The 576716-nt window shown below is 47.6% G+C and overlaps 1 protein-coding gene across 3 annotated transcripts; it reads right to left on the bottom strand.

Annotated features, from left to right (window-relative positions):
- Nucleotides 1-84841: 84841 nt before the first annotated feature.
- On the bottom strand, nucleotides 84842-346280 carry OAT (ornithine aminotransferase). 3 transcript variants are annotated; one of them, XM_069612035.1, is made up of 10 exons: nucleotides 346171-346280; nucleotides 249869-250091; nucleotides 247899-248123; nucleotides 223688-223783; nucleotides 199093-199220; nucleotides 175358-175480; nucleotides 148932-149060; nucleotides 119385-119498; nucleotides 102251-102395; nucleotides 84842-85631 (listed from the first exon to the last, which is right to left on the bottom strand). In XM_069612035.1, the coding sequence occupies exons 2-10, from the start codon at nucleotides 250065-250067 to the stop codon at nucleotides 85471-85473; spliced, it is 1320 nt and encodes a 439-aa protein (XP_069468136.1). In that variant the 5' UTR covers nucleotides 250068-250091; nucleotides 346171-346280; the 3' UTR covers nucleotides 84842-85470. The 3 variants fall into 3 exon arrangements, with proteins under 3 accessions (XP_069468136.1, XP_069468137.1, XP_069468138.1); XM_069612036.1 differs by lacking the exon at nucleotides 346171-346280 and adding an exon at nucleotides 286056-286180; XM_069612037.1 differs by lacking the exon at nucleotides 249869-250091 and having other exon boundaries at nucleotides 346171-346274.
- Nucleotides 346281-576716: the final 230436 nt, after the last annotated feature.

Consider the following 576716-nt stretch of genomic DNA (forward strand, 5'->3'; position numbering starts at 1 on the left):
CCGGAGTTGGAGTTGGGTTGTGAGAAGGAACAGTAGAGAAAAGATGTCTTAGCACTGCTTGCCCCACCTGGGAATCAGATCTAGAGTGGGCGTCTAGACAGTAGTGTTTTGTAAAGGTGTGTACAAAACTCCAGGTTACCGTTTTGCAAATGGACTCCAGAGGGACATTTGCAATGATGCTATGGAATCCCCAGTGCCTCGAGTAGAATGTGCTCTCGGCTTGAAGGGTAGTTCTCTCTTAGCAAGAGTGTAACAGAGAGTGATGCATTGGACAATCCATCTAGATATAGTGGACTTTGAAACTGCATCTCCTTCTCTTCCTGCCGCCACCGAGACAAAGAACTGATTAGTCTTTCTCAGAGATCTAGTTCTTTCCATATAAAACATGACAGCCCTGCGCACATCTAGTGTATGCAGGCTCTTTTCTCCCAAATTTGAAGGGTTCTGAAAGAACGTTGGTAGTTCTATTGATTGGTTGACATGGAATTTAGAAATTAATTTTGGTGCAAACCCAGGATGTGTGCGTAGAACCACCTTATCCTTGTGAACTGTTACAAAGGGGTCTAGTATAGAGAGCGCTTGTAGTTCACTCACTCTCCTAATGGAGGTGATAGCTATTAAGAAAGCAGTTTTAAGAGGAGGTTCCTAAGGGATGCTTTGTGCATGGGTTCAAAGGGTGAGCCCATAAGCCTGGTAAGTACCACATTTAGGTCCCATCCGGGAGCTGGGTTAGCTATAGGAGGGTGTATTCTCTTTACTCCCTCCATGAAAGCCTTAATAACTGGGACTTTTCACCATGACACTTTGTGTTGAGAAGTGGTGTATGCGGAAAGTGCAGCTAGATGAACTTTAATGGAATTAAAGATCAAACCTGAGTCTAATAAGTGAGTCAGGTAAAGAACAATCTGTGTGGGAGAGCAGTCAATGGGGTTGATGCTCTTACCTCTACACCAGATGACAAATCTTTTCCTCTTGCTAAAATAGCAGTAACGAGTGTTAGGTTTTCTTGCCTCCCTAAGAATGTCCATGCATTTTTGAGGGCGTTGTAAATGTCCAAATTCTATGACCTCAGGAGCCAGGCTGCTAAGTTCAGGGTCTGTGGGCATGGGTGTAGTGTTCTGCCCTTGTTCTGTGACAGCATGTTGTACGGGCAGGGAAGTTTCACTGGAGGAGATAGAGACATTTCCATCAAGTGAGCGAACCATGTCGGCCGAGCCCACATAGGGGCCACTAGTATCATGGTAACTGGTTCCTGGTGCATTTTATGCACTATCTTGTTGAGAAGGGGAGTCAAGGGGAAAAGCGTAATCAAATTTCCCTGACCGTGGTATCGATAGACCGTTCCCCTTGGATTGGTTCTGGGTGTACCTGGAGGCATAATCTAGGCATTGTGAGTTCTCCAGAGTTGCGAACAAGATCTATTTCTGGGAATCCCCATTGTGTGAAGACGTCGAAGACGATGTCTTTGTGTAACCGCCATTCGTACTCTGCGGGCAGAGGGAAGTCTCTGCTGAGTTTGTCTGCCAGAAGATTGAGTTCCCCTGGTACATGTTGTGACAACAGGAACATGTTGTGTTTGAGAGCCCACTTCCAGATGTCCTGGGACAGCTTGGACAGTCCTGGAGAGTGAGTGCCCCCTTGCTTGTTCAGATAGTACATGGCTGTGGTGCTGTCTGTGAGGACCATCAATGTCTTCCCTTGCAGGTGTGCCTGGAAAGCCTTCAGTGCTTTGAAGACCGCTAGCAGTTCCAGCAAGTTTGTGTGTTTGGACGCTACAGTCAGAGTCCAAACTCCGTGTGCAGTCTTATGGGATAGGTGAGCCCCCATCCTGTGAGGGATGCGTCTGTGGTTAGAGTGGCCTCCTCTGCGGGGGTGGCAAATGGTTTCCCTATTATAAGGTTTTCCTTCAACCACGACCGTAGCGAGAGAACCAAGGCCTGCGAGACCACCACTAGATCGTCCCATTGTCCGCTGGCCTGACACCACTGGCTGTTGAGCCACTCTTGCATTTGGCGCATGCGCAGTCGCGCGTGAGGTACCAAATATATACATGACGCCATCATTCCTAGCAAAAGCATTGCTTTGCGCACCATCACCTCTCGATCGGCCACATATTGAGGGATCTGAAACAGCATATTTTGGATCCTCTCGTTGGAGGGGAAGACGGGGCCATCCTTTGTTCGAATTAGAGCCCCTAGGAATTGTTTGATCTGGCTGGGCTTTCTCATTGATGGAGAAGCCCAGTTGGAACAAAAGGTCTACAGTCTTTTGGGTATTTGAGAAGCATGTGTCATAAGAATCCCCTGTTATGAGCCAATCGTCGAGGTAAGGGTATACTGGGATGGACAACCTGCGCAGGTGGGCCGCTGCCACTGCCAGTACTTTCGTGAATACCCCCAGGGCTGACGCTATGCCAAAGGGTAGCACTCTGAATTGGTAGTGTTTGCCTTCTATCATGAACCTGAGGTATTTTCTGTGTGCTGGCAACATTAAAATATGAAAGTATGCATCTTTCATGTCCAGTGTTGTCCTGTAATCTCCCTGAGAAAGTAGGGGGATTACGTCCTGTAGGGTCACCATGCAAAATTTTTGAGGTTTGACAAATTTGGTCGCTGGGCGCAGATCTAGTACAGGGTGCATGGTTAAGTCCTTTTTCGGTACAAGGAAGTACACTGAATAAATACCTTCCGTTACCTGTGATAGAGACACAACCTCTATTGCTCCTTTTAGTAGCAGTAGTTCCACTTCTTGAAGAAGAATGGCGAGGTGTCCCCTTGGGGGTCTGTACGTGGGGGACCGACTGAATTCTATACAGTACCCGTGGGCTATAGTTGACAATACCCATCGGTCTGATGTTATTCCCTCCCATGCTGGTAGGAAAGATGTTAACCGGCCCCTGACCAGTGATGCATGGGAGGGGACCCGAATCTTCGGGTCATATGGTGTTAGTAGCCGGGGAACCTCTGGGAGTGGGGCCCCGACCTCTGCCCTTGCCACGGCGCTGTCCTCTTTGCGTGTACTGGCCACTGGTTCCCTGAGTAGAGGACCAGTTCAGTGTACTGCTGTTGTTGCTGCTGTTGTTGGCGTTGGCTTCGAAAAAAGTGTTTGTTGCCGAATCCTCGCTTATTGGGAGGCCTTGAGATTTGGTCTAAGGTCTTGAGGGTGTCGAACTCCTTCTTCGCAGTCTCCAGTGCGTCGTCCACTGCCTTCCCAAAGAGGTTAGACTCCTCTATTGGTTTATTAATGAGTGACGCCTGGGTTTCTGGCTTGAAACCGGAATTGCGGAGCCAGACATGACGCTTCAGAAGAATTCCCTGCACTAAAGAACGGCCAGCCGTTTCTGCAGCATCAAGAGTGTTTTTAATGATGCTCTGGTTAACCAGAGCTCCTTCTGTTACTGTAGCCAATAAGCGAGTTCTTAAGGGCTATGGGACTTCCTTGAGGTCTTGCCGTAATTTTCCCCATTGGGCATCAGCATAACTTGCCAGTAGTGGATTATTATTGGCAATTCTGGTTGAAAAAGCTGCCGAAGCTGTAATTCTTTTACCCAGGGCTTAGAGCTTCTTTCCTTCTTTGTCTGGGGTGCTTCGCTGGTTGACAGCGGAACCCCTGCTCTTTTCCTTGTGGTAGTTACCACCAAGGAGTCCGGAACTGAGTGACCCCTAATGTATAATGGATCTGAATGAGAGGGAGTAAACAATTTTTCAATTCTGGGATTGACCCCTCTTACCAGTGCAGGGGTGGACAGCGATGGAGTAATTCATCTCTTAACTGAGGCGAGGAGGCTCAAAATGCGCTGCTGCCTTCCGAAGTAGCGCGTTCAAGGTGGGTTGATCATCTATTGGTGATGGATTCCTGACCGGTGTGGTCTGAGGAGAGGGAAGGTTTATGATGTCAGGGTCTGTAGACTCTGTTGGTGACTGCCAGGGCTGTGAGCCACCTTCATCTGGGTCTTCCTCGAAGCCCCCCCCCCACCCAATGTCAGTGTTTTCATGAAAACCTTCTTCTATTCCGAGGTCTTGTTGGTCTTCACTATTTAAGAACTCCTCATCTTCCTGGAAGTGAGAGTCTTCTTCAGTGAGGTCATAAGCATTCAGGTCCTCTTGAAGGGGGTTAAATAATCTAGGATATTTAGCCCTGGGGTCCTCCTGAAGTGCATCCCTTGGTCTCTTGGGTGTATTATTTTCAGGAGTGGACATGAATCTGTCCAGCTTGTCCATACATGACTGGAATCTCTCAACAGTCCAGTATGGTAAACCAGAACGGTCTGGAGGCGAAAAAGGAGGTTCCTCTGCCTGTAGCCGTCTAGGTCTGTCCCATAACGTCAAGGATACCGTCCCTTCGCCTTCTGAGAAACTATCTCACAGGCTAGGGCTTTCTTTCGATGGCAGGAGCGGTCCCTGCATTCCTTCCGGCATCCTCGTGCTTCCCTGGCCTTGTGAGCGGTTTTCGGCATGTCACTTGACAACCGTCTCTGGCCGTCCTTGGAAACTATACGTGCCAAGCTCTCGACGATTATTTCCTCCGAGGGTAGGTCTGGCGTCGCTTTGGGCGGTGCCGAGTCTCTTTTGGCGACGACCGCACTCTGACGAGGCGCGTCGCCTGCCGTCTTGGTGGTAGCGCCCTTGTCTATGGTAGCCCAGTCGCTAGACGCATCTGCGGTGGCGGGGAGGGCTTGCGACCCTTGCGGTCGGTGGAGGTCGCCGGTAGGCCCGGCGTCTCCATTGGCGCTAGGGCTGTCTTCGTCTTCGATGAAGATGTGCCGTGGGTTGTGTGCTTATGTTTGTGTTTTCTGTGTTCGTCCCGACCCCGAAGGAAAGGGAGGGGAAAGAGAAAGGCATTCTCAGAAAGAACAAGAAATGTCACACGACCCCACTCTCCCTACTGTCTTAGGCCAGAGCAGCCAGGCCACGTGTTCGGCAGCACCGAAGGATCTCCTCCGTCTAAGGGCCTCATTACACGGATGGCGGTAAGGTAAAAAATACCGGTACCGGTAAATCCTTACCGCCTTACTACAAGGTCCCTTTGCAGGTTGGGGGATTTAACGCCTGCGTGCAGTGAGAGGCCCCCAGATATACTGTTGATCTCCCATTCACTCTGCTGGGTCACACTCAGGCAACCAATCATTCAGAAGGGCTTTCAGGCAGGCAGGCAGCCTGGTGCATTCAGGCCATTCTTCTCCACCCAGACACAACACTGAATGTGGATTAAGACAAGCACCCAGCCATTCAGCACTCCACACTGCATTCATAACAGTTTTGGGCAGGGCTGTCTCAGTCATTGTGTCAAACACCAGATACTAGACACACATAAACCAGAATGCGTATTCGTCACACACTCCATTCACCCAGGTCCCACCCCACGGGCATACCCACAACATACGGTCATTGGGAAGGTTGCAGCCAGTCTGGTTGGAACTTCCACCCAACAGCCAGTCAGGGGGGAAGGGACAGAGTCAGGGCGTACCGGGACTTTAGGAAAACCAAGGTAACAGGCGATGGAAGGCAAAAGGCCATGGGGGCCATCTTGTCCCCATCAGGAATCTACTGATTCCAATGACAGGGCCTGGGCATCCCAAAATGGAGGATGCGCAGGGCACCTATCAATTCAGCACAGAGCTGCCACCAGCCCATACCATGCTCTGTGGGCCACACACAGGTGTCCAAAAACATACACTAGGAGTACAGGGTCGTACTCCCACCCATGGGTGCCATAATGGTATCCGAAGGGTCTTTTCACCAAACCAAATACAGGAAGAGCCGCACTGCCATGCGTCGCACATGAACTCCTCTGCGGAAAACAAGCCAGAACATACATGATAAGGCAATAAAGGACAAGGATTCAGAGGCCCTGTCCCTCTGATGCATTTCCAGTATCACAGCCATAATGATAGAGTAGCATTGTCTTACACTAATAGAAAACTCAACCTTGGTTCCCTGCAGATGATGAGCCCAGCTGACCCCACGTGATGGAAGACGGACAGACGGGGCTGGGGCCAATGGCCTGGAATCCCCTATGGAGCAGGCTGACTATGAATAGGGTCGCACCAACCAGACGCGCAGGATTTTACTGTATATGTTTTCATCACTGATGACTATTTGTTTCCTTATAACATTCTGCTCGTACCATTTTTCGGCAGAACATTCTTGAGCAGCAGAGTTCTTTGCTGGCATACTTATTTTTTGTGCTATTAAAACGTGTTATCCTTGCAAGAATCCCTTGGCCTTTTTTCCCTAGTGGGTTGCATTTTTACTGGCATGTGCGTTTGTGGGCATGCCAGCATTATGCATCACCAGAGTTTAGCCTCAAAGCTATCCAACCACTTCAGGTCGTTAAGATAACAGGCTTTTCAATTCTTCAGTTCTTCAGTAATGAGGTTCTGAGGGAGTTCTTAGATATTTTTACAGTGGTCTATATAGGCGACATTTTGACTTCTTTCCACAGATTCTGGCGCAACATCAGGCGCATGTCAAACTCATTTCAATTCTATATGGAGTCTGTTGAGTCTCTCGGATTTGTGATTTCACCCAAGGGGGTTGAGATGGATCAAAGAAAGGTTCAAGCTGTCAAGGACTGGCCGTCTCTGACCAAGGTAAAGGAGGTACAAAGCTTTCTTGGCTTTGCACATTTTTACTGTAGGTTTATTGAGGGGGTTTCCCGCATTTTTACACCGATCACAAGGCTCCTTATAAAGGGAGTTCATTTCACCTGGAGTTCAGACGCTGAGGAATCATTTCAGCTGTTGAAAGATTGATTTATGTCAGGACCAGTTCTTCTGCACCCAGATTCCTCCAAACCTTTATTTGTGGAGGCAGGCGCCTCAGATCTGGCCACAGGAGCAGTTTTGTTCCAGAGACATGAGGTAATGAGGAAGCTGCCTCCAGTTGCCTTTTTTCGAAAAAAGAAATTCTCTCCCGCAGAAAGAAACTATACCATTATGGACCGTGAACTTATGGTGATTAAAGCAGCTTTTGAAGAGTGGCAACACTACTTAATGGTAACAAGGCATACGGTAACTGTTTTGACGGATCATCGCAAACTACTCTTCTTGAAGTCTGCTTAGACTCCAACTCCAAGGCAGCTTAGATGGTCCCTTTTCTTCACAGATTACGATTTTGTAATAATATACAAGTCAAGAAGTCTGAACGGGAAGGATGACTTTCTATCCCGTCAGTTCCGTGGAGACAAACAAGAGACGAGGCAGGAGATCTAATCCTGGATTCCTCCTGAACACTTCATTTTGGCTGGGACTTCGTATGAGGTAGGTTTGCGTTAGAGACAGTTTTTCTGAAGTCCAACTAAAGGCTTCATAAACCATATCTGTGGAAGTACAAAACTTCACTCTTAGTATAAGGCTGTACCACCTGAGAACATTTGGTAGCGTAGACAGAGCAGCCAGGCTTATCTCAGGAGGGAGAGAGGGCTGTAGTTTGGCACAAAGGAGCTGTAGCATACATGTGGTTCAAAGAAACACTGACACACTAAGTACTGTAAAAATAATGGTTTAACTTAAATAAAGAAGGCCAAGATAAATCTTGGGGAAGTAGGTACTATTCACACATCAAATAAACACAATTATAAAAACCAACTCGATGCATGGCCTACAAACCAAAGTATATCCTTATTTGATTACAATAAGCAGTCAAAGTGAGTCCAATCTATAACACATTCAGAATAGCATTGAGTTATTCTTGGGGAGTAAACCAGGTTATATGCACTTTCAGAAAACAATAAGTAATTCATGGGCAGTAGACCCTATTGGTTATAATATACAGTGCTATTCGATTATAGAAACAATTGATCCGACAACACTGTCACAAGGATGTCTTGAAACATAGGTAACTTTCTTCTATCAAGAATGGCTACAGTTACCACACAAATGTTATGTTATGATATATAACGCGCTTAATACCCAGAGGTTTCTAAGCGCAGACCCGGGGATCGAACCCGTGTTGCTTCGTGTTGTCTTGCTTCCAAGGCGAGCACGTTGCCCCTGAGCTATCCTCCCGAGACTTTTAAGAACACAGTTCAGTGGGCGTAACTTAACTCGTATACTACCGAGAGGAATTAACCTTCTGAAGGATAAGTATGGATACAGTAAAATATTTTAGAAGTGCCCAGAAGCAATTCAGGCAAAGCACAACTCAAAAAGCAGTAATTTACGATGTACTCTTCAAACCACACACGGAGTGACTTCTGACAGGCATTAAGAGTACTTATTTGAATTAACTCAGCAATATTACAGTTGAAGAAGAGCAACAGCTATTCAAGGTCAGTAAGTAACCTACTATACTTTTCAGAGGGGCTTCAGGCAACTCAAGGACAAGTAAGACCTTCCTGAAACTATTTTAGCAGAGCACTAAAGCAATTCAGGGAAACACAACCCAGTGTTACAAGTTCAAAAGAGCATCAGCTATTCAAGGTCAATAAAGACCCACATACTTTTAAGAGGAGCTACAAGCAACTCAACGACAAGTATTAACTGAAAGACTGTTTTAGAAATGCCCTAAAGCAGACCATGGAAAGCAAAACCTATTAACACACATTTAGAAAGACATAAGGTATTTCAAGTTGGGTAAATCCTATTGGCCAGCTTTTACGCTCATTCATTTTAGAAATGATAAAACTCTCCCAACAATATAACTAACAACTGTATCAGAGTTTACAGTGGATAGAACATGTCTATAACAGAGTCCCTTCTTTATATCGAGACAACTCCATCACTCTAGAGTTCCAGCATAACGAGACGTACTGAAGGCGGTCGATAAGATGCTGTGTGAGGAGAGCAGAATGGGATAATATTACGCAAGATAGGAATATTTTGCAACTAAAGCTTTACTGTTGTAGAACACTTTAGTATAACACAAACGGTTGTAAGACAACCAATCGGTGCGTAGATAAGGAATAGGGATCCTCACTAATACGAGGTTATTATTGTTTTCAGGCCCTGCATGCTGAAGACTTAATAGGAGGGTCTCACTGAGCACCGTGCCGGGTAGATGAATATGAATGAAATGATGGCCAGATCGATACTATATTCAGGAGACCACCATTGCGTGAGAACGTTTCTGAACAGTCATTGTTGAGTATGCTACGGTACATACTAGTGGTTGTGTAATCGTACCTCAGTCGTAAACCTAGATATTTATGGTTTATTTGTATCTCCACATGACATTTTTTCATGAAGGAGTTTCCTTCCCATACTTACCAGACTGCCAGTTACTACAGTCTTGCGTAAGAGTATATGCCTTTTCTCATCTTCCCTGATATTTATTGATCATAGAATAATAATATAGCTGTTTCATGTGTTTCTGTGTGATGTAGGGAGCTACTTGGTACTACTGTGTACGAAGAGAAGTGACAAACAGAATCCTCCTTAACAAACTTCTGTATTAATTCCATGTTGTATTGAGAGTCCACTGAATCAATGGTGGTGCATCTACAAAATTATCATCATACCCCTGATGAATTTCCTAAGAATTAATTGAATAAGTGTGAAGGAAAGAAACATGTTGGGTTACATGATAGTATTTGTGTAGTGGAGTCAATTGTTAGTGTAAATGCTGTCTGTATTATCAGGTTGATAGATTCTTTCATGATTTAGAAGACAACCTTAGTTGTGCTGGACCTTATTTACTTTGTTGTAGTTGAGAACTGTATGAGTTGTTGTTGATGGTGTCCAGTTAAAGGATCGACTGTCAAAGGATCGAAAGACAAAGGATCGACTACATTTGCTCGAAATACAATAGGGTGGAACGGTCAAAGGGTCGAAATATATTCAAAACAGTTCAAAATGTAATAATTGCACAAACACTTTTATGTTTCTTTTAAATGTTGTTTATTTGTCAAATAGTTATTATTGTTCAACATATTCAACATTTTTTATTTAGAAACGTTTTTTATGTATATGTAGTCATATAGCATTTTAAATAGGTATGCATGCAGTTAACATTCTTAAATAAATATATAAATGTGCTTTGTTTTACTAAATAATTAAATATATGTAATGTACTGCAATAAGGAAACAAACGTATTATGAACGTATGCATTTTGACCACTAGGTGGTGCTGTTGTATTACTTTTGAAATTTAGAGTCATGTATATTTGTTGTTATCAGCTTGTAACATATGACATATTACGTCACGTAGGCCAACGTAGATGCCATTTTTGGAGTCTTTCGATCGCGGTTCGGATACCTGTTGCTCGCGCTCCCAGTTTTAATGGATTTCTGTTTTTTTTTTTCATTGGATGGATTTTTTTGTGGATTTTTTCTGTATGGATGGCTTTTTTACTGGATCGAAGCTTTTATTTCATGGATTCTATGGCTTGGAGTACGCGTTCATGGATTTGGGTTTTGGTTTCCAATGGATGGATTTAGCATTGGATGGATTTATTTTGTGGATTTTTTCTGCATGGATGCCTTTTTTACTGGATCGAAGCTTTTATTTCATGGATTCTATGGCTTGGAGTACGCGTTCATAGATCCGGGTTTTTGTTTCCAACGGATGGGTTTAGCTTGGATTGAAGTCTTTTTTTTTTGCATAGATGTTTCTTTTTTTCACTTGGAGTAATCCTTTTTTATACTATGGAGTTACTATTTGGATATGGTTTCCAGCATTTGGTGTGTGTTTTCAGTGTCCAGAAGTGGTGTTTCTTGGTGAGATTGTTTTTATTTTTTATTGGCATTTTAAGTTGTATGCTATTGCTTCCAGGAATTGCAAAGGTTCTGTAATTTCAAAACTGCTTACAATGCTTGTGATTCGTTCCTCGTAGTCTCTGTATTTTTTTTTTTACCTGTTGGTTGGTTTTCCATGGATATTGTTTGTGACAGTTTTATTTCTTGAGTATTTTGTTCAGATTTCAGGTTGTTTATAAAGTGCCATAAGCTCGGATTGTTGGTGTTGAATTCCTTATTTATTTTGCTATGCCATCCCTCCTGTAAGTTGTTGGTTCTAGGCCAGTTTTCTTTTACGGATTTATAGCAATTCCATATGTTTATTTCATATTTTCCGTTTCTTCTGGTACCATGTCTTATTAGTTGACCAATCCATGTGCACTCCATATAGTCCATTAAATTGCTTAATTGCTTAATTGCTCTTCATGATTTGTATAGTATTCTGATGAAATCAAAGTGTCATCATATTTTACAACCATGTCCTCTCTTACAAAAACTAACGCATATAAATTCTTGATTTGGTGTTGGAATTCTGTGTCCTCTATGTACATTGTCTGTAATCCTAATTTCTGAATTTTTTTCCACAATGATTGTCCGAAATTAAAAAAACAGCCCTGAATATGAGTGTCCGGATATATTTTAGAAAACGCTTTTATTTGTCCTTGCTCAAAATCCATGATTATTGTTTTTGGTGTTTTTTCTGGCAATGATCCTCTAATTAATTGATATATACATCTCTACCGCTCCTCTGATTTTCCAGGCATTAAAACATAAATTAAAGGTATAACAGTCCCATTGATTGTCCCATGAATGCTGTAAAACTGAAGAAATGGTGCTGGACATGATTTAAAAGTAGTGTCTCCAGGCCATGTAGTTGAATCCCCCAAGTGTGTCATATTATTTAAAGTTATAAAAATTAACATTTTCTCACTGTTCACATCTAACGTTTTCCACAAAAATTGCTCACCTTTTTCTGTTTTTTGTAAAATGTCCGGTACAATCATATTTACATAAGTTTGAGGTGCCACTGGTAAGTTTTCCTTGAGTTGTTTCTGCCTGTTCACATTTCGTTTCATTAATTTTGTATTTGGCATCTGTGCGGTTACATGTAGTGGTAATTTCTCGTAAGCTTTGTTTATTAGTGAGCTTGTCACCTCATTTTTATTCATTTCCACATTTTGTTTTAGCTCATTTATCGTTTTCTTTATTAAGACTGTGGTATTGTCTGGCATATGGTTATGCTCACCAGTTAACCGTATATTCTCCCTTTTTGTTATAGCTCTGCCGGTGCAGTTTAATTTTCTGTAATCCTTGCATTTCCAATAACTTTTTGCATTTCTTGTACATTCCCTATTGTACACATATCCCTCATATGCCAATTGTGAAGCTCCCATCTGCGACTTTATGAATTCCATATCTGTATGAAATTGTATCTGAAACAGTAAATTTTATAAATGAATTTAACGATTCTGCTATAATGTGCGAACAACTTTCTTATTTTGCATGTTTCATGTGTTTTACTTACCGCTTTATTTCAGTCATGTATACGTTATTCACTCGGTTGTATTTGTCAGCTGCTCTCTCTGTCACCTTCCTTCACGCACTGACAGTTTTTTTCAACCATCAGCTGTGCTTATTGTTTCAAAACAAGGTGCTTTACTCTTTATTTCGATGTTGTCCTTTAACCCTTTCTTTAGCTTCATTACCTATTTCAATGGTCGAGCCTTTTGATTCGATCAAATGACCCGTTTACATTATGTGTATGGGTGGTCGATCCTTTGACTTTCGATCCTTTTGTTTCTATCCTTTGTGTTTCGATCCTTTGTTTTAGGTACTTTGACCAATAACCGTTGTTGATGATAGTGTTTTTTGTGGACGTGTGCTAAATGATTTTAGTAATAATTGGTATTTATTGATTGAATTTTCTTGAATGTTGTAACACTGTACACATTTGTATGTAGTCACGACCATACGTGACGGAATATGTTGTTTTCTTCTTGATTTGAAGTATATCTACTTTTAACATTTTTTTATGAATATTAAAAAAGGCAAGTAATTTATTCCTGAGGGTAATTTGAATGTTTGTTGTCCTTTTTTGTTGTCCTTTTTGTTTTCTTGGTGTGTTCAAGTGGTCTTCTACATCACAAAGGGATTAATACAACACATAGGTCTTTTGTGTACAAAACATTTTTAGAATGTGAAACACAATTCAAAGCTACTAAGTTAACTTCTATACTTTTTAAAGGATCAGCAAGCAACGTAAACGTTAGTATCAACTTTAAGACACAGAACCAAAGTTACCCAACAACTCATTTACAAGTAAGTACTTTTAATACTTGTTATATATTTCAAGACAGAAACCTTCTCATCAAAAGTCCTTCGCTAACTCTAGAGCATGAGTTTTCTCAGTGGCAGAAGAGCTACTCTAGTGGTCTAGGAGCCAGCTGTAGGCAAGTCAGGATAGGGTTCAGTTGCAGGAAAGTCAGAGTTCCAGAGGATTTCTTTTCAGTATCACTTTAGAGTTAGATGAAAAGTGTTCAGGGACTTCACAGAAGACTCCCTATATGAAAATCAGTATCAGGCCTGTGTGAATGGCATGGGCAAAATCCCAACCACTCGAATCACTCACTCTGCCACACAGGATGGACACCAGACTTAAGAGAAGTATTACCCAAGCCAACGCAGTACCTTAGGAGAAAGAAAGAGCTTCTGGGTGGATGCCTTCAAGATGCAGCAGCACAGGTTCCGGTCCTTGGGTTCTTGGTCTAGAGACTGAAGAAATGGACACTGAAGGAAAACTGGCAGCAGTCATCAAAGGGGTGGGGCTTCCAACAAAGGATTCTTCTCGCAGTCTCACGGCTCTGTGGATTTGGTGTCTTTTTACACGAGCCAGATGAGGAACGAATATTGCTGGTCGGATTCTCTACATTCTCTCGGTCCTGCACTCTGGTGAGGGGACTTCAAACATTCAAATTATGTTTCTGAAGGTCCAGCAGGAGTCCACCAAAGTTTTGGACAAAATCAGACTTTGGAAAACCATGCACCGTACACTGACCGGAGGTCCCTGGGTATCGGCGTTTTTCAGCCCAGCAAGGTCACAGCACATTGAGGGATTGCTCGTATTTATCAGGAACTACAGTACAACTTCTGTAAACTCTCCCTGCAGTTTACAGAAAGGAGCAGTCCAGCTGTCCAATCAGGACAGCAAGCCCCCGAGCCCCAAGTAGGAAATGGTTCCTTTCAGGCAATGTGAAAGACAAAGGGTTGCAGAGTTCTGGACTCATCCCTCACTTCCTGCCTTTTCTGAGACTCTGGAGCCTCAGAGGGGAATACAAAGGATTCCCGCCGAAGACAAAACTTCAACCAAGGTCTTTCCCACCTAGAATGGAGGAGAAGGCCTCAAACAACACGCAAATAAGAAATGGTGAAAAAAGAAGGAGCCCACCAATAGAATGGCGGCCCTTCTGTGCATTGCCGCGGCTGATTTGACAGTCTGCGAGTGATAATGACTAAAGGTCATTGTAAAGACTGGAGGCGGCATCTATACTTCTGCCCTCTATATGGTAGGGTAAAGGCACAAAATACCCCAGCCAGGTTCTCAATGTGATAGCAATGGACGTGCATCCAGGCTTAAGCTTTCAGGAGGTGATGCGGGCTGCTTCCTAAGCACAGTGAATCCCCACAGCCCTCACAAATGAATGTCCACACACTATGTAAGGTCATAACAGCTTCTTTATATAAAATAAGATTCCGGAATTTACATACATTTAAATAATAACACTATGCACCTGTAAATACTTATTCAAAGAATGGCAAACATATACACTATGTGGTACCACACAATACTCAAATTCAGTAATAGATGCACTAATTGCAGGCAGTTTTAAATAGGCATGTGAATTCTTAAGTGAGGTATATCAGCATAGAATAGGGAAGAGAGGCAGGCAGAACGTATTCTTTAGACTAGATATACAATTCCGTGTAAAGATCCCCCACCTGGGCAACCTGTAAGGGAAATGCTAGGGAGTAACTTATCTTGTCTTTTACAGCCCAGTCCAATAATGTTATATAACCTTCTGCTTTCTTTAAAAGGTTCTACCACCCCAAAGTACCTGAGAGGCCACAGGAGAACAGGATCCAAGACAAATCTGGGACCCCTTGACGACTCCTGAGGCTAGAAGATGCTCTTCCTCATCACAGTACCTTTGGTGCCTTGGCAGGCGAAGTGGCAGAGTTTCTTGGTTTCACTCAACGATTTCCTCCGAGGATGGACCTCCCCCGCCCCCTTGGAAGAAGAAACCACTGGGATGCTGAGTCCAAGAAGAAAAATTGAACCAAAGTCTTTCTGAAGTGCAGCAGTTTTGCTCTTCGCTATGCTCTCCTTTGGTCGACGATTTCTCAGACTGTAGAAATCCTGTGATGATGAAACTTGATGTGGGCTCCTCAAAGGCTTGGCAGATGAGAGTAAAACTCATGGGGCCCTTCAGTGAATTCTAGCAGCAACGGTTCATAGGCCACTTTTGTTGTCAGGTTTTGTAATATCGCGGGTTTCTAACTTTCAGTTCTTCGGTGCTGCAGCCACAGCAGAGACCTCTGCATGGCTTCTGCTGACCTGGACTCCACCACTGTAGTGGACCTCACACCCTCACCAAGTCTGGACCCTCGGGACGTCTTTGTTAGCTTCTGGTGGCAGAAAACCCACCAACTGACCTTCTTCTGCCCTCGTAGTTCGGGGAGAGGTCTCCTTTGCAGGTCCTCTCTGGATCAGTCCTTGGAAGAACACAGCAGCTTTTGGATTACAGGAAGAAAATGCAGCAGCAGACTTCTCCAGCTGTGCTTCAAGGAACAGCTTCTTCTTGCTAAGCTTCGACTTCAGATTCTGAACAACTTCAGTTTCAAGATCAGCTTCTTAACAAATTTTTAAGTGAGAGGTCCACATATATACACATCTGCCTCCCCCATTTACTCTGGCTGAGGCAGGCTCAAATTAGAATAAAAAAAATGCGGGCTCCTGGTATGGAACCTATTCTACCCAGGAGGGTTAAATCAGAAACAAAATACACCAATGAATAGGTTCAAGGGTACTCATACACGAAGGGCTCCCACAATTGGTTTGAAAAAATGACTCTTCGAAATTGTTATCATAGAGAAAGATCTCTAGAGGACTTTTTATGTTGCAATTGCATGAGTCAAAAACACAACAACACAATTTACAGAGAGAGAATAGACATCATCAGTGGTTTGTTGGACGATAACAGAACATAAACGTAAATGCTTTAAAACACCATTTACCACCAATGCTCGGGACAAAGTTGAAAGTGTTGTGTGTGCAACAAACCCAACCTCTGTGGAGGTTTGTCAAAACAGACACAGTTCAATTGTGAAACAATTCAAAGCGGAATTCTAAAGACAACGTAAAACAACTAAGAGGCAACAGATAAGATTTTTCATGTATGAACAGCAATCACTGTGCTGTGAATTCGGGGAGTAGTATGTCTACACCAGGTGTTTCGGCCGTTTAGAATTGGGCTAAATGAGCCTCATCTTTGGGACGGCCATCATCAGGACAAGGTTCTGTACACGGGACATCTAAGCTATGTAGCAATTGATAGGCACTGTATTAGAGATCCATACGCCACACTGGGCTGGTCTCTAGGTACTCCTTTCACCGAATAACGACAGGTGAAAAGATCCAATGTGTTGTAAAGCGGTCAGCCATCAAAGGTATGGCTTTGGTGGTGGGCCAGATAGGCTGTCAAAAGGCTGCGCGCAGAGAGCGGGGCATCTTCGAGTGACTGAAGGAGCACACTGCACAGCGTGGGGAAAAAAACAAAAGAAAAAAAAAGACAAAGAAAAAAAAACGCTGTGCAGTGTGCTCCTTCAGTCACTCGAAGATGCCCCGCTCTCTGCACGCAGCCTTTTGACAGCCTATCTGGCCCACCACCAAAGCCATACCTTTGATGGCTGACCGCTTTACAACACATTGGACCTTTTCACCTGTAGTTATTCGGTGAAAGGAGTACCTAGAGACCAGCCCAGTGTGGCGTATGGATCTCTAATACAGTGCCTCAATTGCTACATAGCTTAGACGTCCCGTGTACAGAACCTTGTCCTGATGATTTCCGTCCCAAAGATGAGGCTCATTTAGCCCAATTCTAAACGGCCGAAACACCAGGTGTAGACATACTACTCCCAAATTCACAGCACAGTGATTGCTGTTCATACATGAAAAATCTTATCTGTTGCCTCTTAGTTGTTTTACGTTGTCTTTAGAATTCCGCTTTCAATTGTTTCACAATTGAATTGTGTCTGTTTTGACAAACCTCCACAGAGGTTGGGTTTGTTGCACGCACACCATTTTCAACTTTGACCCGAGCATTGGTGGTAAATGGTGTATTAAATAATTTACGTTTATGTTTTGTTATGGTCCAACAAACCATTGATGATGTCTATTCTCTCTCTGTAAATTGTGTTGTTGTGTTTTTGACTCATGCAATTACAACATAAAAAGTCCTCTAGAGACCTTTCTCTATGATGATAATTTCGAAGAGTCATTTTTTCAAACCAATTATAGGGGCCCTTCGTGTATGAGTAACCTTGAACCTATTCATTGGTGTATTTTGTTTCTGAGGCAGGCTCAGTCAGCCAATCAGGCTCACAGTCATTCAGACCATTCACTCCACACAGACACCCACAAAGCAAAGAATGTGGATTGGGGAAAGAACCCAGCCTTTCAGCACACTACACTGCATTCATATCTGTTTCAGTCAGGGCTGTCTCATTCAGGGAGTTGGACTGCAGTTGTTGCAGTGGATAGTGTGTTTTCACTCTCAACACATTATTTGCTTGTGGTGGAGGAGTTTGCGTCAAAACCCCAGCATTCAGCAGAGCCGAGTTGGTGAGAGTTGGACTGCAGTCATCGCAGTCTGCGCAGGAGAGTCAGAGAGCCTGGTATTCACTGGCGGTATTCGGCTCCCTCCTTGCTGGAAGAACATGCTGAGAGAATACAGTGAGAAGCTAGTTCAATCTCTGTGGCATATCTAAACGCGGGAGTGTGGTCGTTCTGTTCTATGCAGAGATCCACAGCCCACCGCAGCCCGCTCTGGTAAATATGGTGATCGGGCTATGCAACTGCTTGAACTGCTTATTTTGAGCTTTGAGCGCCTGGCGCTATTCCGCTGTGCTGGCCTCTTCTCCTTTGGTCTTTACGCTACTATTTGGAAAACAGAAAGCAGTGAAACAGTGGCGTGACTCCATAATTACTTGTTTCCTTACTGAGATAAAAAGCTTTCGACTACTGTTTTTTACTCTGCATTTTGGCAGGAATATACTGTGGTATTTACTATACACTTTTATCTTCAATTTTAACCCTTTATTTTTTAATTTTGAGATTTGAACCTGCTTGGGCGAACTGTTTCACTTTCCCATCCTTACCTCCCTTGGAGGACTTGGACCTTGCTTATAACTAAGCTCATTGACCCAATCTTGACCTGGAACATTACAAACTAAGATGCCTGGAAAAATAAGCTTGAAGTCTCACAACCACAAACAGAGGAAAACCGCCCCCTGTCCTCGGTGGGTCTCGGCGCTCGCAATCAAGCTTTCTTTTTCTGCAATGGCCAATAACCACTCGTTGCTGGTCCTCTGTTACTCGATGCGTGACTCTCTCGACCCCGATGCCCAAATACAACATCAGCTCTCGGTGTATGATGAGTCACAAGAATATGGCATCTACCCCTCCAGAACCAATAGTGTTGTTGGAACGGCACCTACGAGGCCGGACTCTGAACATACTGGTGCCGAGGACACTGGGCATAGACTGTCGGCCTCACCTAATTTGTGTCCATTTTAAACATTTGGGGCAGCAGTGCGCGCCCCAAGCAGTTGTCAGTCTTACAATTTGCAGTAAAGGTGCTATTGAAGAACGTGTGGTAGGAAATTGGAGGAGGTCTCTGACTTGACCAGCCACAGAATCTGAAAAGCTGATGATGACAGAGACCTAGATGAGCTGATTACTGCTGCAGTTCCGTATACCTCTGATGGTCGGAATGTACACAATGAAATTGTATCTATTGATGGGGCTAGTGTTGTTGATGATGAGCTTATTACATCTGAGGAGGCCGAGCTCCCTTGTGAGACCTCGACCATCTACCTGACCCATAAGCAACGCAGGAAAAAGAAGAGACAAGATCGCAAGGATGTCCAGAACTATATAGAATTTTTACCCACACAAAATTCTGAAGACCTAGAGGAATTACCTAAACCAGTTCCAATTATTAAGAAAACAAAAGAGATTAGATCCAAATGCACACTAACAAGTTGGGTACATAACGACAGGCATCATAGTGCTGCGAACGATGTGTCTGAACAGAATTTGAGCATGGTGCCCTCTCCGCCCCTTCCCCCTATGCCTACAAATCTTGTGGTGCAACCGCAAAATTGTAAACCTACCACTATTATTGCAATACCTCCCAACAGACATCAAAATGGTGAGACTATCGTCTCTGATATAACCTTGGAGGCAGTCTTGACTGACTTACCCCGAACAATTACCATAAGAAAAAGAGCCCAGGGCAAACCTAGATCTCTTCCTCATATCAACAGAGCAGATTTGTTGGCCCTGATGCACAAAATCCTGTCATTAAGAATTCCAGACACTAGGGATTTTGACTTCATTGAGCCAATTGAAGACCCTAAATTTCAATTTAGTAAAACGTACTGTGTAAAGTCTTCGTGCAACCTGCAGCCTCCCTCCCCGGCCTCTAGCATGCATTCACTGAACATAAGAGTCGGGAGTCAGAGAAAGGTTCAACACAGCTTTATTCTTCAACTCCAATGTTCTTCCTGAACTCCCGTTCCCGCTACCCGCTCCTCCTCTTCCCGTGTCCCTGTGTCCCCCGTCACATGACCTGAGTCATTTGACGATATCACACCCCCCCTGATGCTAAACATGAACTCAACTCTAGTTAATTTCCTCAATGAGTCTTTGAGGTTTCTTCCTCACTCTTTGGGGTCTCGGGTCCCCTGGCTCTTCACATACTTCTCGGGGCCAGGGTGTCGTTTCCGCACTGGATTCTTCTCCGTCCCCTTCATAAGGTGAGTCCCACTCAGCGGTTGGGACGGATGAGGAATGGTCAGCGACTGGCACGATTCCAGGCATCTGTCGAAAATGTGAGGAGTTTCTGGATGTGGTTTTCCGGTCACCTTCAGCAGTGATGAGGGACCTATTTACGCGGACAACTGTCAGGGGTTCTTCTCCAAAAGCAGTCATTTTCTTTTGCTTGTCTCTTCTCGTCAGCCTCTCTTTTAATCTCTTCTTTCTTTCGAGAATCTTGCTCTCGCAATTCCCGGTCTCCTCTGTATCTTTCCTCTTCCCAGGTTATGTGTGGGATCTGGGCCCGTATGCTTCTCCCAAACATCACCTCGGCGGGAGTTTTTCCTGTGGTGCTGTGGGGAGTATTTCGGTAGTCTCGCAAGAGCTGGCATAGCATCTTCTCTACTGGCTCCCTTGTCAGTTGGGCAATTTGTACTATTCTCTTAATATTGCTTGTGAAACGCTCTACTGTGTCGTTAGCCTGGGGCCACAGTGGCGTTATTTTCCTATGGTGGAATTCCATGTATTCGGAGAATGTCTTAAAGTCCTGCCCTGTGAACAGGGGCCCATTATTCGTCTTTATCACCTTTGGGATGCCGTAGATGGTGAACATTCTGTCGAGAGCGGGGATGGTGTGAAATGCCGAGGTGGATGGCATGATTTGGATGTCTGGGAATCGAGAATACTCATTGACTGCCACTAGTAGGTGTTCACCCCTATCGGGTGGTCCGAAGAAGACTATTGCGACTTCTTCCACTTGCTCCCGCTTGGAAACCCCATCATACACAAAGGCTCTGGTCTTGTGTGTGGGTTTATGATGGCACAGGTGGGGCAGTGTTTTAGTAGATCCTCTAATTGCACGTCGAGATGGAAAAATCAGAGTTTTTGTCCAAGCATCCTTTTGGTGGACACTATGCCTCTTTGGCCTTTGTGCGCCAATTCCAGAACTTTCCTTCTCAGGCTTCGAGGAATTACTAGTTTGGTGCCCTTTAGTAGCAATCCCTTTTCGGATTTGGCCAGTTCATCCTTTAATGCAAGGAGACAGGTGACGTCTTGCTTGACATCCTCCCTCGTGTTTTCCTTCAGCTGCCGAGCTTGTTTCCAGTGTCCAGTTTCCAGGAATCTTAGAATTATCTGCAGTCCCTGATCATTGCTTGTCTCTGGAGCTATTTGGTGGGAATCAAGGCCTTTCGGGATGTTCCCATATATCACATAGCGGATATATTGGTCCATGATGGATGGAGCTGGCTGGGACTCCTTGCAAGGGTGTCGTGAAAGAAAATCAGCTGGGTTGCGTTCTTTCCCAGGTCTATGGATTATATTGAAGTGATAGGGCCCATCTCGCATTATGATCTCAGACTGAAATATTTCCGCCGCCGATGGGACACCAAAACCTAGTCGCTTATATCTGTACGAATCCCAGATGGGTGGCGAATGTGGTGATGTATCAGGACGATCTTTTGAGCTCCAGTTGATTGTACCCCTTGTTGAGGTCTAGCTTGGAGAAAATTGTTGCCGCGTTTTCGAGGTGCACCATGTCCGTGATGCGTGGGGCTTGATGGCGTTCTCGAAGTATGGCCTCATTTGGGCACTGCATGTCCACGCAAATGCGGATGTCTGCCAAATCCTTCTTGGGTACGGGCACTGTGGGGGACACCCACAGCGTCGGGCCTTCTGCTGACTCGATGTCTGCTTCCAGTAGCTTTGTTAGTTCTTCCTCCACCTGCTTTTGTATGTTTATGGGGATTCCTCTATTGTGTTGTGCTACCGGGGTGACTTTTGTGTCAATGTGCAGTTCTATCTGGCTGCCTTTCAATTTTGCCAATCGTCTGAAGAGTGCGGGGAACACCTGTTCAATGTTTGCCATGGGATCCAGGTATTTGGGTACCATAAGTCTAAAGGACATGGATGAGGCCCATTTCGATTGCGGCCTTGTAGCTTAGAATACATCCACTCTCGGTGGCGGCTTCCAGAACATGCATGGGGATTTCCTTGGACTGTCTTTTACAGCTACATGATGCTGTGAAGTAGCCTTTGCACGGTAGGGGTGTCTTTGAGCCGTACGGGTAGATTAGTGCTTTTGCGAGCCGTAGGCTTGCGGCATGCGGTATGCTGTGATATACTTCACTACATTCACACTGGCCGCTGTGTCCACCAGGAACTCGGCAGCTGTACTGTTGATTTGTATTATCAAGGTTGGGCTGTGCTCTTTTGCAGTCGGGTTGCCTAAAGCATATCTTTCCTTTGCAGTTCTTCCCGTGGCTTCTCGTGTCTTCAGGACGTTTCTTCTGAGGAAATGCTCGAACCACTGTCGGACTGAGTGTGCTCGGTCAGGTATCCAACATATCTTCTGGGCCTCCTTCTTGGTCTGGAAGTGGGTGGTCGGCTGTCCCTCCAGTCTCCTGAGGTCTGTTCACGTCTTCTGTCCCGCCTCTCATCTTTGTGCCAACGTTGAGGGGCTTCATGCACTTGTTTGGATGCCCACGGCAGACTCTTTGGCCTTTGTTCTTTGTCTTGAGACAGTTTCCTGCTCCATCCTTCACCTCGTATTTTGCTGCGGTATTTGTTGCATACCGCTTTGTTGTGGTTGCCTCCTCCACAGGCTGCACACTGCTGGCCCATGGCGGGGCATTGTCCTTCGTGCGGGTACTCCTGGCCGCACCGATAGCAGAATGGCTCAGCATTCCCTTTTGAGGCCCCTTCCAGTTTGTTGGCGCTTTCATGCTTACCATGAGTGGTCTTAATATCGTCTAACACTTCTACCTGTGCAGTCAGTGCGGCATCCGAGCGAGCTAGGCGTAGGATTTCTTTTAGATTGCATGGTTTTTGATGGAGTCGCTTCCTGAAGTCTGCGCTTTCGCACCCTACTATGATTTGTGAGCGTAAAGCCTCTTCATTGGAATAAGTATTGAAGTCGCAATGCTTCTTCTTGAGCCTTAAACTCATCACGAATGCAGCCATAGTTTCACCCTTGGTCTGTTTGGTGGTATGGAAGATGTGCCTTTCATAATCCACCTGAGTGTGTGGCATAAAGTAGTCTGTGTAGGTGTCAGCCGCTCCTGTGGGAAGTTTGTCAACAATGTGCCTGACATTTGAGCCGATCGAGAATGTTAGTAGACTGTGCTTCTTATCATCTATGGGGCCAATGGCCTTTAGGCATTCGTCAAAGTCTCTTATCCACCTCTTCCAGCATGGGCCTAGTGTGCCAGAGTCAGCGAGGTCAAAATGGTGGGCAGCTGAGTCATGAGGCTGTCATGCATCCTGGCAGGGACTGCTTGAGCTGGTGTCAGCGGGACGGTTAATGAGTCATCCTCTGACATTATAAGTTAGTGTACTTTATTAGGCCGGCTCCTTTCAGATGTTCACCTTTGAACAGCTAGCCCACTCCAGACTGACCTTGTTTTGATGTGGGGCCATGTGTTCCAGAGCGCTGACAGTCTCTGCGTGTGGTTTTCTGGTGCCTGTTTCATACACGGCTCTTGTGCATTAGGGCCTCCTCCTCCTTGGCGAGCGGTGGTTGCAACACTGTCTCCTTGTGCTTCCTTCCCCACGTGGTTGTGCCACACGTGCGCTTTCTTTGACAGGGGCCTGGAGCCTCGAATATGCGGTTGCGGTCGCAGTTACTGCTATATCTGAATTTGTCGGGGTTTCTGTGCCCAGGCCTGCTTTAGCAGGTGTGTGTGGGAAGTGCGTTCAGCCGCACGTACAGTTCCAATGGCAGGTAGCATTGTCGCTCCAACCCCCTGGAGGAGTTGCTGTTGGCGGGAGACAGCGCTCATCCACCCGGTGCCGTTGGGTGATGGGGGGGGGTCCCACCACCCACCAGCGGGGAGCCGACGCTCTGACCTGCTTCTCACTGTTGGCGGCAAAGATCTTCTGCCTTTTGCTGGATGGTGGTTCTGCCGCTCAAGTGGCTTCTTCACTCCTTGCCACGAGTGCTAGGTAAACAAAATGTTCTGGGTCTGTATGCGCCTCGTTGCCAGTGTAAAGTCTTAGTGGAACCTGCATCGTCTCTCTCCGGCCTCCAGCATGCATTCACTGAACATACGAGGTCGGAGTCAGAGAGAGGTTCAACCCAGCTTTATTCTTCAACTAACGTTCTTACTGAACTCCCCTTCCCGCTACCCGCTCCTCCCCTTCCTATGTCCCGTGTCCCCTGTCACATGACCTGAGTCATTTGACGACAACACATACTGCAGCATGATCGCAACTCTACAGATGATTAGATCCTACAAAGATCAATATGCAGACTTAGGTTATGATCTAAATGTTGCAGAGGATGCCTTGATAGCCGATTCAAGCCAGCGCCTTGACCTGCAAATGATTAAAAACAAAATAAACACCATAGGAAATAAAGGTGTTTGCGCTAATACAAATTCTGCTCTACAATCAAATATCCTGGGTATTCTGAACTGGCTGGTTCCCAATAACGATAATGGCCAGACCGCTGGAAATCGAGAACTGGTTATTTCAACTTGGAATCCCGGGGGATTTGCTCACCTTTTAGAGACTGGAGGGCCATTAGAATTCCTGCTGCGGAGGGACATCTTCCTGTTACAGGAAGTTTGGTTACTTTCCAAACTATTGATCCATGGCTATCACATTTTTCAAATAATAGCCAATAAAGGGCAGAGAGGCCGCCCATATGGAGGCCTCATTATTGGAGTAAAAAATAATATAAAAAGGAGCAAGAATGTATACCAATGGCGATAGCCCTTATGTTCTGGCGGTCAGAGTAACTACAAATAAAGCTGTGGGTTATATAAATATTATCAATGTATATTACCCTCCAGCCTTAGCCAAAAAAGACGATATCTCAGATTTTGTGTTGGGTGTTGTAGGCAGTATTAAAAAACTCGGATCAACATGCCCAGATATACGTGGTGGGGTTTCAATGCGCGATGCCATTGTTGTAACGAAATTAGTGATAACGATTTTGTTAAAAGTAAATCGGTCACTCTCAATGAAGAAAAAGGTTCTTTTAAAAGAAATATATGGGATGATACCATGTTCGATTGGTATTGCATCCTTTTGAACGGAAATGTAGTGGGTAACATTCCTGGTAAAAATACCTGGAGGTCTGGGATGAAAACATTAACACTCGACAACTTCTTTTGTAACTCGTTGGCCCTACCTCATATGTTAGGAAGTTTGAAATCACTGACATGACCTTTAGTGACCATGCCATACTTACTTTATTTACATTGGGAAACAAAGGCCATCATTTATCAAGGGTGGGTTGGGTATCTTGAAAACAATCCCGCTGGTAGTAGGATACGACGGTCAGATAGGAGTCTTGAGAGGGCTGGCAACTCTTTCATTTCTCAGGTCAGAATGTTGCTGTCTTCTGCGGCTTGTCTATCAGCCGATGGGATTGAGGAAATGATCAAGGCTAGCACCCGAACACTGGCGGTACAAAAAAAACACTATTCCATGCTTAGCGATAGGAATAAGAAATATCATTTTGACAGGGTCATTCGTGAATCAAGAAGGTCCTGAAGTCGAGAATTAACCGAGTTCAAGAAGAATACTAGACCTCCCGCAGAAGCTACGGGCGCAATTCATATGGCAAAAAGTTGATATAGAAGATGGGTGAAGGACTGGGTATTATCTGGCAGAAATGCACAAGGGCAATACCTGGTCTCTATTGCAGGAACTAGTGACTCACGTAAGCTCTGGAATTTGCTGAGGTCTTTTAACTCAAAAACAGTATCCCATGAGATGTGTGTTATTGGGGAACAAGAGTGGCTGAGCTAGATCAGTAAAATGTTCTAGAATCCCTCTATCCCTAAGGGAAATCCTTTTTGGCCAGGAGCCAAATTCAGCATCTGTTTCTCACAGGAAGATCATTCTGAAAATTTGAGCCTTAAAAGACTCCAGAGCCCCTGGCCCGAATGGGTTACCTATGTAATAATAAAAAAGAATACGATATTCTGGGGGAAACTATTATACTGTTTGTTCAGCAAGGTATGCCAGGAAGACGGATCCCTAGCTCTTTGCACGGCTCGATTCTTGTACCGATCCACAAGAAGGGGACCAGAGCACGCCCTGAGAATTTTAGGCTACTAGCCATGCTAGATGCAACTGGTAAAATCCTTTCGTCCCTATTACAAGGTAGACTAACAAAATGGGTAGACTCAGTCAGTCTACTGAGTAAAGACTCAATCAGTCAACTGAGTCATTTTCAAATGGGCTGTCATGCCGGCATGCGCATCACCCTTTGTCTTTGGCTATTAGACTCACTTACCAAAATGGCCGAGACTAAATATCAACCGGGCCGATATGTGGCCATGATTGATTTCCGGGCCGCTTTTGATACTGTTATTAGGGGCAAGCTTTGGGACAAAATGAATTGTCTGAGTTGCCCACAAGATTTGTTACTGGCTACTATCGGCCTACACGAGAATACCACAGTACAAATTAGGTTGGACAATAGGGGCTTGGTTTCCGTGGCTACTAGAACTAACCGAGGGGTAAACAGGGGTGCTCTCTTATTCAATATATATTTATCTGAATTACCTGAAGCATTACACCCAGCCCATACTTGCCCTCCTAAGATATTGGGGACTAAGGTCTCTTGCCTTTCTTATCCAGATGACCTCATCCTATTGAAACACACCTTTGCCAGACTTAAAAGAGCTATGGAAGTGCTACAAAATTATGCTTTGGAACACAACCTTAAATTGAACTTTGAGAAGACTAAGGTAATGCACTCCTCACATAAGCGGGTATCGATTCCTACTTTGGCTATAGACGGGAATACCTAGGAATCAATTCACCACTAAGACAGGCTATGTAGAACTGAAGGAAGCTAGAAAACGCAAGGCCTCAACCAAGTTGAATATGATATATCGATGTGTAAGAGCGGCTTCAGGCTTTTAGCTTCCAAGGTATTCTCACCCTTTACAGGCAATGTTTTTGTACTTTGGTATTATATGGGCTGGAAGCAATTAGTATGAAGGATGTCTCCTGGTTGGAGGTGCTCGAAGGCAGATTCTGGCGGAAAATGCTTGGGCGGGGGTCTAGCGTATCAATAGAAATTATGCGCTTAAAGTTGGGCCTTACATCACTGTTCACAATGGCAACGAAGAGGAGAATCCTTCTATACTTGAAATATCGTAAAGCTCCAGACTGGCCATTGTTGGATCTACTAGGCCAACAATTACCATCTACCAACTGTGATTTGCTGGTTTACTTACACAAACAAGTTTTGGAATCATGGGATGGAAACCTGTTTGGGGGGACAGCCTGCAGGAATTGACGAAGAAAGCTACCAGTAAGCGCGAGCAATGGGGCTGGTGTACAAATTGTGAACTTCTTGCTACACTTACTAGGTTTTGCACCGTTATAGACCAACTCGATCACAAATTTAGAACACCACAATGCTACATCCAGTTTTGTCCCTCCCCCAAATTACGCATGTTTGTGTTATGCTGAGAATCGGTAGACTGCCAGTGCTAGCAACGTTTGGCCCGGAGCAGGGAATCCCAAAAGAGGCGACAGGATGCCGCTCTTGTGGTCAAGCAGGCAAATTGGAAACCCCCCAGCATGTTTTGATAGAGTGCAGGGAAGATGGACCTCTCCACATGAATATGCTTGCCTCTTGCGTTTCTGATCTTAATAGCATTACAAGCAAGTCCTTCTGGTGGTACTGTCTGAATTCTGGCCATAAATCTATGCTCTGTTTAACATTTGGAATGAATTGCTCAAGCAGGGAAAGGTTGGGGAACTTGTCTGAACCGAACATCTAATGCCTGAAGGCCATTGTCTCGTTTCAATATTTGTCCAATATAGGATGTAGTAAATGAATCTGTGATGTGTATATGTTATCTATTTATATTGAAATAATTTAATTGTGATGTGTATATATTTACGTAATTGTGTATTAATTACATTTTTATTTATGTTTCAAATTTTGTATGTATATGTGATAAATCTATTGTAGTACATCCAGTTAGTATGCAATCTGGCTCAGGCTCTGTCAATACTGGCTCAGGCTCTGTCAATACTAGGCTGATCAGACATATGAAGGATTAATTCTAACTATCAGGAGGAAAGGAGTGATTGACAATACTATTAACCAATCAGAATCAGTCTTTCATTTCCGGGTACATTGCTGTGACAACAACTGTTTTCTTTGCTTTCCTATGTTGTTGCTAGGAGACAGAAGGGGAGGAGATCCAAAACGACAGTTATGAGTGGGCTTACTGAGGACTTCTGAAGAAGGAGAAGTTAAATGAGGTTTATCGTACTCAAGTTGCTCCGTTGCACTTATATGAAGGTTTTTATATAGAGTTGAAGCGATCGTCTTAATCGCTAGGTGATTAGAAGTTCGGTGTTACCAGTTTCCTGAAGTAGAAGTGACGCGCTGTCGGCGTCGTGAAAAGGAGAGAAAAAAAACGCTCGACACAGCGTACCGTAGGAAGAGGGTCATCCTGTAAACTCTTCCCAAAGGCTGCCGAGTCGCTGAGACAGAGCCGCGCAGCGTTGAAAGGTGAGAGAGCAGCGCAAAGTTCAGGTGGCGCAGCTGGGGCTACGATCACAGCTGAGGGGACAGAGTTCAGACGGAGCTGCTGGGCAGTGATCACCACTGAAGGGGTGGGAGACCATGCAGCTCTGATGAGTGCTCACAGCTGATCAGGCGATTACTCAGAGAAAATCATACGCAGCCAGAACGAAGGGAGAGAAAAGCAAAGTTATAGAAGGTACGTGGAAGTCTAAGACTGTTTGAAGGGACAGAGTGTCCAACTGTGAAATGAACATTGATTAATACGAATCCAAAAAAGGCAAACTCTTTATTAAAAGGAGACAAAAGAGTGAATAATACTATTGGGAATAGTTTCTATGCCAACACTCTGAAAACAGTGCCAGAAGTTAATTATTGAAAAGCTGGCAAGCTAACTAAAGAGGAAATTGAGTTCAATTAATTAATGAAAGTATAGAAAAGTCAAGAGAGAAGAGTATTGATGAGAATAATCTGTAAAGAACTGGAATAGAGAGAACAAAAGAGTTCATAACAGAATGCGACAGGAAGAGTCGATGAGACTGTAATAACAAATTGAGAAAATTGAAAGATGAGCAGAGAAGTAAAGAGAGCATAAATAGACATTGAGAAAGTTTCACAGAGACTTACCTGAGCGTGAACCAAGAAAATTGCCTGAAAGTAAATGCAATCCAAGAAGTCTGAAGAGAAGAAAATGTATCCTTTTTTTTTAAGAGAAAAAGAAACAAAAGAAAGTTATTGAATAAAAGTTATTTCTGAAAGAAAATATCACCTACTATCTGTCTCAGTGTCATTATTCGATACCATACAGAGTATACTCTTCACAATTTGGTGTCAGAGTGGGATAGGAATAGAAAACCATGGAAGAACTCATTAAAACACTGAGTGAAGGTCAACAACTTCTCCACCAAGCTTTGCAAATACAGAATCAACAAGCTCAAGCGGATAGACAAGCCTTTCAACAGGCCATACAAGTCCAGCAAGCCCAGCTATTAGAGGCTACCAATATACGCAGACATTCTCAAGTATCGGCCTCAGTCCTTCAAAAATACTCTGCTGGAGAAGACCCCACCCACTTCTTTGTCAATTTTGAACGGGTGGCGAAGAATGCGCAGTGGCCTAACGAAAGCTGGTGCCATTACATAGTACCACTCATGACTTGTGAATTGCAGAGTGCCTACCAGGCAGCAAACTCAACTGGAGAAACGGGTTATATAGATATGAAGAGAGTAGTGCTTGAACGTTTAGGTCATGATGAAGAGGCCTATAGGCTAAAGTTTCGAGAGGTTAAGTTACAAGTGGAAGAAACACCACGTCAACTTTTCTCCCGGGTCAAATAACTAGGAGATAAGTGGTTACAGAGAACAACCACCACGACCCAAGAAATTACAGAAAAGATTGTTATGGAACAATTCATTGAAGCCCTTCCTCCACCGATGCAACGTTGGGTCCGCCAACATCACCGGCCCAGCCTTGTTGAGGCTGTAAACATTGCCTATGCCTATCAAAAAGCTGGGCAGGGCTGTACCATGACCTATTTACCGAATACCAAGCCGTCCACAAACTTGAACAATTCCTCCACAAAGTCCATGAATGCTACAAGATGGCCAAACTCGATGCTATGGAAAACGGATTGGGAACCCACTAGATTACGACCAAGTAGTGAAAGGTCTGCGGGGATTCGAACCCCAAGTGTAATTCCTAAAGGAATACAGTGTTTTGAGTGTGGTGAATGGGGACACTTAGCAAGAATGTGTCCTAAAAGAGTCAAAGTGGAAGCCATGGATGTGGGAAACATAGAAGTTTCTAAAGAAGGACAATTTCAAGAACCCACAACAGTTCCAAGATCCCCTTATGCCTATACCTGCGAGACTGAGGTAGACGGGAAACCAACAAGAGCCCTGGTCGATACAGACAGCTTACAGACAGTAGTAAGTACAGGACTCGCAGCAAATACAGGAGATTCGAATAGAAAAATTCCTATTCAATGTGTCCACGGTGATGTATGGTCTTACCCTACCAAAGAGATAAATCTAAAGGTGGCTGGGGAACAAATGGAAGTCTGGGCAGCTGTGATACCGGTATTGCCAGAGCCTCTCCTTATTGGATCGGATGTCCCTAATTTTTCACGAATAATAAAAAAAAGTAGAAGAAAATTGGTTACAAAATGCCCCTATTTACCATCATGAGATTCCTGTATCTTTAACCAAGGAGAGGAAAAGAAGGGCCACAATAAGGAAGTTGAAATAAGATTGGGGGGGAAAGAAATGTTTTTCCCATTGCAGTGGATTGGAAAATTGATGAGGGGGTGACCGTTTTAGGATGGACCAAGAATTAGACCCATTATTGGGAAATGCTAGGTCAAGTGCTCAAGATGATATATCCAGAAAAGGACCCTGTTTTACTCGGGAGAAGGGTCTCTACTATCGACTCAGCAAATATTTAGCCGGAGTTATTGTAAAACAATTTTTAGTACCCAGTAAGTACTACCAAACAGTTATGGAAGTGGCTCACCTGCAAATAGGTGAAGGGCATTTGGGAACTGATAAAACCACACAGAAAATATTGGCAAAGTTTTATTGGCCAGGACTCTACGCTCAAGTAGCCAGATTTTGTCAGGCTTGTCCGGAATGTCAAAAGAAAAATAGAGCGAATATTAAGAATGCCCCATTACAACCCATGCCACTTGCATTGAAACCTTTTAATAGGATCGGTTTGGATATTCTTGGGCCATTAGAACCATCCTCCAGAGGACATAAATATATCTTAGTAATTGTAGATTATGCAACTTGATACCCAGAAGCATTTCCTCTTAAATCTACTAACGCTCAGCACATCTGCGATGTATTAATACCTTTTGGTTTATGGTGATAATATCGAAAAAATAATGTCGAAATACAAAAATGTCGAGAAAACAAATATCGAAAAATAAATAGATCGAAAACGTATACATATACATATAACAAACAGTAAATTTTTCGAAAAATAAATGTCGAAAAAAAGTCAACGAATAATGGTAATATACCAATGTAAAGTGTCATCAATAGTACCATTTAAATGGGGGGGTTCCCCCCCAAACCCTCCTCACCCGACACCACGCAGTCACCCCCCTGGCCCCCACCCCCCACCCCCACCTCTGCCCCCTCGTACACAACACAAAAGGGTAGAAAGGGTTAAGCAAATAGGTGACAACCACGAGTAAAGAACCTTGCCTAGGTACAAAGGAACAGACGACGGTTGTGAAAAACTGTCATTACCTAACAGAACCAAACGTCAGAGCGGACTGCAGGCAATTGAATAGAGTTACTTCAGGCTAAAACAGGTAATATTAACATAACTAACATGTAACTAGATATTTAGATATCTTACTATATAAAAATGTGTGACAGGAATAATAAAACGGTTTATTTTCTCCGTTGTTTAAGAGTAAAAAATGGCAGACAAGGTGGAGTATATCACTTCTCAAAAAGGAGGAAAACAGATGGTTTTCAATGGATATATTTTCTATAAAGAAGCCGAAAAAAAGGAACACACATATTGGAAGTGCGCTGAATATGGCAAAACAAAATGTAGCGCACACGCAATAACTGAAGCTTCCAATATAAAGACCAAAAATGAGCAGAACCATCTCCCAGATCAAACAAATATTATAATTAAAAAAACACTTCACAAGCTCAAACGAAAGGCAGTGGAAAGTCAAGGTGAAGCAAGTGGTTCAGTGATTTCAAGTGTATGTGACAAGTTACCGTTACAAATATCAGCACAATTGGCAGGTGAACAATTAATGCAGCGTACGGTAAACCGTACCAAACAACAAAAAGAAAATCTGCCACCAGCATCAATGATATATACTGATGTGACAATACCAGAAGTTTGTAAATTAACCACAAAAGGAGACAATTTCCACCATGCCACCATAGAAATAAACAACGAAAAAATAATAATATTTTCAACTGCTACAAACTTTCAGCAACTCAGTCAAAGTCAACAATGGCAAAGTGACGCCACATTTAAAGTGTGCCGCCAACCGTTTCAGCAATTTTTTTACCATTCATGAAACACAGACTTATACCGCTTGTTTATGTTTTGATGCCAAAGAAAAGCGAGGAAACTTATAAAATCGTGTTCAACAAAATTAAAGACACTGTACCTGATTCACAACCAACTAATATAATCATGGATTACGAAATCGCACAGATTAAAGCATTTTCAACAGTATATAAAGAGACAAAGATACAAGGGTGTTTCTTTCATTTTACACAAAGCATTTGGAGAAAATTACAGAAACTAGGACTAAACACGAAATATACAGAAGACAGTACTTATCAATATAACATAAGAAAACATTTTGCTTTAGCTTATGTGAGAGAGGATCAAGTTATACATGTTTACGAACATTTGATTGACAGTGAGTATTATAAGAATCATGAGGAGGAAAATTCGAACTTGTTAGATTATATGGAGAACACTTGGCTAGGACAATTAACACGTAGTGGGACAAGACGCAGGCCAAAATTTACAGTAAAATTGTGGAATTGCTACCAAGCAACGTTAGAGGGAACACCAAGAACCAACAATGCATTAGAAAGATGGCAGAGCCGAATAAATCAAAATTTCAATACAAAAAACCCAAACTTGTGGCATTTTTTAAAGGAGTTGCAAAATGAACAAGCACATCAGGAACTTTGCCTATCTCAAACAATTTCATTGGCAAACGCAGAACCCAAACGAAAGAAATACAGAGACTACGAACAAAAACTTGAACAATTGGTACGTGATTTTGACGAGCAAAATAAAGAAAACTACATGGATTCTGTAGCATTTAATTTAAAATGTTAAAAATGCTTACGTTTTCGTAGCATCAATGGTCCAATGTGGCAAAACAGAAGAGTATCCAAATACACCCACCTGAGAACTCCATACATCCCAAAGTCCAGGAAACATTCCGTAGAAAAATGACAAAAACCCCCCAAAAAAAATCCAAATCTGCAGTTCAAACAGTTAAATCCAGCACAGATGAATAGGTGTAACTCCAAAGAAACCAGAAAAAAAAGCCACACTCCACGATGCAAAGTGCATAAAACCAAAAAAACCCCATAACATCCACGTAATCCGATGGAAAAAAAGCCAGTAGATCCAAAATAAATCCATGAAAAAAAACACAATCCACAAAATCCATGAATGGAGGAACGGAGACCCGAACGCAACGGAAACGGTTTCGGAATGAACTTTAAAAATGGCGCCTACGTATACGTACACTCACGTAACGTACGTACAAAACAACAACAAATAACAAATAACAGCAATATGTACATTTCTAATGCAATGGCGCCATCTAATGGACAATAATTATAATGAATGTTCAATGTCAAAAAAGCATGCTACCTATTTATTATTTAATATTTATTAATACAGTTATAGTTAAAATGAAGAGTTTTTTAAATTATATAATTATTAAAATGTATTACATTATATTGTAAAGTTAAACATTAAAACATGCTTAATAAAATAAATATACATATGCTTACCTCATACATTGTCTTACATTGTACATTCTTTATAGCTTGCATGTATTATTTTCGAAAAAAAGTAGAAAAAAATTTGAGATTTTGTATTTGACATTATGACTTTCGAAAATATTGCATTCGAAAAAATGACTGCACACCATACCTTTTATCAGCCGAGTAGGGATTGTTAGGGAGAATTCTCATTCTATGGCTAATTTCCCTTACCTATAGAGTCCGCCAGCAGCTTTGCTGGATTTAAAGGGTTTGTTTCTTTTTACCTGCTAAGAGTGAAACTCTATTTCCCACTCGTAGGCATTTTTGCTATGTGTGTTCTAGGCTAATTTTGTGTTTAATGCCTATAGGATCTTTCTCAAACCCATATTAACCATCTTTATTCACTTGTGTTACACAGAACCCTCAGAGCAGTGACACAGGGGTGTCGTAGCGACCCCCAAACATAGACTCAATACCCTGGGACTGACTACTGTCCCCCCGGGCATGTAAAGTCCTAATTGACTTTATTAGTCAATTTTTATGAACTAAACCAGTACAAACCATCTTACTATGGAGGTACTGCAAAGGGTTAATAGTTTTTCCCTTATGTTAATTTTCGAGAGGGTACCGTACAGTCCCTCTCTCAAAGGTTTCTGGCTGGTGGCAGTGGTTACTACCATAAATATTCGACCGCAAATATTTCCCTATGGGATTTTTCCATTGTTCGAGGCTACCACTTTTTCTGACAGCCTCTAACATACCGCCGGTGCATTTTAATATTAACTTGACTCCGGTAGGTATTATTTGCCAGAACTTTAATACAACTTCTTTCTCGTGTCTGTCTCCAAATTCCTAACCCAGGTCGGGGTTCCTTTGTTCGTCCTTTTGGCAGGCTTCTGCCGGGAAGCCCTCCTTTCGGCGCCACTGATTCTGGGGTGAGTCCATTGTGTGGGAGGGGGAGTAGGACCCCTGGACAGGGTTGCCTCAGCAACCCATGTCGCACTCTATCCTGATAGGCTGGAGGTTCTCCCGCCAAGATGACCACTCCACTGTGTGAGTGACAGCTAGGCTGTATGAATGGGGATCTTTTTGCATAAAAGCAGGGTCCTGAGGACTGGAAGAGCAATACGTCGCCACTGGAACTAAGAAGCCGAAGAGGAGAGAAGCCAAAGACATCTGCAACGACTGAACCACCGGTGAAGCCCTGCTGCAGCATCTCACCACTTTTCTCCACACGACGAGAGAAGATCTTCATCTGCAAGAGCCTTCATCCCTTGAGCTGGTGGGGCCAACCAGTTTGCCAATCGCCTTCCCGGACCTGCCTTGGTAAAATCTCCCATACCTGTACTCGGAGGCCGGATAGCCAGGCACCAGTCCACCCGGACCGCGATTTAAAGGCGCGTACCTTTTATTCGTCGGGCTGCACCGCGGCTGGTTTCATCCCTGGGTAGTGCAGTAACTCTAACCTTCCTCCACGACGAGAGCCTCTCTTCCTCTGCTGGATCACCCAAACTGCAGGAACTACCGGGAACTAACCGCCACCGCAGAAGCTACTTCTTCATTTAACGATACATTGTTCCGCCAGGCCGCCCTTTCTTCGCGGTAGCACTAAAGTTGTTTTAAATCCTTTACTTACCTGTTGGGTTGGCCGCCCCTCTCTCTTAACATTATCTTTTCAACTTCTGCATCCTCCTTTTCAAATTCGTTAACCAAAGACTTGACTGCAGCTACAAGAACATTTTGTTCCTGGGCCCTTGCCCTGTACCACTGACTCTGGCACAGGCCTACTGACTCTAGCTACATTTGTTAGAACTGCCTTCTTTAGATTGATTCTCAACTAGAACTGTGTTGATGCACCTATTTCTTATAACTACCCTTTTCTTCCCCTTTTTAAACATTGTAAAATGCCATTTTGCTCAGTTTTCATTTAAGTATTGCCTATACTGATGCACTGTCTTGCTTAAACTGGTTCACAAACTTATGGGACGTGTTGCTAGGGTGTGTAAGAAACTATTTCTAGATAACTTATTCTTTCCCTCCCTTGTAAGGAATTGATAGAGGATCCCTTGTGTGTAGTTATCACTGTGCCGTTTTGCTCAGTTTTCACTCTGGTTCACTTGGTCTTCAATTTAACTTGGGAGTGTGTATATTTTTCCTTTGAATTAATTTAACTTGCTTGATAAATGTGATACATGTGTGTTATTAGAAGTGTATAAAAATAAATAAATATCTACTTTTTAATACAAAGCTTTGGTCAGTGTTTCCTTGTGCCATTCTACTATAGGCCCATTGTGTAAACCCTGAATACTGCTCATCTCCCTCTTGAGGTAAGTCTGACTGCCCAGCCACAGCTACCAACTAAATCTTTGTGGTACAGACTGATACCAAAGGGGATTTTGTTGCTCTCACCTGTAGTCTTAATCTTCTGTAGTGCTCCCTAAGGGAACTGCACAAGATTCTGCCTAACAGGGATACCAAAGGATATTGTCACATATCGTGGAACTTACGTTATGTCAGCAGTCATGGAGCATGTTTGTGGGATTTTACAAATAAAACATTTGAAAACTGCTGTTTATCACCCACAAACCGATGGCCTGGTTGAGAGGTATAATCAGACGATTAAACAGATGTTACGCAAAGCGGTAGAACCCGGAGGCAGAAGTTGGGACAGAACTTTGCCCTGGATATTACTCACACTTCGGAACACGCCTCAATCTTCGACTGGGTTTTCACCTTTTGAACTACTGTTTGGGAGGCCTGTGAGAACTCTGCTAGACATCTTGAAGGAGAGATGGGAAGAAGAACCTGGTCAAAAGATTTTGTTAACAGAATATGCCTGTTAATTTAGAGAAAGGATAGAGAAGTTACAGAACATCGCACGTGAAAATGTGTTACAAGCGCAAGCCAAACAAGAACACTATTACAACCGAAATTCTCAGTTGAGGACCTTCAAAAAAGGAGATCATGTGTTGGTTTTATTACCAACGTCAGAAAATAAAATGTTTGCAGCTTGGAGGGGACTATATGTGATAGAAGAAGTCCTTGGTCCATTGACTTATAAGGTGAGACAAAACGACAGAAGAATACCAATTCAAACATATCATGTGAACTTGCTTAAAAAGTGGATAGAGCCTGTGTCAAGTATAGCAATGATTAATACCAATTAAATACCCATGGAGCAATTTCCACAGTCAAAAGGAGAACTTGGAGTGGAAGCATTAACTATAAATCAAGATTTGTCTGATAATCAGAAGATGGAACTGCTAAGACTTATCAATAAATATTCAGAGACATTTTCTACTTTACCAGGGAGGATGAAATTGGCTTATCATCACATTAAAACCCAACCTGCAGATGTGGTTAGGATAAGACCTTATAGAATACCGGAGGCAAAGTTACAGTCAATTAATAACGAAATCAAAGAAATGTTGGAAATTGGAGTGATAGAACCTTCACATAGTGAGTGGTCATCACCAATAGTTTTGGTTCACAAGCCGGATGGTACAACTCATTTTTGCATGGATTTTAGAAAGCTTAATGAGGTCTCGAAGATTGATGCCTATCCCATGCCTAGGATAGAAGATTTACTTGATAAATTAGGTAAAGCAACATTTTTAACAACCATAGATCTTACTAAAGGATATTGGCAAAGACCTCTCCATCCAGACGACAAGGAGAAAACAGCTTTTGCCACGCCCTCTGGTTTATTTCAATTTACTGTACTGCCTTTTGGGTTGCATGGTGCCCCTGCAACATTCCAGAGACTTATGAATTCAATTATTAAAGTTCATGAAAATGATGTGGGAGCTTACCTAGATGATATTATTGTCGTTAGTCAGTCTTAGAATGATCATTTATTACATTTGGATGCCATACTTCACCTCTTACAGCAATCCGGACTTCATGTAAATCCTAAAAAGACTTTCATAGCCAATTTCCATACAAAATATTTGGGATATTTTGTCCGACAGGGGGTCAGTAAACCACAAGAAGAAAAGTTGGATGCTATTGAAAAATTACAATTTCCTAAAAATGTCCGACAAGTTAGAGCTTTCCTTGGCTTCGTGGGATATTACAGGAGATTCATACTGCACTTTTTGACATTGGCTACACCTTTGACTAATCTCTTGAAGACATTGGCTTCAACAAAAAAAGAATGGCATACTGTTGAGATGGAGAAGGCTTTCAATAACCTGAAGAATGGAAAAAGCAGTTCTACATTGTCCAGATTTCTCAGCTCCATTTGTTTTACATACAGATGCATCTGGGACAGGCCTTGGAGCTGTGTTGTACCAAAATCAAGGAGAGGCTGAAAGACCTGTTTTCTTCATAAGCAGGATGTTACTTCCCCACAAACTTCATTATGCCACAATCGAGAAAGAATGCCTGGCTGTAAAGTGGGCCGTAGAGGCATTACGATATTATCTATTAGGCATAGAGTTCACTTTAGTGACCGATCATGCGCCTCTGGTATGGTTGGCCCGAAACAAAGACACAAACCACAGAGTCCTCAGATGGTTTCTTTCCCTTCAACCTTTCACCTTCAAGACAGTACATCTCCCTGGGAAGTTAATGGCCCAAGCAGATTTTTTATCTCGTAACACTTTCCTTCCCGAGCGTAAGGGCCTAGAAGTGGGTGTGTGTGATAAATCTACTGTAGTACATCCAGTTAGCATGCAATCTGGCTCAGGCTCTGTCAATACTGGGCTCATCGGACATATGAAGGGTTAATTCTAACTATCAGGAGGAAAAGAGTGATTGACAATACGATTAACCAATCAGAATCGGTCTTTCATTTCCGGGTACATTGTTGTGACAACAACTTTTTTCTTTGCTTTCTATGTTGTTGCTAGGAGACAGAAGGGGAGGAGATCCAAAATGACGGTTATGAGTGGGCTTACTGAGGACTTCTGAAGAAGGAGAAGTTAAATAAGGTTTATCGTACTCAAGTTGCGCTGTTGCGCTTATATGAAGTTATTTATATAGAGTTGAAGCGATCGTCTTAATTGCTAGGTGATTAGAAGTTCAGTGTTACCTGTTTCCTGAAGTAGAAATGACGTGCTGCCGGCGTCGTGAAAAGGAGAGAAAAATAAACGCTCGACACAGCGTACCGTAGGAAGAGGGTCATCCTGTAAACTCTTCCCAAAGGCTGCCAAGTCGCTGAGACAGAGCCGCGCAGCGTTGAAAGGGGAGAGAGCAGCGCGAAGTTCAGGCGGCGCAGCTGGGGCTATGATCACAGCTGAGGGGACGGAGTTCAGACGGAGCTGCTGGGCCATGATCACAGCTGAAGGGGAGGAGACCATGCGGCTCTGATGAGAGTGCTCACAGCTGATCAGGCGATTACTCAGAGAAAATCGTAAGCAGCCAGAACGAAGGGAGAGAAAAGCAAAGTTATAGAAGGTACGTGGAAGTCTAAGACTGTTTGAAGGGACAGAGTGTCCAACTGTGAAATGAACATTGATTAATACGAATCCAAAAAAGGCAAACTCTTTATTAAAAGGAGACAAAAGAGTGAATAATACTATTGGGAATAGTTTCTATGCCAACACTCTGAAAACAGTGCCAGAAGTTAATTATTGAAAAGCTGACAAGCTAACTAAAGAGGAAATTGAGTTCAATTAATTAATGAAAGTATAGAAAAGTCAAGAGAGAAGAGTATTGATGAGAATAATCTGTAAAGAACTGTAATACAGAGAAGGGAGTTCATAACAGAATGAGACAGGAAGAGTCGATGAGACTGTAATAACAAATTGACAAAATTGCAAGATGAGCAGAGAAGAAGTAAAGAGAGCATAAATAGACATTGAGAAAGTTTCACAGAGACTTACCTGAGCGTGAACCAAGAAAATTGCCTGAAAAGTAAATGCAATCCAAGAAGTCTGAAGAGAAGAAAACGTATCCTTTTCTTTTTAAGAGAAAAAGAAACAAAAGAAAGTTATTGAATAAAAGCTGTTTCTGAAACAAAATACCACCTACTATCTGTCTCAGTGTGATTATTCGATATCGTACAGAGTATACTCTTCACAATTTGGTGTCAGAAGTGGGATAAGAATAGAGCACCATGGAAGAACTCATTAAAACGCTGAGTGTATATTGAAATAAATTAATTGTGATGTGTATATATTTACGTAATTGTGTATTAATTACATTATTTATGTTTCAAATTTTGTATGTATTTTATTATATCATTGAGCTATAAACATAATTAAATACATTAATTGTGTCACACGCACAGAAACCAGAAACCCGCAACACAGAATGTGAGTTGACTTCATACTCCATTCATACAGGTCCCACCCCTAGGGCATACCCACAACACACAACCCCTGGGAAGTCTCCAGTTAGTCTGGTAGGAGGCAGAGCCGTATATGGTATTTCACCCCAACAGCCAGTCAGGAGGAAGAGAACAGAGTCAGGGCTTCCCAGGACTTTGGGAAACAAGGTAAAAGGCAATAGAAACCAGGAGGCCACAGTGGCCATCTTGCCTTCCTGCAGGAATCCATTGATTCATATGGCAGGGCCTGGGTGTCCCAAAAAGGAGGGTACTCAGAACCACTGCCAAATCAGCATGTAGCTGCCACCACCCCATATCCTGCACTGTGGGCAACGCACAGGTGCCCAAAAACACACATAAGGGACACAAGGGTGTACCCCCACACAGGCTGGGCTTCAGTGGCAGAAAACATAAACAAAGAAACTGTACACAGAGAAGTGGTGGGACAAGGACTAGGAGGCCCTATCCCTCCATAAGGCATTTCCAGCATCACACTCATAAAAGTAGTTTCACTGCCACCAGCCATTCAAGTTAACTTCCAGTTGTAACATAAATGTAACCAGGTAAGTAAAAAAGGGGATACAGTGTATCTCCCCAGCACTCCACATAAGGTGATAAGGTGGGGTGTGCTGGATCACTATATAAATCGTAAAAGGGATGTAAATCCCTCTTTACCCCTTGGGAACAGTAGTTCACCCAAATACATTAAAGAGAAACTACAAAGCGAAGCCCAAAGGGGCAACCCATCCTAATCCCAAAAGCTGTAGGAAACTATAACTCCAGTCACCCACTATGGGGAGACATACAAAGGTCACTCATAAAAAGAGTAAAGACTGGGTGAGAGGGGAAAAAGATTCCCACCCACCCAGGGACAAGGTCAAATAGTTACCAAGTCCAAGCAAAAAAGTTCTAGGGTTGACCCAGGTCAGGAAGATTATGCTCATTTATGGAAATCTGAGCAAACCGTTTGCGAGAAGAAATTCAGGAAAGCATGAGCAGGTCAGAGAGGGAGGATTGAATCTGTCCCGAAGACTGAGGGATGGACTACAGTTTGTGGACACCAAACATCTCTCCCACAGAGCTTCCATCTGTGGATATAGTTCGAAAGATTGTCATGAGTCGCTTCTAGCTGGTCATCCAGGTTTCTTTAAAACTCTGGAGTTGGTTCAGAGACATTTCTGGTGGGGTACCATGCATGTGGATACACTGAATGTTGTGAAAACATGTGAGGTTTGTGCGCGGTCAAAGATTTTTGAGGGAAAGCCTTATGGTTGCTGGAAGCACTTCCAATTTCTCCATGCCCCTGCGATACGCTATCCTTAGATTTTATTGTAGATCTCCCTAAGGATCAAGGCTGTTCCACCGTGTTGGTACTAGTGGATGTTCTTACTAAGGAGGGGCACAGTTTTCTTCAGGAGGTGGTGCATTTGCATGGATTACCTAGTCAGGATATTTCGGACAGGGTAGCACAGTTCCTTTCTAGATTCTAGAGGACTTTCTTTAAAGAGTTGGGAGTTGAGGTGAAGCTGAGGTGAGACAGTTGGATGGATTTGATTTGGTTGGCCAACTGTGCCTACAACAACTCTGCTAAGGATTCAACATCTATGTCTACTTTCTTTTATGGTCAGATGTATCATCCTCGTTTTCTCGTAAGAAGAGAACTGGACCTCAGGCTTTTTGAAACGGTTCCTGAACATCTGTACAAATAAGGCAGTCACTCAATGCAGGATCAGCGTTTGTGACAAGAGGGGTGGCCCATGCCAGGGCGTTTCTGACCAGATTGAATATTAGAAAACCCACCCTGGCTCTCTCCAACTCATAGGCACGTGGGCGAAAGGTAAAGTATACCAGACAGGCATCAAGGAACTCTTTTAATCTTCTTGGGTTACCATCATATTTTCCAAATGGTAGAGACAAGGGAGGGATGTCTCCCCTCTGATCATCCCTGTAGTTGGCCTGTTGGTGTAGTGCCACGTTCTCAGCCCTTAGGTTCTGTTCATCAACTGAGAGGCCCTGAAGGGCAGGACCAGTTCTTGGTACTGTTCCAAGCTCGCCATGGTAGCCTTCAGGAGTTGCAAACTCTCCGAATCTAGGGCTGTCTCTGGTGCACCATTTTGCGTCTCCTCCTCTGTCTCCTCACCTGTGTCTCCCGAGGAGTCCTCGGGGGATTCTTCCTTCTTCTTCTTTGGAGGGTTGACCTCTTACTCTTGCTGTTCTTCTGGAAGAGATTGGGCAGGGTCCCCCAGAGGCCACTTTGCCTACTAAGCAATCTGCCCGGCAGTGGGGACTCCAGGGATCCAACCCCAATCCAGGGAAAAGCTGTTAGGCAGAAAAACCCTGGTGTCCGTGTTCTTGAGTAGCAAACCCTGGTGTCAGTGTTCTTGAGTAACAAAGAGTCTTGCAGGCTTGTATTTCCAAACAGAAGGTTTCCAAGGATCCAAAACGTAGGAAACTGATACCAAAGAGGTAAGTGTTCCGGGTTGGAGCTGTCATTAGTTTTGTACAGATAGAAGATTAGAATCAGAACTGCTGTACCCAGAATGCAGCAGGCGGGAACCACAAAACCAGGTAATGGACTGGTAAGTATGGAAATAGAAGGGGGAAGCCAAGCAAGGAAGAGAGAAGGGAGACGAAACAACAATGGAGAAGCCACAAAGCAAGGGAATCACCTGCGCCAGCATGCTGGGAGAGGGTGGAGTGAGCACAGGTCCCAGACCGCAGCAGCTGCTGAAAGGGAAATGACAAGAGGAGGGGCGGGCGCGGAGAACACCAATTTTGACCATTGTTGCTGAATATATCACAATTTACTTACATTTTAACACAAAGCACGCCCTTGGGTAGCATTGAAAAAGTGTGCCTCATTACAACCCTGGCGGTAGCTGTGCCGGTAAAACCGGTACGGCTGCTGCCGGAATTGCATCCGGGTCCGGCACCCGCGAATGGGCAATTACCGGGTCATGCCGAGTTAGGCGGACCTGATAATTGCCCTTTCGTGGGTGCCGGTACCGGTAGATCCCCATTCCCATAGGGCTCAATGGGAATGGGGAGCTCGGATGCACCGCCACTGTTAATAACGGTACCGGTGCCGGTGCATCCGACGAGCTGTGCTCGCGTGTGCCGCACGGCCTGCTAGGTCAGACCTGACGGACTGTCAGGCACCCGCGAGCACTACTCTTACTATGGCGGTATGGTAGCAACGGTGCCGGTAGCTTACTTAAAAAAATCACCAGCCGCCACTGGCCCTCAGACTGTGATGGGAACGGGATGGGGGAACCCAGGCACTTTGGTGGGAGCAGAGTGGGGAGAGCCCAAGGTGTGTGATGGGTTGGGGAGAGACCAGGGACTTGGTAGGCGTGGGATGAGGGAGCCCAGCGACTGTGATGGGAGCAGGTGACGGCGCGCAATATATACTGTCCATTTGGCATTTCTGGGGGTCCTGACCTGCTCAGGGGGGCCCCGGACAAAAAAGTTTGAAAGCCAGTGCTCTAGAAGCAGTCAGGGCTGTAGGGCCCTCTGGTGGCCTCCTTCGGCACTGCACGCGTGCAAGGCTGCTTTGCTCTTTTCCCGCTTGGCAACTTCCATTTGGAGAGTGCGGTAATGTCTGTTTGAGGTAAAAAGCCTTCAGATAACAGACACAAGGTTCATCCTCGATGCCGTAAGGTGACATCTCTTAACCCGGAAGTAGTTTTGCAGCACATTCAACTGTTCTTTAAGACCTAAAACATCGACATCTGCTGAATGTACTAAGAAGATTTTTGGGAAGTTTGGTCTCAGATGTGAAAGTGCTTCCCAGGAAACTTAGTCACACCGCGAGGACGCTTCTTATGTTCACCCTGGCATCTGTGGCAGAGGGAATGCAGGCACAGTGGGTAATATCTGGGAGCTAGGGAAGAGGGTTAGTAAAAGTGTCTTCTTTCTGCCCCCATGCAGAGATCCCTAAGGGCCAAGGCCAGGAATCTGAACCGTGTGTTATTTGTTTCCACTTCCCTTGGCGGGGGTTCCAGGAATCTGAAGCATGTGTTTATTTGTTTCCGCTTCCCCTTGGGGGGTTCCAGGCTCAGCTGGTTCAGGGCACGTAGCCTGGGGGGGACTGGTGGGTTCAGCAACTCCCGAGGACATCTTGTGAATGCATGACCTCATCCTCAGGAACTTGTTCAAGGCCCTGAGGTTCAGGATGGTACGAGTCTTCCCTCTTTCTTGGCCACCAATAAGAAGCGGGAGCACCAGCCCAACCCTCCCTCCACAGCTGGCACCTACTCCACTGCAACCTTCAGTAGCAGGGCTTTCAGCTTTTGCTCCAGCTGCGGTTCCAACTGCTGAGGGAGGGGTGGAGGTCTGTTGGGTGGTCATTCAACGAAGGGAAGACAGTGTTCCCACTTGACCAGCTGAAGGACTCAAACGTAGGCAGTCATCGCCAACAACTGTCTCAGTTTTTGGAAACCCTCCCTCCAGTCGGAGAAGCATGTGGCAAGAACTCAAAGCAGCTTTGCTGGCACTGATGCCCTGGTTATCAAGGTTGACGCCGACTGACCCTTCAAGACCTCTCTCCTCCTGCCAAGACATGGGAACCGCCTGTGGCCCCGCTTGACCTGGGGAGGTTGGGACTTCCTCATGAAAGCAGCATAGCGCCTGTAGCCCCTGTCTCTGGATCCAAAGGAAGAGGATTGTCTGCTGAACAGCAAGGCCCAATGACTGCTGCAAGTGTTGACTCTGAAGCGCTCGTCCAATGAGGTGCTTACCGCCGACGGCCATATCAAGCATTTTTGCCTACACCCCGATCCATGGAGGTATGACGCCTGTCGACACTCCCATTGAGCAGCCGGCAGAACCTTAGGTCAACAAACCCATCCCTTACTTCAGCAGCTAGGAGCCGATCCCTTAGTCTCTGGGGTGTTTGCCAGGGCTCAGTCCTGGCACTTATTGCCAGAGGCTCATTTTGATTATGACACAGCGTTTTGCCACTGTATTACTTTAACTCTCAGGCAATCATAGTCCCACAGAAAGCACCAGCATTCTGGGCAGGCTGATTGGTATTCATGACCCAGGTGGGCAGAACAGTGCTACATATCCATGAGAGGGACGGTGGCAATCTACGCTGGGTGCTTGTGCTGGCCATGGCCCCACTCTGGCAATCAGCAGACGCAATGCCACAGCCATGCAGTGTGGGTTTACAAAGCCGGCAGCATCGAGCCCGTCATGAGTGCCAACCTGTCCCTGATCCTGTAGCTTTAGCATCCTACCCTCACATTCAACAGCTCAGGAATGGGACTTGCTGCATTTCCACATCATTCTCTAGAAGAGGGAGACAGGTTTGCTCTTTCTTTCTGTGGAGAGGTGTTCAACGTGTTTCACTTGAGCGCATCATTCCACATGCTCCTAGTGCTGGTCAGATGCCCTTCATGGTTAAGATTCACAGGGTTCCGTGAGTTGCCCCTAGTGCTTTACACAAAACCGGGCTTAATTGAGGTCAATCCATAACTGATTAGGAGTCCAAACAATGTCCGTAGTACTCATAATTGGTCACTCCGTGTTTGTCCGATGCGCTCAGGTCACTGGGTTAAATCCCTTTTAAAAAGGTGAAAATCCTGGCATCTGACCAAAACAAATAGAATTTGGAATGATGCCATCTTATCTGCGTTATTGGTGAATCAATAGAATACAACTAAACAGAATTTTCCAGATGAAGGAGGGGGCACTCCTATGTATTCCAATTGCAACAAGTAATACCAAGAGTTTTGTACGATCCATTTTTGGTGCAGGAATTCGGCCTTCCAACCCACCTGTGGCAATAGGTTTATGTTCCATGGCGTCACTGCATTCTGTTGTGCTGGTGCCTGTGTCTGAGGCGGGACCCCCTGTTGCATTTGTGGCTCTGATGTCAGATACTACGTGTGATCTTGGGCATAACATGCTGGTGGTGGTTCTACACTATATGGTGGGGAGTATGCTGCCCCTCCCCCCGTGTGTCTACTGGTTGCCATTTCTGTTGCACTCCTCCCCTACTTCTGCATACACATGAAATGTGCCCCATTTCCCCACATCTCCAGTACTGTTGTGGCGGTCCTCCTAATCATAGTTGTCCTGCATGAAAGTCGCCTCACTGCGGAGCTTGAAATCCAAACCCTCTGCCTCTGGGTGCAAAGCCTCATCCCCGGGGAACATGTCCATTTGGCCGAGGCTGCACCTGCTGCACAGTTTGGTTTTCTCCTGCACTCATGAACCTAGCTCCTTCCGTTGATTCACTCTCGCGTGGGGTTGGTGGATGCCTGGAGGGCGCTGCACCCGTTGCACAACAGTTCCTCCTTCTTGTCGCGAGTGCATGGCTAACTATCTAGGTTGGATTATTTTTTTATCCAGATGGGGGACATGCACAGGCTTAGGTCGGCTACTTTCCTGGCTAGGTGCAACTCTGATCATTCTCCTTTGGTTATGGTGCTTGATATAGGTAGGAAGGAGTGGCCTCCATGGCGTATGAACAGCTCCTATAGGGGTTTCCCCGAGTTCATGCAAGGGGTGACTTCCAAGTCAAATTAATACTTTGACATAAATACACAGTCTGAAGACATCATGGGAAGGTTATAAAGTGGTCTTACGAGGCGAGATGATCTCCCCAGTTGCAGCTCACACACCGGTTCATTGACAGGCGGCGAGGGAGGAAGAGGAGAGGGTGGTTTAAGAGGCATACCTGCAGCAGGGTACCCTAAACAGGCGAGAAGAGCTTTGCAGAGCACAACAGCGACTTCAGAACACCGCACTAGACAATGCTAAACACGTGCATTGGCTCAAAAGAAGCCACATTCATGAATCAGGGTCCCGGGCTGGGAGAATGCTGGCTTGGCTGGCTGGAAAAGAGGGAGCCAGGGCATAGATATGTGAGGGAGGTGGTCCGTCCGGGAGGGACACAGATTGTGGAGGAAGCAGGGAATCGCAGAAGAGTTTTCCACATATTATGAGGAGCTTTACCGCTCCCAACAAATTGGGGTTCAGGCGCAGGTGCTTTTCCTTCTTGGCAGATGTCATCTTACTGCGGCTAACACCCACCCCGAGAGATGACCTGGAGGCAGACATTATGGGGGAGGAGGTGGCAGCTGCACTATCACACCGTCACTCAGCGAAGTCCCCTGGGCCCAATGGGTTTCCTCCAGTCGAGGTCTGGAAAAAGCCGGCTGAAACATTACCAACTCATTCCAAAGTCCACCAGCATGCTTCCACAGGATCTCAGGAGAGCCTGCATTGTTGTCCTGGCACGGGTGATGGAGGAACACCTCACTAGAGTTATTGCATCCTTGGTCCTCCCAGATCGATGTGCATGTATGCCTGCAAGTCCACCAGGATGAATATCCATAGGTTGTTCATGGCTATAGCTCAGACGCACACGCTGGAAGAACCGTTGGCACTTCTCTCGGTGGACCTGTAAAAGGCCTTTTACTCGGTGGAGTGGAGGTTCCTGTGGGAGGTCCTCTCTCACATGGAGTTTGAGGAAAATTTCCTGGGGTGGGTGAGTCTCCAACTGCAGCGGTTTCGAGTGACCTCCCAGGTTTTTACACTGGACCCGGGGATGAGGCAGCGTCGTCCTCTCTTCCCCCTTCTACTTAGACTGGCCATTGAGCAGTTAGCTATCCGCTTAAGAACTGACTGCACTTGGTCAGGCTTCTGTTGGAGACATGGAGGTGAGGACAAAGTCTCGGAATACACAATCTCTTGTTTTACCTCAGAAAGCCTGTGCTCGTGTCACTCATACCCTGCAGGAGTCCCAAGGGGCTAGTGGGTTGAGGGTGAAATGGGATAAGTCCATCTTCTTCCCCCCTTCAGGGGAGGGGGATGATATGCCCCAGAACTGTCCATACCGGGTCTCAATGAAGGGCATTAAATATCTAGGGGTTTGGGTGGGTCCTGACCTTAATGATTATGTGCGTTACAATTTGCACCCTATTACGGATAGGTTCTTGCGGATGTCACTCACTTGAGGTCCCTTCTGTTGACATTACTTGGGAAAGTGGCGCTATTTAAGATGTTAACTTCGCCAAGGTACATGTATGTTCTCCAAAATAACCCCCCCCCCCCCAACCCCCGGCAGTTCCCAAGGTTGAATTTGACAGAGCAGATGCCGTTCTCCAGACTCTTCTTAGGGGATGTGGGGGGTCTGCCCCATATTGCACTGGCCACACTGCAGTGCTTGCTTTGGGAGGGGGGTATTGGGCTCCCGAACTTGTGCAGCTATTACTGGGCTGGCCAAGTGCAAGTTGCAAACGATTGGCTGCATCACTGCCGCATGTCGGGGCTGAAAGGGAATGGATGGCGGGTTTACCTCCTCCCCAGATTCTTTACAGTGGCCGGAAGATGCGGCAATTCCCAGCCATGATGCATCACACTAGACAGATATAGAGGGATTCCCACCGTCAAGTGGGTTGGGGGGGGATAGGGTGGGAAGGAAAGTTACCCTTGCATAGCTCCTATGGAATAACACTTATGTCCCAGAGGTGGGTAAAATAGGTAGACCTGGCGTCTGGGAGAGATGTGAGGTCTGCCATGTTGGGGGCGGGGGTGTAGTGAGAGAGGGGGCGCACATCCCTTTTCCAGAGCTGTGATACCATTATTTACAACAGTCACATGCCCTATCGCCTCAGTTCCAGTCACTTCGGGATGTGCCAACCCATTTCCCAATGGTTGCAAATCTTCCCCCGGAACGCATAAATAAGAACATCAGCTCTACCCTTTACCAGGTCCTCACCGCCTTCGCCACAAGGGACTTGGTCGGTCTTAAAACACCCTGGGAAAGATGTTGGCCCGCTGGAACCAGAGGATTGGGTGGATGACCTACTATTCTCTAGGGAAATTGGTATCTCGGCTCATATAAGGTTGATACAACTTAAGATATTAGACAGGATTTATTATTCAAGTGGTGCTGTACGTCTCAGGTTTGTGGAAGGGCACCTTTTTTCATAATCTTTGGGAACGCCCACTGGTGCACTGCTTCTGGCAGAAGTGTCTGGATAAGATTCACTCTATTTCCAGATTGGTAATACCTGGGGACCACTCTGCGGGTGTGGGGAGAAAGGCTTCACTAGGTTTGAGAAACTGTCCATGGCAGTCAGACTGATAAAACTGTTGCAGCACAGTGGGGTGCGACAGTTCGCCCAAGGTTGGCAAAATTGGTCAGCAAATCGGACTGTTGTATGGCCCTGGAGAAGAGACTATATAATGCAAGGGGCTGCCTGGGGAAAAGGGAGAACATTTTGGGAAAGTGGGAAGGACACCGCAAGGGTAGGGAACTGTGTGCTTTCAGACAGTAATTCTTTGTGTTGGGCCTGGATGTTTTGACATATGTTTTGTTTGAATCAGAGTTTTCTATCCGTGCTTCTGTAGAATATTTTTCTTTTGTGCCGTGCTGTATTTCGATGGCTTTTGCACCATCTTGCTTTCCTCAACTTTGTCCTTCTCTTGTTTCAATCTACAATGATGAACAATATACAATTGTATCTCGGGCCATGGGTTGGCCTCGATCACCATCATTTTATTTAATTGCTTCTGTGCATCCCCAGGGAATCCCCGACTAAAAATGGGACTTTAAAAAATTGTGATATTTTTGTCTGAGGATTCTCTTGTTTGTAGACACCACTTCTCTCGAATGTTCCGTATCGATGTCACGGGGTCTTCATCTGGCCCCATTTTTCGTGTCATGATTGCCTCCGCTATCTGATGTATCTGTGTATTGTATGGAATGCCCTCCAAATGCCTGCCCTACAATTATTAAAAGGTGCCCATTCTTGTCTTGTGCCGTCACCCCCGGATACCCTGCCCATTTCCAAATGTCTCCAGATGGTTTGCCCAATATGGCGGCACACATGCTGTCATACGAGCGTCAGTCTTTCAATTCACAAATCCCCTTCCCTGACCAAGCTGGGAGCAATGGGATGGAACAAGTTACTTACCTGTAACTGTTGTTCTCCAGCATGGGTCTGGCATGGATTCACATGCTCATGAATATTCCCCGTCATCAGGCTGGGAATCCTCGGTAAAGAAAAAACCAGTATCAGTTTCGTTTCTGATCTGTCTTTCGTAGTAATAACCAATCACTGGTCTCTGCGTCATACTGACCACAGCCAATGACTGCCCTCTACCTAAGCACCGCCTCTGGCAGCCATCTTCAGATTTGGAAGCACGTGAAGTGGCAGTATGACCAAGTGAAGAGCCGCAGAGGGGTAGGCGGGAGGGTTCGCATGTGAATCCATGCCAGACCCATGCTGGAGAACAACAGTTACAGGTAAGTAACTTGTTCCTTCTCCAGCATGGGGTCTGGCATGGATTCACATGCTCATGAATAAAGAATACATAGCAGTACACACATGCACAACCACGGGAGGTGGCAAAGGCTCAACATTAAGCATGACATCAAACTCAACATTAAGCATCTTACCTCCTCACCAGGCTCACCTCAGGCGAACAGGTTGCGCAGCACTGCTTGGCCGACCCTGGACTCCTCCCTGGAATCCTGATCGACGCAGTAGAATTTCGTGAAGGTGTGCGTCGACCTCCACGTAGCAGCCCTACAAATGTCCAGCAGGGGCACACCAGAAAGGAACGCCGTGGTAGCTGCGATCGCTCTGGTGGAATGGGCTCTCAGACGGCCAGGCAGCGGTCGGTTTGCCAACCGATGACAGTACATGATACAGCCGGAGAGCCATCTGGAAATGGAAGCTTTCGAGAGAGCCTTCCCCTGATTGACAGGTCCAAAGTTCACAAAGAGTTGTGACGTCTTCCGAAAACACTTCGTGCGGTCCACGTTGAACTTCAGCGCTCTAGCCACATCCAGCGAGTGCAAAGTCCTCTCAGCCGGCGACGAAGGCGACGGGAAGAACACAGGCAACACCAAGGGTTCGTTGAGATGGAAGTCCGACGGTACCTTGGGCATGAAGGAGGGGTGCGTCCTGAGCACTACCCTCGTGTCGTGAAAAGTCAAGTACGGGGCCTTGCAGGAAAGGGCCTGGATCTCTCCCACCCGTCGTGCGGAGGTGATGGCCACAAGAAACGCTGTTTTCCACGACAGAAACTTCAACGGGGCCGAGTGTAGAGGCTCGAACGGAGGGCCCATGAGCTTGGTCAGCACCACGTTGAGCTCCCACGCCGGGGCCGGAGCCTTCACCGGCGGGAATGATCTGAACAGTCCCTTCATGAACTCTTTCACCAGACGATGAGACCACAAGGACGTCCGCCCCGTGGTTCTGGTGTATCGGGAGATCGCAGCAAGATGAATCTTGATGGACGCGTGTGCCAGACCAGCTTTGGCCAGCGTCAGCAGGTACGGCAGCACCTGGGGAGCCGTAATCCGTAGAGGGTTAATCTTCTGTGCGTGGCACCAGACAGAGAACCTCTTCCATTTGTGTCCGTAGCATTTAAGAGTCGAGGACGCCCTGGCCTTTGCAAGAACCTCTCTGCAGTCGGCCGGTATGTCGTATCCCCCAAACTCTAGCGCTGCAGGAGCCAGGCCTGCAAGTTCAGCGATTTCGGGTCGTGGTGGAGGATGGCGCCTCCTTCCCTGGAGAGTAGATCCGTGTCCACCGGCAGCTTGATTGGCGGGGACGCTGACAAGTCCAGAAGGTCCGGGAACCATATCTGCCTCGGCCACGCAGGTGCGACGAGGATCATCCTGCACCGTGACCTCTTGAGCTGGTTGACGAGCCGGATTAGCAGTGGCAAAGGAGGGAACGCGTAGAGGAACAGGCCCTCACAGGGGAACGAGAAAGCATCGCCCATGCTCCTCGCCTGGGGAAACCTGCTGGCGAACCTCCGGCACTTGGAGTTCGTCGCCGTCGCGAACAGGTCGATCTGGGGTGTGCCCCACCGTCGGAAGAGGCGATCCACTAGATCCTGCCGTAGTTCCCACTCGTGGCACGAGCGCAGCTCCCTGCTGAGTGAGTCGGCAATGGTGTTTTTTATCCCTCGGCGGCCCAATGCCACAGGTCCTGCGCCTCCTTGGACAGTGCTGGGGACCTGGTTCCGCCCCGTTTCCTGATGTAAAACATGGTGGTGGTGTTGTCGGTGAAGATCCTCACCACCTTGCCCTTGAGGGACGGAAGGAAGGACCTGAGGGCCCAGAACACTGCACGGAGCTCCAGGACGTTGATATGGAGGGATTTCTCCGTCGGGAGCCAAAGGCCTCTCGCGTGCAGATTTTCGGTGTGCGCTCCCCACCCTTCCAGGGAGGCATCCGTGGTCACTGTCTCCTGGTGGTCTGGGGTCTGGAAGTCCATGCCTGTCGTCAGATGCGCGCGGGTGCCCCACCACCGGACCGCTCGGCGGAAACTCTCGCCGAGTGTGATCCTCTCCTCGAAGCCGCCCGTCGTTTGGATCCAGCGCGCGTCCAGGAACTCCTGCAACGGGCGCATCCGGAGCCTGCACATGGGAATGAGGTAGATGCAAGAAGACATCATTCCGAGGAGGGACTTGATGGACCTCACCTTGGCCGCGTCGGAAACCAACATCCGCTGTACCTTGCCCAGGATGGACCTGGTCCTTTCCTCCGACGGGGAGGCCAGAAGGGACACTGTGTCGAGCTTCGCTCCCAGAAACAGTGCGTTTTGCGCGGGTACCAGGTGGGACTTGGCGTAGTTCACGGAGAATCCCAGGTCCGTGAGAAGTTGGACGGTCCTTGCCGTGTGCTCCACGGCGAGCTCCCTCGTCTTGGCTCGGATGAGCCAGTCGTCCAGGTAGGGGTAGACGTGGACCCCTCGCGGCGCAGCTGCGCCGCCACCGGTGCAAGGCACTTGGTGAATACCCTGGGTGCCGACCGTAGTCCGAAGGGGAGGGCTTTGAACTGGTAGTGACGCCCTTGGACCACAAACCTGAGGAATTTTCGGTGCCCCTTTAGGATGGGAATATGGAAGTAGGCATCCTCCAAATCCAACGACGACAGAAAGTCTCCCTCCTCCAGCTGACCCAGGACGTGCTGGAGGGTGACCATCCGGAACTTCTGCGCCTTGATGAACTTGTTCAGACGTCGCAGGTCTAGGATGGGGCGCCATCCTCCCGTCTTCTTCTTCACGAGGAAGTATCTCGAGTAAACTCCAGAGCCCCGAAGCCTCTTTGGGACGAGTTCGATGGCGCCCTTCCTGAGCATCGCCCTTACCTCCAGGAGAAGCTGAGGGACGTGAAGCTCTTTCCTGGCCACGGGGGGGGACGCGCGGGCACCTTCTTTGAAACTCGAGCGCGTGGCCCCGGGCTAAGGCGTCCAGCACCCAAAGGTCGGTGGAGATGGACTCCCACACGCTGACGAAGCTCGCCAGCCGGCCTCCCACCGGGGTGCTTCGGTGGGGGCCCGACCCCACGGCCGGTTCAATCCTGTTTCGACGAGGCTTTGTCGCCTTGACCTCCTTGGCGACGACGGCGGGGTCCGCCAGACTTGCCTCGTCCTCTGTAGGCCTCCTGAGACGACGAGCGGGCCGCCGGACGGTAGGTGGAGAAACCGCCGCCGGAACCTTTGGAGGCGCCCTTGCCTCCGCTGCTCCGAAAGGGCGCCCGTCGTTGCTGCAGAACCCCAAGGGCCCGGGCCGTCTCAGTGTCTGCTTTAATGGCCTGAAGGGAATCATCCACTGTTTTCCCAAACAGGTTGTTCCCATCGAACGGCATGTCCAGGACTCTGGTCTGTACGTCTTGACGGAAGTCCGTAGCCTTGAGCCATCCACGCCGCCTAAGGCACACGCCGTTGCCCAACTGGCGAAACCCAGTGTCGGCGATGTCCGTCGCAATAGTGATGGCGTGGTCTGACGCCACCTCACCTTCCTGTAGGATCTCCAGGGCATCCGCCCTCTTGTCGTCCGGTAGGAAGTCCAGCAGGGGAGCCAGTTTGTACCATAGCTCCCTGTCGTAGCGGGCCACGATAGCCAAGGCGTTGGCCGCTTTAATCGTCGTCGCTGCAGACGAGATGACCCTGCGTCCCATAACGTCCAATTTCTTTCCCTCACCGTCCGGTGGGGAAGTCGATGTGGAGGCCGCACCCCCCCCCGCTTTCTTCCTGGCCGCCGCGGAGACGACGGAGTCCGGGGTAGGCAGCACCCGGAGGCACAGGGGGGCCGCTTCCGGGACCCGCTACTTCTTCTCGTACCGGTCTCTTCTAGCTGGCGTCGTGGAAGGGTTCTTGAGGAGGGCGACAAATGTCGTCCAGTAGAGGCACCGCGAGGACCGTCTTCCTCTTGGCCTCGCGCCGTTGATAAAGGAATCCTTCCTTTTTCTTCTCCTCAGGGCAGAGTTGGAAAAGCTCGGATGCCCTGGTGATCATGGAGTGGAACGATCCAATCTCGTCGGGCGGAGAAGCCCTGGTGGGAGGTGACGACGGTAGATCCTCGTCGTATACCTCGTCGTCCGTGCCCGTCGCTGCCGTGTCAGTCCCCATATCATCCCCTCGGGTGGACGGGGAGGAGGGCTGGACGGGGCGCGACGGCTGAAAAGGAGGTGGAGGGTGAATCCTTCTTCTCTTGGGCGGGGGAACACCAGAAGGTCCCGGTTCAGGATCCCCCGACAGGAGAGGTTCCTCCGTCGGCAACGGTAGTCTCGTCCTTATCTCTGAGCAGAAGGACTGTATAGCCAACAAAATGGCCGCCGAGTTGTCTTGCGGCGCTGGCAGAGGGGAATCCGACGGGCGATCAGGGGCCCCGTCGGCACCCTCGACGATGTCGTCGTCACCTGCGTCGGGATCCATCCCGATGGGCCGGTCTTCTTCCACGCCAAGGCCCTGGCTTAAGACCTCGATCAGCTCTTCCTCCGAGGTTGAAGCCGAATCTACGACGACGCCCTGCCCCCCCCTTTTTCTTCCCCGCCGGGGATTTCACGGGGGTCCTATCGATGGGTACAAAAGAGGACTCCCTCCGAGGTGGCAGGGAGACTCTGAGCCCCGAGGTCGCCACCACTGGTGTAGCCTCCACAGGCTGAGCCAGGGCCGCCGTGACAGCTTCGATTGAGGGCTTGGCCGGATGGATTAAGGCCTTCACCACCTTAGGTGCGCTCACCGCCTTATCCTTGAGGGGGGGGGGGGACACTGCCTCGCTCCCCTTCCGATGGGGCCTTCGAGCTCGACTGGGGCCTCTCCAGGAGCTTCGCCGGGAGCTCGCCCTTCCTCTTACCCGACCCAGAGCGTTGGCTCGTGGCTGAAGGTGCCGGGGAGGGTGCGCCCTGCCTGGCGCCCGTAGAGCCCGACCTTTCGGCGCTCCCGGTGCCAGCGGACTCGCGGTGCTTGGCCTTATGTTGGACCCCCGTCGCCGGGGCGTCCTCAAAGGTCTTAGAAGACCGCTCGGATTTCTTCCTCTTCTTCTCGCCTGACGGGCTCTTCCCTTCCAGCCAGTTGGCGAGACGTTGATGGCGGTCCTTCATGGTCCGCTCCGACATATTGCCGCAAAACGCACAGTCCTTCTCCACGTGCGTCTTGTCCTCATGTAAGCAGTAGAGACAAAAGGAGTGTTCGTCCTCCTTAAAGACGTTCTGCAGCTGGCATCCAGGGCAGACCCTGAACAGCTTTCCGGGCGTCAAGCTTCCCTTCTCCTGGGCCATATCCGGGCCTGAGAAGCTTCTGGAGTCCTCCAAAAGCGTAGCTCGACGAATTCTTCACCCTTGAGGGGCGCAGACGAATCCGACACGGGTCCCCGTTGATCGGATGGAGAGTCGGTGGAGCTTGAGGCTCTTTTGACCGAAAAAAACGAAGTTTTGAGAAAAAACGTGAAAAAAATAGCACTAACGCTCGAGAGCAATAGCACGAGGATCCCAACACATGAACGTGCGGTAAAAATCTGAAGATGGCTGCCAAAGGCGGTGCTTAGGTAGAGGGCAGTCATTGGCTGTGGTCAGTATGACGCAGAGACCAGTGATTGGTTATTACTACAAAAGACAGATCAGAAACAAAACTGATACTGGTTTTCTCTTTACCGAGGATTCCCAGCCTGACGACGGGGAATATTCATGAGCATGTGAATCCATGCCAGACCCCATGCTGGAGAAATATTGTGCCAGTTCTCCCCCTTTCTCTAATGAGGGAAATGGTGTTAGCCCAGTGTCCCATCCAACTGCAGCCGCAACATTTGTCACCACATCTGTCATGCTAACGCTCTTCCAACCTGGTAGATTTCTCAGTCTATTCACATATGCGTCCTCCCTTCTAAACTGTTTACACGCACCCTGGTTATTCAACAGGTTCTGGCCTCATCGCCGGTTCCTGCAAGTCCACCCAAGCTACCCATACGTTCCCATAGACCGTGCTCGTGCAGGTGCAGCTTCCTCAACCTTTTCGTCACCTTCCTCTTCTGTCAATAAGCCATCATCTTCCTCATCCTCGCTGTCCTCAAAATCTGGTCTCCTAAGTGCAGCTGTTCTATATGTCTCACTCATTACTTCTTCCATTATGTCTCTGCCTTCCTGTTGCTCATCCGATTCTCCAACCTCCTATTGTGCCAAGGCATCCTTTCTGTTCCTGTCTGAACTGTAACTTCACCTTCGCATACCACCTTCTTCAGTTACCCTTTGATACCGCATTTCTGCTCATAATGTCATCGACTTCCTTGCAGTGTCTTTCTAAGATCCTCACTTCCTTCACATTGCCATTTCTTCCCCCCCCCAATTTTCTTTGCCCTGTCTTTCTCTTCCCATTTCCTTTGTCTTCGTCGGTCTTGCTCTCATCTGTTCTCCCTTTCTGGTCTCTCTACCATGCTCTTTTCTCTTCTTTGCTCTCTTTCCCTCTCTCCAGCTTCACTCTTTCCCTCTCTCCAGCTTCACTCTTCTTGGTCCTGCCTTTCTCCACCTTCCCTTCCCTTCTCTTTAGTGATAGATGCCCTTTCCACCCAGTTTGAGCATTATTTCTCCTCTAATCCATTCACTTGGTACCACTGCTGTCTCAACCCTGTCGTCTTGCCTACCTCTCTCTGAATCTCCTCCTCAGCTTGCGCTTGCTTTGCTTGCAAGTCGCGATGCTACTCCTATTCTAGGTTTGTGGACAGTGGTCATTATTTGCTTATTTTCTCTTCACTGCTACATGCAGGACACGCATATATGGGATTAGTACACCCAGCCACTGCTTTTAATATTCGTAATGGATATAATCTCGGTGCAGTTGAGGATGATCACGGCTCTGGAAAGGAGGAGGAGCTGTGCGCATCATACACCCATCATGCTGATTACGCATCCATTCCTTCTTATCTGGCTCCACTACATCCTCTCTGAACATTTCCCATAATTCAAGCATACCTGACCTATTCCGTAACGGTTTTCCCTTATAAGCGATATGTAAACAGGAGCACATGTGTTGTGTTGCAGTAGCATCTTCGAATGATTGCCTTCTTGTGGCCAGGGTATGAACATTTTGCCCACCATGTATTTAACCCATTCTCCGTGGTATAATGTTGTCCATATATGGGGGGGCAATGCCTTGCATAAATGAATGATGGCGTGTGCCCCACTAGAATAGTTCACAATGCAACTTATCAATATTCACCTGTGAGGTCCCACCTCAACTGTCCTGCAGGAAATGAAGGGGAGCCCTCTAACCCCACCTCCAACATCTTGCCAGCAGCCTTGAAAAAGCACTTCTGACTCAACAGCTCAGGGGAGGGGGTATTGGAAAACAAAAGCAACTGCCAGATCCCCGCTCCTGCCCACTGCTCCTTCTCTCGATGCACTGGTTTCCTTAAGTCTTGACTCTATCGTCTCAGGCAGGATCTGCAAGCGAAGACACTACAGGTTAGATCGACTGCTGTTGCTCTACAGGAATCCTCATACCTAAAGGCTTTCTGCTCCCCTTCTTGACTTACCTGACGCCCTTCCTTAAATTCTGGAAGACTGGACTTTGCAGTCCACAAAAGCCTTCTCCTCAAGAGAAAGTGCCTCTTGTTCATTAGCTGGTTAGCTCGGTTCTCTTATGGACTTGTTTTCTTGAACCTATTTACAAAGGGTATTGTCTCTAGGCTTTACTTTACTGTTATCTTGTTTATCCTTTTAAAGTCTCTGTGTTTGTTGCTGTCATTTTGAATCCCGCTAGAATTCTTCCTGCTGATTTTCCGTTGTGCTTTCACTATTTGGGTAGTTACACAGAGCGTGATAACCTAGCAGCCGCTCTGTGCTCTTTTTACTTTCTGCCTGAGAAGTGAAAAATTCTTCCTCAGCTCTGCTCTTACGTGGCTACTGAGATGGAATTATAAAATGATCCTGTGCGGACTGCGCTCTTGTCTTCAATACGTGAAACTGCTTCCACTGCCGCGTCAGAAAGTTGCTAGGATACATCACTCATTACATCGCGAGGACCATCAATCCCCATGGAAACGCTGCCAAGTGATTTCCTCCAACCTAGGCCGTGCCTGCTGAACCTCACTGAACGAAGGGAGATCATTGTTCTTTAACAAAGACTTAATTACACACCGCACTCACAAGCCCTCAGCTGCTACAATACTTCAACAACTTGGCCAGACACTCTTGATCACGCTTGGTAGTCCTCCGGTTCTTAGTCAATGAACATTATTTTGAATATATTTACTGTTCCCAGTTAAATTCACTACCGTTGTATCCGCCATGCGTCCCGCAACGCGGTGACGCAGGGCGCCTGAATAAAAGCCCCGCCCCCGCAAGTAGGAGGCAGTTCCGGGGCATTCCGAACTAACAAGCGTGTGTGTGTCGTCATTCGCTACTGCCGGAGCTGCTTAGCTGAGGCCCACCTCCGTGGCCTCACACATTCTATACCCGGGCCTCGCGGCGCCGCGGATCGAACACAACACTGGCGACGAGGGACGAACCCGAGACACGGGCACGACGCACGATCAGCTGATCGCCACAATAGCGATTCATCAATTTTTGGAAACCCGGTGGGGAGGGGCACACAAACACCCTGCCCAAAAAAAATTAAAAAATTAATAAATAAAATGTTTTTTTTTTCTTTTTCTCCGTTTCCTTCATCACACGCTCATCTAACACGACGGAGGTGCCACTTCCAGTTATGGCGACCTCAAGGAACTGCCACCATGAACTCCTGACACCTTGGAGTCAGTAGACACACGCACCACGACGCAGGAAGGCCACACACGCCCCTGGCACGGAGGAGTGCAGCAGACAGGCCTGGTCAGTCAGGAGACTACAGACCCCCACGGACACGCACTGAGGCGAGGCAAAGAATCCCTTCAGGGGAAAGCGTAGCCCTGTCATGGCGACCGGCACATCCACCCCCAGGCCAGGCACGCCATCTAGACTTGCTGCCAATTTATCAATGTCCACGCCACAAGCCCGCCCATAGGGTGGCTCTTCGGTCATGATACAGCCATTGGACCCATTTACCGACCCATCTTCAGTTGGCTCCCGGTGGCAACTTTGGATCCAAAAGTTCGAAATGGCAATGGAATGTAAGGACATCACCGCCGCCCGGAAAATGAGATCAAATCTGTTGTTAAATGTGGGAGATGAAGTGCTTCGTATTTTCAACTCTCTAACCATCGCTGATGGCCAGGACATTTACCAGCAAGCGAGGGACGCCTTTACAGCCCATTTCCTCCCACAACTCAATCCTGATTCCAAAACTTTTATATTTTGTACCACTATTCAAGCAGAGGAGGAGACTCTAGATGCATACCACACCGACTAAGAAAACTGGAGATATCCTGCGAGTTCACGGATGTCGAGAGAGAAATTAGGAGACAACTCATCAATGGCATCCAGTCAGAGAAACTGAGGAGGATGGTACTGAGCGAAAGAGGAATCTCGCTAACACGCATCCTTGAATTGGGTCACCAGAGAGAGCTGGCACACGCCAGAGCAGCCCACATGGGCACGACGCTCCAAAAACTACAACCCGCCCTCACGACGACCATGGTTGCCCAAGTCACCGATCGACAATCAACGAGGGATGAGTCGGGCGCAAACTACACGAATGCCAGATGGCAGCCACGAATACCAGGGCCCATAGAGTGTGGATGGTGTGCTGGACCACGACATGGACGGAGAAACTGCCCGGCACAAGGGACAACATGCGGCGCATGTGGCAGGAAAGACCACTATGCCAAAGTGTGCCGGTCGTCAACTGCCCAACAAACCACACCACAGAACGCCCCAGAGAAAAATGGGGGCAAGAAAAAGCAGGTTAGTGCCCAAAGAGTAGAGACAGCCAACTCCTCGACTGAGGAAGAAGGGGATGACATGACCGAAGCCCACCAGGAGCCTGCCAAGGAACAGTGGAAAAAAGGGAGAAAAGTATATCTGGTGTCAGCCCTCAACCATAACCAGGTCACGCCCAGGAAAGGACTAAGGAGGCGCAAGTGCAGGGTCACGATCCAGAACCAGCTAATTTGGATGACCATTGACACGGGGGCATCCGTGAATGTCATGCCCATGAGGACTTTTCGAATGCTACAGCCAAAACCGAACCTGAAGGACACAGACACTCTGCTATTCGCATACGGGGGCAAGAGTCCATTACCTGTGGTTGGCAGATTCCGCACGACCCTCAGCCATGGTGAGACCGTGCTACCGTCCAAGATCTACGTGGTAGACGCGGGAATCGAATGTCTCCTGAGCGGCGACGCGGCGGAAGACCTGGGCCTAGTAACCTTCATCTGTGAAATAAAGGATTTACAGGAAGTTGAAAGGCTCCTAGCCAAATATCCCAACATACAGAGAGGCATAGGATGTTTGATAGGCAAGTCGATCAGACTCCACATCGACGAGTCAGTCCAGCCAATAGCTGTTAGACACTGGAGGTTCCCTTTCTCCTTGAGGGAACAAGTGGAACAGGAACTCAGAGCGCTGGAGAAAGCAGGAATAATAGAAGAAGTAACAGGACCAACGCCGTGGGTTTCCCCGATGGTCGTCACCAAAACAGCCTGGCAAAGTCCAAATCGGCATAGACATGCGTCTACCAAATGCCACCATTAAGCAGTAGCGCCACATTACACCGACACTAAACGAAATTGTGGCTGACATAACGGGGTCAAAGATCTTCTCTAAGGTTGATCTAAAAGCAGGATACCATCCGCTGAAATTGCACAGGGAATCCCGATACATAACCACTTTTTCAACCCACATTGGCCTGCGAAGGTACAAGCGCCTAAACTTTGGGATTTCGTCGGCTGCTGAGGTTTTTCAACAAATGATTCAAGAGGTCATCAGGGGCATACCAGGTGTCCTGAACGTGAGTGACGACATTCTGATCCACGCCAGCAATAGAGAAGAGCATTTGAAAAGGCTGCACATACTCCTTGGCAGACTGGAAGGAGCGGGCCTAACGATTTACAGGGAGAAATGTGAATTCCTCAAAACCGAAATATCCTTTTTTTGGCTACACATTCAGCAGTACCGGCATCTCACCAGACCCCCAGAAAGTCACGGATATTCAAGCTGCAAGTCTACCCACCACACCGACCGAGGTGCGCAGTTTTCTGGGGATGGCCATGTACTGTGGGAGATTTATCAGGAACTTGGCCACACTGTCGGAGCCTCTTAGTGAATTTACCAAGGCTAACGCGAAGTAGGAATGTGGGCAAATGTGCCAAGAAGCTTTTGAGAACATCAAAGAGTCGCTATCAACAGATACCAAAATGCCGTACTACGACACCACGCTCCCAACGGAGTTGATGTGGACGCCAGCCCGGTAGGTTTGGGAGCCATCCTCACACAGGTGACGAAGGAGGGTGAGCAAAGACCTATCGCATACGCGTCCAGAGCTCTCACGATGACAGAACAACGGTATTCCCACATTGAGAAGGCGGCGATAGCCGTATTGTGGGGGTGTCGCCATTTCCATCTATACCTGTATGGCAGAAGGTTCACAACATATACAGACCAGAAACCTTTGATCCCCATCTTCATGGGCACATCCTCCCACCCGCCAGCCCAAATTGCTAAATGGCTATTACACCTCCAGCAGTATAACTTTGAACTGGCCTATCAGCCGGGAAGTGGGAACACTGCAGACTTCCTCTCCCAGCACCCTCGGGCGGCGACTTCGCAGGAAGTACAGGTAGCCGAGGAGACAGAGGAACATATCTGTCAGGTGATGCGCACCATGAGACCTAAGGTCGTCAGTATCAAGGACATTGCAGAAGAAACACACAAGGACCCGTGCTGCAACCTGATTAAGGACACTATCATATGAGGTGAATGGAGAAACTTTATGAAGAACACCCACAACAGGACAACGGAAGCAAAGACATTCCTCACAGGAATGTTCACCATACCGCAGGACCTGTCCATCACAGAACAAGGATTGCTACTGAGGGGCAATCGAATTATCATCCCACCAAGCCTCCAGGATAGAATAGTGGCACTAGCTCAAGAGGGCCACCAGGGAATGGCACGGACAAAAGCATGCATCCGGCATCGAGTGTGGTTCCCACAAATTGACGAGAAAGTGGAGGAGCTGGTAAACACCTGTCTACCATGCCAAATCACTGGTGTGCCCCCGGACCCAGAGCCAATCCAGTCAGCGGCGCAAGGACTCGGGAGGTGGGATGCAATAAGCATCGATTTTTGCAAACTGCGAGAAGGCCTCTACCTTCTAGTGGCCATTGATGACCACTCACGATACCCCGAAGTTGAGGTGGTAAACTCCACGGCGGCAGAAGTGGTCATCCCTGCAATGGAGAAGATGTTTGCGACACATGGACTACCCACAAGAATCAAGAGTGACAATGGCTCATCCTTCCAAGGGGAGGAGTTCAAACAATACCTGCAAGAACTGAACATACGTTACCACCACATTATGCCACGGTGGCCACAGGTGAATGGGGACGTCGAACATTTCATGAGGACACTCAACCAAGTCCTGAGGCTATCAAAAGCAAATGCTAGCCCGTGACAGTCGACCTATATCGATTCCTGCGTAACTACAGGATGACTCCCCACAGCACGACCGGCGTACCCCCGGCTGACTTGATGTTTGGCACAGTCATCCATACATCACCACCCCAGCAGAAGCCCGGACATGATCGACGACGAACGAACAAACGAGAAGAGGAGAGGAGCCAATGCGCACATGAGTGCTAAGAGAAGGGCGAAACAATCCAGCCATCGGGTGGGGGACCAGGTGGTCATGCTACGGAACCCGACGAAAGCGAAGCTGGATTCTCGCTATGAGGCCATCCCATGGACTGTCAGCAAAAGACAAGGAACCATGATAACTGTTCAAAGAGGGGACCGACAAGTGACACGAAATGCGTCATGGTTTAAGGCTGTGCCACGAAACTTAGGGACTGATGGGGAATGCCCACAAGAAGACGCTGACCACCCATCGAACAATGAAGAACAGGAACCCCCACAAGGCGAAAAGGAAGCAGATGACCGAACGTGGGTGTCGTGGAATGAATCAGAGATGGGTGAGCCGGACATGGAAGGTGAGACACCCAATGAGACTGTGGGTCCCAGTTCCAGGGGTGGGGGATATGGTTTGAGAAGTGCCACCCGGCAGCCAGCTCGGCTAAGAGACTATGTGTGGTGAGACCCCCCTGGAGAACTCTAATGAATGGAGCCTCTTTTTGATAGAAATTGTTTAAAAATATATGTGGCAGTTTGTTATGTTAAATTTGAGTTAACTTGAAAAAAAGGAGGAATTTTGTATCCGCCCTGCGTCCCGCAACGCGGTGACGCAGGGCGCCTGAATAAAAGCCCCGCCCCCGCAAGTAGGAGGCAGTTCCAGGGCCACCCGACCTAACAAGCGTGTGTGTGTCGTTATTCGCTACTGCCGGAGCTGCGTAGCTGAGGCCCACCTCCGCGGCCTCACACGTTCTATTCCCGGGCCTCACGGTGCTGCGGATCGAACACAACAACTACTCCGTAAACATTTCAAAATAAGCTTTTCTGAAGATAGCATAGCAACTTCCTTAAACTATTTACAAGTGTACTTTTCTGAAAATTAAAGATCACACATTTGCTGAATTGTCTTCTTCTGGATTTCTTCCTTTTACAAGTGTAGCGCGGGTTGCTGTGCCCGCCCTGGATACGATCTGCTGATGAAAGGCAGTTTAGAACATTGTCGAAGGTTCTAAATGACATCACAGCTGCCCTTGCACCAATCATTCTAGAGTTCAAGCTTCATCATTAAATTGTCTGTTAAAGACAAATAACCTTGACTAGACCCGCAGGAATGACCCACATGTTTTGGGGCTGTCCGACCAGAGGTTCTGGTCCCAGGTGAAAGAGAGGGTAGCAAACGCAGAGATTGAAGTGGAAATTCACGAGCCAGCAGCCTGCATTTTGGGAAGTTACAAGCGAAACAGTAAGAATAAGCCCCTGAATAAACTCATAGACTTGATATACATAACAGCAAAAAGACGCATAACCATGGGATGGAAAAGCGCTGGAGGCCTAAGCGAGGCCCTTTGGTGGGGTGACCTCAAAAGATGGATAGCCGCTGAGACCATGGCTTGGGAGACAGCGATTCAGGTACAGAGGCTGGACTCCAGTGAAGAGCTACTCCGTTGGGTGGCGTTAACGGTGCCATTGCTCCATCCAGCGGCTCAGGGTCAGTACGGACAGTCACGACGAGGCACGAGGTCCAGAAGAAGACTGAGGATGTAACTGAGGTCTCAGAGGGAGGGGGGTGGGGCGGGAGGGTTGGGAACGTCATATTATGTTGTTCTTGAATTATGCATACTGCATTGACTAATCAATGATCCTTTGTTTGTTACTATCTGTTAAAAACCCAATAAAGAAATTAAAAAAAACAAAAAAAACCTTGACTAGACCCAGAACACTACCACCCACAAGAGCTCAATGAATCAAATTCTGCCCCAGTCTACAAGACCTAGTGTCTGCTGTTATTTTTCACAACTTACCAATACTCACCGAACGCCTTTAATTCTCACTCACCATTTTTCCTCATTTACACACACACCTCCCCAACAATACATCCCCACAAACACGCATGCGTCTCTCTTAGAGGCCATGCCTACTGCGTTAACCGATCCTTCTGAGCAGCACCCCAAACGCCACTCATGCTCCAAACAGCCCCGCCTCGCTGCTTCCACACTGAACCACACTTCTTGGTCCACACCACCACATTGTCCTCCACAAATACACACTACTAAAAAGACCAAAGTTATCTCACAACACGAGGCTGACGCCAGAAATCACTATACAAATACACTACAATATAGCCGTCTTCTCACTCCAATGCGAATCTATCTTATTACTGCACCATAACGATGCTTACCACATGATCTTTTCCATCCCTTGTCAGAAGATCGTATTGCTTCCCAACCCCATGATATATTTTAAAAAACTCCCCCCCCCTTTTTGCTATGTCATACTTCCATCCACGAATCTGCTGGAGGTCTTCAGCATCAAGTCTCCCCCATCGGCCTGTGACCCCTACACCCTACAGGGTGGCCTGCAGGGACAGGACAGGGCTGCTCTCTGAAAACAGCGCCTGCTGCACGTGATCCCGCTCTCCACAGGATGCCTCTGCAATCCTCAGGGACACAGTAACAACCCCTAGACAATCCAACACAGCTTATCCAACCATTCTCTGCCATCATATGTTAAGGTGGTCTCAAAATCCCAAATAGACCCAAAGGAATCAGTCAGCCCTATCCACACACGATGACGGAGTAGACAAAGTGCAGAGCAAAGCCCAGGTTTATCATCCTCAAAACAAAGCAGAGACATCCAAGCATTTCAAATCATCGCTCTCGACATGTTAATAAAAAGGAACTGCTCAAGCACTAAAAATGTGTCATCAATGACATCACAATCTCAGTTCACAAACCTATGGGGATAGGTTAGTGGGTATGGCTACATATAGGTTATATAGCTAAAAACCGAGAGAGAGCTGGAGTTGTTTTGTGAGCCTTTTAACCCGCATGCCCCTCCTCCCTGGTAATTAACGTTGGGTGTTCCCATCCCCAGTGTTATCACACCTGATGCTAATTCTCCTCCCTGCTTGATTCTCGTGGAGTGAGTTTTAGTGTTAAACCCTGACTGTGGATGTCCACCTGAAGAAGGAAATGCGGTTTTTCGTCTCCTTTGCCCGATTTCTTTTCCCCTTTTCTGGTTTTTATACTGATGAGGTCTTTGCAAAGGCATTCTGGGATATGTAGTCCGTGTCTCGATTTGTTTGCTCGTTTCCCTCATATTTAACATTTTGTCCTGTGTGATGACTGGCTTATATCCCTCCAGGTTGTTCAGTTCCGTATCTTCATCCCTTGTTAGGGCAGCCGCTACTGATTCCCTATCACATACTCCCCCCAAAGACCCATGCCGTTGGGGCCGGTCTACTGCTTGTGATAAATAATCAGCCACCAACTGATACCTTCCCGGCATGCGTACTGTTATAAAGTGGTATGGTTGTAGAGTCAGAAACCACCTTAGTACCCTATGGTTTGAGTCTTTCTTGGTCGCCAACCACTTCAGTGTGGCATGATCAGTAAATAGGGTAAATCGCCTCCCCATTAGGTACCATCTTAGTGATTCTACCGCCCACTTGATTGCTAGGCATTCCTTCTCCAGAGTCAAATACGGGATCTCATGAGGAAGGAGTTTCCTACTGATGAAAGCTACAGGACACAAGTTTTGTTCGGTACCCTGTGATAGTACCGCTCCCAGACCACATCCTGAGGCATCTGTTTAGCAAAGATAGGACAATGGAGAACTGGTTTAGAGGAAATCATTTGTATCAGGGTTTGAAAGGCCTGTTTTGCCTCTGGGGTGATGTGGAGTGGACAGTTTGTTTTCAGCGAGTCCGTCACGGGTGCTGCTATGGTCGAGAAATGGGGCAGGAATCTCCTGTAGTACTCCACAAAACCAAGAAAGGCTCGGATTTCTTTCCGGGTTTCAGGCATTCGCAACTTTTGGAGGGCTTGAATTTTGTCCAGTAAGGGGGTTATGATACCACACCCTACCTCATATCCCAGATATTTGGTGGTTTGAGTTGCCAGTTTTGATTTCTTTGTGTTAATGTGTAAACCGGCCTCCTTTAAGGCCTGTATTACTTGGGTTAAATGTGACAAATGTTCCTTCCACGTCCGGCTGAAGATTACAATGTCGTCCAAATATGCAGCCGCATATTGTTCATGGGGCCTCAGTATTTTGTCCATTAATGCTTGGAAGGTGGCTGGTGCCCCATGTAGCCCAAAGGGCAAAACCGTGAATTGGAAGAGGCCCTGTGGTGTGGCAAACGCTGTCTTCTCTTGGTCAGCAGGTTTGAGAGGGATCTGCCAATAACCTTTTGTCAAATCCAGGGTGCTCATGAAGGTGGCTGAACCCAGTCTTTCTATGAGCTCATCAATTTTGGGCATTGGATATGCTTCATACCGGCAAATGGCATTCAGCTGCCTAAAGTCCATACAGAACCTAGTGGTGCCATCCTGTTTTGGCACCAAGACTACTGGCGAACACCAGGCGCTCTTTGAAGGCACAATGGTTCCCAGTGCCAGCATGTCTTCTATCTCCTTGGCAATCTCCCCACGTTTTGACTCTGGAATCCGGTAGGGCCTGAAGCGTACAATTTCCCCCTCCTTTGTGGGTATGGCATGGGTGGCCATATGGGTTCTCCCGGGTATGCCTGAAAAGGACTCGGCTACCGGGTTCAACGTAGAAAACAATTCAGTTCTTTGGGTCTCATTCAATTGTTCCCCCACTTGCACATCCTGTAGGCTATTAGGGTGCTTTGGAACCAATTGTTCAGGGACGGACATATCCGATAAGGCGTCACACAGCACACTCTGGGTTCCTTCTTTCCACAGCTTGAGAAGGTTTATATGATAATTCTGATATTTTTTTTTCCGTTCAGGCCGTTCCACCTCAGTTCACGGGTCCTAAGATTTTGGTGATCGGATAGGCCCCGTGCCATTGAGCCAGCATTTTGTGTGTGTGGGTAGGCAGTAGCACCAGAACTTTATCCCCGATCTTCAAGGACCTTGGCCTGCTTCCCTGATCATAGTATTTTTCTTGTTTTTCTTGTGCTCTACCCAAGTTTTCTTGAGCATAATCCTTCAGTTTTCCCAGTTGTTCCCTCAGGTTGTGAACATAGTCTGTGAGCGAAGTTTCTTCTTGTTGCTCCCAAGTGTCCTTTAGTAAACCCAGCAGCGACTTGGGTTGTCTACCGAAACAACAAGTCAAAAGGGGAGAATCCTGTTGATGATTGGGGAGTATCCCTTAGAACCATTAACACCCATGGTAATACCCGCGCCCACCCCAGACCGGTGGGACTGGTGGCTCTCTTTATCATCTGTTTAATTGTTTTATTGTACCTCTCCACCAACCCATCAGTTTGTGGGTGGTACACGGAGGTTTTCAAGTGATTTATACCTAGGATTTTGCACACTTCCTTCATCACAACCGACATGAAATTGCTTCCCTGGTCTGTCACCATCTCCATGGGTATTCCCACTCGAGCAAAGAAGGGTAACAGGACATCGCACACCTCCCTCGCTGAGGTTCCTCTTAAAGGGAATGCCTCTGGATATCAGGTGGTGTAGTCTATTACTACTAGGAGGAACCGGAATCCTCGACTGGAGGGTTCTAATGGCCAGACTATGTCCATTCCAATCCTCTGGAATGGCTCCTTGATCAAGGGCATTCTTTGTAGGGGTACTCTGGCCGGTGTGTGATTGCTAATTTTCTGACATATGACACACTCCTGGCAATATCTGGCTATTTCTGCATATATTCCAGGCCAGTAGAAGTTTTGTGACACCCTCTTTCCAGTCATATGTTCGGCTAAATGACCCCCTGTGGAATAATCATGTGCCAGTTGAATCAGAGTCTTCCGATATGACTGGGGAACCAGAAATTGTTCCTTCTCTTGGCTATCTGGACCTCGGGTTACCCTATAATAAAGCCCTTGGTTCTCCTTGAAGTAGGGAGTGGTAGTTGGTGGTTCTTTTACATTTAATGCTTGTTCTCATGCTCTTTTTAGTGTTTCATCCAGACCGGATTCGGTCCTGAAAGATGGCAGATGATCCCCCACCCGCCAGTCTATAAGAGCAATGTCCTCTCTTTTAATATTCAGTTTATTGTTCCTTTTCTGGTTCTTGGAGGGTTTTATTCCGTCAATTCCTCTTATGTCGGTCTGTGCAAATGGGGCTTCTTTTAACCATTTATCGAACTCTGGAATATCTGTCCCTATTAGGACGGGAGCAGGAAGGGTGAGAATAATGGCCGCTGTAACTGGTATCTCTCTCCCTTGTAAGCCTAACACCACTTTTTTTTAGTAGGGTACCCTTTTATGTCCCCATGCACACATTTAATGTCAATAGTTCTCACCTGACTGGGGTCTTGTTCGCTCACATGTGGTTGTATGGCCGTCTGCCTGCTTCCGCTATCCATCATAGCTTGTTGGGGATGTGCATCCACTGTTACCTCTATCACATAGGGCAGCCTTTTCCTGTTGCCGTACTGTTGTAGGGTACCAATTTCCATGGGTTCGGTCTTGTTTCTCTTGGCACAGAACCGGGCAATGTGTTCCCATTCTCCACATTCAAAACATTGTGGTGCCTGCCCTTTCATTATGCTTGTTCCGGTATTGGGTTTAGGATCTGATCTGTTCCGTGGCTCCTGTGTGCCTCGCCGATTATTACTGCGCCAGGAGGGAAGGTCATTGTGATGCCTTGCCGGCGGGGCTGCAAAATTGCACGGTGTCCCAGCTTTTTGGTATTCGGTGGCCACATCTATGGCTTCTGACAGGGTCAGGTGGTGATGTTGCCTAACCCATCGTTGGATGGGACCTGTCAAGGCTTCAATGAATTGCTTAAGCATTACCTTCTCCTTGATTTGCCCAATCATGGCGGTGTTAGTTTGCAATCATTTTTCAGCTAAATCTTGTACTCTGTAAAACAACTGCCTTGGGCTTTCGCCAGGTTTTAGCTTTGTTTCCCTGAACTGGAGCCTATAGGATTCTGGGTCCATCCTTAGCCTCTCCAATACTGATTTCTTGATATCCGCATACTGTGTGTCCCCGTTAGGGGTGGCCGCCTGATAGGCTCCTTGCATTACCCCAGTGAGAAGTGGCGCCAAAAAGAAGGACCATCGGTCCGGTGGCCATTGTGCTGCACGGGCTATCCGTTCAAAATTTACAAAGAAGAAACTGGGATCATCTCCCGCCTAGTATTTTTGAAGCACTGTAGGGGGAATGGCCGGTTGAGACCTGTGTGCCGCTACCGATTCCCCCAGAATTCTCAGGGCTTCCCGCCCCTGCTCTTGGGCTGCTGTTTACACTTGCAGAGCCCGTTGTAGTGCTTGTCGGTCTGCTTGGGCCTGATGTCCTTGCACCTGCACCAGTTGTTGTAACTGTTGTTGCCCTTCGCCCAATGCCTTTATGACTGCCTCCATTCTGTTGGCGTAGACGTGTGTCTACACAATACTACCGCTGCCACCATTGTTAAATAGTGAGCCAGAGACTATAAGGTAGGGTAACAAATGAGGTTTATTGTACACCTCACCGAGGCTCTGTAGGTTAACTTCAAGGCACTTTAATACAGTTCGAAAGGCAAAAACAAGGATTCTGTGCCCCTCCTTCACTGAAAGGCAGACTGCAATGAGTGAACCCAGAATTACAGCAGCTCTTCAAACAAAATGCCGTTCATAGGTTGAAAACCATGGGCACAACTGTCCCTTGAAATAAATGCAGTTTGTAAGGTTGGCTGCCGTACTTTGCAAATAAAATGCCGGTCTTTAAGGTGAAACCAAAGATTGCAGCTGTCTCTTGAGAAAATGCAGTTCATAAGGATTAGGGCGTTTTTTCCTCTGCACGCCCGTAAAACACACATTTGTTTACTGCTCTGCCACCTCGGGTCGAATCACCCAATAACCAAAACTTCCTGAAGCCACTTTTCACCTCTTTTCCATCTGGAGTTTTCCTTCCTTCCGCAGACCGGCTTGCCTGCCGGGCAGATAAGGCGTCCACCGGAGGGTGTTCCTTTGCTCACCAGTAAGCCCACCGGTACTGGGGACTGGCCTCGTTCCAGTCCTTGCCTTCGCCGTCAGCCTTCTTCCATTCCTAAAAACCGAGAGAGAGCTGGAGTCGTTTTGTGAGCCTTTTAATCCACATGCCCCTCCTCCCTGGTAATTAACGTTGGGTGTTCCCATCCCCAGTGTTATCACACCTGATGCTAATTCTCCTCCCTGCTTGATTATCGTGGAGTAAGTTTTAGTGTTAAACCCGGACTGTGGATGCCCACCTGAATAGGGAAATGCGGTTTTTCGTCTCCTTTGCCCGATTTCTTTTCCCCCTTTTCTGGCTTTCATACTGATGAGGCATTCTGGGATATGTAGTCCGTGTCTCTATTTGTTTGCTGGGTTCCCTCATATTTAACATTATTTTGTCCTGTGTGAGGACTGGCTTATACCCCTCCAGGCTGTTCAGTTCCGTATCTTCATCCTTGTTAGGGTGGCCGCTACTGATTCCCTATCACACGCGTAGAGACAAACACAAGAAAGACTTTTCCAAAAAGAAATGGCGACTAAACCCAGCCCGAACAATATTAAAAACAATATGGGCAAGCGGGTTTAAGTTCAAGGCTACCAAGATAGCCTGAAACAATACCAAGATTATTTAAAATAACCGCAGTCGGAAAAATAGGGTAGTTACCACTGCCACCAGCCAAGTCTTAATGGAAAGGGAGCAAAACAATGCTCTAAGAGAAACAGACAAAAGGGGATAAGAATCAACCCTTTCCAGTACTTCATGTAAGATGGTTTATACTGGGTCTGTGGATTTAAAAGAGACTAATAAAGTCAATGGTAACTTTACATGTTCTGCGGGACAGTAATCAGCTCCAGAACATGGAGTCGGAGTTGGGAAGTCTAAAAGACAACCCTGTGTCACTGCACTGAAGGTGATGTGTAACACACAGTAAAAAGATGATGCCTGTGGAGTAGGTGAGGCTCCACAGTCTATGAACACAAAAAATGTTAAACACACACAGCAAACCACATATAAGAGTGGGGAAAAAAGGCTCGCACTCTTACCAGGTGAAAAAATAAATCCTAGAAATCCAGCAAAGCTGCTGAGGGACTCAGTAGGTAAGGGAAATTAGCCATGCTGGAGAATTTTCCCTAACACTGGCCAGAAAGGAAGTAATACATCTGGATTGTTCCAGAACTGCAGATATCGTTGTCAATTCAATATCTAGTATCCAAACAAAAACGCCAGCATGCCCACAAGTCAATCCACATGTTTACAGTCGTGGAAACCTCTCACCCGACTCCCCACCCCCCAAGATGTAAAAGTGATAAGAGGTATAGAAAACGCTATTAGGGCCTCATGCTGTCCTGGGCGATTGTGGCAACAAGCAAATGCGAAAACCTAAACAAGGCATGACAAAAATCAAGCACCAATGCAGTTTACACAACAAGAGTGCATTGTTTGGGCAAGGCAACATTTTAAATGGGTGACACAATGATGAACAAAGGTCATCGAATCCATAATTACAGGTTTTTAGAGGTACTAGGATAAACTGAATATTCAGCCTAGATGAACATATACTTACTTGCCTGAAGAGCTGCTTGGAATATAGACCATTAACCCCAAAATGGATCTGGTATTTAATTGATGGCACTTGTTTTTGTCAAGTGTAGAAAGTAGCTCATGGACAGGATTAGGGAGCATAGGGGCTGTAGCTAGGACGCCCCTTAATCTCGGGGACATGCTGAATGCAGCCTCCACTGACGGGTTGCCTTTGATTAGTGCTCACACCTGAATAAATAAGGTTCATGACAATTACTAGATTGTGCATTATAGTGGCACTTCGAGGGCTCAATAATGCACACTATCTCAGCCAAACTATAGGAGTTTTTCTAAACCAGCCGAGAAAGGGGAAAGGTGCCAGCCAAGCCGAGGCGTGATGACTTGGGTAGCCCATGATCTGGGCGGTGCTCCTTCTGCAGGGGATCTTTATGGGAGATTAGGGGAAAAGGCGGTCAATTTGCAGTATTGTTGGAAGAATTAGAATACAAAATCTCAACTACGATCGGATGTTCACGTATTGGGTTACTTCAAAGGTTAATCTGAGAAAAAGTCATGAGAATTCATATAAAGATGACATTTCAAATACCTGGTGCAAAATGTGAACTTGTACTAGCTAGTGATAGACTCTTGGCAAGTACGAAATGTGTGTGCTGGATGTATTTTTAGAATTGAGGTGGCAAGTGACTTTCTGGCTGGCTAGTAGTTTGCAACTTGACATTTGTACCAATTACACACTGCAAAAATAGGTTTACCAGTTCAAAACGAGATTGCTATTTTTAAATCACACTATGATTGGACGTACTTAAGTGTGTGTAATGGACTGTTCTATGGGAACCAAACACACCCCCTCCTCCCCCCAAACCTACCTTGCCCAGATGTTGCCCAAACTGGGATCACCCTATGGTTAATGCAGAAAGCTCACGCATCAAAAGATTTTGTGGTGACATACAAAAAAGGAAGCAATCATGAGCACATGTTCTAGACATGGTAACCAAGCAACAGAGGCTATGCCTAATCTAATAGCAAGATTTCTTAAATGGTCACATTTACTGTACAACAAGAATAACGAAATCCCTAAAACGTACAATGCATACGAGTCTGGAATAATTTCAAAAGCAGCACAGGACCAGGGGTCTACTACACTTAATCCAACTTACCCTCAAAGCACCGAGGGTCTCCAAACACGAGAGACTGGTGGACTGATCATGAGAGCGAGGATGGAGTCCAGATTACTTTTACATTTGAAATCCGCAGAGGTAAGAAAACATAACTTGCTTAAGCTCCTGTGCAATGAATAGAAGTCTGAAAGCAAGGATGTTCATACAGTCATTGGAGCCAAGACCCCTTAGCTGAGGAGCTTCCTGCTGAAGACCAGTTCACACTTAAGACTGCAGAGACCCACAACTGAAGAGACAGAGTTCTTCCCCTGCAGTTTGTTGTCCAGCACAGAGGGGTATTGCAGAACCGGTTCCTTTGTCTTCGACTCTATTGGCATACTTGGTCAAAAAACATTTGACCTTTTACTTTTGACCAACTTTTTCTAAATCGTTTTTTAGTTGAAATTTGGTCAAATATAATTAAATATATAGGGGGGTAACGGAATAGGGGGGTTGCGGGTGGTCTCTCACATTTGAAATATATATATATTTTTTAAAAAGAGCAAAATAAATTCGGTCATAAGTGAAAAGGTCAAATATTTTCAAACACCTAGACCCAAGCCATCTTCGACACAAGGCTAGTCTTCCTCCACCTTTGTCACGGGAGGATAGCTCAGGGGCAACGCGCTACCCTTGAAAGCAAGAAGACGCTGAGCAACACAGTTTGATCCCCGGGTGCGTGCTTAGAAACCTCTGGGTATTAAGCGCGTTAAAAATAACCCATTACAATGACACCTAATCAGGGTTTTCTGCCGTCTCCTTCCTGCAGTGTCCTGAGGCCATCAGCATCATGGTGGAAGTCTCCTCGTTGTTGAGCTGTCCAGTGACAGGAACAATAACCACAGAGCAGAACCACCAACTTGCAAGACCCAAATCCAGACAGTGAAAGTGACCCCGTGACCTGCTCCAGTACAACATACACGAAGTGGGCCCCACAGATTCAGAGTCATCCTGGACTGATTCAGAGTGCAGCGCATGAGTTTACAGAACCATTTCTGTCCTGCCCCTCCGGACATAGGGTTTAAAGGTTGCAAAGTGCTAACCCTACCACTCCCTCGCTGCTCATGTTGAGGGGAGTGCTGGCCAAGGATCCCCCTCCTGCGCCCCTTGGGTGGTCGGCTTGGGTGGACTTTGCCTACTTTATTCTTTATTTCTTGAGCCCCTTGCACGTCGAGTTCACCAGCAATTGTTCTGCCTGCTTAAAGGACTCATTCCTCTAAAAAAAGGCCATCTTTTGGGCCTTCTGACTTTGCGGGCACTAGTTCCCATCTCCTTTAGTAGGGTAGAAGTACAGGGCTTGATTTTCCTAAGGCAGTCTATTGCGTTAAGTGTTAGTACTCTTTAGCAAGAGCCCCCAGGGTGGATGTATATAGGTTAAAAAGTAAATGTTTTGAAGTTTTAATTACCTGTAATTAAATGTTTGCTCAAGTCCTAATACATCAATTTGGATTTTTATCAATTCTGCCTTTTTTGTATTAATAAGAGATGTGTGTGTGCTTAACTGAACCCTTCGCCACACTCGCACTGCCCCTAGTGCAGGCCTTGCTGCTCAGTCACACTACCCAGGTAGAGTTTGGCTAGACTGCCTTTACCGGTTGACCAAACAGGGTGAATGCTCACTCTTTCCACAGGGCAGAGGTCACCCACTTCATCTCATTGCTCCATCAGCCTTCTTAAATTGACAGCATCTCCAACAGGGAATGGTCTACATTGATTCCCGCCATGGAGTTCAATTTTTCTAATTATATACAGGCCTTTGGTGGATAATTGATGCAATATCGTATGTAAGGGTGCCCAGGCCTGGGGCACTCTGCTCTTGACTATCCCTCCCCCAGGTCATCCATGCTCGCCCCCACCCCCTACACTGAACCTTCCTTCAGCAAGACGGCACCTCCTCCCCATGTTACCATTCACGCATAAGCAATTTATCATCTTCCCAGGTAAGAATCGTTCTTTTTAAAAAAATATTTGTATTTAATCATTTAGATTTTTACAAAAAGAAAGTCAAACATTCTTAAGTCGACTCTCCAGCACTCACAGAAATAAATAAAGTATCTAACCATACAAAGGTGTTGATGCGGCTAGGTGTGGTAGAAGTAGGACAGTATTCACAATATTAAAAGTTGCCAGCTGCCACTGGGTTATATCGCCCCCTATCAGCCTGGCCCAACAATTGTCTTCGTGGCTTAATGCAAAGTCAGAGAAAATGTCTTATTCCTCAAGTGCTGGGGCAAGAAAATAGCAGGTGCTGTATTGACCCCGTTACAGTAGGTTGACTACAAAAGTGGCACTACTTTGTCATGGATTTGTTAGCATGAGATTTAACCTTACTCTCATTAAGAGGTCTCGTGCTGGCCTGGACGGAAACTTTTTGATGTAAGGCTGAAGATCGTTTAATTTCCTGGCGATTGGAGGAAGATGCTGTATCAATTTGTTGCTTGAGGCTGTTTCTTTGGTCCTTCTCCAGTCTAGTTCTTTTATTTTTTTCTGGATTTTAGTGGGGTTTATGAACAAGGTTTCTTCGTCACATTCCACCGAAGTTAGCGTGTCTAAATTTAGAGTAGACCAAGCGTTCAGCATTTGGTTGTTGGTGCTACAGCTTTCTCTGAGTATCAGATTATAAAATCGACAGCTCGTTACACATTCGACATTACCGAAACAGCAGGAGAGTGTTGATCAATACTGTTCCACCCAGAGACAGTAAGCCAAGTTCTTGCCTTATTACTGCCACAGAGGTGGAATTAGGGAGGCCTAGTATGGATCTCCAGAACAACGCTTCCAACTTCGGCCAAAGTATGGCAGGTAAATTTGGCATGGCATCCGCACAGTACATCAGTGTGGGCACCACTTTTTTAAAAAATAAAAGTCCAAAACAGGAACCAAAGAGAATCACCCAAATTTTCTGTGGATTGCCTTGCGCGATCAACTTTTTGGTTGTTCATTTCAGGTGTTCTTGCGTTGCCAATTCATGTCTGGTGCTATCTAAGATCACCCAAGATATCGAAATTCTTCCACTTTTTCCACCGGTTGAGTAGCCAGATGTAAGACGACTTTTTTTTTGATGGAAGCAGAGATGGTCATAAATTTTGTTTTTCCTTCGTTTATCTCCAAGTTATTGTTTGCTATATACTCCTGGAGCTTGCTTAGTTGGTGCTGCAAACCTATAGGAGTGTGGTCCAGTAGTATTAGGTCATCGGCATACAGTAGTCTGTTTGCATGGATGTTTGGCATTTTGGGAGGAAAGCATCTAACACTTGGACTCATTTCTTGCAAGTCTCCAATAAAGGCCAAGAAGAGCACCGGTGCCAGAGGGCACCCCTGCTTAACTCTTCTAGCTGTCGGTATGGCCTATGAGAGTAGATCTTCTGGTTAAGTCTCACTCTCATGCTTGTTCCTGTATATAGAGCCTTAATTGGATCCAGAAGCAATTGTGGGCATTTCCATGCCTCAAGTTTCTCCCACAATGTGCGGTCGACTCTGTTGAAGGCCTGGGTAAGGTCGATGAAAGTGATAGAGTCTTGGGCCACCCTCCAGTACGCTGCCCTATAATGCACTAATCAAGATATTTGCAGACGTTCCCAAGTAAAACCAGTTTGTAAGTAATCCTTACACGGGGCCGTTTTTGGCCATTCGATGAATTCTCGGAGCAGTAGGAACCCAAACACCTTCCCGATACAATTGAGTAAGGCAATCGGTCTATCATTTTTCAGGTCCACCTCATCTCCTTTTTTGTAAACAGGCACCACAATGGCAGATTTCCAAGACGGCAGGATTGATTTTATCATTGCACATCTACGGAAGATTTTGCTCAAAAGCCTCGCCCACTCTTCCGGGAAGGCCTTCAAATCTACCTTAGCTATATCATCAGGGCCTGGCGCTCGAGATTTTCTATTTCCTTATTTGAGTTGTAATTTCTTCTAAATCGTCCAGGAGTCTCCATTTCGGGGCTTCCGCTACTTGGGATTTTCTACACGAGTTAGGTGTCTTTTGAAATAAGGATTGGAAAAAGTTGACCCATGCAAATACGCCTGATTTGAGATAAAAGTCGGCTGTGTTCAGGGTGGTTGATTTAAGCAGTGACCAGAACTCATGACTGTTGTTGGTCGTTATCACTTTTAGTATGGACTCAGCATCCTATTGATATAGGAGCAAGCGATGATTGCGGACCAAAGCTTTATATGTGCAACAGCCTTCAGTTGCCTCTCCGATTGCTGACCGGGTCTCCCAGTTTTCCTCGTCGTATCAGTTTTCTCATGGCCTTTCTTTTGGCCACCAGTATTGTGTCATATACATGGCTTTTGGTACCCTGGAAGTTCTTTTTGTGGGTTTGATATTTATACGTCATCAAAAGTGGAAGGTAGTCTATCTGTTTCGACATGAGCCAAATTGTGGTACTTGGACTTGAGGTCATTTATAGCTGAGGCAGACAGGTTGAGTCTTGTGCGCTGGTTGTTAATGCTCAGACCGAGATCCAAGTTAGCTTTTAAGGGCGCTTTAGTTGGCCAAGTCATGGAAAGAAGGTTGTGGTCACTGGCAGACGTTTCTATAACTTCAAAAGATATCATCACCGAAAGTAACGTCGTGGAAACAAAGATGTAATCTATAGTGGCTCTTGCAGTGTCTCTCTTCCATGTTGGCAAGCACGTGGAATCTGGAAACACTATCTAAGTTATGCATACCACGAAATTTCATCAGCTTTTGCAACTCCTCTTCGAGCCGCTAAACTTGTCACGACGTATGGATTTTGAGTGTTTGGAGTTGATTGGCTCACCGCATTAAGATCACCAAATATCAGGCGATAAGGGGCTAAGTGAACTGCTAAAGCTTCATCAATGGCCGCTTCCAACATTTCCAGATAGGTGGCGTCACTAATCACCGCTGGATTCCAGTATTCGGTTTACTATAATGAAGGATGAGGAGTTTCCTTTTTCGTCTTTGGCGTCGGCGCTAGACCAAGTGGCTTTAACCATAAGAAGGGATGTGTTGCTAACACGCGTTGTTTCAAGAGTGAAGCCACTTCCTTGTCTACAAGCAATTAGAATGCCAGAGGATGGCCTCCCCATCTGGCCCTTCTTTGCTGGTGAGAAGGCAATTTTGTTACCCTCTAGTGTCAGGGCTTGTGTAAGCCAAGTCTCTTGTAGGCACAGGGTATCTTAGATAGCTTTATGTCCCCTTGTGCCGTCAAATGCAAATGGCCCCTGGTATTCCATGAGCCCAGCCGAACATGGGGCCTAGATTTAATGTCCGAGCAGATGGCAGTTGCCCTGGGCTCAAGGTCCTTGCATTGCTATTTTTTTGTCTCCCTCAGAACTTTTGGTAACCATGACCATATGCTTTAGGATGACTTGATCTTTGGTTCGGATCTCAACTTGACTATAGGCACCAACGAAGTGATAGTTCTCTGTATAGTAGAGGGTCTATTAGCATGGCCGAGCTGCCTAGCCTACCCTCCTGCTGAGTTGGCGAGCCTTCTGTGGCCATTGTCTTGATCTTCAGACTTATTGTGCTGGTCTACTCGGGAGTTCTGATTTTTCCCGACTTCAACGCTCCTTCGTAGATCTACAGAGAACCGTTCATTTGCCACAGACTTGGAGGTTGCAAATGGAGATCTTCTGTCCCCTCTATAGGAATGGCGATCTGTGTGCACGACCTTCTCTCGGGTCATCCACTTGTGATCTCTCTCTCGTGGGACTATATCCCCATGGACCTTGAGGATTGGGTGATGTTGTAACCCATTCTCAGCAATTATTTTGTTTCTACTTTTAATAGTGAGTGGACAGATTTTGAAGCCAGGTAGAGATGGGCTATGGACTTTCAGTGTCTCTGGCTAGGGTCCACAATAAGTAAATCATCCATTTTGATACTCCTCAAGTTTGGAATAAAGTTAAAGAGTCTCAGTACGGAGCCACGGTTTAGAATAAAGTCGTCTTTGTTACCTGGAACCTGTTCCAGCTTAAGGATCCATCTCTTCTTCTCAAGATTTTTCTCCCTCCTGTTGTATTCCTCGGTTCTTGTTACATAGTGCACCTTATAAGGTGCACTAAGTGTTGAGGTGCTGGTTTATGGAGGGGGCGAGATCTTGTGTTGTCGGGACTAACTTTTTTTAAAAGATGTATTCTCTCCTTTGTTTTGCTGGTGGATCCGTCTCATTTTCCTTACTTGCGGTTTTATTTGGCCACTTGTCCTTGTCTTGAGGCATGTCTGCAGAGGACGAGTCTCTCCACCCTACTTTCTTTGAAAGTTTCTTACACCGCTCCTCCAGTGTCTGGACGCCCCCAACTTCTGACTTGTATCCTGTCTCCTCAGAAGTGAGACTAGGCTGGTGTATTGACTGCGGCAGGGAGGAGGGGGGGTGGGGGGGAGAATGGAAGGTTTTCCTCACTTTTTTTTCCTCAGTCATATATTGGCTCAAGTTCATCATTTCATCATCTTCCAGAAAGTCTTCTAGAGACCTGGCGGAAGCGGCAATCTGCAGAGTTTTAACTCAGTCATCCTCTTGTTCTGCCATCACAAATATTTATTCTTGCTTGTTGGTTGGAGTTATTGGGTCTTTCGTTACACAGGTTTTTCTAAAAACCGGTTCTAAAAGGTTTTTCGGTGCCCAACATCAGGCACAAGAGTCGCTTTAAAAACAAAATCAACATCAATCCTTTCTCTCCTGAATTGTGCTTATTGTCACCATTGGCCAATTGTGTCGCCGGTCGGCTTTCTACATTAATTATTGTAGAGTCCGATGTAATAGAGTCCTTTACATTGCGGACACACGGGCCCGAAGGAATATTTGATCTTGAGCCCTTCCTTGCATTGGCTTTGGTCAGATCAATCAATATTTCTGTTTGTGTGCTGATGGACTTATTCCCATTCGTATTGTTTTGTGATGTTCTCGTACCTTCCGAGGGAGCTTGAGAGTCCCTTTCCATAGGCCTTGGGGGGACTTCAGGTTTTCCCCTTGCCATGATGTGGGCTTCCAGGAAAATCAATTTGCTATTCATCATCGTTTGTATGGTGGTGTGATCTTTTAAATGGTCACCAATGGTTTCATAAAGCTTCATGAAGGGAGCTAGGGCTATTGTGACCGCCGACACAATGGAAAGCATGTCAACTTTCTTTGTCAGTGTTTCGGCAGGTCTCAGCTTTGAAGGAATTAAAGGTCTTACTTTCAGTGGCGTCTCCACCAGCCCAGGTTGTCTTGAAGGTCAATGACTGTTCGGTAGCCCCGGAGAGCCCAATGAGTGTCACCGGTTGGCGTGAACTGATGGTAAATTCACGTGACAGTTAGGTAAAGGATTAACCTTTTCTTGGCCTTTGTTTCTTAGCTTATTTGGAGTAACTCTCAAAGAAAGGTCACCCATAGCTCTCACTGGATTTGAGAGCCCACTTCCAGTTGTAATAGGTTGAGGAGGGGGACTCGTGGCTCTTGGACTGCTGCTTTCCTCACGTCTCGATGGTTCGGCGCCGGAGGATGATGACGTTTTGTCGTTTGATTCCACCACCATGGGCCGACCCCATTTTCTGCTGTCTCGAGGTTTAATGGGATTAGGTCCCTTTCTTTGTCATTGAGGGGTGAGATCGGTGATGTGTTTACCGGGGCACCCCCCGTCATCCCTCTCCAGCCTGCTTTCAGGGGAGTCATTTGATCCAGCAACCCCCAATTGACCTTGGTCAGGTGTATTTATTGGGGCGTCCAGAGATAGTCTTGCCAATGAGGGTCTAGATGGCTCGTCGATTCTGCTGCATTTAGGAAGTGGCCAGCATTCCTTGAATGCCTGGAGGATTTCAGCATCCGTAAGCTCTATTCTGTGTGTTTTAACAGTTTTAAGGCGGGATTGAAATTAGTTTAAATTATTTCCTTCTTCCAACCGCTTTTGTTCTTTGATCATAGTTGGTTTCATGAGTAAGCTTGTATCTCCCTCTGATGTTAAGGTTTTCTTTAGGGAGTTTCTCCGTTTGGACTTTTTTTTGCTCAATGCTTTTGAGGCACGCCCCTTTCTCCTGAGTGTAGACTCCACGTTTATGGCACTTTGCTGTCTTTTCCTTTTTACTCCTTTGGTGCCTACTGCAACTTGCAGGTTCGGAGTGTCTAATTTCAACATAAGCCACTCTGGGCTCGTTAGACGATTGTCTTCTCTGTGGTGGGTGAACAATGGCTTCCACCAGCATGACGCGGCCTGCCCGCCCCTCGTTACTGAGGGGCCGAGTCTGTGATAGAGGCACCCGGGCCTCAGCAGTGCAGTCATCCACCGCCACCCCACCAGCGAACTCCCTCTCTGCCACCGGGGCACCCGGAGACCCAAGGCCCCCCCGCCCACATACGGGGCCCACCTCGAGGGAGGCCCCCCTCCGGCATCACCACTGAATCAGCAGCCGGAACCGCCACACCCTCCTCGGGTCCCCTCTCCCTCCACGCTCGGGCAACATACAAGGTAGGTGACACCGAGCCGCACATGGGGGAATCACAATGCAGGTGTGCAAGAGAGCTCTCGGAGTCCATGTTGGTATCCTCAGCGGACACGAGCAGTTGAGGTCTCCAATGCTCCCGGTGACAAAGTTGGAGTATATATATCGGAATTGAAACGTTAGATGGTGTAGATAAAAGTTCAGACGATTTAGAGGCAGGCAAAACATGTTTGGCGGTCGGTTGTTTCCGCTCACCTTTTTTAGCAGTTGTAGACTTGTTGATAGCAGGCAGCACGTCCTCCAAGCCCACACGTGGGTACAAACTTCTCAAACACCTGCTGTCCTCTTCATGGGCTGAGTTTACGTGAGTCATTCTGTCATGCCTGCCAGGCATGACTGCAGGACTGCTCCTACTCGGCTCCTACTCCGCCAGGTAAGAATCTGTTCTCTCCGCAGGAAGGAGCAGGTGGAGCCCAAGGGAGAAAAGAAAGCTGGTGAGAGCCAGTACTAACTTGTTCCTTGTATACCAGTTTGCCATTTCTTTATTCACTGGAATTAACAGCCCTATGCTTTGTATCCAGTCCACAATACCTAAAATAGCCTTCTCAAAATGCAATCCCTCATCACCCTGGGGTGGGTGGGGGAGGGGGGTTTCATACAGAATAAGATCCATTCAGTTAGCTCCATTAACAATGAACCTCATAACAGAACCTCCTTTGGCCTCGTGTGGCATGGCTTTACAGCACCAAGCAGGACCGGTTTAGATTCCACTCATCACCCACGTGATGCACCCTCAGCTTCTAGCCGAATGGTGTCCAACAACTGCTCGCAAGGAAGGAAACCTTTCCGCCATTTGGTGACATCTCCCACATCACTGGGTGGTATCCACACCCTGGCAGGGACTCATGTCAAAGCCAGAGTGCCTTAGGGGTAGTCATGTTTGTGCCAGTCAATCTGAAACTTCACTGGGTCACCTCCACAGTTATGCTCAGTCTGTGGGATCAGGGTCTTACGACAAATAAAAATACTTTCAGCTTAAACACTTACAAGGGGGGGGGGGGGAATCTATAATCCAACCAGGTTTTGCCTGCAGCAATCTCCTCATAGGCGGTAGCAGTGCTAGGGTCCCCCTGCAGGGGTAACCTTGAGGAATGACCTGTGCTCCCAAAGTAAATGAGGTAAGCCATGCTGTGAGGTTTAACAGACCTCGCTTACAGAAATCAGGTGAATATCTAAGCAGAAGAGAGTATGTGGCACCGTCTCCTCTTCTGGTGCCTTTCCCGGGTGACATCTGTTAGACATGCAGGAGCAGGGTTTATGGTACCCCGAGCTCCCCTTCGGCTAAGTAGACTGGACCGTGGAAGCCACAGTCACCTCTCGGGACATCTTCAACATAGCCCGACTGAACGTTCCCATTCCCCTAGCACAGAGGAATGTACATCGCCTACTTGAAGTAGCTTCAGCAGCGACTCATCTGAATTGGTGCCATGATCTACAGTATCGCTTTCCCGATGAGGAAAGGGCCCAGGACGCAGGCTCAATGCCTCCCGAGTGGTGATGGCCCCCTTTTCCTCATTGTCCTTCAGGAACTAATCTTCAGTCTCCGTGGCAGAAGTCCCCAGAGTTCACTTGCGCGGCTACACCCCTTTCTGATGGATCGGCTGCCCGCAAAAGACCTACCAAACAGAATACAAAGCCGGACTCACAAGATTTTAGATTCTGCGCACAGCTCCTGTGTGACCAATGGAAACTAGGAACCGACGAAATCTGCACCAGTGATTCCAGGCATATACATGGGTGACATCATGTGGTGCCAAGGGGCCACGATAGCAATCTGAATAACCCCGAGCCACCTGGTGAAAGTTGAAACCCAACGAGCAGACTGCGGGTTATTTCAGAAGGAGAAATCAATGAGTGCAGCATCCATTAGACTGACGGTTCCACTACTCCTCATACTTAAGAAATCGTGTGTGGTGCAGGTTGGTCCCAGTGATTTTATTCACCCCCCCCCCCCCCCCCCTACCTCCCCCAGAGCATTAACAGTCTACTTAAAATGTATGGGATTAATGCAGGAGGCCCTCCCCAGGGCCCATATACAATCATCCCTGATGTCCAAAGCCATGAACCGTGGAGGGGGTTGCACATTGATTACATGGGCGTAGTCTGGTTCACGGAACTAAGTGAATTTCCCCATTATGTTTTTCTCAACCACAAATCTGATTTAGAAAGACTGATTAAATAAAAACTAGAAAGTTATTTTTTTAAATTTAAAAAAAAAATAAAAAAATAAAAATCGTACAAACCCCCATTCAACCACCTCCCTAGCCCAAAACCAAACACCAAATCCCCCCTCATCTACCTTGCTCGGACTGGCGGTCCATTCCTCTTGGTGCGCCCACCATCTTTTGGGTGACCGCTACTCCCTGCGACACATGAGTGTGTGCAGTGGCTGGCAGGCACGGTCAGGCGAGGGAAGTAATGGGAGTTGCATTTTTTGGTGTGCGAGGGAGATGTGGTTGAATGTTTGTGGTGGGAGGGGAGTCATGGGTGAGGATTCATGCGATTGGTAGACAAGGCGAGGGAATGTGTTGTGTTGGGAAGTTGAGGAGTAAAGGGGGTTCAATCGGTCTTCAAAATGCCGATATATTCGATGGAACCCTGGCACGCAGCAGGTCAAGGATAAATACGGTCCCGATATTAACATTCGTTTGGATGCAGTAGATGTGGCAGAGGATGGAACATCACTATCAAAGCATCTGGAGTAAACAGAACTCACTGCCCAACCAATCAATCATTCTGCAAATAAATGTTCTTTTTAAAAACACTGTTTTGTTAACTTTTTATTAATGCTCAAACTTTAAACAAGTTCACTGCTGAATCGATACAACTTCAATATGAATTTTTCTGAACCATATTTTATTTCAAGTAGTTATTAACAAGTTCACTGATTGAAGAGAACCATTTTTTACAACTCTGACTTCGTGGAGACATGGGCCTCCAGAAAGCACCAGGCCAATGCACCGGCTCCTAACCTTGCATTCTGTGCCTTAGGTGAACCATGGGTGCTGGCTGTAAACCACTTGCAAGGGAGGAGGGAGCCAAGGCTGCGAGTGTTGAGGTTTCCTTAGTGCAAATTCCTTTGTGCTAGTCGTCGCCAAGGGGTGTATCCATCCAGATCATCAAGGGCCGGGGCGCCAGCAACTGTAGGATCTCGAGGCTGGAAACCACTTCATCAAAGACCAATCAGAACTTAAAGCAATTTCAGTCAAATCAAAACAGAACATGGAAATCAAATTCTCTGCACGCTGTACTCTAAAGACTGTGCCCCAAATCTAACTGGAGTGAGCAGAAACACGATGGGGCAATGGAGCGGTGGATGGAGGTTACAAAAACTTAATGTTGACATGAGAAGCAGGCCAGGAGTCATGGTGGAATATGGCCCCACTGTGTGAATGTTCAGAAGGAGAGCAGAGTCTTGTGGATAATTTCAGCACACTCCCGAACTTCATCCTCGTTGATGACCAGAGGCGGTGCCAGGCGGATGATGTCGCCGTGTGTTGGCTTCGCCAGAAGCCCGTTATCACGCAGCCGCAGGCACACTTTCCAGGCATCACAATCTAAAAACAAAAACCCATGTTAGGCTGAAAAATTACATTAAGCGGTCACATGAGATGACAGTAAGTAGGATCATTCTTTCCAAGAGTTTACTGTGGTGGCCGATCACCCTGGTATCTACTCCCAGTTTCCCCATTTCAAGAGTTCCAATTAGCAGGTCAACTTTACCCAAATACAATGATGCCCAATGGGCCTTCAAGTCAACACTGCCACAGAGCTCAGGAGGGAGCCCAGCTATGCAGAGTAGTTCACGCTTAATCTGCTGCACGGTCTAACTTTAGAGTACTAAACCCAGGTTTTATTTTCACCACCTTCGAAGATTAAGAACACTCCAAGGATGTGTCTGTACTGTCCCATGCAAGAGCCTCCAAACAGAACTGAAAGGGGGACCAGGGGTGTTGCTAGGTCCGGAAAAGATCCGGGGCTACTCTAATGTTGGGACTGTTGAGATTCGGGGCTAGCTAGTCTTTTAGTTATAGCTCCTGAGCTTCTATCCGGGCCTACAACCAAAAGACCTGGGGCCTATTGCCCTCTGACCCCGGCTCCCACCCCCTAGCAATGCCTCTGGGGGTTGCAAAGTAGAATACTGGCTAGGAAAACAGGGGTAGTGGATGAACATTTAGCCGAGAGGATCTGCTGCCTTCCAGAGAAAATAAAGTTATAAAGGACCAGAAATCAACCACATAACCTGAAAGTTTGAAAATATCACCGGTATAAAATGGAGAGCATAAAAAAAAAAAGCCAAGATGCAGGACACCAAGACACAGCCGGGGAGAAAACGAGCAGGCGGAGGATCTCCAGCCGTCCAGAAGCCCCACCCGTGCTGGAAGGTAGGCACCGATAGGTGGACAATCCAAGATGGTGCCGGGGCCATAGGGCCACATGACCCGCAACCGCCCCGCCCCGCCCCCTCCGGTCCCCCTCACGTACCGCAAGGAAGCGTGAACAAAGCCATTCTTTCTAAATCTGGCACTACCCTCCATCACTCCTAAAAGCCCTTATTTTGTCATTCATGTTTGCTTCCATACCCAAAGTAACCCCCTCGGTCATGCGGCAAGGCCTAACCGGATTGTGTTCTCAAGTTCCTACCCTTATGTTTGTAACCCTTTGAGGACTATGCTATTGAACTTGCTGTAACTAGTACATAGATGCCCCAGCACTTTGTGTGCTGCTATAAATGTAAAACTAAATTACTAAGAGTGGGAGCTTTTGAAACTCTTGGGTTAGGCAGAAATTTAAATGGTCTGGGGCTATGGAAAGACAACAGACTGGAGAAGATATTCTGGTCCCAAGAGTTCTGGACAGTATGAGAAACTTCTACAGAGACACAAAATTCAAATTTACATGAAAATGGCGATAGTTCCTCACTTAATTATGTTTGTGTGCCGGCAGGACACTTGCACACACCGTTGTCCATTAAATCTTGTACTCTGATCAGGAGTATAATTGTCACTGATCAATTTTGATACGAGGAGTCTGGACAGTAAGGAATAAAACCAACAGAATACCAGCCCAGTTATACTAAATTACTGATTCTACTTTTATATTTTTTTTGTAATCTGATTAAAAATAAATAGAAGACAAGGATGAAAGTATCTAGATGTGGTAAGATTTCTCACTCTATTCATCACCTAGATAGGCGGCTCACCACTGCTAGATAGTGCGAGATACCCACATTTGGGAAAGTTCTGGTCTTTTTTTTTCGACAAATAACTAGGTGACGGGTAACAAAAATCACACTACACCCTCTGTGTTTCAGACTCATTTGGGCATTAGAGAGGTGAGCATAAGGTCTGCCCAGTAGGCCTTTTGTGTTGGTGTTTGAGGAAGAGTCAGTTTGCATTTTTCCAATAGGATGACGGGTTCGCAGAAGGGGAAGAAAATAATTAAAATAAATATCTATGGAAGATATCAGGATAATCCTCCGACACCCAGGGTTGGTTAAAACCCCCAGACTAATTTTGTAAATTAGAAGGCTCACATGCCCAAAATCTTAGGTGCCACAATTTTAAAACTGTTGAAAATTCAACATTAACTGTGGGAAATTCCCAGGAGGTACAAGGTACGAGCAGACCACAGTCACAAGGCATCATGCCATGCACCCAATTAGACGTCACCACCACTGGCTCTTTCGGAAACATTTCCGGTCACTAACCGCTCTCCCCAACGGACAGTCACTTTACACCTCATCTAGAGGCTACCCAAGCCCAACACCTCCATTGAAGACTTAGTCACCAGTAGGTCTTACACATGCCAAGATCTTACTCTGCAACGTCAACAACCCAGCAACCAAGTCAATGAAAGAAGATCTCCACTGTCTACTCTACACACAACCTCGCAGCACACAAAATACCAAACTCACAGGAAAGGCAAGATCCTAGACCTCATCACTGGCCTGTCCAACCTGCATCACAGCTCTCCAATCCCACCTGACTGGTCAAACCATCTGGCAAACCCCTTGGACATTCATCACACCAGTCAAGCAAAACCATAGGCAACACTGCAAACAAGCCTTCATATAATCCACAAACTTCCCAGTGGAGGCTCTTGCTGAAGACCTTGCAACTCCACTTACCGAAGTGTAGGTTTACCACTGACTGGCCAGTACTAGACTCACTCCTCCAAGAACTCACCACCCTCACAACCAACATCAACCACCCTGTGTCAGGTCCAATCTCGAATCTTCCTGCAGGAATGATGCTGGCCCACCAGACTACACCCCCTCCCACACCCGTCTCCCCCCCCCCCCCCAAGTATGCCTGCCCAATAGTCTCTAAGAAGATAAAACTACCAAGATGGCAAACCCAAGGGGAAAGGGGAATTGGATAACAAAACAAAGACAGATCTTCACTGGATAACACTGATGTCTGATGCTCTCTGGTACTGGATTATTCTCTCTTCAGTGTCTGTGAAATCTAAGGGAAAAAACAATAGCATATATATATATATATATATATATATAACTGATCAATAATTCTGTCTCTCTCTCTCTCTCTCTCTCTCATTTACTTTCTTTTGAAATACCTGTTGCCTATGCTTGTGTGCTGATCGGCATTCTTTTCTGATGATGAAACAATAAATTCCGTTTTTCTTGGGAACTCATTTATGTGTAAACTTTCTTGGATTTCCTAAACTTCAGACAAATCTTCTCAATAGTATCAATAGAATGTTATTGCTGCCAAACTCTCTCTCTCAAATATTTTCTCTGATAACAGTCTTTATCATTGGAGAACTTGTAACTTTAGAATTGCGCATAAATAAATGTTTTTTAATCCTTCAGAAGATACCGCGCATCCCTCCGACGTATCTTCACTATTAAACGAACCGCGCATCCATCCGACGCCAAACGAACCGCGCATCCATCCGACGCACTTTTCCTTAAATGAAAATGAACGAATCGCGCACTTGCCGACGCTTCGTTTTCTTGACTAAGAGCTACACAGGAACCGGCGCTAAATTCTTGAAGTACGAGCCGCGCCGAGCACTATTTTCCAGAATTGAGATGACACGTAGTACGTAAAAAACTTAAGGTTATTTTCTCTAACCTTAATACTAACGACGATCGCGAAGCAAAAGATACGCTTGCGCCCGTGACTAAAATATATAGAGTTGGATAAAAATATAACTCAACTCCAACTCATATATATATATATATATATATATTAAATAGTTCTAGAACAAACCGCGCGTTAGTTCGTAATTAGATCAGCATCACACGTAAATCAAAACTAACAAAAAATAACTCGCAATTGCAGAATATAACAGCAGATAGTAACGATTAACTTCTGAATAAAATACAGTTCTTGTCTATGAACATTTGTGTTTTCTTTTAAAAAGACAACGAATTTCACTCCATGTAATATATCTTCAATATTTGAATAACTTAGCTTGCTTCTTCTGTAACTTCTTGTCTTCTAAGAATCCTTAAATATAAGTCTTTCTTTTCTGAAGTCTGGAATTGAAAACTCTTCTTAATATAAGTAAATTATAGATTTTTCTTAAATCTTCTCTCAGAGCTAAAGAGACTGCAACATGCCACAAAGGCAACTAAAATGAAAGGCAGTTTAGAACTCTGTTCAAAATTCCAAACTACCTCATCAATGTTTTCCTCCAATCACTGTTGCTGTACTAACCCTCCATCTTGCTTTGGGGAAGGAAGTGATTCCTGAAATCTTATTAAGGAATTTTTTGTACAATTCTTTTAATTAATAATAAAAAATAACTTGATCATACTTCTAAATAGAATTACGTCCAAAGGTTTTATTGTTAAATGATGATTTCTAAATCAAGTATGTAAGTAATTGATGTCTGAGAATTATCTTGGTATGATAACTGTCTTTTAAGATTGTGTACCTTTGAAACTCTAGAAATATACCATGGAATCCTGACAGTACCCCCTCCGTAATGCCCTGTCCCAGGGCCAACTTTATCAGGATGTAAACGATAACATTTTCTAACCAACCTAGGGACATGTACATTAGTTACCTTTTCCCATGATCTTTCTTCTGGTCCATAACCTTTCCAATCCACTAAATATTGAAGTTGACCTCGCACTATTCTAGAATCTAATATAGCTTGAACTTCGTATTCATTTTCATCTTCAGCAAATACAGGACCAGGGGAATCACTTATTCTTGTGTCATTTCTACATAACTTTAACAAATTCACATGAAATGTTGGGTGAATTTTTAGTCCTGATGAAAATTTCAACTTAACTGAAACTGGAGAATAAACATGTTCCACTTCAAAAGGCCCAATATAACGTGGACTAAATTTATTCCTCCCTTTTAATGACAAATTTTTTGTGGACAACCATACCCGATCTCCCACCTTATACTCTGGTTCTTTTCGATGTTTTCTATCAGCACATTCTTTATAGGCTAATTTACTTTTCTCCAGAGACTGAACTGCACATTTCAAATTTTGTCCCAAAGATTCTAATCTAGCTTCAACCTCTGGCACTTCTACCTCATTCAAAACCACACCCCTCAGAAAACGTGGATGAAACCCTCGATTGATAAAAAATGGGGACATAGAAGTTGATTCTTTAGTAGAATTATTATAGCAAAACTCTGCTAACCAAAGTAGTTCCAACCACCCTTGACCAGAACCTAGATAACATCTAATGCATTTCTCTAATTCTTGGTTCACTCTCTCAGTTTGACCGTTACCCTCAGGATGATAACTTGTTAAATTGACCTCAATCTTCAACTCTTTGCAAAATGCCTGCCAAAATTTCGAGACAAACTGCGAACCTCGATCTGAAATTACATGACTAGGTAACCCATGTAATTTGACTATATTTTGCAAAAATGCCTGAGCCAAAGAAGTTGCTGTAGCTGCTCCTTTGATGGGAATAAAATGTGCTGCTTTGGAAAAAACATCTACCACCACAAGAATAGTTTTATAACCTTTATCAGGTGGTAAATCTACAATATAATCAATAGACACTGTATGCCACGGACGAGGTGGAATAGGGAGTGGAACCAACAACCCTGCCACCTTTTGATGATCTGACTTGGAACAAATGCAAACTTCACAGGTTTTAACATACTCCTCAGCATCTTCTCGCATTCTTTCCCACGAAAACTCTTTGCAATAAGTCAAATGTTTTCTTGATTCCAGGATGCCCAGCCAAAGGTGAATCGTGACAATCTTTCAACGCTTTCATCCTCAATTCTTCAGATGGTAAATACAACCGTGTCCCTACAAAAAGGTAAACCTTTTATCCGACGTTCTGAATCTTCTGACACCCATTTCACAACTTCTTCTTCCGTCCATAATGACAGAATAGATTCACGAAAATTTTGAATTTTCTCAGTTCCTGCAATAACAAAAATTTTCTCAGAAAGTAAAGACGTTGGTGCACAAGGGTCATTCTTCAAACTACCTAGAATACATCGAGACAGAGCATCTGCTTTCCCATTTTGACGTCCGGGTTTAAATAAGATGACAAAATCATATTCAGCAAAAAACAATGACCAACGTAATGGTCTTGGAGTTAAGAGTTCTTGCAGAGCGAAGAAATGTTAAATTCCTGTGGTCCGTCAAAACAGTAACTCGATGTCTGGCACCCAAAAGATAGTGTATCCACTCTATAAAAGCAGCCTTAATCGCCAACAATTCTCGATCAGAAATTGTATAATTTCTTTCAGCAGAAGAAAAACTTTTAGAAAAAAATGCTACAGGATGAAGTTGTCCAGTTACTCAATGTCGTGATAACACAGCCCCGATAGCACAATCTGAGGCGTCTGCTTCCAGAAAAAATGGTTGCTCCACATCGCTCCACATCAGGGTGTAATAGGATTGGACCTGTCACAAACTTGTCTTTTAAAAATTGAAACGCCTCATCAGCTTCTTTAGTCCATTCAAACTTTACTCCCTTTTTTAGTAATCTAGTTATCGGGGAAATAATTTGAGAAAAATCTTGTATGAATCTGCGATAAAAATTCGCAAATCCGATAAAACTTTGTAAGTCTTTCACTGAGTTAGGCTGAGGCCAATCTCTAACAGCTTTTACCTTAGCAGAATCCATTTCCAATCCTTAAGGAGATCAAACAAATCCTAAAAATTCTACTCTTTCAGTGTAAAATTGGCTTTTCTCTAGTTTTCTAGATTGCTTCGCGATCGTCGTTAGTATTAAGGTTAGAGAAAATAACCTTACTTTTTTTACATGTACGCATCATCTCAATTCTGGAAAATAGTGCTCGGCGCGGCTCGTACTTCAAGAATTTAGCGCCGGTTCCTGTGTAGCTCTTAGTCAAGAAAATGAAGCGTCGGCAAGTGCGCGATTAGTTCATTTTCATTTAAGGAAAAGTGTGTCGGATGGATGCGCGGTTCGTTTGGCGTCGGGTGGATGCGCGGTTCGTTTAATAGTGAAGATACGTCGGAGGGATGCGCGGTATCTTCTGAAGGATAAAAAACCATTTATGCGCAATTCTAAAGTTACGAGTTCTCCAATGATGAAGACTGTTCTCAGAGAAAATATTTGAGAGAGAGAGTTTGCAGAAATAACATTCTATTGATACTATTGAAAAGAAGATTTGTCTGAAGTTTAGGAAATCCAAGAAAGTTTACACATAAATGAGTTTCCAAGAAAAACAGAATTTATTGTTTCATCATCAGAAAAGAATGCCTATCAGCACACAAGCATAGGCAACAGGTATTTCAAAAGAAAGTAAATAAGAGAGAATTATTGATCAGTTAATATATATATATATATATATATATATATATACGCGCTATTGTTTTTTCCCTTAGATTTCACAGACACTGAAGAGAGAATAATCCAGTACCAGAGAGCATCGGACATCAGTGTTATCCAGTGAAGATCTGTCTTTGTTTTGTTCTCCAATTCCCCTTGGGTTTGCCAGCTTGGTAGTTTTATCTTCTTAGAGACTATTGGGCAGGCATACTTGGGGGGGGGTCTGGTGGGCCAGCATCATTCCTGCAGGAAGATTCGAGATTGGACCTGACAGAATGAAAGGCCGTTTAGAACTCTGTTCAAAATTCCAAACTACCTCATCAATGTTTTCCTCCAATCACTGTTGCTGTACTAACCCTCCATCTTGCCTTGGGGAAGGAAGTGATTCCTGAAATCTTATTAAGGAATTTTTTGTACAATTCTTTTAATTAATAATAAAAAATAACTTGTTCATACTTCTAAATAGAATTACGTCCAAAGGTTTTATTGTTAAATGATGATTTCTAAACCAAGTATGTAAGTAATTGATGTCTATGAGAATTATCTTGGTATGATAACAGTGTGTCTTTTAAGATTGTGTACCTTTGAAACTGTAGAAATATACCATGGAATCCTGACACCCTGCCCCAGTGAAACGATGCATCCCCAAGCTTAAACCTTCCACATACTGGTAGACTCAAGTACTCAAATTCAACAAAAGAACCATCAGAAAACAAAAGAAGACTTAGGGAAAAATCCTAGAGTGCATTCCACCTCGCCCTGCTCAAGGTACTTAGTGCTATGTATGCAACTGACCACCAGGCCCAAATACTACCAAAACACCACAGCTAAGGCCAACAATGAAAGCAGAGCTCTTCCCTCCCTGCCAACGTACTCAAGGCACTTTGGACTGAAGAACTCCTCCTTACCCGACAATCACTAACAGCTCCCCAACTCAATGCATCTTCCCCCTCGACCCTCAAGACCAGACAAATCCTCATGCTTCAAGAAATCAACACTGAAACCGGACTACTACTGCCCGATCACCCATCGTCCCTTCCCAAGTAAAATCCTTGAGACAGCAGTAGCCATGCAACACAAAGCCAACAGCTTCCTTCGGTTCTACCAATCTGCCACACAAAAATGCTATCATTAAGGTGATCAAAAATGTTAAGGGCATCGTCGATGATGGCCAGCCTAGTTTCTTGGTTCTTGACCTCAGCAGCATTTGACAGACCACCAGACACTCACCGAAAACCTATATCACCACATGGGGGGGGGGTGGTGGGGGGGAATGTAAAGGGGGGGTGAAATCAGCAAGATCATCCTCAGCCGGTTTAAAATGATCCATCCTCTCCCCTGTGATCTTCAATCTTTACATGGAACCAATTGGAACCCTGCTAACTCCACAATTCCACCAATATGCATTGACACGCAGCTCTGCCTCAAGATATCTGCCATTGAAGCCATCAACAGGCTCCAGGTCGGCCTCACATTGATCCAGTCCTGGATGACCGGCGCTTATTTGAAGCTCAACCCCTCCAAGACTGAATTCCTACTGCTCACCAACACGGAACACATCCAGACCTGGCTCTCTGCTATGCACCTCGAGGTCTTCACACCCCAGTTAGCCATCTGCGGCAAGTCCCTTGGGTTTGACGGAGACCCCTCTCCTTCAAACAGCACATAGCAGGGAAGACGCAACTTTCTCTCCTGCGGACAATCAAGCCCTTCCTCCGAGCAAACTTCAGATCTGCTGTCCAAGCCTTGGTCCTCTCCCACCTGGCCCATCATCACATCCTGCCTCATCATCTACAAGGCTGTCACCCTGAGGTCCCCAAGCCCCTATCACCATATCCTGCTGCATCATCTACAAGGCCGTCACCCTGAAGTCCCCAAGCCCCTATCATCACATCCTGCTGCATCCATCTACAAGGCCGTCACCCTGAAGTCGCCAAGCCCCTATCACATCCTGCTGCATCATGTACAAGGCTGTCACCTTGAAGCCCCCAAGCCCCCATCATCACATCCTGCTGCATCATGTACAAGGCCGTCACCCTGAAGTCCCCAAGCCCCTATCATCACATCCTGCTGCATCATCTACAAGGCTGTCACCTTGAAGCCCCCAAAACCCCCATCATCACATCCTGCTGCATCATCTAAAAGGCCGTCACCCTGAATTCCCCCGATCCCCTAGCATCACCTCCTGCTGCATCATGTACAAGGCCGTCACCCTGAAGTCCCCAAGCACCTATCATCAAATCCTGCTGCATCATCTACAAGGCAGAGACACTGAAGTCCCCAAGCGACCTCACTGAAAACTAAGCATCTCCAGAGGCCTCTGATCCACAGAAGTGATGACATGTGCAGACTAACTCTACCAGTGCAGGAAGGAAAATAAAGCCCCAAGACTCTGGCACCTCCTGCCCATCAACATCTGACTCGCCCCCTCGCTTGTACAGTTCAGGAAAGAGCTAAAGACCCTTCTTCAATTAATGGCTACTCCCCAACACCTAGGTCCATAACACCATTCACTCCACCATAACCGAGACAGGGCGATCTGATCCCCACTACTTGGAGACCCGTGGCTGACAATGGCCCCCTCTCCGCTGTTAAATCCTCAATGCCTCATTTCTCTGCTCCCCAACCTTGTTCTTCATCCTATAATTGTAAAGCGCTACAATGCTTCCCGAAGCTATGCTGGCGTTCAATATCATAGGTACCGAGAGCTTTTCTTAGAAACAAACTATCAATAGTGACCTCCTTGTAAAGAATGCCACGAATCCAAGAGAAAGAATTGTTTTTACAGAAATGTGACAGGGGTACGGACTGGTCACTCCCACCAGCCCACGAGCCAGAGCACCGAGGAGGCTCTTCAGGAGATGGACCAAGAGACAGGACTTAATCGGTACTTGGCTACACAAGTGTTTGGAAAAGGATCCATCATCTTTGAGTGAATCCTGGTTCCTTTAGTCGGCGCACTCCACACTGGCCGGCAGCATTTCTAAATGTTACTGCCTCTAAGATTATGAATTCTGAAAAGATGCTAGCATAAAACCAAGTCCAAGCAAAAACATTGCGCAAAACTTCATAGCTGAAAGATGCATCCCTCCCAGAGGAATCGCCCTAGAGACTGGGCTGTGGAAGTCCACCAATGCAGTTTCTTCTCTGGAGGATTATCTGTATTCAGGTGGGTGTCGTCCGCAGAGGAGATTTATAACATTCCAGCAAAGGACTAGGTTGAAAAAAAAAACATGAGAGTTCTGATTTTGATGAAAATCTAAAGGAACTTTCTGGATTAAAGACAGGCTGCAAGGTAACTCTTCATTGTTACAGGAGTTTTCCTAAAGTCCCACTTGGGGGTAAGACTTTAGAAACTACATTCCATTTGTTTGTAGCTCCCCAACGCTTCGTATCAGTCTGTACTACTCATGGAACCTTAGAAGAGTGGCAGAACAGTCAGGCTTATCTTAAGAGGAAGATGTGAGTTGTAGGTAAGTACACTGAACCTAGTTATTAATGCACATCAAAGAAACACCTACACATTTATATTTACACAAGAGTCACTGCTCAATATTTAGCACAATAAACCAATACACAGGTAGACTTCACAATACTTTCAAAAGGCTGCTTAGGTGGTAGTTGAATGCGTACAATTGTTACAGGAGTACAATAGGTCTACCGTACTGTCGGTAAAAACGCGCACCCACAAAGTAATACAGTAATGGCATTCAGTCAGTATACATAAATAAGATGGTGATTTCAGTTTAATGTTATCCTACCAGAGCTTCAGGATCTAGGGGCAGTTTCCCTGCACAGCAAGTATTTTCAAGTCCAAAACGCAACCCTAGCTAAAAGGCAGTGCAGAGACAAAGAAAGTCTTGAAAAGTCAACCTGTGGATACTTGCTAGTCTTTAGGAAGAAGATACAATAAGACTTGAGCAATGTTGAAGGCCTTGAGAAAGGATTCACTAAAGGGACACAAGCAGCGGCTTGAGTCGGAGGTAAGAGGGGGTTGCCCTGGACACCTCTACGTGCACCCCAATGCTCGGAGCAACTTTCTGGAATAAGTTAAGCAATACTCCCCCACCACCCCCCACAGTACCTTAGGTTAGAAGAAAACGTTTGTGGTGGATATCCCATGATGTTGCGGCTCTGAACCAGACCTCCGGATTCCTTGGTCTGATGACTGAAGGCAGGACAATGGACGGGATCTCAGCAGCAGTCTCGAGGGAGGACCTCAGGCATGGCCTTCAACTTCTTGGGTCACTAGTTTTGGTGCCTTTTCTGCAGCACCAACATAGGAAGGACGCGATTAACCCAGTCAATCTTCTTCCCTTCCTGCATTCCTGCACTCCGATGAGGGGGTCTGGGTGAATTGATCACATCTCTGGAGTGTCCATAAGGGATCAGCTAAGATGTTGATGGATTCGGCCTCTCCACAATGATGCATTCGAAATGGGCCACAGATCTCCTGGTACTGGAGTTTTGCCACTCTGGAAACTCGCAGGACCTCAGGAGATCGCTGATACAGGATTTTCTTCCAGCAACAAGCTCTTGGGCCGACAGTCTGCTTTCCACACTGCTCATAGCACTGAATCGGTGCTGTTGGACTTGGAGGCAAACAGGCTTCACGGTTTTGAGAGAGGTGGCACTGTAGTTCTGCACCTTGATTTGTCGGCAGCGTTCGGCTTCGTTGATAATTCGCTGTTGGCATCTAGGCTGCCATCTTCTTTCTGTTCTCCTGCAGCGACTGGCTGGGTAGAGTCGTTCTCCTCAGACCGCTCGATTAGGGTGTTTTAGGGGTACTTCATGGCTGAGGACTGTTTGTTGACTTGTGGCGTCCCTCAGGAATTCTGCTGGTCAACCACATCCTTTAAGATCTTCACTCTGCCACTTTACATCTGCTTAATGCTAACGAGGGACTTTATACTAATCATGCAGATGATATTCAATGCCTTATACCACTGACTGGAGACTACATCGGAGACAGAGGTCATCTCAGCGTTTCCACTCATCCAGAATTAAGATGGCTCAAAGTGGTTTAGTCCTCAACACCAAAACCGAACTGATTACAGGTACGGGAGCCCAACTTCGAAAGCTTGCTTCAGAGTTTGTGAATTTAAACTGGCTGGTTGTAGGATTGCTACACTCCCTCGGGTTAAAACACTAGGCTTTTATTCCCAAATACTTGGATCAGGAGCTCAATATGAGGGCGCAGTGGAGCAGTCTTGCTTCATCCCATTATCTCAAACTAATAGCGCAGCGGAGACCATTTTGGAGCCATGATAATCGGGCCACTATAAGAGTTTACATGGCCTAAGTCCAGTGCATCTGTCTGACAGACTTTGCTGGCAACCTGTTGTGAGGGAACTCTTTGCTTTTGTCTGTGAAATGCTTCCCCCCCCCCCATTCTGAATTTCAACAAGGGTAGTGCCAATTTTATCAAAGGTTTGATTTTTAACTAGGATCAAGGGTGTCAGACTCATGTGAGAGGCTGAAGATGTCAGTATTATAACAAAGCACATGCCAGCCAATTTAAATTTGACCCTGCACAACAGGTTCCATCATTCGCACCACACTACAGTTATGGACCAAATGCAATGAAAAATAAAATATTAATCCTGACATCCCAGGATCCAATAACCTATTCCCCTACTAACATTCAATGTAATTTAGTCCATTGCTTATGAGGGCAGAACCTTGGTGCAATGAGATAAGGAAGTGGCCCATTTAATCAAACGTAAAGGCATTTGAGCTGTGCATAGTCAGCTGGAAGTGTAGAAAATGTGGAATTAGACTTGTTTTGCAGTGAATATGTGACAGGGTTTAAAAGCAAGTTAATTTATTTAAACTGGCTCCATTGGTCATTTTGTAGAAAGGGAGGAAATAGCGCTGCATGAATGTAAAACATTTTCTTTCAGCGCTGCAGCTTGAATGTCAGTTAAAGGCACAAAGAAAATCACATGCTATTTAATGGACTGGTTTGTCAAAGGGGAGGCGATTGCATAAATGTATGAGGCATCTGCCAGTCCAGATATATGCGTGAAGGAGGAGTGACAGGGAGATGATGAAAGGGACCGTCTTAAGGGCTGGGGTGAGTTCCTGGGCAGAATGACGCTCCTGTGTTTTTGCCGACAGTGCTGCAGGCTGACTGTCTTGTGGGCTGTCTCTCTCCTGGGTTGGCGGTCGTCAGAGGAGTTGCAGTCTCGAGCACTCTGTGGTTGACCCTAGGTGGAGCGGCAAGCAGAATGTCTGGGGAAGGACTTTGTGGATTACTTCCAGGCTGAGTCGGGGAATATCGCCAACTGAAGAGGTGAAGGGCTATCCAGACCTTGTGGTCCAAAAAACCCCTGACCCGAACAGATCTAGGTAATTATGCAGCAATTGAGGAGCGTGCCAAGTGGATGCTTGATACTAGGTAGGGTAAATAAATAATGTCACTTTTAGGTGCTGCACCATGACATTTTAAATGTGCATGTAAAACTGTTTTTATTTCTCTCAAGTTTTGCTGCAATAAAACTCAGTGTCAGAAGCTGTGCTATACCAATTTTTTTTGCAAAGTTCAGGGCCAATGTTGGCAAAACTCTGGGCATTATCGCAAATAGAATATTCTGAAATCTCTTGCAAGAAAGAATTTGCTTATGTTTGCACTTGTCATTCTGTGTAACTTGCATATTTCTAGCTTCTGATAAAGAACAATTCAAAAAGGTGATTTAGCCCCAGTGTATTTGTGCCCTCAGATGTATTGGGTTGGCATGCAGAGAGAGAACATGCAGTAAAAATATATCAACATGCAGAGAGAGAGATAGAACATGCAGTAAAAATATATCAACATGCAGAGAGAGAGAGAACATGCAGTAAAAATATATCAAAGTAAAGCAATTCACTATAAATTGTTTTACTCAGAGGTTCTGAATGCATGTTTCGTGTTTCATTTGCATGTTAAATGTATTCTGGGATGGGGGATAAGGGCATAATGTGGTATTGTAGGTAAGATACCACAGGAGGAGGATTAGTTCATTATTCAAAGTGTACAAAGTCTAGTGCTTGCTTACAGTTAGTGACCCTGGTAAATTAGGCAGTGTTCTGCAGCAAATAGTCTCACCACTAAAAAGAAACCCCAACAAGCTTACCACAATATATTACCAAGAGCCAACAAAATACCACAATATATCAAAATATAGCCAAAAAGATCTCCAATAGCTATAGAAATAAAACGGGTAGGAAATCATTTGAAAATGTCTTGTTTATGCAAAAGAAGAGGTAACTGAAAAGTAAGACTGGAAAAAGGTTTGCAATTCTGAAAGAAAGTATTGCTCAAGCCCAGGAAAACCAGAGTGAAACTATTTACATCTCAAACTCCTACCGTCTCTGCTACTGGCAGGGGGGCAAAAGGGGTACAGGGTACACATTGTACAGGAAAGGTTATTTCAATTAATGTCGGTTTGCTCATCAGAAGGATGACATTACTTCAGCCATCTCCAGACTTCAAGCTGCCTCACTCAGACCAGTTACCGGTGAATTTGATTAAAGTAATTTCTCCCTCCATCCTGTCGCTGCTTACTCCTGCAGTTAATCTCTCCTTTCTACTAGCTCTATTCCGACCTCTCAAACATGCACTTGTGCTGCCCCCTCTTCCTCTTCTACCATCTACATTTCAGGCTATTTCTCTTCCTTTTCTGATGAAACTTAGAATCTCTGGTGGGTCCCATTCTTTCCTCGAAGAATCTTTTCTTTGACTCTTCACAGGACTGCTTCCGGCCGAGGTACTGAGAGCGTGTTGGTCTCTGTGTATGATGACCGTATGTCTATTTACGATCAGGGCGGTGTGGGAGCTAATTTTGTTGGACCTCTCCGCCGCATTTAACATGGTCTACCACACGATTCTTAGAGCGCATATCGCTCTCTCGCTCTCTCTCGTCACTTTCTTCTGGTGTTCTTCAGGGCTCTGCTATTTCTCATGTACTATTCAACGTGCATTTCCTACCCCTTAGTAAACTCATCTCTTTTGGGTTTGTCCGTTACTCTTATGAAGACTATACCCTTCAGTTTAGATCTTTCTTCTTCAGAAGCCGCACATCGGCTCATATCTCATCTCCAATCGGTTGGGGAATGGATGAGCCTGAATTAGTTGAAACTTAATGGTGAAAAGACAGTTTCTGGTTACAGGTTCTTCCACAGATACCTCTCTCTGGACCATCTCCTTTGGGACTCCCTCCCTTGGTGTCATGCCTGCCAGATCAGTCCCTGTAGGTACGCCATTCTCCAGGCAAAATAAAAACTACAGTTTGATCACAACAGCTGCAAGGATGTTCTATTCCATGCATAGGCTTACTGGGCTGTTCCCTTGGAGACAGCGTTTGTTCAGGGGACGCCGTTTCCACCAGTAATCTGTAGTAATGTGACATCACATGTTTCTGGGGCATTTTCATTTAAGTGAACGCTGGCGGGAGCCTGGTGCTTTTTATTGTAATTGAAGCTCCGGGTTCTCCACGCTTACGGTTCGTTCTTCCCAGCTCCAGAAGCCATTTGGGGAATACGGATCCTTTCCGGAGCCACCGCGTTCTGCCCACAGCATGTCTCAGAGTTACCCTCCACCTGGGCGCCTCTAATCAGCACGCCTTCGGCTGCACTGTTCTGCCTACAACAGACAGTGTTCCACGCGTTGTTTTCCAGTACCGCTAATCAACATGCGGTTTAGTTTCCGTCTCCGGCAGCATTCTATGTTACAACGCGCCGGTCCGTTCTTTCGGGCTGCCTTCAGATGGTGTTCCTCGCAGCGCTCCCACAAAGCGCATCCAGTAGTAAATATATTCTGCACTTACTAGAACACAGTTACAATATCAAAACTATAGAGCTATGAGCAGTAGTACTTTGCTTGCACACAGCAGCTGCTATTTCAAGGCTACCGTTCTTTTCCTCTGTACTGTGCCTTCCCGCTGTCCCAGGATTTATCCACTTTTTGCTACACATCTCAGAGTCTCCTGCTTTTTGTTCAGCTGGATTATGCCTTATCAGGAGATATTAACTTTGAATTGTTATTACCTTGGAATCTACACTGACTGTATTACGTGCACCAGACTTAAGGGACGCTTTGCAGTGGAACTGGTGCACCAACCAGACTCTAGTGCGACCCTAACGCTGTATGGGTTATAGACCCGTACTAACCTTTCCTTTCTTCCTTCATTCTTAGTTTCCTTGGATTCCTCTCCGAAGTTGAACTTCAGCCGTTTCCAGTTCAGGCAGGGAGCATTCCCTGGGGTGTAAGAAGGTGGTCGACTCTGCCTTCCAAGCCAAAAAGCTTTATCTGCAGAGCAAGTCTGTAAGTAGCGTCACACACACACACACACACACACACACACACACAATCTTCAGAATGGAGCTGGGACTCTGCCTCAGCAGGAAGTTAAGAAGTTTGTCTTAAGGTGAACATACCCTTTGTTTCTTTGATGACAATGGCATTCAGAAGACCTTTCCCTCTCACACAAGTCACAATATCGGAGGGGGTTTTCATGAGCTCTGCTCTCAGGAGGGCCCCCATGTTTTCTGCATTCTCAGATAATTTCTCGTTCTCTAAAACCTAAGGATGAAAAGAAAAGTTGTCAACCAAGGAAGAAACCATGTGCATCAGTAAACCATTCTCAGAAAGCCACACTAGTTATTCACCACAGATAATGCTGCACTTGTAGCCCTTCAACAACCCCCCCCACCACCAACGTTCATACATGCATAATAGAGAAAGACTGGAGAGGACAACGGTAGACGGAGACACTGCCTGTTTAACATCCATCCTCTGCTGGAAGGACAAAGGATAGCAGCTGGGGCTTGCGCAGTCCCCCTCCCCCGCCCAATTCACCCGCTCTTCCTGGACTACTAGTCTGTCTTACACATGGTGGGCAGGCGGAGGTTGTGGGAGATCCTAGAGGCCGTGAGGATACCAGATGAGACCACTGGCCTGTGTACAGTGAAGGGAGGGGGGTGAGGGGTGTGTACTCCTGACATTAGTTGAGGGGTGTTAGCAGGGGTGCGTGCTTCTACCCCTCTTTCAACTTGTTTATGAACTCTCGCAAGGAGACCCTTTAGGCTTTACGCATGGGTGTAGCACACATGGGAGGACCACTCTACTACTATCGGGCTATGCAGATAAACTCCATCCGCTCTTCTCTTCAATGCTCCAGAGAGGGGTACGTCTCCAACATGGCCCACAGGATCGCTTGTCAATTTTGCAAAATGTATATGTCTAGTAACCTCAAACACTTGAGGTGAAATGAATTTTATTTAACACTAGTGTTGTACCAAGTATCTGAATGTGTACATCGGGTGCTAATGCTGATGTGCTGGATCGTTTAAAGTAGATTCAGTTACACATTCACTGTTAGGGAGATTAATCATTTTTTATTCTTCATCCCCTCTTCCAGTGAGACCCCCCAGCACTTTTCTGGGCTGCTGGACCTTTTGCTTTAAAACTCATTTATTCATCTGGGCTCTGTCTTTTGGAACTCTATTCTTTGCATGTAACCTGCACTATGGCGTCTACCTTCCTCCATAGCTCCAAGGCATCTGCGTTGTGCTCCTTATGGGCAGTGCTGCTGGGGACCCTTGCTGGGGACCCTTGCTTTTCTTTATCCTAGATTAACTGCAGAGATACTTCGTATCTCTCCTAAAACAAGAGATTGGCACACACACCACCTTATGTGGAGAGATAGAGATAGAGGTAGTAGTGGGGTAAACAATGGGTGGGGTTAAAAGGATAGAAAAAGGGGAAGCTTGGGAACCCCCCCCAAATAAAGAAAACGGATTAGGTATTTTGCCACACCGTGGCAGTGGACGTATTCCACCAACTAGCTCCCACTGGGGGTCCGGCTGTCCTGATTGCACAGCCAAACACCCCTTTCTGTAAATTAAAAAGCAAGTCGACCACTGGAAGCTGAAGTAAACAAAGATGACAAGAGACGCCTGCAGACCCTTTGCAACACTGAAGTGGCCACTGCTGTCTTGACCCCGCTTTTTGTGCGACAGAGGCGCTCCAAAGAAAACTCCCCTTTGGCTGCTGGGAACAACCAGTCCCAAGACGAATTTGATTTCTCCCGAGGTTCTGTGAGCTGTGAAACCGCCAATACCAGTAGATCTGCTGCCCATTTTGAGCGCATCGTCATGGAAAGGCTGAATCCATCCAAATCTTTGTGGGCCCCATTAAGAACACTGCAGAGATCCGATCCAACTTGCCCAGACCCCATCATCGCAGTGCGAGACTGCAGGAAGGGAAGAAGACCGACCGGTCGAATCGTGCCCTTTGTTGGTGCTGCAGAAACCAGTATGAAGGCCTGTAATCGTGGGGTGTCTGAGAAGTGTCTTCCCGGACCAAAAGCTCTAGGACCATCGCTGCAGCATGCCCAGGAAGCAGGCAGTGTTGATGTCTTGGAACAGGTCATCCACCTTTTTGCTGAACAGGTCTTCGATCGAAGGGCACACCCACTGCAACTTGGATGGAAGTTAGTGGCTTTGAGCCAAACTTGAAATAGGGCAGAACAGTTTCCCCATCTGCCGGAAGCCACTGCCACTGTAACTGCAGGATCAGGATGTGGCTTCTCCATCGCTTCATACTTCTAGGATATATTTATATCCAACCATCGGAATGGGAACCTTTCCCGTAGGGTTGCCAGGGCTACCGGAGTTTGGCAGGTTCATGCCTATAGATTTTTCAAAGTTATTGCAAACCCTGAGAAAGCCGTAAACTAGTCCAACAGGTCTATGAGAGGCGGAAGTGAGTCAAGCGAGTCCTTTAGGAAGCATAGCACGTCCTCTGCATAGAATGCCAACTTGTGGCATTACAACACCCCCCAACACCAGCCACCCACCCCCTGCCAATCTAAAGCCCTGGATGTCAGGGTGAAGGTGAACTCTTTGAGCTAGGGGGTTCCATAGTTATGGCGAATGCTAGGGGGGGTGTGTGCGAGGGGGGGAATAGAGGGCATCCTTGTCTAGTTCGTATCCAGGGATATCGGCAGGGACCACCATGAATTAACCCCGACGAAGGTGGTTGGAACCTGAAAGTTTGCAAGCACTAGCTTGGTGAAGCGTGGGCCAAAGCCAAAACCCTGGAGTACCAGTTTCAGGTGGTCCCAGGACATACTATCTATCGAATGCTCTATGGGCATCAAGGGATAAGGATAGTTCCTGGGATTTGGAGGGCCAGTGCTGTGAGGTCACTCAGCGGATGTTTTCAGGGACTGATTTTTGTATGAAGCCCGTCTGATCATTCCCCCCTTCCCCCAAGCCACCGCACCATACTTTTACTGAAGAGTTTTGCGTCCGTGTTGATCAGGGCTATTGATTGGTAAGATGTACACTCCGCTGGGTTTCTCCCCGGTATCAAGAGTAGTGTGGTGGCCGATTCTGCCATGGTGTGCATCACTGTTCCAGGAGGAAGAAAAGGAGTTTAACAAGTTTTATAAAACATTCAGTACGGGACTGATTCCCCATTTCACTAAATTGTTTGAGAAGCAGTCAGGCCCTGTGGCCTTCCCTTAAGGAAGGGAGTAGATTGCCAGTAAAATCTCTTGGTCAGTGATTGACACTTCTTTTTAAAATGAACCCTACTATCCCCAATTCTCCAGCACTGGCTTTCATAGATCACATGGGAATATTTCCCGTCGCTTGCTTGGGAGTCCTCAATAATAAAAAAAAGCAGTTTGTTTTAATTTCAAAATGGTCACGTTAGTGCTCTATCCAAGTCATTTGGGGGTCATATGGCCCCAGTCAATTGACGGGTCTTCCTTCACTCCGCCCCCAGAGGCTACCTTCAGAATTCATTTTATATTTATTTGCATCGGTTTGTTTTCATAACCATGAACAAATGCAGTATCCCTGTTCAACCCTCTCTCCTCCCCCTAGAGTTGTGCCGTAGTTTAATAATTTATATAGATTTGAGATTAACTTTCACGCCCATGTGGGTCGAAATGCACACCTCAAAAGGTGTCAATTGTCATGTGGCCGCAGCTTTGATCGTTAGATAGCCAATGTCTCAGTTGACTATAGCAGAATCTTTCTTCCTCCACGCCCCATTGTCACTTTTGCAGTCTTCAGATGTTCGACTGTTTGACCCTGGAACATATTGTATTTTCAAGCATCCGCTCATTTCCAGGTTCCATTCCGGAGAGAACTCAGGATTTTGGAATGTCTGGAGAAATGTGGACTGGGACAAGATTCTTTCTTGAATTGTACAGTCCCACACATCAGCCACCAGTCCCACAATGTTGCTAATCTTTGGTGGGTCTATGATTCTGATCTAGCCATAGAAGACCTGAAAGTTGTGCCTGCGACCGCCCTATCCTGCCACACCCATACCTTGTGCCTTTCTCCCGTGAACCATTCCCTTATGACCCATAAATGTACGTGGTTATAAGTTTTGCGAGGGAACTAAAGAAAGATTAAAGTACTTGGTGTGGGAGTGCCTGGAAGGAATACAGTATTCTGGTTAAAAGCACCATTATTACTACCATCATCCTCCCCAGCCAGGAAATCGCGAGGGGGTTCCAGCTTTGCAAATCAGCTTTCATCTTGTAGGTAATTGTGGATAATTCGCTCCGTACAGATGTTCTATTGATTTTGTGAAACCTACTCTCAAGTATGCAATACCGATCTCTGCCAATGACAACTGAGTTGTGGTCCGCAGCCGTTCCAAAGCATTAGGGCTAACCGACAAAAATTCAAAATTTCTGATTTTGACCCATTTATTTTTAGCCCAGAAACCTGCCTCAAATACGTCCAACTCTGTCATTAGTGAAGGCAGTGACATTTCTGGATCCGCTATCAGCAGGTCCTCTGAATGCATTGTTTTGTGTTCTTCACCAGCCATGCAAATGACTTTAACATGGTCTAAGTCCCAAAGCCATGCCCGCAGGGATTCCAAGTGGATGGCGTACAGTAAAGGGGACAAGGGACATCCCTTACTATCTCGTTTTATAGCTATGCTGCTAGAGAGAGACCCATTTATTGCCAGTTGAGTCTTAGGTGAGTGGTAATTGGCTCGCACCATTTGAAGAAACCCTCTTCCAAAGGCCCCATGTGTTACATGATTCGAAATAGAAAAGACTGCTGTCGAACATCTTTTCTGTGTCCATTGATACCAACCGCGATGGGGTTTATTATGGCTGTTTTTTTTCCAACAGATGACCGACCCTGGCGACATTATCTTGAGTCGTCTCTATGGAACAAACCCAGATTGGTCTGGTCCTATAAATTTCGGTAATAGCTTAGTAAGCCGATTTATCAAGATTGTTGTGTATACCGTAATTATGGTCTTAAAGCGCTGTTTGGTTGAACGCCCTCGGGGCCAAGAGTCCAAAGGGGTGCTGGGAAGATACAATTATAATTTTTGACATTAAAAAGGTACCTTCATTCTTATTGCGGATGTGTTGTGCAGTAGTGTTTGCATCATTTGAGGGCAGGGTGTGTGAAAAAAGCCTGTGCCTTCTGCTAAGTTACGAAGGTGCGAGGGGAGGAAACGGGTTAGCTGCACAAACTGTTCACATCCTGGGTTTAGTCTATGTACAGAGAGCAGTGGCTACGTATCGTCTAGATTCCAAAAAGAGCTGGGTCTAAAATATGTAGAAAGACGAACTATGAACAAAATTAGGAAACCCCTCATTTTAAAAGGGGAGCAGGGCCTAAAATGCGTAGAGCAGACTTGAATGATCAGTTTTAGAAACACCTTATGCAATATGTTGCTATCTTGCAGCCTCTAACACAGCTGAAATCTTTAGAATCTGCAAGGAGCTGGCCAACCTTACTGTAGTCTCCACTACTTTATTACCTCACAGGCCCTCTGTATGGCCTTGGCATCTCATTTCACCACTAAAACTCAGGATTTCCTGTCTTCGCTTCCCTTCTTTCTTTACCTGAATTTGTAAAGCGCACGGTCGCCCAAAGGCATCATGGCGCTGGTGAGAAAGCTACTGGCTAAAGGAGATCAGCAGAGAGCCAGAGAATTAGACTAAAGTGGGGTTTCTAAGATTTTCTGAAGACCAAATGGTTGACGGTAGACTTGAGTGGCAGTGGGAGGGTATTCCAAAGCTTGGCCGCGGCAATGGAGAAGGCTCTGCCGCCAAGTCTTTCCCGTGTAAACCTGGGAACAATAAGATTGGTGGCCGAGCAGCGGAGGCTACGTTCTGGAGTATATCGAAGGAATTTGGATTGAAGGAATTTGGCTCCTAAGCCATGGATTGCCCGATGGACAATACACAGTGACTTAAACTCACTGCGCCACTAGGAGCCAATGGAGTCGACGGAGCACTAGCGAGATGTGGGCACCATAGGGAGAGACAGTGGCTAGTCTGGCTGCCAAGTTCTGCATACGTTGCAGCCGTTGGAGAAGGCGAATCGGTTGAGACAAGTACAGGGAGTTACAATAGTCCAACCGTGAGACTCGTCTCTCCCTGCCGCCCCCAAATATCCCCCAGGGCCCCTTTGTATGCTTTTCCCCTCTTTCTCTTCCGTTCTCTTTTACTCTCACAACACCCGATTATGTTTTCAGACAAGTCCCATCTATGAAAGTATCGCCCAAACAGGTGCTCCCCTGTTCCTCCAGAACTATTAAGGACCACATTGCCACCCTCGCACCAGCTCCGGCTGATTTCTGTAATCATTCTTTCGCCACTTGAACCTTCCCCCGCTCTCAAGCACTCCTTTGTGCACCCCTCCTAAAAAAGCCTTCTGGCAATCCTTCCTGACCAGCTAACTATCGCCCGATTTCCATCACTCCTTCCTGAGCAAACTCCTGGAAAAGCTGGCCATCTCCCAGATTAACCTTCACACTGAATCTGTCGGTTATCTCCATGACCATCAGTCTGGCTTCAGAGCAGACGGAGGCACAGAAACTGCTCTTCTGAACACCCATGAAGATCTGCTCTCTAATCTCTATTCCAGCTCTCCCTCCGTCCTCATCTTCTTTGACCTTTCCTCTGCTTTCTAGACATTCAATCACGCCACCCTGATCGGCGGTTAGGGAACATTCCAATTTCTGTGCCAATTCCCTTCAACCTTAGAGGCCCCCAGCTCTTTTGCTGGACTTTAGGACTTTTAAATTTTAACCCTGGAGTGAGCCCTCTCCCCCCACTCATGTGTTTTGATCGGATTTGGATTATGTGTTTCCTTGGTTTTTGGAGTCTGACAAACTCCATAGGCATCTACTTTTTGTATGGTGACACACAGCACCTTCAGTGCAGTGTCGCAGAGAAATCCTCACAAGAATAGGCATTTAAACCTTAGGAGAAATCTAAAGAACTACAGTTCCAAGAACAGTAAAGTGAAATTGACTTTACTTCTCTTTGTAGGTCCAGCACACACCATCTTATGTGGAGTGCTGGGGGGTTACTTAGTAGCCCCTTATCCTACCTATTCATGTAAAACAAAATAATATGTGTTATCCTCACTACTTTAAATGGCTAGTGTCAGTGGTTTAATTTTCCTACCCTTGTGCCTTTCTACCGGAGGCTGAATCCTCAGCTGCAGTACAGCACCGATGGGTGACTATTTTGTCAAAATGGCCCTGTCTTCTTTTTCGCCATTTTCTGCTTGTGAGGTCTTTCTTGGGTTTTACTCATCACGCCAAGCCAGGTTTGAGCCTTATGTTAGTTTTGCCTCTGGCTCCAGTGTGCCTTCCCGAAGGAAGGGGAGGAAGTGAGGGATGATCCCAAAACTCCTAGGTCCGCTGTCTCTAGGAGTGCCTGAATGCAACCAGTCCTGATTGGCTGGCTGGCTGTCCTTTAGGACAGCCACCTTGCTGTGTGATTGACAGTCTAGGCTGTGCATGAATGGGAGAAACCTGCTTAAAAGGCAAGGGTTTTGGGACTACAGGCTGAGTCGACCACTGGGAAGAACACCCGATGAAGAAACCGTGAACAAAGCTTGCTGCATCCTCGGACAGTTTAATTGCCCGGTGAAGCCCTGCTGCTGTGCTGAAACTCCTTTTTTCTGATCGACAAGAGAAGCGCCATATGGGACAACTTCTTCCTTGGGTTAGTGGGATCCACGAACCACGAGACGAACTCCACTGGACCATCTTCTCCAAGTGGCTGTACTTCTTTGCTGCTACAAGAACAGAGTGCCAGGGGTCGAGAAATCTGTAGTCGAGGGACGTCTGCAATCCGGCCAGAAACTCCAGGACTCTAAGGACCATCCAGAAGTGGGACGACCGGCGCGCATGTCCACTCACCAGAGTGTATTCAAGCTCCAGGGTGGTGCGGTTTATCATACGCTAAAACAGCTAAGTGGCGCTGATCAGAAAAGAGCCCGCACCAGCAGACGACCTCCAAATTGCTGCCGCAGGAGTCCTCCAGACGTCCTCGGTCTTGTCCCCACGACTGAGGTTCAGGAAACCAGGATGGGCATCGCTGCAACAGGACAGAATCCAGCTGAACCACTTCTTCAAACCAGAGCTACTGTTTGGACTTGGGGTACTTAACTGAGAAAAGCACAACTCAAAGACACTAAAGTGAGACTTGAATTGGCTTGCCTTAGAGTTGATGCCAACTCTGCTTTTCACAAGTGCAACAGCTTATGACCCTAAGAGTGATTTATACAAAACTCTAACTTTGTGCAAGACTTATTAACTAAGAAGTGCCTCAGCTCCTTTGGCTGTGCTCAAATTGACTTTGGCAGTCCGGGCTCCCAGCAGACTGTTCTAGTCCACCGACTGATATGTTCTGTTGATAACTTGTTTTTAGACTTTTCTTGCTGGGAAAGGTTTGGTCTAGACTTCATTGGAAGATTTAAGCGTACTGGCATGCCCCGAGAACCTGTTTAACCTTTTTCCTTCCTACAACCTCAGAATCTGCAAAGTATAACTAGTGATCTATAAATCCATTACTGTCCTTGTAAATGAAGTCACCTCCGGGTGTAGGCAGTGTGTAAAAAGCATCTCTAAAGAGTATCCACTAACCTTGTGCTGGTTCAGGAAAAAGTATATTTGATTGTTACATATCTTGCATTTTTTAAAGAATGCTCATTTAAAAATGGATGTTAAATGAATACAACTATTTATAACTGGTTTGAACTGTTACTTGGCTACTTTTATTTGCAAAATTCATTGATACAGCTCACATTTACTCCTCTTGAGATAAGCCTGTCTGCTCACACTACCAACTTGTGTAGTACAGCCCTATACGAAAAGGTGAGTTGCCCAATACCAAGTAGACAATCAATTCTTGCCTAAAATGCCTTCATCAGCGTAATGCTACTCCTTGCACAAACCCATCAAGAAATGTCCTTCAATCATATCTTACTTATCCAACTGTACTCCTGCCGTCTCCAGTGGCATTAACACTTCTCCATCTTTTCCCCTTGATCATGGGGTTCATCAAGGGTCACTCCTTGGTCCTTTTCCATTCTCCTCATATACTTCTCTTCTTGCCCCCATCATTTCTTCTTTTGGACCATCACGCCATGTCTATGCTGATGATAATCAGCTCTCTCTCCTGCTCATCTTTTAAGCCTGATATTCATCATACTCTCTCTCTCTCTCTCTCTCTCAACTTGCCTCTCTGCCATCAAATCCTGGATGTCCTCCCACTTTCTTAATGTAAATGCCGGAAAAACTAAACTTTTATTCTTTCCCGCCAACACCTTCTTGCCACACTCGTCTCCTCCCCATTTCTTTTCCTCCCTCTGGTCCATCTCTCCCAGTGCCCTTTAATCGTGGTTTAGTTGGATTCTAATGTTTCCTTTGTCCATCACATCTCCCTTACATCCCGCGCCAGTCGATGGTCTCTAATATTTGCAGAGTTCGCCCTTTTCACGCCACAAAACGTATTTCTTCGTAAATTTTTTCTCGACTATTCTATTGCTCTGTCAGGTTCTTTGGTCTTCCCTGCTCGCGTCTCGCTCCTCTTAAATCAATCTACCATTCTTCCATTCGTTCTCTCTGCCTTCCCTCTTACCGGGACTCGATCTCTTCTTCCCTTGCCTCACTTGGCTGGTTGTCCGTTTTCTCAGCTGAAATATAACCTTGCCTAGTTATTAAATCTCTTTAGGGACTTTCTCCTGACTATCTTGCATCTCTCCTTTCATGATATTCTCATTCTCAGTTCTTCTGGTCTTTCTAGGCTGAAAGTTTCACCACCCCCCCACCCCCCTTGTGCTCAATGCCGTTTTCGTTCTGTCAGCTTATTGATCCTCTTCATTGGGACATACTCCCTCTGTCTCTTTATTCCATGACTTTTTACTCTTTGTTCTGCTCCGCTCTAATAATTCACGTGCTTCAATCCTCCAATTTTTACTGGCGTTATCTGAGCACTGATTTCCACTGCTGATTTTACGTACTATTGCCTTTCTTATGTAAAGCACTTTGGACAAAGGCGCTATATAAAAGCACAATAAAAATACAAATTAAAGCAAGTTCCTATACACTCTGCCTACGGGCCCCATACTTTCTTCAAACCTGCGCTTCATCACTGCCCATTGCTTGCTTTACACCCTCTCAAACCCCTTAGCAGCTGCAGTCTGCTCGAACCCAAAAAGTTTCCCCTTTTTCCAGTCATGGTCACATCCTTTTGGTCCTCTCATCAGGTCAGTCCTGGATTGTGTCTGTCCCGCTCTGTCGCCACGGGTATCTTGTCTGTGGCAGCCCTGGCTATGGTAGCCCTGTACATTGTTGGGGCTTTAGGAGCCCCAATCCTCATTGTATGGGTGATGTCCCCACAGTGCTTTGAGAGCTTTGTGCTTAACATGGGCTTTGGAAACCCTGTGTTGAAGCTGTGGTTGCAGGGCTTTAGAAGCCCATTCCATAGCAGTGGTGCCAATTAGTTGGGACTCTGCCAGCCCTAAAGGTCTTGTTGCGGCTCATCAGCCCATGCTGCCTGCTGGCAGCGCAATAGTTAAATGTACTCTTCCCCTCTGTGGCAGCATTTTAATTTTAATAGGGTTCTGCCAGCCATTAGTTTGGGCTTATGAGCCCTTGGTCTCTGCTGGGTTAAATTTACTCTGTAGCGGTGCTTAAGCGAGAGCGGGGACAGTCCTGGTTTGACTCCGCCCAGGTCTGCCTACCTGGGCAGAGTCGAGCGGGCACAGTCCTGGTATGACTCTGCCCACCTGGGCAGAGTCAAGGTGCTCAGCCGACACTCTGATGAGCCCCGGCCGCTTAGGACATTGTGGCCGGCGCTAGAGGCAAGTTCTGCTCCCTCCCACTCTTCCCGATCTGGCCCCGGGGAGAGCAGATTGCTGGAAGGTCTCCCAGCGGTGCTGGCGCTCTCGCTCATGGCGCCAGTTTCCCCCCCGAACCCCCATGCTTCCCCCAGCACGGCCACGATCTTCACCCAGGCCACTCCATGCATGCAGCCTGGGTGGTTTCCTTTTCCCTGCCGAACTGAGCTTACAGACGCAGCCTGGCTCATCAAGTTCAGGGAGCACTGGGAGGCCGCGTACCTCCTCGCACCCCCCCCACGCAGCATTAATCTTTTTAATTTGTTTCTGCGCTCTTTCTTGCTTGCTCTATCTTGATCTCTTTAAACTCCCTCCTTTAACTGTTACCTCCAACTTTCTTCTCCCAAACGTTCCCCAGGTAAGTCCATTGTTGCGGGCAGTGGAGACCTGCCCATTGTCCCACAGTCCAGTGTTCTAGGTGTCTCCCATGGTGGGGGAACGAGGGATAATCAGGTACGTCCCAGTGAAAACACTTAGACATGGAATAAAAACCTTTAATAAAGCTCCTGTGTCCTGTGATTATTTCTACTTTCCTCTATGCACCTTAGCTAACAGGGCCCAGGGGTTACAATAATCTTTTTAGATGGAACACATGCCAGAGTATCAATGCAACAAACCACAGACACAGATAACATTTGTGACCCACACTCATGAATGCCACATGTTTAGTACCTGCCTCTCCATTATAACCACCCCCTCTAGTGGTTTGGTAAAACCACAGGCCACCACAAACTTTAGAGATGTGCTTTACAAGACCACAATATGTTCTGCGTTAGATGCGCATTGATTTGCATAGTAACCATTATAGAACTCAGACGAGTGAGTTATCTGGCATGAACACTAAACATATTTTTGAACATTGCTATGGAATTGTAATTGGTCATTTATAACGTGCTTAATACCCAGAGGTTTCTAAGCGCGGACCCGGGAATCAAACCAGTGTTGCTCCGCGTCTTGCTTCCAAGACGTGCACATTGCTGCCGAGCTATCCTCCCGAAATAGAATACCAGAGTGGGCCCTTTAAGGAATACAGTTGAACTCCGGTTAAAGTTGTGATATGCAAGTCTTCAGCATTGATTACCCCCCCACCTGTTGCAGCAATATCCTCTCAAACCCCAGGCAATGAAGGTGAGCACACTTCCCCTACTGTGTCTGCGGGGGGGTGGAGGGTTATATGACCATCAGCACACGCTACATGTGCTAAAGTCATCAGGGAATGTTTGTAAAACTAGCACACATGTTTTTCGGTGCTGCTTGGGCTTTTTGACCGTTTTGCATGGGGAGACTCCTTGGGTGTCTGCCTGGCACATGGGTCGACCACCCCCTGAGCCTAGCAGCGGTCATGGGACATCCTGGCAGGTATACCATCCCTCCCCTGAGGGACAATCTGTAACGCTGCCCTGCCAGAGATCCAGGACGGTTGGGGGTACTGGTACCCCCTCACCCCCAACCCCACAATCTTTTCCCTGGTGGCTTAGTGCTACTTACTGCTTCCCTGGGTTTGCAAAATGAGACCACAACCCCAATTCTGGGGGGGGGGGGTCCTGAGGGGACTGTCCCTACAGGCATAGGGCAGCCCCCGATGCCCTCTAGTGTGCCTCTGGAAAAATTGCCCGCTGCTAGGCTCAGGGGGTGGTCGACCCATGTGCCAGGCAGACACCCAAGGCCGTGGCCAGCACCCCCAGTCGTCCTGGGTCTTTGGCTGGGCTGCGGTACAGTTTTTCCCTCCGGGGAGGGATGGGGACCCAGTCAGGGCTCCCTGGGCATGCTGCTGGGCCTGGGGACAGGTGACCCACATGGGAAACAGGCACCCAAGGCCGGGGGCAGGAACCTCGGCTGTCCTGGAGTTCAGGCAATGCTGTGTTACAGCTTTTCCCTCCGGGGAGGGACGGGCATCTTGCCAGGTTGTCCGATGACCACAGCTGGGATGGGGGCGTGGCCTACCATGTGCAAGGCACATGGCAAAGGCCGGGGACATCAGGCCTAGCCTTCCTGCAGCTCTGCCTGGGCTGTGTTCTAGCTTTTCCCCTCTGGGGAGGGATGGGGACCCTGCCGGGGCTCTCTGGGACTGCCGCTGGACTTGTGGACTGTCAACCCACATCGGAGATAGGCGCCCAAAGCTGGGGACATCACCCAGACCATCCTGGAGCTCGGGCTGTGCTGCGTTACAGCTTTTTCCTCCAGAGACAGATAGGGACACCGCTAGGACATTTGTTTTCTTTTGGCATTGATAAAATTAGTAGAAAATGTATGAAAACGCTACACAACCTTTTAATTTCCCAAATCTGACCTATATTTAGTCGCTGCTATAGGCACTGTTCGCTTTTATAACCGGCACAAGGCACCCATCATTCAAAAAGGCCTGCCTGTACTCTTCCAATGTATGCTTGCCGTTCTTCCCCACATGTATCGTCTTTATTGTCAAATGCCAAGTACGTCTGTTCAGGCCGTCAGCATAAAAATCCTGTGCACCATGGATTCGTTTTTAGCTTGTGGGATATTGCTTGTTTTGTTAAACATTACAACACAGGTGATTTCCTAGCTAGAAGAGTCAGGGGAATGCAGCAGGGCATTGCTTTTCTCAATATTCACGGAAGCCATTACCTTACTGGTGCAAACATGTCCAGCACATACTGGTTTTCCTGTCTCTTTTCCAATCTTATTCCCAAACTATGGGAATTTTCCCTACATAGTTGTTGCCTGACCTGCGCAAATGACGCCTTCCTGAACTTGGAACGGTCTACTTTTCAGAAATGTATGCCGTCTTCCCATTCAGCTTTCCTACCCTCCTCTTCCATTCCATCACAGCATGTCCCACTGTAAAAAGGGAGAAAAAAATAAAAAATCTCCTACCTCACAAAACGGATGGTAACCTTATAAAAAAATAAAATTGGAAATTCAGCACAGCAAACCATTTGTGCCCAGCTCTCGCAAGGATTACACCACAGGCTTCTCTGTACATCATTTTATTGGTATTTTCTGAAAACACACAAAACTTCACTTGTTTTTTATTTTCTCACACCACCCTACAGCAACCTAGGAATCCTTGGTGGCGATATGACCGCCTACATGTGACAAGAAAAGGGTGCACATCTGGACAGAATATCACTTGCAAGACAAAAGTTACAAGGGATTGAATGAGACCTATCAAAATGTCTAAAATAGGGCTCAGCACTGGGAGGGGAACCCCGCAGCAGTGGAGGTTAAGGTACGTGAATAAAGGGAGAAGTGGAGAGTGATTGCAACGCATGAACGTGTTCAGTGGGAAACACTCGCAAGACTAGATGCACGTGGAATTATTTTTTTAAACCTTTTTGCAACGGTTAAACAGGAGTTCACTTTTTGGGGTGTATATTAACTTGATGCAAACGTTTTATTGTGTCAACCTACTCTCAACTTGCATAAGGTCACTGTTCTTTAACCAGTTTGGTAAAATGTAGGTTTACTTATCCACTTAGCTTGTTGACGGTCACGTGATGTGCCAGCACCAATGCAACCCCACACCACTTCTTTTGTACCCCTAGTTTCTTCCCCAGCCTCCAATAGGAGTTTCTAGAGGTGCCACTGATCCAGGCAAGTGTACATGCACACAGCACCAGGTGTGTCCTGCTGCCATTACTGGGTTTGTAGAAGGACCCATTATGTGACAGTTAAAGCCCAGACGATGCACAAGTGTGCAGTGGGCATGGCGAGTACCAGGTCAGGAAGAGTCAGCAGAGGGCACAGGTGGCCAGAGTGCTTCCCGTCGCATCTTTAGACGGGCGCAGGATGGCCAAACTAGTCCAGGGTAACCAAATGAAGTCACACTCTTGCCCTCATCACACTGATCCTCTGGCAAGCAAGGCTCCCAAGCAGCTCCGAAGAAGAAAGTGGCTGATGCATCTAAGCTTCACCCAGTTTTAAAGTAATGCACAGGCCTCCATTAACCACTTTGATATGCAACAGGGTTTGCAGCCAGCTCTTTTAGGCAGTTCTAGATCTCAGAACCCAACCTCCCGACTACAAAGCTCTAGTATGCAATCGCCTTCCCACCTTAAGTGAACTTTATTGGCCAGGTTTTAGCAGCGGCACTCGCTCTTAGGGAGAATTCTCGGTTTACGCTGAATTTCCTAACCTAGTGAGTCCCCCAGCAGCTTTGCTGGATTTTTGGGGTTTATTTTCTTCTCCTGCCAAGAGTGGGACTCTTTTACCCTCATGCTTTGAGTGTATTCCTGTGACTTGTAATGGGCTTTGGGGTATTTTTCCCCATAGGCTATCATTGGTTTTGTATGTGTGTTACACCGCACCCTCAGTGCAGTACCACAGGGGTGTCATAGTGACCCCCCAGGATAGACTCCATACCCTGGGACTGACTACTGTCTCCCTGGGCATGTAAAGTCACCATTGACTTTACTAGTCTTAAATTGTGAACAGAACCAGTACAAACCATCATACTGGAAGTACTGGTAAGGGCAACTAGATTGCCCCTGGGTCTGTTTGTCGAGGGGGTACTGTCCCGTCCCCCCTCGCCGAGTTTCTGGATGGTGGCAGTGGATACCACGGAAATATTCCACGGGAATATTTCCCAATGGGATTTCCCATTGATTTTTTGGTGCAATGTTAAAGATACCGCCGGTTTATTTATTTAATATTAATTCACCGGTTGGGATTTTTTGCCAGAACTCGCCGCCAAAATGGCATCTGGGTTCACTTCAGTAACCCTGAACCCGAGTCGAGCCTTTGTTCCACTTTTGGCGGGCTTCTGCACAGAAGCCCTCCAAAGTGGTGCCACTGTGTCTGGGTCTACAGGATGTGTGGGAGGGGGATTTAGGCACCCTGGACTGAGTTGCCTTGGCAACTCAAGTCGCACTCTTGTGTGATTGGCCCAGTGGTGAGCCGCCCGGCTCACCACTTAGCATGTTTGAGTGACAGCTAGGACTGGTGAATGGGGGTTTGCTGTATAAAAGCAGGGCTTTGGGGACTGGAACTTCAGAAGTCGCCACAGGACCTAAGAAGCCGAAGAGGGAGAAGCTGAGACGACCTGCTACGACGACACCACCGGTGGAGCCCTGCTGAACCGGCTCACCACTTCCCAACGACAGAGGAGATCTCCAGTCCGGAGAGTCTTCTTCCCTTGACTGGTGGGGACAACCAGTTTTTGCCTTCTTTTCGCCTCCCTGGAGCATCTCGTGGCCGCCTTGCCTGTGTCAAGCACCCCGGCAACCGGAGTACCACTTTTTACCTCTACCGCGAAAGCGGGGTAACATCCTTTTAACCGGAAAACTCCACGGCTGGTTTCTTCCCTGGTAGTGCAACGACCTTCAGCCTTCCTCCACGTCGAGATCTTCTCTTCCTCTGGACGACGCCGTGACTTGCACCCACTACCAGGAACAACTGCCACCGCTGGAGGATCCTTTCCATTTTGAAGGTACTGTGTTCCGCCCGGCTTCCCTTGCCACCGATTGTACGGGGTAGATTTAGCCCTCGGCTCTCGAACCTGGGTTAGCCTGGGACACCCTAACTAAACTATTCTAAGCTTCACAGAACTTTTCTACTCACCTGTAAAGACTTTTGAGATTGTGTGACATTGTGTGGTCTTGGGCATATTCGTCCTGGCTCTCCCTAAAGTGGGCCTGGCACTGAACTTCCTTGCTCCTCAATAGACTGCCTTCTCTAATACTTACTGTGGTTCTCTGAAAAGTGTTTTGCTGTATTGCTTTCTTAAATTCTGCCTTTCCCTCCCTTTTTAAACAATTTGTTGGAGTGCCATCTAACGTTAAGCGCTCACCTCTGTCTGGAAATAAGTGGTGTTAACTAAGACTTGTCCAACAAATAACTAGGGATGTACATATAGTAATTATGACTGTTTTGAATTTACCTACCTTTTTCTGTGCTAGTGTAATTTTACAAGTGTCTTTTAAATAAATAATTATATACTTTTACACAAGCTCTGGTCAGTGTTTGCTTGTGCTACTGTGCCTCTGTACCTATTCTGTATGCTCTGTATACTGCCTACCTTTTCTTGAGGGAAGTCTGACTGCTCAGGCACAGCTACCAGGTTAATCTGTGTGGTACAGACTGCTACCAAGTGGGTTTACTGCCAAACACCTGTAGTCTTAAATCTTTTGCAGTGTTCCCTAAGGGAACTGCACAGGTTTCTGCCTAACACTCGCTGTGCAAGTTTTCCTCCACAATCAGTCTAGCAGCCCCCACCCCCTTGCTTCACTCTATACTGTGGAAGCTGATCGAATGGGTATGTAGACAGAACTCCTCACATGCCACAGTTTTGGGGGACTGGCTAGGTGGGCTCACCAGCCTCATGCCCTCCCCCCCCAGATGTTATGAAGGCTGTGGAACCATCTAAGCAATGCTACAGCAGCAAGTCCCTTACCTCCAGAGCCGCTATGCCCACGCGGCAGGCCAGGGGGTTGCCTCCATATGTGGATCCGTGCTCGCCAGGTTTAATGCTCAGCATGACCTCATCGTTGCACAGCACGGCAGACACCTGTGCACAGAAGAGGAAACCACTTTAGAAGAAACAGTCACCAGCTCCACCAATCATTCTGCAGAGAAACATCCAATAGGATCAAAGCAACAATCCAAGGAGATCACACAACGAGGTGCATCCCGCTTAAAATCAAACCAACCAACCAGGAGCGGGGAGCACAGCGGTGCATCACAGGCATGGATTTATTTTGTAATTTGGCCACTGCCGTGCTAATGAGCGATTCCACAACGAACACAAGTGGCCACAACTTCCAGTGGATCTTTCCTAAGAGTTGCTAGGCAGCCGCTGGGGCAGCCGGTAAAGCAGACCACTATGCTGCTGGTGGTGGACTAGCAGCTCGGCGGCAGAAGACCAGACCGGGCAACCTGATGCAAAGCTTTGAAGATGGTCTAGACTGGGCTGGGGTTGGAGTTGGAGTAAACGCCTGTTGGGAGTAGGGGTTTAGCGACTGGTGTAAACAGTGTCAGGATGGGTTAAATCTGATGGTGGCCAGGCCTTAACTATGGACACTGGTCGCCTCCAGGATTAGAACAAAGAAGCGTGTTAAGGCAGTGTTCATAACACTCTCTTGAGGGTGCTGCAACCACTAACCCCAAGGAGAAAGCGTACACACCCAACAAGAAAGGGGAGCAAAACCTTAGTGTAGGTAACTTGGTCAGCGCAACCAGGCTGAACTCTCAGGTAGGGGCAAGTTGGTCACAGGTACAATTAGTTCACACACAACTCTAAAATATAATGAAGGACACAAAACTGTTCAAATAAGCACTTAGGGTTCAAAACACACAGTATTTAAAAAGGTACCCGTAGATTATAAAAACTGCCATGCCCATATGAGCGGTACTATGATTCTTCCAACCACAATGCTTATGTGCCCCTGCCACACGCCCCCCACCCCAATCAAAGGGGTGCCCCCAACATAAGACGGATGCTAGGTAGAACCAGGAGACCTTAAAAACTAGCAAGCAGGCAAGTACCCCATTGGCCTGGACCATACAGTACAGTGTTAATATGGGGAGCAACGTCCTAAACGTATACGCTTAGGGACTTCAATTAACATGACCGGTTTTGCATGGTTTTTGAATGAGGCCTCGTTTCTGCATCACTCGAGTGAGCTAGCGGCAAACACATCAACCACTGTATCAAAGGTAGGCCTGCGCGTGTTGCGACATGTTTCGGTGATTTTGCCATTGTTAGTTTGCATTTCTGCTGCATCCTAGAAAGCCTTTGGGCTGCCGAGAACGTGGCAGGGGGGCCAGGAAGCGCACATTAGCTATTATTCTTAGAGCCAGGCCCCTGCCACTTTCTCATGCAATCTTTTCCAAGGGAGCTGAACACAATGAAACCATAGTTTTTGTCCTTGGCATAAGTATAGTGACGAGGAGAGGCGTGAACTGGAGAGTCGAGGTGTGGGGACTAGCATGGGAGGCCAAGTTGGCTGTCTCACGGAGGAGACTGTCCTCGCATTTAGTTTATTGCTGTGGATAACGGATTTCACTCTTTCTACCGACTGCACATTAGGTAATCTTCAGGGGTGACAACCAAATGTAACCAATCAAGAATAGGGAAATGTACTAACCAATTAGAATAGGGTAATTGCTGCTGAAATAGGTTTTATATAGGCAGGAGCCAATCAGCAGCTTAGAATGTATTTACAAATGTGTAGACTGAATGCAATTTTATTCAAATTGTGTTTTTTGTCTTCAAGTACTGTTTGATGTGGGCGGGCGAGTTCAGCTTTTGACTCTTGAAAACATTTTACATTTGCAATTGGTTAGAACGGATTCTTAACTCTGGCCTGGTGGACAGATGTTCAGGAGGCCACCCTTGTTAGTGAAACGGGGGACACTTCTGGGAAGATGCCAGACCAAATCACAGTAGCTTAGAGAACAGTCAAGGCTAAGTCTCAGGAGGCGTGGGGGTGATCAGGGGTCTCTAATTCTTGGCGTTTCACCGTGTGAGTGTGTGCGCGCTCATTGGACGGTAGTATGCAGAACTATATTTACTGCAGGCCCAATAACCACACATGAATCATGAAATGCCATAATAAAACACCGCACTATGTAATTAAAAACAATTCTTTTTATACAATTGATATATATACATATATACAGATTAAAAGTATACAAGATATAAAAATATGATAGAATGTAAATATTTTGATACAAAGTGTACATTTATCACAAGTTAATAATGATGGCTAAAAAGAGTAAGACACATAACCAATTCCAATTCATTAATATACAAAATGCAAGCTCAAGAAAATTTAAGCTCAACACTAATTCAATATGTCAGGTGGTTATTCCCAATTGTAGTGATTGCAAAACATTCTTTGCCGCACTGATTTCGGATATACATGCTCCTTGGAAAATGTATGCCATAACATGTCACCAGTGAGATACTGACACTCTTGCAACAAATGTTGTAGAAAGCATCTCCTCTTCTTTAGTCTCGGGAGGATAGCTCAGGAGCAACATGCTCGCCTTGGAAGCAAGATGACACGGAGCAACACAGGTTCGATCCCTGGGTCAGCGCTTAGAAACCTGGGTATTAAGCACATTAAATAACCTGTCACATATCATTATGTAGTAGAGTCTGGCATGTACTAAGGAGATGTTTTAGTATCTCCAACTCTAAAGTATTTTTACAAAATCTACACATCTTTTGGGCTTTTGAAGCCGCCGTTCTTCTACCAACCACATCTCATGTCGGCCACAAATTAAGCCTGAAACTTAGTAACAGTCCTCTATTTCGGATCAGGAAACTTAATTAAATATAGTTCAGGATCGTTAAGGCCTGAAATTGTCACTCTTAAATGTATGATATTGCATACATTCTTGGGTGGTCAAAATCCAATCGTACAGCCACTGTTTCTTTTTTGCACAATCTGGGTTGGCCATCAGCAAATATATCGAAATATCTTCTGCAAACAATGTCAAAAATGTGTTCCTTCCAAATCAAGGTCACAGTATCTGCAGTAGAATTAGGCTACAATTGATAGTAGAGAACCCCGTTTAGGATTGCAAGTAGATTGCCTATACACAATGAGCATTTGTCATGTGCAAATGGTTGCAAGGGAGACCAAGCCAAGATCATGGCATAGAATACACATAGGTTGAGAAGCTGGCAGAGACAAAACCCTTTTCAAGTCTAGTCCAATATACCGCGTCTTTTAATAGCCTGGTTTCTGCTCCATACGTAATTACTGAAATGGCTTTTTTTTTCATAGAACATTATAACGGGGTCCAGTATGAATTTTCCATATTTCTGGTTGATTACTGGCTTGTGCAGCTGCTGTTTGCGCTTTCCTCCTTTTCTAGATGGTACGGCTCTTCAGGAGAAGATGGCGGTATTCACTTACTATTGTATTGTAGTAGTATTGCACTTACTACTAAACCAAGTGCCAATGGAGTGCCATACATCTGCCATGGAAATTTGCTTTCATTTGATGTTTTGTAGCACGTGAGAATCTTAGTCTTACCCAAGTTCAAAACCATTTGGTAACTTGTAGCACACAATTCCAAGGCTGAAAGCAGATTTTGGAAGCCTTTTGGCGTCTTGGAGCAGAGCACAAGATCATCCGCGACAATTGAATGTTGCCAATTTTTGGGGAGTCAGACTACAGATCTAAAATAAGCCCCCATATCTGATATCTAAAAGTTCAATAGCGAAGACGCTAAGATGCTTCCCTGTTTGAGGCTTTTGTCTGTAGAAATAGGCTCTGATAGGGTTCAGTCTATAAATCAGATTTAAATTGATGTTTTCGTATGAAACAAACCAGAGCTTATATGTTTGGTGGACAATTTGTTTTTTTAACTTATCAAACAGTGATTGTCTTGGTATGGAATCGAAGGCTGCCTTGAAATCTATAAATGCCATATAGATTGGTTGGTTGATTTGGAGCCCATGACTTTTGATGACCGCCATAATAAATAAATTGCTGTTCCCAGCACTGGTACAAAACCCATCTGATAAACGTGAAAGACCTTGGCCTCTTTAACCCATGAGGAAAGGTCTGAGCAAGAGTCGTGTGAACATTGTTCTAGGTATATCGAGGAGGGCAATTGGCCGATAGTTGGTTGTTGACGTCTCCTTTTTTAAATAACAGGATTCTAACAGAATTGTGGTCTCCAAGTCCTGCATGGTTCCAATATATGTTTAGTACCACTAGGGTGTTGGAGGTTTTTTATCTTGGCCAATTGTGTGAATTTAAAGGGAGTCACCCAAGGTTCCAATGTGAACTGTGAGTTAGCCTCTCCTGCCGCCATGAGGTCTACCCCGATCTGAGGATTTAGCCGGGGAGTAGGATCAATGGCTAGCCAGGCAATATGGGGGATTCAATAAACCATGTCTCCTGTAACATTATAATATCAACGTCAGCTAAAGGGTTGTGCTCAATCTGAAGCAAGCGTTTGATCCCTCTTGTGTTCCAGCTAGCCAATTTACAGCAACTCCGATGGATGGAAGTGGATTGTTATTCCTTCCCTATGCAATCAGTGCATTGCAAGCGTCCTGGGATCCACTGACCCTGTGACTGGTAAACTGGTACAGAATAAACTTGTCGCGAAGGTCCCAATGCACTGCAAGAACATGCGATTTTCAAAGCAGGAATGGAATCACTCCCACCTAATGTGTGGGCATCCCTCTCCACATTTTCAATTACATCATCTCGTCCGTGGTGGGGATCTTGTTTCAGAATAAAGCCCTTTGGAAAGCGTTCATATTTGGCTTGCCATTTGTTTAGTACAATGCCCGATGGAATTCATAACTTAATTGGGCGAGATTGTGATCATTAAATTCCACTTGTGCGATATCTGAGGACGACAAACCCACTAATGCTTGATCATCACCAAATATAGCCAGTATACTTTATCTACCTCAAGGTAGTGGATACGGCTGCCTCTACATTGTAACAAAAGGGTATGATAAGAGCCCAAAACTGTTGGAGTGAGTTTTTTGTGCAACATTTGGATTCACGACTGTCACATCACCTGTGGTATTGCTTTTGAGGTCTATTGACAGTACTTCATCCTGTCCATAGATTTGTCTTTTTTTTTTAATCAAGGTCTTTCCTTTTTTGGTAATTCTTTATAAAGTGCTATCGATTTAGCAATCTCATTCCTTCTCGGTTCTAATGTGAGGAATGTACAGTCATTTATCAGGGACTGCGAAATACCACTATTTTCAGTATCGTTTGCCACTGCCATTTCTCTGAAAGGGCGATATTCTATTATGGGCAAAGTCTCTTGTTTATCAGTATCGCTACTTTGTCTGTACTGCTTGTATCAAGACATCAAGAGGTGCAGAATCCATGGGGGAGTTTATTTGGTTGGTAGAAGTTGAGCCAATTTCAATCTTCTTGAGCACCCCCCCCCCCCCACCCCAGGGCTATTTTAGCATATCTTTTGGTGATCTGATTTTTGGTTCAGATGATCTGTTTGGTGGGTAATGGTATTGATTGTAAAAAATGGTGTGATCTTGTTTGATAAGATCAAGGTGGTGCGTTCTGATTCTTTTTAAAAAATCATTTGTGCTTATTTCACGTTTGCAAAAATTCTAAAAGGCAAATGGGTATTTTCTTGTTAGGTACAACTACTTCTGGTGTTTGTACTAAATTTTGTTCCATTTGAATGCTCCTTTCTTGTAAGTTGCCCAGGTCACTATTTTTTTTAATAGACGTGTGAGCACTCCTCGTGGGAGCCTTGCATGCGTAGGTCCATGTTATATTCATTTGTGTGTATCCTCATATTTGTTCTTTACACAATAGGGACACAGAGCCAGGTTACTTTTATCACCCCCCTCACCTCTCTCAGGCCAACTCCTTTCATGCAATAGATTGCCAATAAACACCCTTTGTATTTTAGCATCCATCACTTCATAAAGTGAAGACAGGGCGACCAGCGCTGTGCTCAGAGCCCCTAGGGTCACCTCAAGAAGCGCTGGAAGAGAGACTCTTCTCGGGGTAGGATTGGCATTAGACACTGATAATGGTGAGGAAGCCATGGAGGAGTTGGTAAACCTAATGCGAGACAGATTGGAGAGTGGTGGAGGAAGAGGATGTATACAGGCTGACACCACTCTGGTATTAGTAACATTTTCCATTGTCTGACGCACAACCCCATCAAGTGGAGCTATAATAAGTGGAGTTAGCGGGCTGCAATTTGCAGAGTGTGAGCCGTCAGTGGAGATCTCGCTATTAGACGTGGAGGGGAGAGGCAGAACCTCCACCTTACGGCCCAATGCATTAGGCTCTTGTATATGCCCAACAGGCGGCCTGGGATAGTTCATCTGATTGGTAGTGATCACTCCATTACATGTGGGGAGAGGGAAAATTCTCAACTACGTCCCAATAAGTTCAGATCCTGTTTAGGCCCATCAGAAGGGCTGCCAATGGGTGGAGTTTAGTGCCAAAGGCTACATGTCCAATGGAGCACAAGGTGACAAATCTACTGTAACGGCACCCACTGCACTTGGGGCAGGTGCCGAATCACCCGACTTTACCTTGATGGATGTGGAGTCCGCAAGGCCAATCATTAGATCGTCAGGGATTTCTACGGCCACTCCTTGGTTAGACATTGAGTTTGTCTTATAGTGTCAAAGGTGCAGCAAAAACAGCTTTTCCTCGGCAGAGGTCTGTCATGCGCCGCCTCCCGTGAACATTATGGTCCAGGGTGAGGCTTGGGGGCCGCCATTGCAGAGTTCTGCCACGTTTTTCGAACGTCGCTGTAGCAGTCTAGTGTTTCCCTCTGTGCTAGCCGGGAAGCTTTCAGCCACGCCCCCCCCCGGCACACAGTGCGTTGCAACCCACTTGTTCAGCTCCCTGACTGCTTTCTTTCGGTTGCGGTTACGCTAGTTTCTTTCCTTTAGCCTCTCTCCTTCTGCCGCCCTTTGGGCCGCTTCTTGCCTTCCCGTTCTCCGGGACCTCTTGTTTCCCTCTCCTCCTTTCTCTGACTCCTATCCGGTTCTTTCTCCGTTCTGTTTGTCTCTCGCTGGCCGTTATTATCGGCTTCCTCACGGTTCCTTGGGAGCCTTCCTTCCACCCGGAATCCTTACGACGGACCTCTGCTGTTGCTGTTCCACCTCTGGGGTTTTTTGTGCCAGACAGCTTTTTCCCCAGTTTGTCCCTCTCGGAAGAGGGGCCACAGGTAGTGCTATTCACAGCAGTACACTGTGGCTTCCTTTCGTGAGAAAGACTTTCTCAGGAAAAAAAAGGAGAAAGGAGAAGGATTATTGTGCTAGAAGACCACAGATGATATCTATTCAAGACCAATCTTCAGGTGAGGAGGAGGAAAGGGGAGAAAGGTTAAGGGTAGAGATTGAACATTCTCAGAGGGCTGACAGTCTTGTGAGGTATGCTGCTAAAGCTGTGATCGCTAAAGTATTTGTGAGAAGCATAGCTGTTTTTAGGGTGCAACCATGAATTCCCCAGCTTAAACTTTTCTAAAAAGCCAAATAGAAAGGATTAAGCATGTATAACAAGTGTCACTATTAAACACACCATACCGGTGCGCACTAACGCAAAAACAATGAATAGCACTCACCTCCCCCGTCCGACCCCACCCCTCCCCAAACCATGCAACTATCATTTCCAAATCTCAGCAAGTGTTTTTGCCGTGTACACGTCCCGTTAAATTAATGCCAATAAGATTAAAGCCAGCAGAGCGAGTCAGTGTAAAACACTATTCAAGTATATTAATCGAGTGGCAGCCCAAAAAGCAATATACACCACACTTGAGTCCACTCGTGGTGCAGGATGCAGCAAGTCCAAAGGCTCCAGGCTCAGTCACTCTCCCAAGTCTTCACACGACGAGTTAACTTCGTAGATGTCCCAATCAAGGAGTCGAAACTATTCCAAAAAGGAGTCACAGACAGAGCTCAAAGGCTAGGTCGCTCACAGTACCTTCAGACTGCAGACTACAGAAGAGCACTCCTATACTCATAAAATGTTAAAGTAGGAGGTTTTCTTTTCTCCCTTTTTTTGTCTCCTAGTAATTGGACCGGGCAAAATAGCAAACATATCCAGGGAAGGGGGTTTACATAGAGCAGAGCTCACAGTTTCTTGTCCCGGCCAGCGTTAATTGATACACTTTTGAGTGCAATAGTATTTATGCTTGGTTTAAATGGCAAACGCTTTAGCAGCCGCAATCGTTTGGCAAGGAATCAGGCGAGGAGATCAAAGGACTAGACTGCCCAACAGTCTCGCTCCCGACTGCAAACCAGTGTGACACTTATGTTGAGGGATTCAAGAAGATTCAAGCCTTTTCAAGTGGCAACGCTCCTTTTTCTAAATCGGAGACATCAAGTCAGAAAATGTACGTACCAAGTGGATGTAGATGGATCAGGGCTCTGCTCTCGTGATTGAACAGGACTCCAGAGTTACAGGTTCACAGCCTTGAACTCAACTCTGAGAGTCAAGCTGCCAGAGGACACCTCACAAAACACTGTCGCACTCCACCACGATTCGCTGGATTCAGAGGTTTTGAAGGAGGAGCACAGAAAGGGAGTGAAGAAAGACTTTGCCAGCAAGCTTCCAATGTGGCTAAAAGCAGGGCATCTGTCACACTCTCCTTACTTAATATACACATAAAGACACTGAGTCAGTGCAAGAAAGTTAATAACTCCAATACCTGCAAAGGAGGAACAGGGTGAATAACCTCAGCAACACCAACAGTCTTCGGAGATAGCAAGCCTCACTTTATAAGTCCAGCCCTAAGATGAATGGAGCCGAATGCACAAGGTGCACGTAAAAGTGCACGGTTGTGGGTCAAGTTAAAAGTACTTTTTAGAAAGAAGTAAAAAGTTAGGGGTAGAATTCTGAAGGGGTGAAAGGGGTTCCAAAAATTATGGAAGGATCTGCAACGATTAACAAAATTGGTCAGACTTTCAGCGTGCTTTTGGAAGCAAATTCTACCAAAGTCAAAAGGGATTTAAAAAAGGACCTTCAAAGCGTAAATGCATTTGGATGAACAAAGGGCCACTGGTAAGTGACTTCACTACTCACCGCCCTTAGATCGGCTTAGACCTGGCAGGTCTAGAGGGAGGTAGGATTTGCCACCTTTGTTTCGGTTTCCAGACGCTCTGGCACGGTGGGTGCGGACACAGGTCCAGTATGGGACAGGAGCTGCTACTCTTGCTACCCATCTCATGGCCCAAGCGTGCTGGGACGAAGTTCAGCAGAAGGGTGCTTTGTTGAATAAGCTGGGATATCTCTCCCTCCTCCATCCCGCCCACCAAGTCTGAAGTCGAAACAGCAATGCTCCTGCAAGGCAACCAAGGATTCAGATGGACAGCCTACTGGATAGCTCAGGGACAGTGCCTAACATCTTCACTTGCAGGGTTTCAAGGGGGCGTGGAGTCAGATTGTTCCCACAAATCCAAGGTTAAGAAGCACGTTCACAGGTCTTCTGAGATCAAAGCAAAGCTGGACTAGGGAAACAGCAGGATTTGGGTGCTGGCCCTCAGTGCATCTCAGGATCGTCCTTTGTTCTGCTAGGCTCCTCTGAATACATGGCTCCTTCAGATCAGTTCTGATCTGTTTCCGATCTGCTGTAATGAATGCAGGACCCCTCCTCTTATCCACAGTCAGATGAATACTTATGCCCAGCCCAGCAATGGCAAGATCTGCTCCATGCATGCACACCCGTAGTGGTCCAATCAGGGACCACTGGTGCTCTCATGCACAACAGACACCCTGGCACCAGTAGTGAAGATTGGGACCAGACAGTCCCAGCCCACTTCCTGGGTACCCACACACTTTACCTGCAGGGATCTGCGAAAGCAGCAGCTTCCACAGGTAACTGCATTCCCAAATAAGGCCATCCCTGCCCTGGAAGGGCATGGGGAAGTCCAAGTGACAAACTGGCCAATGGCACAGATAAAAGACCTTGTGGCATGGCCCTTCTAGACACTAGCCACAAACCAAACGCGCCAAACGCAGTTAACACAGTAGGGCTCGGTAAAATGTTAGCAAAATACAAGAAAAGGCTACTGCTTCCACCACTCTGTTCAAAGGCACATTGTACAGTGAACAAAAATTCCTTTGAGGGTGTCTAGGGTCAAAACACAATGACCCCTTTGCACGGTACCGTAAGGTACTTCGCACAATGATGTAAAGTTACCAACAAGCGCCAACCAAGTAGAACGACTAAGAGAAACAACATTTTTCAGTACCGTCAACCTAAAAGGACTTGTCAGCGCCTCTGTAATAATGAGCTGAAGCCCAGTGGCGTGCAACTGAAGGCTTTGCTCCACTGTAAAAGGTTGCATCAGGGTCCATGGACTAAAGAGGTGTTGCTTGTGGATACATCGTTTTTAACACAAAGTTGATTTCTACAATTCAGGCCCCCTCATCATGGTGTGAAGTTTCCTGAGAGTCTATAGTGTCCTATACGCACATCCCCAACCCTGCTATATGGGGAAGGCCCTAGAAGTAGCGGTCAGCACCAAACACATTGGTAGGGTATGGCAAAAGAAGGGCAACACAAGTTTACCAATAGGAAATATGTATTAAGTCCACAATGCCTAGAACAGTACTTCATATTCATTTGAACAACACAGGGCATTACAATGCTGTTAACTCACAGGCATAATACATCTTATAGGTACATGTTAGGCAAGATTGTATGCAGTTCCCTTGGGAGCACAACAACCCTGGCCTCCTGGCAATAGGAGCCCAACCTTTGGTAAGTCTATACTACACAGGTTGGTAGCGTGAGCAGCGGGCTTATCTCAGGAGGGGTCAATGTGAGCTGTAGGGGAGTTACACTGAGATTCACAGTGACAACTATTCAAATAAACACTTAATACAAGGTTTCTTAAACAATTAATTTATCTGTCAGTTATAGTAAGCCTTCAGAGGGGAGCAATTTAAAAACACACAAATATACTTAAAAATACACACTTGGTTTCTAAATCAGTAAGTCCCCTTTTGGGATGGCACACAGACACAACCTAGACCCTCAGGTGACTTCAATAGCTAGGGTGCTAGAATAGCTTAGAAAGATGTCAAAGAAAAAGGTTATTTGAACACACAAGAGATCACACATTAAGCAGGCAAATAATATTGGATCCACCCCCCCCCTGACCCCTCTCCCCCCCCCCCCCCAGGAAGAGTCATCCAGTCGAACAGGCTAGGCCAAGATCAATAGGCAAAAGTCTTATATAGGATGAAGCACCTCTGGTAGGTAAGTAGAACAGTCTTTGCACAATGTTTTTGAAGAAAAGAATCAAATGTAGGGCCACAAGCCGAGTAGGAGAAGATGCAAGCAACTCTACAGCAAGTGGCAAGTTCTCTCAGACTTTACATACCTTGTATTGAAGAAAAAGTGCAGCACATGACTTGTTCCTGTGCAGCTCTGCAGATCTCACTGTTCCTGGTCCTCAGTCGTGGGGACAAAAGGGAGGACTTCTGGAGACTCCTGCACTGCAATGGGCCTGTCACCACTCGCAACCGGCAATCTTCAAATCAGTGGCTGTTCAGTGTTTCATCTCCTTGCGCCTACCTCAATTAGCAACACTGCGGTTCCTGGCTGTTGAGATGGGCTTTCCTTGCTTCTGGTGTCCTGCACTCTGTTGAGTGGGCTCAGGCTCATTCAGTTCTGCTTCTGGGAGTCCGGAGGATCTTCTTGGAGCTCTAGGCCAGCTAAAAAGCAATGCACACAATCTGGTGTTCCTCTCCCTGGCTACACGGTTTCCAGCAGCAACTCTGGAAATTCAACCAGCTCTGAGAAGGATGTGCAGATGGCTTACTCTGGAGTTGATTGCTCCCACCAACTCAAGGGGAGAAGTGATCCTTGCAGGGGCTTCTCTCTTGATAAGAATTTGGAGTTTTAGCACAGCATTAGGGATTCAGCGGACAAACCAACGGTCCAGGAGTTGCAGCAGTCGTCTCTTCAAGTTCTTCGGTTCCTTCGTCCAATGGTCGACTGCATTCCAAGCCAAAAGCCTTGCCTTTTATTCAGTTCTCTCCCATTCATTCCAGCCTAGCTGTCAGTCACCAGCAGGGTGGCCATCCTTGTCGGACAGTCAGCTGGCAAATCACTAAAGAGTGCATTTGGGTCTCCTCGGAGACTAAGCACAGGGAGTTTCGGGCACCTCCCTCACTTCCTGCCCACCCCAGACTCCAAGGAGCCAGAGGCAGGCTTCACTTGTGAATCCCACCAAAGGCAAAGCGAACAATGGGACCAAACCTGGTTTGGCGCAGAGTAAATCTCCAGAAGGACCTTTCCACAAAGAAATGGCGACAAAAGACGGGCCATTTTGACATTTGAAGAAACAGGTTTTGGAAACGCTGGAGGTGCGTTGGGTGAGGGATAAGTGGGAGTCCAATTTGCATCCAAGGTTTTTAACCGCGGGGGAGGGTGCCGACGCTTGTCCTAGTGATCTGGCCACGGGATTGGTTGGGGGGATGAGCGTTTTTTTTCCCCCACAGAGTAGGATTTCGGTTTTCCCAGGGTGAAGAATGAGGTGGTTGGTTGTCATCCAGTGATCAATATCAGAGAGGCACAATGCCTGGCTAATAGAATCTAGTGATCAATTGTATTTAAGGCTGCAGAAAGGTCTAGCAGGATGAGAGCCCCACAGCCGTCTACGTCGGCTGCTCTTTTTAGATAGTCCCAGATGGAGACTAGGGAGGCTTCTGTTCCCATTAGTGGTCTGAAACCGGATTGTGCTGGATCTAGGAGGTTGTTGGCTTCAGCGAATTGGCCGTGCTTTTTGTAGGCCGCGCCGTCAATCAGTTTGGCAATGAAGCGCATATTGGAGATAGGTCGGTAGTTATGGGGAAGAAGTGGGTCAAGCGTCCGTTTTTTGAGAATGGTTTGGTGTAGGATGTTTTTAGGGCTTTCGGGAAAGATCCTGATGTGAGGGAGTGGTTAAGGACTGCACATGCAACGTGAACTGCACAGGTGGCGGTTAGTATTTTGAGCATTGTGGGTGGGCACGTATCTTCTGGGGAACCTGAAGGGCGGCCGACTGCTACCAGCGACAGGGATTCTTGGTGTGTGATGTGAGTGAAAGCGTCAAAAGGTGGTTGTGAATGCAGCAGGGTTTGTGTGGGGGCTGCGAGTGGGTGGCGATGGTAGTAGTATTTTTAGTTTGGCAAGGATGGCATTGTGTCTTTCATTGGCAGCATTGTAGAAGTGGAGTAATAGGGTGTCACACAGGGCCTGGTGTGGTCAGGCAAAAGCATGAAGGGGATTTGCATTCTACGATTTTGTGTAGTTCCTTACTTGGGTTATGAGCATTTTGGATTCGGTTCCCATAGAATGCTTTTTCCGATCAGTAGATTCTGGTTGTCCTTGCTAGGGCGGTTTTGGTTTGGGCTTGGGGGGAGGGTTTGGGAGGTGTGGGGGGGGCTCTACAGGCCCGTTCCAGATGGTGTTCGAGAGTTGAGTTTGGGGATGAACCACCTCAGGCTGGACCAGATCTCTATGGGGAATGGTAGAGGGGGGTATGACTGGGGCGAGGCGGAGTGTGGGGATGAAGTAGTAGTCTGAGTTGGTGTAAGAGGGAAAAGAGCTAGGACTGAGTTTGGTGCGGGTGGTGAGGTTTAGCTCCTATATTGCAGTGGCAGTGGTTGCGAACTGTCGGAGACTGGGTGATGCTGGGGGTGGGGAGGGAGTTCATTAGGTGCCTGCGGTCTCTCCTTTCCCTTGCATTATGAGCGGTCTTGGGTGTATAGGAGAGAGCGGGTGGTCCTCTGGTGAGTGGAGTATTGGCTACAGATTCTCTTGCTGCACGAAGAGAGGGGAAGTGGGAGTTGGGAATGGGGTGTGGTTGAATGTGGAGAATGGGAGTGGGAGGTGTCAGGGGTTGGTTGCTGGCACCGTTAGAGTGTGGTATGCCTTGCTGAAATCTGATGTGTTCCGTGGGGTGATGCTATCTAATCGGTCTCTCCATCTTGCAGCTCGTAATTGTGCGGAGCAGGATCTACAGGTGTTGAGAGCGCGTGACTGAGGCGGGAGGGTGTGGTGGGGGGGTAGTGAAAGACTGAAGTGGAGCACGTTGGGGCTAGTGATGCGCCAGGGAGTTGCACAGTAGTGTCCTGCGAGTGACATGGTGCCTAGTATGTGCCTAGACTGACGGATTGAGGCCCAAGTTTCACGATGCAGGTCGAGTGAAAGGTAGAACAGCAGCACCTTTGTGTGCAGGGTGAGGTACAGTTAGATTTAGAGTCCTGTATAGTGGAAGAGACGGGTACACCCAACAATACAGTCCGAGTACAGGACTAAAACAGGGCTACCTAACCGTGCAATTTGAGTGCAAGACTGAGCCCTGCTAGATTTGAGAATATCTGTATAGTGGGATAGAGGCCCACACTTACCAATGCAATTTGAGTGCAGGACTAGACACAGCTGGATTTGAGAAGACCTGCACAGTGGAGAGAGGGAGGCAGATGAAGTTGACCACAGTAGTGTGTAGGCAGGTTTGCTAAGTGGTCGGGCTTCAAGGGTAGAGTAAGTGCTCTACTCCCTACCCAGGTCTGTCCTACTGTACTAGTCACTGCTGGTCGACGGCTGGTCACTGGCCTCCTCTGCCGACACCTGCAGAGGAAGAGCCAAGTACCTCTACTGGAAGTTCCGCCCCTATCCTGCCTATATCTTGGCAACCGGAAATTGCAACATGTGCAAAGCCAATAATGGTGCCAATATCACAAAAAAGTCCCTAAAACAAGGTATCCATTGGGAAACCATATATGTATGCGTGGAGAAAATGACGATCTTCAAGGAAGTTCCGGAAGAAGTGCGACAATGTACGAAGGAGAACTGGTGACGTCACATGAAGCAGAGGTGACTCACCCAGAAGAGATGCCATTGAAGAAAGAATATAGACCCTATAAAAGTAATGAAGTAACCAAGTAAGCAACATTTCGGGAGCGAAATGAAGAATGCACCTGAGAAGCACTGAAGAAACTGCAAAATCATTTTACAATTGTACAGATGCAGTAATGCAAGTAGATGAAGTAAACATAAGGCTGGCTACGTAGTGAATAGATTGCACTATATGCATAGCATCTACTGTAATAGAGCCTAGTTATTTGCTCAAGAAGATACATGAACGTGAGAAGCAAGCTTGGCTCCTATTTGAGGTGTAATGAAAACCACCAAGGGTGCCAAGATTTCTTCACTTAATAGAATTAAATACAACAAAGAGCTCAAAAGTGGGGTCTCCCGTTACATGGTCAGATGAAAATAGACTTTGGGGCGAGCTACACTGAGACCAGAAGATAAGGCCATGCTTTCACTCCCCTTTATTCTCAGCCACAGTGAGCCTTTGCAAGGACGAGTTCAAACAGATTTAATTGAATGGCAGACCGCAGGAGTGATGGATGGTGGGCTAATTGGGTGGGAAGGCATGACCAGGCTGACCCCCCACCCCCTCAGCACCTGAGATACGAGCTTGCGTGCTGCTAGCGAGTGGATGATTATGGAATATTCCAGAAGAGTACAAGCGAGCCAACCAATTATAGAGGGCCACGTATTAAGGAGCCCTATAGTTTGAGAAGCCAAGAGTATGTTGTATTAGTCTGACACAGAAGGGGACTTGCACTTGGGGTGGGCTTAACTTTCCACCTAATCTTAGAGACCCAATCATGTCCCTGTATAATATATGTAGATGTCCCCCCATTGACCAACCACAACCCCTAGTAGTTTCTTATTTTGCCACGTATCCTGAGGTCACGCGATGAATTTTTAGTATTAAAGTATCATTTTTTTTTTATTCAATGTATTGAGATGGTGCTGTATGGCGGCTGTTGTACTCCCCGTTAAAGACTTGTTATTAAAACAGCCTTGATTTTGCCAACTTCCTGAGTCGGTCTGATTATTGATGTACGATTAAGATCCATATCCCCATCCATCTCGGGTATGGTTACCTCGCCTTAAAGGACCCGGGCTATCGGGTTCAATGGTCATCACTGGTCCAAAAGGGGGTCTTCCATCACTCTAGATCCACCCCCAGAGGGACTATCGGGTAGCGGCCTCACTGCCCTGGCCTCATGGGGAGGGTCTCTCACTTCGGAAGCAGTGACGACATCCTGGGATTCGTCGCAGTACCTGGACAGGAAGTCAAGGCTTAGTCTCAGAGTGACAAGGCTCTCAATTCATCCACACATTCTAGGGCATAATAATTCAATTTAGTCACTTATAAAAATCATTTATTTTAGGTATTATGAGCACACTGAAAAATGAATCTAGCAGGCATCACACAGCACTCTTAAGTGAACTTATGGGGACCATTTGTGGTATGAACATCAGATAACTTAATCAAGCAAAGCAGGTAATCAGTTGGATGCAGAACCAATCACCAGAACAATATCCTAACTTGAGAAGTCCAGCCCTGAGATGAATGGGGCCTTGTGCCTAAATGTCACAATGATTCTCGCCAGTGGGAGTTCGCTTTGGAAAGGATGCAATGGGCTTCTGTCAGTGACGAGTTCTCAAACTCTTAAAAGCATAACAATGTACCAGTGAAAGTTTTCTCCTTTCTTCCAGACCCGAGGCAAACCCAGGGGCAGGACACCAGACAGAAAGAGTGGAATGAAGACAGGAGGCAAAAGGGCTTGTTCCCAATGTATAGAGGACGGTGGGAGGGGGGGTGTAGGTACAATGATGCATACTTACACCCCACACTCAATATACCATAACACCAAGCCCCCCACACACCCTCCCCACCTCAGATTTTCCCAGATGTCTTTGTGGATTGTCTGGGGGGGGGGGGGGGGGGGTGGTCGCTGGGTGCTCGATCTTCTGCCATTGGTTCCAGCAAGAGGTGCCCACGAACTGCAGGTTCGAGGATTCTTCTGGTCAGCTGGTAATGCAGATGCAACCCTGGGCGGGTGTCCACTATGCCGGCCTCTTTGGGACGCTTCAATGTGTGGAGGAAGGAGAGTTAAAGCAACAATCCCATCATGCAGACGGCCACAGGATCTGCTCCAGGACAGGATCCCATGAAGGTGGGAAGATGAAATCCGGCACAAGCTAGCGACCACCAAAGTTCCAGACTTCAATTTGGAACACCCATGGTTCGGGAGGAATAGCCCATAAGAGAGCTGGTGATGCCACTGGGCAGTCTAGGGATAGCTCTGATGGGCTGGATCCTCAAAGGCGTTGAGACAGTTAGTCCCATATGCGGTAAATGCAAATGCGACCACTAAAACAATCAAAAACAGTACAGCTGTAACTGCTGCCACCAGCTTGTCTCTAGGCACGGTCAAGATGTGGAAGGACGAGACCGACAGGTGGCATGACAGTTACTTAAGACTTATTTTGATAGAAAATAAATCTTGGGAGCCAAACTTTTCACAGTAAGGTGCAGGTCCAAGTGCCGTAAGATGTTCTCTACGTCGTAGACCTTGTTTACTATCCTGCCACGTACTGAGACTATGAAGGTGGCTTTCTATTGCGGGTCCCAGACCAGTCTCCTGCAACCTCTCCGCCCCGTGGGGTTCCCACCAACCATCCCGGCTACCCAAACCTCCCCGGGCCTCTTACTGGCGACTTACAATTGGCTGAGGGTTTTTCTTTCCCATTCTGCCTTCTTTTGGTCTCCCCACGAACCATGGCGTCTGGCGCGTTCCTCTGCCACTGGACAGTGAGATTCCAGGTTTCCACAAACACCAGCCGTCCTCAAAGGCTGGTTGTCCTACCCGCTGCTTTCGTCTCTACTTGGACTACAGTGGAGTTACCACGGACGTCACTGTCTAAATGTCTCGGCCTCTGCAGTGCTTGCGTCTCCCTTGTTTTGGCTGCATTCATTCAATGTTCCCGGCTTCTCCAGTAAGGATCAGAGACTGGTTGCAAAGTCCTTTGTCTCTTTATTTTCAGAGTGTACTCGTTTGTTTCACAATTTCTGGACTGCTCAAGTTGGTTATGCAGAGAACTCTGCATTGCTCTGCACCTCCTCGTCTCAGTATTGATTTTTTTACTCTCCAGTACGTTTTTTGCATTCTTCCTTGTACGAGTTTCTGTAGGTGATTCATCCCTACTCTTCTTTATCCCAGTACACTTTAGGGCGATCATGTCATCTACCCTACAAAGATACATAGAGGTGTGTGTGGTAATGGGACCCTAGGGTCGGAGGATGAGGGAGCTGGGGATATGTTCGGGGTGCTTTCTTCCCAGACCGTCCCATGGGGGCGGGTCCCTCTCTGTGAGATCCACCTGCTGTGTACCACCCGAGGGGGACTTTCGGTAGCGGCTCACCTCCCTGGCCTCATGGGAAGGGGCTTCCCCTAGGGGAGAATAAAAACATCCAAGTACATAAAAGTAAGCTAAAACAACATAAGTATCCCAGTTGCACTGCAAGGTGTTGTCTGCAATGTTAAAAATACAAGAATTCAAAACGGAAACCTAGTTTCCCGGTAAGGATAGCCTGAAAGGCTGATCAGTTTGCCCATAACAAAATCAGCAAAAGGCAAGAGAAGTGATGCTGAACGATTTACTTCCCTTCAAAAAGTCAGGGCAGGATCCATCAAACAGAAAAAAAGAATGGGGTTCCCTAGGAAACTATGGAGCACAGGCTGCAAAAATGTCTTTGCCAACAAATACCTCTTTGTAAGGAAGCTGTGTAACACCAAGTCTTGCAATTCGTTCCAACCATTCTTATTGGGTTGTCCTAACCTGCTGCAGAGTGTATGAGTGGGCATCACTTGCTTGGGTGAGATGGGAGAGGGTGGAAGGGGGTTATGAAGATCGTTTGCATACACTATTCTTTTGGTGGGTTTACTGAAGGGGAAGTTGCAAATGTTATGCAGTAACTTATGTGCAGCAAGAAGGCAACACATGAGGCAGGTGCTGTAGAGGCAAGGATAAAACTGGTGGGCAGGTCAGGCTGAGGTGTCCAAGAGATGGCAGTAAATATGCATGATGGGTGGGCCAGCAATAGGCAGGGGCAAGAGATGAAGTGAGTCATAAGCAGCAGGAAATAACAGGGCAGCCACAAGGAGTGTGTCTGTATGGCCAAAACAGGGTCCTTCAGGAGCTTTTGAAATCCACTTCAAAACTACGCAAACACTTAAAACACTTCCCAGAAATCATGCCAAAGTGTGTAAAATCTTAGACATTAGGGTACACATGAGTCAACCTCCCCATGCCAGAAAAGCACCTCTAAACATTTTGTAGAGCAAATGGCTTCAAATGGATGAGCTGGTCCCTTGTGGGATGCCAGCGCACACATCATGCAGAGGCCACCGCCAGAGACCACCACCTTTTGCCCAGCTTTCTTATTTGGCTTTCCAAAGAGACCAGGTTCAGCTCCTAGTAAGAGGGTAGAGATGGCAGAAATTCAAGGTTGCTGTGTTCTTGAACAACCCCTCAAAATCCTTTCAAGCTGCTCCTCTCGGCCAAGAGATGGTGCACCCAGCCCCATGGGCACCCACACTCCCCTGCCCCAACCCTTTTAACTTTCCTGCCCCTCCATGCTCCTTGACAAACTCCCTGCATGGCTCCAGACTTCTGAACCTGAAGTTAAGAAAATGCACCCACACCAGGCAAGTGTTGGCCAGTGGAGGGGGAGACTTCATTTTGGTCTCTGGCTGTGTGCAGTTTGAGGGGAGTGCGAGGATATTTGAAAAGACAAGGGAGAGCTCTGGAACCCAACCAGAGATTCTGGCCCTTCCCAGATCGTCAAACACATTTTGTTGCCCCGATGTGCAAAGGTTCCAGCAGGCCAGTGAGCACTGAACCAGAGCAACAGTGAGGTTAGAGGCGGCTCTCAGCTGGCCAAAAGATGAAATTAGGGCCTTCGGTCCTTATAGCTCGAGCAGTCCCTTCTCTGAACCAAATGTTCTTGCCTCTCAAACCTTACCATATAGCTCATAGCAATAAGTGGAGAAATGGACAGGCACTGATGGTAGAAAGTGAAATGGGACCTGCCTGTAAGGCGTGTTCGTAATGCAGGTAGAACATATATTGTTTTTCCTTTTAAAGCCAACCCCTTTGCCCCCAACTAACAAACTCTTCCCTAAAATCTGCCATTTTACACTACAAATGAAACCCCCGCCAGAAAGCAGCCACATGCATAAGCGTTAGTGTTCAGACAGGGCTTAGTAAAACCATACAACTGAAACAGTACACAACTCCACTCTTAGTACAAGGCTGTAGCACCTGAGTATACGGCAGCGTGGACAGAGCAGCCAGGCTGATCTTAGGAGGAAGAGAGGGCTGGAGGAAAGAACCTGTAACATACAAATGGTTCAAAAGAAACACTAACGCCCAGAAATATAAAAAAATAAAGGTTTATTATAAATACAAACACGCCAAGGTAAACCTTGGTGGGTACGCACTTTGTCATAGAATCAAACACTGTATAAACACACCACAATGCTTAAAGGTACACAGACCAAAGCATGGACCCTGTTCAGAATACTAACAGTATTGCTAGGCAAGTCGGACCTAATCATACACATTTACAATAGAACACACCTATTCAGCGGGAGTAAAACCACAAGTTACATTTAGATTACCTTCAATAATTCAAGGGTAGTAGACCCAGTCAGTCATGCAGTGGCACTCCGCTAAGAAATCCCTTAGTAAGCCAACCCGGTTACCAGGCTACTTTTCTGAATAGTGGAACACAAATTCATGGAACAGTTTGAACTAGAACTACATTCAGGATAACCTTCAGTTCTAATAGGCGAGCAAGACCCAATGTTGAAATATACTATTACAGTTGCTTTTCAGATCAGTGGAACACAGACGAACGTAGGCAACTCTTTACACTCTTAGGATGCCACAAGGTAGACCAAGGTGAGGAAAACCCACAGAGCACCAGGTAGAACCCAAGCAGACATTCTAAAACAGGCTATACAGCAAGTTAAGGGAAGCAAGACCCAGTTGGTAAACGTACACTTATTTTATCAAAGAAATAATTAGGAGACACCAACAGAATTACTTTTGGGAAGTGGGGGAACCAATTCTCAGGGGAGTAAAACAACCAATATACTTTTAAGAATGGCAACACACATTCAGAGGATAGTAAGAACTTTCGTAAATGCTCATATTTCAGAGGCAGTTATCAACCCAACTCTTACAAGTAAGTAACTTTTAAGTGCACGTTACACTGTTCTGTCTAGGCAAAAGGCCCAAATCTTTTAAGTTCTTCCCATGTCTTGGAGCATTAGTGTTCTCGGGGGCAGGTGGGGGTGGTACAGATGTAGGAAAAGCTAGGGATCCTGTGGAAAGCCATTCCAATACATTTACTTTAGAGTTGGAGAATGGTTCCAGGGACTACAGAGAAGACACCTTAGAGGGATTCCAGCAGTGGGCCTGGGTGAACTGGATGAGAAGACTCACAATCACATGAATCACCCCTAAAGATTCACAAGAATCTCAAAAGGCTTAAAAAGGTAAGTAATACCCCAGCCAACACAGAAGAGGTGTTTGGGGCAGACCTCTGCACAATCTGCAGCCAAAAACCCAGTCAAATTCCTTGTCGTGAAGACAGAACACGTGATTTTGCAGCAGGGATCAACAGGAAAGACTCCAGCAAGGATTTCTTTGCGGCTGGATGCGGTTCTGTGGATTTGGCACACTTAAGAGCCAGGAGAAGGCTGAATATTGCTGGTCAGATTCTCGTTGCTAATCTGGTCCGAGGAGACTACAAGGATTCAAATCAAGTCTGGGGGCCAGAAGGATGCCACCCCATTTTCAGCGCAATTCAGAATGCTCAAGACCGTGCACTGTGTAATGGCTCTAGGTCCCAGGGTATTGGCGTATTGCAGTCCAGAAAGGTCGCAGCACGCCAAGGGATGGCTCACAATGCAGGTCTACTTGAGCCTAGTGGATCATACCAGCCTCTGGGACCACGGGGTAGATTGGAAGGGTAACAGCATGTTCAGGTTACACAGCAGGCTCTCCGGTCGCTGGAAAGCGTCTCGGCCAGATTTTCTACATCTTCCACTTCGGTTTCAGCTTCCAGTGGTCGACTGGTCAGCAGCTTCCAGGCTCTGAGCATTTATCAGGAACTGCATTTTACAGCAAGGGGTGGTCTAGCGGTCATATTGGGACAGAACAGGATGGGGTACCGCACCATGGTTGTAGAGGATTGATGGTTTCAATCACATGTTAGAAGTGTTTTAATATGTTTAAAGGTGCAGGGGCAAAAAAATGACTGACACTAGAAGTCGTCCAACTAGTTGCAAAGGCTAAAGTGTCCTCAATTGATATAGCAAACAGTGGCACCGTCTTTGAAATACAGTCATTTACATACTATATAAAACGGTGTGCAATAGTCTGATACCAGTTTTCAATTTGTCTTGTAGATACTTTTTGAATGAAAATTACATTTATTTGCTCCGGATGAAGGGATATGTATTCCCAAAACACATTGAGCTTTCTATTATGATTTGTTGAACTATTATACTTACTAAAAAACTATTCTATGGGATTTGCAATTGACCATAATTAATCTAAGAAACACTTACTAGGGAAATTGATAGTGTGTATTTTGCACATGGACAAAGCTTGCATCATTGCAAACTACATATTTTTGAATTTTAGACTGGTAGTTACCTGTACAAAGGGTTTGCAGGAGACGCAAGTGTCCATCAATTGAGGACACTTTAGCCTTTGTCATATCAGGACAGCCCCCCCCCCCAAACTGGGAGTTGGTGCCTTTCAGACAAGGTGAAAGACAAAAGGGTTGAAGAGTTTTGGATTCCTCCCTCGCTTCCTGCCGTCTCCGCCACTCTGAAGCCTGACAAAACTTCCACTGAGGTCGTTCCCGCCTAGAATGGCAGTGGAAGACCTCAAACAGCAAGCAGACAAAACAATGGCAGAAAAAGGAGACCACCATTTTAGCAAAATGGTGGCCCTTCTCTGCATTACCGAGGCTGAGTTAACAGCCTGCGAGTAATAAAAGACTTAAGTCCTACAGGTAAAACCACTGCCACCAGCCAATCATGTAAAATGTTAGCAGGTAACAAACTGGATACATTGTATCCCCCCCAGCACTCCTCATAACGTGGGGTGTGCTGGGGGGGGACCCCAGCACTCCTCATAACGTGGGGTGTGCAGGGGGGGAGGGGGGAGGGGCCCAGCACTCCTCATAACGTGGGGTGTGCTGGGGGGGATACATGGTGTGCTGGGGGGGATACATTGTATCCTCCCCAGCACTCCTCATAACGTGGGGTGTGCTGGGGGGGATACATGGTGTGCTGGGGGGGATACATTGTATCCTCCCCAGCACTCCTCATAACGTGGGGTGTGCTGGGGGGGATACATGGTGTGCTGGGGGGGATACATTGTATCCCCACACCCCCAGCACTCCTCATAACGTGGGGTGTGCTCGGGGGGATACATGGTGTGCTGGGGGGGATACATTGTATCCCCACACCCCCAGCACTCCTCATAACGTGGGGTGTGCTGGGGGGGATACATGGTGTGCTGGGGGGGGATACATTGTATCCCCACACCCCCCGCACTCCTCATAATGTGGGGTGTGCTGGGGGGATACATTGTATCCCCCCCCAGCACTCCTCATAACGTGGGGTGTGCTGGGGGGGGATACATGGTGTGCTGGGGGGGGGGGGATACATTGTATCCCCCCCAGCACTCCTCATAATGTGGGGTGTGCTGGGGGGGATACATTGTATCCCCCCCAGCACTCATAACGTGGGGTGTGCTGGGGGGGATACATGGTGTGCTGGGGGGGGGATACATTGTATCCCCCCCAGCACTCCTCATAATGTGGGGTGTGCTGGGGGGGATACATTGTATCCCCCCCAGCACTCGTAATGTGGGGTGTGCTGGGGGGGATACATTGTATCCCCCCCAGCACTCATAACGTGGGGTGTGCTGGGGGGGGGATACATGGTGTGCTGGGGGGGATACATTGTATCCCCCCCAGCACTCCTCATAACGTGGGGTGTGCTGGGGGGGATACATTGTATCCCCCCCAGCACTCCTCATAATGTGGGGTGTGCTGGGGGGGGTACATTGTATCCCCCCCAGCACTCCTCATAATGTGGGGTGTGCTGGCTCACTATCCAAAATGTAAAGGGGATGAAAATAAATCCCCTTTACTACTTGGGAACTGTAGTTCAACCAAGTACATTAAAGAGAAATTAACAGGGGAGCCCATAGGGGCAACCCAGCATTAGCTCAACCATTTTAGGAAACTAATTTCACCCAAACACTATGGAGAGACATAAAAAGGTCACCCATTAAAAGAGTAAAAGACTAGGTGAAAGTGGAAAATGATTCCCCTTCGCCTAGGGACAAGGTAAAATAGTTACCTAGTCAAAGCAAACAGTTCTGGGGTTGACACAGGTCAGGAAGATTTATCATAATTATGAAATCCTTACCCAACAATTACACCAATCGAGTTATAATGAAACTCCTCTGGTTCTACGACCCTCACAGCACTACACCCAAAGCACCTAGAGTATCAGATTCATGGTGTTTCCAAACTGCACCCACGCTATCCCACTGTTCTTAAAGATTTTCATTTTGCACGTCTCCCTCATTCTATCGGACATCTTTTGCTCGTTTGGAAGCCGGTCATGACTTGAGGCAAGTAAAACCTTCTGCTTTACTGCCCTTGCCCATTTTGTAGATTCTTATGGGGAAACTGCCTATTCCCAGCCAACCCCCCCCCACCCCCGTCCGCCCGCCCTAAACGGTAGTTTATGAACTATTGTATGGTAACAATTGCACACGTCACCTTAGAGCCAAGTGCAGTTTGGAAACGTTGCATCCTACTAGCTTTACATAATGGCTTTTTGGCTGTCTAATACCAATCCACAACTCAGGTGCCTGAAAGTTTGTTGCTGTGCAGATTAGCGACCATTGCCTCTCCATGATTGGACGGCCACTGGCTGTTTCATGATGCAGATCCTTGCCTTTGGTGGGCTTGCCCCCAGTCTGAATCTTTCCAATACCCAACACACGTACTCCAGCATTCCATTAGAGTTGTTTTGGCTCTAATGTTACTGGGAGGCTGTTGGTTTCTGTAATCATGCCGCCGGTCACCATGTGGTGGAGGGCACCTGAGCCTTGACAAGCCTGCTGGCAGTTGTGTGCCCGTTGGGTCCGGCACAACCCTCTTGTCAGGGGTGGGATCACTAGTGGCAAATTTAAAAGCATTGCAAGCAAACACATGGCTTGATTTTCTTTTGTGGACCTGTCCAGTGTATGGTCAACTTCTTTACCAGTTCTTCCCAGCAAATGGTAGGTTGATTAGCTTGTTTGAGCCATGCGCACCTTCCGAAGAAGGCACAATGACTGCCCGATGTTTAGGCAGCATCAAGACTTCTTTTCATTAGGTAGGTTGTTGGAGACTAGCTTCGCCTCATGTTGAATAGCCCGAGCTAGAACCCATCGCTTGCATTTCATTGCACTTGCTGGTTCAGAATCACCTTAAGAGTGCAGAGACTTGGCGAGTGGTGATGATCCTGGTCCCTGGCATGCATCCGTTTATGCTATGCCCAGAGCTTCTGATGAAGGCATGCCACAACACTATCCACAAGTCTACGCCATTATATTGGAGATGTTTTATACTTGAGCTGTTAAGGAGCTCAGCAGGTTCAAATCCCTTGGATGAGATCCGTGTGATCTGCAGGTTGCTGCTTTGAATCCCAGCACAACTAATTCAGCATTCCAAAGACTAAATCCGTCCCAATTTTAGATGCTAGGCCAAAACCATGTCGGAGGCTGCTGTTAGTACTCTTCCTCAGAGGATTTCCAAGCATTTTGGTCCTCGACTGCTCTGGTGGGTGGGACCAGACGCGATATGCAAATGGATACTTCTGAAAAGCACAGCAAGATAAAACATGTTGTACGCCCTCCTGAGTGGGCACCACCCATTATAACCGTTTTGGCGCCATGTTCCTTCTCAGTAGAAGGGCTCCATGTTCGTAAATTAAAGGGAGCTATGTAAAGTGCTGTGCATCAGTTAACCTAACTGGCCTGTGACTAGAGTTGCAATCAGTTTTTACTAAAAACGGAAAGAAAAATGGCAATTGGGGCACCCAAATCAGGTGTGATCCTTGTAAAAATTCACTCAATCTTTAAGGGGTCCCTCACTTCCCGAGCCCGGGCTTACCTACTCGCCAAACAAATTGGAAATACTGCTTCACTAAAGCCAGGATACCCCCCCTACTGTCCAAATATTGGGGGAGGGCTTCAGGCCCCAGACTTATCTACCCAACTTTATCAGGGGCTTTATAAGGGACCTGATCAGGGATAAACTGATGTCCACATATCCAGTTTCAGGTGACAGTTTTGCACAGTCAGTCTTCCTCCAGCCTCCCCCCTGAGCCAGTCTCTTGCTAACCTCCCCCACCCAGCAGTCCCTCAGCGAACCTCTCCCCAACCCCACAGCCAGTCTCTCCCTAACCTCCCGCAGTCCCTGAACCAGTCCCCTCGCTAACCTCCCCCCACGCAGCCAGTCTCTCGCCAACATCCTCCCTCAGCCAGTCTCTCCCTAACCTCCCGCAGTCCCTCCCTAATCTCCCCCCCGCAGTCCCTGAACCAGTCCCCTCGCTAACCTCCCCCCACGCAGCCAGTCTCTCGCTAACCTCCCCCCACGCAGCCAGTCTCTGGCTAACCTCCCCCCACGCAGCCAGTCTCTCGCTAACCTCCACCCACGCAGCCAGTCTCTCGCTAACCTCCCCCCACGCAGCCAGTCTCTTGCCAACCTCCCCCCACGCAGCCAGTCTCTTGCCAACATCCTCCCTCAGCCAGTCTCTCGCCAACATCCTCCCTCAGCCAGTCTCTCGCTAACATCCTCCCTCAGCCAGTCTCTCGCTAACCTCCCCCCTAATCTTAGAGTATCCTCAATTATTCACTCACCCCGAAGCATAAAATATATAATCGGTTCGACACTCAAACTCTACACCTTACCTCACTTTCCAAGAATGCCAAAAGGCTCCTTCAAATCCTTCACCTGCTGCACAATCCTCAACTCTGGGTCTCTCCAAGCACCACACCGCATGTGCGTGCTGCTGGCTTCCTTCTTGCCAAGAAGGGGTTCTGCCAACATGGGCTTTCAGAGTCAGCTGCTTCCTTGGGCAATCTCTAGTTAAACTAATCCTAACTTCTCCCCTCAAGAGCAGGACTTCCCACAGGAAGAGTGTACAAGGGCCGACAGGCCGGCCAACGCCTTCTCCAGTCGCCCCCTTTTCCAGCCATCCTGCCACTGGTCGTTTGGTTTCTGGTTCTCTCCCGTCAGTGAATGTCCACCAAAGCTTTAGTCAGGGTTCTATGGTCTCCCGTAGGGCTGTCATTTTCCGATGGTTCCAGCTCTAGCCATGCCCCTACTCACCTGTAGCATGCCTGGCCAGTCTAGTGGGTGTTTGCACCCCAGCCGTTCAGAGCCTGGTTTTCAATCCGGCCAGTGCTCGAAATAGCTTCAGTTAACGGCTGGCAAACCATCAAAGAAAAAAATAAACAAAAATACAGGGCCCAGAAACAAATTTAAAATGCTTGCCATTGTTTTTCCGACTGGAGTCTTGTGCAGAACCTCTGCTGCAAGAGACCTCAGGGTCCTCATTCGCCACAGTCACCCCATCCCAATTGTTGCAATGGGGCGATTTTGCCATATTCCAATGCCCTGATGGAAAAAAAGACAAAACTAAAAGCATTTTCTGGGTGGTCTCCTCACTGGTTTATATGTTCAATAAAACAATAGAGTTTATGGCAGTGGTGCTGTGGTAGGGCGACCAAGGGTAATCATGCTGGTCGGCAGACTAGTGGTAGCCCATGGACCCCACGGCCCTCTGGGGGGCCGGGCAAAGCAGCACTGGGTATAGGGACAAGACATCCCAAGTGACTTCAGCTGTGTTTTGGGGGGTTGTCGTCATATGGGGAGTGCAGTTCCTACAGAGGTGGCTTCACACCAAGCAAAACTCAATCTGCAGAAAAAAAGGCACAAAAACACATGAAGGCAGGCAGGTTTAGGTTAAATCTGCTCAGTTTTGGGTAGATTGGTCCAAAGGGCGCATGCTGGACTAAGCAATCTTGTTTGGCACTGTATTATTTAGCACTATGCTTCCAAGGCACTCACTGGCTGTGCGTCAAGGTAAGAATTCCATTTAAAATGTCCACGTTTATTATTCAATGTACAGTGAATTTGGCATCAAAGTATCCGACATCTAGAACCGGTTTTCACAAACTAAAAAGATTTTGATAAGCGGACCAAAGCATTTTAAGGTTCCAGGATGATCAGTTTCTTGATATAAGAAGCATCTTTGTGGAACTTTCTCCCACCTTGTGAGAACAAACCTTCCTAAATTCAGAAGTTAACTTAATTAAAACGTATTGCTTTAAAAAAATATCTGCTTGTATAGTGCCCTTAGGCAGTCTGTTTCTCTTCCATGCCCCGTTTTAGGGTTCTAGTGCTTTAGAAAAGAAGTTAGCCCCCACCCTGGTAGCAATGGCAGATTACATGCCTCAGCCAAAGTGGCCACTGCAAAGTACTGGGGGCAAATGCGTGCCCCATGGGTACATCAGGTAGCTTGGAGCTAGTTCAACCAGCAGGCCATTTTCCGCTGAGATCTCTTGTACAATAGTCTTTGCTTTAATGCAGTTACAAAAACATTGGTTAAAAAAAAGGGACATTCTAGTTTCAGGGAACTGTTTAAAATCAAAAACTACAAAACATTGCCCATTTATGGTTCCTAAATATAACTGTCACCGTCATACTACTGAAACCATAATTCAGCTACCGCAGGCAAAAAAAGGTGGCCCCCAGGGGTACTTCAGAGTTTATACTAGCACAGAGAACTTTGACAATGAAAAGGGGACAAAACAACATCTAAGCAAATTAGGGAAATATTTTGTCTTAAAGCTGCTTCAAAAGGAATCAACCTACAGGCAAAATATGAAGGGCTCAAAAATGAAACCAGAATCAAAATGTAGAGTGTAAACGACAGTGAAAGGCAGGGAGGCCGCAATGGGGAGACTTGTGTCCTCTATGGGGGGGGGGAGGTCGGGCTCGACATCCCTCAATGAGGTACTTCGTAGCAGCAGGGGGGTGGGTAGACCCGATCCATGGGGTTCAGAAGCTACAGGAAGGGGTTCCCATGGTTGTCTCGTACCATATGGGGATGAGGAGACCTAGTTTATGGTGGCCCAATACAACCGACAAATTCTTTACTTAAGCGTTTGGAAACAGCTGCTATTATCTCAAGTGCAACCTGGGTAAAAGATTCAACACTATTGGGGAGCTACCAACATGGTCTCCTACAAGACCACCCTGTGCCTGGTTTAAAAACAGTCCCTTCCCACATCACACCATTAACCCTTAGACGCTCCAGCAATGTAGTTGTAGAACACAGGATTCCAAGATTGGCATCTCCTCATCCCAGCTCCCCTCCTTACTGAAAGGAGGGCGGTGCTACAGTGCGACCCACCTCCCCACCAAACCTGTGCTAATACAAGATCCCACACTGCAGATACTAGCCGACCAGAAAGCAATAGCAATCATACTTACAGGATAGAAGCCTCCAGACAGCGCCTTGCCCAGGACCACAATGTCAGGATTGACGCTCTCGTGGTGCACGGCCAGCAGCTTCCCCGTCCGGCCCAATCCAGTCTGTACCTCATCAGCGATGAACAGCACCTGCCACGAAGAACAGGAGAATCAATACAAGTCTCCACAAGGCGGGTAAGGACAACCTGCACGTGCATAGACGGGCCTTGCTATGAGAAACCTGGTGGCAGGCCATTATTCCTGCACTCTTGGCTCCTCCTTCAGATACTTGCGAGTGGCATCCTCATGCAATTTAAATAAAGCAGGATCAGATCTCAGGTTAAGGGGGAGGATCAAGTGCACCCGGTCGGTTGAGACTGAGGTAAGTGCAGAGAGAGCCACTCTTGGGTTCATTTCTCATGTGCATTGAGTGGGTGGGGTGTAGGGCCCTGGGGCAAGTGCGAGGGAGGATTGGTGGGGGTACCGGGGACAAGTGAGTCTGAGGTACACCCGGCGGCCAGTTAGCATGCTGTACGGAGGAGGAGGGAGAGAGGGAAAGAGGGAAAAAGCCGAGAGCTAAGTTAGCTAGAGAGAGAGAAGGAAGAGCAGAAGAGGAAGTCTTGAGGAGTTTCTGGAATTTAAGGTGATCTGGCACAAAATGGAGGGCGGCAGGGAGGCTATTCCACAAAGGGGCACCTGCTGAGGAAGGATCTCCCTCCAAATCCCTGCTTGGAGAACCGGCTCACTCGCGAGGGCTCGTGAGGGACAGTATTTAAGTACATTGTTGCAGGTAGGTGGGTCCCAGGCCCCAGAAAGCCTTGTGAACAATGCAAGGGGTCTTGAATTTTATCCTTGCCACCACAGGGAGCCAGTGAAGGGATTTCAGTGCCGTAGAGATGTGGTCCCTGGGCTTGAGGCCAAGGATAAGTCTTGCGGTTCTGTTCTGGATGAGTTGCAGAGGGCGCAGCGCAGAAGGGAGGTTCAGGAAGAGGCTGTTGCCATAGTTCAGCCTGGAGAGAACCAGAGCTCTGGAGACAGTGAGCCTCTCGGGTAAAATGAGAAACAGTAGAGTACCTCTCATGAGGTGTAGCTGATAGACTTTCTAGAGATGTCTGAAATGTGAGAGGAGAAGGAGAGAGCGAGTCTAAGAGGACACCAAGGTTTCTTGCTTCACAGGTGGGTGCGGGCGCCGGGCCAAAGGAGGTCGGCCAGAGGGAAATAGGGAAAGCGGGTGAATGAGTCCCAATGAAAATTATCTCAGTCTTAGTGGCGTTGAAGCAGAGGTCATTTGCAGCACACCAAGACTGAATAACAGACAGACAGATATGAGTGAGGAGGAGGCAGTGTCAGGTTTCCACATTATGTTGTTCACATTTTCAGGGGTTCTGGGAAATGTGGGCGTTTCAAGAATTCATTCTGGAGTAGTAGAAGGGGAGGTATGTTTAAGTACTAGGTTGGGTTGAGAGAGGAGTTCTGGGTAGCAGTTTTGGTTTTAAGGTTGGTTATCCTTATTCGGGAAGGCTTAGCTTTCCCTGGCCAAGATGGTGGATCTACACCACAGCAGTGATTGGTTCAGACATTGTTTTGTCACTTGGAAGCATTCGTGAAATTCTAAACTGCCTTTCATTTCATTTTAGTTTTCATCTGACTAGGTCATAATATGTCTTACCAAAGAACACGGAACACAAGAGATCACCTACAATTCAGGAAACTCATCAAATCCTGGCTCTTCGCCCCATAACCAGAAAGAATGCCCATGGGGACATACACTTGGGAACTAGGCTGACATAGGAACCTACCCTGACTCCCCAAGTCATCAACCCTTATAAAGTAAGGCTATACAGATCTACAACATATCCACTTGTCAATTAAAAGACAAACCACATCGATTCATACCAAAGAAAACCCACAGATCAATAGGGAGGGAGAGCAAAGCATGACCCAGCAATTACACCTGGCCCACCTTGTAAACACGGGCAGCAATGGACCACCAACAGCAAATAAATAGGAAGGAGGTGGGAATGATAATATAACACCACTATCAGGGTTAATGCCTGCCCTTCTGGGTGTACTAAGCTCCATAACTTAGCTGGAGGCCAGCCTCACCACTGCCCCAAAACTAGACAGTCAGGAAAGGGAAGAGAAAGAATATACCCACCAATGGACCACAGAGTAAATAGAAAGGAGCAGGTGAATGATAATTTAACACCATCAAACTAGGGGATAATGCTCGCCCAACTGCGGGGTACTAAGCCCAAATAGATTTGCAAGAAACCAGCCATGGTTTCGCCCCAGAAACTAGACAGGTTGTCATACTGGGTAGGTCTATTCTTTCTTTTGCTTTACTAACTGATACAAGGATTAAGAGGCATATAACCCACTGACCAAAACCTCACATTTCTGCATATTAATTCACACAAAATCCCACACAACCACCTTCTACAGCAAACCGCACAGACTTGACCACAACAACAGTCAATACATAGATCGTGCACGCCAGGCCTCGCTTCAATCCTATATACACACTCAAGCTCCGCACACAGTGAACACCGAACTGAAGTTGCCAACAGTACACCACTTTCTCACTTTCCTACGCCCTCTTCACCCACTAACCCAACCCCATCTCTTGGTTTACAGAATCGCCTGGAGACGAACTCGGTTGGTGATGGTGCACTATATAAATACCTTTAACATTAAAACATGGATGTGTTGCTGTCTGTAAGGACTAGAACAGTTTTCCCCTGCAGTTGTTGGAAAAGCTTTAGGGATTTGAAAACTGCTAGAAGCTTGAATAGGTTAATCAGTTTGCTTGCCCCCGACTGTCCACGTGCCGCAAGCCATCTGGTGGAGAAGGCGAGCACCCCGCCTGACAGTAATGAGTATGAGCCTCTACTGTTCGGGTGATGAACGATTTCCCCTTTCCCTTGTCCACCGCTGCAGTGATAGCACAAGGGCTTTTGAGACAACCACTAGATCGTCCTACTGACTGCTTGCTTGACACGATTGGCTCTAGAGCCACTCTTGCATCGGACACATGTGCAGGCAGGCATGTGGCACTAGGAAAATGCATAAGCCATCATTCCCATTGGCAGTATCAGCTTTCTGTACAGTTACCTGACGACCGGCTATATATATTGAGGGATTTGGAACAACATGGTTTGGAGCCTCGGAGGGAAAGACAAGGCAGTGTTCTGACTGAATTAGAGCTCCCAGAAATTGCTCTACTTGGTTGGGGACAAGGCTTGATTTTTTTCTCATAGAGAACCCCACTTCGAAGAGCAGATTGTTGGGGAGAATTTTTCATTTCAGTGCTAAATTCTTCCCCACCTTAGAGACCCATCCCTTTTGGTGGACTTAGGATATTTTAATTGCAACTCCTGAGTGAGTGGGACCTCTCACTCGTGCATTTCCCCCAAATTTGGATTTTGTGTTTTCACTGTTTTTAGAGTCTGACAAACTCCATAGACATCTACTTTTTGTATAGCGACACAGCACCTTCAGAGCAGGGTCACTGAGAAATCCTTTTTTCTCTTCAGGTTTAAATATCTCTTGTGTGACCTACCGTTCCCAAGAATAGTAAAGTGAAATTGACTTTACTTACCTTTTCACTTTGTAGGTCCAGCACACACCATCTTATGTGGAGTGCTCAGGGGTTACTTAGTAGCCCCTTATCCTACTTTCGCTGGTGGCAAGGGTTTACGTTTTCCTACCACTGTGCTTTTCTACTGCTGGCTGAACCCTCAGCTGCAGTACAACACCCATGGGTGACCATTGGCCCCAGTCTTCTTTTTTCGCCATTTTCTGTTTGAGAGGTCTTTGTTGGTCTTGCCTTTGGCAGGCTTCAGCTCTGAAGCCCGCCTCTGGCTCCAGTGTGTCGGGAAAGCAGGATGTGAGGGAGGGTCCCAAAACTCCTGTGTCCTTTGTCTCTAGGAGTGCCTGAACAAAACAAATCCCGATTGGCCGGCTGGCTGTCCTTAAAGGACAGACAGCATAGGCTGTGCATGAATGGGCAAACTTGCTTAAAAAGCGAGGGTTTTGGGACTACAGGCAGAGCCGACCACTGGAAGAAACAATCGAAGAAGATACCGAGAAGAGAAGCGTGCTGCAACCTCCTGGACCTCTTTTTGCGCAGTGAAGTCCTGCTGCTGTGCCGACCCTTTTTCACCTCGACAGAGAAGCTCCGGATGGACTTCTTCCCTTGGATTAGTGAGGCTAACTAACCCGAGACAAACTCCACTTTGGCGCAATCCCCCGAATGCTGTGCCTCTCCATTGCTGCAGAAGCCCAATGCCAGGGGTCGAGTGTCCATAACTGAGCGCAACATCTGCCGCGGTACAAATCCAGCTTAGAGCTCCAGGAGCCTCCTAAGGACCCTCCAGAAGCAGTAAATCCATAGTCCCCTCAGAGTGCAGGACCGAGGGAGCAAGGAAAGTCCAACCTATGTCAACCGTTCTGCATCTGTCCCGTTTATCCAAAGTGCTGAAACCGCAAAGTGCTGCTGAAACGAAGAAACCCTGTAGCTGCCGACCACCTTCCCGAGTACTGCTGCATGAGCCCTCCAGACACCTTCCCTCTTGTCCCCACGACTGAGGCTCAGGAACTAGGACCCACTTGGCTGTATCAAGATGGAATCCAGCTGGACCCCTTTCTTCTAACCAAAAGGGACTTTTTCGGTCTTGGCGGTACTTACCTTCTTGCCTCAAGTCGTGCCAACTCCTTGCTTACACAGAGTTAATTTCAACTCCCTTTACACAGGCTTAACAGCTTCTGTTTCTACAAGTGATTTTTCTGAACTCTGATTTTGTGCAAGACTTTTATCCAAGAAACGCATCAGAACTTTAGACTGTGTCCAAATGACTTTGGCTGTCCTGGCTCCCTAAAGGCACCTTTCCGAATCCATTGACTTTGTCATTGCGTGTCCCCCATAGGGGGTAGCTTCTTGAATACTGTTACTGCTGGGAAAGGCATAGCTAGACTTCACTGGAGGATTCAGCTGTCCTCACATTTTCTGAGAAACTGTTCTAACCTTTTTGCTTCCCTAACCCTTCCTTTCTGCAACTCAGAATCTACAAAAGTATATTCTTGTGATATATAAATGCAAATACTATCCTTGTTATTGAAGTCACCTCAGGGTGTGGGAGAAGTGTATTGAACATATCCAAAGAGTATTCACCAGCTTTATTGATTCTGAAAAGTACATTTCGAAGCTTACTTGAACTGTTACAATCAATTGCCTTTTTAAAGAATGCTTATTTAAAACTGATGTTAATTAAATCATTATTTATAACTAAAACCTTGAGTATAATGGTTACTTTTATGGACCGATGTCATCTGTACAGCTCTATAGCTCACATTTACCTCTTGAGATAGGCCTGGCTGCTCAGTCACACTACCAACTTGTGTAGTGCAGACCTATACCAAAAGGTGGGTTACCTAATGCCAAGCAGAGGTCTTGTGCAGTCGCACACAGTGTGCCTGCCCCAATTCTTACCAAACAGACTGACAGTAGTGTGGGTGTTCTCTAGACAAGCCCGGTGCGTCTCCTGTTATTATCCAGTCATCTAGATATGGTTACACCGGAATGGACTGCCTGCGTAAGTGAGCTGCTGCCACTGCCGGAACTTTGGCAAAAAACCCTTGGCACCGAGACAATACCGAAGGGGAGGACTTTGAATTGATAGAGTGTCTCCCATTTGGAGGACAGCCATCCTGCTGTGCGATTGATAGCTAGGTTGCAAATGAATGGGAGAAACCTGCATAAAAAAGGCAAGGCTTTTTGGCTTGGAGGGCAGTATCGTCCACTGGACGAAGGAATCCGAAAGAGAACTTGGAAGAGACACCTGCTGCAACTCCTGGACAGTTTGCCCGTTGAAGGCCTGCTGCAATGCTGAAGCTCAGAATTCGCCTTGACAAGAGAAGTCCTGCAAAGGACGACTTCTCCCGTTGGGTTGGTGGAACCAATCGACCCAAAGTAAGCCTGACTGGACATCCTCTCGGAGCTGTCTGTACTTCCATTGCTGCTGCAGGAACCATTTGCCGGGGAGAGGAGCACCAGAATAGAGTGTCGTTTTTAAGTCAGATCCGAGCTCCAAGAACATCCTCCAGACTCATGAAGCAGGACTGACCAAGCCTGAGCCACTTCAGAGTGCTGGGCCACAGATGCGAGGCGATCTGAAGTTTGCCCATTGCTGCCGCCGACCTTCCATTCGTAGTGCACGAGTCCCCAGACATCCTCTCTCTCTCTTGTCCCCACGACTGAGGTCCAGGAACAACATGCTCTGCAGACCTACATAGGAGCAGAAGCCAGCTGGAACCAATTCAAACCAAAAGGTACTGTAAAACTAAGGGGACTTGCCTCTTGTGTAGCCTTGCTAGTTCTCAGTGGAGACTTGTCTTAGTTGCTTTTGCAGAGTTGTTTGCAGCTTTGCCCCTGACAAGCCTCCCAGCTTGTGGCCCTACAGTGATTTCATTTTCTACAAAGACTTCTAAAACATTATGCAAGACTTTTTACTTACCTGCAATAAGTGCTGGTCGGGAGTGGCAGTCCTGCAGCGAGTTCTACCCTGCAGTGTGTCTTCCCTGTCTATCCTTATTCAGAGGAGGAGTTTCTGCACTACCTACAAGTGAGCAGCAGCCCGCGGAGCAGACACCGAGTGGCGGAGATTGGCAGTCCTGCAGTCATGGCTGCTAGGACTGTCAGACAAACTCACCCCCCGACGAAGAAAGGCGCTGGCTGCACAATACGCACCTTCATCCTGAGCCACTACAAGAGTCAACCAGCTCGCCTGAAGGAGGTACAAAGCGAAAGAAAGGAAAATTGCTCAAAGGCGACGCTCCAAGAAGCAAAGAGAAAAGCTATGGAAAACTTCCAACAAGCAAGGCTCTGATGGCCCCTGCACAACGCTGCAGCCTGTAACCGGGACAAAGACTCCGCCTGTCCTGCCCACAATTAGCAAAGTCCTCGAAACAAGCAACCATACCTCGAATCACGTGACATCACCAAATGGCTCGCTTACCCGTGACTCCCGGAGGGGAGACCGGGGCGGCGTTGCCGCGGAGAGGTTCCGGTGGTTCTTCCTTGTGGGGCGAGACATCGGAGGCCGCCGGAGCAGAGATCCGAGAGAGCGTCAGCCCTGCCAACAGGGGAGGGGTGACTAGGGTGGCAACAGGCGCTGGAGATGTGCGCGCGCGCGCCTCACAGTGCAGGCTCAGGTCCACTGCAATTCAGAAATAATTCCAATGGACAAGCTACCCAGCGAGCCTACAGTTACACCATTGGTAAACGCGCCTGGGCTAACACTTCATGAAAAACTCCAGCAACAAATTGGGATGTGAAGGTCTGAGGCTATTCGGGAAACGAGGAAACACTTCTGACAGCTTATCAAAAGAAGCGCCAAAGACAGTTCCCTTTAGTTCAACAAGCAAGAGGAAAAAACAGAAGAACTGACAAGACCTACAAAAAGGAAGCGTGCGAACCCCAAAAGAAAGCCAAAAGGAGAAGGCTCTCTATTGACACGAAGCGGAAACGGTCCGAAAAATAGCAGGTCCCAAAATCCCCTGACAAGTTTTTTCAACAACCAGTCTAACCCTCGTACAGTTCGTGGGTTGGAGTTAAATGACTGAAATCCTGGAAGCAATATTAGATTGCCAGCCTATCTCCAAACTAAGAAGGTTGAAGAGCCAAACATACCAACTTCGAAACCATCTGCATTTTTGCCTAAAGATCAGGTCCCGCCCTCCCAAACTGTATGCCCTTTGGGAAGCAAAATGACTGCTGACCCACAGATAAACACTGAACTGCAAGAACTGGGAGCGGAGGACTCTATTCCCGACAATCGACCCAGGAGTTGTCGAGTCACTAGATCACTCAATCTAGCCACGCTAAGCTAAAATGAAGCAGGAACAGTAAAGACCTACATACTCTGAGGGTTTTATTAACAAAACCCTCAGAGATAACCGTATTGAAGGACAAATTCATCAGTCCTGGTGGCCATCTACCCCGAACAGTTAACCCGGCGACGCCTTCTAGCCCCTCTTCTGAATTAAATAAACTAAAATAAAAAGACAATTCGGAAGTTCTATTACCGGAGGTAATTCAGTAAAGAACTACCCCCTCCACACTAAACGACATCAAAAGCCCTCTTTCAGTCACGATTTCTAGGAGTAGCAAGAAATGCTCAGGCAGTCGAGGGAAACTATCCACCTTTGCCCCCCTCCCGTGGTGTGCACAGAAGACTTTCCCTGGACCTTCCATCTACTAAGAGTCACTGAACATCCTCCCTTGTGCCGTGCCTTCGCCTTCCCTTATATCACCAATCAAACAAAGCTCAGGGGTCATTACCTAAAGAGACGCCATTGAAAAAACCTGATATTTTCTCGATCATGTCAGCCATCACTATAGCACTAGCTCCTTTCACAAAACTTTATGAAACCCTGAATGACACCTCAAAAGGATCATACTACATTACAGGCAATGATCCACACCAAGTTGATCTACTTGGATGGCTACGTAATGGCATAAGAAGACAGAATGAAAACATTCCAAGCTCAAAACCATTGCAAAGTCCAACCGCAGACTCTAGAGATGGAAAGGGGTCCAAAGAATGATGGGCCTAGTTCGAGCAGAATAACGAGGGATGTGGCTGAACAAACTTTACCAGTCATCGATTTAACTACATCAGTTTCTCTGCACAACACTCAAACCCTCAACTAGCAAAAAAGACGCAAACACTCAAGAATGGTCGGGAAAAAGAAGTGCTATTTATAGTGGAGGATCTTGTCCAGCAGCAAACTGTAAGCTGCATCACTCAGCAAAACCCAGACCAGCCTTTTAAGATTTTTAAAAACTTAGGGAAAAAAAGAGCTATTAACGAGAAGGGACTAGCAAAAAACCACAGGGCAGAGACCCTGTCTGAACCATTAGAAGCCACATCATATGAAGCAACGCCTGAGAGTTCAAGACTGAATGCACGGTTTCCAGAAAAGCATGGAACTACAACAAAATCGATTAAAAAATAAAAAAAATAAAAAAATAAAAAAATCTATTCGGCACCCTCCTTCTCCAAAAACTACTGAGGATTTTATAGAACGTGAGATCCTTATGAACAGCCGCCAGCATCTTGTAGATTTATCCTCACTCCATCAAACCAGTGACGCCACCTAAAGAGAAACGTGACTTTCGCTCTTACCTCCAAGTCTACTCCCCAATACAGACGAGGAAACTTTTGATCAAAATTTGCTCTTCATTACGCTGGATGAACGCTGCAAAAACACACTGCGGCCAGATAGCCTGAAAAAAGTGGGCTCCTCGGATCGGCCTTTTTCTGGAACCCAAAAAAGATCAGCAGACAAGGTATATACTACACCTGTGCCAGATAAGATCAGACGGAGAGAAGCCATGAGATCCACAGACGCTCAGAACCAAAAAGAAAAAGGAGGCCAAAGAGACTCCTTACCAATCCAAGACAGAAAAATACCAAAAGGCCCCAACTTTAAATTAGAGACGAGATGGCTTTTTAAGCTGGAGCAAGTACAGGGCTTAACAGAAGCTCAGTGTTGACTTTATTTAACCATGTACCGAAATTAAGGCGGATAAAAAACAGGACAAAAATGGTGGACCTTAGCCATAGACATGGCAGAGCTCCAGCCTATTTACACATTTCATCAGGGTCGGCTAAAGACCTGTTGAGGCAGGAGACCAAAGATCTCTTAAGACTAAAGGTATGACCTTACTGAACCGCCCGATAGAGTGTCTATCGAGACAGGCTGAAACCCTTGATGACTGGAAGAACCCCAAAACGCTTTGACATTAGCAAAGGAAAAAACCAAAGAAAGGGCTAATCTGTGAGAAAGACTGCCTCAAAAGGACGATTCCCAAACAGTTAGCCCGTAAACAACTATCTGAAAAATGTGACTACGAGTCGCAAAACTTACATCAGAAGGACAGGTCACAAGTAAACAAAAGCAGCACGTTGATACGCCGGCAAAGGAGAGTAACATCCAACTGACTAATAAAATGAACAAAGCCTACCCAGACATGAAAAAAAAACAATTAGGCAAGACGTCCCAATACTGCCATCCTCAACGGAAACAAATGTCCACAAGCCGGCTACATCTGCCCTCTGGGCATGGCTTCCAAAAGCCTTAACAGCCAAGCGAAATAAATCGCAACTCAAGTACCAAGAGGACATTTAGTTGGAGCCGTGTATAACAGATACTGCCACGCTGGACCTAAGACTTTGCTCCTGGAACACAAGGGGTTTCCTACATTTAACCACAACTGGCGATGTAAACTTAAGTCAGTTCGATATCTTGTGTCTACAAGAAACTTGGCTCACGAAAGATCCTACTCTTGGTGGATATGAAGTCATCTTGACCCTGGCTAAAAAGAGCTCTATGGGTCGACCTTTGGGTCTCCTTATGGCCAGTCGTATTGGCTATGGCCTTAAGAGGGACAAAGTCTTGACGGCAAATCAAAATCTTCTAGCAGTCATTTTTATATGGAACCATTAAAACGAGGTAGATGAGACTGTGCAACCTACACCGATAGCCATTCGTATTGGAACCCTGCTAAAATTGAAGCCTCCATTTTTTTGATGGAAATCGAAAATACCATTGACGGGATCTTGGCTGTTCACCAAGTGTCTCATATTTTAATATGTGGAGACTTAAAAGTTACCTGTACACTCCACAAATCCGAATATAAACAGACATCACTGGAACAGAGTGTTCCTGTGGCTAAACCTAATGAAATCCAGAAACAGTTTTCCAAGTGCTGACCGTCTTCCGACTTGGACAAATAAAAACACAATCTACCACCGACCACATCTGAGTTTCCAGCACGTTCCTAGACCTGATCACGCTTTTTGAAGTGATCCAAACTAAGGCTAGTGACAACTTCTTGGAAGAGTATTCACGATTCAGTGAAAAAAAATTACCCACCAGCTCGATTTAAACTATCAGGGAAATACGAAGAACAGAACAAGTACAGCGAGACCAAATCTAATAAAATGGCACAATTCAAATGATTACGGTCCACTTTTAATAGCATTAAAAAAAACTGTTTAAACAAACGGCTGTCTTTTGCTCAGAAGAAACATACATACGATATTCTGTTGGTTCAAAGGCGACTAGAATATCGGAAAGAAATGAGAAATGCGTCCAAACTAGATATTGAACAAGCAACCACGGTTAGCCAAGAGGCAAAAAAAAAAAAAATCTACCGGACGTGGCTGAGATCACATCGAGCAAATATGTACCAACAAGACTCAGAAGCAGTACTTGCGTCATATGTACTAAAGAATTTTGGTCACTGCTAAACTCTTCCATGTCAAACAGAAGTGTAGCTGTCAGAAACAGCATTGGCGAAGAAACCTGGATGATGCATTTCAAGACACTATTCAAGCCACCTGAGGGCCAACCACTTCTTAAATCCATTAAAAGATCAACAACCTGGGAAAGATTAGATGACCAAGAAGACATACGTAACCTAGTTAAAAAAAAACTGAAAAATTCAAGAGCCCCAGGCCCCGAGGGCATTACCAACATAGACCTAAAAGCCCACCCTGAAGCCTGGTAGAAATGTATCAGCCAGGTCTTTGCAAGATGCTCAGAGTCCAAATCCATACCGGCCTCATTGACTACAGCCATCATAGTCCCCATTTACATGAAAGGCAACAGTAATGACCCCGCAAACCATCGCCCTATTGCGCTGCTAGACCCGATCGGAAAGCGCCATGTAATGACCAGTTCCAGTCGGGGTTTAAAAAGAATATGGGAACTACAGCTAACATCTTGTTAATAAGCACCCTGAAAAGCAAAGCGATGGAAGGAGGACCTAGATTGTACATTGGTTTCGTAGACTTTACCCAGGCCTTTGATAGGGTTGACAGGAGCCGCCTCTGGGACAAACTGAAGGCTGGGCCTGTCCAAAAGAAATCTTAGACCCCATCATAGTCCTACACAAAAACACTACCGTAAGAGTATGGCTTAATTGCCAAGGATCCCCATCGGCAATCATGCCGATTCAAAGGGGAGTCAAACAGGGGTGTCCATTGGCCCCTTCTCTCTTTTTGGCTTACCTCAGCGATTAGCAAACTTCAGAAGACGGTTAGATCATTTCCACCAGACTTAGGACTGCATGATGACCTAATCTTAAATCGACCAGACGCCAATAGGTCTACAGCGCCAACTTGATAACCTACTCCTATACACAACCAACAACTTGGAAGTCAACAAAGAAAAAACCAAAATAATGATTTCGGAAAAAAACAGGAATTTGGATAAGTCCAAATGGTAACTTGAATCATCTGAGATTGATCAAGTAAAGAGCTTCAAATACTTGGGTATAATTTTGGACAGGACAAAAAGGGAATCCGCAATGCAAGACGCCTTACGAGTAAAAATCAGAAAGCTGGCAACCCAAGGAAAAGCCATTGACAAAAATAAAAAATGTGGACGTTTCTCGTCAATACCAGCAATCGAATTCTATAAGATGAAAGTAGTACCCGCAATAACTTACGGTGCAGAGGCTATGCCATCGATAGAGTGAAATATGGCCTAAACTCGAAGCGCATTATTGGAGGACAGTCCTTGGCCTACCTACTTCCACACCAGTTTAGTTAATGCAAAGAAAATTGAGTCTCTCCCATCCCTGCAAGGGTCACTGAACTACAACTCCCTGATGTTGTTCAGGAAATGTTTGATTCCTACGAGAATGCTACCATACAGATTGATCAACTCAGAAATGGAAAAAACTCTACCAACAAGGTCCTACAATCTTGGAGGGCAGGTAACAACGCCCTCCTAAACTCGATTGAGAGTGGAGAGGAAGAACTGGTGAACAACCCGGCTAAAGTCCTTAAAAAAAAAGAATCTAAGAATTAGATTGGATTCAGACTCTGGCAAAAGCTTCAGAAAGTAAATTAACTTCTCACTCGCCTCCACATGTAAAGAAATTGAGCGAACTACAGAGCTTCAAACAATTTCCAAGTAGGCAAGCTAGAAACCTTCTACGAGCTAGACTGAATCTACTACCCACCAACGAAATCAAAGCTATTTGAGGCCTCTAGTTTCAACTACTGCCGACTTTGTCAAAAACCAAACGAAAAAAAGAGACCATTCGTCACCTACTTAAACCAGGTCAGCATACATGAAATATTTCTCGTCTGACCTCTCAGTCGAGGATGAAAATTGCTGGTGGTCTAGGATAAGTGGAGACAAACCGACCTGGATAATGGCAACGTTTAAAATTCTTCAGCACTCAATGGCAGCCCTTGAAAACGTACCAGAACTTTTGGAAATCCCTGTGACCGTTGAGATTTAAACTTTCAATTTTTCTCTGAAGAATTGATATTTAACACTTAGCCTAACTTACATTCTCCCTTTTAGTCAATTTCTCACAGTTTAAAGAGTATTATAACTCCAAAGAGCCTACCTTTGGCCGAAGACTCTGGGGAAAATAAGTACAAATAAAATAAAAAATAATAGAAAATATTAAGTGCTTCAGCTCACCTACACTTTTGCTCAACTAACATTGGCTGTCCTAGCTCCCTGAAAGACTGACTTTGTGCTACTTTGTAAACTTTCACTGTGTGATACTCTGATTGCATTGATAGGCCCCGCTCCCACTATACAGGTCTCGCAAAGTTTTTAGCTGGGGCTCTGTCTCCAAATTGCATTGTATGACTTTCCGGTCGCATTGATAGACCTCTCTCCCACTATACAGGTCTCTCAGGCCTAGCGGGGATCTGTCTCCAGGTTCCACTGTACGATACTCAGATTGCATTAATAGACCCGTCTCTGAAATCTATCAGGGCTTCGATGCCCAGACATCAAGGGAGTAAATACTAGCTGCGCCCCTCAAAGTCACTCCACAACCAGTGCATGTCCTGCCTAACCACGCATGGCTAACTCACCGCAGTGAACCACGTTCAGGGAGACGGACTAAAGAGAGCAACCGTTGGCTAGGGATGTAACGGTATTACGGTATACCGTTAAAGATACCGTGAACCACTTAATTGAACAATAATAACCGTCACATTGTTTATACCGGTATACCGTTCATACCGTTAAGTGTGCTTTTCAATCTGATTTGGAAAGGCTGCAGTAAGCAAGTGCTGTGCAGTCTTGGTCTTGCACTGTTGGATGTGCCGTCTGCCAAGTAGTTTCAGTTGGAGCAGTTTTTAATGCCATTCCATAAACCACACATGCCTGACACAAAATCAATATGTTAGCAATAGGAAGAATAAATACAGTGCCAAGAAGGAAAAGGGTTTACTTTGGGTTGGCGGTTTGGGGTTTATATATTTATAATGGATAATGTTTTCTAAACATATGACAATGGGGGATTTCCCTGGTTCCATCATTGAATTTACATATAATAAGTCACAGTGCGAAATTCACTCATCTCTGTGGGTATTCCCTGCTGCCATACCAAAGGGTAACATGTCCGTGATTACTTAACACCTTTTGGCCCACAAGTAAACTAAAGGCTGTAACGTAAAGAGAGTGCGTGTGTGCATATGCGCACAAGTGTATACTACCATCAGACTCCATTGATCTGTGGCATGCAGGTTATCAAGATGGCAACATGTTCATCTTCACCAGTAGCCAGTGGGGGGGCTAAAAGCTGAAATGACCACTTAAGAAAAGCTATTCAGTTTGCTTTGCCAGGCGCAGCAGGGCTCCCCCCGCCCCTCCTCCTCTCCACACGTGTGTTTGGTGGAAGCAAGGGGTGGCATTTCAGTGGAAAGTATGTTGAAAAGCCCAATTCTGGCCATGGGTGCCTGGTTTTGTTTGTGATGATAAATCTGACAATTTATGACCTTTTAGAAAATATTTGTTAAGATTAGTTAACTCCACCTGCTATACCGCGATAACTATGATATACCGTCATTTGGCAAGAAGGTTATTGTACCGTCATAAAACTAATACCGTGACACCCCTACCGTTGACAACCAACTATACAACAGTTAACCGCTTCCCTTACCCCCACCAAGACTGCGACTGAAAGAATAGGCAACATCAGCTGGAAATACCACCTACAGAAAAAGACTAAAACCGGTAGAGGACAGCATCCACACCAAGTACTACACCACAAGACAACCAGACCAAAACATAACCAACTGGACAAAATAAAAACTACCCACCCCGAGGAAGAGACGAAAGAACAAACACTCCGGAACTGCAACTAAGAACCGCAACAACAGAACACACCCCCGTAGACAGGATCAAAAATCAAACCAACTCAGAGAAGAGACAAATCCCTCTACCTAACTCCATACCTCGCTGAGACCTGCTCACCAGACCGAACCAATGCAACGCCAGAAGCAGCAACATTAAACAACGTAACAAAATCACGAAGGATGATGTTATGCTCACCTGGCTCCCACAGAGGTGTCGATCTGGACTGGAATGCTGCGGCCTCCACCAACGTGATGCTTAGGGCCGAGATGACGGACTGGACTGGCCCACCTAGCTTTGTTTGCTTGGCCCATAGGAATATTCTTCTGCAAATGGAGAAAGGGAATTAACCATCCGTGGAGTTGAGCGTAAATCCCCCCCCACCCCGCTGTTCTCCCCACTGATGACCTTAGATGTCCCCTCTTATAGTCTCACCTGATTTGAAAAGATGAGCTCTCCAACCTGCATTGAGCGCAGGGGCGCGTAGATAACCATTTGCTTCACTGGCTCGAAGGACTTGGTGAGTTCCAGGACAATATTGACTCCGTTATTCCTGGCAAGACGCCGTAAGTATGTAGTTCGTAAGAGTTCAAATGCCCGACTTTCACTCTTGTCCGATTACTTGCAGGTTGCAGCTTGACCCTACTGAAGAGTTCCTCGTGGCAACCGGTAATGTTCTGGTAAGGATTAGTATTATCCAACACAGTTCAAAAAACTAATGTCCATGTGTAACCTGTTGCTTTCTCCCTTATTCAGGCGCTGAGAGAAAGTATGAAGTCTCGGGGAATAATGCCTCCAGCGGTAAAATCAGGTAAGTCTTTTGTGGTGAGGAGGGTTCCCCTTGTTAGTCCCTTGTTTCACCGTGCTGTCCTTTTGTTTCCCCTTAGGGGCCGGGGTTCGGCGAGGATGCAGTGGAAGCTGCGCCGACCCGTGAAGAATAGTACCCCCGGTGGTAAAATCAGGTAAGTCTATGGGGGGTATTCCTCTGTGTATTCCCTTGGATCACCTTGCTGTTCTTGTCTTCTCCTTAGGTGCCGGAGTGCGGAGGGAACATGCAAGAGGATGCAGTGCAATGTGAAGATGCGGCGAAGGCCGGTGAGTTCAGCACGGTGCTGCAGCAGGCGAGGCGACTCGCATGAAATAACTTCTTTCTTCCAGCTCGAAGGCGCGATGGTTCGGGAATTCAGGTAAGGATCAAAGGCATTGCTCTTGTTCTAACCTTTTCTCCTTCTTTCTCCCTTTTTCTAGGAGCTTCAAACTCGAGGCGGGCATGGCAGAAGACTGGATGCAGACTTGCAGGCATGGTGAGCGTTACGCTGCTGGATGCAGAATAACGCGAAGCGTGTGCTGCTCTTTGGGCGTGGTTTAAATGGCCTCCAAAGTCGTCCCAGATAAGTATTCCTCCCCAGCCCCATCCGAGTAAAAAAAATAGTCCTTAGGTAAAATAGTCCCTTCCAAGCCTCGTTTGGCTTGGAGCTCTTGCAGCATGGTCTGCATCAGGTAAGTTTGCAGCATGGTCTGCATCAGGTAAGTTTTAATCTATGAGCCCGACACCAGGACTGACTCTCCATATGAGCCTGGCGCCATAGGCACCAGGACTGCAACAAAATAGCCCCTGGCGGGGGTTGTTGGGCTTGCTTGGGGTAACTCGATGCCTGCTTCCGGGGTTGCTGGACTTGGTCTGGGTCCCCGGGGGTAGGGATCATGCCAGATGAACACCACCAGAAACAACAAACACGACCGAAGTGATAACCTTACATCACCAAAGCTAGAAGAACCGCCAATCAACAACCACAACCCCTGGGAGACGAACCCGATGAAAACAAAAACCCAAGACAAAACCTAGAAGAACTATTCGAGGACGCCGGCAACCCGAACCTACACCTCAACAAGATCAGAAGACGACACTAACAAGAAAAGCCAAACTAAACTACACCTCACAACTCCACTGTTACTCACCGGACGGGAAGTATACCAAATCGGTGGCCGGAAGGCACAGGACTGAACTATTGATTGAAGAGCTAGTTCTGGGCCTCCAACCTAGCCTCCTCTCTGTGAGGGCACAAGACCTTTTTAACGATATGACCCTCTGCTGGGTAGGACCAGGCAGAGGGACTGATCGCTCAAAAGGGCGGGGAGGACACACCGCCAAGAACCCAGCTGTAGAGGAAAAACAAGAGGTGAGCAATTGGAAATTTAAGAAAGATCCCTTTCCCTCGATACTTCTTTCTAGTAGTACCTGAGCTATGCCCTCCTTGTTTCAAGGCAACCGGAACCACCACTGATGTGCTGTTGAGTCTGTTGTCCCAAAGAGCTCATAAAAACGGAAGTGCAAAATAACAAATGGGTAGGTTAGTTAGGGAAACTGAACCCGGGCGGAACGAGGGCCGCACTAGAGTCGGGGAGGTGCACTATCCGCAAAGCGTCCCTGTGCACTACTGAAGAATGTCCAATGGAAGTCTGATTGTGGAAAGGATGTAACAGCAACAATAAAGGACAATTGAGTTGGAGTATTGCAGGTGATATAGTTCAGCGGCAAGGTACAATGAGTACAGGAGATATGCTTGTTAGCAAGTGGTGAAAAGAAGAGACTTACCGATGCCGTGATCACAAGGTTCCAAAAGCGGCAGGCAAAAGCAGTCCGTGAATGAGGAAACAGGTCTGGTACACAGGTAAGTAAAGTAGGATTGAAGACTGAACTTCTAAATACCGGGATGCAACTTTAATAAGAAGCAGCGTTTCGCCCGGTTCCGAGGTTTAAATCGGGAAGGAGAAGGCAGAACTGGACGAAACCGAGGCTCACGCATCATCACCTCTCAGCTGACAGCGGGAGGCGGAAAGCGGGGAATCGTAGTCCAAACTTGCTGCGGAGTGAGCCGAAGCCACTATTTTCCAGGGCAGTTGCTAGTGGGCGTAGAATGGGTTTGCAATATGACGCATACCCTTACGGAGGGCAATCACCTTCCTGCGGGCCTGCCGAGGCGTAACATCCACTGCAATCTAATAACCGCAAGATCCATGTCAAAACACTCTACAGAGATCTTCGACCTACTCGATGACAATAGTATTGATATTCTATTCATCACAGAAACCTGTCTGGACGACAACTAAACAATCACACTCCAAAGCTGCCTTCCAGCAAACTTCAAATGCCTTCAAACAAACAGGAAAAACAAAGAGGAGGCATCGCAATAGCATTCAAAGAACACCTAAAAATAAGAACAGACGAACCACTCAACATCCTCAACTGCGAATCCATGGTCATACACCTAACAGCAAGCCCAAAAACCAACATCACATTCATCCTGGTGTACAGACCTCCAAATTATGATGCATCCTTCCTCGACAACTTCATAAAAGCCATCACCAACATAGCCATCAACCACGAACACCTAATCATCCTTGGGGACTTCAACATCTGGTTCGTTGACAACCACGCCAACTCCCGAAACTCACTGACTGAACAACTCACCACCACAAAACTACGACAACTAGTAAAAGGGGCAACACACTCGGCAGGACACTCTGGACGCAATTTTCACAGAGGAAAAACTCATCACCACGGCACCGCAAATACAAATACTGTGGAGCGACAATCTCAACATCCCATTCATAATCACTCTGCCTATGCAAGTTTGCATCCAACCCCCTAAACTCTCAACCACCACAAAAAGAAACTGAAAAGACGTCAAAGAAAGCAACCTAATCGAACAACTGGAGCTAACTAAGCCCTCAACAAAACTAGAGCTAGCTGACCTAGACGGGAAAGCAGAGATATTACACAAATGGATTGCAGGTACAATTGACAAGATGGCCCCAGAAAAACCATTCACACCATCAAAAAAGAGCAATGGCAAAATGGTTTACCCCACTATTAAGCACCATGAAAAACAAAAAGATGGAACTGGAATGGAGGAAAGATTACAACAAGACAAAAAAAACTGTTCCAAAAACAAATCCGCGCATACAAAAAGGAAATTCAAAAAGGCAAAGAGACGGCATTATGACAATCACAAAGGCCACCAACACACAAAAAGAAATGTTTCACATTAAATAAATGAGAAACCCACCAGGCTGTGACAACACCCCCAACCCCCTCCGAGAAACTCTGCAAGGACCTTGCCGACCACTTCAAAAAACAAAAAAAAAAAACAAAAAGAAAAATCAATGATATCAGACAAACCATTCAACAGAGGCAAACCAACAGCAACATACAACCAAACAAACCTGACTCAGAACCGCAGCACAAACTCAATAACTTTCCTGAATTATCAGCAGAGGCATTCGCAATGCAGGTAAAACACAGCAAGAAAGTGGGCTCACCGATGGATCCCTGTCCCCCGGACATCTACAAATCAATCCTCGCACAAGGAACGCCAGCAGAATACTACAAAAACCTTCTAAATCTATCACTAGCAACAGGAACCGTACCAAGGATCTTCAAATCCGTTTACATGAAACCACTTCTGAAAAACACAAGCTGCGACGTCAATGACCTCTCCAACTACAGACCAATCTCTAACATCCCCTACCTGGCAAAACACCTCGAAACCTACGTATACAAACTAACCCAAGAATATGTTGAAAAACACCACCTGCTGGACCAAGCTCAAGACGGCTTCAGATCCACAAGAGGAACAGAAACAGCACTACTATCCATCTGGGACGACCTAAAAACAAACGCAATCTCCAACACAACATCAGCTCTTATTCCTCGACCTCTCTGCAGCCTTCGACACAGTTAGCCATGACACCCTAACCAAAAGACTAGAAGACATAGGCATAACAGACAACACTACGGTGGACTAAATCATTCCTAGCAGACAGAACAGAGACTGTTTGGATTAAACGCTACAAATCCACCCCATGAGTCAACGACTGGAGTACCACAAGGATCCTCACCATCACCCCTGTACTTCAACATCTACCAAACCCCAGTTATCAGAATCTTCAAGAAACAAAACATCACATGCTACAACTATGCAGACGATACTCAAATCATCTACAAAATCAAAGACACCCAAGCCGATCATTCAAACCCAACCGACTTTCTAAAAGAAGTCTTCAACTGGATGAATGCCAACAACCTGAAAATCAACCCAGGAAAAACAGAAATCATGATCATTTCCAAAGACCAAGAGAAGGAAACCGCCATCCTGTGGCCAACGAAAATGGGAACCGCACCATCTCCATCTAAGGTAGTCAAAAATTTGGGAGTCCTGATGGACAACACCCTAACCTTAGAACTGCAAATAAACGCAACAGTCAAGAAATGCTTCTTCCTCCTCCACACGGCAAAAAAAAAAAATACTACCTTTCCTCTCCTTCACACACACAAAACACTCACTATCGTCGCCCTCATCATGTCAAGAATCGACTATGCAAACAGCCTCTACCTCGCAATACCTACTAAAGAAGCTACAACGGATTCAAAACACAGCAGCCAGACTACTCCTCAAACTATCCAGAAGAGACCCCATCACCCCTGCCCTAAAAACACTACATTGGCTCCCAGTAAAACACTATCACCTTCAAAACAATGTGCATAACGCCCAGGGCAATCAGAGGACAAGGAGCAGAATTCCTACAAAAGGAAATCTACAAGCCAACGAGACCACTCAGGTCAACCAACGAAATCTGCCTGGAACTAAAACCATACATCAAGAAAAAACTCAGAGGAACCGCCTTCTACCACTTAGCCGCAAAAACCTGGAACATCCCAAAAGAAATAAGAAACACCAAAGATCACCTAAAATTCAGATAATTACTAAAAACCTGGCTCTTCAATACCAGAGACTAAAACCGAAACAGTAAGATAAAATGATTAAACGGGAAAGGACATTGACAAGCTCTCAGAACCGACTGAGAAACACCCACGACACCTGGACGGGTGACGCTGGACAGAGTGGTTCACATACGAGACCCACGGAGACAGAGGCAACAACCCCAGCCAATCCTTACCAACATCCCAAACCGCCCGGTTAGCTGCTACTAGGTACCACTGGGTTGTGGAACTGTCGAGATACCCCCAATCACCACACAAACTGAGTAGTGGACACTGGCAGGTGCACTAGCCATATGGGTGAGAGTGAGGAACATGCAGGGTTGGTGACTGAGCGGGCAGAGGAGGCAGCGAGATGTTCACAGGGCCTCAAATGCAAAAACGGCACGGACCAACCAGAGGCACAGGGCGCCCAAGCACCCCATTGGGTGAGATTATACAAGCCCAACCCCTCAACTCAGGATAGAGATGCCAACTAACCAATACCACTAACCATTTCCTCCTCTACATACTCCTCTCTAACTCCAAATCAAACACAACCACAAACCTCTGGCACAAAAAACCGCACAAACTTCACTACACCGCAACAACAAAACAATAAACACAGACTCGCACATCAGCACACAACGACTACCGGCCTCAAACACCCCAGGCCAAGCCGACGGAACCACCGGGCTGAGGCTGCCAACAGCACATCACTGCACTCCAGAACTTTTCCGGCCTCCTCCCACTAACTCACCTTCCCTCCCTATTTGAGCCGCAAGAGCGCCAGGGGACCACTCCGGTGGCAATAATGTTAAAGGACATTTGTACCGCGCACCAACACATTCTATAACTTGTGTAGCTGGGAAAGGGTTAACTTACTTTGCATTGGGGGTTCAAAAAGTACTTGCCTGCTTAAGAATATTTGCCAACTATTTTTTTATTCCCAAAACCTTTTCTTTGACACCAAACTCGGTATTGCTCTAAATCTACTAGTGATATATTAAATGTCCACACGTCACCTGAGGGTGTAAGAAGTGTCTGTGGGCCATCCCAAATGGCCATCTACTGATTTACAGAAACTAAGAGTGTATTTTGAAGTATATTTTTGTGTTACATACATTTGCTCCCTTCTAAAGAAGGCTTAATCAAACCGACTTAAATAATGAATTGTTTTATCAAGGAACCTTGAGTCGAAGTGTTTATTTGGATACTTGTCACTGTGAATCTCTATGTTGCAACCCTACAACCCACATTGACCCCTCTTGAGATAGGCCTGGCTGCTCAGTCAATAACGTGTGTAGTACATTCTTAAACCAAAGGGTGGGTTACCTATTGCCAAGAGGACAAGGCTGGTGCAGTCTCCCACAGGGTACTGCATACATCTTGCCTAACAGCAACTCACAGTGTACACCAGTGCACCCATAGATCAGCACTGATGGGCCCCCGATCCAGCAGAGTGGAGAGGATAGATGTGAAACAGAAGTGAAAGTGCTCCAATCAATCACCAGTGAGAGAACTGGAGACCAGGACAACTTCTGGGAGCATGTCATTTTTCCAACTGCATAAAAATGCCATATTTTTAAATTTTCATTTTGGCAGAGTTTGTTGAAGTTTTTTCATTGCACAAAACCATCATAGTGGTCCTAACCTAGACGTGTCAGATGGCATGAGCACAAGATATGCTGTGCCCCCAGCAGTGATCAGGCCTTGCCTTCCACAATGTGTGCCAGGGGGTCAAGCCGGAGGGAGGTTGAACCCATGCATGAGAAAAGTAGGAGAGCAAAGCCCTTGTGCTTTACTCCTCCGGGCCTCAAAGAGCCGCAGATGGTTCTATGAAGAGGAAACCTGGCCATTTTCTACGAGGGAGCTTTGAATCATGGCTGCTATGTATGGAGGAAGCCCTGGTCCTGGCCTCCCAGTAACTTTATGGGACAGTTCTCTCATGCGGCCAAGTCTGGGGTCCTTTGGGAGTTACCATGAAACGCCTGCCCTAACCCACTGTCTAAATATGTTTATTGTTGTATGCCCTGAATACTACGCACTGTTACTGTCTGTAAATATGTTTATTGCTGTATGCCCTGAATACTATGCACTGTTACTGTCTGTAAATATGTTTATTGCTGTTTGCCCTGAATACTATGCACTGTTACTGTCTGTAAATATGTTTATTGCTGTTTGCCCTGAATACTATGCACTGTTACTGTCTGTAAATATGTTTATTGCTGTTTGCCCTGAATACTATGCACCGTTACTGTTTGTAAATATGTTTATTGCCGTTTGCCCTGGATACTATGCACTGTTACTGTCTGTAAATATGTTTATTGCTGTATGCCCCGAATACTATGCACTGCTAATATTGTGAATAGATGCATCTATATGCTTATGTAACCATGTCTAAAGTTGCGCCCTGATGCCTCCGGGCCTAAAGGTGCGCGTTACAAATACAAATACCTGCATTGCCCAGCCTAGACCACTCTGCTCCACTTGGCCTGCAGTTACTTTGCCCTGTTAATCGAGGGCATTGTGCAGATCTTCAGTGCGGACAGGGGTGGAGTCTGCATAACCAGCTCACATCTGGACATGGGTGGAGTCTGCATAACCAGCTCACATCTAGACATGTATTTTGGGTGTTCTGGACCTTCCCATAAAGGCAGTGCTTCTGCATTCATTATCTATTAGGGTGTTGAAAGTAAACATTCAGTCCAGGCTTGTGGGGTGTGCATCAGTGCAGAGGGACGTGGGGGGGGTGATGCCATTATTCAGTGCCTACCATGTGCCTAAACAGGTAGTCTGCAGACTTTCAGGTCTGCAATAATTGCAGAGTGCCTAGTTAAGGAAAGGAGCAACAGTGGAATGGGTTTTAAGTCGCAAGTAAATCGTCAAGCTACGTTCTTACCGGTGGCAACCAGAATGTGCGCTATTCTTCTAGTGGAGACTTGGGTGTCCTGGAGTAAGAGCCTTTACTGGTGGCAAAATATGGACCATTCCCTGTTCATGCCCGTAGCTTCCTTCACCCAGGCCACTCAGTAACTCAGAACTTCCTCTTTCACCCAGGAGTTAATGCTCCACCCTCCTGGCTGGAGCTGGCTCACCGCTCTGCTCACCTCGCGGGCTGTGCCTAGCATACGCAGCACAAGAGAACTTTTATGAAGGGCCGAACTCTAGCATTGAGGCTGCCAGTCAGGGGTACAGCCAGGCAGCACCGTGCACAAGACCCTGGGCTGGACTGCTCTTCTGTCGCACCTGGTAAAGTAATCTGGGCTCCGGAGTCTGCCGGCCCAGTCTGGGCCCCCAGGCACATGCCCGTTCTGGGAGGCTAACCGGGATAGGAGATTGTTACACTCACTAGTGGAGACAGTTCCTGTTTTGAGAGACTATTGGATGGGCCTTAATTACAGCTATTCAGAGTCTGAGAACTACCTCAAGCCAAGATGGAGGAAGAGATCTTGTGTCCCGATGGGTTTCAGGTGCAACAAAGGGCAGTTATACAGTCTAAACTGCCGCTCATACGTTTAAGTCCAGCAGCAAGGTCCTTATTTTCGTTTGCTCTCCAGTTTAGGCCCAAGCTAGAAATGAATAAAGGAAGACTCGCCTGAAAAAGATACAGAAGAGACATACAAGAACTCTGAGTGACCTTGGAGTAGCACAGTGGAGCACAGCATGTTTGAGACTTGTTAATCCTCGCTTGAAGTATGAGCCAAGTTCAACTGCTTCTACAGTGCATACGTCATCGACAGCAAATACTTTTAAATCTTTAAAGTGTTTACGAGTAGTTTTAGGTTCAGAAAGTGAGCGGCAGGACTAAATCCCTTGGCGAAAACTCCCTACGAAGCTTCATGTGCGTTAATTTGAATGAAAGGATTGAACCTCTTGATTCGGAGCTCGGCGGTTCCCAAAGCAACCGGATGGCATTGGTTTTCGCTCGCATTGGTATAAAAGAGCTGTACTCCACTTTCTTTAGAGAATAGGTTTTCAGAGCGATCGAGGCCCCTTGGGTGACTGTGGGGGCTCAGCAGCTCCTGCAGGTATTCAAGGCAGGAGCCGACAGCAAGCAGCCGACATCCACCACAGCCCAGGGCAGTCGAGCCGCCGCAAACATAAGCAGCTCAACCCCCTGGAGACGCAACATGTGCCGCCATTCTCAAAATGTAGGCTGCGGCAGCAACCCCCCTCAACCCCCCCCCCTGCCCCAGTAAGTCCGGTCTTTGCTTTTCTTGTTTCACTCCCAACAGTCTTTTTCCAACTGATTTTGGTTTTAAATCCTCTTCTCCTCGGCACAAGAATTGGCTGGGCAGGGGAGTTCAGTTCTATTCTCTTTTGAAATACTTTTATTACCCCTGGTGTCTGTCTTTATTTAAAGGGGTTCCCTTAGAAGACAAGTAGGCAGCCCCTACGAGCCGGGCGGGCTATAATTGGTCTGCAAGCCTGAAATTTAGCTCAGAGACACCATCTGTTTTACACTAGTCTCATTTCAGGAACTCCCTCCATTAGGAATGCTCCATCACATCTGTCCCATTGTCTGCCAAAAGCAAGTGAAGGCACTCACCTTGCCCCCAACCAAAATTCTTCATTAGAAACAGAAAATATAAGGACAGCCCCCTTAGAGGGGGTTTGCTGATGAGAGGAATTAGTTTAAAAAGACGTTCTTAATCTTACATTTCACTAACCAGTAATGCATTAGTATAGAAACTGACCTTTCAATACAGCCCGTTTATTGCAATCCAAGTGCTTTGAGATTATGGGTCAAGGGTAGGAGAGAGAAGGGACCAATCTCATTCAGAGCCATGGAACTATCCCACCCCAGTAACTGCAAAGGGGAGGCGGGTGAAGAAGGCAAGTACACAGTATAGGAAGGGCGGTGTAAGCAAGAGTAGCTTGGAAGAGAAACAAATGAGGTGAAGCGCAATGTAGACAATCGCCTTTAGGCTGCAGGCTCTGGTTCACTACCTAGCACAGAAAAGGTGCAATTGCAGGTGTCGTTGGTAAGCAGAGGATGGACCGAAGACTAGCGGTGGCTGCCCTCATGCCTGAGAAGAGGCTATCGTGAAAGGCTTTCTGGAGAAACAGGCTAATGTTGACCAGTGCTGCAGGTGAATGTCTTTCCTTCAGGGGGTGGCACCTCCTAATGGAAAGGTTTTGATGCATGTTCATCATAACTCATAGTACTGACCCAGAGAACACATTCTGCACCATGTGTAACTGAGGAGGCTTGGGATTGAGTCAGTGTCACAAAAACAGAGCCACAAGGGAAGAGACTGGAAAATGATGGTCTGGGAGGATGCATGCATGGATCCTGCAAGACACCCCACATCACAAGGTTACCATTTTGGCATAGACCCTGCCAGCTTTACACTTTCTTAAATAAAAGACTAGTTTAAAAAAGTTCCATTGGGGTGTCAGTCTTCTCATCTCTCCCATTCAATCTTTCTGCTCTTTCGCCAGGGGCGATCCTACCTGTTGAGGAAACCGTGCACTAAAGTATAGAGCTTGCACTTACATTATGTGCTGTGCAGAGATCGCGGACACCAGTCAAGTATCCCTCATCAGGAACGATCACACCTGCCTCGCCTTGAATTGGCTCCACCATGAAAGCTGCCACATGAGGGTCCTGCAACGCACGCTGTGAAAGGAGAGGAACTCATTAGTGGAGACCTGGCACATCACACACAAGTTTACAGATGAATGGATTCTGCAGTCAGAAGCATGATCCCTCATGAAGCCTGCCCAGGCCAAGAGTTCATGCAAAGCATCATGGCCTACACAGAGAAGCACACGCTACTCCCTGAAACGAGCTGTGCCGCATCACCCAAAGGCCCTCCTCCATGAAAGATCAGCAGACCCATACTGGAGTAAGGACAGCTGCTAGGAATGATTTGCTTTTTGCTGCTTTCTCTGCATAGACATCCAGGGAACAACAGCTTTTGCTATTTTGACGCTTGTCTGACTTGAGGCAAGCAAAGCCTGTTTTTACTTCACTGACCTTGCTAAGCTCATCTGTTTTGGGGGAACTGATCAGTCCATATGGCCATCAGTGCAGGAGAACACTATTTTTTCTGCACACATCAGCTCACAGTGGCATGAGGTAGGAACACAGCGTCCCTGTAACTTCATTGTTTGTAGCTTTGTGGTTATGAACTTGATGTGTCCAAGACGGGCTGGTAGCAGATACTTTTCTACTGCCTGTTTTTATATTGTGCACTTTTGCATGCAACTGCTTAATGCCAACTTGAGTACCATAAACGCCAGCCATGCCACAAGATGATTTGGTCCCATGTGATAATTCTGCATTTTGAAGACTGAGCACAAAAAGAAACCAGATTTATTTCGGCCGATTGTGTGGTCTTCAAAATGCTGAATTGCTACATTGTCCTCCACCTTCCCATGCCAAGCCACCCCATGAAGGCGCTCCCACCCCACATTCCCAACCTCTTCCGCGTAGTTTACTTCCTTTCATTTCAGGGAGTTTCACACACAACCCCTGCACCCATCTTCTCTCCCCCACCAGCTCCGTTCCCTTGGCCATCACATTCACCCTCACAGAAAGCAAACTTTATTTACCCTCTCGCCGCCCCCTACCTTCACCACCACAATCTTTCCCACTCCTCCATCAAAGACAAACCTTTATTCCTCCTTACAGCTCCCCCTCCTGTCAGCTGTGATATTTGCAGCACAGCAGAGCCTGTGGTGTGCTTTGCAGTAAGCGAAAGGCGGTGGTGTGAGGGTCTGGTTATGTGCTTGGGGGTGGGGAAGGCCATTTTTCATGATTGGTTTAGAAAAGACTGAATTATGGCTTGAATGTACCCTTTCAAAATCCATCATATCATGAATGGGTGGGACAATCCTACTTCCTGCACCCAGATATGGGAGCCCTTTCCTAGGAAAATCGAGCTTTCTCTAGAAAAGCGGAGGTTTGTGGCCGTTTGTTGTGGCAAGGATCGTCTGGTCCCAGTGCACATCCATGCCAAGTGTCTGCGATTGGGCCGGCGTGGTGGCCAATGGCTGTCCAGGATTGCAGAGCCCCTGCACGTTAGAATGGTGCAAATCTTTACCATTGGTGGAGTGGAAATAATCCACGATAAAAAGGTACTCTTGCAGATCAGTGGAGCCAAGACCTCTACGAAGGAAAGCATCATGCTGAAGACCCAAAAATCGTGGTTGGAAGACAGCCAACAACTTTCTTCAACCATCCGAGCGATGCCCTGGGCCGTCTTGGAGAGGATGAGGAGGATGGGGATGAGAGATCTTGGACCCCCAGAATGCTAAGCTCCAGCTCAGGACAGTGACCGGGGCTGCACACAGGATAGTCCTAGGGCACTTTGATGTTCTCCAACAGCTGGCTTCACATGCAGGGGTCCAGACTGCTTGGACTCATCAAGCACCGACAGGGATCTTCGAAGCTAGTCTTCAAAGCTTGAAACAAGATGCAGCTTCCAGGACTTTTTGGTAATGCTAGTCATCCTTGACAGCAGGGCTCCACTTAGGACTCTTGGCTGCAATGGCCAGTCTGAGAAACTGCTGCAGGGCTTATACCCGAATTTGGGCTGCGGATTCAATGGCAAGGAACTCCACCGTTCAAACAGCTAGGGGCTGGACGGCCGCTGGCAGTAATGTGGCTTAGACAAGACAGTCCCAAACCCCCATATCCAGCCAGGTTGCACACATTCTCACTTGCTCAGGAACCCAGGCCAGAGCCTGCAAACGTGCATGCCTTACATGGCATTTGCTGAGAAGGCCAAGCACAGGGTGAATAGCACAGCCATCGAGTACATGGTGCTCAAAATGGCATAACGCGGTAAATATTCATTTGGGGAAAATAAGAAATGGTAGAACTGCCACCCCAGCACATTCTAGGCACATCAATGGTTACTAGAGAGCAAAACAGGGATACAGAAGACCCCTGCAGCACTTCACGGTGAAGGGGGCTACTGTAAAACACAATCATTGCTATCAGGGGACAGTGAATATACCATGCAATCTCAATCCATGGCGGCGTGAACACAGAATGGATTAAAAATGTCACATGTATACACAGGTTACTCGACATGAAGGACCACGATTGTATCACAATGCACAATCACAGTGATGCAAACTCAAAAGATCGAGTGTGCCCCCAAAACGCAGAGGGGCACAAGCAGAAGTCACGGTAGGTTGGAGGATGAGACGAGAGAGGTGGGGGGTGGGGTGGGGTGGTAAGAGGGTATGAATCACTTCTCAAGTTGGCATTCTACGCACAGACCATGTACCTCACCCCATACACTGAGGAGATTAGGGCTGAAGACTGCCTGAAAAAGGTGCAATATTTGCAATGTGCCCTTCCCAGCCACAAAGGATCAAGAGAATCCTGGACGGCATCAGCTTTGAATTACTCCCACAAGCAATACCGAAGTGTGGAATCCTAGAGCGCACGAGATCTGCAGAGAGCAACTGTCTAGACTTGGAATCTGTAGGAGCGTGAAGGGAAGAGGACTAGCACAGACAAAAAGGGGGCATATCGCTGGAATCCAGTCTGCACCATCAGTAGCTGGCCTTCTCCAGCATCGAGTCTTACATGGATTCATGGGCTACGAATATTGCCAGTCAGGCTGGGGGACCTCTAAAATATAGCAGTTTAGCTATAAGCTAAAAACTACACTGTTGCTTGTATAGCCTATTGCTGTCACTTTGGGTCATGCTGCCCCAACCAATGACTCGTCCTCCTTTGCCCCACCCCTGGTGGCCATCTTCAGATATAATGCAAGTCCAGAGTTTTCCTCGACTAGGGTATTTTGTCCATTTGAAAAACTTCACCATTTTAACTGCACTGGGGATCCATTTTCAGTCTCAAAACCACCTTCTTTAGGATCACTACGTCGTGTGAGGCCGCAAACAGTTTCTGCCTAGTACAAGCGCCATTGGAGGACAAGAAGAGCCTCTTTAGGGCCTGTTCCAGATGCAGTCAGAAGGTGGTCTACATCGAAGGCCGCCACCAATAGTGCATTTACTGCCTGCACCCAGACCACACTGGAGGGATGCCCCATCTACCAGCCATTCTCCAGCAAGACCAGGAGGATTGCCATCCGAGGCTGGTGACATGACTGGACGAAGGTAAGGCCTTGAGGTCGGTGGGCAGTCATGCCTTTGCCAGAACTTGGAGGCACAGGGAGCGTACTGCCTCTGGCAAGGAGGTTGAGAACCTTTAAGGACTCTTCCAAGTGGAAGGTACCTAAAAAGGCGAAGTCGTTGCCTGCTCAGACTTGCTTGTTCCCGTCGTCTGGATCGGCAAATGGCACGAAGGGAACAGTTTCTTCAGAGAGTCTGAGATCGTCCACTCATCACCGTCGATCATTGGCAGTGTCATCCACAAACCCAAAACCATTGTCTAAATTGTCAGTGCAAATGACTGACAAAGTTGAAGACACTGTCTGCCAGGCTGGCGGTACCGGTTTTTGTCAGGTCTACAGGATCGTCGACGATTGCAGGCACCATCTCAGTGGTCACAACAGCTATCTCAAGGGTAGCATTGCCTCCAAGGCCTCCGTTAGTCCCAGCTGGGTTTCTTTCGGCCGTACTACCTTCCCCAGGTGTGCCATGTGCTGTCCCTTGAGGTTCAAGCAAAGAGGGAGGCACTACTAGATCTCTCTTCTGCCCGCCACATCCCCTGTGAGGCCTCTCAGGGTGGCGTCTCCAGTCACTGTCTCTGCTTCTTCCACCCTGTCAGAGGCGTAAGAAGTCTCTGAAGAAATCAGTCCACACCCTTTAGGGTTGTGTTGGCCGCTTCCACCGCCGGCTCTGCTGCCTGCACAACCGCTTCAGCCTACGTGCCCTACGAGCCCCTGGCCTCATGCATCAATCTTGACACCTCAGGCTCTGAGAGATCGGTTGCAAAGAAACCACTCTAGTCTCGGATTCAGCAGAGACTACTGCTCGTGGCTCATGGTCCGCCTGTGGTTTAGGTCCCAGCTCTTGTGCCCGGTCCACCAAGACTGTCTCGGCCCGACCTGGAAACACCTTCTCTAGTGTCTGATTCCCACAGCCACTTCCTGTTCCATGGCCCTCTAGAGGAGGGCCTCCCAACAAGAACGGACACCAAACTGCATACAGATGGTATTCAGGGTATGGATGATTTGGAGGACTGTCGCTGTTAGGAAGCATTTTCATTTTTGTGTCAATTCCCCTCAACCCGAGACACCTCCAGCACTTTGATGTACTTCTGGTATGCTTCGATTTACTCTCCAGAGGGAGTGGGACTTTTTACCACTGACTCATGCATTCATTCCATTTGCTCCTATCTTACGGCTACTGTATTTCTTTTTTCTTTAATGGAGTCATGCTTTCCTCCATGTATTTCACTGCATCCATCTGTAATGGATTGTTGCAGCACACAGCACCCTGTGTGCAGTGCTGTAGATGGCGGCTTGAATCTGACCCTCATGCCCCCCCACACGATCCTCAGCATCTAGGCAGAGAAACAGATGGGCTTCACTACTAGGCTCATCTGCACAAACTTCAATGCATCGCCGGTGTGAGAAATGTTACTCGGAGACCCATTCAGACCATACCCTATCGATAACCTGGACGATATGGAACTGACCTTGATCAAGCAAGTCGACTGACTGCAAAGCCAAAAAATCCCTGACGTCATCACGATGTAGCCCTACTTTACACGAACAACATATGCATCCACTCATGAACTTACACAAACATGCATTTGTTTATTGCATAGAGACACGAAGCACATGCTTTTATAACCCATGTAGGTAAGGACAGATACATATTGCTGTGTTCACTTCGCTCGCTAAAGCTGAAATCACGAGAGAGTTTATACATTTAGCTTGCATATGTTTGACTGCTACTAACGCAGAGAAGCCAAGGAGTAATATAGAAGCAGGGCTCAAGTCGAGGGTACACGCAGGTGGATGGAGTCCACCCACTTTAAGCAAGCACCTTGGTATGCTCATTTCTGGTGACGCCACATTCAATTGGTATGTTAAGGAGTACCCCACTTTTTTTCAGGACTTGACCCCTGTATAGAAGCTATAGGTCTCTAAGAGGGATGACAGAGGGGACAGGTTTCGAGCACATTGAATGGCTGACACGATCGCCGGAGCCACACTCAAGCAGAACCAAAGCACTCTGCCAAGGTAAAATGTAGACAGAAACGTTCCCGTTACCAAGACTAAACCACCTGAAGAAAGTTAAGCTAAATACTCAATTACAAGCGAGAGGGCTACATTTTGTGGTCTCAACACATGCGACCCAGTTCAACAAGACCATGCCTATTCAAGCATGGCAGCAACAGGAGCCGTTCCCATCGACTAAGGAGAGAAGACGCTACAAGTGCTGCAGCTGGGTGTTCAACGGAATGCACTCACAGGCCTGGGCGATCAGAGAATGGCAACATTAGGAACATTTCTCATCTCCATGCCCATTCCCATTGCCTTGAAAAGGTACACTCAGTCTGGCAACTGTCCAGGGTCCCAGGATGGGAGGTCACGCCCTGAGCAATCGAGTCTCCACTTTCACAGGGGGGGGGGGGGGGGGGGGGGGGGGATGATAATTTGTTGCAAGAGCCAATGGTCTCACAGCGACCCTGCAACATCGTAAACCAGCACTAGTAGGGGTGGTCTCAGGAGGGGCTCCTAGGCATGCTTCTCCAATCGTAGGATTAACCCATAGGTTTTCTGTATGTAACCAGCTCAAAGTGACCAATGCCAATGTGCAAAATCTTTCTGGAAACTGAATTCGTAATGTCACATCAGGATAAAACCAGGTGACACAGAAGTCGAGCGCTCTGGAGGATACCGGTTTTCTGGTGTGATCCAGGTATATTTTTTGCTTGCTAATAAAAAGAAGCAACTTTGCCCAATCGCTGAGTTTTCTGTGCTTGTGGCAAGGGAAGTTTTGATGGCTCTATGTTCTTTCATTGTGAGGCATTTTTACGATTTTCTTTTTTTTTTTTTTAAAAAGGCAAAGAAACACAAAAAAAGTCATTTATTTTTGGTGGGGGTGCCCCCCAAACCACCCCTCCACCATCTATTTTTAACTATTCCCGATCAACCCAACCCTTTATCTGCTCTTTTCCACGGCCTAAACATTTTTCGATTACCTTTTTCGTACACGTTTAAAATGCACTCGTAAAGATGCCTGGCAATGGAAGGACATTATACCGTTTTGATAGGCCTGAGGGTTCTCTGCTGGTAATTGGGGTGAGAGATAGAAGCCGCTGACCATCTTGTACTAGTCCTTGACACTGGGGAGACCCTTGTGATTCCCTTTTTATTTTATACTTTTATCTTACTTTTTGTGGGATCAGCACACCAACTTATGGCAAGTGAGGGGCTACTCTAACTCCTTTCCCATTGCTCCTGCAACTTTTATAGTTACAGTAACAAACCTAAACGGCTGGTGGCTGTGCATACATTTAGATGCCATTTCTGTGTTGGTTATCACAGGCTGTTTTCACAGCTGCAGTTCAGCACCTTTGGGTGACCATTTTCCCAAAATGGCCCCAGTGTTTTATCGCCATTTTTCGTTTTGTGTTCTTGGCCCTTCTACCATTTCAGGTGGGGTGTGTCCTCTAGAGTTTCACCTTTGGGATCCTTTTGTGAAGCCTGCCCAGGCTCCAGTGGGTCTGCTGAGGCAGGACTTGAGGGAGTAGCCCGAAAACTCTCTGGCCTTTGTCCGAGGGTATGCCTGAGGGAATCAGTTTGAACTGGGCTGCTGGCTGAACTGCAAGGACAGCCACCCCCGGTGATTGACAGGTCCATAGAACTGAATGGGTTCCAGCATAAAGGCAAGGCTTCTGGGACAGAAGGCAAAGTCAACCACTGGAACTGAAGCTCCAAAGACGACTACCAGAAACACCTGCAACACCTCCAGTAACCGAAGCACCGCTGCTGTCCGGACCCTGCTTTTGAAGCGACGGGGAAGCTCCACCAATGACTTCCTCCTCTTCAATTTGAGCTGCCCCCATCCCCCTGACCCCCAATGTCCTGCGACCTTCCAGGGCTGAAGAATCCCAATACCTGGGGAACCTCAACCACCTTGGAGTTTATTTTGCCATTTAAGAACCTCGCTCGAACTTCAGTGGCATCCGTGTGGACCTCCAGAAGCACACATCCTCTCCTCAGAGGCCACTTAGCAGAGTGCAAGACCGAGAAAAGAAGATTCCGACTTGCCGTGATCATTAGCTCCTGGTGCTGAGAAAGCGCCAAAACCACACACCGACGCATTAGTAAGAAGAATTCTTTGCTGGCAAGTTCCTCCCTCGACGGAGCCCATCCAGGGTCCCGCCTTGCGTCACCACGATCAAGGCAACAGGAGACCGGGTTTGCATCTGTGCATTCCCACCTTTAAAAACTCTTGTGCACCCCATTCTAAAGAAGTACTCGGCCGATACTACCTCTTCGGCCAACCATCGCCCGAGCTCCATCACTCCTTTCCTGGGCCAACTCTTGGAAAAGCTGGCCATCTCCCAGCTTAATCTACTGTTAGGCAGACTCTTGTGCAGTGCCCTTAGGGACCACTACACACAATTAAGACCACAGGTGGCAATACAAGTTTTACCTTTGGTACAAGCCTGTACTACTACATCAGAGTGGTAGCAGTGGTGGAACAGCCAGGATGATCTCAAGAGTATATGAGCAGTAACAGATTACACAAATAGACCACAATTACTGTGACTCAAGCAAACACTGACTCAAGGTTTCAGGTAGAAAAATATAAGTACATTTATTTTAAACCATTTGTTATAAACACGACACTTCTATTAAATTTAAAACCGCACGAAAAATATACAACTACCCAATTCACTTTGTACAGTATGTCTCAAGGTAAGTACCCTGTGTTTCAATGGACCGGTGTCATCAACAAAACACGTTACCGTGAATACAATTGCGATCACTTTGACAGTTCGGTCTACTGAATAAACGTGTATCCGTAACATGAAATGTTACCAGGGCAAAAACACACTTAGCACCTGAGATACCCAGAGGGAGTTGGAGGCACAAATCACAGTCAATATTATAGTTAGGCAGACAGAATCGAGAATCACTCGTTGACAGGAGTTCAAGAGTCAGAGGGCCGGAGCCAGGGTCATTGACACCGGGGGCCTGTTGTCGAGGATCACCGTTCACGATTCAACATAGCCAAGAGTACTTTGATATTGTCAATGTTCGGAAACAAAAGTTATAAGGAGGTAAGAGAAGGGCAAGCCTTGGAGATTAAGAAAAGGGGTTCACCCAGTTTCCTCAAGCAGAACACAGTACCTTATTCCAATGGTGCAGCTGATGCCATGGCAGTTGTTCCTGATGGTTTCCCGCAGACCCACGGTTCCTGGAGCTTCGTTGTGAAGGAGGACGTCTGAAGGGGTCTGCACCACACAGGGATGAGGCCGGCAGCAGCGACGGCGAGTAAAAGGTGCGCTCCTTAAAAACAGGAGAGGGTCTTCAGATGGCTATCCGGACCACTACAGCTGTGTGCAGCGATTTCGACCAAGGAAGAGGATCCTCTGGCTGTGGAAGAGGAGCTGGTTATCCCCACCAGGCTCAATGGAAGAAGGCGCCGGACTGGATCTTCTCTGGTCGACGAAGGGTAGATAGCTCAGGACTGCAGCAGGGCTTCACCGGGACGGGATAGTTGCAGCAGTCGTCGTTATCTCTGCTTCTCTTCGGTTCCTTGTAGTTCCAGTGGCGACTCTCTGACTTCTAGCCCAGCCTGGCTGTCAATCACCCAGCAGGGGGGTTGTCCAGCCTGGACAACTGTGATGCTGGAAATGCATCGGAGGGACATGGCCTCCGTATCCTTGTCCTTTACTGCCTTTTTATCGTGTGTTCTGTCGTGTTTTCCGCGCAAGAGTTCATGTGGGACTCCTGGCGGTGCAGCTCTTTTGGTTTGGTGAACAGGCCCATGGGATACCTTTACGGCACCCATGGGTGGGGGTACAACCCTGTGCCCTGTGTGTATGTTTTTGGGCACCTGTGGGTGGCCCGCAGAGCAGGGTATGGGCTGGTGGCAGCTCCATGCTGAATTTGACAGGTGCGCCGAGTATCCTCCATTTTGGGATACCCAGGACCTGCCTTTGGAATCAGTTGATTCTTGATGGCAACAAGATGGCCCCTGTGGCCTATTGCTTTCTATTACCCGTTACCTTGTTTTCCCAAAGACCTGGGAAGCCCTGACTCTGTCCCTTCCCCCTGACTGGCTGTTGGGTGGAAGTTCTATATATGGTGTTGTTGCGAAGTCCAGTCCATACTGGCTGGAGCCTTCCCAGTGACTGTATGTTGTGGGTACGCCCTGTGGGTGGGACCTGGGTGAATGGAGTGTGTGACCAATATGCACTTCTTGTTGTGGCTGTCTGGTTTCCGGTATGAGAGAAAGCCTGAGACAGCCCTGCCCGAAACTAGCCTGAATGCAGTGTGTAGTGTTGAATGGCTGGGTACTTGTCCCAATCCACATTCCTTGTTGCGAGCGTCTGAGAGGTAGGAGGATGGCCTGAATGCACTGTGTGCCCGATTGGCTGACTGACCGCATGAATGCCCTTCAGTATGATTGGCTGCAGTGTGAGCCAATCATACCATGAGAGTGACCCAGCAGTGTGGATGAGAGACAAGATACTATATCTGGGACCTCTCACCACTGGAAATTTTTCAGAAACTGTGTCTACACTTGAAGAGTAACTGGAACTGCTGATCCTCGACGCCCAGCTGGAAGAAGACTTGCTGATCTGAAAGCTGCCAAATTCAAAGACTGATCGGAGAGAGGACCTGGTAAGGCGCCCTCTTCCCGTGCTCAGAGGGCCCATCGAGCACCGCTAACCTTTGCCGAAGCTCCCTGGAAGTCAGACCCTAAAAAAGGCTGCCGACCAGAGACGGGACCACTGAGGAGAACGAAGCAAAGCACCTGGACTTCGCCGCTGTCTAAGTCTATTGCCGTCGACCAGAATATGCAGGTTTGTGTAACCGCTGGAGGCCCGTCGAAGTTGTTGCCCAGCCGTGGGGACCACTTGACGCTGTGCCGACGACCAGAGCCGCCCACTCCTTTGCCTAAGAACATTTGAATCCAAGGACTCCCTTGTCCGCAACGTCGACCGCTTTGTCCCGCCGGAGAAAGACCAGGACGACCAACGTGCCGAGGAGAATCCGCCAGTGGGTTTCCCGCCACTTGAAGGCCACAACGACGGGCCACAGTTCTTCTGAAACTCTTTGCGGTCCTGAACAATCCATCGCAGAGGTGCCCCGCACACCTCATCCTCACAGGACGTCGCTGACGAGCACCGCCTGGATCGACATTGTGGTCTCGGCACCCTTGAACTTCTCATCGCCGCCGTCAAGTTCAACATCTTGGACCCCCCCCTTGAGGATCCGTGGCTCCTGCTTTAAAGGAAGTCACTCAAGAAGGATCCTTTGACACATCTTAGAAGAACTCTACTCCACCAGGTACATTGGGGGAAGGGGGGGTAAAACATTGGAGGAAATAAGGCCATTGAACAATATATGGACTGGGCTTGTGCTATATATAGTTTACAGGTTGCCCAGGTTGGGGGTGGGGGTGGGGGGGGGGGGAATCTCCACACAGAACTGTGCATCAGTAGGGGCCAGTGTTCTGCCTACATCTTGCGTTCCTTCCACTCTCTATTGCTGGTCTCCTGGTTATTGATCTGTGTGACATTTTAACCGTACAGTTGATGCACTTTAATGAGATTTGATAACATTGGTGGTACCACTTTAGAATTGTATATATTTATCATTGTTGATTTCCGAGTACGAAGTGCGTTATTGTGATTGTGTATATACACCTTTGAATATTAATTATATAAAGACTGTTTTCAGTAATACAGTGTGTGGACATTCTTTAAAGGGTTCGGGGACTACACTGTACTTAAGAACCAGCCTGCATCACCTCCTGAGAAGCTAGGCCTCGATTGCTCGACTACGTTACCAATAATAGAGAATCTTGGCTGGGGTCCTCTGTGCCTCTCCTCTACCATATAGAGAGCGGAAGTACAGGCAACCCCCCTCAGCCAATCATGGCAAAGCGCAACTTGGGTTTCCTAGGATACCCTGTGCAGGGGGTGACTACACCCCTCCCTCACATTCAGCCCACCTAGACACCCAGGCGCCAAGAGGAGGGCTTCTCTGCAGAAGCCCGCCAGAAGACGGTGAACAAAGAAGGCGAACCTGGTTTGCCGCGCAAAGTAAAACACAAGAAGGACTTTAACAAAAAGAAAGGGCGAATAAACCCGACCGAAGCCAAGAGAAAGACAATTTGGTCAAGCGGGTTTATGTTTCAGGCTAATATAATAGCCAAGAACAATACCACGTTTATCTAATATAATCGTGGTAGAAAAGTTAGGGTAGATACCACTGCCACCAGCCAAGTCTAAATGTTAAAAGAGCAAAACAATGCTCTAGGAGGTACAGATAAAAAGGGATATGAAGTAACCCTTTCCAGTACTCCATGGAAGATGGGGTGTACTGGATCTGTGGTAGATTGACTAAAGTAAATGGCAACTTTACCCATTTCTGGGGGACGGTAGTCAGCCTCAGAAATGGAGTCAGTGGGAAGTCTCGAAGACAACCCTGTGCCACTGCACTGAAGGTGCTGAATGACACACAAAAGAAGGGGGCTACTGAAGTGGTATACTCCAGAGTCCACAATTACAAAAACAGAGGAAATACACATGGACACAGGTAAAAGTGGGGGAAAAGCTAACTCTTTTACCAAGTGGAAACAAATAAAGTCCAGAAATCCAGCAAAGCTGCTGGGGGACTCACTAGGTGAGGGAAATTAGCCATCAACGAGAATTCTCCCTAACATCTACCATACTGAATCTGTCGGTTGCCTCCATGACTACCAGTCTGGCTTTAGAGCTGCCAGAAACACAGAAACTGCTCTCCTAAACACCTGTGACGACTTGCTCTCCAATCTTGACTCTAATTTCCTTATTCTCCTCTATCCATCCTCTGCTTTTGACACGTTCAACCATGGCATCCTGCTCAATCGTCTCAGCGACCACCTTTGTATTACTGATCAAACCTTGGCCTGGTTGACCTTTCTCACCGGCAGACCCTCATTTCCAACTGGTGTCTTTCCTCGCTTCGCTCTCTCTACTTGTGGTGTTCCCCAGGGGTCTAACCTCTCTCCCTGGCTCTTCAACCACCAACTGGCAGCTCTGCCCACTGCATCGCTACTTTCTGCTCCAATTTTCAATGTTATGCGGATGACTCACTGCTCGCTTTCAGGCTCCTCTCAGCCACCTCCGCTTTTTCTCTCATCCCAGACTGTCTGGTCGCCATTCAGGAATGGTGTGCCGCCAAAAATCTCTGCCTTAATGCCAGTAAGACCGAGATCCTCCTCATTGGACAACCGCTCCTTCCTTTCCTCTCTGCCCACCCACTCTGGGTCCTCTTCCTGCTCCTTCCTGTGAGGCTAAGAACCTTGGCATCATCCTCGAAGCCACCCTCTCCTTCTCTCCTCACATCTGATGTCTAAGAAGTCAAACTACCAGCTCACTTTCCCCAAGAAGCTCACCGTCTCCAGAGCTATGGTCCTCCCTGGGCAACAGCCTCTTTCTAAATGCCTACCTCTACTCTTCGACCTTTACAACTTATCAACTGCAGGACTGCGAAACTTCGTATCTCTCCAGCTTACATCTCTTCACTGGCTCCCATGGCTGCAAGGGCCAACTACAAGACCCTATGTATCATGCACAAGGCATTCTCGGGCCTGGGACCACTCTACCTCCAACTTTATCTTACAAAACATCTTCCTTTTCAAGCCCTCTGCTCATTCACCTCCAGCTTGGAGGGTCAGACGCTTCCCCAAGCAGAGAGTTGGGGGCAGATGTATCCCCCTCGGCTGGGGCCTCCCTCTGGAACAGCCTCCCTGCCTCTCAAACTTGAGCAGAACCACCTCTGGTTCTGGGAGCAACTTAAGACCTTCCTTTTTGCTTCCACCTTCTCTCTTCCTCTCCCCTCCTGATGCATTCAACTGCTCTGTTCACCCTCTGAACTCTGGCCCAGGCTCCTGCATGTCCAGCTGCCCTTGCACGGCCTCCAGGATCAGTCTGTATCTGCAGCCCTACAGTCCCTTATCTCTGCACTTATGAGCCACCCACATGCTGCACTGAGTTAACTGCACTTCCCTCATTCACCTCCCCACTGGCACTTCTCCCCTTCCCTCTTCCCTCTTCCCTGCACTTGGCGATCTGAATGACACAAGGCCTAGTGAGATCGTTATTTTGTCCTCGTTATTTTGTCCTCCCCTTGCATGCCTGTACACATGCCTGTGTACAGGCATGCAATACATGCCATATCATCCAGATGGCATCCAGCTGCATTTTCACTGAAAGTACTGTGGGGCTCTTGGTTAACTTACCTTGAGCCATTTGTATCACTCCTTTGCTTTTGGAGCGCCGTTTCTACTGTTTGGTTGTTCACCCATCTCCAGTCACCCAGGGCCAAAAGCTTAAACCCCCACAGGAAGGCTTCTCCCAAGCACCTGAGATGTTACTACATACCTGTACTAAGAAGAATTCTGTTGCATTCCTCTTGACTTTCGCATTGCTCATTTCCATCCAAAACCTGAACTGAAGAACTCCATTCTAGTTTGGAAAAAGACTGCCTGAACCTTACAAGGAATTGCGACAGGGTTGCTTACCCATTCATTTGCTCTTTACTTACATCAAAATAAAGCAGAGTCAATTCAAATAAGTGCTTTTACTTACCCGACTGAAGTCACTGTGTGGATAGCAAATACGTAACAATTTACTCGCCTGCTTCATTTCTCCCATTATCCTGCTGTATTTTTGATGTTGCTAGTAAATACGATATTCCTTTAGTTTCTAATTGCCTTGTGTGTATAAATACCTATTTTTGATATAACTGCAAGTGTGTAAGTGTTTGTGGGTCCAGGTATGTTCAGATTTCTTTGTACCGACTTACAGCTCACATTCCTCCTCCTAAGAAGCCTGGCTGCTCTTCCACTCAAACATTGGGTGGTACAGGCCTACATTAGAGGTTGGAGCCCTAGAACCAGGCCTATAGAGGTTGGGGCCCTAGAGCCAAGGGATAAGTCTTGTAGAGTCCAATCCCAACTGGATTGTAGAAAAATGCGCTAACAGTTGCTGCAGACGGTGAGCCGCCAGATGTAGACCTACCATCTAGGGACTCTCCCGCAGATGAAGTGGGATCATTCCAGGCAATGCTTTCCAGGACAGCCAAACTTTTCAACCTGCTTCCAGAGGAAAAGGGAGATTCTTTTCCAGCAAACTGAATCCCCCAGAAAGACCATGGTTTCAGTCCCACTTCTGGATGACGTCTGGCAGATGCAAAAGCAATTTTCTGCATTTACTAAAAAGGAGGGGCTGAAGAAACAGTTCCGAATACGGCTCCTAAATGCCTCAGAGGCCATAAAACTCAGGAGGATAGCTCAGGGGCAACATGCTCGCCTTGGCAGCAACACCGGTTCGTTCCCCCGGGTAAGCGCTTCGAAACCTCTGCGCTTCAAACTAGTTATAAATAACCAATCATATCATACAAACGCCAGACTCCGTAGTGTCGGGTGGCGAGAGGAAGAGGTCGTCTAATCCACCCATCCTCTTGCTCATTCCCAATTGACCTGGTAGAAGGAATCTAGAAAGCACAGCCACCACTGCAGCGCCACCACTGCAGCGTCTACAGTCAAGGCTGTCAACGCCCTAGCCATCCTTGCAGGCTACAACAAAACTCTGGTACAAGTTGGGATCCATCCGTGATTTCCTACATCGTCAGGGTTGGCTGAGGGCAATACATTTCAGGCAGGACAACCATTTCAGCAAAGGCAGTGGAAAGTCTCTACTCATCAAGATAGACGCAGACAGCACACTCTGGGAGTGCTGCAAAAGAGGAGGCAGACCTTTTCGCTCCCAGAAAGAAAAGGGTTCCTGAACTTCCAAGGTGCTCAGACCTTCCTACCATCAGCCCTCTTGCTCCACTGCCTAAGAGGTTTATAGAGGCCATTCCCAGATCTATGTGGGAGTTAGTCCGCAGTCGCATCCGCAAACCACCAGGAAGCAGACGCTGAAGGAAGCCTGACCAGCCCCAATTCCCGAGCCCCCACTTCAGCACCCCAGTGTGAGGCCGGCTCTCAGTTTGTCGACCCGGACAAATGGGTGCTCGACGCAATAGAGCAGGGACACTGGAGTTTCAAGACAAGTGCCCCCACATTCCTCCCGTGATAAGACAAGAGCAGCACAGAGCCCAACTCGTCAAGGAAGTTAAGGCCATGCTGCTAAAAAGGGGCATAGAACGGGTCCCTTTGCGCCTCTGGAGTATACTGCAGATACTTTCTGGTTCGCAAGTCAGGCGGGTGAAGGCTCATCCTGGAATTAGAGCCGCAAATTCCTAATGTCGCAGAAATTTAGGATGGTCCCTTTGCAGCACATACTCTGCCAACTGGAAGATGATAATTCCTGGCGATGCTGGATCTGGAGGATGTACATTTCCACATCCCATTCACCCAAAACATTGGAAGTTCAGAAGGTTTGTCGTCCAAGGAAGACATTACCAATTCAACGCATTACTCGTCTTCCTCAAATCAGCCCCTAGGGTGCGCCTTGCCCCAGTGGGGGTGGTCCTTCATCTCCAGGGAGTATAAGTCTACCTCTACCTAGACGATTGGCTGGTCCAGTCTCACGCCCAGGCGGCGCAGCAGCATACAGCGGAAACAGTATGGACTCCAACCTCTCTGCGATTCTCCATAAACTATCCCAAATCATGCATGGTGCCATCCCAAGATGGGCTGACTCAGTCTCGTGCCTGGTGGCTCTATCGGAGAAAAGGATACGTGCCAACCTAGGAAAGGATATCCTCCATCAGGGTGGCGACAGTCCGGTCCATTAAATCCATGTTAGGGATGTCCTCCTGCATCTATCTGGTCTCATTGCAGGTTGCTCAGAAGAAGACCTCTTTAGGAGTTCCTGGACGCCAGGTAGAAGCAGAACTCCACCTCATGGAATGACTAGATCACCCTAAAATGTTCAGGAAAGCCCTGAGGAGGTGGTCCATTCGCCTTCACATCTTGCGAGGGGCTCCCTTCAGGAGCACAGCGCATCAGGAAACAGTCACTACCGATGCCTCTTTGGATGTGGGGTCGCCTACATGGCCAGCTAAATGCCACGGGACTATGGCGCCCAGAAGAGAAGACGTTGCATATCAACGTCCTGGAACAGCAGGCCGTTTTTTGCGTTCTCAAGTCTTTTAAGTCGCAGCTTTTGTGAAAGGTGGTCAGGATTTTCACGGACAACACAACCACCATGTATTACATCAAGTAGCTCGACGGAACAAGATGTCCTGTCCTCTCCCTGAAGGCACAGAACCTGTGGCGCTGGTCCACTGCTCAGCGGGTGCTTGTTCCCATTCCGCTTGGTAGGTGTTCAGAACACCACTGTGGACTCAGCAGGGAGCTGTGGTCCTGCCACGAGTGGGCGCTCCAACAAGGTCAGGTGTCCTGGATTTTCAGCCATTGGGGCCAACTCAAGATTGCCCAGTTTGCTACAGCAACCAACACCAAGTGCCAGCAGGTTCCCTCGAAGCAAGGAGTCTGGAAGACACCTTCTCTATCCCATGGGAAAGCCGGTTCCTGTCCGCATTCCCACCAATAGCTGCGACGTGTGATCAGCACAGTCAAACTATCCCGCTGCAAGATGATCCCCATTGCACTGGCGTGACCCAGGCAGATCTGGCACCCATATCTATTGCACCTTTTAGTGGTGCCAGCATTCAGACAGCATCCTCTTCCAAATGGGATGTCCAGGGAAGGAGGCTCTATCCTGCACCACGATCCAGCAAGTGAGCTTGGTAGTCTGGATCCTGCAGTGCTAGAGTTTGGACACCACTTGCTGCCCTTGGCATGCAAGAACATTCTGGCTAAGGTCAGGGCTCCATCTACACTCATCCATCCTTTATGTCCAAGGTATCGCCGGACTTTCATTTAAACAAACCCTTGGTACTGTCAGTTTTCTTCACCTGTTGAAAGGTCTTTGCATTTGCTGATGTGGAACATGCCTTGTTCTATGTTGCATGCACAAATGACTTTCAAAATACCCCAGTTTTTGTGTTTTGGACCTACGGGTCATAGGAAGGCTCCATCTAAAGCGTCCATCGCCAGATGGCTCTCCAACTGCATCACGTATTGCCATCAGCTGGCATGCAGGCTGTTGCCAGTCGGACCGAGGGCCTGTTTCACTAGAGCAATCGCATCTATGACGGCGTTCCCTTGCTGAATATCTGCAGGCCTGCCAGGTGCAGGTCTATGCACACCTTCACGAGTGTGCCGACAGGGATTCCAGGGAGGCATCTTGTATTGGACCAGCAGTGTTTCGCAACCAGTTTTGAGGCGAGTGTTCCAGGGGTAAGTCTTATTGCTTGTGTTGAGCCTTGCCACCTCCTGCGTCGTGTACATGTACTGCTATGTAATCATATTCATAGCATGTGAATCCATGCAAGGCCCCGTGCTTGAGAAGGAACAAGTTACTTGCCTGTAAATTGTGTTCTCCAGCATGAGTCTTTCATGCATTCACATGTAACCCCTTCCTACTTCCACACTATGGCTCTTCTTGGGTCCTAGTGCCACTTTACATGCATGACCAAAACTGAAGATGTCCTCCTAAACTCCACCCCTAGTGGCCAAGTGTCATTGGTTAGGCCAGTACGACTCAGACAGGAATAGGCTAGACAAGCGACAATGCAGTGGAGTTTAAAGCTACACTGCTTTATTTTACAAAGGATTCCCAGCCTGACAGGAAATAGTCGTAGCATGTAAGACGTATGCCTGAGAAAAAGTTACAGGTAAGTAACTTGTTCCAACTCATCACTGCCATCAGCACATTTGGAGAAACCACTGTTTGACGCTTTTAGGGGTGGGTGGAGTTAAGATATATTCTAGGGGTGACACAGGGTGGCTCTGGATAGTTGTGTTAGCCTAATTAGTATCATGCCATTAATAAGGTTATAGCTATAGTCTTCAATTATTAATCGCTAAAGATCAACACAGATATCTTGGTGGGATTGATTGGCTGCATTTTAATTCCATCAACAGTTCAGCCCTTCAGCCTACATGTGTTGACAAAAGTGTCTTTGTCAAGGCTAAATATTGTAAGAGGCCTGATGGGCGTGGTAGTTGGCATTCTCGCCGTTGGGATAGTTCTGTTTATGCAACCCTTTGGCACGATTGGGCAGTAAAGGCAGATTGTTTAATGGCACAGCGGCTGGATTCCAATATATATCCCCAAGGGGATGAGGAATGTTCACGGATTTGTAATAGTCTGTGCCAGTGAACAATCCACCTTTACGGCCTAATCATGCCAAAAGGTTGCATAAACCAACTATCCTAATGGCAAGAACGCCAACGACCAGTGTCAAGATTTCTTAGCCACGCTCATCAGGCCTCTTACAATATTTAACCTTGCCTTGACAAAGACACTTGTTGAAACACATGCAGGCTGAAGGGCTGAACTGTTGATGCACATGGAATTAAATTACAGCCAATCAAGACCACCAAGATATCTGTGTTGATCTTTAGTGATTAATAATTGAAGAATATAGCTATAACCTTATTGCTAGAATGATACCAATTAGGCTAGCGCAACTATCCAGAGCCCCCCCCTGCGTCTTTTCTAAATTACCTCTGAGGTTGGGAGTAGACCCTCAAGGCCCTGGCGGTGCAGCAAGCCTCACCATATTTCAGGACATCAAGCACACTAAGAGTCGGATCTATCCAATATATTGAGACTATATGTTAATGTTAAAGGACATTTGTACCACGCACTATCACCACCGTAGTGGTCCCTTGGCGCTCTGGCGGCTCTGAAAGAGGAAGGGAGGGTCAGTTAGAGGGAGGAAGCAGGAAAAGTGCAAGAGAGCAGTGATGTGCTGTTGACGGCCATAGCCCAGCGGGTCTGTTGCCTGGGCCTGGGGTGTTTGGATCCGGTAGTCGTTGTGTACTGTTGTGGAGGTCTGTGTTTTTGTTTTGTTGTTCCAGTGTAGTGAAGTTTGTGCAGTTTGTTGTGCTGTAGGTTTTCTAGGGACAGTTGGGGAAGGGGCAGAGGAGTGCTATGGGGGCTTGCCCCCAATAAGAAGCTACTGCTGTTTAGATGGATTTCTAAACTCTGACCTGGTGGGCAGAGGTTCAGAAGGACAGCCTAGTTTCTTGGAACAGGGTAACCTTCTGGACAAGGCAGACTAATCAAGGTAGCATTGGCAGCGGTCAAGACTAGGTCTCGGGAGGGGTGAGGGTGAAAGACCTTTATGAGCACAGAGTAAAGGACACCACAAATCACTCCGTCAGTTGTGTATTAAATATATACAAAAATACATGTACATGTATTCAAGGCCTTTGAACTTCAACACAGCAAATGTCAACTGTAATAGGTCAAACCAATACAACACTACTATAACACATATACAATACCAAGTGGCCTAAAGGGTTAAAAAAACAGAATGGTCCACAACCTAAATGGAAAGGGAGAAAGCAGTGCAAATACACTTTTGTCAGTTCAATCAATCAATTCCTAAGTGAGAGGCAGTCCCGTCCCTACGAAGAGTGGAGCCCAGCGCTCAAATGCACTTTCAAATGATGGTGCACCCGATCGTGCAGAAGGGCTAAAACGGGTCTCTTGCAGGGGCTGTACCAGCTCAGGAAGGTGGTAAGGCGACGAAGAACGAGTTCCCACTATTCGTGGAGGGCCTCCCCAAGAGGGAAAGGCAGGTTCCAGGAGTTGGGAATGGGACGGTAGCACAGGATACCTGTGGAAAGGTGAGTGGCCCTCAGGGGACACTTGTGCGTTAAAATGGATGGATGCGCTAGGAGCCACCGGTAAGGGTTGCAAGTACTCACTGAGACACGGACCAAACTTTGGAGTCGAGTACACTTTGGTTTCAGGTTCAAATGCAGCAGTTGTGCCGCTCTGCAGCAAAGTTACAGCAAAGTTACAGCGATGATTCCCTGGCGGGACAGTGCAATTTCTCCGCTCAGGCCAGTTTCACTGTAGCAGGTTTCAGGGCACAGAGGGTCACCACAGCAAGGCACCTGCGAAGTTAGTCACTGCGGCTGGGCGACACGATAACCACATGTACTCTGGTTTGGGCATGCACTTTATTCCAGACCTGGGAAAGTACCATATTCGGTGCGAGTGCCGTGAACACAGAGCTCGCAATCTACCAAGTGTCAACTCGAAACAGCAGCGGTTTCAGAGCAAAGGTCCTGCTGATCAGTTTGCTGGTTGGCCCATGAACACTTCTGAAAAGGCTCGCTTGCAGGTTAAGATTAAGGTGCCTTGAACAGCTGTTCCCACTATTCAAACGGGTCGAAGCGCCTTTGCAGACCTTGTGATGCAGAGGGGTCCTGTGGGACAACAGCGGGCTCAGGGTGCCAAACCTTCCTGCAAGTCACCAGCGGTTCCTTGACTCAGCTTTTTAGTTTCAGGATACTCGGATCCTATCCTTCATTCAGTAAGAACTCCAGAGATTGACATGGTACGGGTGTTTGGAGCCTTCTCTTGTCCAGAATCTCCTTTGCGCCAAAATGAAGAGGACCCAATGGGAGATCTGCTCCCATACAGGAACATACGTGGACCAATCACTGACCACGGTGGTCCCAGTCATTCACAGCACACCAGACTCTGGCACCCAGGATGTGGATTGCAACTAGACAGTCCAGCCCACATCCTGGAGGCACACACACAGGGCATGCAGAAACCTGCAAAAGCTTGGCGTTCGCGGGAGAATGCATGCCCACATTAGGACTGAGCCAGGTCTGCTCGTCCTGGGGAAGGAAGAGGGTCAAGATGGACAAAAGACAAAACCTCGTGGCATGGCAATTTTGGGCCAGGCCACTTTCCTGTGCCAACCGCTGCAAATGCAGTTTGCATGGCATGAAAGGGTTAAAAATACGCGAAAATATAAGCTGCCACCAGCCCTGTCCAAGGCACATCTGCACTTCTAAAAAAAAAGAAATCCTTTGGAGGGAGTTGTATGGCCTTTGGAAACGAAAGGAAGACCCAAGTTCACTGTACTGGACGGTACATTGTACACGTGTTACATGTTGCAGAAAAGTTGCAACATTGGAAAAGGACTAAGGGAAACAAAGTCTCCCAGCACTGACTGTCTTAAGGGCATGCCAGTTTCCCCATAAAAAGTAGGCGAAAGCCCAGAGGAGTGCAACAGAAGGCTGTGCTCCTCTGGCAAAAGTCAGGTTAGGATGGTCAGACAACAGCAAAATGTTGGGGGTACACAACTGGAGGGAAAATTGCACAACTGGCAAATAAAAAGGTAAGACAGTCGCTTTGCGTTGGGATCTGAGGAAAAGCACCATATCATTTCTCCTTTTAGTCCGGCACGAGCAATGAGTGAAAGAGCCTTTAGTCCCAGAGGCCAGTTCAGATTGTTAGTGGAATGTGAGCGAATAGCTTGAGCCTTTGTTCGACTTTAGCATTGCTTACTTTGGATTTGATTAACTTACATTCGCTGTGGTCAAACAATGAGCATTTTTCCTTTGACTCTAATGTTATGGTTGTAAATCAAAACGAGCCTCTAGGACTGAAGGCTCATACACTTCTTGGCCGATTTACCAGCCCGAAATCAGAATATCTACAGTGTGTATCAAAGTGGCACCAGTGTGTATCAAAGTGGCACCAGTGTGTATCAAAGCACAGCATGGACTTCCAGTCTCTCACTTAGGAGGTATTAAATGGCAAGCGTATACTACTGCTGTTAGACTTCTCTGCAGCTTTTGACCTTGTATATCATGATAAATTATGTTCCACTCCAGCCAAAAATTTCAGTTTCTCTAAACATGCTCCTCTCTGGGTAAAATCCTCCTTAGCTTAACGCACATCCAGAGTCTCCATCAGCAAAGAGACTGCTCACCCCATAGCAGTCCCCCCCCCCATTGGGGTACCGCAAGGCTCCTGCCTTTCACCAATCCTTTATAATGCCTACACAAAGCTCCTCTTCTCGGCGTTAGACAATGTGGGTGTCATCTACACCAACTTTCGCAGGTGACACCCAGATCCTCATCCCCATCTCAAGGGACTATGACCAAGACACATTGACCATTAACAAAGTCTAAGCCATTATCCAAAATTGGATGGCCCTGAATAGCCTCTGCCGCAACGATGAGACAGATTCTCATAGTCGGCTCCCAATCCAAAATAGGTAACCCTCACTCAGATTACTCAGCAATCAACATCGATGGCATGCCGATTCCAGTACTTCCGCAAGTTAAAACATTGGAGTACACCTAGATGCCAACCTTACCATGGTTACACACAACTCGGCACTTGCCTTCTCCAAATCATACACATCTAAACTAATCACATTAAGATCCTATCAAAATTGGACTATTGTAAGGCTCTTTTACTAGGAACTGCCACCTTCGCAAATTACAACTAATCCAGAATAAAGCATTACGGGCAGCACTAGGAATAAATAATAAATCAGACCGCATATCTAACATTAGGAGAGAGACGCATTGGCTTCCCATTAAGGCCAGAATTACCTTCTAAACATTATGTGTCGCACAGAAATGTCTCGCTAACAAAGCCCCCATTTACATGAACACCATTAAAAAAAAAAAAACATCCAGTAGGACTCTCAGATCCAATAACAATGCTCTCCCTGAGATCCTGCGGTACAACTGTTCTAGAGCAGGAGGTAGCAGTTTCCAAGTACCTGCCCCCAAACACTGGAACTCCCTCCCACTAAATATCAAAAAGGAGGAATCCTTCATATGTTTTAGAAAATCCTTTAAAAAAACATGGCTATTTAACCAATTTTAGCAAACGCATGTCAGCCGCCTCAGGACTTATTAGTCGCACTAGGGCTAAATAAATATGATTGCTGTATTTTTTTTCCTTGTATATTAACTGTCTATGCCTTAATGACTACTTTGTAATTTCATCTGTAAGTAACTATTTCCAATTTTCAAATGCTTAAGATGTCTAACTACGCTGTGATGACACAGTCTGGGCATGTAACAAATGTAATAAAATAAAAAAACAAAAAATAAATGGTGTGAAAGACGCTATGAGCACCTGCAATGTGATACAGAGGAACAGAAGACTCCCTGTGGCTGCACATGGAAAGGACGATCAAATTAAACTACATGTTGCTTGGCAACAGGCTCTAGTCCCATCCCATCCGGTGACCCCTTATGGGGGCCCACGCAAGGGTCAGGTTATGAGCATATGGAAAGCTAGGAAGAAACAAGACTTACCTCGAGGGCAGGGAGGTCGTTGTATGGAATTATTTCAAATCCAGGCATAAAAGGCCCAAAGCCGTCATAGCTGGAAGGATCCGTCGAGCTAGAAATTGCAGACAGAGTTCTGCCCCAGAAGTTGCCGGCTAGAATGGGAAAATGGAGCATTGAATCAATCACACCTGTACAGAAAGTGCTCACAAATACAATACTGCCATGGTCACGGTTTCAACAGCCTCCAAGCCTTCAAAGCAAAGCTTCACTAGAGTCCATTAACCCTTTCTATAGTGGCCACCATCTACATGTCCCTGCTACCCAAGGGCAGGTCCAGACACTGCCAGAGAGTCACTGCTTCAGCAAGAGCACCTTCTGCAGGAGAGGCACCATGCTTCAATGGCACGAAAGCCTCCAAGGCTTCAGAGCAAGAGTCCATTAAACCTTCCTATAATGGCCACCATCTCCATGCCCCCCCCACCTCCTACCCAAGTTAAGTCCAGACACCGACAGTCCAAACTTCTTTGCTTCTCTGCAGACTAGTAGAGAAGAAGCCCTCTAGGACATTTGCTATTCTCTAAACCTTAAACCAACCTCAAACTAAACATACAAAAATGACCATGTGCAGACTTTTGTCCAAAATGCCTGAAACCCCACAAACTATTCCATGTCGTCCAAGAGTCCCAACTTTGTCAAATCTATCACCAGACTTTAAGGACGTTTGAAAATTTAAAACAAAATAAAAAAGGTCTCCAAATTCTTAACAATTCAAATGCACATTAGGTTGCCCATATTCAGCCATCATTCACTAAGTTGCTCAACTATTCAATCGGCCTGACATCTATTGCGAAGAACCAGCCATTGCTTCCGTTGACATCCGGGGTCCAGAGTTGCACTCAGCAAATGACAATCTCATGGTCGTAGATTTCATTGGACAAGCCTTTTAATGTTGACAATGGGCAGCACAGATTATGAAAGTAGCAACAGCGATTTTCACTCTGCGGTGGGCCTGCATGTACTGGAGTGGTCACCTGCGAATTCCACAGGGGCCAGTCCTCTTCCCACATGAGTAATATGCAGGCACTCCTGAGGCTCATCAAGCAAATCATGGAATCTTTCCACTTCTACCTGGACTATAAATCAAGCAATCAGACAGCAGCTAATATGCCTTTCTTTATGGAGGGCCTAAAGGCAGACAGCGCGGACAGAGCAAACGGACCATTCCTGAGCACACACCAGAAGCCAACCTGGACATAGAACGAATAGAATAACAAAGTTACTCACTGTAGTGAGTACCTTACTCCTAGTCCATAGTCCCCTTTCCTCCATACTTGTGGGAAATTCAGTCCTTTGGGAGGGGACCGGAGCACTTTTGTCAAAAAGCATCAAAAATTAAATTGTTTGTCCATTTTTTTTTTTTTTTACACGGGGTACGGCACTTGGCCGTAACCCCGCCCTCCTGAGCTCCGCCCAGTGCATCGCCCATCAGTCCTTTTCTATCGCCAGGTCTGCAACCATTTTAGCAATAGAGAATACTTATTAGAGCGGATGGCAGGCGGGCGTATGGAGGAAAGGGGACTACGGACTAGGAGGTGGGTTGTCACTACGGTGAGTAACTTATACTCCTACGCCCCGTCCCCTTTCCTCCATACTTGTGGGAGATTCTCAAGCACACCTCACCGGTAATACAGGTGGATGGAAACTTACTGGAATAGGTTCTTCAGAACAGCCTGGCCGAATTGGGCATCGGCCCCTGGAGCTCAGGTCCAAGCAGCAATGCTTACAAATGCTTATTATTGATTACTACTAAAAAGCTGATGGGGAAGCCCACGTAGCTGCCTTGGCAATAGTTTCCCAGGGAACATACTTTTGGAAGGCTACAGCAGCCGCTTTGCCATGTACAAGATGGGCATGAATGCCCTTCGGAGGATGAAGGCCCTGAAGAGTACAGGCTTCAGAAATGCATGAGGCAATCCATTGGCAGATAGTTGCGTTTGAAACAGGTATCCCTTTCGGGTCTCCGAATGTGACAGTTGGGACGGAGCATGCCCCGAGTTCACTCGAGATAAAGTTCCAGGGCTCGCCCGACATCTAAGTTGTGTAAGACTCTCGGCATCTGAGGCTGGATTCGGAAAAACGACAGGGTAATGAGATTGATGGTTTCTAATGAAAATTGGTAACCACTTTAGGCAGGAAAGAAGGACGAGCGCGGAGCACAACCTTATCCTTATGGAAGGTGATGAACGGGTGTTCTACAGACAGAGCTTGGAGCTCGCTTACTCGCCTCGCCGATGTCACTGCGATCAGAAAAGCAACCTTCTATGAATGGTATTTGAGATCAGTAGTGACCACGGGTTCCAATGGCTTATGGCAGAAGGCGGTGAGGACCACATTCAAATCCCATTTGGGATGAGGATTGCGTACCGGTGGAAAAAGATAATAGACCGCAAAATGCCATTTAATGACTGGATTTGTCAAAGAAAAGTAACAGCTATCAGAGGACAGGTAGGCGGCAATAGCCAACAAGTCCTGCAAGACAGACATGGATGCCCGAAGCTGCAAGATGAAATATAAACGAAAGAACAGTGTCAATTGTAGCTTGCCTGGGGTCGAACTGTTTAGCTCAACCCCAGTGGCGAAAACAGCCACTTGCTCCTATATTGAGACCTTGTAGAAGGTTTTCTGGCCGCTTGGATAATGCGCAGATTGTCCTCGGCCAAGTTAAACTGCGCTAAGGATCTGAATTCAGGCACCAGGCCGCCAAGCTGGACGATTGTGGGGAGGGGTGCCACATCCGATCGCACTGGTGAAGCAGGTTGGGAATCAACGGCAGTCGATTGGAGGAAGAAGCGACAGATGCTGAAGTTCCGAGAGCTAGACTCTGGCTGGCCACCAAGGAGCTATGAACAGGAGAGTGCAATTCGATGTATTCCTGAGCTTGCAGTGACAGATGAATGAGAGGAAGTGGCGGGAAAGCATAGGCCTTCACGCTGTGCCACGGGATCTCGAGAGCGTACCCTAGGGAGGAGACAGACCGTTCCTGGATGCATAAAGAGGAAGTTTCCTGTTTGCAAAAGTCGCAAAAAGGTCCACTTCTGGAGTGCCCTATTGGTGAAAAAATGGTGGAGAGAACCTTTGTGTTCAGTTCCCACTCGTAGCTGACTGCTGTCGGACGGCTGAGTGAGTCTGCAGTCATATTGAAGTGACCCGTAATGTGTACACCAAGCAGCCAAATGTCGTGCTGGACGGCCCATTCCCAAATCTGAATGACGAGGTCCACAAGGGAAGGTGACCTGGTGCCACCTGGCTTGTTGATAAAGAACATCGCCACCGAGTTGTCCGTGTGGGTACGGACCACCCTGTTCATGATGGACGGTTGAAAAGCTTTTAGCGCCCGAAAAACAGCCAGGAGTTCCAGATAGTTGATATGAAACTGCCTGTCCTGAAGTGTCCATTGATCGAAAAACCTGGAGATGATCCAGCGTCACGCCCCACCCCAGAAGAGAGGAGTCCGTGGTAATCGTCACTTGTGCGTAGGCTCCTGAAAGGAGGCTCCCACAGAAAGATGGATGGTCGAGGACCACCATAGTAGATCCGTCATGCTGGATGGAACTGGGATCATCTTGGAAACCGAGTCCAAGACCTGAGACCAAGAGCTCCAAAGAGCCAGCTGAGTTCGCCTCATTTTCAGACGTGCAAGAGAAAGGGCAAACACGCACGAAGTCTTGAGGCCCAGAAGTCTCTGAAATCACCAAGCCGTTGTGTGCGCCGACTGGAGGAAGAGCCGACACGTGGTGGATAGATCCACAATCCTGCCCGCCGTTAGGAATACCCTGGAATTGATCGCATGCCAACGGAAACCCAGGAAAATCAGGTCTTGGGAGACGTCATGGAAGATTTCCGCCAGTTCACAGACAGCTCAAAGGGGAACAGGAGCTGGAGGAGAGACTGGAGATTGCTCAATGCAGTCTGGACAAGGGCTGCGTAGGAGCCAGTCGGCCAAATACGGATATACATGAACGCCCTGTAGACAGAGGAAAGCTGCGATGACTGACATCTTCGTAAAGACACGCAGCACTGAGCTGAGCACACAGAACTGGAAAGGTTTTCCTCCCAGAGAGAACCGCAGATATTTCCAATGCAGCCTCCATATCAGGATGTGCATGTAAGCATCCAGAAGGTCCACTAAACGGAGCCAGTCGCCCTTCCGAAGAGAGGACTTTATTTGGCAGGGCGTGATCATCTTGAATTTCTCTTGGGGAAGAGAAAGATTGAACTGGTAAAGATCGAGGATAGTGCGCAGGCCAGCCTGGTAGTGTTTGGGCAATGAACAGGCGAGAGTAGAAGCCCTCCTCTTGCTCCCACCGCTCTGAGGTCTAGAGGTTTCTGTACCTCAGCTCTGAGGGAGGACGTCCCGGTCTGCTGGAGGGGGTGGCCGGCAAGCGAAAGCCCGCCCGAGCGATGGACAAAACCCACCGGTCTTCAGTGATTGTCTGCCACGACTTCAGAGGAGACGAGATTCGTCCTCCCACCGGAGTATCGTGCGAGCGCCAAAAAATATTTTGCTGATGGCAGAGAGAAAAACCGGCCACCCTGCCGCTGTTGCTTTCGGTGAGTCCCACCAACCGCAGCATCAGTTCGGCCAGCACGACGATCCTGAAACCCCCTGAACCCAGAGAAGAAGCAAGTCTGGGACCCTGACCTCTGTGTGCAAGGGGCCTTAGCTGGAGACCAATAAAGATTTGGCTGTTTGGGTACTTGCTTTGGTCTTTGTAAGATCCTCATCGGTAGAAGAATTAAACAATTCCTTGTCGTCAAAAGGAAGGTCCAGTACTTTGTCTTGCACTTCCTTCGAAAGCCACGCCTGGCAAGAGGAGTCAACCCCTACCATAAGGCCTCGAGCTGAAGTATCTACGTGGTGTGCCGCAGCTTCCAGTAGATCCTGTGCCAGCACTCTGGCGTCTGACAACCAGTCTATAAAGTCATCTAGCGTACCCGCAGGAATGCACTCCTGGAAATCGTCTAACTCTTTCCACAGCCTCCGATTGGCTGCTGCCAGGATGAGCTCAGGGTTCGCTTGACGAAGCAGGAGCGCTGAATTGGCAAAAACCTTCTTGTCCAAGGCGTCCAGATCCTCCTTGGATAGGATTTGGCCCGCTGCCGTTGAAGATGCAAGGCCGGATTGGAGGGTGTCCGCAGCCACCACCGTTGAGGATGGGAGCAGACAAGCCGAAAAGGCAATCTCCTCAGAGGTGTGAAGCTTGCATCGATCGTCAATTCTGTTAATGTGTAGCACAGTGTGGTGTTTATCCCAGACTTTGCAGGCCTCAGCCAAGACATCCTTCTGAAGGAACACGCTGGTGTGCTTGTGAGGTGACAGGGTAAAGGCTCCCGAAAGCACCCCCTTCTGCGGGGTGGGGGCCTCAGGTACTGGAATGTCAAGGAGGACCATCATATGCAGGACCCGGTCATGGAATGCTTTCACCGAGCAGGGCGGCTCGTCGCTGTCCTGATCCACTTGAGGCTCATCCCACCAAGCAGGAGCAGAAGACTGGTACACGACGCATACTGGTTCAGGTTTGAAATTTTTGTCCTGGTCTCTGTAGGAGAAAACGGGGGTAGAGGAGGAAGAGACAGAGGAGGTCCAGAAGGAAGCGGTGGAGGAGGGGCTGAAGGTGGGACAGGAGGCTCAGGGTACACTTCCCTGAACAGAGGCTTGAAATACGCCTTCATAGAATCAGAGTTCATGAGCATCTGAAACTTCCCACATAACTCATCCTCAGCCAAAGGCTTTGGCGTAGATACAGGTAGAGGCCGCTTGTGAGGGGCATACCCCCATGAAAGCAAGGACGGTTGCCATAAAGGCCCACCACCGGCCGGGTCCACGTAAATCAGTGGAGCGGAAGCAGGAGGTAGTGAGACTGTATGCAGCAGCGGTGTGCGAGCACGCCAGTCAAATGAAGGACGGAACGGATTTCTGTTGTCCACATGGTGTGGAAAAGGCTGCTCAGTCCCAAAAGGAAAGCTCCCAGCACCAGACAGCATGAACGTTGGTTTAAGCGAGATATCCAAAATGGCTGCCGTGGACCATGGAGGTTAGGCTGCCATTTTGGCGACACCCGAGGAGAACTGTCGCATGTGGAGATGAGGCAATTGTCTCCTCAGGGGAGTCGGGAGACTTGAACAACTTAGCCTTGACACAAGGATCCTCGGCAGAGCCGGTACTGGGTGGCCTCAGATGTTTACATGACATCCGAGAACCCGCCACAAACTTAGCCTCCCGCAGAGGTACCTCAGCAGAGCCGGTACCCCCACAACCCTGAGCATGGGACGGTTGAGGGATATACCTCACCAACAAGACCTGCAAAAGAGGGTGTCTCGGATCGGTTAGTGCGGACCTTAGCCTCAATAAGAGTAACCTCGGGTTTAACCCGGTATGTAAAGCTCCCTCAAGAGGGGCCTTGAGCCGTGACTGGGGCTGGAAAGCTCCAGAAACAGACCTCAGGGCGAACCCTGGTATCCAGAGCCACAGACAAACTGCGCTTAACCTTAGCCCCCAAATGGGGAACCTCGGAACAATGTCGGGTACTGGCTGGTTCGCTGCGGGAATCTTCAGAGAACGCTCCAGTACGCCTATTAAGCCCCTGGAGCACCCAAGGGGAATCCCTGGTGACAGCTACACGAGCCCCTCCCGGACTTGATGACCGCGGGAAGGAGTTCCCTGGCTGGGGCACCCTAAACAGTAAAGAATTTACCAGGCGTTTCTTTTCATCGATGCAAAGCTGGAAATGAGGTGGAGGAACGTGGTGAAACACCTCCTCCCACCAAAGACGATGCTGGAGTGCCCGGACGGAGAGGGAGTTGCAGTAGAAGCATAAATCCCAACGATGTTCCAGGCCTAGGCACTCCAAGCAAAGAGTGGGGATCCGCCCTAGCGAAGTGACGTTTGCATGAAGAACAGGACACGAATCCCAGATGCTCCGGCATAGACGGAGGACTAGAGGACCGAGGAACCGGAGCAGGAAGGAAGGACAAAGGGAAGAAAAATAAAGATTCTCAGTGATGCTAGTGCATCCAGCCCCGACCGCGCTGAGAAAAAGGACTGAAGGGTGATGCGCGGGGCAGAGCTCAGGAGGGCAGGGTTACAGCCACGTGCGTTACCCTGCATAAAAATAGAAGAACAAAAATGTTCACTTTGTGATGCTTTTTAACAAAAGTGCTCCGGCCCCGTCCCGAAGGACGGAATGTCCCACAAGTATGGAGGAAAGGGGACTGGACGTAGGAGTATTGTGTTTGCCCAGAGGGAAGAGAGCAGAGGCTTGGGATCCAGTCTCTCCTCCGCCCCTTAAAGGGAGGAACATCGAAGAGACTGATAGCTTCACAAAGTAAGAGGTCACCAGCGATGTGGCCAACCTCCCGTCCTCCTACTCCCAAGGGCAGATGCAGTCGACCAGATGCTCCTTGGTGCAGCCAAGGAGAAGAGAAGACCCCCAAATTGCTCACAAAGGGACATTTAGTTCAAGGGCTATGAGCCAGCCCTCAATACCGGCCTGGAGGAGTAGAAATGTGCTCACCTGGCGCCAGTTAAGGCCCAAGCACGCCAGGCTATGGGATTTAAGGGAAAGCCAGCAGGGAGCCGCTAGGCTCTGCATCCTCGGGTAGAAGAGCGCCATCTTCAGGGGAAAAGGATTTACTCTTCAAGGGACAGCACCCTGCCAATCTCTTCCGGAGGCAGCAAGTAGCGAGGGCCCTGATCAAGAGGACGTGGCTCTCGTTACAGGCCTTCCCCGTGCTGGAGGCATTAGCACAATGGCCAGGGGCGATCCAGGCCACTGGAAGGGGTCTTGGTGTGAGCACTACGGAAGCGTGGGCCCTTCATGTGCTTGAGTCGAGTCCTGAGCTGCGGCCCTGAATCGTGTCCTACCCCCACGCCGTCTGGGCTCACTGCCGCCCTGCACCCCCGAGTCCTCAGGCAATGACCCACTGAGGGGGGTGGCTCTGTTGTACTCACGGCGGGACCTTGTGCTTCTCAGGGTGTTCTCCTAGCCATGTAACCTTTGCAGAGTCATAGCCCTGCTCTGATGGCAGACTGCCGGTGCTGCAGCAAGCCCAGGCCGCTGCAAGTAATTGCGGATCAGCACTGGTTTGCTGGTTAATGGGCCTCTGGGTGGCGCTCTTGCATTAGAAACACGGAGTTCCACAGCTGCGTTTAGTTTGCGTGCAACTGGATACTGCATGGACTGTGCTACTCGAGCCCGGGGATCTGGAAAGTATAAATAGGCTGCCTGCAGCCAGGGCGGAATCCTAATCTTGCGTTTACGCCTCAAACTGAAACCACCCCTGTGATTAGGTGGCCAACAAATGACAAAGGCTGCCAGGATTAAACAAAAGCAGAGTTAGCATTCCGCGTCCAGTATTCCTATAAGACACGGGCCGCTGGACCTCAGTTGATGGGAAGATTCCTGAAGCGCAGAGAAGTAACCCGAAACCAGGGGAAGCGCTGCTGTAGATGCCCAAGCAAGACCACGTGCCGAGGAGTAACTATGCTGCAGCAGCTGAGCAAGATCAAATGCCGAGGAGTAGCTATGCTGCAGCAGCTGAGCAAGATCACATGCCGAGGAGTAGCTATGCTGCAGCAGCTGAGCAAGATCACATGCCGAGGAGTAGCTATGCTGCAGCAGCTGAGCAAGATCACATGCTGAGGACGAGCTATGCTGCAGCAGCTGAGCAAGATCACATGCCAAGGAGTAGCTATGCTGCAGCAGCCCGAGCAAGATCACATGCCGAGGAGTAGCTATGCTGCAGCAGCTGAGCAAGATCACATGCCAAGGAGTAGCTATGCTGCAACAGCCCGAGCAAGATCACATGCCGAGGAGTAGCTATGCTGCAGCAGCTGAGCAAGATCACATGCCGAGGAGTAGCTATGCTGCAGCAGCTGAGCAAGATCACATGCTGAGGACGAGCTATGCTGCAGCAGCTGAGCAAGATCACATGCTGAGGAGGAGCTATGCTGCAGCAGCTGAGCAAGATCACATGCCGAGGAGTAGCTATGCTGCAGCAGCTGAGCAAGATCACATGCTGAGGAGTAGCTATGCTGCAGCAGCTGAGCAAGATCACATGCTGAGGAGTAGCTATGCTGCAGCAGCTCGAGCACAAGATCACATGCCGAGGAGTAGCTATGCTGCAGCAGCTGAGCAAGATCACATGCTGAGGAGGAGCTATGCTGCAGCAGCTGAGCAAGATCACATGCCGAGGACGAGCTATGCTGCAGCAGCTGAGCAAGATCACATGCCGAGGAATAGCTATGCTGCAGCAGCCTGAGCAAGATCACATGCCGAGGAGTAGCTATGCTGCAGCAGCTCGAGCAAGATCACATGCCGAGGACGAGCTATGCTGCAGCAGCTGAGCAAGATCACATGCCGAGGACGAGCTATGCTGCAGCAGCTGAGCAAGATCACATGCCGAGGAGTAGCTATGCTGCAACAGCCCGAGCAAGATCACATGCCGAGGAGTAGCTATGCTGCAGCAGCTGAGCAAGATCACATGCCGAGGAGTAGCTATGCTGCAGCAGCTGAGCAAGATCACATGCTGAGGACGAGCTATGCTGCAGCAGCTGAGCAAGATCACATGCTGAGGACGAGCTATGCTGCAGCAGCTGAGCAAGATCACATGCCAAGGAGTAGCTATGCTGCAGCAGCCCGAGCAAGATCACATGCCGAGGAGTAGCTATGCTGCAGCAGCTGAGCAAGATCACATGCCAAGGAGTAGCTATGCTGCAACAGCTGAGCAAGATCACATGCTGAGGACGAGCTATGCTGCAGCAGCTGAGCAAGATCACATGCCGAGGAGTAGCTATGCTGCAGCAGCTGAGCAAGATCACATGCTGAGGAGTAGCTATGCTGCAGCAGCTGAGCAAGATCACATGCTGAGGAGTAGCTATGCTGCAGCAGCTCGAGCAAGATCACATGCCGAGGAGTAGCTATGCTGCAGCAGCTAAGCAAGATCACATGCTGAGGAGGAGCTATGCTGCAGCAGCTGAGCAAGATCACATGCCGAGGACGAGCTATGCTGCAGCAGCTGAGCAAGATCACATGCCGAGGAATAGCTATGCTGCAGCAGCCTGAGCAAGATCACATGCCGAGGAGTAGCTATGCTGCAGCAGCTCGAGCAAGATCACATGCCGAGGACGAGCTATGCTGCAGCAGCTGAGCAAGATCACATGCCGAGGACGAGCTATGCTGCAGCAGCTGAGCAAGATCACATGCCGAGGAGTAGCTATGCTGCAACAGCCCGAGCAAGATCACATGCCGAGGAGTAGCTATGCTGCAGCAGCTGAGCAAGATCACATGCCGAGGAGTAGCTATGCTGCAGCAGCCCGAGCAAGATCACATGCCGAGGAATAGCTATGCTGCAGCAGCCTGAGCAAGATCACATGCCGAGGAGTAGCTATGCTGCAGCAGCTCGAGCAAGATCACATGCCGAGGAGTAGCTATGCTGCAACAGCCCGAGCAAGATCACATGCCGAGGAGTAGCTATGCTGCAGCAGCTGAGCAAGATCACATGCCGAGGACGAGCTATGCTGCAGCAGCTGAGCAAGATCACATGCAGAGGAGTAGCTATGCTGCAGCAGCCTGAGCAAGATCACATGCCGAGGAGTAGCTATGCTGCAGCAGCTCGAGCAAGATCACATGCCGAGGAGTAGCTATGCTGCAGCAGCCCGAGCAAGATCACATGCCGAGGAGTAGCTATGCTGCAGTAGCCCGAGCAAGATCACATGCTGAGGGGTAGCTATGCTGCAGCAGCTGAGCAAGATCACATGCTGAAAGGGATGTTTTCAGAATCCAGCCTTCTCACCGACCAGAAAACAGCTCCTTAGCCTGGCAGTAACAGCTGAGCTACAAGAACGCCATCACATCTGCCGCCCAAAAGATGCATGGGTACTTAACCTGCATGGCTTCCCCCAAGGCACAGAAGCAACAAGTGAGTGTGTTAGTGACAAGTAGAGCCAGATGACTACTGAAACAAAATATTCAGAACCTTACAAAGTCCTTCAGGGCTCTGACCACCACCAGGCGTACCCCTCATCTGAATCACCGGGCCAGCATCTGCAGCACTCGACCCCAGCAGGGTCTCAAGCCCATCTATTGCGCTGCATCAATCTCCATTCATTCCACTCCACCCACAGATAAACCCAACCTTGCCCCTCCCACTTCCACACGCAACAAAAAGGATATTACGGTTGAGAAGTTACTCCCACTTATCCTTCCTCTTTTGAACTCTGCGTCCACCACATGCTCGGACCCCACAGTGCTAGTAGACACCTACAACCGTGTCATGCTAAAAGCCCTCAATACCATTGCCCCCCCCCTCAAACTGTGCAAACAAAAACCGTGGCTCCACCTTAATTCCTGGTTTACCCCGCACTTACGCGACCTGGGCAAAGAAAAAAGAAAAGCCCAGGCTCATTGGAAAAGCTCTCCTTCTATAGTCAACAAAAACAACCTTACAGCCGCCTCCCTTACCTACAAAGAAGCCATCATAGCTGCTAAAAAGGAAGTATATAACAAAAGGATCATGCAAGCCAAATCAAACACCAAGGAACTCTAAGATCCCCAAGGAACTTGAGTCTGTCGCCCCTCTTGATACGTGCACCCCTGACACTGAATGGTGCTCCAACATTTAAAAGGCATTGCTTGACAAAATTGCCATGCTCCAAGACAAAATTAACACTAAAAAAAGCTACCTCGCCGACTCAACGGGTAACCCCCCAACCCCCCCCCATCTTACAAAACACTTTCTCCTAAACACTCCGTCAAACCTTTCAGCTTCTCACCCCTCACCATTAAGGAAGTCGAAAATATCACAAAGCTTAAGCCTTCCAATTGCCAAGGTGTCGCCTGCCCTGCACCGGTCATAAAGGAAGCTGCTCATGATCTTGCCCCTTTCATTACCCCTTTCATTAATGCCCCTTTCAAATCGGCATTGTACCCGACACCCATTAATCAAAAACCTAATCTTGATCCCAGTAATCCCTCCAACTACAGGCCCATCACCACGGTGCCTTACCTTCTCAAAATTCTGGACCGCGCAGCCTATCTCCAAATCCAGGACTATCTTGAAACCAACAATCTTCTAGGGCTTAGACAATCTGGCTTCTGTCCCAGACATGGTACTGAGACAGCCTTAATTGACTTGAAAACCCAAACTGAGGAGCTGAAAGACAAGGGCAAACTGGCGCTCCTGCTCCTCCTTGATCTTTCAGCTGCCTTTGATTTGGTCAATCACCAAATCCTCTGCCACCACCTCAAAATTGCGGCCCACTTCTCCGACGCAGCCACATCTTGGATTAGCTCTTTTCTGGCAAACAGAACCATGGGGGTCTTCTCTCCCATAGCCGCAGCTGACGGAGTTCCACAAGGATCTTGTGCATCTCCCACACTTTACGTGTTTACTAAACCGCTCTTTGATATACTTGACTATCTGGGTGTGTCCTACAATAATTATGCACATGACACCCAGATACTCATCCCCATCACTGGCGATTATGTAACAGATGCCAAAGCTCTCAATACAGTCTACACTGTCATTCAAGCCTGGATGGCTCATCATGGGCTTTGCCTTAATGATGGAAAGACTGAATTAATCATTCTTGGATCTCAATACAAACTCACTAACCTTGACCCAAAGTTCAATTCCTTCATTGACGAGAACGATATTAAAGTCTCCAACGTCACTAAAACACTTGGAATATATCTTGACTCTATCCCTCAAATCGACAAACCAACGCAGTTGTCTCAGCATCATCCTATACTTGCAAAGTGATTACAGCATGTCGCCCCTTCTTGACAACAGAGACCCGTCTGATTCTCGCCAGAACCCTCGTGTCCAAAATCGATCACTGCAACGCCCTCTACCTAGGGACTAGTCAAAGAAACATTGATAAACTCCAGGTCCCGCAGAACAACGCCAAAAGGGCAGCTCTCAACGTTCCTAGGAGTTCCCACATATCTAACACAAGACGCAACTTGCACTGGCTACCCATCACTCGCAGCATATCCCTCAAAGCACTTGTTCTAACACACAAGGCCCAGAACAACGCAGCCCCGGCTTACCTTTTCACGCGCTTCATACAACACACAGCAACTAGACCACTAAGATCTTCTCAGGCTCATACGCTGACTATTCCCAGTTTCAAGCTACAGACAGCCGGAGCCTCGAGCTTCCCTGTCCTCGCGGCTAAGCTCTGGAACACTCTTCCCAATGCTCTCAGAAACGTTCCTCACATCTATGCCATCAAAGCTAAAACTAAACTGGTTACATGAACGGGATGCCCTAGCCTCCTCTTTATAAGCCCTACATCTGTCAATCTCATTACCGAATGCTCATTGCACATAGACTGTTTATACTGTATTCTTAGATTCGCTCCTCTCCTCTGTTGATGCTCTGAACTTGTAGTGTATCTATTTCTGTAACTTGTAACTGCCTCTTTAAACATGCGCCCAGATGCCCCGGGGCAAGGTGCGCACTATAAACAAACAAAATACAAAATCAAAACATTTGCCCCAAACCGGAGATTGTCTCCACCCCAGGTGTACCAACTTTAACGAACAACTTATCAAAATGGTACCACAGGGTTGCTTTCCTAGAAAAGAAAGTGCCAACCATGGTCTTCACACAGGTCATTATGGGGGAAGTGTATTACTTATAAAAATAAACATGGACTGAATCACTGGACCCCTCGGTCCTAGTGAATTAATTTAACTTAACCATGGCCACAGCCTTGGACACCATCGCCCCCTTGAAAATGAGAAAAAGTAAGCCCAGAGCACACTAAACACTTGGTTCACTCCTCACCTCAAATCCCCAAGGATTGAAAAAACGCAAATGGGAATTCGCCTGGCGACTAACTCCATCTGAGACCAATAAAGCAGCTCTCATCAACGCCTCCAAGACTTACAAAAATGAGATAAGGAGAGCCAAAAAAGAACTTCAACAATAAAGATTGCCCCTGCGACTAGCGCAGGAAGTCTTGATTCTATTAAAGACACGGAGGCGAGCATTATGCTTATTCTTCTTTAATTACTGCTAACCACAGCTTTTAAAATCTTCTTTTGTTTTCATCTATAACATTTTTTTTTTTTTTTTACTTGAATGACAAAGAAAAAAGGAAAATATGAAAACATCATCTTTCCAAAACATCATAAACTACTCTTCCCATGAGGCTTCTCTGTCTAGTAGTCCCCAGCCTCTTTTTCAATGTCCAATCAGTCCATCTTCCTCACTATAAACCCCTGAAACTCTGGGTCCCTTCCTCTTCTTTTGCGGCGTATCCAATAATTGAACAAAGTCCAACTCCAATCAAATTCTCAAAACTCCAGCTGAAAAGTCTTTTTTTTTTTTTCCGACAACTGGCTGAACTCTAAATTTGCTGAACTGACTCCTTCCATACTCTAATCTCTGCTATTCTTTTGCTCTTCTCCTATGCAAAAAGAAAAACACTTGTTAGGGAAGGGAAATACAGTCATCTTATGTCATAATGAAACTTATACATAATCTATTTGAATCAATACAGACCACAACGTAACATAACACTGTATTTCATAGGGTGGGATAATGCTCGCCTCCGTGTCTTTAATAGAATCAAGACTTCCTGCGCTAGTCGCATGGGCAATCTTTATTCTAGGACAAGACCGGAGGCGAGCATTATGCTTGTTCAAAGCTTTCCACCACAGCAGCAGCTATATTGGATACTGGTTTGAAGTAAAAAGTCTTAAAGATTGACTCGCTTGACCAGTCTGCTGCCTTCATGATCTCCTGCAGTGGAACTCCGACTGCAAAAGCTCGCGAAGCCATTGCTCCTCTGGTGGAATGAGCCCCAAATTTAGACGTGTCTATGCCCGCCAGTTCCATTATTTCCTTCACCCATCTGGCTATAGTAGCTGATTTGACTGCTTTGTATGGCTTTATACGCGCTATAAGCAATTGCTTCACTCCATGCGGTCTAACGTCTGCTGTCGCTGCTTCATAACGCTTAATGCAATTCGCTACGCACAATTTCTCATTATTTGGCCAATATGGATATGAAATCACTTTAGAATTAGACTTAGTACGCTGCGCTATGGTAACCGCTATCCCATCTGGGTAATACATTTTCCTATCTATCTCCAGCGCTTTGACATCTGAAACTCTTCTGCAAGAAACTAAGCAAAGAAGCGTAGCCAGTTTGCCCGAGAGCTGTTTCCCTGATAAAAAATTATTATCCGGCCATATCTGAAACAGCTGTATCACCTTCTGCACATCCCACAGTGATGAATACTTTGCTCCGGGGGGTTTGGACATCTTCAGACCTTTCAGCAATCTGGATACTGCTGGGTGCTCCCCCACCGGAGCGCCGTCCACTAGCTCGTGCCCTGCCGAAATTGCAGATCTATAAACCCCTACTGTCCTGAAAGCTCTACCTGCTACAGGAAGGGTGGCTAGGAAATTCACTACTTGTACTACAGGTGCTGAAATGGGAGATATACTCCTCCTCCAAGTCCCAGGCTTGCCATGCGGAATTATAGCTCCTGATTGTAGATGGAGCCCATGACATATTGATAAGTCTTGTAGCGTCTTCTGAAAGTCCCGGCAATCGCCATCTGTGCCTGAAATTCTGCACGCTATCAGATATAAAGATCGATCCTCTATCAGAGGATGGGGAGCTCCTGCCGGATCCACCATCAAGTCTGGTCTGAATGCAATCCTCTGTGGAAAATCCGTAGAAAGTTCCATCAGAACTGGAAACCAGGCTTGCGACTTCCACTCTGGCGTCACTATCACTATCTGAGCTTTGTCCCTGCGCACTTTTGCTAGTACCCTCGCCAGCATCGCGAAGGGGGGAAACGCATAATGTCTCTGTGACCCCCAGTGGTGCAGAAATGCATCGGTGCCCTGGGCTTCCGGGTCTAGTCTCCAGCTGAAGTAATTTGGTAGCTGAGAATTCAGTCTCGAGGCGAACAGGTCCATGTGTAGGGGACCCCATTTCGCTTCCAGTTTCTTGAAGACGTCCCTGTGTAGTCTCCAATCGCTGTAGTCCACTAGGTGACGCGAGTTCCAGTCTGCCACTGCGTTCAGGGCCCCTGGTAGATATTCCGCCGTCACTGCGATATGTCTCTGCAGGCATTCGTGCCAGAAATTCTTCGCTAATTCCGCTAACATTTTGGATTTGGTGCCCCCTAGTTTGTTGATATACCTCACTGCAGATATGTTGTCCATTCTGAGGAGAATGCTGCAGTGCGCTCTGTCTCTGGTAAACGCTTTTACTGCGAAAGACCCTGCTAGAAGCTCTAGACAATTGATATGTAGTTCTAATTCTCCTGCTGACCATTTTTCCCCTGTTTCTAGCGTACCACATCGCGCTCCCCAGCCGGACCTGCTGGCGTCTGACTCTATGATTAGCTCTGGCACGTCGCCAAAAATGGCTCTGCCGTTCCAGGCTTCCATATTGTGTAACCACCAGTTTAGCTCGGCCTTGCTTTCTTCGTCTAGGGGCACTAGCCGATGGTATCTCCAGCCTTTCCTCAAGTATTTGATCTTTAACCTCTGAAGGGCTCGATAATGTAATGGGCCGGGAAAAACTGCCTGAATGGAAGCTGCAAGCAGCCCCACTATCCTGGCCAGGTAACGAAGCGAGATCAGCGGTCTTTTGAGCGCTGCTTTCAGATCCTTCTTGATGGCTCTCATCTTCTGAGTCGGCAATTCTAACGTAGCTTTCTTCGTATCTATGGTGAAGCCTAAGAATTCTAGACGTCTGGTGGGCGTTAGCTCCGACTTGCTCCCGTTTACTAGGAATCCCAGATTGGAGATCAGCTCTATCGCCCAGCGGATCTGTTGCCTTAAACGGTCCTTGTCTTTGGCCATGAACAGAATGTCGTCTAAGTATACAATCATCCGGCACCCTTGTTCTCTGAGTGCTGTTGCTACGGGCCTCATAAGCTTGGTGAAAGCCCATGGGGCGGATGCTAGGCCGAATGGCAGGCATTTGAATTGCCAGAGTTCGCCTCTCCATCTGAACCTTAGGAAGCGTCGAAATGGTGCCGCTATCGGCACGGTAAGATAAGCGTCTTTTAGATCTAGGCGCGCAAGCCAGTCCCCCTTCCTGAGCAGATCTCCTAGTAGATGGATCCCCTCCATCTTGAAGTGTTTGTAAACTAGCCAGCTGTTGAGCTCCTTCAGATTGATCACTGGACGAACTTTGTCCTTGCGGTGCACTAGGAAAATATTGCTCAGGAAGGAAGGATCGCTCCCTATCGCTCTCTCTATCGCTTCTTTTTGCGCTAAGGTCTGAATCTCTGCATCTAAAAGAGATTCTTCCACTTGGGTCATCTGAATTCTGAGCGGGGCCCGACTCTGAACTGGGTGATCTAGAAGATCTAGTACAAAGCCTTGTACTGTCTGATGGACCCACGCGTCTGATGATAGCTCGCGCCAGCTGTGCAAATAAAGCGCTGTCCTGCCCCCTACTGGGGGGTAGGTCATTGCGTGTTCTCTCACCCGAGTTATTGTTTTGATGTCGGTAGAATCCGCGCCCTCGGCGCCCTCGCGAGCCTCGGCCTCTGTTCGGGAAGAAGGCGTCTTGCTGCCGAGTCTCCCAATACTGGGCTCTGGGGCCTTGTGCTCTTCTATGATTGAAGCGGCCGGTCGAGCGGCCTCTATATCGACCGGCCCCTGAAAAAACTCTCCCCGGGAATACTTTCCTGATGGAAGCCTGCGCCTTTTCCAGCGCTGTGTATGTTCCAACGAACCTATTCATCTCCTTGACGAATGTATCCCCGAAAAGAAGGCCTTGGGCGCTTTCCCCCGCTTCATAGGAGGCCAAGTCCCCCAGCTTGTTATCGATCTTCAATAAAGCTGACCTGCGGCGCTCCGAAGGTATGGCGCAATTTGCGTTGCCCAGCATGCAGACTGCTCTCTGAGCCCAGCTCGCCAAGGTAGACGGGTCGACCGGTTCTCCCGTATCTCTGGCTCTCTCAGCCAGATCCATTATTTTGGCTATAGGGCCAGCAATGTCGAGCAGTTTATCTTGACATGTTTTCCACGCCCTGTCTATGCCTTTCCTAGTATCCTTTCCCGCTTTAGTGATGAAGGTCAACATTTTTGTATCGAGCTCTGGCGTATCTGCCACTTTGCCGCTCAGCTCTGGCCTTGGACATTCTGCTTCGAGTCTGAACCCAATGTCCTTTTCCATAGGCTTCCTCATCTTGTGGGATATATAGGGCTACGCGTGGAGAAGGTGTCCAGTCTGTCGATCTGGGGTGCCTTATGGTATCGGGGTCGAACATATCCGATAGGTCTTCCTCATCCGAAAGGGCCTCCACATTGCTGGGTTTGTCCACGCTCTTTTGCGAGACCACGCTCGCTCTGCCTATGCTGCGCACATCCTCCTCTGGTTGTTCTTGATCTGAGAACTCAGAGGATGACGAATAGGCGTCCCCTATGTTTTTCGCCCCTGGGGTAGGGGGTACGAGGTTGGGCAGGGCTGTCTTCGTAAGGAAGGCACTTTTAAGCCTGTGGAAGGCATCAGCCACCTCTAGGGAATTGTTCTTCCCTGTACTTTCGCCCGGGGGAGTAGAAGAGAATTTTCTCTTCCGGGCCACTTTCTTCCCCTTCTCACCTTTTCGCAGAGGATCTTGCGTGGAGGTCCCTTCTCCGGGATCATCGAGCGTGCCAGCCTTCTTGCCCAGCATCTCTTCCAGGACTGATAGCCTGTCTTGCAGAGGCTTAACTCCCAGTGCCACGGCTTGCACCAATGAGTCGCCCAGTACTCTTTTGAAGCTCTGGGAAAGGTCAATGTCCTCTTCCATACCTTCTTCCAGACCTCCTTCACTCCCCTCACTCCAAGCCTCCTTCTCCATGTTATAAGCCATGGAATTGTATGTGCCGCGATGAAGGCTCGTGGGTGAGACACTCAGCCTTCTCAAGTAAAGACACCGAGGGTCTGCAGAAAGTTAAAATAAATGCTTTCTCTTTCTTTCCTTTTTTTTTTTTTTTTTATAAATTCTCCAGATGAGAAATGCCTCTGCTGGTCCCAGGCGAAACGCTAGTTAAATAGCGAAATTCGCGTACATCTGGGTTAGAAAACGAGTGGGGGAAGGGTCTGCAGTTCTCTTATTCGGAACGGAAATTTGAGCGCGAATTCGCGCTCCTGCGCATGCACGCTACGCGTTTGTTTTTAGGGTTGGTTGGGCTTGCTTCGCTTGCTACGCGAGCCCAACCACCCGAAACGCGATGCCGTGCGGCCGCTGCCTGCGCCCTGCAGCGAGTGCTAGATCACTTGCGGGCTCGGCAGGCGGCCGCTCGGACAAAGAAACACCTTGGGCAAAACGAACGCGAATTCGAGTCTCGTCAGTCAAGATTGAAAGCGCACGAACGCTACGGCGCTATGACATTAATGTGCGCGCGCTCCTAACACGTTAAAATTGTCTATGTCAATACAGAAACAATAGTATTATTGATTATTCCTGCGTGTACTTATCTGTGGCTCCGCAGCAAAAAAGAAGAGGAAGGGACCCAGAGTTTCAGGGGTTTATAGTGAGGAAGATGGACTGATTGGACATTGAAAAAGAGGCTGGGGACTACTAGACAGAGAAGCCTCATGGGAAGAGTAGTTTATGATGTTTTGGAAAGATGATGTTTTCATATTTTCCTTTTTTCTTTGTCATTCAAGTAAAAAAAAAAATGTTATAGATGAAAACAAAAGAAGATTTTAAAAGCTGTGGTTAGCAGTAATTAAAGAAGAATAAGCATAATGCTCGCCTCCGGTCTTGTCATAGAATCTAATACTGCAGGCTAAATCTGGAACCAAAGAGCTATTGGTTATACTAAAGGAACTGGAAAACCCCATCCCGGCCCAGGACTACTGACAAAAATAAAACATGGTGCTCTAACATCCAAAAAGCGCTAAACAAAATAGCCACACTCCAAACCAAAATTGAGATAAACAAAATATCTTTTTGATTGGTTGAAAGAGGAATAAACTACCTACTTCTACCAAACCAGAACAAAAATTCAACTTCACCAAAGTGACCATCTTAGAGATTGAAAAGATAATGCTCTCGCTCAAACCCACCAACTGTCGAGGCGACATATGACCAGCCTAACTGATAAAAGATGCAGCCAGAGACCTATCCCCATTTATTTCTAAACTAATTAATGCTTCCTTTGCATCAGGCACGATACCAGACAACCTCAAACAATCCTGGGTCCTCCCCCTCCTTAAAAAGCAAACCTTGGACCCATCTGTCCCGACCAACTACAGTCCTATTACAACGGTACCATTTCTATTAAAAATGCTAGACAGAGTGCTTACTTACAGATCCAAAAATACTTGGCAGTATCAACTATTAGGCACCAGACAATCAGGTTTCAGGCCCCAGCATGGTAACGAAACCACGCTCATCGATCTCAAAACCCAGGTCGATGAGCTGAGAAACCGTGGAAAATCAGTCCTACTCCTCCTACTGGATCTCTCAGCAGCATTTGACTTGGTAGATCATGATGTACTTTGCACCCACCTGGAAACAGCAGCCCACTTCTCCACACATGCCATTGCGTGTATCAAGTCGTTCTTAAGTGGAAGAACTATGAGGGGGTTTTGTCTGCCTGTGCAGCGGCTGACCCAGTACCCATAACATGTGGCGTTCCCCAGGGATCCTGCGTCTCCCCTACATTGTATAACATTTTTATGAAGCCCCCGTTCGATGATCTGGACCTTCTGGGTGTCACCTACACTAACTATGCAGATGACACTCAGAGTCTCATCCCACTTTCGGGGGATTATGAGCAGGATTTGGCCTTGGTGAATAAGATCTACCTCATCATCCAGGCATGGATGGCCTGTCATGGTCTATGCCTGAATGATGACAAAACGGAACTCATCATGCTGGTGAACACACAAAATATCCAAAGACTGAACAAGGACTACTCATCATTTGTTAGATGGCAACACCATTAAAGTATCAAAAGAGGTAAAAACAATAGGTTTCCACCTCGACTCTTGCCTCTCTAAAAAGCAGGTGAGTGTGATGGCCTCTAGTACTGCATTCACCTGTAAGATGATTAGAGCAGCAAAACCATACCTGTCCACTACCAGTTGCCTCACCCCATCAAGAGCTCCAGTATTATCCGAATTGGACTATTGCAATGCATTATAAATAGGGTCTAATAAAAACACACTGCAATAAATCCAAACCTTGCAGAACAACGCCCTTAGAGCCACCTTAGGAATCCCAAGAAGAGAGCAGATCTCAGATGTCAGAAGACAAATCGAACTGGTTCTCCACAGTGGACAAAATTAAACTTAAATCAGTATCACTAACATTCAAAAGTATTAACAATCATGCCCCCAAATACCCAACAGAAAGGTTCATTACAAGAACCTCCAATAGACCCATTAGAGAAGCATATACCAACCAGCTAATTGTTTCCCCCATTTAAACTGAGCAATGCCGGAGGCACCAGCTTCCCTGTCAAAGCAGCCCAGTTGTGGAACTCCTCCCATCCTCTCTACGGTCTGACCAATCCAATCCACACTTCAGACTTATCAAATGGCTCAAAGAAAACGACTTCCAACTATCGGACCTCAAGACCACTTACGCCACCTTGCTTTTTGACTGTCAATGTATACTGCACAAATAGTTGTGTATATAACTGTATATAATTTCATAAACAAACTTGTAGGGTAATCACCTCCTTGCTGCCAATATATACTGTATTTACTTGAAATGTGTAACTGTAACCTGGAAGCTTAAAGTATTCTCGCACACGCACCCGGATACCTTTGGGTCTGGCGCGCGCTACAAATAAATAAACACCAACAGCACTCGTCAACCACGGTGTCTGCAGGCCCTGGCTGACCCTGCACTCTCCCAGTGGCCCTAAACTGGGAAGCCACCCCCTAAAACACTGAACTAAGCCATTTTACTAACTAGCTCACCTATAATGACGCATCCCAATAACACCAGGAGACAGATCTACTGTGCGAGCCACAATGTACCCTTTCCAGAGATGGGTACGGTGGCTGCTTGGGCACACTTACCAGGAGGAGATTCAGGTGGATTGGAAGGTAACCCAGTTGTCTACTTGTGGCGACACTGCACTCATTTCGAGCAAGTGGGTAGAGGAATCCAACACAGGTGATGTGGGCGAATGTGTGTTATTATTTCCCCCCCATATGGGAAGTTCTTTCCTACCTCTCCCTTGGAGCTGTCCTGCACGGCAAGTCTTTCACTATTCACCAAGGACAGGCTGCCTTTCAGCCCTCAACACTGAAGCATGGACGCCTATAGCTGGCCTTTGCTGCCTACCCCATAGAGGCACTCAGGATTCAGCCCTGTGTCTAATGTGTGCCAGGTCACTGCATGGCATCGCCAAGAGGAAGACCTGCGCTGCCATCAGCAGGCAGAGGACAGATCCAAGTCTTTCCATGAACACCAACATGACTCCACGTTGAGCAAAATAAGCTAAAGCGGAATCTGCCCACTATAGAATTAAAAAGAAATACATGTATTGTTTGTGATATGATAGTTTATATAGCGCCTATACACAATGCGTTTCAAGGGAAGGGAGGGAACAAGGGAAAATACGACAGCCTTACAGGCCAGGAACAGTAAGGATGTGAAATTAACTATCGTACTCGGCCTGACGACATTTCAGATAGTGCAAGAGCTAAAACATAGATAAGGAATGGAGGGGGAGAGTGGGAAGGAAATGGAAACAGACCGGCGACTACTGTACTAGGGCTGACGACATTTCTGGTAGAGCCGGAGAAAAACGAGGTGAGGGAGAGGGGTGCAGAAATAGCGGGGAGGAGCAAAACAAGCGATTATTACATTAGGCCTGAGAACGTTTTAGATAGTGGTGAAGAGGGGTGTGGGGGGGGGGGAGACAGTAAGGGGATGGGGGAGCGACAGACGAGGTTGCTATCATACTAGGTCTAGGGACAATTCTGATAGAGTAAGTGCATAGAAGAAAGTAAGGGAGGAGGGAAGGAGATAGAAAAGGGAGAAGGAGAGAACAGAGTAAGCAGTCAAGAGTGTAGAAGCAAGAGGGGAGAGCGAATACAGTTGCAGAAGTCAGTAGTAACACAATGTTGCAAGTCAGGATGCAAGATGAAGATGGGAACAGCATGATTCAGGGCCACCATGAGAAATGGTGACGCACCGATCAATGAAGTCCCTAAAAGTCAAATCCAGCATTGGCCACAAGATGGTGAAACCAGAAGGTACGAGGACAGACTCCTGTGTACAGGAAGGGGGGGCACAAGGGAACAACACGGGGGACCAGAGAGGGTGGGGATGGCCTGTGGGGAAAGAGGGTGTAAACACATGTTGGTGTATTCTTATCTGCTGTCTTAACAGGGGGTCGGACCCTGTATCGAACAGGTCCAAAGAGGAATTGCCCTTTTCTTGGACTGCCCTCCACTTTCGACGCCCGGGCGTGAGACGCCCTTGACAAGAGTTAAGAGCAGGAAGGAAGAGGCAGGGCTAGGAAGGTGGGTGGTGCTTAGGCCAGGTGACCTAGATCCACTTACACCTGCTCCCCAGCTACAAAGCTTTGTGGGTTCACAAGGTCAGCAGAATTAGCAAGAGTCCTTAGTGGTGTTGCTCTAGTCGGTTTACCCAAGTACAAAACCTTGCAGTCCTGGGAGCAAGGCTTTTGTGTGTGCGCTCAACTGGCCTCGGTGGGTATGGCTGGGTATTTTCATTGCAAGACAGCGGGGGTTTTCAACCTTTTCAGTCCTGAACTGGCCTTAAACACCTTTTATCGAATCCTCTGTTCAAACACAAACTACAGTAATGCACTGTATCCTTGGCAACTAGTGTTACTGAGAAGAAAGGCAGTACAGGCCCCCAACTGCTCAAATGTTACCCACACAATCTCCACCAACTTTCTGTGCCCTTCCATTTCAAGAACAAGTCATGGCCATTACAGCTTCGCCAGGTGCCAGATCTAGTGACGTGGTCACGAGACATTTGCCAGCGACTACCCACAAACTAAGGTCCCGTGCATAATATTAATCACGTGGTGGGCAGCGATTGTTCCTGGAGGCTTGGAATGCCCCGACGCCGGCACGAAGACACATAGTCACTATATCACACCCCCTTTTAGACCCATGCAACCGTTTTAGTATTAATGAGGTTTAGAGTTTTACATTTGTATGGCGTTTTCATAAGGTGCCTCAGCTAGCTCCCAATTAGTGCCACACTTCTGAAGCTGCCGCCTCCTACCTGTAGAATATCCTCCCCTGGGTGCACCCTCAGCAGAGGCCAACTGTGCACCTCTCCCCTCAAATATCCACCATTCAAATGCATTGGTTACAAGGACAGGTTTCACACTACAAGCCCCACACTCTGAAACATCTCACCTACCAATAATTATACAGAGTGCTCCAAACAACCGCTTCTCTCCACACAGTTTCCCACCACGGGGTCACCAGGGCCACATGGCCGAGCATGCAAGAACATGCAATGTGTGAAATACTATGCATGCAGCAAGGACAGATTAGGCTGTTCCTGTCCCAAGAAGAGAGCCAGCATAAGCAAGGAAGGGGGGGGGGGGCTTCTTTTTAAGAGCCACGCACCTGCAAAGAGGATTTTGGCCTTGTACTTTGGGATCCCCTTCACGGTGTAGGCCCACTTTCTTGCCAGCTTGCAGGCAGTCTCGCCACCTTCCACACCTGTGAGGGAAGTAACAAACAAAAGGAGGTTAGTGATGCAAACACCTGCACATGCCAGAAGGCTCCCAATACTCCCTACCCCCCAAAGAGGCCGGTGTCGCCCATATGTAAGGATCCCAGTGCAGCCACAGGTCAGCCCCACCAGACAGCACAGCCACAGTTTAAGAAGAGCAAACCCCCCCCCCTACCCCCATTTAATAGGCAGTCATGATTGCAAAGCAAGTCACCCCATCCATTAGCAGTGAAACTCAGGTTCTAGAACCAAAACCCTTTATTCCTAAAACCTTATTGTAGATAATCCAAGCCGGATTTGGGAGTGAACAGCAACGATAATTAGGGAAATAAGGCACGTGCGTAACACCGAGAGATTCAAAATGGGGGTTCGGGGGGTATGATATGGCATTTGTAACGCGCCTATACACAGGTGCCTCACAGCTCCCCTCAATTTCAAAGCCTGGGCCAGTATGGAGTCGGGTAGAGGAACGGTTTGAACATATTCCAGCCAGGTGAACCAATTGGAAAACGGATTAACTTGATTTGGAAGAAATAAGCGGACGAGAATAAAATTGACAATGAAAGACACCGTACTTTATTTTCAAAGCTATAAAATTACAACAAACCAGTTGGCGCATTTGGATACACCCCACCTTTCCAAAAAAATAACTTGTGCTATGAGGCAGTCACATTAGCGGGATTGACCTGTGCTCGACAAATGGAACAAGTAACTGTGGTCACCTTATGGAGTCGCCGTGGAACAGTTTGACTGCAAACCTCCTTTTTCCAAAAACAAATTCCAGCCAGATTGAGGTCATGGTTACTGGAGCTGGTTAGAAAAGATTTCGCTTTTTGTCACTTTCCCCTCCATAATTTTCTATGGAACCCCATTCCTTTCGCCGCCTTAATATATATGGTTTATTCCAAACCTTTACAACACGTTGTATAAAAAAAAAATCAGTAAGCTATTACATACGTTTGATTAATTCAAAAATTTGATAAAAATGTACTTATACTATGTGTTTTTAGGTTAAGTATATAAGTCGCAATACTGACAGTGCCTTGTGCAAAATACTAAGTGTGCAAAATACTAACACAAAATTGAACCTGCGAACATTGCGACCTATAAATAAATATTTAAAATAAATGATACAGATAGACATTGTCAAAGAACACACCCGGATTTACAACACATCTATGATTTCACTACAACAAGCGATAGAATGAAGAGATTACTACACACAGTGCTAGGTATACGCCAATAATTCACTGGTGGTTACATGCAGAATACGTGTGAGCGAAAGGACCAGAGAAACATTTTCACCCCACATGCAACGGAGCCAAAGAAAGTTCATTGAATAACTGGTTTCGCCTATTGTGTGTGTTCCAAAAGCAGATTCGAAGTAGGGACATGCAACAAGATAGTTTCAGGTTGATCATGACAGACAAAATCGGCAAGTAGCAGGTGATTTCACACCCCTTTAGAGTCCCAATGTTTCGTTCAGTCATTAGTTTAAATCTAATGTACATGGAAGAAGCCTTTTCACAAGAGGCTCGCAGAGATCTCTTTAATGAAGCATGCATGTTCCTTGTATGGGTGATATTCACTGAGAGCCTCAATAGTACACGCCCAATCAGGACCATAACTTTTTTTTTGTTTAACATGATCAGGATGTGTGGTGAGATCTTGATTGTCAACATCTAGTTTGTTCAATAGGATTTGCATTTGATGCTAAACTATTTTAGGGCTGTAGGATGAGCATCTTGGAAAGATCAGAGGGAATTTCGGGGGGCGGGGGGATTGATCATTCTTGATTAGTTATTCAGCATTCTCCATTGGTATTTTGAAGATGGTGAGTTCAGCCCTATATTCACGTTTGAGAATAGAATTGGGCAGTGAATTGCCTAAACCCAGAGCTGGTTTCCAAACACAACCCTGTAGTTGATCCAAGATTTTATCTACGTCTACCAAACACACATCAAGACCATACAGTATGACCGATTCGACTTTAGGATGTAGAAGTCTATTGCCGGCATAACTGAGAATTTACAATATTTTTTCAAGATACTTTTCATCTGTGAGATTAGTGGTCTTAGGTTTTGGTGAAGAGAGTTTTTCCACATAGAGATTATACCTAAATACAGTACTTCTAATGTGCTTCAATTATTTTACCCTCCATTGACTATTTTAGAAACATGACTTTTTCCCCACCAGCGTAGATAACAAGATTTACTAGCATTCGGATGAAGAGTATATTTGAGTGCATAGGTTGAAAAGATTTGTAGTTTATTCTGCAGTCCAAAAGATGTTTTATCAACGAACAAAAATCTGCAATGGCATCCAATGAATACGTAATTTTCCTAGTCTAACTGGAAAGAGTTATCATGTTGGCAGATATCATTGAGATCACTCAAGTAAAGAGTTGAAGCCAGGTTACAACCTCGTTTTACTCCTGTGAAAGTAGTGATTGCATTGGTTAATGTGCCATCCTTGTTAATTCGTGCCCTATATCAAGTGTTGTAATGTAGCATAGAAATAATAAGAATTATATGCAGAGGAATGCCAAACTATCATTTTGGCCCAAAGACGATTACGAATGACAGTCGAAGGCTGAAGTCATATCAAGGTGAAGTGGGAAAAGTGAACAAAAGGCTCCCACCAATCCCCGCTCAACCCTGGCCTAGAGGATCACGGCACAGACACCCGCCACGAGAGGAGTTTGCCTATCTCCCAGACGACCAAATACCCTGGTACAAGAACATACGAATGTGCCCACTCGCGTGCCCACCCGCCTACCCACCAGCCTGCCCTGCACATGCCGACACCTGCAGCATGGATGGACTCGACTGAACCATCCAGCACCAAATCAACACATCGTTAGAGATGCCATGACGACCTAGCCAACGGTCAGCACACTCGTGCAAACATACACACTGGACACTCCCACACCAATCCACACGAAGAACATACTCAGTGCTATGACGTAGGCGACGGACACACCCACGGACGTGCATCTTTATTATTTTCCTCATAGGCTTTTCAAAATGCAGAAACGCAAGACGCATAATGAACTCATCTAAAAAGGCTTGCTCACGCTTCTTCTAAACCCATGTACCATAATGAGAAATATAACGAAGACACGATACTGGGGATAGAGCAATATGATACCATAACCTAAAGCGCTCTGTATCAAACGCTTCCACCTATGCACCAGGCCCAAGTAGGCCGCAAGCAAAAGCCTCCATGAACATTGAATGAGCAAGAGTTCGGTTGCTGATCCTGCAGAATGAGCCCGGCGAAAGCAGACAGTCAAGGGCACAACGTTGCAAACTCTCATACCGCAAGCCGACACCAAGGTCACACCTGCAAGATAAGCCAGGCACACAGTGAGAAATGCAATATGAATTGTGCACAATTCTGCCTCAACCACGGTCCCACCTCACGTGACCAAGCCGAACCTGATAGGGTGCCAAGCCCAGGAGGAAGAAGGCGCCTGGATCCCCCGTCTCAAGACACAGGCAGATACAATTAAGCGACTCAATGGACATCTGCGGCGGTGGGAGTAGTTGGCCTTCCTGCTTATGAATAAATCCTCACATTGTCTGCACATACCCATAGTGAAACATTGTTGCAAGTGACAGGTGCACCGCGAGCTGGGAACAGCAATGGTCCCAGACTGGGGGCTCGCGGGTGAACCAATCAGAACATGGGGCCCTTATCACTGACGCCATTAACATTGACCAATCCTCAGGGGTCTTCATGTAACAATTTTTATGTATCAAACTGAAGGGACAACCCAAGTATACCACCTGACTGACCCTTAACCAATAACAACGTTCTCTATACTAACCCTACCACTCGGGGAACCAATCCAGAGTGGCGATAGGTTTTTTGCTAACTTTCTCAGGTGACGCAAGTAGCGCGTCATGCTAAGGTAAAAAGGGCCTGCGAGCCCCACGATGTTGAGAGTGTCAGGACTGACGCGTACGATCCTTAACCCATCCCTGCCGTTTTGTTTAATAAACAGCAGAATCACCTTGCTTCTTGCGTGTGTCTCATACTCTCTCTTTTGGGATATACAGGAGGAGTTGGGGCCTCCCTGCCCGGAGGTCCGCGGACGGCCCAGCCGACCCCGGGAGAATTTCCCCCCGACAAGTTGGAGGCACTGCTGAGATCTGTTTAAGGTCCGCTTTTATTTTTATTTTTCCAAGTACTCCCGTTGCGAGGAGGCCCGGCGGCGCGGCCCCCTCTGCCGCTGCCCCCTTTTGAGGACTACAGGACCATCGCGGAACTGCGAGAAGACCGGACAGCGCAATCCGGATATTGGCCCTCGGGAGCCATTTGAGAAGTATCCCGCCCGCGCTTGGCGAGTGTCCAGACGTAGTCCAGACGAGGGACGGTGGCGAGCCGCTTGGAGGGGTGCACGCAGTTGAGCGGCCCCGCATCAAGAGAACTTGGTGAGTATGCCACACACAACAAGCAATGTGAAATTGTGAGGGAGGGGGAGGAATTGAATACGGGAGGTATTACACAGGTGCGCGGCGAAGGTTTGATAATTTAGTGTTGGCAATAAAATGAATGGTAGCTGGACGAGTGCGAGAGCACTCCGCTACGTTACGGGAGAGAAGGGGGCGGAGCACGAAAACATCACGTGCGGCCGCTCATAGACACTGATTGGCCTAGGTCGCGACCATGTGGAAGGGTGTGTGTGTGTGTGCGTGGTTTCCTACGATTTGGCAATTATTGATCAATGAGTAGATGAATCCCTATTGATCGAGCAGGAAACTCGATAGATAGATGACGTTTCCCTGTAGGCGGTAGCTAGCTAGTTGCCCAATACGGAAGATAATTGGCTGGTTAAGCCCTCCTGTCGAGGGGCGTATCACACGCGAGGCGACGCAGCGTGCACAGTCCGATTATATTATTGATTACCTTGTTCCAGGAGTGACAGGAAGACAGCTGTGGTTTAACGGGGGTAGATTGCAAGTGTATTTTGGACTTAAAGAATATATGAAGAACTTACCAGTAGTTTGAAGAGATCGGTGACGTCACCAGCAGGGCTTACATAGGACATCTCGAGAACCAGGCATCTTTATTTTTGAGTGGCGGGGAGGAGAGCTGTGTTAAGGGCGTGGAAACGGAGGTACACGGTAATGAGTTGATCGGGGGAAGGCGAAAAGGGGGACGTGGCTGCGCACGTAGAACGCCGGCCATGGCAAGTGTAGAAGAGGGAGGAGGAGCAAGTGAAAGTAGGACGGCAGTATAAGATCGTCACAAGGGGCATGCAGCCGCATGGGGCTACGTGCGCCTCGGCCGCAGGGGGCCGTAAGGGTGTTGTATAAAGGAAGAAACGAAAGAAAAGAATATACAAATGTAAATACTATATTTTACTAATTTTTCCTTAGCGGACTATCGCAAGTCCCCAAACTTATGGGGCCAGGTAAAGATATAAGGCTGTATATTGTAAACTGCTAGTGAGATAACCGCTACCAAATAGGGGAAGGGTAACAAGTGGAGCGCTACTATGTCATACGGGACAGGATCGGGGGGGGGACACCCTCACACTACCCCGCTGCAACACATATGTAAAACACTATCACCCCATAGGGAGAAACTGATCAAGTACAGCATAGAATGGACATAGGGGACGGACAACAAAATGACGACACCATGGCCGCCTAATGGTAGCTTCGATCCATATACCCAACACTCACTATTAAACCATCTGCACAATACATACAGGGGGAAGAAGTTGACGCACCACGTGGAGGTGTTCAATTTATGGAGGATGTTCCAAGGGTCCCGACCAGGACCAAACGGAATGTTCATTGTAGGGGAAAAAACGGGAGATAAGGAGATTAAGGAGGAGGGAGAGAATGGGGAAAAGGAGAGTGAAGGCACACACAACACAGGGAAAGGACAAGAGGGAGGAGAAAAGAGGGACCACTCAACCGAAAATGAAATAAAAAAGGAACAGAGCGACGATATATCCCTAGCGAAGGTAGTGAAAACAGAGGGAGGGGGGTTGTATCCTTTAAGAGAACTAGGAGAAATAGCAAGAGAACAATTAAGGGCGGCTGAGGGGTACTCGAACCCGGCATACAGCCCGCCTCCATATACAGCTACAGGTGGCCACACGGGAGGGGAGCGGACTAGTACAACGGGATCAGCCCATAGGAAGATGCTAGCAGGGGAGGGGAGGACTGAAGAGCAGACTACGGACGTAGGAAATGATGAGTGGGTAGCTGCGCAGATACTATTAAAATTACGAGGTTCATTAACAGGAGAAGAGAAGGAGGTGGTAAGGAAAATGGACGAGGATAATACCAGGGAGAGTGAAATGGAAGGGGAAGAGGGGAAATGAAAGGGGGAAGAGCTGTTAAGACAAAAGGAAGAGACTTTGGAGGAACGATTAGCAGAATTAAGGGATGAGCAGAATGCACTGATCAAGCAGCTCGAGAGGGGGGAAAGAGAGAGAGCACGGGAAAGGAAAGAAGGTAAGAATGAGTTGGAAAAAATGAGAGAACGAATTGAGGAGCAAAGGAGAGAAGCCGAAAGGTTAAAGGCAGCAGCAGAAAGGGTATCAAGAGCAGCACTGCACGACAGGAAAAAAGAGGAAGAGGAGAAAGAAAAAGAAATGGCAATATGGAAGAAGAGATTACTGTCAGAAACGACAAGGAAATACGAAGAAGGGAGGATGATAGAGAGTGTATTAGAAAGGGAGAGGGAGAGATGGGAAAGGAAGAAAGAAGATGAAAAGATATTGGAAAAAATGAGTTGTGAAGTAATGGAAGAATTAAAAAAGAAGAGGAAATTGGTAGAGAAATAGCGGAGAGAAATGAAGGGGAAAGAGAAGATAAGAGGGGGAGAGTGAAGTAAGGAGGCATGTATATAGAGGCACAGAAGTAGCAACAACATCGACACAAAGGGGAGCGATTAGTAAAGAAGAAAAGGGAGGAACGGACCTAATAGACTTAAGAACAGTAACGATTGGGGGGGGAAAAGACAGTTTGGGGGTTGCCATTTATGAATGACTTTTGTAGTGAGGAAGAAGGAATGGAGAAGGAAGAAATAGTGAAAGGGAAAGCCTAGATAAACTATACACCACCTGGACAAATAGAGACTCACCATGGATCTGCAGGAGAAAGGAAGAACTGCAGAGAAGTGAGGAGGAGGAGCATGGAATAGCGGAAAGGCAGACACGTGAAGCCACGCCGTCACCGTCCCGTCATACATGCTCCACCACCTCACGCTCATTACGTGCAACATGCCCATCTAAACTCGCGCCCTTCACAAGCGAACTGACACCCTATGCAGGCAGGCTTAGAGACCTCCCTGGACGCAGGCAGGGAGAACGAATACACACGCCCACAATAAATAAAGGAAATGATGAAAGTAGGGGAAGTGGTGGAGGAGAAAGTCAAGACCAGGAGAAATATGGACGAAACTGACTATGTAGAAGAGACGGAAGAAGAGGAGGGGTGTGAGGACTCGATTTTGTGGAACCCAGGGGGTAAAACGGGACACAACTTAATGCCTCTTCTAGAGAGGGGAGGGGTTAGACCACAATACGTCCCTTGGAAGCATGCAGACAAGGAAAATATAAAGTGCAGACTCCCATCATTAAGTGGAGGTGCGGGTAAATGGATATTTGAAATGGAAAAACACACCGCAGGACAGAAATTGGCAGTGGGAGATGTAAAGGGCCTTCTAATATCAATATTAGGGGATGCTGCGGATGAAATCTGGAAGAGAGCGGGCTCCCCGGGGTCACAATAACAAACATCTCACGATGGGGCACCATTCGCAAACTGCCGACATGCATTATGGCAGGCACTGAGGGTACAGTATCCAGACACATCAGACATAGGAGCAATTACCTCGCGCAAGATGCGTGAGAACGAAGATCCTGTTGATTATATCCAGGAAATTCAAGAGAAGTGGCGTATGGAAACTAGAGAACAATGGGACAAAACACCACCAATATTCTATCATATACTAGTACAGGGGCTCCCAGAAGCAGTCCAGAAACAACTGAAGAAAGTAGTGGGGATGGAAGCAAAGGCATGGCCAGAAATACAACTGACTATAGTACATCATTGCAGGACATGGCAAGAAAAAATAAAAAAGGAAGAGGATAGGAAAACGGAAGAGGCTAAACTAGTACAGAAGAAACTCACTAAATACACGATGGAAGGCGCACTAATAACTACACCTGCCACAATAACTCAAAGCCCCACACAAGTAGTGGCTGCACAAGACCCCTCCCAAATACAATCATCGCAGACTAACACAACAGATGCCGCCACTCCAACCATACACGACTAACATGGGAGGAGGATACTCAACGCCAGGAGCTGGGTATTATAATTACAACCGGGGAAGGGGAGGAATAATGAGAGGGAGAGGATACGGATATAACACACAACAACAGGTGGGGGGACTTAGAAATTCCTACCCCACCGGGCACCCAGTATACCAGGACAACACAGGAAGCTTTCCATGGCAGAACAGGGAACCACTGGTGTGTTGGATTTGTGGATTGGTAGGACATGTCACGTACGTGTGGAGTGAGACCAGGCACACCGTTGTGGAGTGAACAGGGACAACAAGAGCTCACACAGGAACAGCAGGGCCTCCAGCAACAGCAGACATTGCAACAGGGAAATGGACAGCAACAACTAGTAACACAACAACAGCCACGGACATATCCACCGCCTCAACAACAGGTAGCGATTACACAACCCCAAGCACAGCAAGTACAGCCACCTGCACAAGTCCAAGACCATAACATAACCTCAACCAATACCCAACTACAGCAAACACAACTGGGTAGGGTGACAGTCCTGGGACACAACCCTTACACTGGAAGTGGTCAATCATTATACCCCCAATAGGACAGCCCACAGACGACCTTGGTGTGTCCCATCCTGTCGGTAACACCTAATAGTGCGGAGGAACCACGCATAGAGGTAACGATAGGTGACAAAAAATTATCATTCCTTGTTGACACTGGGGCGACCCGGTCTTGCATAAGGGAAGGTAAATTTAAGATGTCAGGTGAAGCCATGAACACCCAAGGATTCTCTGGGGCTAGGGGGTTGGTTCCCTTTACTGATAACATTCCCTTATCAATAGGGGATTATGACATGTCAGCCCCACTTTTATATTCTAGGGCCTCACCAGTAAATATAATGGGGAGAGACATAATGAGCAGGTTGAATATGACGATCTCCTTTACGGAGGACGGCATACTTTGCTCCACAAACATGCTCACTGCACGACAGATTATGCAGGCATACTGTGGGCAGACAGTGATTAGGGCTGAGCCAGTAGATGGTGAACTGTTCCAGTACGGGACGGACATGGCATTTGCATGGATGCCAGGGATAGAGGGAAAGATCTGAAGGAGGCCAGCAGCCTACTTGTTTAGACCAGAAACACCAGCCAACGAACCAGAAGGAAAGGTGATTTCAGTGGACATAGAGAGCATTATAGCAACCGCTGATTACATTGCAGTGCATGCCCAAGACAGAGAAGGAAGAGCATGGAGGGCAGTGATCGCACTAGCAGAGGGATGTAGACTCACCCAGGTGTCAGATGAGGAGCTCTTCTCAGGAGAAAAGGAAGAAGGTGAAATGGTATTTATGATGAGTGTGGAAATATGGCTAAGGGTGACGTACAAACAAGCGGCACAGAAAATTGCAATGGCACTTGAGGCACCCACGTCCACCCCAGTTCCCTTTTTTGAAGAGGATATGACAAAAGTACCCACATCATTATGGACTACTAGCCCCTATGACGTGGGGTGCATAAAAAGCATAGGGGGGTAAGAATAAAATTGAAAAAGGGTGCAATACTCCCCAGAGTGAAACAGTACCCACTATCAAAAGAGGCAGATGAGGGCATATATGAAACAATAACGGCCCTTATAAATAATGGCATATTGGTCCCATCAGAATCTCCATGCAACACAGCTGTATACCCAGTGTGCGCAAGGCTAAAGGTGGATCTTGGCGCTTCATACAGGACCTCAGGCCTTTGAACAACATAGTGGAAGCAGAATACCCCATAGCAGCAAAACCGGCCACAATATTGTGCGGCATTCCAGCAGAGGCATCACGGTTTACAGTGATCGACCTTAAAAATGCCTTTTTCTCAATACCACTGCACCCAGACTCACAAGATCTGACAAGCTTCACTTACAGAAACACAAAGTGGAAACACACCAGATTGCCACAAGGGTACTGCGAGTCACCCTCAATATTCAACAGAGTAATACAGATGGATTTGGGTAACATTGAAGTAGAAAGCACAGTGTTCCAGTATGTTGACGACATAATAATTTGCAGCACAAACGAAAAAAGATGCAGAGAGGACTCATTAAAGCTGCTGACAATATTGGCTGAAAAAGGTTACAAGGTAGACAAGGAAAGGTTACAATACTGTCAGGAATAAGTACTTTACATTGGACAGCTCATATCCCAATATGGAAGACCGATTGCACCACAAAGATCACAGGCCATTTCAAAAACGCCATTGCCACAAACAGTGAGAGAATTACAGCAGTTCCTGGGCCTGTGCAACTACTGCAGAGCATGGGTATTTGATTACAGCTCATACATAGGACCCCTACTTGAGGGGTTAAAAGAAGCTAACAAAGGGGAGAAAAAGTTGGGGTGGACAATGGAAATGAAAGAGGCTTTTGATGAACTGAAAGATGCAATATCAACCGCTCCGGTACTGGCCACCCCAGATTATGAACGACAATTTTTTATATTTTCACATTGCGACTCAACAGTAATGAAAGCAGTGTTGGCTCAAAAAACAAGCATGGGCTACAAACCAGTAGCGTTTTACAGCGGCCACTTGGATCCTGTGATGCTAGGTCATTTCCCTTGCGAACAAGGTCTCGCCGCAGCTGCCTTTGCGGTAGAGAAAGCATCAGCAATCACCATGGGGTGCCCAACCACACTATTTGTGGAACATGCACTATTTGCAATATTGAACAAGCCTAAGTCCACACTAACAACGCAGAGGGCGTCAGGTTATGAGATAATATTATCTAGAGCTGAACTATCAATTGTTAGATGCAGCACGGTCAACCCTGCAAGGTTTATAGCAGAAGCAATTGAGGAAGGAGACTATGCACACGATTGTACAAAGACTACTGAAATGTATTCATGCACTAGAAGGGTTGAAGAGAATGCACTAGACGGAGGTGAGCTCTTGTTCATTGATGGGTCATCAACAATTGACCAAAGTGACGGGATTAGGAGAACTGGGGCAGCAGTGGTAAAAATGACGGAGGTACCGGTGTGTGTGGCGATGAAATACGTACAATTACCACAGCATTACTCTGCCCAAGCAGTGGAATTAGTTGCACTGATCTTGGCGTTGAAGGAAACCTTTGACAAACGAGTGACCATATATTCCGACAGTGCATATGTCACATCTACTGTCCACTCAGGGTTGTCCAAGTGGAGAAGAGGGTTTAGGAGAGCTGACGGCACCCCAGTGCAACATGCCCTCTTATTGGCTGAACTAATTGAAGTAATAAATGACCCCCAAGAATTAGCCTTGGTCAAATGCACCGCACACACTAATGGAGAAGACCATATTTCAAAAGGGAATGCAGCAGCAGACGCACACGCGAAGTATGCTGCATATTTTGGCGAGATATGGAACCCCCCAGAGTCAGAGAGAGGGAGTGGGAGGGGAATAGGTAAGGAGATGTTAATAAGAGAAGGGTACACCCATCTCCCAGCCACACAGATAATGGAGCTACAAGCGGCTGCACCAATGGCAGAAAAAGAAATATGGGTAAAAAGAGGATGTACAATGTCGCCAACTGACGCACTATGGCGCCAGGGTAGCACTGGAAAGATGGTAATGGCACTGGCACTATTGAACACCGCCCTGAGCCAACTACACCACCCAGCCCACACAGGCAAGGAAGTCATCGCAGCACGAAGTAGGGAAGATTGGTTCTGCCCCGAGTTAAATTCCCATGTGTCAAATTTTATCAGCAATTGTCTCAAATGTCAGCAGTTCACGGCCGGTCACACGCTGAAGGTGATAAAAGGTACTATACCCCGGCCAGAGGGACCCTTCCGACACATCCATATTGACTATGTTGATATGATCAACGTATGTCAAGGAAATAGGTGTATGATTGTAGTTGTGTGCCCATTCTCGAGGTGGATTGAGGCAGGGCCCTGCTCACACCCAGATGCATTCCGAGCAGCTAAATTCCTAGTGAGGGAGGTCTTCCCCAGGTGGGGAGTGTGCGAAATACTGCAGTCAGACAATGGGCCGCATTTCGCCAATGAAATGTTCCAGCATATCACATCCTTACTGAACATCAAGCATAAATCACCCGCAGGCCAACGGTATATGCGAACGCCTGAATGGCCTATTAAAAGAGGCAATTGCAAAAATACAGCAAACAACAAAGAAGAGTTGGCTGTATTGCCTTCCGCTAGCCCTATTTGAGCTAAGGAATAGACCAGGCTCCGACCACCACCTCACCCCTCACGAGGTGGTGACCGGACGCCAAATGCGCCTTCTTCTGACGCCAACATCAAGAGCATTCACCGACCATGAGAGTACTGCAACTGTCCTTGGTGATGAAATGTACCAATATGTGTCTTCTTTGATTACTAGTGTAGTGTTTGTGTCTCAACAGCTCGAGCGCACGCGGGGTGGGTCTAAGAGTGATCAACAAGGAGACGCGGATGAAGAATTGGAAAAGGGAAAACTGTGCAAAATTGCTAAAGGTGACCACGTACTACTCCGCAAATTCAACAGAAAGTGGAACAGCCCACGCTTCACTGGCCCCCACCTGGTAGAGGAAGTATCAACGAGAGCAGTAAAGCTACAGGACAAACGTGCCTGGAATCACCTACACGACGTAAAGATCTTCAAACTCCAGACCCGCCCTAGCGTCACCGACAGGGCCTTTGGAAGAACAGCAACAGCGTCGCCAACGGAGGAAGGGACTTCTACCGCAACTAACGGCCAAAGTGTCCCCATACCCTGCCACCCCCCTGATTCCCCAGAGACAACTACTGAAATAGAGAGGGGTAATTACCATACCGCCCACCCCATGGTCACACGATCAAAGAGTAAAGAAACCTCTACCAGTTGAGCCCCAAACCCTCTGCCCATTGACCCCCTACCCACTGCAGTAATAACCGAACTGAAGGACATTGTTTTGCACATACACATGTTAACACTTGAATGTTCTCTTTTTTCTCTCGCACATGCAGGTACGGTGTATTATTGTACTGCTAAGAAAACAGATAACAAAGTTCACTGCCAAGGAGGAGTAGATGATACCCTCAGACAATAACTACCCTGAAGAATTATCGCACCAATTTGTCTATTACATAAAAAGGCCAAAGTACCTGAAAAGGAGGAGGGTACGTGTCTACTACACAGCACTTCTCTTGGCCATAGAACAATCAATGCCCCACCTCCACCCATACTTGCCTGTCCTAAGAGATAGATCACTTAGATTGGCGTGGGAACAGCTCTTCGCCTGGGCACTGAACGACTACTTGATAGGGAGAGCTTGAAAACAACAACACTAATAACAAGCATATTGAGAATTTTCAGGCGGGCAACTTTAACGTCGCAAGAATTAGCTGCCGGACTGCAGCAAGGTAAGAGCAAAATGCCGGTGAGACTAGCCTCTGTAATAAAGATGATAGGGATTTTGATGATCACCGGGTTTGTGGCCGCCTCTGTATGGTGGAACAGTTATGCTATCAATATTTTTGCTGTATCCAAACCTAATATACCCCCACCCCCAGCTGCAACAGGTGTTACGTCAGGTGGTACTAGCAAAATTCCACACAAGGGAAATAGAGTTAAACGCAGCACATACTCAGACAATAAAGATATTGACAACTACGTACAAAATTCAGCACACGTCTCAAACAACATGTGGTACCAACACATGACTCAAATAGGTAAACAAACAGAAGACAGCTGCTACGTCTGCTCATTGATCCCATACGCCATGAGTGCTTCCCGAACTTTTGTTGCCACGGAAATAGGATGAAAAAACAGCACGGTGTATAATATACCTGGCACTGTTCCAAACGAAAGGGAGATTTCAAGGGAACACGGTGCACCTGGTATGGAAATCACGAGACACATACCCGTACGAAAATAACTTCCTTAAGAGTTATTTGAGTTACCACAAGGCCAGTTTACATGATGAAGCATTCAGAGTGGCCCTGAAAAAGGAGAAACAAAGTTACACTACAGTACCTACCATGTGATTGGTACGCCACTGAAGTTCCTGGTAAACAAGGATGTTGGGAAAGAGCACTGATAATAACAGGGAAGGTGTACCTGGGTGACAAATGGGACACAGGAGTGGCTGGCAGCAACATGGTAATGAGAGAAGATACTACAACTATTGCTGAACACAACAACAGATGTTGGATGACTTGGGTCAAGTACGTACGCATGCTAACGTGGATAGAGAAGGATGAAGACCAAATAACAATACTGCCGATGACTGCACCTAAGGTATGCTACCAACACAAAGGAGAAGTGGACGTAGGATACAACACCAACTGTGCAAGCGTGACAGAGCTACCTGAGGGGGGAGCAGGAACAGCAGTAGTAATGGACCATTACTGGGCCTGTGGAGACAAGGCATACCACACACTGCCCCCTCTGTGGAATGGTGTATGCACAATAGTACACGTTAATGTACCATCACCAGTGGTGCCCCAGAAACATGTGAATGTGGCGAACTTCCCCAAAATGGATGAAGGAAACAAGAGGAAGAAGAGACCTGCACAGCTTCAGAAGGGACCAGAGAACCGAAACAACGGCAACAACACTGTCCTGAATAGAAAGAAAAGACAAGGAGAACCTCCGACAGGAAATTACCTGTGGGGAAAGTCGGAAACAGCACTCACTTCAATTCCGCCAGAACACAGACTATTCAGCAGAGCAGCAATGTTCTTCTCCTCAATAATACATCCGGGACTACAGGCTTACGCAAACGCAAAATGGCTCCAGATAACTAGATGGGAACTAATGATGACAATTAACTCTACAGTAAATGGATTCAACGCAATAAAAGAGGAACTGCGAGCAGTGAAGATGGTAGCACTACAGAACAGATATGTACTGGACCTCCTCACAGCAATGGAAGGAAGAGTTTGCGCAAAGATAGGACAATCATGAAGCACATTCATTCCTGCTCACGATGCTGACAATAGTACACTGACAGAAGCAGGATCACAATTGGCCCAGATGCACTCCAAAATGATGGATGAAAGTAAAGGTGTAAAAAAGGATGAGAGCTGGTTTTCAACGCTATGGTCATGGATGCCATCTTGGCTGTCAGATGGACTGAAGATCATAGTTGGATGCATTATTTTGGCTGGAGCTGCACTTTATCATAATAAGATTTTGGAAGGCCCGGAAGGCACGCACCACAGACGAGATGATCGAAATGGTCGGTATGCACCCCTTGATGCCAGCAGATGACGGCCAACACACAGGCACAATAATAAAAGAGAGGTTGCGCAACCAGATCATCACTAACCACCTGGACCCACCATCTGTGAAGCTCGAAAACCCAAGAAACCCAAGGAGCTACATAGGGAAATGGGTATACTGCACACCTGGAGGAACCTGTGTATATATGTACTGGTCATTTGAAGACCATGTTAACCACTATGGACATTTGGGAGGAGTAACTAAAATATGGAGAGTGAGAGAAGATAAGGAAAAGGATATGTTTGTGGTCGACAAGTCGACCAGAGGGGGGACTGAAGTGGGAAAAGTGAACAAAAGGCTCCCACCAATCCCCTCTCAACCCTGGCCTAGAGGATCACAGCCCAGACACCCGCCACTAGAGGAGTTTGCCCATCTCCCAGACGACCAAATACCCTGGTACAAGAACATACGGATGTGCCCACTCACGTGCCCACCCGCCTGCCCACCAGCCTGCCCTGCACATGCCGACACCTGCGGCATGGATGGACTCGACTGAACCATCCAGCACCAAATCAACACATCGTTAGAGATGCCATGACGACCTAGCCAACGGTCAGCACACTCGTGCAAACATACACACCGGACACTCCCACACCAATCCACACGAAGAACATACTCCGTGCTATGACGTAGGCGATGGACACACCCACGGACGTGCATCTTTATTATTTTCCACATAGGCTTTTCAAAATGCAGAAACGCAAGACGCATAATGAACTCATCTAAAAAGGCTTGCTCACGCTTCTTCTAAACCCATGTACCATAATGAGAAATATAACGAAGACACGATACTGGGGATAGAGCAATACGATACCATAACCTAAAGCGCTCTGTATCAAACGGTTCCACCTATGCACCAGGCCCAAGTAGGCCGCAAGCAAAAGCCTCCATGAACATTGAATGAGCAAGAGTTCGGTTGCTGACCCTGCAGAATGAGCGCAGCGAAAGCAGACAGTCAAGGGCACAACGTTGCAAACTCTCATACCGCAAGCCGACGCCAAGGTCACACCTGCAAGATAAGCCAGGCACACAGTGAGAAATGCAATATTAATTGTGCACAATTCTGCCTCAACCATGGTCCCACCTCACGTGACCAAGCCGAACCCGATAGGGTGCCAAGCCCAGGAGGAAAAAGGCGCCTGGATCCCCCGTCTCAAGACACAGGCAGATACAATTAAGCGACTCAATGGACATCTGCGGCGGTGGGAGTAGTTGGCCTTCCTGCTTATGAATAAATCCTCACATTGTCTGCACATACCCATAGTGAAACATTGTTGCAAGTGACAGGTGCACCGCGAGCTGGGAACAGCGATGGTCCTAGACTGGGGGGCTCGCGGGTGAACCAATCAGAACATGGGGCCCTTATCACTGACGCCATTAACATTGACCAATCCTCAGGGGTCTTCATGTAACAATTTTTATGTATCAAACTGAAGGGACAACCCAAGTATACCACCCGACTGACCCTTAACCAATAACATTCTCTATACGTATGCTATACTAACCCTACCACTCGGGGAACCAATCCAGAGTGGCGATAGGTTTTTTCGCAGGTGACGCAAGTAGCTCGTCATGCTAAGGTAAAAAGGGCCTGCGAGCCCCACGATGTTGAGAGTGTCAGGACGGACGCGTACGATCCTTGACCCATCCCTGCCGTTTTGTTTAATAAACAGCAGAATCACCTTGCTTCTTGCGTGTGTCTCATACTCTATCTCTTTTGGGATATACGGGAGGAGTTTGGGCCTCCCTGCCCGGAAGTCTGCGGACGGCCCAGCCGACCCCGGGAGAATTTCCCCCCGAAAAAGCGATGCCATGTACACTGCACCACAATCTGATTTTTTAGTTGACTCAAGGATATGGGATAAAATGGTGTCATTAAGAGCCGTGCCCATGTTTTTCCCCCCAAAACCTATCTGGAATTGCAAGAAGGTGTTGTGGTCTTGTATAAACTTTCAAAACCAGCAAGGATCAAAATAGAGAATACTTTTGAAGACGCATCCAATTTGCCTATAGTTAGGACGATTTTGACGGATTGCCCTTTTTGAAGATGCGTATAATTATTGAAAGAATCCAAGTTTCTGGAATTCGCTTAGATTTAAAAATGAGTTCATCTTTATCTTTTCGAATAGTGTCCAAAAATATGAATTAGACTTAAGCATGCAGGATGGGATCCCGTCTGGTCCTGCAGTTTTTGAATAGTTACATTTTGAATTTGCCCACTGGACATTGTTAGGCAGTGTTTGTATGCAGTACCCTTTGGGATCACTACACACAACTAGGACTACAGGTGTAAGCAAAACCAACCTTTGGTACAAGTCTGTACTACAGAGTTTTTGGTAGCACAGCTAAGCAGCCAGGCTGATCTCAAGAAGGAATGTGAGCTGTAATGATGTTACACAGAGGTCTATAATTACAAGTATTCCGATAGACACTTCTACACAAGGTTTCTTGGTAAAACACTTTATATTTTACAGTCAGTTATAAAACATTCAATAGAAGGAGGCAATATATATCACACACAAATATACTTCAGTACTTTACACTATAAGTTTGAGGCATTATGAGGAGCAAAATGGCAGAGTACTTTGAAGAAGGAGCAAAAAGGCATGGGTTAATAAAAAGAAGATTACAAGTATTCTTAGACCGTGCAAGTCTGGAGTTCACCAGAGGAGTTGATTCAATGCAATAGGTTAGGGCAAAGTCAAAGGGCTAAAGTCTTGTATAGGATAAAGCAGTTCTGGTAGTTAAACGGAAAAGTCTTTGCCAAAGTTCTCAGAAGTAGTTCGTAAAAGAAAGAATCATATGTTGGGTCACAAGCTGATTAGGCCTGCAAGTTAAGAAAGTTTCAAGCAATTTCACCGCGAGAGTTAAGTACTCTGTCTAGTTTCACAGTACCTTGACAATTGAAGACAAAAGATGCAGCTGAAGACCTCTGTTCCTGGCAGTTCCTGTAGATCTCGCTGTTCCTGAGCCTCCGTCATGGGGACAAGAGGGAGGGTGTCAGGGGGACTCCTGCACTGCACTGGACTGGTCAAAAAGCTGGCAACTGGCAAATCGTCAATTCCGATAGCTGTAGTCAAGCACACAAACTGGTGTCTTTCTCCGTGGCTATTCAGTTTCCTGCAGCACTCTGAGGAAAATAGAACCAGCTCCGTGAATGGTATCCAGGTGGTTTGGTGTCGAGTTGATTGGTCCTACCAGCTCAAAGGGCGAAGTCGTCCTGGCAGGGCTTCTCTGTCGAGATGAACTCAGCGATTCGGATCTGTAGCATGGCTTCACGGGCAAACCAACGGTCCATGAGTTGCAGCAGCTGTCCTCTTCAAGCTCGTCTTCGGTTCTTTCATTCCTGTCTTCCAAGCCAAGTGAAGAAAAAAGACCGGGACCTTTTTAAACAAAGGGGGCTCAGACACCATCTTGAAAAACATGGCTCCCGTGATTTTTTAGCTACCGGTGTTCGCGGTCTGGAAAAATCATGGTAGTTCGTTGTAAAACCACTGCCATCAGCCATTTTGATAGGAAAGGGTAGCATTTGACTGCTACATGTGTTTCTAGACATAGGGGATACTAGGTAACCCCTCAAGCACTCTATTGTAAGATAGGGTGTGCTGGGTCTGCGAAACAGTAGTTTATCCCAGAGAAGGTATTTAAACCTTGGGACAGCCTAAAAGGCTTCCCTGTGCCACTGCACGGAGGGTGCTGAGTGACACAGACGAAAAGATGATGCCTATGGAGTTGGTTAGACTCCAAAACCAAAGAAAACAAACACAGAAAACAAACAGAATTAAAAAAAAGTTCAAAGTCGGTGGGCTCCAAGGTAGAGGGAATTGGCACATTTATGAGAATTCTACCTCACAGACTTCCTCAATGGACCATTTACAGTCCCCATTATTGAGGTGTCAAGATTTATATTTGGGACTTCAATATAGGCAAGTGGAATTTGGTAGGTTTGAGCAAGAGGTTTTTCCCCCCCCAAGCCTCTGCCGTAATAGCGGAGTTCATTGTCACAGAGGGTGTGGTGTGTTCGTCACATTAGTGTCCAAGTAGATTTGGTATTGTGCTTACACAAGCATTGGATCATTTTTTGATTGTCTGCACTGTAACTTGAATTTGACTTTATTCTTATATGTCTGATTGATCTGTTTTGTGGAGCTTGTGAATTGGGGAGTGAATGCCAAAGCTCTAAGAGCAATCAGATCTTTGTTTTTCTTGCATTTCAAATTTGTAAGAACTGTATTTTGAGTATGAGGTTGAATATTTGTCTGTTTAGCATAATTGCTGAGCAGAGATTTGAGAACATTATTGTGCGCCTCCACTTGTTGGATGTCTGTGCTGTGGGGATGCCATCACTTTCTTTTCTCACCATAGATGTCAACTGTCGACAGAGCATAAGTACAGGTGCAATGTCATATATGTTAAATTTTACATTCACATTCAGATTGATGATCATGTGGTCACCTACACCTGGGTTACTAGTCACCGAATCAACATCTGATTAAATTAGTAGATACACAAAATCGATATATGAATAATGAGAGCATCTTGTCCAATTTCATTGTTACCCAACCCTGCAATTTGTAGATCCCAATCCAAGAGATAAGCCACCCATCTTTTTCCTCCAAGCGTAGAGGTGGACTCACAATTCATCAATGTTTTAAGGCATTCATCACTTGGTAGTTGAATGCAGGTAGAGTTGAAATCGCCACCTATGACCACCTCATAATGAGGATTACATAGAAAAGCATCTTCTAAAATCGTATCTAGATGTCTAGAGACTGCTTTGCTGGATTCCAATATAAACCTATAATCAGAAAGGAGATCTCTACTTCTCCCTGTGTGGTCAGTTCTATGGCCAGCAGATATTCAGAAGATGAAATCATCTTGGGATTGGCTTTCATGTTAACAAGAACTGCCAAACCTCCAAATGGTCTACCTAAAGGATCCATGTTGGCAAATGCGGTATAGGTCATGTAACCATTCAAGTATAGAAGTATAGGTCATTTAAGCATTCAAATTGAAGTGTTGTAGCTTCATGGTTTCTTGAATCAAAATTACTGTAGGTTTGTTGCAATTTGGGATGGAATTAAACCAGGAATATAAGTTCTTGGATCCACGTGAATGCCAAGATATGAATCTTATGACTACAATTGAATATTGGCATGTTTGATTGACAAACGTTCCACCCAGGACCAGTCCTTGACTGCATTAGCCAAGGAGGAGAACTGGGCCATCATTTCAACATTCCGCGATTTTGAATTGCCATTGTTCGGTGTTACACTTTTGCCAGCCTCAATTGCGTTCTCATGTGTCTCTATAAACAAGAGAGCTTTTTCCTTGGATTTAATTAGTTTGAGATGGAGTCCCAGTTGTGCGAGATCTACCTGGTGTTCCCAGATTACTTTCACTATGATGTAAGAGTGAAGTTGACGAATCACACGATTGTTGTAAGTCACCCAGTCGATATCGTCAGACTTTAAAATTCTTAAAGAGGGAATCTGATTGAAAGAGTGAATGATTGATTTATTCTAGTTGTAACATTGATTTTCGCTCATCCACCCAAGAATGTTTGAGGTTTGGGGAGTGAGATCAGAGGAGCCTGGTAAGTTTGCTTCGTTGGTTTCCAAGTTATTCTGGTAATTGCTTACACTGCTCACTTTTGAATATTGTGTGCGGGCTGGAACTTGCCCGAGCAACTGAACTGTTTTCAATTGGAGGGGGTTCATTTGACTGGGGCAAGAGGTGTATTGCAGCAGTGATCTTTATGTTACTTTTTCCTGGCGATGCATCAGAGATTAGATAACCACAACCTTTTTTTATACCCATTTAATGCTACTGGTCTCATTCAGAAGACATAAAAGGAAACTGAATGGAGTCGATTGACTTGAAGCTATTCAAATGCTCTAGGGCGGTCGTTATAGCAGCCGATTTGTTCGTATCTACTCTTTTTTTGCTTGTGTAAAAGTTCGATTTTGGACTTTTGAGGAGAGCCGTCCTTCAGCTGCAAGAGGGATTTGCTTTCCTCATACTGGATTTGCATCAGTTAAATCTCAGTCTCATTCGATTGCAAACGTTTATGAAAGAGTATTTTGGACTGCGGGTGGGTTTTTGGGTTTACCAAAATTGTCCGTTTGCTCTTTTCAGAGCCATAAGCTCCAATCGCATGGCTCTACGGGAAAGAAGCTGATTTGAGGCCACTGGGTTTGATGGAACTTGGGACATTGCCGGGGTCTTGGCCGAATTCTGACTGGAGTTTGGAGATTCATCCAGAGGTGGATTAAATCCTCCTGTCCCTTAGTCGGGAGGGGGGTGGGCGGAACGAGTATTGGGGCGAATTCTCAAAAATGTGCCAATTCCCTTCACCTTAGAGACCCCCAGCAACTTTGCTGGGTTTCGAGGACTTGATTTTTTTACCTGGAGAGTGAGCCTTTTTCCCCACACCCACACGTATTTTGATATGTGTTTTACTCTTGTGTTTCCTTTGGTTATGGAGTCTAACAAACTCCATAGGCATCATTTTCATTTGTGTCACAAAGCACCCTCAGTGCAGTAGCACAGGGAAGCCTCTCAGGCTGTCCCAAGGGTTAAAATACCTTCTCTGGGAGAAACTACTGTTTCCCAGAGTAAGTAAAGTGAAATTGACTTTACTAGTCTTTTTAAATTCCTAGACCCAGCACACACCACCTTACAATAGAGTGCTGGAGGGGTTACTTAGTATCCCGTGTCTAGATACTCATGTAGCAGTCAAATGCTACCCTTTCCTCTCAGAATGGATGGTGGCTGTGGGTTTACAACGAACTACCATGATTTTTCCTGACCACAAACTATTCGTAGCTCCGGTAACGTTAAATAGCGGGAGCCATGTTTTTCAAGATGGCGTCTGAGCCCCCTTTGTTCAAGTAGGTCCTGTTCTTTTTTCACCATTTCTTTTTGGAAAGGTCCTTCTAGAGTTTTGCTCTGCTCGCCAAACCAGGTTTGGTCCCTTTGTTCATCCGCCTTTGGCGGGCTTCAGGAGTGAAGACCGCCTCTGGCACCCGAGGGTCTTGGGTGGGCAGGAAGTGAGGGAGGTTCCCAAAACTGTTTAGTCTCCTAGGAGACCCAAATGCACTGTGTGGTGACTGGCTGGACAGTCACCCTGCTGGGTGAGTGACAGCTAGGCTGGAATGAATGGGAAAGAAATGAATAAAAGGCGAGTCTCTTGGCTTGGAAGACAGTCGACCACTGGACAAAGGAACTGGAGTTTGAAAAGGACGGCTGCTGCAACTTCTGGACCGTTGGTTTGCCTGGTGAAGCCCTGCTGCAGGTCCGAATCACCAAGTTCGCATTGACAGAGAAGCCCCTTCAAGGACAACGTCTCCCTTTGTGTTGGTGGGACCAATCAACTTGACACTAAGCCACCTGGATACTAATCTCTGAGCTGGTTGCATTTTCCTCAGAGTGTTGCAGGAAACCTTAGAACCAGGGAGAGAGAGACCAGTTTGTGTGTGTGTTACCCACAGCCACTGGAATTGAAGTTTGCCAGTTGCAAGCTTTTGACTGTCCCAGTATAGTGCAAGAGTCCCAACGTCCTCCATATTGTCCCCATGACTGAGGCCCAGGAACAGCGAGATCTGCAGGAACTGCCAGGAACAGAAGTCAGCTGCCTCTTTCTTCATTTGTAAGGTACTGTAGAACCAGACAAGAGTACTTAGCCTCATTGACTTTGGCCTAGCCTATTGAATTGACTCTTCTGGTGAACTCAAAATATTTGCACTGTCTAAGAATAATTGTAACCTTTTATGTTCCAATAACCTTTGCCTTTTACTCCTCGAAAAGTGTTCTGAATGGTCACAGTAAGATATTCATGTCCCCAGCACCCTTGTTACTAAAGTAAAGTTAACTGCGATTGTAGGTTGTGTCTGTGGGCCATCCCAAAAGGGTTATCTGATTCAGAAACTTAGTATACAGTATTGAAGTATATTTGTGTGTTCTATATAATTGTCTCATTTTAATGAATGTTTTATAACTGACTGGTTAATAAGTATTTATCCAAAAAACCCTGAGTGTAAGAGTTTATTTGAACACCTGTGATTGTAGACCTCTGTAACAGCATTACTGCTCACATCCCCTCGAGATATGCTTGGCTGCTCAACACGCTACCAAAACTGTAGTACAAGCTTATAGCAAAGGGTGGTTTGCCTACACCTGTAGTCCTAGTTGCTTGTAGTGTTTCCAGAGGGAACTGCACGCAAACTTTGCCCAACACATGGTCCGATTCATCACAGCCCTTTCCGTCCATTCAGATCGGACACGCATACTCCATGCAGGCGTCTCCAGGTTACCATGGACCCCATGTTGCAGTGCTGGGGCTGCCTCAGTCCAGTCGGAGTCAAGTACCATACTGCACAGGTTCATAAAGAGGAAACCAACCAAAGATTGGTACAGGAAGTCCCGTAACCAAAGTCAACAGGGGCTACCCAACCAGCAAGGTCTGAAGAACCACTTTGCATCCTGAACAGCGTTCCACACATTGCACAGTACAAAGGAGTGGCTGTCCATTACAGTGCAATTACCTGCACACACCTTTCCCCCCCAAGGCGGCCCTGGAATGCGTACCTGTGTTCATCGGCAGCACTTTGTCGTAGCCAAAGAGTTTGGTGATGTACTCCTCGTACTCTCCCAGCACATCGTTATAGAAGGCGCGCGAGGTGAGCGTCAGCTTCTCTGCCTGACACTTCAACGCCTCCAGGATCTTGGGGTGGCAGTGGCCCTGATTCACTGCACTGTAGGCACTCAGGAAATCAAAGTACTTTCGGCCCTCCACATCCCACACGTGGATACCTGAAGAGAAAAGGCATTCAGGCTGTGAGGAATGTTATTCAGAAACAGAATTGCTGAGTTCACCCCATGAGGTGCCCCATTATTCCAACATTACTTCAAATGGACATCGCCTGTCACCCTAAGGGGCCCTGTGCTAGCAAACTAAAGCTGAAATAATGCAGGCCTCAGTTAAGGCACTATGATCTTACCTGCACCTTTGCAATTAGGTAAAAAGGTGACCCTCGCCGCGCAGGCTACCAGAGGGCTCCAGCCAGCATCGCGCAGGCTACCAGAGGGCTCCAGCCAGCATCGCGCAGGCTACCAGAGGGCTACAGCCAGCATCGCGCAGGCTACCAGAGGGCTACAGCCAGCATCGCGCAGGCTACCAGAGGGCTACAGCCAGCATCGCGCAGGCTACCAGAGGGCTACAGCCAGCACCGCGCAGGCTACCAGAGGGCTACAGCCAGCACCGCGCAGGCTACCAGAGGGCTACAGCCAGCACCGCGCAGGCTACCAGAGGGCTACAGCCAGCACCACGCAGGCTACCAGAGGGCTCCATCCAGCACCACGTAGGCTACCAAATCAGTTTAAAGCACAGAGGGCTATATCCACCATCATGTCGCTACCAAATCAGTTTATATATGTTTTTAAAGTATTTTTAATCAAGCACAGACTGGAGGAAAGCCTGCCTTATTCCAAACCAATCTCATGCACTAGCCTCTGCCCCCCCCCACCGGCCCCAGACACGGGCCTTCAGCCAATACTCCTCCCACCCACCTCAATGACGCACCAAAACTCAAGCCCAGCTGTCACAGAATGGTTATGACCTAGACAAAAACAGGAGCACTTCATGGGCACTGACCCCTGGAGAGGGGCCATGTGTGAAGTGTAGTCCGCCAGCCAATGCATTGTGCCAAGGTCTCCACCCAGGCCTTACCCATTCACTGCAGCGGACAGTCTCATGGCTCCACACCCCTCCAACCACAGGCCCCATTCCCTGCTCTAAACCCGCACCATTTTCACTCCCTGGCCAAATCAGGCACTCATTGCCCCAGCCACTGAGTACACACACTGCCCCTTCCTCCGCCAATCGCGGCTCTTGGCTTCATTGGCTGCCCCTCCCACATGGAACCACCCTTCTGAACTGGTGCACCGAGTTCCCAGAGTTCCCTCATCTGCCATGAACACTGAAGTCAATTGGGGTTCTTCAATTTGAAAACCGCTTCAAACAAAGTGCTTAGGCACTGAACCAATGGGGGTTTTCTAGCTGCCGCGTTTTTTGCTGCCCCTGATCGGTCTACCTAGTTCTCCTCTCCCCACGAAATGCTCTAGTTCCTGTTCCCAACAATAGGACCACCCTTCATTCACCCAAGCGGGCATCTCACCCCCTCCCCCATCACCAATCTTCCAAATTCGCATTTCATTTAGACCCCTTTTGTAAAACTTTAAACTAGGGGCACCCCCCTGTTAACCCCAGTTCACACTCATCACAAGTTGCAGCATTTGTAAAACTTATTTTCCTCACTTTATTTTCAAACTTTCGACTCGAATTTGGCATAAGATACCATGAGGGAGTCTACCCCCTCCTCCCCCCTCACTCCCGTGCCACCCGCCAGTGCCATCTTTCTGCCCATCTAAGTTTTACGATTGGCACCATTTGCTCTGCGGAGTGAGCCTTGTGGTCCTCATATGCGTGCATCCATGCACGCACGCACGCCCCCCGGGTCATGCCGTCACCGTCGGCCGCTAGTCAGCACAAGCCTCACCTTTCCCTCGCTCCAGGGCCACGGGCAGGGGGTGGTAGTTGTGGGCCCCATACTTGGCCTCCCGATCGAACACATAATCCGAGGTGAGTGGGTCCTCGAGGGGCTTCCGAGTGGCTGCCGTCGTGGCCGAGGCTAGAGAGGTGTGGACGCTGCGGCACAGAGCTCCGAAGGAACGCCGCTGGACGAGCTTGGACAACATCTTGAAGGCTCTGCAAAGTACTGCCTGAAAAAGAGGACAAGAGTTAAAGCCAGCAGGCCCCCTGGACACGCCAGATCTACTCTAGAGGGGGCTGCCGGCAGCCAGCTGCTGGGGGTGCTTGGCCGAGTGCGATCCAGCCACTGCAGGCGCCTGGCCTGCTCTGGAAGCTAAAGGTTTCATAGACTGGGCAGCAGAATATGGTTCTGGGCCCATGCGTTATACGTCTGAATTGTGGCCCTTTGAGCCTTGTAACTCCCAGGTTTTTGCCTGCATTTGGGGGCGGTAGATCTTGCCCCCCCCCACCCCCTCTCTCCGCAAGTTCAAGGAGTTAACACCTTGCCTTTGCCCTACCCACACGTCCCCATTTTAAACATTCCAATGTTATGGCAATACGCCATGGGCCCATGGCTCAAAGGAGCTTCCGCGCTTGCTAGAGGCGCTGTGTGGTGGGTAGCATTTTGACCCTACGGGGCTCCAGTGGAAAGCCATGGACAGTATTGGTCAGACACTGGACAATGCGTTTTATGCAACTCCTCTGGCGACGAGGCGCTCGCCCAGCAGCTCCTACTCGAGTTTAGCAGCCCGTGGTGGGGCGGACGCCAGTGGCATCCGATGCCCACAGGCCCCACGCTCCACCTCCACGGCTGCAGAGCCACCCGTGTGCACCACACACTAAGAAGGGCATGTGGGAGGAAGAACCGATGGTCCTGGGTGAGCCAACGGGCAGTGCAAGTCCTAGGGTAAGGGCACAACCGCCTGCAAGCGCACATGGAATGAAGGCGAGTGCATGAGCGTGCCCAGCACAGATGGAGACAGACCCGCCATCCCCACAACACCCAGCAGTCGCCGTGCAACAAAGCAGCACGGGAGGCAGGACGGAGCACCCCAGAGGAAAAAAGCAGCAGACAACTCATTATCCTTCAGTGGCACCCCCAGTGACCCACAAGGATTCGATGCGACCAATCAACGTCCGAGGCACCAGTAGCCCAGCGATGAATATCGGTTTCCAGACCATCAATCAGCCCCACACCTCTAGTAGACCAGAAGGGACCCAAACCGTTTGGAAACGCAAGCACATTATAAACCTCCTCGTCCAATTTTGGTAACGTGGACGAATGGCAGGCTTATCTCTGCACGGACGTGGATCATTGGTTAGTTGCAACACAGCGAAAATACAAGTATTACCCAATGATAAAAAGATACTCTCCAGTCAAGGTTGCATACAGATCTACTTTATTATTAGCACAACAGACAGTTCTAGCACACTACAAAATAAAACCCACCCTGTAAAGGAAAACAGAACAGACAGTTTCAAAGGAAAGGGATGCACTCTGCATGCTAACTGGATGGTAGCGATATAGGAATTCATTGCAAAAGTACAAGGATACTTGGTTTGAACACAACTGGAACAATGGGTCATAAAAGGTCACTAGGAGCCTTCGGAGAAGGACCAGGGGGGACAGAACCACAATGTACCTTGTGCTGTAAATGTGCTTGGTGCTCGACAGCGCAGAGTCGGTTTCAATGCGCTTTGCAGCTTCTGCAACAGTTCAAAACGGGAGACCGCTGCGGATATCGGGCGTAGGCAGTTTGGCGAGCGAGGCAGGTTGGGCGGCTGTACGCTGGCCTACATGGCAGCTCGAGTGCTGGTCAGCAGTTCTGAAGCATTGATCGAGGTTTGGACGGCGTTCGCGACCATGACTAACTCTGCAGTGCAGTCGGTTGCAGCTCGAGGGGTTGGACTGGCTCAAAAAGGTCCCTTAAGGCAGACGTCGGTAGTTGCTTATCTGTACACTCCTCTAAGCTTCTTCAATGGGCTTGTGTCGTCCTTTAAGGCGGATGGCCCAATGCTGAGGAGTGTTGCAGGCAGCTGCCTTGTCCTTGGGTCAGAGACTCTCTGGCACTTCCCACCTAGGAGGCTTGCTTGCATAGCCTAGAGGGGCATGCTGTGTGCTGTGTGCTGGCTGGGTTCTGGAGCTGCTGGATGGGTCTCTGGATTCAGTATCTCCCTCTGTTCCCTTGGGAGGGGTTTAGGGGAGGGATCTTGCTTCCCTCTTGGAGGTCCTGGCTTTCCGTCACTGCCGGAAGATGCAAGGCAGGCTGTACCCTCAGCCAGGGTCCAATGCAGAGTTCTTCATGTTACTGTTTGCAAAGTCTTCAGATTGTCTGCCAAAAGAGGGTCGCCCGTCCTCTTTTAAAGCCAAATGGGTCACAGTGATTGCCAGTGAAGCCTACCTTAATGAACCAATCCAGGGTCCCCAACTATCTCCTGTATGCATGTGGTCATAAGTGCTTTGCAACAGAAAAGGTAAAGGGGTGAAAATATGTAATACCAAGTCCCGCCTTTCTTGTCTGTGGATCAAAGGGTCTCTTGTCAATGAAACACTCTGGTTGCCAATTAAAGCGGCAGGTCTCCCTTTAAGCTGCGGCGGGACCAGAATTTCTGGTCCTGTCAATCCGCAGACTCGTACCTTCTGAATGGGGTACCCCTGTGTGGATGACTGCTGTAATACACACAGTACCAGACATGACATTTCACGGTCCATTGATACGAAGGGCGGGAGCCTGCTTCAGGTTGACTGTGCATATCAAAAGGTTGTGGAGTATCCCTGTCTTTGTTTACCTCTGCAGCCAGGCCCAATGTGGGCCTGTTTGAAGTATACTATTAGTATGCTAATTATGTTAATTGCTGCCACCATCTGCAGGGCTACACAAAAGGACGGGGCGGATCCATGGAGCCTTTGATAGGTAATTAGGCTGGCCATGGCGGAGGGATGTTTTGGCCTCCCGCTTCTGAGATGACCTGGTGAATCCTTACTGTCTTATCCCAACTAAATAGGACATGGGGACTGCGCCTGTAGGCTCTGTCCACAGTACATAAGCCTATGTGCAGGGCGTGCGGTGAGCATAGGGGAAAAGAAAAAAAAAGGCGGACTAGCCAGACACGTTTTCTGGAGGTTTATCTACCATCATTCAATTTCTTTCAAAAAACCCAGGTGAGCGCACACAAACCGTGTGGATGGTCGAATCCCTCACAACTGAGCCAATCAGGTGAGCATGCCAAACAAATCCAAAGCCATGCTCAGCAGGAGGCCAAGCTTACATGAACCAAACAGCAGCTTTCCTGCAACGTCCCAACCAACTCCCAAAGGGACAAAGATAGCTTTAACCATCGGAGACCAGAGGCCACCTGACAAACTGACCTCCACAGACCTGACATGGGGTCCAGGCCATCAGCAAGACTATGCGACCCAGACTGGCACCTCAATAAGACAAACATTACAGGTTTCGCCCGTGCAGACAATGTGGGGGAATCCAGAACTGTGTGCAAATTGCCAAAGCTAGTCATGCACTAAATTCCACAAAGACGGCCTCTTGACAATCACAGCTCCAAGAAGCCACTGGCTCCACAGGCACAGATCTGCAAAAGGCAAAGCGCAAGCAGCGGCGCAAGAAGCAATGCAATGACGTCAGAACAGGAAAGATTGACCGTCAAACCCAAGAAGATTAAGCATTCATTTTCAACAAAATGTCAACACCATGGATGCTGCTAAAACACAAGATTACACATGAAGCTCCCAGGCCCACCCTGTGGTCTCTCGGTTAGTGGTGCTACACAACCCGGCAAACCATACGAGCATTATGCAAAGACGGGCGGTCCCAAATGACGCAGCGCAGCAGAGGAACCCAGAATGCAATAGAACTAGGACCAAGCAAGGGGCTGGAGCTTGTAAAGACACTTGTAAATGGTTAGAGTGGCACAATATGGCGTTTACCCAAATGAAGTGTTTTGAGGAAGAGCAGACGAAGGCCTGACGGATAACCCCATGGGGAAGAGCCGATGCAGGACTGAACGATAACCCCCATGGGGACGAGCAGGCGAAGGACTAAAAGATACCACCATTGGAGTGCTATTGAAAGAGGTACTAGTCTAAATCGAATGAATCTTTAGGATGAAATGCACACTTAAAAAAAAATGGTATGAATTAGGCAAGATTAAAATTATGTAATACATGTTGGTTTTACTGCACGCCATTAGATTACTCAAGCACACGACACGAGGCAAGTGAATAATATGGTTATAAAAGTACACTTCTGGAGAAGTTAGAAGGAACATGTTGATCTGTCAAAGAAAACATCAGAGGGGGCAAGAAAAGTTCCCTCTGGAGGAGGACCTGGCAGTGTAAACTGGGGCTGGACTCTTGGGATCATCCCCTTGTACCAGTGAACCCTCGGATGAAGAGTTCGATGGAAAATTGGGATCACTAGTGAGTCGCTGTGGCCAATAGGGTGCAACAGAAGACAGATCTAAAGACTGGAAAGGATCATAAAACCTTCTTACTTTAGGGCAGGCATGCTTCCTAGAGCATGCAGTGAAACAGGGATCCAATAACATAGGGAGGGATTCAAACAATGGTTCTATACCCAACATCTAGAAGGGAGACGGCCATCTGTGGGATGTATCCTGCAAGTAAAAGCCTCTCACCCGTAATGACCACAGGGGCAGGAGAACTATGAACAGAAGGGGCGGCACGGGCTTTCTACCTTTGCAGGTCATACACCCCAACATGATGCCACCCTGTGCTTCTATTATGGCATGCCTTTGGCATCCATTGCCCAGGGCAATGCTTGCCCATTATGAAGTGGACTGAACATATGTGATCAAACTGCCGAGTATGTACTTTGTGGCCTGCCCGGCTATTGAGACCAAGGCATTGATCAAGAGCCAATTGGTCACCCTGGCACCCTCCAGTAGACAAGGGAAACCGGCATGGGGCGGAGGCCAGCACTGATCGCCCAAGCACGACGAGATGAGAAGTGTGAGGGAGCAGTCAGGCTTAACATTAGATGCAATCTAAAGGATGGGCTATGGTTTAGCAATGACGGTTGCTTTAGGTGGCCAGTAGGAATATCGCGCCGCAAGGCCCTGGAAAGTGGCCCAGAAGATGGGGGAACAATGGATCTGTAGTTCAGGGCGGTTTGGGACTGGACCAATGTCTGGAACGCTCTAGGTTTCTCTCCCAAGCACACTTTTTGCTTAATCACCGGATAGAGTGGGAGTGCCAAGGAGCGCTCCGTTGCAACCCTGCCCGAGGTGGCCTTGCAGGATGAATGGACCTCCAAATGGGCCGGCAACATTCAGGGGGATATGGCGCGGTGAGGGGCGCGTGGGCCACGCCCCAGCAGGGTGCATAAGCACTTGCATATACGAGCTCCCACAGCAGTCTGCGCCAAACTTAATGGATGGGGGACTTAGGAACTGCATAGTAGGAAGCACACAGTGGCCGTGAAAACAAAGGCACGTTTAGAGGTTGGGGAGGATGGAAGCTTCTTGCTTCTAAAAGTGACCAGCGATGAAAGGACTATAAATTGATGCCTCCCAGCGTCAGATGAGGCATCCTGCTTTAAACAGGACCAGAGCGCAAATGTGGTTTTAAAAATTCAGGAAGGGGTGAGGCACACCTGGACACCGTAGAAGCCTCGGGAAATAAAGGGCTGCCGGTAGATCTGCTCAACATTGCAATAAACCTGGAACAGATAAGACCAAACAATATTGGTAACCGAGGTGCCACATGTGAACAGCTACCGGGGTCCACAGGCCTTCACGGATGCCGGAGACGACCGAATATAGGACCCAGGTGGATAACTGACCAAGTCTAACAACAAGAAAAGATTTAATATCAGACATAAGTCTGGCATCAGGAAAAAAGCCACGCAACCAAGAGAAACAGATTAGCAACAATCCAAACTTTTGGACTCACTTTGGGCGAAAAGCAAAAGTCAGACCGGTTCCTCGGGCAAAATAAAAACCACAAGAGACGCTAGAATCCCATTTGGGGATATCGGATATGGCGGCTTCCAAAGATGACTTTCTTAAAAGGTTTTAAGAATTCCAGGAGAAACGTACCTCCTCTTTCCAACTCCAGTTCTCAACATTTACCACAGAAATCAGAGTATCACTGGCTGACTTCAGCAAGGACAGATCTACAATGGCGGAAAGGATTGATTCCAATGACCGCGCCATTCAGGAACGGTTGGAGGAGAGTAAGCAGGCATCACTCTTGAACTCTCTAGAAAGACTTACAACTTAGAACTACCATCCGAAGATTTGGAGAATCGCTTCCGCCGTTCCAATATTCGTATGAAGAATTTGCTGGAAACAGTACAAGATTCTGAGCTAAAAGAAACGGTGTATGGGATATTCTTATAGCAGGAACACATTTTGCGCACATCCACCTGGATAGGGTACACAGACTTGGGCCTAAACTATTAAAACCTGGATCACAGCCAGGAGACTTATTGGCGGCTGCACAATGGAGTGGAAATCCAATTGTTTCAGGACTTATCAAAGCTAACTCTTCAAAAACGTAGCGATCTGTACCCGGTGGTAAAAACCCTTCAAATACAAGGTATCAGATTTGGATGACCTTTCCTTTCAGCTTAATTTTCTATAAAGATGGGAGCCAACAGAAGATAGCCCCTAGAGAATCTGGTATGGCACGACCACATATTGATGATGGCGCTCTGCAAGCCCCAGAGGAAAGAGCTCAAGATAGGACAGGGGAATGGAATTCCATGGATCGAAAGTTCGGATGGAGCCTGGCATCTCGGATTGATTATCTATTCAGGTAACAGATGGGGGAGCAAGGACTCTCCACACACAACCCTGGGACAGAGGGTGATTCACAGCCGGGGGAAGGAAGGAGGCTTAGGGATACAATAGGTACTGTGCCTCACACCAGGGATTGGCGCTGGCAAAGTTAAGGGGGGCGGGGGGACAATATATAACGAAAGTGTGGGGGGAATATACTTTTTATTAAGTAGGGGGGGGGGAGTAAGTAGGGGAGAAATACCCATTGAACAGAATATTTCTATTCACGCAGTAATGGAAACGTGTGTGCAAATGTCGGTTATAAGGTTTAGAACTATATTGGGTACAGTGTTTAACGTGGAATGTGAGGGGACTTAATACCCCTCAAAAATGGAGAAAAGTGGAACATTTCTTGAGGTGTCAGCAACTGGATTTGGTGGTGCTACAAGAAAGTCAAAGGTCCGATAAAAATATGGCATTATCCCACAGGCAACCGCAGACCATAAAGTTGCTGGAGTATTAATAGCAATAAAACACAGCTCGGATCTACAAGCGGTCTGTTCCAAAGTTCTTAAGGAGGGCAGATATGCATTTGTGACTGTAAAATGCCAATAAATTAAGGCAACGGTAGCTGCCATATATGCTCCAAACACAAATCAGGAAGCCTTTCTGAAACACACTTGGGGGCAATTAGAATTTATGGAGGGAGAACCATTACTAATGGGTAATTTTAACACAGCTTGGGGCCCACAAGGAGATTGCAGTAAACTCGCACATACTCCAAAATATCCAGATATTTAACACTAGGGAATACTTGGCTTACTATCAGGGGAGGAGAAAAAGGTTACACGTTTTATTCACATGTTCATCGGTCATTCTCCCGGATAGATTATGTATGGACATCCACTACACTCTTAGGCTTAGTTGCGCTAATAGAGACTCACAAAATATACCTTTCCGACCATGCTCCAATCACTGTAGACTTATACATTCCAACCAGGAAACAGATTATGGTCTTCGAGATGTCCAATAGTGCTGATGCACGACCCAGTGGCCATTGAAGAGATGGGCATTCATGTAAAAAAATATTTTAAACAAAATAAAGATGGAGCAACACCATTGCATATTATATGGGATACCTTTAAAGCAACAATGAGGAGTCTTTATATCAGCTGAGGCCAATAGACTTAAAGTATGGTATGAGAACAAGAAGAGGGGGAATCAACACAAATCCTAAAAAAGATGGAAACTAATTTGGGACCTCAGATCCAAAAAGAATTTCCGGCTGTGGCTGGTAAAATAAATCTTACAGCTAAGAAAGCAGAAAAAGCCCTTCTCTTGTTGAAACAAAAATTCTATACAAGGCCAACAAAATGGATAGTTTACTCGCCTCTAAATTGCGTCAAAAATCAGCCACTAGGACTATACAGATTAGAATGTCCTCGCAGGAAATTACTTCCGAACAAAAACATGTATGCGATATTTACACCAGTCTTTGCCTAATTGCATCAGGTGTTTCTGATTTACAAAGTGATTACTCAGTATTACTTTGCCAATTAACCAATGTGAGCTTGGCACTGGCAGCTCCGATTACTCAGGACGAAGTATTTCGGTTAATCCGTGAATTGCCCCTAAATAAAGCACCCAGTCCAGACGGATACCCGGACAAATTCGATACATTTAGCAATCTTAGTCCCCATAATGACTACACTGTACAATTCTTTATGGACACACACCAAATTACTTCATCCATAACACTTTTTCCTAAACCTGGCAAAGTCCCAACAAACTGTGGGCAGTATCGACCGATGGCTTTAAGCAATATAGATGCAAAAATGTTCACTAAGGTCCTAGCTAATAGGTTAGTAGATCACATGCTCAATGATAAACCCACCAGGTTGCGTTAACACCCTAACCCCTTCAGAAAAACTATGCAACAATCAGGCAGACCACTAAAAAAAAAAAAAACAATGACATCCGACAAACCATACAAAAGAGACCAACCAACCACAACATACAACCTAACAAACTAGCAGAGCACAAACTCCAAAGCTTTCCTGAAATATCAGAGGCATTTGCAATGCTGGTAAAACAAAGCAAGAAAGCTCGATCACCCATGTCCCCCAGACATCTACAAATCAATCCTCGCGCAAGGAACGCCAGCAGAACACTAGAGAAACCTTCTAAATCCATCACTAGCAACAGGGACTGTACTGAGGATCTATCAGCATAGATCAAGCCACTCTTGAAAAACATGAGTGGCGACATAGAAGACCTCCAACTACAGGCTGATCTCTAACATCGCCTACCCGGCAAAACTTCTAGAAACCTACGTTTATATAACCCAAGAACACGTAGAAAAACACCACCTGCTAGACCACGCGCAAATCGGTTTCAGACCAGCGAGAGGAACGAAAACAGCACTACTATCCATCTGGGATGACCTCAAAACTAACGCAGACTCAAACACTACCTCAGCCCTTATTCTGCTCGACCTCGCAGCCTTTGATACAGTGATCCACGACACCCTGACCATAAAACTAGAAGACATAGGCATAACAGACACAGCCCTACTCTGGACCAAATCATTCCTAGCAGAAATAAAGCGTATGGATTAAACCATACATATCCACTCCACGAGTTAACGACTGGAGTGCCACATGGATCATCACTATCTCCACTATATTTCAACATCCATCAGAATCTGGTCATCAGAATCTTCAAAAAATACATTACATGTTACAACTACGCAGATGATACTCAAATCATCTACAAAATCAAAGACACCGATGCCGACCATTCAACCCTAATCAACTGCCTAAAAGAAGAAGTCTTCAGTTGGATGAATGCCAACAACCTGAAAATCAACCCAGGAAAGACAAATCATGATCATATCCAAAAACCAAGAGAACGAAACCACCATCCCATGGCCTATGGAAATGGGAAATGCACCAACACCATAGAAGGTAGTAACTAATCTGGGAATCCTAACGCACAACACCCTCACCTTAGAACCACAAATAAATGCAACAGTTAAGTAATGTTTTTCCTCCTCCTTCACGCACAAAACACTCACCATCGTCGCCCTAATCATGTCAATCGACTATGCAAACAGCCTCTATCTCGGAACACCAGGACACCTCCTGAAGAAACTGCAACGGATCCAAAATCCAGCAGCAAGACTAGTCCTCAAACTATCCAGAAGAGACCACATCACCCCAGCCCTAAAAACACTACATTGGCTCTCAGTTAAACATTGCATCACCTTCAAAACAAAGTGCATAACGCACAGGGCAATCAGTGGGCAAGGAGCAGAATTCCTACAAAAGAAAATCTACAAACCAACAAGACCCCTCCAATCAAGCAACAAAGTCCGCCTGGAAATCAAACCATACCTTAAGAAAAAACTTGGAGGCACCTCCTTCTACCACTTAGCTGCAAAAACTTGGAACATCCCAAAAGAAATAAGAAACACCGAAGATCACCTAAAATTCAGGAAATCACTAAAAACCTGGCTCTTCAACACCACTGATTCATACTGAAAACCGAAACAGAGAAAAGGACGACTAAAATGGATAGGACACGGACAGCCCCAGAAATGATGGGGAAGCTCACACGGTACCTGGACGCGTGACACAGGATAGATCGGAACTCAGACACACACAGAGACCTAGTCAACTACCCCACCCGCTCCTTAGTTATCACCAGCTACCACAGTGTTGTGGAATTACCGAGATATTAGCAATTAGCACACAACCCGACTCGTTGACATCGGCAGGTGCACTGGCCACAGGAGTGTGAAGGGAGGACAGGTGGGCTATGAGAGCGCCTGATAGAGGCGGGCACCAGAGGAGTAAGGAACCTTGAATGTCAGGAGGGACCCAAATCGGGACAGGCATCAGGGGAGACGATACAAGCCCAGTGCATCAACTCAGGATAGTGATGCCAACTAACCAACTCCACTAACAATTTCCCCTCTGCATACACCTCTCACATTCCAAACCAACACAACCAAACCTACAGCACAACAAACCGCACAAACTACACTGCAACAAAACAAAAATAAGACAGACTCGCACAACAGCACACGACGACTGCCGGCCGCAACCACCCCGGGCCCAGCCAACGGACCCACCGGGCTGAGGCCGCCAACAGCACATCACTGCTCTCAGTACTTTTCCTGCTTCCTCCCACTAACTCAACCTCCCCTCCTCTTTCAGAGCCGCCAGAGCGCCAGGGGACCACTCCGGTGGTGATCGTGTGCGGTACAAATGTCCTTTTACATTAACAGACCAAACAGGTTTTATTGAAAACAGACATACCTATAACATTCGTAAAGTGTGCCAAATATTGGAGAAAGTGGAAAAAAGCAGATTCCAACAGTATTAGTCTATTGATGCAGAGAAAGCTTTTCAACTGCGTAGAATGGTCACTTTTAGCTAGGATGGGGTTCGGCCCAAAATGTATGGGGCTAATCAAAGCCAACTATCAAGGCTCGACTTAAATGGTCAATTGCCCCCTCCCACAATAGTGCTACAATGGGGAACTAAACAGGGGTACCCACTGTCCCCATTGTTGTATGCACTTTATCTAGAGCCCCTTCTAGCGAAGGTTCGCCAAACAGAGGGAATTAAAAGGGATACAATTTGGAGGCATTTCCAACAAAACAACATCTTACGCCGACAACATGTTGCTTATGGTCTCAGACCCGGTGACCTCTGTACAGGTAGCCACACAGGAATTGGAACAGTTTGGAGGACTAGCAAGATTAAAGATTAACATAGCCAAATGAGATCTTAAATTTGCTTCCCTCATCATTAGATATGCAAAATCTACAGGCACACACCCAACTGGGGTGGGCAAGTGCTGGAATAAAATTGTTGGGAGTGGTAAAAACCCCTACTCTTGGACGTTTTATAAAATGGTTACCCTTCCTAAGGCATTATATACATTCCAGGCGTTACCGGCGAGGGTACTCCCTACCTTTTTTCGCAGAAAAGGGTGATATGGGCCTGCCAAATTTCCTAAAATACTACTGCGCAGCCCAACTTAAGGTAATCAAAAAACGGTCCTCCGGTGAAAAGGTTAAAAGGTGGATTCTGATGGAACATTCCGTTGGGGGACCTGGATTAGCGGAGGATTTATGGCCAAGTAATTTGCATGCGAGCGAGATCACGAAAACAGCCGAGGACAATTGGGAAGTAGTAGTCAAAAGGCACAAATGGACCACATATCCCTCCCCACTCACTCCACTGTTCTTAACCCGCAGTTCACTCCCGGTCTGGAGCCTAATGCTTTTAAAGAATGGAAGCAGGCAGGCTGTGTCAAAATTAGAGATGTTTTAGGGGGCCGAGGTTAAAATGTTTGTACAATGCTAGCAATAGGTGGGCTTACCAGAGAAAGCTAGATTCCAGTACTTTCTGGTATGTCACTGGATCCTTGCTCCACCTGTGCATGCCGCAGCTGTAAGAGAATTAACTCCCCTAGAAAAATGTGTCGCTACGAACCCAGGGGACAAAGCTCTCCTATCAAACTTACATGAGCTGATGGGGAAAACGGAACCTACAGTGGCAAATCACACTAGGGGGTGGGGGGGGAAGAGATTTTAGATTCAGAGCAGGAATATCTATGGAAAACAATACCCAAACGTACAAGGTCTGTTAAAATCAAAGAATTCTGGATTAAAATAATGGTTCAATGGCATTATATTGCAACTCGCCTGAAGAAAATGAGTCCATCGTTGTCAGATAGTTGCTGGGGGGAATTTGGAGAGTTGGGAGACTGGTAACATGGTCGCTGGAGTTGTCCAGCGGTGAAGAGTATTAAAATATAGTAAATAAGCATATGAAGGAAATGTTTCCCATGCAAAAGAAAAGCATCGTTATGTATATGCGGATTGTTGTGGTGTGAGAAGGATTTTAGAAAGCAATCAAAAATTAACACAAAAAGAATAAGCTATATTACAATTGTCAGCATTACTTGCGATTGCTCCAAAATGGAGAACAAAGATCTTCCCCCCCCCCAGCCCATCCGACGGAATGGTTTAGGAAAATCTGGGACTTTCTAGCAATGGAATGGAGGACGTACTCTTTACAGGGGGACCAGGCAACCTTCTCCAATGGCTGGAAAACACAGGTAGACCTTTTACATAAAGATGACATTCTCCCATACTGGGTACTGCATGGGCCAACTACTTGCCCGATTAATGGCAAGAACTAATTTACATAATAAAAGCCACAATCTATACAATGGGAAGGGGGCAGGATGGGATTATGGGTTTTGTAGTAGGTTAATCTGATGAGCCGATCCGCCGGGTCACCACTGGTATGTTATTTGCATAGGCTGATGCCAGTTTAGGATCTCATGCCAGAAGCAGGAATCATTTGTTCACTGTCGCTTATGTTGCACTGGTTTGTGGATCTTGAGATTTCAGATGTTTGCTAAAGTATATTCTGCAGTATTTCTCTCTAAATAAATGGAATGCCATCAGTGAAACAGGGCGGTTAATGGGACGCATAGTGCACATTTGACCATTACGATTCCTAAAGCAACCAAAACTGCCAGCGGTGCACTGCTCATGCGGTCTCTCCTGTTAGGGACAAGGGGAGAAGCATTAATAAACGGGTCTTTAAAATGACCTTTAATTCCAGCTTCTTTCATATTGGCCCTTGGTGAGCTTCATGTGTTTGGGGAAAGCTTGGTGTTGTGTGCAGTGCATGGTGGTGAGAGTGGGGGGCATGTGATGCTATGGCATAAACTGCACCAGGAGGATAGTTCAGGTGCATGCCACACGCCTTGGGAAAATGATGTGGACATGGGCTTGATGCATGGTCCCACACTTAGAAGCTGGAGGAGTTTGGCACACAACAGGATGGCCCCACTGGACATTGTCGAAGACCATGCCAAGGAACTACTGTGCCCAGGGCAAGGATGCAGGTCATGTTCTACACAAACATCCAGCCATCCAATGGGATCATTGGGTATGCCAACAGAGGGAACTTAATCGGACTCAGTGTCGAGCCACCCAATGTGTCCATTGGCCATGGCCCGTGGTCCCTTTGGCGATGACCCAGATATTCAGCACTAAATCCCAGGCTAACCAAAGTGCCGCTGAGCCACCTGAAGTGGCGACTAAGCAGACTCACTGGTCACTTGGTCTACTGGGATACTGGTGGCTCACTAACCCAAGTCCCCATGGCGACGCTAACTCGCAGACCCGGCTGGTGCCCTGTGAACCCTGCCCACAGGGCTACTAGCAGCCTCTGGACATTGCAGTCACAGCGTGTGGCCAAGGGATGGAATATCAATTTCAGTGCAGAGCCCGAGGACCCGGCCTGAAAAAACAGGCAATGTGGATCCTTCGGAAAATGCTTGGGTTCGCCAACCTGGCTCTAGGGCAGCAAATGCAAGCAGACTAGCACAGGCCGGGGCCAGGTCAACTGCTGGACGAATTTTCCAAACAAGTGAAAGATGCATCTCGAAGCAACCACCAGCTCCGCTCCAACGCTTCGACATAAATCAGTGCTTTATGCAGGTGGCAAGCAGCCCTGGGTCTGTATGCGCCGATGCAGGACTACTTGCCAATAGTGCCTGCTGCTCTGGCTCCCAGCTTCTAGGAGGGGCCACATTAAAGAGGAGCATCATTGTTATCGTGCAACACAGTCGATAAAAGAGGAGGGTCTTCTAGCTCTGGTGGTTGTTAGGAAAGATTTCGTAATTGTAGGTAATTTTCCTTCCATGTGGCAACCCCTAAACTTTTTGCTGTTGTTTTTCACCTTGTTCTTGACTTTGCCAGAGAAGTGCAGCCTTCTGCCGCACTCCTCTGGGCTTTCGCTCCTTTTCTTACGGGGAAACTGACATGCCCTTAAGACAGTCAGTACCGGGGAACGCTGTTTCCCGTAGTTTCTTTTATCGTGTTGCGGCTTTAGTGCAACATGACACAAGAGGGCACTGTAAGCTAAGTTACAGCTCTCTTGGGTCTCTAGCCTTCTACAGGCCCTAGATACTCGTTTAGGATGGTATTTGATCGGTGCAAGTCATTCAGGGACTGGAATGGTGGCAGCGATCGATTTGTGTATTTTGAGCTCCTTTTGGCGTTCTGAGCGCATTTTTCACGCTGAACCCAAAATGGTGGCCTGGCTCCCAAAATGGCCAGACCACGAGGCTCCTTTGTCTTGCTCCCTTCACCTTCCCCGGGTCGAGCGACCCGGGGCCTTCCTTATTTGGGCATGTACTTCCCCCCGAAACACGGATGCTTTTGCGGGCTTCTACATGTCGTTTGTGTGCCTCCAGGGTGTGGGCTGGGATGTCTGGTCCCAATACACATCCTGGGTGCCAGAGTCTAGGGTGGTGTGAATGCCTGGGACCACCGTGGTCCGTGATTGGTCCACGAATGGTGTGTGTTGATGAGCGGATCTCCCATTGGCTCCCCTCCGTTTTGGCGCGAAGGTAAGCGTGGATAAGAGGGGGCTGGAAACACCACTACCATGTCGATCTCCTGAGTTCTCACGAACGAAGGAATACAGGAGCCAAGTATCCTGCAACCACGAGGCTGGACCGAGGAATCGCTGGTGACCCGCTGAAGGAATCCTCCTTTGCACTGCTGTCGTCCTGTGAAACCCTTTCCTCCTTGGATCGAACCAGAAGGCCTGTACTGGTGCTTTGACCTTTGGAATAGCAGGAACAGCTATTCCCGGCGACTTCATCATCTCCTGCCAAGTAAGCCTTCGGAAGTGTCTCTGGGCCATCCAGTTGACTGACCAGCTTACAAGGGAGTCCTGCTCTGTAACCGCCGCCAGGTTGTGTTGTATCTCGAGTCCCTGTCACTCTCCCACGCTTCGTGCACTTGGCGTTCCCAGGTCTGAAGGGAGGAGTGTACATTTGGCTCGGATACACACGGCCGCTCCGTTGCCCTGCTGTGGTGACAAAACTGTGCAGGTTTCTTCGATTGGGACGTCTTTTTTCTCTACACGACGAGGCATTCCTGGCTGTTCTGAACCTGCCAGCTGCTGAAAGTAACGTGGAGAAGCCTGGGTCTGCTTGCATCGGGGACCAGTGAGTAGTATAGCTAGGATCTGGTCGCCCTCCTGCAGTAGCCCATTGCTTTTCCCCGCTGTGTAAAAACAGCACCCTTTTGTCCGTACTCGCGCTCTGCTTCTGCTCACTGTGGAGGCTGCGCTTGAGTCGCGGAACCTGTTCTTCTTCTGTTGTGCACTAACCCGAACTGCCCGACTTCCTCCGAAGAGCTTCTCCTTTTGCCCGTTGGCACCAGTGTGGGCAGGTACTTTGAGCACAAGGCTCCACTCTTCGCAGGGCTCGGACTTCCATCTAGTTAGGTGCCTCTGAAGGCGAACTGAGTCTAAAGCGTTATCGCACTGCCCGTTTTCCTTTCCTTTCAGGTGGACTACACATTTCGTGCACATAACGCTTGCGACTGTCGTATTTGTATATATATTGTGTTGATATGGTATGTGTTGGCTTAATATTGTGATTGTGATTTTCTCGCTACGGTCATTATTTTAAAGGCCTTAAAATAAATGTGTATATATTTTTGATATAACAACTGTTTGGAGTAGTTTGTAAGCGCTCTTGCTTTGTGTGCTCATTGCGGGCTTTCAGTCACCCTCACCCCTCTTGAGACCTAGTCTTGACCGCCGCGATCGCTACCTTGATTGGTCTGGCTTGTCCAGAGGTTACCCTGTTCCAAGTAATTAGGTTGGCCTTCTGAACTTCTGCGCCACCAGGACAGAGTTCAGAAATCCGTCTTAACAGTGGTCACAAGCCAGACACTTGCTCAATATTCTCCATCACGAGTTGGAATGTATCTAGTATAAACTCTATTTTCTTGAGTATCTTAACCAGAGAAATACATTTTAAAAAGAAGAATAGGATTAACTTTTGTAAAGTTGGCAACAGTCCAACAACAGCTAGAGACTGGTATACGCACATTAATATGGCATTAGTAACTCATTCCGCAGGCTATACCGGGGGCAACGACCCAGCAGCCCGAGTTAAAGGCCTGAGCGAAGCAAGGGCGCCCGGACGTAACCCCCCCACCCCCAGCTATAGCCCGTGGAACGGATACTTCACGCCATTAGCAGCCCGGGTTGATGATAGCAGTGTCTTTTCTATGAAGGAATGGGATGGCCCTCTCACATTTCCATGGTGGCAGGAAAAAGGAAGCGGCAGCGGCAGCGGCGGGCTGCCACAGCCATCAGGCGAGTCGGGGTGGGAAGGGAGATGACGGGTAGGGGAAGGAATCGCCAGGTTGCTCTGAACGTGGGCTTGGATTGTGGGATTTAGGCCGCTATCCAAGAAGCTGGATTGGCTGCGACTTCAGCCCGGGTGCCAATTAATCTTTTGTAACACGCCAATTACCTGAGACCAGTCTCTAAATGCGTGACTGGGATTCAAAACCGTGTTGCTGTGTGTGGTCTTGCTTCAAAGACTACCGCGTTGCCCCGGAGCTAGACTTCCGGCGCAATTAAAGTATTTCTTCAATGTCTGATTGCAACAGCCACAGAATACGACATGTAGTCGCACCGAATCCTGCAACGTTTGGTTTACACCGTCAGTCAAGGGTGTAACATTATCAAAAACATGAAGTTACTGTCCACACCCATTACAATTGTACCACCAACAGCTGACCTGCTGTAAAACAACTATAACTGCCACCGCTTCTCGTTACCGCTTAGCCACAGGCATCCGCTTTCATTGGCTGTTACTCATGCATGTCCTCCTGCAAAATCTCATGTACCTCATGTATCCAGCTGTGCCGCCCTCACCTAGTGTAATACAACATTTTAGAACCTTCCAGGGAGACCATTCGAAATAATTCATTGGGGAGGAGGTTAAACCAATGGGGAAAAAAATGGGATTACACCGTGCCCCTAATCTATGAAGTGCTTAAAATGCCCCTTTTGCAGGAGGGAGGGTGGTCATAATAACAGACAGGAGCGAGTGACGATGGTCCGGGAGATGCGCCAAGGAACAGCACTCTGGTGTGCTATTATGGTGTTAGTAACAGTTCCACAGGCTATACCAGGAGTAGCGGCCAGGCATTTGCACCCTGGGTTACCAAAGCAGTAACCCCGAGTGCTAATAGCTGGCGCTTTTCTATGAATGCAGCGACCGGTTCATTCATAGAGAAAACTGTTCCAAGAGGGCCGTCAAGGAGAGGAAGACAGGGAGCCCCTCGCCTATTTCCGTTGTGGCTGTCAAAGGAAGATTGCGAGAAGCAGCAGGCATCAGGCATCAGGCTAGTAGGGCTGGGGAAGGGGGCTGGGATGAAAAATATAAAAATGGAACCATAGGGTGTGGAAAAGATGGTGGTCCGGCGGGGGCCGGCAGCCTGCGGGTTCCATGGAACACGGGCTGAGATCAGTGGTTTCAATTTACAAACCAGATTGTCTGCTCCCCCCACCCCGGGTGCCAATGCCAAAAGGAGGAGTCTGTTGGCAGGGAAGTCCCATCCCAGTTCACACTGAACCCAGGTCACAGGTTCAGTGGTTCCATATGTGACCCACAAATGGGCAGGTCCTAAAGTGGGGGGCCGGGGCGACCAAGCTCAAGGTGCAATGGTAGTCTAAACCTTCGGTCATTACAGTGCAGAGATTCTGCGAAACCAGTCTTTCTAGGGGCCCCACCAACGTTCAGGCCTTAAGGCACTGGGTTTGTGAAGCAAACTCTGCTGGTCTCAATGTGAGACAGGTACCCCTTCCCAAAAGGGAGACCAGCAACCCTATCAGCCCAGCAAAAAACAGAAATCGGAGGTCCAGCAGCAACATCAAAGATGGCCGCCACCATGCCTCAGTGCACACCAGGCTCCCAGGCTGCCCTGGGCCTGCAGCACCATGATTGCCTGGTGTCCCCATTTGAAGCAGCCAACCCCTTGTGAAGCCGGCCCCCACTGAAGGCCTACACTCAAGGCCTTTTCCAGCAGTCTCAGCCGCATTGACTACCCAGTTAAACATGCTGCACAACAGGTACTCTTACCCCCTACTCCCGAACACTGGGCGCAGACCCAAATTGCTCCCACTTTGTCTCAAAATTGTACTGTCCGAGAAAACGTGAGTGCAAATGCTTTCTTTAAAGTTAATGCTCATCAGTAACCTGTAAAAATGGTTTGCTTACGAAACGCTACTTGCAATATGCATTTCCACTGAGCACGAACATTAGTCTGGGCTCTAAAAGATGTGTGGCACCATGGCCATTACCCATGTCATGTTCTGCTCTACGCTCAGCAGGCCCTGTGCACGCATTGCCCTCAACCTGCCATGCCTTACACAACGCTCCAGGGATAGCCATCTACTGCTCTTGGGAAATCAGATTTTAATACATTGGATGTAAGCCCGCTCCCGATACTTCTCTGGTGCCTCCTGCACCCACCACTAGCGCTGTGATTAATAGTGACCCTAGCATTTCTCCACAGATAGCAAATATCACAACGTTGCCTGCTAGCACACCACCAGGTGTCTCACGCAGTGCAAGCACCTCTACACACAACGGACAATAGATCGCACCAAAAAGGGCCCGCCCTCATGTCTCCCCCATTCAAAGACTGCACCCCCACCAGTAAATATTATGCAAGCCTTCCATCCCTCTGCAACACAGCACTAACCACACCAGTACAAAGCCTCCTCAGGAACACACGCCTCATGTCAGGTCACGCGCCAGCCTCTCATGATAAACCTCCCCATTACTGCCTTCCTTCAACTCCTACCACTATGAAAAGTCACATTTACCATGCTATCCCCACTCACAACAGCCAATCTCGCACATAAATGCTACGACTAGCCACAGACAGTAACCTGCCACTGAGCCTAAACTAGCACCCAACAGAATCTCTGCCCACTTGCCATCATGCACAACTCAACCTCTCCGCTCATGGCAAACAGAAGGCCAGCCACAACTCCTCCAACCAAACGCCCATGCTACTACAGATACCTGCACCACCTCCCTCCCTTCCTTCCTTGCCTTTCAAGCCTCCACCCGTGCTCAAGGCTCTGTCACCCAGCTTCCTGATCCAAAGCCACTCTGGACATGCGCCATGTATCAACGCACTCGATATTCACAATCTGATCATGAAATACAACCTCAACACACTAGCCATCACTGAGAGCTGGCTTCATGAAGCTCTGCCCCTGCCCTAGCCCTACCCACTGGATAGACTATCCTATGAAACAACAGACGCACCTCCAGGGGAGGCGGAGTCGCTATGATTGAGAGATTGCATCCCCCTTAGACAAACACTTCCATTGATGAGAACACGGACCCTCTCTCAAATTCGCACCTTCCCCCACCTGCACTATCACCATTCACCTCATCTACCACCTGAGCCAAATGTACTCCATATCCTCAAGGGTAACCTCAAAATATCCTCAAATCTGACTAGGTGACCTCAACCTGGGCCTCCAGGACCCAAATGACTTACCCTCCAAATCAATCACCAATCAGACACCTGCACCAAGGACAATATGTGGTGCTCCAATATCCAAAACGCTCTAGCCAACAAAATCTCACTCCTTCAAAATAAAATAGAAAAGAAAAAACAGCCAAGGGCTCATCTTCTCCAATGCTCATCCCACTCCTGAGAAACCGTGCAGCAGTTTCAAATGTGCACCCATCAAAGTAGTAACAAAGAATATCCTCTTAAACCTTCAAGATGCCAAGGAGACTCCTGCCCAGCTCCTTTGATCAAAGAGGCAGTCTGAGATCTAGCGCCCGTCATCACCTCCATCAATGACTCCTGCTCTGTTCCTACCAACCCAAAATATGAGTGGGCCCTCCCACTCCCCCCAAACTACCTGCAAATTACAGACCCAGAACCGCTGTCCCCTTCCTCCTTACAATACTCGACAGAGCTGCCCACCTCCAAATTTAGGTTTACCTAAAAACCAATAATCTCCTTGGTCTGCAACAATCTGGTTTCAGACCCAAACGCGGAACAGTATCTGCATTAATGGACCCTAAAAAAAAATCAAATTGACAATTTTAAAGACAATGGGAAACTAGCTCTCCTCCTTGATCTCTCAGCCACCTTCGACCTAGTTGATCAAAGTGTTGTATAACCATCTTTCCTCCGCTGCGCACTTTCCCAAGGAAGCCACGGCCTAGATAGTCTTTCCTGGACAAACACACTATTAAGAGTCTTTTCACCCAACGCGGCTGCCATACCCACCACCTGCGTAGTGCCTCAAGGGCCTTGCGTCTTGCCTACCCTATACAATATATTCACCAAGCCCCTGTTTGATGTTCTTGACAGACCGGGTGTCCTCTACACTAATTACGCAGGTAACACTCAGATACTCATACCCATCACGGGTGACTACGAAACAGACTCTACCCTCCTCAATAAAATATATCGGATTATCCAGGCATGGATGGTCACCCATGGCCTCTTCCTGAATGATGAGAAGACTGAGCTTCTCCTCGTCGGCTCTTCAGTAAAACTAAACAACCAAGTAATCAGTCAAATTCCTTCAATATTGATGGCAACATCAAAGTTTCCAGTGAGGTGAAAACCCTGGGCTACTACCTCGACTCTGCTCTTAATCGAAAGAGATAGGTCAATGCCACTTCCTCTGCCACAGCTTACACTTGTAAGCTAATTAACGCCTGTAAGCCCTTCCTATCCACAGCCAGCTACACCACCTTGGCCAGAGACCTTATTTTATCAAAATTAGATTACTGCAATGCCCTATACCTTAAACTCAACATCAACAAACTCCAAACCCTACAGAATAATGCTTTATGATCAGTGTTCAATATGCCCAGAATTCAGCACATCTCAGATGTCAGACGCAGTACCAAGTGGCTGGCAGTCACAGATAGAATTAAACTCCATCCCTACATACCTAGTCGACAAATTTACCAACAAAAATAAATAAACCACAGATCGTCCCTTGAGAACCATACCCTCACACTGCCTGAATGTACCCAGATATAAACTCCAGAAAGAGGGTGGAAGTAGCTTTCCAGTGTTGGCCTCTAAACTCTGGAACTCATTACCTACTAACATCCGAGCAGAACCTTCCTACTCTATAGAACGAGCACAAAATCCTGGCTCCTCTCCTGTGATGTTTAAAGATGCGTTCAGCTCAGGAACCGTGTACTTATCTAAATGCAACACCTGTTATATGTAAACATGTGTAAATACCTGAGATTTCCTTTTATTGCTGTGTATATAATTTCTGTATGTAATTTCTGCAACATTGTAAAGCACCTAGATACCTCTGGGCTTGGAGCGCTATATAAAGAAAGAAACCAATATCTGACACACTTAATACACTTGGCGTCACCCAACACAAAGGACGCATATTAGACTGGATTGTAGACCACAATTGCCAAATCGCCACTAGCGCCAACACATCCGATCCTTGGTCGGACCACCATATTATCCGCTTCTCCATCACACAGCCAAACAGGCCCGCAGCTCATCCTAACCCACTTCCTCCTGCTGTCTGAAGGAGCTCTCGGAAGCTCACCAGAGGCAACATCCTACTCCTGATCAACACTCCCTGCTTTCAGGCTCCCTTCACTACGAACTCACAATCCTCTCTAAGGCAGTGAACACTCTAGCCCCCCGCCCCTTAATAAAACAAAGCTAAAATGGTCAGACATTCCAACTCATGGTTCACCCCTGACCTAATAAAGCTACGCAGCCTGAAAAGACAAGCCCAGTTAACCTGGCTAAAAGATCCCACCATCATTGCTAAACAGGACTTCACCAATGCCTCCAACCTGTGTAAATCGGCCATAATCGCAGCTAAATCCAACTCCTTCAACACTAGAACCAGCAACGCTAAGCCATATGCAAAAGAAATATTCACCATCTACAGAGAACTCTAATCCCCTGCTGCTCCACTCTCCCCCGCTACCATCACTAAAGAGGAGATCTGGTGCTCTAGCATCCAAGAGGCACTTCTAGGCAAAAGTGGCATCTTGAATAGGAAGATCCTCTCACAACAAGCGAACTTCAACATAGTACCCATGACCTAACAGTTGCACACCCCCTTTCTTTACCTCCCCACCCCCAGTTCTTCAGGGACCTCTCCGAAACTGATGTCACCAAACTGATTAACAGTCTGAAACCCTCAAAATGTAAAGGTGGCATTTGCTCTGCGCCCCTCAAAGAATGTGCCGACATACTTACCCCTATCATCATAGCCATCATAAATACTTCCTTCGCTCAAAGCACTGCACCAGCCAGCCTCAAAGAAACCTGGGTTCACCCTCCTGAACAAAAAAAGTCCCTTGACCCAGCCACCCCCAGAAACTACAGGCCAATCACCACTGTCCCCTTCCTCCTAAACATTCTGGGCTGAGCTACATACCTAAAAGTTCAGCAGTTCCTGTAGGACGATCACATCCTAGGGATGCGTCAATCTGGGATCCGCCCAAGGCACGGCACAGAATCTGCCCTACTTGACTTTAAAAGAAATCAATTAGATAAGATCAGGGATGAAGGCAAGTCAGCATTACTCCTCGATCTGCAGCTTTCGACCTGGTAAATCACCAGATCCTCTGCCACCACCTCACCACTCACGTTCACTTCGCACCCTCAGCCGCTGCCTGGATTGCATCCTTCCTCAAAGGAAGAGTGAGGAGTTCTCAGCGACCACCAACGCCTTTCCTTCTCCAATTACCTGTGGCGTGCCAAAAGGATCCTACATTGCCCCTACGCTGTACAATATCTTCACCAGGCCACTCTTCCACATTCTAGATTCGCTCGGCATAGCTTACGCAAACTATGCAGACGACACAAATCTTGACTCCACCCCCCTCTCAGGCAGTTACACAGACGACCAACACCCTTAACACAATCTACTCCACACTTTAGACCTGGATGGCAGCCAATCACCTCGGTCTTAACAGCGACAAGGCAGAAATCTTGATTGTTGGCCCACCAAGCGTCCCTCAACACTCAATACTCTGCCTTCATAATCGCCAACTGCTCGATCCCAGTATAACACCATAAAGACACTAGGGGTCTATTTAGACACATCACTTACGATGACCAGGCAAGTTGGTGCCATTGCCTCATCAGCAGCCTATGCTACCAAAGGTACTTAATGCAGCAAGACCTTTCTGCTCTAAGAAAACTGCTTAACCATTGCACGTGCAATCATTGGCTCCAAGATGGATTACTGCAAGGTCCTATCAATGGCACCTCTTCCAGAAACACTCAAACTTCACGTAATACAGCACAACGCCCTTAGAGCAGCCCTGAACATCCCAAAAGAGAGCACATCTCCAGAGCTAGAAGAGAAGCACACTGGCTCCCCATCCAGGAGCGATTCATCCACAAGTGCTTGTCCAACACAGCACCACCTTACCTCTCCAAAAGAATTGCCGAAGCCCACTCTCCCAGACCCACTAGGACCCCATACAGAGACTAATTGTTGCAAAAGTGAAAAGATGCAAAGCCGCAGGATCCAGCTTCCCATACCTTGCGGCCAAGCTCTGGAACAGCCCCCCGCCGCCTCCCTGAGCGCAAAACTGTCCTACTGGATATTCCCTAAAGCATTAAAAACTTGGCTCTTTACATAAAAATCACAAGTAACGTCAGTCCAACCACAAATCTGCCTCTCGGGATGCTAATTGCCACCTGACATTAGCCAGTTCCTATACTTATGTAGGACTGTTTTCTGTGATAACCGCCACTTGGCCACCCTTTGTCACATTGTACTGGTATGCACCCTTGCCTGTAACCTACTTGCTTGATTAGCACTTCGTACCCGCAACAGCGCCTCAATGCCTTTGGGTTGTATATGCCCTTTACAAATGAAATAAACAACCAGCTCAGACTATTGTTAAGCTATGTGCTTGTACATTTGAAGATGTGATGCAAGGGTTATATCTGCCAGACCATCTCATTTGGGTTCAGCATATTTCAGATCACGGGCGAGTGCGTGACCAGTACCAAGCGTGGTGCCAGGTCCAAGTGCTCAGGTCCTTGAAGGACAGCGCCTGAAAAGGCAATTTCCAGACTTTAAGCACTGGCAGTAGTTCTCGCCTGAAAAGACTTCTCCACAGCACCTTCGGTGAACAGGCTCCGTCACCAACACACAGGCACTGCATAGGACCACATGTCCCACTAAGCCAGGGGGGGCACACTGCCTAAGACCCCAGTGCTCAATCTTTAGCTCACAGACCACTTATATTCAGCCTCCAGGGAGACCATCAACCCACTGATTACAACCAATTAGGGTGGCCCAGGTGGATACACAAAAGTGGCCCAGGTGCAATGCTTGATGATTCTAGAAAGAGGACACGGCGTGTACAATTAAATCACAGCAATCTTCGCTTCTGAAGGTCAGCACCCTGCCTTTGTCAAGAGGCGGTTGGATTCCTAGCAGGCAGTACTCTAGAGCCAGTCTCCCTACCTCGCCCGTTCATGTGCACGCTATTCTGCAATCCACAGTGGCCTCAGACCAGGCCTCATACAGCAACTGCTCAGCAGGCTGGTCAGGCTGCTGCTGTTGCTCTAGGCTCATCACCGATCGGGTAAGAGTAAAACCTCTCCAGAAATTGCAACCTGGACCAGAGTCACAAACAATGATTCTCCAGCTTTCGGTTACCAGTGTTCCGGGCAGAGAAGTACCTCAGAGAGGAAACGAGGGGAGACGCACAGAACTAGCGCTGGGAGGCACGCCTGCCCCCCAGCTCGCAGATTGCACCCAGACCGATAGACATCGTAACCAGGCTTGGGCCATCAAAGAGACTTACCTCCTGGGAGGACCCTTAACACCGGAGACATCATGGTTTCACAAGAAGCCTGCGCGGAGCAAGTGGGTGGGACCAATGCCCGCATTTAACAGATTCCTGGTGAGGGCACTGTTAGGCAGAATCCTGTGCAGTGCCCTTACGGACCACTACACACAATTAATACTACAGGTGGAAATACAAGTTTTACCTTTGGTACAAGCTTGTACTACTATGTCAGAGTGGTAGCAGTGGCGGAGCAGCCAGGCTTATCGCAAGAGTATATGAGCAGTAGCAGAGATTAAACAAAGGGACCACAATTACTGTGACGCAAGCAAACAATGACTCAAGGTTTCTGGTAGGAAAATATAAGTACATTTATTTTTAAACCATTCGTTAAACACAATTCTAGGAAACTTCAATAAAAGCCACACGTTAAATATACTACAACTAACCAATTCACTTTGAACAGTAAGTCTCAAAGTAAGTACCCTGTGTTGAATGAACCGGTGTTGGGCACAAAAACACGTTCCTGCGAATACAATTGCAATCACTTTTTGACAGTTCGGTCTACTAAACAAACGCATATCCGTGACATGAAATGCTACCGGGGTAAAAACACACTTAGCACGAGATACCCAGAGGGAGTTGGAGGCAAACCTCACAGGCAATATTTTGGTTAGGCAGGCAGAAACAAGAAACACTCCGAGACAATAGTTTAAAAGTCAAAGGGCCAGAGCCAGGGTCGAAAGACACCGGGGCCAGTTGCCGAAGATCACACGGTCAGCCAGTTCAAGATTCAACATAGGCAAAGGTACTTCGATATTGTCAATGTTCGGAAGCAAAAGTTATAAGGAGGGAAGACAAGGGCAAGCCTTGGAGAATAAAAGGGTTTCACCCAGTTTCCTCAACAGAACACAGTACCTTGTTCCGATGGTGCAGCTGGTGCCCTGGCAGTTGTTCCTGTTGGTTTCCAGCAGACCCACGATTCCTGGAGCTTCGTTGTGAAGGACGACGTCTGAAGGGGGTCTGCACCACACATGGATGAAGCCGGCAGCAACGACAAGGAATAAAAGGTGCGCTCCTTTAATAATAAAAAAAAAAAAAAAAAAAAAAAAAAAGGGGGCGGCTCTTCAAGTGGCTATCCGGACCACTACAGCAATGTGCAGCGATTTCGACAAGGAAGAGGATCCTCTGGCTGTAGAAGATGAGCTGGTTATCCCCACCAAGCTCAAGGGAGTAAGACTCCGGACTGGATTTTCTCTGAGTCGTTGAAGGGAAGATAGCTCAGGACTGCAGCAGGGCTTCACCGAGACGGGTAGTTGCAGCAGCCGTCGTTCTCTCCGCTTCTCTTCAGTTCCTTGTAGTTCCAGTGGCGACTGACTTCTAGCCCAAGAGACCTGCCTTTTATGCGAAAAACCCCCATTCACACAGCCTGGCTGTCAATCACGCAGCAGGGGGGGTTGTCCAGCCCGGACAACTACCCTGGCCAATCATGACAAAGTGCGACTTGGGTTTCCTAGGATACCCTGTGCAGGGGGAAGACTACACCCTTCCCTCACATTCAGCCCACCTAGACACCCAGGCGCCTTGAGGAGGGCTTCTGAGCAGAAGCCCGCCAAAAGACAGTGAACAAAGAAGGCGAACCTAGTTTGCTGCGCAAAGTAAAACACAAGAAGGACTTTAACAAAAAGAAATGGCGAATAAACCCAACCGGAGCCAAAAGAAAGACGATTTGATCAAGCGGGTTTATGTTTGAGGCTAATATAATAGCCAAGAACAGTACCACGTTTGTCGCAGTAGAAAAGTTAGAGTAGATACCACTGCCACCAGCCTAGTCTAAATGTTAAAAGAGCAAAACAATGCTCTAGGAGGTACAGATAAAAAGGGATACGAGTTAACCCTTTCCAGTACTCCATGGAAGATGGGGTGTACTGGATCTGTGGTAGATTGACTAAGTCAAGTTAATGGTAACTTTACCCTTTTCTGGGGTACAGTAGTCGCCTCAGAAATGGAGTCGAGGGAAGTCTTTAAGACAACCCTGTGCCACGGCACTGAAGGTGCTGTGTGACAAAAATAAGGGGGCTACTGAAGTGGTGTACTTCAGAGTCCCCAATCACAAAAACAGATAGAAAAACACAGGCAAGAGTGGGGGAAAAGCTCTCACTCTTACCAAGTGGAAAAAATAAACTCCAGAAGTCCAGCAAAGCTGCCTGGGGACTCACTAGGTGAGGGAAATCAGCCATAGATGAGAATTCTCCCTAACAGGCACTCCATGGGTGGAAAAGAAAGAAGACCACCAATGAAGAAGGAAGGGGAAGGGGGCAGGAACAGAACGTTTTGGGTTCATTGAGCGAGGTCACAGGTGATGGTGGACCAAGAGACCAGCAAGAGGGAGACAGAGCAGCAGATTGTGGAGTTCTTCCGGAGAAGGGGCAGTGTTAGTAGAAGTGACAGCACTGGATGGAATCAGATGAGGAGTGTCTGGGTAGTAGGTGGGTGAAGTGGAAGTAGTTGAGGTAGTAGTATTGTAAAAGAGGTTGGTATTAGCAAGTAGGAGAGAGTAGTAATATTGAAGTGGAGTTAAAGGGCCGAGGCGATTGCGAGGCGGCGAGACATCAGAGGGACAGCAGAACAGAGAAGAGATGGCTGGAGGGTAGAAGAAAGGAGAGGGTGTGGGGAGAGATTGAGTGCGATAGAATACAAGACACAAATTCCCTATCCTGGTAGAGCACCAGCAACTGGACAGAGAAGGGACAGGTGTGAAGTCCCTGAGGGAGTTTAGATTGAGAAGGCAACCTACCTATAGGGCCTCAGACATAGTACAAGGTAGACCTAGACCGTAGCGGTCTATTTTCTCTATCTACCGACCTGGGGTCAGAGGTGGCTGGGCTACTGAGGTGGTGCTAAACTACAAGCGAGCAAGATCTAGGGCCCTCAAACCTTTCAATAAAAACCCCTGAATGGTCAGAGGCTTGGAGTAATTATTGTGCCATCTGCGACACGTCCTAGTGCTGAAGGCCCTGGTGTGGCCGTGCCTCAATTACTCAAAGGGTTGATCGGCTGAGCGGAGCAAGCACCTGGTGGCTCAAAGGAACAATGAAAAAGCAGAGCTGGGGGTTTTCTGCCGACTTTTCTGCAGAGCTGAGGGTTTTCTGTAAACAGCCTGACATAACACTGGCATGGTGCTCGGCCGAAGCTGGCCCATTCAGGGGAACACCTGGGGTCACAATGGGCAAATGAGGTGCCTTTAATTCAACCTGCTCTCTCATGGGACTACCTTGGGGTATGTGCCAGTGGACTGCCCTGGGTGTGGCATCACCACTGCATATTAAAATCAGAAGCATAGGAATCAGAGGCATAGGATCAATGCAGTCACCGACGGGTCACCACTGCATATTAAATGAGAGGCATAGGATCAATGCAGTCACCGACGCGTCACCACTGCATATTAAATGAGAGGCATAGGATCAATGCAGTCACCGACGGGTCACCACTGCATATTAAAATCAGAGGCATAGGATCAATGCAGTCACCGACGCATCACCACTGCATATTAAATGAGAGGCATAGGATCAATGCAGTCACCAACGGGTCACCACTGCATATTAAAATCAGAGGCATAGGATCAATGCAGTCACCGACGCATCACCACTGCATATTAAATGAGAGGCATAGGATCAATGCAGTCACCGACGCATCACCACTGCATATTAAATGAGGCATAGGATCAATGCAGTCACCGACGCATCACCACTGCATATTAAATGAGAGGCATAGGATCAATGCAGTCACCGACGCATCACCACTGCATATTAAATCAGAGGCATAGGATCAATGCAGTCACCGACGCATCACCACTGCATATTAAAATCAGAGGCATAGGATCAATCCAGTCACCGACGCATCACCACTGCATATTAAATGAGAGGCATAGGATCAATGCAGTCACTGACGCATCACCACTGCATATTAAATCAGAAGCATAGGAATCAGAGGCATAGGATCAATGCAGTCACTGACGCATCACCACTGCATATTAAATCAGAAGCATAGGAATCAGAGGCATAGGATCAATGCCGTCACCGACGCATCATATTAAATCAGAAGCATAGGATCCATCCACCAGTCAGCCCATGCAATAGGTTCATTTAAACCGGCATAAAACAAACCATTCAGTAATCCGCAATGGAAAAAAGGCTGGGGCTCAAGAGCACAGGACCTGGCGGTTCAGATATGTGGGTATCGAGTTACCCAACACTGGTCACCCCCCTAATCATAGGTTTCCAGTGGTTAAGGAGCACCGCACAAAACATGTTAAGTTGGGAAGAACAATGAAATCATTTTCCAAACAAGACTAGGCACTTTGAAGTAAAAACCGTTTAGAGGCAGCCAAGACTCCGTGTTGGTTCTAAAACTTGATTGCATTTTCAACCCGAATAGCTCCATTCTGAACTGCAGGTTTTTTTGATAAATTTAAAAACCTGCAGCACGATTGTTATGGAAACAAGCGCTTGAATCAATATTTTCCTTTCAGGGGTAAGGATTTTAAGTGACAAACTACTGGCCACACAAAGTCACGCATCCCAACAAATTCTCCACATACACACAGCACACCCTTTCCCTAATCACCAAAAGTCAATCACTAGACATTTTCTAGTGGCAAGTGAACATTTTAAGACCGGTGCCTCTGGTCCACACTCAACCAGGGGCCATCTTAGGAGGAGAAGGTGAGGACACTACCCTCACATGAAGCAGATCTGCAAGGGGCAGCTTGCCATCAAACACTGCCCCTAAATTACCCTACCGTCACACGTAGAGGATCTGCAAGGGGCAGCTTGCCATCAAAAACTGCCCCTAAATTACCCTACCGTCACATGAAGCGGATCCGCAAGGGGCAGCTTGCCATCAAAAACTGCCCCTAAATTACCCTACCGTCACATGAAGCGGATCCGCAAGGGGCAGCTTGCCATCAAAAACTGCCCCTAAATTACCCTACCGTCACATGAAGCGGATCCGCAAGGGGCAGCTTGCCATCAAATACTGCCCCTAAATTACCCTACCGTCACATGAAGCGGATCCGCAAGAGGCAGCTTGCCATCAAAAACTGCCCCTAAATTACCCTACCGTCACATGAAGCGGATCCGCAAGAGGCAGCTTGCCATCAAAAACTGCCCCTAAATTACCCTACCGTCACATGAAGCGGATCCGCATGGGGCAGCTTGCCATCAAAAACTGCCCCTAAATTACCCTACCGTCACACGAAGCGGATCCGCATGGGGCAGCTTGCCATCAAAAACTGCCCCTAAATTACCCTACCGTCACACGAAGCGGATCTGCAAGAGGCAGCTTGCCATCAAAAACTGCCCTTAAATTACCCTACCGTCACACGTAGAGGATCTGCAAGAGGCAGCTTGCCATCAAAAACTGCCCCTAAATTACCCTACCGTCACATGAAGCGGATCCGCAAGGAGCAGCTTGCCATCAAAAACTGCCCTATCACTTTTACGTGCTTAGAAGGATGCAGAGGCAACATACTCGTCTCGCGAGTACTATAATACACAAACAGGAGACGATTGGCAGGTGGGCACTATCCTGAGGCCAAATCCACCGTCTGGGGACCCAGAAAGACCAATCAGATGCCTTTAACTATTTGCTATGAAAGAAGGGATCCTTCAGTGGCTGGGAGGAAGTGTCAGATCTGGCTGCAGGGCGTATTGGCCATCTTCTAGATGATCAGAAGGGCAGCATGCAGTGTGGTCCTATCTTGCCCACATACTGCACTGGCAGAAGGCCAGGTTCGCATGCATGACGTGGTGGGCATGTATGCCAAGGCGTGCTGCTAGGCAATCTACGATCTCACAGTAACCATGGTGTTAGGGAGAATTCTCTGTAAGGCTAATTTCCCAAACCTAGTGAGTCCCCCAGCAGCTTTGCTGGATTTTTGGGGTTTATTTTTTCTCCTGCTAAGAGTGAGATTCTTTTGCTCCCACTCTTAGACATGATTTGAGGTGTTCCTTTCACTTTCCATGTGTTTTATGGGCTTTGGGGTCTTTTACTCCACAGGGTCTCATGTGTTTTTTTTTTATGTGGATTACACAGCACCCTCTGTGCCGTAACCCAGGGGTGTCGTAGCGACCCCCCCCAACATAGACTCCATACCCTGGGACTGACTACTGTCTCCCAGGGCATGTAAAGTCACCATTGGCTTTGCTAGTCCCAAATTATGAACAGAAACCAGTACAAACCATCATATTGTGGACATACTGGTCGGGGCAATTCGATTGCCCCGGGGTCTGTTGGGGGCACGTCTCCATCCCCCCTGCAGTGGATACTACTTTTTATATTCGACCGCGAATATATCTCTATGGGATTTTCCCATTGTTCGAGGCTACCAACTTTAATTATTTAATTTGTATAGCCGCGAACATACCCCCGGGTTATTTATTTAATATTAATTCACCGGTTGGTATTTTCTGCCAGAACTCGATTCTAAAATGGCGTTTGTGTTCTCTTCTGTGACTCCAACCCAAGTCGAGCCCCTTGTTCGACTTTTTGGCGGGCTTCTCCACAGAAGCCTCCAAAAGTGGTGCCACTTTGTCTGGGTACCACAGGGGGTGTGGGAGGGGGTTTAGGCACCCTGGACCGAGTTACCTTGGTAACTCAAGTCGCACTCTTGTGTGATTGGCCCAAGTGGTGAGAGGGCCGGCTCACCACTTAGCATGTTGATTGACAGCTAAGCTGAGTGAATGGGGGTGTGCTGCATAAAAGCAGGGCTTTGGGGACTGGAACTTCAGAAGTCGCCACAGGACCTAAGAATCCGAGGAGGGAGAAGCTGAGCCGACCTGCAACGACGACACCACCGGTGGAGCCCTGCTGAACCGTCTCACCACTTTTCCCCGACGACAGAGGAGATCTCCAGTCAGGAGAGTCTTCTTCCTTTGACTGGTGGCGATAGCCAGTTTTGCCTTCTTTTCCCCTTCCTGGAGCATCTTGTGGGTGCCTTGCCCGTGCCAAGCACCCCGGCAACTGGAATACCACGGTTTACCACTACCGCGAAGAAAAGGGTAGTACCTTTTAACTGGAGGACTCCGCGGCTGGATTCTTCCCCGTCAGTGCAACGACCTTAATCTTTCCTCCATGGCGAGACCTCTTCTTCCTCTGGACGAAACACTGACTTGCACCTGCTGCCAGGAACAACTGCCCCTGCTGGAGTTCCCTTCCCACTTAAGGTACTGTGTCCCGCCGGGCTTCCCTTGCGACAGATCGTTCGGGGTGACAGTAAAGCCTCGACTTTCTAACCTGGGACAACCTAGCTAACTTTGCCTGACTTTAATTTCATCCTTTTTGTACGAACTATCTACAAGACTCTTTGGGCATAACCCCACTGTGTGAACCTGGACACCTTCTGTGTGCTCTCTCCAAGAGTGGGCCCTGCAATTGACTTCCTTGCTCTCCAGTAGAACTCTGCCTATCCTGCCTTTCTGTGGTTCTTAAAGTATTGAAACTTGTGTGCTTCTTTAACTCTGCCTTTTTCCCTCCCTTTCCTACAACTTATTAGAGTGTCACCTTATGTTAAGCGCTCACCTCTGTCTGAAAATAAGTTGCGTTTCTCACTAAGACACTGGTCTAATAAGTGACTAGGGTTGTATATATATATATATATATATATATATATATATATATGATAGTGACTGTGTTGAATTTACTTACCTCGTTTTTGCTAGTGTAAACTACAAGTGTGTTTTTAAATAAATAATAAAATCTCGTTTACACCAAGCTCTGGTCAGTGTTTGCTTGTTCTACTGTGTTCTTTTGACCTATTGTGTATACTCTGCATACTGCCTAGCTCTTCTTGAGGGACGTCTGACTGCTCAGCCACAGCTACCAAGTGAATCTGTGTGGTACAGACTGCTACCAAGTGGGTTCACCGCCAAACACCTGTAGTCTTAAATCTTTTGCAGTGGTCCCAGAGGGATCTGCACAGGTTTCTGCCTAACACATGGCACCTACTACTAATATGGATTCTCCGACTGGCCCTCCTGGCTAGATGTGCATGCGGGAGACAAAGCTACAGGACTTCCTTTGGAGGGGGCAGGTGCGTGGCAGACTGCAATGGGGAACATCCCTGGTTTCATAACCTGTGCCACACCTTGCACCTGCTTTACCCCAGAGCCTTGAGCAGGAAAGACATGTCATCACACATGTCATCACCTTTGAGGTCAGTCTTTGGGCACCAAACAGACCTTTAAAGTCACACTGCCTTTACTATGTGGGCAAACCCGAAGCCTCCCTCTAGCTTTATGCTGTGCAAAAGCCTAACCCAGCAGTGCACATGGCGTGCATTTCTTTTCCAAGAGACACAATGGTTTCCTGCACTGTGTTGGGACCGACATTCTATGCTCTGGCCTGGGGGAGACAGATGTATAGAAGGCCAACCTTTATAGTGACGGGGACAACCCTGTGAAGCTGTAGCCAAACGATTTCAAGGTAGCCGTGACGAGAGGGCTAGGCTAAGTCTCAAGAGGTGGTGAGCTTGTAAGGGGTGCACAACGAGTACACACAATGGGATTCACAGACTACACTTCGGATGTATAGAAATACCAAACATCACTTTGAAGAATGACAACATTATCACAACGCTAAAAATAGAATACATATATACAGTTGCTAGAAAAGGGCATAACACAAATCAACGCCCTGTAAAGGAAAGTGTAGATTAGTTTATGCACCAAAGGTGCACAGAGAATTAGCCCTAGCTTCAAAAATCCTTTCCTCAGTTGTTTGGGGACTTATGCACAAAAGATCAGGAAAAGTAACGCTGGAGAAACATAGGGTCTCGGGGTCCAGTGACCGATTCCAAGGTTAGGGGACAAGTTATACTAGTTAACAAAAGTGTCACCAACTTTCAGGAAGGCTTGCACAAGAAAGCAGTGGCAAAGCCAAAGTTTATAAAAGTTAACTTAGATGGCAGTAGGGCTAAAAAGAAAAAAACCGAATTGTCAAAAGTCACTGCTGCCACCAGGTTGTCCATTTAGCACACTAGAGTAACCGAAAATCTGTTGAGTTAGTCTAGGGCACAAAAAAACCAAAAAGTGTACCCCAGTGTTTGATGCATGGATACACAAGTTACCAAAGTATCAGTATCAAGGCTAAGGGAAACCATGTTCCCCAGTACTGACAGCCTGAAGGACATGCCACTTCCCCCACAACAGATGAAAAAAATATACAGTGCAGTAAAGCTTAAAACTTCACTGTAAAGAGAGTAGGTCGGATACAAATAAAAAGCAAAGTCTGAGGCAACTTAAGAGAAGCTATTAATAGTCACAGCCCAACCCCCCCACCCCCACCGCCCCCCCAGCCCAAAGCGTGGGAGATGGCTGGGAGCATGGAAAAGGCTGAAACAGAGGATCAAAGTAAAACCAAGCTACATACTGGGTGAAAGACACCTGCAGGGTTCTGGAGTGGCAAGGTCTGCACTCTGGCTACTCCAGGGGATGGTGGCAACAGCAGGTGGACAGGGCTCGCAAACTACTAGCCCACTGGCATTGGGGAGTACCATTGTATAGCTCTCCTTGCTGGCAAGTATGGGGACGTTTGAAACCTTTACGTTTACTGCAACCAAGTTTGGTTTGCAGTAAACAGCAAATTAAAATAAGTTCAGTGCATGGCTTGGATTTGGTGGGCAGCATTGCAGCAAATACGAAGTGGGCTTATGGTGAAATGCAGCATTTTACAGAAAGCGCTGGTAAATATTGGCCACCAGGGACCATGAGGCGAGTACATACTCGCCCTGAAGTTCTAGGAGCTGTAAGAATGTCCGTAGCACGATGGAGGGGATACCCCTCGAGTCTGCAAACTGTGTACGGAGGGCGTATCCCTTGGGGGGGTGGAGGGGTCACAGTGGTTTGGGATAGCGGCGATTGCAGACAGCAGGTGAACCAGTCTCTAGCCGCACAGGAGCGTAAAGGGCATTATGAGCGCTCCAGACAGTCAATCTGCTTCCTTCCGGCCATAATGCCAGTCAGCTGGTGGGCTCCCGGAAGGGCGATTGGTGCACTTGTAGATGCCAGAGGAGACCTTTGGGGTGGCAGCATCTTTATTGAGACCACTGGACTGGCATTAACCCGACTAAGTGCGCTCTGCAAGGCAGCGCGAGACACTCACTTCCAGCCTGGATGGGGGCCAGAGGGGCCTTGAAGGGCCTGTGAGCTGCTGCTTCTTAATTATCGGATGCGTGGGCGGACCCACGCAGGCCTTCCCCATCCTAAAGGATGATGTGCACCAGACCCACCAATCAGTACTTGGCTCACAAACTCACAACTCCTCCCACTGCCTGTCTGCCTCACAAAATCCAGCATCACACTGCTCCTCCTCCTGCCTCTCACCCCCCTCGTCACCTCCCAGCAAAGCCTTCCCATTCATCTCAGCCACACCTAGGGCAGACAACCAAACCATCATCAATTCTCTCTCCTCAACATGTCTCTCACACCCAAGCAGAAAATGTCCCAGTCTCAGGCACCCCACACACCGCACAATCCCTCGACTCACGCTTCCCTACTCAAAACAGAGTCATTCAGCCCCACATGCCCCATCCTCATCGGATTCAGCATCACCTCCTCCCCCTCCTCCATTCCAGACTCCCCCATCCACAGGCGCTACTCCGTGTAGACAGTATCTGAAGTACTAACCCTTCAGGGGCTCCCCCTGCAGCAGCATGGGGCAAGGGTTCCGAGGGAGCGCAGGCACCAGTCCCCCCCACCCCCCAGGATGCACCGAGGGCGCCCTGCATTCACTGCACAGCGCTGGGCTCTATGGGGCGAGTGCACTGCACCCAAGCAGCATGAGGCAGCTCCCATGCGGCCCCAGCCCCCCCCCACCAGGGGTGACGCACTCCTTGCGCCTCCTTAGCAGCTGACGAGACAGCAAGGCTCTGTAATCCTGCCTGGGGGGCATCCAAGAACCGCCCGGGCCTGGCACCCTGCCAGGGGTGGCACGACGTGGCAGACTGCAAGGCTGGCATGCAGAGCGAGCAGCGACAGCTTCAGACCAGGCATCACGGGAGACGCCACACACTTCTGCCCATTTACCAATCAAGGAAAAGAAGAACCCCCGTTTCCAACCCTGAAAAGTAGCATTGCTCAAACGCGGCAGCGAACACAGTGGGGGGCAAGTCTCACTGGCACGACCCCCCCCCCCCAGGTCGCCTGCATGTCGTCGGGCTAGATCCATTTAATAAGGAAGAAGCCTAATGCAAACATTCCATATGTCCCCGATTCAGCAGCGAAAAGACAGTAAATACGCGCCTGTACGTTGGGCCACATCCCGTCCTTTAAGGATTGGCAAGGCGCACTCGCCACACTGGCCCCCTGAAGCGGGCCCTTGTGGCACAGGGCAGGAGCCGGCAATACTGCACGCTAGTTCTTGGCCACCTGCATGCATGGCTCTGCCTGGAGCTCAGGTGGCAGCCCTGGTGGCAGCCCTGGTGGCATCTCCGCTACCCTCCCCACCCAGGGTCCTCGGGCTGCAGGATATGATCGCGCTCCTGCGCAAGTGTTTCAGAGCGCGACAAGGCAAGGGAGGGGGGACAGGGGAGAACAAAACCGCGATCTTACTAGGCCCAGTGATATTAAGAGCGCGCAAGTGCATGAAGGGGGGGGGGGGGGGGGAGGGGAAAGTGCGGAACAGAGGCGAGAACAGAATAAATACGTACAATAAATAAAGGCTATAAGCTGTGGTAGAGCAGCCAGCAACGTACTAGGTTAGTCAGATAGGGTGTATCTGACAAGTGCAGCAGAAAAGTGGGCGGGGACTGTATGGGTACAGATACAGACCACCCCCCAGTGCCAGGGGAGGCAATTGGGGGTTACCCTGGGCACCTCTAGGTGCACCCGAATGCTCTGGACCGACTTCTTGTAATCCGGTAAGCAATATCTTTTGCCCCCTACAGTACCTTAGGTACTCTTTTTGCCCCCCTACAGTACCTTAGGTAATCTTTTTGCCCCCCTACAGTACCTTAGGTAATCTTTTTGCCCCCCTACAGTACCTTAGGTTAGAAGAAAATGTTAGTGCTGGATGCTCTGCAATGTTGCAGCTTAAGACCCGCCTGTTGAGCAGAATTACACTACACACAATTAAGACTAAAAATGCAAGCACAATTTCACCTTTGGTACAAGCCTGTACTACACAGTTATGTGGTAGCAGTGGCTGGGCTGCCAGACTTATCTCAAGAGTAAAGTGAGCAGTACAAGCTGCTACACAAAGGACTAGCAAACGCAGTGGGTCAAACAAACACTTACTCAAGGTTTCTTGGTAAAAGAATATACATTTATTTACAGAGTCAGTTGGAAAACGTTCCACAAGTAATAGCAGGTCAATATCACAATCTAATACACTACAATACACAACCAATGTCTGAACAAGTTCAGCTCCCCTCAAGTGGGAGCAAAATGGCACTTCAGTTACTTTAAAAAGGGGTAAAAAAAAAATAAAAAAGACAAGGTTAGAAGAATTAAAGTACAAATATTTTCAGAGGTGGGGCAAACAGTTTCAGTTCACTACAACCAGCAATTTAATTCAATAGGCCTGAGCCAAAGTCAATGGGTCAGAGTCTTATATAGGATAGCACAGTTCTTGTAGTAAATGATTAAGTCTTTGCCACGGTTTTTAGAAGTAGTTGGTCAGACGAAAAGTTAGATGTCAAGCCTTCAAAGATGGGAAAGTTCCATATACTTTCACAACGGCCAGAAGGATTTCTTGACCACACTTGCACAGTACCTTTTAAATGAAGAAAAGCTGTAGCTGAGGCAGTTCCTGCAGAACTCGCTGTTCCTGTGCTTCAGTCGTGGGGATGTCGGGAGGTTACTGCACTGCCCAGGGAAGAGGCCGCAAGCTTGACAAAACGTCAGTTTAAAAGGTGCAAGTGCCTTAAAGTCCATGAACTGGTATCCTTCCCACTGGCTATCCGGTTTTCAACAGAACTCTGAAGAAAATTCGACCAGTATGGGGACGGTGTCCAGGAGGCTTGCGAGTTGGTGGTTCCCACCAAACTCAAGGGAAGAAGTTAACCTTTAAGGGCTTCTCTGTCGATTGGAGTTTCAGGCAATTCGGGCCTGCAGCAGGGCTTAACCGGTGGACCGGGAGTTGCAGCAGTAGTCTTCCTTCAGCTCGTCTTCGGGTTCTTTCGTTCCAGTGGTCAATCTGCTTTCCAAATCCTAGAGACCTGCTTTTAAACAGTTTTCTCCCATTCATCCCAGCCTAGCTGTCACTCACCCAGCAGGGTGGCTGTCCAGCCAATCACGCCAGAGAGCATTTGGGTCTCCTAGGAGACTAAGCACAGGGAGTTTCAGGCACCTCCCTCACAACCCATCCACCCCAGAAGCACTGAAGCCCGCTAAAGGCCAACAAACAAAGGGACCAAACCAGGTTTGGCGCGCAGAGACAAACACTAGAAGGACCTTTCCTAAAAGAAACGGCAAAAAAAGTTGACCGGAATCTGTTTTTACAGACAGGTCTGGGGCACCATATTGAAAAACATGTCAGACCCGATTTTAAGCTACCATTTTTCGCGGTCGGGAAAAATCATGGTAGTTTGTTCTAAACAACTGCCACCAGCCATTTCAAGTGGGAAAGGGTAACATTTGACGGTTACATGAGTGTTTTGAGTCAGGGGAAGCTAGGGAACCCCTCCAGGACTGTATATCTCTGGGAGACAGTCAGTCCCAGAGAAGGTATTTAAACCTTGGGGAGTCTAAAAGACACCCCTGTGCCACTGCACTGAAGGTGCTGCGTGACACAAAAATATGATGCCTGTGAGTTTGTTTAAAACCCCATATACAAAGAACACAGAAGTAAAACACATTAAAAATGAAAAGTTCAAAGTCCCAAAATATAACAAAAGAGCTGGAGGGCTCTAGGGTAGAGGGAAATTAGCACTTGGGTGAGAATTCCCCCCCCCCTTAAACCAACCTCCGTATTCCTTGGTCTGAGGGCTGAAGGCAGGACAATGGACGGGATCTCTCAGCAGCAGTCTCGAGGGAGGACCTGTGGCACGACTTCAGCAAATTCTTGGTTCACTCTGCGGTTTTGGTGCCTTTTCTGCAGCACCAAAGGACATGGATTGTCTGGTCAATCTTCTTTGCTTCCTGCAGTCCTGCACTCTGGTGAGGGGGTCTGGGTGAGTTGGATCGGATCTCTAGAGGGTACTTACAGAGGTTCAGCAAAGATTTGGACGGATTCGGATAGTCCAGGATGATGCACTGCAAATGAGCAGCAGGTCTCCTGGTATTGGGGACCTGCAGCTTTGCAAACTCCTAGGACCTCGGGAGATAGCTCAATTCAAAGTTAGTCTTGGGACTGGTTGTTCCCACTAGCCAAAGGAAAGGAGTCGCCCTCGTCGGAGCTCCCGGATAATGAAAATTTCTTGGTGGACTTCCCTTATCTGGTTTGAACATTCACATTTTTCTAAGATTTAACTGAAAAGGTGCATGCACTCATTTCCGACTCCTAGGCCGTTTAGTGAATGCTGCTGGGAGACACTGGCTTCTATGCACTTGTAGAGAATGAGCCAAGTACCCCCACCTCAAGCATCTCGCCCATATTGCCTATATGTTGGGAACCAGAGTGTTAAGTACCAGTGAAATTACCAAGGAGAATCCTGGAAGCAAGGTTTCCATTGAGAAAGCCATACATGCATACAAGACAGTATGATGGCCATTTGAATGAAATTCCAAAAGAGTAAGAAATGAGCAAAAGAGCAGATTGGTGACATCACACAAAGACTGACACACTCAGAAGAGATGTCGAGACAAGAGAACAAAAATAATCTATAAACATCAAAGATAAGTAAAACATTGAGCTTGAAATGAAGAGGCTTATACTACAGAAACGATGGATAAAGTTATTTTACACTTGTACAGATGCAAAGAAACGTAAGCAAAGTATTCTAGAGGGTAGCTTTATAGTAATAGATAGCAGCATGCACCAAAATATACATATATAGAAGTGAGTGAACGAAGGTCGATTCCACTACGCATTATAGCAGAGCTGGACCAGAAAAAGGAAGGCCTGTTCCAGTATTTCGCAGTTAAGAAAGCAATTTAATTACAGGAGTGAAAATCAGAAGGGTGAGGCCGAAAGAGCCCCAAGAAGCCAAGGCCGCTTAGAACTGGAATGATCAGACATTGGTTACAATTGTGTGAAAGAACATAACACCTGTTCAGCAGACATGCACAAAAAGAAGACGTCAGAGGTTCATTATATAATAGTATTTTAAATGCACCAGAGCTCAAATTTGTAGTCTTCAGTCACGTGGATGGATGAAAATGGACAATCATGACGAACCACACCTACGCAGAGAGGCAGAGCGTGCCTACACTCCCTAGAATTCTCCAGAGGAAAGAACATTTCTAAGGCCAAGTTCAAAGGCTTAATTGACATGCAGACCACTGAGGTGATGATAGATGATATGCTAATTGGTGGGAAGCTATGGTCGAGACCAACCCTCCAGCACCTGGAGAACTACCTGCATGCTGCTGGAGTAGGTGTAAAAGTACTGACGGATGTAAGGGTGCCAACCAATTATAGGGGGACGTGTAGTTAAGAGCCCTATCGCTTGTGTAACCAATGGCACGTTGTGTATTTAGTGACGTTCTTCGTGACCTGTTTGAAGGGAGGGCTTAGTTGCCCCACCTGATGTTAAAGACCTCCATCACTCTCTTAAGACTAGTATGGAACGTATACCTAGATGTTCTCTTAGACCCAATCACTTTTACCACTAGGTTTTTGTAGTTTGCTACGTAGCAAATCATAGGTTGATGTCGGCAATGACGAGTTTTTGGTATAAAACTCATGTTTTTTTATAAACTTCATTGAGATCATGCTGTGAGACATCCGTTGATGTCTGTTGTACTCCGTTTTAAAACAGTCAACCTTTGCCTACTCTGAGTTAGTCTGATTATTGATGTTTGAGTATCTTCTGCATCCCCAGCCATCTAAACGTATTGCTACCTCGTCTTAAAGGGCTGGGTCGGCTGTCCCGGTTCACACTATTGCGAGACGCTCATCACAGCTTGTGAGACGCTGCTCCATGACGTGCGCCTCCTAGTCAATCACACGTGCACTGTTCCAGTTTATCAGTTACGTGTGTGATGATCTAGAACTATTCAACAGGTTATCCTCTGTGCAACTTTCACAGTCACTACATGAACACTGCTCTCCCACTTGTGAGGTTATTCTCATCCAAATTAAATGGAGCTCCCAGAGAACCTGTTTACCAAACACTTCAGATTGAAGGCAGTCCTAGAAAACCAAGTGCAGTTCTTTTCCACCTGAGAATTCCGAATCCAACTGGTTCATGGCTTTTACCTACATCGTGGCAGGGATCACCTGAAACTGAGGAAACACCAACATTCATCCCAGCAAAGGAATTCATTAACACACCCTCTCCTTTCCACAAGGAAAGCCAACCCCCCCCCCCATACCATACCCTACCCTACGCGCCACTGCCTGACAGACCATTGCACAGTGCAACATCCAGCGTCAAGGTCACCTTCAGGTATGGGCTATCACAACGGAGTGAAATCTACTCCCATAGTTTTAAAAGGTTCTGGCATCTTTGGGGGGGCGGGGGTGGGGAGGGCTTTGCAATAGGGATCTAGCCAAGTGACTCATGGTCCACACCCAAACAACGGGAGCAGATGCATGCATGGAGCCCCGGTTCCTCTGGCTAATACAGGTCATCATACCAGAGACTGGAGCACTCGAGAGCCTTACCAGCTTAATACAGATGCAAAGGGCAGCAAAGAGAATTAGTTGCACAGAGACCTGCTGCGTAGACTTGCAGGATTAGGTGTCATGCGTTTCCAGGAGTCACTCATGGCCTTTCCTCAAGCTCAGCTTCCAGAGGCCAAGTAACATCAAGCAGGACTCACAAAGCTGGCTACTCAAGCAGGGCTTAACAGAGGGAAGGCCTGCGTCACCCAGACCCGATCATTACCACAGAGGACAGTTTGGGGACTGCTGCCAGCGATGGACCAGCAGACTCCTTATATTGAATATAGGTCTCCTCCTGATCAGCTTGGCAAATAGGTTCCAGTTCAAGAAGAGGGACACCGGAGGAGCAGTGATCATAGCTTGATCAGTCATCTCCTTAGTCCGTTGGCCATGCACATCTGGGTGTAGACGACAGCATGAGTCTTCTCATTAATTAGTACAAGAATCCAGGTGTGGCCTTGTTTTGAAGTCCTGTCACTGCTGTACTTTCTCTCACTACAGGGGAGTTTCCTATGAAGAGTGCCCTGGCAGTTGACACCATGCTTCCACGGGCATTCCCGCAATGCCCTGGGTATTTTGGCAGGTTCAAAAGAGGGGGGTGCCTGTACTCCTGCTCTCTATATGGTAAAGGAGAGGCACAGAGGACCCCAGCCAAGATTCTCTATTGTGTTAGCAATGGACAAGCAATCAAGGCCTAGCTTTTCAGGAGGTGATGCAGGCTGGTTCTTAAGTACAGTGTAGTCCACAAGCACCCACAAAGGAATGTCTGCACACTGTATTACTGAAAACACAGTCTTTATATAATATTCAAGGTTATGTACAATATCACAATAACTCACTTTGTACTCGGTTATCTATGATGGCAAATATACAGTTCTACGTGGTACCACAACTACTATTAGATCTCTTTAAAGTGCATCAACTGTACGGTTAAATGTCACAAATCAGTTTGTAAAGGAAACCAACAATAGATTATGAGGGAAAAGCAGTTGGTGAGCAATTGGCAGAATACTGGCCCGATACCTAGAGACAGTTCTGTGTGGAGACCCCCCCCCCACCCCCCACCTGGGCAACCTGTAGAATAAAGACATATCACAAGCCCAGTCCATATATTGTTCACACAAGACTTCTGCAACCCCAAAGTACCTGGTGTTGTACAGTTAGTCATCGGAAAAAAAAAAAAACCGACAGCCCTTCTTGAGTGCCCTTCCTTTCAGGCAGGAGTCACGGGTCGAACGTCCGGCGAAGTACAGGGTGCACTACGCGGTGAAGTGGCAGCTTCGCTCCTAGCAGTGCTAGTCGGCGACGGAGCGTAGATGTCCTGCCAGGAGGCGGCGTGCGGGGCAACTCAAGGTCGATAGTTCTGGACCGCAAAGAGCAGAACAACGTAAACCCAGCAAGGGCGTCGAGTCGTGGCCGTCTTGTCTTTGGGTGGCGGGAAACCCACCGGCGGATACTCCTCGGCGCGTCAACGGTCTGGCCTTCTCCAGCGGGCGATGATGCGGACGAGAGCGTCTTTGAATCAAGAGTTCTTAGGCAAACGGGAGCACGGCGGCTCCGGTCGGCAACAACGGTGGCGGACAACAGTCGGGCGCTACTCCTTGTGATTCCGCGGCGGACCCCGTCTCAGGTCGGCAGCCTGTCGAAGGTCAGTCTACCAGGGAGCTTTGACAAAGATCAGCTTGGTGCATGATGGTCCCTCATAGCTCGGGAAGAGGGCATTTTACCAGGTCCTCTCTGGGTCCGTCCTTGGAGACACAGCAGCTTTCAGATTGATGAAGGAGAGCAACAGCAATTCTTCTCTTCCAGCAGGGCTTCAAGGTCAAGCTTCAGTTACTCATCGTAGTGGACTTCAGCTTCTGAACACAAATTCTAGCAGTGAGGCCCCCAGATATACTAGTTCATCTCCCAATCATTCTGCTGGGTCACGCTCTGGCAACCAATCGGTCAGAAGGGCATTCATGCAGGCAGGCACCCAATCAGGTGCATAGTGCATTCAGGCCATTCACTTCTCTCCAGACACTCGCAACAAGTTATGTGTGGACAAGTACCCAGCCATTCAACACTCCACACTACATTCATACCAGTTTCGGGCAGGGCTGTCTTAGTCATTGTGTCAAACACCAGATACTAGACACCCACAACACAGAATGCATATTTGTCACACATTCCATTCACCCAGGTCCTACCCACAGGGTGTACCCACAACATACAGTCACTGGGAAGGCTCCAGCCAGTCTGGCCTGGACTTCACAACAACACCATATATGGAACTTCCACCCAACAGCCAGTCAGGGGGAAGGGACAGTCAGGGCTTCCCAGGACTTTGGGAAACAAGGCAACAGGCATTAGAAAGCAAGAGGCCACCTTGTTTCCCCATCAGGAATCAACTAATTCCAATGGCAGGGCCTGGGTATCCCAAAATGGAGGATACTCCGAACACCTGTCAAATTCAGCATGGAGTTGCCACCAGTCCATACCCTGCTCTTTGGGCCACACACAGGTGCCCAAAAACACACTAGGGGCACAGGGCTGCACCCCCACCCATGGGTGCCATAAGGGTATCTCATGGGTCTGTTCACCAAACCAAAAGAGCTGGGGGTGTAGCTGTTTTGGTTTGGTCCCACATGAACTCCTGTGCGGAAAACACAACAGAACACACAATAAAAAGCAGTAAAGGACAAGGATACGGAGGCCATGTTCCTCCGATGCATTTCCAGCATCACAGGGGGCAGGGGGGGTTTGGGGAGAGTAAATCTGGCCGTTTATGCAATGCTTCACATTGCCTTAAGCCCCCACCGCTGTCTAGGCAATAGTCCTCCATTAGGCATTGCTGCTAATCCCAGGTTATCATGCCACGTACAGGAGGGGGCCCTGGTGACATGGCATCAGATGGGATTGTTCCCTTTCCAAGGGTCCTGGCTCTAGAGTGGAGATTGCTTCCTTTCTCTCTCCCTGTCATGACTCGCCCATGGAAGTTAATGGAACAGAGCGAGGTGGTACTAGGCGTCCCATCACATTCAGTAGTGAACGTGTGGTAATGCTTTAATCTTCCCAGAGTCCCCTGTAGCACTAGAATTGAACACCAGGTGTTCAAGCCGGTGCGTTGCAACTCCAATTGCAGATGCACGTCGAGACAGCGCTCCTGTGTCATGTGGTTCTGTTTCTTCCAATGTCCTCCCTACCTGCGTGTGTTACACGCTGCATACTCTCCCTCCTTTCCTTTTGCAGCTGCAGCTTGCCTTCCCCTTGTGATCTGTACGGCGCCTTATTTTGGACTGGTCTTTAAGCTGGCGCAGCAGGCCACAGCTGCTGTTACTACCTTTGCAGCTTTTTCTTTTCATTGTTGCCGCTGCGTTATGAAGCAGCGCTTTGTTTGGATTAGACTTCCTGCGGCTGCCCTGTCTAACCCACTTCAGCTCTCTTACACTTCCTGTTCCTCCTGAATACTTCCCCTTTCTCCTGGCTGTTCGTGTTTTTTTTGGATATTCTATTCAAACCATTGCTTGCTGGAACCTGTGGTTCAATAAGGAAATATACTACAACTCAGCACTACCTGCATGCCTACAACAGCATCCAGCCACGGCAACCTTGGCAACATCAATTCCAGTTTTTTTTTATTTTTAAGCCAAAGCTTTTTTCCCTGGCTGGGGTGGCCTCCCCGGAGTACCCACTGCCGGGCAGATTTTCTTATTGGCAAAGTGGCATCCGGGTGAGTCTGTCCCTATCTTTTCAAGAAGAAAGGCAAGACCGTGAAGAAGACTACGAGCACTTGGAGAGAGAAAAGGAGATCAGCTCCGATGACTCTGAATTCAAAACAGAAACCTCAGGTGAGGTGTGGGCTAGTGACCAAGGTACAATACCTAGTGTAAAGCAGACTGAACCCGAGACTCCCAACACAATTTACAAGCATGACTGACTGCCATAGGTTTGGACTATTGGAAAGTCCCACATATTTGGGTCCTCCAGGAAGAACTTGTCCACAGCCTTGGAGTATCTACATCGTCTTCAATGGCTGCTAGAAGGCCTTCCTCGGTTGGCATCAGGTGTGTGTATAAAGACTTCCTTCTCTTTCTAGGATCTGACATCTCGCTGCTTTTGCCATTTTTCTTTGCTGCTTTTTTATGAGGGGAAGGGGGTTCCTGGAGGTCTACGGGTAGATGTGGTTGCAGTCCCTTTCGTTGGTGGCATTTAAGTACATGCATACTAATTTCACATCTTCTGTGATTAAGACCCTTATGAATTCTGGGATAACCTGGATGCTGCAGGCTATGCGGCTGAGCACACAGTAGGAGTGGAAAGACATTAAGATCAGAGCACCTGGGAAAGGTCTCATTAGAAGCGCTGCGCATGCATAGGACTGATATCCAGCCCTGCGGCCATTTTAAGGTCAGGAACTTGATGTAGTACAAAGAGAATCCCAGCAGGTCAGGATCGGTTAGGACACCCGACTAATCACCATTGGTGGCAATTAAAAAGGTCAGGCGACCTCAACAGGAGCCTCATAAGGATGACTTTTTTCTGTGGTGGCACAATTAATTGTAGTCGACTTGTAATTGTATTGACTTGTGACATGACGAATATTCCAGGTCCTTGCTATTTCTACCATCTCCAGGGAGGACCAAATGTCAAACGGTCTGACTGGAAATAGGGGTTTATGAAGTATTTATTGTCTAGAATTGGACAAAATTATTATAATGACAGTTAAGAGGCCTCATTTCATTGATCGGCGCAGATGGGCAGGCTGTGCTCAAGAGATGACCAGACTTAGTATGGGGGACATGGGACCATTGGATGTGAGCATTGCCATATTGGACAAACATTACAAAGTGAAATATAATTCTAGCACGTTATCATTTTGCCATCAGCGATAGAAGAGTGCAGAATCTATGGAGGAATTTGTTGCTGCTCTCAGATGATTTGCACATTTTGGACAATGTCAAAGAGCATATACAAGATCAGCTCGGATAAGATAATCAACGACAAGTGCGAGGAACTAGAGAGAGCAGGACCCGAACTTGGATGGGGCCATTGAGATGGCGAAAAACATTGCAGCACTCTGTATGCTCATCAAGGAACTGCATGTAGACAAAGGCAAAGCTGCACATAACTGCAGCAGGAAGGTTAGATCAATAAGATGGACGGGCACAATGACCAGGCAGAACTAGCCATCAGGTTGGATCCCCTTTATCCAGAAAAAGTTTTAGTAGTAAGATGCCTTGGTCAATGATGCAGGTGGAACAGACAAAACTGGTAAAATATGGCTTGCAGAGGTTTTTGAAAAAATAGGATTTCTATCAGAAAGCTTAAAAGTGATGCTGTGCCGGTGTCAGCAAAGGTGCAGGCTGTACCTTTGGCTCTCAGGCGAGAACTTTAGTCCGAGTTGGAGAATGGAACTGAAGGTGTTATTGAGAGCATTGAAGCCTCCGAGTGGGTGATCCCCATCAAGGTAGTGAGTAAGGCCAGTGGTGTGGTGAGATTTTGCATCAATCTTGGAAGTCTCAACAGGAATGTGGTTGCCGACAAGGTCCCACTCGCCAAGAATTGATGAACTGTTGATGAATTTCGGGAGCACAAGTATTTTCAGTGCTTGACCGGTCGATCTGCATACCATCAGCTGGAACTTCATGCAGACTGGACCCAACATGCAGACTGGACCCAACATGCAGACTGGACCCAAGAGCATTTACTACACGGTTTAGCCTTTATCGTTTCAAAAGGCGGCGGTTTGGCTTTGTCAGTAGCTAGGGAGTTTCAAAAAGTCAGAGTGGTGTAATGTGCATCAGGGTGATGTCCTGATATGGGGGGGCAGGGGGTGGGGGGGCAGGGGGGGGGGTCTACTGTGGGCAAGCATGACATGGTTGAGAAGAGTAATGGAAATCTTGGAAGAGGCAGGACTAACCATATACCTTTGGAAAAGTGTAGATGTAGGCAAGACAAGGCAACTTATTTGGGCCATGAGATTGCAGATGGTGGGGGGGGCGGGGGGGGGGGTGGGAGGGGCAAAGCGTGATTTGTGGCAAAGAAATGTCAGAGCCAAGATTGACGTTGCTGCTTTCTTGGGTCTTGTGAAATTTGACAGCAAGTTTATATGGGGTTGGCAGATAAAACTAAGAATATGGGGACTTACCAGAAGGGGGGTATTATTTCAGTGGGGCAAGGCATGTTCAAGTACATTCATGGAGGTGAACTGGATGTACGTCAAGTCCAGTTGTCTGTATTTAGGGAAGACAGGAGTTTACACTGGAGAGGGACTCCGGATTAGGAGCCGTGTTCATGCTACAGGAGGAAGGTGATCTACACACAATTGTGTCGACTTCTAGGACGCTCAGGGAAGCAGAAAGCAGGCACTCCGTGACTGAGCGGGAGGCGCTTGTGTGAGCCACTGCTAAGCTTTAAGACCTACTTTTACGGAAAAATCGACGGCCCTTCTTTTACTCCCAGCCTGCCCCATGGCTCCCCTCCACCCATTGGTCAGCTGCCTCCATTTCCTCAGTGACCCGGACGAGCCAGGATGTGAAAGCAGCCTCTACACAAGGCAGTCCCACAAAGCTGCCGCGGGATGTCCGCTGGTCCCCGCCGGCTGATGCCACACAAGATCGCCATCTTCCGCCTCATGGTGCTGCGATACTGCTGTGGAGGGTTAGCCCTGCAGCATGCGCATGGGCTACGAGCGTTACTGCAACATGGCCCCATCTCAGACCTCACCCAAAGGCCCAGGCTGCAGCAGTTACACACTGCCTACACCCAACAGAACTCTCCCGCATTAGAAGGCGTAGTCCTAGTGCAGGACAGTGTGAAGCGTGAGGAATGGGAGGCCCGGGGCCAGGTTCCCACTCTTCCCATCGGCTCCCGCTCTCCTGGGCTGCCAGAGGTGGCCGGTGGAGGCCCACGAAGCAGGGGGAAACGCTGCGAGAGTTGGTGCTGCTGGCCAGGAGCCTGCATGCCTGTCGGTTAGGAGGCAAAGGCAGGGATGCAGTATATTCCCCACATTTATTGCTAGTGACTGTAGTTTGCAAAGATAAAGCAGGGACATCGAATAAAAAGACCCTACCTCCTAAAGTGGCATTAAGCCCAAACATGTTACTGCATCAATTGTTTGCTTGCTGCCATTTGCTTTTTATTTTTGATTGTTCCCAGTTTTGCTCCAGATGTTTTAGACACTTGCAGGCAGGCAGGCAGGCAAGCAAGCAAGCAAGCAAGCTATAGTGAAGCTAATGACCAGTGACTGAGGTTTAACCCTTTGAGCAGATTGCGACGTACACTAGTCTCTCAGCGAAGACCTGACTTATCAGCGGCCTCCTCCCAATTCTTGACCAGTTGCTTGAGAACGAATAATAAGCGGCAGCAAGCAAGCGGTCCCACTGCCGCAGGAGCTGCTAAGCATGCCGCAGTGGTAGGGGGTCATCTCCAAAGCTATGAGGACATGCAGTCATACTACGCCATGGTCGGCTTTGCCTGTGATAACTGAGGAATTCGACCATCCGCACAGGGAGAGTGCGCTCGCCTGGGCCTTTGATTTTTTTCAGTGGAAATGAATGATGGGAGACCAATTTCTGAGAAATTGGTAAGGCCATTCTGTGCACATTTCATCTGCTTCTCGCATAAAACGCAAAGTCACATGTACGCCAGGAAGACACAGCCTACAGGTGCCGTCTTCCCTGGTCATACTCAGCTGGAATGTGACAGCCCTGGGTACATCAATGCATTCCAAGAAGGGGGAAGGCACGCCCTCCTCCAGCCATGAGCAACCTAATTTAAATATCAAAGGCTCCATGGATATGCATTCCTTTTGTCTAAATTTGGCTGATGAAAGTGCATAGGAATGAGATAGTTCAGGCAAGCCTGAAGGTGCTTGGTTGCCGAATAAGACAACAGGAAGGCAGGACTAACAACCCTTTGGTATGCAATGTGTCAACTTGAAGCCAATTCCCACCTCTCTGTATGAAAGGCAATGAATGGCCTGTCCGAGTCCAGCAGTTACCACAGGTGTCCCTGTAGATCAGACCCCTTTCAGAGGGGGTTGTGGTTTGGGGTTTGGGGGAAGACGGGAAGTCTGCTCCTACCACATACTTCAAGGGAAGCCTGTGCTTTTTTCTAGAGTCACAGAGGGCTCAGTTAACCAGAGAGAAACTTTGATCTAAAGCCGACAGGGAGAGGGGTGTGACTTTATATGTTGTCCCCCCTGGTCTGTCCTGTTGCAGAGCACTCTGGCCCTTACTCATGCAGACCCACGACTGGTTCATTAAAGGTAGGCTTATCCTGCACCAATCACTGGGGCCCATTTGTCTTTAAATGAGGGCTGAACCCCTCCCTTAACAGATCATCTGAAGACTTCGCAAGGAGTAACGAGGACGACACATTTGGACCCGGGCTGAAGGTACGGTCTACCTTACATCTTCCACCAGTGAAGGAAGGCCAGGAGTTCCAAGAGGGAAGTAAGATCCCTCCCCTAAACATCTCCCACGGAACAGAGGGAGAACCGGACTCAGAGGACCCTTCCAGCAGCTCCAGAACAAGTAACCAGCCAGCACACAGCGTGCCTGACTAGGTTCTGCCAGCAAGCTTCCTAGGCGATTGGATGGACTGGTGTTAGATATCTGTACCTTCCTAGATTTTGTATATTTTAGTATTCATACTGCTTTTAATATTTTGTGCTATTAATATTACCCAATTGCGCTTTTACTGGTGTCTTGTGGATGCACATCTTACTGCATTTGCGACGAATATCCTGGTGCGATTTAAAACAGTGACATTAGTTCTCTCTGCACACACCGGGACCTGTAAAACTACATTACCCAGCAGCATCTGTAGTTTCTGGGACTCTTTCTATAACCCGGCACCAGCGTGCCGGCGTGAAAGCAGTAAGCCGGTCTGTGCCGGTCCGTGGAGTTCCTATAAAAAAAACACAATACATTACTTACCGTAAAAGCATTTCTGATGGTTGTATCTGCTTAGATTCACATGCTGTGCATAGGTCCGACATCCAGTGGTCACTGCGGAGTATTGCATTTTGTTTTTCGTAGTCGAAAAGGGGACGTCGACAAGGCGTGTCTGTAACACTATCCCTATAGTGACGTGCGTTGTACCCATAATCCCTCACGCGTCGAGGTCCCTCTGTTTGTATTTTTCTGCCCTGAGGGAGCCTTCTAGACGTGAGGGAGTACAAAAAAGAGAGAGATATGGAAAAGGATGTCTATGTTCCTTCCATCCGAGCGGGAAGGAAGGGTGGGCGCATGTGAATCTAAGCAGATACAACCATCAGAAATGCTTTTACGGTAAGTAATGCATTGTCTTCTGATGCTTGTTAATCTGCTTAGAATCACATGCTGTGCATAGACTAGCGAGCAGTACCCGGAGTTGGAGGTGGGTTGTGAGAAGGAACAGTAGAGAAAAGATAATACTGCTTGTCCCACCTGGGAATCAGATCTAGAGTGGGCATCTAGACAGTAGTGTTTTGTAAAGGTGTGTACAGAACTCCAGGTTGCCGCTTTGCAGATGGACTCAAGGGGAACATTTGCAATGAATGCTGTGGATGCCCCAGTGCCTCGAGTAGAGTGTGCTCTTGGCTTGAAGGGTAGTTCTCCCTTAGCAAGAGTGTAACAGAGAGTGATGCATTGTACAATCCATCTAGATATAGTGGATTTTGAAACTGCATCTCCTTCTCTTCCTGCTGCCACCGAGACAAAGAACTGATTAGTCTTTCTCAGTGGACTAGTTCTTTCCATGTAAAACATGACAGCTGTGCGCACATCAAGTGTATGCAGGCTTTTTTCTCCTAGATTTGAAGGATTTTGAAAGAACGTTGGTAGTTCTATAGACTGGTTGACATGGAATTTGGAGATGAATTTCGGTGCGAACCTTGGGTGTGTGCGTAGAACCACTTTATCTTTGTGAACTGTTACAAAGGGGTCTAAAACCGAAAGGGCCTGTAGTTCACTTACTCTCCTAATGGAGGCAATAGCTATTAGGAAAGCAGTCTTAAGAGTGAGATCTTTAAGAGTTGCCTTGTGCATGGGTTCAAAGGGTGACCTCATGAGCCTGGTGAGTACCACATTTAGATCCCAGCCGGGAGCTGGGTTTGCTATTGGAGGGTGTATTCTTTTTACCCCCTCCATGAAGGCTTTGATTACTGGGATCTTCCACCACGATACTTTGAGTTGTGAAGTGGTGTAAGCAGAAAGCGCTGCCAGGTGTACTTTAATAGAATTGAATACTAGACCAGAGTCCAGTAAATGGGTCAGGTACAGAATAATTTGTGTGGGAGAGCAGTCAACGGAGTTGATACTCTTCCCTCTACACCAGATGACAAATATTTTCCATTTGCTAGAATAGCAGTGACGAGTGTTAGGCTTTCTGGCCTCTCTGAGGATGTCCATGCACCTCTGTGGAAGTTGTAAATGTCCAAATTCTATGACTTCAGGAGCCAGGCTGCTAAGTTCATGGTCTGAGGGCATGGGTGCAGTGTCCTGCCCCTGTCTTGTGACAGCATGTTGTACGGGCAGGGCAGTTTCACTGGAGGAGATAGCGACATCTTCAACAAGTGAGCGAACCATGGCTGTCGGGCCCACATAGGGGCCACCAGTATCATGGTAACTTGTTCCTGGTGCATCTTGTGCACTATCTTGTTGAGAAGGGGAGTCGGGGGGGGGGGAAAGCGTAAACAAATTTCCCTGACCATGGAATCGATAGACCGTTCCCCTTGGACTGGTTCTGGGGGTACCTGGAGGCGTAATCTTGGCATTGAGAGTTTTCCAGAGTTGCGAACAGGTCTATTTCTGGGAAACCCCACTGTGTGAAGACGTCGAAGACGATGTCTTCTTGTAACCGCCATTCGTACTCTACGGGCAGGGGGAAGTCTCTGCTGAGTTTCTCTGCTAGCAGATTGAGTTCCCCTGGTACATGTTGTGATAGTAGGAACATGTTGTGTTTGAGAGCCCACTTCCAGATGTTCTGGGACAGCTTGGACAGTCCTGGAGAGTGAGTGCCCCCTTGCTTGTTGAGGTAGTACATGGCTGTGGTGCTGTCTGTGAGGACCATCACTGTCTTTCCTTGTAGGTGTTCCTGAAAGGCTTTCAGTGCTTTGAACACCGCTAGTAGTTCCAGCAGGTTTATATGCTTCGATGCTAAGCTCGGAGTCCACGCTCCGTGAGCAGTCTGATGGGATAGGTGAGCCCCCCATCCTGTAAGGGATGCGTCTGTGGTTAGAGTGGCTTCCACTGCGGGTGTGGCAAAAGTTTTCCCTAATAACAGGTTTTCCTTTGTCCACCACCGTAGCGAGAGAACCAAGGCCTGCGAGACCACCACTAGATCGTCCCATTGTCCGCTGGCCTGACAACACTGGCTGTTGAGCCACTCTTGCATTGGGCGCAGGCGCGCGTGAGGTACCAAATAAATACATGACGCCATCATTCCTAGCAAGCGCATTGCTTTGCGTACCATCACCTCTCAACCTGCCACATAATGGGGGATCTGAAACAGCATGTTTTGGACCCTCTCGTTGGAGGGGAAGACAGGGCCGTCCTTTGTTCGAATTAGAGCCCCTAGGAATTGTTTGATTTGGCTGGGGTCTAAGCTGGACTTCTTTTCGTTGATGGAGAAGCCCAGTTGGACCAAAAGGTCTACGGTCTTTTGGATATTGGAGAAGCATGTTTCGTAAGAATCCCCTGTTATGAGCCAGTCGTCGAGGTAAGGGTATACCAGGATGGATAACCTGCGCAGGTGGGCCGCTGCCACTGCCAGTACCTTCGTGAATACCCTTGGTGCAGATACTATCCCGAAGGGTAGTACTCTGAACTGGTAGTGTTTGTTCTCTATCTTGAACCTGAGGTATTTTCTGTGCGCTGGCAACATTAAAATATGAAATTATGCATCTTTCATGTCCAGTGTTGTCATGTAATCCCCCTGTGATAACAGTGGGATTACTTCCTGCAAGGTCACCATACGAAACTTTTGGGGTTTGACAAACTTGTTCGCTGGGCGCAGATCTAATACAGGGCGCATGGTTAAGTCCTTTTTGGGTACAAGGAAGTACACTGAATAAATACCTTCTGTTACCTGAGATAGGGGGACAGCCTCTATAGCTTCTTTTTTCAGTAGCTCTTCTACTTCTTGTAGAAGAATGGTGAGGTGTTCCGGTGTCATGCGTCGGATCCGTGGGGGTCTGTACTTCGGGGGACCGTTGAATTCGATGCAGTATCCGTGGGCTATGGTGGATAATACCCAGCGGTCTGACGATATTCCCTCCCATGCTGAAAGGAACGATGTTAGCCGGCCCCCGACCGGTGATGCATGGGAGGGGACCCGAATCTTCGGGTCATTTGTTGGCATTGGGCGTGGAACCTTTGGGGCTGGAGCCGCGACCTCTTCCCCTTCCACGGCGTTGGCCTCTTTGACTGAACTGGGTGTTACCCTGGTTAGAGGGCCAGTTGGTAGCAGAGTAAAATTGCTGTTGGTTTTGCTGCTGGCGTTGGCCACGAAAGGAGCGTCTATTGCCATAGCCGCGTCTGTTAGGGGGCCTAGAAATTTGGTCAAGAGTTTTGATGGTATCAAACTCTTTCTTCGCATGTTCTAGGGCCTCATCAACTGCTTTCCCAAACAGATGTGTTTCTTCTATGGGCTTATTAATCAAGGAAGCCTGGGTTTCCGACTTAAATCCCAAATTGCGCAGCCAGACATGGCGTTTGAGAAGTGTTCCCTGAACCAGGGAACGGCCAGCCGTCTCTGCGGCATCTAAGGAGTTCTTTACGATGCCCTGGTTTACAAGAGTTCCCTCTGAGATTGTAGCTAACAGGTGTGAACGCAGGGGTTCTGGTGTGTCCTCTGCTTCGCTGCGCAGCTTGCTCCACTGTGCATCTGCGTAGCTAGCTAGTAGGGAATTGTTATTTGCAATCCTAGTTGAAAAGGCGGCGGACGTCGTGATTCTCTTCCCAAGTGCGTAGAGCTTTTTGCCCTCTTTGTCAGGTGGTGCCTCACTAGTGGATAGTGGTACCCCTGCTCTTTTCCTTGTATTATTAACTACGAGGGAGTCCGGAATAGAATGGCCTCTGATGTACAACGGGTCAGAGGGCGAAGGGCTGAAGAGCTTTTCTATCCGAGGGTTGACCCCTCCGACTAAGGGAGGATTGGAAAGGGAAGGAGTTATTCTTCTCTTTATAGCAGCCAGGAGCGGAATAGACGGACTAACAGGGGCTTTTTCTTTAATAACTTTCTCTACAAAGTCTATGTCAGGAAGAGTCTCCCCTGTGTCTATTTCAAAATGCGCTGCTGCCTTGCGCAATAGTGCATTAAGTGAAGGTTGGTCATCTATGGGAGAGGCGTTTCCTATAGGTGAATCCTTGGGAGGAGAAGGGTGAAAGACATCAGGGTCTGAGTGCACTGATGGGGATTGCCAAGGCTGCACTGATGGGGATTGCCAAGGCTGCGAGGTAGCTGTATCTTTTTCGAAAGCTCCTGCACTAGTGTAAGGATCTTCTTCAAACCCCTCTTCCTCATGTTCTTCCTCTCCACCCAAACACTCATCTTCCTGGAGGTATTTCTCCTCTTCCGTGAGGTCATATACGTCTGTAGAAGGGGGAAACAGCCTAGGAATTTTGACCCTAGGGTCATCCTGGGGCCATTCTCTTAGTCTTTTGGGTGTGGGTGGGTTTTGGTTTCCCAAAAACCTTTCCATTTTCTCCATACAAGAATGGAGTCTTTCAAGGGTCTCATGGGTGACCCCTGAATAGTCTAGAGGGGGGAAATCAGTGTTTTCACCTTCAAAACGCTTAGAACGCTCCCACAACGTCGAAGAAAGGTTTCCGTCGCCATCTGAAAAGCCCTCCGGTAGTTCCGAAGTGCCCTTAGATGAAAGGGGCAGTTCCTGGCTACTCTTATGCTTTTTTGGCGTTTCTATAGCTTTTTGTGCGGTATTCGACGTTTGTTTCGTCGTCCGCTTACATTTGTCTTCGGAAACAATTCTCGCCAGGCTCTCGACAACGAGTTTGTCAGTAGAGGACTCTGGTGTCGACGTTGCCTGCGTTACGCGTTGTTCCTCGACGGCCGCTCTATGGAGCGTTACGTCGGATAATTTTGGGGTAGCGCCCGTGTTTGATGAAAGCCCAATCGCTGGTCGCAGCTGCGGGTGGGGCTTGAGACCCTTACGGTAGACGCCGGAGTGCCCTGCGTCCCCTTCGGCGCTAATGGATCCTTCGTCTTCGACGAAGAAGAGCCGTGGGTTGTGTGCTTAGGCCTATGGGGTCTGTGTGCGTCCTTGTCGCCGGGGTGTTCATCCCCATGAGCAGGGCGTGAGCCGAGCCCGTCGGGGCCGGGGACGGACGTCGAGGAGCGCGAGCGCTCCTTCTGGGGGTTAATGACTTCCGTAACGGACGTCGAGTTACCACCCTCCTCGTCACTTTCTGTAACAGCGGCGGCGGGTGAGGAAACTGACTTCGACATAGCGTAGTCCGCCCACCTCTTAACTTTGCGTTCTTTAAGAGTTCTTGGTTTCAAGAGCTTAGAGGCCGCGCAGCTGTCCTCCTTATGATCGAGGGGCAAGCAACGATTACAGAACTTGTGTTTGTCCTTCCAAGTGTATTTGCCCCTACAGCGTGGGCAAAACTTAAAAGGTGTCCTCTCCATAGCTGAGGCAATAATAACTGGTGATAACAACCCCAAGGGAAAGATAGGGGAGAAAGAAAGACATTCTCGACGAGAAGATAAAAGTTCGAACCCCCACTCTCCCTACTGTATGTTGGCCGGCGAGGCCAGGCCACGTGTTCGGCAGTGCCGAAGGGTCTCCTCCGTCTCTTCCCCTCCGTCGAAAACTTGCTCGGCGGAGAAACAGCTTCACAGCCAACGTCGAGGGGAGGGATCTTTAACAATATAATAAGTATAATTAAAAGGACCGAGGTCCGTAGTAAGTATTTGCAATGTCTCTCTAGGAGCTCCGCGTAAGGCGACCAGAAGCTGAGCGGAAAAAAACAATCTGAGGGACCTCGACGCGTGAGGGATTATGGGTACAACGCACGTCACTATAGGGATAGTGTTACAGACACGCCTTGTCGACGTCCCCTTTTCGACTACGAAAAACAAAATGCAATACTCCGCAGTGACCACTGGATGTCGGACCTATGCACAGCATGTGATTCTAAGCAGATTAACAAACATCAGAAACATAATTTATAAACTTATAAACAGCAGGTGCCCCCCACAGGCATCCAGCGGAAGTAATAGACTTCGCGCCACGCCGGCTAATTACAGAGCCGCCCCAACTGAGCACGCTGCTTACTGCAACAGCACCGGAAGGCCCGCTAATGGAACACTGCACTCCACACAGAGCCCAAGCACACATGGGAAAGTTCCAGCAATATACTTTACTTGCAACCGAGCTACTGTTCTGCCAGTAAACGTATGCCCGCCCACTCATGTTGATGCACTGCCTGTGCCTATTGAAATATGTTTGCCCATCCCGGTTGATGCACTGCCTATTGATGCACTGCCTATTGATGCACTGCCTGTGCCAGGCTATCCATGTACCCCCAACCACGCTGACTACTATTCGTAGCCCCCCCTGAAACCAGCACGGAGCCACTTTATATCTCTGTTGCGTCCCACACCACTCCACCACATGCTCCACACAGCACCCCGACCATACTCCATTCCTGCCCATCCCCTTGACATTCACGACCTTATCAAAGACAACCTCGACATTCTTGTAGTTACCAAGGCCGGTGCCGGCCCTGGCTGAATGATAGCTCAGGACCAGCACCTTCATTAGCCATCCCTGCAGACTACACCATCTTCAGGAAAGACCACACCAACCAGAGAGGTGGGGGTGTCGTCCTCATAGCCAGGGATTCCCTCAGCATCAGGGAAGCACCGGGTCAGCTCGCACTCAACTGCGACTACCTCCCACTCAAAATCGACCTATCCCACACATGCACCATCAGCATGCACATTGAATACCGACCTCCCGGCCCCTGCACCGACTTCCAAGACTCCCTTATCCATGCCTTGTCGGATAATATCAAAAAGACCTCCCAAATCATTCTCCTGGGCGACCTTAACCTGGGCTTCAATGACCCCAAAGATCACCATGCTAAAGCCCTCAACCAAGCCCTTATCACCCTAGGCTTTGCACCAACCATCTCTGAACCCACTCACATTAAAGGGCTCTCTCTGGACTGTATTAACCAGCACAACTTACCCATCCTAGTAACTGCCAACACCCCTATGCCATGGTCCGACCACCACTATATCCAGTTCAATCTCATCGCTAAGCAAAAGCACTCCACTCCCATCACCCCATGCCCAGCAGCACTCGCCAGGAGCTCACGGAAACTTACTGTGGAAAATCTGGTGCCTTGGTGCCCGCCCTTCAGGCACCCTCCTAAAATAACCCAGTTACTCTGGCCAGCACCTTCAAATGCATAATTACCGAAGCAATAGATGCCATCAGCCCCTTGGCCCCTAAGAAAGCCAAGAAAATTAAACTCTAATACTTGGTTCTCCGATGAGCTGCTCAACCAACGCTCAGAAAAACGTTCTGCCCTCTCTACCTGGAAAGCCAACCCTTCAGCATCCAATAGGGAGGCCTTCAAAGCCATCTCCAAATCATACAAAAAAAATGTCAAAGCCAAAGCCCTTTCATTTAACTCTAGGATTAAGGACGCCAAATCCAATTCCAAAGAAATATTCTCCATCTTTAGGGAATTGGAAAAACCTTCCACGCCTCCGCCTACGCGCCTCAAGGATGCAAATTGGTGCAACAGCTTTCAGTCCGCTATGCTAGACAAGCTCAACACCCTTCAAGCCAAAATCATTGGCCACCAAAAAGCACTTGAAACACTAATAGCTAACCAGCATAGCCAAGTGCCCACCACACCTAAAATTGAACCAACCTCCCTCCCTTCAACTTCAAAGACATCACAAAGCAGAGGTCATTACCCTGCTCAAATCTATTAAACCTTCCAACGGCAAAGGTGATGCTTGCCCAGCCCAACTCAAAGACTCTGCTCCCACCTTGACACCCCGCCTCACTGCCTTCATTAACTCTTCCTTTAGGTCAGGACTTGTTCCCAAAGAACTCAAAGAAGCGTGGGTACGCCCACTACTAAAAACCCTTCATGCGACCCCACCATCCCCAGGAACTATAGGCCTATCACTACAGTCCCCTTCCTGCTAAAACTCCTCGACAAAGCTGCATATCTGCAAGTACAAAAATACCTTCCGCCCTCGACATGGCGCTGAATTGGCCCTCCTGGACCTAAAGAACCAAATGGATGACCTGAGACACATACGTCAAGGAGCAGGAGGAGTGCTGGTTTGCCTATCAGCTGCATTCGACCTTGTCGATCACAACACTCTCTGGCGACATCTCGTATCTGCGGCGAATTTCTCCCTCAAAGCCTGTGACTGGATTACTTCCTTTCTCCAAGACAGGGCTATGAAAGTTCTCTGACTCAGCTGCCGCCACCCCCAGCCTCCTCAAATGTGGAGTCCCACATGGGACTTGCATCGCGCCAACGCTGTATAACCTTTTCACCAGACCTCTGTTTAGCATTCTGGATGCCCTGGGCATCTCATACACTAATTATGCGGATGACACAGGTGCTAATCCCACTCACCGGTGACTACAAAAACCGACATGTCCAATCTCACGGCTATCTACTCAACCATCCAATCCTGGATGGCGGACAATTGGCTCTGCCTCAATAGCGAAAAAACGGAACTCCTACTTATCGGTTCAACCACCACCATGGGTAACCTCAGCCAGGAAAACTCCTTCACGATTGACAACATGCCCATCAAGGTATCTGACAATATCAAAACTCTGGGTGTCTACTTAAACTCAAACCTCACAAGTGAACGCTATCCACACTTCCTCAGCATACTACGCTAAAATCATTAACGCAGCTAGACCATTCCTTTCACAACAGGAACTGTCTTACCATCGCCAGAGCCATCATTGGCTCCAGACTAGACTACTGGAACGCCCCGCTATCCAAGACGTCTTGCAAAAACCTTGCCAAACTTCAACTCGCTCAAAACAATGCTCCCAGGGCAGCCACTGGAACTTCAAGAGGAGAACACATCTCCGAAATCAGGAGACATGTCCATTGGCTCCCTGTCAAACAGAGAATCATTTTCAAAACGCTCTCCTTGGCACACAAATGCCTCCACGATGCAGCCCCTCCCCCCCTTATCTTGTCCAGAGGATAGTCACACTGCCACAAGACCTCTTAGAGAGGGGTATTAAAATCTTATCCTTGTGCCTAAAACTAAAAGGCCCATGCAGGCGGATCCAGGTTTCCCACGATAGCCGCCACACAATGGACTGCCCTTCCACCCAACCCAAGAACGATGGATTCCCACCTTGCCTTCCGCAAAGCAATCAAAACAACTCTTCATCTAATACCACTCAACTGCATCCTAGCTCCACTGTCTGCATGTATTCTTGTGTATGTATTCTTGTGTATGTACTGCGGCTGAATTTTGTACTTGTAACTAAGATCTCTCGGTCACATGTGAACTACCAATTGAAAATGCTTATACAGGTTATGTAAAGCGCCACGATGCCTCTGGACTGCAGGTGCGCTATACAAATGCAAATAAACTAAATTACAGTTAGGAAGATGGGATTACAGGAGGTGTTAGATGCCATTGCTGCTGTTAGGGGCACGCTAGACAGAAGGAGCAAAGCATTTGCTATCTGTAATAACAAATGCAGAAATAAACAATACCTAGATAAAAGCTTACCGCCCATTCTACAAGATGTGACTCATGTATAGGAGGCCCCTAGTATAGATCACAGGAACTCTGAGCCTACGAGTGATTTTCTAGATGGTACTAATAATGTAAAGGAACAACATGATATACCCCTTGCTCAGCATAACTGTGGACGTTTAAGGCCCAAGGGTATAATAAATGGGGAACAACTTCCAACTAATATGTACCCAGCCAAACTGGGTACCAACATTGGTAGTAACGCCAAAAGGACGATATGCCAACGAAAAAGGTACTCAAGACAAAAAAGACTGTCTTTAGGCCTATGGAAATGACCCTATAATACAGTGTTTAAAAACGATTGCACACAAGATCACTATTTAAGCACGGCATAGAAGTGGCCTCATACATACATGTGTGCCATCACGGAAACATGGAGTTCTGAAGCGTCCAGACCAACCTTAACCCTAGCCATTGCCGAATGATATAGCATGATACAACACAGAATCAAAAGGAAAGGAGGAGTAGCGTTCATTTACAAATCTGGGTTGGATATATGGGAAGCGGTGCCCATCTGCAAGGAAGGAATTGAGATCAAACACATTAAAGTTAGAACGAACGCAGAAACCACAATAAATATGCTGGTGGTTTATAGACCTCCAAATCCTATGCCAGACTTTGCTAGCCAACTTAAAGATACCCTACTGCCATTATTGGAAGTAAATACTAAATTAGTGGTACTCCGAGATCTAAACTCCTGGCTGGGAAATGAAAATAATCCGGCAGCCAAAAAACTGGACTCATTAGAGAACTTGGGTTGTATCCAACATGTCGCGGTTCCCACTCATGAGAAGGGAAAGACCTTGGACTGGATAGCTGCACATAACACTGCAATTAAAGAGGTTGATGTTCAGCCTTGTCCATGGTCGGATCATTGCTTTGTCCAATTTATAGTAGACACTAATAAACCCATTAAATTGAAAACAGAAGGGAAACTGTCCATCATGACAAGAAATCTAAAAAAGCTCACAACTACGGCTCTAGAACCCTGGCTTCAAACCCTCTGAAAAAACTACATGCAAGCACCACAGATGAGATACTAGTTACGCATAGTTAGGGGTGTAACGGTACACCGGTATACCGGTATAATTACCGTGACCCTCCTCATTTAATCACAATAACCTTGACCTTCTACATACCGGTTTACCGTTTGTGTTCAGCATCAAAGCAGTTTTGTTTTCAGTGGCTTCCCCTTACACAGATGAACCCGTGGGCGACAGGCAAGGCAGCAAAGCAGATTTGTTCAGGGCTGCACACGCAGACAGTGAAGTTCGGACCACTTTACTATTTTGTTTAAATTGCATGCAGCTGCCCGTCACTTTCAAGTAAGCTAACACCCCCACTGAGCACAACAGATAAGCTGATGTCAACGAGGCTAAGCTGCATTCTGCACGAGGCTCCGGTGAAGAATGGAATTGGAATCTTGTGCCACAGCTGTATTGCTTGGGCCCTTTAGTAATACATTTTTTTTATTTTCCACACAAAAATAAACACTTTCTGCATGACAAAAAGCCTCTCATGTGCAATGCGAAAAGGGCTGTTGTCCATGTTCAGAGCCTGTGTGTGTAAAGAAAGCTTTGTATTTTTTTCCATTTTGTTTTGCTTTCGTTACTTATTGAAACAGAAAGTTATTTGAGAGAGACAGGCAAATCGGCAGGCCAGTTGCACAGCAACCACCCTGCCAGCAGGATCATAAAGCTATCAATTTGGTCCAGGCCCTTTGAACACTCCACAGAAGAACACATTAACCCCTGTCCTGCAGCACACTTTGCACAAGCTGAGTGGTGGTCTGGGGCCAAGCTGCTTTGTTTGGGCAAATGCCATTTCAGTGAGCCACTGTCTCCAAGGTTTGGAGTGTGGACACTGCAGAGTAAAGTGCTAAATATAGGTTAGGAGAGGCCTGTGGTCAACAAACTTAAGGATAGTCTTTGCTTCTGCTCGCCCAACTATGTGGAGGGCCCAGACCTACATGCTATCAGTTTACACCCATCAGAAAAGTCCAATCGTACTGAAAAAGGCTGCTTTATACGCGAACATGAGCTATGTTGTTTGTTCCTTTTACATGGCAACCGTCTGCATTTTGAAAACATTTCTGAAGTGCCGTTAAGCCTATAGGCTACTTTCGTGGCATGCAGACTGTTCCAAAAAGAGAAGTATGCAATTGCACGAGGTCCCGAACCATTTATGTAAATAGAATATGTCCCATGTCCTGGTTTTCACAGGGGCTTGGCGGTGACTGAGCATGAACCAAATATTTAAAATGTTTGCACGTGTTCATGGTTTCTTTGGCCCCACTTTTGGGGTACCTCTAGATCTGGTTGAAGATGCATGCTTACCCATTTCAAAATGTTATTTGGGGAGCCCCATTCCCTAAAGCTGGAGAAAGCAGCCTGCATATGTTAACAAACGCAGTGTTAGTTTATGATTTTCAAATTCAAAGGGGCAGTGAGAAAATGTTAACTATGTTCTATGGGTACAAACAGTTTCTGGTGGGGCAGTTTTGTATCCCAGAAGGACATCCCTGATGACAAAAACAATACATTGTAAGGAATGAGAAGGAACTAGTTCATTCAGTGCAACATAAGGATTATGGATTATATAAATGACATTTTAGATTGTAACAGATTATAATGGAGAACGTGTTTTCTAATGCATACTACAATGGGTGAAGTCCCTGGTTTTATCATTGAATTTGAATAATCTCCAAATATATCACTGCCGCACCACACCCACTAGCTGAAAGCAGGGTGAAATGGTCTGTGATTATTGATCACCTTTTGGAGCAATTTATCTTTGCCCATCAAATATACATTTGAAGTGACACAGCTCAGCCTGTGCCTTAATTTTGTGGTGTGTAGATTATCAAGGGGCATTAACTGCAGAACAAAGAAAAGCAGCCTAGTTGTGGAGCTGAAACCCTAAATGACCCCTTAAACAATGCTATTGGCTTAACAGGGCCCACAAAGGCTTTAGGGTCTACTTCAATAGAAAGGGTTGAAGTTCATGCCTACCTATACCCTCATCCAGACATTTGTCCAGCGTGGGAACAGGGCTTCTTTACCCTGGTGATATGCGCAGTCAGTTTTTGCTATGCACTCAGTGCAGCCAAAGTGCATTCAGTAAATGAAGAAGGGAGTTTGGTTTTCCCAATTAGCAATTGCCCACTTTTGTCACTTCTACTAGAACATTTATATACAAAAGATAACTTTTTGTGGGGTAAGTCTGTTAAGAAAAGTCAAAAATGGTCACAAAGTATTAATTAAGGTTACTTTAACATGTGTGCTATACCGCGATAATCGTGGTATACCGTTACTTGGCAAGAAGGTTATCATACCGTCCATAAATCCATACCGTGACACCCCTACGCATAGTCAGATAATGCAAGAGGCTATAAATACATTAGCCCTGTTAAAAGCCGTAGAGAGGAAGAATAATCTATGGTAGGGTCTATAAAACAGAAGGCCTTTAACAGGTGCTACTAAGGAACTCAGACAAGCCATAATTACAGCAAACAAGGATTTGTATAATGAAACAAATGCACAATCTAGTTCTAAAGACCTTTTTTTTAAAATATTAAAAGATTTAGAAAAACCCTATAGAGAAAATATGCATCATTGAAAGAAATCATGATTGGTGCAATATGATCCAGAATTACAGGATGGAAAAAATATTTTTTTTTAAAAAAAGATTGAAACTAAAAAGGGCACCGCTCTGACAAAGACTAGTCATATAGAGGGAATTACACAACACAAACACCAGTTCAGCTTTACACCAGTGACTGAAGCCGAACTGGCGAGAATCATTGCTGCACTCAAGCCTACAATTTGCAAAGGGGATGCATGCCCAGCTAGGATTATAAAAGAATGCACCCATGGTGTAATCTGTACATTTAGAAAATACTTACCACATCCCTGATACTCCTCCAATTAAAAAAACAGGCTTATTTCCTAAGACGGCACGAAATTACCAACCATTCACAAACACCGTTTTTACTCCAGATCCTTGATCGGGTTGCGTATCTACAGCGGTCGACATTTCTGAAGGAAAATAATATCCTGAATAAATGGCAATCAGGTTTTAGACAAGATCACAGTACGGAATCGGCATTGCTGGATTTAACGTCACGAATATTGCAATACATGGATAAGGGCCAAGCTGTGACACTAATGATGCTGGATCTTCTGCTGCCTTCGATCTGGTGGATCACACTCACTAGTCACCAAATTGAAGGACGTAGCAGGCGGCTCGAATCATTTTAAGTAACCGGAGTTGGAGAGTCTGGGGTGGGGATGCCAAGGCAACCCCGATAATACTCAAATGTGGGGTACCACAAGGTGCTTGCCCATCACCATATAATATATTTACAGCACCATTCTTCGGTCTACTTGACAAACTGACTATAGGCTTCACCAACTTACGGATGACACGCAATGCATCATCCCCATGTCAGGACAACATGAAGATTAGAGAAGAATGAATGAAGTCTATGAAACTATCGAGTATCGGATAAGGGAACATGGTCGAGCACTAAATAAGGAAAAGACTGAGCTAATAATATATAATAGTCACGGAAAACAAAATCAATAAATTACATGAAAAATATAAACACTGAAATAGGCTGCGCCATAGGAAAAAAAAAAAAAAAGTGAAAACCAGGAGTAGTTTTGGATCAACACATAGATATGAAGGCCCACATAAGTAGCCTTATGTCCTCTACATGCTATCACATTAAACTGATTCAACTCAAGTCATTTATCCTGCGAAAAAACAGAGCCATTCTCGCCTCGAAGATAGATTTTTGTGGTCGTTTATTGGTGGGGGGGTTGCAAAATGTGATATTGCACGTTCACAAACTATCCAGAATTCTATGGTCAGAATTATTGCTGGATTGAGAAAGATCACGTCACAGATGCCAGATGCAACTTGCACTGGCTCACTGTATCTGCCAGGATCCATTATCGGCTACTGACCATCACATTCAAATGCTTAAAGGGTAATTGACCCTATTACCTAACAGAAGTGCTCCAGAGAAAAGGAAATACCAGAACTCCGAGGTCCAATACCTTAAAATCAATTCAAAATACCCAAATGTAATCTTAGCCAAGTGACGAAAGGTGCATTTCATGTAGCAGCACCAAGGGCATGGAACGATATTCATCTTGACCTCAGAAACAGCGATTCATTAGAATCATCAAAACCATTTTTATTAATACCTTCTTGTTTAATTAATAAATACCTCCCAATTTTGAAAGGCATACTTCTATAGATCTTTCTATGCTATACTCTTGGTCTGCGCCCTCACGCCCCCGGGTTATATGTTGCACGATATAAAATAAAGTAAAAGAATTGCCGGAGAGTCAATGGACAAAGAACAAGGCTGTTGCCTGCAATCACACTCCTGAGCTTTGGGCCGTCTGCCTTGAAAGGACACTAGGCCTGCTTAAAAGCTAGGAGGGCCACACAAGCACCATCCATTGTCCTTTTAATGACATTTGAGACAGTTGAGTCTTCGAACTGCATCCGGCTGCACTGCTTACTGTTGTCATGGCGCAGTCACAAGAGCTGTCCGAGCCGCTTTGACAAACACAGACAATAATTCTTGGCCCAGAGCCACCGCGCCGGACAGCCTGCAGACATCCATCCAGCCTCCCTGCTGCCTGTTACCCACAGCTGTCTCCCGCCACTAACTATCTCGAGGGCTGTGAAGCACCCTGGAACTGCCTAAACGCTGTCTAGCACCAAGAACTTCTTCAGTATGAGGTACATTGTGGTTCTCCCCCCTTCCCCCGGTCCTTCTCCAAAGGCCCCTAGAGACAGTTACGACCCTTTGCCCCTTGGTGCTGGAACCGAATAACTTTGAACATCAGACATACTTTGCCAACTACCCTCCTGTCAGTATCCAGAGTGCATCCCTTTCCTTCGTGAAACTCTGTCCCGTGTTACTTTATAGGATGGGTTGTATTTTTTAGTGTGCTAGAACTGTTGTGATAATGATCAAGTAGATATTTGTATACAACCTTGACTGGACACGGTAGAATTACATTTTCCCTGTGTTGCAATGTAAAGACTGGAGGGGGTGTCTGTACTTCCGCTCTCTATATGGTAGAGGAGAGGCACAGAGGACCCCAGCCAAGATTCTCTATTATTGGTATCATGGTCGAGCAATCAAGGCCTAGCTTCTCAGGAGGTGATGCAGGCTGGTTCTTAACTACAGTGTAGTCCCCAAGCCCCCACAAAGGAATGCCCACACACTGTATTGGTTAAAACAGTCTTTATATAATATTCAAGGTTGTTTACACTATCACAATAACTCACTTTGCGCTCTGAAAATTAAAAATGGTAAATATACACAGTTCTACAGTGGTACCACAAATATTATCAGATCTCATTAAAGTGCATCAACTATACTGTCAAAATGTCACACAGATCAATAAAGAGGAAACCAGCAGTAGAGAGGAAGGAAAGTAAGATGGTTGAACAATTGGCAGAATACTGGCCCCTACCAACTAAACACAGTTGTGTGGAGTTCCCCCCCCCCCACCCGGGCCACCTGTAAAGCAAAGATGCATCACACGCCCCGTCCATATATTGTTCTACGAGTCTTATTTCCCCTCTACAATAGTTCTACAGCCCCAATGTACCTGGAATTGTAGCGTTCGACGGGAAAGCGACGGCCCTTCTTGAGTGCCCTCCCTTTAAGGCAGGAGTCACGGGTCAAACGTCCGACGGAGAACAGGGTGAACTACAGCGGTGAAGTGGCAGCTTCGTTCCTAGCGGTGCCCGTCAACGACGGAGCGTTGGCATCCTGCAAGGAAGAGGCGTGTGGGGCACTTCAGTGACGATCCAGGACTGCAAACAGATGAATAACTGTGGCCCAGCAAGAGCGTCGAGTCGTCGGTGTCTGTGGTCTTTAGGTGGTGGGAAACCCACCGGCGGATGCTCCTCTGCGTGTCGACGGTCGGGCCTTCTCCAGCAGGAAAGCGGGCAGCGATGCAGACGAGAGCATCCTTGGATCAAATGAAGTTCTTAGGCAAACGTGAGCACGGCGGCTCCAGTCGGCGATGGCGGTCGTCGACAGTGACAGATAACAGTCCGGGTGCTTCCCTTTGGGATTCCGCGGCAGTCCCCGTCTCTGGTCGGCAGCCTGTCGTAGGTCTGTCTACCAGGGAGCTTTGGCGAAGATCATCTGGTGCACGATGGTCCCTCGTAGCTCGGGAAGAGGGCGCCTTACCAGGTCCTCTCTGGGTCAGTTCTTGAGACACAACAGTTTTCAGATGGTGAAGGAGAGCAACAGCAATTCTCTTCCAGCAGGGCTTCAAGGTTAAGCTTCAGTTTCACTCCAGTTACTCTTCAGCTTCTGAACACGAATTCTAGCAGTGAGAGGCCCCCAGATATACTAGTTGATCCCCCATTCATTCGGCTGGGTCACACTCAGGCAACCAATCGGTCAAACAGGCATTCATGCAGGGAGGCAGCCAATCAGGTGTATAGTGCATTCAGGCCATTCACTTCTCTCCAGACACTCACAACAAGTTGTGTATTGGGACAAGTACCCAGCCATTCAACACTCCATTCATACCAGTTTTGGGCAGGGCTATCTCAGTCATTGTGTCAACCACCAGATACTAGACACCCACAACACAGAATGCGCATTCGTCACACACTCCATTCACCCAGATCCCACCCACAGGGTGTACCCCCAACATACAGTCACTGGGAAGGCTCCAGCCAGTCTGGCCTGGACTTCACAACACCACCATATATGGAACTTCCACCCAACAGCCGGTCAGGTGGGGGGGGGGGGGGGGGGGGGGACAGTCAGGGCTTCCCAGGACTTTTGGAAAACAACGTAATAGGCAATAGAAAGCAAGAAGCCACAGGGGCCATCTTGCTTCCTATCCGGAATCAACTGATTCCAATGGCAGGGCCTGGGTATCCCAAAATGGGGGATACTCGGGGCACCTGTCAAATTCAGCATGGAGCTGCCACCAGCCCATACCCTGCTCTGTGGGCCACACACACACGTGCCCAAAAACACACTAGGGCACAGGGTTGTACCCCCACCCATGGGTGCCATAAGGGTATCCCATTGGTCTATACACCAAACCAAAAGAGAGCTGCACCGCCAGGAGTCCCACATGAACTCCTGCGCGGAAAACACGACAGAACACACGATAAAAAAGCAGTAAAGGACAAGGATACGGTGGCCCTGTCCCTCCGATGCATTTCCAGCATCACATGCCACTAACCAACGATCCACAACCTTGTGGAGATGAGCCTTCCATTCCGTCCACGTTATGAAAATTATACAAGGAGGTCTTATAATTCACTTGTATTCCAATCTGTTCAGATCCCTTCTGGTGTACTAGAGGTGTGGGGTCGATTGATGGTTTGGTTTAGAAACAGATATTCATCCCTGGACCACTGGTGCCCCGCAAGTTGATTCGTCACAACACGCTACCTGCCAAATGGGAGGAGCCATCGAAGGAGGCAACCATACTAGTCGCCGAGTACAGGAGGATGGCGTTGCGATGGCTAACAATACCTACATATATATGGTTTAAGAGTAAGGGTGATTCCACTGGGGGGACAGTCAGTATGATCGGGTCTGTGAAAGACATTTCAGTTTGACGTCCGCCGTCCAAGAGCTTGTGCACGAGCAAGACAATGAGCAGGTCACCGACCAAGGTTACAGACTTTTTCCCCCCTGTATATAGTCGAGCTAAATCAACAGATGCAAGGGTTGACTTGACAGTACATACCCTAGCACAGACTTGTGTACACAATTAAATGGCCCAATTGTCTGTTGCTCCATGTCTGGGCTCTAAAATGATAAGTCTGTGGCGCGTGATTTGGTAAGGGCACCCCCGTTGGCAAACTTAGACTCAGGTTTGTTGCTCATCCATTGGAGGTGATGTAGGGGCGATCGAGGGTTGCCTCCTCTATGGTGAAGGAGGCGCCCATGAAAGCTGTGGCAGACAATATTGGCAATTGCTTGAGGGGACAGGGGCAGTTTTGAAGATATTACGCCCCCTCGATATGGATACCGCCATTGGTTTTGCCTCTGTTCCGGCCAGAGATGTCTGCTTAGTACAGCAGGTGGAAGCGAGTGATGACTGGGTGTTCATGTATACATACTAATAGAGTAATGGGTGCCGCCGCGTGTGGCCAAATAGGTCAGGCTTTAGCCGGGCATAGGACACCTACCATCAACGTCTCCTCCATTCACACTTTCATCCTGTGTTTCCTGGACCCAAGCACATGGGATATTTTACTCACAAGCAAGTTGACTGTTCAAATGTGTAAATGGATGTTTTACACCTTATGTCACCGGTAAATATGTTGCACTGAATTTCCAACAGAACTATGTGTTTGTTTACCACAACGGTCATTATGTAGTGTTATGTATATACAAAAACTTAATATACTTTGCAAAAAAAGAAAAAGCATCAGCTAAAACTAATAAAAGCTGATACTTTCATATAAGTTTGAGATATGTGTTTGTCAGCAGCATGCATGTTTTTCAATAACGGTTGGCCCAGTTGCATGGGCACCCAAAAGGGTTTAAAAACTAGTGTGCACTTGATGGATTGTGTGCACTCCTTTGATTCATAGAGGGTAGGACAACCCCCTTGTTATAGCCGCGTGTAGGGCGTGCATGGTCTGCAGGACCTGAAAGGGAGAGGATGCATTAGGTTGGAGACAGTGCAAGGTAGCTTTGTGGCATGCAGCGCAGAAGTACCAGAGTTCTGAATGCAGGTCCGTTTCTAGGTGTCGCGTGAAGAGAGCATAGAGACATTTGTGACCAGAGGTGCACCTCAGGTGCCTGTGGTGCTAGGTGCATTGGCCGGACTACATGCAGGTGGAGTGTAGAATTCGTGTTTATTCTGAAGCGTGTTGGGTTACTTAATGGATGTGTGCAAGCGGCATAACATGTGTATGGAGGCGGTTCATGCTGGTGCGGGAAGGTACATCTGCAAAGGGTCAGCACCTGGCATTAAATCACTTACTAGCAAATGCAAGTCACTCTTGGCTTGGGCAGTGCTCATTTTACTCAAAGAAATGGGCGCATCTTTTTTTGTGATGGAGAAAGGGGTTCATATCGGGGGTCCCCTGAATTCAGTGCACCACCTTCAGAGCAGAGCTAAAGGCGCACTTTCATGCTTCATGTCCCAGTGCAATTAGTTTAACAATAAAACCTTAGCACATAATTATATACATATTAAAAACAGACATACTAACACCAACACAGCACAAATAGTAAGATCCATAAAAACATACATGTCACAAACAAATCGTTCTACAATTCACTATAATATGAATTCATGATAATAAACCTAAGGTAACTCCACTTCAAGTGGCTTTGCAACACTTTCTAAAAATCCTTCCAATCCTTCCATGTACCAGAGGACTGCCAGAACATACGCGACACCAAGACCGGCTCCTCTAGATATTGTCATTGGTAGGGACAGGTTTACTGTAGCCCTTGCTATGTCCATCTATCCCAGAGGGCGGGGCAGGAAGTAAGCACGTGCTTAGCGGTGGCCACCTCAATCTGACATCATCGGCATAGCCTTACATTGCAAGGTAGGTTCTACTATGCCCTGCTCCCAGAATACAGCGCCAAAGAGGATTTAGCTAAAACTAGGTGCTAGTTATTGCCCCTCTGGACACTACGCTTTGAAGGACGAGAGAGCAATGGAGGCGAAAGGGACGGAAGGAAGAGGCAAGGCTGGGTTTGCCAGATGTTAAGATCAGGAATTAGCACGCCTCTCAAAAACCTGGATCCACTTAGCAATGCAATGCCACACAGAGATGTACCATACAATTGTCAAAAGGAGCGAGAATGTATACAAACATCTTTCATGTCGTGGATACAGTTATAAATGCAGGACTATGTGCTGCCTTTCTTGGTAAAGAGGTACATGTAAGGGTGGGATACTTTCCTATACAAGGAGATTAGCCAGGACATTTCACAAATCCTCAACCAATCTTGGTAGGGCAGAAGACACTCATTACAACAAATGACCACACCCAATAGCGAATCACCTACCCCCAAGAACTAATGAAGTGTTTTGTCCCGGGAGGATAGCTCAGCGGCAACGTGCTCGCCTTGGAAGCAAGACAAGAAGCAACACAGGTTCGATCCCCGGGTCCGTGCTTAGAAACCTCTGGGTATTTAAGCGCGCTTTAAATACGAAACTAAGACAAAAAAAAAAAAATACAGTCACACAACTAAAAAACAAAATTCCTGTAACAGCGCCACGATGCCCGTGGGCTGTGTGAGCGCTTTAAAAATGCAAAATAAATAAACCCCTCTTCCCCTTACTCCCCAAGAGCGAATGAAGTGTTCAAACCCTCTCCCCAAGAGAGAATAAAAAAGTGTTCAAACCCTCCACTCCGCCGTGTTAAACCCGCCCCGCACGCAATCAAGAGTGGATCACAAGGTGTAACAAATCCCAATGGACACCAGCAGAGTTGCAAATAAGACTTCCAGATCGGTGCACTTCTATGCCAGCAGAATAGTATGTCATTTTGTACATGTGTACAGTCATTCTCTTTTGGAAGCACCTGTCCCAGCCCCCCGAAGTTAACGTCATCTTTGCAAGGAGCCCGTTTCTTTTAGTGTTGGTCCTGGTCTGTCCCACTTTGTTCACACCCCATAAACTGACCACCACCAGCTCTCAGCTGTGTGCTAGTGTTGGTTTATTTGATAATGCGCTCCAAGCCCTTGGGCAGCTGGGCGCAACACTACAAGTAGACTCGAAACAGTTACAGTGCCTGACACAGGCTATTACAAAACAGTGGTAACTTACAACAAATGATACAGGTGATACAGTACATATAGGATCAAGATGCGTAAGCGCAGAAGAATACCGTAATAACAATGTATAACGTGATCAGATAGATAAGGGTGAATATCGTTACATATCATTGTTGTGCAGCCATTTGAGAGCGTTACATCTACATCTAGTGTAGGGTAGCGGGCGTCTAAGGTCAGGTGGGAGTATGTTCCAAGATTGTGCAGCTCTAACTGGGAAACTGGAACCACCTGCCGTGGTAAGTTTGAATCTCGGGACTTCGAGTAAGAAGGTGTTGGCAGATCGTCAGTCGGTTAGATGGTCTCCAGTTGATTCTTTCAGCTAGGTAGGGGGGTGCTTGATTGTTGAGGCATTTGGATGTGAGAGAAATGGTTTCAAGGAGGATTCTGTCCTTTATCTTTAGCCAGTGGGCCTCAGTCCGGTATTTGGAGATATGCTCTCTGCGTGGGATGTTCAAAGCTGCTCTTAGAGCGTTATTCTGTAATCTCTGGAGTTTGTCAATGACCGACTTATTTGCATCTGAGTATAAGGCGTTGCAATAGTCCAGTCTGGACATGACAAGGGCATTGGCCAAGGTGAGGCAGCTGGCACTGGACAGGAAGGGTCTGGCAGCACGGATGAGTTTACACGTGTAAGTGGTTAGAAGAGGCGAGGGATTTCACTTGCTTTTTGAGGGTGAGAGCTGAGTCGAGGTAAAAACCTAGAGTTTTGACCTCTCGCATAACCTTAATAGTATTATTATTGATGTTAAATGAGGGGTGAGTTTAGATCGATTATGGTCTGATCCGAGGAGCAGGATTTCGATTTTGTCGTCGTTCAGGCAGAAGCCATGGGTGGCCATCCATGCCTGAATGAGGATGTAGATTTTATTCACCAAAGCCAGGTCCACTCCATAGTTGCCCGAAAGGGGTATGAGGATCTGGGTGTCATCTGCATAATTTGTGTAGGTGACACCCAGTCTGTCCAACTTGTCGAACAATGGCTTGGTGAAAATGTTGTACATGGTGGGTGAGACACAGGAGCCCTGTGGGACTCCACATGTAATTTAGATAGGGTCGGCACAAGTGGAAGTAGAGAACACTCATGGTCCGGTTGGCTAGAAAGGATTGGACCCATGCTATAGCTTCTCCTGTGAAATTGGCAGCGAGCCTGAGGTGGTTGCATAGAACTGCATGATCCACCAGATCAAAAGCTGCTGACAAGTCCAATAGGAGTAGAAGCGCTGTTTTCCCACTATCCTTGAATTCCTCCATTTTGGTTTTAAGATCTATCAGGGCTGTTTCAGTGCCATGGAGAGGGCGGAAGCCTGATTGGCGCGAGCCTAGTAGATGGTTAGCTTCTAGGTAATCTTGAATTTGGAGATAGGCTACTCTATCGATAATTTTTAGTAGGAAAGGTACAGTGGTGATAGGCCTATAATTGGTTGGGATGGATGAAGGGTTTGTTCTTTAAAGGGGGAAAATTGTACTTTTAGGGAATGCTTCGACCACTTGTAAATGTGCCATATTACGCTATTCATGACCGAAGGGGAAAACCCTGTGCTGCAAAAAATAAAAATACATCTTAAACTTGTATCCTGTCCTGGATGACCAACCAGTGGACGGAGCTTGTGGAATCAAAATAGTGTCCGACCTCCTGCTACAGAACACAGTGCCGAGAGGTGACTTAACCCTCACTGGGCGCTTTGTGGAGGAAGCTGCTCGCTCAGATGGTGCCGCCTGCACACATCTGTGGTTGTATCAAACAGTGCAGCAATGAAACGGGCACTACAGTAGTTCAGGTGGAAGATAATGACCAGATATTGAAAGGAGCACAGAGATGGGGGGGGGGGCACATTCCAGGCACAATTCGACAGTAGCGGTTGCAAAGTCAATTAGGAGTAAAATAGCCAAGTTTGGCATAATTTCAAGAAATTCAAGCCTCTTACGGCCAGAAGAATATTACATGGCAAGCTCACAAAAGGCACTAGAAGTGTGGACCGCCACAAAGCTACCCTAGAAACCAGCAGACCACAGGCCATCCGGCCATGAATGCCAACATGCCTCAAAGCCTAGAATCACCTACAACGGGATGCTAGAGGCTCAGCAGGGGGCACCGGGAGTGCCCGACCTCCACACAGAGGGCATCCATGGTTCAAAGCTACCCTAGAAACCAGCAGACCACAGACCATCCAGGCATGAATGCCAACACGCCTCAAAGCACCTACAAATCAATGCTAGGAGATCAGTGAGGGGCACTGGAGTGCTGGTGCAGGAAAGGGGCACAAAGGCTGTTGCACAAGGGATGTCAAACATCAAAGGTTTAAAGAGTTCTCAGTCAAAGGTTGTGAGGAATTGGCGCGTTGTACAGCGTGGCCTGAGCGCTCTGGTGAGCCGAGGAGAACACAGTCTAAGGTACAGGCGTAAAATATACTGCACCTATCGGGCCCTGCCCTTTGAGACCCAGGAGTGGGGTGAAAGAGGATGCGTGCGAGGAGGATCAGCAGGGCAAACAATAGGATTGCAACCTGAACCTCGACCCTTCCTACTCTGCACACTGCTAAGTGACCTCTGCCGCATCCCACTTTGCAGGCCCACACAGCCTTCATGCAGACGGCCACTCTCGGCGCTTTTGCAGAGCACTTTGTGCCCGTCTGTAACTAGGAGCAAACTTCAGTCTCTTAAGGATTGTGCTCAGAAGTCACTCGCTATCCAGGCTGTACCTTGGCCCGTGCAATATTGCAGCATAAGTTCACTGCGCACACACTACTGTAGAGCGCCTCTACAACCGGCCTGAACATGCAACACCCAAGAGTCGTGGCTCAAAGGCTTTGCATTAATCCTAGCCAACGATAACCTCTCCGCCAGCCTCCAGCCCCCTTCATCCTGTGGTGCCATTACAGAAAGGAAAAATACTCATCAAGCTTAGCTAGACCCCAAAGGGAGCAGACCACGTCCAGTCAAGCGGACCGCCATAGTCCACCAAATCGGAGGGAGTTTCCTTCAACCCCCCTAACAAAAAACACCGTGGCCCTGAAGAATCAGTGAAGGGGCACAGCTTCCAGAAGTCATGCGTTACGAGAATCCGCCCTCTGACAGAACTGTGCATCACAGCCTACCCCCTACCTCACCATTCCCAACACTGCTAAGCATCAGGACCACACCTCTCAACCCCACCAGTGCAGGCATCACAGCCCACCCCCTACCTCACCATTCCCAACACTGGCACTTCAAGCATCAGCACCTCAACCCCACCAGTGCAGGCATCACAGCCCACCCCCTACCTCACCATTCCCAACAAGCCTCTACAATTCAAATAGGAACATTTATAGAACAAAAAAACCTCTGCCTTATTGCCAAAAACGTACAACCAAATTACAGAAAAAATGGTTTTGGCAAAAGGTTTAGAGTAGAGACTGTTCTTTCCAGGAATAAGAATCCGGCTACTGGGTGGCTGGTTCCATCCATGGCCATGTGCAAAGGCTTTACAGCGACTTTATGCAATCACCAGTAACTGAAGTGAAAATGATGCATTTTATTAAAGCTCCAGGGGAGTCAAGACTACAGCAGGGCTGCCTCCGGAAAGTCCACTTCCTTAGACTCTTTGGCCAATGCATGAACAGCGCTCAGGTGTAGACACCCTGACTGGTCTCAGTTCCTCCCCCTCTCCTTCTCCCTCCCCCCACCCCAAGTAGGTTTGCGCTTCTTAAAGCCCATTCATTCAGGTCAAATTACCAAGCAATACAGTGAGGCCATGTGCAATGCCAAATGAGTCTTTTAACCAATAAAGTGGAGACCGCTGAAACTCAATCTAAGGAGCTATTCTCTCTGGTTCAGTCACTCCAACACTTCCTCCTTGGCAGGTGCGATTCCTTCTCAAATGCTGTGCAACTCCCAGTCAATGTCTTGGTTACCAAGATTGAGGAAATTCCTAACAATATTCTATCATCCAGCTTCAGTTTGGGTAGCACAACTGCGGCTATACAGGAGGAGGTCTCCTTGCACTCTGAGTGCAGAGTGCAAAGTCGTGCTGCAGACTGCAAGAGACTTGACTGCTGGAGATGGCCTTTGCAATGCTGTGTGGGCTGCTCCTTTAACACAACAGGGCCGCCCTTAGGGCCGGCGCGAGTGCTGAGAGTGTGCAGCCGTGCTGCAGTCAGGCTGCGGGGAAAGCTCTGGTTTCAATAGGAGAAATTGCACCTCTGAGAAAACATAGCCCCAGCAATGGCTGCACAGGGCGACAAAGGGTTCCCTGCAGGTGACCGGGCACCAGGGCCAACAGCTGACGCTCAATGGGGAACGGCGCGTCTGCCTCCGACGTTGGAGTCGATTGACAACAGCGTTTTCTCCACAGAACTTCTTCTACCCCTGATGCAGGGGGCGCAGCTGGGCGCACAGCCCCAGTGATCGGGCTTCGAGGGCCGAGCCATCACTACGGGGACGTGCCGCCCCGCGAGTCGAGAGCAGCAGGCCTCGGATGCCGGATGGACAGACCTGGATCCAGCCCTGATGGAAAACGGCAGGGAGAGGACATCAAGAAAGTGACAACTGCCCAGCCCCCAGGAGCATTCAGAGGCACTCGCGGGTACGGTACAAAGGCAGTGGCCACCAAGCAAACCCCACCCACCCCCATAGGTTATTCAGCCTTTCTTTAAACAGATTCTTTTATAAAGGCCCAAACCCAAAAATCCCCAATCCCCCCCTCCCCCCGTTTAGGGAAAAGACAAGGGTGTACGTGGGCAGGGAGGGCCAGTGGAGATTGCCGGCGCGACCATTCATCCACACCCGCAGGGGACTTTGGAACCACCAATACAATTGCTACTAGCAACAACGGCACCTGTTTGCGGGCTACACCATTGTGGAGACCCAGCAAAGGGGAGACTCCCCAGTGAACCATCTAGTCGTGGGGACTGTCCTCTAGCGGCTTCAAGGACTTGAGCCATCATGGAGGCAGGCCAAAGACTTGACCTTTCAAAAAACATTCCTACTGCCTTGTTGAGGTGGAGAACTCCACAGGTAAGGCCGCAAACGCTGTATGATATTCACCACACGAGAAAAAGTGATAACGAGGCCCTTTACAGTACAGTGGCTGGACAGACTAAGCCAAACGATCTCTGAATCAAGAAGCCAGTTATTGACTGAACCTCATGAACCAGTGCTAAGCATGGACACCGAAGCATGGTCGAGACCTAGGCTCTCATTAGATCCATGGTAGTGAAAAACAAAAAAAGGACACCCATGGATAGTTCCTAGAGCTCGGAATCATCGGAAGGCACAAGAAAGAAGCCAGGGCAGATCCTTCATCTAGCACAGCTGACTAATTGGGGAATGATTGCCAACGCGGGGCAATCGATGCAAGTATCTCGGCTAAGATACTGACATTGGCGCCCTTTATGAAGCTCCACGAATCTCTGACACTAAAAGACCACTCCACATTACAATACAAGCTTCTTTTCCATCGAGGGATGCGTCTCGGCAGTCCAAAGGAACCTGTACAAGAATGCGGATCAAACTTCACACATGCTTCAACAAATGCTTGACCCACTCATTAACGAACGCAACGATAGAAAATAATCTAGACTGCGTTCAGAGGCAAGAAGGCTGGTTAGGCAAACTCACCCTTCCACGCAGAGCGATGATGAAATCAAAAAGACCAGAGGACATTCAGGAAGCACAGGTCGAAGATCTTCCGATCTTATGGACCTGTAAATTGAGGCCCTGCAATAACCACCCTTTTGTGGTTTATCAGTTCAGGAAATTGAGCTAGAGCCCTTAGACACCAGCTAATGACATTTTTTCAAGAAAAAAGAAACCAGGTTCGAAGCACCCACAACAGCAATTGAAAAAGATAAACCCAAACCCGGCTAAAAGAATTCAAATCAAATGATTCCATGAAGTTTCTAAGAAACCCGAATATACCAGCAAGTCTGCAAAACCTGCCAAGGGAAGCCAAGGGAAGCCTACGGAAAAGGGCCAGCAAAACGAGAGGTTGGCTTCCTTAACGAACAGACTAGACTAAAGTACTGATGAGGGTCACGACAACCCACAAGAGAATGCGAGTCTCCATGACTGACCTAATTTATTTATCCACATACTCCATGGATGCTGGCCCACCTGTCGCTCAACCAACAATCCTATTGCAGGGTATGCTAGAGCAACAAGCAAGGTTAAATCGACCCGGCTGGTGTGGCAAGAACTGCAGGGAGGGAAGCGTAGAAGCTGGGGAAACACCTAACTTTCCCAAGGCTCCCAAACACTGGGACAAAGGTCGTTGGCCGTGACCAAGAGGCTGAGCTGGGAAAACAGTTAAAATAGAGAAGGCAAAGTCTGCACCCATAATACCCAGCAACCAAAGCACATGTATTCAGCGCAAAAGAATCTTAGAAATACATGGCCATTTTGTGCTGATTCGGGGCAATGTTAAGCTATCGTACCAAAATTGAAAACGACAGAAATTGTGGAATTCCTGAATGATGCCCATTCAGATAAGGTGTGGCTTCACCTCACTTCTAACATGGTCAAAGAAAGGCTCCTTCAGCAGTCGCCAGGTTTGCTGCCACTTGAATTTGACCGAGTGCAAGTACCATTAGAAGGGTCCAGGACTGAGTGGGTTGGATGGTAACAAGAGTTCTTGGTCACAAGTCGGCCATGTCCCTGAAAGCGATCATGAAGGAAAGTTTCAAGGGAACTCCTTTAAAAGCACCCAGAGAGGACCCTGACAAATAGTGATTTGACATTAAACCAAAGATCGCTCTTCAAGATTACAATTGGCGGGAATTAAGGCTAGACTAGAAAGGTGGCGAGAGTCAGAAGGTGGACAAATGGCAAGAATCATGGTCCTGGTTACCAGAGGACCTGGTCTTGAATAAAAGGAAATATTAACCCAAGGCAGTCGGTGAACTGAAAGCATTGACTTTGGGTCTCTGGAAGACAAGTGGGTTTAACGCGAGATCTTCCCTTTGAGACCTACGACTTACTTTGCCTCCAAGAAACATGGCTGCACAGCCCTCCAGTGCTTGATGGTTACTCACTTCATCTTAATACAGCAAGAAGGGAGCGAAGGCGAGGCCTTCTTCAGGCCTACTGAGAGTTGAAGAGTGGGCTGAGAATGTGTACGGTGGCAGTGCAAGTGTTGGTGTACATGGAGTGTGAATGAAGTGAGGGAGGAGTCTTGGCTAATAACCTGCAACCTATACTGGAACCCAGACAGAATTGGTGACCAGGTTTTTATGGACGTCCTGAGAGACATTAGATAAATGTACAGAAACATTGTGTGATCTTAAAATTGTGGATATCTAAAAATGTCTTGTTTGAAGTGTGAATGATACTACAATGAACCAACGAGAAGGAAGGAGTGGCTTTTGTGGCTACGGGAAGCAGGGCTCAGAAATGTCCAATGTTTAAAAATTGGTAAGGCAGGCACTCCGTTACCAGTCTTTAGCTTCTCCACAAAACGCTTGTTTTTATGACTCCATCAATCTTCAGGGAGGCTGAGTTTCTTTGCTGTTTCAGGCGTGTCTTCATTTCTTTTTCAGGTGTGGCAAGTTAATTGACTCTGAGGATTGTGGTACTTGTATTTTTCGCACGATTTTACTGGCAGGTGACTGGAAACAACTCCCTCCATAGGGGTAAAGCCATGGTTGTGGCTCTCGACTGTAAGAAATGTCCATCCTCTAAATGGGCAGGTGAGGGGACATCCCGGGTAGGCCAACTTGAAAGCGTTGGCACCCAATCAATTACATCTTCGTGACTTGCAACTTTTCCCAGAAGGTCTGATACCTTGAAGCGATTCCTTCTCTAATAAGCGATTACATCTTATGACCTGGCTCTATAAATAACATGCAAAGAGGTATACGCTACAAAGGTTGAAATAACTCACGTGCGAGGATGAATTCATTACAAATCGCCTTGCTTCAAGGAAAACTTGTTGCAGCAATAAGTCCTCGCAGGGTTTGGAGGCCCCCCGCTTCTGTTGCACATGCACCACTATTTGCAGAGTCTGACGAATCTGCAAACATATGTTGCAGGAAAGACTTCATCAACAAACATACCTACGATAATACTGAGCTGGCCATAGCTGAAGGTAAGTTAAGAGAAGAAATAAAGATCATAGTGTTGGGGGAGAAGCAGTCTTTTCCACCCGCCCTCACCATTTCCGCACTGAATAAGATCCTGTGTATGCTAAGGGGGGCGACGCCCCCCCACTCTCCATCTATTTGCACTAACCAACAGCAGTAAACAAACTAATAACCAAGCGTGTATAGATGCCTAGAGACTCAATTTTGTGACACACCTAACACCATCTTTTACTAGGCCCAAAATTGATCTCTAAATACAGTCTCCCCTGCCCAGAGCCTCGCAAAGAAATCCCCAAGCCACCTCTGCCTCCTGCCAGCTCTGCACAAGCCTGTTCCCATGGAAGTCCAGCTATTCATTGTTGCAACATTTAGTACAGATGAGCTCATTGCACTGTGCGAGACCGGAGCAGGCCCCAGTTCCTATGCACATCCAACTCCACAAACCTGCATGTAAATCCCCAGCCCCCACCTAGCCAGGCCACAGTCCGCTGGGCCCATACCCCTCTAGTCTTTGATACAGGTATACATCTGACCCAACGCAGTAACCATATGAGGACACCACCATAGCTCTAATACCATGCACCAGTATATCCTCCATAGAAACAACACATGTCTATTCGTATCATGAGGCATCAGGTAGGGTTTATAGTCATAATGTCGAAAAAAAAATGTAGAAAACAATGTCGACATCCTATACATATAATGTAAAAAGTCATTTTTTAGAAAAGAAATGTCGACAAAAAATGTCAATTAGAAATATCAACACCTCACCCAACACCCCCCTGCCACCCCCCCACAACCCTCTCACCCCTCATACTCAACACATTCTAATTATATATTTATTTATTTTTTCAATAAATAAACAAAAAGAGTATCATTTACTATGGGGGGTCCCCCTCAACCCCCCTTCACCCAACACCCCCCGGCCACCCCCCCACACCCCCCCCCACCACCCTCATACTCAACGCATTTTAGTTATATTTTACTGTCGAAATTATGACTGACCACCATCAGGTAGATCAAAACCCCCAAGGCGGGGACTGGTGTCTGGGGCACTGTTTTATGAACCTCTGGGTATATATCTGGCAATAGGGTTTGAAAGTACCGCCATTCATGCTAGAACTTTATGCTGGTCATTTTTCTCATGCCCTCAGTTCCTGTTGTCTTATCTTATGTAGATAGAAACGTAGTGCTCCACTGACCCGACTTTCAACCACGGAGATGAGCCCAGCAGACCCACGTGTGCCTGAAGCAGAGTAACGTCCAATTAGCATCCGGGCTCCCCTATGTGATAGAGTATGGCATAGGCCTTTCCCCAATCAATTGCCAAGATGTTTACCCTTTTTTGAAACATCATAGCTGACGATGTGTGTCCTTTTAATGCGCTATGCAGGATGGTGAGCACCAATTTTATTAAATCCAAATAGTCAAAAAGTAGGTAATATGCCATAGCTTAAGTTCTACAAATATTTATAGGAGCCGACTGAAAAGGTCCAGAGACACCTGGACATAATAACCAAAAAGAAAGAAGCTAGATAACTAATATCTAGCTAGACAGTCGCTGTCAGACCCTGGAATGGGTACGTCGGAGAGCGACTGTCTAGCTAGATATTGGTTATTTCGCTTCTTTCTTTTTCCATTTAATGTGCTGCCCGTGTATTGTTTAGCAGAGCGCTCTCGGGCAGCAGAGTTCTCTGCTTGCATTTATGTTATATAAATTTGTTTTACTTGCAATTATTCTCCTGGTCTCATTCCCAACCGGGGTGTGTCCATTATTCGGTCTCAGGTATACGTGCAATGTTGGGTGTGCGCCTTTATTTGGTGACCCCTCTCGCGTGATATTCTTCGGATACCCCTGTACCTGCAGCGAGATCCAGCGCTTCCTCGGACGGGCCGCCCCCACCAACGGCTGACCAGTCCCCAAACAAAACGTGAATGCAGAAGAGAAGATTTTGTGGGTCCCGGCCTTGCGAATACCCAACTGCTCACGTGAGCTGGGTGCGGTCTCAAGGGGGAGGCCCAAGCATTGTGGATAGACCGGGAACGGTGGCTCTTGAACACGGGCACGTATTAATTGCAAGGGAAAACAAATGCAGGAAAAATTGAAGATTTTTTATGGAGCCTAATGAGGGCAGGGAACACATATGATCAGAATATGAAGGAGTAGGATAAGTGTGAAAATAAGCACTTTTTTGAATGGCCTTTTTTTTATATGGAAAGACAAGTTGAAAAACAGAGGAATTTAGCTATGAAAGTGGGTAGAAGGCGGCGCCGCATTGCTCTGTCTCAACCAGTGCAGATATTAAGTGGAAAAAGGATAAAAATAGGAGCCTCACATAATTAGTGGGCTCGGGAAAAAGTAGTGGTTGTTATTTTAGTGTGTGATCTTAGCTTATTATTTGAGTGTTTTTAAAGCGTGGAGGTAGGCCCAGTGGGGGGCATGGTGATGTGAATGATTCAGCAACCAGGCTCCCTGGGTCATTAAGGCAATACTAACATAGCTATTGCACTACTTGGGAAAGCCACCATGTTTTGTGGCTTCACATTTCTACTTTTAATGTATTCACAAAATTCAGTGAAGTTTTTACCTGAGAACAGATACGTAAAATACTGTTCCTTACAGCACTCTAGAATTTTTTGTTTGAGTCTATTCTTTATGTAAACTGCTCCATCCATCAGGCCTTACACCACAACAACCTGATTGCCATTTCATACAGGAGCGGATCATCGTCCCCTGGGTGCCCAGGGTATAATAGGTTTTGAGGTCACAGAAGGCATCTACAAATGCGCCAATCATTATATCAGTTTCGAGCTTTAGCAATTTGTCACAGAATAGGATGGTTTTCCTGGTTGCGCCGTATGTAATACCAGGGATCTCAAACTCCAAGTACAGTAGTTCTACAGATAGAGTTGGTGGCAACCCAAATAGTTTACGCAATACTATTGCTTGATATCTTCTTAAGGCAGCTAAATAATTTCCACACCATATTTCAATGCCATAGAAAATGATTGTACGAACTTTCGTACGGTAAAGCAACAACACTGTCTCAAACGACATACTTTTCTGTCCATTTACAAAGCTGTTTATCTGCTTAGAAGCATTTACCCTCGATCACATTCCAATGGGTGTCCCATTCAGATTACTCTGGTGATGGAGCAATACCCATTCTCCAGCTTCAATCCATTCAGGGTACATGGGTAGATTTTAGTATTATGGACAGTTGGGGGGGGGGGGGGGGAACCATGGTCTTGCTTTTCTCCACTTGTGTTGCCAGCCCGTTATGTGCATAAAGTCCTAAACCTAATATGGGATCACAATGCAGCGCCAAATCTCACTACCTTACACACGCATCACACAAAAGCAATCCCACAGCCTGGGTTAGTGGTGAATAATGGAAATGAAAGTGATGTGTACAGAATGATGAATTGTCCACTCCAACAATGTTTAAGATACCACAAACTGCCTCACAGCCAACCAAGAAACCTACCTCAATCAACTGTTGATGATATGTTATGTTCCCCACTGTTACACCAAGTACCCTCCAAGGTTCCCAATACTGGCAGCTTAACATTGACACAAATGTAAATATGAACACTTATTTTCCCAATCTACCTCCTACAACACATCAGAAAGTGGACATGGGTCACCGCACTTGAAAAGCCAGTAAAGAGCCAACACGAAGAAAAACATGAACTGTGCTTTCACAGGGAAGGAAGAGTGCCCATGGGTTTAAACACCTGGTGCAACAGAACCCTTGTCATCCCAGACATGCGAAAAGGAACTGCTGCCCTGATGGACCATTACTGGGTGTGTGGCAAACAGGCATACTTGCACCTCCCGTCATCATGGAGGGGCTACTGTGCTCTGGCTCTGAGCCTTCAATAGCCGGCCCGGAAATGGTAAGACTCCTATAAAGTAGATGGCAGACCGATAAAAATGGGGTAAGGTAACACAAGGGGAAGATGTTTTAGTAGGACGCAGAAAACATGCTGTGAAAGACAAGTACAAGAAGTCTGGCAATGAATTAACTCTACAGGTACTTCACAGCAGGCCTTGCAGCTTGATGCAGTTCAGGGGAGATGCGGGCGAAGCATTTCTCTACCCTCTCTGCCACATCGGACAAGGGTCCGAGACAGAATGAGGAACAGAGGATGAGGGAGTGGGTAATTGCTTTAAATAAAGAGGATATCATTGCTCAGATCAAGTGAGCTAGTAACTCGAGAGCCGCGGGACCCGACAAGATCACAAATATGATGTTAACGGATGACCCAGATTTATGGGCGCAATTCCTCTTAATACTGTTAGTCAGATGGTGAAGTTGAGGAATAGGCCCTCATCATGGAAATCATCAATAGTGGTCCCGATCTTCAAGTGGGAGAGGGAGGATCCCAAGAATGACTGCCCCATCGCCCTTCTCGACATAGTGGGAAAGTAATTTGCCTCACTGCCCCTGAACAGACTGGTGTCGCGGTCTGGACGTTGCTATCTATTCCAGTCTGCCATTGTTGAAGAGGTGGGCACGAGTCTTGATATATAAATGTATTAAAGACCTGTGCCATCATGAATAAAGGAAAAGTTCACCTCGTGGTCCACCTGGCGCAGGCCTTTGATTTGGTGGGCAGGGATCTCTCATCAGCGAAATTAGGGAGATGGGGTGGTCCAAGTTATTAGTTCATTGTACTCAATACATCCCAGAGGAACAGGTTGGACGGGGCAGGGCACTTATCGAGATCTATAGAGACCGCGAAAGATCTGAAAAAGGGGTGTCCTTGGCCCCAGCCCCATTCAATTACTTTATTTCAGAGATATATATATATATATATATATATATATATATATATATATATATATATATATGACACCGAGTGGTGCTCAAGGTTTCTCTCCTAGAATAACTCGAAGGGCCTTGGGCCACTGGTTCTATGCAGATGATCCCGTCCACGATCAGACGTCAGTAGGGCTTCGGCATAAACTGGAGGCTCTGGAGTTATATGTTGACTATTAAGTGAAGGATAAAAAGGTGGCGAAACCAAGTCCTAATATTCCACTCAGCCATGCAAAGACTAAAACTTGGCGCCTAAACCGGGAGCCGCTGGCAAAAGTGGAGTCTTTCCTATACTGGGGCATGCTTCTGAACATTAGCTTGAATGATGACCCAACAGTAAGTCTGGCTTCACGGGGTGCAACGATATTGAAAGAGTAACATGGATTCTAGAAATATCTTTCTACCGCCTCAAGGTGGTCACCACACTGGCACACTTCACATGGCTTCTGGCCAATTTCGAGGCCCTCTAATTACCAGAGGGGATCCACATATAATACAAACTGGGCCTCATCCTCCTGTTCACCATGGTAATATGGACATCTTGCATTTATTTCAAAACTGCAGAACGCCACAAGAGGCTTTCAGTTAGCAAAAGGAGCTTTAATTAATCACAGTGGACCCCTTCTGGAAGAGTGGAGAATGTGGGCCTGCAGTAAAATTATAGCAGACTTTGATACAACAGAGGTGGTGTTCATTTCAAACCCAGCGGCAGTTAAAATCATATTGTGGAGAAAAGATTAGTCTTGACCCTCTTGACTACATTCGGGTCAGCAGCACTTTCCCCAACAATGTGTTACAGGTTCCGAGCACCCAAGTGTTTAAGGGCAAAATGTAATCCCCACCAAAAAAATTCTATTGTTTGAGGATTTGAAGTGCAAGCGAAAGAGCAGCAGTTAAAATATCTTATCACAATGCATGACAGGGGCAAGGAAGACTGTCATGCACTGCCCGCCCTCCTGCGCCTATTTGGAATAGGCACAGGAGTTTCCTTCTTTTTCTGGGCATTACTACACTGAATTCGGTGAGCGCTCTTAAATGCGCATAAACGTCCCACAATTGCACAAAGGGGTAATAAAAAAAAAAATTTTAAAAAAAAAAACTCCAGGCCTTGCAAATTCTTAAAAATCCCACTAGACCTGCAGGGAGAGTTCCTTAATTTACCTACTGGACCTAGGAGTAATGCACTTGCCCCAAGGTGACTGGTGACAAAATATTTACCAGTGCTTTTTTGTAAAACTGTGCATGTCGCCGTATCATGCAAATGGTACTCGCCCTTCAGATTTCCCCACTCAGATGGCCTGCAAGGACTGCAAATGGTATTCGCCCTTCAGATTCCCCCACTCAGATGGCCTGCAAGGACTGCAAATGGTCCTCGCCCTTCAGATGCCCCCACTCAGATGGCCTGCAAGGACTGCAAATGGTCCTCGCCCTTCAGATTCCCCCACTCAGATGGCCTGCAAGGACTGCAAATGGTACTCGCCCTTCAGATTCCCCCACTCAGATGGCCTGCAAGGACTGCAAATGGTCCTCGCCCTTCAGATGCCCCCACTCAGATGGCCTGCAAGGACTGCAAATGGTCCTCGCCCTTCAGATTCCCCCACTCAGATGGCCTCCAAGGACTGCAAATGGTACTCGCCCTTCAGAGCTAGTAGATTCTGGAAGCCCTGGCGATGCCCCCACTCAGATGGCCTGCAAGGATTGCAAATGGTACTCGCCCTTCAGAGCTAGTAGATTCTGGAAGCCCTGGCGATGCCTGCAAGGATCGGGCTCTCCTTTTTCGGCCCAAGTTATGAGTCACTTTGCGCCCCAAAGAGTTGCAGAATTTGGATCTTTTTTTCTTTAAAACATTTTTTTAAAGCGCTGTTTTGAGTTAAAAAACATTGGCAGTATGTTTTGCGATCACGCAATAACTAAGGGGAAGGGTCTGAAAAGCTGTTAGTAGCAAAGTTAAATCTAGTATTAACCCTCAGAAGGATCATGGTCTTACTCAGCCCTGCAGAGATTTCAACTTGGAAAGCACATGCTCTTGCCTGTCAGAGTTGCGCATTACATTTAATCAACTGTGCAGTGAGAAATAAACCCCTCATACATTATAATAATGTGCCACGACACTGCTCCTGCTTCTAAGCGCTGCAATGGGTGCATTGATGAGAAATGTACCCCCTGAATCAATCCCTTCCCAAATGATGCGGGCATATGGCTGGTCAGACCCGAGCTTAGATCTGTGAATGATCAGCAGGTTCAAATCCTGGCACGCAACTCATGCTGTCAAGTACTCAAAAGAAGCACTCATTGTGGGTGGTAGTTGTATATAAGTGTTCAATTTAAAGCACATTGGCAAACATGGTAAATAAGCAACTGAGTTATTATAAAATGTCTTAATGTTACCATCAACAATTCCAAGTAAAGGCTTAGCACAACAGTCTTAAATTAGTGCGACGGCAATGGCTCTTATTCAACTGAAGTGTTTGATAGATGCAAGATCCTCATTTTAATGCTAGCGGGTCTGGAGATGTTCGAGACTTCTGAAATGATTGCCGTGAAAGAACTACTATCAGCATGTTAGGAATCAGTAAATTGTAGTATATTAAGGAAATAGTACTTAGTTAAGGTGAAACCCAAGATCAACTGACTTTGCGAAAAATTCTACTGCTAAAAACTAGACTAATTTTTCAAGATGTTTACTGCACGGATCGAAATAAGGTTTTGTTGATCGGGAGTATCAGTCATCATCCATAAGGCAGGAGCCATCTCTGGGGAACCAGGAGTTCGTTTGGGTTCGAAATTGAGGGGAGCTGGAAGCTATTTAGCTCCTGCATGTAGCCTAGAAGAGCCAGGTTAGCTTGAGAGCAACAGCTTCCAGGAGCTACTTTTGGCTTCCCAGGCATACTGATGCCGAATAAACACACATGTGAATTTAAATCTGTGCGTTTGGGACAATCTATAAACATTTAGACGCATCTAAAAAAAACATTTAAAGCATAACAGGTCATAAATAATGGACAGAGTGATCAGTTTACATCTTATGTGGAATTTAGATTTGCAGAACTCCATGTACTAACTCCTGGTTCCCCGGTTGTAGCTCCTGGTCACTGGCTAATGCTGGATACCCAGGTGCTGCTTTTAGCTCCTGCAATCTTAATTCCGATCCCTGTTGATCCAGAGCGTGCAGCAAATCTAGCTTGTGTGCAAGATACAAACAGTAACTGTCTATTATATATCATCCAATAGCCTTCAAGTATCCCTTAAGCATGCCCTTTATTCTCTTTTATGCATATTCCTAAAACTACACAGTTAATATCACATAGCTATGTTTATATGGTGCCACTTGCCTGGGGAGTCAAAAGAAGCTCTTGGAAGTAGCTCTTGGTTTCAAGCTAACCAGGCTCGCCTTGGCTATAACCAGGAGCTAAATAGCTCCCAGCAATTCCGAACCCTGGTTTACACACGCAATCCCCCCAAATTTGATAAAAATTCAAATAACAGTTTAAAAGTTATAAATGATTTAATATTTTGCATCGATTTCCCCGTAAGATAAAATGTGCATTCGTCCAACAGCCGCGCAGCCTAATCTGTTAAGTTGACTGCCTTCGAATTGGAAACCAGGGGAGAACAAAGCAGCGCTGATGCGTCTTTTGGTGCAAATTAGACCAAAATGTGCTAGTGAACGGGGTGCTCATGGCATGAAAAGCTTTTATATACCTCCAACATTGTTGCGACTTTTGCCCCTGCCGTGACAGATGCGGTCAATCTATTTTTTGTTGCGGCTTATCCCTGCTACCTTTTAACAGACTGGTGATTTTGTGGTTAAAAGAAGCCCACTCTGGATCCCACCATTTCTGCGAACTATCGTGGAATCGCCATTTCCTTTTCTCCTGAAGCTTCTGGAATCACTGGCTTCTCTACTTTCTTCTGTCCTGGAAAAGTCTTCCTTTTTTGATTCTTTTCAAGCAGGGTTAGGACCCGGCGAGGTACTGCGTCAGTACTGGTCTCAGTCATGGAAGACTTGACCCATCTCACCGATCAGGGTTGGGTCACCGTTCCTTTAATTTACTGGGCATTTGTAAGGCACTTCAATCAATTGTGTTTCAAAGCACCCACAGGGCAAAGGAAAGGGAACAAGCGAACACCACGAGAATGGAATAAAATAACAGTGATGAGCAAAAGACAAAGGCAGTCCCACTAGACCTGGTGAACATTCGGAGCATGCAAGTGCAGGGAGCAAAGGGATAGGGGAAGCGGGTAAGAACTAGAGGTTCCAGAGAGGGAAGTGCTAGAGAGCCAGTTGCAAAGGCAACAGGTAAATGCCAAGCAGTGACATGGTACAATAAGTGCAGGGCTGGGAGACAATGCAGCCAGTGGGTGCCCGAGACCAAGTGCTGAGGGAGGGTGTATGCTGCAGGCGATTGGACAGAAGGCCAGGACACAGAGTGACACACGGGCCCAGGCCACCAATCACAGCGATTGTGGGGTTTAGCAGGGAAGGGAGAGAGGGAAAGAGGAGGAAAAGAGGGAAATCTTGAGGAGCTTGCAGAACTTGAAGAGATCCGACTCAAGACAGAATGGGGAGGCCGTTTCAGAGGAGGTTGCCAGTCGAGGAAAGAACAGTAACTGGCTCGCTGCTTAGAGAAGCGATTGACAAGCAGCGAGAAGGAGCCAGAGGGATCTGGAAGGAGAGTATTTGGTGAGAGCGACTTGAAGATATCGTGGTCCCAGGCCCCAGAAGGGCTTGTGATGATGCAGAGGGATTGGAATTGGATTATTGCAGCCACTGCAAGCCAGCGGAGAGATTTAAGGGCTGGGAGATAAAGTCCCGGGGCTTGGGGCCAAGAATAAGTCTTGCAGCCCTATTCTAGATTAGCTCGAGGGGGCAGAGAGAAGGTAGATTAAGGAAGTGGCTGTTAATAGTCCAGCCTTGAGTGACATTGTGGACAGACTTTCAGCAGCCTTTTGCACCAAGGAACATTACATCCTGCTTTTCCGACTGGCCGCTGCTGTTATCTCTGGCTCGGTCCTGTCCTGGATCTTTTCTTGCTAACCGTTGTCCCCTTCAATTGTTGGGATGAAAATGAGCCTAGCCCAACCCCCCCTAGACGCTTCCAGGTAAGGCAAACACCATTTGCGGTGATATAAAGTATGAGGGGGGAACAATCCGCACTATCAGGCAACATGTAAAGGCCCTACAGCACTTAGAAGTAGAAGTCCGCAATTAGAAAACCCACAGCCCTTGACTATTTTGTATTAGGTCCGGAAGGGATAAATTGCAGGCCTGCGCTGTTCACGTTCCTGGTTCACAAGGCCTAATTTCTGCACAAACATACTGACTTCGCAAGAGCCCTGTTCCCACAAGTCCATTTCCCCCTCGTTCCTCTAGTGTTGCGAATATTTAGTATCTTCTAAAGGAATGCGCCCTTCAAGAGCGTGAGACAGCACTAGGCTCTGTGCTGCGTCCATTCATCTCCACAAAACTGCCATTAGGCCTCTAACCTCCACCCGGCCAGGCAGGAGCCAGACCCACACCACTGACTCGACCCCCACACCTTTGCATTCCCTGATTAGCAAACTACCCCCGCCACCCCAAATAAAGTGTCTGCAGAAGATCCAAGCATGCACGGCTGTATTTCCTTCAAGCATGGAAACATATCCCTTGTAACACAAGGTACTGCAAGGGATAAACTAAAGAACAAACCCCAGGGTAGAGACCTTGTTTGGCAACTGCGGTATCAATGAAGCCCTGTATGGGTGGGTCAGCGTGACTGTATTTTATCCTCCCTTCCACCTGGCACCATTTCCCGTGGTGCCCAGGTGCCTGCCACAATGGGTTAATATTCAGGCTTAGCATGTTTAGTTAGGAACAATGTATTAATGTGTGGCCAGACCTTCACCGCGAGGATGAGCTCAGCTGACCCACGTGGATCCAGAGCAACGGGGAACAAACTAACCAATTACTGCCTGGCATCCCCCATGGTGCAGGCTCATGTGTAGGGTGCCTCCAATCAGTGATGCCCATTTGTACTGTATATTGTGACACGTGTGGGATTTTTAAGCCCCCGGCTGTAACTGAATAGACCAGATCGCTCTCAAGCAGCAGGGTCCTTTGCTGATATTTGTATTCTGTACAATTAAACCTTGTTACCGTTGCAAAGCTATCACCTGGCCTAGCAGGTTGTCTTTACTCTGGAGTGTGCGTAAAAAGGGACTGCCTTCACAATCTAATCCTGTTTCTATCACTTGTGGGATTCCCCAGGGATGGGTTTTCTCTCCTATTCTGTTTAATATCTACATTCAGCCTCTGGCCAGGCTCCGCTGCACAGATTCATAGACCTTTCACTGTCTCATGTCGTCAGGATTTGTACCCCAAAAGGAACACGCCCTGCAAGGCTCTCTGCAAACAGTGATATCACAAGTGGGAGGGCATGAGCCTCATGACGCTAATACGTGGAGCCAGGACAGGCGTCAAAGTATTAGTGCCTAGATGCCCCCATCTCAAGACCCCAGCATTCCAAGGTACCAGTCAGTCCCAGACCACCGACCATACACCGGTTAGAGAAGAGATTAGAAATCAGGGACCAGTTGTTGCCTTCACCCTAGGTCACGTGATTTGTGCTGCGAAGGGCCGGGAGGGGGAAAACAACAAATCTAAAGCGCGGGTGGGGAGCTTTGGATAGACACCGACGTGTCTGGAATCGAGCTGGTGTGCGCAATGCAATGACCTCGAAGTATCTTTGGAGCCCTTGTCTGCAGTACCAAGTGCGCATTAGAGTAGCGATAGAGGCTGTATTGTTTTTTCTCATATAATGACAAATTGTAGCTTCTTGCCCAATGACGCTCAAGGAGAAGCACACGTGGAAGATGGAGGCGGGGCTGGGACCAATGGCCTGGCATTCCTGCTGGAGCAGGTAGCCTATGTACAGGGTCTCTCACCTACCAGCAGATTGGACTCGTAGGCACCAATGACGCTGTGTGCCCTTTTAAAGTGGGATTGATTTTGCCAGAACGTTCCGGACAGCAGAGTACTTTGCTGACCCATCTTTATTTTTGTGGAAATAAAAAGGTTTTGCTTGCGAGATGTGGGCTGGGTCCGTTTCCCTAGTGGGTTGCATTTCTTCTGGTGTGAGCGTTGAGGGGCTTCTGTACAATAGCAATAAGACCGCCTTGTCTATTGTACATGTTCTCAAGAATATTGCACGCATTCTCGTCTTGGTTCCTCACCATAGTGGCCAGCAGGCCCCAGAACCGATTATATGCAAAATACATTAGTAGCACATGCTATGTGAGGTATCCATAACACGACTTCCATGACGAAAACCCTCAAAGTGAGGATAAATCGATGTTTAAACCAACACAAATCTATGAACTCGCATAGGTCACTAGAAACTAGCAGTCCCAGTACAAACCTCATGGTTGAGTTCAAGACATATGAACAACATTGTATGGGGTGCACGTGTGGTGCATGCCACCACAAGCAGCAGGTGTGTGGTCACATTGTGGGGATGGGCCGGTCATGAACTTGCGGTGGCCTAGGCAAGAGCTTGGGGTGCGTGGGGGACGCCCAGGGCAACGTGGCAACAAGGAATGGCTCATCAATGTGCTGGATAAGCGGGGACATGCGTGTGCTCATGGGTCCGGCAGTAGCCAGGCCTCGGAGTCCTGCCAAGTGGAAGAGTGCCCCTGAAGACGGACCAGCAGGTCTGTGCGCATCTCAGATGGCAGAAGAGGGGGGGCGGGGGGGTCCGAGGAGGCCCTCCTAGGAGGAGAACACCAGAGGCGACACTGCCGAGGCCGGCTGCAGGGAGACGTTGCACGATACTCCTATCAAACAGAAGCAGCACTGGCGTCGGATCTCCAGTGTGCAGTGCAGTGATCCCGGCTGCACTCCACGCGGGGGGAGCCCCGCCTCCCCCGGGCCCGTTGCATCAGCTGGAGCCCGGAGCCCCCATTGGCTGAGCCGGCTTTGGCCTCCCTCACACCCACCTATCCCGGCCGCCTAAATATAACCTCGTGCCAGCAGCTGGGGGGGGGGGGGGAGGGGGGCAGCTGCAGCAAAATCACAGTATTCAGCAGCAGGGAGGGAGGGAGGGATGGGACCGATGGTTCCGAGCAGCCAGCGTGTGGGGTGCAGTGCGGGGTCACTGGAGTGTGTGGATGCACTACCAGCTGGGGCAGTGGGTGCGGGGTGCAGTGCAATAGAGAGTGCTGGTTCGGGGGGGGCTGATGGGTGCGTGGAAGCAGCTGCTGGGGCAGTGGGTGCGGGGTGCAGTGCAATAGAGAGTGCTGGTTCGGGGGGGGCTGATGGGTGCGTGGAAGCAGCTGCTGGGGCAGTGGGTGCGGGGTGCAGTGCAATAGAGAGTGCTGGTTCGGGGGGGCTGATGGGTGCGTGGAAGCAGCTGCTGGGGCAGTGGGTGCGGGGTGCAGTGCAATAGAGAGTGCTGGTTGGGGGGGCTGATGGGTGCGTGGAAGCAGCTGCTGGGGCAGTGGGTGCGGGGTGCAGTGCAATAGAGAGTGCTGGTTCGGGGGGGCTGATGGGTGCGTGGAAGCAGCTGCTGGGGCAGTGGGTGCGGGGTGCAGTGCAATAGAGAGTGCTGGTTCGAGGGGGTGATGGGTGCGTGGAAGCAGCTGCTGGGGCAGTGGGTGCGGGGTGCAGTGCAATAGAGTGCTGGTTCGGGGGGGGCTGATGGGTGCGTGGAAGCAGCTGCTGGGGCAGTGGGTGCGGGGTGCAGTGCAATAGAGAGTGCTGGTTGGGGGAGCTGATGGGTGCGTGGAAGCAGCTGCTGGGGCAGTGGGTGCGGGGTGCAGTGCAATAGAGAGTGCTGGTTCGGGGGGGGGCTGATGGGTGCGTGGAAGCAGCTGCTGGGGCAGTGGGTGCGGGGTGCAGTGCAATAGAGTGCTGGTTCGGGGGGGGGCTGATGGGTGCGTGGAAGCAGCTGCTGGGGCAGTGGGTGCGGGGTGCAGTGCAATAGAGAGTGCTGGTTCGGGGGGGGGGGTGATGGGTGCGTGGAAGCAGCTGCTGGGGCAGTGGGTGCGGGGTGCAGTGCAATAGAGAGTGCTGGTTGGGGGGGCCTGATGGGTGCGTGGAAGCAGCTGCTGGGGCAGTGGGTGCGGGGTGCAGTGCAATAGAGTGCTGGTTCGGGGGGGGGGCTGATGGGTGCGTGGAAGCAGCTGCTGGGGCAGTGGGTGCGGGGTGCAGTGCAATAGAGAGTGCTGGTTCGGGGAGGCTGATGGGTGCGTGGAAGCAGCTGCTGGGGCAGTGGGTGCGGGGTGCAGTGCAATAGAGAGTGCTGGTTCGGGGGGGGCTGATGGGTGCGTGGAAGCAGCTGCTGGGGCAGTGGGTGCGGGGTGCAGTGCAATAGAGAGTGCTGGTTCGGGGGGGCTGATGGGTGCGTGGAAGCAGCTGCTGGGGCAGTGTGTGCGGTGTGCAGTGCAATAGAGAGTGCTGGTTCGGGGGGGGCTGATGGGTGCGTGGAAGCAGCTGCTGGGGCAGTGGGTGCGGTGTGCAGTGCAATAGAGAGTGCTGGTTCGGGGGGGCTGATGGGTGCGTGGAAGCAGCTGCTGGGGCAGTGTGTGCGGTGTGCAGTGCAATAGAGAGTGCTGGTTCGGGGGGGGCTGATGGGTGCGTGGAAGCAGCTGCTGGGGCAGTGGGTGCGGTGTGCAGTGCAATAGAGAGTGCTGGTTCGGGGGGCGGGCGTTAGGGGCAGCACTACTGGGGCAGTGGGTGCAGTGTTGAATCCTGGCAGTGCAATAGAGTGCTGATTCCGAGCTTGGGGAGGGGGGATCGTGATGGGTGAAGGGGAGCAGTGCCTGCTCCTAGGGAGGGGCAGTGCGTGGAAGCAGCTGCTGGCCGAGTAGTTTGGTGCTGGGTCACAGCAGTTCTGCAGCACAGCGGGGGGTCGAGCAGCTGTGCAGAGGGGGGGCAAACACCGGCAGTGCAATGTGGGGTGGCCAGTGTGGGGTCTCTATGGGGCGGATTCAGAACCCCTGGGGGCTGGGGGGTCTAGGCTGGGAATCCAGACTTCAAAACCCCTGGGGGCGAGGAGTTCAGACTTCAGGACCCCTGGGGGCTGGGGGGGGGGGGTGGGGAGAGTTCAGACTTCAGAACCCCGGGGGGGGGGGGTCCTAGGCTGGGATTCCAGACTTCAGAACCGGGGGGGGGGGGTCCTAGGCTGGGATTCCAGACTTCAGAACCGGGGGGGGGGTCCTAGGCTGGGATTCCAGACTTCAGAACCGGGGGGGGGTCCTAGGCTGGGATTCCAGACTTCAGAACCGGGGGGGGGTCCTAGGCTGGGAATCCAGACTTCAGAACCGGGGGGGGGGGGTCCTAGGCTGGGAATCCAGACTTCAGAACCCGGGGGGGGGGGGGGGGGAGTTCAGACTTCAGAACCCCTGGGGGGGTGATAAGTGCCCCTGGGGGGGGTCCTAGGCTGGGAGTCCAGGGTGCGGCGCCTGTGACGTCACCCCGGCACCTGCCCTGCGTTCCTGGCTCTGTACCCCCGTTATCCCCCCCCCCCCCCCGGGGTCACGTGCCCCTGGCTGGCCCCGCCCCCTCGCTCGCTCGCTCGCTCCTCACCCTGGCGCCGCTTGTCGCTTCTCTCCTCACGTCGCGCGGAAGAACTCCAGCAGCCGCGAGCGCCCCATATAACAACCCACGTCACGGAGCAGGCTGGCTCGCGAGCGCGCGTGCTATTGGATACACGCCTCAGACCGCAGCCAATCAGGGGTCCGAGAGGAGCCGCGGGCGCGCGTGCCATTGGGTGCACGCCTCAGACCGCAGCCAATCAGGGGTCCGAGGGGAGCCGCGAGCGCAGCGCAGGCTCGGATTGGCTGTGGTCCGAGAGGGGCTTCCAGGGAACTGAAGGCGGTCACGCACAAGGGGGCTGCTGCAGGTGCACGCGCTGTAGGGGGTCCCGTGTGCGTCCACGTGACGCCCCACGCGCCTCTGCCTACACTAGAGAGCTACACAGAGGAGGCCTGAGACCTTGACAACTGTGCCCCTCTGCCCACAGGGAGGAGGCCTTGCCAGCTGTGCCCCTCTGCCCACACAGAGAAGGCCTTGCCAGCTGTGCCACAGTACCCCTCTACCCACACACAGCCAGCTGTGCCCCTCCGCCCACAGGGAGGAGGCCTTACCAGCTGTGCCCCTCTACCCACACAGAGAAGGCCTTGCCAGCTGTGCCACAGTACCCCTCTACCCACACACAGCCAGCTGTGCCCCTCTGCCCACAGAGAGGAGGCCTTGCCAGCTGTGCCACAGTACCCCTCTACCCACACACAGCCAGCTGTGCCCCTCCGCCCACAGGGAGGAGGCCTTACCAGCTGTGCCCCTCTACCCACACAGAGAAGGCCTTGCCAGCTGTGCCACAGTACCCCTCTACCCACACACAGCCAGCTGTGCCCCTCTGCCCACAGAGAGGAGGCCTTGCCAGCTGTGCCACAGTACCCCTCTACCCACACACAGCCAGCTGTGCCCCTCCACCCACAGGGAGGAGGCCTTGCCAGCTGTGCCACAGTACCCCTCTACCCACACACAGCCAGCTGTGCCCCTCCGCCCACAGGGAGGAGGCCTTACCAGCTGTGCCCCTCTACCCACACAGAGAAGGCCTTGCCAGCTGTGCCACAGTACCCCTCTACCCACACACAGCCAGCTGTGCCCCTCTGCCCACAGAGAGGAGGCCTTGCCAGCTGTGCCACAGTACCCCTCTACCCACACACAGCCAGCTGTGCCCCTCCGCCCACAGGGAGGAGGCCTTACCAGCTGTGCCCCTCTACCCACACAGAGAAGGCCTTGCCAGCTGTGCCACAGTACCCCTCTACCCACACACAGCCAGCTGTGCCCCTCCGCCCACAGGGAGGAGGCCTTACCAGCTGTGCCCCTCTACCCACACAGAGAAGGCCTTGCCAGCTGTGCCACAGTACCCCTCTACCCACACACAGCCAGCTGTGCCCCTCTGCCCACAGAGAGGAGGCCTTGCCAGCTGTGCCACAGTACCCCTCTACCCACACACAGCCAGCTGTGCCCCTCCGCCCACAGGGAGGAGGCCTTACCAGCTGTGCCCCTCTACCCACACAGAGAAGGCCTTGCCAGCTGTGCCACAGTACCCCTCTACCCACACACAGCCAGCTGTGCCCCTCTGCCCACAGAGAGGAGGCCTTGCCAGCTGTGCCACAGTACCCCTCTACCCACACACAGCCAGCTGTGCCCCTCCACCCACAGGGAGGAGGCCTTGCCAGCTGTGCCACAGTACCCCTCTACCCACACACAGCCAGCTGTGCCCCTCCGCCCACAGGGAGGAGGCCTTACCAGCTGTGCCCCTCTACCCACACAGAGAAGGCCTTGCCAGCTGTGCCACAGTACCCCTCTACCCACACACAGCCAGCTGTGCCCCTCTGCCCACAGAGAGGAGGCCTTGCCAGCTGTGCCACAGTACCCCTCTACCCACACACAGCCAGCTGTGCCCCTCTGCCCACAGAGAGGAGGCCTTGCCAGCTGTGCCACAGTACCCCTCTACCCACACACAGCCAGCTGTGCCCCTCTGCCCACAGGGAGGAGGCCTTACCAGCTGTGCCCCTCTACCCACACAGAGAAGGCCTTGCCAGCTGTGCCACAGTACCCCTCTACCCACACACAGCCAGCTGTGCCCCTCTGCCCACAGGGAGGAGGCCTTGCCAGCTGTGCCCCTCTGCCCACAGAGAGGAGACCTTGCCAGCTGTGCCACAGTACCCCTCTACCCACACACAGCCAGCTGTGCCCCTCTGCCCACAGAGAGGAGTCCTTGCCAGCTGTGCCCCTCTACCCACACAGAGAAGGCCTTGCCAGCTGTGCCCCTCTGCCCACAGGGAGGAGGGCTTGCCAGCTGTGACCCTCTACCCACACAGAGGAAGCCCCTCTACCCACAGAGAGGAAGCTGTGGTCCGAGAGGGGCTTCCAGGGAACTGAAGGCGGTCACTGCTGCAGGTGCACGCGCTGTAGGGGCTCCCGTGTGCGTCCACGTGACGCCCCACGCGCCTCTGCCTACACTAGAGAGCTACACAGAGGAGGCCTGAGACCTTGACAACTGTGCCCCTCCACCCACAGGGAGGAGGCCTTGCCAGCTGTGCCACAGTACCCCTCTACCCACACACAGCCAGCTGTGCCCCTCTGCCCACAGAGAGGAGGCCTTGCCAGCTGTGCCCCTCTGCCCACAGAGAGGAGACCTTGCCAGCTGTGCCACAGTACCCCTCTACCCACACACAGCCAGCTGTGCCCCTCTGCCCACAGAGGAGGCCTTGCCAGCTGTGCCCCTCTGCCCACAGAGAGGAGACCTTGCCAGCTGTGCCACAGTACCCCTCTACCCACACACAGCCAGCTGTGCCCCTCTGCCCACAGAGAGGAGGCCTTGCCAGCTGTGCCCCTCTGCCCACAGAGAGGAGACCTTGCCAGCTGTGCCACAGTACCCCTCTACCCACACACAGCCAGCTGTGCCCCTCTGCCCACAGAGAGGAGGCCTTGCCAGCTGTGCCCCTCTGCCCACAGAGAGGAGACCTTGCCAGCTGTGCCACAGTACCCCTCTACCCACACACAGCCAGCTGTGCCCCTCTGCCCACAGAGAGGAGGCCTTGCCAGCTGTGCCCCTCTGCCCACAGAGAGGAGACCTTGCCAGCTGTGCCACAGTACCCCTCTACCCACACAGAGCCAGCTGTGCCCCTCCGCCCACAGGGAGGAGGCCTTGCCAGCTGTGCCACAGTACCCCTCTACCCACACAGAGCCAGCTGTGCCCCTCTGCCCACAGAGAGGAGGCCTTGCCAGCTGTGCCACAGTACCCCTCTACCCACACACAGCCAGCTGTGCCCCTCTGCCCACAGGGAGGAGGCCTTACCAGCTGTGCCCCTCTACCCACACAGAGAAGGCCTTGCCAGCTGTGCCACAGTACCCCTCTACCCACACACAGCCAGCTGTGCCCCTCTGCCCACAGAGAGGAGGCCTTGCCAGCTGTGCCACAGTACCCCTCTACCCACACACAGCCAGCTGTGCCCCTCTGCCCACAGGGAGGAGGCCTTACCAGCTGTGCCCCTCTACCCACACAGAGAAGGCCTTGCCAGCTGTGCCACAGTACCCCTCTACCCACACACAGCCAGCTGTGCCCCTCTGCCCACAGGGAGGAGGCCTTGCCAGCTGTGCCCCTCTGCCCACAGAGAGGAGACCTTGCCAGCTGTGCCACAGTACCCCTCTACCCACACACAGCCAGCTGTGCCCCTCTGCCCACAGAGAGGAGTCCTTGCCAGCTGTGCCCCTCTACCCACACAGAGAAGGCCTTGCCAGCTGTGCCCCTCTGCCCACAGGGAGGAGGGCTTGCCAGCTGTGACCCTCTACCCACACAGAGGAAGCCCCTCTACCCACAGAGAGGAAGCTGTGGTCCGAGAGGGGCTTCCAGGGAACTGAAGGCGGTCACTGCTGCAGGTGCACGCGCTGTAGGGGCTCCCGTGTGCGTCCACGTGACGCCCCACGCGCCTCTGCCTACACTAGAGAGCTACACAGAGGAGGCCTGAGACCTTGACAACTGTGCCCCTCCACCCACAGGGAGGAGGCCTTGCCAGCTGTGCCACAGTACCCCTCTACCCACACACAGCCAGCTGTGCCCCTCTGCCCACAGAGAGGAGGCCTTGCCAGCTGTGCCCCTCTGCCCACAGAGAGGAGACCTTGCCAGCTGTGCCACAGTACCCCTCTACCCACACACAGCCAGCTGTGCCCCTCTGCCCACAGAGGAGGCCTTGCCAGCTGTGCCCCTCTGCCCACAGAGAGGAGACCTTGCCAGCTGTGCCACAGTACCCCTCTACCCACACACAGCCAGCTGTGCCCCTCTGCCCACAGAGAGGAGGCCTTGCCAGCTGTGCCCCTCTGCCCACAGAGAGGAGACCTTGCCAGCTGTGCCACAGTACCCCTCTACCCACACACAGCCAGCTGTGCCCCTCTGCCCACAGAGAGGAGGCCTTGCCAGCTGTGCCCCTCTGCCCACAGAGAGGAGACCTTGCCAGCTGTGCCACAGTACCCCTCTACCCACACACAGCCAGCTGTGCCCCTCTGCCCACAGAGAGGAGGCCTTGCCAGCTGTGCCCCTCTGCCCACAGAGAGGAGACCTTGCCAGCTGTGCCACAGTACCCCTCTACCCACACAGAGCCAGCTGTGCCCCTCCGCCCACAGGGAGGAGGCCTTGCCAGCTGTGCCACAGTACCCCTCTACCCACACAGAGCCAGCTGTGCCCCTCTGCCCACAGAGAGGAGGCCTTGCCAGCTGTGCCACAGTACCCCTCTACCCACACACAGCCAGCTGTGCCCCTCTGCCCACAGGGAGGAGGCCTTACCAGCTGTGCCCCTCTACCCACACAGAGAAGGCCTTGCCAGCTGTGCCACAGTACCCCTCTACCCACACACAGCCAGCTGTGCCCCTCTGCCCACAGAGAGGAGGCCTTGCCAGCTGTGCCACAGTACCCCTCTACCCACACACAGCCAGCTGTGCCCCTCTGCCCACAGAGAGGAGGCCTTGCCAGCTGTGCCCCTCTGCCCACAGAGAGGAGACCTTGCCAGCTGTGCCACAGTACCCCTCTACCCACACACAGCCAGCTGTGCCCCTCTGCCCACAGAGAGGAGTCCTTGCCAGCTGTGCCCCTCTACCCACACAGAGAAGGCCTTGCCAGCTGTGCCCCTCTGCCCACAGGGAGGAGGGCTTGCCAGCTGTGACCCTCTACCCACACAGAGGAAGCCCCTCTACCCACAGAGAGGAAGCTGTGGTCCGAGAGGGGCTTCCAGGGAACTGAAGGCGGTCACTGCTGCAGGTGCACGCGCTGTAGGGGCTCCCGTGTGCGTCCACGTGACGCCCCACGCGCCTCTGCCTACACTAGAGAGCTACACAGAGGAGGCCTGAGACCTTGACAACTGTGCCCCTCCACCCACAGGGAGGAGGCCTTGCCAGCTGTGCCACAGTACCCCTCTACCCACACACAGCCAGCTGTGCCCCTCTGCCCACAGAGAGGAGGCCTTGCCAGCTGTGCCCCTCTGCCCACAGAGAGGAGACCTTGCCAGCTGTGCCACAGTACCCCTCTACCCACACACAGCCAGCTGTGCCCCTCTGCCCACAGAGGAGGCCTTGCCAGCTGTGCCCCTCTGCCCACAGAGAGGAGACCTTGCCAGCTGTGCCACAGTACTCCTCTACCCACACACAGCCAGCTGTGCCCCTCTGCCCACAGAGAGGAGGCCTTGCCAGCTGTGCCCCTCTGCCCACAGAGAGGAGACCTTGCCAGCTGTGCCACAGTACCCCTCTACCCACACACAGCCAGCTGTGCCCCTCTGCCCACAGAGAGGAGGCCTTGCCAGCTGTGCCCCTCTGCCCACAGAGAGGAGACCTTGCCAGCTGTGCCACAGTACCCCTCTACCCACACACAGCCAGCTGTGCCCCTCTGCCCACAGAGAGGAGGCCTTGCCAGCTGTGCCCCTCTGCCCACAGAGAGGAGACCTTGCCAGCTGTGCCACAGTACCCCTCTACCCACACAGAGCCAGCTGTGCCCCTCCGCCCACAGGGAGGAGGCCTTGCCAGCTGTGCCACAGTACCCCTCTACCCACACAGAGCCAGCTGTGCCCCTCTGCCCACAGAGAGGAGGCCTTGCCAGCTGTGCCCCTCTACCCACACAGAGGAGGCCCCTCTACCCACAGAGAGGAGGGCTTGCCAGCTGTGCCCCTCTGCCCACACAGAGGAGGCCTTGCCAGCTGTGCCCCTCTACCCACACAGAGGAGGCCCCTCTACCCACAGAGAGGAGGCCTTGCCAGCTGTGCCCCTCTGCCCACAGAGAGGAGACCTTGCTAGCTCTGCCCCTCTGCCCACACAGAGGAGGCCTTGCCAGCTGTGCCCCTCTGCCCACAGGGAGGAGGGCTTGCCAGCTGTGACCCTCTACACACACAGAGGAGGACTCCCTACCCACAGAGAGGAGGCCTTGCCAGCTGTGCCCCTCTGCCCACAGAGAGGAGACCTTGCCAGCTGTGCCCCTGTGCCCACACAGAGGAGGGCTTGCCAGCTGTGCCCCTCTGCCCACAGGGAGGAGGGCTTGCCAGCTGTGCCCCTCTACCCACACAGAGGAGGCCTTGCCAGCTGTGCCCCTCTGCCCACAGGGAGGAGGCCTTGCCAGCTGTGCCACAGTGCCTCTCTGCATACAGAGAGGAGGCCTTGCCAGCTGTGCCACAGTGCCTCTCTGCATACAGAGAGGAGGCGTTGCCAGCTGTGCCACAGTGCCTCTCTGCCCATAGAAGGAGGCCTTGCAACAGTGCCCCTCTACTTACAGAGAGCAGACGTTGCCAGCTGAGCCACAGTGCCCCTCTGCCCACAGAGAGGAGGCCTTGCCAGCTGTGCCTCTCGGCCTACAGAGAGGAGGCCTCAGTGGGCAGCTGTTCAGTTTCAGTTTCTTGATGCCATTTGGCTCAGGCCGGCTCGGGGGCTTGAAATGATAGCTTGAAAAGGTACCAGACTATAGGGCAATGCCCGAAGTGCTGGCTCTTCATGCCACTGTGTGCCGCTTTGATTCTGCAGCTATATGTTTCCACTTCATTATTCTTTAACATGCACAATTTGCAACACCTTTTTTTAATTAACACTGACCCCTTGGGTACTACTTAAACAGTCTGTCACAAAAATAATGCATTGTCACACGGCGTGTGAAGCAGTGTGTTTCGTACTTCATTAACGTCAGAAGTCTTTTGATTTTGGGAGCAGATACTCTTCAGTCTTCAATCTCTTTACACTTTTCATTGGCACAGAGGAGCTACACTACTTTAAAACACCACACATTCTGCTTACTGGAAACTTGAAGGTTTCTTTCTTCTGCTCGCTTGGCTCTGCTTTTCGATGGGGTGACCAGACGTTCCGGTTTTCCAGGTACAGTCCAGGGAATTCGCTGTGCGTCTGTCAAGATTCACACAATCATGGGGAAGAGAGGTTGACACTCTCCCCCGAACCACAGAAACCGAATGAAGTCGACCCTCCCACCGTGGTTGGCACAGGTACCTGATATATTATAGACAGGTCACCACGTGGCAGCCAGTGGGGGGAAGAGGATTAAGGAGAGGTTGTGAACAGGGTGGGGGATGTTAGGAACACAGGAGAGAGGGTGAGGGAGAACCTAGTTTGGATGGGACCAGGGAAGCAGCAGGGAAACACCCTACACTAACTAGTACCTGGTAACACCTAAAATGGTGTGTTTTAATTGTAGCATAGACTATACCTTGATACACTCATAACCTGCACACTTAGCATTCCTTGTTATATTCACAATATGCTGTGTTAGGACATCTTGATACATGTACCCCAACACATATGGATAGCAACAAGATGGAACGTACACTGGGGAGTACTCCCACTATGAAAGACATAACACATGGCCCCCTGGGCTGGCGTAAGCAACACTGACAAACAAAGAAGAACATAGCATTAGAATAAACATGAAACGCAAATAGTTTGCTCCTTGTAAACTTCAAACATGAGTTGTTCCCAAATAGCCCCTCGTTATTAGCACGTGGAACTCAGGGACCTTGAGACCTCTCAGAACTCTCCTAACCGCCATAAATGCACATTCTTTACCACAATAAGGTAGAACATGTTTGTTCTTCAAAAAACGTGCCCCCCCCCATGCCTGAAAAACCCAGAGCGTTAGTGCCAATCCCCAGGCAAGGCCCAAGCTCAGCGTGGGTATTGTAACCTCTACTTTATTGTGGAAATGAACGCATAAATAGAACACGTTAGTTCTCCAAGAAGCGTACAGCCGTGCAGAGAAAACCTTAACATTAGTTTCACTCCCCAGATCACGCCCGAGGTCAGCATGGATAGTATGCAATTCATGCGTGTCCCCTTCAGATGCCCGCACTTATCTTTGGGTCCGGGAAGCTCCTGAGCCTTCCCGGACGTAGATTGATGTCACCGTAGTAACCGCTGAATCCTCCTTTAACAACTGCTCACGCCCGCCGCTTCCACGTCCCTGCAGTTTCCATCAGCGAGCAGCTCCATTCTCCCTCCTACACCGCACCGTCCATAATGCAAAATAAGCTACACCTGCCGTGCGTCGTGGCCCCTTAATAAACCGTTACTCATTAGGATCTACTGGCCACACACGCGCACAGCAGTAGACTACTCAATCTCCCAAGTACTGCTGGGAATTGTAGTCTTGCTGAATTCTCCTTATTGTAGCCTTTTTCTGGGTCCATAACCCCTGTGCCTGCCCTTATTCCTGACAGCGTCCCGGGAGTTTCTTTTTTTTAAAAACCACATCCAGGGTTTCCAAGTGTGGGTGCTACGGTCTCAGTTTTTGCCGGGACCTGATATCGAAATCCCGAAGTCGGGTCCCGGCGCCACTCTTCCTGCGTGAATGGGGGCGTGAAATGCGTTTCATGCCCCCATTTCCTCCCCCTTCCACTCTCCGGCGCTCTCCTCCAATGAGAGGATTGTTCCTCAGAGCACACACCCTCCCAATCCCTGCAAAAGACCAGCAACATAGAAGTAGGACTACCGTTTAATTTGTATTTATGGTAGTCCCATTTTTATGTCTAAGGACAGTCCAGGTTTTTAAAATGTTTTTATCTGGTCACCCTACCTTTCACGCGGTACTTATTGTAGGCGTACATTAGATGTGTTACCTACCAGTCTTACACTAATGTGCCAATCTGCCCCCAGGGAAGTTAGGTAAACAAAGGAGCCCCAGACAGGGCTGCATGAGGTACCCCCCCCCCATCCATTTGGGGTGGGGGAGAGGGCCACCAGAAAACATGGGACAAGCCCCCCAATGGATGGGGCAGTAGGTTTTGGGCACCCTGGGGGCAGATTGGCACACTAATGTGCCCATCTATGCCATGGGAAGTTGGGTTAACAATGAAAAAACTGAAAATGGTAGGGTGCATTTTAGGGGGGGCTGAGGGGCACCCTAAACCACCAGGGAATGATTTAATATAAAGGGGGTTGGCCCTCTCCCCCCCACCCCAAATGTAGGGGGGCATCTCATGCAGCCCTCCCTGGGGTCAGATGGCCCTTCCTAGGAGCAAATATCTGCCCCCAGGAAGGGTTGCATGAGATGTCCCCCACTTCATTTTGGGTGGGTGGAGAGGGCCAACCCCCCTTTCCACTACAACATTCCCCGGTGGTTTAGGGTGCCTCTTGCCGCAGATGGGCACATTAGTGTGCCCATCTGCCCCCATGGTGCTCCACACCTACTGCCCCATCGATTGGGAGGCCTTTCTGGGTGGGTTGGTTTTTGGCTGGGCTGACACAGATAATTTATGTTTATTTTTGGAATTTGGGTTATTTCAACATTGTATATTACGCGGGCGGATTGCTAGTGGAGTGGGTGGGAACTGGGGCTGGAGCGTTGGTGGTGTGAGCGGGAGTTTGTGCTCTGGGGAGGTATTGTGGTGGCCAGGGAGACACTTGGCGGGGGCAGCCCTCGAATTGCCCGACAGACCAACTCAACAGTTGTCATGATTACTAACCTCAGGCTCCCATATAAACCTTTCCTCCCTTTAGTAGCTCAGGCAAGTGGAGGCAGGTGGAGAAGTCAGGTAGGGGCCATGTGGGTGAAGGCCTGGCAGTTAAAACACATCAGTCACTCAGAACTAACACTGCCATCACATAGGAAGTTGCACACTTTGTTCCTGGTTTTACTTCACTTCCTGCCACTCCAATATGGACATTGTGGGACATCCTGGCAACCTGAAATCTACAGTGCATTCCAGTCTTTGGGCGTGGCTGCCTTTAAAAGCCACGCCCGGATATCAGCCCGTGCTTCGTGTGCTTCCTGTAAGCTTAAGAGCACACGCTTACCGCCGCTCACTCGTCCGCTTTCAGCTTCCCGATCCAGTTTCTTTTCCGTGGCCGGAGTCAGCGCTCGCATCATCAGATCCAGTCCTGAAACGAGAAGAAGAGAGAGAGAGCTGTTTGTTTGTTGGTGAGTGTCACGCGCATGCAAATCTCTGCTCAGCGCGCTTTAAGGTAGAACTGTAAAACCTACTACCTCGTGTATCGCTTGGAGCAGGAACCAGCTTTCCCATCATTTCTTGCACCATTCACCCGACTGCGGGTACCCTTAAAGGAAAGAGAAAAGCAATTAGAACTCTTCCATTATCTCCGCTCACTGCTATTGCTGCAGTCCAGTGCTGTAACTGGCATGCAAGTCAGCAAGCGCTACGGCAGATCTGAAATACTGCATTGAATAACCCTAGTGAGGTAACTGGGCAGTCACGGACTTGGTGACCCTACAAACCTAGCACTAGTGGAGTTTCAAGACTACTTACCTGAATTGACAACCCCAGTGCAGTAACTGGGTAATTACGAACTCGTGGAATTAAAGCAGCAAACTGCTGATGCAGTTCTCAAGAACAGCAACATCCGAAGCATCACCCAGAAAATAGCGCCACCGCACGAGCAGGATGGACTGCGCACCAAAATAAACAAACAGGTGAGATACGCACTGATATGATATGATATGATATGATATGGCATGTAATGAATTAGGCATCTAAGTGGGTTGGAGTAGGAGGAGGGTCAGGCAATCCCTTTAATTCAATCCTAACCATTCACTCTTTTGGCAGGCCTGACTTCCCACTAACTGAGGCGTGGTGTAGAACCAGAGAAGGAACCGGAGGACTCTATTGCTCCTGCAGAGACTCAGGTAAGCGTGACAACAGTGCTGTTACCCTGGGTGGGCAGTTTGCCACTAAGCCATCTGTACAAGGTTTATTTTGTGCTGGGGGTTGCCATACGCCCATTGGTCGTATTTCCGATTTCTTATCAGTGTGCAGTTCAGCCTTCTATGGTGGTAGATGACTGGGATGTGCCATATTTGGGGGGCGGATTGCTAGTGGATTGGGTGGGAACTGGGGCAGGAGTTTTGGTGGTGGGAGTGGGTGCTTGGGGGAGGTATTGTGGTGGCCAGCGACACACTTGCAGGGGCCGCCTATGAATTGCCCCCCAGACCAGCTGAACAGTGCTGTTGCCCTGGGAGGGCAGTTTGTCTGTACAATGTTTACATAGTGGTGCGGCTTTCCATACGCCCATTGGTCTTATTCCCATTTCCTATCAGTGTGCAGTTCAACTGGGATGTGCCATGTATCTGGTGGAAGGAATCACACAGTTTGCAGATAGCAGCCTCAAAGTTTGCATGTAGAATTGGTGGGCTGAGTACAGATTGTAATTCTTTTTTGTTTCCTTTGCAGTTGTGGCGATTCGAAATCTTCCACTGACTTATGTAAGTAGTTAAAAATGTTCCTGTTCTGAGTATGCAGTGTAATGTGGGGCAGATGGTTACTGTGGTGGGAGGGACTGTGGCTGCAGTGTCAGTGGTGTAGATGGGAACGGGTAGTGGGGATGTCATGTTGGCAATTATGTGTGGGCCCTAAATAGAGGAAGTTGGCTGCTTTGTAGGAAAAACAAATTGGTAAACCCAAGCCTTTCGGCACAGCAGATTTTCAGGAATTTTGCTCATGCGGACAACATACAGATTTGGGCCTAGGGTGTCGAAGCCACCAAAGAAAACAGAGAAACCCACGCATTTCTGAAAAGAGGACACCCGTGGGAATCCACAGAGGTCTGACTTGCACGAATCGGCCCAGAATTTATTACCCAGAACCCCTGGCAAAGTCCGAAATGTGGCGAAAAATACACAATCTGGGCCGATGTGCGCAAGGCAGACCTCTGTGGATACCCATGAGTGTCCTCTTTTCAGAAATGCATGGGGTTCCCAGTTTTCCTTGGTGGCTTGGACACCCTAGGCCCAAATCTGTATGGTGTGCGCATTAGCCAAATTCCTGAAATTCTGCTGTGCGAAAAGACTTGGAGTTGCCCGTGTTTTATGCTTTTCCCTTTGCGCCCAGGTAGGTGCACCCACACATGTGAGGTACCGTTTTCGTCGGGACACCTGTGGGAAGGTATGACATTTGTTGTGTTTGCGTCGTTTTCATAACGTTTCGACCCATTTGCTGCTAACCTTTGTCACACAACCCTTTCATTTCCCAAATTTGACCTACATTTAGTCGCTGCTTTAGGCACTGTACACTTCTGTAACCTGCACAAGTCACCTACCCTTGAAAAGGTCTGCCTGTGCTCTTTCAGAAAATGTATGCTTGCCCTTGTCAGAACTCTATGTTATTTCCTGACTGGAGTTCTGCTCCGGCAGTTGAACCCGTCGTGTAGCTGACAAGTTCTTTCTGCCAATGTACCTCTCGGGGATGTATACGAGATCACCTGAGAAGTCTATTGACCCAAAGATGGATGGACGCCATAGGATCCTGCTGACCTGCAAAGGAAAGTCAGGATTAATACCACAATTTATTTTGAGTAAACCATATTCAAGACAAGAGGTTTTGTACCTTTGGCCTAGCAGGAGGTGTCACTGTAACTGGATTAGAAATCCTGATGAATAGCTAACTGGCGTATCCTATGAAAAGGATAACACAAAATTTAGGAAGCTGGGTTATTTAAACAGTAATTGTAACAGTAGCATTAACAGTACATTAAGTAAAGACAACATTCTTACCAGCTATCAAGGTGTAGAGTTCCGTAGAGAAAGTAACATCCAGAAATAGGTCAGTAATGAAAAGAAAAGAATCACCTACCACCTGCAGGCACAAAGACGCCTAACAGGGTTCCATAAGGCAGTCCAAGTTCAAAACGATGTGAAGAAATGCTTTTCCTAACACCCGCTGGCACGAGGTCGCTGTCATGATCTCTGCTTCCAAAAGATCAGGACTTGCCCGACTCCCTTGGAAGCAGACCCATAACCCCGGTTCCGAGTGCCAGCCAGTCCCAATTGGGACCTTTTGGACCCTGTCCTGGCGCCAGTGGCACCAGGCTCATAAAGATGCCCAGTCCCAGCGCTGGAAGCGCCGGGCTCATAATGCTTGGGTGGACTTACCTGCAGCAGACCATGCTGCTTACTTACCTGCCAGTTGAGCCCCTGATCCTCTTCTGTTTGGGACTACTTTTCCTGTTGGGTGGGGCAGGAGCCACTCCCTAGGTTCAGAACACTGGAACTCTTCTGGAAAGCAGGAACTCTTTTCTCACCTAGGCGAGGCTGTGGAAGGAGACACCTAAGCACTACAGGAGGCTATTTAAACCACACCCGATGGATGAATCTTGCTTTGCGTTATTCTGCATTCTCTGCAGCAGAACGCTCATCGTGTCTTCTGCTTCTTATCCTGGGCCTAAGGGAACAAAGGCTTACCATCCTGGAATCCAGTCTTCAGCAGCACCTGTAAAGACAAAGAAAGAACAGGTTAGCACTACGGTCTTCAGTGGCAGCGCATCTCTTACCTGGTCCATCGGCTGTCACCAATGCCTCGCGCTGCATTCCGGCATCTGAAGGACAAAGGCTTACCTACTCTTCGCATGCTCCGGAGGTCTTCGCACTGCATTCCGGCATCTGAAAGACAAAAGCTTACCAGCTCTTCGCACGCTCCGGAGGCCTTCGGCGCTGCATCCCGCATCTGAAAGACAAAAGAAGGTGCGTTTAAAGACATTGGGCAACTTTATTACTCACGTGCCATTACTCCTTCCCACGCCGAATCCAGTGGGTATTCCAGCACCCTTCAGCTTCTCTAAAGCTCCGAACTTGTACCTGCAAGATAAAAGGGACAGTTAGTGCGCATCGTGAAGCAGGCTACAAGCGCTTACTTACGTGCTTCCAGGCGCTTCTATTCCTCACGCGGGTTCGATCCTCAACTCTCATCAGCCCGCCATCCGCCATCGCCGGAACCCTGCAAAACAAGAGATATCATTACAAAAGACTTTTAAGACATTTGAAGTGCCCAGAACTTACCGTTCGTGCAGTTAACGACGGACAGCAGTCCTCTGAGGTCAAGAGGCCTGCACCCTTATCCAGTGAAGAAACTGGTTATGGCACCCTGCCCCGAGGCAGATGGAGAGCTCGGCGTTCACTTACCTAAGATGAGGGCGTTAACCTTTGGGGTTCTACAGGAGAAGAGAAAGGGAAGAGGAGAGAGGCACCCAATAACCCCAGTTCATTAATCCCATATTTTCTATCTGCAGACATCTTACTCTTCGAGTCAGACATACAGTGCACAGAGGTCCATCCCAAAGAGCCAACCGTGTGTTACACATCACCTTTGAAGATACGGCATTCACCCAGTCAAGACCGGCGCCTCTGCGGGAATCAGGTGAGCGTTACAGAACGCAAAGCCAACCGCAAAACTCCCACCCAGGCGCTATGGAAACCTCGGATACCGACCAGCTAGCCCAGTTACTTGGGGAACTAAGAGCAGAAGTGCATGCAGCCCGTCAGGAAACAAATGCTCTAAGAAGGGAACTGATTATTTCCAAGGAGCGAACAGACGATCTCGCTAGACAATTGCTACAGTCACAAGCCGGACAAACTCCGTTACCCGCATCAGGGGCAAATCTTCCTTCAACATCCTCTACGAACCCAGTGCAGATCAACCTACCTGGGAATGTACCTCTGGCTCCGCCCGAACGATTTTCTGGTGACCCAAAGAGGTTTGCAGTATTTATTAATCAGTGCCGGTTGCACTTCTTATGCCGGCCAGCAGCTTTTCCAACTGATCAAGCTAAGGTAGCTTTCGTGCTTTCGTACCTTAGTGGCAATGCGGCCGACTGGTCGATCCCTCTAGTTAATCAAGATGATCCGGTTCTCCAAGATTTTCAAGCTTTTCAGCTCAGTATGGAAAAACTGTTTGCAAGACATTCACAGGGGCACGCCTTGGACAATGAGCTCCTTTCATTGCGACAGGGTAATCAAGACCTTTTGGCTTATATTGCGTCTTTCAACAGACTGATAGTGGAAACTCGATGGCCTGAGGACAAAAGGATTACGCTGTTTTATAGAGGTCTACGTGGAGAGCTCAAAGATGTGTTAGCCCAAGTAGTGAATCCCCCGCAAGACTGTTCGGACTATATTGACTTAGTCGTTCAAATTGACCACAGACTGCAGAACAGGAAGGCCGATCGTTCCAAGTTTGATGCTCGAGTATTTTCCAAACCACCAACTCCTACCAAAGGAGTAGACTCCGGAGAACCCATGCAAATAGGGGGCCTGAAAGGACCACTAACACAAAAGGAGCGGGAAAGGAGAAAACAGCTGCAATTATGCCTCTATTGCGGAAACTCGGGGCACTTTCTTCGAGACTGTCCGGTGAAACCAGCCAAGAAGGCAATAGGAGCTGCAGTTACCAGGGTCACAAACTCTGAGCAGGGAAACCACCTCGCCCGACAAGAATAGAGCTCCTCTTGCCGAGCGTTAAAACCAGTTCCGTGACCTCGCATTTCGTGATACCTATGGTCCTCATTAGCCCTAAACATCCGGATCGATTACATGCGATTGAAGCTTACGTCGACAGCGGTGCCATCGGCAATTATGTGGATCATGAAATGGTTTTGAGGATGAATCTGACTCTTTGTCCAAAGGCTGTAAAGGACGTCATTACTACGGTGGATGGTACGGAGATAGCCTCCGGACCAGTAACGCATACCACCCAAGAAGTGACGCTAGTAAGTCAAGATGGACACCATGAGAAGATCGTGTTCTATGTGATCAAGGCCCCTCAGTTCCAGATTATTCTAGGAATTCCTTGGTTAGAGAAGCACAATCCTCAGATCGATTGGCGAGCAAGAACGGTTCAGTTTCCAGAATGTGTCTCTACTTGTCACCCTCGACCTGGTGTTGCACTGGCAGCAATTTCCTCGGAGGCTCCCCAGTTACCTCCTGAATACCTAGAATTCCAAGATGTTTTCCGGAAGGATCAGGCTAACTCTCTACCTCCTCATAGGTCTTATGACTGCCAGATAGACCTGATACCTGGATCTACTCCTCCTTGTAGTATAATTTATGCCCTCACCGAGCCTGAGAATCTTCACCTCCGACAATACCTGGATCAATACCTAGCGCATGGGTTTATTCGTCCTTCCAAGTCCCCTGCTTCCTCAGCTTTGTTCTGCGTTCCAAAAAAAGAAGGGGACCTTAGAACTTGTATAGATTATCACGCCCTGAACCAGATCACCGTTAAGAATAGATATCCGTTACCTTTGATCCAAGAACTCCTGGACCAAGTCAGAAAAGCATGCATATATACAAAGCTGGATCTTAGAGGAGCCTACCACTTGGTACGAGTAAAAGAGGGCGATGAATGGAAGACGGCCTTCCGCACCAAGTATGGGCTATTTGAATATCAGGTCATGCCCTTCGGACTTTGCAATGCCCCGGCCGCCTTTCAATATTTTATGAACAATGTCCTCAGAGAGCTCATAGATGTGTGTGTTGTTGTTTACATTGACGACATCCTCGTTTATTCTTCATCGGAAACTGAACATCGGAAACACGTGAAAATGGTCCTCGAGAGATTGCGTCAACACAAACTTTTCGCTAAGTTGGAAAAATGTGTTTTCAACGTGACTGAAGTTGAAATCTTGGGATTCATATTATCACCTAGCGGAGTGCGTATGGATTCAAAGAAGGTCGATGCAATTCTCAAATGGCCATCGCCATCCTCCGTAAAAGGTGTTCAAAGCATGTTAGGCTTCGCTAACTTTTACCGCAGGTTTATCCCCGAATTCTCTCGAATAGTCCAGCCCATCACCGCCTTGTTAAAGAAAAACAAACGTTTTGAATGGTCTACTGAGGCGGAACAAGCTTTCCAGAATTTGAAGACTAGATTTATCTCTGCACCGATCTGAAAACATCCTCGCCCAGAACTCCCCTACATTGTTGAAACTGATGCTTCGAGCCTTGCCATGGGGGCAGTTCTATCACAAAAGGACCCAGTAACCAATCAGTTGCATCCCGTGGAAATTCGGTCCCGCAAATTCTCGCCTCCTGAAATCAATTACACTATTACTGATAAGGAACTTCTAGCTATCAAGTCCGCCTTTAAGGCTTGGCGGCATTATCTTCTGGGGGCCCGACACACCGTTACTGTGATTACAGATCACCGAAACCTGCAATATTTGAAAACCGCAAAAGCTCAATCCTCTAGGCAACTCCGTTGGGCACTATTCTTTGCCGAGTTTGACTTCATAATTACCTATCGACCTGGTACAAAAAACGGTAAAGCTGATGCCCTTTCTCAGATGGGAGTGGAAGAACATTTGATCAATCCTAAACCTGTACCTATCATTCCCGAACAAAGAATTCTAGGTGTAATCGCCACACAATCCATAGAGGAAGTTAAGGATAAAGCCAGGCTACTGGTAACTCCAGCAGACATACAGAATTGGCATCTGCAGGGAAAGGACTTTACGGTGAAGGACAACCTATTATATTTCCAAGAATGGTTATACCTGCCCAGCACAGATTTACAGAAAAAGGTAATCTCTTGTTATCACGATTCTTTAATGGAAGGACATCCCGGTATGACCAAGACCTCGGAAAAGATCAAGCGCTACTTCTGGTGGCCGTCTTGGAAAAAAGATATCAGAGACTTTATAATGTCCTGTGGAGTATGCGCCCAAAACAAGAGTCAAAAGGAAAAACCAGCCGGCCTCTTACGCCCTATTGACATCCTACCTCGCCCTTGGCATACGCTTTCTATGGACTTCATCACCGATCTACCTCCATGCTCCGGATACAATACGATCCTAGTAATCGTGGACCTATTCTCCAAGATGGCGCATTTCATTCCACTCAAAGGCTTACCAACAGCAGCAACTCTGGCCTGAGAATTTCTCGAAAACATCGTCCGACTGCACGGTTTTCCTTCAGTTCTCATTTCGGATCGAGGTAGTCAATTTATTTCTCATTTTTGGCGAAGTTGCTGTCGGTCGGCTCAAATTGATGTGAGACTTTTGACCAGCCACCACCCTCAAACCGACGGACAAACCGAGAGGACCAATCAAACTCTGGAACAGTATTTGCGCTGCATGCTACAACAAACTGAAAAAACTTGGAAAGATATCCTTTGGATAGCCAAATATGCCTACAATAACTCTGTCCACTCGGGAACTGGGAAGACCCCGTTTTTTCTTTTATACGGTAGTCACCCTCGAACCTCGGAGTTGGATCCACTCCAAGATCTTGGAACACCAGCAGTAGACCACCTGCATTCTACAATCACCCAAGCCTTTAAGGAAGCCGTTTCTCACCTTCAAAGGGCTAAAGAACAATACAAGAAAGGAGCAGACCAACATCGGAAGGAAGCCCCCCAATATCAAGTAGGAGATCAAGTCTGGTTATCCACCAAATATCTACCTCTAAAAGGACCACGCACATTCAACCCAAGATACCTTGGTCCCTATTCCATCACTACCATAGTAAATCCAGTAGCGGTCAAGTTGGACTTGCCCCCTCACATGAAGATACATCCGGTCTTCCACGTCTCTCTATTAAAACCCGTGCAACCTCAAACCCGACTAACTAAATCTCCAAAACCTATTCTAGTTGATGGAGAACTCGAGTTTGAAGTCAAAAGCATCCTGGATTCCAAGATCTCCAAATCTAAACTATTTTACCTGATTGACTGGAAAGGCTACGGTCCCCAAGAAAGATCCTGGGAACCTGCAGAATATGTCCACGCCCCTCGTCTAATCAAAAGATTTCATCGAACATTTCCTAACAAGCCCAAACCCCCGGAGAAGCCCGGTTTGGGAGGGGCCTTGAGGGGGGTGCTGTCATGATCTCTGCTTCCAAAAGATCAGGACTTGCCCGACTCCCTTGGAAGCAGACCCAAAACCCCGTTTCCGAGTGCCAGCCAGTCCCAATTGGGACCTTTTGGACCCTGTCCTGGCGCCAGTGGCACCAGGCTCATAAAGATGCCCAGTCCCAGCGCTGGAAGCGCCGGGCTCGTAATGCTTGGGTGGACTTACCTGCAGCAGACCATGCTGCTTACTTACCTGCCAGTTGAGCCCCTGATCCTCTTCTGTTTGGGACTACTTTTCCTGTTGGGTGGGGCAGGAGCCAATCCCTAGGTTCAGAACACTGGAACTCTTCTGGAAAGCAGGGACTCTTTTCTCACCTAGGCGGGGCTGTGGAAGGAGACACCTAAGCACTACAGGAGGCTATTTAAACCACACCCGATGGATGAATCTTGCTTTGCGTTATTCTGCATTCTCTGCAGCAGAACGCTCATTGTGTCTTCTGCTTCTGATCCTGGGCTTAAGGGAACAAAGGCTTACCATCCTGGAATCCAGTCTTCAGCAGCACCTGTAAAGACAAAGAAAGAACAGGTTAGCACTACGGTCTTCAGTGGCAGCGCATCTCTTACCTGGTCCATCGGCTGTCACCAACGCCTCGCGCTGCATTCCGGCATCTGAAGGACAAAGGCTTACCTACTCTTCGCATGCTCCGGAGGTCTTCGCACTGCATTCCGGCATCTGAAAGACAAAAGCTTACCAGCTCTTTGCACGCTCCGGAGGCCTTCGGCGCTGCATCCCGCATCTGAAAGACAAAAGAAGGTCCGTTTAAAGACATTGGGCAACTTTATTACTCACGTGCCATTACTCCTTCCCACGCCGAATCCAGTGGGTATTCCAGCACCCTTCAGCTTCTCTAAAGCTCCGAACTTGTACCTGCAAGATAAAAGGGACAGTTAGTGCGCATCGTGAAGCAGGCTACAAGCTCTTACTTACGTGCTTCCAGGCGCTTCTATTCCTCACGCGGGTTCGATCCTCAACTCTCATCAGCCCGCCATCCGCCATCGCCGGAACCCTGCAAAACAAGAGATATCATTACAAAAGACTTTTAAGACATTTGAAGTGCCCAGAACTTACCGTTCGTGCAGTTAACGACGGACAGCAGTCCTCTGAGGTCAAGAGGCCTGCACCCTTATCCAGTGAAGAAACTGGTTACGGCACCCTGCCCCGAGGCAGATGGAGAGCTCGGTGTTCACTTACCTAAGGTGAGGGCGTTAACCTTTGGGGTTCTACAGGAGAAGAGAAAGGGAAGAGGAGAGAGGCACCCAATAACCCCAGTTCATTAATCCCATATTTTCTATCTGCAGACATCTTACTCTTCGAGTCAGACATACAGTGCACAGAGGTCCAGCCCAAAGAGCCAACCGTGTGTTACACATCATCTTTGAAGATACGGCATTCACCCAGTCAAGACCGGCGCCTCTGCGGGACTCAGGTGAGCGTTACAGTCGCCTAACAGAGCTCCAGAAGGCAATCCGAATGCACGAGATATGAAGAAGTCCCAATATCGGTGAGTTTGAGGATGTGAGCGGAGAGTCTTAGAATGAATGCGGGAGGGGGTTAAAGCGTGGACAATGAACAGCAGGTTAATGTTCTGAGGTCCAGAATTACAAGTCTTTGTAGTCGGGTGGATTCTGAGTCGATAACAGTGCAGACAGAAAGAAATACAAAATCAGCAAATGTAGCAGGTCAGAAGCGTTCCAATAGTCGTAATGGCGATTTCTTGTATACGGACAGACAAGGAGCAAGGCAAAGGAATAATGTGAGATGTAGCCGGGTAGGTAACCAAGAAAGCAAAATTCACAAGATTCAGTAAGGCCGTAGAAAACAAATTTAGAAGCAGTGAATTCAAAAACAGGCGGGGCATAAGTAGGAAAACACTGAAATCACATGACACCATGGAAAAGGGCTAATGGGAAAAAACACGTGACCTAATGAATGCGGAAGGACCGCATTTCCACGGCAACCCCCAACGTCGCCTAACAGAAATACGGCGGGTAGTCATAGACTTGGGAATACGTAGACAATGTTGATCAGATGCCTTATAAGGTGAATAGGAGAGAGATGTAGAAGAAGGACCTCCTGCCTGTATATGTGTTCTCGCTCACCCCAAATGTCTGGGCCACCGCAGTTTCCTGACAGCCCTTCCTCATCACATTTGTTTTCCTTATTTACATATGCTAAGTACGTCTGTTCAGGCATTAAGCATAAAACTCTGGTGTACCATGGCTCTGGTTTTTGGCTTGTGGTATTGCTTGTTTTTTGAAACATTACAAAAAATGTGTGATTTCCTAACTACAAGAGTCAGGGGGAATGTAGCAGAGCATTGTTTTTCTCACAATTCATAGACGCCATTGCCAGACCAGGCCAACCATGTCCAGCAGATACCTTTTTTTCTGTCATTTTCCCACTTTTTCCCCAAACTATGGAATTATTTCCTGCATAGTTGTTGCCTGACCTGCGCAAATCACCCCTTCCTAAACTTGGAATTTTGTCTACTTTTCAGAAATGTATGCCTTTCTGTCCTATATTTATATATAAAGGAGAGAGTTTTAGATTTTTCAAGTTCACTGATCTATACTCCTAGTCTGGTGAGACAGGCCCTCCCTGTACCTATAGTCTTGAAAAAATAGACCAAGTACATAACATGTAACCACAATTCTCATTAATGTTTTTATAAAGTCTACAGAAGAATACAAACTCATAAAAATGTTCTACATGAACATGACACAACATAAAACACATGGTAGATATAAAAAAAACTCAATCACTAAATTTACATACATATAACCACATTTAACAATTGTAAAAAAAACATACGGATGACTTTGACACCTCATACACTTTCTAGGTGTAATAACCTAAACACAAAGAGATCCCGACATGTTTCAGTTCTTCATAGCAATAACTGCATGAACTTTCTTCAGTGGAAAAAAACAATATTCTTTAGTTGCCACCATGCAATCCAGGGCCACAAAGAAATGTCCAAATTTTGAACAGAGGATTACTCCTGTGAATACAAAAAACCCATGGGAGGCCGTCACCATATACCATCATGAACTAACTCGTATAGTCAGTATAAACTCTATACATAGCTCCACATTCCCGTGCACCAACCCTTTAATCATAATGCACTGGGTAAGGTCCAGAGGTTGCCATCAACCCTGCCTCACAGTTTCACAAAAACTACGTACCTCTTAGTGTAATGTTCGTAGTGCTGGTGTCTCAATACACCACTTTATAGCTGAAGACTTCATATATCAAGTCTCTCATTAATTTTCTTCACTGCTCATAAGTAGCCGTAGGTCCTAATCAGTAAATGCAAACAAACACAAGACAACACACCAAGGTTGTCTATCAACATGAATCCACATGAATGGCGGATCATATCCCATCACCATGGAAACAACTCCACTTTCTCTAAAAATGTGTGTTCACCCCCATCAACAGATAAGCCAATAGTCTGTCTATATATACAGGATGTTTTTATCCCATCACCAAGCATGAAACCGAATATCGTGGGTTTATGCTGTGTACCATCACCAAAGATCAAAGGAAGTCACCAGTCACACCATAGTACCTCTTATTTAATGGATAATGCCCGCTGGAAACAACCATAGTCCAAACGGCCACAGATGCGGTTTCAAAAATGTAGACGCGAGACCCGTTTAGGGTCCCGCTGTAGTTTAAAGAAATATACATACACGAGCAGTTACCCCACATGTGCAACTTCAAAAGCTCAACACACAATGTCTCACCTAGTGTAAACAAGTATCCATTAAACAGTAGTGTACCTTCAAGAATTCAATTGCTACAATCTGCGCAGGCACAACCAAAGACCATGTATAATGCTGGTAGAACACTTGATCAGTATTGGCGTGTTCCGTTGGAGTCGCGTACAACGCTTCAGTTAGGGAAACATAGAAAACGGTCTGCAAAATTCGCAGGCACCATTACACCCCTAGTTAGTATAGAGAGCGGGCTAAAGTATCCCAAAACGTTCATGAGTGGTCCTAAGGAAGCACAACCATGTGCCATTGGCACGCTGCTTTTCCAAAACAATGATGCAATGTCAATACTCGCACTTCCAAGGAATAAAATACCACATTTAGAGGTTACTTCAAGTATTCACATCCGGTCATCGATAAAACCTATCCATTGTGGGCTAATTCTTATAAGTGGACAATTATTAGAATTATTTTTTCAGAACTGACCCCATATATTCAATTTCAATACGGGTGCTGGATTGCATGTTGATGTACAAAACCAATTCCCACCAAAAACAAACTCTCAAAATAACAGCCCTCAGCATGGCAAAATGGAACATGCAGGTATGTGTTGTGACACAGGCGTCAAATGTCATGTTTATGCAGCCACTATTCTGATGACAGAATTTGAGAGTCCGTTAGAGACATCTTGTATACAGACCCAGTTTTAACATACATTATGTTAATCACATCCAAACAGACAGCCGTCCTGATAACAAAAGAATATAACATTTTTCTCATTCTTTTCTCAAAGCACCAAAAATGGTCACAATATCTAAAATAGAAAATTACACATATTGCTATAAGTGGGACATATAGGTCCGACAGGATTATCAAGATGTACAAGACTGATATCCATACAAAAAAGCTATCCTTCTTGGTGCATGGGCTGTAGGTCTAATAGAAAGGATGTGTAGAAATCATGCATGTTGCCAATCAATTTCCTCATTTAAGCCAATAATATGGCTTTGACATTTAAAAATCAATCTTTGTTCAAACATTATTAGCTTGCGATCTACTTCTGCTTTTCCACTACCACACACTTTTTTCAATATTACCCATCTGAAATCTTCGTGGGAATGTTTCATTTGTACAAAATGTCTCACCATTGGTGCCGTCAATATTTGATTTTTGATACAGCTGCGGTGTTCCACCATGCGTATGCGGCACTTTCTATTTGTCTTGCCAATATATTGTAGTCCACAAGGACATGTAATTAAATATACCACATTTTCTGTATTGCAATTGGTCATCTCATTCAATACCCATGTAGTGGTCGTATTAAGCACAATTTGTTTAGTCTCTTTAGTAAAGGCACACATTATACACTGTCCACAAGGAAAATGTCCCTTAACAGTTGGCAAGCCCCATAAGGTGGTTTGTCTTGGTTCTGTTGTGCGCTTGACAGATATGTCATTCCTAATGAGCATCTCTCTTATGTTTTGGCTTTTCTTAAAAGCTACCAAAGGAGGTGGAGTGGATTTGTCGTTTTAGATCTTTTTCCACGTCTTGTTGATGATGCACTTGATTTTATATTACAAATTAGAAAAGGTGTTTACAAATACAATCCGATTTCCATTATCGTTTCTTTTCTTCTTTTCTAATAAAGCATCATGGTTGTTGTATGCTCTTTAAGAGGAATATTTCACTAGTTTGGCCGGATAACCTTTGCTATGTAGTTTCTTTAGACAGAATTGTGGAACTGTCACTGTAGTCCTCCCTCAGACTGCTATTTCTCTTGAGTCCGAGAAATTGCCCAAAAGGCAAATTGGTTTTAATGTGGTTGGCATGATGACTAGAATATTGGAGAAGGGCATTCTTATCTGTTTTCTTGGTGTATGGTTTCACTTTTAGATTTCCCAAATAATGGAAGATGGTAATATCTAGACAGTTTATCTCCGGGGGATTAATCTCCTTAGTAAATTTCAAAAACAGATGTTGTACATTTAACTTTCCACAAAAGTTTCTGCCTCATCTACCGTACCTTCAAACAAAATGAAAATATCATCTATATACCGTAGCCATTTTAATAGATGTTTTTTAAAAGGGTTGGTATCAGGATAGATGACTAGTTTCTCAAAGTATTCCACGTACAAATTAGAAAGATTAGGAGCCTTAGCAGCACCCATGGCGGTGCCTTCTATTTGTTCAAAAAAGCTCCCTGAAATTGAAAAATGTTCTTTGTCAAAGCAAACTCTGCACACCACAAAATAAAGGCATTGATAACTGGATGTCCATCTTCTCTATCTCTGAGGGTCTCCTCGATCACTTCCAGTCTAGCTCTTTGTGGAAAGACCGTGTACAGTGATTGTATGTCTAGGCAGATCAAAAGAGATTTACCTGGGCAAAAAGGTAGATTTTCAATTTTATTAATGGCATCGGCAGTATCTCTCAAATAACTACTCATTTTTAGGACAAAGGGTCTTAAATAATAGTCCACAAATTTAGAGAGTGGTTCTAATATGGAACTGACCCCTGATACAATGGGTCTGCCTGGAGTGTTAACTAGGCTTTTATGAACCTTAGGCAAGATGTAGAACACCGGTACTCGCCCTTTTTTTTCTGATCAGGTAATCACATTCTTGTCTACTGATCATATCTGTCTCAAAAGCACGCAAGACTTTTGTTTCTATGGTCTCCATGTGTTAGGATTAAGGGCTGTAGCAAGAAAGGTGTGTGTAAAAACATGTAGAAATGGAAATCTGGAGTAAAACTACAACTCCCAGCAGCACTTGGGAAGAGTGTAGTTCTAGCCGTACGCCCGTTGAACAATCAGCAAACGCAATAAATGGGCAAGCGGCATACGGCAGGTGTGGGTTATTTTGTATCGGCAGCAGGAGACGGGCGTGCAAGGACTTCGGAATGCGGCGGCTGCAGCACGTTCTATGAAGGAGCTCAGATGATTGGCAGTGGGCGTGAGTGGACAGCAAACGCAGTGATTGTTGCGTCCGGGTCGGCTCACAGGCCTCCCGGACATGAGATAAGTACTGGGGAAGACTGTGTGAATATAATGGGCGGCGGTGGGCGGAGATTCCTGGCTGCCAGTTACGGGCGGATTACTGTGGTGTCCGGGACGACCTGCGGGTGTCCCGGACTTCAGATAAGTGTTACACGAGTTCGTTAGGAACTTGTTTCTACTTTGCAATTGTGGATAATGTTGGATTTATTGCAAGGCATTTCTTGTGTTCAGGTCTAAGTACGGGTCAGAGTTTAACCCGTTCAGAACAAGGGAGGACTCTGCTGGGGGTGTAGGGAACTCTCTGCATTCCAAAGGGGATATGGTGCCTTCAGTTATGTTATCAAGTCCACGTTGCACGTCATGTTTTATGTTCATTGCTTATACGTGCCTGATGGCCATGTGTTCTTGTTTATCATTGTATTCAATGTCATTGTGATCAATGTGAGTGCGACCAGGTTGGTAGATGGCAATCTACTTACATGTTGATATGAGACTAGTGCTGTCAGTCTGGCATCCTAGAACCAGATATACGGAAATAAGGTGTATGTAAGCTTATGTTACTAGTACCCTGTGGTTTCAACACGTATTCAGAGTTGTCAAGCCTTAGGGAGAAATATGTATGGTTTGGTATGAATGCTACGAGTACAGAGTGTTACAAGTAGAGACAGGTAGGGAGTTTTCCCTGTGGTTTCCCCTCGTCCTATCCACATTAGGTGTTCCCTTAACCTCTTTCCGGTGTTCCTATACTCCCCTACCCATCCACAACCTCTCCCTAACTTCTCTTCCCCCCACTGGCTGCCATGTGGTGTCCTGTTTATACTATCAGGTGCCTGTGCCAACCACGGGTGGAGGGTCGACTTTCATTCGGCTTCTGTGGTTCAGGAGAGAGTGTTGAATACTCTCCCCTCGCATTGACATAATAAGCCACCCCCATATTGGGATACTTATAACCTCCCAAGCCAAATGGAAGCTAAACCTCCACCTTTAGCCGATGTGCTAAAGGCATTACAGGATATTCAGGTAGAGTTGGCACATGCTCGACAAGAGTCGGATAATTTAAAGACACAAGTTCAGAGTTTGGTAGCCCAGAGAACACCATTGGAGAGTAATCAGGCAACAGGAGTATCTATCAGTCAAAATCCCATGGTAATTGTTCAACCTCCAAGTAGTGTTCCGCTGGCAGCACCAGAGCGTTTTGCGGGAGATCTCCGAAAATATATAATGTTTCTCACTCAATGTAGACTGCATTTTGTTATGTAAACCTACAGCTTTTGAGACGATACAGGCAAGACCTGCGTTTGTAATCTCCTATTTAACTGGGGACGCCGCTGCTTGGGCTATGCCATTGGTACAAAAGGACGATCCATTGTTATATAACTGGGATGGTTTTTTAGCGGAATTTGGCAGACTATTTGACAGACGGGAGGTGTCGTTAGCTCAGAATAAGGAACTGTTGGGATTAAAACAAGGAACTAGGGACTTGGTCACCTATGTAACACAGTTTAATCAGCTGGTAATTGAAACAGAGTGGACGGTGGCCAAGCAGACTGTGTTGTTTTATCAGGGTTACGTGAGGAGCTTAAAGATACCATTGCTCAAATTGAGCCACAACCCAGCCCGTGTACAGCAATGATCGATTTGGCTTTACGTTTGGATCATAGGATGAATGAGAAAAAAGGGGACAAGAAAAGGCCAGAGGTAGTCCCCTGTGCACGATTGGATCGTGGGTGGGAAGGCAGGATGAGTGAAGTAGAGCCCATGCAGATTGGAAGTATAAGAGGACCATTATCAGCAAGTGAAAAGGAACAATGTAAAATGAACAAGTTATGCCTTTATTGTGGGCAGGCAGGACATTTTATACAGACTTGTCCCAACACTCCGCAGAAGAAGCTGGGAGGTGAAAAGAGTACCAAGGAAGCAGGAAAAGAGATGGGCCGACCTTAGGAGAAACACAGGTGTCCGGCCCGAAAGATGTTTGGTTCCCCAGATGGGTGGCAAATACAGTGGGGGGTAAAACCTCTCATTTTTACATTTTGGTAACATTATGTTTTGCGTGCTCTAAACAAGAGGTGATGGCCATGGTTGATTCAGGGGCTACAGGTAATTTTATAGATATTTCTTTTGCTAAACAGTTAGGATTGCCAGTAGTGGAGAAACTAAAGATGGAAGGTATGCAATCGATGGATGGGTCACCGTTAGTATCTGGGCCCATACGGAAACAGACTCAAAGTTTGGAGATGATATGTGAATCAGGTCGTAGGGAGGAAATCACATTTGATTTGATTTGATTGCAGCCCCGCAGTTCAGATTGATTTTGGGCATGCCATGGTTGGTGTTGCATAATCCTAGAATTCATTGGAGAAGACAACTATTGTGGTTTGAGGAGGAACATTGTCAGGAACATACAGTATCAGAAGCAGGACCAGTCAAAGTGTTGACGGAGAGGGGATTGGACAACCAGATGGTGGGGGCTATGAATGGAGAAATTCCTACACAGTATCAAGAGTTTGTTAAGGTGTTTGACAAAAGGGTGGCGGGACAATTACCTCCTCATAGATCTTATGATTACGTTATCAAATTGGAAGAAGGAACAAAATTGCCTTGCAGTAGGATTCACGCTCTTACAGAAAAAGAAAACCAGTATTTACGTGACTATTTGGATGATATATTGGCTAAGGGGATTATACGGCATTACACGTCCCCAGTCTCCTCACCATTGATTTTTGTTCCTAAGAAGGAAGGAACTTTACAAACATGCATAGATTATCGTGCCTTAAATAAAGTAACAATTAAGAACAGATTTCCCTTGCCATTGATTGCGGTCCTCTTGGATCAAGTGAGGACAGCCAAGATGTATACTAAGTTGGATTTAAGAGGAGCATAACACCTGATACGAGTTAAAGAGGGCGATGAGTGGAAAATCGCTTTCAGGACAAAGTTTGGGTTGTTTGAATACTTGGTTATGCCTTTTGGTTTATGTAATGCTCCAGCGGCTTTTCAGTTCTTTATGCAAGAGGTATTGCATGATTTCATTGATGTTTTTGTTATTGTTTATATTGACGATATTTTTATTTATTTAGACTCTCCAGAGCAACATGTACAACATGTACAAAAGGTATTGAAACGGTTGCAAGAGCATCAATTATGTGTTAAATTGGAGAAATGTGCCTTCCATGTGACTCAAGTAGAGTTTTTGGGTTTTATTTTGACTGCAACATTAATTGTGATGGATCCCAAGAAAGTGCAGGCAGTAAGGGATTGGTCATCACCACAATGCATAAAAGACATTCAGGCGTTTTTGGGGTTTGCCAACTTTTACAGAAGATTCATTGGCAATTTCTCGGCAATTGTGACACCCATTACACAATTGCTTAAGAAAGCAGTGAGTTTTACTTGGAGTGCTGAGGCAGAAAGAGCCTTTCAGGAGTTGAAGGTAGCGTTTACTACTGCACCTGTCTTAAGACATCCAAACTCTGAAAGGGTTTTTCAGGTGGAGACAGATGCCAGTAATATGGCTATAGGAGCTATTCTGTCTCAAAAGGATGAGATAGGAGTATGGCACCCGGTGGCATTTTATTCTAGGAAACTGTCGGGGTGTGAACAAAATTATTCCATCACTGATAAATAACTATTGGCTATCCGATCAGCATTCCTTGAGTGGAGACATTACTTACTGGGAGCACGCCATCAGGTGGTGGTGGTAACCGATCACAAAAATTTGCAGTACTTTAAGACAGCTCAAACTTTAAGTCCAAGGCAATTAAGGTGGTCTCAGTATTTCAATGAATTTGATTTTGTGGTGACATTCAGACCAGGAAATAAGAATGGGAAGCCGGATGCCTTAACTCAGCAACAGAATTTAGACAATATTGTCAGTGAAAAGAAAGCAATAATTGTGCCCGATAAAATCATTGGGTCTATTCCTAAGCAATTCATTGAGCAGGTGAAGAAAGCATTACCAGCTAGACAATTGCAGGTGTGGCGGAATAGTCATCCGACAAGAACAGTACGGGAAGGATTACCATACCATCAGGGTAGATTGTATTTACCAAACAAAATGCTATAAGACAGGGCGTTATTCTGGTGTCATAACTCCCCCTTGGCGGGACATGCAGGTCAGAGAAAAATGAAAATGATGTTGGAAAAATATTTTTGGTGGCCCACATTAAAGCAAGATATATAATGACTTACTTGGTACAATGTGAAAATTGTTTACGAAATAAGGCAGATCATGTGAAGAAAAGGGGATTGTTACAGCCATTACCCACTCATGAGAAATCATGGACTCACATTTCCATGGATTTCATCACAGATTTGCCTCCTGACAATCAATTTGACACCATTTTGGTAGTAGTGGATTTTCTGTCTAAACAGGCTCATTTTGTGCCTTGTGTTGGTATACCAGGGGCAGGCCAGTTGGCAGAGTTATTTCTGCAACATATAGTGAGATTACATGGCCTCCCAAAGAGTATTGTTTCAGACAGGGGTTCTCAGTTCACTTCCAGGTTTTGGCGTGCTTTTTGTCGACTTTTGGGAATCAACTGTGCTCTGTTCGCCAGCTATCACCCTGAAACAGATGGTCAGACAGAAAGGGTGAATCAAACACTTGAGCAGTATTTGCGAGGGTATTTGGGAGATGGAAGAGAATCCTGGGTTCAAGCCTTATGGTTGGCAGAATTCACATATAACAACACCTTTCATAGTTCACTGGGAATGGCTCCTAATGAGTGTTTGCATGGTCATGAGCAGAATATGATACCTGAACATTTGCCAGAGGTAAACAGCATGCCAGTGTTACAAGAGCGAAAACAGTTGCTTCTGGAAGTCAGACAAAGAGCCCGGGCCAATTTGGAGTATGCCAAAAGACAATATAAAACACAAACTGATAAGCAGAGGCAGGACAGCCCTAAATATCAAATGGGGGATAGAGTGTGGTTGTCGACTCGAAATTTATCTATGATAGGATCACGTAAATTCATGCCTAGATTCATTGGGCCATATACCATTATTCAATGTGTTTCTGAAACTGCTATGAAATTATGTTTGCCTAAAAATTTGGCCATACACCCGGCATTCCATGTATCTTTACTTAAACCCGCAGATCCCGGGATGACGACTAAACGGCCGCCAGCAATACTAAAAGAACGACAAAAGGAATATGAAGTAGAACGAATCTTGGACATCAAGAAACGAGGCCAGAAGGTTTGGTATTTGATTAAATGGAAAGGCTATGGACCTGAGGATTGTTCTCGGGAGCCAGCAGGAGCTGTTCATGCTCCTCGGTTGGTCACACAATTTCATAAGCAACATTTGTTCAAGGCCGGCCTGTGAAAGGGCCGTGGGAGAGGAGGTAATGTTAGGATTAAGGGCTGGAGCAAGAAAGGTGTGTGTAAAAACACGTAGAAATGGAAATCTGGAGTAAAACTACAACTCCCAGCAGCACTTGGGAAGAGTGTAGTCCTAGCCGTACGCCCGTTGGAACAGCTGTGAACAATCAACAAAAGCAAGCAATAAATGGGCAAGCGGCATACGGCAGGTGTGCCTTATTTTGTACTGGCAGCAGGAGACGGGCGTGTCAGGACTTCAGAATGCGGCGGCTGCAGCACGTTCTATGAAGGAGCTCAGACGAATGGCAGCAGCCGCGAGTGGACAGCAAACGCAGTGATTGTTGCGTCCGGGACTGCTCACAGGCCTCTCGGACATGAGATAAGTACTGGGGAAGACTGTGTGAATATATTGGGCGGCGGCGGGCGGAGATTCCTGGCTGCCAGTTACGGGTGGATTACTGTGGTGTCCGGGACGACCTGCGGGTCTCCCGGACTTCAGATAAGTGTTACACAAGTTTGTTAGGAACTCGTTTCTACTTTTCAATTGCGGATAATGTTGGATTTATTGCACAGCATTTCTTGTGTTCAGGTCTAAGTACGGGTCGGAGTTTAACCCGTTCAGAACAAGGGAGGACTCTGCTGGGGGTGTAGGGAACTCTCTGCATTCCAAAGGGGATATGGTGCCTTCAGTTATGTTATCAAGTCCACGTTGCACGTCATGTTTTATGTTCATTGCTTATGCGTGCCTGATGGCCATGTGTTCTTGTTTATCATTGTATTCAATGTCATTGTGATCAATGTGAGTGCGACCAGTTTGGTAGATGGCAATCTACTTACATGTTGATATGAGACTAGTGCTGTCAGTCTGGCATCCTAGAACCAGATATACGGAGATAAGGTGTATGTAAGCTTATGTTACTAGTACCCTGTGGTTTCAACACGTATTAAGAGTTGTCAAGCCTTAGGGAGAAATATGTATGGTTTGGTATGAATGCTATGAGTACAGAGTGTTACAAGTAGAGTAGGTGTTTTCCCTGTGGTTTCCCCTCATCCTATCCACATTAGGTGTTCCCTCAACCTCTTTCCGGTGTTCCTATACTCCCCTACCCATCCACAACCTCCCCCTAACTCCTCTTCCCCCCACTGGCTGCCACGTGGTGTCCTGTTTATACTATCAGGCGCCTGTGCCAACCACGGGTGGAGGGTCGACTTTCATTTGGCTTCTGTGGTTTGGGAGAGAGTGTTGAATACTCTCCCCTTGCATTGAGACCATGAGTTGTATAGAAGGGTCAGATGGAATAGGGTAATAACTTTTTGCATCATTAAGTAAACGTAAACATTCCTTCACATAGTCACTGCGATTGAGGAGCACATTGCCCCACCTTTATCTGCCTGTCTCACTATGACATCTTCAACCTTTGCTAATTTGGAAATAAGAGCTCGTTGGGCATTACCGAAATTAGAGTGATGAGGAACACCTTGTTGTTCCAGTTTCTGCACTTCTTTGAGCACCTGTTTCTAAAATACCATAGACTCAGAGGTGTAGCTATGGGTTGGAGCACTAAAAGTAGATTTGCCTTTCTGTCCCCCCATTCAGCTTTCCTACCCTTTTCTTCCATTCCGTCCATGCATGTCCTGTTGGAAAAAAAGGCCAAAATCGCCTACTTCTCACAAAACGGTTGATAACCATATAAAAAAAAGATTTTGTTTCCACTCAACCTGTTCTTGAAAGCCAGGATAATTGGGAATTCAGCCCAGCAAACCATTTGTTCCTAGCTCTTACCAAGAAAAAACCACAAGCTTCTTTGTACATCGTTTTATTGGCATTTTTTGAAAAAACCCAAAATGTTCTCTCTTTTTGGTTATTTCCCCTCCCCCTAAAGCAAACTAGGATTCTGTTATGACCGTCTACATGTGGGAAAAGAAGGGGCCGAATTTTGCCGAGATATCTCATGTAACAAAAACGTTACAAGGCATTGAATGGCGACATACCGAAATCACAAAAAAAAGGCCTTGGCATTGTGGGGCGGGGGACCCCATGGCACTTAAGGGGTTAAAGAGGTCCTGAGAAGAGCAACTCAGGATTAGCAAAAATGCTCTGCTGAACACGAGAAGAGGAGTAAAAACCTGGCAGGAGAGTATGCCAGGTATCTTAACAAGACAAAGAGCCAAGTTGTTTTGTACACTTATTTTGCTATTTCTCCAGAGAAAACTCAAGGAACTGACATTGTAGAATAAGCCACCAAGGGATGAGAAATCCAGGGGAAATCCTCTGGAATAAGGAACTCTATCCTGTTAAAACATTTGTGTTGGAGTTACGCATTTTCCCTTTTGAACATTTGTGAACCATTTCATTTTATTTATTTATTATAAATGTGTTTTAGTTTAAAATAAAACTTTACACATATAAATACAATTTTTCAATCAATAAAACCTTTACAGGTACTCTCAGAAATACAGTCAATCAATTCTCACTTCAGCTGACAAATTGATAATACACAAGTACTTCATTACAATTCCTAATGTGATCAGGAGCATTGTTCTTTAACAAGTTGCTCCAAAACCACAGTCCAGACTCTATATTACGCTATTTGAAGGGCTTTGCTTTTCGTGGTTTATAGTGATAAAACCGAAATGAAAAATCTCGAAAACAACGAAAAAAAAAGGTTGAAAAAAAAAAAGTCGCATTGGGCGTTAGGTAAAGCAAGTTCAAAATAGTAAAGCAGCGTTGAGCCGTTTTTGTATGGGTTGGTTTAACCTATGTTGTGATGATAGCAGACGAAGCCACGTTACTATGAAAATGGGGTTTGGGGTATCATCAATTGACTACAACGATACATGTGGACCGGGAGCACTTTTTATTTTCTATTTTATTTTTTTCTTCTCTTTGCTACTATCTCTGCTTGCTTTAGCTCTGAACATTGGGTTGTTTACTCATGTTCGATCGTGTGGATTCAACGTGTTTATTACTGATGTACTTTACATGTTGCAATAGGTATTCCTTATTGGTGGGATGATGCCTCAGCTGGGATTATGGCATGCGGTCTGTGGATGTTGAAATCTAGGAATAGGGGTGTGTTGGGGGCTCTAGTTCTCTTGACACATTGGTGTCAGTTGTTGAATATATTTATGGGGTGGAGGCAGGGGACTGGGGTTGGTGGTTTCACTTGTACAGTTGCTTGCTAAAATTACTGTATTTTTGAACTCACCTTAGTGTTACGTCCGATCGGTGTGTCCATCTATTTGTAACTAGTACCAGAGTTATCTGGTTAACTCATGCCCAGATGGGGCGTGGGTTCTTCCCTTTCTCTTTTCCTTTTCCTGATCTTTCTTTTCTTCTTTCTATTCTATATTGATCACCTTTTTTTTAACTCTAAGATTGGCAACATGAATTCTAGATCTGTAAATCTTCTCAATATTGTTTAATGGAATGTGAATGGTCGAAAATCTGTTGTGAAATTGTCATGCATAGACCGCTGCGAGATGGGTCACGTGTTCTTAGTTCAGTGAAAACAACAAGGAGACACAACCGACTAACCCTTGGACTACGGGGTTTATTAACACAGAGCGCGGCTCGCCGCAGTGAATGGAGGTTACCATGGAAGATACGTGTCTCCTTGCTAAGGGGAAGCTACGTGCGTGTGGGATCACGGCATTAGTCATGTGATCTTGGCTATTTAGCCATGCCTCCACCTTGGTTTAGTGCTTCTGATCGAGTTTTGTTTGGCGTTCAGTTTTTGGTCTTTTTTCTTGTTCTGACTACGTTACTACTTGACCCGGCTTTTGGACTTGACTTGCTTTTGGATTTCCCTTGTCTGCTTGGTTGCCTTATGTCTTCCTGGTTACGAACTATTGCTCTTGTTCCTCGATTACGTCTGGTATTTCTCCTTTTGTTCCCGTACAGCCCGCTTGGTTTTCGACCCTGATTGAACTTGGATAACTCTTTTGGTTTACGATTCTATCTGTTTAAATAACACGTTCGAGACAGTGTTCACATCTCCGCTTGACAACTTCTGCGGCGCCGTGGGACAGCCTCCGCTGCTCCATGGGACAGCCTCTGCTGCACCATGGGACAGCATCCGCTGCACCTTGGGACAGCTTCCGCTGCACCGAGGGAGATCTTCTATTATAACGCCGGAATCAGCACAACTCCGCGTTATCACAGCCAACTAAGAACAGCATCTGTCTCTAAACAGTAGAACAGTTTCTTTTGAATCCAATCCTCCAGCTGAATAAGGGCATTCCACATTTCGTGCCTAACTTAAGGAATATTTTGGGTAAGCAGGATTTTTTTTCTTCTCTTGATATATATAGTTTTTGTCTGTCTGATTTCAGGGAAATAGGATCATAGTGTTCAACTTTCTTTCAGAACATCCGTTGGATATCGCCCTAGAACCAGTTGTGTTAGTCATTCCAAGTCTATTGTTATTATTCAGGTTAGTGTGATTAACGTTTGGGAACTGTTTTCTGAAATCTTAATCAGAGCTGTTCTAATCACATATCTCTTATTGTATATTTTCTACAGCCACGAGGTCTCGGTGGGAATCCAATCTTTCAATTAATAGATTGCTTTGTATGTTTAATTTTACATTCAAAGTGATACATTAGTGGGAATAATTCTTCTACACTACGAGTTCAAGTCTGAGAAGAGGAATTCTGACAGAAATGGACAAAAGTCTTATCTTATGTAAGATCAACGTCATGCGCTATTGCTTTCCTCTAGGAGACACATCTGGACAATCAAGAGGCTGAGAAACTTCAACGTGGATGGGTAGGCCAAACCTTTTTCTCGACCTATTCAACCAGTAAAAGAGCCGTTTCAATACTTAAGAAAAACCTGCCTTTATCAGTTCTTTCAAGCAAAACAGACAAAGAAGGAAGAATTGTTTGTGTTTTGATTAAGGTACAAGATACAACAATGATATTATGCAATGTGTAGGCACCCAATTTTGATGATCCCCTTTTTTACCATGAGCTTGCGCAATTGCTTCAAAGTTATAATATTAGTGCTATTGTGTTGGCTGGTGATTTTAACCATGTGTTGGATCCAGCGTTAGACCGCTCAAATGGAGACTGCTTGCGTGTCCTGTAGAAGACCAAGCGGTCTTTAGAATGTTTAATGAATTAAATCAATCTGGCAGACATATGGCGCTTGGAGCACCCGTCTGAAAGAGACTATAGCTTCCACTCATCGTGTCATGATATCTATTCCTGTATTGACTTCTTTCTGACCTCGTGCCAAGTGACTTCTAGTTGTTTTGATTCAAGTATCAGGCTCATTGCCTTGTCAGACCACGCACCTGTATCCTTACGTCTTTCCTTGCAGCATACTCTGGTCAAGTCATCAAGATGGAGAATGAATTCAAACATTCTGCTGAACAAACAAATTAGAGATGAAGTTGTGGAATAAATTGAAGACTTCATTCTAATTAACAGGACAGATAATATTGTGGTTGCCACAGTCTGGTATGCAATGAAATGTTTTGTCTGTGGTGTGCTAATGTCTAAAACCGGCAAACAAAAGAAAAAGAAAGCCAAAGAAATTCAGAAATTGTCTGCAGAGGCTAATCGTCTAGACAATTGCTTTATTGCGAGCCGAGATGAGGGAACTAAGTCTCAATTGAGGAAGGCAAAATTTGAACTAAATAAATTAATATCTGACCAGGTAGATTACGCTTTGTTCAGACAGAGAATAAACTACTTCGAAAACAGGGAAAAAGCAGGCAAACTCCTTGCACACAGGCTGAAGATAGCTAAGAGTGATAGTTTTATCAATGCAATTAGAAATCCAAGTGATGTCTTGAAAACGCAACAAAAAGAGATAAATATACTATTCCATAACTTCTATGAAAAACTCTACAGGTCGGATCTGAATTGTGAGACTGATGTGATAGAAGATTTGCTAAATTCATTAGACATTTCTTAACTGTCAAGTGATTAGACGGCGAGTCTTGAAGGGGGAATGGTAGTTGAAGATGTCCGTCTAGCCATCTCCAAGCGTACCGTGGGCAAATCACCAGGCACGGATGGATTGCCTGTAGAGTTTTATAAGATTCTACCTGATTCTGCTCTGCAGCTTCTTTGTAATGTTTATAACAACGCTTTTGAGACTAACTCCATGCCAGACACGATGCAGCACGCTTTGATAATGGTCTTGAAGAAAAAAGATAGATCACTTACAAGATGTGAAAACTACAGGCCAATCAGTCTGATTAATACTGACTGCAAGATTCTGGCAAAGCCTTTGGCCATGAGTTTGGAGCCAGTGATACCCTCATTAATCCATGGGAACCAGGTCGGCGTCGTCGTTGGAAGGGCTGTGGCTGACAATATGAGATGCCTGTTGTTAACAATTGAATATGGACATAGGTAACGAAATGCAGCTGCAGTGGTCTCGCTGGATGCAGAGAAGGCGTTTGATCGTGTGGAGTGGGCCTTCCTGTTCTCATGTTTAGACAAAAGGAAATTTGCCCAGGACTTCAAGAGCTGGGTACGGCTGTTATACACAAATCCATCTGCGAGCGTACTTACAAATGGCCTTATTTCGGACGCTTTCCGGCTTCATACGGGTACAAGACAGGGCTGCCGGCTTTCGCCACTATTATTCATCTTGTCGATGGAGCCATTGGCAGTGCTACTGCAAGCTGATGATAGTCTTCAACCGATAATTGGGAATGATTACGAAAATGTACTCTGGCTCTATGCAGATGATTTGTTGGTGGCCCTGTGGGATCCAGCAAATTGCATACCTCATTTGATGCGAGATATACAGGAATTTTCCTTCGTTTCTGGTTATAAAGTGAATTGGGGTAAGTCTGAAATCCTCCCAGTGAAGAATATTTGCCTGTGACACACCTGTGCTCAATTGCAGTTCACCTGGTGTCTGGAACGGATGAAATATCTAGGTATTTGGATTGGTCCAGAAGAGATAAAGTTGACAAAATGAATCTTGCTATGATCTTACCGAAACTTAAATCTGACCTAGATAGGTGGGGACTTTTAAAACTGTCCATATGGGAGAAGATCAATTGTATAAAAATGAACCTAGCACCACGGGTAAATTATATTTTATCTATGCTTCCCATCAAAATACCAGGACATCTTTTCAAGGAGATTGATAGGATCATGCAAAAATTCATCTGGGACGGAAAGCCACCAAGACTTGCAATGTGGAAAATGCAGCTCCCTTAAAGAAAGAGGGAATGAACTTGCCGAATTTCACTGACTATCATCTGCATTCACAACTCGCCATCTATGCAAGATCATTGGAACTGATGAAGACCAAGCTCAAAATATGGCTTGAGAGAGCAGTACATTATCACAGTTGGATCTGAAGGCCCTGTTGACGACCAAGAAAAAATCCTCTAAAAGGCTAAATCCACTGACTGAGTTCTTACAGGACTGTTGGCGTGCTATTTCTAAACGCATGGGTACTGAGCCTTACTTATTCCCTGATGCTTCCATTTGGCTCAACCCAGCTTTGAAATCACAAGGAACAGTCCTATTTTGGCCAGGGTGGTATTTGACGGGAATAAAATACTTTAAAGATTTGATTGAAGGTGACAAATGGATATCGTTTGCACAATTGAGCCGTTCATTTAACATGAATGATTGCACTTACGCAGAATATAGGAGATTGAAAAGCATCATTGCTGCAAGCGTGGATGTGTCTCATTTGGCAGCTCAGAATCTGGCATGGTCAGCTTTGCTGACCAGTAAAATTGCATTTCATTCTGCTGCTACTATGTATGTAGTCTTAAAGGCTTGTTGTAAAGGAGACCTGAGTTTGCCAACAATCTGGGCTGAAGAACTTGGAGAAGATTTGATTTGAATTGTTGGCAGCGATGTTGTGGTAATACACGCCTGGTGAGCATTGACTGGGGCCTAAGAGCGTCACAAACAAAGCTGCTTTTTAGGTCCTACTGGATGCCGGTACGATTATTCAAAAGACATCTTCTGGAGAACAAGCTATGTTGGAAGTGTAAAAATGCAAGGGGCACCCTCTGTCATTTGATCTGGTTCTGTTGAAAGACTCAGACATTTTGGGAGGGGGTCTACAAGAGGCTGGGTTTGATCCTGTGCTGTGCAATCCCTATGACTGCCTCTCTACTGGTTCTGGGGACGTGTCTCTAGCAGAGGAAGTTTCATTCAGCAAGAAGATCTGGCTTCTCCATGCTGGCATGATTGCGAAGAAAATGATATTAAGATCAAGGAAGTCGACTAGCTCCTTTTGTATCGACGACTGGGTGGAGGTGGCTCAGCGTTTCCACCTATGAGAAAGTTATTTACAAGCAAGCAGGAAACATTGATAAGTTTTGGGACATATGGGGAAGCTTCCTTGATGTATATGGTTGATGTGTGTGTTAAAGTCTGTATAATTCTATGTTATGGTGACTTCATTGCCAATAGCTTATGGTCTACTGCCTTATTTCTTGTATAGACCGTGGATTTCATGACCATGATATTACTTCTTTCGGGCTCTTCTTGTTTCTCTTCTTTACCTTGACTCCATTGGTTAGATTTTTGTAGCCAATTCATTATTGTTACTGTCCAGTTGTATGATGTACTTCATTTATGATTCACTGTTGGGTATTTGACTGTTTACTGTGCTACTTTATCTGTTTATATTGTAAAATAAAAAGTGTTTAACTTTTATAAATGCCATATCATATCATGTGAAGGGTAATCTTCCCTCCTCCAGGACCTTATCAAAAACATTTTCGTTAGGGTAGCCCAAAATTCTGGATTCTGTCTAATTACATTATTCGGCAGGCTGTTAGGGCCTGGAGCCCTAGAGGCCTTCAGTCTACCAATCTTCAATTGGATGTCCTCCTTATCTATCTCAAAGGCTCGATTAATGGGAGGGCTATCCATTGTCACTCTGCTAATACTCTCCATAAGGCGGGATTTCTTCTAATAAATACCTTGCATTGATGATCGTTATTAGGGTTTCGTATTTTCAGATTTCTGTTTCCTTTAGCCCCCCCCCAATAATGGCCAGATGCTCCTAGCCTTACCACTACAGACGACGGCAATCATTCTGTGCCATTGCATGCCCGAGTAGACAGGCGCCCCCAACGCATCTAAATACTAAACGCAGTTTTGACCATTTTTATTTCTCTAAGACCTTCAATATGAGATATATGTTTAGTGTCTACATAGCTTGCGCGTTCTATTCCTTATCACTTTATCATATATGGGGTCTAGTTCCATCAATTTTCTCAACTGTTCATGTATTACAGGCAGCATGATGGTTAGAAAAGGATGTACACCAGGATGTACACCAGGCTTTGATTTCCTCCATATTACAGAATTCAAAATCTAGGACAACAGAACTATTCACAGACCGGGTGAAGCGTGTTGCCCGCTCACTGTTACCCTCAGTCCACTTAACCCGATTACTAGGATGATTAACTTCCATACCATCGAGGCATGTATTCACATTGATAGGAGCAATTATAGCTAAAGTTAGTACTATAGCTGCATGATCGCTCCAATCATTTTTGTGAACACTCATATCAACAACATTAAATCGAGTGTGGCTGCCCTATTTCCCATATACCATTTATACGCTCCCCTGGTAGCCCCTGGGGTTTGCCCATTGAGCACCTTTCAAAGAACTGCATCCACTGTACACCCTCAGAGTTAGGTCTACTCTGCATCATAACGCTTCTGCTTGGCAAGACTTTGTCTACTCTCGATCCTTCCCACCAACACAATGACAATTACAATCACCACCCAAGATGATAATGTTGTCCTTGCTATTTCTAGCCAATGAGAAAAGGACATCATGTAAGGCATTCTGAATCGATTCTGTACACAGCCCTCCATGGGGGTTGTGGACGTTGACAATCTGAACCTATTGGGTCTCATTACAAGTGTGGCGGTCCGGAAATAAGGGTGCCAGTCGCACCGTACCAGCACCCTTTCTGGGCTGCCACACTACAACTCTGTGGGTGGGACCTATTGCGTCCGACTGGTCTGACCTGTCGGGCGTAACGGCACCCACTACTATGGGACTCTTTACACTTTCCGCATCCATATAGCCAATGCCTTCTGGGACTTGTAATGTCCCAGTGGCACCGGGATCTCACGCGGCGGAAACAGTGTTTCGAGTCTCCGGAAACACGCAAACTTGTAATGAGGCCCATTGTTTATGGTCAAAATTAGACACTTCCACAATCAAGATGTACTCCGAACCGTCATAGGGAATTCTACAAGGTTAGATTAGATATTTTGCGGAACGCCGTAACCAACCCTCCGAATGGTCTGCTCCTGGTGCCTTTATTAGCCATTGTTTGGTATATAGTATATTCATTGATGTAAATCGATGACATTAGCCAAGTTTCTTGTAATAAAAACATGGAATGATGCAATGGTAAAGATAAGGAACCAGTAGCAGACAATAAGTGGGCAAACCCTCGGGTGTTCCAAGAAAGTAACGAGATTGCTCATTGTTTTTGAGACAATGCTACCGGCAGAGATTCTGCAAGCCCCTTTAACCTCGTCCGAATATCAGACAGCTGCACACTGTCTTTATGAGGCAGCTGATGAGATGTTATATTTTGCTGACGGCTTAAAGTAGAAGTCCCAATAGACGGTATCAACAATCCTCAGTATCGGTGTTCACATCCAGGCCAACCCCGCACTTATTGATTGATTGATATTTTATTTCTATCGCGCTCGTACACAAGTGTTTCATAAGTGAGCCCAAAAGTCTACGCAGCAGCCGCGCAGTATCCACAAGTTTACAACGAATTACTGTCACGTTAGGCCAAAGACATTGCCCTTTTCACTTTAGGATTTAGTTTGTTAGAATGTGGGAGCCAGAATAGTACTTTGGACACAGGGCGCTTTTTGCTTTGGACATCCTGACCTTGACCGAGACTTCGTTTTGGTTTTAGGAAGGGAAACACCTCTTCGAGCAGGGACAGAGAGGCATTTCCCCACCCCCTTTTCTTTTATTAAAAGTTTATGGCAAAAAAAACATAAGTCTCTGTGTCCTTGTCTGATTCCTGGTTCCTCACAGTGGGCCTCATCACGACTTTGGCGGTAACCCTTAAATCCGGCGGTCGCGCTATTACTGCCGGATTTAAGGGTCCGCCAAATCAGCGCTTCGGCGGATTTCCCGAATGGGCTCAATGGGGAATGGGGATTAACATTACCGCCAAACTCGTGATCCGGCGCTATTAGCGCCGGGGAGTTTGGCGGTAGGGCTAATACCGCCGGCGGTAACGCCCAAGTCGTGATGAGGCTCAGTATCCGGCATTAACCAGTGGCCAGGAGCTACCTCTGGGCAACAAGAAGCATACACCATCTGCAATAGAACTATCTAGAAAACAGTGTACAAAACCCAGCCCTGTGGGTGGAAGAAAGAAAATGTAACATATAGAAGAATGTAGCCACCCCCAGGAAGCGCCCCCAGGAAGCACCCCGGGAAGGGCCCCCAGGAAGCGCCCCCAGGAAGTGCCTGGTAAGCTTGCTAGACCTGGGGACGGGGGGACTGGGGCCTCTCTCAGCGCATTTGGGCCCTTCTTTTGTAGTGTGCTGTCTGGCGCTGGCGGTTGGCTATGTGGTCTCTAGCCTACTCACTGCTCTTGTGCATGACTGTGCAGTGAATACGCTGTGTGCATTACGGTCGGAAACCTTAACAGCTTCATATGAGCTCACGGTGATTGGTGCGTGTAGATGGAAGTACTGACCTACCTGGCCTTGTCCTATGGAGCCTTTGCTATTTTTTGTGTGTAAAGGTTAATATTTGGGAGGCCTGCTCTCTGCCCCAGAGTGTCACGCGGCAGTTGACTTACCTACAAGCTCTGCCCTGCATGAAATAAATGACATAGATGTTATTTTATGTTACTTGGCATTTATATAGCGCCTTATGTATCATTGGTATGATCTCAAGGCGCTGGTGATGATATTAATGATGAACTGACCCCTGTCCATGGCAATACTCTTGCAAATAATTCTGAGATGAAATGAATTCGGAGGAACAATTTAAAAATCATATCTCTGATATTTCTATGCTTGCACCTGCCATTGAGGCGGAGTTAGGGAAACGCATAAGATTATCCTTGGGCCCCGCAACACCTGCTTCCCCCCAAAATAGGATGGGGATCGAGAATGTATTCCTGTTTCACAAAAAACAGGGAAACACGAAGGCACTGTCCTCATCGTGTAACGTTAGGCCAGAGTTTAGCAACTACCCGCTCTCGTCTAGCCGAAGGCACTGTCCTCATCATGTGACGGTGGGCCAGGGTTTAGCAACTACTTGCCCTCGTCTAGCTGAAGGCACTGTCCTCATCATGTGACGGTGGGCCAGGGTTTAGCAACTACTTGCCCTCGTCTAGCTGAAGGCACTGTCCTCATCATGTGACAGTAGGCCAGGGTTTAGCAACTACCCGCCCTCGTCTAGCCGAAGGCATTGTCCTCATCATGTGACGTTAGGCCAGGGTTTAGCAACTACCCGCCCTCGTCTAGCCGAAGACATTGTCCTCATCATGTGACGTTAGGCCAGGGTTTAGCAACTACCCGCCCTCGTCTAGCCGAAGGCATTGTCCTCATCATGTGACGTTAGCGCAGGGTTTAGCTACTACCCGCCCTCATCTAGCCGAAGGCACTGTCCTCATCATGTGACGTTAGGCCAGGGTTTAGCTACTACCCGCCCTCATCTAGCCGAAGGCACTGTCCTCATCATGTGACGTTAGCGCAGGGTTTAGCTACTACCCGCCCTCATCTAGCCGAAGGCACTGTCCTCATCATGTGACGTTAGGCCAGGGTTTAGCTACTACCCGCCCTCATCTAGCCGAAGGCACTGTCCTCATCATGTGACAGTAGGCCAGGGTTTAGCAACTACGCGCCCTCGTCTAGCTGAAGGCACTGTCCTCATCATGTGACGTTAGGCCAGGGTTTAGCTACTACCCGCCCTCATCTAGCCGAAGGCACTGTCCTCATCATGTGACGTTAGGCCAGGGTTTAGCAACTACCCGCCCTCGTCTAGCCGAAGGCATTGTCCTCATCATGTCATGTTAGGCCAAGGTTTAGCAACGACCCGCCCTCGTCTAGCCGAAGGCATTGTCCTCGTCATGTGACGTTAGCGCAGGGTTTAGCTACTACCCGCCCTCGTCTAGCCGAAGGCATTGTCCTCATCATGTGATGTTAGGCCAGGGTTTAGCTACTACCCGCCCTCATCTAGCCGAAGGCATTGTCCTCATCATGTCATGTTAGGCCAGGGTTTAGCAACGACCAGCCCTCGTCTAGCCGAAGACATTGTCCTCATCATGTGATGGTGGGCCAGAGTTTAGAAACTACCCGCCCTCGTCTAGCTGAAGGCATTGTCCTCGTCATGTGATGTTAGTCCAGAGTTTAGCAACTACGCGCCCTCGTCTAGCCGGAGGCATTGTCCTCATCATGTGACGGTAGGCCAGGGTTTAGCAACTACCCGCCCTCGTCTAGCCGAAGACATTGTCCTCATCATGTGACGTTAGGCCAGGGTTTAGCAACTACCCGCCCTCGTCTAGCCGAAGGCATTGTCCTCGTCATGTGACGTTAGGCCAGGGTTTAGCAACTACTTGCCCTCGTCTAGCTGAAGGCACTGTCCTCATCATGTGACGTTAGCGCAGGGTTTAGCTACTACCCGCCCTCATCTAGCCGAAGGCACTGTCCTCATCATGTGACAGTAGGCCAGGGTTTAGCTACTACCCGCCCTCATCTAGCCGAAGGCACTGTCCTCATCATGTGACGTTAGCGCAGGGTTTAGCTACTACCCGCCCTCATCTAGCCGAAGGCACTGTCCTCATCATGTGACGTTAGGCCAGGGTTTAGCTACTACCCGCCCTCATCTAGCCGAAGGCACTGTCCTCATCATGTGACAGTAGGCCAGGGTTTAGCAACTACGCGCCCTCGTCTAGCTGAAGGCACTGTCCTCATCATGTGACGTTAGGCCAGGGTTTAGCTACTACCCGCCCTCATCTAGCCGAAGGCACTGTCCTCATCATGTGACGTTAGGCCAGGGTTTAGCAACTACCCGCCCTCGTCTAGCCGAAGGCATTGTCCTCATCATGTCATGTTAGGCCAAGGTTTAGCAACGACCCGCCCTCGTCTAGCCGAAGGCATTGTCCTCGTCATGTGACGTTAGCGCAGGGTTTAGCTACTACCCGCCCTCGTCTAGCCGAAGGCATTGTCCTCATCATGTGATGTTAGGCCAGGGTTTAGCTACTACCCGCCCTCATCTAGCCGAAGGCATTGTCCTCATCATGTCATGTTAGGCCAGGGTTTAGCAACGACCAGCCCTCGTCTAGCCGAAGACATTGTCCTCATCATGTGACGGTGGGCCAGAGTTTAGAAACTACCCGCCCTCGTCTAGCTGAAGGCATTGTCCTCGTCATGTGATGTTAGTCCAGAGTTTAGCAACTACGCGCCCTCGTCTAGCCGGAGGCATTGTCCTCATCATGTGACGGTAGGCCAGGGTTTAGCAACTACCCGCCCTCGTCTAGCCGAAGGCATTGTCCTCGTCATGTGACGGTAGGCCAGGGTTTAGCAACTACCCGCCCTCGTCTAGCTGAAGGCACTGTCCTCATCATGTGACGGTAGGCCAGGGTTTAGCAACTACCCGCCCTCGTCTAGCCGAAGGCACTGTCCTCATCATGTGACGTTAGGCCAGGGTTTAGCAACTACCCGCCCTCGTCTAGCCGAAGGCATTGTCCTCGTCATGTGATGTTAGGCCAGGGTTTAGCAACTACACGCCCTCGTCTAGCCGAAGGCATTGTCCTCGTCATGTGATGTTAGGCCAGAGTTTAGCAACTACGCGCCCTCGTCTAGCCGGAGGCATTGTCCTCGTCATGTGACGGTAGGCCAGGGTTTAGCAACTACGCGCCCTCGTCTAGCCGGAGGCATTGTCCTCGTCATGTGACGGTAGGCCAGGGTTTAGCAACTACCCGCCCTCGTCTAGCCGGAGGCATTGTCCTCGTCATGTGACGGTAGGCCAGGGTTTAGCAACTACCCGCCCTCGTCTAGCCGAAGGCATTGTCCTCGTCATGTGACGGTAGGCCAGGGTTTAGCAACTACCCGCCCTCGTCTAGCCGAAGGCATTGTCCTCGTCATGTGACGGTAGGCCAGGGTTTAGCAACTACCCGCCCTCGTCTAGCCGAAGGCACTGTCCTCGTCATGTGACGGTAGGCCAGGGTTTAGCAACTACCCGCCCTCGTCTAGCCGAAGGCACTGTCCTCGTCATGTGACGGTAGGCCAGGGTTTAGCAACTACCCGCCCTCGTCTAGCCGAAGGCACTGTCCTCGTCATGTGATGTTAGGCCAGGGTTTAGCTACTACCCGCCCTCGTCTAGCTCTCCGATGTACGTCCCTAAAAGCATACATTTAAGTAGTGAGTCTGATAAGAGCATCTCTGGGAGGGGACCTGGAATAAATACTGATTTCCCCCGGAAATGCCCGGTTGGTTCCTCCCGCTCATCTCCTTAATACAATTAGAATAGTCTAATAGGCAGATATCCCTTCCCAGTTCTCACACAGATCCTTAACTTATTAGATAAGGGTCACAAACAAACGCGCTGGGAAATTTGTGAAATGAAACTAACACTCTCACACATTCTGGGAAAACTTAATAAACTCGAGGGTTTGTTCTTTGCATACGAAACAATGCTGGCCTTGTCATCGGTATGAAAGGGCCATAAATCAGTGTTCTAAAGATACCCAAACAACTGATTTTGCCCTGTTAACTGACCCTAATGTAGCTGCGAGTGGGTGCTCTGAAAGCAGGGAGGATATTAAAGGCACGGAAGGTATTCTACCGTAAACTGTTGCAAGTAATTATGAAAAATGGAAGCTCAATTCAATGCCCTGTTAGAATTCCAAATGGCTAAGTCAAAATCTTGACCTGTTGATTGTAAAGCCAGTATGGCGGAAGGTGAAAGCGATGGTGAGGGCCCGCGTAGTCCTTCAGCGGCACATGAAGGAAGGGGTGGTGGTGGCATGGATTTGGGGTGTCATGATACGGTTGATATATGTCTATGGCGTAGAGGGAAGCGCCTAGCGGAAAGAGCTCATAACAGAAGAATATGGAGCAAAAAAGCGCAGCAGTCCCTGGACAAAATAACCAAAAATCTTCCCTTAATGGATACAGCGCCAATATTACAAAATGATCTAATGTCTCTCATGAGGACGTCACTCTAGATCTCCAGCAACATTACCATGAAAGCAAAATATTTCTAGACATTAAAAAGGATACCCAAAAAAGCTTCCTTAAAACTGATATGTCTCTTGCAGGTAAAATAAAACCATAGGCCCCTCTGTAAAACGCGCCATCTGATGTAACAGCGATCGCGGCAGGGATCCATCATCGGATCACCTGCTGATTCCTGAAGGACAGAAACAAACGGAATTATTAACTTACTATGCAATTGTAGGGAGTAGAGCGCGAATTATGGTGATAACCACAATGCACGAGGGGTTGTTAATGCTCTGACTGCCCCCTTGTGCAAGGATCAATCGACTACATGCACTCTGATGAGTAAAGGTGTGAACTTGCCGCCTCCAACGACTTGTGGGCACTCGATTGGTCCCCTGGTTGCTCATAATGAGTCCTCGATGGAAAAGATGACTGTAGGCGTGGATGAGATTCCAACTGTCCAGCGTGGTCCAGAACAGTGCTGTGGCTGTCAACAGCCCCTGAATCCCTGAAAGTGCGCCTTTTCCCCCTCCCATGGTTAGCACAGATAGTGGTACAGAAGACTCAATACTAGAAAAGCCGCCCTCGAGCCCTGAATTGTGCTGTGGAAAAAGATAAGGATGAGCCTATGATTAGTTTGGTCTTGACCCCTGAACATCTGACTATTATGGGGTGGGAGAGTAAATGGGAGGTCTAGACTGAACAGGACGTGTCTGCTTCATGCAGTCAAAACTATTCCCTCTCTGAGAACGTTAATATCTGAAGATATGGGCCGGATAGTGCTTCCAGTCATTAATAATAATCATATGATTTGCCATTATCATTCTCACATCATCATGAAACTGATATGGGAGCAACGTTGCGATTTGGCCCATATCGGTCTTACTCCATCCATATTCAATTCTAAAGAGGAGGCTACAATATTTGTTGAAGCACAACCACCCCCGATTCAAAATCCAGCTGGCCCCACTCAAGATGGCTTAACACCAGCCATTAAAGAATATATTTTGAAGCAATTTTCGGCATTTGCGGCTGCGATTAAAGACCTGACTTGGCTTGGGCCATTGTTGAAAAAAGTGCCAGAAAACAAAAATCCTCCAACTACATAGCAATCGTGCCCTTAGTTTTATATCATGGAATTCATGTAGATTGCGGTACTTCCAAACATGGTTTAGTGCGATTTCCCCTCGTACTAAACCAGCTATTATTTTGGTTCAGGAGACAATGAGTACTTCCTACTTTAGTGTAGAAAGATTGTTTGTTTGTTTGTTTGTTTATTAATTTGTAAGGCGCACCGAACCCGGAGGTAACTGGGCGCAACAAATAGATGAATACTTTAAGCTTAGGTTACACAGTGAGACAGGTAGGCAGCAGGAATATACAGTGAGGAGTACAACAAGATAATACAGTGAGTGACACATAGCAGGTAAGTAGAAGATACACACAGCAGTAAGTACATCATGAATCATATGTCATTGGATCGCAACCAGTTCAAGGTGTTGCGTCTAATGATCAGGAATCACTTGTGAATTCAAATAAATACTCTGGGAATTCCTATACACCTGGTTGCCATTTTAGCATTGCTACAAGCGAACATGAATTACAGGGTGAGGCTAAGTGCGGAAGTCTCTCTTACTGATCCTATATCTACATTTACCGGTGTAAATCGGGGATCTAATTTAGCAGCTGTACTGTTCAATGTATACATGTGTGACATGGAAGAACTATGGAAGCAAGGTAGCATCTATCCAGTCCACCTAGGCAAATGGAAGCTCAATTGGATGGCCTTCGCGGACGATCTAATCTTTTTTGATCGAACTCCATTCGGTCTGCAGAATAAATTGAATTTGTTTGTGTCACATGCAAGCAAGTATAATTTACTTGCCAATCCATCGAAGTCACACATTGTTATTTTCATGAACAGAAAAAGAAAACCATGCAGGTTTGTGTGGAGGATTGTTGACACTCAAATTAAGCCTGCCCCAACGATTCGTTATTTGGGATATAATCTTACAGACACAAACTCGATAGCAATGTGGAAAGACTCGCTAAATGTGAAAATCAAACCGCTAATGTCACAAATGAAACAATTATTTCTCGAAAATACTGTACATTTTCCTTGCTTCCATTGATTCAATTCTACCAGCTAAAGGTTGAGGCCATAGTATTATATGGCTTAGGTATGTGCTTAATTGACATAGACGGTATATTGGATGCAATACAGGGCAAGATATGGAAATAGACCCTGGGTCTTGCTTCATCTTTACCTAACTCCATACTCTGCCATGATCTTGGTCTTTCTTCACTTTCTTCTAAGTGGCATTGGCTGTTGCTGTCCAATTATGTGAACATCTTAAATCCTCCTAGGAATTCTATGTATGAGGAGCTGTCCCAAATGTTCACTGATGGTACTCCAGCATCCCTAGTAAACTTTGCATTGCGGTGATTATCGGACATAATCAACAAAAGATGTTGGAATTCTCATAAGAGGATATAAGAAAGGCCTATTTTGGTGGTATAAGTCTATAAACAACTGGAATTAATAATATGTCTTATCACAAACATTCTGACTTCAACCATAAGGTCTAGTTATAGGAATACATATATGGGGGGGGGGGGGGGTTAATTCTTAATGATGTATAACCTTTTATTTGAATGATGGGTGTAAGGTGGTTTTATTATAAAAAAAATACCCTATATTTGAGGGTAGTCTTATCATTTTATCGTTTTATGTCTAAACCATATGCTTGCTGATGTGTTTAATGATGATTTCCAAATATGTGTAAGTGTTATATAATGTCATGTTAACTCTGTTGGGATATACTGTAAATTTGAAATCTTAGAGGACACAAGAAGTAATGATTACGTTTGAGTGGACTTCATTTGCTAAGTTTCAACTCATAGTCGGCACATTGCAAGGTGAACTGTGTTCAGTATATTATGTGATCTACTCAATTATTTATTCACCTACTTACTTGCGATCGAATGAAATTGTCCTATGTGTCTTTCTTGTTTTATCTTATTGTTAACGATCATGAATTTTAATAATATGTTTATAGGATGTATGAATGTTTGATATGTATATTAAATGTTTTTAAGTATTCATCATACTTTCTTGTCAGTTTGTAATACATTTTGTAAAGGTTTAATGTATAAACCAAAAACAATAAAAACAAATTCTAAAAGAATGTTGCACTTGGAATATGAATACTGGGGTGATAGGCAAGTCAATAACCACAAAACGGATATGTCTTTGGGTGACACAAGTGATCTAACCAGTCTCTAGGGCCCAAATGAACCAAGGGGGCAGTTAAGGTCGGCAGTACCTTATTTCTGCTCTTTGGGCGGGTCAATGGCGCCAAACCCATCTTCGAGCAGTGATGCAAGTGGATCAAGCTCAGTCTCGGCAAGGTGGATCGTGTGGGCCCAAGCAGCAAGCAGGCGTGAAGCAGGTTCAAATGCGGTACCTCTGTGCGGTTTGAAGGCAGCTTGCGGCGGTGCAGGTTAGGTGCTCACCAGGATCTCTTTGAGGTGGGACTGAGGCGAGGCAGCCGTCACAGAGAGGGGTTCAGATGAGATTGCAGGATATGCTGGAGGAGCAAGAGATCAGAGAGGAGAAGGCAGCAAGTGGAGGAGGAGTGGGAGAAAAGTAATGGCATGTTTGCAGAGAGTGTAGGTGAGGTGTTGGAACTGAGAGAGTCACACCAATTCTGCTGTGTGTGAGTGAGAGAGAGGAGAAGTACTAGGGGAGAAGTGAATGGTAGAGATAGGAGAACTGAGAGAAGGAGTCCGATTAGTAGGGAGATGGAGAGTAGTGCGAGGGGTCAGTAATGTGAGGCGCACGACTGACTTTAGAGCGCTCAAGGTTTGACATTTTATTTTGAAATTAAACTATATAAAAACCCTAACAGCCTGCTCTACCAGGGGATTCTCCAACTATTCTAAGATCTAAGGGAAAAAAAAAACACCCTACACAAAACGACCCCACACACTAAACAATCAATAGAAATAAAGCAACAATAACATAAATACAATATTATTAAACTATTAAGGTCTTGGTTGACTTCTGCTTGCTCTGGGCAGGTTCTGCTCCCCCAGAAATGTCCATAGTCAATTCATCCCAAGGAAAACAAAGTCGCAAATAAGTTCTTGAAAACGTGAAAGAAAATAGAAAGTTACTCAATCAAAAATCCACAGGTAACAGTTTCTTCTTCTCTGGATGAAAAGAAAACCGCACCAACAGTAATCCTGGATTAAGTTAAAACAAAAAAAAATGCAACTTCCACCTTAACTTTCTGAAGTGTCTTGTATGTAATTTCTCAGGATGCTTCTTTCAAGGGATTGGCTCTCTCTGTGGAATCTCCAGGTTCTCAATGTTACTTTGAGAGCAGGCTTCTCTGTCTCACAGACTGCTTCTACTTGAACTTCCTCAGCATGTAATAGTTCTGACAAAATTCTAGACAACCACAGTTCAACTTCTGCTACAACTTGATCTTGTGGAAATGTTATTAGGCAACTTAAACAAGACTATTTTACCTCTACAGGTGGGCAAGGCACCCTTCTTTCCACTTCTACCAGAAAGGGCCGCCTCCGTGACTTTCCTCCATGTCTTGTAGCAACCAGAAAATCTGCTTCAGCTTTGGAGGAAGTTGAACGGAGCAATGGCCAGGTTCTGTAGGGGCAGGGGTTTCACCCCTGTCAGTCATGGCCTGATCAACTTAAAGTCACCTGAGTACTATGAGGGGGATGGGGTGCACCTATCAAAGGATGGCACAGAGCTGTTTTTCTGGAACCTGTGCACAGAACTGCTGGAACTATGAAGCCACGGCATGGGAGGGGCCACAGGTGGGCATGGACCCATCAGTGGTGTTTTGGTGTGTAAGCGACCAGTGGCACTGTAAGAACTACAAATGAGTTTGGGAAAGTGGTAGGCGCTTTCGCTCCTCTCGCGATCAGCGCTCCTCTGAGACCTAGTGCCAAGAGCGCTGGAGGTATATAACAGGGCTCGGCTTCCCTGGCAAGAACGGCACTCCTCCAGCCCAGGATCTCATGCAAGGGTGCTGGAGGTACATAAGTTTGTCAGTCTAGAAAAATTAGACACCCCTCGAACGGAAGGCAATGCAGGATAATTGGTTGGCCGAAGACCAACCGCCTCATTTAAAGTGTTAAGAATATATGCTCATTAGTCATTACATAGTTACTAGCTTAGCTTGAGTGCGGCCATTTTAAGATGACCAGAATCGCCATTTTGTTTTCTCTCTGCTCTCTCTAACGCTGCTACTTTGCCGCATGTAAAACTGCTTTGCTGTAGATATTATTCCCCTTCAATAGTCCAAGGTTACTAAAGACATGTTGAAACATTACGCTGGAGAGCCAGACAGAAATGCCCGGTTCCCTCCCTCACATATCCTTGAAGGCAAGGAGCAAGGCATTTTAATCAGTACACGGATGCCAGCGAGCCCCCCCTTTCTGAGCACTGTGAGGCCCCGGTGGCAAGCTGACCTCTAGAGCATGAATCGAAACCAGGAGATAGTAAGGCCTGGAATGTGCCAGTCCCCTACGCGCAGCTTGCCCATGAAAACAGATGCACTGTGTTCTCTCAAATAAATAATGCTGTCTGTAAATTCGAGATTGCAAACTGTTACTAAATATGGTGTTCTAAGGTCTCATATTCGTCATCATGGTCAATCATCACCTCCAATTCAAAGGGAGTGAATTAGGGGCGGCATTGAATGTGTCATTAATGATTGTAAGATGCTCATTTTGTATATATGTAACTGATGTACGTTTTTCGCTCTCTTGCGTCCCCCGAGGTCTGTTAGACACAGGTCGCGGGGCGTGGGACCATTTGGCCAACTGGGACTATTTGTTTTTGCAATACAACCTCGTGTCTGGCATATCAGTTTGTGTGTGGTGATTGTGCCTTGTTTCCACATCCGAGGGTCCCTCAGGGGCCCCTTCAAGATGGCGCCCGAATAGGGACCCTCCCCCACTTGTTCCATCGTGTACGTTGCAAAATAAGGAAGGCGGTCAGAACGGCGAGGACGAGGAGCGATCGAGCCGGGATCCAGAGGTGTCCGGGGCGCCCTGCGTAAGTGATGAGATTCCTTTCTGCAGATCTGCACACAGCTGATCCCTGATCGACGTCCCCGGCCAGCGAACAAGGGGGCGAGGGTCCCGAAACGAGGCCGAGCCAAGATACACAGACACGACGTCATTGGTTGCGTCAGTATACGGACGAATTGTGTCTTGAAAAGACCAATTGCTTATCAGGTGAGTTGTGCCCTGATTAGTAAGTGATTCTGATATTGGTTGAGAGTTGATTTTGCAAAATGAAACACCCAGAGTAAGTTTGATTAGCCAAGGGTAAGGTTAAAATATGCCTGGGGTATTGTCCACCTTAGCAGGGTTTTTCCGCTGCGGCGAACAATCTTTGGAAACTGGCCAGGTCGCGCCTCCGGGGGGAACGCTGGCTTATGATATGTATGTGAAGTATGGTGTGGGAGCGATAATGTTTTGTGAAATTTGGCATAAGCAAACCAGAAAGCAGGAAGATCTTCAGTGGCCGAGTAATGGTAGTTTTGAGATGGGTCGGATAGGTAACCTGGAAAACGTTTTGATAAGTAAGAAAGCACGCCCTGCGGCAGTTGATATCCTTAGGGACCGGAGGAGGGAAGCAATGCTCCGATTAAGAAGTAGAAAGGAACATGCGCGCAGGTATAAGTCAAAAGGGGAGAAAGCTAAGGAAAAGGAGGAGGAGGAGTGGAATAATAGTTTGAGGAAGGCAAAGAGACGCGACCAGTTGAATATTGAAAAAATATATCCACAAAGAGAGCTACACTCATCAGACGAATAAAAAAACAAAATATTAACTGAAACAAAGTAAGGCCCGAGGGGAGACACTAAAAAGACTACATCAGTAGCTGCTGCTCAACCCCTACCCGTTGCTCAGCCCCTCCCAGCCCCAGCACAGCCACAGGCTGCATCAGTAACTGCAGTGCCCACTAGTCAGCCAGCCCCGAGTGTTTCGCAATTACCACAGCCCCAACAGACATCTCCCACTCTCACTGACCCCTCCGTACCTCCCAACCAAGAGGGTGCCTCTGTCCCGACTGCCCCCCCAATGAGCGAATTTGAACAAAGTGAATGAATGAGAGTGACCCGCAGCGCGATCAACAAGGAGAGAAAGCGTGAGCTGCAAGAGCAGGCGTAAATGTATATAGACGAGAATGATGGGGCATCCACGCTAGCGTCACTGTATGACTTCAGAAGGAACAATGAGAGACAGGTATTGTTGGAATGCATGGGGGAATATTTGTCGGGACAATGGAAAAAGTTAATTGGGAAGTTACCACTGCAACGATTGTTGGATCTAAATGCATTAGCCCGTTGTAGAGGGAGAGATGAAGAAATAAAAGAGCACGTGAGCCGACTGTTTGAAATGAAGAAGGAACTTGATGAGGAATATTCCGAAGTACTTGCCACACCGGGGAATAAGAGGAAGGATATTGAGAGAGGTAGGAAGAAAGCGGCGGGTCCTTATATGCAGCAGAATTCTTTGCCGCCACCAGGTCAGGTTGGTGGTGTACTAATATATGTACACGAGAAGCGCTAAAATTGATTTCAGATCCCAGTATTCCCGTGATGGAAATACATGCAATATTTGATGAATATTCTTTACCGATGAAAAGGAAAGCACTACAGACGATGGTTGAATATCTGATAAACAGAGATATAAGTGAGGAGAAAGCCAGCCCCCTCCCCCCCCTCCGAGACCATGGCAGTATATAAGAGGGCAATGGAACGAGGGACGGGAGAAACAGCCTTATCCCTCGATCTGGGAATATTGTTGCATATGGGAGAAGGGGGAGGAACAGTGAGTGTGGCATTCCCCATGAGGGAAATACCCCCTACCTTTGTACCAAAGGTAGAGACCCCCGTGGTAGGCACTACGCCAGCTCAGGTAATTCCAGCACATTACACAGCCCAATATGTGCACGTCCCCTTCTCTAGACAGGAAGTGAATAATATAAAACAAACGATCCCTGACATACGAAAAAATCCAGCGGGTTTCTATAAAGAAGTAGAGTCTTTATTGCAATCCTCAGTGTTCACTACGAGTGATATAGATCTAATATTCCCTGTAATTCTACCAGCGGACATATGAAAACGAATAAGGAAGGTAGATGATGAGACAGCCTATGGTGCCGCTTGGGCAAATTTAATACTGGAGGATAAAAATAAAGAGTTGGGTGCACAACCAGGGGTGAATATGTTAGCATTGCCGGCATGAATAGTACAAAAATTGAAAGAATTTGTCCCAGAGAAAAGAATTCAATGGGACAAATTGACTGCGTGTGTTCAAGGTAAGGATGAGCTGGCTACTGATTATTTTAACAGATTCAAAGAAGTATTTACAGATTTCAGTGGGCAGGAAAGGGGGAAAAAGGTTATTTGTTGATAAATATGTGAGAGGATTAATACTCCCGATTCAAAATTTGATAATGACATCTGAAAGTGCATGGCAAGCAAAAACGCTAGGAGAAGTATTACATATGGCCCAATATTAGGAGAACCGGGTAAATACTGAGAAGGAAAGAGAAGCGAAGGACAGAACAAATTTGAAAACACGGGTGTTACTCCAGCAAGTATCAGGACATAACAGGGGCAGGGGAAATGCACAGGGCAGGAATAATTTAAACATGCATGGAGGACCTTTGGGATTAAATCAATGTGAGTATTGCAGAGAGGAAGGACACTGGCGAGCACAATGTCCACACTTGCAAAATAGAGGCGGGTCTGTCAGAGAAGGCAGCACAGAGGGCACCCAGGAACAAATGGCCTCAACAGAAACCATATGCAGCTGCACCAGAATAATCAAGGGAATGGTGCACAGAATCAAGGTCAGGCTCCAAATCAAACTACTTTTACCCAGAGCCAAAATCAGCAGGGCATACAAAATGGAAATGGAGGAAGAGGCGGGAACATTTTTGATACTCAATCGGGTGCATATTACAATAATAGCAGTGACTACACTTTGGATGATGTGTTGTTACAGCAATAGGACAGCCCACGATAGGGGACGGAACCGGTGTCCATTTCCGTGAATCAGAAAGGACCCTACGTAGAGACAAAAGTCGGGAATGAAGAGTATAGATTCCTCACAGATACGGGGGCACAGAAGTGCTCGATAGACCATCACTTGGTTCCAGACATACCTCTGTCAGGGCGACAGAATATCTCAGTAGGGTTCACAGGTACCCCAGCAATGAACCCTGAGGCAAAATCAGTAGCAGTGACAATAGGGCCTTTTACTGAACACTGTCCATTTCTTTTAACAGAGAATTGTGGGATTAAATGTATTGAAAAAACCAAGCGCAGTTATCCACTGTACACCAGATGGGGTATTTTTGACTATTTCTCCTCAGAATATGCCAACATCTGAATTTGTGACTAAACCTTTAACAGGGGAATTGAGTGAGGTGCTAACTTGTATTTGGGCAGTGAATGACAATGATGTGGGATGCTTGAAGAAAGAGCCAGTGAAAAGTGTTTTAAAAGAAGGAGTATCGTTACCGTGCATTCCGCAGTATAAAATTTCAGCAGAAGGAGAGAAAGGATTGAAAAGTATTGTTTCTGATTTGGTGAAATTGGGAGTGATTGAAGAGATTACAGGCAGCACATGCAACAGCCCCATTCTTCCAGTGTATAAGAAAGGGGGTAATGAGGTACCGTACCGTTTTATAATTGATTTGCGTGCATTAAACAAAGTAGTAGATCCCCAATTCCCGTTAGTTCCAGATGTTACCACAATTTTGACCATGATTCCTGCTTCGGTATAATACTTTAGTGTTATTGATTTGAAGAAAGCTTTCTTCAGCATTCCAGTACACAAGGAAAGCAGATATTTGTTCACCTTCACATTAGGAAGAAGATCATTCACATTCACACGTATTCCACAAGGTTACACTGAAAGTCCGAGTATATACAGTAGAGCATTAAAAGAACAGCTAGACATGTTAGAAATTCCGGCTGTGTATTGCTCCAGTATATGACGACCTATTAATTGCTGCTGACACGGAAGAGACTTGTAGAAAAGGTACTGTCTCATTATTGACTCATCTAGCTGCGCATGGTCATAAAGCAAGCTTAAAGAAATGTCAGTATTGTCAGAAGGAGGTAGCTTATTTGGGTTACCTACTCTCAAAAGAAGAGAGAAGACTAACGCCGGAGAGAATAGAGAGCATTTCTGGTATGCCTATTCCAAAGACACAGAAAGGAGTCAGAGCTATAATTGGCATGGCTTCTGATTGTCGTCAGTGGATTGAGAATTTTGCGTTAATTGTGAAGCCAATGGTGGAGTTGACAAAGAAGGATGTAGTGATGCCGTTGCAGTGGAATGAAGAATGTCAGAAAGCATTTGATTTGCTCAAGACTGTAATGTGTTCTGCTCCAGTTTTGGGCACGTCAAATTATGAAAACGTTTTTAGGTTGTTTGTGCATGAGAACGAAGGCTGCACGTTATCTGTTTTAACACAGGAACAAGGTGGAAGAAATAGGCTGTGCGGTTATTTTTCTTCTGCGCTGGACCCTGTAGCGCACGCACTACCACAATGTTTGCGAGCTGTTGCAGCGGTTGCTGCGTCAGTGAAACAAACAGAAGGGATGGTATTGGGGCACACTTTAATTCTGATGGTGCCACATGCCATAGACGTTCTACTCAATAGAACGCAGACGCAACACCTCACCTCTGCTAGATTAACTAGATATGAAATAGTGTTGTTCGCACCCCACATCCAACTTATGAGGTGTAGCGCTTTGAATCCAGCAGAATTGATGCCAATGTCCGAGGAAGACCTTGGTGGAAATGAATCACCCCCCCATGATTGTTTAATGGTTACTGAAGAAACAAAAGGGAGAATTGATCTGAGTGATACTCCACTAAAAGAACCAGATGTGGAACTGTTTTGTGACGGTTCCTGCTTTAAATTACCTGACGGCACATCAACTGTCGCATATGCCATCACCACGTTAAAAAGCATTACAGAGAGTAAAAGAATTCCCTACAACTCCGCCCAAGCTGCGGAAATACTTGCCTTAACGAGAGCCTGTGAAATTTCTGAAAATCTAAGCGTGAACATATACACTGACAGCCAATACGCCTTTGGCGTGGTTCATAATTTTGGCCGACTGTGGGCTGAGAGAGGTTTTCTAACATCACACGGGGCTAGAATCCAACATGGCCCTTTGATTGTATGATTGCTGTCTGCACTTACGTGTCCAAAGCACTTGGCAATAGTAATGTGTGAAGCACATAAAAAGGTGACGTGCAAGGTGGGAGAGAGAAACGCATTTGCTGTCAGAATTGCTAAACAAATTGCCACTGATTTGAATACAAAAATGTTAACAGTACAGTCAGAGGAAGTACCCTGTATGATAGAAAATGGAATTGTCACTGTCAAAGAGATGCAGGCGGAAGCCACTATCGATGAAATACAAGTGTGGGCTGAGGGCTCTGCAAAATTGGACCTGGAGGGTTGTTGGGTGGACAAGAAGAGCGGGAATTGGATGTTGCCAAATGCCTATGTAAATGCAATGGTTACAATGGCTCACAGTCCCACCCATATTTGTGCAAAGAAAATAATTCTACATCTAGCCACAGTCTGGGAAAATCCACTCATAAAAAAGAATGGCAAGAGGTTGGTACAGAATTGTATCACGTGCCTACAACACAATGTGGGAAAGGGAACAATGACTGCAACAGGAAGTTTTGGCCCTCCCTCTCTGCCATTTGAGGTGATCCATTTTGATTTCATAGAAATGGAGAGATGCCAAAACATGAAGGATGTTCTGGTGGTCATATGTGCGTTCAGCAAGTGGGTGGAAGCGTATCCATTAAAAGACTGCACTGCCATGAGCACGGCGAAAGTAATGCTGAAGGAGTATTTCTCTCGCTTTGGTCTGCCCCGTGTCATATGGTTGGACAACGGTCCGCATTTTGTAGGTGCAGTGATACTGCAGATTTGTGCAGGCCTCCAAATCGATAAGCGATTCCCTTGTTCGAGACATCCGATGTCGGCGGGTCTTATTGAACGCCAAAACAGAATCTTGAAGTCCAAGATTAGCAAGATATGTGCAGGTAGCAAGCTAAGTTGGGTCGATGCATTGCCAATAGCGCTACTGTGTATGCGAACATCTGTGCAGGCGAGAACTGGGCTCTCCCCGTACGAAATTATCATGGGGGAGAGCAGCGAATGTTTAGTGTGCACCTTAGCCGAAAAGGCTGAGGGAAGTGGAACATCCTGTACTCAGCATTTATTGTAATCTGTTAATGCAAAAACTGTGTTTGATTCATTAGCAGGTGCAGGAGGCACTGCCCATAAGATACACTGGCCCAGGACACGCATTGGAGTCAGGAAACTGGGTGCTAGTGAAAAATTTGGAGTGGAAAACATTGTTAGCACCCAGGTGGCGTGGGCCCTACCAGATCCTCCTGACTACGCATACGGCGATACGAGTGGATGGACGAAAGCCGTGGATACATGCCACGCACGCCAAGAAAGTCCCACCACCGATTGACACTTTGACTGATCGGGAGAACGACCAGAAAGAGACAGCGGTTCCAGAAACAAAAAATACAATTGCCAGTTCCTTGCCACAGAAACTGCCCGATCCTGAAACAAAGCCTGATGAGATTGCCATAAAAGAGGAAGGGCAAAGAATACCCCAACGTTGTCCAGCAGATTCTGCATCACTGCTGGCCGACACCAAGCGTATACCTCTGTGGCGCCCTCCATCTTCTGTTGCGCCACAGTCTGCATCATCGCCTGGGTGCCCATTATCATCTGCCATTGCGCCCCAGGCTGACTCCAAGCTCGAGACCGGAAGTGCACCCGCACTATTTGTCGACCACACGATACCGGGAGCAAATCGGTATAACCTGCGGAGCAGAAAAAAGGAGTGATCACACCTTCATCTTTTTGTGATTGTATTGCCTCTGTTTCCTATTCTTGGATGAAGTAGGAACTGGAGGCCTAGAGGAGAGTGGCATGAGGGTTGTGCAAGCCAGACAGCTCAACAAACGCAACTCCTCAGTGTTAAATCCATGTGTCCAGAACCCGAGCGGACAAGCGGGGCGCACATGGTACAAAGGCAACTTCTCTGAAACTCTAGAGCAATGTGCGAATGCACGGAGATCTTGCCAAACGACTAAGCAATCCAGGCTGATAAGAACTGGCATGGAAAGACCGCGCCAGCAGACAGCTGTTTCTGATACTGAATACCCGGTAAGCAGTTTTCTTTCCTCCCTCAGAGGACCGCTAACTTTAGGCCACACGAAGGCACTCCATGGACATATTATACACCAGTCCCATGTGCATGGTTTTGAGCGACCCCCTCTTTACTTTCTGTTTCATCCTGAAACGTTCGTCCAGCTGCCGTAGTAACTCACAATGGCGGTTTGCCTTTATGTTTTTCCGGCCATATGCTGGGGATTGTTTGACCATAGGCAGGGCATGTCTGTCCATCAGGCCATTGCCGTTACCCCCCAAGTTACCCCCAAGCACCGGTAGCGCTTGTCTAGCAATAGACTTAGTTGGCACCCTACACACACCCCCCAGGACAGTATTCTCCTTGTGGTTTTCACTTTCACGCCACATTCATTGGTGATGTGGTTGTTTTTCCCTTAACACCATCCACTTCTCCCAACTTGGGATTTAGGGTTCTAGCGGTACATTTCAGCCCCCCAAAGATGGGGCTATGCTCTTTTATGTAATGAGCATTTAGATTGAGTAATAATAACTATATAGACTGGATCTAGCATGGTATGTCATTATGTATGATACTACATTGCTAGAAGAGATATCTGATGACTTCACTCTGCAATGTTTTTTCCCCCTACCCTTTTTGTCCCCCTCTGCAGGTTTTTACGATAGAGCCTGCCGTGGCGTGCACAAACTGCCCTACACCCGAGGGTGGTATTTGATTAGTCCACCACCTAAACTACTTTTTGTCCTGAAGAAGATGGTTCACAACATCTTTTAACCATCGAAACCGGTCGACCTGACAGTTGTGGCTTCTCCACAACTTCACAAGATAACTCCTGAACAAAGAGGAGGGATCCTAATATGAAAGATCACAACCCAGTTATTTATGGGTTTTTTAGCACCTTAAGTGCATAAGGAGCATTGCATAGCTTCCAAAAAATCACTATCGAAGTGATGATTCTCATCACTTGGTATTTTAACAATTCTTTTATGTAGACAATCACCCGCATGAAATAGATTCTTTTTGTTTTTTTTGGGTCAATAAAGGTCAACAGGAAATCCCAATATCTCTGAAATATCTTCATGCCAGTCACAAGACGTTTATGACATCACGACGAGAAATGTTTTCAATCACGTAGCAATCTAAGACCCAACGGGTGTTTGTCTCTCTCCTTTTTCTACAGGATATACCTACTATCCAGCGTCCTTTGGTTAGGACTTTTGCAATCAAATGAAATAAAAAGGGTAATCAAACCCAATGTAGAATTGTTCCCCGGAGTAACCATCTTTTGTGAACTACTATAACCCTACGGTTAGGGATGGTACGAATGCTTTACGGTCGGAAGAGACCGCAATTTGCCCTGATGTATATATGGAAAGACTTTAGACATTTATCGAACTCTCTAACATTCCAAAGCGCATCGACAGGAGAATATTCACGACGAATACGATGGAAGAAGAAGAATGACGAGAGAAGTTGCCGGAACCAGCAAACGTCCCCTCCTGCACCAATGCTGATAATGAGTTAAACGCAGTACATAGAAAGGTGAAAAAAGGACATGGTCGGAAGAATTGTAGGTTGTGTCTAACAATAATAATATGTATAATGAGTATATTAGCCCCAATATTGACCGTATCAGTATTATGGTACCTGGAGGAAATGCACCTCTAGAGGTACTTTTGCCTGTTGTGAACATTTCCACGACGGAAAGCCCAGTTCATGTGATTTCCTATACCTTGTCCCCAATGGAAGAGAGACATAGGGAAGGGTATGGGAACAACACATTACTATTGATAATGAACATGACACACTCAATACTAAGAAGAAACAACTGTTAAGTTTGCGCCCACTTGCCCCAGCATGGTGGTAAGGGAATAGGATGGTATGTACAGCCCCTGCCATTGACTTCCGCATGCTATGCTTCTCTGAGTGCCCTATAGTATGGGAAATGGAACGAGAGTGAAACTGGTCAACTAGACAAAACAAACATGAATGAATTTGAGGAAGTGATTATGAAACCGGTGGGTTGCTCCATATTCCATAAAACACGATTAATTACACCAGCAATAATGCCACAGGATGTTAAACGAGTCTTCACGAGATCGCTGGTTACCTTTTCTTCCTTGAGCCCGTGGGGTTGAGGTTGCCAGTCTGTCGGAGTATCTCTTGCCGATGAATGAGTAACGCGAGGAATCAGCCCAATACCCTCCTGACGATATATAACAGGATGGCACTGAACCAACTCCCAACGCCACGGGTGGCACTTCTCCGTATTTACGCGGCGTCGGGACAGTGTTTCCACTGGCAGAGAAGGCTTAATGAGGACACCGGTAATGGTGGAAGCTGAACTCCAGAACATCCAAGAGGGTAGCAAGGCACAGGTATTGGCAGGGCACAAGACAGGTAAAGGAGGAAGGTCTGCAAGGGCCAACAGAACAGACAAGGGAATCCTACTATCCTGGGAGAAGGAAGGAACCAGAAACCCAGACAAGAACTCCCCTACCCTAACCCAGGAGGCAGGCAAGGACAAGGAAGGACTGGGAAGCAAGGGGTAGGAGGACTAAGGAGCAGAGAGAGGACAAGGAGGAAAGACTGGACTAGGCAGGATAAGGCAGAATAAGGAACTGGAGAGGCTGAACAAGGCAGGATTAGGCTTAGGAAGGAACTGGAGAGGCTGAGGCACGGACACCAGGGCTCCAGCAGCGCATACACAGTAACAACCGTGTTGAGACGCGTTGTCCCTGTGTATGCATCGCTCATTTAAAGCCCGGCATCAAAGCGATGCTTGGAACGCATGTTCCGACACTGCGCATGCGCGGGAAGTCGGATACTGACGATCCGCGCATGCGCAGATCCTCGCAAGATGGCGGCCCCCACGGAGCCTATCCGGACCGCGGGCCGGCGTGGGGAAAGACGCCACCGCGGGTACAGCCTCCATGAAGGAGGAGACCGCTGCGGCCGTGGACCCGGGACCCCAGGACAGGTAAGTGGTGCCCGCGAGTGAGCGCGCGGCGTGACACCAAACCTCCTCCCGGACAACCCCGGAGCACCGGGCTTCCAGGGGTAGCGGAGATAGAAGTCCCGAACCAGGCGCGGTGCATGCACAAAGGCGCGTGGTTCCCAAGTGCAGTCACAAGCAGGATAACCTTTCCAGCTGACCAGGAGTTGCAGAGCACCCGCCAAATCCGTGAATCACAAATCTCCTGCACCTCAAACTCAGGGACCCCCCGAACCAAGACCGGGGCAGGACGGGAACAGGTGCGACCCATAACATCGGGCACGTAGGGCTTCAAAAGAGAGACATGAAAGACAGGATGGACCCTCCAAGAACGTTGCAGAGACAAACGAAAGGCAACAGAAGAAACACGCCCAATGATGCGAAAGGGACCAAAAAAGCGGGGAGCCAGTTTCACTGGTAGATTGCGTACTGGTAGATTCTTGGAGGACAGCCATACCCTGTCCCCAACATGAAGGACAGGCTCGGGGCTCCGTCTCTTGTCAGCCTGTTCCTTCATACGTGCTTGTGCCACTGCCAAGGTACCGGCCGCCAGGCGATGTTGATTGCGGATCAGGGCTACCAGGGCATCTGCAGATGGAACGGCACTGGAAGACGTAGGACGTACTGGCAGCAACATGGGGTGAAGACCAGAAGAGCAGAAAAAGGGGCTGAGTCTGGTAGCAGAATGAACAGCATTGTTGTAAGCTGCTTCCGCGGTGTCCAACCATTCCGACCAGTTGTCTTGAGTGGCATTGGCATAACAACGTAGGTATTGCTCAAGGGTTTGATTGGTGCGCTCTGTCTGCCCATTGGTCTGTGGATGATAGCCGGAACTCAGGGCTAGCTGAATGTCCAAATGCCGACACAGTTGGTCCCAAAAAGATGAGATGTATTGAGATCCCCGGTCCGATAGAATTTTCTCCGGAAGACCATGAAGACGATACACCTCGTGTAGAAAACGTCGTGCCATCTGGGAGGCAGTGGGCAGTTTGGGAAAGGGCAAGAAATGAGCAGTCTTGGTGAAGCAGTCCACCACCACCATTATACACGTGAAACCACCAGACAGGGGCAGGTCAACGATGAAATCCGTGGCGATGGTATGCCAAGGGTACGGAGGTGTGGGCGTGGGTTTCAGGAGACCAATGGGCCTTTTGCGAGGAATCTTGATCTGGGCACATACAGGGCAGGAATCCACGTAGTGCTTTACCAGCGTGGTCCATCCAGGCCACCAGTACTGCCGTGCAACCAGTTCTTGTGTTGTGCGGACTCCACGGTGACCACAAACGACGGAATCATGGCAATTCTGTAGAACGATCTTCTGGAGCTCCAAGGTGAGAACGTACAGACGATCCTTAAAGAACAACAAGCCGTCACGTTCCCTGATGTCAGAGCGTTGTAGTATCTGTAATCTTGAGGGATCCGTTCGTGTGGCTTCTATCAATTGTTGGAGCTGGGGAGTCACCATCGATAGAAAATGCTTTGACGCTATCAGAGGCTCCGGTTCCTTGGCGCCTTCAATGTTGTTTTCCAGAGACCAAGACAGAGCATCAGCCTTCATATTCTGGGAACAAGGAATGTACGTGACGGTGAAATCAAACTGCGAGAAGAAAAAGGCCCAACGAGCATGACGGGAGGTTCTGCATTGCAAAGAGCGCAGGAACTGTAGATTACGGTGATCTGTGCGAACCACCACCGGGTACCTCCCACCCAGCAAGTGATGTCGCCACTCCTCGAGAGCTGCTTTCATAGCCAGTAATTCCTTTTCGATCACCGCATAGTTTCTCTCGCTCGCTGACAATTTCCGTGAGTAGTAAGCCACCGGGTGCTCTGTTCCCGTGACTGAATCTTGCTGTAGTAAGACCGCACCAATTGCGTAGTCCGAAGCGTCTGTTTCAACCACAAATGGCTTTTCATCGTCTGGATGTCTAAGAACAGGAGCCGACATGAAGGATTTTTTCAATTCCAGAAACGCCTCCTCGGCCTGCGTGTCCCAGAGATATGGCACCTTGGTACTGGTCAGGCGGGTTAGGCTGTTGGCAAGTTGAGAAAAGCACGGAATGAAGCGTCGATAAAAGTTGGCGAAGCCCAAGAACCTTTGAAGTGACTTCAGGCCATGTGGCGGTTTCCATTCTCGTATAGCTTGCAGTTTCGCGGGATCCATCCGCACTCCCGTGCTGCTGATCACATAGCCCAGAAATTCCATGCTTTCCATGTGAAATTGACATTTTTCTACCTTGGCATACAGGCCGTTAGCTGTTAGTCTACGGAGAACTTCCTGAACATGCGCAACATGTGCAGTTCGAGTGTCAGAAAAAACCAGGATGTCATCAAGGTATACCCATACAGATATTCCAATAAGGTCCGAAAAGACATCGTCCATGAACCGCTGGAAGACGGCCGGGGCGTTGCAGAGTCCAAACGGCATCACCCTGTACTCGTAGTGACCGATAGGTGTTTTGAAGGCCGTCTTCCACTCATCTCCCTTCCTAATCCGCACCAGGTGATAGGCCCCTCTTAGATCCAGCTTGGTGAAGATTTGTGTGGATTTCAGGGATTCGATGATGTCCCGGATGAGTGGTAATGGGTACCTGTCCTTCCTCGTGATCTCATTTAGTTGACGATAGTCGATACAAGGGTGCAAAGTACCCTCTTTCTTCTTAACGAAGAATAACGGGAATCCTGCGGGGGACTTGGATGGCACTATGTAGCCCTTGTTGAGGCAATCCTTAATGTACTCCTGTAGGACGCCTTTCTCGAGTTGAGTCAACGAATAGATCTTGCCGTGGGGGATGACCGCATCGGGCAGGATGTCAATGGAACAGTGAAAGTGCCGGTGGGGCGGTAATGGTATGTCCTCAGGCCTGGAGAACGCCTTGTGGTATCCGGCATATTCCTGAGGTACCAACTGGGTGGCACAAAAAACGAGCAGATACGTCAACAGGATTGAGGGATTCCAAAATTGCAGGAAAGGTTTCGTGAAGTCCACAGTCCCGAGGACAACGTGTCGAAGAGAACACCAGGGAACGAGCGGTCCAGTCGACCTGCGGATTGTGATATAACAGCCAAGGTAAGCCCAGTACCACCGGAAAAGAGGGAGACTTGATGACATCCAACGAAATCCGTTTGAGATGCCCTTCCACAGAGAGCCACAAGGGGTCGGACTGTTGGCAGACTGGACCAGAAGACAAAGCAGAACCATCAATCACCTCGACCACAGTTGGTCGTTCTTTGTAATGTAAACGGATCCCATTGGCAATCGCGAACGAGGCATCGATGTAGTTGCCGGATGCTCCACAATCCAGAAGGGCCCAGGTTTTCATACACTTCCCTAGCCAGGCAACACCGACTTTCAGGATCAACAAGGGCACCGGATTCATGGGAGGAAGGTCAGATTCAGAGAGGCGGCCCGCTGCTGCCTTCGCCTCAAACAACGGGCCTGTTAGTTTTCCTGCTTCTTCAGAGGGCGTAGCGGACAGGTGCCTAGTAAATGACCCGAACCACCGCAATACAAGCACAAGTTTTGCTGTCGTCTTCTTTTCTTTTCGGCCTCGGACAACGGGCCTCGGATGGCTCCCAACTGCATGGGTTCTGGGCCCACATCGGTAGAGACAGCTGGTCCGGGGTTCAGTAGCGGAACAACCGGGTGATAACTGTTAGATCTGCGACGTTCACTCCGTCGTTCAGCTAACCTGTGGTCAATGCGTAAGACCTGTTCCACCAATGCAGGCAACGTTTCTGGCTCCGGGATGTGCAGCAATTCGTCTTTGTACTCTTCTCGTAGCCCCGACGAAACAGGGTTTTCTGAATGATTTCGGGCCATTGTGAATCGGTTGCTAATTGTCGAAACCGACTTATGTAGTGGATTATGTCACCTGGTCCTTGTTTGATCTCCATTAATTCATTCTGGGCCATGGCTGCCAAATTGGGCGGTTTAAAGACATCCAAAAAGGCTTTCTCGAAAGCAGCAAAATCACCCAACAGGGGACTGTTGGTAGAGACCAAAGGTGCGGCCCAAGCAAGCGCATTGCCGGTTAGGTTTCCAAGGATATACCCGATCTTTGCCTTGTCTTGACTAAAATGACTTGACCTGAACTGGAAATGGATCCGACAGTGTGTACAGAACTCTGCCACTCGACGCGGGTCACCATCATACTTTATCGGAGTAGTGTAAGCCATGGAGTTCTCAGGTGGTGTAGCTGGTTGTGAGGGGTTAGCCATACTGCGACCCATCGCTTGTCGAAGGGTGTCGTTCTCCTGGCGGAGGGTGGTCATTTCAAGACGCATGGTACGCATTTCTTCGCGTAATTCCTGTATGTCGCCCATGTCGAGCATGAAGGAAAGGCGTCTCAATCTGTTAAACGAGTCTTCACGAGATCGCTGGTTACCTTTTCTTCCTTGAGCCCGTGGGGTTGAGGTTGCCAGTCTGTCGGAATATCTCTTACCGATGAATGAGTAATGCGAGGAATCAGCCCAATACCCTCCTGACGATATATAACAGGATGGCACTGAACCAACTCCCAACGCCACGGGTGGCACTTCTCTGTATTTACGTGGCGTCGGGACAGTGTTTCCACTGGCAGAGAAGGCTTAATGAGGACACCGGTAATGGTGGAAGCTGAACTCCGGAACATCCAAGAGGGTAGCAAGGCACAGGTATTGGCAGGGCACAAGACAGGTAAAGGAGGAAGGTCTGCAAGGGCCAACAGAACAGACAAGGGAATCCTACTATCCTGGGAGAAGGAAGGAACCAGAAACCCAGACAAGAACTCCCCTACCCTAACCCCGGAGGCAGGCAAGGACAAGGAAGGACTGGGAAGCAAGGGGTAGGAGGACTAAGGAGCAGGGAGAGGACAAGGAGGAAAGACTGGACTAGGCAGGATAAGGCAGAATAAGGAACTGGAGAGGCTGAACAAGGCAGGATTAGGCTTAGGAAGGAACTGGAGAGGCTGAGGCACGGACACCAGGGCTCCAGCAGCGCATACACAGTAACAACCGTGTTGAGACGTGTTGTCCCTGTGTATGCGGTGCTCATTTAAAGCCCGGCATCAAAGCGAGGCTTGGAACGCATGTTCCGACACTGCGCATGCGCGGGAAGTCGGATACTGACGATCCGCGCATGCGCAGATCCTCGCAAGATGGCGGCGCCCACGGAGCCTATCCGGACCGCGGGCCGGCGTGGGGAAAGACGCCACCGCGGGTACAGCCTCCATGAAGGAGGAGACCGCTGCGGCCACAGGATAGATTGTCTGTGCCTTATAAATCATCTGTGATCACGTTTCATATGAACCCAGATGGAAACAAGGATGCGAAGCCCCCTTCCTATACAGTAAATTATAATCCACGTTCTGTCCCTTTTTGTTTACAGGAAAAGGGCTCTTTTCAGGTAGGGACATTCACTAGATGCAAAAACATAGCATTCCTTGATAAAGAAGTGGAGCCAATATATGTGGGGGATCCTGTGTACTTCATATGTGGAGAAAAAGCATATCCTTGGTTACCTAGGAACTGGGGAGGCACGTGTTATTTAGGCTTTCTGTTCCCTGGGGTGTTTCTTTCAAACACAGCAGATATAGCTAAATTGACCAGGTCACGACCTCGCCGGAATATTGAAGACTGTAGGGGACATAGCAAAATAATTTATACCATTTTGGGGCCAAGCAATAAACTCTTATAATATAAGATGACTGTCCAGAATATTAGAAGAAACAATAAATGGAACAACCGACATATTATATAACATGACTCTTGAGGAAAAAGGAATTAGATTAATGTCACTACAAAATAGAATGGCCCTTGATATAATCTTAGTTGATCGCGGCGATGTTTGCAAAATCGTGGGATCAGCGTGTTGCGTATTTGTAAACGACTCCTCCCCCACGATTTACAAAGCAATAAGAAAATTGCATGTATTAAGCTCTGATCTTCACCCCTCTCAAGGAGGCTGGGAATTGAACATAAGCTCCTGGTTCTGGGAAGTGTTTTGGTCCTGGAGATGGAAGCTATTTGCAATCTTAGTAGCAATTCTAGGAATATTCGTGACACGTTGTTGCATACATTGTCTCCCCATAGTATGCACTGAAATTAGTGAGGAATGTGTACAAATGGTAAAGCAAAAAAAACATTACTAGACCAGACACTCACAATAGTAATGAATCCAAAACGATCAAAAAATTCATGGCGATCGATATTGATAATAATAAGGAGGAGACAGCGAGTGTATATGAGTCAGAGTTCGAATCAGATTCCGAGTCTGATCTAAACAGGAGGAGGATGCAATGTACAGATGAGGCGTTTGGAATACGGCCAAGAGAAGGGTTTGTCAGTCTAGAAAAATTAGACACCCCTCGAACGGAAGGCAATGCAGGATAATTGGTTGGCCGAAGACCAACCGCCTCATTTAAAGTGTTAAGAATATATGCTCATTAGTCATTACATAGTTACTAGTTCAACTAGAGTGAAGCCATTTTAAGATGACCAGAATCGCCATTTTGTTTTCTCTCTCTGTTCTCTCTAACGTTGCCACTTTGCCTCATGTAAAACTGCTTTGCTGTAGATATTATTCTGCTTCAATGGTCCAAGGTTACTAAAGACATGTTGAAACATTACACTGGAAAGCCAGACAGAAATGCCCGGTTCCCTCCCGCACATATCCTTGAAGGCAAGGAGCAAGGCATTTTAATCAGTACACGGATGCCAGCGAGTCTCCTTAAAAGAATAGCAATGTACGAAACTGATATGAAAGGGTTTGAATTATGTTCTTCTTTACGGCCCCCTTTCTGAGCCCAGTGAGGCCCCGGAGAGCGGGCTGACTTCTAGAGTGAGAATCGAAATTTAGAGATAGTGAGGCGTGGTATGTGCCAGTCTCCTACGTGCAGCTTGCCCATGAAAACAGATCAAATAAAGAATGGTGTCTGTAAATTCGAGATTGCAAACTGTTACTAAATATGGTGGTCTAAGGTGTCATATTCGTCACCATGGTCAATCATCGCCTCCAATTCAAAGGGAATGAATTAGGGGCAGCATCGAATGTGTCATTACTGATTGTAAGATGCTCATTTTGTATATATGTAACTGATGTACGTTTTTCGCTCTCTTGCGTCCCCCGAGGTCTGATAGACACACATCGCGGGGCGTCGGACTATTTGGCCAACTGGGACTATTTGTTTTTGCAATAAACCCTAGATTTTGGGAATACAACCTTGTGTCTGGCGTATCAGTTTGTGTGTGGTGATTGTGCCTTGTTTCCACATCTGAGGGTCCCTCAGGGGCCCCTTCAAGAGGGCTTGGCTTCTCCCGGCAAGAACAGAACTCCTCCAGCCCAGGATCACCTGCTAGGGAACTGGAGGTTTCTAAGAGGGCCCGGCTTCCCCCGGCAAGAATGGCACTCCTCCAGCCCAGGATCACCTGCAAGGGCACTGGAGGTACATAAGAGGTACCGCTGGTGACCCCTCTGCCTCTGGTTCTCCTAGAAGGACTGCCAAGACGCTTCGACCCATTGGAATACTGGGACCAACCATTCACGGCACCTTCGCCAAACCTGCAAGTAAGCTTTCTAGGAAGTGTCACTGGGCCAACCAGTGGGCTGACCAGCTTACGCATGACCTGACCTCTGTCTCTGCCGTTGTTTCAAGGAGGTCCTCAAAACTTGGTATACTGCTAGCTCGGTGTCCTCGGCACCCTCGTGCCGAATTCTTAACACTTGGCATTCACAGGTCTGAAGTGAGACGAGTGCGTCAGGACCGGAGTAAATGCGGTTACCGTGTTGCCCAGCTGTGGCAACGATCCCTGCAGGTGCACTGCATTTGTGACCCTCTTGCCCCTGAAGCCTGGTGCAGTGAAACTGGCCTGATCTATCCAAGAGGAGCGGAGAAATCGTCACTGTCCCGTTTGGGAATCCTCACTGTATCTCCGGAACTGAAAGCCGCAAGCCGTCATATTGCAGCAGTAGAACCTGTAACCGAAGTGGACTTGACTGGCGAAGTTTGGTCCGGAGTGTGCCTGGGGCCGGTGAGTAACCCTAAACTTTACCGGTGGCCCCTAGCGCCTCCATCCATTACTACGCACGAGTGACCCTTGGGGGTCCCTCTCCTTTCCACTGCTAGTGCGAACTAGCGAACTATTCCCGAACCTTGGAATCACCTCTGCCTTCAAGTGGAGGCCCTCCTCGAATAGTGAGAATATATTCTTCATCTCCTCACCCACCTTCCTGAACTGCTAGAGACTCCTGAAGAGACCCTGTTTTGCCCATTGGAACAACCGCATGCGCCTGCACTACATGTACTATTGACCATAAGGCTTCTCTCTTCTTAGGGTTTGAACTGCCTCTTAGTTAGGTGCGTGTTTGATGTTGAAGGGGACTGAAGACTATCTGCACTGCCTATTTTCCTTCCCCTCTAGGTTGTGAATGTATTTCGTGCCTTTAACACTTTAGACCCCAATGGTCTTGTAAATATCGTGTATTGGTTGTGTTGTGTTGGTTTAGTAGGATTGCTGTGATTAGTTTACTGTGTGTTGAGTTACAAAGGCCTTGTAATAAATGTGTTTATATTTTTGATATATACACCTGTCTGGGAGTAATTTGTAAGTGTCCTTGCTCTGTGTGCTCATTGAGGTCTTTCAGTCACCCTCACCCATCCTGAGACTTAGGGCCTCATTCCGAGTTTGGAGGCAGCCATGGCGCTATTAGCTATTAGCGCCATGGCTGCCTCCAAACCCGGGTCCGGATCCGGTCTGATGGAATGGGGACTTTCCGGGACATTCCAACTTAGGCGGACCCGGTAAGTCCCTATTCCAAATGCCACTCCCCATTCCCATTTGAGCCCCCATAGGGCTCAATGGGAAGGCGCTAATAACTGGCCCGCAATTTGCGGGCCCGTTATTAGCTCCAAGGTCCCTTAACGGGTCCCATAAAGAACCTGTGGTCAGACCACACGTCCTTTGCGAGTCCAGCTAAAAGACCTCGGAATTGGGCGGTAAGTGTTTAACGGCACTGGTCTCCTTACCGGTGACCGTTATCCCTTACCGCCCAAGTCGGAATGAGGCCCTCAGTCTTTACCGCCTGCCATAGCTACCTTGATTGGTCTGGCTTGTCCAGAGGTTCCCCTGTTCCAAGAAACTAGGCTGGCCTTCTGAACCTCTGCCCACTAGGTCAGAGTTCAGAAATCTGCTTAACAAATTGGTGTACAGTGGTGGGATAGGACTGAAGGGGCCTCATTACGCAGTAGGAGGTAGCCATGGTGCTATTAGCAGCATGGCTACCCCCTTACCGCATTCTGGGTCCGGGTTCCCGAAATAGGGACTTACCGGGTCATTCCAACCATGGAGGACCCGGTAAGTCCCTATTCTGGGAACCATTCCCCATTCCCATTCGAGCCCCCATAGGGCTCAATGGGAATGGGGATGGAGATAATAACGGTACCGCAATTTGTGATACCGTTATTAGCTGTGAAGTCCCTTAACGGGTCCCGTCCTTAACACCTGGTCAGACCAGATGTTAAGGAAGGGACCTGCTAAGGGACCTCGGAATAGGGTGGTAGGGGATTACTGGCACCGGTGCCCTTACCGGTGCCGGTAATCCCTTACCACCTACCGCGTAATGTGGCCCAAGGTATCCAGTTGCACACTAGTGAAGGCATTTCAAGTTATTCCTGCCCAGGACACATAGGGCCTCATTCCGAGAAGGGTGCAAAGGGATACCGGGCACCGTTAAGGACATTGGTGCCGGTAATCCCTTTGCGCCCTACTACGAGGTCCCTTTGCGGGTCCCGCTAAGGCCACCTGGTTTTACCAGGCGGCCTTAGCGGGAGCCGCAAAGGGTCCAGGGAGCAAATAACAGTACCGCAAATTGTAGTACCGTTATTTGCACCTTCCCCGTTCCCATTGAGCCCTATGGGGGCTCAAATGGGAATGGGGAATGGTATTTTCAATGGGGACTTACCGGTCCCGCAAAGGTCCGACTAGACCGGTAAGTCCCCATTGAATGAGGGCGGACTTGGTACCGTTATTGGAGGCAGCCATGGCGCTATTAGCGCCATGGCTGCCTCCAATCTGGGAATGAGGCCCATAGTGAATTGTTGTAGCATAACTGAAAAAGGCCTTAGACCTATCTAACAAAACAGAAATAAGTACCTTGTTAACCTTAAATGCTTCTAAATCTGAAACATTAAGAAAGATGTGTGCTGAGAGGGGTTTACCTGCTCAAGGCACAAAAATGGAAATGAGTCAAAGAATCATGGAATGGCAAGAGTCACAACTCAGTGCCATAGCTCCTGAGGAAAGTGCAGAAGGAGGTGGGGCTGCTCTCACTAGCAGAGCTGACAAGTCTGTCGCTGCACTCCGGGAACCATTCCCCATTCCCATTCGAGCCCCCATAGGGCTCAATAGGAATGGGGATGGAGCTAATAACGGTACAGCAATTTGCAGTACCGTCCAGGGGACCCATGAGGATTTAGATGATGTGATGTCCAATGTTTCCTCTGCCAGTGCTGATGGTCAGGCCATGCTTGAATTCAAGAAGCAAGAACTGCTGTTTAGGCAGAAGGAGCTTGAATTCCACATTTCCAAGCTGAAGATAGAGCAGGCAGAAAAACAGAAGGACAGGGATCATCAGTTGGAACTGGCCAAGCTTCAAGTTTCCAATGGATTTAAGGGTCATGGACATGGGACTGGGTCCTCCTCTCATCCAAGGTTCCTAAAGATCTGCTCAGTGTGTATGAGGAAAAGAATGACATTATGGACTAGCTGAATGCTTTTGAGTATGCATGTGAAGTCCAACAGGTTGACAATGCTGATAAAACTGCCTGGTTACTTAGCAGACTGCCCCATTCTGGCTGCAGTGCCATTATGGAAATGTCAAAAGCTGAGAGAGCAGATTTTGCAGTGTTGAAGCAAACTCTCATCTTAAAGTTTGGAAAGACTCCTGCCCAATACTTAAAAAGATTCAGAGAGTATAAGAAAAAAGAAAGTGGTACTTGGGTTTCTTATGTAACTGAATCCATAAAAAACTTGACTGGCTGGGTTGGAGGTTATAAGGTCTCCACCTTTGAGGGTATGATATGTCTTGTCATGCTGGAACACATTTTTGCATCTTCTTCCCCGGAGCTTAAACAGCATTTGGCGGATTCAAAGGAGATAGATCCTAAGAAGCTTGCCATAGCAGCAGACATGTGGGTGTCACATAGAGTGTCCCATAAGGACAAGACTCAACCTGGTAAGCAGGAGGAGGGGAAAAAGCCCAAGGATAAGGAGGGTGGGGGATCTGATAGAACCTCCTCCCAGAAGAACCACAAACAGAAAAATAAGGGTAAGCCACAAGAGAACTCACAGGGTAGTGGAGGTTATCCTCCAAAACAGAACTCAGGTTACAGTAAGCCTCCCTATGTCACCAGACCCAGTGGATCTTGTGTGGCTTGTGGAGCAAGTGACCATGTGAAGGGGGACCCCAGATGTAAGGTCAAAACCTTGCGGGTCCTCTCTGCTAATTTGACCTTCTCCTCCTATGAGGAAGAAGAGATTACAGGAGCATCCTTCTCCTCAGATTCCTTCCCCAGTGGGATAGATTCTGAGGAAGTGTTAGTTTCCCTGGGTTCCTGGGAGCCTAAAGTCTCAGAGGCTTATTCTAGGATTCCAGACAATACCAAGCACTACTTTAAAGACAGCGGGCCTCATTACGAGTTTGGAGGCAGCCATGGTGCTATTAGCACCATGGCTGTCTCCAAACCGGGCTCTATTACTGGGTTCCTGCAATGAGGAATAACCGGGTCATTCTAACATTGGAGGACCCGGTAATTCCTCCTTGAAGGAACCATTCCCTATTCCCATTTCAGCCCCCATAGGGTCAATGGGAATGGGGAGGGAGGTAATAACGGGCACATTACGAATGGCCTGTTATTACCTCCCTCTTCCCCTCGCGGGACCCGGAAAAGACGTCTGGTTTTACCAAACGTCTGGTCAGGGTTCCCCAAAGGGAACCTCGTAATCAGCGCTCCTGTAATGAAGGGTGCCGGTCCCGTACCTGCATCCTTCATTACGGGAGCGCCACCCTTGTAATGATTCCCAGTGTGTTGATCAATGGAGTAGATACTCCAGCTCTTCGGGATAGTGGGTGTAGTTGAACTGTAGTGGATTCTACCTTGGTAGACCCAGAGGAAGTTGCCAGAGCTCCTCTGATGCCCACTAAGTTGGCTCATGGCCCACCTCTCCAGTTCCCAGTAATACCTGTAAATCTTACTTTAAATGGTACAGCAGTCAGGATTCCAGTGAACATTCAGAGAGATGTCCCAGGAAAGGTCTTGCTGGGAAATGATCTCAGAGCTTTAGGGCTTGTGGGAGATACAGCAGAAAGACTCTGGACAAGGTCTCAACCAAGGGCAGCACTAGCCAAGACCACTCCAGTGCCCAAGCCAAAGGGGAAATCCAAGGTTAAAGGAATCAGAAAAACCAAAAGAGTGAAAGAAAATATTCCCCGTAATTCACCTACCACTGAGGTGGAGGTAGTTGGTCAAACACCAGGACCTGACGAGGTAGAGGTGTTGCCTGAAGTATTTGAACCAAATGACCATCCTGAACTAAAAGATTTGTTAGTAGAAGGTGGTCCTGACAGAGAAGAATTCTGTAAAGGCCAACGTGAGTCCCCATCTCTGGAAGGCCTAAGGAGACAGGCCTGTGCCGAGCTTGAGGGTGAACCTCCTGGGACACATATGATTTATTGGGAAGGTGGGCTCCTGTACAGTGAGCCTACAGAGTCTACAGAAGAAGACCATAGGAGGTTGATGGTTCCCCTTGCTGTAAGACCCTTCCTCCTGCAGCTGGCGCATGAAGTGCCCTTTGCTGGTCACCTTGGGATCAAGAGAACCAAGCAAAGGTTATCCATGCACTTCTACTGGCCCATGATGGGGGTGCAAGTAGAAAGTCGCTGCCGGAGATGTACCACCTGCCGGTTATCTGGTAAGAGTGGCTCAACAATCCAACCTCCATTGGTACCACTCCCAGTTGTGGGTGTACCATTTGAGAGGGTATTGATTGACATTGTTGGCCCCCTTGACCCCCAAACATCCTCAGGCAATAGGTTTATCTTGGTGCTGGTTGACCATGCCACCAGGTATCCTGAGGCCATCCCATTAAAAACTGTGACTGCCAAGTCAGTTGCAAAAGCTTTACTTGGCATCTTTCCTAGGGTTGGCATCCCTAAAGACGTTGTGTCTGATACGGGCAGCAACTTTATGTCGAAGTATATGCAGGCCATGTGGAAGGAATGTGGTGTCACCTATAATTTTTCATCTGCATACTACCCACAAACAAATGGTCTAGTGGAAAGGGTTAAGAGGACCTTGAAAAGTATGATTGGGGCTCTGGAAGAATCCCAAAGTAGAAAATGGGATCTTCTGTTACCATGCTTACTATTTGCCTACAGAGAGGTACCACAAGAGGGTGTTGGCTTCAGCCCCTTTGAACTTCTATTTGGTCAACCTGTAAGGGGGTCCTTGGCCATAGTCAAGGAGGAATGGGAGATGCCCACTCCCCCTATTACTACCAACGTAGTGGACTATGTGCTAGGGCTCAGAAAAAGGATGGAACCCCTGATGGGTCTGGCTAGTGAGAAGCTGAAGGCAGGGCAAACACTGATAAAACACTGATATGACCAGAAAGCTTCCCCCATCACTTTCACACCTGGTCAGAAAGTTCTGATCATGAATCCTAAAAGGCTTAGAGCTTTGCAGGACAAATGGTCAGGCCCTTACACAGTGGTGGAGTCACTGGGTGAGGTCAACTATTTAGTGGACCTTGGAAGGTCTGGTCAGGCTCCACACGTGTTCCATGTGAATAGACTGAAGGCTTTCATCCCAAAAGTTGAAATCGCTGCACTGCTGATGGCTTCAGGTGTTGAGGAAGAGGAGTCAGAACCTCTCCCTGACCTGTTTCAAGGCAGTCCTTCAGACAGCTCCATTGAGGGTGTCCATGTGGCCCCTCACCTGACTTCTGATCAACAAGCAGAGGTGAAAAGTTTGCTTAGGCGGTTTTCCCCCTTGTTGTCACAGTCCCCTGGTTTGACACCTTGGTGCAAACATGACATTGACACAGGAGACAGTGTACCCACCAAAAGTAGGGGATACAGAATGTCAGACAAAGTAAGGTCTTACATTAAGACAGAGGTCAACAAAATGCTGGATCTTGGGGTGATTAAACCCTCTAGTAGTCTTTGGTCCGTCCAGCCCAGTGTATTGGTTCCAAAAGCAGGTACTTCTGAGTTGAGGGTCTGTATGGATTACAAGGCTCTGAATGCTGTCACCAAGACAGATGCACACCCCTTGCCTAGAACAGATAAGCTGGTGGATACTTTGGGTGCCCCCAAATACCTCAGCACATTTGACCTCACTGCAGGCAAATAGCTCTTGGAGAACATGCCAAGGAGAAGACAGCTTTCTCAACACCAGAGGGTCTTTACCAGTTCAGGGTAATGCCTTTTGGGTTGAAGAATGCCCCTGCCACTTTCCAGGGGCTTGTGAATCATGTGTTGAATGGGTTGGATGGGTTCTGTCTTGCATATCTGGATGATATTGCAGTTTTCAGTGCAACCTGGGAATGGAAGACCATGTGAAACACCCAGGGATTGTGTTACAGGCCCTTCACAAGGCCCACTTTTCCATAAAAGCCAGTAAGTGCCAGATTAGACAATTATCAGTGGTCTACCTTGGACATGATGTAGGTGGAGGGAGGATACAGCCTCTACCCAGTAAAGTACAAGCAGTACAAGACTGGCCTACCCCCACTACCCAGGCCCAAGTGAGCGCCTTTTTTAGGACTCACTGGGTACTACAGAAATTTCATGGCAGACTATGGCACCATAGCTGCCCCTCTGACTGCTCTCACCACTCCAAAGAAACCCAAGAAGGTAACTTGGTCTGAAGAGTGTGAGAAGGCCTTCAATGGCTTAAAAGACTTCTTGTGCCAGGCCCCTGTCCCCAGGGACCCTGATTACCAAAGACCTTTTATTGTGCAGACAGATGCCTCTGACACTGGGATAGGAGCTGTACTATCACAAGTAGATGAGAAGGGTAAGGAACACCCTATTGGCTTCATTAGTCGCCAGCTTAAGGACAGAAAGCTCAGATGGTCCACAGTAGAGAAAGAATGTTTCTGTCATGATGCCTACCCCCGGAGACCCAGTCCAAGTCCAGCAACCCTGGAAGCAGGCATCAAGTTATTCTAAGCAAGCCCAACAACACCTGCTAGGGGCTATTTGGGTGCAGTCCTGGCGCCTATGGCGCCGGGCTCATATGGAGAGTCATTCACCATATGGGCACCATCCTCGAACCTCAGACCTTGACTCACCCCAACACTTAGAAATGCCCGTAGCTGACCATCTGCACGCTACGATTACACAAGCCTTTAAGGAAGCAACTGCACATTTAAAAAAGGCAAAAGAAAAATACAAGAAAGATGCTGATCGGCATAGAAGTGATACTCCACAATACCAGATAGGGGACCAAGTATGGTTAGCCACAAAACATATACCTCTAAAGGGAACACAGACCTTTAACCCCAGATATATGGGACCTTACTCTATTAAGGCCATTATCAACCCGGTGGCTGTCAAGTTGGACTTACCTGCTAATATACAAATTCACCCCGTCTTTCATGTGTCACTTTTGAAGCCAGTGCAACCAGGGACAAGACTACCCAAGCCACCAGACCCCATCCTTGTAGACGGGGAACCCGAATTTGAAGTTAAGAACATCCTGGACTCCAAGCTGATCAAGTCAAAACTTTTTATTTAATCGACTGGAAAGGTTACGGACCACTGGAAAGGTCATGGTAACCTAGTGACCACGTTCATGCACCCAATTGGTGAAAAAATTCCACCGAAATTTCCCAGATAAACCGAAACCACAGGGAAGAACGACTTTAGGAGGGGCCTTGGGGGGAGTGCTGTCATGATGCCTACCCCCGGGGACTCAGTCCAAGTCCAGCAATCCCAGAAGCAGGCATCAAGTTATTCTAAGCAAGCCCAACAACCCCTGCTAGGGGCTATTTGGGTGCAGTCCTGGCGCCTATGGCACCGGGCTCATATGGAGAGTCAGTCCTGGCGCCATAGGCGCCAGGCTCATAGATTAAAACTTACCTGATGCAGACCATGCTGCAAACCCACCTGATGCAGACCATGCTGCAAGAGCTCCAAGCCAAAAGAGGCTTGGAAGGGACTACTTTATCTAGGGACTATTTTTTACTCGGGTGGGGCTGAGGAGGAATACTTACCTGGGACTACTTTGGGGGCTATTTAAAACACGCCCGAAGAGCAGCACACGCTTCGCGTTATTCTGCATCCAGCAGCGTAATGCTCACCGTGCCTGCAAGTCTGCATCCTGCCTTCTTCCACGCCCGCCTCGAGTCTGGAGCTCCTAGAAAAAGGGAGAAAGAAGTAGAAAAGGTTAGAACAAGTGCAATGCCTTTGATCCTTACCTGAATTCCCGATCCACCGTGCCTTTGAGCTGGAAGAAAGAAGTTATTTTATGCGCGTCACCGGGCCTGCTGCAGTGCGGCGCTGAACTCACCGGCCTTCGCAGCATCTTCACATTCCACCGCATCCTTCTGCATGCTCCCGCCGCACTCCGGCACCTAAGGGGAAGACAAGAACAGCAAGGTGAGCCAAGGGAATACACATAGGCAATATTAGTTACCCCATAGACTTAGCTGATTTTACCACCAGGGGTACTATTCCGCTTCACGGGTCGGCGCAGCTTCCACTGCATCCTCGCCGAACCCCGGCCCCTAAGGGGAAACAAAAGGACAGCAAGGTGAAACAAAGGGACAAACAAGGGGAAACCTCCTCACTGTTAAACGAATCTTCACGAGATCGTGAGTTACCTCTGCTTCTTGTAGACCGTGGAGTTGAGGTTGCCAGTATGTCGATGTATGATGGCCGATGAATGGGTAACGCGAGAAATTAGTCCAATCCCCTCCTGGTGAGTTAACACAGGACGGCACTGAACCAACTCCCAACGCCACGGGTGGCACTTCTCAGAATTTGCGCGACGTCGGGACAGTGTTTCCACTGGCTGAGAAGGCTTGATGAAATCACCGACTGAACTCAGGAACTCCCAAAAGGCAGTAAGGCACAGGTACCGGCAGGACACAAGACAGGCAAAGGGAGGCAACTGTAAGAAGGCAGAACTGACAGGAGATTCCCACTACAAATAGGAACCCAGGGATAACCTACTCTACCATAACCCAGGGAAGGACAAGGTATCAGAATGAAGGACCAGGAAGAGTAGGAGGACCAGGAAGCAAACTGGAATAAGGAAATGAGGCAGAATTGGGCTGAAAAGGATAGAACAGGAAACTGGAGGACTGGACAACAAGTGCCAGGACTCCAGCAGCGCATACACAGTAACAACCGCGTTGAGGCGCGTCGTCCCTGTGTATGCGGTGCCCTTTTATAGCTCAGGGTCAAAGCGAGGCTTGGAACGCATGTTCTGACACTGCGCATGCGCGGGACATCGAAGCACTGACGATCCGCGCATGCGCAGATCCTCGCAAGATGGCGGCGTCCACGGCGCCCATCCGAACCGCGGGTCGGCGTGAGGAAAGACGCCACCGCGGGTATAGTCTCCATGAAGGAGGAGACCGCTGCGGCCGTGGACCAGGGACCCCAGGACAAGTAAGTGGCACCCGCGAGCGAGCGCGCGGCGTGACACCATACCCCCTCCCGGACAACCCCGGAGCACCGGGTTTCCAAGGGTAGCGGAGATAGAAGTCCCGAACCAGGCGCGGTGCATGCACGAAGGAGCGCGGTTCCCAAGTACGGTCACAAGCAGGATAACCCTTCCAGCTGACCAGAAGCTGCAGAGCACCTCGCCAAATCCGTGAATCACATATCTCTTGCACCTCGAATTCAGGAACCCCCCGAACCAAGACCGGGGCAGGACGGGAACAGGTACGACCCATAACATCGGGCACGTAGGGCTTCAAAAGGGAAACATGAAAGACAGGATGGATCCTCCAAGAGCGGGGCAAAGATAAACGAAAGGCAACAGGTGAAATACGCCCTGTGATGCGAAAGGGACCAAAAAAGCGGGGGGCTAGTTTCACAGGTAAGTTGCGTACTGGTAGATTCTTGGAGGACAGCCAAACCATGTCTCCAACATGAAGGACAGGCTCAGGGCTCCGTCTCCTGTCAGCCTGCTCCTTCATATGTGCTTGTGCCGCTGCCAAGGTACCGGCCGCCAGACGATGTTGATCGCGAATCAGGGACACAAGGGCATCTGCAGATGGAACGGCGCTGGAAGATGTTGGATGAATAGGCAGCAGTTGAGGATGAAGACCGGTAGAGCAATAAAAAGGGCTGAGTCCGGTAGCGGAATGAACAGCGTTGTTTTATGCTGCTTCCGCGGTGTCCAACCACTCCGACCAGTTGTCTTGGGTAGCATTGGCATAATAACGTAGGTATTGCTCAAGGGTCTGATTGGTACGTTCCGTCTGTCCATTAGTCTGCGGATGATAGCCGGAACTCAGGGCTCGCTGGATGTCCAAATGCCGACACAGTTGGCCCCAAAAGGAAGAGATGTATTGAGAGCCTCGGTCAGACAATATCTTCTCCGGAAGACCATGAAGGCGATACACCTCGTGTAGAAAACATCGTGCCATCTGGGATGCAGTGGGCAGCTTAGGAAAGGGCAAGAAATGAGCTGTCTTGGTGAAACAATCCACCACCACCATTATACACGTGAAGCCACCAGACAGGGGCAGGTCAACGATGAAATCCGTGGCGATGGTATGCCAAGGGTACGGAGGCGTTGGCGTGGGTTTTAGAAGACCAATGGGTCTTTTGCGAGGAATCTTGGTCTGGGCACATACCGGGCAAGAGTCCACGTATTGCTTTACCATTGTAGCCCATCCAGGCCACCAGTACTGTCGTGCAACCAGTTCTTGTGTTGTACGGACTCCACGGTGACCGCAAACGACGGAATCATGACAATTCTGTAAAACGATTTTCTGGAGTTCCAATGTGGGGACGTACAGACGATCCTTGAAGAACAATAAGCCATCACGTTCCCTGATGTCAGCACGTTGTAGTATCTGTGTTCTTGAGGGATCCGTTCGTGTGGCCTCAGTAAACTGTTGGAGCTGGGGAGTCACCATCGATAGGAAATGTTTGGACGCTATCGAAGGTTCCAGTTCCTTGACACCTTCAACGTTGTTTTCCAGAGACCGAGACAAGGCATCAGCCTTAGTGTTGTGGGAACAAGGAATGTACGTGACGGTGAAATCGAACTGTGAAAAGAAGAAGGCCCAACGAGCATGACGGGAGGTTCTGCATTGTAAAGAGCGCAAGAACTGTAGATTACGGTGATCCGTGCGAACCACCACCGGGTACCTCCCACCCAGCAAGTGATGTCGCCATTCCTCGAAGGCAGCCTTTATCGCCAGTAATTCCTTTTCTATCACTGCGTAGTTTCTCTCACTCACTGACAACTTTCTCGAGTAATACGCCACCGGGTGCTCTATTCCCGTGATTGTATCTTGCTGTAGTAGGACCGCCCCAATTGCGTAGTCCGAGGCGTCTGTTTCAACCACAAACGGTTTTACATCATGTGGATGTCCAAGAACAGGAGCCGACATGAATGATCTTTTTAATTCCTGGAATGCCTCCTCGGCCTGCGTGTCCCAGAGAAACGGCACCTTGGTACTGGTCAGGTGGGTTAAACTGTTGGCCAGTTGAGAGAAGCGTGGAATGAAACGCCGATAAAAGTTGGCAAAGCCCAAGAACCTTTGAAGTGACTTCACGCCATGTGGCGATTTCCATTCTTGAATAGCTTGCAGTTTTGCGGGATCCATCTGTACTCCTGTGTTGCTGATCACGTAACCCAGAAACTCCATGCTCTCCCTATGAAATTGGCACTTCTCGATTTTGGCATACAGACCGTTGTGTATCAATCTACGGAGGACTTCCTGTATATGTGCCACGTGTGCAGTATGAGTGTCAGAAAAAAACAGAATATCGTCAAGGTAAACCCAGACAGATATTCCGATAAGGTCAGAAAAGACATCGTCCATGAACCGTTGGAAGACTGCCGGGGCGTTGCAGAGGCCAAACGGCATCACCCTGTATTCGAAGTGACCAATAGGTGTTTTGAAGGCCGTCTTCCACTCATCTCCCTTCTTAATTCGCACCAAGTGATAGGCCCCTCTTAGATCCAGCTTGGTGAAGATCTGTGCTGATTTCAGGGATTCGATGATGTCCCGGATGAGTGGTAACGGGTACCTGTCCTTCCTCGTGATCTCGTTTAGTTGACGGTAGTCGATACAAGGACGCAAAGTGCCCTCTTTCTTCTTGACGAAGAACAACGGGAATCCTGCAGGGGATTTGGACGGCACTATATAGCCCTTGTTGAGGCAATCCGTAATATACTCCTGTAGTATGCCCTTCTCGAAGTGAGTCAACGAATAGATCTTGCCGTGGGGAATGATCGCACCAGGCAGAATGTCAATGGAACAATCAAAGTGCCGATGGGGTGGTAGTGGTATGTCCTCAGGCTTGGAGAACGCCTTGTGGTATCCGGCATATTCATGAGGAACCGATTGAGTGGCACATAAACGAGCAGATACATCAGCAGGATTGAGGGACTCCAAAATTGCAGGAAAGGTTTCGTGTATTACACAGTCACTAGGACAACGTGTCGAAGAGAACACCAAGGAGCGAGCGGTCCAGTCAACCTGGGGATTGTGATACAACAGCCATGGTAAACCCAACACCACCGGAAATGAAGGAGACTTGATGACGTCCAATGAAATACGTTCGAGATGCCCTTCCACAGAGAGCCACAAGGGGTCGGAGTGTTGGCAAACCGGACCAGAAGACAAAGTAGAGCCATCGATTACCTCAACCACCGTTGGTCGTTCCTTGTTGTGTAAACGGATTCCATTGGTAATTGCGAACGAAGCATCGATGTAGTTGCCAGATGCTCCGCAGTCCAAAAGGGCCCAGGTCTTCACACACTTTCCAAGCCAAGCAACACCGACTTTCAGAATCAACAAGGGTACTGAGTTCATGGGGGGAAGGACGGATTCAGAAGGGCGGCCCGCTGCTGCCTTCGCCTGCAACAACGGGCCTGTTAGTTTTCCTGTTTCTTCAGAGGACGTATCGGACAGGTACCTAGAAAATGGCCGGAACCACCGCAATACATGCACAAGTTCTTCTGTCGTCTTCTTTTCTTTTCAGTCTCAGATAACGGACCTCTGACGGCACCCAACTGCATGGGTTCTGGAGCTACATCGATAGAAACAGCCGGTCCAGAGTTCTGTGCTGGAAGAATTGGTTGATACCTGTCAGATCTGCGGTGTTCACTCCGTCGTTCGGTTAACCTGTGGTCAATGCGTAAGACTTGTTCCACCAATGCTGGCAGCGTTTCTGGCTCCGGAATGTGCAGCAATTCGTCTTTGTACTCCTCTCGTAGTCCCCGACGAAACAAGGTTTTTTGAGTGATTTCGGGCCATTGCGAATCAGTTGCTAGTTGTCGAAACCGACTGATGTAGTGGATTATGTCACCTGACCCTTGCTTGTTCTCCATTAATTGATTCTGGGCCATGGCTGCCAAATTGGGCGGTTTGAAGACATCCAAAAAGGCTTTCTCGAAGGCAGCGAAATCGGCCAACAGAGGACTGTTGGTAGAGACCAAAGGTGCGGCCCAGGCGAGTGCATTGCCAGTTAGATTTCCAAGGATATACCCGATCTTAGCTTTGTCTTGAGAAAAATGTGTAGACCTGAATTGGAAATGGATCCGACAGTGAGTACAGAACTCAGCCACACGACGCGGATCACCATCATACTTCATCGGAGTGGTGTAAGCCATGGAGTTCTCAGGCGGTGTGACAGGTTGTGCGGGATTAGCCAAACATCGATCCAATGCTTGTCTGAGAGTGTTGTTTTCCTGGCGGAGAGTGGTCATTTCCAGGCGCATGGCACGCATTTCTTCACGTAGTTCCTGCATGTCGTCCATGTCGGGACTGAGGGATAGGCGTCTCAATCTGTTAAACGAATCTTCACGAGATCGTGAGTTACCTCTGCTTCTTGTAGACCGTGGAGTTGAGGTTGCCAGTATGTCGATGTATGATGGCCGATGAATGGGTAACGCGAGAAATTAGTCCAATCCCCTCCTGGTGAGTTAACAGAGGACGGCACTGAACCAACTCCCAACGCCACGGGTGGCACTTCTCAGAATTTGCGTGACGTCGGGACAGTGTTTCCACTGGCTGAGAAGGCTTGATGAAATCACCGACTGAACTCAGGAACTCCCAAAAGGCAGTAAGGCACAGGTACCGGCAGGACACAAGACAGGCAAAGGGAGGCAACTGTAAGAAGGCAGAACTGACAGGAGATTCCCACTACAACTAGGAACCCAGGGATAACCTACTCTACCATAACCCAGGGAAGGACAAGGTATCAGAATGAAGGAGCAGGAAGAGTAGGAGGACCAGGAAGCAAACTGGAATAAGGAAATGAGGCAGAATTGGGCTGAAAAGGATAGAACAGGAAACTGGAGGACTGGACAACAAGTGCCAGGACTCCAGCAGCGCATACACAGTAACAACCGCGTTGAGACGCGTCGTCCCTGTGTATGCGGTGCCCTTTTATAGCTCAGGGTCAAAGCGAGGCTTGGAACGCATGTTCCGACACTGCGCATGCGCAGGACGTCGAAGCACTGACGATCCGCGCATGCGCAGATCCTCGCAAGATGGCGGCGTCCACGGCGCCCATCCGAACCGCGGGTCGGCGTGAGGAAAGACGCCACCGCGGGTATAGTCTCCATGAAGGAGGAGACCGCTGCGGCCGTGGACCAGGGACCCCAGGACAAGTAAGTGGCGCCCGCGAGCGAGCGCGCGGCGTGACACTCACCACAATAGACTTACCTGATTTTACCGCCGGAGGCATTATTCCCCGAGACTTCATACTTTCTCTCAGCGCCTGAATAAGGGAGAAAGCAACAGGTTACATATGGACATTATTTTATCGAACTGTGTTGGATAATACAAATCCTTACCTGAATATTACCGGTTGCCACGAGGAACTCTTCGCGAGGGTCAAGCTGCAACCTGCAAGGAATCGGACAAGAGTGAAAGTCAGACATTTGAACTCTTACGAACTACCCACGCTAACCCCAAAGGAGCAGATGCTTCAGAACCCATGCAAATCGGAGGGGTTAAAGGACCCTTAACCTAGAAGGAAAGAGAAAGGAGACTGCAAATGCAATTGTGTCTATATTGTGGAACTTCTGGGCATTTTCTCTGGGATTGCCCTGTAAAACCACCCAAGAAGGTGGTAGGAGCTGCTGATAAAAACCATATGGAGTCAGACTCGGGAAACAACCACGCCCGACAAGCGTAGAGGTCCGCTTGCCGAGCTTGAAGAAGGATACTCAGACCTCGCATTTCATCATACCAATGGGCCTCGTAGATCCAAGGCAGCCATCGCGTATGCACGCAGTAAGGGCATACATTGATAGCGGGGCCATAGGAAACTATGTGGACTACGAATTGGCTTCCAGGATGAATCAACCTCTCTGCCAAAAACCACCTCAGATGTCATCACCTCAGTCGATGGAACTGAAATTGCCTCTGGGCCTGTAACTCATTCCACCGTAGAGATGACACTATTGGGTCAGGATGGGCATCAAGAGACTATTGTGTTTGATCTAATCAAAGCCCCACAGTTCCAAATAATACTTGGGATACCTTGGTTGGAAACACATAATCCTTGTATTGATTGGCGAGAGAAGAGAATAACCTTCCCGGATTGTGCACAAACCTGTTACCCACAGAAAAATCAAAACGTAGGCCTGGCCACAGTAACCACACCAGTCATGCAACTACCTCCAGAATACCAAGAATTCCGGATGTCTTCCAAAGGGAACAGGCAAACACCTTACCTCCTCACAGATCGTACGATTGTCAAATCGATCTCATACCCGGTGCACAACCCCCTTGTAGCAGGATCTATGCCCTTATGGAACCTGAGAACCTTCACCTACGACAATATTTAGACCAGTACCTTGCTAATGGCTTCATTCGCCCATCCCAGTGCCCTGCATCTTCAGCTTTGTTCTTCGTGCCCAAAAAGGAAGGTGACCTAAGAACGTGCATAGACTACCGCGCATTGAACCAGATAACTGTTAAGAACCGATACCCATTGCCTCTGATCCCTGAACTACTAGACCAAGTGAAGGACGCTGGCATATACACTAAGTTAGATCTCCGGGGGGCATACCATCTGGTACGTGTAAAAGAGGGCGACGAATGGAAGACTGCTTTTTGCACTAAGTATGGGTTTTTCGAATACCAGGTGATGCACCAGCAGCCTTCCAATACTTCATGAACGATGTCCTTCGTGAACTCATTGACGTTTGTGTTGTCGTATATATCGATGATATTCTAGTATACTCCTCTTCAGAATCTGACCATGTGAAGCATGTCCGAGCAGTCCTTGAGAAATTGCGCCAGCACAAACTATATGCAAAACTGGAAAAATGCGTCTTTCATGCCACAGAATTTGAATTCCTTGGGTTTATCCTGACCCCAAGAGGAGTCCGAATGGACTCACGAAAGGTGGATGCAATCCTTAAGTGGCCATCACCAAGTTCAGTTAAAGGAGTAGAAAGCATGCTCGGCTTTGCCAATTTCTACCGCAGATTCATCCCGGATTTTTCACATGTTTTACATCCCATCACAGCACTCTTGCGAAAAAATAAATGCTTTATGTGGACTGAAGAAGCTGAAAATGCCTTCCAAGAGCTGAAAGCGAAATTCACGTCTGCACCTGTATTAAAGCATCCGCGCCCTGAACTTCCATACATAGTGGAAACTGATGCATCCAGTCTAGCCATGGGAGCTGTCCTGTCTCAAAAGGACCCTGAAACTGGCCAGCTTCACCCAGTAGCATTTTGGTCCAGAAAGTTCTCGGCACCTGAGTTAAACTATGCGGTTACCGACAAGGAGTTATTAGCCATTAAATCCGCCTTCAAGGCTTGGCGGCACTATCTTCTCGGTGCCAGGCATACCATTACTGTGATCACCGATCACCGGAACTTACAGTATTTAAAGACAGCCAAGGCCCAATCGTCACGCCAACTCCGATGGGCATTGTTCTTTGCCGAGTTCGATTTCGTGATAACCTATCGACCAGGTTGTAAGAATGGTAAAGCAGACGCCTTATCCCGAATAGGGATGGGAGAGGCAGAAGTGAACCCAGAACCAGTACCTATAATTTCGGAACAAAGGATTCTTGGCATGACTACTCTACAGACACTAGAGGACATTCAGGTAAAGATCCAACAACTCTTTGATCCTACAGCCCTGCAGGACTGGGTAAAGAAAGGCCCGGACTACTTTGTCACCAATGACCTGCCTTATTACCAATGGCGGCTATTTCTGCCACATAAGGAGCTAGTCATTTCCCGTTATCATGATACCCTAATGGAGGGGCACCCAGGTATTGCAAAAACTGAAGCTAAGATTAAGAGACAATTCTGGTGGCCCACCTGGCGAAAGGATATTAAATCATTTGTGATGTCTTGTGGCATTTGTGCCCAAAACAAAAGTCAAAAGAAAAAACCAGCTGGACTTTTACAACCTTTAGACATTCCGCCTACACCATGGCACACCTTATCGTTAGACTTTATTACTGATCTACCCCCATGCAATGGATTTAACACCATTCTAGTTATTGTGGATCTTTTTTCCAAGATGGCCCACTTTATTCCTTTAAAGGGATTACCTTCAGCTTCAATCCTGGCCAAGGAGTTCCTCGAAAACATTGTTCGCATACACGGATTTCCGTCCGTATTGGTCTCTGACCGGGGCAGTCAATTTATTTCACATTTTTGGAAAAATGTTGTCAATTGATGCAAATCGATGTGAGGTTATCAACCAGTCACCACCCCCAAACCGATGGTCAAATGGAGAGGACCAACCAGACTCTCGAACAATACCTGCGTTGTATGTTACATCAGACTGAGAGTAATTGGAAAGACATTCTTTGGATCGCTGAATATGCATACAATAATTCAGTACATTCTGGAACTGGACAAAGCCCCTTTTATACCTTATATGGGCACCATCCTCGAACCTCAGGCCTTGACTCACCCCAACACTTAGAAATGCCCGTAGCTGACCATCTGCACGCTACGATTACACAAGCCTTTAAGGAAGCAACTGCACATTTAAAAAAGGCAAAAGAAAAATACAAGAAAGATGCTGATCGGCATAGAAGTGATACTCCACAATACCAGATAGGGGACCAAGTATGGTTAGCCACAAAACATATACCTCTAAAGGGAACACAGACCTTTAACCCCAGATATATGGGACCTTACTCTATTAAGGCCATTATCAACCCGGTGGCTGTCAAGTTGGACTTACCTGCGAATTCATCCCGTCTTTCATGTGTCACTTTTGAAGCCAGTGCAACCAGGGACAAGACTAACCAAGCCACCAGACCCCATCCTTGTAGACGGAGAACCCGAATTTGAAGTTAAGAACATCCTGGACTCCAAGCTGATCAAGTCAAAACTTTTTTATTTAATCTACTGGAAAGGTTACAGACCACAGGAAAGGTCATGGGAACCTAGTGACCACGTTCATGCACCCCGATTGGTGAAAAAATTCCACTGAAATTCCCCAGATAAACCGAAACCACAGGGAAGAACAACTTTAGGAGGGGCCTTGGGGGGGGAGTGCTGTCATGATGCCTACCCCCGGGGACCCAGTCCAAGTCCAGTAACCCCAGAAGCAGGCATCAAGTTATTCTAAGCAAGCGCACCAACCCGTGCTAGGGGCTATTTGGGTGCAGTCCTGGTGCCTATGGCGCCGGGCTCATATGGAGAGTCAGTCCTGGTGCCATAGGCGACAGGCTTATAGATTAAAACTTACCTGATGCAGACCATGCTGCAAACTCACCTGATGCAGACCATGCTGCAAGAGCTCCAAGCCAAAAGAGGCTTGGAAGGGACTACTTTACCTAGGGATTATTTTTTACCCGGGTGGGGCTGGGGAGGAATACTTACCTGGGACTACTTTGGAGGCTATTTAAACCACACCCAAAGAGCAGCACACGCTTCGTGTTATTCTGCATCCAGCAGCATAATGCTCACCGTGCCTGCAAGTCTGCATCCTGTCTTCTGCCACGCCCGCCTCGAGTCTGGAGCTCCTAGAAAAAGGGAGAAAGAAGGAGAAAAGGTTAGAACAAAAGCAATGCCTTTGATCCTTACCTGAATTCCCGATCCATCGTGCCTTTGAGCTGGAAGAAAGAAGTTATTTTATGCGCTGCGTGTCGCCTCGCCTGCTGCAGCGCCGCGTTGAACTCACCGGCCTTCGCAGCATCTTCACTATCCACCGCATCCTTCTGCATGTTCCCGCCACACTCCGACACCTAAGGGGAAGACAAGAACAGCAAGGTGAGCCAAGGGAATACACAGAGGCAATATTAGTTACCCCCCAGAGACTTACCTGATTTTACCACCGGGGGTACTATTCCTCTTCACGGGTCGGCGCAGCTTCCACTGCATCCTCGCCGAACCCCGGCCCCTAAGGGGAAACAAAAGGACAGCAAGGTGAAACAAAGGGACAAACAAGGGGAAACCTCCTCACCACAATAGACTTACCTGATTTTACTGCTGGAGGCATTATTCCCTGAGACTTCATACTTTCTCTCAGCGCCTGAATAAGGGAGAAAGCAACAGGTTACATATTGACATTATTTTATCGAACTGTGTTGGATAATATAAATCCTTACCTGAATATTACCGGTTGCCACGAGGAACTCTTCGCTAGGGTCAAGCTGCAACCTGCAAGGAATCGGACAATCGGACAAGAGTGAAAGTCAGACATTTGAACTCTTACAAACTACATACTTACGGTGTCTTGCTGGGAAATATTGTTCTGGAACTCACCAATTCCTTCGAGCCAGTGAAGCAACTGGTTATCTACGCACCCCTGCGCTCAATGCAGGATGGAGAGCTCATCTTTCCAAACCATCAGGTGAGACTATAAGAGGGGACATCAAAGGTGATCAGTGGGAAGAACAGCAGGAGTGGGGGGGGGTTAACGCTCAACTCCACGGGTGGTTAATTCCCTTTCTCCATTTGCAGAAGAATATTCCTACGGGCCAAGCAAATGAAGGTAGGTGGGCCAGTCCAGTCCGTCATCTCGGCACTACGCGTCACATTGGTGGAGACCGCAGGTGTCTAGTTCAGATCGACGCCCCTGTGGGAGCCAGGGGAGCGTTACAGTTTCTCTGTTGTGTGGGCCCTAAGGAAGCTGAGGCCCTACCTCAATGGGACCCACTTCTCTGTGCAAATTGACCATAAGCCCTTAAAGTGGCTAATGAACATGAAGGGAGACAATCCAAAGTTGCTTAGGTGGTCCATAAGTCTGCAAGGCTTTGACTTCACTATTGAGCATAGGCCAGATGTCCAACATAGCAATGCTGATGAGTTGTCCAGAATGTTTAACCGACCTGAACAGGAAACTCATCCAGGGGTGGATTAGTTCCCCCTGTCCTTAGTCTGGGAGGGGTGAGTGTTAGGAAAGATTCCATTTTATATGTAATTTTCCCTCCAGTTGTACACCCCCCCAAACTTTCTGCTGCTGTTTACACACCTTAGTCTGACTTTGCCAGGGGAGCACAGCCTTCTGCTGCACTCCTTTGGGCTTTCGCTCCTTTCTTACGGGGAAACTGACATGCCCTTAAGACAGTAAGTGCTGGGAGACTTTGTTTCCCTTAGTCCTTTTCCAATTTTGCAACTTTTCTGCAACATGTAACAAGTGCACAATGTAGCTTCCATTACAGTGCACTTGGGTCTCATAGTCATTTCCAAAGATCCTAGATACTCTCGTAGGACTTTTCTTTGGAGATGTGCAGATGTGTCATGGACAGGGCTAGTGGCTGCTTATCGTTTCATGTAATTTGAACCCTTTCCTGTAATTTAAACTGCGTTGACTGCGTTTGGCACGAATAGGTGGCCTGGCTCCAAAATGGCCATGCCACAAGGTTCTTTGTCCTATCCTTTGCCCATCTTGCCCTTTTGCCTTCCTCAGGTCGAGCCGACCTGGGTCAGTCCTTATTTGTACATGCAGTTTCCTGCAAAATGCCAAGCTTTCACAGGCTTCTGCATGCCTTGTGTGTGTGCCTCCAAGATGTGGGCTGGGGTGTCTGTCCCCAATACACATCCTGGGTGCCAGAGAGTCTGGAGTGCTATGAATGCTTGGGACCACCGTGGTCCGTGATTGGTCCACGTATGGAGTGTGCGTTTGTGAGCAGATCTCCCATTGGGTCCTTTTCGTTTTGGCGTGAAGGGAACTTTGGATAAGAGGAGGCCGAAAACACCCATACCATGTCGATCTCTGGAGTTCTCACTGAACGAAGGGTAGGATCCCAGTATTCTGAACTAAGAAGCCGAGTCGAGGAACCGTTGGAAGGTTTGGCACTCTGAGCCCGCTGTCGTCCTGTGGGACCCCTCTGCATCTGGTTGTCCTAGAAGGTCTGCGAAGACGCTTCAATCCATTAGAATAGTGGGACCAACTATTCTCTGCACCTTCAACAAACCCTGCAAGTAAGCCTTCTCAGACGTTTCCCTCGGCCAACCAGTGGGCTGACCAGCTTACACAGGACCTTTGCTCTGTCTCCGCTGTCGTTTCAAGGAGGCCTTCGAAACTTGGTATACTGCTAGCTCTCTGTCCCCGGCACTGTCACACCAAATTTTGAACACTTGGCATTCCCAGGTCTGAAGTGAGATGAGTGCATCAGGACCGGAACATATGCGTTTACCATGTTGCCCAGCCGCGGCAACGATCCCTGCAGGTGCACTGCATTTGTGACCCTCTTGCCCCTGAAGCCTGCTGCATAGAAACTGGCCTGATCTATCCACCAGGAGTGGAGAAATCACCACTGTCCCGTTTGGGAATACTCACTGTATCTCCGGAACTGAAAGCCGCAGAGCCGTCATATTGCAGCAGTAGAACCCGTAACCGAAGTGGACTTGACTGGCAATATTTGGTCCGGAGAGTGCCTGGGGCTGGTGAGTAACCCTGACCTTTACTGGTGGCCCGTAGCACCTCCATCCATTATTACGCACAAGTGGCCCTTGGGGGTCCCTCTCCTTTCCACTGCTAGTGCGAACTAGCAAACTATTCCTGAACCTTGGAATCACCTCTGCCTTCAAGTGGAGGCCCTTATTGAATAGTGGGAATCTATTCTTCATCACCTCACCCACCTTCCTGAGCTGCTAGAGACCCCTGAAGAGACCCCGTTTTGCCCATTGGAACTAACGCAGGCGCCTGCACTGCATGTACTATTGATCATAAGGCTTCTCTCTTCTTAGGGTTTGAACTGCCTCTTCATTAGGTGTGTGCTTGATGTTGAAGGGGACTAAAGACTACCTGCACTGCCTATTTTCCTTCCCTTCTAGGTTGTGAATGTATTTCGGGCCTTTAACCCTTTAGACCCCAATGGTCTTGTATATATCTTGTATTTGTTGTGTTGTGTTGGTTTAGTAGGATTGCTGTGATTCTGTTGATTTACAAAGGCCTTGTAATAAATGTGTTTATATTTTTGATATATACACCTGTCTGGGAGTAATTTGTAAGTGTCCTTGCTCTGTGTGCTCAATGAGGTCTTTCAGTCACCCTCACCCCTCCTGATACTTAGTCTTGACCGCCTGCCATAGCTACCTTAATTGGTCTGGCTTGTCCAGAGGTTACCCTTTTCCAAGAAACTAGGCTGGCCTTCTGAACCTCTGCCCACTTGGTCAGAGTTCAGAAATCTGTCTTAACAGAAGTGGACTGTGAGTAACCCTGTGTTACTCACCGAACTGAGAGTACCCAAAGACAGGATGCCTGAATGTTTCGGATAGTTGCTCGAAGAGCTGGGTTGGAGCCTCTAACCAAGCCTCCTCTCTGTGAGGGAAGAAGATCTTTTCTGTGATATCACCCTCTGCTGGAAGTATAGCAGACAGAGGGACCAATCACATAAAAAGCAGGGAGAACGCACCACCACGGACCCAGCTGAAAAGGAAAGGACAAGAAGTAAATATCCACAAAAGAAATGAGGTTCCTCCCCTTAATTAATAACTAACAGTAATAATACCTTTGTTATTTCCCCACTATCCTGCTGTAACAGGCACTGGATACCACCTAGGAGCACAGAAGGATATCAAACACTAATCTTCCTAAGTATGAACTTAATGATATGAGAGAGAAATGCACAGTTCTTACCACTGTTTGGAACTTGGGTGACTGAATATCCAGGATGGGAAACAACGGATGTATAAAACAATAAACAGGAATGTTAGTAAGGTAACTTATACCCGGGCGACACGAGGAGCGCACTAGTGACGGGTTGGTGCACTTCCCAGCAAAGCATCCCTGCATGCACTAAGAAGGGTGAAGACCAGGATATGGAATAGATTCAACACAGTCAGTAAACAGGATGGTAAATGGGGGTGGAGGTGAGGACTCAGTTTCCAAGTCGCAGCAGAAGAGAAACGTTCCAGAGAAAAGAGAGGTGCGTGACGTATGGGATTCACTTACCGCTCTTGTGGAGGAAGTATTTCTGTAAGCGGAGAGAGAGAAAGTCGCGGGGAGCAGAACACCAAGGCAGTCCATAAGCGTTCAGAGATTTTTTACACAGGATGGCAATGGTATGCAGGATCGTAGTTAAGGGGCAGTCCGTAAGCGTAGCTGAGGTTCGGTACAGAGGAATGTTAGACCAGAAAAGTAATCCCATAGCCGAATGATACGTATAATATGTTGGCCAGAAGCGAATCGCATCATGTGACAAACATCGCAACCCAAGAAACATGAATGTAACCAAAGGGAGTCCATTTTGTGAAATGCCGGCCATTTTCTTTTTTCACATTTAATGCTTTGCAAATATATTCTATGGTTTAGATCTGCACATGGTGCGAGGCCACGGCTTGAACGCTGAAATGCTAACGCAGACAGGAATGTCGAACTGTGCAGAAATACATTGTTTTTCCCTCGCACTAAGTCCTTGAAGTCGAGCAGAAGCCGCGTCTAGTCAGTAGTCCAGGTGCTGGATTGTCTTGCAAGCACTGTTGTAAAAGGCAGTTAAACATGAATTATATTCTCCTAGCTGTGCTCCTTCATGAAGGATGGTATTTTCTGCTTCAGAACTATCTGACACTTAGCTCATGAGCCATAAGAAATAGATAACGTAGTATGGAATGTTTCTCTGCTAAGAACAAGATATCCTTACTGAGCCAGAGCTCCATGTTCCTCATAACAGAAAGCTGTCTTTGCTGCCTTTGCTAGAATAACTATGTTTAGACTGAATGAAGACTTGTCGTAACGTGTCATAATTGTCAATCACTGAACCCTAGCCTGTATGAGGGTGTGTCGAATTGCTTTAACAAAGGATGATGTATGATGTATATATATTGCTGCTTGAGCGCTGTTTGCTCTCTCTCGCATCTCACGGGGTCTGGGAACACACATCGTGAGGTGTTGAGACCCAGTCGGCCGACTGAGAAACTCTGAATAAAACCAGACTTGTTTGGAAAACTAACCTCTCGACTGACGTGTCATTTCGGGTGTATGGTTATTGTGCCTTAGATTCCATATGTGGTCTTTATGGCCTCGCAAATATGGCGCCCGAATAGGGACCCTCCCATTAATGCTCCATTGCATACGTTCAAGTTGAAGGAAGGCAAAAGGAAGAAACGAGCCGAGGACGAAGCCATCAGACTGGGATCGGAAGGTCTTCGGGGCGCCCCTGTAGAAGTGATGAGAGACTCCTCTGCAGATCTGTACACAGCCGATCCCTGATCGACGAGCAGCGACCAGAGAGCATCAAGGCGAGGGTCTGGAAACGAGGCAAATTGAGCCAGACACACGGTCGCAATGATTCTTGATTGCGTGTGTATACGGGCAAATTGCGTCCTGAGTGATGAATTGGTTGATCAGGTGAGTCGTGCCCCGATTCTTAAACGTCCTGATATTGGACGAGTGTTGCACTTGCAAGTGCAAATGCCCAGGGTAAGAAAAGGGTAAGATTTAACCATGCCTGGGAAATTGTCTTCCTGTTTAGGGAGTTTTTTCACTGTGGTAGACAATCTTTGGAAACTGGCCAGGTCGCGCCACCCGAAGGGTCGCTGGCACATGAGATGTACATAAAGTATGGAATAGGGGCAATAGTGTTCAATGCGGTTTGGCATAGGCAGACCAGACATGTATCAGACCTTCAGTGGCCTAATGATGGGAGCTTTGAATTAGTGCGTATAGAACACTTAGAATCAGTATTGCTACAAAAAAAGGCCAGACCTGCAGCGTTCGACGTTGTAAGAGACTGGAGGGAGGAAGCTACTCCCTGTTTAAAAAGTAGGGAGGAACACGCACGTAGACATAAAACAAATGCAGAGAAAGCGCTAGAGCATGATCAGCATCAGCAGACAGCAGCCATTAGGAACATGGATAGGGCCTTCCAATTAGATATACAGAAAATATATCCTTCACAAGATTTGCATACATCAGATGAACTAATAAACAAAATATTAAATGAGCGAAGAAGTAAACATCAAAGTACTGACCCGGTTGCACCTCCTCCTTATGTGCCTCCTATTCCCGTGATTCCATCCGCATCGGCAGTAAGCATTTCCTCTCCCACTTTGTCTGTGACATCATTTCCTCCACCGCCTTCAGAGCATGAGTCATCCGCTTTAGCAGGCAGTTCTACAGCAATGGGGTCTGAACAAGTAAGTATTAGACAAACTCGTAGTATGATTAGCAAGAGAAGGAAAGAAGAACTGAAAGAGTGGGCCGAAATGTCTATTGATGATGGCAATGAAGCGGCTGTGCAAAGTTCCATATCTGATCATAGATTCCTTGGTGAACAACAGGTATTGTTAGAATGTATGTATATCTTGTTAAAATATGGAGTGATTTGACTGATACAGTGGTACCGCAAGAGTTGCAAGATTTGGCTGTTCTTTCGAATTTGCGAGATAATGCGGCGAAAGTACGAGAACACGTAGGGCGAATATTTGTGTTTAAGCGAGAACCTGATCGATTTCATAAAGAAATAATGAACAAAGATGAACCGCATATGACGTACTTATGAACCGGTTTTTACCACCGTCGAAACCTGTTAGTGAAGAGATGCGAATTTGTACGCTTGATGCGCTTAGATGGATTACGGATGCTGCCATTTCCCCGATTGAAGTGCATGATACATTTAGTCAGTATACGCCAGAAATGCAGAGAAAGGTGTTACAAGTTATGGTGGAGTATTTACAGGATTAATGTATGAAGAATAAGATGTGTTGTCCCGCTGATTTAGTGACAATTTATAAAAGAGCATTTTTGCCTGAAACTGGAACGACTGCTTTTTCTCTTGATCTAGCTTTGTTGCTTAATAGACAAACGATGTAGACTCCCCTAGTTTGCAATTACCCATGAGGGAGGTGCCTCCCACATTTGTTCTGAAAGTAGAGGTTGCTACTGATGGACCGATTCCAGCACGAACGATAGAAGCTCTTTATATCGCACTATTTGGACATTTCCCTTTTTCTAGGCAAGAAGTAAATACTATAAAGCAGACGGTCTCTGACATTAGGAAAAATCTGGCAGGATTCTATAAGGAAATTGAATCTGTTTTAAATTCATCTGTTTTTACACCGAGTGACATTGATTTATTGTTTCCTGTGATTCTTCCTGTAGATATATGGAAGTAGGTTAGAAATATAAAAAACGCGCCGAAGTTAGGCGATACATGGGAGAATTTGATTAAAATTGACAGTGAGAGAAAGGCTGGAGAAAAGCCAGTGCAAGTAATGTTGGCTTTACCATCGCGAATAGTAGAGAAATTGAAAACTTTAGTACCTGAAAAAAGAACAGTTTGGGATAAATTGACTGCTTGCTTACAAGGGAAATTGGAAGGAGCGATGGATTATTTTAACCGGTTTGAAAAGGTATTTGCATATTTTAGTGGTCAAGATCTACGTACCGAAGCTTGGAAGAGATTGTTTGTTGATACGTTTGTGCGAGGGTTGTTACCGAAAATTCAGACTTTAATAATGACTTCTGAAAGTGCATGGCAAGCGAAATCCCAAAGTGAAGTATTACAAACGAGAGTGTTGTTACAGCAGGTAGCGAACAATCATACAGGTGGTGGGAACGCACCATCTAGAGTCCAATTTGCATTAACGTCCAACATGCAAGGGGGTCCAATAGGTATTAATCAATGTGCCTATGCCTATTGTAGACTAGAAGGCCATTGGCGAGCACAGTGCCCGCATATACAGAATAGAAATGGGACTATTCCGAGAAGACAGAATAGCGGTCGTCCAGGAATACTAGGGCAGAATAGAAATCAAACAAAGCCACAATTTCAGGATAATCAGGGTAATCAGAATCAACAACGAAACAACACGAATGGTGGAAATGTTTTTGATAATCAGTCCAATGCATATTACTCTGGCGATTTTACATCAGACGATGTACTGTTCTACTAGGACAGCCCGAAACAGGGGTTGGAACCAGTACCTATTCCCGTTGACCAGAAAGGGCCTTACATAGAAATAAAGGTTGGGAATGGGGAGCACATTTTTATTAGTGTACACAGGTACACAAAAATGTTCGATTGACCATCAGCGTGTTCCAGAAATACCACTGTCAGGGCATAGAAATGTGTCAGTAGGGTTCTCAGGTATGCCGGTAATTAGTCCAGTTTCACAACCAGTACCAATCACACTAGGCCCATTTACAGAGTCGTGCCCATTTCTTTTGATGAAAAATTGCGGTGAAAATTTGTTGGGATTAAATTTGTTGAAAAAATGTAATGCAGTCATTTGTTGTTCTCCTGATGGAGTGTTTTTGTCACGCTCACCTGATTCCCATGGGGGCGCTGGCCTGGTTTCGAGTGCTGATGCCTCTTCAATGGTGAAGCGCAGGGCTCTGAAGATAGATAGGACGGGCCCCTCAACTCTGGCTAATCTGGCTCGCAGGAATATCCTCCTGTACGTGAAAAGGGAGTATTACAATCTGGCGGAATAATGCTCGAGCCTCCCACTTCCTTCCAACCCTCCTCGATACCCTTCCACGATTCCCCGTGAAGTCTCACCTTAGGGTCTGAAAGGACGAGCTCTCCATCCTGCTTCTGACGCAGTGGCGCGTTGAACCCAGTTACTTCACTGGATTGAGGTTGGATGAGAGTTCAGATAAGCTTGATTATACTGGTAAGGCGCTGTAAAAGTTCTGTTGCAAGTTCAAAAGTTCAAGCTTTAAATAATAATGTTCATTGTCTTTTTCAGGTGAACAAAACGCTAATGTTGATGTCTTTTCCCCATAGAGGCCGGGGTTCGGAATGCCGGAGATATGGCGCCGACCCGAAGTGAAACGTGCAGTTCCAGTAAAGATCAGGTAAGTCCTAGATGAGTGCTCAGGTAATGTTTTTGCATTCGCTCATCTAATATCTTTGTCTTTTTTCCCCAATGGGGCCGGGGTCCGGAAAATGCCTGGAAGCAGCAAGACCCGAAATGAAATGGGAAGGACCCAACAGGTAAGTCTTAGAAGGAAACTGAGCTTTTCCTATTCCCTTCTTTCTCTCACCTTGTGTTCTTGTCTTTTTCTCTCTAGGCTCTGGGAAGTGGCTGCGGATCCGGATGATCGCTGCTGAAGATGGAGGCGCCCAAGAAAGGTGAGTGAATTGCAGCGCTGCAGCGATCGGAGCGAAATGCTTTTAAAAATGATGTCTTCCTTTTCAGGATCGTCGGTGAGATGTCTCCGTGATGCAGGTTTAGCAGGTAAGGCCTTCTTCCTCTCCAATTTTCTTCTTATCACCCTTTGCAGGTGTCCCAGGATGCTGACAGGTGTGGCTGAAGTCCAGAAGCAGGAGCAGACACGGTGAGCGTCCAGCTGCTAGGTGCAGAACAACGCGAAGCACGTGTGGCTGTTCGGGTGGGGTTTAAATAGCTTTGGAAGAAGTTCCAGGTATGTATCCTTCCACCGATCAGGTATGTATCCTTCCCCGACCACACCCGGGGGGAAAGTAGTCCCCACAGGTAAAGTAGTCCCATTCAGGCCTCAAGAGGGCCTGGATGTAGCAGCATGGTCTGCATCAGGTAAGTGCACACTAAAACACTTAAACACATGTCCAGCTTTATGAGCCTGGCGCCTAAGGCGCCAGGACTGGGGTCCAACATGAGCCTGGCGCCTAAGGCGCCAGGACTGCGTCCAAAGGGCCCCAGCTTGGGCCCGCTGGAACTTCCCTGGGGGGAATGATGCCTGCCTCTGGGGTTGCTGGGTCGGACCTGGCTCCTTGGAGGTAGGCATCATGACAGTTTTTGACAATATCACCACAAAAGACTCCCGTATCACAATTTGTATTCATGCCATTACCGACTGAATTGAGTAAATTACCAGCTTGTATATGGGCGGTGAACGATAATTGGTAATATTTGCAACACTCCAATTCTTCCGGTTTACAAGAAAGGAGGTAATGATATACCTTATCGTTTTGTAATTGATTTACATGGAGTGAATAAAGTGGTTGATCCGCAATTTCCATTAGTCCCGGATGTGACGACAATTTTGACTATGATTCCAGCCTCTGCATAATATTTTAGTGTAATTGATTTGAAAAATGCATTTTTTAGTATTCCAGTGCATCCAGATAGTAGATATTTGTTTGCTTTTACACTAGTATGACGTTCATTTACATTCACACGTACTACGCTGGGTTTCACTGAAAGTCCAAGTATTTATAGTAGAGAATTGAAAGAACAACTAGACATGCTTGAATTACCGTCAGGGTGTATGTTGTTACAATATATTGATGACCTGCTTATAGCAGCAGACTCAGAGGACATTTGTAAAGAAAGCACTGTTGCATTGTTGACACATTTAGCAGCACATGGTCACAAGGCATTGTAAAAAAAATTCCAGTATTGTCGTAAGGAGGTGGCCTAGTTGGGCTACCTCCTTTCGAAGGAGGGAAGAAGATTGACACCAGAAAGAATAGAAAGCATCTCTGATATGCCTATTCCAAACACGCAGAAAGAAGTCAGGGCTTTAATTGACATGGCTTCATATTGTAGGCAGTGGATCGCTAACTTTTCAATGATTGTGAAACCAATAGTGGCATTGACAAGAAAGGATGTTACCTTACCTTTGCCATGGAACATGGAATGTCAAGAAGCTTTTGACCTGCATTATGTTCAGCTCCAGTTTTGGGCACGCCAAATTACGAAAAGAGTTTTAAGTTATTTGTGCATGAAAATAATGGATGTGGTTTGGCTGTTTTGACTCAGAAGCACGGGGGGAGAAATAAACCATGCGGTTACTTCTCTTCCATGTTGGATCCTGTTGCATGTGCTTTGCCGCGTTGCTTGCGAGCTGTTGCTGCAGCCGCTGCGTCAGTAAAACAAACAGAGGGAATGGTTTTAGGTCACTCTTTAACCGTAATGGTAGCTCATTCAGTAGACGTTCTTTTAAATAGAACACAGATGCAACATTTCAAATCAGCCAGACTAACAAGGTATGAAATTGTCCTATTGGCACCACATATTCAAATTAAGAGATGATGCACTTTAAATCCGGCCGAGTTAATGCCTCCTCCCATTGAAAAAGGGGGTGAAAAGCAATTCTCACATGATTGCTTAATGGTTACTGAACAAGAGACAAAAGGAAGAATTGATTTAACTGATACTCCACAGAAAGAGCCAGATGTAGAACTGTTTTGTTACGGTTCTTGTTTTATATTACCAGATGGCACATCTGCTGCTTATGCCATCACGACACTGAAAACTATTATAGAGAGCAAGCAAATCCCATATAACTCAGCACAAGCTGTGGAAATAATAGCGTTAACAAGAGCATGTGAAATATCTGCAAACCTCAATGTAAACATATATACTGACAGTCAGTATGCCTTTGGGGTGGTACACAATTTTGGTCGATTATGGGCTTAAAGGGGTTTCCTGATGTCACATGGAACCAAAATCCAACATGGCACTTTGATAGTGAGACTGTTGTCAGCACTTGCACTTCCCAAGCAATTAGCAATAATGAAATGTGAAGCACATAAAAAAATAACATATAATGTAGGAAAAGGAAATGCATTTGCAGACATAATTGCAAAACGAACTGCCACTGATTTGCACACAAAAAGGTATGTCGAAACAACAGAAGGAGTGTCTTGCATGATAGAGAATGGAACTGAAACAGTTAAAGAGATACAAGCAGAAGCTACTCTAGATGAAATTAAAAAAATGGTCTGAGGGTCCAGCAGAATTAGATTCTGAAGGTTGTTGGGTGGATAAAAAAAATAACCGATGGATGTTGACAAATGCCTATGTAATGGCAATGGTTACTATGGCTCACAGTCCAACACACATATGTGTGAAAAAATGACTCAGCACCTGGATTCTGTATGGCAAAATACAAACATCAGAAAAACTGCTGAAAGATTGGTTCAGAATTGCATGACTGGTTTGCAACATAACATTGGGAACGGTACAGTGACACCAGTAGGAAGTTTTGGTCCACCGTCTAAGCCATTTGAAGTCATCCATTTTGATTTCATAGAAATGGAGAGGTACCAAAACTGTAAATATGTCCTTGTAGTGGTCTGTGCATTTAGCAAATGGGTGGAGGCCTATCCCCTGAAAGATTGTACAGCTATGTCCACAGCCAAATCTATGCTAAAAGAGTTTTTTCTCTGATTCGGGCTACCCCGTGTCATATGGTCAAATAATGGACCGCATTTTATTGCGGCTGTGATATTGCAAATTTGCACAGGTCTCCAAATTGATAAGCGATTCCATTTGGCCAGACACCCGATGAGTGCTGGTTTGGTAGAACTCCAAAACGGTATCTTGAAAAATAAATTGAGCAAGATATGCGCAGGGAGCAATTTGAAATAGCCCGATGCATTGCAACTAGCTTTACTGTGCATGCGAACAGCTGTGCAGGCAAGGACTGGCCTCTCCCCATATGAAATTGTGATGGGGAGACCAGCCATATTCATTGCTTATTGATTACTGTAAACAGTTGACTCAAAACTTGCGTTTCATTCATCAGCAGGTGCAGGAGGCTCTTCCTGTCAGATATACAGGCCCAGAACATTGTCTGCAGCCAGGCGATTGGACTCTAGTGAAGAATTTTGAAAGAAAATCTTCACTTGCACTGCGCTGCACGGGACCTTTCCAGGTGCTACTGGCTATGCAGACTACAGTCTGAGTGAATGGCTGAAAGAATAGGATCCACGCAACACACACAAAAAGAGTTCAGTTTCCTTTGCCACATGAGAAAGAGATTGATGATCCTGACGTCGAAAGCAAGACAGCTGTACCTGATCACACAGATATCATCGCCGAATCCCCGTCAGAAGGCCTTCCTAAGCCCTAGAAAGGGCCTGGGGAGATTGCAACGAGAATCAAAAGACCAGTGTTGCCTCAACATTGTTCAAGTTCTGCCTCATCATTACTTATTGCATCACGAATTGGCACTGATCCTGCATCTGGAAATGAAAGTGCATTGTTCACCGATCATACTGTACCTGGAGCTGTAAGGTACAATCTACGTTCACGAAATTGGAAGTGATCAGCTTTTGTTTAGCCTTTGTTCCTAGCTCACGGATGAAGCTGGGAACAGAGGCCTAGGGAAAAGGAGCGTATGAGCTGTATCAGTTGAGAGCACTGACACGCGGTTTCCCGGTGCTACCATTGAAAGTGAAGGCCTTTGCAACCTGGCGTGAACAAGCGGGGGCAGATGGTACTGACACTATAAAATTGATACTTACTCCTTCCTTTTTGGAGCTCTGTGAAGTTAAGCATCAGCTTGCTGTCATCTTAAGCAGGCTAACCTGAATTGGCCTGAACTTTTGTTGCTAACGTGTGTTGCTCTGGAGAACTTTTCTGACGGACGCTGAAAAACGTTTCCTGAAATAAACATTATAGACGATGCTTGTATTCGCTCCTGCTCCCGCCTGCACCAATGCTGTTGATGATATAATGATTGACATTAAGTGTGCCCCAAGAAAGGCTTTGTTTAGAAAGAATAACATGCTTTTGATTATGATACCGCTTTGCATTTTGATCACACTGATCCCAATGTTTTGGTACTTGGAAACTATGTATCCCTTAAACTCTCTAGCAATGCTCCTACTATGAGTACCATGGCACATGTGCTCTCTTATACTCTTCCGTCACAAGAAGTGAAACTGAAAGGGGCCCCTAGGGGTCCCTCGCAATATGGAAACAAGGCAATAACCATACACGAAAAGATGCGCCAGGCACAAGGTTCAAATTCCCAATGCTAGGGTTTATTGCAAGCAAAAATAGTCCCAATTGGCCAACTGTGGTCTCACGCCCCGCAACGTGAGTTTCCTAGACCTCGAGGGACGCAAGAGAGCAAATTACGTACATCAGTTACATATATACAAAATGCATATCATACAATCAGCTATGTCATGTTTAACACCCTCCTTTATTAAGTTTCTTTGAACTCAGTATGACGATGGACATTTCCGACGGGTATGACAATTATGACACTTTCTATGTCTATTCTAGTAACAATGTGCAATTAGAAAGTGCGGAGGTATCTTTTAGTTGTTGAACAGAACACAGTGGTTCTGTTCTTGGAAGCAAGCTGCACACGGGGGAAGAGTCACATTCCAAGCTTTGCTATCTATGAGGTATTATTCGTGTCCTGGGAGCCGACACGCTCTAAAGGGTTTTGCGAAGGGGGGCCGTAAGAAGAGCAATAATTCAGGCCTTTAGCTGCTTTATTCTAACATATTCTACCACAGTACGAGACTGGCTGGCAGCTGTGAAATGATTAAATGCCCTGCAGCTCTCCCTCAAGGCTACAGAGAGGGAGCGTGGGCATTCCTTTCTGGGCTACTCATGAGGAGTTTCAGCGAACTCCTCAGTCCCGCGACCTTGCCCTTTCATATTCAGACAACAATGTTAACAGTTGAGCAGAGTAAGCAGAATCCACAAGAATTCCAAGCTGCAAAGCAGTTTTAGACAGAAAGCAATGAGCAATGGTTAACAAGCAAAATGGCGATTCTTGCTACGTTTAAAATGGCCGCTTGTTGGTCAAGCATAGCAGTCTGTATTTCTATAATTCGGTGCACAAGACGGTTGGCCTACGGCCATCAAGTTACGTCTGTCATTCAAATGAAGGGTATTCACTTTTCCAGATTGACAAACCCTCCTTTTGGCCGTATGCCAAACGTCTTATTCATTCATTGTATCCTCCTCTGATGAGGATAAGTCTGGGGTATCTATGTCTGAACCTCTCATGCTATCATGAGCATCATCTTCATCATTAATGTCTATAGCCATGAATTGTTTTACTGTTTTTGTTTCATCAGTGTCTCTGTTATTTCGGCCATGCGTTTGTTTTCCTCTCGACACTATGTGCATACATCCCTTAGTACATCCATCAGTTATTTCAGTGCAAACTATTGGTAAGCATTGTATACAACAGCAGCAGGTTATGAATATACCAAGTACCACCATTAGTATCGAAATTAACTTCCATCCCCATGACTGCAACAGTCCCCACAACCAGGATCCTATCCCCCAACCCCCTTCTTCAGTAGAGAGTGTGGAATTTAGGACATGTAATTTCCGGATTGCTTTAAATATCGTAGGGGAGTAATCATCTATATACACACAGCATGCAGTTTTTACGAGTTTGCAAACTCCTCCACGATCAACTAATATTATATCGAGAGCCATCCTGTTTTGAAGTGCCATTAGTCTTATTCCTTTTTCTTCTAACGTCATATTCAATAAAATATCCGTTGTTGAATCTATTGTATTTTTTATGTTTTCTTACATTGTAGGAATTTTCTATTTGGGACAAGAATGGTATAATGATTTGGCTATATCTATTGCTATCATTCCATCCTTGCTACTCCTTTGAGTTCTACCTTTTGTTCGTCTGGCTACTTCTGCTGTTTCCAAGAGGAACACTCCTGGAAACAGTAGACCTAAGTAGCATGCACCTCCCCAGTTCCTAGGTAACCATGGATATGCTTTTTTTCCACATATAAAGTAGACAGGGTCCCCTACGTACACGGGTTCTATTTCGTGCTTCAAAACTACTGTGTTCAGGCAGCTGCTAAACGTTCCTACTTTATAGGAACCTTTTTTCTGTAAACATAGGGGAGCAGTTTCGGGGCTGTGATCCACTGTATAGGCAGGGGGCACAGCATCTTTATTCCATTCATCCCTCATTCGAAATGTTATTACTGATGTTTCTTCTGCTGGCGGGGTTGGTCTATTCTGCCTATGTAATCTATCTAGTCTTGTTGTCTTTCGTGTATTCTTCCTCATGGGTTCTAGTGAAAACACCGAGCTTTGTGGAGTATGGAACAACCCACAGGTCTCATGATCACTTCCTCAAATTCATTCATATTGGTCTCATCTAGCTGACCCGTATTACTCTTGTTCCATTTCCCAAAGAACATTGCACTCAACGATACTTCACATGAATAAACCAATGGTAACGGTTGTACGTACCAGCCTATCCCTTTCCCACCGTGCTGTGGTAAATGGGCACAAACCCAGCAATCTTTTTTCTTCAAAACCGCATGGGTCATGTTCATGATGAGCAACAATGTATTGTTGCCGTATCCTTCTCTATGTCTTTCTTCCATTGGGGCAAAGTACCAGTGATTACATGAACCGGGCTTTCAGTAGCTGCTTTTGGCAAAAGTGTTTCTAATGGGTGTGTGGACTCCAGGAACCATAGTGTAATAGCTGTTATTTTTGGTACTACCATACTTAAGAAACACAGGACCAATGTCCAAATCAGTACCTTATTCCTTTTACCATGCTTTTTCCCTAAATTTACAGTCTCTAAATCTATCATCTTTTCAGCAAGGATGCAGGAGGAGGCTGAAACTGGTCTTGACTTGTTCTTCATCGTCCTTCTTCTTCTTGCTGGCTCGTTTGATGCCAGAAAAGTTCAACGAAAATATCACAGTTCAATTCTGCCAGCCCTTTCACAGCCTAGATCACTTATTCACTCCAAGCAAGATTAGTTGTTCTTTCTCCCACTGCTCAGACGATTTCTGAACAGTTCTTTATTGATAGAGTACTATGTGCATCCAGCTTGTCCCGCTCTGGCTTAGGACACATGCACTCTATCAGCCTTAGTACTTATGTGCGTCCAGCTTGTTCTGCTCTGGCTCCTGACACATGTACTTTTATAAGCGCACCGAGGAGCCGTGAGTCTTGAATTGTCCGACTTGCACAACTCTCACAGTTCTCTCCTCTACGCCCCTGGCTCCTACTCCGTCCATGATTGGAACCAAGGGCAAAAGAAAAGCACCAAAGATCTGTGCATTACTTTGCCTGTCGAGGCTGCAAATTATACCGTTTCACTCCTGGTATTGTATGATCCGTGAATAGTGCCGTTGCTCTTTCAGTATCAGGCTCAGTGTCAGCCTGCGGCCCAATGATGGGTAGCGATGAGCGCTGTGGCAATGATGTAGTTTCTTTCTTTGGCTTTGGTGCGTTTGCAGAAACTGGTGGGCGCCAAAGGGGTACACGCGTTGTTTCTGCTCGTGTTTGCAATGCAGGGTTTGGGTCGCTCGGCAGTGATGTTGTTTCTGCTGAGCAACGTTGGGGCACTTTTCGCCCTTTCCCCTTACTGGCAGCCTCCTCAGGCTCTGTTTCAAGTTTCACTTCTCGCTTGGACTTTGTTTCAACTTTGACTTCTCGCTCAGGCTGATGTTGTGGCAATGGACTGGCAACAGTTTCTTTCGTTTACGAGACCGTTTCCTTTCTCTGGTCGTCGGAAGTTGTCAGCAGTCCAGGGAATCTTTTGGCATGTGTCGCATGGATCCATGCCTTCCATCCGTCCACTTGAATGGCCGTTTGCGTCGCCAAAAGTACTTGGTAGGGGCCACGCCACCTGGGTGCTAATGCTGTCTTCCGCTCAATGTTCTTTATCAAGACCCAGCTTCCAGGCTCCAGCGAGTGCCCTGGTCCGGTGTATCGCACTGGTAACGCCTCCTGCACCTACTGATGAATCAAACGCAACTTCTGCATTAAAAGGCCACAGTACGTGCTTAACATAGGATGCTCGACCTCACATAATCTTTTGGGCTGTGGTGCGCACCATACATTTGCCGGTCTCCCCATTATAATTTCATAGGGGGAGAGCCCAGTTTTAGCCTGCACAGACGTGTGCATGCACAATAGCACTAGGGGTAATGCATCCACCCAACTCAACTTGCCCCCAGCACAGATTTTAGCTATCTTTGACTTTAAGATACTGTTATGTCTCTCAACAAGCCCGGCAGAACTGGGATGCCTGGAACTGTGGAATCGTTTCTCTATCTGTAGCCCGTAATACAATTCTGCACTAGCCTTTCTGCATTCTTTTTTATGTGCTCATTTTTCCATACGGTGGATAAATGCTGTACCATCTTCTTCGCGCAAATGTGGGTAGGGCTATGCGCCATTGTAACCATTGCGGTTACGTAACAATTTGGCAACATCCAGTTCTTGGTCTCTTTGTCCACCCAACATCCTTCCAAATCTAACTCAGCAGAGCCCTCAGCCCACCCCTGAATCTCTTCGGTCGTGGCCTCAGCCTGCATTTCTTTGACTGTGGCAACTCCATTCTCTATCATACAAGGTACTTCCTCAGTCTGTACTGTCATCATTTTATTTCCCAAATCTGTGGCTGTTTGTTTTGCAATCCTGTCTGCAAATGCGTTCCCTCTCCCACTTTACATGTTACTTTTTTATGCGCCTCGCATTTCACTATAGCTAGGCGCTTTGGAAACGTGAGTGCAGACAACAATCGCACAATCAAAGGGCCATGCTGAATCCTGGCCCCATGTGATGTCAAGAAACCCCTCTCAGCCCAGAGTCGGCCAAAGTTATGAACCACGCCAAAGGCGTACTGGCTGTCAGTATAAATATTCACGTTCAGATTCTCAGAGAGTTCACAGGCTCGGGTCAGTGCTATTATTCTGCGGCTTGTGCCGAATTGTAGGGGATTCTTCTGCTTTCTACAACACTCTCTAGGGTAGTAATTGCATATGCGGCCGTTGATGTGCCATCAGGTAATTTAAAACAAGAGCCGTCACAAAACAACTCCCCATCTGGCTCTTTCTGTGGGATGTCGCTAAAGTCAACTCTTCCCTTTGTTTCTTCTTCAGTGACCATTAAGCAATCATGGGGTGGTGATTTGTTGTCACCAATTTCTGCTATGGTCAGTGGCATTAATTCTGCAGGATTCAATGCGCTACATCTCATAATTTGGATGTGGGGTGCAAACAAGATGAGCTCATATCTTGTTAGTCTAGCAGAAGTGAGGTGTTGCGTCTGTGTTCTATTTAATAGAACGTCTATAGCATGTGGCACCATCAGAATTAAAGGAATGGTTCGGTCAAAATTGTTTATTGCCCCTACGGGTCGGCCATGTGTTTTTAAGCCTAAGTCGCTCGATTTTAGAACAATTTCCTATGGACCTTACCCAGGTTTTCGTCCATTAAACGCACGCGAAAACAGGCACCAGGGAGCTGCCATTTTGTGATAATCCTATCACTTGCCGCATCGCCCTGGCTGACCTGCTTTTGCGGCACTAAATCATATCCCCCGCCTCTGAGCCTGTCATCAGCAGACGCATACCGCCCATTTCACAATGCCAAATCACGTCTCGTGTCAACATTCGCTGCACTTCAGCTAATGACGTGTCGCCATGGAAATGGCAGGACGCCTCTATCCTCAATAAGTATAAACAGACCGTTTCACAACACACAGCACCAGATTTTCGATTCCATTCCTCTCTCTGTGTTACTTTGAGTATTCTGTGACTCGTTTCTGTGCTCTGGTCAGCTACCTTCGTTGCTTGTAGCCCGTGTGGACAGATACCAGTACCACCGCTATCAATTATTTTAGTTTGTGCAACACACAATGGATACAATAATGCCCTACATGTACGAGCCCGAGTATACCGAGGAAGAACTACTGGAAAGGGAAACACGCGTAAACGATGGGGCTTCGGACAGCAGTTGGCAGGACGAATCAACGGATGAAGACACTGGACCTAGTCGCATGGACGGTGCACATGCAATCGGTGCGAGCGAATGCCGACCGAGGAGGAGAACTGCTGCTGCTGTGAAAACTCGGGATGCGTGGCCTACATTTCGGAAGGCGAGCCACGACTGCAATGCATCACCGAGCTGGCAGACTTCAGGGCAGCCTGCCTCACACGGTCCGTGTTGAGGCTATTGATGGTGCTTATGCACGAACTTCGCGCAACTGTTCGTCCTCGTAATCCGAGTAACGAGTAAGTATACTCTGCTTGTGATGCCACTACTATTTCATGGTCTTCTACTGTATCCAAAATTACATATACATATCATTGTAACGCATGAAACTCGTTCAATAGTGTGCAGTGTCTAGATAGCATTAGTCCGAGCAGAATGCCATAAGTTACAAGAATTGTCATTGACAACAAATGTTTATTTAAATTATCTTGGTCATTTAAAAGCAGTCTGTTTCATTCCTTTTCACAGGTGGTACAGGCTGTTGGCCTATCGTTCCTTTACATGGTGGCTTCACGGGAGGCTTGGACACTGCGTTCGAAGAGTGATACCCGCCTGGGCCGTTCGTGCCATAAGAGAAACGTTCCCGAGTGACAGCGGTCAGTACAGGGGATTTTATCTCGCTGTGCTGCAACCTGAACTGTACAATGTGTAAACTTTTGTATTTTTGTGTCATCAAAATAAGCTACAAAATAAAACACCACATATATTTTAACAACGGTTGTTTCGATTTTTTAAATCAATCAAGTGTGTCTCCATTCAAGGATGGACGTCAGACACCTGTGTTCGGAATGGGTGAAGTTCAGGTCACTGTGAAGCGGGGTGGTCACTATCTAAGCTAACCAAATATATTATCAATAATGCATGCACTAAATAACACTTGTTCAAAGTCTTTCAGTCGGTTATGTCTCTATAAAAGTCACACAAATATCAATACTATCAATGAACATTGGATTATACAGGCCTTAGGTCAAGGGTCTTGACCACTATAATACAGTGTTTGAAGTGTGGGTCTGTGCTCACAAGAATCTCCGATATGTGGAATTTGTTATTGATAGGCAACGATATACTGCAGTAGGGGTCTAATGTTAGTTGGGGATCTGCTAGGTGGGCATCATGGCGTGGTCAGTGGTCTGGCACATGAAGAGAATACCTTCCAGGGACACAGGGTCAGAATGGCAGTTACTTTCCACTGGCGAGGGTGCGTGGGCAAGGACACGTTTGTGGAGATGAACGAGCCATGTGCATGGTTCAAGCCGGTTCACATGCAGGACCGTGATCTCAGAGAGTGATGTGTTACATTTATTAGCTGTTGCAAATACCTCTGGAGTTTTCCAGTCAGAGTGGGAACGAGGCTGTGGGCCATGTGCTCTGCGCGCTGTACTATCACAGTGAGGCCTGGTCACCAAAATGGAGTGGAAACGGGGTACAAAAATGGATGCCCCGTGTCCTTTAACATCACATAAGGGCAAGGGACGGGCGCAAACGGCCAAGGTGCCGAAAAGCATGTACATTTCAAAAGGTATCCCATGCCCAGGGGCCATCGCTCACATGGCCTCCTCAGACCCTGTGTCTCCAGGCAGGCCTCCCCTGAGGCAGGCCGCCCCCCTGCAATCCACATAAGTGTGTCTCCACTAAGGCGCAAACGGCCAAGGTGCCGAACAGCATGTACACTTCAAAAGGTATCCCACGCCCAGGGGCCATCGCTCACATGGCCTCCTCAGACCCTGTGTCTCCACTGAGGCAGGCCGCCCCCCTGCAATCCACATAAGTGTGTCTCGAATTCAGCAGTCTTCCTGTGCCTTATCTGCACGCCCCAGGCCGATCCATCCCACCCCCTCTATCAAAGGCGGTTCGCACCCGGGGATGAGTGCTGGCATGGGGGGCTGTGACGGACGCAAACGCCCAAGCTGCCAAACAGCATGTACACTTCAAAAGGTATCCCACGCCCAGGGGCCATCGCTCACATGGCCTCCTCAGACCCTGTGTCTCCAGGCAGGCCTCCCCTGAGGCAGGCCGCCCCCCTGCAATCCACATAAGTGTGTCTCCATTCAGCAGTCTTCCTGTGCCTTATCTGCACACCCCAGGCCCATCCATTCCACCCCCTCTATCAAAGGTGGTTTGCACCCGGGGATGAGCGCTGGCATGGGGGGCTGTGACGGGCGCAAACGGCCAAGGTGCCAAACAGCATGTACACTTCAAAAGGTATCCCACGCCCAGGGGCCATCGCTCACATGGCCTCCTCAGACCCCGTGTCTCCAGGCAGGCCTCCCCTGAGGCAGGCCGCCCCCCTGCAATCCACATAAGTGTGACTCCATTCAGCAGTCTTCCTGTGCCTTATCTGCACGCCCCAGGCCAATCCATCCCACCCCCTCTATCAAAGGCGGTTCGCACCCGGGGATGAGCGCTGGCATGGGGGGCTGTGACGGGCGCAAACGGCCAAGGTGCCAAACAGCATGTACACTTCAAAAGGTATCCCACACCCAGGGGCCATCGCTCACATGGCCTCCTCAGACCCTGTGTCTCCAGGCAGGCCTCCCCTGAGGCAGGCCGCCCCCCTGCAATACCACGACATACAAACGTCATTCATTCACAAACACACCCCTGTTTCTAATACTTTATAAACCACTTGATATGTCTCATGAGAACATCTTTGTTCTTTGCAAGTCAACTCCTGAACCTTCTACCTGAGAAGCACTGAGATCTATGCTAATCGGCTCGTCGTCGTGCTATCTTTGACCGCTTCGAGCAAACTCGTCAGTGTGCTACCTGTGGTCATCTACCTGTTTTCCTGCAACATACTGCTCGGCCTGCTGAATCCAACTGTTTGTTGGTCAAGGTAAGGCCATGTATCCTAGTCATATTTCGGTCATTTTTACATTTCAATCTATTTGCTATTACAGTACCCAATAGAGCTATGGTCATTGGTCTCATTGCTATTGACTTGAGTTTCAATTGTTATGCTATCAATAGATCTATTTATTTTCATCTGTGTCAATTGTCATCGAATTGCATCCTTCGGGGGTCCAGTCTATAATGTAAACATGGTTCCTTTTTGTGCAAGACAAAACAGAAATTTCTGTAACTTATGCAAATACTAAGCCGCACATGATGAACTGGTATAGTCCCGGCGACCAAAACAAACCTTGCATTGAGCATGGTATGGTTCATTTACTTTTTTATGACATTTTTATTCATCAAGGTTTTATAATAATCTTGATATTTACTTTTCAGAATTTTCAACAATGCCTGCCTGTTCGATTAGCGGTTGCCCTTCGAAGACCCATGCTAAATCTGAAGGCACTACAATGCATGTATTCCAGAAAACTGTTGATCGAATAAGAGAATGGGTCAGATATTGCGGATATCCACTGGATGAGCTGGAAAGTAGAGTCGAACAAGTCTTTGAGGACAAGAGGGGTGATCGATACCGCATCTGCAGCCGGCACTTTCCCTCGAACATGTACACCACATCTTGGGTAACAAAGAAGAACAAACGGCGATCGACACGAAAATTGCTCGCAAACGCTATTCCCACTCTATTCATCCACAATCCGCCACTGGTGATTCAAGTGTCTGTTTTTAACTTTAGGCCTTGCAGTAGTGTGTAGGTAGCCGAATGGATTCATTGATATTTTAGGTGTTGTTTCCAATTTGTAATACTTTCGACATTGATATGAGTGTGTAGCTTTTTGAATAATGACATTTATCAATATATTATTTTTAGATTTCATAACCCACAAACGAAATCTATATACTGTGCTATACTGTGCATTACTCAAGTATTCTGTCTCCTTACATGGCAATTTTAAATATTGGCATTTCAGTATCAAACAATAATTTACCTTTACAACTTCTTGACTATCCCTTGAATCTGAAGCAAGAACATTCTACTTCCGTCACATGCTCGCAGTTATCAACCACTTCTAGCGCGTATCAGGTAATCATACTTGGCTATTCCGCTACAGACTTGTTTTATGCATGTCAAGTAAGAGTTTGTATGTATCGTGTGATTATTTTACCAATTGTTTGGTTAGTGCTTTCCAATTGATATACACCTTAGTTGTCGTCCCCTGGTGTTTGTTTTCAGTTATAATTAGTGTCATCCATACTAATGAAAGTACTGTCTTTCAGGGAGATGCTGAAGCGTCCACCACATTGACAACAGCCCTAGATGTTCTTCAGCAGCACGAGGTATGGATACTGACAGCTCAACTGACCGTGATCATCAGGACTGGAACACTTGTCATTTGATTGTTCTACACCATGTTTCATTTGTGGTTAGCCGTTGATATGTACCTGTGCGGTAGACCCCAAAGCATGTGTTGTGTTTTCAATATTGTAATCCTTACTAATGCAAATACTATGTTTCAGGCTGTTGTTGAATCATCAACCCACGCACTTGATGCAGAGCCTGACATTCAAGTAATTCCGGTGGAAGCGGGACCATGCGGATACAAATCGGCGCAACAGCTTTCGGAAGTGCGCACCACATTGACAACAGCCCTAGATATTCTTCAGCAGCATGAGGTATGGATACTGACAGCTCCATCGAGCGTGATCATATAACGTAATTCCATTTGCTATACTTTCTTCCCTATTAACGCAAGTACTGTGTTTCAGGGAGATGATGGAGCTTCCACTACAATCACAAGATCACATTTAGATGATGCAGATATAAAGAAATCGGAGAAATAAGTCGATTAAATCTGATCATTTTTAAATATTCCTTGATTCTTTTAGATAATGCAACATTTGTGGTTATCTCTTTATATGTACCTGTGCCCTCGACCCCAAGTGTGTGTTATGTTTACGATATTGAAAACCATACTAACGCAAGTACTGTGTTTCAGGGAGTTGCTGATGCCTCCTCTTCAATACAATCATTCGTGGCAGTCATGTAGAGCCAGAGGTATGTATACTGACATCTCCATCGAACTAGTTCATCAGAGCTCGAATACTTGTCGTTTGATTGTTCCACACAATGTTTAAATCGTGTTTGGCTATTGAGATGTACATGTGTGTTCGTCCTCACGTGCGTTTTACGCTAACAATATTTTGATACACAGTAATGAAAATACTAGTCGTTGCAGCGCAAGAGGAAGGGGAGACATGCGGATACGTATCAGAGCAACAGCGTGCAGATGTTGAAGGTCGAGTCAAAAAAGTGGTAAAGAAAAGAAACCAAAATTAGGTTAGTTACAAACAGTTCATAACTTTAGAATTTTTTTTGTGCTGGGGACTATTTTATGTTTTTTTCCAGTAAATTGTACTATACTTTATCTTGTGTTTAAACTGAACATCCCTTTTCCAATCTGTCCTTTAGTTACCCGTGGGTCTACGAACTATACATACACAGACAGTGAAGCGAATGAGAGATGTTGCTTGCCAGACCATTTACACTATGGAGGCTATGGAGGAAATATTAATTCAAATGCGGCGTTTTGAGACTCGGGATGCTCATGTCCAATGGCCAGAACATGAGATGAATGTGTCCGGAGAATCCAGCAAAGTTTTACTGGACCATTGCTACAGTACGACCGCACCGCCGCAACAACATGATACTGGAAGTATTGAAGATAGCTCTGAAGTAGTCGCAGATCAATTCACACAATCTACACCCGCCAAAAAATTGCCACCAAAAAAGCTGTCGACATTGTTGTTTTCTCCCATCAATGTTGAAATAACAGATGTTGAAATGACAGAGAATGAACCAGCAGCAGCATTCACGGACGCATCAGAACTTGATAGCAGCGATATTTCTTTCAAATGTGGTGATATGTCCTCAACGTCACCGGCAGAATCAACTTTGACGCAGGATGACAGTCTAATGAAAGAGGGCAAATACATAGTATTCGACAGTTGTTTGATGGATATTATAAGTATGTTGAAATGTGGGCATTCCGTCAGAGGGAAAGTATGTGGGAAGCCATTGATTCATGTGACTCGTCAAAAACAAGGCAGTAACGTCACAATACATGCCGCCTGTAGATTAAATCACACGTTCTCATGGTCTGAACAACCGATGCTGGGGAAGCTGCCAGCAGGCAATCTACTGTGTGCAGCTGCATCACTTTTTAGTGGCTCCAGTTTTAGAAAGTTAGAGTCTTTCTTTCAGTTTGTGGGACTCCATTTCATTTCAAAAACGCAGTACTACAAATACCAACATGATTATCTGTTTCTGCCCATTAGTGATGCTCGGAAAATAGAACAATTTTCTCTAGAAAGTACATTCGAAGGCAAATGATTCAGGCTAGCTGGCGATGGACAGTGCGACAGCCCTGGGTTTTCTGCCAAGTACTGCACCTACCACTTTCAGGACATGGATAGTAAGAAAATTATGAGTTTGGTGGTCGTGCAGGTAACACAATATACATCCTCAGTGGCCATGGAGAAACTAGGATTTATAAAATCAGTGGAATATCTACAATCGAGGAGAATGCACATCGACCTCATAGCCACGGACAGACACGTTTCAATTGCCAAGACAATGAGAGAGCAGTTCCCGCATATTAAACATCTATTTGACGTATGACATCTTGCTAAATCATTCAATAAGAAAATCTCAGCTGCAGGGAAAAAAAAGGTTTGGAAAGTATTTCAGAGTGGTCCCAGTCTATCTGCAACCATCTTTGGTGGAGCTCCAAAACTTGTGAAGGGTCAGTGGAAATACTACTTGAAAAATGGCGGTCACTGATGCACCACTGTACCAACGTGCACCGCTGGTCAGAAAACCTACATTTTCACCAATGTGAACATGGCCCTTTATCCCCAGTGGAGGCACGGAAGAAGAAATGGTTGAATCCATCTTCACCGACACACAACGCCATTGAGAAGATTGTTTTCGATAAAGCTCTATCAAGAGATTTGAGGGGACTGACAGAATTCTGTCACACAGGAGGTTTGGAGGTGTTCCACAATATGTGTTAAAGTACAGGCCAAAGCGCTTGTATTTCAGAATACAGGGCATGAGACATAGGACTCTACTTGCCTTCTTGCCCATAACGAGAATCTCGGCCGTGAATAATCTAGGACTAAGGGTAATGTAAGGATGCCTCGCTACACTAAGGCCTTTTCAAAAAGAAGTAAGCAATGGGTGATCAAACCAGTCTATGAGGAAATGGAGTTCGACTTTGTCAAAAGTCTTATTGTTGCTGTATTAGAGAAGCACAGATATGGAATTTTGAACGTTTCTGTGCAGAGCACTGATCCATTGCCACCCAACATTGCCAATGTGCCATGTCCACCCAAAGGAGAGCTGGTTGTGAAGTACAAATCCCGGTTTAAATAATTGTAATACGATTGTCTTTTTGTAAATAAATTTTATTGTACAGTGTGCATACAAAGTACGCTAACCCTAACGCCTACCTTCACCATCCTGGGTGCCAAACTACCTGGGTGTCATCTTTAAATTCTCTCTCTATTCACCTCATATTGCTGACCTTGTCTATTTGTGTATGTATATATTTTTGTTGATGTAACTAATTTTCGCAATCTCTTATAAATGCTGGGCACTGTTAACCGAGGGGAGGCTTGCGTATTGCAAATAATAAAACAAACAAACAATAAATCTCACTTTCAAATCAACTGCTCGGGTACTTTATACTTTCCCTGACCTTCCCCAAAAAATTAAAAGTCTCAATAGTTATGGTTCTTTGGGGCTTCAAAGCTCGCAGACAACGAGGACAAAATTGGGGCCTTAGAACGCGCCAAGCGAGCCGTTGCAGAGGAGAGAGAAGCCAGTTCGCATTTGCACATTGAGGGGCACTACAAAGATGGATTCGAAACTTCAAGTTCTCACAAATGGCTTTACTACGGGATGTTGCAAAGAAAGAATGTATGCTAATTTCTAGTGAAGGCCAGCGGCTTTGATTTTCAGCTCGTGCCCTGAAGAGGCCCACAACTCGCACTGGCAGGATAAGGTTCTATTGTTTTTTGACCTTGAGAGACAGGGACCATACCATAAAGGAACAGCGCGTGACTCACAATAACATTTTAAGGATTTGCGGATAGAGATAAAAGAAAATAAATGACTTTCGGAGTTCATATGTCAATTGCTAAATATTCTATAAACATTTAATGTCAAATAAATGTGCTTTACCAAATTTAACGTGTTGCTGTTTGATTTTAAAGTACAGTTTTATATTCCGAATTGTGGTGCGCTGTGTTGTGAGCTGATCTGTGTTGGTTTCCGGGTTCTGTGTGAAGTCGCGTAGAAGACGACTGGGCACGTTTGCCTACGCAGCACAGTAACGTCACGGAGAGAGGCAGGGAATATGAATGTTTTGATAATGTCAGGCTCATGGGCGGGGGATATGATTTAGTGCTGCAAAAGCAGGTCAGCCAGGGCGATGGGGGAAATGATAGGATTATCACAAAATGGTAGCTCCCTGGTGCCTGTTTTCGCATGTTTTTAATGGACGAAAACTCGGGTAAGGTCCATAGGAAATTGTTCTAAAATCGAGCGACTTAGGCTTAAAAACACATGGCCGACCCGTAGGGGCAATAAACATTTTTGACCGAACCATTCCTTTAAAGTGTGCCCCAATACCATTCCTTCCGTTTGTTTCACTGACGCAACAGCCGCTGCGACGGATCGCAAACATTGTGGTAGTGCGCGCGCTACAGGGTCCAGCGAGGAAGAATAATAGCCGCACTGCCTATTTCTTCCACCTTGTTCCTGTGTCAAAACCACCAATGCACATCCTTCACTCTCGTTCACAAATAGTCTGAAGATCTTTTTATAGTTAGGAGTGCCTCAAACTGGCGCAGCACACAATGCAGCTTTCAATTGCTCGAACGCTTTCTGACATTCCCCATCCCACTGTAAAGGCATCACTGCATCTTTTTAGTTAACTTTATCATCGGCTTCACAATCAACGCAAAATTACTGATCCACTGCCGGCAATAAGAGGCCATGCCTATTACAGCTCTCACTCCTTTTTGAATTTTCGGAATAGGCATACTAGAAATACTTTCTATGCGTTCTGGTGTTAATCTTCTCCCTTCTTTCGAAAGTAGGTAACCCAAATAAGACACCTCCTTTTGATTATACTGGAATTTCTTCAAACTTGCCTTGTGACCATGGGTCGCTAGGTGTGTCAATAGTAATATAGTACTTTCTTTGCAGAGCTCTGCTTTCTGTGTATCCTTGTGGAATGCGTGTGAATGTGAATGATCGACCTCCTAGAGTGAATTCGAACAGATATCTACTGCTTTTACCCACTGGAATGCTAAAGAACGCGTTCTTCAAATCAACTACACTAAAGTATTCTGCAGTGGCCGGTATCATTGTCAGTATTGTTGTGAAATCTGGGACCAAAGGGAATTGTGGGTCTACCACTTTGTTCAATGCGCGCAGATCAATTATGAAACGATATGGTACTTCATTGCCTCCTTTCTTGTAAAAAGGAAGAATCGGCTGTTGCACGTGCTACCTGCAATTTCTTCAACCACCCCCAATCTCACTAGGTCAGTAACAATACTCTTTAATCCCTTCTCACCTTCAACAGAAATTTTATACTGGGGAATTCGTGGTAATGTAACACCTTCTTTCAAAGTTATTTTTGCTGGCTCTATTTTCAAGCATCCTACATCATTATCATGCATTGCCCACAGATAGGTTGGTACTCTACTTAACTCTTCTCGTAACGCTTTTGACATAAATTCCGTCATTGGTGCATCGTGAGGCCACATCGTGAGGAACATCCCATCTGCCGTACAATGTATAACTGCCCCCAATTTTCTCAACAAATTTAATCCTAGCAAGTTCTCCCCACAATTTTCTGTCAGAAGAAATGGACACTGTTCCGTAAATGGTCCTAGTGTAATCGGGACAGCTTCGGACATGGGGTTAATTACTGGTGTACCTGTGAACCCTACAGAAACATTCTTTTGCCCCGACAGTAGGATCTCTGGAACCAAGTGGTGGTCTATCGAACACTTCTGCGCCCATGTATCTACAAGGAAACGGTGCTCCTTATTCCCGACTCTCATTTCTACTTAGGCTCCTCTCTGATTCATGGGAATAGACACTGGTTCCGACCCCTGCCGTGGGCTGTCCTATTGCCAAAACAACACATTGTCCGATGTGTAGTCACTGCTGCTGCTATAATACGTGTTTGGCTGTGTATCAAAAATATTCCCATTTCCCCCTCAGTGTCCTCCACTCTGATCATTTCTCTGTTGGCCCTGCCCGCCCTGATTTTGGTTCGGAACACTTTGGTTCAATGCCTGGTTCTGTTGCGTTTGGTTTTGACCATAGGATTGGTTTTGAGTACCTCCATTGGTATATCCCTGCTGCTGCATGCTATTTCAGCTTGGGCCATTTGACCCCTGATGTCCTCTATGAGGCCTTCTCTGGCCAAACCCGCCTCTATTCTGTAGGTGCGGGCATTGCGCCCGCCAGTGTCCTTCCTCCTCACAGTACGCACATTGATTTACTCCCAATGACACCCCGTGCATATTATTCAAATTTCCCCTGCCTTGTGCATTTCCTCTACCTCTATTGTATCCAATGACCTGCTGCAGTAACACTCCTACTATCGTTCGCATCGCTTCTTTTCTCATCTCCAATGGGTACCCATTACATATCTCACTTACTTCCTTCACTGACGTTCTTTTGTTCGACATCCATCGCATTGTTTCCCCCACCCATGCCTGCAATCTCTGTTTATCACCTATTGGTACCGGCAAATGCTTTGCACCACCTGAAAAAACTCTTGGCCACGATTTTTGCATATACAACCTTGACGCCTCCTTCCTACCTTTCTTACTATACTCACTACTATATTCAGGTGTAGCAAACATTTCAGCATATCTATCTTCCATTTCATTTTTCAGTTCAATGAGTTTGTACACATGTTTTCTTACATCCACATCTCTTTGCTCACTGCGTGCTAACTTATTCAAATCTAACAATCGTTGTGGCGGTAAATTCCCAGGTATCTTTTTCCATTCTCCCACCAAAATTTCCCCCATGCATTCCAACACTACCTGTCTCTCGTTGCTTATTCGGTACCCATACAATGAGGCCAATGCTGCCGTCCCATCATTTCCTTCTATGTACATTTCTGCCTCTTGATGTAATTCAATCTTTCTTTCTTTGCTGATCGCGCTTCGAGTTACCCGTCCAAATCCTGTTCCTTCAGCCCCACCTCTCGCCTCCCCGGTCTCAATTTCGACTTCGGGAGGGGCAGATGGTGCTGAATCTGTTTCTGGAGCGGGAGGTGTGGATGGGACAAGTGACACAGGTGGCATCTGTGAAGGGCCTTCCTGGGTTCTGGGAAATTGTGTGTCTGCGGTCTGCGCTTGTGGGAGGGCTCGAGCTGTGGGTGGGGCTTGGGTTAATGCTTGCGTGAGGGGAAGTGCTTGGGCTTTGGGAGGGGGTATGAGAACTACTGGTTGGGCCTGCGCAGTCACTACTGGCGTGTTTGGTTTCGATTCTGGTTTTGGGCCTCGACCCTTATTAGTTAGCAAATGTTCCATTAATTTGTCTGCTATGTGTAGTTCCCGCTGCGGGTATACTCTTTCTATGTTCATTTGCTCACATCTCCCTTCCCGTCTTAGACTTGCCGTCCACTCCTCCTTCTCCTTTTCTTCTGCTACCTCAACCTTCGATTTGTGCCTACGCGCATGCTTCTCTCTACTCCTAAGTCGGAGCATTGCTTCCCTCCTCCAATCTTTGACAGTCTCAAAAGCTGCGGGTCGCGCTTTTTTCCTAATCAGCACCCTTTCTAGGTTATCTATCCTCGCAATCTCAAAACTACCATTAATCGGCCACTGATGGTCCTGTTGCTTTCTAGTTTGCCTATGCCAAATCTCACAAAATATTATCGCACCCACACCATATTTTGCATACATGTCATAAGCCGGCGTTCCCCCAGGCGGTGCACTTTGGCCATATTCCAAGGACTGTCCACCGGAGCGGAAAAGCCCCGCTAAAGTGGACAGTACTACAGGCATGTTTTTAACCTTCCCCTCTGGTTAGCTAACCTTTACCTGGACGTTTGAATTTGCAAAATCAACACTCTACCAAAAATCAGGTTTTTGTTTGAATCGGGGAATTACTCACCTGATAAAACAAGTCGCCTGTCCTAACGCAACATCTCCCAACGTCATGTCTGCGCTTCTCTGGCTTCTGCTTCGTTTCGGGACCCTCGCCTCCTTTGCCCTCTGGCCCGGTACGTCGATCAGGGATTAGTTGTGTGCAGATCTGTGAAGGAATCTCTCCTCACTTCTACAGGGCGCCCCGTACACCTCTTGATCCCGGCTCGATCGTCCCGTCCTCTCCGTTCTTCCGCCTTTACTCCGTTACAACGTATACGATGGGACAAGTGTGGGAGGGTCCCTGTTCGGGCGCCATCTCGAAAGGGGCCCCTAGGGGTCCCTCGCGATATGGAAACAAGGCAATAACCATACAAGAAAAGATGCACCAGACACAAGGTTCAAATTCCCAATTGTCAGACTTCCTTCTTCTCAACGCAGAGGCATCACAAACACGGCTAGAACGTATCCCTCCCCGTCGGGTCTTGGTACCTGGGAGCAAGTAACACAGGCCGCCTTCACCCTTGGGGGAAAGAGGGTTAGGGTCCGATGGTTGGATGGGTAGAGGTTGTTTAGGAACACCGGAAAGAGGGAAAGGGAGAGGTTATGGATGGGGATGGGGAAGAACAGGGTAACATGCTCCTCAGCTCCGGCTCCTGTATCTGGAGTTCTCCGCCCTGGCGCTTTTGCATTCACTAGCAATCTTACTAATGCCAGATGAAATGGGCCTTTGTACTGGAGCCCCAGACCAGTTACTGTGTTCAATTCACATTCAACAATGCACATGTATTGGCCTTTGTACTGGAGCCCTCAACCAGTTACTGGACTTATTGTTCTACCTCTATCCTCACATTACTTCATGGAGGAAAGCAGTGTCTGCATTATCACCATACAGAATGAAAGCACCGTCTGCATTTACATCATACAGAATGGAACATTCAATACCCAGTTTCTAAACGTGCCCTACATAAACAATGGAAGTTGCACTTAGCTTCGGCACTGCTGTGTAGTCTTCTGGTCTCTTCGTGCTGCTAGACCCCTATGGCGTTCTGTACCTCACATGCACTGCAAGAGGCAAGAATAAAGTCAGAATGAAAGCGTACATATAAGCGGAGTCGCTGTTTAGGGATTAATAGTTCTGAATTAGCAATTCTGCTCTGCAGTCTTTTCAGTCTAAACACATATAGGAAGCATGCTTCGTCTAGGAACACAATCGCGTGTTAATGGTGTCTCATGCTGGGTTATTGGACGGAGCGCCATGCATTCCTAAACCGCTTCGGGCGCGGTTCCAGTTTGGAAATCCAAGCGCGACTTCCTCTAAATAAACTGTCTCAAGAATGCTGCCGGAACGTGCGCGCTTGGCTCTGCACTTATCTTTTCAGTCACGCGGGGCCTGGGGTGGCTAACAGGCGGCGGGGTGCCCCGCGTAGGCTTGCCGTCAGGAGCACTGGCTCTACACGTCCTTCCTCTCTGCTGGCCGGAATCGCAAGCGTGGGGCTTCGGGCGCGGTTCGCGCATGCGCATTCGCGCGGGCGTGGCTGTCTCCATCCCAGCAGGCCTGTGCCACGCTCGACCTGCTGGGAAACGTAGTTCCTGGGCTGTCCTTCGTCCCGGAAGCTGTTTCCTGAAAAAGGGATGAAGGACACGCCTCGGGAATAATGTAGGATAAAACCTACGCACCGTTAGGGCACCTGCCACACTGCTAGAGCCCCCACCAGCCTCAATCCTGACAGTACTCCCCCTCCCTCCGGCAGGCCCAGGCTTAGATGGATTTGACAAATGAAAAAGACGAAGGAGCCGAGGATGTCAGGCATGGGAATTTGCGTACGGGTTTTCGCGCATCTTCAGCAGCCGGACAAAGTAAACAAAGGAAAGCACTGGGACAGCGGAATTGGGTTGCCAGAAACGCGATCCGCGGCAGAGCCTGGAGGTTGCCATGGAAGCTTAGTGACACGTTGCTAAGGAGGAGTAACGTTCGTGCACGATCACAACGTTGATCAGGTGATATTGGGTATTTAGCCCCTCCTCCTTAGTTGCTCAGCGCTTCTGATTGAGCATTTTTGGCGTTCTGTTTCTTGTCTCATAGTTCTACGATCATTTTGCGTGTTTTGACCCGGATTGTACTTGTTTTGGCTTTGGATTACCCTACTGTTTTGGCGAATTTTCCTCATAGTTTTTCATGGTTCTTGGATCCCTGGCTTCTGTGACCTGATTTCGTTTTGCTTTCTCCTTGACTGTTGTTTGGCGACCGCTAGGTATATTTGGACTCGGACCGGTTTAAGGATTTCTCTTTAGGATTTTGAATTCACGTCTTGTGTGCTCTGGTATCTGGGACAGCCTCTGCTGCATCGTGGGACAGCCTCCGCTGCTCCGTGGGACAGCCTCTGCTGCACCGCGGGACAGCCTCTGCTGCTCCGTGGGACAGCCTCCGCTGCTCTGAGGGACAGCCACCGCTGCTCCGTGGGACAGCCTCCGCTGCATCGCGGGACAGCCGCTACTGCAACGTGGGTATTCTCACCCTTGGTAGAACTGTTCCCCACACCGTGGGAGTACTATTTCTTATCGCGGATTGATGAAGGTGGCTCCTGTCATTCATTCATTCTACGGATTCCCTCATGGATATTCCCTGGTAAGAAAATTCTTGTGTAAAAGTTCACCTAGTTCAGTATCCTTATTCTCTCAGGCACATAGCATTACTTATAGTGAATATTGTTTGTTTGCAGAACTTTTCTGGGCGTTTTCTTAACCTGACCGTGGTAGTACTTACCAACTGTTCAGTTCTCTCAGGTTAGTGTATTGAGTTTTAGATTAGAATTGTGATTTTCGATCATCAGTTTTTTGGTACTAATTGTGTAATTTCCTCCTACAGCCACGTGGTCTCGGTGGGACATCCATTCTTTCAACTAATTGATTCCTTTGCGCTGTGTATTTCTTACATACAAAGTGGTACATTGGTGGGAAAAATTCTTCTTCTACACTACGGGTCAAACTTGTGAAGAGGAATTCTGACATAATCAGAAGCCATCTTAACATGGACCCCAACGAGACCCTGGCTACTTTGCTTCAATTAGTGGCTGATTTAAGATCTGATATGGCCCATGCTCACGCTACTACACAACAACAAATTCTCGAATTACAAACCGCCATTCAGCCATCACCACCAGTGGCTCCGGCGATGCCCAATGTGCCTGTTGTTGAACCTGCACAGGCAGAAGCTGGCCCGGTATACATTAACTCACAGTTTCCGTTGGCTCCTCCAGAAAGGTTCCATGGGGATCCCAAGCAGTACAGGACATTTTTGAATCAATGTTGTTTACATTTTCTATGTCGACCAGGTTCTTTTCCTGATTCCGCTACCAAAGCGGCTTTTTTACTGTCGCATCTTGGAGGTACGGCCGCAGCTTGGGCTAACCCTCTTTTGGAAGAGGGTAGCCCATTATTGTTTGATTGTAATGCGTTAATTGAAGCAATGGGTAAAGTGTTTGATACCCGATACAAGTCTCAAGTTATGGAACTGGAATTGTTAAATCTACAACAAGGGGATTTGACTCTTCTGGTATATCTAGCCAAATTTAATCAATTGGCTGCCGAAACTGGATGGCCGGATGATAAGAAGGCGTCATTATTCTATAAAGGATTATCAGACTCGTTGAAGGATACTCTTGCTTTAGTACCGGTAGTTCCGGTTACTTTTCCAGAGTTATTGGAATTAGTTCTTCAGATCGATGCCCGTAAGGCTGCCAGGAAAGGGGAAAAACGTGGTGATCCACCTATAATCCAGGTAAATCCCACACCCGTTGCAGGTACCCCTGAACCCATGCAAATCGGAGCAGCGACACGGGGTCCTCTTTCTCAAGAGGAGAGAAATCATCGTAAGAAGAACAATTTGTGTTTCTATTGTAGTTCTTCTGAACATCTGTTAAAAGAATGCACCAAGAAACCCAATAGGAGACAGGGAAACTTGAAAGCTCGACAATAAGAGGAGTCCGATTGTCGAGTACCAATGTTTCTATGGACTCCGATCTCAACCGACCTATTTCCTTACACATGAGATTTAGGATGTCTCAAGACCAGGTCATCCAGGCCAGTGCTATTCTGGATTCCGGTGCTACCGGAAATTACATCGATACTCAATATGCTAAGACATTAGGTGTATCAACTATTGAAAAGACAAACCCGGTTGTAGTTAATGCTGTTGATGGTTCCGCTTTGATATCTGGTCTGGTGGTACAACAGACGGAGGATTTGGTGATGGAGACACTTCAGGGTCATTCAGAGCGCATTTATTTCGATTTGATCTCTGCGCCCCAGTTCAAGCTTATATTAGGTATTCCATGGCTCAAGCTGCACAATCCTTCGATTGACTGGCACACTGGCAGTATTGAATTCCTATCTGAATACTGTGAAACCAGGTGTTTGGAGGGGAAGGTTTCAACTTGCAATCCGTGTCATCTGTTATTGGATACTGCAGTCACGATTGGGGCAGTCATGGCCGTCGAATTACCGATTGAGTATTCTGATTTCAGAGATGTGTTTGATGAAGGTGGGGGTACTGTGTTACCTCCTCACAGACAGTACGATTGTCCCATTGATTTGGTCCCTGGGGCCAAAATTCCTTCTGGAAGAATTTACTCTTTAACCCACAAGGAGGATGTCATTCTGAAGGAATACATTGATCAATCTCTAAAATCAGGTTTCATTGTCCCATCTCGTTCTCCGGCAGCCTCCCCTTTGTTTTTTGTACCTAAGAAAGAAGGGGAGCCCCGTCCATGTATTGATTATCGTGCCCTCAATTCCATTACGGTACGTAATCAGTACCCCATACCACTGATTCCTGTACTCTTGGACCAACTAGGGTCATCCGTGATATTTACCAAATTGGACCTTTGAGGGGCTTATAATTTGGTAAGGATCCGTAGCGGAGACGAGTGGAAAACGGCCTTTAAGACCAAATACGGATTATTCGAATATAGAGTCATGCCATTTGGGCTCTGCAACGCGCCCGCTACTTTCCAGTACTTCATTAACGACGTTTTCCATGATATGATGGACCAGTTTCTTGTGGTGTATTTGGATGACATATTAATCTATTCTGCATCTTGCGAACTACATGTACAACATGTTACGAGGGTTCTACAGAGGCTTTGTGACAATCATTTATATGCGAAGTTAGAGAAGTGCATTTTTCATGCATCCGAGGTAGAATTTTTGGGCTATGAGATTACTTGTAACAGAGTACAAATGAGTCAGTCTAAGGTTCAAGTAGTTCTGGACTGGCCAATTCCTACCTCCTTGAAAGCCTTACAATCATTTTTGGGGTTCTCTAATTTCTACAGAAGGTTCATTAAAGATTTTTCTTCTCTGGTCGCCCCCTTGACCGCTTTAACAAGCAAAAAGACGCCTTTTTCTTGGAATGATGACTGTAACAAAGCCTTTCAACATCTTAAATCATCAACACCCTAATTGAAGTTACCGTTTGTGGTAGAGGTGGATGCTTCAGACATAGCCTTAGGGGTGATTTTGTCTCAGGAATGTTCGGAGACTAAGGGGTTACCCCCCGGTGGCCTTTCACTCTAGAAAACGTACCTCTTACGAAAGGAATTACACTATCACAGAGAGAGAGTTGTTAGCCGTTCGTGATTCGTTCATGGTTTGGCGACACCATTTATTGGGTTCGGTTTTTCCTGTTCAGGTATACACTGATCACAAGAATTTGGTAGCCCTACAGTCTGTTAAGTGCTCCACAGCCAGGCATGCCAGATGGCATAAGTTTTTTTCGATGTTCGATTTCACTATTACTTATCGCCCTGGTGCTCTGCACACTAAGGCGGATGCTCTTTCACGTATCCATGGAGAATCTCTCCCTCGCACATCGAAAGGTCCTCTTTTGTTACCACATCAAGTGATTTGTGGTTGTACCATTCAACCAACCCTAAAAAGCGATCTACAGGATTGGGTGAGAGACAATCCTGCAGAACCGGCAAAACTCAATCTTGAAATCATTCGGGGGTTGCCACATATCAAGGGGTTACTGTTTCTTCCGGATAGTGGTACTAGGAAGAAGGCTATTCAATGGTGCCATGATTCACGTTTAGCAGCACATCCCGGCAGTAGGAAGACTCTTGACCTCTTGCAGCGCTGGTGTTGGTGGCCGTCGATGTCAAAGGACGTTGCTGAATACATTTTCCATTGCTATGTCTGTGCTCAATTTAAAGCTCCTAAAGTTAAACCGGTTGGACTCTTGCAATCCATGCCCGTTCCTGAGTATCCTTGGTATATGATCTCGATGGACTTTGTGGTTGATTTACCTCCGGTATCAGGTTTTGACACTGTCTGGGTAATCATTGATTACTTCACCAAATTGGCGTTGTTTGTGCCTTGTCAAGGTCTACCATCTGCCCCGAGTCTGGCGGATTTGTTTCTGAAAAACGTTTTTCGCCTCTTCGGTCTTCCCTGCGTCATCATCTCGGATAGGGGTTCGCAGTTTACTTCACATTTCTGGAAGTCACTTACTGCCTCTTTTGGAATTGATGAAAGATATTCCAGTTCTTATCATCCCCAAACGGATGGACAAACTGAACGCCTCAATTCCACCATGGAACAATATCTAAGGTGCCTTATTCATCAATATCAGGATTCCTGGCTTTCACTGCTTCCTATGGCCGAATTTGCATATAACAATTCTTTACATTCCTCTACACGTTCTTCCCCGTTTTTTGCCATGTTCGGTCGTCATCCTCGGTCTTTGCCTGTTGCTCCTGTTCTGCCCACACGCCAGCCGGCGGCTTCTTCTTGCATTAAGAACCTGTGTACAATCCATGATCAGGTGAAGAAACACCTTGTTGTTGCACAAGAAAACGCCAAGCGCTTTGCTGATGCCCACTGGTCCCAGGCTCCTCAGTATACTGTGGGAAATAAGGTTTGGCTATCTACAAAAAATCTGCATATTCCTGGCAGGAGAGCTCTCCTTCCGCGTTACGTAGGACCATATGATATCACTGCAATAATCAACCCTGTAGTGGTTCGGCTGTCTCTTCCAGCTAAATGGAGGATACATCCCGTTTTTCATGTATCTCTAATCAAACCTTTTCTTCCCGGAACCCCTCTTCCTGTTCGCCCCCCTTCCATCACAGTGCAAGGGGAGGAGGAGTATGAGGTATATAAAATTCTGGATACTAAGGTTTCTAGAGGTACCAGGATGTATTACGTGGATTGGAAGGGTTATGGACCGGAGGAAAGAACCTGGGAACCGGTACAGCACTTTCATGCTCCTCGCTTGATCTCGGAGTTCTGGGCCTCAAGGAGACGGAGTCTTTCTTTAGGGGAGGGTACTGTCAGGCATGGGAATTTGCGTACGGGTTTTTGCGCATCTTCAGCAGCCGGACAAAGTAAACAAAGGAAAGCACTGGGACAGCGGCATTGGGTTGCCAGACACGCGATCCGCGGCAGAGCCTGGAGGTTGCCATGGAAGCTTAGTGACACGTTGCTAAGGAGGAGTAACGTTCGTGCACGATCACGACGTGTATCAGGTGATATTGGGTATTTAGCCCCTCCTCCTTAGTTGCTCAGCGCTTCTGATTGAGCATTTTTGGTGTTCTGTTTCTTGTCTCATAGTTCTACGATCATTTTGCGTGTTTTGACCCGGATTGTACTTGTTTTGGCTTTGGATTACCCTATTGTTTTGGCGAATTTTCCTCATAGTTTTTCATGGTTCTTGGATCCCTGGCTTCTGTGACCTGATTTCGTTTTGCTTTCTCCTTGACTGTTGTTCGACGACCGCTAGGTATATTTGGACTCGGACCGGTTTAAGGATTTCTCTTTTGGATTTTGAATTCACGTCTTGTGTGCTCTGGTATCTGGGACAGCCTCTGCTGCATCGTGGGACAGCCTCCGCTGCTCCGTGGGACAGCCTCTGCTGCACCGCGGGACAGCCTCTGCTCCTCCGTGGGACAGCCTCCGCTGCTCCGAGGGACAGCCATCGCTGCTCCATGGGACAGCCTCCGCTGCATCGCGGGACAGCTGCTACTGCAACGTGGGTATTCGAACCCTTGGTAGAACTGTTCCCCACACCGTGGGAGTACTATTTCTTATCGCAGATTGCTGAAGAAGGTGGCTCCTGTAATTCATTCATTCTTCGGATTCCCTCATGGATATTCCCTGGTAAGAAAATTCTTGTATAAAAGTTCACCTACTTCAGTATCCTTATTCTCTCAGGCACATAGCATTACTTATAGTGAATATTCTTTTGCGGACCTCAAACTCAGGTTGACCATCGACTAGAATAGGAGGAGGTTTCTTGGTCTTGGAAGTGGCCGGGGCTGGTTTGAGTAGAGCAATGTGGAACACTGGATGTATTTTCATGTGTGCCGGTAAAGTCAACCGTACAGCCACTGGTCCCACCAAAGCTTGTACAGGGAACGGGTCGATAAACCGGGGAATGAACTTTCGTGATCCCTGTAGCCGGAGATGACGAGTGGATAGCCACATCCTATCCCCTACCTGGTATTGTGGACCTGGTCGCCTTCCTTTATCTTCTTGGTGTTTATAAGCCTTTTTCGCTGCTTTCAAGTTATCCTGCACCGAATGCCATATTTCTTCAAGATGTTTTTTCTTCTCAGCTGCCGCTGGTACTTCAGGTATGTGTCCTAAAAGGGCTGGCTGAAAACGGGGATGATACCCATAGTTACTGTAGAAAGGAGTTGTCTTGGTTGATGTATCTATTGCATTATTATATGCTATTTCAGCTAACCAAATAACGTCTGCCCAATTATCTTCTTTACCAAGAGTAAGGCACCGGAGGTATTATTCGAGAGTTTGATTCAGCCTCTCCGTTTGCCCGTCAGTTTCTGGGTGATAAGCGGTGGAGAGTCGTATGTCCATACCCACAGATCTACAGAAGGCCTGCCAAAACCTCGACGTGAATTGTGGTCCGCGATCAGAGATGACAATGTGCGGTAAGGCATGCTGGCGGACGACATGCTGCAAAAACAAGTCTGCCAGAGTACTGGCTGATGGGGTACCAGTGCATGGAATAAAGTGAGCCATTTTGGTGAGATAATCCACTATTACATAAATTGTGTTAAACCCTCGGCTTAGCGGTAGATCCACAATTAGATCCATAGACACGGAGTGCCAAGGAGCGGGAGGCGTTGGTAAGGGTTGTAGAGTTCCTGATGGTCGTTGATGATCTGATTTGTTTCTGAGACAAGTTTCGCACTGGGTCACATATATATGAACATCTTTAAGTATGGATGGCCACCAAAAGTGGCATTTTAGTAATTCAATTGTTTTAGCTTTTCCGGGGTGGCCTACGAATTTTGAGTCATGACACCATTTAATGGCTTGTTGTTGCAGGGCCGTCGTGGGTAAATACAAGGCTGATTTAAAAAAGGGTAATCCTTCCTTAATAGTTTGGTTTTTATTCTGGCTAGCCCATTGGACTAATTGCTGTGCTGACATCGCCTTTCTCACAGTATCGAAGACTGCATCCGCAGCTACACTCCCAATTACACGACTGGGATCAACCATTGGCTTAGGCTCTTCTACTCTTGTGGTGGATTGATCGGGATCCGGTTCCGGATACCTTGATAGAATGTCTGCTTTTCGATTTTCAACTCCTGGGCGATAAGTGACTACAAAATCGTATTCGGAGAACTGCATGGCCCATCTGAGCTGCCTGGGACTGAGAGCCTTTGCTGATTTCAAGAACTGCAAGTTTCGGTGGTCAGTAAAAATGGTTACAGTATGTCGAGCCCCCATTAGGTAATGTCGCCATTCGTCGAATGCTCTCTTTATCGCCAACAGTTCCTTGTCAGCTATGGCGTAGTTTTGTTCTGCGGGTAATAACATCCGGGAGTAGTAGGCAACTGGGTGTAATTGTCCATTTTCAGTTTGTTGTGAAAGAATGGCCCCCACAGCATAACTGGAGGCGTCCGTCTCGACAATGTACGGTTTGGTTGGATCAGGATGCATTAGCACCGGGGCAGTAACAAAAGCCTTTTTTAGAGCCTGAAAGCCTGCCTCAGCCGCTTTGTCCCAGGAAAAGGTTACCCCCTTCCGTAACAGTCTAGTCATGGGCTGTACCTTCTTGGCAAATCCTTCTATGAAGCGACGATAAAAATTGGCGAAGCCAAGGACTGTTTGAATGTCTTTTACCGATTTCGGTGAGGGCCAATCCAGGATGGATTGTACTTTTTTCTTGTCCATGGTGACTCCTTGAGGTGACAGAATGAACCCTAGAAACTCCACAGTGGATTGATGGAACTCACACTTCTCGTGTTTTGCATATAGTTGATGTTCCCGAAGCCTCTGTAGGACTGCCCGGATGTGTTTTTGGTGATCCTCCAAGTTTTGGGAATAAATCAAGATGTCATCGATGTAGACCACCGCGAACATGTCCAGGTACCCGCGGAGCACTTCATCCAGAAAATGCTGGAAAGCTGCTGGGGCATTGCATAGGCCGAACGGCATAACCTGATACTCATACATACAAAATTTCGTCCGGAATGCCGTTTTCCACTCATCACCGTTGCGTACCTTTTCCAGATGATAGGCCCCACGAAGGTCCAATTTGGTGTAAATTGTCGACCCACGCACCTTATCCAACAACACCGGTATCAAGGGCAAAGCATAGCGGTTCTTGATGGTAATTTTGTTGATTGCCCTGTAGTCTATACATGTTCTGAGGTCTCCGGTCTTTTTGGGCACGAAGAATAAGGGGGAGGAGACGGGTGACGTAGAGTGTCGGATAAACCCGTTTGCCAGATTTGTTTCAATGTAATCTTTCAGATACTGGTTTTCTGCTTCTGTGAGAGCATATATCCTACTACAAGGAAGTACTGCCCCTGCTTCCAAATCAATCCGGCAGTCGAACGGCCGATGTGGTGGTAGGGTTTCGGCGGTGGCCTTGCTGAAAACATCCCGAAAATCTTGATATGCCTGAGGTAGTTCTGGGAGTGCACTTCCTGCGACGAACTGCGGGACGGACACTGAACAATGTTCTTGACAGAAGACGGAATTAAAAGTAACTGAACCGGCCTTCCAGTCCACCTGTGGATTGTGAAGTCGCAGCCAAGTCAATCCCAGGATAAACCCGAATTGAGGGGCCGCTATGACATCGAAGCTAATTATTTCCTGGTGTGTGGTACCTATTTTCATATGCAACGTTTCTGTTTGCTGAGTCACTGGCCCTGAGACTAATGGGGACCCGTCTATGGACTTCACTTCTTCTGGTAGAGTCTTAGCACGTAACGGAAGACCCATTTTCCGAGCCGAGCTAATTGGACATCCACGAAGTTACCTGTGGCGCCCGAATCCACCATCAGAGTAACGGGTACCCATTCCTCTTGCCAGTGCAAATTCCCGATTACTGTGATATGGGCTTCTTGGATAGTGTGCACATTAGCCAAAATCGGTGGGGTGTTTTCTGCTCCGCTCGCTCCTACCACCCTCATGGGCGAGCTTTCTCGTTTCCCGAAGGCCCTCCTTTAACGGGCTTGCTAGGACATTCCCGCACGAAGTGCCCTGCTTTTCCACAATATAGACATAACTTGTCTCTGCGCCTCTTGTCTTTCTCCTCCTTGCTCAGTGGACCCCGCACCGAGCCGGTTAGTTTTTGCTGGTCCAACCTCACTATTGGCTTATTGTCCCATTTTCGCCTGTCCTGCCGCCGCTCACTCTCTCTTTGATCCAGCCTGAGTGCTAGGTCGATAATAGTGGAACATTCATCTGGCTGGGGATCTACTTGAGCCATGAGATCCTTTAAGTCCTCACGTAGACCCTGATAGAACAGAGCCATTCTTTTTTCCTGTGGCCAGTCGGTTTCCATTGCCAACCGGTTAAACGCTGTTACATATCAAACCAAATCTCTGCTCCTTTGTCTTAGAGTCAATAGTTCTCTATCCTTAATTAAGGTTGCAGATCGTCTATTGAAGATTTTGCCGAACTCCTCTAGGAAGGTGTCCCAACTATAAAGCAGAGCGTCATCTTTTCGAACTAGGGGTGTGGCCCAAGAAGCTGCATCTCCACTCAAATATGAAATCACAAAGGCTGTACGGGACTGTGCTGTACGAAACACTGCCGGCTTGGTCAGGAAATGCAATTGACATTGCATAATGAATTGGTTAAAGGTTTGAGGGTCTCCATGATACCTTTCGGGCGCTGCTAGAGGCAGTTGAGGTGCTGTAGCGACCTGCACCTGAACCGGGGTTGGCGGAGGTGCCCTTGGCAGTGGAGTGGCTTGGGCTTGTTGTTGGATAGTAAGGGTATGCACCTGACCCGCCAGATTCTGATAATCCTGCCTAGTTGCTATCAACTCAGTCTTGAGTTCTTGGAGTAAGGCTACTACGTCTGCCATGGTTGTGCTGCCCAGGCGTCTGATGAATACTTGGGCTTGCGATTCTGTCAGACTTCCTTCTTCTCAACGCAGAGGCAGCACAAACGCGGCTAGAACGCCTCCCTCCCCGTCCGGTCTTGGTACCTGGGAGAAAGTAACACAGGCCGCCTTGACCCTTGGGGGAAAGAGGGTTAGGGTCTGATGGTTGGATGGGTAGAGGTTGTTTAGGAACACCGGAAAGAGGGAAAGGGAGAGGTTATGGATGGGGATGGGGAAGAACAGGGTAACATGCTCCTCAGCTCCGGCTTGCATTCACTAGCAATCTTACTAATGCCAGATGAAATGGGCCTTTGTACTGGAGCCCCAGACCAGTTACTGTGTTCAATTCACATTCAACAATGCACACGTATGCCAGATGAAGTTAGGCCTTTGTACTGGAGCCCTCAACCAGTTACTGGACTTATTGTTCTACCTCTATCCACACATTACTTCATGGAGGAAGGCAGTGTCTGCATTATCACCATACAGAATGAAAGCACCGTCTACATTTACATCATACAGAATGGAACATTCAATACCCAGTTTCTAAACGTGCCCTACATAAACAATGGAAGTTGCACTTAGCTTCGGCACTGCTGTGTAGTCTTCTGGTCTCTTCGTGCTGCTAGACCCCTATGGCGTTCTATACCTCACATGCACTGCAAGAGGCAAGAATAAAGTCAGAATGAAAGCGTACATATAAGCGGAGTCGCTGTTTAGGGATTAATAGTTCTGAATTAGCAATTCTGCTCTGCAGACTTTTCAGTCTAAACACATATAGGAAATATGCTTCGTCTAGGAACACAATCGCGTGTTAATGGTGTCTCATGCTGGGTTATTGGACGGAGCGCCATGCATTCCTAAACCGCTTCGGGCGCGGTTCCAGTTCGGAAATCCAAGCGCGACTTCCTCTAAATAAACTGTCTCAAGAATGCTGCCGGAACGTGCGCGCTTGGCTCTGCACTTATCTTTTCAGTCACGCGGGGCCTGGGGTGGCTAACAGGCGGCGGGGTGCCCCGCGTAGGCTTGCCGTCAGGAGCTCTGGCTCTACACATCCTTCCTCTCTGCTGGCCGGAATCGCAAGCGTGGGGCTTCGGGCGCGGTTCGCGCATGCTCATTCGCGCGGGTGTGGCTGACTCCATCCCAGCAGGCCTGTGCCACGCTCGGCCTGCTGGGAAATGTAGTTCCTGGGCTGTCCTTCGTCCCGGAAGCTGTTTCCTGAAAAAGGGATGAAGGACACGCCTGGGGAATAATGTAGGATGAATCCTACGCACCATTAGGGCACCTGCCACACTGCTAGAGCCCCCTCCAGCCTCAATCCTGACACCAATGCTAGGGTTTATTGCAAGCAAAAATAGTCCCAATTGGCCAACTGTGGTCTCACGCCCCGCGACGTGAGTTTCCTAGACCTCGAGGGACGCAAGAGAGCGAATTACGTACATCAATTACATATATACAAAATGCATATCATACAATCAGCTATGTCATGTTTAACACCCTCCTTTATTAAGTTTCTTTGAACTCGGGATGACGATGGACATTTCCGACGGGTATGACAATTATGACACTTTCGATGTCTATTCTAGTAACAATGTGCAATTAGAAAGTGCGGAGGCATCTTTTAGTTGTAGAACAGAACACGGTGGTTCTGTTATTGGAAGCAAGCTGCACACGGGGGAAGAGTCACATTCCAAGCTTTGCTATCTTTGAGGTACTATTCGTGTCCTGGGAGCCGACACGCTCTAAAGGGTTTTGCGAAGGGGGGCCGTAAGAAGAGCATAATTCAGGCCTTTAGCTGCTTTATTCTAACATATTCTACCACAGTACGAGACTGGTTGGCAGCTGTGAAATGATTAAATGCCCTGCAGCTCTCCCTCAAGGCTACAGAGAGGGAGCGTGGGCATTCCTTCCTGGGCTGCTCATGAGGAGTTTCAACAAACTCCTCAGTCCCGCGTCCCTGCCCTTTCATATTCAGACAACAATGTTAACAGTTGAGCAGAGTGAGCAGAATTCGCAAGAATTGCAAGCTGCAAAGCAGTTTTAGACAGAAAGCAATGAGCAACGGTTAACAAGCAAAATGGCGATTCTTGCTATGTTTAAAATGGCCGCTTGTTGGTCAAGCATAGCAGTCTGTATTTCTATAATTCGGTGCATAAAACGGTTGCCCTACGGCCATCAAGTTACGTCTGTCATTCAAATTAAGGGTATTCACTTTTCCAGATTGACAAAACGTAGAAAAGGTTATGATAATAACACTTTATTGCTGATTATGAATATGACCCATGCTATCTTGAATAGGTCCAATTGTTGGATTTGTTCCCATTTACCCCAGCACAGGGAAAGAGGAATGGGTTGGTATGTACATCCTTTGCCGCTTTACACTGCCTGTTATGCATCATCAAGAGCGCTGTTTCGGAAAATGGAATGATAGTGTCACTGGAAACTTTGATGGAACAAATATAAATGAATTTGAAAGATTGGTATTGGAACCGTTGGGTTGTTCCGTGTTTGCAAGCAGAAGCAAAATAACAACTGTAACAACAAGTCCAGTAGATAGGCTCTCAAGGCCTTACCAGTCCCTAATCACTTTTAAAATGGCTCAGGTGGAAACAAAGATGCTGTGCCTCCCTCCTATACTATTAATCATAGTCCACATTCTGTCCCATTTTGCTTACGGAAAAAGGTTTCCGCCCGGTGGGAACATTTACTAGATGTATGAATACTGCTGTACTTGAACAAGAATAGAAACTATTATATATAGGAGGATCTGTCTCTTTTGTATGTGGAGATAAGGCCTATCCATGGTTACCTAGAACCTGGGAAATGACCTGTTATTTAGGGATACTTTTACCTGGTGTATTTCTTGCCAAAACCTCTGAAGTAGCAAAAATATCTAGATCTCAGCCACAACGAGATGATACTGCTGGGAAAATTGCTGAGGATATAGCAAAATCATTTATACCATTTTGGGGACAAGCAATAAACTCATGGAATATAAGAAAACTGTCCAGGGTGTTAGAGAAAACAATAAATGGAACAACTGATATACTTTACAATATGACACTGGAAAATAAAGTAATTAGACTAGTTGCACTTCAGAATAGAATGGTGCCCGATATTATTTTAGCTGATCGTGGAGGTGTATGCAAATTAGTGGGATCAGCGTGCTGTGTATTTGTAAGTGACTCCTCCCATACGATATTTGAAGCAATTAAGAAATTACATGTCCTAAACTCTGAAATTCATGTCCCCAAAGGTGGTTGGAATCTAAATATAAGTTCATGCTTCTGGGAACTGCTACGATCCTGGGGATGGAAGCTAATTGCAATCTTGGTTATGATATTTGAAATCCTCATATATTGCTGTAGTTGCATACAATGCCTTCCAGTCATTTGCTCCCGAATTACAAATGAGTGTGTACATGCAAGCAGTACGAAGCCTCCTCCTCGTATGATAAATGATGGTACAAAACACAAAAACAAAATAATTAAAGAATTTATGGCAATTAATATTTCTGATGATGATGATAGTGACATGGGTAGTTCGGAATTGGACACGTGGTCCGATGAAGACGCGATGTTTGGCTGATGCTACTGGTTTAAGGCCAAAAGGAGGGCTTCTTAGACCAGAAAAGCAATCCCATAGCCGAATGATACGTATAATATGTTGGCCAGAAGCGAATCGCATCATGTGACAAACATCGCAACCCGAGAAACATGAATGTAACCAAAGGGAGTCCATTTTGTGAAATGCCGGCCATTTTCTTTTTTCACTGTTAAAGCTTTGCAAATATATTCTATGGTTTAGATCTGCACATGGTGCGAGGCCATGGCTTGAACTCTGAAATGCTAACGCAGACAGGAATGTCGAACTGTGCGGAAATACCTTGTTTTTCCCTCTCACTAAGTCCTTGAAGTCGAGCAGAAGCCGCGTCTAGTCAGTAGTCCAGGTGCTGTTTTGTCTTGCAAGCACTGTTGTAAAAGGCAGTTAAACATGAATTATATTCTCCTAGTGGTGCTCCTTCATGGAGGATGGTATTTTCTGCTTCAGAACTATCTGACACTTAGCTCATGAGCCATATGAAATAGATAACGTAGTGTGGAATGTTTCTCTGCTAAGAACAAGATATCCTTACTGAGCCAGAGCTCCATGTTCCTCATAACAGAAAGCTGTCTTTGCTGCCTTTGCTAGAATAATTATGTTTAGACTGAATGAAGACTTGTCGTAACGTGTCATAATTGTCAATCACTGAACCCTAGCCTGTATGAGGGCGTGTCGAATTGCTTTAACAAAGGATGATGTATGATGTATATATATTGCTGCTTGAGCGCTGTTCGCTCTCTCTCGCATCTCACGGGGTCTGGGAACACACATCGTGAGGTGTTGAGACCCAGTGGGACGACTGAGAAACACTGAATAAAACCAGACTTCTTTGGAAAACTAACCTCCCGACTGACGTGTCATTTCGGGTATATGGTTATTGTGCCTTAGATTCCATATGTGGTCTTTATGGCCTCGCAAATATGGCACCCGAATAGGGACCCTCCCATTAATGCCCCATCGCATACGTTCAAGTTGAAGGAAGGCAAAAGGAAAAAACGAGCCGAGGACGAAGCCGTCAGACTGGGATCGGAAGATCTTCGCAGCGCCCCTGTAGAAGTGATGAGAGACTCCTCTGCAGATCTGTACACAGCCGATCCCTGATCGACGAGCAGCGACCAAAGAGCATCAAGGCGAGGGTCCTGGAAACGAGGCAAATTGAGCCAGACACACGGTTGCGACGATTCTTGATTGCGTGTGTATACGGGCAAATTGCGTCCTGAGTGATGAATTGGTTGATCAGGTGAGCCGTGCCCCGATTCTTAAACGTCCTGATATTGGACGAGTGTTGCACTTGCAAGTGCAAATGCCCAGGGTAAGAAAAGGGTAAGATTTAACCATGCCTGGGAAATTGTCTTCCTGTTTAGGGAGTTTTTTTCACTGCGGTAGACAATCTTTGGAAACTGGCCAGGTCGCGACACCCGAAGGGTCGCCGGCACATGGGATGTACATAAAGTATGGAATAGGGGCAATAGTGTTCAATGCGGTTTGGCATAGGCAGATCAGGCATATATCAGACCTTCAGTGGCCTAATAATGGGAGCTTTGAATTAGTGCGTATAGAACACTTACAATCAGTATTGCTACAAAAAAAGTCCAGACCTGCAGCATTCAACGTTGTAAGAGACTGGAGGAAGGAAGCTACTCTCTGTTTAAAAAGTAGGGAGAAACACACACGTAGACATAAAACAAATGCAGAGAAAGCGCTAGAGCATGATCAGCATCAGCAGACAGCAGCCATTAGGAACATGGATAGGGCCTTCCAATTAGATATACAGAAACTATATACTTCGCAAGATTTGCATACATCAGATGAACTAATAAACAAAATATTAAATGAGCGAAGAAGTGAACATCAAAGTACATACCCGGTTGCACCTCCTCCTTATGTGCCTCTTATTCCTGTGATCCCATCCGCATCTGCAGTAAGCATTTCCTCTCCCACTGTGTCTGTGACATCATTTCCTCCACCGCCTTCAGAGCATGAGTCATCCGCTTTAGCAGGCAGTTCTACAGCAATGGGGTCTGAACAAGTAAGTATTAGACAAACTCGTAGTATGATTAGCAAGAGAAGGAAAGAAGAACTGAAAGAGTGGGCCGAAATGTCTATTGATGATGGCATTGAAGCGGCTGTGCAAAGTTCCATATCTGATCATAGATTCCTTGGTGAACAACAGGTATTGTTAGAATGTATGTATATCTTGTTAAAATATGGAGTGATTTGACTGATACAGTGGTACCGCAAGAGTTGCAAGATTTGGCTGTTCTTTCGAATTTGCGAGATAATGCGGCGAAAGTACGAGAACACGTAGGGTGAATATTTGTGTTTAAGCGAGAACTTGATCGATTTCATAAAGAAATAATGAACAAAGATGAACCGCATATGACGTACTTATGAACCGGTTTTTACCGCCGTCGAAACCTGTTAGTGAAGAGATGCGAATTTGTACGCTTGATGCGCTTAGATGGATTACGGATGCTGCCATTTCCCCGATTGAAGTGCATGATACATTTAGTCAGTATACGCCAGAAATGCAGAGAAAGGTGTTACAAGTTATGGTGGAGTATTTACAGGATTAATGTATGAAGAATAAGATGTGTTGTCCCGCTGATTTAGTGACAATTTAGAAAAGAGCATATTTGCCTGAAACTGGAACGACCGCTTTTTCTCTTGATCTAGCTTTGTTGCTTAATAGACGAATGAATGTAGACTCCCCTAGTTTGCAATTACCCATGAGGGAGGTGCCTCCCATGTTTGTTCCGAAAGTAGAGGTTGCTACTGATGGAGCGATTCCAGCGCGAACGATAGAAGCTCATTACATCGCACTATTTGGACATTTCCCTTTTTCTAGGCAAGAAGTAAATACTATAAAGCAGACGGTCTCGGACATTAGGAAAAATCCAGCAGGATTCTATAAGGAAATTGAATCTGTTTTAAATTCATCTGTTTTTACACTGAGTGACATTGATTTTTTGTTTCCTGTGATTCTTCCTGTAGATATATGGAAGTAGGTTAGAAATATAAAAAACGCGCCGAAGTTAGGCGATACATGGGAGAATTTGATTAAAATTGACAGTGAGAGAAAGGCTGGAGAAAAGCCAGTGCAAGTAATGTTGGCTTTACCATCGCGAATAGTAGAGAAATTGAAAACTTTAGTACCTGAAAAAAGAACAGTTTGGGATAAATTGACTGCTTGCTTACAAGGGAAATTGGAAGGAGCGATGGATTATTTTAACCAGTTTGAAAAGGTATTTGCATATTTTAGTGGTCAAGATCTACGTACCGAAGCTTGGAAGAGATTGTTTGTTGATACGTTTGTGCGAGGGTTGTTACCGAAAATTCAGACTTTAATAATGACTTCTGAAAGTGCATGGCAAGCGAAATCACAAAGTGAATTATTACAAACGAGAGTGTTGTTGCAGCAGGTAGCGAACAATCATACAGGTGGTGGGAACGCACCATCTAGAGTCCAATTTGCATTAACGTCCAACATGCAAGGGGGTCCAATAGGTATTAATCAATGTGCCTATGCCTATTGTAGACTAGAAGGCAATTGGCAAGCACAGTGCCCGCATATACAGAATAGAAGTGGGACTATTCCGAGAAGACAGAATAGAGGTCGTCCAGGAATACTAGGGCAGAATAGAAATCAAACAAAGCCACAATTTCAGGATAATCAGGGTAATCAGAATCAACAACGAAACAACACGAATGGTGGAAATGTTTTTGATAATCAGTCCAATGCATATGACTCTGGCGATTTTACATCTGATGATGTACTGTTCTACTAGGACAGCCCGAAACAGGGGTTGGAACCAGTACCTATTCCCGTTGACCAGAAAGGGCCTTACGTAGAAATAAAGGTTGGGATGGGGAGCACATTTTTTTTAGTGTACACAGGTACACAAAAATGTTCGATTGACCATCAGCGGGTTCCAGAAATACCACTGTCAGGGCATAGTAATGTCTCAGTAGGGTTCTCAGGTATTCCGGTAATTAGTCCAGTTTCACAACCAGTACCAATCACACTAGGCCCATTTACAGAGTCGTGCCCCTTTCTTTTGATGAAAAATTGCGGTGAAAATTCGTTGGGATTAAATTTGTTGAAAAAATGTAATGCAGTCATTTATTGTTCTCCTGATGGAGTGTATTTGACAATATCACCACAAAAGACTCCTGTATCACAATTTGTATTCATGCCATTACCGACTGAATTGAGTAAAGTACCAGCTTGTATATGGGCGGTGAACGATAATGATGTTGGTTGTTTGAAAGTAGAACCAGTAAAAATTGTTTTGAAAGAAGGAATTGCATTACAGCGTATTCCTTCCGGGGGTGTTTTTTCAGTGTTTTCAAACTGTTTCAGGATCTGTGTTCATCAGTGTTTTCCCGTTTACCCACTTCAAAAGAAATCGCAGATAACTGTTTGTTCCAGTGTAAACACACAAATATTCATTTATTGTTTCATTGCGTGCATAAGTAGGGTGATGTCTCTTAGAGCAAGATGTTATGAACACTTTCCGGACAATAAAGATGAATGTGTTAATCCAGCAATGTCTAACATTTCTACAAGTCAAGATTATCGAAGTAAGTCATGCCACGCTTTTTCAGGGGCTCTTTGCCCCTCCTTGCCCTTTCTTTTTTTCCCATGAAGACTTTGATTTGTGGAAATGACCTTTCCACATTGTACAGACTTCTAATTTTAGCAGATAAGGCATAGCATGATAAAATAATTTGCCGGGGAGCACTCACTTTGGTGGAGATAAGGATTTTTTTGACTGTCAAAATAAATAAACTCCAAGCAGATAATAACTGTTTATCAAGTGCTGCTCACTACAAAATGAGAAGGGAGTCTTATTAATGTACCCCCCGAGGCTTGATTGCAGGGGGTGTGCAAACCAAAACTGTTTGCCTGGTGTGGGAATATCAGGGAATCCTATAGCAGAATTTTTCAAAGGAAACTCAAAGTTAGGTGATTATTGCTGAGATGTCATATGTTAAGAGCTTTCTGTAAATCATATGGCTTTTTTCCTATTACTGCTGCACACTACTGAAGGAGCCGAAAGGCGATTCTATATACTTACAAGACTCGTGCAAGGGATTTTTCCATGTAATGGAGGCCTTCTAACATCACATATAACAGAAATGGTTCCATGAAACGCAGATTTTTTCAATCTACTATTTCACAAGAAGATGTTTTAATAATCCACCTTTTTGGAAGCATACTTGATGCCAAAGCAGGCTCATGAGAAATATACAAATATTAGTCGTAACTGGTTTCAAATCAATTTTAGGCTTTGACAACGACCAGGGGTCGAAGGCTGTTTCTCTTATTGGAAAATAAAAATACCACATTTCACATGATTTGGACATTTGCAACGTCTGTCTGAAATATTTTCCACATTGAGAGGACTGACCTTGAGCGCAAGACACTCCCCCGAAGCTTAATCTTAAATTTTACTGTTATTCACAAACTTTGTGGGAAGTTTGGGGGGGGTAGGATTTATCTTGCTGCAAAGGTCCCTGAACCAATATATAGGTTGGGTTTTGGAATTAATCCAGAGTGGTCACTAGCGCACCAACAGGGACCAATCCCACAGAATCGATTTCTTGCTAGAGTATGAGAACCCCTGGGAGTGAAGAACAGAGTAGAAGCAGACTGTGAGTACCCCTTGGAATGAAGGGTCTCCCTGTACGTTATGCAGGCTATAACGATCTTGAGCAATGACATGACCTACAATTCAACTTTCAGTTACAATTGTTTACTAGAATTTGCAAGATAAGTTCTTGTGTTGAATGAACACCTGTAAGTACTATGGAATAGTTCTTAAAATAATTCAGAATTGTTAATTGAACTAATGCCAGAGATGGGATAAAATAAAGTGTGGGTTGCTCTGTATTCCCTGTACCTCACAGGGTTCAAAATGGTTAACATAAAAGGTCTTGAACCGATCGTTACAAGTCTTAGTCCCTCTAGAGACCAAAGTTCACGAGATCATGGCCAACAGAAAGTTCAAACCTATTTGTATAAGTCATTTAGCCCGCCGGCTAACACTAACCTATGCCAGGGCTGACTTCTGATGTCTGCTCTCTAAAATAGCCCCTCTCTCAAGAAGTGAATGCCCGTTGTCATTAAACCAAGTTTATTTCACAACGGCCGCTGGGAGAGAGGCTATACAACTTCTTGGATATTGAACTAACCTGAGCCTTCCTGGCCCAGAGAACAGATACTGTCAGGATTAAGGGTTGGGGCCGAAAGAGACGTGTGGGGCTTGGAAAATGCTAGGATTGATTGGACATGCAGTTATGTAAGACATCGTTTCCCCCCAGCAGTGGACGGAATTGTATTGCCATGGGTCGCGTGTTTCCACAGCTGGTTGTAATTATTTTGGGACTACTTTAAACACCGGCCGCCCGTGCCCAGGTGCGGATTATTGAAGCGTTCGGCACGGGCGTGCATAGCAGCGTTTTTGAAGGAGTTTGAGGAATGTGGGGATGCCGGAGGAATGCTGAGCTGCATCCAGCGAGGGTCGCAGTGGTGTCAGGACGCCAGAGGAACATTCAGCTGTATTCAGCCCGGGTTTCGGTAGTGCAAGAACGCTGTCTGGGAACCTCTCTACATCATCTCCTCAGGTCCGGGCAGTCCTGTGGGGCTCCTGGACGCTAAGATAAGTGGCCCCATGTTTCATTACGGATTGCATAGGTGTACAAAACTCATGGAAAGCTCACGTGTGCATGGAGCATTTCTGCTAAAACGTGTGCATGTAACAGTACTGTTTATGTCAGTCCTACAAGCTCGCCCTCCTGGTGAAGGGGACGGTGGGGAATGGATGTGCAGGGGACGAGATTTGGGTTTACTGGGAACACTAGGAGTCGGCAGAAGTAAGCTGAACTCCTGTACCAATCTAAGTTGTGTGTGAGATCCTAACACACGACTGCTGCAAGAGATTGGGTCCTGGGAGACCTAGGTTACTGTTATGTTAGACGCATACATGTCAAGTGTCGGGTGGCTGAGAGGAAATGGAGGGCTTCTTGCTCATCCTCTGACAAACTGGCCTGCCGCCTGCTCCAAAGGCAATACCGTCTCGCTGTCCATTCCAAGAAGAGAGCCCACATTCAAGCCCATGTCTCTGCGGCATCTAACAACTCGGCCAAACTCTTTTAAATCTGCAAGGAGCTGGCCAACCCTGCTGCAGTCGCTACCCCTCCTCTGGCCTCCCAGGCTCTCTGCAATGCCCTTGCCTCTGACTTTAATTCCAAAATCCAGGACATCCTGTCCACCCTCTGCTCCGCCCCCCCTCCTCTCCCCTCTCCCTCACGGCTTGCTGACCCTCCTTCCGACACCCATGTCCCCCTTTCTCCTCCTTTCCTCTTTTCTCCCCGGATGAGGTTGCTAGACAAGTCCGATCTATGAAAGCTTCATCAAAGCAGGTCCACCCCTGTTCCTCTAAAACCATTAAGGACCACATCAATACCCTTGCTCAGGCCCTTGCTGATTTATGCAACCATTCTTTTCCCACTGGATCTTTCCCTTCCCCCCTGAAGCACTCCCTTGTGCATCCTCTCCTCAAGAAACCCACAGCTGATCCCTCTTGTCCGGCTATTTACCGCCCAATTTCCATTACTCCCTTTTTGGGGAAGGTCCTGGAAAAGCTGGACATCTCCCAGTTTCTGACTCTGTTGGCTCTTTCCATGATCATCAGTCTGGCTTCAGAGCTGCCAGAAGCATGGAAACTGCTCTCCTGAACATCCGTGAAGACTTTCTCTCTAACCTTGACTCTAACATTCCCTCCGTCCTCCTCCTTCTCAATCTCTCCTCCGCTTTCGACACAGTTAACCAATCTATCCTGCTCAATCGTCTCCGAGCCAATCTGGGTATCACCGATCAGGCTCTGGCCTGGCTGGCCTCTTTCCTTTTTGATCGACCCTCCCAGGTAACATTTGGGTCTTTCCTATCCGCTATCTCCCTCTCTACCTGTGGTGTGCTCCAGGGGTCTAACCTCTCGCCCTGGCTTTTCAACCAATACCTGGCAACCGTTGCCTCCTGCATTTCCATTTTCTGCTCAAACTTCCAGTGCTATGCTGATGACACCCAACTAATTTTCAGGCTTCCTTCAGCCACCTCCTCGCCTTCCCTCATATCCGATTGTTTATCTGCCATTCAAAATTGGTGTGCTGCCAACAATCTTTGTCTAAATGCCAACAAAAGTGAGACCCTCCTCATTGGGACACCTTCCCCTTGTTTTCCCCTCACTCTCTGGCCGGCCTCCCTTGGTCCTCCTCCTACCCCTACCTGCGAGGCTAAGAACCTCGGGGTCGTCTTTGACTCAACACTTTCTTTCTCTGCACACATCTCTGACGTCTCCAAAAAGTCAAACTTCTTACTGCACCTCATTAGAGGTACTCTGCCTTTGCTCTCCTTCCCCCAGAGGCTGACTGTCTCCCAAGCTCTGGTTCTCTCCAGGTTGGACTATTGTAACAGCCTCTTTCTAAATCTACCTGCCTCCACTCTTCGCCATTTATAACTAATCCAGAACAGGACTGCAAGACCTGTCCTCGGTCTCAAGCCCTGGGATCGTATCTCTCCAGCTCTGAAAACCCTTCATTGGCTCCCAGTATGCAAGGATTAAATTCAAAACGCTCTGCATTGGCCACAAGGCTTTCTGGGGCCTAGGTCCGAAATACCTTCAACTATCTCTCCGTAAATACCTCCCTTCTCGAGCCCTTCGTTCCTCGACTTCAAATTACCTCATGGTCGGTCATTTTTCAAAGAAACAAGCCAGGGCAGATTGTTGTCTTCGGCTGGGGCCTCCCTTTGGAACAGCCTCCCGTCCACCCTGAAACTTGAGGAGGACCATCTCTGGTTCCGGAAGCACCTCAAAACCTTCCTCTTCGCTTCTGCCTTTGCCTCTCTTTTCCCCTGCTGATCTGTTTCCCGCTCTTGACACTGTGCACCTGGCCACCCTCTGTCCAGGTTTAGGAGTAGAGCTAGGTGATAGGTATATGTGTGTTCTCCCTAATTCCCCCATACCTATCCAATTATGGTTACCCTTCACCTCTTTCAGGTTTTCCCTACTTCCACTTCCCTATCCACAACCTCTCCCTAATCCCTCTTCCTCCCGTTGGCTGCCACGTGGTTACCTGCTATTTTCTAATCAGGCACTTGTGCCAACCACGGTGGGAGGGTCGAATCTATTCGGCTTCTGTGGTTTGGGGAAGAGTGTCGATACTCACTCCCTTTTTTATATCTTGACAGATACAGCATATATATATTTTCAGAACAGTTAACACACTCCCATATTTCATGCATGTTCCCTTACAAAGGCATAACCCAAACTACAATTAGTTTAGAGCTGTACAAGGAAATCTAATCCCCACAATCTGATTGGCTGCCTTCACTGTGGCACCACCCCCTTAGACATACAATTTTCATGACATTGCAAATACAAGCTCACCCCTCTTCTTTGGTTTCTTCCTGCAAGACACACAACCCTAACACGTGTGATGAATCCTTTTCCAGGGGTGGCCTCTCCCCATGCGGCCAGGGGACGGCAGCCGCTACCTGATGCTGTCCCTGGGGGCGGCTGTATGAGGGAGGATCACATGGGCGGGGCGACCCTCAAGGTATATTGCAACGAACAGAGCACAACAGAAAAGCTGCAGAAAGCTGCAACTCAAGCCCAAAGAAGGCCATGTACAGCCTCGGCACCTCACTGACAAACACTTGGTGCTGGCTATGCCTTTAATGTGGGAAGGAGCCACCTACAGACCCGCAAGAGACCACAAAGAGGAGGGCGTCACTGAAGAAATCCTGCCTCAGCAGGAAATCTTGAAAGTAGCTAAAGTCCCCCAAGCAGGTCACACCACCGCTAAAATGTTGTCTGTTACCAGTGATGTACTTAGCTGTAACTTGGAATTCTCTGCCATGTCCTTTCCAACCTTGGGACACCCCTACTTGATGCAAGGAGGAGAAACTTTCAGAACCCTGAGACAAGAAGGTGCATGGCAGCAGGTCCTTCTAAATCAACGCCAGGCTGGCGGTATGTGGCATCAAGCAGTGGAAGGAATAGAGTGCTTTGCCAGTGATATCCTCCCAGAAAAGAGACAGCAGTTTCTGCTGGGCCCTGCTGAGGTGAGATGGGTAGCCTACAACATGCTGAAAGTGGCAGCAGGTCTCAGGACACTCCGCTATGGGGTATGTGCTTAGGGTCGGATATGCAAAGTGGTGCATGGCTTTTAAAAGGCCCAAGAAAAGGGGTTCATTATGAGTACGATGGAGCAGTAACGTGCCAGTAATTACATTACCGCCGCATTACCGCACCACCTTACTACAGGTTTGGTGGTGAGTTGGAGCAAAAGGCTGGAGGAAAATCTGCTGCGTTACCGCCAAAAAATGGGGAAATCAGCAAAATTATAGCCAGTGGTAATTCTGCCAAAATCCCCCAGGAGTGTAGAGGGAAGGGAGAGTAGTAGAAAGGTGAGTGGAGAGTAGTAGAGGGGAGAGCAGAGGAGAGTAAAGGGTAGAGAGAGTAGTAGAAAGGGCAGTAGAGAGTGGTAGAGGGGAAAGCAGAGGGGAGTAGTAGAAAGTGCAGTGGAGAGTAGTAGAGGGGAGAGCAAAGGAGAGTAGTAGAAATGGGAGTGGAAAGTAGTAGAGGGGAGAGCAGAGGAGAGTAGTAGAAAGTGGAGTGGAGAGTAGTAGAGGAGAGAGCAGAGGAGAGTTGTAATAAACGGAGTGGAGAGTAGTAGAGGGGAGAGCAGAGGAGAGTAGTAGAAAGCAGAGTAGAGAGTAGTAGAGGGGAGAGCAGAGGAGAGTAGTAGAAAGCAGAGTGGAGAGTAGTAGAGAGGAGAGGAGTGTAGTAGAAGAAGTAGAGTGGACAGTAGTGGAGGAGGGAGCAGAGGAGAGTAGTAGAAAGTGGAGTGGAGAGTAGTAGAGGAGAGAGCAGAGGAGGGTAGTAAAACACAAAGTGGATAGTGGTAGAGGGGAGAGCAGAGGGGAGTAGTAGAAAGTGACGTGGAGCGTAGTATAGGGGAGAGCAGAGGAGAGTAGTAGAAAGCGGAGAGGAGAGTAGCAGAGGGGAGAGCAGAGGAGAGTAGTAGAAAGCAGAGTGGAGCGCAGTAGAGGGGAGAGCAGAGGAGAGTAGTAGAAGGCAGAGTGGAGAGTAGTAGAGAGGAGAGGAGTGTAGTAGAAGACGTAGAGTAGACAGTAGTAGAGGAGGGAGCAGAGGAGAGTAGTAGAAAGCGGAGTGGAGAGTAGTAGGGGGGAGAGCAGAGGAGGGTAGTAAAACACAAAATGGATAGTAGTAGAGGGGAGAGGAGAGGAGAGTAGTAGAAAGCAGAGTGGAGAGTGGTAGGAGGAGAAGGAGAGGGACAATATGTGGAAGAACATCGAGGGGACTGAGAAAGAAAGAGAGAGGAAAAGAAAGGGTGGGAGTGTGGGAAGGGAGGAGAGTAGGAGTAAGAGGAAGGAAGGAAAGAACATTGGGGGTATAGAGTGGAAGGACGTCGGGGAAGGGGACCACTCTGAACCTGGGAACCAGGCAGGAGAAGGGGCAGCTACAAGTGGAACACCAGACTAGGGGCCAGGCAGGACAAGGGCCAGTAGGAGGTGCAACACAGACCAGGTGCCAGGCAGGAGAAGGGCCAGTTGGAGGTGGAACATAGACAAGATGCCAGGCATGAGAAAAGCCAGTAGGAGGTGATGCACAGGCCATGTACCAGGCAGGAGAAGGGCCAGCAGGAGGTGGAACACAGATCATGTGCCAGGAAGAAGTGCCAGTAGGAGGTGAAACACAGAAAAGATGCCAGGCAGGAGAAAGGCCAGTTGGAGGTGGGACACAGACAAGATGCCAGGCAGGAGAAGGGCCAGTTGGAGGTGGAACATAGACAAGATGCCAGGTAGGAGAAGGGCCAGTAGGAGCTGAAATACAGACCAGGTGCCAGGCAGGAGAAGGGCCAGCAGGAGGTGAAACACAGGCCATGTGCCAGGCAGGAGAAGGGTCAATAGGAGGTGGAACACAGACCATGTACCAGGCAGGAGAAGGGCCAGTAGGAGGTGGGACGCAGACAAGATGCCAGGCAGGAGAGGCCAGTCGGAGCAGAAACACAGACTAGGTGCCAGGTAGGAGAAGGGTTAGCAGGAGGTGAAACACAGACAGTGTGCCAGGCAGGAGAAGGGCCATTAGGAGGTGGACCACAGACAAGATACCATGCAGGAGAAGGACCAGTAGGAGGCAAAACACAGACAAGATACCAGGCAGGAGAAGGGCCAGTAGGAGGTGGGGAACAGACAAGATGGCAGGCAGGAGAAGGGCCAGTAGGAGGTGAAACACAGACCAGGTACCAGGCAGGAGAAGGGCCAGTAGAAGGTGAAGCACAGACCAGGTGCCAGGCAGGGGAAGGCCAGTAGGAGGTGTAACACAGACAAGATGCCAGGCTGGAGAAGGGACAGTAGGAGGTGAAACACTGGGGAGGTGCCAGGCAGATGGTCCGGTAGGAGGTGGAACACATACAGGATACCAGGCAGGAGAAGGGCCAGTAGGAGGTGAAACACAGACCAGGTGCCAGGCAGGAGGAGGGCCAGTAGGAGGTGGAACACATACCAGGTGCCAGGCTGGAGAAGGGACAGTAAGAGGTGGAACACATACCAGGTGCCAGGCAGGAGAAGGGCCAGTAGGAAGGAGAACACAGACCAGGTGCCAGGCAGGAGAAGGGAAAGCTGCAAGTGGAACACAGACTAGGGACCAGGCAGGAGAAGGGCCAGTAGGAGGTGCAACACAGACTAGATGCCAGGCATGAGATGGCCAGTAGGAGGCAGAACACAGATCAGGTACAAGGCAGGAGAATAGCCAGAAGGAGGGGAAACACAGACAAGATGCCAGGCAGGAGAAGGGCCAGTAGGAGGTGAACCACAGATCAGGTGCCAGGCAGGAGAAGGGCCAGTAAGAGGTGAGACACAGACCATATGCCAGGCAGGAGAAGGGGCAGTAGGAGGTGGAACACAGACATGATGTCAGGTAGGAGAAGGGCCAATAGAAGGTGGAATACAGACCAGGTGCCAGGAAGGAGAAGGGCCAATAGGTGGTGGAACACAGGCCAGGTGCCAGGCAGGAGAAGGGCCAATAGGATGTGGACCACAGACAATATGCCAGTCAGGAGAAGAGCCAGTAGGAGGTGCAACACAGACCACGTGCTAGGCAGGAGAAGGGCCACTTGGACGTGGAACACATACAAGATGCCAGGCAGAAGAAAGGCCAGTAGGGGGTGAAACACAGACAATATGTCAGTCAGGAGAATGGCCAGTAGGAGGTGAAACACAGACAATATGTCAGTCAGGAGAAGGGCCAGTAGGAGGTGCAACACAGACCATGTACCAGGCAGGAGAAGGGCCAGAAGGAGGTGGAACACAGACCATGTGCCAGGAAGAAGTGCCAGTAGGAGGTGAAACACAGAAAAGATGCCAGGCATGAGAAAAGCCATTAGGAGGTGATGCACAGGCCATGTACCAGGCAGGAGAAGGGCCAGCAGGAGGTGGAACACAGATCATGTGCCAGGAAGAAGTGCCAGTAGGAGGTGAAACACAGAAAAGATGCCAGGCAGGAGAAAGGCCAGTTGGAGGTGGGACACAGACAAGATGCCAGGCAGGAGAAGGGCCAGTTGGAGGTGGAACATAGACAAGATGCCAGGTAGGAGAAGGGCCAGTAGGAGCTGAAATACAGACCAGGTGCCAGGCAGGAGAAGGGCCAGCAGGAGGTGAAACACAGGCCATGTGCCAGGCAGGAGAAGGGTCAATAGGAGGTGGAACACAGACCATGTACCAGGCAGGAGAAGGGCCAGTAGGAGGTGGGACGCAGACAAGATGCCAGGCAGGAGAGGCCAGTAGGAGCAGAAACACAGACTAGGTGCCAGGTAGGAGAAGGGCTAGCAGGAGGTGAAACACAGACAGTGTGCCAGGGAGGAGAAGGGCCATTAGGAGGTGGACCACAGACAAGATACCATGCAGGAGAAGGACCAGTAGGAGGCAAAACACAGACAAGATGCCAGGCAGGAGAAGGGCCAGTAGGAGGTGGGGCACAGACAAGATGGCAGGCAGGAGAAGGGCCAGTAGGAGGTGCAACACAGACCACGTGCTAGGCAGGAGAAGGGCCACTTGGACGTGGAACACATACAAGATGCCAGGCAGAAGAAAGGCCAGTAGGGGGTGAAACACAGACAATATGTCAGTCAGGAGAAGGGCCAGTAGGAGGTGCAACACAGACTAGGTGCCAGGCAGGAGAAGGGCCAGTTGGAGGTGAAACACAGACCAGGTGCCAGGCAGGAGAAGCGCCAGTAGGAGGTGAAAAGCAGACACGATGCCAGGCAGGAGAATGGCCAGTAGGAGGTGAAACACAGACAATATGTCAGTCAGGAGAAGGGCCAGTAGGAGGTGCAACACAGACCATGTACCAGGCAGGAGAAGGGCCAGAAGGAGGTGGAACACAGACCATGTGCCAGGAAGAAGCGCCAGTAGGAGGTGAAACACAGAAAAGATGCCAGGCATGAGAAAAGCCAGTAGGAGGTGATTCACAGGCCATGTACCAGTCAGGAGAAGGGCCAGCAGGAGGTGGAACACAGATCATGTGCCAGGAAGAAGTGCCAGTAGGAGGTGAAACACAGAAAAGATGCCAGGCAGGAGAAAGGCCAGTATGAGGTGGGACACAGACAAGATGCCAGGCAGGAGAAGGGCCAGTTGGAGGTGGAACATAGACAAGATGCCAGGTAGGAGAAGGGCCAGTAGGAGCTGAAATACAGACCAGGTGCCAGGCAGGAGAAGGGCCAGCAGGAGGTGAAACACAGGCCATGTGCCAGGCAGGAGAAGGGTCAATAGGAGGTGGAACACAGACCATGTACCAGGCAGGAGAAGGGCCAGTAGGAGGTGGGACACAGACAAGATGCCAGGCAGGAGAGGCCAGTAGGAGCAGAAACACAGACTAGGTGCCAGGTAGGAGAAGGGCTAGCAGGAGGTGAAACACAGACAGTGTGCCAGGGAGGAGAAGGGCCATTAGGAGGTGGACCACAGACAAGATACCATGCAGGAGAAGGACCAGTAGGAGGCAAAACACAGACAAGATGCCAGGCAGGAGAAGGGCCAGTAGGAGGTGGGGCACAGACAAGATGGCAGGCAGGAGAAGGGCCAGTAGGAGGTGAAACACAGATCAGGTACCAGGCAGGAGAAGGGCCAGTAGAAGGTGAAGCACAGACCAGGTGCCAGGCAGGGGAAGGCCAGTAGGAGGTGTAACACAGACAAGATGCCAGGCTGGAGAAGGGACAGTAGGAGGTGAAACACTGGGGAGGTGCCAGGCAGATGGTCCGGTAGGAGGTGGAACACAGACAGGATACCAGGCAGGAGAAGGGCCATAGGAGGTGAAACACAGACCAGGTGCCAGGCAGGAGGAGGGCCAGTAGGAGGTGGAACACATACCAGGTGCCAGGCTGGAGAAGGGACAGTAAGAGGTGGAACACAGACCAGGTGCCAGGCAGGAGAAGAGCCAGTAGGAAGGAGAACACAGACCAGGTGCCAGGCAGGAGAAGGGAAAGCTGCAAGTGGAACACAGACTAGGGACCAGGCAGGAGAAGGGCCAGTAGGAGGTGCAACACAGACTAGATGCCAGGCATGAGATGGCCAGTAGGAGGCAGAACACAGATCAGGTACAAGGCAGGAGAATAGCCAGAAGGAGGGGAAACACAGACAAGATGCCAGGCAGGAGAAGGGCCAGTAGGAGGTGAACCACAGATCAGGTGCCAGGCAGGAGAAGGGCCAGTAAGAGGTGAGACACAGACCATATGCCAGGCAGGAGAAGGGGCAGTAGGAGGTGGAACACAGACATGATGTCAGGTAGGAGAAGGGCCAATAGAAGGTGGAATACAGACCAGGTGCCAGGAAGGAGAAGGGCCAATAGGTGGTGGAACACAGGCCAGGTGCCAGGCAGGAGAAGGGCCAATAGGATGTGGACCACAGACAATATGCCAGTCAGGAGAAGGGCCAGTAGGAGGTGCAACACAGACCACGTGCTAGGCAGGAGAAGGGCCACTGGGATGTGGAACACATACAAGATGCCAGGCAGGAGAAAGGCCAGTAGGGGGTGAAACACAGACAATATGTCAGTCAGGAGAAGGGCCAGTAGGAGGTGCAACACAGACCAGGTGCCAGGCAGGAGAAGGGTCAGTTGGAGGTGAAACACAGGCCGGGTGCCAGGCAGGAGAAGCGCCAGTAGGAGGTGAAAAGCAGACACAATGCCAGGCAGGAGAATGGCCAGTAGGAGGTGAAACACAGACAATATGTCAGTCAGGAGAAGGGCCAGTAGGAGGTGCAACACAGACCAGGTGCCAGGCAGGAGAAGGGCAGTAGGAGGTGAAACACAGACAATATGCCAGTCAGGAGAAGGGCCAGTAGGAGGTGAAACACAGACTAGGTGCCAGGAAGAAGGGCCAATAGGAGGTGGAACACAGACGAGGTGGCAGGCAGGAGAAGGACCAGTAGTAGGTGGAACACAGACCAGATGCCAGGCAGGAGAAGGGCCAGTCAGAGGTGAAACACAGACCAGGTGCCAGGCAGGAGAAGCGCCAGTAGGAGGTGAAACACAGACCAGGTGCCAAGCAGGAGAAGTGCCAATGGGACGTGGAACACATGCAAGATGCCAGGCAGGAGAAGGGCCAGTAGGAGGTGAAACACAGACAAGTGCCAGGCAGGAGAAGGGCTAGTGGGAGGTGGAACACAGACCAGGTGCCAGGCAGGAGAAGGGCCAGTTGGAGGTGGAACGCAGACCAGGTGCCAGGCAGGAGAAGGGCCAGTATGAGGTGAAACACAGACCAGGTGCCAGGCAGGAGAAGGGCCAGTATGAGGTGAAACACAGACCAGGTGCCAGATAGGAGAAGGGCCAGTAGGAGGTAGAACACAGAGTAGATACCAGGCATCAGAAGGGCCAGTAGGCAATGGAACACAGGCCAGGTGCCAGGCGGGAGAAGGGACAGTTGCAAGTGGAACACAGACCAGGTGCCAGGCAGGAGAAGGCCCAGTAGGAGGTAGAACACAAACAAGATGCCAGACAGGAGAAGGGCCAGTAGGAAGTGGAACACAGACCAGGTGCCAGGCAGGAGAAGGGCCAGTAGGAGGTGAAACACAGACCAGGTGCCAGGCAGGAGAAGGGACAGTAGGAATTGAAACACAGACCAGGTGCCAGGCAGGAAAAGGGCCAGTAGGAGGTGAAACACAGACCAGGTGCCAGGCAGGAGAAGCGCCAGTAGGAGGTGAAAAGCAGACACAATGCCAGGCAGGAGAAAGGCCAGTAGGGGGTGAAACACAGACAATATGTCAGTCAGGAGAAGGGCCAGTAGGAGGTGCAACACAGACCAGGTGCCAGGCAGGAGAAGGGTCAGTTGGAGGTGAAACACAGGCCGGGTGCCAGGCAGGAGAAGCGCCAGTAGGAGGTGAAAAGCAGACACAATGCCAGGCAGGAGAATGGCCAGTAGGAGGTGAAACACAGACAATATGTCAGTCAGGAGAAGGGCCAGTAGGAGGTGCAACACAGACCAGGTGCCAGGCAGGAGAAGGGCAGTAGGAGGTGAAACACAGACAATATGCCAGTCAGGAGAAGGGCCAGTAGGAGGTGAAACACAGACTAGGTGCCAGGAAGAAGGGCCAATAGGAGGTGGAACACAGACGAGGTGGCAGGCAGGAGAAGGACCAGTAGTAGGTGGAACACAGACCAGATGCCAGGCAGGAGAAGGGCCAGTCAGAGGTGAAACACAGACCAGGTGCCAGGCAGGAGAAGCGCCAGTAGGAGGTGAAACACAGACCAGGTGCCAAGCAGGAGAAGTGCCAATGGGACGTGGAACACATGCAAGATGCCAGGCAGGAGAAGGGCCAGTAGGAGGTGAAACACAGACAAGTGCCAGGCAGGAGAAGGGCTAGTGGGAGGTGGAACACAGACCAGGTGCCAGGCAGGAGAAGGGCCAGTTGGAGGTGGAACGCAGACCAGGTGCCAGGCAGGAGAAGGGCCAGTATGAGGTGAAACACAGACCAGGTGCCAGGCAGGAGAAGGGCCAGTATGAGGTGAAACACAGACCAGGTGCCAGATAGGAGAAGGGCCAGTAGGAGGTAGAACACAGAGTAGATACCAGGCATCAGAAGGGCCAGTAGGCAATGGAACACAGGCCAGGTGCCAGGCGGGAGAAGGGACAGTTGCAAGTGGAACACAGACCAGGTGCCAGGCAGGAGAAGGCCCAGTAGGAGGTAGAACACAAACAAGATGCCAGACAGGAGAAGGGCCAGTAGGAAGTGGAACACAGACCAGGTGCCAGGCAGGAGAAGGGCCAGTAGGAGGTGAAACACAGACCAGGTGCCAGGCAGGAGAAGGGACAGTAGGAATTGAAACACAGACCAGGTGCCAGGCAGGAAAAGGGCCAGTAGGAGGTGAAACACAGACCAGGTGCCAGGCAGGAGAAAGGCAAGTAGGAGGTGGAACTCAGACCAGGTGCCAGGCAGGAGAAGGGCCAGTAGGAGGTGAGACACAGACCAGGTGCCAGGCAGGAGAAGAGGCAGCTGCAAGTGGAAAACAGACTAGGGGCCAGGCAGGAGAAGGGACAGTAGGAAGTGGAACACAGAGCAGGTGCCAGGCAGGAGAAGGGCCAGTAGGAGGTGAAACACAGACCAGGTGCCAGTCAGGAGAAGGGACAGTAGGAAGTGGAACACAGAGCAAGTGTGTTGACCTGAAAAGGAAAAGACAGCTTTCTCGACACCCCTAGGACTGTTTCATTTCAAAATCCTTCTTTTTGGCTTACATGGGGCCCTCACCACTTTCCAACAATTTATGGATAGAATATGAATGCCCTATTCTGATTTCTGTGGAGCTTATTTTGACGATATTGTCATTTATAGCAAAACTTGGGGAGACCATCTTTTCCATCTCTTTACTATTTTAAGAGCCGTCTGAGAGGCCGGCCTAACTGCCAATCCATCCAAGTGCAGACTGGCCCAATCAGCCATGAAATACCTTGGCTTCTTTATAGGGCATGGTAGTGTTCAACTACAACGTGAGAAAGTGAATGCCGTCCTAGATACCCCTACACCTAAAACTAAAACAGATCTCAGTGTTAAGACTTGAATGTCGTGTAGGCAGAAGAGACCTCTGTCCCCAAATGCCACACAGAGAGAACTCAAAGTCACTCCCTGTGCGACCGTTGAGGCCACAGGTGGAGATGGTCAACTCCGGAACCGCGAACCTCTGGGACCCCAATCCGCTGCAAGAAAATACTGATTAAGTACCAAGCAAATGACAGTAAATGACAGTACCAAATAATGTGAAAAGGTCTTACCATAGGGACCAGGAGAAAGGTAATGAACCTATGAGGTAGGGGTCCGGGACTCATGTGGGCAGATAGACAGTAGTCCCAAAAATGGCGTGAGCACCACCTGATGACAAGAACGTGATTTGATACTGTGAAGCTTGAAGCAAGAAGTTCCAAGAAAGGCCAGATGCAAAAAGGGAAATCCGTTTTGCAGTCCAATGAACAGTCCAAGTTCGATGCACAGGATGATCCAAAGTAATAAAGCCAGCAAGATAATCCAAGCAAAGTCCAAGTAAACAGGCCGAGGTCAAAAATCCAGAAAAGTCAAGAAATCCAAAGGAACACGTAACGCCAAACAGGTTGCAAAGAACAGCTGTGAAGCAACGAGTCCACGGAAAGCCGCGTTTAAATACTCGCGGTTCTGGCATTACTTCTCATCACATGACGTGCTGCCGCATCACGTGATTGGTTTTCCGGGTCACGTGAGTATACAGTGCTGGTCACGCAACGCAGAAGCATAGTAGCGTTCCGCCGGTAACCTAGGCGCCAAGGACGCTGCCAATGCAAGAAAGGACGCAACCTGGAGAGCGTTCTGGTGCGGCTGAGGCGTGCAAGTGCACGCGAGTCATCAGGGGGCCCACGTGAGTGCCGAGATGTGAAGGGGAAATGAGATGGGACAGAGGGAGCGGGGCGAGCTATAGTGATTCTAGAGTTTTGGGCATGGTGAGCATGGGCAGGAGTGGCAGTATTGTCAGGTGTGTGTACAAGATTGTGTGTGACAGCTGGGCTGACAGACAAACTAAAGAACGCTGAACCGCAGAAAATTCATTGGACTGACGAGGACGATATACGGTAAAACAATATAAAAGAAACCCTGTACCAGAACCCAATCCTAAAGGTAGTAGATTTCTCAAAAGAATTTGTATTGCAAACGGACGCCTCCATTACAGGGCTAGGGGCAGTCTTATCACAAATTTGCAACGGATTGGAACATCCCATCTTGTTTACAAGTCGCACATTTTTCCCACATGAAAAAAATTACTCTGTGCTGGAATTAGAGGTCCTTGCCATCAAGTGGGTCATTATCTATGTTAGACACTACCTTCTAGGAAGAAAGTTCACACTCGTCATGGACCATTCTCAACTAGTTTGGATTAACCATTGAAAAGACTAACCCTCGAGTCATGCGATGGTTCTTAGACCTGCAGCTCTACTGTTTCACCGTGGAGCACCGAAAAGGTAAAGACCCAGGGAACTTGGATTTCCTCTCTCAATTTCCCTGTGAAACAGATGCAGCTACATCGCATAGGGGAAGGGTATGTGAGAAACCTGAAGGTGTCTCACCTGCTGGTCCCTGGGGCTCTGTCATCCAGGTGACCAGGACACAGCCATCGTTTTTGGAACCAGTTCCTGGGGGTGGACCAGTGCAGCAGGATTACCTGGATGAGAGATCTTCAGGGAGTGGAAGTGGAACACCGGATGGTGAGATGCGGTATCCGCTTCCCTGTAACACCTTTTCCCCATCCTACCAGGTAGGATACCTAGTAACTTAACCCCCGCCCCCTTTCCTGACACAAACACTTTCTCACGGACAGTTTACTGTGAGTGACAACGGACTAACACCAGAGCCATATACCTGACATGCCGCAGCGCAATGGTCAGGCAAGGTCAGGCAATTACGGATTATTATACACACCTGACTTCCATCACACTTCCCCACATGGATAAAAGGCAGAACACAAAAGCACACTCTGAGCAAAGCAAAGTACACAAGGAAACAGCAGTTCCAAGATGGCAGTTTAATACGAGGAAAATGACGGCGAGACCAGAGAGGGTTGCAAGGAGGGAAGTAACCTTGATCTTTAAAGACCGTTACTTTTGTGAGCGTTAGAAACCTAAGACAATGAACTAAAGCTGATCAAACATGCACGGTGTGTCGGAGGTACCCAGGGCTCTCCCGCGTCAATAACGAAAGTGGGGAGGAGCAATTGCCGCTGTGGTGCAGTCCTTGGCTCCTACAAAAAAGCAGCATCAGTAAAGACAGCACAGCCGGTGAGTCGGAGAGACGATAACAAACCAGCTTGTGTTTTGAACCAAGGTTGCAAGCGGCAACATTGTATAAAGAGAACAGTGTGTGAGTTGTATGTGATGAGCAACACAAAATATCATTGGAAACCAAAGGAGTAACTGAACTTTGGGAGGCCAAAACAGATACTGTAGACAGAGTGGTCTGGCGCCACGTGGGCACTCATTCGAAAGTCTCTCGTAGGTTTCCAACCGAAGACCTGCTCTCCAACCTTGACTGTGCCACTCTGTGTGCTCTTATCTTGCTTGATCTCTCTTCTGCCTTTGACACTGTCAACAATGCCATCCTGCTCAACCGTCTCCGTGATAACCTGGGTATCCCTGGTCAGGCTCTGGCGTGGCTGACTTCTTTCCTCTCATACCGACCCTCCCAGGTCCAACTTGGGTCTGTCCTCTCTGACATCTTTTTCTCTACCTGTGGTGTCCCCCAGGGATCTAACCTCTCTTCATGGCTGATCAACCAATATCTGGCACTCCTTGCCCACCGCATCGCTGCTCTCTGCCTCAACTTTCAGTGCTATGCGGATGATACCCAGCTCATTTTCAGGCTATGCTCGGCCTCCTCTTCTCCTTCCCTCATCTCTGACTGACTGTCTGCTATCCATGAGTGGTGTGCCGCCAATGACCTCTGCCTTAATGCCAGTAAGACTGAGATTCTACTCATCGGCAGACCCACTCCCTCCTTTCCTGCATCTCTCTGGCCGGCCTCTCTAGGCCCTCTTCCTGCTCCTACCTGCAAGGCAAAAAACCTCGGGGTCATCTTCGACTCCACACTCTCCTTCTCTCCTCACATTTCTGACATCTCTAAGAAGTCACACTACCAGCTGCACCTCCTTAGAGGTATTCTTCCTTTCCTCTCCTTCCCCCAGAAGCTCACTGTCTCCAGAGCCCTCGTCCTCTCTAAGCTGGACTACTGTAACAGCCTCTATCTGAATCTGCCTGCCTCTACTCTCCGCCCTCTGCAACTCATCCAGAACAAGACTGCGAGACTTGCTCTTGGCCTCAGGCCCAGGGACCGTATCTCTCCAGGAATGAAATCTCTTCACTGGCTCCCAGTGGCTGCGAGGATTAAGTTCAAAACCCTCTGCATTGTCCACAAGGCCTTCTGGGGCCTGGGGCTGAAATACCTTCAACTCTCCCTTCCTAAATATCTTCCTTCTCGAGCTCTTCGCTCACCTGCCTCCAACTCCCTCAGGGTCAGCCGCTACTCCAAGCAATGAAGTGGGGGTAGATCTCTCTCTGCGGCAGGGGCCTCCCTCTGGAACAGCCTTCCTGCCTCCCTGAAACTTGAGGAGAACCATCTCCGGTTCGGGAAGCACCTCAAAACCTTCCTCTTTGCTTCTGCTTTCTCTCCCCCTGTCCCCTGCTAAATTCCTGATTGAAACTGCACCGAATCGGCACCGGGCCACTCTCACTGTTTTCGGTCCCTGGCCCAGCCACCTGCCCCTGGCACTGCCTCCCTGGCAACCCTGCACCGCGGGACTGTCTCTGTATCCCTACAGCCCCCCTCCCAGCACTTTGTTCTGCACTTACCTTGCAATTGCCACCAGCTGGCCCCTTATTTATTTATCTTATTATTCCACTATCCCATGTACTGCACTTGCCCCTAGCACTTTCCGTTCCCCCCTTCCCATGCACTTGTGCGATCTGAATGATACCGGACCTAGTAAGATCGTTGTATGTCTTCCCTTTGTCCCCCCCTCCCTGCCTCATCACGCCTTGAAACACTTGTGTATAGGCGCGTTATAAATGCCATATCATATCATATCATCATATCATATCATATCATATCATATCATATCATGCTGAGTGTAAGAAAAAGGAATCTTGAGCTCGAAGTGGTCCTGCAATGGGTCAAGCTAAACCCTGTGCACATTCGAAAGTCTTCAGTAGTTTAATGTACACCACAATTGGTCCGAGCCTGGCTGAGGGAGACTAATTGAAAAAAAGAAAGGGAACTCAGTCCGGCTGAGGGGGATCCGGGGTGAACCATGAGTCACCCGAGAAAGAATTATAATAAGGGGATCTGAGCCCGGAAGAAGGTATCCAATGTTGAACTTTTGTTTTGAAAGGGATCTGAGCCCAGTTGAGGGGGATCCAGGTGAGCACCCAAATTGAATACTGGAGAAAGAAAATAACTTTTTGAATCTTGTTTTTGTACATCAGGCCCTCTGAGTCAGGAGACTTGCAAGAAGTAAAGAGATTTGGACACAGAAGTTCCTGATGCTGGAAATGGAACTGTATCCTCGTGCCGTAGATGCCCGAGTGTGTGCTTTGCTCGGGTGAACTGCCTTGCCCTGTGCGGAAAACGTGGGGAAGCGAGGCCAACGACCCAAACATCCTGACATATCATTTTGTGAGCACTTCTTTGTTTTTAATGAATATTACCCCACACTATTTGTAAATAAGCGGTAATAATTGGCAAATGTTTTTTTTTAGTATAGGCCCTTTTATGTTGACAAGATTCCACTAGGATTGCATTATTATTATTTGATGGTCGTAGCTTGCTCCCATCTTAGATTTAGTCTTAGATAGGTGTTCATCTCACCCTCATAAAAGTTCAATAAACACCCTTGAACTGTGGTCACTTGTGTCTGTCTTACTGTTGATACCATGCCTTCCTTACAACTCAAAAGAATGCAGCAAGGTCATTAATAGTTGCAGATTATCAGGTACAGGGAGCCAGTGGGGAGCTGAAACACTAAATGACCACTGCAAAAGCTACTAATCGCTCTTTGACATTCGGGTGCTAATGTAGAGGAAACGAGTAATAATGCAACATGGTGATAAGAAGGTTGCTGGATACTGCAAGAGGCCCGAGGGAGGTAATGGCCTGAATACACCAGTAAACGCAACCTGTTATGTGTGCACTGCAAAGCACACATTTGATTTCCTGGATTAAAGAACCATGTTGCTGTGCCATAAGACTGCCAACATGGGGCCCCTCTGAGGCTCAGCACTCATTTGAAGTGAAAATGTTGAAAGGCCCTGACACTGTCCCTGTGAGACTTAGAAGAATCTCTGGCTGTCAGAGTAACATTTTGGAGGTGGGTTAAACATCATGATTGGTTGGCCTTTTCTCAACCCTGTTAGAAGGAGGGCCTCAGAGAGGCAATGCGCTTCAGAAGGGCTGTGGTCCTGCAGCACTGTTTGGATGGTGGCAACTCCCTGCCTGGGTCCTTGCCACCTCTGCGGGGGTATTGATTATTTTTCTGTTTATACCTTTTGATTATCAGGGTTTGTGTCTGCGTGCAAATGCCTGAGAGCGGAGTTCCTGCAGCATGAAGGGACACTTTGCACATATGCACAATCCTTTACACACGCCCCTACACACTTGCATTCTCTCACCCGCTCACATCTCATGCCTCCTATTAATATCCCTCCATACTACCACCACGACCCTTTACTCACTCTCCCTCTATCTCTTCCCATCTGTCACTGAAACCCTCCCTCTTCTTTCCCTACCTCTTCCATCAGTCAAATGATTAATTTTGCTTCCCTTTGTTCCATCCATCTCCGCAGTTCACTCTCCCTCAGTGGCTCTTCATCTCATCTCTCTTTCCCTCTCTCCACTTATTATTTCCCCCGTCCATTCTGTATTCTTTCTTCCCTGCTCGCTGTTTAGCGTACCCTACTGTTCGTAATGCGGCGGTAAGGGGTTAATGGCACCGGCACCCTTAACGGCGCCGTTAACCCGTTACCGCCCACCTCGGAATGAGGCCCTATGTATTGTAAAAATAAAGGATTTATTAAAATACAGTGGTAAGTAAGTACCAAACACAGTATAAAAACACAACACTATACTTGAAATCCACCGACCCAAGTATAGACCTTATTTGGAACACCTAAAAGTAGTTCTAGGGAAGTCAAAACCATGTTATGCACATTTAGTATAGGTCAAGCCTATTCTTTGGGAGTAAAAGACCAATGGTTACTTTCAGATTACATTCGGTAATACAAGGGCAATAGCCCTTCCAGTTGTACAGTGACTCTTGGAACAAATCACATAAACAGTCAACAGGACAATATACTTTTGGTAAATAGTGAAACACTTATCCTAGGTGCAGTAAAAACCTATAACTACTTTTGTCATAACACACAGTTATACCAGTTGAGTAAAACGTAAGGGTGTAATATACAATTACAGATGCTTTGGAAATCAGGGAACCCCAGATTGAGATAAGCAATAACTCTGGTAACTTGTTTTGGATGGCACACAGCTAACACAAGGTAAGTAAAACCCACATACTTTAACTTCACAATCAAGGGGAAAGTAAAACCCAATGTCACACTTTACTGAGCAGTTGTTCTAGGTAGGCAACAACCCAATGTAGACTTATTAAGGACGGCTAGCAGCAAGTCAGGGGAAGCAAGACCCAGTTGGGGGGCACTCATACAGTTATCCTAACAGGACTAACCTGGTGATACCAACAGTTGGAGGACACTCATACAATTACCCTACAGGAATAATCTGGTGAAACCAACACATTACTTTTGTAAAGAGGCACAACCTAATCACAGGTGAGTAAAATACCTTCACATCTACTTTCTATTAGACTGGTAAAACAGAGGCTAAGGAAGAAAAGATGTTAACCCTACTTTTAAGAATAGTGCATCACACATTCAAGATCAGTAAGAACGTTTGTAACTGTTCACTCTTAGAATTACAGTTAAAAACCAACTCTTTACAAGTGAGTAGAACACTTGATTTCTCTTCTTGGAAGAAGTCCCAATCCCTTCAAAGTCTTTCCCTTAGAGCATGAGTGTTCTCAGTGGCAGAAGGGGGGTCACTAGGACCAGTGACCAACAGGCAGTGTTAGAATAAGTTCTTTAGTAGCAAAAGCCAGAGTTTCCTTAGGAAAACTGGGCAAACAGGTGAGTACTTTACTTCTAGGGTTAGAAGAGGGTCCAGGGGCTACACAGAAGACACCCCAGCAGGATTCTAGCAGTGGGGCTGGGTGTGCTGGATGAGGGACCTCCCAATCACAGAAAACACCCCAAAGATACACAGAAATCCCAACAGGCTTAAGGTAAGTGTAACAGTACCTCAGCAATGAAGAAGAGATTGCATCAGGAGAACTTCGGGGTCTGCAGCCAAATACCCGGTCAGTGGATTCCTTGTCCTGGAGACTGAACACAAGACCCCAGAAGGGACTTTGCAGCAGGGATCGATAAAGAAGGCTCTAGGCAAGATTTCTCTCATGGCTGAATGCGGTTTTGCGGGTTTGGCACCTTTTCAAGGAGCACAGAAGAAGACAGAATATCGTGATTGAATTCTCGTTGTTACAAAGGTCCAGCACTCTAATGAAGGGACTTTTCAGACTCGATTCGTGCCTCTGGAGATAGACCAAGATGCTCACGAAGTTTCAGCGAGATTCAGAATTTGGAAGACCGTGCACTGCACAGTGGCTGGAGGTCCCAGGCTATTGGGGTATTGCAAGAACGCAAGGTCACAGCAACCCGTGGGATGGCTCAAAATGCAGGTCTTCTTGAGTCTAGTGGGTCTCACTAGACCCTGGGTCAGTGTTGTCATTTTCGGAGACCCCAGGTTGATTGGAAGGAAGGGCTGCAACAGGCCCAGGTACAACAGCAGGCTCTCTGGTCGCTAGAAATCGTTTCTGCCGCTTTTCCTTCGTCATCCTCTTCGGATTCATGTTCCAGTGGTCGACATGACTTCAGCTTCCAGGTTTCCAGTATTTATCAGGAACTACATCACAACCTCTGCATTCTCTCGCTGCATTTTACAAGAAAGGGGCGTCTGGTTGTCCAATCAGGACAGCCAGCCCCCCACTGGGATTTTGTCCCAGTTGAAGCAAGGCGTAAAACAAAGGATGGGGACATTTTGGACTCCACCCTCACTTCCTGTGCTTACAGACTGACTGGAGCTTGGGCGGGGTGTCCAGGGGACTCCCGCCGAAGACAAAAGTCACACAAAGGAATTTCCCACCCTGGATGTCAGGGGAAGGAACAAGAAACGACAAGAAACACTAAAATGGCAGAAAAAGAAGACAGGGGCCATTTTGGTAAAACAAGCACCCTTGGGTGCCTTTACTGCAGCTGTGATTACAGCCTGCGGTAAAGGTGCACCAAATTAGTAAAAGGTATCACTGCCACCAGCCATTAAAGGTAAGCTTTTCACTGTAACAGAATTGTTACAGTTTTAATGTGAAAGGGGATACATTGTATCTCCCCAGCACTCCACATAAGGTAGGTGGGGTGTGCTGGTTTCACAGAATAAAATGTACAAGAGATCCAAAGATCCTTTCTACCCTTGGGAACTGTAGTTCACTCAAGGTTAGCACAAGAAAGTTAAATGGGGAGCCCCTAGGGCAACCCAGCAACAACAGGCACTTATTGCCAATAAGTTGTTAAACATGATAACTTTAAAAAGACACTATGGGGAGTCTTAAAAATGACACCCATAAAAAGAGTTAAAGATTAGGTGAGTGTGGAAAAAAGTTCCCACTCACTGAGGTATTAATGAAAAATATCCCACTAGAAAAGCAAAATATTCTGGGGTTGAACCAGGAAAGGAAGGTTTACCAGCTGTGTGGAACTCTTACCTAACACTGATGAGGTGGCACTGGCACACAGAAATGAGGGCCACTTGCGGGGCCTTGCAAGATGCATGCTGACACTGAGCCCAGCAGGAGAGGCGCCCGTGGCCCTGCTGTGCCCAGCCAGGGTGCAGACAGTCACAGCGTGCTCGCTTTCTGAGGGGGCCTGCGCTTGATCCATATGTTATAATCTCCACGGAGGAGACGTGGGGGTGTTTCAAAATTATACCCCTGCCCTCATTGTTAACAGAGAACTGGGGCTGCTCCCCCATGTGCCCCTGTGTACTGGAAGCCTATGCACACCACCCCCCAGAGACACTGACTGCAATGCTTCGCATTCCCCATAAAACGAGGCAGTCAGACATTTATTTTCTGAGAAATTGAGAATGAAGCAGCTGTCACGTTGACGTTTCTATAGTTACGGGGGCGGGACGCGGGAAAAGAAGTGACGTGAAGGGAAAGGGATATGACGGGTGGTGGGAGGAGGGAACAGTTAGTGTTAGGATGGTTTCAATAAAGACGGACGCATGCTGAAATCCTCCATGTGTGTCTGTCTTTCCACGTGTGCACCGCGCCGCGCCCCTAGGCCAGACCCAGCCGTGACAATGGAGACGAAGCGGGTGGCCTCTGGTGAGGCGCACACATCACGGAGAGCGAGCGGGGGCAGATGCTAGGCAGCATCACAGGCCAGCGCTTGCAAGAAGAAAAAGTGAAAGTCTCTGCTACGAGCGCCCCAGCGCTCACGGAATGTCAGAGGTCCGCTGAGTTGAGAGACAGTGTAAACAGAAGCTGTGGGGGGACGCAGCCTGCCTGCAAGTGTCCAGGAAAAGGAAATCAGCCTGCTGCAATGTAGGACAGGAATCTGGGCCAAAGAAGGAGGGCCAGGAATAAAGCCTCAACCCACAGGAAGTGAGGTGTACCGATAGTGCTCGTGCCCGAGAGGGGCCATCGTGGGGACAAGGGCACATCCCCTGAAAGAGTGACAAGGGCTGCAAGGTGTGGTGCCCGTGCCCAAGAGGCGGCCATCGTGAGGACAAGGGCACATCCCCTGGAAGAGTGACAAGGGCTGCAAGGTGTGGTGCCCATGCCCAAGAGGCGGCCATCGTGAGGACAAGGGCACATCCTCTGGAAGAGTGACAAGGGCTGCAAGGTGTGGTGCCCGTGCCCAAGAGGCGGCCATCGTGAGGACAAGGGCACATCCCCTGAAAGAGTGACAAGGGCTGCAAGGTGTGGTGCCCGTGCCCAAGAGGCGGCCATCGTGAGGACAAGGGCACATCCCCTGGAAGAGTGACAAGGGCTGCAAGGTGTGGTGCCCGTGCCCAAGAGGCGGCCATCGTGAGGACAAGGGCACATCCCCTGAAAGAGTGACAAGGGCTGCAAGGTGTGGTGCCCATGCCCAAGAGGTGGCTACACAGAAATTGATAAGGACACAAGTAAGAAATAGGCCAAAATGTCTGGGCAGGACAATGACCAAGGGGCACAAGCCAAGGGAAGGGCCCCCAGGTGGCGGACCAAGTCCCCTATAGATTACCCAACACATTGGCGGATCAGATGCCAGAGACCATGGATGCCTACGTCATGCGGCTGCGCACAAAAATGAATCACTGTGACTTTGCAAACTACTCCAATACTGAAGCACTCATATCGCGAATCATAGCGGGGTGTGAATCTCAAACATTTAGATGGAAATTACTCCAAAAATAACGCACCCTGGATGAAATACTCGCCCTGGCGCATGCCGAGCAAGCCATAGACTCCCAAGTGAAGAGTTTCAACATGCCCACAACAGGGGAGAGTATCCACAAACTACAACCGAAAGAAGATCAGAAGAACTGTTCTATTACAAGTGCGGCTTTGAATATCCCCATGAAGGGACCTGCCTCGCCATTGGGCAACATTGTGCCACATGTGGCGAAGAAGGCCACTTCAAGTCCGTGTGCAGACTCTTCAGAGATCGAGGTAAAGATTGTGCAAGAGAAATGCCATTCAGATGCAAGTCAAGACTCTAACCCTCCTCAGGGAACCACCGGAGCACGTAATCTCAAGGACCATATACCCAGACAAACCCTGACTCCCACAAACGAGACTCAGGGGATCACAAACAGAGAAGATCAAGGAGAGACAGAAGAAGATATGTTATGAGAGCACGGCCAGAAAGACGGTCAAGGCAGCACGTGTGCTACCTGGTGGAGCAGTCACCATTAGACTCTGACTACAACTCCTCAGGAAGCGATCAGGAGAAGAAGGCCTATATATGTGCCCTGGGAAATCCCACAGCCACAGCGTACAGCCCCACATTGATTATCAAACTAAATGAACAAACCACTGAATTCCTAATCAACACGGGTGCCACAGTGAGCGAAGCGGTGTTCAAGGAACTTCCTATAAAACTGAAGTTGAGCCCCGCTGTAGTAGATATCTATGTATATGGTGACAAAGCACCCCTCAAGTGCCTAGGACAATTCGAAGGCACTTGTCGATACAAGGGACATGAAAAAAAAGTGCCCGTCCACGTCCTGGCAACTGAAACGGACAGTGGGTGCGTGCTAAGCTTTAAGGCAGCGGTCAACATGGGACTCATCCACATCCTATACAACATCATGGACCAGAAATACATCGACCCCGTGGAAATGATATCAAATCTCTATCCCTGCATCTTCCGGGGCATCGGAAAACTAAAGAACAGACCAATCAAACTACATATAGATGAGTCTATACGCCCGGTGGCACAACACTACCGAGGAATTCCGATCAACATCCAGAGGAAAGTGGAGGACGAACTACACAAGCTGCTTGAGCAAGACATCATTGAGCCAGCCACAGGCCCCACCCTCTGGGTGTCACCGATAGTACCCGTCCCCAAGAAAGGGTCCAATGCAATCAGGTTCTGCGTGGACATGAGGCGCCCGAACCAAGCCATACAGTGAGAGAGACACCTGGCCCCACGCATCACCGACATGATACACCTTCTTAACGGGGCCAAGGTATTCTCAAAACTGGACCTGCAGAAAGGCTATCACCAACTGGTGCTGAGCCCCGAGAGCCACAACATAACCACATTCGTGATGCATCTGGGACTCTTCCGCTACAAGAGGCTTAGTTTCGGAGTATCCTCGGCTGCGGAAATATTTCAGGCCGAGGTACACACTGTCATCAAGCATATACCCAACTGCCTCAACTACAGCGATGACACCTTAGTCTTTGGCACTGATGTCAGCAAACACAACAAGGCCCTCGTGAAAGTGTGCAAAGCCCTGGAGGCAGCCAACCTCACACTGAATCGGGACAAATGCGAATTCCGCAAGAGCACACTGAAATTCTTTGGACACATTTTCTCCGAATCAGGCATGTCCCCAGACCCTGACCAAGTGGCGGCACTAAATGACACGGCATCCTCAGGCAACGTCTCGGAATTACGATCATTTCTAGGGCTCTCGAGCTACTGCACCCGATACATTAAAGACTTTGCAACAATAAGCAAGCCCCTAAGGCTATTGATCAGGCAAGATGCCACTTTTCAATGGACAGGTGAGTGTCAAAGGGCATTTGAAGACATCAGGAAAAGAGCCACCAAGACTGAGAATATGTCGTACTATGACCCAGATCATCAGACAGAGCTGACGGTAGACGCCAGCCCGGTTGGGCTAGGGTCCATACTGGCCCAAGTGGACCCAAATGATCCCTTGCGAAAGCACATTATCACATACGCCAACCACAGCCTATCGACTACGGAGCAAGCATACTCCCAGGCAGAGAAGGAAGACCTCGCCGTAGTCTGGGCTTGTGAAGATTTCCATCTATTCTTGTACGGCAAACCATTCCGAGTGGTCATGGACCACCAAGCACTACTGTTTCTGTACGGAAATCCCCAGGCCAAAATGCCACAGCGAATAGCACAGTTGGGGCTAAGGCTACAAGATTACACCTTTGAAATTGTGCACCGACTGAGAAAAGGGGATAACCCAGCAGACGTCTTATCCAGGAGACCCCGGGAGGGGTGTATACCAGAACCCTCAGTGGCAGACAGATGTCTTCGGTATCTGATACACCAATCCACACCAGCTGGAATAGACATCGGGATGGTAGCCCGTGAAACTGAAAGCGATCCGGCGTGCCAGATCATCTGTGAGGGTCTTCAGTCAGGCATGTGGAGCCTGAGAGAAAGGAAGAGCAGCAGGGGACATAATACACGCTGGCGTCGAACGGCTGGTGAAGGTACGAGATGAACTATCACTATCCGACGACCACCTTCTAATCAAAGACAGCAAACTAGTAATCCCACTAGCTCTAAAAGCAAAGTTCATCAAAATGGCTCATGAGAATCACTGGGGGATGGCGTCAACCAAACGGATGCTGCGCCAGAAAGTCTGGTTTCCCAATCTAGACTCCATGGTAGATGAGGCCCTAAAGACGTTCCCCACCTGTAGCCTTATCACACCAAACCGCCACCCGGAACCATTGAGGATGTCAGAACTCCCTCAAGGGGTATGGGAAGCCATGGCGGCTGAATATTTTGGGCCCATCGAGGGAGAAAAGTATGTGTTGGCAGTCATGGATGAGTACTCGCGATAGCCCGAGACCCAGCTCATCTCATCAACCTCCGTCCACCACGTTATCCCCACTCTGGACTGCATCTTCTCCACTTATGGCATCCCAAGGGTACTCAAGACAGATAATGGGCCGCCCTTTAACAGACACCAGTTCACCCAGTTCATGACTTACCTGGGTTTCCATCATCGCAAGATAGCCCTGCTGTGGCCTCAAGCCAATGGGATGATCGAGTGATTCATAGCCAACCTGAAGGGGGGGCTCCAGATAGCCACATTGAAAAGGCAGCCCTATGCACAAGTGCTGAACCAGCTCATGAGAGACTACCGCAACACCCCTCATAGCACTACAGGATGAACACCTTCGGAAGTCATGTTCGGAAGAAATATCCAGACACGCATTCCTCAAGCCCCGCCCCAGAAACCGGTAGCCGACTTTGATTGAGAAATAAGCGAATGAGATGAGGCTGCCAAGGAACGGATGAAAGACTATGCTGAACGGAAGCGAAGGGCCCGGCCACTCCAGATAGAGGTAGGAGATGTCGTGGCTGTACAACAGACCCAAACTCACAAACACACACCCATCTTTCAAGCAGAACACCTGCTGGTCATCCAGAAGAAGGGATCGATGATCACGGCAGAAGATTCTGGAGGCCCTGTTAGAAGGAACTCCTCACATTTCAAACCCATTCCCTCCTTGGGGACGCATCGACTCAGTGGTCGTGTAGTCATCCCCATTGACTATGCTTCAGACAACCCGCATCAAGGGGATCACGGAGACACAGAAGACTCAGACCTTGAAGGTTCCCCGGTATGTGAGGTCAGGGGACAAAGCCCCGACCGGATAAACTCACGTCTGCAGCGAGCCAGGAATCGGCCTCGCTGCTGGATTGAAGAGATGGGCTAGGAGGCCCGCCAGGGATATTCGCCTGTTGTGGACATACTGGCCATTGTTTAAAAAGGGGGGAGATGTCACATTGATGTTTCTATAGTTATGCGGGCGGGAAGTGAAGTGACGTGAAGGGAAAGGGATATGATGGGTGCTGTGAGGAGGGAACAGTTAATGTTACGATGTTTTCAATAAAGACGGACGCATGCTGAAATCCTCTGTGTGTGTGTCTGTGTTTCCAAGTGTGCCCCGCGCTGCGCCTCTAGGCCAGACCCAGCCGCGACAGCAGCACTTGTGCATTAAGGAGACAACGGGAATTCTTTTACAGTTGCAGCTACTGTGTATTGGGGAGACTCGGAGAAACGTTTGCGTTTGTGACTCTTCTGTAGCAGAATTTTCATGGCTGTGGATCTCTCCTAACAGAGAGACTGAGAGGTTCTCCTGGTTGCGGCTCTCGTGCAGCAAGGAGAGCTGGACAAACCCTCTGCGTTGTTGCTCTTGTGTAGAAGCGAAGTCCAGAAAATGTCTCATATGTCAAGCTCTCGAGTATTAGGAAGATCCTTGAAAATGTTCAAGGTTGCGGCACTCGTGTAGCCTGAGGCATCCTGGCAATGCTGCAGGGCCTCCCAAAGTGAGGCAGGGTTACTGCTGGTACCATGGCGGCAGTCCTGGGAGAGGGGAAGCTGCCTTCCCCCAAGCCTGCTTCCCTCTCCCCCACACACACAGAGACATGCAGTCTCCCAGCCCCACAAAACACAGTAAAGGTGAGGTGTGAACAATCACCTCACCTTTCCACAGGGCAACAGGGTGTGAAGCACCCAGAGGAAACCAGTCAGTAAGGCAGAGAGAACTACAAAGACCTGCCCCCCGGGGCTACTGCCGGCCTGGTGGGCTGGGCTTCAGCCCCGACAACTACACATCAAAGACCCAGGGCTACCCCTGGGTCTTATATAAGGAGCTGCTGTACCTCACAAAAAAAAACTGTTTGTGGACCCTGAACGGGGACCCAAACATTCCGATTTGCTGTGCACTAAGTGTCTTCCTCTCTTTTTTTCTTTTCTTGGCAGAAGTTTGCTGTGGACTCAGCATCTTTCCTTTGCCCCCCAAACCTTTGGGCACTTACTCGTAAAGTTTGCTGCAACCGCGGTGTCTTTCTTTCTTCCCGAACATCGCCCTGTTCAAGAGCCGAGCTTGGCGAGAGAGCGGAAAGCAGCCCAGACAGGGAACAAAGATTGAGGTTCCTAAGGAGAAAGCCGGCTAGATCGCAAAACCACACAAATGTTTATGCCGGTCGATTTGCAATATTTAAGATACAAACCCTCATTACTGCCAGACATCTTTTAACAAAACAGCCCTTCAGGGCAACCTGCTCTTTTTCAGTACGGGTCACAGCACCAGGCAGTTACCCCAAAACTTGTGACAACAAAAGGCACATAGAGATTTATTGCAGGAGGACAGTCATCATTTTAGGTTTGTTTTTATATTCTGGAAAGACAGATGGCTCCCAAAAGAAAACCGCAGGAACCCACAAACACGCCACAGAAACCTAAATCACCACACCTACTAGCAGCAATTGAGGCAGCCGAACACTATGGTTGGGACTGGTTCAGAGAACATATATATGGCCTACCAAAGGAAGGGGTGCCCATTCCACCCGGTTTGGAGGTCGGCCCCCCGCCGCCAAAGAAAAGGAATTCACCAGAGGGCACTGGCAAAGGTAACAACAGAAGTATTTTGTCAAAATGATGCGTGAACATGAAGGCGTTGCAACAAATGATGCTGGAAATTAGGGACAAACAACAACTCCCCATAGGCATATATAGGCATATATGGGCCACCAAGCCATGACATACCTTTGGAACCCACAATAATTATAGATCCAATACCACCTGCAGTAATACCAACACCAGCAAACACAAACTCGGTGCCATCAGCACCAGCCCATCCCCACACAACAACAGCCACCCCGGGGACAGCACCCATAGGACCATCTGTGCCTACGGCAGCAACAGCAACATCAGACCCAGCAGGTGCACTGAAAGCATGGGCAACCCCACTGCAAGCGCACCGGAAGCAGCAGTTTTAAACACCAACAACACATCAGATATTTTGATGTTCAGCAGTGCCCAACTGGACCAAAAGCTGAACTCCTTTCACACAGAAATTCTGAATAGATACAAAAGATGCCAAGCTTGGAACATCGACATTACAATTAAAGAGGCCATATGGTCAAAAGAATTCATCAAAACCTTCTCACTTATAGAAGCCCAACACATGGGGAGGGATGCCTTTCGGGATCCCAAAAAGATAGAAGAAAAGGCGATAGCCAGGAACGCCCAGGTAGAACAAAACTGGGACAACTGGCTGAAATCTTTTGACATTTGAGCAACCATATATCTTGAAAAATTCCCCGGGGATGGCGCTAAACTATGGGCCTACATGGACAAAGTCAGAGAAGTAAAACTCGCTCAAAAAGGAAAGGGCTGGTTAGCATATGATATTAGATTCAGACGAAGTATGTCAGAGAGGCCAGCTATAGAATGGAATGAGGTTCAAAATGACTTATACATATTGAACACCAAGCCTTCATCTAAGGAGGAAGTCGTCCAGGCAACAAGCAAATCTAATAAAAACTCACAAGGGACCAGAATTCCTGACAATGAAAATGATAAGAAAGGGGTTCAGCCCTTTAGGAAAAACCAGTCCTGGGCGGCTAAGTCAAAAGCTTGCGGACAGAACAAAAACCAGCACGCCCTCAAAGCCAACATTCCATGCAGGAATTTTGGTAAAAACCTGTACACATGTGACAAGGAATGCTGGTATAAGCACAACTGCACAAATTGTAACAGTGACCACCCGGCAAGCAGCTGCACCAGACTACCATACACAAGTACAAAAGATTAGCAACAACATGGTCCAGCCAGTCTTAGAACCAGGCAGAACCCCCATCAATCCAAACGATTTCAGCAAAGCTCTGATGAGTTACCCAGACAGAGAAACTAGCACGGCAATCCAGCAAGGCTTCATAAGGGGTTTCATCATTCCCTTCAAGGGAACAGGGTCCCACAAAATCCCAAAAAACCTGAAGCCCGTCAGAGACAACCCAAAAGTGGTAAAACCCAAAATAGAGAAAGAGTTACGCCTGGGCAGTATTGCAGGTCCCTGGGACAAAATGCCATTTTTAGACTACCTAATATCACCCCTAGGCCTGGTTCCCAAAAAAGAACCTGTCAAAATGAGATTAATACATCATCTGTCCTACCCAAAAGGCCAATCACTCAACGACGGCATCCCGCACACCGAATTTGCGGTATCCTACACACATTTCCAAGAAGCAGGAAGACTTATACAGGACTGCGGTAGGAATACCCTCATGGCCAAAGTGGACATTGAATCTGCTTTTAGGCTTTTACCAGTGCACCCAGAATCACAGCAATGGCTAGGGTTTACCTTCAAAAACACATTTCATGTCGACAGATGCCTCCCCATGGGATTCACAGTATCCTGCGCCCTATTCGAGCAGTTCAGCTAATTTTTCCAATGGGCATTCCAAAAACAACGACCAGGGGCCAAAGTAGTCCATTACCTCCACGACTTCATGATGATGGGACCAGGAGAGTCTGGAGAATGCAAAAGGGCACTGGCAGAGTTAGAAGGGATGGCCGCACAAGGGGGAATCCCCCTGGCAACAGCGAAGACAACCAAACCATCCACCAGCGTAATCTTTCTAGGGATAGAGATAGAGTCGGAAGAGGGAGTATGCAGAATCCCAAAAGCAAATACAGGATTTAAGCACAAAAACAAGGGCACAGTAAAGGAAATCCAATCACTGGCAGGCAGTCTCAACTTTGCAGCCAGAATCATCCCACAAGGGAAGCTATTTTCCAGGAGCCTGGAGTTTAAGACCAAAGCATGCACCAAACCCCACCTCCACATCCGGCAGGGCAAAGAAGTGAAATAAGAAAACGTCAACGGGACCACACTTTGGCGCACGCCATTGAATACATGGCAAAGAGGGTCCTCTTCACAGATGCAGCTGGGAGCAAGGGGGTTGGAGCCATACTAGACACAGAATGGGTGGCTGGGCATTGGCTTAAGTCATGGCAAACAGCAGCTTGGACAAAATAAATCCCACTGCTAGAAATATTTCCCATCTGGCTAACCATACGCATCTGGGCCAGGCAGCTAGCTAACACGGGCGCTTGGTTTGGTGTGACAACATGGCCGTAGTAGGCATCATAAACAGAAGAACTACCAAACGCCATTTAGTACTAAAAGTCCTACGAGCCACTACAGCAGTCACACTGCAAGAAAACATTGTGGTCAAAGCAAAACACATCACTGGAGCTGATAATAACATTGCAGATGCATTATCTCGCTTTCAGTGGGCAAATTCAGGGAGCTAGCGCCACACGCCCCAAGAAAAGATGACCTTGATACCAGCGGACTGCTGGTCAATAATGGGAAATTAAAAGAAATTGTATTAACGCCAGTGCCAGAGCAGAGAGCCAAGGGCGGGGGTGCACACCAAAAACCAGGCACCTCAAAAACGGGTGCCAATACCACGCTGCCCGCAGAAAACATGAACACTGCCACGGGGGTTCCTAGCAGAGATGGCAGAGAAACCACTGGCAAGCACCACCACAGCTCAGTACAGTAAGTGCCTGCAAACAGTCTTTAGAGCAACAGGTTTAAACCATGTAGAATTAATTACAATTAAAGATATAGAAATATTTTTAAAGTGGGCTCACGAGCAGGGTTTCAACAAAGATTGGGCAAAAAGACACATAGAGGCAATATCTTATTTTTCGAAACTACGGGCCGACGCGGATCCCACCCAGAGCGCCCTGATCCCATATGCAATGAAAGGCTGGGGTAAAATGGAGGGACCCCAGGTAGACACCCGACGCCCTCTAGATTTTGACAAACTAACAAGGATAACAAGCTTACTGGACGGCATATGCTGTCACCGATAAGAGAGCATGTTATTTAAAACAGCATTTTCCCTGGCCTACTTTGGGGCATTCCGAATAGGGGAGCTCATTGCCTCCACACCAAAGCTAACAATGGCCTAGTCATGGAGACCAGGGTTAGACAGGACAGCCTCAGCATAGACATACAACAGTCAAAAACTGGGGCCAAAAGAACCATCAACATTTTCTGCATTGATGATGCAACAAACTGCCCGGTGTGCATCACCAACCTCTATTACGCACAAAGGCCCAGAGTGGGGGGTGGGGGGGTTTAATCCACAGGGCCGCCTCTGCTCTAAGCCGCTATCAATTCAAAGGGGTGCTGACAAAAGCCATATGCAAAGCAGGGTGGGACCCGAAGAAATTTGGCACCCACTCTTTTCAGGATAGGGGCCTCAACCTCAGCATGGCAAGGAGGGCTCTGCACCCAGCAAGTAAAAAACATAGGGGATTGGAAGTCAGATTGCTACAAGAGATACATCAGAGCAGAACTAATATAGTTCTCCCCCCATTTTTTCTCCACCTTCCCAGAAACACCAGACATGTGGAAGGCCCCACTCCGTTCAGCGTGGATAGTCGGACACTCGTTCATGTTCAGGACAGGGCGATGGGCAGAAGAAACCATGGAGGGCCCGGCAATTAGGAACACCGTTGCATCCTGGTGGGGATACAGAGGCCTCCTTTGGGCTGGCATCCACGATAAACTAGCTGAGCTGGTTGCATACAGAGACCCGCCGGAATCCCTGATTATACACCTAGGGGGCAATGATCTGGTGTCCATAGGAAGAAGAAGAAGTTTATTCAAAGAAATTTGTGTCTCACTATCAGGCATCCCGCACAATTGGAGGGACACAGAAATATATTTCTCAGCAATCCTGCCTAGAAGGAAATGGCAGGGGGCCACCTGTTACAAATCAGTAGACATTTCCAGAAGCAAATTGAACAGAGGGCTAGAGAACTTCTGTATAGCAAGAGACCTGGGTTTCATAAAACATCCGGCCATAACATTGGGGGACCCCAACCTTTTCCTCAAGGACGGCACCCATCTAGCAGGCCACGGCATGGAATATTTCTTTCTAGAAATCTCTGCTACCTTAGCCACCATGGGCTGCAAATGACCTAACTTTTGGGGGAACACAGACAGTCGATAACCTGCTCGTGTGTGGCGGCATGGGCCAGAAGGGGTAACCTCAGGACCTGGTGCCCAAAAGTATGATATTATTGGAATATACGATTACTGTTATTGTTTCCATACCCATATCCGTAACAATAAAATCCTACGGCCTTTTATTGCCAACACTTGATAGATGTGTGGTCTAACCTTTCTCCAGGGAAGGAAAGGGTTTTGGCAGTTTCTCACACCCACCATCACGAAAAGCGCTATGGTAAGTTGCGTGCATATCGGTCCAGCTCTTATGGGCAATGCTGCAGGGCCTCCCAAAGTGAGGCAGGGTAACTGCTGGTACCATGTCGGCAGGCCTGGGAGAGGGGAGGCTGCCTTCCCCACAAGCATGCTTCCCTCTCCCCTACACACACACACACACAAACACACAGACACACAGTCTCCCAGCCCCACAAAACACACTAATGGTGAGGTGAACAATCACCCCACCTTTCCACAGGGCAACAGGGTGCAAATTACCCAGAGGAAACCAGTCAGTCAGGCAGAGTGAACTACAAAGTCCAGCTCCCCCCACCCGCTGGGGTGCAGACAGTCGGCTACTGCCAGCCTGGTGGGCTGGGCTTCAGCCCCCACAACTACACATCAAAGACCCAGGGCTAACCCTGGGTCTTATATAAGGAGCTGCTGCAGCTCACAAAAATACAAACTGTTTGTGGACCCTGAATGGGGAACCAAACAGTCAGGAGGTTCGCTGTGCACTCAGCCTCTTCCTCTCTTTTTTCTTTTCCACAAAGCCCTCCCACCCTAGAAAAGAAGGGAGAAGAACAACTGAAGAGAAGAACAGGACACTTTACAGTGACCACAACAAGTCATGGGACAAGAAGGCGGCACAGGCCATAGGGGGTAACCTCAGGAAAAAGTATGATATTATTGGAATATACGATTATTGTTATTGTTTCCATAACCATATCTGTAACAATAAAATCCTACAGCCTTTTATTGCCAACACTTGACAGATGTGTGGTCTAACCTTTCTCCAGGGAAGGAAAGGGTTTTGGCAGTTTCTCACACCAACCATCACGAAAAGCGCTATGGTAAATTGTGTGCATATGGGTCCAGCAGTTATTATGTTTCTGCCTCTGAAAGCCTGATATTTTGTAAATGTTGAAGATCTCGTATTGCAGGAAAGGCTCATTCAGCAGTGAGAGCATGAAAAATGATCAAGCTTGTGGCTTTCATGTAGCAGGGAGACTCTGAAAATGATTATGTTTGTGGCTTTCATGCAGCAGTGAGAGCCTGAAAAATTATCAAGCTTGTGGCTTTCATGCAGCAGGGAGAATCTGAAAATGATTATGTTTGTGGCTTTCATGTAGCAGTGAGAGTCTGAAAATGATTAACCTTGTGACTTTCATGCAGCAGTGAGAGCCTGAAAAATTATCAAGCTTGTGGCTTTCATGCAGCAGTGAGAGCCTGAAAAATTATCAAGATTGTGGTTTTCATGCAGCAGGAAGAGTCTGAAAATCGTTTCATGCAGCAGTGAGGGCCTGAACAATTATCAAGCTTGTGGCTTTCATGCAGCAGTGAGAGCATGAAAAATTATCAAGCTTGTGGTTTTCATGCAGCAGTGAGAGCCTGAAAAATGATCAAGCTTGTGGCTTTCATGCAGCAGTGAGAGCATGACAAATGATCAAGCGTGTGGCTTTCATGTAGCAGGGAGAGTCTGAAAATGATTAAGCTTGTGGCTTTCATGCAGCAGGGAGAGTCTGAAAATCATTAACCTGTGACTTTCATGCAGCAATGAGAACATGAAAAATTATCAAGCTTGTGGCTTTCATGCAGCAGTGAAAGCCTGAAAAAATATCAAGCTTGTAGCTTACGGGCAGCAGGGAGAGCATGAAAAATGATCAAGCTTGTGGCTTTCATGTAGCAGGGAGAGCATGAAAAATGATTAAGCTTGTGGCTTTCATGCATCAGGGAGAGTCTGAAAATGATCAAGCTTGTGGCTTTCATGTAGCAGGGAGAGTCTGAAAATGATCAAGCTTGTGGCTTTCATGCAGCAGTGAGAACTGAAAAATGATGAAGCATGTGGCTTTCATGTAGCAGGGAGAGCCTGAAAATGATTAAGCTTGTGGCTTTCATGCAACAGTGAGAGCCTGAAAAATGATGAAGCTTGTGGCTTTCATGCAGCAGGGAGAGTCTGAAAATGATTAAGCTTGTGGCTTTCATGCAGCGGTGAGAGCATGACAAATTATGAAGCTTGTGGCTTTCATGCAGCAGTGAGAGCATGACAAATCATCAAGCTTGTGGCTTTCATGCAGCAGTGAGAGCATTAAAAATGATCAGGCTTGTGGCTTTCATGCAGCAGTGAGCGCATGAAAAATTATCAATCTTGTGGCTTTCATGCATCAGGGAGAGTCTGGAAAAGTTCTCAGTGGGTGTGGGTGGAGGTGAAGAACAGGATTTTACCCGTAGTGCCACCCGCGCTGCTCTGGTGATGACAATGTGTCTAACCTTTTATGCCTCCTGTGCTGCTCAGGTGATGAGCATGTGTCTGACCCATTATGCCTCCTGTGCTGCTCAGGTGATGAGCATCTATCTGACCCTTTATGCCACGTGTGCTGCCCAAATGATTACCATGGGCCTCATTACGACCCAGGCGGAAAACCATGGTGCTAATAGCACCATGGTCCATGCCGGTAATTTACCGACTCCGCCATGGAGAAAGCGGGAAATACCACCCCATTACAAGGTTGGCGGGGCGGTAATTCCCCCTTCCTCCATGGCCCTTCCCCATTCCCATTTTTGCCCCATAGGGCATAATGGGAATGGGGAAGGCGGTAATTATGGTACTGCAAATTGCGGTACCGTAATTAGCACCAAGGTCCCTTTGCGGGTCCATTCCTTAATGGCTGGTAAAACCAGCTGTTAAGGTGGGAACCCACAAAGGGACCTCGTAATCAGGCGCTAAGGGATTACCGGTACGGGTACCCTTACCGGTACCGGTAATCCCTTAGCGCCAGGGTCGTAATGAGGCCCCATGTGTCTAACCTTTTATGCCTCCTGTGCTGCTCAGGTGTTGATCATGTGTCTAACCTTTTATGCCTCCTGTGCTGCTCAGGTGATGAGCATGTGGCTGACACTTTATGCCACCTGCGCTGCTCAGGTGATGACCATTTATTTATTTATTTCTATTGATAAAGCGCACAACTGCCCTAAGGCATCGTGGAGCTGTTACAGAATATTCACTTAGGTGCAGGTTACATAGGAGCAGATCTTAGTTAATAGGTTTAGATACAGTGTGTTTGTTGTTACATACATGCAGTTTACATGTTCAGTACAAGACTAAATATAATACATGTTATACAGGTAAAATGGTATGCGTGATCAGCGATTACAAGGCAAACAGCAGAGAAGGTGTGGTCTACTTGAAGAGTAGGGTTTCAGAGCCTTTCTGAAGGCCATGTGAGAAGTTTGTTTCCTAAGTTTGAGTGGTAGAGAGTTCCAGGATTTTGGTGCTAGCACTTCAAAACTGGAGCCTCTTGCTTTGACTCTGTTAAAGGCAAGGATTGTGAGTTGGTTTGAGTATAAGTCACGTTTAGGTCATACCATGTGTCTGACTCCTGACTCTTTATGTCTCCTACACTGCTCAGGCGATGAGCATGTTCATGACCATTTATGCCACCTGCGCTGCTCAGATGATGAGCATGTGTCTGACCCTTTATGCCACCTGCGCTGCTCAGGTGATGAGCATGTGTCTGACCTCTTATGCCACTGGTGCTGCTCAGGTGATGAGCATGTGTTCGATCCTTTATGTGTCCTGTGCTGTTCAGGTGATGAGCATTTATCTGACTCTTTATGCCTCCTGCGCTGCTCAGGTGATGAGCATTTATCTGACCCTTTATGCCACCTGCGCTGTCCAGGTCATGACCATGTGCCTGACGTTTTTTGCCTCCTGAGCTGCTCAGGTGAGGAGCATATGTCGGACTTTTATGCCTCCTGTGCTGCTCAGCTGATGAGCATGTGTGTGACTCTGTATGTCTCCTGCACAGTTCAGGTTTTTTGAATATGCCTGACCCTTTATGCCACCAGTGCTGCCCAGGTAATGACCATGTGTCTGACCTTTTATGGTTCCTGTGCTGCTCAGGTGATGAGCATATGTCTGACCCTTTATGCCTCATGTGCTGTTCAGGTTATGAGCATGTATCTGACCCGTTATGTCTCCTGTGCTGCTCAGGTGATGAGCATTTATCTGACCCTTTATGCCTCCTGTGCTGCTCAGGTGATGAGCATGTGTCTGACCTTTTATGCCTCCTGTGCTGCTCAGGTGATGAGCATATGTCTGACCCTTTATGCCTCCTGTGCTGCTCAGGTGATGAGCATTTATCTGACCCTTTATGTCTCCTGTGCTGCTCAGGTGTTGATCATGTGTCTGACTCTTTATGCATCCTGTGCTGCTCAGGTGATGAGCATGTGTCTGACCCGTTATGCCTCCTGTGCTGCTCAGGTGTCATAAATCACCAAAGTATCAACTGAAAAGGATACAGTAACCAAAAAGGATACAATTTGGTAGGGCTTTTCCGGATCCTATCTTCACACGACTTGATTGTAGGCAGGTCAAATTAGACCTTCCAAATGATACAACTCTCTGACTGAATAAAACAGGCAGAGAGATGGATCACTGGAAAGGGCGTGGGAATTGTACAGGAAGTATGCCTAGAATAGATAAGTATCATAAGACACTGTCCCAAGTTAAATACTAAGAAACACAGAATTGGGATTAATTCAGACACTGACCTTAAGGCTAAACTGAAGAATTCCAGGACAGTTTCTTGAAGAGTCCCAAGAGTTGAACAAACGACAAAGGAAGGGAAGATTAGTAAGGGAGACTTATCCCGAACGGCACGAGGCTCTCGCTAGATACCGGGTTGGTGCACCACAGGATAGCGTCCAATGTACTGTGCACATTCACCTTCCAATAGTTCATGAAATACTTCCTTTCCCACAAAGAACAAAATAAGAATCTCACCTGTTGACTGTCACAGGTACCAAAAGTTTGAAGTAGTTCAGAAAAACACGTGCAGGATTGCACGCAACAGCATACACGCAGCCAAGCCAGCCGCGCTTGTAGACAGTGTTTCCGCGTGAAGAATTAGACACGCGAACAGGATTCACGCAGCCCTGGACAGCCGCGCTTGAAGACAGCGTCCGCGTGGAGATTTGGCACGCGAACTGGATTCACGCAGCTCAAGACAGCCGCGCTTGCAGACAGTGTCCGCGTGGAGATTTGGCACGCGAACAGGATTCACGCAGCTCAGGACAGCCGCGCTTGCAGACAGCGTCCGCGTGGAGATTTGGCACGCGAACAGGATTCACGCAGCTCAGGACAGCCGCGCTTGCAGACAGCGTCCGCGTGGAGATTTCCACGCAAACAGGATACACGCAACCCAGGAATTAGCGTGTGGAGGAAAGCAAGCTCAAATTAGGCCAAAGAAGTTTGCTGAAAGGAATGCGAGAACACAGGTCCGGAGTTCAGCTACAAACGCCAAAATTGACTTAATCAGAAGCAGCGAATGGAGTTTCCACGCTGCTTATGTAAGCACTGCCGTGATACACGTTACGGACCTAAGTCACGTGAAGATTAACGACGTGAAAAATGCAGACGTCGTTTTCCGGGCAATGTATCGAACAACCTCCATTTTGAGTAAAAAGGTCTACTGGTTCTATGGGCGTAACTCATCTTGTATGGAGAAGTTGTTCCTAGTCCAGAGGTATGTCCGGCAGGCATGACAGTGCCACCCCCCAAAGGAGCAGCTTCTCCCCTTTTCGAGTGGAATCGCCTTAATAAAGCAGGAGCATGAATGTTCGACAGAGGTTCCCAGGATCTATCCTCGGGACCATAACCTTTCCAATCTACCAGATAAAATGGTTTTCCAGACCGCAACCTCATGTCCAGAATGTCATGCACTTCATATTCGTCTGACCCTTTCACTGAAATAGCAACAGGCCATATAGGTAATCTAGTAGCATCCGAACACGGTTTGATGAGCGATACGTGGAAAACGGGATGCACTCGCCACCGTTGTGGCAAAGCCAGACAGACAGCAGCCGGATTTATAACTTGGAGAACTTCATATGGCCCAATGTATTTAGGCAACAATTTCTTTTTGCCGGGTATTCTCAAGTTTTTTGTGGACAGTCATACCTTCATTCCTGCTTTGTAGACAGGTGCAGGAATTCTATGAGCGTCGGCATAGTACTTGTCTCGTTTTTTAGCTTGTTCCAATTGCTGCTCAACTTTCTTCTGTAGACTTTTAAGATCCCTAAAAGTATGTCCTGCTGCAGGAGTATCCAAAGACAAACTGGAGTCAAAAGGAATGGAACGTGGGTGTTGCCCATACAAAGCATAGAAAGGTGAAGTACCTATAGCACTATGATAGGAATTGTTATAGGCGAACTCTGCTGCCGGCAGAACATTGAGCCAATCTGACTGAAACTGCAAGCACAAACATCGCAGATATTGTTTCATAGTGCTATTGACTCTCTCCGTCTGTCCATCCGTTTGAGGGTGATAAGCACTAGACAACCTGTCATCAATTAATAATGCCGAATTTAGTGCCTTCCAAAAACGTGACGCAAATTGTGATCCCCTGTCAGTGATGATCACTGAAGGTAGACCAAAAAACCGGAATATATGCCAGATGAATAGATCAGCCAGACCAGCAGCTGTTGGTACACCAATACAGGGAATGAAAAGTGCCAATTTTGTAAAGTAGTCCACCACCACCCTTATGGTATCGTAGCCTTTATTTCTTGGAAGTTCAACCACCAAATCCATTGATATCATGTCCCATGGTTTTTTGGGAACTGGTAGACACTGGAGTAAACCCACTGGTTTGCCAGGAGTAGTCTTGCATTGACTGCATACCGAACATGTTGAAACATAATTTATAACATCTTGTGTTATAGACGGCCACCAACACCATCTTTTCAATAGCTCTAGAGTCTTCTTCTGTCCAGGATGGGCGGCAATCAAAGAATCATGACCCCAACTGAGGGCTTTTTTCTGAATGGTATCAGTTGGTAGATAGAGTACTCCTTTTTTAAAAGGCAAACCATTGTATAAATCAATGTTCAATTCTTGGATCAATTGTGGATTTAGTTTCACCCACTCCTGTAAGTCGTTTTTTAGAGAAGGTTATGCAGAACAACTACATATCACGTGATCTGCCAACAGCTTATTTTGTACTGATGATTCTTCTTTCACCTCTTCACCGATGCGAGACAAAGCATCAGATTTGACATGTTGTCTGGCAGGGCGATAAGTAATTTGAAAATCGTATTGAGCAAAGAAAACATGCCATCTGGCCTGTCTAGCTGTGAGACATTTCATAGTTTTAAATGACTGAAGATTTCTATGATCGGAATACACCATCACCTGATGTTTGGCCCCAAGAAGATGATGTCTCCACTCTCGGAAAGCATCTTTGATTGCAAGTAACTCACGCTCAGTGACAGTATAGTTCTGTTCATAAGGGGTAAGTTTAAGTGAGAAGAAAGCAACTGGATGCTCCTCCTTAGTTTCTGCACAAACCTGCGAGAGTACCGCTCCTGTAGCGACACTGGATGCGTCTGCTTCAACGATAAACTGACCATCCGGATCAGGATGCTGAAGTACAGGTGCAGTAGTAAATGCTTCTTTTAACTTCTCAAAGGAAGCTTGAGCATTCTGGTTCCAACAGAATGGAATTTTAGAGCTAGTTAAAGCTGTCAATGGGGCCACTGTTTTGGAGAAAGAACGAATAAATCTGCGATAAAAATTCGCAAATCCTAGAAATGACTGTAGTGACTTGACATTGTGTGGGATAGGCCAATTCAATATAGCTTTCACTTTAGAATGACTCATTCGAACACCATGATTGGTAATGTCATAACCCAGAAATTCTACTTCTTGTGTATGAAAAACACATTTCTCGACTTTAACAAAAAGTTTATTCTCTCTAAGTCTTTGTAAAACAGCTCAGACGTGTTTAACATGTTCTGGAAAGGATGATGAATATATCAAAATGTCATCCAAGTAAATCACCACGAATTGATCCATCATATCTTTGAAGATATCGTTCATGAAGAACTGAAATGTGGCGGGAGCGTTACAAAGACCAAAAGGCATCACTAAATATTCGTAAAGGCCGTACCGCGTCTTAAAAGCGGTCTTCCATTCGTCTCCTTCACGAATGCGAACCAGATTGTAAGCGCAGCGCAAATCCAATTTAGAGAAGTACTTGGAAGTTCCTAATTGGTCTAACAGGACATTAATCAATGGTAAAGGATACTTATTCTTTATGGTGATGTCATTAATAGCCCTGTAATCAATGCAAGGCCTTAGGTCTCCTTCCTTCTTTGGAACAAAGAATAAAGGAGAAGCAGCCGGCGATTGAGATGGCTGTATGAATCCCATATCCAGAGCTTTATCGATATATTCTTTCAAGACAGCATCTTCTTTGAATAAAGAATAAACTCGACCAGTAGGAATTTTAGCTCCAGGAATCAATTCAATTGGGCAATCATATTGCCTATGGGGAGGAAGCTGTTCTGCCTGACCTTTGTCAAACACATCGGCAAAATCTGCATATTCACTTGGTATATGCGTACCGTTCTGATGTACCACATTGATAGCAGAGATTCCCTCAATAGAGGCCAACATATGTGATTTATTTGATACCACCTGGCTGGTAAAGCAATGTTCATTACAAAAAACTGAAGGATATTGGATCAATCCCGTAACCCAGTCTATGGGGGGATTATGAAGAGTCAACCAATTAAGTCCAAGTATTATTTGGTATTGAGGAGCCGCAATGACATCGAAGACTATTTCCTCCGAATTACCATTTGATAAAGTCATCTGAATAGGTACAGTCTCCTGAGTTACCATACCGGAAATCAAGATTGATCCATCCACTGTATTAACAGTTTCAGGTTTGTTCTTGTCTATAAGGGGTATAGAACATTTCTTGGCATATGTGATATCAATGTAATTATTAGTGGCTCCCGAGTCAACCATAGCCTTGGAAGCCAAGTCTTGATCATTGAAACGTAACATCATCTCAACAGCTATGGGTGCATGAGCTGGAAATGTAATGGAGTCCGATGTAACACTCGACACAGGGACTCCTGCTACTGTCGAGTTTTGGCGTTTCCCGACGGCTTATTTGGTCTTTTAGGACATGCTGCCAATAAATGCTCGGAGGAACCGCAATACATACATAAGTTATTTCTCTTTCGGTTCTCTCTTTCGGCTTTAGACAACCGGCCTCTCACCGCGCCAATTCGCATTGGTTCAGGATCATTCGAAGAATGTGCCGGTGTATCAGAACGAACTGGTGCCGGAAGAAAAGGTTTTTTCTCTCCTTTGCGGGCATTTCTTCGGGCATCAATTTGTAAAATTGAATCAAGAAATTCTGAAAAACCTGTAGGAACCACTGGAACCGTGGACAAAGCGTCCTTGAGTTCTTCTGAAAGACCCTTGTAGAAAACAGCCGTCTTCTTGTCTTCCGGCCATCGGGTTTCGGCCGTTAATTGGTTAAACCGCGCAATGTAAGCCAACAGAGGTTGAGTACCTTGTTGTAAATTCAACAACTCCAGATCTGTGGCTTGAGTAGCATAGCGCATATCAAAGACTTTGTTCATAGCCGCCAGAAGATCATCGCAATCGTACAACAAGGGGCTATTTGACTCCAATAAAGGATTTGCCCAAGCAGCAGCTGTACCCCCCAAATGGGAAAGCACGAATGCTGCTTTAGTAGTAAGATCAGGAAATGAATTAGGCCGGCAAAGGAAATGAAGTTGGCACTGATTAACAAAGGTTCTATAGGTTTTAGGATCACCTGTGAACCTTTCCGGAGGAGCCAAGGGAAACTGTGTGGGCATAACCACTTTAAGAGTTTCCTGTGATAATGATGGTGTCGTAGTCCCAGATCCAGATGCAATGGCTACTGGAATCTGTACTCCCTGAGGAGTGACATGCATGGCATCTTGCATAACATCCATTCGATGCCGTAGCATATCCTGTGCCGTAATCATTTCATTTCTCAAGTCAGAAATTAACTGAGTCAAAACAGTTATAGGATCCGTACCCTCCATGGCTTCTGATTCTGTCATAAACCACCAAAGTATCAACTGAAAAGGATACAGTAACCAAAAAGGATACAATTTGGTAGGGCTTTTCCAGATCCTATCTTCACACGACTTGATTGTAGGCAGGTCAAATTAGACCTTCCAAATGATACAACTCTCTGTCTGAATAAAACAGGCAGAGAGATGGATCACTGGAAAGGGCGTGGGAATTGTACAGGAAGTATGCCTAGAATAGATAAGTATCATAAGACACTGTCCCAAGTTAAATACTAAGAAACATAGAATTGGGATTAATTCAGACACTGACCTTAAGGCTAAACTGAAGAATTCCAGGACAGTTTCTTGAAGAGTCCCAAGAGTTGAACAAACGACAAAGGAAGGGAAGATTAGTAAGGGAGACTTATCCCGAACGGGACGAGGCTCTCGCTAGATACCAGGTTGGTGCACCACAGGATAACGTCCAATGTACTGTGCACATTCACCTTCCAATAGTTCATGAAATACTTCCTTTCCCACAAAGAGCAAAATAAGAATCTCACCTGTTGACTGTCACAGGTACCAAAAGTTCGAAGTAGTTCAGAAAAACACATGCAGGATTGCACGCGACAGCATACACGCAGCCAAGCCAGCCGCGCTTGTAGACAGCGTTTCCGCGTGAAGAATTAGACATGCGAACAGGATTCACACAGCCCTGGACAGCCGCGCTTGAAGACAGCGTCCGCGTGGAGATTTGGCAGACGAACTGGATTCACGCAGCTCAAGACAGCCGCGCTTGCAGACAGCGTCCGCGTGGAGATTTGGCACGCAAACTGGATTCACTCAGCTCAGGACAGCCGCGCTAGCAGACAGCGTCCGTGTGGAGATTTGGCACGCGAACAGGATTCACGCAGCTCACGACAGCCGCGCTTGCAGACAGCGTCCGCGTGGAGATTTGGCACGCGAACAGGATTCACGCAGCTCAGGACAGCCGCGCTTGCAGACAGCGTCCGCGTGGAGATTTGGCACACGAACAGGATTCACGCAGCTCAGGACAGCCGCGCTTGCAGATAGTGTCCGCGTGGAGATTTGGCACGCAAACAGGATACACGCAACCCAGGAATTAGCGTGTGGAGGAAAGCAAGCTCAAATTAGGCCAAAGAAGTTTGCTGAAAGGAATGCGAGAACACAGGTCCGGAGTTCAGCTACAAACGCCAAAATTGACTTAATCAGAAGCAGCGAATGGAGTTTCCACGCTGCTTATGTACGCACTGCCGTGATACAGGTGACACGTGAAGATTAACGACGTGAAAAATGCAGACGTCGTTTTCCGGGCAATGTATCGAACAACCTCCATTTTGAGTAAAAAGGTCTACTGGTTCTATGGGCGTAACTCATCTTTTATGGAGAAGTTGTTCCTAGTCCAGAGGTATGTCCGGCAGGCATGACATCAGGTGATGAGCATTCATCTGACCCTTTATGCCTCATGTGCTGTTCAGGTGATGAGCATGTGTCTAACCCGTTATGTCTCCTGTGCTGCTCAGGTGATCAGCATGTGTCTGACCCATTATGCCTCCTGTGCTGCTCAGGTGATGAGCATGTGTCTGACCCTTCATGCCACCTGCACTGCTCAGATCACAGGATGTGCTAAGAGTTGTGGTGGCCTGAGCAACACTTTCCACAAAGAGGGCCTGTGGGGCAGGGCTGCCGGATGTAAAGATGACATACTGCATATAATCTTAATGCTTTTTTTTATTTACAGGTAGAGTTGTTAGAAAGAATGTTTAGATTGGAAGAGAAGTGCCTTTATTTTCAGGTTAAACCTATTTGTACTTCCCTTAAAATACACCAACCGGTAATAAGAACTACTTTTTTTACACTCTAAAAATAGTTTCACTCCAAACTTTCCAAATTAGTGAGTAAAATAGTTTAACCTCGAATTGTCCTGAGATGTGCCCTTAATGATCTGTGTTAAAAACATGTAAAGCTCCAAGGCCTTGAAGGATTGGCGCCCCCACCCCTGCCAGCTGTTTCCCCTGTTGCTGACGCAGCTCCCCCATTCTCCAGTTCAGAAAGACACCCCCAAGTCCCTTTCAGATGAAACCTCCCTGTAAAGGTGCAGTGTTACAAGGAGTCCTGAACTAAAAGGGGGAGGGGAAGACGAGGTAAACACCAGGCCTGGCACCTGTGTATGATGGCCAGAATGTGTTTGAACCTTTGACCAGTCTTTCAGCCAAGCAGTGTTCAGAGTCTTGCCAATGGCCCAGGGTCCAGTCTGCACTCCTTCCAGTTGTTCCCTTCAGGTATTTGCACAAACTCTAATTATGTTCTTGCAAAACAATGATAAGCAAAGCAGCCGGGCACAAGGGAGGGCATGGCCTGTACCTTCCAAGCAGCAACCCCTCTGCACACATCAGCACTCCCTTAACCTGTAAACACCATGTCAGCAGCTCTCAGCCTCTGACCATGAAATGCGGGTCCAGCTGGGACTTTCCTCTCAAACCGAAAGGCCTGGGAGAATATTTCGTGGAGGGAAATGTGGTTGCACTCTTCATGAGGCTATGTTATGAATAATAATAATGATCCATCTTCGTGCCCAGTGTCATCTCGTGTGGAAAAGCAAGCAAAAGGACTCTAACCCTCGAGTCATGCGATGCTGCTTAGACCCTCAACCCTACTGTTTCACCGTGGAGCACAAGACCAGGGCAACGTCGATTTCCTTTTTTCGGTTTCCCTGTGAAACAGATGCAGCTACATAGGGGAAGAGTATGTGAAAAACGAGAAGGTGTCTCACCCACTTGTCCCCGGGGATCTGTCATCCAGGCGGCCAGGACACGGCCATCGCTTTTGGATCCAGTTCCTGGGGTGTACCAGTGCGGGTGGATCACCTGGGTGAGGGGTCTTTGGGAAGTGGGACACTGGATGGTGAGTCCGGTATCCCCTTCCCTGTAACACCTTTGCCCCACCCTACCAGGTAGGATATGTAGGGACCCGACCACCCCCCTTTTCCTACACAAACACCTCCACATGGAGAGGCTGCTTTTTGGAGAAAACAGACTAACACCCAAGCAGTATACCTGATGTGTCCCAATACAATGGTCAGGCAATTACTGACCATCACACACACCTGACTTCTATTAAACTTCCCCAAACGGAAAAAAAGGCAGAGCATGAAAACACAGTCTAAGCTAGGTAAAACACATGATTAAACAGCAGCTTCGAAATGGCAGCATAACGAGGGACGAAAGACAGTGAACTGGGAGGGGTTTGCAAGGAGGGAAATTACCTTGAACTTTCTGGCAAGAAACCGTTACTTTCATGAGACCACGGGATTGGACAGTTTAAGGCCACGAAATCAGTCCAAAGAACACTGCATTAGGTGTCAGAGGTACCCACACTCCCCCTATATGACTAATCGAGTCAGGGAGAAGCAGCAGCCACCGCCTTGGCTCCAAGAATAAAGTAGCAACAAATCACCAATGTGCCCTTCCTTTTGAAGGTCATGGACCGAGTGGCCTATCTTCAGTTACAGAAATGTATTGACGACAATGCCATCCTTGGGCCTCGTTAGTCTGGTTATCGAGCCTGTAATGGCACAGAAACTGCCATGCGAGATTTAAAATCCAATCTTGGATCCATTATCGATCGTGGCCAACCTGCACTTTTGATGCTGTTAGATCTCTCTGCTGCATTCGACTTTGTCGACCATGCGCTCCTGGCAACAAGGCTACAATCCCTTGTCGGCTGCTCACATCTTACCACACAATGGCTACTCTCTTTTCTTGGTCCTCGGAACGCCCGTGTGGTTATCCAAAATGCATCCTCTTCCCTTTCTCCTACTCTGTTTAATATTTATATTCTCCCCCTTCTTCTCCTGCTTGGTGACCTGGGTGTCCTGTATACCAACTATGTTGAAGACACCCAGGTCATCCTTGAACTGTCTGGCTCCTACCCTACAGACTCCAAGGAGACCTCTGCCATCTACTCCATCATCCATTCGTGGATGAGCCAGAATTTCATTTATTTTTACATGTTTTTATTGGCATTTGTATAGTTACAGTTGTGCATTTCAGTTTCCATTTTGCATGCCTACATTTAGGTTAACAACAACAAATAACCATTAACAAACAACTCCCTACACGTGTCGTGTGTTACTTATAGTTCAGTTGGGCAAACACTTCACTGTTTGGGGCCCAGTCTGTTCACTCCTCATGTCGCCAGTTGAGGAATGTCATTTGGGTGCCTGGGGGCGACCAGGCTGGGCACACTGCGGGTGTTTTCGGATTTTGTTGGTGCCCTCATGTGGGTTTGTCGTCAGATGAGTGAAACATGTCCCAAAGCAGCGCTTTCCATGCTGCACATTTCTCTGTACCATCAGGATCCGATCTGTTTGCTCCCTCCACCCACATCTTGGTCTCCGTCTCTGCCCACCTTTCGAATTCCTTGCGCCCTCTTCCATATTGTGGTCCCGCAGTAGCTTTCCAGGACATGGCAATGGTTCTCTTAGCCAATATGCATGCCAGGTCCATAAACCTGGTCACAGCTCATCAGTAGGGGGTGAGTGGTCTGATATTGACCTGCCTAAGTACTGTGCCGATTCTATTTGTGTTTGGTAGCCCTTGGCCACAAATAAGTAGTCAATTCTCATGTGCAGGGAGTGTGGTGATGAGAAGTATGAGTAACCTTTGTCTTTGGGTTGTAGTTCCCTCCAGACATCTACTAGGTCCAGGGCTTCTACCAGTGTGTTCAGTGCCCCTGTTGCGGCGTCATTCATGGTTGCTGTCAGTTTAGACCTATCCAGCACATCATTTCTTGCTGAGGTGCATGTATGTGCTGTCACCTGCACTTACGGAACACCTCGTCAGGATGCATTATTCCCAGTCCCTGACACAATTGAAGTCCCCTCCCCATATAAAGAAACTCTCTCTGCAAGTTTGGCCCCCAGTGTATCTAGATGTTTCGGGATCCCGTGGTTGGGGAAGTATGAGTTTATTATGCAGACCTCCACCAGCTCAATGCATCCTTTTACTATTATGTACCGGCCCTCGGCATCTGCCTCACAGCTTAGTAGTTTGAATGGAGTTGCCAGACTTATCCAGATGAGCACCCCCCTGGTGTATTTTGAGTAGGGGGCCCCATAGCATTGCCCGTCCCAGTGTTCCATTACTGCGGCCATAGTTTTCTTGGTCAGGTGGGTCTCTTGTATCAACGCAATGGCAACCCTTTTCCTGTTAATAAAGGATTTCACCCGGTTCCTGTGCATGTATGTACCCAGACCTCGGACATTCCATGTCAGTACTTTAATTTCGTTGGCCATTTCTGTGTGTGGTTACCTCAACCGCCCCCCCCCCCCCGGCCCAAGGTTTACTGGTTCTGTTGCTCCCCAGGTAGCCTCTGCCCCAGTTCCGTTGTGTAAAGCCCTGTTCACACTTTTCTTGGCACATACCTCACCCCGTGTAGGGTTGAAACCATAATGCACTCCAAACCAAACCAGAACTAAAAAACTGCACTCAGCTGCCACTTTCCAACTGTGGTGTTCGAGCGCCCCCGCATCTGCTTGGCCCATGCGGGTTTCCGCGTGCAGGCTGTGGTGCGCCAGCAACCGGTCGGCGCTTACCAGTACCAAAGCTGACTGTCATGGCACACTGTGGTGTGACCACCCTGCCGGGGTATGAGTGCCCACAGACCGCTGCCCTGAGTAGCAGGTGTCATGTTCTGACAACTTCACTTGCCAATTGATTCATAGGTGTCATCAGCTGAGGGCGGGACATCATTCCAAGGGGGTCAGTCCGTGCTCTCGCATTGACATGTCTGTAGACAGCCCATGCGAAAGATTACGCAGGTGATTCATGCCAATGAGTGTGCCTGCCTGCATGGCATGTGCTGCGGGTGCATTTTCCAAGAGCAAATAGGATGATGCAGTTCAAGTTTGACGTGTAAGGCCTGCCTGGATGTGGTTATCAGTGGATACATGACTGACACATGCCTTGTTGCTTGCATCACTGTTGACGACACTCACACAAACATTGCCCTGTCTGTGTCCTTGAGACATGCATACTCGTGCAGACATGTGGATGTTGTTTGATAAGGAATGGCATGGCAGCAACTTCGCTCACTCAGATGCGGCATGAGGGCTCTGGTGCTCCTCGTGTCATGAGATGTGTAGATGATGACGTGCTGGTTCTCAGTCTGAGCACGCCCGGTCAGCAATACTGACACTTCTCTGTACGTCATGACCACCAACAGGGTGACCCTCCCGGCACACACCTTCCCACCATCTTGGTGTAGGTATTCTTATTACTCTGGTAGCTTTTGTCACAAGAAAATATGTACAAGGGTCGGCCTAAGAAAACATGTATAAGGGCTAGATGGGCTCACTCCTGGCGCACCTGGCACTTGTCTCAGCCACAGGCACTATTGGGGCATAGTAGCTAGGGGACTTCCTGGTTTCCACCAAGATGGCTGTTCCGTGGGCCTTGGTTCCCTTGGGAAGTCTGTTACTAGTTGCTGGGAGTGGCTGGCTACATAAGCCACGCCCAGGTTTCCTCCCGTGTCCAAAATCTTTAGCAAGAAACTCACATTGGTAATAGGGCGATAGTTGCCTGCAGTGGATGGACCAAGGGAAGCCTTTATGATCACAGGGGAGATCCACACCTTTTTCCCCGAGGCCAGAACAGTGGGAGGGACCAAGGAAGAATTAACCAGACGCGTCACAAGGGGTACCAAGCAGATGACGGATTCCTTGATTTTGGAGGAAGGACAAATGTCATCGGAACAAGAGGAAGGCTTAAAATGAGAAACAATATTAGAGAGTTCAGCCTCTGTAATCTCCATAAAATCAAAAACAGGAGTGGTGGAGGCAGGGGACTGGCTCTGGATAACAGCACTGGGTTTAGTACTGGTGGGAATAAAGTGGGAAGAACGCAGCGTCGCACTGTGATCAGAGCACCACTGATCACTCTTAACTATAGCCGGTTTGGAGGGTGGTGACTGTTGTGAAACAGAGACTTGAAAGTAAAATGATTGAGGTGCTTCCGGGCAGCAGGAATGATTCTGCACATTGAAGGTGGAAGTAGAAGGGTATTGTTGATCAACATGTATGAACCGCCCGCCTGCGGAAGTAAGACGGAGGATATCCAAGAGTGTCCTGGTGTGTTGATTCAAGCGACACCACAGGCTTAGCGGGAGATCTGAATGCACCTTGCTATGATGCCGGAGAGATTGAGGCGAGTGAATGGGTGATGGCGAAGGTTCCGCGATTGCAGACAAATGGAAATGGGGCAGGAAGAATATGGTGAAAGGAGCGCAGTGAATGGGAGAACGATAGGTGATATCCCAGGGCCTACACTTGCCGTTGGATAACTAAGGAAACCACTTTAGACGAAACATACCGTACTGGAAATCTCCTCCCTTATGTTGGAGACCTTGAGGTGACATCTAGTACAGATAGTGACCATTGCCCAGTTATGTTGCATTTGGTGACCTCAGCAGAAGCTAAAATCAGATTCTCTAATCTCGGAGGAGAGGTGGACGCAGGGAGAAACAAAATCAGATGGAGTGACCGGAATCTACGTGGAATGCATACCGGTATGAGTAATTTAGCCACACTCGACAGAAGGGAGTTAGCCGCCAAAAGTGCAAATGCAATTGAAAAATGGATTGCAAAATTGACAGAAAAATGTGCGAAGGTCACTACGTTGATTGCCTTGCTGGTGGCGCAGCCGCACCTGTAAAACTCTGATAAAGAGGTTGTGTTTGCTAAGCGGGCAATGATACTGGCCGTTCGACAAATCAAGAGGGTAGATGTAGATGACACTGTGAAGAAGGGTCTCACTAAGAAAGTAAAATATTGATACATTAATTGGCTAAAAAGGCAAAGATGTTCCTTGAAAAACAGTCAATGGCAAAATATGTTGAAAACATTGGCTGGAGTTGATCCCAGCGGCTACTTGGGTTGTGTACATAAAAAAGTCATTTTTTAATAATGAACAAGGTGCTGAGCCTGAAGTGGTGAGGCCAGTTATACCATTTGAATTGAAATGTGACCTGGACAGCATTATCATAATGATATCTAAATTGAAATGCTCTATATCGCCAAGACCAAATGGTTTGGCCAACCTAGTTCTAAAACAAAATCCTGACCAGTGGGCCGAGATTTTACTGGTGTGGTTTCAGAAGGTCGGTGATGACGGGGTGATCCCGAGCTCCGGGAAGAGGGCCGTTCTGATCCACATTTTCAAGAAGGGATGCAGAAAGCTGCCCATTAATGATCGTCCATCTCGTTGATGGACATCACTGGCAAGCCTGTTGCTTCCCTATTATCGAAAGTCCTGCGAGAACTGGTTCAGGGTTTCCGCGTGGGGTCTGAACGTCTCATAATATTCTGCTGCTGGATTCACCGGTTGGTAATTCCAGGCGTAAATGTATGTCCTATACGTGGATTTAAAATCCGCCTTTGATACAGTAAACCGAAAGCTATTATGGAGGACATTGCAGATGTTGGGAAGCACTTCTTGATGGTTTGAGGCATTTGTACAGTTGCATGAATCAGCTCGAGTACATATGCAGGGGGATTGTGGGGAAGCCAGCACAGAAGAGATATATACTAATAGGGGGGTGAAGCAGGGGTGCGTGATGGCAGATCTTCGCATCCAGTTGGAGGGTGTTAACTGTAGTGCACCCAACATGGGTGGAGAGCATGTATGGTGGCTGTCCTACGCAGACGACATTGTACTATTTGACCATACGTTTGTGGGTCTGCATAGGACGGCTGCAGAATTGTATACATTTGCTGGCGAATCATGTGAGTACCTGAGCATATGCCTGGCAGTGGTTGGCAAACTATCTAATAGCTACAAAAGAGCCAACAGTGGCTTTGCCAAAGCTTGTTTTGTTTTCCATTTTTTGTGACGAAAAGAATTTTCAAAGCAGATCTCACATTTTTTTAAAGCTTTGAAGAAATATCAGCACGAGAATTTTAAAAAACCCACAGAAAACAGGAAGCCCTAAATATGTTTGATCGAGCACATGAAGGCGGTGTCCTGGAGAAAGGCCTGGCACGTATGTAACATATTTCTATGTTTATGAAAGATGTCTTGCGTACTACACAAACCATAGTAAGGTACCACACACACAGATACAGCTTGCATGCATGTGTATATTTGTTTGCGTGCCCTACTGTAGTTTGTTTACTTACTTGTTAAGGCCACGCCCGTCCCGCAGGCCACGCCCCTGGATTGCTTACCCCCTTAAAGCCCTGTGCTCTCCAGATAATCTTGCACTATAGTTTGCACGGTGGGGGTGGTGAAGTACACCTGTCAGTGCACAGGAGTGGAGCAGCCGCTGCTGCAGACTCTCAAACGTCTAAATGAGGAGACGCCGGGAATGCAGAGGCCCTGAGACATTCCAGCCTCGCAGCTGTGAGGCCTGACCATTCACCCTCCCCCCCCCCGGAGGCTGTGACGCAGCTGTGAGGCCTGACCGTTCACCCCCCCCCCCCGGAGGCTGTGACGCAGCTCTTAGGGCTGACCATTCACCCCCCCTCTGGAGCTCTGACGCAGCTGTGAGGCCTGACGTTTCACCCCCCCCCCAGAGGCTGTGACGTGAGTGCGAGAGAGAGTCACCAGTGGGGCCTCAGCTGGGTGGGCTTCCAAGCAGGCGGCTGGTTGGCCTCGTGCACAGGCATGTCCTACATTAATGCCCCAATTACACTTCACAGCTTCAAAGTGCTCCTGCACGACGTCAAGCTTCATGTTGTAGGGCACAGTTTAGAGGCATGCTCAGGTACCGGTAGGTGGCGCCACGGGGAGATGGGCAGCCGACCTGTTACCTGTACAGGTGTGCAGCGCCTGGGCTTGCACAGCCCCTCTCTGCTGGGCCTGCACTTCCTCGCACTCCTTTCTTTTAAGTTTGGGCTGTTACCTACAAGCTAAAACTACTGCATTGGAGAACAGTTGGGGGCAATGACCTACGAGCACCCAGTCTGTGGCTGTTTGCTGCCCGTGGCCATGCTAATCCCCTTTGCCCATTCCCACCAGTCCCCCATTCCTCCCTGCCCCCCACCCAAAACACTGTCTCATAGGGACCCTCACAGCTCACTTTACTCAAGCCTTGACATCAAACTTTGCACTCGAAGTGCCTAGCAGTGTTTCTTCAAAGCTCTCTTGATTGGAGCTGTGGCGTTGGCTCTTTAAGGGCCCGCACGCGACAGGGTGATGTTCACTCCGTCGCGTGCATCCTATAAATAAACGGGGCGTTCCCGGCGGCGTCAGAGCCACCGTGGAGCCCACACGAGTATCATCTCTGTCTCCATGTCTCTGTGCAACGAGGGTGGGGGTCTCAAGGGCCGCGGTGGCGGAACACCGCCAACAGTGGTGACGAAGACCGGACCAATCCCTGGGACAGGCGGCGAAATTCACTTGATGCGCAGATGATCGGAGGTGAGCGCATCAGGCAAAGTCAGACCGCGGAGAGGGGACAGACACATGCGGCCGGCGGCCATTTTGTTGAATAGGCCTCGGGTGATCACGGCTTCATAAACAATCCAGTGGCGGATAGCCACTAGAAGCAGCATGTGTCATTTCATAATGACCTATTGACAGTTTCACTGTTTTTCACCGAGTTTATGGGTGAGACTCCCAAGGAGCCCTGCTGGATGCAAGTTGTGGGGGCCCACCCTGCTCAATTTTTGGATCTTCCATCTCTGCCTGTTTGCCCAATCTACAATTTGTGGATCTGCATGTGCCTACATCTACATCGGAAGAGCAGTGCCATCTGTAGGCTGCCTGTGGACAGAGTCTGGAGACCATCTACTGAAGAAGGAGTTGGTCGTGTTTGGTGGTGAGTTGGGGCCCCATCACTCGGACACCGTTGGGGTGCCTGTGCGCTTACCACCAAGAGCCAAGCTGCCGCGGCCGCGGCTGCCGCACAACAACCGGCTGCTCCCGTACCTCAGCCTCCGCCCATCCTGCCGCCAAGACCTCCACTCAAGCCACCTGGCTCCCTACAACCAATGCCTGAGTTTGATATCTCGGGCACACCATCAAGCCTGGGACCGAGGTGGAAGATGTGGATGGACAGACTTGAGATGTACTTCAGGGCCACGATGGAGACTAGCAATGACAGTGAGTTAACCACCCTCCTATATTCTGCAGGCCCTGCGGTGCATGAGATATTTCTGTCCCTGCAACCAGTGGATGGGTCGTTTGCGGCAGCGAAGGATGCGCTCCACAACCATTTTCTGCCGATGGCGAATGCAGATTATGAACGTTTCCTTATGGGGGCTCCGCGACAAAAGGATGATGAGACTCTTGATGTTTTCTATGGGCGGCTGCGCAGACTGGCGGCGCCATGTGCATGGAATGACCCAGAAGTCATGATTCGTAACCAGCTCATACAGGGGTGTTCCTCTGGCAAACTGCGGCGCCAGATACTGCGAGAGCCTAGCATCACCTTTCCCCGCATCCTGGAACTTGGGAGGTGCCATGAAGTGTCCGAGCTGCGGGCAACTCGAATGGAAGCTGGAGTGCGCCCCAGCAAGGTGGAGGAGGTCTGCGCAGTCAGCATTGGCCGTGGATCTATTCGCCCCATGAGTACCCAAGGTCCACGACCGCAAGCAGGACACAACTCTTGCCTAAAATGCGGGTACGATCTCCCTCACCCAGCGGAGTGCCCAGCCACGGGGGTGAAGAGCGGCCGTGTGGGGGTGCGGAACATTTTGCCAGAATGTGCAGGACTACAGCTCCAAAGGTAGTCCCCAGGGGACCTGTCCGGGCCGGTTTCTTCCGCCCCCCAGGGGGCATCTAATGTTGCCAAGGTGGACCAGGGTGACGAAGGGGCACCTCAGGAGGTGAGGAGGAAGAGGATGACGAAGAAAATGTCTTCTTTGTGTCCAGTGTGGGCATGCTGAGAAGGTTGCAGGCCCCACTCCATGGGTCTCTCCCATTGTCATTGCACGCAAGCCCAAGCAGCCCGAAGCAGTGAGGATCTGCATGGACATGCGTCTCCCCAACAAGGCAATAAAGAGAGAGCGTCATTTAAACCCCACCATCGATGACATTATAGCGGAACTGCAGGGGGCAAAGTTCTTCTCTGAACTGGACCTAAAAGCAGAGTATCATCAGGTGGTCCTGCACCCTGAGTCCCGATACATAACGACTTTCACCACTCATCGGGGATTGTACAGATATAAGAGACTGAGCTTTGGGGTATCTTCTGCGGCGGAGGTGTTCCAGAACATTATTAGAGGGGCATTGGCGGATCTGGATGGAGTTCTCAACATTAGCGATGACATCCTGGTGTACGCCAAATCGGAAACGGAACACCTGGCATGCCTGGCCAAGACATTCGAGTGCCTCACCCTGCACAAGGACAAGTTCGAGTATCTCAAAACCACCATTGAGTTTTTCCGATTTGTTTTCAAGGCGGATGGGGTGTCACCTGATCCCCGCAAGGTGAGGGACATAAAAGATGCTCGACCACCGGAGAATGTCACAGAGGTGAGGAGCTTCTTGGGCATGGTCACATATTGTGGCCGCTTCATCCGGAATTTGGCATCCCGCTCAGAGCCGTTGAGAACTTTGACAAAGAAAGACACTGTATGGCAGTGGGGGCCGCTTGAACAAGCGGCTTTCGATGACATTTAGAGTGCTTTGGCTGCGGAGGACACCATGGCGTTTTTCGATCCGAGTCTACACACTGCGATCGTCATGGATGCTAGCCCCTATGGCCTGGGAGCGGTGCTCACTCAGGTGGGGAGTGACCAGGAGGTCCGCCCCATAGCATATGCAAGCAAGGTGCTCTCCGATACCGAGCAACGATATTCTCAAATCGAGCGGGAGGCTTTGACGGTACTGTGGGGCTGTCGACATTTTGGCCTTTACATCCTGGGGAGACCTGTAACCGTGGTCAGAGACCACAAGCCTTTGTTGCCAATCATGGCTGGTTCTTCCTCCCGAACACCAGTGATAATAGAGCGCTGGATGCTCGCACTCTTCGATTATGGTGTATCGTTAATATATCATCCGGGGGCCAACAACGCTGCGGACTGCCTCTCTAGACATCCAAGAAGGGGCTCCCATGCATCAACGTCAGCAGAAGAGGCAGACGAACATGTTTGCCTGGTCGTAGAAACGGCAACCCCTAACTCCATGCAGGTGGAGGAGCTGGAGCTGGCGTCAAAGAAGGACGAGTGCTTCACCATACTGAAAGCGGCCATGGAACAAGGTGCCTTGGACCGAAGAACGAGTGAGGCCAGAATGGCTCTGGAGCAACTCTGGTGGGTGCGCGAAGAACTGACATTCTCGAAGTCGAGGCTCCTACTGAGAGGAGACAGGATCGTGGTGCCCCAGGCCAAGATCCCACAGGTCATTGCCCTGGTGGACCGGGGTCATCAACGAGCTCCCAAGACAAAGACTCGTCTCCGCCAGAAGGTGTGGTTCCCGGAGCTGGAGCAGAGAGTTGAGGAGTTTGTGGCATCGTGCGTGTGGTGCCAGGCCGCATCACCGGCCCAGCGCAAACCGTCCATCGAAACAATGCCAAGATGGACAAGACCATGGGAAGTGGTGCATGCGGACTATGGATCCACAACGAGGGGCACTCACTTCCTGGTGATGGTGGATGAATGGTCTCGATATCCCGAGGTCAAGTTTGTAGAGTCGGTGGCGTTTGACAAGGTGGTGATAGTGCTGGAGAAGATTTTTGCCACTCATGGCCTACCCTCTGTTCTGTGCTCCGACAATGGGGCACCATTCCAAGGTGAGAGTTTCGCAGACCTCATGAAGGACTATGGCATCCAGCACAGAAAGGTCACCCCGCTCTGGCCTCGGGCAAATGGAGAGGCAGAGCGCATGATGCGCACACTCAACAAAGTATTTAGGATCGCTCAAGGGAACGGCGAGTGTCTACAAAGGGCGCTGTATGTATTTCTGCGGGGATACCGGACAACACCCCATTCATCTACGGGTGTGGCACCTGCAGAGGCCCTATTCCAGCGATGCCCGAGAGACGTCATACCTGAGGTGGGAGATTGAGAACCGGCTGTCATTGACAATGACCAAGTGGAGGAGGACAGAAGGGCAAGGGCGCAGATGTAAAACAGCAGAAGAGGTCTGAGACCCCAACTATTGCCCCGGGGGATGAGGTGCTAGTGAGGAATCGCCACCCACAGGGCAAACTGTCTCTCACGTATGAACCCGCTCCACTGGACGTCGTGGCGGTGAAGGCTTCTATGGTGACCGCCTCTGACGGGACATCATCAGTGACCAGGAATGCCAGCTTCTTCAAGAGACTGGGTGAGCCGAGAGTGGAAAGCACGGATAACAGAGAATGTGAAGAGGCACTGGACGAAGGTGGGGGTCAAGCCCCCACAGTAGACTCTCCTGTTCGCGGAGGACTAGGCGACGGCACACCGGCCAAAGATGTCGGCAGGAGGTACCCCCTGAGAACAGGGTGTGGTACACCTGCCCGTCTCACTGACTATGTGACAGACTGCGCTGGAAAGTTGGCTGGTGGATGTGTCTACGCTGTTGGAAGTACCATCGGGGGGATCCAGGGTGGCTGTCAATAAACGGGGGACCATTGGGGTTATATTGTGTGCTGTGAAATGTGTGGTAGTTAGATCCTCTCTTTTTCAAGTTTTTTTGTTATGGAAAAGGAGGAGTGTGGCGTTGGCCCTTTAAGGGCGCGCACGCGACGGGGTGATTTTCACTCCGTCGCATGCATCCTATAAATAAACGGGGCGTTCCCGGCGGCGTCAGAGCCACCGTGGAGCCCACACGAGTATCATCTCTGTCTCTGTGTCTCTGTGTCTCTGTGCAACGGGGGTGGGGGGCTCACACGCGGCGGTGGCGGAACACCGCCAACAGGAGCTGTTAACCCACCCAGCATCTAAGCATGCACAGAGGTGTAGACAGGGTAGGGCCTGAGCAGGCAAGGCCTACCCAACATCTGTAAATGCCCACCCTGCAGTGCACCTATATACACGAGCTTCACTCCGCACCTGCAAGTCAATCCTGCCCTCTGCGCATGCATAATCTGTTCAATACCAAACTGAACACAACACAACACAGCACAACACAATGCTGCTGCTAAGTAACATGTTACTTTTAATATGGGTGACAGTGATACATGTATAAAATGACCTGAAGAGCAGCGCCTTTCACAGAGACGACCCCGAGAGAGCAACACAGAACAGGAGCAGCACCCCTCGAGTCCCTGAGCCCCTCTTCCCTCCGCATTTCACCCTTAAGGCCTTGAGGCCCTGAGCCCCTCTTCCCTCAGCATTTCACCCTTAAGGCCTTGAGGCCCTGAGCCCCTCTTCCCTCAGCATTTCACCCTTAAGGCCTTGAGGCCCTGAGCCCCTCTTCCGTCAGCATTTCACCCTTAAGGCCGTGAGGCCCTGAGCCCCTCTTCCCTCAGCATTTCACCCTTAAGGCCACGAGGCCCTGAGCCCCTCTTCCCTCAGCATTTCACCCTTAAGGCCGCGAGGCCCTGAGCCCCTCTTCCCTCAGCATTTCACCCTTAAGGCCTTGAGGCCCTGAGCCCCTCTTCCGTCAGCATTTCACCCTTAAGGCCTTGAGGCCCTGAGCCCCTCTTCCCTCAGCATTTCACCATTAAGGCCGTGAGGCCCTGAGCCCCTCTTCCCTCAGCATTTCACCCTTAAGGCCTTGAGGCCCTGAGCCCCTCTTCCCTCAGCATTTCACCCTTAAGGCCTTGAGGCCCTTAGCCCCTCTTCCGTCAGCATTTCACCCTTAAGGCCCTGAGCCCCTCTTCTGTGAGCATTTCACCCTTAAGGCCGTGAGGCCCTGAGCCCCTCTTCCCTCAGCATTTCACCCTTAAGGCCGTGAGGCCCTGAGGCCCTCTTCCCTCAGCATTTCACCCTTAAGGCCCTGAGCCCCTCTTCTGTCAGCATTTCACCCTTAAGGCCGTGAGGCCCTGAGCCCCTCTTCCCTCAGCATTTCACTGTTAAGGCCTTGAGGCCCTGAGCCCCTCTTCCGTCAGCATTTCACCCTTAAGGCCGTGAGGCCCTGAGCCCCTCTACCGTCAGCATTTCACCCTTAAGGCCGTGAGGCCCTGAGGCCCTCTTCCCTCAGCATTTCACCCTTAAGGCCTTGAGGCCCTGAGCCCCTCTTCCCTCAGCATTTCACCCTTAAGGCCCTGAGCCCCTCTTCTGTCAGCATTTCACCCTTAAGGCCGTGAGGCCCTGAGCCCCTCTTCCGTCAGCATTTCACCCTTAAGGCCTTGAGGCCCTGAGCCCCTCTTCCGTCAGCATTTCACCCTTAAGGCCTTGAGGCCCTGAGCCCCTCTTCCGTCAGCATTTCACCCTTAAGGCCGTGAGGCCCTGAGCCCCTCTTCCGTCAGCATTTCACCCTTAAGGCCGTGAGGCCCTGAGGCCCTCTTCCCTCAGCATTTCACCCTTAAGGCCCTGAGCCCCTCTTCTGTCAGCATTTCACCCTTAAGGCCTTGAGGCCCTGAGCCCCTCTTCCCTCAGCATTTCACCCTTAAGGCCTTGAGGCCCTGAGCCCCTCTTCCGTCAGCATTTCACCCTTAAGGCCTTGAGGCCCTGAGCCCCTCTTCCGTCAGCATTTCACCCTTAAGGCCGTGAGGCCCTGAGCCCCTCTTCCCTCAGCATTTCACCCTTAAGGCCTTGAGGCCCTGAGCCCCTCTTCCCTCAGCATTTCACCCTTAAGGCCTTGAGGCCCTTAGCCCCTCTTCCGTCAGCATTTCACCCTTAAGGCCCTGAGCCCCTCTTCTGTGAGCATTTCACCCTTAAGGCCGTGAGGCCCTGAGCCCCTCTTCCCTCAGCATTTCACCCTTAAGGCCGTGAGGCCCTGAGGCCCTCTTCCCTCAGCATTTCACCCTTAAGGCCCTGAGCCCCTCTTCTGTCAGCATTTCACCCTTAAGGCCGTGAGGCCCTGAGCCCCTCTTCCCTCAGCATTTCACTGTTAAGGCCTTGAGGCCCTGAGCCCCTCTTCCGTCAGCATTTCACCCTTAAGGCCGTGAGGCCCTGAGCCCCTCTTCCGTCAGCATTTCACCCTTAAGGCCGTGAGGCCCTGAGGCCCTCTTCCCTCAGCATTTCACCCTTAAGGCCTTGAGGCCCTGAGCCCCTCTTCCGTCAGCATTTCACCCTTAAGGCCCTGAGCCCCTCTTCTGTCAGCATTTCACCCTTAAGGCCGTGAGGCCCTGAGCCCCTCTTCCGTCAGCATTTCACCCTTAAGGCCTTGAGGCCCTGAGCCCCTCTTCCGTCAGCATTTCACCCTTAAGGCCTTGAGGCCCTGAGCCCCTCTTCCGTCAGCATTTCACCCTTAAGGCCGTGAGGCCCTGAGCCCCTCTTCCGTCAGCATTTCACCCTTAAGGCCGTGAGGCCCTGAGGCCCTCTTCCCTCAGCATTTCACCCTTAAGGCCCTGAGCCCCTCTTCCGTCAGCATTTCACCCTTAAGGCCGTGAGGCCCTGAGGCCCTCTTCCCTCAGCATTTCACCCTTAAGGCCCTGAGCCCCTCTTCTGTCAGCATTTCACCCTTAAGGCCTTGAGGCCCTGAGCCCCTCTTCCCTCAGCATTTCACCCTTAAGGCCCTGAGCCCCTCTTCTGTCAGCATTTCACACTTAAGGCCGTGAGGCCCTGAGGCCCTCTTCCCTCAGCATTTCACCCTTAAGGCCCTGAGCCCCTCTTCTGTCAGCATTTCACCCTTAAGGCCGTGAGGCCCTGAGGCCCTCTTCCCTCAGCATTTCACCCTTAAGGCCCTGAGCCCCTCTTCTGTCAGCATTTCACCCTTAAGGCCTTGAGGCCCTGAGCCCCTCTTCCCTCAGCATTTCACCCTTAAGGCCCTGAGCCCCTCTTCTGTCAGCATTTCACCCTTAAGGCCTTGAGGCCCTGAGCCCCTCTTCCCTCAGCATTTCACCCTTAAGGCCCTGAGCCCCTCTTCTGTCAGCATTTCACACTTAAGGCCGTGAGGCCCTGAGGCCCTCTTCCCTCAGCATTTCACCCTTAAGGCCCTGAGCCCCTCTTCCCTCAGCATTTCACCCTTAAGGCCTTGAGGCCCTGAGCCCCTCTTCCCTCAGCATTTCACCCTTAAGGCCCTGAGCCCCTCTTCTGTCAGCATTTCACCCTTAAGGCCGTGAGGCCCTGAGCCACTCTTCCCTCAGCATTTCACCCTTAAGGCCCTGAGCCCCTCTTCTGTCAGCATTTCACCCTTAAGGCCCTGAGCCCCTCTTCTGTCAGCATTTCACACTTAAGGCCGTGAGGCCCTGAGCCCCTCTTCCCTCAGCATTTCACCCTTAAGGCCTTGAGGCCCTGAGCCCCTCTTCCCTCAGCATTTCACCCTTAAGGCCTTGAGGCCCTGAGCCCCTCTTCCCTCAGCATTTCACCCTTAAGGCCCTGAGCCCCTCTTCTGTCAGCATTTCACCCTTAAGGCCGTGAGGCCCTGAGGCCCTCTTCCCTCAGCATTTCACCCTTAAGGCCCTGAGCCCCTCTTCTGTCAGCATTTCACCCTTAAGGCCGTGAGGCCCTGAGGCCCTCTTCCCTCAGCATTTCACCCTTAAGGCCCTGAGCCCCTCTTCTGTCAGCATTTCACCCTTAAGGCCTTGAGGCCCTGAGCCCCTCTTCCCTCAGCATTTCACCCTTAAGGCCCTGAGCCCCTCTTCTGTCAGCATTTCACCCTTAAGGCCTTGAGGCCCTGAGCCCCTCTTCCCTCAGCATTTCACCCTTAAGGCCCTGAGCCCCTCTTCTGTCAGCATTTCACCCTTAAGGCCTTGAGGCCCTGAGCCCCTCTTCCCTCAGCATTTCACCCTTAAGGCCCTGAGCCCCTCTTCTGTCAGCATTTCACACTTAAGGCCGTGAGGCCCTGAGGCCCTCTTCCCTCAGCATTTCACCCTTAAGGCCCTGAGCCCCTCTTCCCTCAGCATTTCACCCTTAAGGCCTTGAGGCCCTGAGCCCCTCTTCCCTCAGCATTTCACCCTTAAGGCCCTGAGCCCCTCTTCTGTCAGCATTTCACCCTTAAGGCCGTGAGGCCCTGAGCCACTCTTCCCTCAGCATTTCACCCTTAAGGCCCTGAGCCCCTCTTCTGTCAGCATTTCACCCTTAAGGCCCTGAGCCCCTCTTCTGTCAGCATTTCACCCTTAAGGCCGTGAGGCCCTGAGCCCCTCTTCCCTCAGCATTTCACCCTTAAGGCCTTGAGGCCCTGAGCCCCTCTTCCCTCAGCATTTCACCCTTAAGGCCTTGAGGCCCTGAGCCCCTCTTCCCTCAGCATTTCACCCTTAAGGCCCTGAGCCCCTCTTCTGTCAGCATTTCACCCTTAAGGCCGTGAGGCCCTGAGGCCCTCTTCCCTCAGCATTTCACCCTTAAGGCCCTGAGCCCCTCTTCTGTCAGCATTTCACCCTTAAGGCCCTGAGGCCCTGAGGCCCTCTTCCCTCAGCATTTCACCCTTAAGGCCCTGAGCCCCTCTTCTGTCAGCATTTCACACTTAAGGCCGTGAGGCCCTGAGGCCCTCTTCCCTCAGCATTTCACCCTTAAGGCCCTGAGCCCCTCTTCCCTCAGCATTTCACCCTTAAGGCCTTGAGGCCCTGAGCCCCTCTTCCCTCAGCATTTCACCCTTAAGGCCCTGAGCCCCTCTTCTGTCAGCATTTCACCCTTAAGGCCGTGAGGCCCTGAGCCCCTCTTCCCTCAGCATTTCACCCTTAAGGCCCTGAGCCCCTCTTCTGTCAGCATTTCACCCTTAAGGCCCTGAGCCCCTCTTCTGTCAGCATTTCACCCTTAAGGCCGTGAGGCCCTGAGCCCCTCTTCCCTCAGCATTTCACCCTTAAGGCCTTGAGGCCCTGAACCCCTCTTCCCTCAGCATTTCACCCTTAAGGCCTTGAGGCCCTGAGCCCCTCTTCCCTCAGCATTTCACCCTTAAGGCCCTGAGCCCCTCTTCTGTCAGCATTTCACCCTTAAGGCCGTGAGGCCCTGAGCCCCTCTTCCCTCAGCATTTCACCCCTAAGACACTGCTGTATTTCCTGCGAGCACTGAGTGAGCATGTTACACGTTCTGCTACTTTGCAGCACAAAGTAAACTCTTAATACGCATTCGGAATGGAATGTTAGCGTTGATGCTGCTGTGAAATTTAACACGTCATACGCATTATACGTGGTTAAAGCTGCAGACAATTAGATTTTTCAGCTCACAGCGCGATTGTTCCATACCTACATTTCTTTTTTCTTTTTTGCTATTTATTCAAAGTAAACCACAGTAGCCAGCTTCTTTCCCCGCGTAGCCTCATATAACGTGCCCCGCCTGCGTGAGGGCTGCAACCTTATTTCTTAAATATTCTTCCAGGCCTTTCGGTTTGAGAGGAAAGTCCCAGCTGGACCCGCATTTCATGGTCAGAGGCTGAGAGCTGCTGACATGGTGTTTACAGGTTAAGGGAGTGCTGATGTGTGCAGAGGGGTTGCTGCTTGGAAGGTACAGGCCATGCCCTCCCTTGTGCCCGGCTGCTTTGCTTATCATTGTTTTGCAAGAACATAATTAGAGTTTGTGCAAATACCTGAAGGGAACAACTGGAAGGAGTGCAGACTGGACCCTGGGACATTGGCAAGACTCTGAACACTGCTTGGCTGAAAGACTGGTCAAAGGTTCAAACACATTCTGGCCATCATACACAGGTGCCAGGCCTGGTGTTTACCTCGTCTTCCCCTCCCCCTTTTAGTTCAGGACTCCTTGTAACACTGCACCTTTACAGGGAGGTTTCATCTGAAAGGGACTTGGGGGTGTCTTTCTGAACTGGAGAATGGGGGAGCTGCGTCAGCAACGGGGGAAACAGCTGGCAGGGGTGGGGGCGCCAATCCTTCAAGGCCTTGGAGCTTTACATGTTTTTAACACAGTTCATTAAGGGCACATCTCAGGACAATTCGAGGTTAGACTATTTTACTCACTAATTTGGAAAGTTTGGAGTGAAACTATTTTTAGAGTGTAAAAAAAGTAGTTCTTATTACCGGTTGGTGAATTTTAAGGGAAGTACAAATAAGTTTGACCTGAAAATAAAGGCACTTCGCTTCCAATCTAAACATTCTTTCTAACAACTCTACCTGTAAATAAAAAAAAGCATTAAGATTATATGCAGTATGTCATCTTTACATCCGGCAGCCCTGCCCCACAGGCCCTCTTTGTGGAAAGTGTTGCTCAGGTCACCACAACTCTTAGCACATCCTGTGATCTGAGCAGCACAGGTGGCATGAAGGGTCAGGTACATTCTCATCACCTGGGCAGAGTGGGTGGCATAAAGAGACGGATAAATGCTCATCACCTGAGCAGCACAGGACACATAAAGGGTCAGACACATCCTCATCACCAGAGCAGCACAAGAGGCATAAAAGGTCAGACTCATGGTCATCACCTGGGCAGCACAGGAGGCATAAAGGGTCAGACTCATGGTCATCACCTAAGCAGCGCAGGTGACATCACGGACTAGGCATATGCTCATCACCTGAACTGTGCAGGAGGCATAAAGGGTCAGACGCATGCTCATCACCTGAGCAGCACAGGAGACATAATGGGTCAGACACATGCTCATCACCTGAGCAGCACAAGAGGCATAAAAGGTCAGACACATGCTCATCACCTGAGCAGCACAGGAGGCATAAAGGGTCAGACACATGCTCATCACCTGAACAGTGCAGGAGGCATAAAGGGTCAGGCAGTGCAGAGATATTGGGTCAAGAAATGTATGAATATGTTATTTCCCTGGTTTCTAGTTCTTCTTTTATCTCTCACCAGATACAGAGGACACAGCGGAGGCCTGAAGACAACAAACAAGTAAATTCAGATGACACAGAATCAGAGACTGCAACAAAACATTTAGTGAGAGATCTGGTCTTCCTGAAAAAACTTTGTCCAGTGCTGGAACGTGCCTTGCTTTACTGGACCTCACCTAGTGGAGGCCGTTACTGACAGAGCAGTTCGACTTGAAGGGAAAAACATTTGGAATCACATCCAGGACATTAAGCCCTACAAAGCGGTTGCCTGGACCAGCAACGCAGTGACAGAAGCCGACATGGCCAACGTTAACACTGTTGACAAACTACAAGAGAGCGCAAATCCTCCTGAGTTACAAAGGCCTGGCCCCTCCATGATCCGACGCTCCCAAGCAGCTGAGGTCGCTACTGCAACACTGGTACAAATTGACAGTTGCAACACATTGCTCATTTTCTGTTCTTCCGCCCGTGCCAGTTGTGAAATTGCAACTTGGACTCTCGCTCATGTGACAGCTGAAGAACTGTTTGCTCTCTCTTTTCTCGCACATGCAGGGTGATGCAAATGTTGTTACGCACATGAAAATGTGTATTATTCCTAGTAAGGTTGTGATGTGTTGGATCATTCCATTGGCGAAATGAGAGCCATTGTCAGACCGCAGGACCTCATAGACGCCCCATCTTGGGAATACTTCCCGGACCACAAATGTGGCTGCCCTGAGTGCGTCAGCATGTGAACAGGGCCCAGTCCCTATCCATCTGGAGAATGGGCAGACAACAACTATCATGTAAGCCACGTGGAGATGAAGAAATGGGCCTTCAGGTCTTGGTATCGCTCCTCTCACTACTCTCAGTGTGTGTCCAGCTGTAAATTGCTGGCAAGTCAGACAATTACTAATAAAATTAGCTACATGTTCATTCAAATTTGAGAAAAATCATGTTTCTTCAATTCGGGCTTTGATTACCTCTTTTCCTTTCATGAAGCTGTGCTAGTACTGTTTTCAATAGTGCAAGCGGCATGACCACCTTTCCTGTGTTGTTGTGTCACCATAGGATGTCTGTGGGGGACATAGAATATCCTCTCTTCACCCATAGTTCCATTTCCTCCTGTGGTGCATCTCCCTGCAATTCCATAATTTGAGCTTCTGGTAGGTAGTTGTATCCTTCTCTCATCACCATATTCTTCACACCTCCTGGGACCTTGGACCTCTCCTCCTATTCCCACAGCACTCCAAAGTACAATGCACATTTTGCCTCATAGTCTGCTGCTTTGTTTCCCTTTGAAATGGTGTCTTCCCCCTTGGTGTGTGCCTGGCACTTCACTAGAGCTAGCTCCTGCAGGTATGTGATTACTTCAATTAATTTGCCTAGCAGCAGCGCGTGCTGCAGCGGGGTCCCATCTGCTCTCCTGAACCCCCTCCTGAGCAATCACGCAAATCCAGAATATACTGTTGATGAGACGTAAGCACTGTCAGAATATATCGTCTCACACTCTTGCCTATGCTGTGCTCCAGGGCCAATATAAGGGGGTACTAGTTATGCTGCCTGTGCTGAATAATGAGATGGTAACGTGCACTTACAACTACCTCACTCATCCAGTACTCCTTCAGTCCAGGGCCAATATAAGGGAGTACTAGTTATGCCGCCTGTGCTGAATAATGAGATGGTAACGTGCACTTACAACTACCTCACTCATCCAGTCCTCCTTCACTTTCACTGCAGCAGTCCCAGTCCTTCTGTTTTTCGTCTGATCAATAGTCGATGAACCATCAATATTGAGCATGCCTCCCCCCTCAAGTACATCTTCCTCCAATGAAAAGTCAGAGAAAAACACTGTGGGTTCGCAAACAAGGGTCTGTGCGCTAGTGATCACTGATTACACTGAGGTATCATAATACAAATTGTGGTGCAAGCAGCAGAACCACCTACGCCAGCCAGTCCACCGTGGCTGGTACTGGAAACTGGTAAAGGAAGAGGTGAGGTGGTAATGCGCTTTGCACTCAAAACAGTAAGGCACAATGATAAGGTTGTTGATCCTTTAATTTAAACAGAAACAGCCGACACGTGTTTCGACACGCAGGTCGTTCTCAAGGCAAACGTAAGTCAATTGTACTAGTGTATTCCTAAACACGCTCTCTGTGCTAATGGAGCGTTCGAGTAATCAAATGGGAAACTGGTAACCCGTGCCAAAAGAGTGTAGACGCCCCAATGGCAGTATCAATATATAACTCGTAAAATCCAGCATCCAATTGTAGAATCAAATCCATTTGATTACTCGAACGCTCCATTAGCACAGAGAGCGTGTTTAGGAATACACTAGTACAATTGACTTACGTTTGCCTTGAGAACGACCTTATCATTGTGCCTTACTGTTTTGAGTGCAAAGCGCATTACCACCTCACCTCTTCTTTTACCTACATCTTCCTCCACCTTGCATGTGTCACTGAATTGCTCTATGTTTTTGTGCAGTCATGAGCCCACTGCCCTACTTGGTAGACATCTGCCAAGAATAATGCTGGGTTTACAGTCTTGCACCTTACTATCCTCAATCCTGCCTTGTTAGTATTTCCTCATACCCTCACTCATGCTCTCTGTGTAATAAATGTGCTCTTATTCTTGTGTAGTGTGGCAAACAGGCTGCGCCCCACATATAGAGTGGTGGTTCACCCCATTGTCACTGTTAATGACCGTACCACTGCGAAGGCTACAGCAGCCAATGATTGTTTGCACGGATAATGTCCTCTCATTACTGGGTCGAGCTGTCCACTATAGTAAGCAATTGGCTTATGGCCCATGCTTGTTTTCTTTGTCAAAATGGCCTTCATGACTACACCGTCAGTGTGGGAAAACAAGAAGAACTCATTTTTGTATTCTGGGGTTCCTAACACTGGAGCTGTACATATTGCCTGTTTCAATTCTTCAAAGGCGTCAGTCATCTCTGTGGTCCAGGTCAGTATCTTTGCTCCCCTCTGGGCCTCTTTCAAAGCTGTCAGGAGTGGTCTGGTGTATGTTCTAAAGTCGCAGACCCATCCCCTGCAATAGTTGTACAACCCCCAAAACAGCTGCATTTCCCTCACTGTCTTTGGCTGTGGTGTGTTGTGTATTGTCTGTGCTCTCTTTGGGCAATGTGTCTTCTGTCCTTTGATATCATCTGTCCAATGCACAACACCCCCTTTTAACAATATTGGAGCTTGGCCTTGTCCACCTTGTATTCCTTGCCTGATAGATCTGTCAGCATGTGCACCAAATCTGTCCTACATTGATCTTCTGTCTTGTTGCAAATCAAAATGTCATCTATGTACTGTAGAACTGTGCTCTCCGTCTCAATATTGCCTAAATCCATCTGAATCACCCTGTTAAAGATCGATGGTGACTCGCATTACCTCTGTGGCAATCTAGTATGTTTCCACTTCTGGTTGCGATACATAAAGTTGATCAAGTCTTGTGAGTCTGGGTGTAGTGGTATTAAAAAAGAAAAGAACACATTTTTTAGATCAATGACTGTGAAGCAGGTGGCTCTTCTGCTGGAATGCCACACAAGATTGTTGCCGCTGCTACTGGGTACTCTGCCTCTACAATGAGGTTAAGAGGACGTTAATCTTGAATGAAACACCATGACCCCCCATTGGCCTTGCGTACAGGGTACACTGCTGCATTGCATGGAGACTCTGAGGGTACCAGAATGCCTCTTTCAATGAGGGCGTTTATTGTCTCATAGATGCCCTCATCTCCTTCCTTGTTCAGGGGGTATTGTTTTACTCTTGGCAAAATTGCTCTTGGCTTTAATTTGATCTTCACTCTTCCTATGATCTTTATGCACCCCACGTTATAAGGACTTGCATTCTATAAATTGTCAGGTACCTTGGCCATGTTCTCCTCCCAGAATGCGGGCAGCGTCTCCAGCGCCATTGCCATTCTCTGTGGTACCTCTCGGTATTGGATCTGTAACCAGAACGTAACACTAATTCCGAACATCATTTCCAACTCCAGCCACTCTTCTTCAAATAATTCCTCATCTGTCACTGTTGTCGGTCTGCACCCTTCTGAAACTGCAATTATTGCTCTCCATGCCCTCCCAGTGTCATCTGTTGCATGTACTGCAATCCAATCCTCCCTGGCCAACACTCTCTGGATCTCAATGGACACTATTGTCCCCTCTTGCTCGTTCAATATTGTCTCTGGCCTGGACAAATATTCACTGGGCACTCAGCACACTTTCCCTGCAATGCCTGGTATCCATGCAATGGAAATGTCTGTCCCATATTTGGAAACTCTCTGGGTCCATTGGCATCCCCCTCTGTACAGTATTCCCACAATAAGCTTGCAATATCTGTCTTACATTTAAGATGCGTATGCCTGGTTTGGAGCATATTTTGGAGCACCTTTGGGAATGAAATGGTCATGTTTAGTCTGCTTATGATGTCCCATCCCAAAATGTATACAGGTGTCTGTCGAGAGTAAAGTAAAGGTAGTGATAAGTCATGATCTCCTACTGATAGAGAGATGTTATCAGTAAAAGGAACCACTTCCTGAGACCCAGAGAATCCTTGAGTGTTCATGGCATCGCCTGACAATGCAAATGTCCCTTCCCGGATGCAAGACCTAGTCGCTCCAGTGTCAACAATAAAAGGAAAATGTTTTGTCATCTATCGCCACCCCTATGTGATTTTCCTCCGCTGTCCAACTGCAACTTCCACTGTTCCCTTTCTGCTAACCTGCATTTTTCTTGCTTTGCTATCTCCATCCTCCTCTCCACCTTCTCTGCTTCCCTCTCTCTTTGCTCCCTGATCTCTCTCTGCCCTCTTCTTCTCCTTGAGATCCTGTTCTAACCTTTCTGCTTGCTCCTTTTCCATGAGTTCCTTCTCCTCCTCCCTTCTTCATTCCCTTTCTCCCTGTTCAAGTTTCTCTTCCCTCCTCTCGCTATCCTCATGCTCCAGCCTTATTTCCCTGTCCTTTTCCCTTTGCTCCTCCTCCTCCATTTGCGCTGCTGAGTCAAGTCTTTCCTGATCCTTTTCCAAGCCCTCTACTGCTCTTGCTGCTTCTTCTGCGTCCACTGTTGTCTTCCCTTTAAGATTTAAGAGTATCTGTGCTGCTATCCATTCCTCCGTACCTATGCTCTCGAATGCCCCCTTCACGCGCAGCAGCCCCTCCTCGCTTGCTCCCGCGCCACTAGCTGGTTGTCCCGCACCTGTCTGTTTCCCTTCCTTGGTATATAGTGGTGGCTTATATGTCGGATTTGAATATCACTGTTGCCCTTAGTTCCCTTACTGGATATATCCCTTGGTCATCATCTGTGTCATCGGATACTACACTGGTATGGGCAGGGGGAGGTGCGGAAGGGCGAGGCGCCTCCTCTTTCACCTCTTGCTGGTTCATCATCCATATGTGCCTTGCTTGTTCCCCCCTCCCTCCTGAAACATGCTCCACAGCTCGAATATAGCCATGCACTTTGCCAACTTCTTCCCAGGGCTGGACTGCCCCACCGGGATACCGGGACATCCCCCGGTAGGCCTCAGGCTTGTAGGGCCTCTTTTTGAGCAGAAGGATACACTACATTGAGAACATCGCATTGATTTTGCCTCGGCTCCGCCTGGGTAGTTTGCTTTGAATTGGCTGCCACCACAGTGCGACCAAGGCAGGCACTGCAATTCTTTTTCTTCCCAGCAGCTGGGCCTGTGTAGGAGAATGCATCCTGGGCTGGGCACTAGAGGAACTGCACGTGCCCCTGCTGCAGCTCAGGCTGCGTCACACTGGCAGCGCAGGGGTCAGCAGGGCAGACTGCAGGGAGCTGGCTCGGGCTGCATGAGGCCTAATAGCAACTTGCAAGAGGCAAGTCAAGAAGATCGAGATTCAGGTAAGCTGCAAGACGCTTCAGGCTCCCCTCATGACGGCTCTGGGTGTGAGCACAAACCGGCCCCCAGGGCCTCACACTGTCACTTTCTCGCTCTGCACCCCCACCCCCTACCTCCCCTGCTCTTTTTCTCATTCTGTGTCTCTCCCTCTCTACAGTTCCATCTCCCTTTGACTCGCACATTCCCTTGGTGTGTGTGCTTCTCCTAAAATGTCGCCACCATGGTCCCCTGCGCCGGAGCTCTGCTGCCAAACTCTCCTGTCAAATGTTTTGTTTAAAACCTGAAGATTGTACCGTTCCTGTCCCTCCCCCACCCCGTGTGTCCAGAGCTCAAATTTCACACGAGGTCTGCCTGAACCCTGCTCTCTCCCCCTCTCCCCTCCAAGACCCCCCACCCCCCTGCCCGCGGAAAAGGTGGTCGTTTTTAATTCATTGACACATGTAAACGTCATATGTAAAACATGATCCCGATCCAAACACATGCGGGATGAAGGCCTCTCTCTGATGCTGAATGAGAACAGCAGGCTTCTTGGCACGTGCAAACCAAACCTGTAAGCTGGGACCTCTCACGGGCAGAGAACAGAGACTTCCACACAGGAAAATATGGCAAACACATCTCGCAGTGTCCAAGCTAAGCGTCTGCTGGGGACAGGAAAACGGCAGGAAAAAACGTCCTTATAAAAAGTAGAAAAATAGCTTTTCGTCCAAAATATGTCGGATCTTTTCTATGCAGTCACATCACTTATTATGGCCATTATACACTACAAAGAATATTTAACTGAAATGCGAGCAAAAGAAAACACTACAACGACACACATGATGATATCTGCAGCAAAAAACGGAAAGACTGAGAGACGCAATGTTTGGAGAAAGGTGTGAACGCCCCATGAAAACAGGGTTAAACCTAGGTCTCAATGTAAGAAAATGTGGCTGGAGCTTCCTGGGATTGGTGGCTAGCAGGAACTCCAATTCTACAGCAAGAAGTGTGCGTCCATGTTCGTAGACCAGTGCAATATGGGACGAGAGCTTATTTTTGGTAGTGTTAGTCTAGACCTTTACTGCATGCTGCATCGCTGACCAACGCATACACGCGTAAGGTCTATAATGCTGCAACCTCTGTTCTCATACTGTGAACCACAGCAACGTATTGCTGATTCACCTGTTAAATCCAACACAGCATAACAAAGATGAAAGGAGAAAAGATATATGCACACCGGTACATATACTAATGGTGTATCTTGTTTATTGAAAAAGGTTAGCTTACCACAATGGCGACGAGTTGGGACCCCACATGAGACAGACAGCCAAGTAGAGAAATCCTTATTAGGGGAGTGTTAGCAGCCATGCAAGGAGTCGTGCCACCGCCACTAGTTTTACTAAAGCCTGGCAAACCACCAATACCGTGGCACCAGTAGGGTCTATGCCGAAGGGACCTCCTGGCCACGGTGACCAGTACCTGGAGATACCATCCCAAGGTATTCGAGACCACTGATATCCCTCAGCAAAGCCACCCAGTCCATTTCTGAAAAGCCAGAAATCAAGGACTAGGAAGCCCAGAGTTTCCGCCTTGGAACGGAGTGAACACCTAGATCGGACCCAGGAGGGTCAACGTTGGATTCAGAGTGAGGAAGACCATGGGGAAAGCTTAACTACGCCCCCCAAGACGTTGGTGTCATGTTCCCCCAACCATAGAGGAGCGTATTCCTTAGTGCCCCAATAGGGGTGTTAAGGAACAGGTCTCAACAGAATATTATAGGCCCTGTCAGCAGACCTTGGAGTAAAAACTGCATGTACCATAATCCCTCTTTACTCCAGGATGTAAACCTGAACCAGACTAAGGTAACACGTTTATAGAGTTGGGCCTGGAAGATTGTGGGAAAGCACTTCACAGAAGCGCTCCTGGCCCATTTAATATGCAGGGAGCAGAGGGATGAAGAGCCCTCACAAATGCACTAAATGGACATTCAGAGGGAACGATTTTCTCGATGGCCCCCAACCCGAAAGTATCCCCCAGCCCCCAGACTAATTTGATGAAAATAGGAGAGAGCAAAAACGGCCTCCTGGAGAGAGGGGGCCTTCCAGCAGCAGGAAGGGTAAACGAGCCGTAGCTGCCACCCAGCTACTAGGAAGACATTTCCAGAATACAATCCAAGATGGCGGTCCCCCTTTTTAAGGACTTCCTCTATGGGACATAGCTACTAAGACCCTCTGCCACAGAGCTAGCTCAGGGGCGCGTGCCATGTTCTAAAGGCCCAACGTATCGAAGATAACGTTGCTTCGCCTTCAAAGGGATGAATGGGAGAGGGAGCGAGAACATGAAGTAGACTCTGTGGGGTGGTCCCAAAACCGGGACAGAAAAAAAGGGTTTTGGTTGTCCAGGGGTGTTGCTAGGTCTGGAAAAGATCAGGGGCTAAGCTAATGTTGGGACTGGCGGGACTTGGGGCTTGCTAGTCTTTTGGTTGTATACCCTGACCTTCTATCTGGGGCTACAACCAAAAGACCCGGGGCTATAGCCCCATCAGCCCTCCCCTAGCAATGCCTCTGCTGTCCACCCCTCCTCTGCCCCTCACACCGGACCACACATTCTCCTGTGCCTGGGGTCGCTCCCGCTCGCTCAATACCATTCATTATATTTCATATTTTTATAAGAGTGATGCGGGCCAGACACAAAGCCCCGATGGGAACATGAATGCATAACTGGTAAAAGTGTTATAAGAATGCCTTCAAAACAGGCATTGTTAAAGCCAACTGTTTTGGCTTTTGTGTAGGCATGGGATAGGCATTTGCCAGGTAGTGCCATAATGGTACTAGCAGGGCCTGTGCAGGCTGTAACACTGCATGAATGCAGAGCAACGACAGCAAATGGTCATACATTGTTACAGGGAAGGGAGGGCACGCACACTTCGGCAAGTTGTCATGCGCTGCCATGGCGCCAGAGCCAGTCGCGCCCACCACACACTCACGGCTACCACTCGTTATTTATTTATTTTGCAGATGTAACGGAGCATACGAATGGTAATGCATTAATGGTGTGGTAGTGCTTATTTACTCTGTTGTGCACGTGATGCCTTAATTTGCGTGGTCTTGAGTTGGCACAAAGGATGTGGCAACGTCATAGCAAGCACATAGATCGAAGTTTTAGTGTTAGATGGTATGATCATACATTGGCCTTTTATAGTAGCAATTTTATACTTATTTATATTATTTAATTTTTGATGATGAGAAAGGCATTATAAATGGGTGCACTTTCCTGCTCTGTCACGTTCAAGGAATAGCTCAGTCGGTCATGTTGCCGTTTCAGGGTAAGGCAGCCAGGCCACCTATTCCTCTGGCATTGCATTGCTGGATGACCGATTGGTAATTGGGTGGACTCATTGATTATCATATGGTGTTTCTCATCTGTTTTCTTTATGACTCTTTGCTAATACTTGCACTTTATTTATTTCTGGCGTCCTGGTTATTGGTTTTCTTTGTGGCCAATTTATGTATATTGGCAAGGGGCCAGACTTGGGGTTTAAAGAGCCGGCTCTTGGGGCAATAAGCGGCAACCTTTGGCCACATTCTACAGGAGCAAGGAATTGGGCCACGCGTTTCAATTGGCAGCGGGAGGCGGGGAACAAAAGGCAATCGGAAACCAATGGGATGGAAAGCAAAGCGATTACCAGAGAAGGCGTAGGTACTTTCCACTGCAGTCAAGTGGAAGGACCCCATGTTAGTTTTTGGCCTGGTGACACTGTGCATTATTCTTGCATGGATGATTTACTGTGTACAGGGAAGAGTCTTCACAGGGAGCGTTGTGTCCTGTGCAGGGAATTACAATTCGCGAGTGTGCGGCATGCAATGCACCGAAGTGTCTGCTGTGTAGAATGCGGGCATGAGCCGGTGGGCTGTGGAGATTGATGGCGTGAGTTGTGTAATTACCCACTAGAGTGGACCTAGCATCTGTGCACATCTTTTGTATCTTGACTTCTCTGACTTAGTAAATAGTTAAGTTTGTGCTAGGCCTAACGTTATCAAAGTATTCTTGTAGCTACTTGACATCACTGTCCTGTCTCGCTGCTGTTGTAGTTGGTGAAATCCCTGCTAAATATAGGTAAAGGCAGAATAGAGTGGACTTGAAGCTAGGACCACAAACCAGGATGTCTTGTGTGACAGTCTGCCTAATGAAAAATGTAGCTATTGTTTGAATGTGGAGTTTGCGGTCAGCAAGCTGTCACATTCTGTGCCGTCCACCTGCTGGGAGGTGAGAACGACCTCGTACTGGACCTTTTCACTCATCACCTTGCTTTGTGCATCTGACCTTTCTACAACCACTCGTTCCACCCGCTAGTGACAAAATTACTACTGTCCCGCAGAAGTACCAGGATGAGTAGTGTCCAACCCGTCTACTCAGCCCTCTCACTTCTGCAAAACAACAGTGATTTCAATCAAAATGGTGAAACGGGCACAGGTAAAAAATAATAATAACCTTTGCCGCATGTATGGTGCTGAATAAGGCCCCAAACTTTCCAAACACATTGGCATTGGGGAAGTGGAGCCACCGAAAAGCAAACCACTATGGTTGAAGGCACAGGTGCCGAGTCACTTTGTAGCAACATCGTGGGCGCTTCATTGGCATGACTACTGATCTCATACCAAGTCAAACTTTTGTTAGTTTTGGCTAAAGTGCCACCTATAAACTGAAACTATTGCATTAGAGTACAGCTAAGAAAAAAATAGCATATGAGGCGGGACACAAAGCTTGTACATGTTGTTTGGTTATTTACCCACCCATTAACTGCCCATGGCTCTGCTAATCCCTATGGCCATTTCTACCCGCTTTCTGCCCCTCTTCACACAAAACACGTCCTCCTATGCTGTATTTGAGCTCGCGTTAACAAGCCTCACCATCAAACTGTGTGCCTAAAGTGCCTGCCAGTGTTTTCTCAAAGCAGTCTTCTGAGAGTTAATGATTTTATTGCAACTGTTTATAAGTACTATGCCTGTCCTTCACTGAAGTCCTGATAAAAACAAGCATTGGAAAAGCCAACAGTTTGAGCTTGTGCATCAATATTAGGGATTCTCCAGGCTGTGCTATCACCACTTTGCAGCTGCTACCATCAATGGACAGTTAATACCACTACAAATGTGCCTGTTAAATGCCTTCCCATGCCTACACAAAAGCCAAAACTGATGGCATTGCCAATTCTTGTTTAAGAATGTATTGTATCTGTGTGCACTTACCAGCACGGGAATAGGATGAAATGGATTAGGGATGCATGTTGTCTGGGCACCTTTAATACCAGAATTAGTTTTTCACATCTGCAAAACGTGGCACGTCCCCAGCCCCTCTATCATTGAAGATCTACTTTGAGAGATCATGAACTTATTTAAAACTAACTTTTTAATCCATGTATCTTTAAAACATGCTTTAAATGCACTAATTTTGACTCATTTTATTCAACATTTTCTTGGAGGATACTGCCAATACCCTCATAGAAGGGTTGGGCTCACACGCTGTGCTCGCTCATTCAGCGGAATATGGGGCCACTTTGAAAACATTTTCCAGGGCCACTTTTTGTTCCCAGTCCGGCCCTGCTTCTTCCCTTTATAGATGCCCTGCAGATGTGTCAATAGTGATTGCTGCACGCCCCTGGAGAAACTTCTGCAAGGTGGCCAAGGCCTGGTTAATTTTCCTTCAGTGCTTTTGGACCATTTTACACTGTATTTAACAATTCTTTCTCTATACGGTGGCAATGGGCCTCATTATAAGTCTGCCGGTCTAGGAACTACAGTACTAGTAAGCTTGCCGGTACCATAGTTCCCGGACCGGCAAACTACGAGTTGTACTCGCGGGTGCCTTTCTGCCCGCCAGGTTGGACCTGGTGGGCATAGCGGCACTCGCGAGCACAGCAAGGCCGTAATGACCCAGTAATTTTCCATTTCTGGGCACCGAAAAAAAAAAGAATACCGGCAGCAGCTGTGCCTGTATTACAGGCCGGCTACCGCCAGCCTCGAAATGAGGCCCAATGTCTTACACAGATGCTGAAGGGGGGTCACTCCCCTGCTATTTCCCTGGTACATTGTATAATACCTTTACCTGACCTCAAGTCAAGGCTTTCGATAATCTGCTCTTCAGGTGAGTAATAGTTACACTAGTTCTAAATAATGCGTTTGAATTTCTACGAGCCTTTTCAGCTCTGCACCTTATCTGGCGTGCTCCATGCACAGCCCCTCCTTCACAGCCGCTGCCTCCACAGGAACACCACCACAATCCTGCGCATGCGCCTTCCGTGCACCGCCACTGGTTCACCTCGTCTGCCAATCCCAAGTTCACACCACTAGCTCCTCACCGTCAAAACTCTCCATCCTTCACACCAACCTAAGGGTGACGTCACCAGGCTGTTATAAACATACATTGAATTCCGCGCGCACAAAAAGTCCCATTACTCCCAAACCCACACAAAGTCCCCACAACTGTCTTCCTGCCTCTCCAGGGCAGAGAAAACCTTTATTCTCTTGTGATCGAACTGCACCTGTTGCATCGCCTGATGTGTGAAACGCCTCTCTCCAGGAGACTTAACCAGCCAATTCACCTTCAGAAATCTAGGGTAGCTCCAGCTAACCCTCACGGGGAATACCGTCATCTATGACCCGAGCTAAAACGCACAACCCACAGGAATAACTTTATTTACAAATTGTCTTCATCCAAGTCCTTTAAGACCGAATATCACCTAAACATAGAAAAGGGACTTCTACCTCTGCTCAGGTCCTTATCACCTGACACCACTTACACAATGCTACAACACTACTAACCCATCATGTAACACTGCAATACACTCCGCTACCCCACAACACTGAACACCCTCCCTTTCTCCCACAATTGCTGTTAGTATGGACCAATACTTACGTTCCGTGCTGCACTGGAGCTGTTCGGCTGCCGATTCCCCAGTCAAGGCACTCGCGTTCCTGCTGTGGTCTGCTTTGGACATCTCGCTGATTCCAGGCAGGATGATTTTCAAATGTCTCCCAGTGGCCTTTATCGAGTTACGCATTTCCCGGTGTTCTCGAAATGCACGCAAGGGTCCCACAGCCTCTCAGGTTGGGCGGCGAAGGGGTCGGTTTGGTGCTGGGCTAGTTCAGGCAACCATCCATGTCACAATCACACTTAACTGTAAGGAAGAGAGATCGACACTCTCCCCCGAACCACGGAAGCCAAATGAACTCGACCCTCCCACCGTGGTTGGCACAGGCACCTGATATAGAAAACAGGTCGCCACGTGGCAGCCAATGGGGGGATGAGGGGTTAGGGAATGTTTGTGGATAGGGTGGGGAAATTAGGAACACCGGAAAGAGCGTAGGGAACTCCTAATGTGGATGGGACAGGGGAAGCACCAGGAAAGAATCCTACTCTGTCTAACATGTAACCAACAGAAATACCACCTGCACTATTAACATTTGCTTAATTCCTGAATAGCACACCTAAATACGTGTACTTCACTATGCCATGACATAAACAACACATAAAGCAAGCAATATGATGGAAACACATAAAAAGGAAACTTCCCAGAATGATTGGACAGTACACATGGCCCTTCGGGCAGAGTTATTAACATACAACACAAATGCTTTTCCCACTAGTTCACTGCACTAGTGACATTTAATTTCCTGCCCCTGAGGCATATAGAATCTTTGTCCGTGTGCATTGGTTTATAAGTAACTCCAACTACCATGTTTGCAAAGGTCACTATATATACAGGCCAACTCTTATTTTAGCATGTAACGTAATTTTAGGTGACACACTTTGTTTTCCCCCTTATTGCATTCAAGAAGATTGCAGCGTTACTTATCTCAGGTCTGGGGAGCCCCACGGGACTTCCCAGATGACTAATAATCCGCTGTAAATTACTTCCGACACCCTTCAGTACACAGAGAATTACGATGCCCCCACAAGTACTTATCGTAGGTCTGGGGAGCACCATGGGACTTCCCAGACAAAGAACGTAGAGCCGTGACTCTGCAGACAGTTTAAAGCCCCTCCTGCTTCTTCCGAACCGTGACCGAGTAAAGTTTCAGGAGTTCCTAACTTGCATCGCTCCTCCTCACACGCGGCCCGCCTGCCTCCGACTTCTGATCCAAAATAAGCCACACCTGCCTGCTGCCGTTGCCTGCTATTAAACTGTTCGTAATTCAATACAGCTGGCAACGCGTGCACAAGCCGAACTACAGAAAAGCACTAAGGATGCTGGGAACTGTACTTTCCAAGTCCTTTCCAGCTCACATTGTCTTAATAGGCATACTTTAACACTCCACGTCTTTGCCAGCCCTGATTCCTGACAATCCTCTCCCTACCAACTTGTTAGGATATAAACTCCCAGGCAGGTTGAGGGTTGCTAGGAGTTCGCAAACTCAGAACTCATGGAAGGCCTAACTCATTCCCTTCCCCAAAAGGAACGCAGGCCCAGACAGACAGCTCAAACTACGGTTTATTACAGCCAAAACCAACAGGGATCAGTACAAGGACAGGCTCCTGGAACTTCTCAAAGATCACTGGCTTGCAGGCCAGTTTTGTAGTGTCGTGGTATCAGTGTGACATCACAGTCTGGGCCCCTCTCCAGCAAACCTATCGAGTGAGTGGATTGTGTGTTGAGTGGTGGTTCCCCTATAGCAGCCCCTATATCTGTTAGTTGACTGGCTCTACCATATCACGTGTCAGGCCTGGACCATCCCCAAAAAATACTACTTCTACAATGTTGCAGTGTGAGGGTCTGATGACTGGTTCTTGCCCCTGGCTACCCAACACTAGGGTCCTGAACTGTGATCCGTTGCAGTGTGAGAGACTGATGATTGGTTCTTGCCCCTGGCTACCCAACACTAGGGTCCTGAACTGTGATTCGTTGCAGTGTGAGAGACTGATGATTGGTTCTTGCCCCTGGCTACCCACCACTAGGGTCCTGAACTGTGATTGGTTGCAGTGTGAGGGTCTGATGATTGGTTCTTGCCCCTGGCTACCCACCACTAGGGTCCTGAACTGTGATTGGTTGCAGTGTGAGGGTCTGATGATTGGTTCTTGCCCCTGGCTACTCACCCCGAGGGTCCTGAACTGTGATTGGTTGCAGTGTGAGGGTCTGATGATTGGTTCTTGCCCCTGGCTACCCACCCCTAGGGTTCTGAACTGTGATTGGTTGCAGTGTGAAGGTCTGATGATTGGTTCTTGCCCCTGACTACCCACCCCTAGTGTCCTGAACTGTGATTGGTTGCAGTGTGAGGGTCTGATGATTGGTTCTTGCCCCTGGCTAACCACCACTAGGGTCCTGAACTGTGATTGGTTGCAGTGTGAGGGTCTGATGATTGGTTCTTGCCCCTGGCTACCCACCTCTAGGGTCCTGAACTGTGATTGGTTAGAGCTGTTGCCCGCAGGCCTTGGACCCAAATCAGTTCTCAGCTCGGGGTGTACCTTTTCAAGGTAATAAGAACAACTATGCGTCTGCATTGTAACGTGTGTGAGCCACCAAGACTATGAGAGTGCATGTTCTTATCATGCAACACGCAGCTTCTTCTGTAACAACTTTGTTACAAGCTATTGTCTGGACACTTGAGACTGCGTCTCTTCCCAGCTGCTAGTTTTGGTTCATCATCAGCTTGGGCGGTCATGTGTCCAGAGACCGTGTTACTGAGCTCTGCAGCTCTGAATAAGTCTGAATTATGAGGAGGTGTTCACGTCTGCTGCGCTGGTGTCACTGCATTTCAGGGAAAGGAATGTCACTTCTATCATGGTGGCCTTGGCAGCAGGCCCTGTCTCACATGGTTTGCTCTCCTGTTCGCACTGTATTCAGCTCAGCTCAGCTTTTGCTGAGACAGTTGCGGCCTACTGTAATTTCCCTAAGGCACATCAGGGCTCCTACTGTGCAGTGCATGCTTTTCCATAGTATCACAAGGTTAGTTGTTTATGGCCCTGTCAGGTCCCTCAGGTGCTCCTACAGTTCCATGGGGTTCATTGCATATAAGCATCTGTAAGCATTTACACAGGATCTCTTGCTTCTTGTGATTTCCACGTTACTTCAGTCAAGCTAATGACAAAATAATAAAGACTAAGGACAGTAAGTATATGAGACTGTCCTTTAGCTTATAGAACTGTACGCAAGTGTTCTTCATGTATTTGGGTGTGTGATTGTGTCCCGCTGTACGGATGGCATGTGTGCTTCATGTCTAACACTGCTATGTTGTGGTGTCTCTAACAACTTTGAGAACATTGGCTTGGCGCTTTAGCCAAGGCTGTCAATTGAGGTGTCCCTAACGACATGTTGTGACTCTTCATCCACTCCAAGCAGTCTGCATTGGCCCGGGGCTGTAGGGTTGGCAGAGTGGGTACCTTTCCTCTTTTTTGTCAATCAGTGGAGCAGTGGGGGTCGGTCCCGAATGGTACGAACAGTCATGATTCTTTCTGTTCTTCTTCCAGTTCGTATGTCTGATGGAAGGGAGAGGAGGGGTAGATTTTGGCCTTTCCTCTTCAAAATGTATGTGATATAGATGGGTCTTTTGTTTCCTGTCGGGTTAGGCTACCTTATAACTAGAGTTTCCTGTTTGTTCCAATATTTCATATGGCCCATGCCACTTAGAGACACGTTTGTTTTTCCGAAGTGGGTAGGAGGACCAATACTTTTTTATCATAAGTGGACGTTTGTTGTGCTTGGGATTTTCCCATATGAGTATGTATTATATTTTGAACAAGTTTCATATGCTCTCGCAATTGGGTAGCGGTTTGCGAAAGGGGAATGGGTGCCTCATCTCTCTCTTCCCAGGTCTCCCGGAGCATGTCCAGAACATCTCTGGGTTCTCTGCCATAGAGTAATTTAAAAAGTAAATAATCCAGTTTATGCCTCAGGGGTTTTCCTTACTGTAAATAGTGCCCAGGGGAGCATACGGTCCCAGGCCTTCCCATCTTTATCTACCAACTTTCTCAGGTTCATTTTTGAGTGTTTTATTGAATTTTTCAACCAATCTGTCTGTTGGGGGATGGTAACTGAAGTCCTTAAGGTGGTGATGTGGAGCAGCTCCTTGACTTCACCCATGAGCTTGTTCATGAAATTGGATCATTGATCCGTCAGGATTTCCTTAGGAAAACCCACTCTATAGAAACAAGGTAATAGATTTTTAAAATCTGCTGGGTGGTATTGTTCCACATAGGAAATGCCTCGGGATTTCTAGTCGCATAATCGACAATCACAAGTACATATTTGTTACCTAATCTAGAGGTTTCCAAATGACCAATGATATCCATCCCAATCCTTGAGACAGAAATTTCTATTATTGGTAAAGGGTTCAGAGGGGCAGGCAAGGGAATACGCATGCTGGTTTTCTGACATATTTCACATGTCTGAATAAAGGTTTTTATATCAGCATGGATACCTTGTTAGCAAACCTTCCCACTGATATGTGCATAGGTCTTAGATTGTCCTAAATGTCTCCATCAGAGGAGAATGCACAATTTCTAGTGCGATCTTCTGGTGGGTTTTGGGGATTACTAACTGAGTTTTACTTAGGTCTTATGTGGATTATTCCTTTCTATACAGTAATCCTTGTTTTAGGAAGAAAACATCACTTTTCTTTTTTATTTCCTCTCCTCCGGGAATTGCTTGTATGAAAGCCTCAGCGAGAGCTGTATCATTTTGCAGAGTGGAGGCTAGATCGGGAAAGATGGTCCAGGCAAGGACAGATTTTGGGGCCAATCTGATATACCACCCAGGAGGGGGTATCAAAACGAAGTCTGTGGGAACCATTCCGCTTTTCTCAGGAGGGATAGTAGCTTTTCTGCTGCTACAGATATCAAAGCCTATTGATTCTTTCGTGGCAACGGATGGGCGTGAGGCTCTATGACTAAGCTTCTAGAATTCTAGGGTTCCACAATTTGTATCAATTGAGACACATCCCACTCCTGACACCGCATGTAAGGAAGGCATGGTATCAGGAATAGACAGAAACAAGTGATCACAGTACAAGGGTGTTTATTGAACTTCAATCAGGGTATGATAAACATCTATTTAAACCTAAATCTACAGATGGGAGCAGGCTATGACCATCAAATAATAATAACAGAGTCCTAGTGGTGTCTTGTCAAAATAAAAGAGTCTATACTAAAAAACCTATTGCCAATCATTAACTAGAGAAGCTGGCTATCACTCAGCTGACCCTCCACACTGAATCTATTGGTTGCTTCCACAACCATGTGTCTGGCTTTAGAGCATCCAGAGGCATGGACACTGCTCTTCTGAACAACTGTGAAGACCTGCTCTCAAACTCGACACTAACACTCCCTCTGTCCTCATTCTCTTTGACATCTCCTTTGCCTTCGACACGGTAAACCACAACATCCTGATAGCACCATGACACCCTGGGTATCACAGGTCTGGCACTGTCGTGGTTAACCTCCGTTCTCTTCGACTGGCCATCATATGTGGAACTCTGAGCCTTTCACTCGACTATCGCTATCTCAAACTGTGGCCTTCCCCAGGGATCTAACCTATCCCCCTGGTTCTTCAATGTCTATATGGCTGCCTTGGCACGCGTGATTGCCACTTTCTCTTCTAACTTCCAGTGTTATGCGGATGACACGCAACTCTCCTTCAGACTACCCTTAGCCAGCTCCTCTACCTAGCTCATATCTGACTGTCTGTCCGCAATTCAGTCATGGTGCGCTGCAAACGACCTATGCCTCAACGCCAGTAAGACTGAGATTGTTTGCATTGGGACTCCTGTTCCCGCTCTCCCACTCTCACTCTGGCCAACCTCCCTTGGCCCTGAGCCCGCACCCACCTGCGAGTCAGAAAACCTTGAGGTCTTATTCGACTGCACTCTGTCCATCTCCTCTCACATTTCGAACATCTCTAAAAAGTCTACCTATCAGCTACACCTTCTCAGAGGTACGCTTCCTTTTCTCACTTTTACCCAGCGACTCACTGTGTCCAGAGCCCTGGTTCTCTCTAGGCTGGACTACTGCAACAGCTTCTTCCTCAACCTCCCTGCTTCTGCCTTGCGCCCTCTGCAACTCATCCAGAACAGAACCGCAAGACTTGTCCTTGGCCTCAAGCCCAGGGACCGCATTTCTGCAGCACTGAAATCCCTTCAGTGTCTCCCCGTGGCTGCAAGGATCAAGTTCAAGACCCTCTGCATTGTCCACAAGGCTTTCTGGGTCCTGAAACCTACCTATCTGTAACTTTTTGTTTAGATACTTCAACCTTTTTTGGCTTATAGTCCTTTCAAGGGCGATTCTAATGTGCCAATGATATTCTTTTGTGCTTGGATCTGCACTCCAATTGACTCTATTGTGGCTGAAACAATAATGACTAGATATTTTTCTTCATATGTTGTCACTTGTAATTTGTGCGACTCCTGCACCAGATATGATACGATAGACTCTTAGTTATTTAAATTATGAATGATTTTATTTTTCATGTATTATTTTTATACATTCCAGTCATCTAAGTTTACATGAAAAACACTTTTATTCTCCCTTAAAAAGTGGGTTTCTTTTATGCCAAAATTGATAAATCTTATTGTTATTTACCAGGTCCGATTGCCTTAAGCATGCTAACACGTGTTTCTCCGCAGCTTTTAGCCGTGGTTCCTCAGGAGAGATTCAGTACACAGAAAAATAATAGTAATTTAGAATACTTTTAACAAAATTATTGAAAATTGAGCTCAACATAACATTGGTTAATGATAATTTCACCTTTAAGACTTTATAAATGCACTCTCTTGAGCTTTTGTATCATCTCTGTATAGAAAACAAGACTAAAGAAGAGGAACACTGTTGTATTGAATTAAATATTCTGGTTAACTCACCCTTTCTTTTTTTCTTTTTTCGAAATATAATTGTAGTTTTTTTGATTTCAAGACTTGAAAAGTGGGTTTGATAAATCTGAAAGAATTTCAGAAGGACCAGTTATTTTACTTATAAAGGTGTTGTATTACTCCTTTCTACAACGTGGCTGAGTTTGGGTGATCCAAATAATTTTTAATGATAGAAAGAGGAAAAGCTTTACCTTATTCTTATTGTTATTTGCCAGGTCCGATTGCCTTAAGCATGCTCGCCAGGATCCGCGGTTGTTGTGAAACTAATTTTGTTCCGTTTTTATAAATGAATTTGGTGCGTGATGACGTCATCGCGTGCCGCGATGACGTCAAGATGCTCCAAAAGCGTGCCGCGGTCATCTTGGTGTATATATTGTTTACTGCGAGACCTACTTTTACTGATACTTTATGATGCTTTTGACAGAGCGCTCTAAGAACGTGTCGCCGCCATCTTGGTGGATATTTTACTTGTTCAAGAGGCTTACTTTACTAGTGATTTTGTTTGTGATTTATGGATACATGGTTACATTCAGATGATACAAAACATTAAAAATTATACAATTCAATATTTGCACAGACTGAACAATATTATAAGCAATTTGGACATAATAGTTTTTGATGACACATAGTGTTGACAACATCTTCTTATTACAGCCAATATGCCATCTCATGATCTGTGTTCAAACCTGTGGAACATGTGTCCAAAATGCAGATCCATTTTGATTCTCTTTTTCGTAGTAGAAGTTCTCTATCACCACCTCTTTCCGGTAGGACAATTTTTTCTAAGCCCAAGACTTTTATATCCTTGATGTTTTCTAGATTGTGCTCATTAGAAAAATGTGTAGCCATTGGGTATCT

This window comes from Ambystoma mexicanum, chromosome 8 (genome assembly GCF_040938575.1).
Source record: "Ambystoma mexicanum isolate Mex_15411 chromosome 8, UKY_AmexF1_1, whole genome shotgun sequence".
NCBI classification, from domain to species: Eukaryota; Metazoa; Chordata; class Amphibia; order Caudata; family Ambystomatidae; genus Ambystoma; species Ambystoma mexicanum.

Excerpts from the sequence above, each read along its gene's own strand:
- OAT (XM_069612035.1), bottom strand. The coding sequence starts at position 250,067 with ATGTTGTCCAAGCTCGTCCAGCGGCGTTCCTTCGGAGCTCTGTGCCGC. Across the intron at positions 175,481-199,092 it reads ACGACCTCCCTGCCCTCGAG|CGTGCGTTGCAGGACCCTCA; the intron begins GTAAGTCTTGTT and ends CTCCTTTCACAG. Across the intron at positions 102,396-119,384 it reads TGGGCATAGCGGCTCTGGAG|GTTTTAGAGAACGAGAAATT; the intron begins GTAAGGGACTTG and ends TTTCATCCTTAG.